We start from the raw sequence: 542676 nt of genomic DNA on the forward strand, positions 1-542676 counted from the left end.
GGAGGTTGCAGGCGACGCAAGTTAGGGAAATCGGTTTATAGTTAGTTGTGGAGTGCTTGTCGTCACCTTTGTGTATTGGGACAATCTTTCCCACTCGCCAGTCACTAGGGATATCGCCGTTTTCAAGAGAGTGGCGAAAAATCAGAGTGAGAAACTTCGTCGACTCCAGTTTAGTGTTTTTCATAACTTTTGAGTTGATGTTATCAATGCCGCAGTTGTCGATTAATTTAACGATACCCTCGTATGTGATGCAAAATGACGGCATTAGCGGGATATCAGGGGAAGAAATGATGGGAATATGCGACATATCTTCAGAGATGAAAACAGAAACAACAGTAACAAACAAATGATTAATCATTGTTGACTGAACAGAGCAATCAATTCAGTGCTTGATGATTTTTACGATAATGTTATATGCATAAATGCAGATATAAAAGAGGTCACAATCAAGCACAGCCCCGGCACTGACATAACGACACGGGGTCACGACACTGGCAGCTTCCACGCTCACACGTAAGGACACACTCTGTAACATGACGAACACAGCGCTAAAAAAACATACACAGGACGAGGATGTAAACAGGACAGCACCATGAGTACCCTCTGAATACAACTGCAACTCCTAATCACTTACTGGCAGCCGCAAAAGACATTCCCATCGTACTGGAGCCATCGGATGAACCGTCTGTAGACTTCTTCTTCCGTCTTCCGTCTGTAGACCTTCTCAATCAAAGAGCTTGACTCTGCAGTACAACACTCCGGAATGCACACCTTCCCGGGGGCAGATCAGGTCACATATAAAGCCATTCAAAACCTTCCAATGAGTGGACGACAAACACTCCTCAATATAATCAACCAATCTTGCTGCACGAAAACTGTTCCGAGTCCATGGAAAACCGCCAATTCCCATCTTAAAACCAGGAAAGTCGCCGCACAACCTCGACTCGTTTCGCCCAATAGCCCTTACCAGCTGCATAGGCAAAATCATGGAGCGCATGATCCACTCACGCTTAAACTGGTATTTTGAAACCAAGGCCTATTTCCCAGAAGTCATGACAGGATTTCGCCAAGGAAGATCGGCGATAGATAATGTCATAGACCTTGTCTCCAGCGTCTAGCAAGCTTGGACTGAAGGACAGCTAACAGCTGGTGTCTTCCTCGACGTGATTAAGGCGTACGACAGCGTGCTGCACAGCGTCATCGTCGCCGCACTCCAAGAGGCTGGGATAGGGGGCCGGCCGCTATCATGGATTCAAGATTTCCTCTCCGATCGGTTCATATTTGTGCGCACTTCAGAGGGAGATACGGCCACATATCCCGTTCACCGTGGCGTTCCACAAGGAAGCGTACGTACTCCGTTCACTGCTCTTCAACATCATTATGGCTATGATAGAAAACAACGAGATTGCACACCGGCTTGACGCAACAAATAACAATTTTAATGCATGACTTCTCCTGGCTTCTGGAATATTTTTGCATCATTATGGCTTCACTCCCCTTACAGTTACGTGAACACATCCACATAACAATATGTGCTGACGACGTATACATCTGGACCTCAGCTTTCCGCCGCGATACGATCCAACAACGTCTACAGACCGCTCTAGGCACTATTGTATCCTACCTCGCCGACCGCGGGCTCTCGATCTCACCAAACAAAACGGTAGCCATGGCTTTTACGCGCCGCTCTTTTAGCAAGTACACTTTACATGTTGGGGGTCTACCGCTGAACTTTGTCCCGCATTATAAATACTTGGGCATCATCATAGACAGAGGGTTGACATGGTCGAAACACCTCAAGTCAATTTTGACCAAAACCAACAACTATACCAACGTGCTACGACGCGTCGCTGGAGCATCCTGGGGGTTGACGTGTGCTGACCTGCGACAGCTACACTGCTCCCTCATAATGGGAACCCTAAGGTACAGCTTGCCGGCCCTACACGGACTCAGTAGAAACGGAGAGATGGAACTCCTGCGGATCCAAGCACGTAGTCTCCGAGTATGACTAGGAGTCCCTAGGACCACTGAGACATACTCCGTCTTAGCTGAGGCGAAGGAACCACCGGCACATGTCCTGCGAGACAGAGAGACACTACGTACCTACACGCGATTTCTCACCCGACTCCTATCACATTACCTCCAGTCTATCGAGTCGAACTGCCCCTCGTCTACGTTCGGAGCTGCAGTCTCCCGTCTAAAGAGCTGCGTACCATCGTCCACTGCACATTTCTCATATGCTCCACCTATGTGGACCCTTTGTATCCCTTAGTCCACACGGACATCCCTGGCCTAGCAAAGAAGAGTAACGTGCCCCCTATCACCGCGCGCCAACTTGCGCTGGGACATTTAGACACTGCGCACCACCAACGAAGGGAAGTGTACACTGACGGATCTGTGGTACATCAAGTACCAATCTGTGGTACCAAGTTGTAACATCCGGCAAGGACTTAAGCTTCCTGTAAAACCGACTTTTCCGCATAGTAATAATGTTCAGAACGGAAATAACAACACCTTTATTTCCTGCTTCGTGACCCTTGCAGAACAAGCGCTCGCGCTCCAAATCCATGCAACTTCGTCGTCGCCTTCCGGCTCGACACAACGAAACTCAATAGCAAATACACAACACTTCTTCCCACTTATGTAGAACGCACATTACGAGCTGTTCAGCAAGGTCGGAAAAAGTCTGGCGGCTGGCGCGTACGCTGTGACCTTCAAAGCTCTCTTGTAGGCGGATCCCTGGTTTCAGTAACGGCGGGAGCAGTCACCACATCCGAGCACTCCGTTAATCGTTGAGGACCTACTGCAGTTGCCCCTGACGGTCGCTCAGGGGAAATGTCCACGGTGCACAGAACGGAACTGCTGTTCTAGGGATCCTGATCATAACGTCGTCTAATGTGATCGACGTGACGTCGTGTCGTTCCGTGCTCTGTCTGGACCATCTACAACCGCCAACCCATCCGATCAAGTAGCTGACCCGGTATCCACTGACGACCTCCTGTGAAGTTTCTAATGTAGACTCTCATCGATGGCTTGAACAGCGCGTAACGTGACCCAGCTTCCTCCTCGTCCTCCCCCATTGAACTCCGATGGTCACTTGGTTTCAACGCCGACAGCGGCGACGGAAGCTCCCTGCTGAACATCATGGCTGCTGGTGACTTGCCTGTGGTGGCGTTGATTGTAGTATGCTGCTTGAACATAAACCGCGCCAGGCACTTGTCAACGTGTCCCGCACTATCCCGTTTCAGAACCCTCTTCAGTTCCGCCACCATGCGCTTTACTTGGCCGTTAGTGGCCGGGTGATACGGAGCACTTGTGCGATGCTCGACGCCATTTGCTTTGAAAAATCTCTTGGTTTCTGCCGATAGGAACACCGACCCATTATCCGACACGACTACCTGCGGAATTCCGAAGGTGGCGAACATATACCTAGCTGTTCAATCACAGCGGCGGCCGTAGTACTTGTCATTCGCATAACTTCCAGCAACTTCGTGTAGGCGTCAACAACAAGTAGATACGTTCGCCCGTCGACCGGTCCGGCGAAGTCGATGTGAATGGTCTTCCAGGGTTCCGTCGGTCTTGTCCACAGCGGTGGCGGAGCTCGGGGCGGAGAGCGACGATCGACCTGGCATTTGGAGCAGCCGCGTACGAGTTGCTCAATGTCACGATCGATTCCCGGCCACCACATGTAGCTTCGAGCACAAGCTTTCATTGTGACTATGCCCCTGTGTCCGCAATGCACCAGTTTCAAGGCCTGCTCTCGAGCAGCCGGGGGAACCACAACTCTCTTCACCTTCCAGCACAATCACCTTCCGTAGCCAGCTCCCGACGACGTATCTTGTATTGGTCAAAGCCTTGTCCCCGTAACTTGTGAAGGCTACCGTTTCGCAATGCTCTGTGAACTGCTGACAGCATCGGATCTTGCTGAGTCATCTTTTCTAGAGTGTTAGCCGTGAGAACAGGTCCTTCTAACGTGTCCAACAGGACCACGTCACCTGGTCTATACGGTTCATCGGTCATGGATGGCAACGGCAGTCTACTGAAGGCGTCGGCATTTTGGTTTGTGGTGCCCTTCCGATAGCAGAAGTCGTAATCATAGCACCCTAATTTCAGACACCATCTCGTCATCCTTGACGACAGCATTCCAGGCATTGGCTTGTGTTGCCCCATTATGCCAAGCAGCGGTCGATGATCGGTGTATATCTTGAAACTCCTACCTGCGACGTACTGGTGAAATTTTTCTACCGCAAACACCAATGCTAGTCCTTCCCGATCCAGTTGAGCGTAGTTCTGCTCTGCACGTCCCAACGTGCGCGAGGCAAACGCAACGGGCAGTTTGCGGACATCGTCGTCAACTTGTGCAAGCACGGCCCCTACACCGTATGGAGAGGCGTCGCACGCGATTACTAATGGGTTTGTCTCGTCGTAGTGGGCAAGTACAGTACATTCGTTTATCAGCTTCTTGAGGTTTTCGAACGCCGATTGGTGCCTTTTCAGCCACTGCGATTTGTTGCCGTGTTTAAGCAATTCATACAGATCCCTTGCTATGGCGGCGCGGTTTCTCAGGAACCGGTCGTAAAACGACAGCATGCCTAGAAACGCTTTCAATTCGGTCTTGGACTTTGGTGATGGGGCCTGAAGCAATGCCTTGACCTTGTCGTCTGTCGGATGCAGACCTTCTGCATCAATGCGATGTCCTAAGTAAGAAACCTCTGGCAGCGCGAATCACTTCTTCACTTGCACTTGTCTCTTCTTAGGCGAAGGTTCGCCCCTTCCAGCTTACTGAGCACCTGCTCCAGGCGTCTGTTATGTTCATCTATGTCCTTTCCGCAGACAATGACGTCGTCATCCAGGTAAGCGCTTGTGCCTGGAATATCCGCCAGCAAGGTGTCGATGAACCGCTGGAAAATTCCTGGAGCTGCCGATATTCCGAACGGAAGCCTCTTCACCCGGAACAAACCCTTAATCGTGTTAACAGTCAAAATTTCCGCAGCCGCAGTGGTCAATCGGAGCTGCTGATACGCTTGTTTCAAATCCAGCGTAGAAAATATTTTTCCTCCACGAAGTCTGGTGAAGACCTCGGTGGTAGTGGGAAGCGGGTAGGATGATGCCTTGGTCCTCAGGTTAACCGTGCTGCGGTAATCACCACACAGCCGTATGCTGCCATCCTTTTTTTTTCATGACGAACAGCGGTGTAGCCCAGTCCGAGTGCTGTGCCGGCTCCAGCACCCCTTGGGAGACTAACTGGTCGATTTCTTTCTCGACTGTACTTCTAAGAGCGAAGGGGACAGGTCGAGCCTTCAGGAAGCAAGGCGCGGCGTTCTCCTTCAGCTCCAGTGAGACCGGGCCACCCTTGTGACCGTCGATGTTTTCGACAAACACAGTTTCGTACTTCTTTAAAAGGGTGTGCAGCTGGCTTGAGTCCTGAACGTGATGAATACCGCTGACTCTGATGTTCAGCGGCCTGAACCAATCTCGTCCGAGAAGATTACATCCAGTTCCTCTCATGACAGTCAGAGTCAAAATGAAGTCCTTCGTCTTGAACCGCACACGTACTTGAGTCGTGCCTAATGCCCTTAGGCCTTCGCCTGACCATGTTCGTAGACAAGTGGTCTTTTTCTTTAGCTCCGGAGGATTGTGTAGCCACCTTTCCCGATAAGTCTGTTCGCTGATTATCGAGCAAGCTGCTCCCGAATCCACTTCAAAATTGAGGCGCTTTCCTTCTACCTTGAGCGTCACTGTGAATTTGGGAATGTCTGGATGACCTAGTTTATCCCCGACGTGGTTAAGTTGGTAGAGCTCACTGGAGGATGAACTCCGCTCATCATCCGACCCACTAGCAAGGTGATGACTGTCTCCTGCCACTGGCGCTCCATGTTGCTGCTTACAAGCTCTCGCAATGTGGCCCTTTTTGTTGCACCTGTTGCATATGGCATTCTTGAACCGACAGTCCTTTGCCTCGTGATCTCCCAAACAGCGGCCGCACCTTTGTGTTTTAGTCGTCTTCTTCCGATGTCCCGCGGACTTTCTCCGAACGATGTTAACCTGGTCTCGTTCTTGTGCCGACTGCAGCTGACCCTGCTGACTCACTGCTGACTCCGTTGCGAGAGCAATCTTGAAAGCCCGATCGAATGTTACGTCACGCTCCACTAAAAGGCGTTGCTGCAGGTTCTTATCTCGAATACCGCAAATGAAGCGGTCTCTCATCATGACGTCTAGAGGCAACGCTGTGGGCGGTGTCGGCTGCTCCGTCGTTGCCTGTTGCTGTGGTGGGCTATCCCCTGATGCCCTATCTGTCGCCGGCGTCGAAGCTGTACTGCTAATACTGAAATTGCAGTCTCTGCATGGCGATGGCCCTGAGTGCTGTAACATAGTCTGCTATCGTTTCCGTCGGCGCTTGATTACGCTGATGGAATTTGAATCGGCTGAGAAGTTCCGACGGTTTTGGATCGAAGTGTTCGGCGAGACACCTGACGATATCTGAGTACCTCACTTCAGATGGAAGTTGTGGCGCAAGGAGGGCTTTCAGAGTTTCGTATGTAGACTCCCCGCACATTGTAAGCAGCACCGCTCGCTTCTTCTCTGGTGCTGTGATGAGATTGCCCTCACAGTAGAACGTTAGACGTTCTATCCACGTGGACCAACTCATGTCCTCGTTGAACTCGGAGATCCGTCCCAGTGACATGCTTGCCTGTTGTTCGATGTCGTCGTGGGAATGTCCTCACTCGTCGCCAGTGTAAAACCGACTTTTCCGCATAGTAATAAGGTTCAGAACGGAAATAACAACACCTTTATTTCCTGCTTCGTGACCGTAAAAATGTCCCCTTGCAGAACAAGCGCTCGCGCTCCAAATCCATGCAACTTCGTCGTCGCCTTCCAGCTCGACACAACGAAACTCAATAGCAAATACACAACACTTCCTCATGAAACATCCTCCACAGAGGCAGAGCTCTACGCCGTCTATGCAGCATTGTCATACATATCGCGTTCATCAGCGGACAATTGGACCATGGACTGACAGCAGGTCAGCATTACAGATGATAGCCTCATACTGTGCTAATACGATTAACGACATCTGCACAAGGATCGCAAAGCGCTACAATGAGTTACTCGCCTCAGGCCACAGTGTCTGGTTCCAGTGGGTGCCAGGCCATACTGGCCTGCACGGGAACGCATATGCTGATGATGCTGCGCGCAGCGCTCATGAGGAAGGTGAGCTAATTGCATCAGTACCGATGTCGTCGTCCGCAAGCAGAATTCAGGTGAGGCGGCTCTGCGCCCGCTATACACTACACTTCATAGAAAATGCTGTGCCTGAAAACACGTTCCTACACTCCATCGACCCGAAGATGGAATTCACGACCACTCTGCGGCTCACCCGAAGGGAAGAAACTATCGTACACCGTTTACGGTTAAACGTAGCCCGAACACCGACGCTGCTATACAAGATGGGCCAAATGAACTCCTAAGCATGCGCAACGTGCAGTGTGGAAGCAAACACAGCGCATCTACTACTGCACTGCAGACGTTACGACACTGCACGCGACACCCTCAAAGGACGCCTGACTGCTCTGGGACACACACACATAGACCTTCCTGTATTACTTGGCCCTGTCCGACACTCCCGTCAGTGGTGCGTCACTCGAGCTTTCCTCGACTTTCTCCACAAGGCAGACCTCATGAACAAACTATGAATTGACCTTTCATGTCATCTACACATCACGCCACCCTCATCATCTTATATTTGTTTTTACTTCATCTTTATTTTGTTTGAGGAATAGCAAGCCGACCTTAGGTCAGGCTGACCTTTCCGAAATAAACGCCCCCCCACCTCTGAATACACCTGAGTCGCGCGCCCGGAAAAACGCAGCCAGCGAAGCGACATGTCAGATTCGTGACATGTCGATTTCTTAAAGCTATAACACCATAAAAGTGATGTGTGTGGCAGTGCGATGCAGGATAAGGCCACCCTTGCATCGATGTTCTTTGTTTACATAGCCTTCCGTGATAAAGTGCTTGCACACGCGTTGCGTACATGACATCAGGATCGACACGCTGCTGGAATGCACCAGCGCTCGAGAGGCTATATCTTGATCGTTGCAGTTCATCACACAGGCCGCCCAACAAACGATAAAGGAGCGATGATCGCTGCAGATTCAGCTATTATAAGCAACCACAGTCAACGACCGAACACCGATAAAAAACGCACAACGATCACCTCTGCCAGAATACGTACTGCTGCCGTTCAAATATCATGGCAAACACTCTGTATGTACACTGTTTTAGTGATAATATCAACCATATGTCGCTGAGCTTTTCGTTAACGAATACAGAGGTAGGCCTAACTACCTAACCGCCATCCCGTTCCGCAACAACCTGTAGCAGCGCCAGCGCCGCCTGAACTTTTCTTCCGTTAAAGGGGTTGAGAAACCACATGGATAGACCTTTGTCTCATGCAGAGTCTTTTCGCCTTACTCCACGCACTCCGTACTCAAAGTCCCACCTCCCACCTCTTATTATTTTTTATGCTACAGGGTTTTAAAAATCTCCCATTTTTGAGGCCCCCGCCGACCGTGGCGCCAAACGGTGCCGGGCAGCTCTATGAAGTCGGCGGGAAGTGACGCCTTGACCGGTTGCTCTATGGCTCTACGTCATAGCCCTTCCGCTCATTTCCCTTCGCCACGTCGCGTCCCAGCGCTCGCCGCGGCCCTGTTTACAGGCGTCGTCATGAGAACGGGAACTCCGCACTTCCGTGGCGCGCTCGGTACTACGTCATACCGAGATCGGGCGAGGAGGAGGCGAGCCAAGAGTGAAGGGATCTCCTCATATTCAAAGCGCCATAACTCCGTGGCGCGGAAGCGCAGCGTGAAAGGGTTTCGACGGAGATGTTTGGCACCAATAGATCTACATTTCAAACATCATTTTGTGTAATATTTTGATTTTGATTCACAACCCCTTTAACAGCCTCATAATCAGAATACAAACGGGAGCCTTCCTCTTAGCAGTCCTTCTGTCCTCTGCTACTTTCTCCCTCTCCTCAAGTATCACGTGACACTGTGAATAATGAACATGCGTTGCGGTCTTCTGCTGGACCGTTCTTCATAGCCGGAGAGATCACGTGATCGATTCGATCGATTTAAATCCGGCGTCACTAAACCAATGGTTTGTGTCGGCTGGTGAATACGGCCTAAATTTTCTGTGGATGAACATGTATTAAGTATATGTTTAGTGCGGGTATCAGGATGCCTAGCAATCTCTAGCCTATCGGTATCACGTGCTCTTATGTTCATTAGCGACATGAATACCGGGACGGGGAGGGGCGGTGATATTGCCGAGTTGTTCGTTCAACGAAAGCGGTAGCAGTGTTCGCTGTACCTAAAACACCTGTGGCCGACTCGTTGTAGACGCTTAACCAGGGTCGTAAGATAGTCCCCGAATTTGTTGGTAAGGTCCTTGTCTTTTAGTGTTGCGCCATCTACTTTTATTTCAAGTCGTGCAGGTACCCCGTCTTAAAGGCTTACTTATTTCACGCCATACGGCATCGCTCCGGGCTCCTGGCTAATAGAAAATCATATCCTACCTCATTGCTCACGTTTAAGATGACAGATTTCATTATCCATGGCGGCACCCAAGAACACAATATCACAGACAGAAGGGAACATGCCATAACAACTTCTACCCTGAACATTTCTTTAAGCAGCGAATATATTAAAGGAACGACCGTTCGGAGATACGGTAAAACGTAGTTAGCAGTCACAAGTCAGCAGCAGGAATCAGCTGCTAATGCGACATTAAGAGTTCTAAATAGTGAATAGCAGACAACTGGTTTTGTAATGTAAATTATTTTCCACGGAGGCAGTAGTCGTGTCATGACTGATTGTTCTTATCCAAGGGTTGCCCTTTCTTCAATTGCCTGGTGAGAGAATATTGGTGCTTGTAGAAGGTGGATAACGTTACTCGTGCGTGGTCTCAGTCTCATTTTTGGCATGCCTCTCGCTGGGGTGTTGCTCCTGGAGTTGCAGAAAGATCAGCCACACAATGAAAGTCACAAGGGCGGCGACCAGCAACACAGCGCCTATGTCCATTTGGTCCTCATCATGTCGACTAGGGAACTTGTCATAAGGTGCTGCAACGGACACTGGAATGGCTGATAACAAAGGTATGGCTTATTTTGAGATAGTTGATAAGTTTAGCAATAAAAAAGATGCAGCGTAGTTACGTAACTGCAGCTACTGGAAGGATAACGATATGTCCAGGATAGAACAACACTTCCAACTCACGTACCTGGTGCGGCATCGCATTTGGATGTATTGCGCTCAACGATTTCTCTATGGGCCGCAGCAGCTGGTTCTTGTATGTTTTGACATTGAACCTCGGGAGAAGTACCAACACTAAAAGGTGCAGTGGGGACTGCTGCACTTGTGGGCTCTACTTCGGGAGGAAGTGCTGCCCCATTGGAGATTGCGCTCGTTGGACCCTGGGGATGGGTAGTAGGGATGGACAGTTCCGGGCTTGCTGGCGAGGAGATGTCTTCGGCTGAGTCTACTCCCTTGTTTCCTTCGTGCTTGTGTTTCTTCTTCTTGTGCTTCTTGTGTTCCTTTTGTCCAGGTGGTGCCAGATCTGAATCAGCTGGAGGGCGATCAAAATTTGTAGCATTTGCATCAGCTTGATCCTTCTCATCATTCATAGCTATACTGGTTATATTTGAAGATATATGACGCAACAGCTCGTAGACAGAACCAGTACGGAAGCAATGCACGTGAAGCTACATATTCTTCTTCGTCGTTCATTTGTTTCCAGGTGGTAGGACAGCGTCGGCACTCAGCAGGTGATGACACATAAAGAGGAGCGGATAATTCTGGTTAGGAATTTCTGGTATAATCGTTCCTTTCTGCACAAAAATCAGCAATACATACAACTCATACATACAATACATACAAGTCATACCAAGCCAACTCACACCAAGACATCTTATACTGCAACAACTGACACCGGTACTGTTAACACCGACTGATACCAAGACAACATATACCGAAACAACCCATACCGGGACAAATCACACCAAGTGAACCCATGTCACACTAATCTCATTCCAATTAAAGTCGCGCCGGGAAAGACCATATGCGGAGAAAATACCACAACATGTAACTTATTGTGAAGGAAATGTAAGAATCCCACAAATAACATTTACTGACGCACACGAAGAGTCGTTGAAGCACGCTAAATGGGGTATAAGAGCTTTTGAAAAGAAATCAAATGGAAATTGTCCCACGCTTACTGTTGATCTGCATATATTGTCCCATCCGCTTAGCAGTGCGTCCCGTCGTCAGGATGTCGCTCCTAGCTTTTCAGGGTATGCCTGGCTGTTCATTCAAATTTGTAATGTTGACTATTGGTTGTTTTAATTATTTCTTGCTTTGATAAATTGGTTGGGTATCGTTTCGCTGTCGTCTCTGTGATTGCTGTTTTTTTTATGTCAGCATAGTTGACTAGTGATAATTGTTGCTATGGTTGTGTGTGTGTGTGTTTGTCTATCTACATGTTCCTCTGTTCTGCTCTTCAGTTCATGGATTCGAATAATGTGAGCAGAGAGAAATCATTTCCTTACACCTATTTGTGATAAGTGTGATAAGTGTTCTAATCAAGATAACAAAAAATAACGCTTTTTTTTAGTGATAACGCTCACAATTACGCTTCCTTGTGACAGCAAGGTCCTTCATTTATGATGTTACTTCATTCATTCGATGGCACTCAATATGGATTTCAGCCTTGGGGAAACCATTGGTTGGGGTGGAGAGAGAGACCTCGCTCGTTTCGAGGAAAGAGGGAAAAGGTATGTGTGAAAGGACGGGAAAGGAGGTGTGCTTGTCCCTATGTGGAGCTCGCCTCGGCTCATGCGCCATTCTACCCTTTCTATGTGTTACTTTGGATTTGTGTGCCTCCAATAGATTCACAAAAAGGAAGTTTTGTAGCATCTGTTAGTTGGGATGAAAATTGTTCTCATAATGCATTTCATGGTCCTCAGTGTTCGCCCAGCTTTGGTCATCAGGATGATATGTCTCTTCCTAAAACTAGTTTTCATTAATGTTATGGTGTGCTTTGTCGCTCTGTTCCTCTGAAGTGTTTCGGTGCTTCAGTTGATAGATTTCAAATAATATAATTATTCCCTTTCTTGTATATGCTCTTTGCATGTTGGTTGAATTATGATAACCTAGAGTGTCTAATGGAGAAAGCACCAGTCGTGGTCCCGCGCATTCGAGGAAACCGGTGTCTGAAAGATCATGATATGTTCGGAAGTGTCTCATTGTAATTTTGATTGTCATCATATTGAACAAAAATATCATCTTTAATTAAAGTTATGTACCGTCAAATAATTATTGCTAGTTTTGATTTTATACCTCAGATTTTAAAAATAGTTGTGATGTGGAATAACTAATTGCGGTAATGTCTATTCTTGGCATGCAAGGGTGCTTCGATCCATTGAATGTCATATCAATCTATTTAATTGTGTCCAAGGCTAAAATTGTATCGTTCACACGGAAGAAGACCCGAATAGCACAATTTAATTATGTTCTTGATAACTTGTCTATAGAGAGAGTTGAGGTTATCGGTGACCTTGGTGTCTTTTTCGATAGTTCATTGAAGTTCAATCACCATGTTTCGTATGTGTACTCTGCCAGTATGAGATCTCCGGGGTAGAATATGCATTCACTTCTTTGTCTGTATTATGGCCTTGTGAGACGCAAACTGGAGTTTTCTTCTGTAGTTTGGAACAGCTTATCATAATCACCGTCTGACCATTGGGACACTATACAAATGAGACTTGTCAGAATTGTTTACGACAGATTTGTGAGTCGGACGTTGTACTTCAGCTGTAACAATATTCTATCTAAGCTGAGCATGATGCCCCTACGTAATAGACCACAGATGCGTGATATGATAGTTTTTCATAAGCTTGTTCACGGAACAATGGATGCTCCCGCACTATTGTCTCAGGTTTGCTTCTACGCCCCTCCAAGGCTAACTAGGTTTCCTTCTACATTTTACCCTGGTTTCCCTTATTTAACATCTCCGATTGTTCGAATGCAGTGTGTTTACAATGACTTCCAAGACAATGATGTTGATATTTTTTCTCATTTTAAGGTTTTTAGAACTGCTGTCTATTCTTGTTTGTGTGTCTAATTTTGTGTTGTCTAATGTTGCTTAGAGTTCTTTTTTCTGTTTTATCTGTATTATTTACTGTATTGGTGTTTGGTATCAATTAGAGTGCACCTCCGTGTAGGCTTCAGCTGTTGGTGGGCACTGACAATAAATAAATAAATAATTGAGTTCCTCGCATAATCTGTAGTGTGTATGAGATGTAGCTATATTGATTCTTTCACCTGTCCGCGTTCATTGGCATTAATACAATATTTTCGCTTGTACATTTTGTGTATGTCTGTTCTTTGGCTGTGGAAATTGTTGGTGTGTGCTAGGCGCATCGAATCTATCTGTTTGTTGTCACGATAGCTTTGTTATTGCTCGCTATGATTCGAATAATAACATAACCAGCTTGCATGTAGCTACATGTATCTGTAACAGACTGGTTGAATTAAGATCATGTCTATTTATTGCTTGTGATGGCCGGGGGAAATTGGCAGTGCTGTCTGTGGCAATGGCGGTGGTCATGTACATGGAAGCTCAGACATGTTATACTAAGATTGTAATTTTGATTGTCATCGCGCTGATTAAGAATATCTTCTTTAAAGTTGCGTCCTTTGATATAGAACAATTATTGCTAGCTTTGATATAGAATAGCGAATTAGGATAAATTCTATGAGGGGCGTTCAAGTCAAACCGGGACTTCCTGTCTCCTGAGTGTACAAATGGCTCCCGCTACTTCTTTTTCATCATTTTCACACGCGACAGGCCTCCGCGTTCACCACGTACTGGTGCAAAGTTTGTGCAAAACAGAAGACACGTGCTAGACAAGATGGCCGACAACGAAGTGAGCGCGCATATCGAACAGCGAGTTGTCATGAAGTTTCTCGTGAATGAAAGCGTAAAGTCATCTAGTCATCTGAAATTCACAGAAGACTTCAAGATCAGTATGGCCACGATACACTTAGCCGCAAAAAAGCGATTGAGTGGTGCAAACGGTTCCGAGACGGCCGTACATCAGTGCAGGACGATCCTGGCCAGGGCTGCTCAGAGCCCAGTGTCAGAGTTCCTGAGAACATCCAACTTGTGGAGCGCCTGATCCTCAAAGACCGACGGATAACATGTCTCGAACTGGCTCGCAAGACGGACCTTTCTGTGGGAACGTTGAACACTATCATTCATGAACACATCCAGTTGCCTCATAGCCAAAGGAGTCCTCCTCCTACAGGACAATCCACGCCCGCATACCGCGCATCTCACGACACGCACCTTACAGGAACTTGGCTGGGAGTTGCTGCCACATCTCCCTTACAGTTCAGACCTCGCCCCCAGCGATTTCCATCTCTTCGGGCCACTGAAGGCGTTCCTTGGGGGCCGCCACTTGAGCTGTGACGACGAGGTCAAGAATGCGGTCCGATCATGGCTGCTGCGTCGGTAAAGATTTCTACGCTGCTGGCATCCAAGCCCTCGTGAAACGCTGGGACAAGTGCATTAGTGCAGCTGGAGATTACGTTGAAAAATAAAACTAATTTCTCGCCTCTAAGTTCATTTTACTTTTGCGAAAAATGAAAAGTCCCGTTTTGACTTGAACGCCCCTCGTATTTATTGCATGCATGGGTGTATCATGAAGCGTGACGACGTGGTCAGGTACCAGTGCCAACTGCGCACAGTGCTTCATTGTTGCCGATTTAATACACAGCAGAGGGAGCGGGGCGTGCGCGTGTGGAACACATAAGTAACGGAGCTATCTTAGTGATACGAACAAACAGAACGTATCTTTCCGATACAATGGGTACTCCGTGTCATTGAAACTAATATTCATCTATTTAATTGTGTTCCTAATAAAATTTATATACGTAATTATAATTAATAGATATATATATATATATATATATACGTGTGTGTGTGTCAGATGTGACCATTGATCTTGACATCTATCTGTGTTGATTGGCATTAATACAATACCTTTTGCTTGTACAACTGTGTATGTATCTGATTTTCATGCATTGGGGTTGATTAATTCATTCTTCAATAAAAGGTATATCTTTTCTATGGGGAAATGTGACGACTCGCGGCATGATCAGCGTGTTACGCGGCTTGCAAGCGCAGGTGCGCGCCCTTATCCGCAGGAGGGATGATCTATATCACGTGCAAGGGATCTAAATAGCGCAGCTGGCCGTTGCTAGGAGCTGTTGGTATGGAACAAAATGAACACCGGTCTCCCTCGACACTATCAATTACTACTACACTAGTATGGGAAAACACCCGCATTTATAAAAAGAAGTTTAACATAGAAGATTCATTCTACACTAGAAAATATGCGATTTTTGCATCAATAGACATATTGGCTTAAAAATCCATAGTATGATCTCGACATATGATACATGAGCTAACAATATTTGAGCATGAATCGTCATGGTCGTCTGATACCAAAGTATATTTGGGGGACATAAGATGAAGGCTATAGGGTTATACGTGGCGGAGGAAAACCCCCGAAGACAGAAGAAGACGCAAAACAGTTTACTTGTGTTGCGTAGTCCTCTGTCTCCGGGTTTGAGAGGATTTTTAAAACTCGGCCTACTCAAAGTGAAAAGTACTTGTGGATTTGCTTGAGTTAGTGAGTATTACTCTCATTCATGACCAGTGCTGACTATCTTGTCACATCCAGAGGTCGGCACTTGCGACCGTTGCTCACTCATCTCAAGCTCAGCTCTCGCTTTGCTCACTCACTCCCTGTTCAGCTCAGTGTTTCACTCGCCACTCAGCTCTCCGTTCGCTAACCATGCTCAACTCATTCGTCACATTGAGCATGAGTGAGCATGCTCATGAGTGTGAATTTTGTCATGTATATCACGTTCCTCCGCGTAGCAGCTGCAGGCACTTTGTCCATGAGACTGTCCTTAACCCATGGTGTTAATCGATCATTGTAACTGTTCAAGATATCGAGAAGGTCTCAATGAACTATTACAATGTTTAGATTGATAGTGAGGAGGGATTCACTTAGTGGTACTCATTCATCCCATGGTGGTACGCATAGTTTTACCCATCCTGATGCAGTATGGACTATGTTATGCTCATTCGTATTCGGGCGTATCACGGTTCATTGCATATACCTATATCGGACTTTTTTACGCATAGTGTCACTGTTGCGCTTCAAGAAAAAGGGCGTCTCATGTCAGCCACCCAGGTGAAAAACAAATGGCGGAATTTGCTAAGCAGGACAAAAAGAGTGGCAGCCACCGGTAAATATGATTGTCTGGATCACATTATTAAGCAAGAATCGCTATAATGATGGAGTTTGAGCTTGGCGCACATTGATGGCACACATGAGGTTTTATCTAGGGCTCGGGCTCTAACACGTTTTTCCTATTTGCGTTTAAAACGTTTCTGCTTAAACGCTTTACACGCCGTTTAGAGTAACGTATGGTCTGGAAAACCTTTGCTTATGAAACGTTTAAACGTTTTGTTAATGCGAAACGTTTAAACATGTCGTTAATGTGAAACGTTTAAGCGTTTTGTTAAAACGAAGCGGTTGAATGTTATGTCAAGGTGAAGCGTTTAAACGCCTTGTTAATACGAAACGCAACGCCTTTCGAAACGGATACCTATTTAAGCAACTTCTTATCTTTATTAATGGGAAACATGGACGCGCCAGGCATTACGGGGACAGAGACAGAAGTTGTCCTCGTTATATGCCTTGCGCGTCCATGGTTCCCATCAGTAACTACCAACTACGCCAGTTTCTCACTGTCTTATAAGAAACTTATTAGTCCACTTCATATTTGGCTTTCAAGCAACCCCTATTTGTGTTCATTTTCGTCGTGCATTTCATTATGAACCGACGTGTTTCACTTAGGGATCGGAACCGGAACTGAACCCGAACCGAAAACAAAAAAAAACGTTATTTTCAGACGAACCCGAACCGAACCGAACCCGAACAAGTTTTTTGCTTGTCCTTAACCGAACCGGAACTGAACCGAAAAAAAGCATACGGTTACCGGTTCGGGAATCGGTTCAGAGGTGAAATAATTGCACTACTGACTGACCTTTTTTTGACTCATCTGAAACGGTTATCTCACACCTTTCTCTTACAACCGTGTACGGTGAGCGCAAGCTCGCTTTCAGGTTGCAAAGTTACTGCCCATAACCCGGTTAAACCGGGACCGAAAAAAGTAAGGGTACATTTATGCTGCAGCATCGCTGCTCGCTGCAGCTTCAAGCACATCGCTGCTCGCATAACCGCTAGGGTGCGTTTACCCTGCAGATTGCTCAAGATGCTGCTCGCTTTCGCTATATCAGTCGCCTAGCAGCGTTCACTGTGGAAGGATGGAAACGAGGAAAAGTGGGAAGGAGGAAACCGACTTCATCACAACCAATCGCAGGTCGGATTTCAAGACGCCAGTCATCAATGATACCAGGAAGACAAACATGTTTACATTCCTAGGTGCAGCGAGCAGAGCGGCAAGCAGCGGCGAGGATAAGCGAGCAGCCAGGCTGCAGGGTAAATGCACCAACAGAAAGCTCTGTGTTTGACCTGTCATCGCCAGAAGTCAGGTAGTCCCCGGGCATGTTCAAACATGTTTGGCAGCATTGTTGTGGCGATGATCATGGCGTGCATCTTTGGCAAGCAGCGATGCTGCAGCATGAACGCGCCCACAGAGATACATGTGTTTGTTTCGTCATCGCCAAACAGCGATGTGCCATGTGCCAGCAGCGATGCTGCAGCATAAATGTACCCTAACGGTTCCAATCCCTGTAAATGTCCCGACCGCGCGCTGACCGATTTTTTGTCTGTGCGTGTGCGGAGGTGGGGGTGGGGTTCTCCCTGAGCCGAACCCGAACCGAACCGATAAACCTGAACCGGTTCAAACTGATAATTTCGGTTCAGCGGAACTAAACTCGAACCGAACCAATATGCCTGAACCCGAACCTGAACCGGACCGAAGAAAATACTGTTTCCGATCCCTGGTTTCACTACTGTTTGAAACATGTCGAGCTCGTAATGGCGGCGATGACGTTGGAATCTTTTGGGTAGTTTATACTAAAAATTCCGTATTTATCTTCTTTACGCAAGTAGTATTTTGGTGAAAAGACCAACGCAGATGATTGTGTCCTTGAGCGACTACTTTAGCCAGAAGCACGTAACCTCTTTCCTACTGGTTCCCACTATTGCACTCTAAGACCAGAACATTTGCCAATTACGCGTTAAGAACCAATCACTGTCCCGAATGATATCATTCTTGCGCCAGAGTGGGAAAAGAGCGATGAGCACGACTTCTGTGGCATGATCTACTGACGCGAATTCCCACAAAGTGCCGTACACCTCCCGGTATGAACAAATTGGGATGGAGAAAAGGATAACACCCAGAATTGTGATTCTGCCAGACGGTGTCGATGAGATAAAGCTCCGTTTTTGGAGTGTCAGCGATCCCAATGCCATGAGTGCACGCGGAGCGGAGTTCGGTGTACGCTGCGAACGGGGTCGAGGCAACGCTCTACTAACCACCAAGAAACGGAATAAAATGCGCTCTGCGCTGTGACTGTTCTTTATTAAACATAAGACGATCACAAATGAGCGGGACAAAGTAACATGCCACTTTAACGATACCCTGCACTGTCTTTCAAGGAAAGTAAGCTGTAGTGTTTAGAGGAGGAAAGAAACAAAAAAATAACGAAAATTTGCAGTTGACTTCTTCCTTATAATAATGTCACTCTCGTGGTCATCCTAACATATACAAATAACAGACAATAACGGACCGTGTTTAACGCACATGTGATCTATCGTTTATACTAACCAAAAATGAAAGAAAAAGGGGACGTTTCCTGAAAAAACGTTTACGTACGTATTGTGTTTACGTACGTACCGTGAGACGTTTTAGGCAAACGAAAACGTTTAAACGTATCCTGGGAAACCGTTTCAATACGTACACGTGTTGTTGAACGTATATCTAACAGAACACGTTTAAACGTGTTTTAAGAAAACGTTTAATCTGTGAAACGTGTTATTAAACGCGTTTCTTAAGAAAACGTTTGAACGTTTCGACGTCAAATGTGAAACGTTCAAACGTTTCGACGTTTAAACGTTTAATAGAGAGCTCTAGTTTTATCCAAAAAGCTCAAAGCTACGCTGCTGATTTAAAAAGCAAAAATATAGAGGCACGCAGCCGGATGTAATCTGCAATAATTTGCTAGCGTGTGCGAAAACTGTGAGCTACCTCACATCGACACGCAATCAACTTCGTGATCAGATTAAACGAAAATTTCTTTCTCGTTCACACTGCAACGTAGCATGGGAAGTGCTTCATCCCGATCGTCATCCCAGTGGAATATCTGGCTGCCCGGAGCAGAAAGTGTACGGAAAAAAATCGCTTTGTCATCCACACTGTAAAAAATATTCGCGAAAAATACCCGAGGATAGCAGGAGCGTGCCCGTTGTTTCAAACCACGCGCGTTTCCTGTCATTTCGCGGGTGAAGAGGAGTCTGGGTATATGCGCATGGGATCGGCATGGCCTCCGCAGCACACGACACCCGCCCAAGCAGCAAAATGTACTGAAAGTCGAGTGCAATAGGGGAGGATGGGTAGGTGGAAGGCCTTGAACAGACTCGTGAAACTAAAGAACAATGATAAGACACATACCGTCCACCCCTATTGCACTGGACTTTCAGTACATTGTGCTGCTTGGGCGTGTAAGGAACGCAAGTTTGCACTGACTGTCAAAGCGAAAGCTGTGCGCGCCCTCGCGGGTTTTCGCAAGATTTCGAAGGTATGTGAACTCTTATTATGGCCTTTTATGCTGTCAGCTTTTCAGAACAAAGCACAACATGCGCCGCCTTTCTGTGTCATCAACTACGTACTGAATGGCGCCTTCTTCATCGGAACGGTTTCACCTTCCTCTATGTTCTCACTTGTCACGCTGTGTTCATGTCGTACCCATACATGTTCTTCTAATTTCCCTGCCTTATTACTGAAACGAGCAACGTGTAACTTTCTGTAACTAGCGAAAGGGTGTGCGTTCACACGCTTGGGTATTTCAAATATGCCAGATTTCACCAACGCTTGTTAACTTTGAAGCGACATTGAGTGTCCTGCACACCATATTACCGATAACATTAATTCGAGTAATTCGAGACGTAATATTTATTTTAGGAAGGATTGACCGTGCTGGCGAAAGAGAGTTGAGTCGCAATTCCAATGGCCTCCAATGACCTCCTTCGGACATCCCATCACGGACGAGCAAGCAACAAACAAGTGTGTATCTTCTGCTGTGTATGCAAACTTCCTCAAATTAACTTTTACGACTATCAAAGGCACTTCCAAATACATTCACCTATACATAATGTATATCTGCCATGTACTCAAGGAGAATGGTATGGAAGCCGCAACTAACACAAACAGGTTACACTGAGACATCGTATCTGTGCACAACAAAATATGTGCTGTCCTTGCTCCATGAGTTATCGCACATTCACCTGTGGACAGCTACCCAAGCAGCACAATGTCGAGTGCAATAGGGGTGGACGGGTAGGTGGAAGGCCTTGAACAGATTCGTGAAACTGAAGAACATTGATAAGAGACATACCGTCCACCCCTATTGCACTCGAGTTTCAGTACATTGTGCTGCTTGGGTAGATTCGTAAATTTTATTCTGCCACTTCGGGTGGCAGAATAAAATTAGCAGCCTTAGCTAGCTCATGAACGGATGGCCGACCTACCATGAAGCAGGGAAGGCAGTCCTACACCTGACATAGTACAGGGTGAAAAATCAGGATTAGCGAAAAATACCCTCCTCTTTATTTCACAGCTATTTTGGACACATCAATCCTGAAGGAGGAACAAAGCACCCCCAAGAGGGGGTGACGTGGGGATGCCAGCCGCAAACAAAATTATGTGGCTTGCCTGTTTCAGTTTTGTCGCTCCTCTGCAAACTGGGGTAAATTTGAAAGGTAGGTTAATAGCCTTTAGCCCTTTCTTGTTCTGCAATTTCGTACTGATGAATTATATTTGGTCCACATTCCTCAATATTTTATACTCTTATCCATTTACCATTTGGTTTTGAGTCCCTGTTTTGTTAGTCTTGATATTGTTTTTTGTAACTTCTTTCACAAGTGTTAGTTAGGTTAAGCTGAATACTACAGGATAGATACAACAGATAGAATTTTCTCCTTTCACAAAAGTACACCGACTGAAACTGTGTGTTGAACACTTCAGTTTATACATAGGTGTGTCTGTCGTCTCTTGTTATGGCGTTCCCTCAATGTTCCCAAATTCATCTTTCAGGAACGTTGCAAGCTGCAGTTCGACAGGAAATCACTGCACTGCACTGAATATATGAAAACACGATTCCCCAAAATAATAGACAGTAATTTTTACATGCTTGTGGTGGTTCTGGTGAAAGGCCGGGGAGGCTCGCCGTTGTCGGCCTCACAGAGGTGGGCAACGTCACGACTGACGCCCTGGGGGAATGTGCGTCCTGGGCCGACTTCTAAGGAAACTGTGCCGACATATATCTGACAGCGTCTGAGGAAAACCCAGGAAAAACCCCAGGCAGCACAGCCTCATGCTCGTGCCTGTTTCTATAATACAGTACCTCGTCATAAAGACGGGGAATCATTAAACAATAACAGCTTGGTATCGTCTTTTAGGTGGGCTGAAAATGTAATGTCGGAATACAACGACATGTGATTTACACGAGTTTGTGTCGTATATACATACCTTGAAAACACTTTCCCGTCTTTTTTATGGCCTTCACAATTCATACAGCTGGCAAGACTTTTCCCTTTTTTCACTGAATATTGTTTACAGTGCACTTTGCAGTCATGTCGGCTGCAAACTGCAGGAACAATTCCAAACAAGAGAAGTCCTTTTCTTGTAATCGTTTATTTCCAACAACTCAGTATGCCAGCAAAATGTGATTATTTGATCCTTCTAGTCGTTCTCGTTTGACAGCCGTAATCACGCCTGTAAGCCGAGCATGTTGACCCACTGCATCGTTCCAAACCCCAGTGGATCACGTCGTACAACCTGGTCACGTGACTATAACCTACACAAGGGTTTCTTTAGGAACGTATCCTCTAGGTCACTTCGAAGCGCACCCCAGCGGGCCACATGAAGCTTCCTTTATTTCGGTTTCAGTTTGATTTTCTAGCTGCTTGTTTTTACTCAATACAGCGGGATGTGAACTTTATGCACGTAGAAAGCCTCAAAAGACCGTCTGTGTGAGTTGGTGTGTTGCTGATTTGGGTACAGGAAGGACAGTGCATACCAGAAAGCCCTAATCAGAATTCTCCGCACCTCTTTATGCGTCATCACATGCTGAGTGTTACATAGCCAGCGCCCTGTGCAGCGGTGCTGACTCTATCCTACCGGCTGAAAACAAATAAACGACAAAGAAGAGTATGTTGCTTCACGCGCATTGCTTCCGTTCTGGTTGAGTCTGCGAGTTGCTGCTTCATATATTTTCAAAAATGAGCAGTATAGCTACGGATAATGATAAGGATCAAGCTGATGCAAACGCTACAAATGCTCAGCCTCCACCACCTGCTCCAGGTCTCGCACCACCTGGACCGACGGAACCCAAGAAGTCCAAGAAGAAGAAACACAAGCCCGAAGGAGACAGAGTAATAGGTCCGGCCGAAGACATCCTGCCAGCAAGGCCGGAACAGTCCATGCAAGTTACCCATCCAGGGAGTGCAACGAGCGCAACCTCCAATGGGGCACCTCTTCCTCCAGATGTACAGCCTGCAAGTGGAGCCGTTCCCACTGCACCTTTTAGTGATAGCGCTGCTGCCGAGCCTCAAGGTCAAGACATACAAGAACCGACTGCTGTGGCCCATAGAGAAACCATTGAGGGCAAGCCACCCAAGTGTGATGCACCGCCAGGTACGTGAATTGTCCTGTCCTGGGCGTATCGTTTGCATCTTTCCAGTAGCTGCGGTTGATGCAGAGCTCCGTAGCTACGTTGTGTCTTTTCTATTGCTAAACTTGTCAACCATCTTAAATATCCATACCTTTTGTTATCAGCAATTCCAGTGTCCGTTGCAGCACCTTGCGACAAGTTCCCCAGTCGGCATGATCAGGACGAAATGGACATAGGCTTTGCGTTGCTGGTCGCCTCCCTTGTCACTTTCATTGTATGGCTGATCTTTCTGTCACTCCAGGAGAAACATCCCAGTGAGAGACATGCCACGAATGAGACGGAGTCTACGCATGAGACGGAGTCTACGCATGAATAACCAGTAACAAGCAACAATATTCTATTGCCAGTCAACTGAAGAAAAGAAGCCCTTGGATGAGAACAATTAGTCATGACGTGACCATTGCCTCTGTGGAAAACACGTTAGATTACAAAACCAGTTGTCTGCATTTCGCAAATTAGAACTTTTAATGTTTCATTAGCAGCTGATTATTTTGTAATTGAATTTATGTCCAGCACTTTGGCTGTCGTAGAGTTCTGATTGGGAATAAACCTTGCTAATACAGAACATTGAAGTTGGATGCAAGCGAGTTGGTGTAATCTAGAGATGACATTCCTCGAGATAAGAGAAGACAAGGACGAGCAAGTCCTATTGCCCTGTTGCTTCTTGTTCGTCGCTGTCTTCCCTCAATCTGTAATCTGCTACTTGCTAAATGGGTTATTGACCTCGTAACTGTCATTTTCCCCCACCTTGGTCCAGTACAATTCCACACAGTTCCTTTACTACATTCCAGGGGTGTCAAGTGGCGGCCCGCGTGGCCCCTAGGCAAAAAAAATAAATAAATAAAAGCTCCATGAACGGTCGATGAGTTTTTACTGGGCGTTGCCTGGGCTCTGCACTCGTGCAGTTTATCGTGCATTGGTTAGTGATAGAAAAGTGTTGCCACTCACCCGTAACAGCCGATGGCCGGTTGGTACATTACAACAGCGAAGACGACGAAGGTAACAACAAATAAGTGATGGTGCTGTATAGAGTTTATTCACTATTATTATACTATTATATATATTACTACTATCATATCACTACTATTATATATTCACTACTATATCATCTACGTCTTCATGCAATAACACATAAAATGATGTGCCATTGGACCTCTATAATCTGAAAGAGAACCTAATATTAATAAAACGTCCAACATTCATTAATACATACACTGCATGGGGTGGCCCGGGTAATCTGAAAACAAAGACAGCAACTATTAATATCATCTACATTTTCATAGAATAATACATAAAACGATGTTGCCACTGGGTCTCTCTAATCTGAAAGAGAACCTAATATTAATAAGACATCCAACGTCCATTAATACGTACACTGCATGTGGTGGCCTGGGTAATCTGAAAACAAAGAGAGCAACTGTTAATATCATCTACATCTTCACACAATAATACATAAAATGAGGTGCCATTGGATCTCTATAATCTGAGAGATAACGGAATATTAATAACAACATCCAAGATTCAATAATATATACTTTGAGAGGTAAATGCTGAGTCTGAAAAAATATAGTTGCAATTAATAACAAACTCGGTAACAGGACCATATAACTATACTCACTTTCCGGTGGTGGTGGTACCCACTGATTATCTAAAAGGTAGTTGCAATTAATATCACCCAATCAAAGTCATATGCTGGTACATACTTATGTTATCGCTCGCACCAACCGAGTCGTCTCAAATGAAATCAAATCTATGAAATATCATTAATACATACAACTCGGTGTAGGTGATTCAGGTACTGAAAAAGAGAGGAACTTCTCGCTTTTCATGTTCGCTATTTCCATACCGTCGTCAAAGAACAACGCCGGACTCATCGTAAACACTGAGGAAGACAACATTCTTAAGAAAACTAAGTTGAGGGGGAAAAGCACAAAAACTTACCACTATCATCACCATTGGCTTCATCTTCAATTGGAAGAGATGAACTCGAGAAAACTGAGAAAAAAAAGTTTCTTAAGAAAACTAACTTGAATGCAAAACCCACAATAACTTACCACTATCATTGGACATCTTGGTTTTAAGTCGAGTGATGCTCTGGGAACCAAATCTTCGTTTTTAAACGTGGCACATCCTCATTATCATATCACATCCTCTCCTCCCACATTGTATGAATGACTTTTAGCAACAAGGTAGGAACTCAGATGGGGGAAAACCTCTATGTAGCGAAGCCTGTTCTTTGTAGTAAACAACCAATTGCGTACTAAGCAAAACGCAACCAATAGGAGAAGTGCACACATCCTTTCCATCGGACTCCTTTTCAACATCCCCCTCACAGTCGACGATGGAAGCGCAGAAGTGCTACGCTATCTCTGAGGATGACTGCATGTATAGAAAGTTTTCCTCGTTTTTCCCTCTCTAAAAATGCGGTTATTTGTTCGGATTCCGATAGTCTTCTGACTGGAGACCTTGCTCTTGCCAAGACATTGAAGACACCCTCCAGAAGTATTTATTCAATATGAGCATCTGAGACGCTGTCGTTGTGGTGGATTATGGTCATCCAATCCGGCTCACAGGCTAGACAATAACATTCGACCATATCTCCGTTGCCATCCCAGCTCGGATGAACCATGAAGCCCATTGAACGATTTGCTTTGACGATAATCACAAGGAATGTCATACATCTGCAGAATATACCAGCTCACTTGCATCGAACTTGTATGTTCAGTATTGATCAGGATTTATTTCCAATCGGAAGTCTACGGCAGCGAAAGTGCTGGGTGTAAAATCAATTATAAGTAACCAGCTGCTAATGCGACATTAAAGGTTATAATTCCAGAAAACCGGACAACTGGTTTTGTAATGTAAAGTGTTTTCCACTGAGGCAATAGTCTTGTCATGTCTGATTATTCTCATCCAAAGGTGCATTTTCTTCAGTTGACTGGCTATAGAATATTGTTGCTTGTAGAAGATCGGTAATGTTACCCATGCGTGGGCTTTGTCCCATTCGTGGCGTGTTTCTCACTGGGTTGTTTCTCCTGTGACAGAAAGATCAGCCATACAATGAAAGTGATAAGGGCAGTGACCAGCAGCACAATTTCCATGCCTATGTCCAATTCGTCCTTATCATGCCGACTGGAGAACTTGTCACAAGGTGCTGCAATGGACACTGGAATTGCTGATAACAAAATTATGTATGGCTTGTTTAAGATAGTTGACCAGTTCAGTACTAAAAGGGACACAACGTAGTTACGTAACTCTACATCAATTGCAGCGACTGGAAAGTTGCAAACGATACGCCCAGCACAGAAACACACTTCCGATTCACGTACCTAGCGAGGCACCGCACTTCGATTGCTTGCGCTCAATGGTTTCTTCATGGGCCACAGCAGTCGGTTCTTGTATGTCTTGACCTTGAGCCTCGGCAGTAGCGCTATCACTAAAAGGTTCAGTGGGAACAGCTCCACTTGTAGGCTCTACTTCGGGAGGAAGAGCTGCCCCATTGGGGATTGTGCTCGTTGCACTCTCGGGATGGGTAACTTGCATGGACTGTTCCGGCCTTGCTGTCAAGAAGATGTCTTCGGCCGGACCTAGTTCTTTGTTTCCTTCGTGCTTGCGTTTCTTCTTCTTGTACTTCTTGTGTTCCTTCTGTCCAGGTGGTGCGACATCTGAATCCGACTGTGGATGCTCGGCATTTGTAGCATTTGCATCATCTTGATCCTTCTCATCATTCATAGCTGTACTGATGATGCAGCAACTCGTAGACACAACCAGTAAGTAATAAGGAAGTAATGCGCGTGAGGCTACACATACCTCTTCCTCGTCCATTTCTTTCAAGGCGGTATGGTAGCGTCAGCACCGCTGCACAAGGCGCTAGCTTTGTAACACTAAGATGTGTGACGCATAGACAGGTGAGAATATTTCTGGTTAGGGCTTTCTGGTGTGCTCTTTCCTTACTGCACCAAGATCAGCTATACATCTACGCATACAGACGATGTTTGCAAGCTTGCAACGTCCACGAAGTTCACATCCCGCCTTGATGCCTTGAATATCAGCACTGCGAAGTTTCGCAATGCCTGCGCTAAGAAGACTGCGGTAATGTTACGTTGTTATCTGACAGGAACGCCTCTAGTGCACGCACCTCTTGCTTCGTTATGGTCCTCCTCGGCTTTTCTCTGGCGGCAAACCTCAGCGGTGTCCGAGTCGCGTTCAAGACCGAGCCAAGCGACAGCTCTGACACTTTCCCAAACGTAGCACCGAGACGTGTAGTGTTCTCGTCAGATTTCAATGTCCTAGCACCAACGTTGCACCATTTAAAGATACAGCCCTTGCAGCTCATGAATTCAGAAACTTTGGTGCGGGTGCGTTACCCGGCCGATAACATTCAGAATGGTGAGAATTTCACCTCAAACAACGTCATACTTCGCACGCAATTGGAGCAAACGTGCGACCAGAGCAGACGACGGATATTGAGGATATCGCGTAAATCCCTCACCCAAAATCCTTTAAAACCTCACATATGAAGCGTGCTTTTTTGTTGTTTTTTTTTCTTTTCATTCAACTCTGGCAACTCGGAGTTACTCGAAGTGGGCGAAAAATAGCCAGAGTTGACTAGAGTAGCGGAAATGAGGTCATAACTTCCGGGCCAAAAATTGCTAGAGTTAACCCTGAACAGCAGGTATCTTCGATTTGGCTGCACTCGTTGAACTAGTTCAGGCGGTGCAGCACTTCTCTATTCGTTTTGTCAGCGCCGCTCGTGCCTTCTGCACTCTCGTATTCGTTTTGTTACGGTGCAGCACTAGTTCTGCACGAGTTCACGGCCAGGCTGCACTTGCTGGATAGAAAGTGCAGTACGAGTGCACGCGGAGCAGACGACACGTCTGTAACGCTGATGGTTCCTTGATATGTGTGCGATGCAATACCAGTTGCATTGTCGCGATAAACACGTGGGTAATGATAATGCGCTCATATCTGAGAACTACCGAACGGGTTATTCGATTTTTTAAAATAATAATTGGAGGTTTACGTCGCGAGACAACTGAGATCATGAGCGACGCCACAGCGGTCGGTCTGTGGATTGCTTTTGCACACCTGAGGGTTCTTTAACGTGCGATGAAAGCTCATCACACGGCACCCCGTATTTAACGTCCCTCGCGGAAGACCGCGTGTCTAAGCAACTTTTACCCTGCCCCCAAGTTGCTGGCGTCCTCGGCCGTGTTCGAACCCGCGATCAGAAGGCGAACACGCTACCGACTGAGCCACCGAGGCCTATGTTGTTCCCTCATAGTACATTTCAACAATGGACATACACGCCCTATCGGTTCATCTCACATGGGCCTAGATTGTTTCCAGGGACATTTATGCAGGATGTGAAAAACCATCTTATGTGTTTGGATGTACCCTGTGGCCTGATATGGGATTAAACATGTTTCACTTGAGATGTCTGAACTCTATCGAATTCTATATTGTCACGAAGCGAAATGGGTCGGCGAGTCGTCGAATAAACAGCGAACGGTTTATTAGACTACTTGGTAGCAAAACACAAGAGTGATAGCTCTCTGAACACAACTGAGTCCAAAGAATGAATGCTCCAGCTTGGAGCGCACAAGCATTTAAGCGTCGCACCGAAAAGTCTAGAAACAGCACGTGCGTTTGCCAGAGAGCAGGCGATGTGTCTGGAAGCTTCTCGCTGCTTCTTCAGCACGCGCCGGGATGAGATGTACCGTTTCGTGCCTTCCCTGGAAGTTTCTCGAAGATGATTCGTGGCAATATTGCTTCTGGCAGGTCTTACATCACATGATACAGGATGTGTGACACACTACGCATGGCACCATATTAGCCCTATAGATCAAGGCATGTAAGTTCAAAACATCATCCGTGTGGCCATGTACAGTTCTTTTTCAATATGGTCTACAACTACCCAGCTGTTATACATAAAAAATTAGACGCCTACTGTATGTTCAGAAATGATACCTCTATTGTACGTCAAAACTTAGATGTCGACTGCGAAACGTCTGAGCGATGTCTAGTAGACTGCTCTGTACAGGTCTAAATAATGTATAGACTGTTAGACGTCTATAATACATTTACATGTAGCCTTAGCCACCAAGTTTCGTCCTATGCATGTTTAGACATCTATTATCTCACCATGTGCTGCACTAGCAGCATCTTACGATGGCCACAAGGCCATGCCATATTAGTGCAGCTTCACTTCGAACGATGAGTCACCTCAAAGTGAGGGCCGAGGTCCCACGGTGTGGAAAAAAAAAGGTCAGAAGAGCTTTCAGGGGGCAGAGCGTTGGTGGGCTGGATTTGACATTGGACTGTGCCCAAGCAGCACGCCAATATTGGACGTTGAAGCGTGTGAAATGTCTACTCAGTACGTCGTTACATCCAACAACTTCCCGCAGAGGGGGTTCGAAACGGTAAACATCTGGCGATTCCACTGTAACATGCACTGTAATTCAGCTTGTGCACACAGTCGCCATCTTGCTTCACGATGCCAAGCGGTCGTAGCTGCGGAATAAAAGAACTCAGAGCGAGTGGTGGTTCCATAGAAATCGCGCGTCCTACGACTCGTAATGCGCATGCGCAATACTCGAATCGGTCGTGTCATTCGAGCGAATACGTCCGTGCTACAGTAAGCAGTTCAACTAAATTACAAATTACTAAGCAAAATACTTCCGATACTTTGCCTTCAACAGAGTTTTTTTTTTTCTTTCGGTAGATTATAACCCGTGGAGATGAAACTCCCCATTCATCATCTCAAATAAAGTTGTTGTTGTTGTTGTACATCAAATACACTGCCAACTTAATTTGTATCACTTTGCATTTCACTGCTTAATAGCTGTGTCTTGCTTTTTTTAGCAAATGGTATGACGCCATAAAGTCCTACTGGATAAATGCTAACTCATGAATATGAACTCAATCAGATGGCTTAATTTGCAGTTACATGTACAGAGGCAGTCAGTCAGCTATGCTATTATTGCACAGAATAGCATTATACCGGTTCTAATCTTCGGGTATAAAAGGCGAGGAAATTGCAGGGGGGGAGGGAAGGGCGCAAGCCGACAGAGATTATGAGATTATGCACTTCTGGGCATTAATTGCTGCTTTTTGAAATAAAGATGTCTAAAAAAAGTATATGAACAACAGTGTGAAGCACAATAGAAGCCTTCATTTTGATACGACAGCAATGTAATCCATGTAACCAATTAAAAAAACGTAAAATGTAAAAAAGAAAGCGTGTGTCTTTTAGAGTATTACTTTACTTCATCATGTAATCCAATCACACAGTGTGATACAGAATCATTTTTACTTGCCAACACGAATGAATCAATATAAATAGCACTACAGCCATGCATTGGAAGAACTGAAATGACAATTGACCGAGTCATCCGGTGCTACTGGTTGCACTGTCATAATGTGTGCGTGTCTTTGAGTGCTATTCGTCTAACATAAATCTGGAAGCATGATACTTTTTCTACATTCCGAGCCTCTCAACAACGATGCACTTTAAATGCACAAATATAGTTTTTTGGTAAAATGTCAAACTGGGACTCTTGGTACTGCATCCCACTAAAAGCGCTAAAATGATTGCAAGAAGACGAAAAGGCACAGATAAAGCTATCTGTGTGTTTTCGTTTGCTTGTTGTCATTTGAGCGCTTTTGTGATTTTTTGTCTGGAAGTTTGGGTACTTGAGTACTGGATGGCAAAGTACAGTACAGATCATATGATTTCAAATGTACCTAAAGTAAAGTACAACTGCGCAGAAATGTACTTCAAGTATACTACTTGAGTACTTCACTACTTGTATGTGAGTACTACTAGTGTATAGATGTATACTAGTGTATAGTTGTACTACTTGTGAGTGGCACTTAGTATTGCTCATCACAGACGTGCTAATACGACAATGTAAGCGGCAGGTCAAGTAAAAAAAAAAACGCAATGTTTGACAGGAAGGCATATCTGTTCTGTAACGTTAGGTGCCCTGAAGTTGTTGCACATGCTTGCGATTTGATGAGACGTATGTCCCTCAGTGTTAGAAAGTGTTTTGCTCCCTTGTACTCTAGGGGCGAGTAGGAAATTTTTGTGGCATGTAAGAAATATGCGCAGGTGCATGCTGCGATCCCAGTGAAGGCAATGTGATGTGGGCAGACATTACGCTTGTCCCGTACTACTGTTGGCAATGCACTTCTTTCCTCGTGGGGACGCACCCTCTAACGGATTGCGCAGAGTCTGAGTTGGAGAGTATCTGGCATGAAAACTCCGCGGTTCCGCTGTATGCCTTGTTCTGTTCGATACGCGATCGTAGTTTGATTGCAACTTCGCTATTTCCTGCGATTGGAAAGTAACTTACGACAGTTATGAGGTCAAACGTATCTAGCACGAGCTGATGACATTTCTTGAGATTGAGGGAAGACAACGACGAACAAGAACACGTCAACAAGATTTGTTCGTCGTTGTCTTCCTCTATCTCAAGGAATGTCATCCTCTGCAGAATACACCAGCTCGCTTGCGTCCTACTTGTATGCTCAGTATTTAGCAATTTTTATTTCCAATCGGAAGTCTACGGCAGCGAAAGTATTTGGGCGTAGAATCAATTATAAATAACCAGCTGCTAATGCGACATTAAAAGTTCTAAGTAGGGAGAAGCAGACAGCCGGTTTTGTAATGTAATGTATTTTCTACGGAAGCAATAGTCCCGTGATGAATGATTGTTCTCATCCAAGGGTGCATTTTCTTCAGTTGACTGGCGATAGAATATTGTTGCTTGTAGCAGATCGATAATGTTACTCATGCGTGGACTTCGTCCCATTCGTGGCGTGTTTCTCACTGGGTTGTTTCTCCTGTGACAGAAAGATCAGCCATACAATGAAAGTGATAAGGGCGGTGACCAGCAACACAATGTCCATGCCTATGTCCATTTCGTCCTGGTCATGCCGACTGGAGAACTTGTCACAAGGTGGTGCAACGGACACTGGAATTGCTGATAACAAATGGTATGGCTTGTTTAAGATAGTTGACCAGTTTAGAAGTAAAAAAGACACAACGTACTCCACATCAATTGCAGCTACCTGAAAGCTATGATACGCTACTCAGCCACGATACGCCCGGGATAGAACAACGCTTCCGAATCACCTACCTGGCGAGGCGTCGCACTTCGATGGCTTGCGCTCAATGGTTTCTTCATGGGCCACAGCAGTCGGTTCTTGTATGTCTTGACCTTGAGCCTCGTCAGCAGCGCTATCACTAAAAGGTTCAGTGGGAACAGGTCCACTTGTAGGCTCTACTTCGGGAGGAAGAGCCGCCCCATTGAGGATTGCGCTTGTTGCACTCCCGGGATGGGTAACTGGCATGGACTGTTCCGGCCTTGCTGTCAAGAAGATGTCTTCGACTGGACCTTGTTCTTTGTTTCCTTCGTGCTTGCGTTTCTTCTTCTTGTACTTCTTGTGTTCCTTCTGTCCAGTTGGAGCGAGGTCTGAGTCAGGTGGTAGATGCTCAGCATTTGGAGCATTTGCATCTTCTTGATCCTTCTCATAATTCGTAGCTATATTGGTCATTTTTGAAAATATATGATGCAGAAACTCGCATAGTCACCCAGTAAGCAGTAAGGAAGCAATGCGCGTGAAGCTACACATACCTCTTTGTCGTTCATTTGTTTCGGCGTTGCTCATTCTCGCTCGATCGAAGACGAAGTGTTCTGCTGGCAGCCACGCCAATTCCTTCGCTCTACAACTTTGCTTAGTCCTAATATAACACCTTCATTCCTATAGAACTGTACAGGTTATTTGTGCTCATTTCGCTTCGGGAAACCGGCAGCCTGAAGCGCCTTTTCAGACTGGCCCGCAAACCGCAGGAACAGTCTGAAATGGAACCGACGAAGGAGATCTGCCCTTCAAAGCACCAGGCCCTTAAAGGGACTATGAAATTTCCCGAACCCCCATACTTTTTTTCGATGGAAACTGTTCTTCCCGCAGAGAAACTAATATGCTACAATTTTTTCCGGACGAAATCGCTCCACTCTGCGTGGCGCGCGCGCTGGAAATGTCTCTTCCGCGTTCCTCCTCTCCCGCGCATATTTCCCTGCCGATGGTGTAACTGTACGGACCGCTCTTCGGTTCCTCGTTACGTCACCGGTGTTGCACAATGGCAAGTAATGCCGCGAGCTCGCGCTGTGGCTGCCGCCACTGCCGAAATCTGCCGATCGCGCGAAAGCTGCTGTCATGGAGATTTCCACTCCCGATGAACGCATACGCGGGATCCTACGGCGCTTGCTCCTGGCGGGATTCCTCGGCTCGGCAACACGTCACGATGACGTGTTGCTGAGCCGGCCGTGGTCGCGTCAAGTTACCCGTTGTGTCTCCGCTCGGCAGCTCGTCACGGCGTGGTGCCAGCTGTCCTCCCTTCGCCGCTCCGTTTAAATTCGCTCCCGAGAAATCCGCTCGCGCGACGAAAGTAAAATTTCGGTTCTAGACTCAGAAAAATGTCTTCTTTCGAACGAAACGAAGAAAAAAATCGTTTCATAGTCCCTTTAAGGCTCGGCTACTTCTCCCCGACCAGTCCAGTCGCTAACTAGCAGCTCCAACACGGTAGCACCCTTCGTTACTCCCTTGGAATCCAGTGTGCAAAGCCATGTTCCGGACAGCGGTAGCGACCTCGACTCTCGTCCTAGCGACGACGATATGGTCGACACATCAGCAACTGAAGTAGGCGACTTCGTCTTTCCTAGACGTCACCTGAAGCGCAAGCGCCAACTAGAGCGACGTTCTTGCAATTCTGGAAGCTCCAGCGACGAAACGGTGAAAAGTGCTCGTCGCCTTTCGCCCCAAGAAATAGCCCATCGCACCGTTCTCTTCCGTCCCTTTGGTGAGGGAGTTAGCGTCAATTCCTTGAGACTTGCGAAACTGGAAGAATACCTTGAGTCAGAAGCACCCGGTGAGGTCACCGAAATACGAATCAACGTGTCAAAGAACATCGTCGCCGTCGACGCAAGGTCATCTGGTGGTGTTAACAAGCTCCTAGTGCTGTCGCGCCTGTGCACAATTAACGTCAGTTCGTTCCTTCCGGCCTCAACCAGCACAGTAACGGGAATGATTCCCGTTAAAGACCTCTCCATGCTCGATACAGAGATCTCTCAGCGGCTGCGTTCACCGGTTCCCGTTATGGGAGTGCGACGCCTTGGCAAGCAAGGCGAGTGGGTTAAGATTCGCTTTCAATCTGGCCCCCTTCCTCAAGCTGGACATATCGGTACCGTCAAGTGCCTAGTGAGTGCGTACAAGCCACGACCACTACAGTGCAACAAGTGCTGCCGTTTTGGTCATGTCAAGGCCACGTGTCAGCGTAGCCAGTCATGTGTGCAGTGTGCAGGCGAGCACAGCATGAAAGACTGCCAGGAAGGCAGGACAACGAAATGCGTGAACTGCGGTCAAAGCCATTCAGCATTAGACAAGGCCTGCGCAGTTAGACAACTAGAAACGGCCGTGCACCGATACAGCCTCAAACATAAAGTCTCCTCGCGGGAAGCTCGCAAGATAATCCGAGAGAGTCAGCAACGCAGGCCAAATAAAGCAGAGCACACCAATGACCAGGATGTTCCCAGGGCTATTCTCACCCTAAAGTGTCCCACTGATCGTCGACAACCCGGTGCACAAGTCAAACCCTCCTGCAGTGAAGCTGTGGGCGGCACACGGGCTACGCAAGGACCTCCGCGTGCCGCAGAAGACGGAAAGGAACCCGTGATGGAAAGGGACCCCCCAGATAACAGAGCTCCCTCCGGAAACGGTCCTTCTCATTCAGCTACTACAATAGGAAACATACTGAACCTAGCCTTCACAATGCTGAGGGCACTCATTGCGAGCTCTTGGCTTCCAGCCGGCCTTCGCTCATTTTTCTTACTCCTTCTACCCTTTGAGGAGTCACTTGTCAGCTTCCTTAGGACGTAGCTCCTGGAAGCGAAGCATCCGACGTGCTGCAGTCACTGCGCTAGTCAAGCTCTTACATCCCTGATGGCCAGAACAACTACACATGCGTCTTCCGCTCATCGCTCGGCAACCGTGCTACAGTCGAACTGTAACGGTGCTCGTGGTAAACTAGATGAGCTTCAGCAACGGCTCCTGAAACACTCGGTACCCATTGTGGCTCTCAGTGAGTGCGGACTGCAGGCATCAGCAGCTATCACCGGCTACTCGAAGCTGACGTCGCCATCGATCCCGACATACCCCACTGGATGCGTCGCCCTCCTTATCAGAAAGGATATTGTGCACTTTCAAATAGACCTAAGTTCCGCCTGTAGTCCAGACGCAGAATTTGTCGGAGCAAGAGTGATGCTCCCTAATCTGTCTTTCGATGTTGTGTCAGCGTATGTCCATCCGGCAAAGAACGTCGACGTATCTTCCTGCCTTGACCTCATCCGGAGCAGGTGCCCTGGCCGTCTTCTGGTGTGCGGTGACTTCAATGGTCACAACACAACCTGGGGGAGCGCTAAAACAGATGCAAGAGGCCGATAAATCCAAGAAGCTGTGGACACACTGACACTCATAGTTGCAAACGACGGCTCCCCTACCTTCTACCGGCCCCCAGACAAACACAGTGTCCTAGACTTGAGCATTCACTCACCAGATGTCCCTATATCTTGTTTCGTCGAAGCAGGTACATGGGGGAGTGATCACTTTCCCATATTTATTACACTGAGAGGTCACACTACAACAAAACACAATAAAGACAAGGTGCTACGAAAAGTCGTAGTCTGGGACCAATACAGGCACCAGCTGGAGGTTGCAAAGGGTACTATTGCCGATGCTATTCCCGCCTGCGTACTCAGTGCAACCAAGTTCTACTGGTGCAGATGAAGTGACCCTTTTCCTGACCTCAAGTTTCTTAACCTGGTCGCCGCACACCGCAGGGCACAACGCCGGCTAAGAAAATCTGGCACTCGCACAGATCTCGCTCAGTACAGGCGTATATCAGCCGTCGGCAGGCGACACTGCATCGGTCTTCGCCGCCGACAGTGGGCTTCCTTCTGCAGCTCACTTGACCTACGCACTCCAAGGTCCCTTGTGTGGAATACCATAAACGCGATGACAGGAAAAGCCAAGGAAACCCTTCTATTTCCAACCCTAGCAGCGCGACTTGGATTGTCGTTGGATGACACAGCTGAAGCTCTGGCCGACTCCCTCATCAGTACAGCCGCGCCCCACCCGGGGCCAGACCTGGCGCATCCTTCTGCTGCATTCGCCAATGACCCACACATCCTAGACGAGTCCTTCACTACGGCAGAACTCACACGGGCACTGCAATCGTGCCGTCGACGAAGCGCACCCGGAATGGACGGGATCTCTTACCAGGCTCTGAAAATATAGGTGAAGACGCTAGGACCCGGCTTCTCAGCTACTTAAATGCAATCTGGGAATCCGGGGACGTTCCGACCTCGTGGAAGCACTCAGTTGTGGTTCCCATCCTAAAACGTGGGAAGCCTAAATTCCAGTTGTCCTCGTACCGTCCGGTGTCGCTCACTTCGTGTCTCGCAAAGCTTATGGAACGGCTCGTACAATCTCGGTTACAGTGGTTTCTGGAATCAAACCATGTGTTACCGAGCTGCATGACAGGATTTAGAAAGGGTCTGAGTGCAGCCGACTCTGTTCGCGAGTTTTCATCGGCAGCGGACAGCGCCAAGAAGCGTATGCTCGCAATGCTTGCGGTGTTTGTGGACGTTCGTCAAGCTTTCGACAACGTCACCGGCACAGTTGCTGCCAACTGTCTCCAGGTTACCGGCGTCACTGGAAGGGCCCTCCGCTTTGTGGTCAGCTTGCTCACTGGCAGAACTGCACAGGTGCGGATAGGTCAAGTCCTGAGCACTCCTCGTTCTGTGGGCGGGTTACCACAGGGTAGTGTGTTGAGTCCCACGCTGTTCAACGTCGTACTGGCTGCTCTGCCGAGGTGCCTCCCAAAGGCCCGCCCACGGATCTTTCTATCGATGTATGCTGACGATATAGCCCTCTGGTGCATTGGCTGTAAAATGGGACAAATGAAAACTCAAATGGAGGCTGCCTTAGATGCGACAGCGGATTACCTTGAAAACGCTGGCCTGTCTATCTCGACAGAGAAATCCAAAGCCATGATCATAAACAGGAAACGTCGCAGGAAAATCGAGATCAAACTTCGCGGCCACACTATCCCTCATGTCAAGACCCATCGCTTCTTGGGCGTCACCATTGACGAGAAGCTCAGTTGGAGTCCGCAGGTCGTGGCTATCAAGTCGACCATCGGAGCCTTCCAAAATGTACTGAAACGACACCGTGGTACCGACTGGGGAAGCTCTTCCAAGGTGTTGTGCACGCTACACAATTCGCTTGTCCTTTCCCGCATACTGTACGCTCTCCCATACGCCCTGCCGCCAGCAACACGGCTAGTTCAGCTCGAGGCAGCTCACCGCATGGGCCTAAGAAACGCCCTGGGTCTCCCGCAGCAATCATCCAGCGAACTTGTCTACGGTGAGGCGGGGTCAATGCCCGTTCGTCTGTTTGCTACTGAACGTTTGTTGCAACAGTATGACAGACTACACAGGTCACACGCTGGGAAGAAGATCATCCGCAGAATACGCCGCCACCGCGGATCTCGCTCTAAGAAACTGGGGAGGTAAATCTACAAGATGCTCGTTGGCCGTAGGCCGAGCTCCAGAGAGGAAGAGCCACCGTTTCTTCGACAGGGACCGCAATGCTCTTGCTCTCTTCGGGGTCTCAGAAAGAAGTCACATGTCCCAAGCATTGTGGCCAAGGCGCTTGTACAAGAAGCCGTCCTTGAAAAGAAAATCTACACCGACGGGTCCACCAATCCCGTTACCGGAAGTAGTACGGCAGCGTTCTGGTGTCCTGCACTCGAGCACTCGTGGGGCGGTCGCATCGACACTCAAGTGTTTTCAACCTTAACCGAGCTCGTAGCCATTAAGCAGGCCTTGGAATTTTTACTCACGGTCGCAGAGAAGAGTGCTATTGTGCTTACAGACTCCAAGTGCTCTCTTCAGCGAATATGTAACCCCCGCATCGACGACCCCATAGCACATACCATACTAGAGATATGCAAACAACTCAAGAACAACGGTACTGTCGTGGGTTTTCAGTGGGTTCCTTCCCATGCAGGAATATCTGGCAACGAAACAGCTGACCGGATCGCAAACAGCTACCACAAGCTTCCTTCTGAGGTCCCTGCACCTCTGGACCCACGACATAATAGGAAGCAGTTCTCTGCGTACGTCCGAGAAATCCGTCTCACTGCTTATCCGGAAGTGCGGCACTTCTCCCAAACATGCCCCGTGAAGGATCTCAACCGAAAGCTATCTACCCTTCTTCACAGACTCCGATGCAAGTGCGTCATGACACCCGCCTTTCGTTATAAACTGGGTTTCGCGTCATCGCCATGCTGTGAGGCTTGTTTCTGTTTTGGTGACCTGGCGCACATCATCATGGACTGTGCAGAGTCTGAAGCAGCCAGAGACACCTTGATCTCGAGTTTCAGTGCCTTATCACTTCCCTGTGGCTCTCTAGACGAGATTTTGTACCCGCAGGGTCCCACCCACATCCGTAGAAAAGCGCGAGACGCGCTCCTAGCTTTCGCTTCCTCTGTGGGACTGTCGTGACCGCTTTCCTTCTCTTTTCCTCCCTTTACTCTTACCCCCCTTCTTACTAATTTCTTTATTTATGTTTTTAATTACTCATTTCTTTTAATTTCTGATCCTCTATACTTTCTCTGTTACTTCCCCTTCTCCCCCTCCCCTTTCACAAAGGAGTGAAACTTGCCGCCTTGTCTGAGCAGGCAGACCTCACTCCTCTTCCTTATAACACCGCACCACCACCACCACCATTTGTTTCGAGGCGGTGGGGTAGCGTCAGCACAGCTGCACAAGGCGCTACCCAGTGGGCAATATAAATCCCTGTTACGCACGCAGGATATCCAGATTTGGATGTTAGGATATCCTGGCGACCAAGCTATGGGTACCATTTAGTTCCACAGGACATCCTGGAGACCAGGATTTCGGCACTAAATGCACGTCGCAGGAACGTCCCCGGGATATAAGTTTTTCAATATATGAAGAATGTGGGAGGTTTTCAGCCGCTTTTACATAGTCAACCATTAAATATATTACTGGACACCGCATACAGCTTCCACTGATCCAATTGTGCTACACGCAATCCTGGAAAGGCATTAAAGGGACTATGAAACGATTTTTTTTCTTCGTTTCGTTCGAAAGAAGACATTTTTCTGAGTCTAGAACCGAAATTTTACTTTCGTCGCGCGAGCGGATTTCTCGGGAGCGAATTTAAACGGAGCGGCGAAGGGAGGACAGCTAGCGCCGCGCCGTGGCGAGCTGCCGAGCGGAGACACAACGGGCAACTTGACGCGACCACGGCCGGCTCAGCAACACGTCATCGTGACGTGTCGCCGAACCGAGGAATCCCGCCAGGAGCATGCGCCGTAGGATCCCGCGTATGCGTTCATCGGGAGTGGAAATCTCCATGACAGCAGCTTTCGCGTGATCGGCAGATTTCGGCAGTGGCGGCAGCCACAGCGCGAGCTCGCGGCATTACTTGCCATTGTGCAACACCGGTGACGTAACGGGGAACCGAAGTGCGGTCCGTACAGTTACACCATCGGCAGGGAAATATGCGCGGGAGAGGAGGAACGCGGAAGAGACATTTCCAGCGCGCGCTCCTCGCAGAGTGGAGCGATTTCGTCCGGAAAAATTTGTGGCATATTAGTTTCTCTGCGGGAAGAACAGTTTCCATCGAAAAAAAGTATGGGGGTTCGGGAAATTTCATAGTCCCTTTAAGGACTCACAAAGTGCACACCGATACATTGGATTTCCAGACAAACAACAACAACTTTATTTTCGACCTTGGAGAGTGGGGAGTTTCATCGCCACAGGCGATACTCTACCCCGTTGCTGGATGGAATGGGGGGGAATAAAGTAACGAGCCCCTTCACAATAACGATCGAAGTCCGATGGCGTCCAGAAATGTCAGAAGAGCTTTGAGCGCAGAGCGTTGCTGGGCTGGATTGGGCCAGGGACCAAGCAATTTCGATAGGGAGAAGGGGCAAGAGTCCAGCTGATGAAGAGACTCGGAGAGTGCGGTTCGGGAAGGTTGGTAGTATGGGGGCAATGAAGAAGAATATGCTCCAGATCCTCAAGAGCACCACAGTGGCAGCAGGTGGGAGAGTCAACTTGTCTCAAGCGGTAACGCCACTGAGCTCTAAAGGCCACATCGAGTCGCATTCGGTGGATTAATGCAGCATTTTGACGCGAGGTGTTTCGTGGCATGCGGAAAGCGAGCGTTGGATCAACTCTGCTCAACATAGATGGGGGGGAGAATGTCGGTTGTCCATTGGCGGGAAGCCAGGGGTGTCACGAGGCGTCGCAGAATGGAACGGCGGTCTCCTCTCAGCAGAATAATACTGGTCCTTTTCCGATACCAGAGTGCTACTTCTGCGGCGCTGTCTGCTTGCTCGTTCCCCACGACACCACAATAGGCTGGAACCAACTGGAGATAACTAGCCTGTGGCCTGCTGCGTAGACCGTGTTGTAAGCCATTAACACATCTGTGACTAGGGGTGCGGATTGGCCTCGTATTCCGAAATTTTCAATAGCTTGAAGTCTAGACAAAAATAATACTGCCCCCGCCCTAAAAACGGCGAGCAGGTTCTCATATGACGACACCCCTCCCCAGTGTAAGATGAAAGCTGGTACGCATACCAGCTACTTTGCGCAGACCAGCTACTTTGGCATACTGGTTGGACCATATACTGGAATACAATTTCTTTGAGGGACGCTTTGTTCGTATGGTAAGGCGTGAAACATCTGCAACGGTGACGAGAATGCTTCTTTGCAACTAACCTAAGTCTGCCTAATTAATTCTTTAAAATTTCCGACATTTCCACCCATCATATACTGTGTTCTTAATTCAAGCTATCCTCTATAATTTTATTATCTGCTGGTTGCACCTGTAATGCCCATAGTTTTCATCGTTCGCTTGAAACGTTTTCGTAAATATTTTTTACAGAGGCGCGCGATTGATAGAAGTATATAAGATTTTTACTTATTCCTCATATTTCATGCTCTTACAAGTTGAATTTTTGGCTGGCTAATATTTCACACATAAACTTACGCCCATTATTCTATACCCAAAGATATTGTTGCACTAAACCATTTCATACATTACTTAGATACATTACTCCCATTGCATACGCCATTTACCTACACAGAAAACCATCCAAAAATCAATAGAATCAAAATTATTAAACTCATTTCCTTAAATTGAGTCATTCTTCTTATTGTGACATATCCTGTGTTCCATGTCCCGGGGTTGCCCCATTGATGTACATGCAACAAGTACCTTTAACGTCCCATTGTGTACATCCGTGCAACATCCGTGTGACGTACGGGACGTCTGTGACGTTTGCGACTTTTCTGGGACTTCTGAGGGATATGTGGTGTCCACTGGGTAGCTAAGTAACACTAAGCATGTGATGACGCATAGAGAGGTGCAGATAATGAAGAGGTGTGGATGTGGGGTCCGGTACCCCAACTGTCTTCACTGGTTTCGCAAGCCTGCGGCAACACCCCCAACCAGTGGTTTACCTAGAATTTCCTCCTTGGTGGTGGGGGGGGGGGGGGGCTCCGCAAGGGGTGTGTTTACATGCTTTTGAGGAAATACTGCGTAATCTCGCAAAATTTTAGGTGGTCTCCTCCAGATTTGGGGGTGTTATGGAGGTGTAGGGGACTCTGGATAAATCACTGCCCCCATTTACGCTCACGTGACCCGCAGGACATTCAGAATCAATGTCACTGCCGCGACAACATTTGATCTTTAACGTTACTAAAGGTTGCAGCCTCGAGGGGAGCATCGCAGCACACCGATCACACCTTCCTTGAACTGCGGTTGTCATTTTGCTTTCGTGTAACTATCGAATTTTTCTCCCGAAATGAGCAATGTGAAGAAGAAAATTACCGATGTAATTAGCAGGCAACCAAAAATAATGTCTGCTTACTGAACGACAGTGAAATAACATAGCGCGGAGACGTCGCTGTCAAAGCAACAGCTGACATGTCGCCCTCTGGGGAGCGGAGTCTTTACTGCGCTTCGCAACACTGTCATCTTGGCACCCTGTAGATGTATGTTCTGGTCGGGTCACTTAAGTGCGCAGTGCACTTTACACTTATGGTAACACACTGAATGACGAACATCCTGCTTGGTTTGTACTGTACGTCAGAGTACTGAGTACAGTACGTCAGAGTACATTGCGGTGTTACGATCTGACATCAAAGGCGCAAGGCTCTCTCCATTGGTAGTCTTAAGCACATGACCTCTCTCGCGCCCTGCCTCACTGGCGGGGACGGCTGCCGTGACGGCAGAGCCGGCTGAGTTTCGGTACTCCCTGTGACGGTTACCTTGGCGTCTCTTAGATGATTGAAACCATTACTGGATTTATTTATATCTAACACAAAATTCCCTCTCAGTCCTATTAGCAGCGACATCATTTACCATTAGGTGTAGCGGTTGGCTTCTGTTGTGTGGGAAAACTAGCGCATTCATTTTCAGGTCATGCCATTTACCCATGCATTATACTTCACAGCCTGAAGAAAAGTTGTTCAGCACAAGACATCTAATTACCTTTACAATAGTTACCTTTGTCCCGCATGTCCCGCTATGTATTGTCCGTCGTAATGCACCCGTGAGTCTGCTCACAACTATGAAACAAGCACTGTGCAACGGATGTGTGCGCACGACCGCGTGATGCGCTTAAGTCTGCATATTCCAGCGGTGCAGCTTCTCGTGCCGAACATTCGACGAAGAATCGAGTTCTATTTAAATAATATACGCATTCTGAATACCTTGCGTGAAGAGGAAAAAAAAAACTAATTTGTAGAGATGGGACGAATCCAAATTTTTTCGAACCTGAATCCGAATCCGAATCCAAGGAAGCTTCTACGAATTCGCGAATCTTACGAATCCGCGAATCTTACGAATCTCGAATCTTTCGAATCCTTTCTTTAAAAAAGTAAGCCAGAAAAACACACACACACACACACACACACACACTTCTAGTGAAAAATGGTTTGAAGCAGAATATACCACCTTTGTTTAATGCAAAACAAATTAAATAGTGCTTCAGCCTCAGGAGAAAGTATGCCCATATAGTAGTTCTCATTTGTTTAACATGTTTATTTATTTAACCATGTTCGTCGACTACAAGAAATATATATTTCCATATTTTCCATAATTAAAAACTACAAAAACAATTAAAAGCAAAACCAGGTTACTTTTAAACTTGTAATGTAACAGTTCCAGCCTGAACTCTTTCAGTCCAGAGCAGTGTAAACAAAGCAACCAGAAAACACCCGTCGGTCAATGAGGCTTTCGGCGGACTTCGGAGGCGCCAATTTGAAAAAGAAACAAACAAACGTGGTTGGTGCATTCGAAAGATTTCATTCGCCGTTTTGGGCGAATCCCTGCCTTGGATTCGTGGATTCGCGGATTCGGTTGGCACATCCCTACTAATTTGCCTCTTGGTTCACATAAAATGATTTCCCTTCAGCTTTCCCTTAGCTTTCAAAACTCTTATATTTGTAAACAATTATTAGGTTGTCTTCAAGGTTATTTCATCAAAGCACGGTGGTGAGGAAGCGAATCAGATATCGGGACTGAAGACGAGAGGAGCATCTGGATCGACAGTGATCTCAAGGACTGAGGTGTCGTTGCAAAGGACATCTTGTACTACAGCGGCGCTAGACTCTTCTCCGACGCCCTGTTCTTCTAACTCCTCAAAGTAGTCCTGGCCGGGAACATTTGGTTCCCAGTGATACTCCGGTTGAAAGGCACGCCCAGGATACTGCAAGAGACGAACAGCAAATTTTATATCCTCGTTCTGTTTTCTTTTTCGTGTAAGAACTTCACTTCATAAGAAAACTTCATAAAGAAAGTTGTCAAATCAAAGATCAGCAATGTGACGTCGGTCACTTCGAAGAACCAAGGAGATTGGCTGATCATGCTTCCGGATCCTTTACCGTGATCACTTTACCATCTTTAAAACTTATTACTAACCGGAAACCGGAATTCCGACACCAGTTCCATGAACCAGGAACGAACGAGTCGTTTTCAGTGTGAAGTTGCTCCATTTACTATGTGATAATTTTGAAGCGAGATGTCAGTTTTGTTAACCAAGACGCAATTTTAAAACAACTGATACTGTGACTTCATTTCGTTTTCGTGCTTGGCCGTCGCTGTTATCTCGAATTCGCTGACATCATATTCCTGGGCTTTGATTTCACGGAAGCTTTGTTGATCGCGTGTTAGCGAAGCAACTGTGGCGCCGTACAGATGTGGACAGACGGAGAGAGGACAGCAGGAAGTGGTGGACAGGGGGGATTAGTATGCGCCCTGGGCCGACTTCAGAAGGAACTGCACCGCCATTAATCTGGAAAGTCTTCGAAAAACCCAGGGAAAACCTCAGACAGCATAGCCGGTGGTAGGATGGATTCGAATCCACCACCTTCCAGTCTTCAGCACAACCTTGGTTACCACCAACGAGCGGGTTTTCACGGAAGCACTTGAGCGGGCCGTAACAGTGCGACATCGCGTTTTCAGTCAATAAGTTCAGTCAGTGAAGTTTTCCCGTGTTGCGAACTTGATGACTCATTGCTACACATCGTGAAACATGACCGTTATGACATGGTATGACCATGAGCGACGCACAGTGGTTTGTCTATGGATTAATTTTGCCCACCTGAGGGTTCTTCAACGTGCTCCGAAATCTCCGCACACGGCACACCATATTTGACGTCACTCGCGGAAGACTTCGTGACTAAGCAACTCGTACCGTTTCAGCAAGCTGCTCGCGTCCTCGGCCGAGATCGAATCAGCAACCTTGAGATCATGTGAACATGCTATCTGATCGACTTAACCAACTTAACAATTTCGAGTACCCCACGGCGGAGAGACTTATAGGCAATGCAGCATGAAAGCATCACAAAGCGCAAAACCGAACGTTACGCATGGAACACTGACTTTACCGTCATTGCTAGTAAAATAGTAGTTGTGACAGTTGTAGACAATAAAATGCCAATTCAGTTCGCTCTACTTCGTTGCACATGCAGGGAAAATGAATGAATGAAGGCACCTTCCCAGCGTTGGTGACTCGTACGCTCTAAGAAAAAATAAAGGAGTACTTTTACCCCTTTTGGGGACTAAATGCATTGCTACAAAAAAATAGTCCCTTTCGGGAGTAAATGAATGTCTCAGAGTGGAGACTGCATTTCGCGCGCTGTTGTAAGAGTCCCAAGTACATATAATTCTTGTGCATGCATGAAAATACTTTGAAGCAAACCGCCAACCGTGATATATCGAGCGATATAAAATCTTGCGCCATACATAGGGCACAATTTGCGAAGAAAGATGCGCTGACTCTTTCTTACTCTGTGTGGCTGGAAAATTGCTAGGTTGGCTGGGTTATACAGCCTTATGCCGTTCAAATTGACCAAGGGCACATATTTACGTAGACTGTTCAGACATTCAGGAGATCCATTCGCGAAGTTTAGTGACAACTTGCAGTCCTGGGGAGTAAATGTCGGGACTAGATGTCGGGCTAGGGGACAAAAATGGAGAGTAATTGCAGGGGAGTAGAAGCTGCAATTGCCACCCGTTTTACTGCTTTTTTTCCTTAGAGTGTAGTGTTCGCTAGTAAATCAAGCAATATGACGTCAGAAAGATCGGCTCGTCCAATCGTAGTTCGCGAAACGTAGGACATCCGAACCTTTCACATCCCAGTGTTCAATGCAGAGTTACCTCGGCCCTGCAGTTGGAGATTCCGATTGCAGAAAAAAGAAATTCGCTGTTCACGACGGTCGGATATTACGTAACTTTGTGCACTTTCCGGAATTAATTTTAGAGTAAAGACGCTGACCTACCCCGATGTTATCTAAGATGCATGCGGTGGCTCCAATTGGCACTTGCAGTAGCGCAGTGCTTCCGATTATCCAAGCCAACGCTTCGTATTCAGCTGGAAACAGGTAGCGCATATAGCGGGGTGATTGGAAGTGCGACAGACGGTAGAAATAGAATACCTGTGAACAAAGCAAAACATATTGTGCACCCATTGTCAAGCTTCTGCTGCTATGTACACTTTGACATTTTCTGACAATTACTTCTACTCGGACCTTGCAAGCGCGTGAAACCATGAAGTGCCAGTCATGCTCCGCGATCAAGTGTAATTATTATGTGATCAAGCTAGCCTTGGTCTGAACCTTTTGCAGCCCATTACAGCTACAACTTTGATACTGTTGCCAACAGCATGTCATATTGCGTTCCAAACAGTAAGTACTCGTGCTAGAAACTCGAGAACATACTGGAAACTTTTGAAGCCCTCATTTCACATCATGTACGTCCTCTCGAGGACGACTGTACGACGCAAAGGACAAAGGACAAATTGCAAGGACAAAGGACAAAGAACAAACTTTTTTTTTTGTATCAGGATGTACCAACTCGCCCACACCGTTGCTCTCCCTCAATACAATGGTCCCAGGGACTAAGGTGAATAACCTTGCCCACCGTGCGCCCAATGGACGAAGGTTGTTCACCTTAGTCCCAGTGGCCGGTGGGCCGATTTTTTTTTTTTTTCTGTCAAATGAAGGGTTTACTTCTATGCTGCCCTAAACCTTTTTCACCCATCTTTCTCCCGATATTTTAAATGCAACGTGAGGGATGTGGGCGGTGCTTAGTAAGAGAAAATGCGTTCTGCATATATATCGGCGGCTTCTGGTTCAATTTACTTTCACCAGATCCCTGGATTTCGCAATTTTCAACGTTCATTTCACATGACCGATTCAGTAAACGAAGCGGAAGATTAAAACGCGAGCGCTCAAAGCACTAGGAGCGTCCCTGGTAGCATAAGGACACTCACACAGAGTCACAACTTGGAAGAAAACGAGAAAAGTACGTACGGCCAAGAGTATTGGACAGAATACCGTCCAGCAGGTCTTGAAGTAAAGATTGGGCGGCCTCTTTAACATGAATTCGATGTCGAAAGACCATCTGCTAATTCCTGTAAACACGAGAAGTAGTCTGGGTTATACTCAAACATTAGTAAAGATGGCGAAGACACGGATGCTAAGATAGCGGTATCAGGAAAAGAATTCACCATGGAAAGGACGATATCAGCTAGGGACCTCGTTGAACGAGTTTTTATGCTTCTTGGATAATTGTTTTGGGGCTTCAAGGGGGCAAGAGAGGAGACATTTGCAAGTTTTTAAGCCCGGGTGTTTCGTTTAATACAGCCTCTACTGTTGGTAGTGAGCGCTGCGTGATGTCTTCTGAGCTCCAACATGTCTAGATTCTAGAGTGAGAGCGTGAGTCATCCCGAAACTCCTGGGGACTCACTGCTGAACTGAGCATACTGTTCGTTATCGTTATTAGTGATTTTAGTATATCGTAGCTGTCGTGTCTGCGTACGCAAAGGGATAGTGTTGACGGTTCCGCGCACGCGCAAGACCTAAGCAGAGCTTTGTGCATCACGCGGAACCACCAACGCGATCCCTTGGGTACGCAGACCGGACACGTACGATATACTAAAACTCAGTCAAGTTGATGCGCTCTAAACGTCACGCGACGGCACGTGAAAACCGTGACGAATTAGGCGGAGCCAGCATTTATCGCGCTGTACGCGTTGTATGGCCTACTCCAGCACGGTTGTGTTGGTGCTAATGCAAGAGCTCGCCGTTTTCGTCTTCAGAGGTGGGCAACGTCACGACTAACGCTCTGGGGGAATGTGCGTCTTGGGCAGGCTTCTAAGGGAACTGCGCCGACATATGTCTGACAGCGTCTGAGGAAAACCCAAGAAAATCTCCAGGCAGCACAGCAGGCGGATTCGAACCAGGGTACCTCCCAGTCTCGACGTGGCATGGCCAGCAGGCTAAATACTGAGCCACGCGAGCTGGTGCCACCGGTTGTAATCTTTTCGTAGTTTTTTTCTTTCTTTTGCTATTTTTTGTCTAACCAATCCTTTTGCAATTCCTAACGGCCTTGAGGGTAAATAATTCCTCCTGATATCTGAAGGGCGGCATTTCACGAGAAGTGATCGCGTGCTGATGATGTCTCTTGCTTGCGTTGGTGAGCCTTACATGTTGTATTGTCCTAATTAATTGTTGTATTGTTTAAGTTTTATCTTTTATTGCACGCATAAACATTGGCCCGGTCAGTTCTGTTTAATAAACCTTATTGTTGGTGGTCTGTAGGCGATGGACCTCCCCAACCATAATCATTCAAATAAACTTGTGGTTTTGGTTGTGGTAATTCAATTGGTAGCAGGAATAGTAATTGAATTACCTTTGATGAGTAATTGTAACCAAGCTACATTTTAGTTTTTCTCAAACTTATTGTAACTAGCTTACCTTTTAATTACCTTTTTAAGTAACTTAAGCAGCTCTGCCTACCAGCGTGTGATACGGTGAGATTCTCTTTTTCCAGTGTACAACACGACATTGCTGCGTCAGAACTCGTGTACTTACCGTAAAGCCACATAAAGATAGCTACTTCAAGCATGGGTATAAATTGGGACATTATTCCTCCCACTGCATTGTCCTCGAGGAGAGATATTATGTATGGTCCGGCCTAAAAGGGAAAGCAGTGTCCGTATGTAGGGGCCTATCTGTGTTCATGTATCCGTGTGCAAAAGAGACGTACAGGTTCTTACACTATAAATGTCCACCTGCGCCGGCATAACTCAGTGCAGGAGGCACAATGTGGTTTGCATATAGAGCTCATAAAGACATTCAATCATGGTGCATTTCGAAGTGATTGAGCACCGCCGCGCGAAGTCATAACGCACGACGTGCAATTCCCGTGGGCAAAACAATCAAGATGACGGAGTTGCGAAGAGCACTTCACATGCTGCTCCCCAGGTGGCTACGTGTCGCACATCCTGCCAGGCGGATAGAACTGCAGTTTTCATTTCACTATCCGTACGTATTTTCAGTTATATTTCACGTACGTATTTTCTCCCGAAGTGAGCAACGTGAGGAACGAAATTGCCCACGTAATTTGCAGACGACGACAACCCTTTTGGATGTTATATGTTTTTGTTTGATATGTTATACTGAGAGGCAGTGGCATAAAGTTACGCGGAGACGTCTCTGCCTGCTAAACCGACACGCCGCCGTCTATAGAGAGCTGCGTCACAACTGCGCTTCGCAACACCGCCATCTCGGCTGTTTTACTATGGGAATTGCACATTGTGCGCTATAACTGTGCGTTGCGGTGTTATATCACTTCGATATTTACAATGATTGAATGTCCTTATGAGATTTATATGCAGGTAACACAATGTGCCGCCTGCACTGAGTAATTGGCGAGCACGGCATGCCGGCGTGGGTAGACTTTTATAGGGTTAGACCCTGTAGACTCTAGGGTAATTGACTGTAGTTGCAGGGCTGTGTACATGCACATGAAGTTGTTACCTGGGTTGCTGTGGGAATTCCAGAGATGAACATAGCCATGCAGATGAAAAACGCAGTCCGGTTGAGGTGCAGGCGCAGGTTGGGAAAAAGATCCTCGGCACTCGTCATCACCATGGCCACGTTGCTCATCTGCAGTAAACGCCTACCGTATCAACGACGGCTTGCTCATCGGCAGAGAGCGGATATTTAGGCACCCTTAGGTAGCGCTCTTCGTCGCATAAATTGTTCTAGGCCAACCAACCATCAGAATCGTATCGTATTATTTTCCGATTGGAAGGAAAGTTGATACATAAAGAGGTGTGCGCCCCCTTTCTCATCTTATCGGGAGACAGAGCGATAACATCCACGATGATGATAGCCCTACACTCTTAGAAATGAACTTCACGGCATAGCACGCTCCTAGCCAACCATGATCTCGAATGATGTCGTTATCTGCCCTGATTTGTTAAAAACGGGAGGCGTACGCCTATTCTGTGACAATTACGAACAGCATAAGTGTCACAAAAAAGGCGTACACCTCCCGTTTTTAACAAATCAGGGCAGATAACGATATCATTCGAGATCATGGTTCGCTAGGAGCGTGCTATGTCGTGAAGTTCATTTCTAAGGGTGTAGGGCTATCATCATCGTGGATGTTATCGCTCTGTCTCCCGATAAGGTGAGAAAGGGGGCGCACACCGTTTTATGTATCAACTTTCCTTCCAATCGGAAGTTAAAACGATACGAGTGTAGCCATACTCCGTGCTATGAGGTCAAGAGCACCCCCTGTTAGTGTCTAAAAATCCGCTCTCTACTCATTACGCTCACAATTTCACTTGTCAAGAGGAAGAGAACGAAATCTGATACCATTTCATCGATGGAAATCATGTAGAATGTGAAATAAAAGAGCCCCGTCCATAAAGATGGCGATGACATGTTCCGTGTTAACTCAGGAAAGGTGACGAAGGGAAACACGTACGCTGAAACAGGGCAGAATGGGGTAAGAGAACGTCGTGCATGAAAGGCCACTTACAGGATACACCCAGGTCGCTGACGCACATTCCCATAGACTCTGCGAGACTCCCGCTACCGCTGAGCGTGATGATGCTACCGATAATACTGGCCACGGTTACGAAGAGCGGCAAAACGATAAACGCCCTGTAGAGATACATCGGAGATTTTAAAGGAGGCAAGAACTCCTATCTGCATGTATTTCGCTACGGATTTAATAGATGTAATATTTTTCTTCTAGGCTTCGTAATTCTATTTACAATTTATTGTTCGATTCTTCTCCTTCATAACTTGTGCAGCGGTAATACAAAAACGCACTCTTTCGTATTCGGGCGAGTAAACGCACCGCCGTCCAGATACCGCTACCCATCGTTACGTCATCCGAAGAATTGTAGCACCCAATCAGATGCCAACGCGGATGTACACATAACGTTCTGCTGTACCCTCTTCAAGATGACCTTCACTACATAGCACGCTCCTGGCCAACCATGATCCCGAAGGACAAAGTTCTCGTCTCTGATTTGTTGAAAACGGGAGGCGTAGCCCATTTTGTAGCCGTGCAACTCGTTATCAACAAATCATGGGCGAGAACGCTGTCATTTGAGAAGATGGTTGGCTAGGGGCGTGCTATGTGCTGAAGATAGGCGCCTGTCAAATTCACCTATACAAAAGGTGTCACAGACAACACGTTGCAACCCCGCCGTTTGGAGCCGACACAGTCGGCGGGCTCGCTTGGTACAGTTCATAGCTCCTTTAAAATAGCTTAACTGGACCGTGTACCACACCGTACACCATAAGTTATGTTTTTGTATTCCGGGATCCCGTCGTTGAGAGCTTTCAACAAAGGCTCGGCTCTGGATGCAAAACCACCAAAGTCCGTATTAACAACCGACAATACGCTACTGAACAACATGTACGAATTTATTCGTGGAATCTTTCGTGTCATTTTATATTTGGCACTGTTGTCGTCGCCTGCATTGAGCCACTTTCGTGCACCCTGTCTCGCCGCAGAGAAAGTGGTGCTGGTGAGGCATGTCACCCCATTTCGTTGAGTCACCCGGTGCGGACCGCATCCCTCGCACCCTCCTAGTGACGACACTGGATGCTCTCTTGCATTCTCGTGCTCATGGTCGAGAACGGCAGTCGAGCTCAGGTGGCGTGGGATAGGGTTGAAGGGACGAGCCAGTAAGGGGGAGAGAACGTCTTTACTGGTCAAAGGCCGAACGTAGAAGAAGGAACTGCAGTCAAGTCTCGCGCCTCTGTGTCGCAGGAAGTCTTCCTCTACACCACTCTCCCTCCCCCTTTGAGTCCGGAAGCGCACTCTCTTAGGAGAAGAGGGCGCAGCGGAGGGCGCAGGAAGGAGGCCAGGATCGGAGTCCGTAAATACAAAGGCGGGCTTGAGGCGGTCTAAGGTGACTGTGTCCAGGCGATCGCTGATTTTAAGTTTGAAGGTGGCCGGCCCACGCTCGATCACTTCATATGGTCCGTCGTAGGGCCGCTGCAGAGGCTTTCGGACAGCGTCATGGCGCAGGAAGACAAACTTGGTAGTCTGTAGTTCCTTGGGGATATATGTGGGTCGGCACGCGGAGGCCCTCGTAGCAGTGGGGCGGAGCTGTGCCATGCTTCGTCGCATGCGCTCGACGAATTCGACGGTGGGTTCAGCGTCGTGGGGTGAGGATGAAAAGAAATCTCCTGGTAAGCGCAGGGTGGTACCATAGAGCAGCTCCGCAGCGGTGCATCCTAGGTCATCGCGGATGACGGATCGGAGGCCAAGCAGGATAAATGGCAAATGCTCAGTCCAGTCGTTTGGTGACGGATAGGATCGGAGAGCGGCCTTAAGTTGGCGGTGGCATCGTTCCACGAGTCCGTTCGCTGAGGGGTGGTACGCAGTCGTCCTGATATGCTTGGAGCCCAGAAGTGTAACCAGGCTCCGGAATAGACGGGATTCAAATTGCCTACCGCGGTCCGTGGTGATCCTGAGCGGGGCGCCGTACCTTGAGACACAGGAAGACGCGAATGCGCGGGCCACTTGCTCAGCAGTGATGTCCGGCAGGGGCACGGCCTCGAACCAGCGGGAGAACCTGTCGATTATGGTCAGTATGTACTTGTTGCCTTGCGAAGATGGTAATGGGCCAACAAGATCCAGATGAACATGATCAAATCTGGCGTCTGGCATGGGGAATTTGACGAGAGGACGAGTGGTATGACGACGTACTTTAGAAGCTTGGCAAGGGATGCAGGATCGTACCCAGTTGCGCACGTCGGTTCGCATGTCGTGCCACACGTAACGAGAGGATATGAGGCGCTGCGAAGCACGGATGCCGGGGTGGGATAAGCTGTGGAGACGTTCGAAGATAGTGCGTCGTACGGATGCGGGGAGATAAACTCTGGGAGGGTTGGTGGAGACGTCGCACCAGAGTTGGACGTCTGAGTCAGGGAAGGGAACGCGTTCCAGCCGGAATGAGTAGTCAGGGTGTGGAAGGCCCGCGAGTTCCGGGTCGCGCTCTTGAGCGCGCGCAAGCTCATTCAAGTCGATCAGATCAGGCACCGTCAGGGCATGCGTCTCTACGGCCCGAGACAGAGCGTCGGCGACAGTGTTGTCTTGTCCCTTTGTGTGCCGGACGTCAGCGGTGAATTCAAGCACGAAAGCGACATGTCGTATTTCCCTCGGTGATAACCCTGATCCAGCGGCACGGAAGGCTCCGACGAGTGGCTTGTGGTCGGTAAAGAGGGAGAACTCGCGTCCTTCGACGAAGAAGCGAAAATACTTGACTGCCTCAAATGCCGCGAGTAGTTCCCGACCGAACGTGCTGTATTGCCGCTGCGTAGAGTTGAGGACTTTAGAAAAGAACGCCAGGGGGACCCAGGCACCGTTGACGTGCTGCTGAAGCACGGCGCCGATGGCGACATTGGAGGCGTCAACCATGATGGAGGTGTGTGCAGAAGGATGGGGATGTGCGAGCATGGTGGTATCCGCCAGAAGGCCCTTCACCGTGCGAAAGGTTTCTGCAGCGTCGGGTGTCCAAATTAAATCCTCATTGGGGTCTGTCAGGTGGGCCAGCATGTCGGCTAGCGGTTGAAGTAGCGTGGCGCACCAGGGCAAGAAACGGCGGTAAAAATTGATGAGCCCTAGGAACTCCCGGAGGCGGCGGAGGGTGGTAGGCTGCGGAAATTCCTGGATTGCCTGGACCTTGGCTGGTAGAGGTCGTACGCCCTCTTTATCGACATGATGGCCAAGAAATTCTAAATGGTCTACTCCAAACTGGGATTTCGCGGCGTTGACAACTATGCCGTATTCAGAAAGGCGAGTGAAGAGTTGGTGGAGGTGGCGTTCATGCTCTTCGGGGTTCGCGGATGCCACAAGTAGGTCGTCTATGTATGCGTAAGCAAATGGCAGACCGCGAAGGACGGAGTCGACGAAGCGCTGGAACGTTTGTGCCGCGTTCCGGAGGAGGAAGGGCATGCGGACGTACTCGTACAATCCAAACGGTGTAGTGATGGCTGTCTTGGGGATGCTGTCGGGGTCCATGGGAATTTGATGATATGCCTTAATAAGGTCAAGCTTGGAGAAAATCGTGGCGCCGTGTAGATTTGAGGTAAAATCCTGGATGTGAGGGACGGGATACCGGTCCGGTCTTGTAACACGGTTAAGCGCCCTGTAGTCTCCACAGGGCCGCCAGTCCTCGGTCTTCTTGGGGACCATGTGTAGTGGAGATGCCCATGTACTGGATGACGGTCTGACGATCCCCAGTTCAAGCATGCTTTCGAATTCTTTTTGAGCTACCGCGCGACGATCCGGCGGTAGGCGTCGAGGTCGGGCGAAAACAGGTGGACCGTCAGTCTCAATACAGTGTGTCACGGTGTGCTTGGGTTGGAGTCGTAGATTGCACAGCATCGTCAACGCAGGGTACTGGGCGAGGATGGCTTCGAACTTGTTCCTGGGAATGCGTGCAATCGCAGTATGGATGCCAGCAGAGGGGTCGGCCGCAGTTCCGGTGATAGAACCCATTGTCACCGCGGCGATTAGACGGCGCTTGCGAACGTCGACGATGAGGTGAAAGTAATTCGAGAAGTCGGCACCGAGAAGGGGGCGTACCACGTTCGCGACAACAAACGCCCATTTGAACTTGCTATGTAAACCGAAGTCTACCGTTACGGTGCGGTCGCCGAAGGATGGAATGGATGAACCATTTGCAGCTAGTAGGGGAGGCATGGGGAGCGCTTGGCACGGTCGCCAGGAAGTGGGGGCACGGCGCTGATTTGAGCTCCGGTATCAACAAGAAAGCGGAGCGCGGAAAGTCTGTCGGTGATGTAGAACAGACGACTTTGTGCCGCGCGGGTTCCGTTCGTCGTCGCTAACGGGCGGCTGACCAGTTTCCCGCCCACTGGCAGGGGGGGGGGCGACATTGGCGGGCAGCTGCACCGAATTTGAGGTGATACCAGCAAAGGAGCGATTCCGGCGGTGGAGGTGACGGAGAACGGTAGGCGGCCGTGCGGCCTTGCGGCCGACCGCCGCTGCGCCGTTGGGAGGGGGAACGACGGCGCGATCGGTCGGATCGTAGCTCCAGAGGAAGGCTCTCAAGCGACTTCTCAAACGCCTGTAGCCGAGAATCCAGGTCGGGCTGAGCGTGGTGGGTGTGAGACGAGTGAACAGCCGCCACGGATGGGGACCGTGAGTTGGTCAGCCAACGCTGCGAGCTGCGTGAGTGACGTGGTTTGGGACACCGTGAACAGGCTGCGCGCGGAGCGCGGCAGGCGTTGAAGGAACAATTCCCGCAAGCATTCTTCGTCGAACGAGCTTGCCTTGTCCACAAGGAGCGCTTTCAATCGACGCAGGAGCTGAGATGGTTTGTCGTCGCCTAGCTCTTCTGTTGAGAGCAGCCGCTGAAGGCGCTGTGTCGTGCTTGCTTGGAGTCGCTGTAGCAGCTCCTGCTTGAGGTATTGGTAAGGAGTATCGGTCGGTTGGTTGGCCACTATGTCGGCAACGTCGCTTATGTCTCGCTCCGAAAGGGCTCGTATGGTCATGTGGCACTTCGTCGATTCGGAGCGAATACCTTTGAGTGCAAACTCAGACTCGGCTTGCGCAAACCAAAGGCGGACATTATTGGACCAGAAGTCCGGTCTGCCGGGCGCGGAGATGGCGGCTATGGGAGAAGCGGAGGCGTCGCTGTGATCCCAGGCAGACTGCCGTTGGGCGATTACACGCGAAATGATCCAGCGGACCTGCTCGGCCCCCACAAAACTACCTCGGATTTTAACGAAATTTTTTTTAGCAGTCCCTAATAGTGCAACACGACACACCACGAAACATTTCTTCCCAAATCTCAATGTGGCGGGTGCTAGACTCGAGCAAAGTTCGCAGCGCTGGCGAAAACCGTGCCTGGCGTGAACGGCAAGTGCGGCTCATAGAAAGCACCAAGAACTGTGCGGTTTTCTTCTGCGTATAGAGGAAACTATGCTCTACACAGCGTCCAAATCCCGATTGTCGTGCTGTAATCGGTGCAGGTATACAAAGGCCGGAAGTTTCGCAATTTTCCTCCTACTTCGCGATTTTTTTGTGGAAAACCAAACCATTAAATTTTGATGAATATTTTTTCCTGTCAAGGCCCCAATGAATACTTCAACAGGAAAAATCGCCAGACACGTAACTTTCATAGTCATTGCAGGAAAAAAAGAGGAAGTATGCGATTTTTCCAAAATTCGCAACAATCGAGCGTAAAATACGCAATGAAGAGGTCGGAAGAGACACCTGAAACCAACGCAGTTTTATAGAGCGAGCCCTCCTCTACAACAGTGTTCCCCAAACTTTTGGCGGTGGCGGACCCCCGGAAGCGATGAGAACCAATTCACGGACCCCCCCCCCCCCCCCCACACACACACACACACCGTCACAGCCAGTGCATAACCAGCAACCTCGTCAGCTGTTGCGTGCTTTCGATACAGCTTCAGAAACGATTCCGGACTGGTTTCTTCTTCTTGTTTGTATGTGTATGACGCGGACAAACGTGCATTGCAGGACTTTTCTATCAGAAATTAGAAGCCAGCCGTTGAAGCATGGTTGTAGCAATTTTGGAAGTTCTGGGTGTTTGGAAATCGGGCAGCATGTACGAGCGCGTATTTGTGGGGACGACAATCCTCACTGAAATGTGAGAGACGGTCGCGGACCCCCACAGACACTCTCGCGGACCCCCAGGGGTCCGCGGACCACACTTTGGGAAACACTGCTCTACAACATATTAAAAAAATCTCGAGGGTGTTTTTTCGTATACAAGAGAAAATATTTTTTTTTGTAGTAGAGGGTATTACGGCCACACTGACCCTCGTTGCATGTATCCGGTGGGGTGCTATATTTGTTTCTTGGGCTCCCGTTTTAATTACTCGTATTTCTGATTTTTTTTTCGGTTGGTTTTCAATATGACAACCACCCGGACCAAAGGAACATGCCTCCAGTTGAGCGTTGTGGATTTCCAATTCACCAGTATGAATATTATAGGCGTGTAGATGCATGTTCACTTGATGAAAGTTCCCTTTAACTGTCACATTTAAATGCTGAACAATTCAGCGAAAATATTAACGACAAAAAGTCTTAACAAATTATAACGCTAGAGGAAAAGACGAACGTGCAAAAAAGTCATTTACATGGCAGTACTGGAAATGACGGAATCTTGTGGTGGTGGTTCATCGTCCATGCTGTCCTATGTTCCAGTGAGGCTCACAGCTATATAAAGCCTTGCACCATTCGCGTATGGAAGCGTATACCCGCGGATATCCGCAAGAAACTTCTGGGTTCGGATGAAATATGGACGCTTGTTGTGATCTGCGGATCGGACGCGGATGGCGCCGGCTCAGGAGCGGGTCAGACTCGGATAAACCGCGAGATTGCGCCATGAAATTGCTTCACACTAGGTACAGAACATACAGTACAAGGTGTACGAAAGCCGCTCGCGCATCTGAGAGAGATCTCTGGCGTCTCGAGTCGAGGTGCGCGTCCGGCGCCGATCTTGCGTTTCACTTGCAATAAATTATCTTGTAAAATTGTAAAACTTATCCCGTTTGGTGCAAAATGTGTTGCTGTGCTTGGTGCCTTATAATCTTTCCTGGAAGCTAAATCTGTACTTGCTGTCGTGTATCCTTTGGTAGCATCATGGACGCTCAGGACCTGTCCTCGCTAGAAAAGCTATGCCGCTCCGGAGTTTTCACTGTCAGAATGAAAGAGAGGAAGTTGCCCGTGTTGATAAAGTTTGCTGACAGCTTTTTCTGTTGGCTTTTTTTATTCTGTTTTGTGCTGACGGGAAATAACGTTTATTTTCTGGAAAATTGGCCTGATATATCGAGCATAGAAACTGAACTATTGCTGCGTGCCGTGGGAGACGCGGATTTTTCGGATAGGATGCGGATGTCAAAAAGCTCATCCGCGCAGAGCTTTAGCTCACACGACAAAAAGTGTTACTTAGCCTGCCCATCACCGCTAATCCCCAATCTCCGTTGCTGGCACCGCGCACACCGGAAACAATGCCATAAACTTAACCACCCAGGATTGCAATACGCGTGTTATGCTACAGAAGCAAAAATTATGGTAACCTTGCAGAAGTCTGTGCCACAGCATATTGCTTGCTCATTAAAACCCAACCAGACCAGAGAAAAATTAAAAATAAAACGAATTTATACAGGAGCCCAATAAAAAACATATAGCACCCCATTTGATACATGCAACGTGGGTCACTGTGGTCGTAATACCCTCTACTACAAAAAAAAAAATATTTTCTCCTGTATACGAAAAAAAACACCCTCGAGGTTTTTAGTATGTTGTAGAGGAAGGCTCGCTTTATAAAACTTCGTTGGTTTCAGGCGTCTCTTACGACCTCTTCATTGCGTGTTTTACGCTCGATTGTCGCGAATTTTGGAAAAATTGCAATACTTCCGCTTTTTTTCCTGGAATGGCTATGAAAGTTACGTGTCTGGCGATTTTTCCTGTTGAAGTATTCATTGGGGCCTTGACAGGAAAAAATATTCATCAAAATTTAATGGTTTGGTTTTCCACAAAAAAAATCGCGAAGTAGGAGGAAAATTGCGAAACTTCCGGCCTTTGTATACCTGCACCGATTACAGCACGACAATCGGGATTTGGACGCTGTGTAGAGCATAGTTTCCTCCATCCGCAGAAGAAAACCGCACAGTTCTAGGTGCTTTCTATGAGCCGCACCTGCCGTTCACGCCAGGCACGGTTTTAGCCAGCGCTGCGAACTTTGCTCGTGTCTAGCACCCGCCACATTGAGATTTGGGAAGAAATGTTTCGTGGTGTGTCGTTTTGCACTATTGGGGACTGTTAAAAAAATTTCGTTAAAATCCGGGATCATTTTGTGGCGGCCGAGCAGGTCCGCTGGATCATTTCGCGTGGAATCGCCCCGTTGTGACGTAGCACTCGGGTCCATGTGCGGTGCTGTATAGAGCTAGGAGTAGTGGTGTTCTGTCCGGGTCACCAACTTGAAGGGACGAGCCAGTAAGGGGGAGAGAACGGCTTTACTGGTCAAAGGCCGAACGTAGAAGAAGGAACTGCAGTCAAGTCTCGCGCCTCTGTGTCGCAGGACGTCTTCCTCTACACTCTTAAAAATGAACTTCCCCGCATAGCAGGCTCCTAGTTAACCATCATCTCGAATGATATCGTTATCTGCCCTGACTTGTTGAAAGCAGGAGGCGTACGCCTTTTTTGTGACACTTATGCTGTTCATAATTGTCACAAAAAAGGCGTACGCCTACCGTTTTCAACAAATCAGGGAAGGTAACGATATCATTCGAGATGATGGTTGGCTAGGAGCGTGCTATGCGGTGAAGTTCATTTTTAAGAGTGTACAGGGTTTTCCAGATTGAATGACTTCACTCTGTTCAAATTACATTACCGACGGAGAACTCACGCGGAAAATATAATGCTTTTTTGGACCCCAGGTGTCGCTAGAGCATCGATTGCTTTTAACTAGAGATGGGACGAATCTAGAATTTTACGAATCAGAACCCGGGTCCGAATCCAACGAAGGTTCTGCGAATTCACGAATCTTACTAATCTCGAAACTTTCGCATCCTTTATTTAAAACGAGTTTACAAAGCCAGAAAAAACTCCTAAAACTGAGAAGTGTTTTGAAGCAGAATGTGATACATTTGTTTAATGAAAAACAAATTAAATAATAGTGCAGTTTCAGGAGAAAATACGTATACCCGTACACTGTTAGAACAGAACCTCACCACATAGCACGCTCCTAACCAACCATCATACCGAATGATATCATTCTGTGTCATGATTTGTTCAAAACAGGGGGGAGGCGCCTATTTGGGACAGATTATCTTGTCCCAGATAGGCGCCTCCCCCCTGTTTTGAACAAGTCATGACAAAGAGTGATATCATTCGGTATGATGGTTGGTTAGGAGCGTGCTATGTGGTGAAGTTCTGTTTTAACAGTGTACACTCTAAACACAGAACTTCACCGCATAGCACGCTGTGCACCAACCACTGCCATGAATGATAGTGTTATCGCTTGTGATTCGAGGAGAGAAGGGGCGTACGCCGTTTGGTGGCAATTCGGATATATGATAATTACCACAAAAAGGCGTACGCCCTCCTCTCTCCTCGAATCAGAATCGATAACCCTATCATTCGTGGCAATGGTTGGCGCACAGCGTGCTATGCGGTGAAGTTCTGTTTTTAGAGTGTATAATTCTTCTCAAACGTAATTTATGTAACTCAACGACTACACTCTTAGAAATGAACTTCACCGCATAGCCACTCCTAGCCAACCATCCTCTCGAATGATATAGTTAGCTGTCCTGATTTGCTGAAAACGGGAGGGCGTACGCCATTTTTGTGACAATTATGAACAGCATAAGTGTCACAAGAAAGGCGTACGCCTAGAGTTTTGAACAAATCGGGTCACATAGCGATATCATTCGAGTTGATTGTTGGCTATAAGCGTTCTATGCGGTGAAGTTCATTTTTAAGTGTGTACAAGAAATACATAAGTTCTCCAGTCTGAATTATTTCCATAAAACTAAGCAAGTATGCGAAACAAAACCATGAGAGCAACGTAAACAAACAAACAAGAAAACACCCGTCGGTCAATGTGGCTTTCGGCGGGCTCCTGAGGCGCCAATTTGCAAAAGAAACAAACAAACGTGGTTTGGGGATTCGAAAGATTCGATTCGGATTCCCGAATCTCGAATCCCTGTCTAGGATTCGAGGATTCGCGGGTTCGATTGGCACATCCCTACGCGAGCAGCAGTGACGGCATGACAACGAAAGCATGTGACCGCGTCTTTCTAGCATTGGTTTGGTCACGGACTATGAACAGGTGAGGGGCGTGCCACCATTTCCAAACTTTTCAAATCGTTAAAATGTTGTTGTTTCTCAGCACAGTATCCTCGTACTCTTCCAAAAATTTTGAACGCCTAGCTAAGATGTGTACCCATTGTGTTAATCATGTGATCGACGCGTTGCTATGAATATGGAAATAGTTTGCAATCAAATGAAGGTTGCCGAGAGAACAAAGTGTTAGTGTTACATCTGATTACCTTTGGCGTACAACCTCATTAAAACAAACTCATGCACCGCCTTGCAGATTTGTGTGTGCCATTTTTAATGTATAACAACGTCGTGACTCCTCTGTATCCCACTCCTTCCTACTGTCTTCTCTCAATCTGACCTTGTCTGTACGTCGCTCATAGCCACAGTTGCTTCGAGACGCTAACATGTAATCGAAAAAAGAAAAACGCCGTGCATTTGTGCAAGTATTATGCTTCCTACTTTGCGTATGAGGTTGTATGTCACCTTTAGAATTCCACGATACGTAGGCTAGAATGGCGGTTGGGAACCAGGCTCAGGGTACACTCTTCAGAAGGTGGGTTACGCTTCACCAATTGTTATCAGATGGCACACTCAATGCAATCACGCGTTATGACATTTCACGAATGAACGCAAGGGAGACTAACCAGTAGAGCCCTGTGGATTCGAAGTTGTTGTAAGATGAAAATGCGTGTAGTTTGCCACTTCCGATTTCCAGCGCACTGGTGATGTAATAGGCGGCATCTGACCAGGCCTGACAGAAGGGAAAATATATTGCTGTTATAAAACGTGATAAAGATGATCATCAAAAATCACGATGTGGAAAAAGCCGTTATTACTTGTGCTCTGCAAACCCTGATACAACTGAATGTCATTTTGGGGGCGCGATATTGGAAGCTTAGACGAGTACTATGTGAGCAAGTAACAAACAAACGAGACGACACCTTTTATCGCGCTCGCTCCAATCAGCAAACTGACGCCCAATTCTCACTTGATGACCGGAGAGTTGGTGTCGCTTGCGGGCGGTGGAAGTCAGAGCCGTTTAATAGGAGAGCTTGGCCATTCGGAGGAGCCTGTCTCAAAGCGCGCCATTTGACGTCACACGACGGGCGGCGCCAAGGCCAGTGCCGCCATTTTGGAGCAAAGCTATTACTCTGTAATCTCCCATAGAGTAAAGAAGAAAAGGAGGCGCCTCAACGGCTCTTCGAAGGAAGGGAGGAGTGTGGGGCAAATGACGGAAGGATAGGGGATGAGCTTTCGATGCTAAGTGCGGTTATTTTAATTGTCACAAAAAAGACCTACGCCTCGCGGTTTTCACAAATCAAAAGTGATGAAGGTGAAGTCATCACTGTTGATTTGTGAAAACCGCGAGGCGTAGGTCATTTTTGTGACAATTAAAATAACCACATAAGTGTCACAAGAAGGTGTACGCCTCCCGCTTTCAACAAATCATTCTATACAGCGGTTGGCCTTCAGCGTCTCATGTCGTGAAGTTTTGTATTTGGTGCGTCACACATGAAGCGACCACTTCATGTGTGGTTCACATGAAGTGGTCACATGAAGTGAAGTGGTCACACATGACGAACGACAGAACGCATTTTATGGTCTGCTGTTTGAGAGCACAGAAGACATCGTGGTGGATGTGCCGCCGACACAGAAAATATCTTACACTGAGGCTAACGATGTGACTCCAGCCTGGAGCCATAGCAGCGAAGAAGGCGCTACGACCATTCGGCAGAAGCATCATCTTCACAGCGAGGGCGATGAGGGTGATGAAGGGAATTATGGCCATCAAAGGCGCCATCTGTGTACCACAATAACAACACACGTCATACACGGATCAGATTTTTCTTCTACATAAAGTCGGGTGCCTGAAGAGAGAATGCCGTGGGGAATACGAAGTTAGTTGCCTGTGGCAGAGCGGGAAAGGACCGAATTCGTTTGTCGATCAATTAAATCGTTATATGCTCTTGGTATCACACTCCCCCACCGGTTGTAACACGCTGCCCGAGCCTGAGGCACAGTTACAAGAGCTAGCTGTCTATACTTTCACGATTTTTTTTGGAGTCTCTCTCCAAAAATGGCGTTTATTTTGTATATGAACAGCGTAAATCAAGATTTGTTCAAGCCAGTGGAGTTAAAAATGTAGTTTTCTTTCAGTCACAAATATAAAAAAAAAACAGACTACTTTTTCGACCCGCTGTCCTCACGTTGCCCTACTCATGTGGGAGTTCATCCTCTCATGCAGGTATCTGCCTCTCAAGCAAAGCACTCTAATGCGCCAGAAAATCTTGCAACCCCACAAATCCCTACAAAAACGTAGAAAACAAGCCAGTCACACCCCCACAGGACGACAACACCCACCCGAGCTTCTAGAATTCAATCTAGACTTCTAGAATAATCAATGGTCTCACGCCAGGTGCGCTCCGAAAACGCGAAATTTACAGCGTATCACGGGAAATCTGAGAGGTGTTGATTGGAAATTGACCTTTCCGAATGTGGCGACTCCTTTGGACGTGCAGACGAAGACGAAGAACCAGGAGAAGATGTAACAGACCATGAGCTCCCAGCGGATGCCTCCGAAGTCATCGACACCATTGGACACTTTCAGAACTCCGTTTCTGCCCGAATTAAGCACGTCTAGTTAGGTATCATACCAAATTCATTACTTACAGGCAGCACGTCCGTCTCTACTACGAAAACACAGGTCTCCTAATGTTTCATGTCTCGGCGGCGATGCCAACGTCTTGCACTTTGTGTTGAGGTTTGGAAAAACCGATCTTGTGCGTCCTATATTGCTACCACGTGTGGTGATGGGAAAGCGTATGATGTGCTTTGGATCCATTCGTCGCCCTCCGAACACGAAGTACGCAGTACAAGAGTGATAACACGGAAAGAGTGAACAGAGTCTGGCAAGAGCGTACTTCGTCTTGCGTCACTCTTTTCCCTCAGCCTCAAAGAATTGTTGCATTATCCACAATGGAACTACGTATTTTCCTCGCGCTCCGCATGTTCTGGTGAACAATTCGCACAACTGTGAGCGTATTGTTTTTCTTTTCTTTTATTTATTTATTTTTTTGCATACGGTTAGGTGCAGGGGCGGATCTAGAGAGGAGAGGAGAGAGGGTGCTCTGACACCCCCTCAATTGCTATGGTTGCATAGGGTTTCAATCAGACTTGTGCGTAACGCGTTACTAGTAATTGCGTTACTTGTAATCAATTACTCTTTTGAGTAATTTTTTGAGTAATCAGTTACTTTACTGTCAAAGTAATTTTTCGAATAATCGATTCCTTTTCTGAGTAATCGATTACTCAGTAACTGATTACTTTTCCCGCAGAGATTAACCTATCTTTCAGATGCTCTGCCCCAAGTCAAGCCCCTCATGCGGTCAGCCTTTCTTGGGCCGTTCTAGAACAGCAAGCGGAGGTCATTGTGCTGACTTTCTCGAATTTCAGGGTCGCTCTCCGTAATCTCTTCCTACACCAGTATGGTGGTACCTGAAGGTGGTACCTAGTGGTACCTGAAGCTTTGGAGGTTTAGTGAGTCATGGGGAAGTTCCACGCAATGCTCTTCCACAATCGGGTCAACGTCTTCACGGGCGATAAATACAGTAGACCTACAGATCTACTTGTCCTACACGTTTTTGTTGTTCCTGTTATTTCGGCTGTTACGCTGTTGAACCTCTTTTTTGTTTCTTTCTTTCTTTCCTGAGGCATACAAAGACGGGTATAATTTGCGTGATTGCAAAGTAACGACCGGAGTAACGCGTTACTTTTCTGCTCGTTACTCAGTTACGTTTGGAGTCGACTAATTGGTAACGGTAATCACTTCTTCCGTAGAAGTAACGGTAACTGTAATCAATTACTTTTTTCGAGCAACGGGCACAAGACTGGTTTCAATTGACATTAGGTAGTGTAGTGTGGCATTCTGGATCCGTCTATGGTTAGATGTTGACCTCTGCCGTTCCTCCTAGACTTAGAGTGTGGATTCTGTCCCCCAGGTGCTCAAATCATTTAGGCTAAAGCAAATTAGGCACTCTCAAGGTTAGGCTAGGTTAGGTTAGTTCGGTGCATGTTAGACCCGGCTAACCGTCATCGAGTGATACCGTCCTGATAATGTTAAATTTTGTATCTAGAGTGTTCAATGCATGCATTTGGGTCAAACCTGGTTTGCTGAATATAAAAAGCCGCCTTCGCTGTTTTCGTCACTATGTGCTATAGCCGGTTTCAGTACCGTGAACTCACATGTAGAAGGACATCTCGCTGATGGGTCGCTGGTCCTGGCAGGCCTCCGATGTGCCATTCAGGTAAATGGCATACGGTATCCTAATCTTTTTGCCGCACACATCAACCGTTGTAGAATTCCTCGACCCGCCAAGCCCTTTGTCGACGTTTGCAATGTAGAGCCGTACATATTCGGAGTAGCAATGCTTCTGCATCGAAACATGGCTAAATGTAATTATATACATAGAGGGTGGCTCACCTAATGTGATAAAAAATTCTAACTGGTGACGTACTCGCCGGAAGATTGTGGGACTTCCAGCAATTACCCCCTAGGAACGTTTGCCACCATTGAGGAAGGCTTTGAGCGATTTTAAATTGCAGGAAACTTATTATTTTGAATTGAACTTCGAAAATTTCCAAGCGAACCTCACTTTTTTTTAACAGAAACATCTAGTGATCCACGGATAACCGCAGACCCAACAAAAACTATGCACAGTATCGCAACAGAAATAGTAAAAAAACAGGTAAAAATTCCGCTTTAGCCCCGGCTGCGTGATTGTCGCAAAGTAGGGCGCGCAAAATGTGCATCTAGAAGAGGAAGTGTTTCATTTGTTTTGCGTGCTTTGATAAGGCGGTTGTTTTGTTTTCTTTGTGATTGGACGATTGTCACCAGCATCGATGTCAAAGCGGGGGGAAAAGGTAAATCAAGAGGCGGGAACGCTTCCTCCTCCCCCCGCACCTTCCCTGCGCTCTTCTTTGCGAGACTCAAGCAGGTGGGACTGAAGCGGAATTTTTACTAATTTGTTTTACTATTTGTGTTGCGATACTCTGCATAGTTTTTGTCGGGTCTGTGGTTATCCTTAGAGAACTCCATGTTTCTGTAAAACAAAGTGAGGTTGGATTGGCAGTTTTTAAAGTCCAATTAAAGAATAAATGTCCCTCAATTAAAAATTGTTCAAAGCCCTCCTAAATGTCGGCAAAAGTTTCCAGAAGGTAATTGCCGAAAGTCCCACAATCCTCCGGCGAGTGCGTCGCTAGTTAGAATTTTTTATCACTTTAGGTGAAACACCGTGTATAATTCTGTAATCGTTATTCGTCACGCTGTACGACGAAGAAATTCTAACGAACTTGAGACTTAATTCTTATGCTGAACAGCGTTCGTGCTCGGTGGATCAGTGCGTGTATAGCGGTTTTTAACCTCGCTGAGAGTGCCAGCACTTTCGTTATGCGGTACAACGTCCTCCGCGAAGGGGCGTAAAGTGCGGTGCGATGAGATTTACACGCATGGCAACGAGCCCTCTGGTGGACACATATCCACGGATCCAAAATTAATTCACGAAGCGACCGTTGTAGCGTTGCTCGTGTTAATATTTGTCTCACGGCGTAAAGTCATTGGCGAATTTTATAATATGGTACCCAAGCACTTTGACGTTGAACGATACGGCGCATGCGCAGAACCGGTTTTGCTCTTTGGGTTTTCAGGGGCCGCGCTATACTTCGAAAATACAGTGGGTATCCAAAGTAGTCCCAAGGCGAATTTGTGGGCCGCGAGACGTTTCTACAGAGCCACGGAAAGAATAAAGAGAAAACACACGTGGTTTGAACAAGGTTAAAGTCTGGGCAGGTTGGTTATCGGTTTTAAAATCGATTAAAGCCTCGTGCTAGGTAAAAACAACGAGCAAAGGACGGTACAAGTAACGACAAACGACGACTGCAATGCAACGTTGTTTGCTGTTATACTCGTACCGTCCGCACGTGTTCTCAGAAGGCAGGGCCCGCATCACAACAATATGCGCCAATACAGACGTAAAATTCGGACGCAAAGCCTCAGTTTATTCATCAAGACGAAATCTTATGCGTCAGAATATAAGAGTAAATCATGTTCCCCGTGCCACTTAAGCTCCACCCTTTAGGCTTACAACTGGCTCGGTACTAGGAATACAACACAGCTTGACGGATACGGCGCCAGCCATTTTGTCGAAATTTACGCTTTGTTAGGGTAAGATTGGACGTAAAAGTAAATTTATCAGTTTCTTTCGCGGGTGCGTAGCGGGACGTGGAAGCCCTTTGCATTCCGATTTGCCATCGCGCAGGAGCTCGGGCCAAATCACAGGGAGTAACACATTTATCGCGCGGTAACGGAAAGTTGGGTGTCGAGCCCTCGGTATGCGCATTCTATCGCGGCGCGCATGCGCCATTTTTTACACCCGTTTCATGTGCGTCCTGTACGACGACAGAAGCAGTTGCTTTTAATATGCCATGAAAGCTTGGACAACGGGGTTTAGAGTGCAACAGAGCAAGAAAAAGAGTGCATCGGAAACGTACGCTCTTGGTCTTGTTCCTTAGGACGCAGTTGAGTACGTTCGCTCCCCACCAAGTGTAACAGCTAGCCCAAGGAAGTTCCGTCTGGAAGGCCTGCAGGAAGTAGTAGAAGGTGTAGCTGTCCTTCATAACCCTGTACGTCGATATCACGAAGTTCTTCAGCAACATCGCCATGCCAACTCCTGGACAACGGACGAACCATTTTTCGTTGCTTTCTTAGTGCTGTTGAATTCTAGGAAATCACGGATGAACAAAACACACCAACTGCGTGCAGAGTCAAGGTAGTCCCGTTGCTACACTGTAAGAATCGAACTTAAAGGGACAATCGCATCTGTCCCGGTCGATTCGGACTCTATAGTGCCTTCTTACTCCCCGATAATACTCATAATGCTACTGATACTGACACTGATAATAACGCCGAAAATGCGATGCGAATTGGTGGCGTTGTTCCTGTGCAGTTCGATGTAACACATGGCAAGAGCAGACGGTGCACATTGTGAGTGTTCCGGGATTCCCTCTCTGAAAACGTCACTCGGACAAGGCCTCTCAGTCAGTGCCCTTTGGCGCGGATGAGACCAATCAGGGAGCGACTGGAGGGACCTTGGTAACCATGGCGACCAACCGACCGATCGAGAGGCGGGTGGGTTAGCCGGAATACTACGTAGATGTCGGCGTCTGCTCTGTGATCGTCTTGCCGAATGTTGTTTCTGCTTAGCGTCGGACGTGTTCGTGCAGCCAGGGGCGTTACATCGTGTTCCACGCGACATGGTCACGCCAGAACTCACACTGGTTTAGCGAAGTTTGCCCCCGTATTTACCGAGGACTTTTCACTTATTGCGATGCGAGCGGCGAGCAGGCGGCGTCAGTGGCAACCACCTGTGCACTGCGTTCCCATTCGTGTGCCTGGGATACGTCATTAAGTTGTTGGCTGCAGAGGGAGTCCGAATATTTAAAACTCGTCTATTTATAGTGTAAACTGTTTTCGGAAGTGAAACATGGTCAAGCTGAAGAATGATGAAAGATGAAAGTCACTGAAAAGGTTAGCCAGCTGTAGGACTCGAACCCACATCTTCTGGATTACCGATTCAGGGCTCTACCAATTGAGCTAAGCTAACACGCCTTCTGGTCATGGACATGGTCAAGCTGACTGTGAAGCGTTGACGAACATTACTGTATCAGTCTCCTACTTGTGTTCCCGGATGCGATAGTAGTACCTTTAACACGGCACAAGAGCCAGCAGAAGAGAGGCAGCGCAGCCTATATAGCTGGTACATGTTGTTGGGAATCCTTGTCGACTCTTTGTTTGTTCTCTGTGCCACAGGTTTTCTTCCCAACAAACAGCACTTGAAATGATATAGTTCTGCCGTCTCACGGTTAAAAATGGGTGACGTCCGCCTTTTATGAAACGCTTCACAATTTCATAATCAGAAAACTCTCGTACGCTCCTCGCCCTAAACAAATCAGAGAGGCGGCCCGTGGCACATAATCATAAGCGTAAAACGCCGAAGGACGCTGAAAAAAAAAAAAAAAAAGAGAAAGAGAGAGAACGTCGCCGCATAACGCCGGCCGTGGCTAACCGCCGTTCAGAATGTTCTCGTTCCGTCACCGCTCATGCTAAAACTGGTGCACGCCCTCTTTGGACAATTATTGCGAAATGCGAAGCTTCCAAAAAAGCCTCCCATATTCAAGAAATCGGGGAGATAACGGCAGAATTCAGAGTGATGTCTTCTATTTGATCAGGCGATGTTGTATTACTGTATGACAGACGGCCCATCTGGATGCATCAGGTATAGTAAGAGTAACACAATGTAAACAACGATTTCCGTCAGCGAATGTCCATGGTTCCACGGAAGCAATGGAATGTGTGATGTTTGATGTGATGTTCCACGGCTTTTGATGCGAAATTCTTCGAAACTGAATTTGGTAACGACGACGTGATGTCAGCTACACACAGAGGAAATCTGTTGAGACACTGCAAGTGGAAAGTATGCTTTATTTTATTACGTCACTACCGCGCTCAATTTCAGAAAAGCCTGCAGTGGGGGCGTGTCCGTTTACTCGTTGCAAATTGTGGGTCCGAATCCGAGCGTGGACGCCACCACTTTGGTGGCAGTGTTCAAGTTCATTAGACACGTCGCCATCCTCGAGGGACGTTAAACACGGCGTGCCGGGTCATGAGATTTCTATGCAAAACAAGAGCCGGAAGTAGGGGATCACGAATCTACGGACTGCCGACTGCGGCGTAGGCGCACCGCAACGTGATTCTCGTAGACACCAACTCACAATGATTATGGGTGATGAGTACGGAAACAGAAACATACATGCAGTGCAAGTAGCCACATCGAGAGATATTCCAAGCGTTTGACGAACGCTCCATAACCCTCAAGAGAGGTCCGAACAAGAACTCCCGCACTTACGTAATTGCGAACACCAAATAGGTAATTTAAAATTGGGCGACGGAGCCCCCTCCTCCCATTTCCCCTTCCCCACGCCGGACGTCAAAATATTTTTCATATAGAACTCCGTCCTTGTGTATGGACCAATATGGCAGGCGAGGCCGCGTCACGAAATTGGAGGTAATTGAAAACGTTCACCATTTCAAACACGAAGACCAGCCAATGGGTGAGATGGCGTTGTACAGGTAATAGATAAAGTTTCGTGTAATAGTACACGCGTCACTGGCAAGTGGGGCGCGGGGGATGGGGATGTAGGTCAATGAGGCTTGTGTAGTGACGACGCATTTGGTCACGTGACATTGGAAAACGTATTGCCGCACGGAAGTCACACTAGGAGGACATGCCATGAGTTGTTGCGGTATGCGAGTAATTACGAGGAGATGTTGTAAAAAAAAACACACGCTGTCGCCTCGTTCCGCCCGCTCTGTGACGCCTGTGACGCATTCCCGTGTTTTCCCGAGTCACGTGGCTCAAAGGCGCTCAAAGGCAGCGCGTGACGGCATCTGCAAGAGCCTCACATTCAGGGCACCGATGTAGTCAGTCGCCCAATCATTGCGCGCAACACGCGTACGGTGCGCCGCAGTCACGTTTCAAGTTCGATCTTTGATAACTTCTACAATTGTCCTTTCACGAACGGTAATATCCCTGCCAGACGGTTGCACGTGCGTCCTAAAACATTAGGAAAAGTTTGTCTCTTAAAGGGGCAATAAACAGGTATACGAGGTGCACTTTTTTTAGTACATTGTGATACGTTGCCGATGGTGAACGTTTTCAAAAAAAAATGTTGTCGCAAAAAAGTAAATAATGGCTCCAAACCGACTGAATATTCACTGCACTCTTTCGCCCTCATGCCCCGCCCTGCGATGTCCTGGCGACAATAGAGACACGTCATTTTGACGTCGCGCATCATCAGCCATTTCGAATGCGGGACCCTTATACATTAATTTTGTTGTAATATCGAGAAGTGAGGTCAACTCTAAACATATTCCCACTTGTCCTATCCAAGGTAGCCAAGGTAGGTATTCTATTTCACGTGTGCACTATGTTATCTGTGCTGTATTGCTCCGCGAGGTCACCGCGATGTTCCCGCAACCGGTGCCCTCGCGAGCTGCAGCTTGTCTCAGTGGGGTCCGTCATTGGCTAGGAGAGCAAAATCGCCCCCACCTCCAGCGCCTAGAATTCGGTGTTGCTATACGTTGGAATATAGTGACGTGACCCGGTTCCAAGGATAAGGAGAGGCTCGCGCGGATTATGCTCTTTGAATAGCATTGTTTCGTGTTAAAGACGCTCGCTATAAGCAAAAGAATTTCATATTTGGATATGATGAGCTACGTTCTTTCATTGGGCATAATATTTGGAGAATGTTCGTCGACCTGTTTTGTGCCCCTTTAACGCAAAAGTGCCTGTATAGTTCCGCTGGCCATGGAATGTCGAGAACCATTGCCCTTCAGAATGATCAATTGTAGGATTGTATCTGGAGCTGAAACAAGACACGTTTTCACTCACCCTTGCCTACTGGTACGCAGGTCCACATCTCGAGAGCTCCTTTGCCGAGGAATTGTCCCAAAATGCACTCAAGGGCAGCCATGGGTACGCCGATTACAGCCAACAGTATTGTGTAAGGAACCAGGAAGCACACTGCAATATGCCGCATGTTTACTGTACAATGTTACGCAGAAATATTGAACAGAAAGACGCTTATATATGCAAAATAGAAAACATTCCATAACAGAAAACGCGCATCCGAAAGATCTTTGCACCACAAACTTGTGTTCTCAAGGGACACCACACTTCGTCGTATATGGTATGGCGGAACGAAATAACGAAAACCACCCATCTTCAAGGGATATGATTCCCCCAATGTTGTCATCTCAGCAAGTATCAATGAGAGTGGAACAGTCGTGCCTCTCCATCCCACATTACAGGGAACGTTTCGCTTCACCTCAACCGAAAAAAACGTATCGTGCGTAAAATTTTGTTACGCGTTCTGTGGAAGTCCCCGGCAGGCTCTTTTAATGGGCACCTGTTCATCAAATCAACCTCAAATATTGTGCGAAGGTCGAAAACTGATTCTGTAAAGGCAAACCTCCATGGAGCGAATTTTTTGCAACGAGGTTCGCGCGGCAGGCTGTCACGCGCGTTTTGCCGCCAGTTGTTCACCGGCACCAGCTCCATGGGACGAAAAACCAGCGGACAGCGTCGACAAGTCATGCTCTGATGTCACTGCTGCCAGAGTACAATGTGGAAGCTTAGTGGAATCACTTGCTAAAAAAGGCACTTGATGTCACAAATGTTCAAAACTAAATCCAACAACTAAAAACGTGTGCGCTGTGATGTACCGAATGCAGATTCGATATTGCGAAAGGAAAACATGTTTCTTAGCAGAGAAGGCCCGGCGTTCTAGCGGTGCAGTAGGCGAGACAGCGAGCAGACAAACGACAGCTCCCCATAGCAAGAAGATAACGACGACGAAGACGACTGACGAGAGCTACGAGAGCAGACTATTGCACTCTTAGGGCCGTATTCCCAAACCACCCGCACTTCGCCCTAAGGGCGCCCGTAGCCCAGGGACCCTTGAGGGCGAACATCCCCTCAGGGCAGCATGCGTTTCTCAAACGTAAACGTGCACGCGCTCAGCGAAGGGCTGGCCATCGGGAGGCTCGAAGGGGATTCGGCCCGATTCCTCGTAGAACGAAGCAGAAGCGCATGCGCACGACCGCGCTTAATTTCCGCTTCCGACGGCTGTCGTCTGCTACTTTGGTATCTGCAGGCGTTTGTCTCGCAAACCTCATGTCAGTATTGAGTTCAGATGTTGTATAACTGTTGGGTATTGCGAATATGAATTGTACCCATCTCATCATCGTCTCTTTATGTGTGTGTGTGTGTTGCGTTAAAATGGCAATATTGTAACAATCACTGGATGGGCGGACAAGGGAAGCCAGATTGTCCATGCCCCTCCTGATGTTGAGACGTTGGTATAATGCGCAGACGACTTCGATAAGCAGTATCTTTCTTTGAATTCATATTCGTCGTACCGCTCAAGATGGTTTTTCCCATTCCCGAATTCGTCGTACTGTCGGCATAAGACCGTTATCGAATCGCTCGACGCGCTCCATGAATGAAATCGCACATGTCCTCCATGTTTGTTTCGAGGCGACGGTCCCTTAGGGCCGTATTCCCAAACCACCCGCAACTTCGCCCTAAGGGCGCCCGTAGCCCAGGGACCCTTGAGGGCGAACATCCCCTCAGGGCAGCATGCGTTTCTCAAACGTAAACGTGCACGCGCTCAGCGAAATGCTGGCCATTGGGAGGCTCGAAGGGGATTCGGCCCGATTCCTGGTAGAACGAAGCAGAAGCGCGTGCGCAGGACCGCGCTTCATTTCCGCTTCCGACGGCTGTCGTCTGCTACTTTGGTATCTGCTCGCGTTTGTCTTGCAAACTTCATGTCAGCATTGTGTTCAGATGTTGTATAACTGTTGGGTATTGGGAACATGAATTGTACCCATCTCATCATCGTCTCTTTATGTGTGTATGTGTCTTGCGTTAAAATGGCAAGATTGTAACAATCACTGAATGGGCGGACAAGGGAAGCAACGGTTGTCCATGCCCCTCCTGATATTGAGACGTTGGTATAATGCGCAGACGACTTCGATAAGCAATATATTTCTTTGAATTCATATTCGTCGTACCGCTCAAGATGGTTTTTCCCATTCCCGAATTCGTCGCACTGTCCGCATAAAACCGTTATGGAATCGCTCGACGCGATCCATGAATGAAATCGCACATGTCTCCCATGTTTGTTTCGAGGCGAGCGTCCCTCAGGGAGCGTACAGGGAGCTCGCGAGCTTGCTTGGCTGGCGCGCGCCCTTAGGGCGCCACTTGCAGATACGGGCGCTTTGGGAAACGAAATTCTCCTCCCTCAGGGCCGGCGCTTACATAGGGAGCCCTCAGGGTTGTTTGGGAATACGGGGGTCAGCCTCAGGGAGCATACAGGGAGCTCGCGAGCTTGCTTGGCTGGCGCGCGCTCGTAGGGCCGTATTCCCAAACCACCCGCTACTTCGCCCTAAGGGCGCCCGTAGCCCAGGGACCCTTGAGGGCGAACATCCCCTCAGGGCAGCATGCGTTTCTCAAACGTAAACGTGCACGCGCTCAGCGAAGGGCTGGCCATCGGGAGGCTCGAAGGGGATTCGGCCCGATTCCTCGTAGAATGAAGCAGAAGCGCATGCGCACGACCGCGCTCCATTTCCGCTTCCGACGGCTGTCGTCTGCTACTTTGGTACCTGCTGGCGTTTGTCTTGCAAACTTCATGTCAGTATTGTGTTCAGATGTTGTATAACTGTTGGGTATTGCGAATATGAATTGTACCCATCTTATCATCGTCTCTTTATGTGTGTATGTGTCTTGCGCTAAAATGGCAAGATTGTAACAATCACTGGCTGGGCGGACAAGGGAACCCACGATTGTCTATGCCCCTCCTGATGTTGAGACGTTGGTATAATGCGCAGACGACTTCGATAAGCAGTATCTTTCTTTGAATTCATATTCGTCGTACCGCTCAAGATGTTTTTTCCCATTCCCGAATTCGTCGCACTGTCGGCGTAAAACCGTTATGGAATCGCTCGACGCGATCCATGAATGAAATCGCACATGTCCTCCATGTTTGTTTCCAGGTGAGCGTCCCTCAGGGAGCGTAGAGGGAGCTCGCGAGCTTGCTTGGCTGGCGCGCGCCCTTAGGGCGCCCCTTGCAGATACGGGCGCTTTGGGAAACGAAATTCTCCTCCCTCGGGGCCGGCGCTTACATAGGGAGCCCTCAGGGTTGTTTGGGAATACGGGGGTTAGGGCCGTATTCCCAAACCACCCGCAACTCTGCCCTCAGGGTGCCCGTAGCCCAGGGTCCCTTGAGGGCGAACATCCCCTCAGGGCAGCATGCGTTTCTCAAACGTAAACGTGCACGCCCTCAGCGAAGGGCTGGCCGTCGGGAGGCTCGAAGGGGATTCGGCCCGATTCCTCGTAGAACGAAGCAGAAGCGCATGCGCAGGACCGCGCTTGATTTTCGCTTCCGATGGCTGTCGTCTGCTACTTTGGTATCTCTCCTGTTCTGTTCGCGTTCGACTTGCAAACTTCATGTATGGTGAAGTTTCATGTCAGTAATCAGATATTGTACAACTCTTGGATATTGCGGATATGATATGTACACATCTCAAAATCGTCTCCTTATGTGTGTGTGTGTGTTGTATTAAACAGCCAGATTGTAACAATCACTGAATGGGCGGACAAGGGAAGCCAGGATTGTCCGTGCCCCTCCTGATGTTCAGTATAGTCTGTAGTGTTCATGCACACGCCCAACTTATCTTTCTTTCAATTCATATTCGTCGTACCGCACAAGATAGTTTTCCCAGTCACGAATTCGTCGAACCGTCACTACGGCAATACCACCGTGAGGGTATAACGCTCGAATCGCACGACGCGATCCACAAATGCACATGTCATCCATGTTTGTTTCGAGGCGAGCGTCCCTCAGGGAGCGTACAGTGAGCTCGCGAGCTCACTTGGCTGGCGCGTTAGAGTCACTGTACCCGGGGGAAGAGTATCGCATTCGCTTTCCCCGTGCCGCCGCCTTGCTCATTCGCCGAGGCGCGTCACGTGGTGCGTTTTCCTCCTCTTTGCTTCCAACCTCCCGCCGGGTCTACGGGGAACGCAATAGCTGGGACGCATGTGCGCGTATGTTCGTGTGCCGCTCTTGGTTTTTTGTACGTGAAATGGATCTCAGAGAGCTGAGGAACTACGAACAACCATGTCTGGATGTTGTGCTGCAACGGGACAGAGTCAGGCAAAGCATTTTTCTGCATTCCGACGGGCAAAAGTGACGAGACGCGTAGATCGGCACAGAACCTGCCGGAAGAACTTCGCGCCTACGAATAACATACGTTTGAGCGAGGTAAATTTCGTGGCGTGTTTATTTTTCATTGCAGAACCTTTGCACACAGTATTGAATAACAGTTCAACTGTGCGAAGAACAGCCGGGCGTATCAAAGTAGTGCTTGTTGGATCTTCCCATTGCGTTCCCTGTCCTGCTGTGCTAACAAAACGCCACTATCAGGACCACTTCACACGCGACGACTTCGAGGACAAGGACATTCGAAAGAAGTTGAAGTGGACGGCAGTCCCAAGCAGTTTTGCATACCGGACACCTACGAGGCTGAGGAAGGCTCCTATCCCCCGTTCTTCGCACGCAGAGTTCTCCGAGGAGTCACCAAAAGACTTGCACACTGAAGTTGATGACAACATGGTGTAAGATCAAGGGGCAGTGGAGGATGGTAATGCGTCGAAATATATGTAGATATGCACTATGAAAATTATTGAAACTTATGAAAACTATTCCTACATACTGATCAAGGGGCAGTGGAGGATAGTAATGCGTCGAAATATATGTAGTTATGCACTATGAGAACTGTAGCAGCAGCGTCATAATCATCACCAGCACCACCATCGGTTACGCGCAGCACTGCGCGTGACCCGAGCTTTCGTTTTCGGTTCATCGCCATTAACCGTCATTAAACCCATCAACCTCAGTAGAGCCTGGTCGCCTCATTTCTCGCTCTACAACTGGTGACCCGGACGTGATGTTTTAACGTTCCACCATCATGAACGGTGACCAGCATTCCACCAGCTCTTCGCCTCCCAGCCGGCCACCGCCACTTCCACCGCTCGAGCCTTCTGTGGCACCGCTCCGCCTGCCGCCTTTCTCCATCTCCGTCCCTCAGCTGTGGTTCGCGCAGGCGGAGGTTCTCTTCGACGGACGCCGCGTCACTTCTCAAGCCTCAAGGTTTGGCCACGCCATCGCAAACCTTCCTCCCGAAGCTGCGGCGGAAGTCCGCGACCTAATCATCCACCCCCACCCCGAGTTACCCTACGACACCTTAAGGGACGAGTTAATTCGCCGCACATCTGCTTCGGAGGAGCGGCGATTGCAGCAGCTTCTGAACAGGGAAGAGCTCGGCGATCGACGACCCTTCCTCCTACATCGACCGTCTCCGCCAGCTCTTCCGGGACCTCAAGCCCTCGCCTACCCGCTCCGCTCCCGCAACACGCGTGTTCGTGAGCCCCGACCTTAATCAAGCCACCCACGTCTTCGTCCGCCGGGACTCTGTGCGCTCCAGCTTGCAGCCTCCCTATGACGGCCCCTACAAGGTCATCTCGCGAGCCGCGAAGTTTTTTCGCCTCGATCTTCCGCGGGGACCTGACACTGTGGCCATCGACAGGCTCAAGCCCGCATTCCTGGAGTCGGCACCTCTGGTATCGCCCGACCCGCCCTCCCTACGTCCGTCCTCACCTCCTGTCTCCAGCATTCCTCCCCCTCCACGTCGAGTGCATTGGGCGCCGCAGCTCGCACACTACGAGCCGCCCGCCGCCTCGGGTCCGGCTCCTGCACTCCTTCGCCTCGGCGCCCGACCTTTCCGCCAACCTCGGCCCTCCTCGCCAGCCTTGTCATCCGCCACGGGGGGGAGCCCTGTAGCAGCAGCGTCATAATCATCACCAGCACCACCATCGGTTACGCGCAGCACTGCGCGTGACCCGAGCTTTCGTTTTCGGTTCATCGCCATTAACCGTCATTAAACCCATCAACCTCAGTAGAGCCTGGTCGCCTCATTTCTCGCTCTACAGAACTATTGAAACTTATGAAAACTATTCCTAAATATTGAGTTATGAAGACTATTTCTAAATATTGAGCTGTAATTGTGAGTGAATCAACTTTGCAGAGGAAGACAACACAAATTCTGGTCACAAATTTCTGTGACCAGAGCATTGAGGAATATGCGCAGGAAAAACCTGCAGACAAGTCATGTGATGGTCCCCTCGACGAGGTCGCAGTCTTAAAAGAAACGAGCAAAGGCTGAGACGGAATGTAGTGACTTGAAGCTCACGGTCTACTCCTCATGGAAGATCAACTGCTTGCGTTGGAGCGGGGGATTGGAAGAACAACCCACAGCAGTTTACATGCGCGTGAAAAAACGTTGGCATTCACATAGCCATTGAACGTGTGAAATAGAAATTTAATTGCGAAGAGATGAGAATGAAACTGGTGGAGGTTATTTATGTCAACCTGAAGCTAGACACACGAGCACTATAGTTTTATGTCCACAAAACAAGTGAACTAAAAGAAAAAAAAACCATCTATAGAGCGCAAACGAGACTCGACGATGCCTTTCAGAGGCGAACACGCGCCAACATGATCCGTCTGTTAGCTACAGGATACAACAAACTATACTGTAGTGACGCTCGTGCCCTGTTTCATTAAGTATTAGCCGAGTCCCACCACAGGAAGTCACAAAATTTTTGGTGCACAGCCACGAAATCAACGCGATGTAACACTGACTACAGCTATCCTAACACGCGATCCGCGGCGGCTTGGAAGCAATATGGCTGCCGGAGCAGACGACACGGAGCGGTTGCGGTACTCTTCCCCCGGTACAGTGACTCTATGGCGCGTGCCCTTGGGGCGCCCCTTGCAGATACGGGCGCTTTGGGAAACAAAATTCGTCTCTCTCAGGGCTAGAGGTTACATAGGGAGCCTTCAGGGTTGGTTGGGAATACGGGGGTTAGAAATGAACGTCACCGCATAGCACGCTCCTAGCCAACTATAATCTCGAATGATACCGTTATCTCCTCTGATTTGTTCAAATCGGGAGGCGTACGCTTTTTGTTGTGACAATTATGAACAGCATAAGTGTCATAAAAAGACGCACGCCTCCCATTTTAACAAATCAGGGGGCTTAATCGTTTCACACGTTCAACTTAATGGCACGAGTCAGCTGAACGGGTCGTTCAGGCTAACGAAACGAGCAACTTTATCGATGCTTTGCGTGGTCACAATCTGTGCTCCTCGTGAAGCTTCTTCTTTGTGGTTATTTTGCACGCTGCGAGTGCTCAAGTGTTGTGATGTCACCGCCCTGAGCGAAGAGCAGGCTGGCAGCGAGGCTGCATCTTCTCTGACCAATAGGACTGTTTCATTTGTTCCGATAGCTCGCATTCTCGTGCTCTCATACATGCTCATTGCGTTCCAATGTTCGTTCCCAGGCTCGTTCGTCATCTCTTTCTTCCCGTCTCAAGATATGGCTCGCTAGTCATGTGAAAATAATTAACGAACATGTACGTCACTGTAAGGATAATCGTCGAGCTATACGCAAAAAATTGTAAATCATATTCCTACCCTGACGATGGTGTCGGGTGAGATTGGTCTCTCTTAAGTATGATACGAGAATTTGTGTGTGCTGAGTTCTAGTTCACGTGGGAGTCCGAGACCAGAAAGGAAAGACGTAGTGGTATCAGAAGTATCAAAAGAAGAAATAGGAGGACGCTGCCCGTTCTTCTTAACTTTTTTCATTAACTTTCATTTCATTAACTTCATGTAACTTTTTCCTTCAAGCATGGAAGTACAATGCGCAGCAATGCGCAGCCTTACAGTCAGGCTTCATAAACAGTGCGAACAGCATTTCTTCCCGGACGGAACAACTTTACAATATCTATCTGGTCCAGTTGAAAGGCATCCTGACACCTAAAATAAAATAAATTCGCAGTGCAACAGTTTTCTAGTGACCTTGAACAGAACGTCAGTGAACTGTTTCAATTCCATGTTAGCAGCGCGAAGCAAGAGAATGTTATGGAACTATTCAAGACAATCGACCTCAGAAAATCCACAGAATCCTTTGCTCTTCCTTTCATTGCTACATCAACACTATGTCCGCAATGTACTATTAAAGAGAACAATTCGAACACTACAATATGCATCCATTTCGCCTTTGTTGTTCATCACAACACCCGTACCTATCAAGACGGAATGAAGTACACGGTCACAAGTTCTCACAAACGGTTCGGAGAGCGTTTCTTGGCGGACGGAAGAACTTTACAGAATCTGTCTCGTCCAGTTGAAAGGCATCCTGACGCCATCACGTCCATGGGACGCAGTTAGCTGGTTGTGTGATCGCCCAAGCGAAGAATCACTCCGCCATATTTCTTGGGCAGCTTCACCGTCAGCGTGTCGTTACGAATAACGAAACGAAGAAACTTATCGACGCCCTGCTGTGGCACAATCTCTGCTCCTCGTTTAGCTTCTTCGTTGAGGCTATCGTGCTTGTAACGAGCCGTTACGTGTTGTGATGTCACCGCCCTGAACGAACTACAGCTGCCAACGAGGCTGCAATCTTGTCGACCAATGAGGTTGTTTAATTTTGTTTGGATAGCTCGCATGGTTTGTCTATGGTTCGTCTATGGCTTGTCGTTGTCACTTGTTCGTCTTCTTTCTCGTCTTCATCTGCATCTTCTCGAGAATATCTCACAGCCCTCATGTAACCACTGGTGTAAATACGATGAAAGGGGGAGCATGTCATTTTGTACAGAGTCATGAAGCAATACATGTTCGTTTCTGCAGAAATTCCGTTTCTGCAAATCTCCAAATGAAGATGTTTCACATTCTAACGAGTGGGTAGACCCACTCGTTAGAAAAACGATCTAATTTGATCGTAACTGGACCGAGAGATTACGCCCCTGTCACTTTAACGAAAAGAGCGCGTCATACACCACGTGCTCGAGCTCCCGAGTGCCTAGCTCCTCGTTAGATCATGAGCCATGTAGGCGATCAAGCCTGTGAGCACGCGAACACATTCGTTAGGCAGACGACACTGTCGGTCGTTACGGGAGCAAGAGATTACGCCGCTGTCCCGTTAACGAAAAAAGCGCGTCACGTTTAACGTGTCACGTGTTCGTGTTAACGAGAGCTCCGCCCCTCGTTGGCTCGCGAACGATGGAAGTGATCAAGCCGATAAGTGATAACGATATTTGAGATGCGCCAACGGCAAACTGTGACTAACCGAGCCATAATACTGCAAGCACTCAACTAACCAACATGCCGCCCTGCTCAGCCAAATGGCTGCTAAAATGTGTCTTTCGTTCGCTAACACGACTTGGACACATATCGAAAACCCCTGAATTTGAGTGGTTAAATAGTAATGTTATGTTCTTAATCACTGCATATCATCTTACGAAGCAGCATTTCCCTGGTTTTCCTTGTTTCCAGAACATGAATCCATCCCACTCTAACGTTGGCAATACGAGAACATGAATTTCGACAACGTGGGGGGTTTCACGACCAGGAATATCGAGGTTCTCCCTTATTCATCTCTTGACAGGGAGAAAGCAAAGGGAAAAAGGAAAGAAAGAAAAGAAAACCGGTCAGCACTGACCCGGATAGAAGCGCGGTCGCCGCTTCAGACTTTTATGACATCACCAATGACGTTTTTTTTCCTTGTCCTCCTCTTTTAACCCTGAAGAGCGAGTCGAACGGGAACGCGCGCGGCGATGTTCAAGTGTATTTTTTTCTACGAAAAATATCGCTACAGAGAAAATTTTCGTGTTAATCATCAAGTTATGTTACCTGCTTCCACAGCGCGTTCGGAACGGAAAATTTTTTTGGTGGCTTTTTGAACTCCTATAATATGAACAAATACTCGGGTGTATCGCTGGTTCCAAGGACATCATGTGAAAAAGGCGTTTTATGCTGTAGAGGGATTGCAGCAGCAGTAGCCGCGAAACTCTGCGAAAGTAGCACCGGACCCGCTTTCATGCCGTCGTATAGGTGGTGCTAGTCATATAATGATAGCAAAAAAAAAAAAAAAAAATGTAAACTTCGCAGGGACTGCAGTTGCGGTGAATGGAAAATTCGTAGAAACTAATACCGAACCCCTTTGATGTGGATCAACGTCCTCGTATACCGCTGATGTCGAAGTCAATGACAACAAAAACATCACGGGGATTGTAGCAGTTGTGGCCACAAATTTGGAAAAAGTAACACAATGACTCATCGCACTGGCTTCAACTACAAAGCCCATACACCGGGTTCAACCTAAATCCCATCATGCTGACTTCAACCTCCAAACCCATCACATCACATCTTAGCCCCTTACTCAACTTCAACATCACATCACATCATAGTCGTACATTGAACTTCAACTTCACCTCACCTCATAGCCCTGCACTCAACTTCAGCTTCAACATCACCTCAGAGCCATTCATTCGACCTCACATCACTCTCTATGACGTGATGGTGAGCGAGGTCGATGAAGGCCATTGTGAATGACTTCGCGTACCAATGTTGGCGATAAAAATTGATTTTCTTGTGCTTCACCCAACATACGACGCTCATTCTTGTTTCATTTCATTCGTTACTTATTTTTCAAGTGAAAAGACAGTGGTCCTGATAACGAACTATATCAGTGAATTGTTCAGCCTGCGGATTTTCGTGAAACACCCGGTAGATAGTGCTGGGGGATAGGTTGTTAGTTAAGCACTAATTTTGGCCCTACGAAAACAAGAATCCCGAAAGAAGTATCCAACATTACCGTGCCCATTTCATTCTGTCCCGTTCCGCTCCTTTTGCCTTACGCTTGACCAGCTAGACTGGTCATTCGAAAAGTTATGCCTCTTTTCCGATAGAACATTTAACCATCACTTCGCTCTGCCTCCATTGGCAACTTTTCTTTCTTTTTTTCAATTTCGCGGAGGAACTAAGCATTCTCCTGAGACTATAAAGATTCACGCAGAGCCACGGTGGATCACGTCCAGTATGTAACGAGTAAATAGGGAGGAATGGAATGATCGCACAGTCCTTACCTCCACCGTGCTTGAGCAGCAGAAGAGGGAAGGCCACGAAGGTATTGTAGCTGACGGCGATGCAGATGCATATGAACAAGAAAGTGCGATCGACAACAAAGTACTCTTTCTCGGGCAGAGCCACGAACACCAACTCCTCGCTTTCGTCGCCGCCGTCCGACATGACACTGGTTCACTCCTATGGCTCTGCGTACTGTAGGCAAAGAAACAGGAAATATTGAAACAATGGCGTCTGGGTGGAATATTCTTCGTCTTCTTCTCCTGCTTCTGGGCGCGGCACACAATCAAAGGGCAATAGGCCACGGTAGTGCACGTGTTGGTCACGCGGCTCTTCTTTCCATGATGCTGGTGCTGAAAGACGAAAGACGAAAGCTGTAGATAGGCCGAGAATTCGTGCTGTAACCATTAATGTCTGCTACTTGACACGATGTCGACTTTACGTGCTTGAATCTTTAAGTTTAATGGCTGAAGAACAGGAACGTTGCCACAATTATCGCAGGAGTACATGTGCGGCAATGAAACATAGAAGAACGAACACGACACTTGAGCCTCATAAAACAGATTACCTCACTTTGCCTTTTCATCATTGCCATCCTTTAATCGAAGTCTGCAACACGGGCTCTGTCAGGCTTAAAGGTGCTCTGAGGAGCTGGAAGAACGTTTATTGTTTTACAGATGGACGTTTTATGGTGCATACAGGACGAGGGGATGACCCGTCTACCAAGTTCCGTCGCCTCTAGTGCAGCGAGACGGGTTGTTAACATGGAGTTCACGAGAACACGTTACACTCGTACCCTTTCCACATATTGAGGAAAGTTTGGATCGCTCTGTGCATACGATCTTCAGAGGGACACTCTGGAGCTATCGACTGATTTCGAGATTAGAGTTGTATTCCGCAGTAAGTTAAGTGCAGATGCCAAATGGAGAATTTCATCCAACAGAGAGCAGTATAGTTATTGCGATAAACGCACACACGTATCCGGTTTCGGTTTGAGGGTGACGTAAGTGCTTGTTCCCGTACCTTGGCGGACTTCACAAGGGTGTATACGAGCGACGTAAAGGTGAGTGACGACTGTTTTGAGGTATGGCAAGACTTAATCAGCAAATTTTCTCTCCAGTCGGTTGCTTCGTCGTAGCAACGTGTAGGCTTGGGGGGTGGTTGTCATCTTGATAAGGTTGGCATAGCGCAGCAAAGTAGACGAGGGACAAAGATAGAGGAAGACAAAATACGATTACTGCAAAAACAGAACTGAATAATATATTTAACATGCAAAGGAAAAAACATAAGAAACTAGAAACCACCACTAGAAAAGTGGGCCAGAAAACGCTAAGAGAATCCAGTATATATCTAAGAGGATCCAGCCAGAGTTATGGCGAACTCGCTCGGTCGTTTCGTGGCAACACGGCCTAGCGCTGGAAAATTGCTAGTTTTGCTCCCGAGCTGGATCACGTGACCGTTGCCACCCGAACATGAGTGCCAGGAATCTACGATCACGCTAGGGCATCGCGGTCCCTTGTGTTCCGGTTCCGTCGTCTGCTAACATGTTAAATTCGGCGTGCGAGTCAATCAGGATCAATGCGTGCCCTCGCGCTGTGGATATGACGATGGCGGATACAGTTGGACGCTGCACGGCAAGATCGGGAGCTCATTCTAAACTCTATAAATTTTATGTCAGATAATAAAGCTCTCTCTCTTTCTCTCTAATGCCAATTTACTCCTAATGGTGTCCATAAGCTATCGTGATCTTCAATTCAGAATGTCACACGGGACCACTACCGGGCCGTGCGAAAAGAAATCAATGCCTTGATGGAGATCGATCTTCCAGTGGTGATGGTCAAGAATTTTCTAGCACATCTTGTCATGCCGTGCTGACAACAGTAAATCTAGCTATTTGCTCTGTATTCATTAATGTGTGTGTCTTGTAGCGTGGTGCACTTTTCTCGAACAGTGTAATCCTAACCCGAAGCTATCTTTCTTCCGTCTCCGTGGGGTCTCCGCGGTAGTCTGTTGGGGGTCTTCCTATCGCACCCCTTCAATAGTCGTGCATGCTTTTCTGCGATATCCAAGATATCCAGAAGGCCGACGGGGTATACCCAGCTGGAATCAACCTTTCTACTTGGGAATAAAAACTATTTTTGCACAATGTTGACGTGATCACGGCATCTCCGAAGTCGCTGAGGCTATGTTCCTCTTGACGATTTTTGTGTGCGACAAATAGTACGGCAAAACACCGTTCTTTGATCTGGACCTGTAGAGCCAGCATACACTTTCCAGGCGCATGTCGCACAGTTCTTCTTGCTGTCCTCTCTCCATCTGCCCACGTCTATACGCTGCCCATAGCCACAGTTGCTTCGCGGTACTAACACGGAATAAAGAGCCAGCATACGTGCGTATGACTTACTCAGCCGACGCAATGCATTCAGACTTCGGAGGAATAAGATACCAAGTCGACCAGGAAGGATAAGCATCATATAACACAGAAGATAAATGTCCTCATGTAATCGTTAGCGTGGGCGATATCTTATTATTGTCACGGGAGGAAACCGGAATACGTTCACACCATGATTACTGCTCTTTACTACACATACGCACACGCACTCACTATCCTTATCATGGCAAGTAGACTTTGCCGTCATTTCGTTCCCCTCGTGCGTCGTTCCAGCTGAACGTCACCTTGACCAGTTTGTTTCGCTATCGGGCTTCAGCGACACAGTGCTATGCACAACCTGCTCCACCTACCATTCAGCACATCCTCGTGGCCTGCCAACGCTACATGAGGGAACGATACACACGTATGCGTTAACTGGAAGGAATCGACATCATCCTTAAGTGTATCCAAGATTTTTGGACCCTTCCGGAATCTCGCACATCAGCGTTTGGGCTTTTCGATCGCTTGTGGCTTTTCTAACCGCGACATGGCTGCTGGACGAACTATAAGCCGTTACCCTGATACCTTCGCGTGCGGGTCAGACTAACTTATCAAATCATGTTACCGCGTATGCATTGGATAGTGCTCGGTTGCAAAAGAGAGCAAACACCCCATGACATCAGTACTATAGAGCCGGGTCCTATGGGCCTGTTGCAACGACGTTTGGGGGCGCTCCGAACCGTATTCTGCAGCGCCAACTGTGGTAGTGCCGTTGGAGGCTTGTCCGTACACAGGCATGTACCTCCTACACCCCGGCTTTGAAAAATCGTGGCACAGTAATTTCTACAAAAGAGATTACGTTCCCGGTACAGCGCTAAGGCACGGACACGTCCGTGTTAGGGCGCTCTTCACATGAGGAGGGAGTTCGTGCTGCGGTCCCCGGGCGACACTTTTGTGCGACAGGCCCATAACTTTTCCGCTTTAGTCCTAGCCATAGCTCGGCGTTTCGGGCCTTCGAAACTCACGATCACAATCACCTGATAAGGCGTGAGTTCGGGCCCTGCTACGAACTCACGTGAAGGTCGACATGGGGTATTGGTGAGCTCGATCATGCCGGATGTTGGCACACTCACCAGATAACATCACACCTGCTTTGTTTGCAAGTGTGATGTTATCTGGTGAGTGCACTAATATGCAGCGTGATCGAGCTCACTGATACGCCATCGCGACCATCACATGAGTTCGTAGCAGGGCACGAACCCACGCCTTATCAGATGATTGTGATCGTGAGTTTCGAAGGCCCAAAACACCGAGCTATGGTCCAAACATATGCCAACTAAGCCGCTTCTAGATTTCAAGGCTGGTTGCTATACCACTACGAAATTTCCACTATGCCTATACCACCATGCCGCTATGCCTATATCTGATGTGCTCATTGGGTCACAAATGGGAAGGGTTTCTCATTCGCTCGCTCACTCATTGACTACTATGGCTATCATTGATCTGCAATTCTGGGATGGTCTCTCATTGATCCAGGGCACTACCAATGATTGGTTACTCTCCACAATCCTTGAATTTCTAAGTCCCCCTTCCGCTCATTGGCTGCTCGTAACTGCACCCTTCCCCCCCAGCTCATTGACTGTCATTGGTCCATAACTCCATGACTCATCGCCCAGGAGACTACTTCACATTACTGGGCCCAGCTTCCATGGTCATCATTGGTTCACATTTCCATGGTACTCATTGGCTACTTCTAGGCCTACCTCCTTCACGAATTGGCCTCATATAATTTATATACACAGCAACGTGTTACATACACCGGCATCACGACAATCATCATCTCCATCATCGTCGGTCAGAACTCATGAACTAGGACACCATCTTCTCCACAAGACAATATCCTGTCAATACATGCAATTAGCTAATTGGATACCCATTCCACCAGTAATGTAAGTTTCTTGTACCTCCTTCCACAATTTTACAGCATAAACGCAATTCAGGTCATGGCGTATGCAATTGTGGAGATTATCTACCCCACGGGAAGCCAAGACCACCGAAAGGCTGTCCGCGGAGCCTCGCCTTTCGAGGCAGTACTAGGCGGCATGCACACCTCTAATCTAGCTATGGTCTAACAGTCTTTCCCCTTGCAACGCGTAGCATGCCTCTCTCAGAGTGCCGCAGGACACTGTGCAAACTCATTACTTTGACAATTCGTCGCTTCTGTTCAAACTGCTCTGAACTTTGACTGCTTGGACCGGTGTCACTGCCCCAGAGCAGTAGCCATTTGCTACCGGGACCCGCTTGCCCTCCACAGACTATATCACCAAGTACGTGGGCTCGTTTTTTTGTCTCGGTTTTTCAGCGACATGCCACCGTTGTGCAGACGGACCACTCATTATCAATGTCACTCCATTCCACTTCACTACACTTCTGCAATTTCCGCGCGATACGACAGCGCGCCCCTTAGCACATCACGTGATCCTTGCACGTTTTTGCGCATGCGTACATGAATCTTCTCACAAGGTGCCACTATCGGGAACACAGGCATTGGAAAAACTCATCTTTACACCACTGTTGCAACTGCAGAAGAATAAAAATACACGAAAATGTATGAATGAATGAACTTGCTGATTGCAATGAAATCTGGATCACAGTGCCTCATCCTAAGCATCTTACATCAACTCTTCTACAAGCTTGGGCACGAATTTGAGTGAATTTAGGTGTATGACATCAACCAGACACCCGTGCTATCGTTTTGGTAGCACATAGTTCATTTGCTACGTCTAACAACCTTCGAATGCAGAGTTGCAGGACCTTTGTGTTCTGAACAACGTCTCTGCATAACCCTTTTCACATATTTTTGCACCCCACTGATGCCTCATGCTGCATTACAGATTTTCCCACCATACCCTACATGTCACCATTTACCTTTACACTATAACAAAATATTTAATCTTTGCACCGGTTCGACAATGGGATTATTTCCCTTTATTGTGTGTGTAACACTAGAACATTCGTGAAATTTGGGCAAGCCGGATCTTCCACATAGCCATGTGTCTCTAATATTGTTAAGTACGAAATGGTGATTTAGTGTGACAGCAAGAGAGATGCAGCGGAAGGTACGACATACTATATGGTGCAGGTTTATGGTTCAAGAGGCAAAGGATACTAAGAGCTCGATAGCTCGCGCCGCGAGAGCCAATGATGACGATTGTGATGAGGGTGCTGATTCTGTCTCTCAATATTATCACGCGACGCATTTTTGATGTTGATGATACACTGTGTAGCCTTCACATGGCTGATTGGATATCATATATCTGATAAACTCGTCGCGGTGACAGTCGCACACTTTCGTTGACTAAACTGCCATATTCGAATGCGTGAATGAACTCGAATGAACTCAAGTTGCTCTTTATTTCAGTAGCAGTGCTGTGTGTTCTATTTTTACTGCCATTCCATGTTTGAAACGTGAATTAATGCCTCAATAATGTTCAAATCTGGGTCAGTTTGAGGAAGCTTCAGTCGACAAGTGTGCGCTGTGTCTCCTCTTATTATTTTATCACCATTACAACGCCACACAGAACTACAACAAGATTGCCACAACTACAATTGCTACAGATTTCTGCAACCCTAAGAGTCGATTTTCCGAAGGGTAACCTGCAAAGTCAAAACTCGCCAAAAGTCAAACGCTAGAAGAAACAGCCGTTGTATTTTAAGTATTTTGATTGGTCTTATACTTACGGAGCGTCCAACATGACCCGCATAGCGATTACGCTATTGCGTAGAGCTCGAAAGTGAAAATTTTCGAGGAGACGAGTTCTTTCTTCGCAAGGAACAATGCAAGTCAAGCGACGAGTCCGAAACTTGGATGGATGATAGACAGAGGTGTGTACCACAACAAACATGTGAGTCAAAGTTGACCTGCATGACAATTATCCCATTGTGGAGAGCTCGAAAATCGAGTTCCGCCTTCACAGGAAATAAGGCGGGGTGAAGGCACAGGTCAGAAATTGGGGTGGATGATAGACGGGGGTCTCTGCTATAATAAACACGCAATGCTCTTTGAATAAGTTAATTGCTTTTCAAAATTATGACACGTCGAATGTGACCTGCATGGCGATCATGCTGATACGTCGCGTTGGAAAGCGAGCACTGGATAGGTTGTGCCTCGCAGGAAATAAAGTTAGGAAAATGTCACGCGTCTTAAGTGAGAACGGAAGAGAGCTCAGTGTACAATTTTTTTTGTGCGTCGGGCAGTACGAAATAGCGAACTCCATTGCTTGTTGTAGTGCAGAAAATATTATGCTGACTCATGCATGCATGTTATACTGGTCGCCTCAGTGCAACGTGCGTGTCGTTTCATTGGCCGTTCTATTCCTTTCAACATTGACCCCTACACCGGCACACTTCCCTGCAATGCACGAAAGCAACATGCGCCATTCGCCACCAGTGATAGTGTGTAAATCAGTATCCCGTCTGTGAGGTGAAATAATTAATTTAAAGTAGAACTTGTTGTGCTGGGTTTAAAAGCAACAAGGTATTAAACCGCGCCGCCAATATAATCTGTCTGCTTTCATGAAGCTTTTGCAGGCACGTTCTAGGTAAAATCTTTTTGCCATTCTAATGGGTCTGTATCGAGTTAAAATACGATTCATGTATCAAGCTCTGAATGGTGACAAATTATGGACGTGCTTAAATAATTATACAAATTGTCTACCGAGTACAATGCATCACAGTATCTCTCACGTCTAACCCTCAGCAGTGAAGTCACCCATAGGTTAACTAACACGTTGAATAGCGAGACGGCACCTGAAAGCCGCAGGGTACATGAAAAGCTCTGACGCATGAGTCATTTTAATGACCCCGAGAACAAAAAGTATTTTCTCCTCTAACAACAACAACAACAACAAATAAATCGTGACTATCACATGGGATGATTCACCGCTGTAGAGCACTACACTACCCCATTACACGCGAAACATTATGAGATAATGCTCAACTAACGGAATATTTATAGTAAGTGTAATATAAGCCGGTCTTAATGACAAAAACGATGCGGCAAGTCGTTTAAGTCACCAACTTTAGTTTTACGAGATCGTAAAATTAGGACAGATACAAATTTTGTGCTCAGGCCCATTGGCTATACACGCACCCATTTTTAATCGCGTCCGGAACAAAAGTCGTTCTAAATATCTGCACTATTCCTCTCTCAATCAACCTTTCCTATGAACTTCTAACCGAATCCGTCGCGGCACCTGCAAGAGGTGTAACTTAAAAAAAAAAAAACAATTTTCTATTGTATTTTGAATCAGTTTAACCCATGTCGTTCCACAGATGGCGAGTAGTACCGCTCCGCTCTGTGTCTTGTAATCTTGAGAATGTGTTTTGTCCTGGCGGAGGGACGTCGGTAGGCAAGCAACAAAAAATAAAGCGCAGAATAGAAGACACAGAAAACCGCAGAATATAAACGAAGCCACATGACCTCCAAATGATAGTCATGGCGTGTGGACAGGATAGCCCATGAGCCCCAATTGACTGCGTGATGGTGGTTATAAAAAGGTCGAGTGACTGTGGTTCATAACTGCGCACCCATGATGTAAGTAATGACAGGAAGTGCCCTGTTGCTGCGAATAATGAAGCCGAAATTTGAAGCAAACGATGTGCCGTCGCTGCTATATATAGTTCTGATGGTAGAAGCCGGTTTTACGCTTCTCTGTGTAGCCGTTCAAGGGTACTTCCGGAATTCCTATAGATATGTCTGCACCACGTCAAGATGGCTGACAACTGTCGTCTGCGAAGTATATTCCCATTTGCCTTCCGAAGTTCTGAGCTAACGTCACCCATACGAGGTTCCAAAAGACCTGATACCAGTCCCCTGTCCACACATCACTTGCCACATTCTCCTCTCTGATGCCCTATAGTGCTTCCACATTTTGTTTCCTAAATGTGCTCACCTTGACTCAGTTTCGTCGGGGTTGTTTTGAGGTTGGGTGGTTTGGTATCACTCCACACGGTGCGTCTCAGAGGCGGATCCAGGGGGGGGGGGGGGGGATCGACCCTAAACGTCAGTTTATACATTGAAATGCCTTCAATTTCCTTAATTGCAAAATGAAGGTCCGGACCCGCCCCTGGTACGTCTTCCATCATCACTCCACCCTGCCTCTGTCTATCCTTATACCGTGATCAAGGACGGTTAAGCTCATGGCAGTGTCCCGTTATACATCTACTGGTCGTCGAAACTGGTGGTTGAACTCACGGGTTTGCCGTTGCCATAGCGATTTTCATTTTAATGTGGTTTATATTACGTCTCATTCTACCAGACCGCCGAACATCGACAGCGGTTAAAGCGTAATCAGTCACGTGTAATCAATTCATGTTAATAATCACGGTGTCGCTCATCGATGTCAAAGACTGTAGGAGCTCGTTGCCCTTTTACAACAGGAAAAGACAGCTTTCATCACAGATGACTTCATTCAAGACACATTGATACAAGCATTGCTTAGCTGTACTCGGAGAAGAATGTTAATGCGCGCGCAGCAAATTCACATATCTATTTCAGTTCCTCCGTGGTTACCTCCTCAGCGACGGGGCTCGTCCTGTCGTGGAAGTCATTGTCGTTGCTCTGTCGTATAGTCCAAGTTTAACGCCCACTTCACTCGCATAGCTGGTTAGAGACGCTCTCCGCGCTGTTGGGAAGGGGTTGAAGGCATCGCTTTTCTTGGGTGACGCTGGGGGGCTGCCTGGTCCTTCAGATGTGTACGGAACTCGCTCTCGAGGAAGTGCCGAGTTTGCAGCATTGACCGACACAGTTGGTTGAAATCGGGCAGACACGAACGACTCCGGAGGTGTTCGTTCCGTTGTGGCTGCTGGCAGTGCGTTAGTTGCCTTTTGATGGGAGTTGGAACATGCCGACCTATCTTCTGCCAATACGGATGTTGTGTGTGGCGGATCGTTCACGAGAGAAGACCGCACCAGAGATCCAGAACTGCTCGGCGATGTTGTGTTTGCTGAAAATGTTCTTTCAGAGGATAGTAATTTCGTGGGTAATTTGGTGGGTAATTTCAAAGGCAAGTCGGTTGAGCTTACACTAGACGCGGATGAATGTGAAGACGTGCGCTTAGGACTTTCCAGTCGTTCCCTGTAGCTGTACATAGGTAAATTTAGAGGGGGTGTGCTTGGTATGGGGGTCGCGCGCACCCTTTCCAATGTCCACACAGTTGATGGTGGCGATTCCGTACGATTTTCTTTTCTCGTTGTGCTTGCAGGTTCCGCTACACATGGTTTTGGCTTTGACATCTCCATTTTGTCCCAAGTTTCGTCGTTGTCAGAAGCAGTGGTGTAACTGGTGGTTGTGCTGTGCCGATCCGAAAGGGTTGGTGCAATTGCACTTCGGCGGGCCTCTGGCGAAGAGTTAGCGTCGCTTGGGACCTCGTCATCGCATAACTCTGTCGAGGTGCTGCTGCTACTGCTGCTGCTATAGCTTGAGCTATCGTCGTTTTCTGTACCGTTTCCATTCTTTCTTCTCATCTTTTTTACCTGCAACAACAATATCAGCAATGATGAGTTCCAAACTTAAGCACAGCCATTTGGTTGCATCCAAGCAATCAGTCTATTATCCTGTGTGGGTAAAGTGTGAAACTATGGATAGTTGACAGTTCATATGTGTATTAATTATATCCTGACGCAAGCAGTATGGTTGTTTCTACAATTCGCTTTAGCCCCAGACCAGTACTCCCTTTCGAACCCGCTTCCTATAGCTCCTGAGACACTGCTTCAATGCGAAGACAACGCAAGGTCACTGAGGGAGCGCTGCGTGCTCATGTGGTACCAAAAAAGACGAAAATACTGCGTTAAGTGTTCTTCACACCCGAAGGTATAGTTTCAAGGCTTTTCTTCATGTACATTTTGTTTGTCTTTCTTTCTGAGTGAAGAGCTTTGAAACTAAATAATATATGATAAATTAAAGACAGATTTCAATCTTTTCAGTGATTGACGAACTCTTTCTCACAAAAGAAGCCTCGATCATTTTCCAGTGGGCTGTCATATTCCTTTATCGACTATTAAACACAAATGCGAGAGAAAATGTACAGGAGGTGGTGGAACTGCTTGCCGTAGTAGGCCACACTCAGGCGGGCAACGTCATGACTATCGCAGGGGGTTAGTGCGTCCTGGGCCGACTTCACGAGGAACTGTGCCGACATTTGTCTTAAAATGCAAAACGATGGCAATTCCCTGAGTTTCGTACCGTCATCGTCATCTTGTTCTCGTAGTCATCTCTCTCGTAGTTTCTCATCGTCATCGTTTTGGTGCCCCTATTCTGTCACCTGTTTCACGTTTCTACCACCACGGCTTTCCTGCTTCTACTTCGTTAGCCTATTTTGTCTTTCTAAAGGAGCAGTGAACTCCCCTTCCAGAGTTGTTCCGTTTCTGGCTGCAGCGGGGAGCTGGAGAAACAATAAACCTTCTTGCAAACGAAAAATAATAACCGGTGTCGCATCAGTACGCGATTCAGTGTGCAGACACGCCCTACAAAATCGGCGATGTGCGGATCCTGAATGCTGAAAACCTTGGATGCGCAGCTCGATATGCACAAATGACGAGGGCAGCCCAGCATGACGTAAGACCAGTGTAGCGAGTGGCCGAGAGTTCACGTTTGCCGCTGCACATTTTTCTGCTAGGGCCACGGGCAACGCGGCGCCGCCTGCACACAGAAAGCCTGCTGAATGCCTCCTCTCACTTGTTCGCAAGTACACATATAAAGTCAGCCAATCGCCGAAGACGATTTGAAAACACAGGCTACCTGTGGCTACCAGTGGATGTCCATGCGGCTCATGGCAGCACGTCTTCATAGCTACTGCTCGAGAAAGCGCGTTCGTGATTGGCGGATTCTCAACTGTTATGTCACGTCACTCAAGCGACCAGGCTACCATCAGACCCTGCTGCGTCACAGGGCGACGTGGACCTCACTGATTCCATTACGGGAATCCCGGAAGGAGTAGAACGGCGCCAGATGGTGTGCAGCAGGGTTGCGGAGTTTCCATTCCGGAGTTGGAATGACTCCGGAATTATTTCAGATTTATCAGAGCTCGGAATGGAATTGGAATGGAATGGCGGAAGCTGTCCTAGGAATGGAATTGGAATGGAATGGTCTGGGCGCCCCGGCGGCTGCTGGGCTATCCAGTACGGTTACCGGTCTCTTTTCTTTTATTGATGGAATTAACGAAATGCAATGGGGTTGCCAACCCATTCCACGAGTGGGAATTGGCCATACCTTTTCATTCCGAGGAATTGAAATGAATGGAATTATCACAAATATCAATTTCTCGGAATGGAATGGATGACCCCATTCTGCAACCCTTGTGTGCAGGACAAAGACCTGTGTCGTGCGTAACAGGTTAGTTACTATGCCTGAAGACCTGATGTCCCTTCTCTCCACAACTAAACAGGAGAATTTCTGAAAGGGTCTTTCACTGTTTTGCGCAAAGGCAGCTCCCAATGTTCGAAACACACGGTAACAACTTACCACTTCCATGCTCATATGAAGTTAACATTTGACAACAAGTCAACACTTAACTGTTTGTTGTTAGCTGTTTGTTGATGTTTTCGCAGGTATGCATGATCCAGTGTACAGTTCTCCTAGGTTACAAGCGATTTATAACAGTTGTTAAACCACAACTGCAAGATTATCTGTGCGCGTTTTCTGAAATGATGACTGTGATGATTTCAAGAGCACAGGCTTCTTGATGCTGCCAAACAAGCTTCAACCATAAATAATTGTACGCGTAAGAGCCTGTATGGTGACTCTGTGTGTCATAAGAAATTTCACGAAAACTGCTGGAAGGGGGTTGTGGCACTTTGATGTATGTGGCTGATGACAACAAGAACGCATTGTGCTGCAGTAGTACGCGCCTGGGTATTGAGGTATTTTTCCACACGTCCCTCTCTGACGTCAAAGGAGCAAGAGCCGTTCCTATTGGTTCTGGTAGCATGCGACCTATCCTTTGACCGCCTGAGTAGCGGATAATCCTGCCAGGAGGTCACGGTCGGTTAAGTTTCGGTGCGGTGGCGATTTTCTGCTCTCCTATCGCCCCCTTTGTCGGAAAGCTTCTAATGCAGTTTTCATATCGGGGTAAATATTCATTTTTTGCGTCTGCACTTTGGACGAAGTGTTGCAACCCCGTTCAGCCTACGCTGAGGTCGGGGCTGCCGCACGGGCTCCTTAGGTGCAAGCAGTTATTTCACCTGTTCCCACGATAGCGTCTCTCCGAGACCCTTGGATGAGCCTTCCGTTCGCACTGGACGCGTAGCACTGGCTGATGGGCATCTGTGCTTGGATGTTGGAGTAACATAAGTTGGTGGAGGAGGGCGGTTCTTCCGAAGCAAAGGCTTCTGGCCCAGGAGCAGGTGGTTCACAGGTTGAGAAGGATTGTTCCTGGGCACGGGAGCGCTCTGGAAGCTGCCTGTAGTTGGAAAAAGCATAACGTTATCATCCCATGTAGCACTTCACAGGACTTCAGAGGACCTTATTTTATTCATCTTTCCCCCGCTGTCGTAAGGTCACTGTGGCCCTCTTAACGTATTAAGAGAAATAAATAAATAAGGTGAAGGACCTGTCTTTCGTCGGCGACCTCGTGCTTTCGTCACCATTGCATCTTTTATATTGACTTCTTTAATAATTTTATTGAGTGGTTTTATTCATTGATACCGATGAGCGATTTTGAAGCCAGTGACATGACAAGAACTATAAAGACGTGTTGTAACGACGAGTGAGGAAAATTGCCCGTGACATGACAGCGCGTCACTGAGCATCTTCACTGCATTTTCACGAATATAATTTTCGCGCCAATATGGAAACTCGCGAATTAAGTTATCGATCTTACGAAATTTTACTGCCATTACTGACGAAATCCCTTTTCATTTTTTCGCGTTATCTGGTTAAAATTCTTGGTAATCTATTATCGAGCAATCGATTACTTTTCGACAAAATAGGGAGTTTCCGCGAACTGCGCGCTGCACACGGTCGATCGCTCGGTTGCAGGCGGGGCTAAAACGGAATTTTTACTATTTTTTTGTTCGACTATTTCTGTTGCGACACAGTGTATAATTCTTGTTGGGTCTGCGATTATCTGTGGAGAACTTCATATTTCTGTAAAAAAAGTGAGGTTCAAGTTCAATTGAAAGAAAATAAATTTCACGCAAGTAAAAATTGTCCAAAGCCTCCCAGACTGGTGGCAAAAGTTTGCAGAAGGTAATTGTAGAAAATCCCGCCATCCTCCGGGGAGTACGCCGCCAGTTAGAAGTTTTTATCACTTTAGGTGAAACACCCTGTATATGAATAAAGTTTTTCACCGAATTCGGCTTCTCTGTCTCTTTCTCTATAATTTTTGACGAAAGATGACGCTACATGTAGTGATTCCTTTGTCCGACTTCCGACTTTCTGACCTGACTCCGACCTGTTCTTTACCGCTTCACCACGCAGCGACCGACCCATCGACCGTACACTCTCAGAAAAAAAAGGGAGTAAAAAGTGAGTAAAAAGAGAGTCAGACGATGCTCGGACACCCTCGCGAACAAAGAGGGAGTTGCAGTGACACCCTTCGGTGACCGTATTTAATGCGGGGTGTCGCGTAGACTCCCTACATGTAGGGGTGTTAGCCTCACTCCCCAATGTCTATGACGAGACTATGCAGCAGTGCAGCCTCGTACATTTATTCATTTGTTACGATTATCTAGACACACCTACAAATAATGAAAAATAGATGAACAAGCCTGTGTCTGACATGGCCAAAGTAGTTGTATCCCAGCAGAGCACATTTACTTTTCGCATGCCCTGGCTGTACCAAGAAAAGCCGTTGGTGACTCATATGTAAGAGACCCAACATTATATACTGGGAAACAGGTACTGCAATTTTACAAGCAAGCTGGTGCCTACATCTTGTTTCCTTGTGCTCATAAAGATGCCGCTTCCACAATGCAGTCTTTTTTGTTATAATTGTAATTGACACCCGGATCGGTCGTTTCATTCCAGGGAAAATGTTAGTTGAAATGCTCTCAATTGACAAGGGAAGCGGTAGATCAAGTAAGGAACACAATGTCCGATAGAAAGGATGCAACGCTAAGTGCATTCAAGTTACTGCAGATGCACATGTCCGACATTGTTACAAAAATGTTTCGGTCTTTCGTGCTCTAGGAGCGGGTTGTAAAATTTTGATTCGTACAGTGTTGCAATCCCAGTGACGGCTTTTGAGGGATGTTCCCGCTTGGGTAGTTCTATGGGACTACCTAGGTTCTTGAGCAAGACAGAGAGGCGCTGCACCTGTTCGTGTTTTGGGGCGACGGCAGTATTGTTTTGGTAACGCTTTACAACACAGATCAGTATCTGCATAAAAAGAAAACGAAAGACAAATGGAGTAACATCACTTAATAACAGAGTGGGAAACGAAGTGCCTAATGTTCTCTGCAATCTGCTTGGGTAAGGCAGTCAAGAGAACACCTGCAGGAAGGGTGTCAGGGGAACACCTTTAGCAAGGGAGTCAAGAGAACACCCTTACAAGTGGAGTAGCCTAAACACCCCAAAGGGAGTTATATGTGTGACGAGCGTGAACACCCCAAAGGCAGTTTCATATACTCCCTTTTTTCTAAGTGTGTATGCAGCGCGCCGGTTCCCAGAAACTTCCTATTTTGTCGAACAGAAATCGATTGCTCGATAACAGATTACCCAGAATTTTACACAGATAACTTGAAAGATTACTTGCTCCCAAAACTAATCGATTACTCGCGAAATCACTCGCTTGTAACGCGTACATTTTCCTATGTGTCCTCCATTTCATACGTATATGATGTTGGTATATTCAGCTGGCAATTGTTGCGTTGAATCACCTCATTCCATAATCATTCATGTAGTTGTTGTTGTTCTTCAGCTGGAAATAAAGTGCATGCAACTTCAACTTCAACATACAAGTCTGAAATCAGCAACCACTCAGTCTCCATTGCAGGTCGAAGACGGAAACCGAAGAGTACACCGGTTCTGGTTACATTAGAAAGTGTTAGTAGACCGTCGATGACGTGTCTTCCGAAGTACCCGATCTGCGCCGCAGCCAATCGCACGCTGATTCAGTACGACACCTTTACTGTGGCGTTATCAACGGTCTATTAACGGTCTCTATTGTAACCATAAAGAAAATGGAGAAAGCCGGGACCAGAACAGAAGCCCTTGCAAAATTTGATAAGTGAACCGTAACCGAAACGATATTTCTTTCGGTTCCAGTTCCTGGTCATCAGTGCCGGAACCCAACAACGACAAACATACATTTAGTGGCACTCGACAACTTCTCGTTTCTCAAGTTTACAGAAACATGCGAGCAACCTGGTCAGCCTACCGGTAAGGATGATGTGAGCCTGCCTCTGGCGTTCCTTTAGCTTAGAGTATTGACGCTTGAGCGTAGATATATCCAATGTCATCCTGCTGGGATCGGGGGATGTTGCCTGGGGGTTGCCTTGTCCTGCACAAAATATGGACACCATTGTGTAATTATGAACGAGAATATGATAGTCAGGCTAACCAAGAAAAAAAAAAAAAAAACTCGCGCACGGAAAACACTATTGTCATTGTGTACCTCGGCTGAAATATTGCGCGTCTCGTTTTATCGCTATTCATCTGTTGCTGCTGCGGTCCCGTTTTTATGTCTTCTGTGAACTGGACGCATCAGTTGAGACTAGTTAGAATCTTGAAATGTTCTCGAATACGCTCCGAACTGTCCTACCTGTGGCACGCTCGCCACCCTTCCATACCTCCCTTTCACTGTGGTCGGCACGGACGGTAACTGTGCTGCTTGCATTTGTCCACATAGCAGGATTATAGTAAGTGCTTTGGGTTTGACTAAGAGTGATACTTGTGCTCGATAGCTGTTGGTCTGACGACAACGACAGCAGGAGTAACAACCTGCACCTTACTCGCGTGCTTGCGCACGCACACTATTCCTTATTAAGTAAAGTTCCTGTTCACTACAATGTGTAGTCGCTTCCGTGTTTACTGAACCTCAACAGGTTATGGGCCCAGAAGACCCCTGGGTGTCCGGCGCATAGGGCGGACGGTCTTGGGTCTATAGGACTGCGAGCTACCTTATTACTTCCGACAAGGAAATCTGCGGATCTTCGGTAGGTTGTTGTCGTGGGGGCGCCTTGGACTGACGACCACGACAGCAGGAGGAACAACCTGCACATGCACTCGCGTGCTTGCGCACGCACACTATTCCTTTTTTTAATAAAGTTCCTCTTCACTCCGACGTATAGTCGCTACCGTGTTTACTGCAGCTCAACAATAGCTCTTACACATTTTCTTACGGACACGGGTCTGTTTCCTGGTCTTTATCCGCGTCATATAATGTCAATAGTGGTGTACCAGCTTGCGTGGCCCAGTGGCTAGCGTGCAGGCCATGTCACGTCATCACTGGAAGGTACGCGGGTACCCTGTACTCGGCTGTGCTGTTTGGGGCTTTTCCTGGGTTTTCCTCAGACGCTTTCATTCATATGTAGGCACAATTCCCTTAGAAGTCGTCCTAGGACACACATTCCCCCAGGGCTTCAATCGTCACGTTGGCGAGAGTTGACAACGATGAGCCCTTTCACCAGCACCACCAATGCTGGTGCAGAGCATATGGGTATACCACACCAACCGGACATCCCTACTTCCAATTTGGTAGCACCCGGCTCGTTTGTAATTTTCTCCGAATTTTTTTCCCGAATTTCTAATTTTTTCCGACCAACTTTCTGCATAACCTTCTTCTTTTTTTTTTCCTTTTTTTTACGTATCCTCTTCCTTGGAATGAAGTTCGTGAAGTTCCTCTGGGAGCGCATCAACTTGTCTCTTCATTGGATGGGCTACCGGAGTACAGGTACACAAGGGGAGAATACCATTCTTAGAAACGTGTGGTGCACCAGAGGAGGAATTTCTGTGAATGTGTAGATGGTACTGGACAAGACAGTCCTTCTAACACGCAAATATGCATTTACGTAGCGGTAACTCAAATCCCTTAGGGCAGTTTTGATGCTTTGCCGGTTGAGGCCTGTTCCCTGATGCTGCTTCCTGTTTCCTCAGCACTAGTAGGTAAAATTTGTAAATTGTGCAGTGTCGTGCAAGCGCACGGAAGGTGATGTCTGGACGTATTGCTATGAGAAGCAAGCGAGATGGTAATCGGAACGCATGGCAATAAAACCCTGAAACTACGGGGGGGGGGAGGTGTATTTAATAGGAAGAGTGCAAATGAGGTAAGGTCAAACAGGCTGGTGCCAGCTTGCTATTCCAAAAACAAAACGGACTACGGACTTACAAAAAAAATGTGTGTCAGAGGGCGTTTGTTAACAATGTAAGTGTGCGTGTTCGTTCCGATGTCCGTCTCGGTGTTTTACGGTCATGCGTGATGTCACGGTTACGTGAGGGCACCTGCTAGTAAACATAAGAGCGGAGCACGGCAAGATTGAAACGCATAAAACGAAATTTCGCGGGTGAGCTTCCGAACGGCTTCCGTTACTCGCTGCCGCAACAGTAGCGCGTTTGACGTGCCCTCAAAGGAGGACTATGAAACCGGCGTGATCTTATGGACAAGCTTCCCTGTTGTTTCGGTTCGTTTGCGATGGACAGTGTAGACATCCAGCAGACCACATCGTAGAATCTTCGGGAAAAAGAAAACGTTCACGGGCGAACCATTCCATCCATTAATTTCCAGCACAGCCTTTCTTTGCGTGTAACAAAAACCCGAGACGAAGGACGACAAGGCACAGGAAGACGCTGTTAACTATAGCTGACAAGTTTATTTCAGAGCCGACAATTAATGCCAAATGGGAAAAAAACACGAGTAGGACAGGGCAAGACCTCCGTGACCTTCCGTGCAGCTTTGTGGTGTCTTCTCTTTCTGAGCCAGTTGCACTGCTTCCGTTTCACTTAAATTCTCGTCTGTGAAGACCTGTGAGGCCTCGTTCGTGCTTGCTTTTGATGTAATTCTTTCTTTGTTCTTATGGGTAGAGCGTGTAATAAGGCGGGGCTTCTTGAAGATTAGAAAAGGTTGAGGAAAGTTTCGACTTGTGTCGCCATATATCCTTTTAAACAGGCGTTTTGCGTTTCTGACGGTAACGTGCAGAGATGCCGTAAAGTGACGTCTACATTTCCCGAGCGTGCCTATGTTGTAGCACAACAGGCGCTGCGTTTCAGAAGTAAGGAAGATACTTTTTGTGTCAGCTATAAGTTTTGCAAATTGTAACTCCCAAATTCGTTCACTCCTGTTCCATTGTGAGCAAACTGTGACGTTATGGTTGCGATATAGTGTCACTGCGATGCGGAAATACCCCTCAGGTCTGCGCTACCTTATTGGTAACAAAAAAAAAAACACAGAAAAAAACAGAAGACAGTCAGACCAGAAGACAGTTACATCGATACAACTTGCGTGCTACTCGTGCAGCACTAGGTGCTGTTCACGTTTCTGGGTTGATAGACGCTCCGTGTCATCGTTTGAGATGCCCCGCAAGTACAAATGGGTTCGTCGATCCAGCTGCTGCCATGATGAGATCGTCCGGTTAGGGCGCAAAAGAAAGCATGTACTATATACCGTGAAGCTGCTGTGTGGACTTTCAAAAGGGACACGCTGTGAGGTGTGGTATCACGGAGTATGCGTTGAAAAATTGAGTACGTCTTCTTTCCGGTGCGGGAATTGTGTTTAATGTCATTAGAACACATTTAAACGTGTCGTCCGGTTGCCTCCACACCCTTCTTCGATGTCTTCAACTTACCCATGGTGTGGGATAAGTTGAGAAAAATATGTATAGTATTTATGTTTTTGGTTTGTAACGCAAGACATATATTATTCAGCGTCACAACGAACTGGAGTACATCTATCAATGATTTCGGAAACGTGTTAAGAAAATATAGGAATCTAATGGTATTCATAACAATTCTCGCTATTACTGAAATATCTGAACTGCCTTCATCATCGACCCCACAACTAATAGCATGGAGAATCGTTTTGCTTCCTTCTATTCACTTCTGAAGAGGACAGCCCTTTACAGCTATGTGCTATATGTACGGTAGAGAGGTAGGTTATTTGCTCAAATGTTGAAGAAGGCATGATTGCCTAATCCGTAGCTGTAAGCTAGGTATGGGGAAGCAAAGTTTTTTTGTTTTGTGTAACAGTGGATTAAATAATTCTCCAAATAGTCAAAGAGAGGCTACCTTTATGTTTCGTTGGGAGCAAGGCGTTAGAAAGGCACCAGGTCGCCACCACCATCTGGTGGTCGCTGTCTGCATCGTCGTCATCTTCTCCGAAGAAAAGCCTCAGCTGTCCCGCCTGGCGTGCACCTAAGGCAGACGGCAACGGCCGTATGTTGTATGTGTACCGGTCTCGAAGCTCGGCCAGTTGCGGGAATGGGAAGGGAGCCATGCTGCAGATGGTATGCACCAGCTCGTTGGCATCCATCAAGCCAAACTCCACCATCTCTCGGGTGAGCACGCCCATGATGCTGTAAAACTCGTCCGCGCTGTCCACGGTCATGATGCGACTGCGTATGTCCAATCAGTAAACATTATGTGGTGAGAACAACAAGACCTTTATTTGAATGATGATGGTGGTATTATTTGAACAGTATTTGATTTATGGTGACAGTGTTCTACACTCTAAGAAAAAAATGGTGTGAAAAGGTGGTAAATTTTATAGTTACCACCTAGATCAACATAGCGTCTGATGAAGGGTGTGAAAGGGTGGTAAAAGCAATTATCATATCTCCAAAGTGCTTCAAAAAGGCGTACGCCCCCCTTGCTCACCGAAATGAGAAGTGGTAACCCTTTCATTCGTGGCAGAGAGTGAGGTAGAACTTTGCAACCTTTTAGGCACAACATATGCGACAAATATTACCTCCTCAAAGGTATGTTGCGGGGATGTAGAGTGTTTAATAAATTTTCCTATAACACAAAACAGCGAGAAGAGTATGGAAAAACGTAATTATGTACATCTCCGATTACTTAGTTATGTTCCTTTGACCATGCCTCTTTACGACACAATACATTCCTACGGAGCAGTAAAATGACAGTTGGCTCCAAGCCTTGATCAATTAGTTCGCTAGAGTCTTCATGAGCTGAACTGCAAATGAATTGCCTAGAAGACTGGATTATAGTCGTTACTGTGACTTTATTTCGCGGCTCCCTCAGCGAACTATTGTGTAAGTAGAGTTTATTCATTAGTGAAGCAATCTACCGGGAGCGACCATGCATATTTTCCCCCTTGAGAGAACTCTCTTGAGGATTTCCTCTTGACAGGTTTTCCTTGCAGAAAACTCCTAGTTCGTTAATGTCTGTCGTTCCACAACAGCACTTACAGTAAGCGGCTTATTAGCCGTACATACCAAAGGTTTACCCGCATGATGTAAAGTATGCATGTGTAAGTAGAACAAACAAGCAACAGTAACGGAGTGATGGGGCTCCAACCTGGATGCTTCTTGTAAATAGTATCTGGAGTAGCGTACTAGAGATTGGACTAGATCACCGTTCGGCTGCTAGATACCTGCCAATATTGTGTGCGAAAGCTTATTCAACGACAAGTGAAATGATGAAACAAATGAAATTTAATTTAGTATTGCTACCTTGCTTACTTCATAAACCATTCTAAAGGGAGCGACCATGTAGAATATTCTCGTTGAACGTTGTCTTACTACCGCACAATTCAACCTGAAAAACACGAGAGGATAGAGAGGTAGCAAGTCGTCCCATCGAGGCCCGCTGCGTCACCCAGTGACATGAACATCACTCATTACTTTATGGGCTCCCGGAAGCAGTGAATTGTACATGAGAGGGAGTGTAGGTCCAATACTTCTCTCTCTCTCAAACCCAGTGGATAATCTATGATTCCGAAGATAGTCACCGTCTCTTATACCGACTTTAATTAACACCACCCGAAGGAACTCACAGCCCCTGTAATTAGTGACACCTTGGAATTATATTCGAAACGCTGTGGATGCTTGGCACGACATAGACTACAAGTGCATACACCGCCACTGCAGCATTCTGGGGCAAGACGGAGGCGGCAAGTTACCACTTGCTCACACGTAGTTACGATATTACGCTAACAAACCTGGGTCATTGTTTCTGTTGCTCGTCAAGCAACATGCTGCAGCCGAGAACGTAAAGCGATCAGCTGCTGAAAACCTGCTCCTTTGCAAACGTTCAACGAAGCTCGATGTAGGAAATGTCACAGGAAAGTAACGCGATCAATGTGCGTTATGCAAAGAAGTGACACGTTATTTTGCTATTGCTTAGAACTGATAAAGTCGGTGATTTTCACCACCTCCTGTTTACCACGTCAATTACACAGCTGGTGTACTGGTGCACCATTCTAATTTGCTCGTCAACAAGAATATCATGGTCGTTAAAGGGGGAAAGAACTCCTGTCTTCGTGTATTTATAGTTACGGGTTTACTAGATGTAATATTGTTCTTCTACGCTTCGTAATTATATTTACAATTTATGGTTCAATTCTTCTCCTTCATAACTTGTGCAGCGTTAATACAAAAACGCACTCTCTTTCGTATTCGGGCGAGCAGACACACCGCCGTCCAGATACCTCTATCCATTGTTACGTCACCTGAAGAATTGTAGGACCCAATCAGACGCCAACGCGGAGGTACACATAACGTTCTGCTTTACCCTCTTTTCATACGAACTTCACTGCATGGCACGCTCCTAGCCAACCATCATCCCGAATGACAACGTCCTTGTCTCTGATTTGTTGAAAACGGGAGGCGTAACCCATCCTGTAGCCGTGCATAATAGATACATAATAGGCTCCGCCTCTCGTTATCAACAAATCATGGGCGAGAACGCTGTCATTCGGGAAGATGGTTGGCTAGGGGCGTGCTATGTACTGAAGATACGCACCTATCAAATTCACCTATATAAAAGGTGTCACAGACAACACGTTGAAATCGCCGTTAAGAGCGGTGGGCTCGCTTGGTACAGTTCATAGCTCCTATAGCCTCCGGTCATGGCACGGTAAGCACCTTTCCGTGCTGTCTTCCTCTCTCTTTCCAGTGGAATGTACTTTCTAGCTACACGTCTGTGACATGCAAACAGACCTTCCTGGCATGTATTGCTTCCGTTCGGGTGACCAGAAGAGGAATCACCCGCATGCGAATGTCCGTGTCCGCACGGAGGGAAGAGCGGGAGGCGCCCTAAGGGAGATCGAGTGAACAGAAAAGGTGGGGCAAGGGAGATGTGGATTCTGGGACAACAATTAGCTCCTTTGGAGTCTTGTGAGTGTCACGTAACCTGAAAAAAAAAAGGCCAATAGTGGACCCGAACAGGACACACCACATGGCTGGATCCCAGATTCCAGGTGGAACTTTTCGGTGGAACAGGTAATCTCATCTTATCCCTTGCCCTTATATTAATGAAAAATAGTAACAACCAAGTCAAAAAAAGGAGATCGCTAAAGGGCACCGAGGAACGAAGCAATACTCTATGGGAGATGCTACGATGACTGCAATTTTGTCTCAACCAATCAGGAAAGCACGATGGATGAGCAACGCGTCCAAGCGCTTCCTCGAGCTCACAGCGAATGTTCGGCACATAGGGCCCGAAATTCCACACTCTTAGAAATGAACTTCACCGCATAGCACGCTCCTAGCCAACCATCATCTCGAATGATATCGTTATCTGTCCTGATTTGCTGAAAACGGGAGGCGTGCGCCATTTTTGTGATAATTATGAACAGCATAAGTGTCACAAAAGAGGCGTACGCCTACCGTTTTGAACAAATCAGGGCACATAGCGATATCATTCGAGTTTATTGCTGGCTACTAGCTTGCTATGCGGTGAAGTTCATTTTTAAGAGTGCATGGTAACGATGATGACTCTACTAAAAAAATGGAGCTGTAGGCTTTCTTAACATGGGGGACCGGACTGTCCAGAGCTGCTAGCCGCACGAATCTGATGTCGAATTCCAGTGGCGGATTGGGAGCACTTCCGGAGCAAGTCTGGCTGCTCTGCCTGGAGCAATTCTGTTCCATTGGCAGATTGTGAGGAGAGTCTGAGTTTTGCAACGGCAGTTCAGGCGCGGCATTCGGGTCAAGGTTGCTCCACGGCGCAACGCCGACAGCTCCTCCAAAATCGGCAGATTTCTCCGGAACTCCCGCGTCACGTGGTATGTGGCTTGTGCTTTCGGTTCCTGCCAAATTCGGTGTCACTAACCTGGTGGATGCTCCCGCTCGTTTTGGGAACACGGAATGTGAGAACCCATGGAAGGCTGAGAATTAAACTATCTCACCTCAAGAATGCAACGGCCTTAGAAAATTCGAAAATCATACGCAGTGATCGTAGATGGGTAGAAATCCAGCGAACCGGTAGAGATGTAGGAAGGGAGTTGCCTCAGGACAGAAGCCGCCGATATTTCGAACAGAGACTGTTCTTCCCTCCCCCCCCCCCCTTCTGGGAAGCTGGACTGTTCTTCTTCCCAGAAGAAGAACAGTCTCTGTTCGAAATATCGGCGGCTTCTGTCCTGAGGCAACTCCCTTCCTACATACGCAGCGATCGGTTCTTCCATTCAGGCTAGTTGAGCAGATGTTGATGTTGATGTTGATGAAGAAAAATACTAGGGAGAGGTTGAGTTCGTCACATGATAAATTCAGCCACTCCCATAAACAGCCCCCCCACACACACACACACACACCAAGGGTGAAAAAAAATCTAAGAGTACCCGCCAACCCCCATTTTCGCGATAACTTTCGGCCACCGGCCAAGGTCTCCGGTTAACGTAACGCACAGTGAATTACATGGTCGTAATAGACTGAGACCAACGCGCACCTCTAAATAAATGTCACAAGCACTGGCAAGGCAGCATCCCTCTTGTCAGGTGGCCAAGGGCCCATCACTTTTACGAGGTCGTACGTGCGGTTGTCCAGTCGGTCGAGAGCAGATTTCATGGTTGCCCTTTGAGGTGCGTATCTAGAACAGTGCACGAGAACGTGCTCAGAGTCCTCGGCGGTCGCACAAAGTGTACAGTTGGCTGAATTTGCTTTCCCAATTTTATGGAGGAATTGGCGCCCGTATGGCACGTTCAGACGAAACCTATGCAAGACCGTCTGGATAGGCTGAGGTAACGTGGTCGAAACTCTAAATTTCAAATCCGGGTCAACTTGATGGAGGAACGAGGAATTCGCGCCGCCTTGTAGCCATTGTTGTCTAGTCATAGTCTGTGTAAGAGACCTCAACAGTCACATCGTCCTCAGGTCTTGCACATCGACTTTGGAGTACGGCAGTTGATCAGAATGTGTCTGATCTGCATAGGTATGCGCAGTACGATCACACGGAAAAGCAGAGCAAGCTGCTGACAGTATAGCTGGCATGTAAAGTGCAAAGGGGTCAATCACAACCACAGTGCACTTCGCTTGTATTTTGCCCACACACCGTTGACATCGCGCCACGCACAGGAGTGACTGTGTCCCACTTCGCAGAGTGGAGCCCTCCGGAAATCCAAAAGTACCAAAGACGCGCAGAGAACAGGAAACAACCATTGTGGCGCCTGAAAGCCTCACTTCTAAAGAATGTCTCAAGTTTTCTAATTACGGCAGTACGCAAAAAGTACCTACATAATGGGTGTATGGTACTTGCAGTCCACGACATTCTGACTGTGCACAGGCAATCCAGGGACTCTGGGCCACGACATAATAGTTCAATTGATTCCTGGACACGCAGACATACGGAGGAATGAAGCGGCTCATGAGGTAGCGGACCTTGCACATCTGTCCTCAACAAAACATCTAGTGCCGTACACCAAAGCAGGAGTGCAAGACATAATGAGGTTCCTTACATAGTCTATGACTAGACAGCAACGGCTACAAGGCGACGGGAACTTCTTGTTGCTCCATCTAGTAGACCAGGAACTGAAATGTAAAGTTCCGTCTACGTCACCTCGGTCTATCCAGACGCTCCTGACGCTCCGTCTGAATGTCCCCGTATGGGCGCCAATTCCGCCGTAAAACTGGGAAGGCTGGTTCAGCGAACTGTACAGTTTGTCCAACCGTGGAGGACACTGAGCACAGTCTCGTGCACAATAGATACAAACCTCAAGGGGCTCTTGACCGATTGGACAACCGCAACATTGACCTCGTAAAAGTGCTGGGTCCTTCGCCACCTGACAAGAGGGATGTTGCCTTGTCAGCGCTTGTGACATTTATTCAGAGCGTTGGAGTCAGTCTATTAGGACAGTGTGATTCATTGTGTGCTACGTTAACCGATGATTTGGCCTTTCGCCGATATCTATCGCGAAAGCGACAGGTTTGTCTGTTCTTTTTTTTTTTCCCTGGGGGGTGGGGGGTAGGGGATCTGTTTATGGCAGTAGCCGAATTTGTCGTGTGACGAATTCAATATCTCCCTATTATCTTTTTTTTTCGCCAACATCGACACTAAATTGGGAATATTTTGTAACATGCCCGTTTGGACTCACTCTGCGAGTCCGTCCCATATGGCGAGCGCCGTTCTGAGCAGCACCTCGTTGCCTTCCAGGAGAATGAGATCCCAGACGCGCAGAACCGTGGTCTTGGGTAAGCATGTTGTAAACAGAGTCAAGAACCACTGCATTGTGAAGACGTTTGTCAGAGGAGGTTCGTAGCTTGTACCTGCCGAGAGACAATACAAATCACAAACATTACCTAAACCCTGGCATTGTGCTCACAACAGGCTGTTACCAAATCATGCACGTTCGTGCAGCTTATTTGTGTGCTGGACATTACGTTGGAGATTGCGTCACGGATCGATACAACAGGAAGGTATTCACAGACACGCTTTGAGAGTCATATTCCACATCTACATGCATTCCGGTTACGGCTTCTAGACAAGATGTTTTATGAAATAGTATGACTTACAGAATAGAATGACTGGTTTAGTTTACATATGAATAGACTTGCTTACTAACCCCTATGGCCACTAGAATAATGTCTGTGAATCGAAAAGTTGGGTGGACGACCGTGCCAGCGAAAACGATAAACAGAAACCTGGTGGTATATCGTTCGCCAACCACGATAAACCGTAAAACGGCAACCACGATATTCGGGAGTGCTGGCGACATCGTAGTCGAAGTCGTACTCGGAGACATTCAGATACTCAGAAATTCTGCGAATCGGTGCTCTGATCTTAAAGGCTGTCGCAGTTCCAATGATTGATGTTCACGACCAGATCTGGAATGATGCTGAATAATTTTAGCCTACCGTAAAAATGATGTTGCTCTCGAAAATACCACGGAGTTCGTGACTCTTCAGGAACTTCCTCAAACCTTCTAGCAGTATCAGTATTTTACTATTTATTTTGTTTTTGAAAACTGCAATATTGTCATATACAGACAAGAACTAATGCAGCTACGTGGCATGTGCAGACTACTTCGGGAGTTTTGTGCGAAAGTAGAAAACCGTCCCTCTCAGGAGGTGGCTCGCCTGTATGTTCCGTAGCCTGCTCACCAGTGGTGGTATCATGAGCATCCATCTGGAGTCGGTCAAGGTGCCTGGCTAGGCTGCCAAGTCGCAGACGGAGCAGGTCTCGAAAGACAGCCATGTCTACCGACAGGCCCCGCAAGTGGTTTGCGAAGTACCCTTCTGGAAGGACGCCCTCCACCAGGTAGATCATCATCTGCAACATAATATTTTTAAATGCCCTTCCCATGATTTATAGCTCGATGACGGCAATGAACTGGTGGATAGGTAACTGTGACCTCACACTCCAGGATTCAGCAAGGGGTGACGGGTAGGGACAGTGCTTTATCCGATCTCAGTTGTCTCGCGACGTAAACACCAAATTATAAACAGTCCTTTATCCCCCCAGTGCACTGACGAAAAAGACGACACAACACACAGGCACTGATCTGACAATCAAGTTTTAGTTTGGAACAAACGTTGGTTTTGACTTTCACTCATTCTCATCATCTTCCCGTGTCGCATACCTATCCTGTGACCCACTTTATTTTTCTTTCCACAAGCGAGCTTCAGTACATCGGAAGAACTCTACGGAAACGATACTCATCAAATCCAAGCTTTGCAGTGAGATGTCACCCGCTTCGATGAAACAGAGCGATTGGATTATCATTCCTTCGGAACCGTTATTGTGAACACCTTCCGATCTATGTTTACGATGGTATGTTTTGCGATATTATGACCGACGGTTTGCTGGTACACTTCCTTTTAATCTGCATGCGGTGCGGATTAAAATTTTTGTTTGTTTGAAAAAAGGTTCGCATCCAGAGGATTGGCTGGTATTACGGGAACCTTGGTAGACCATACATATGCGCCAGTGCTCTGGATAGAATCTGATTACGTCACGCCAGGAGGCCAGGGCGGGCCCCAAGCTCACGACGCACCGATCTCGGCTGGTTTTTGATGGTGTTTTTTTAAATTAAGTTGCGCAGTGGCAAGACACCGCTAAGTAAAAATGTTTGGCTGGTGGGTCCTATGGGGTGTTTGAAGAGTGAGCGAATATTTCGTGCAATGTTAAGTGTCATTTCATTGCTCCTTTAACGCTTCGGCGACACAACCTACTGACCTTGAGGGCGTTCTTGTCACACCAGTCTACAACTTCTAGTACAAAGGCAGCGAGGAGGTTGAAGCCCTGGCAATATCCTACAGACTTGTTCCAGCGAGCGTACGCCAGTAGAACCCTTTTCAGTAGCGCCTGGTTCTGCTCCGCCGCTTCTCCGCTGAAAAGGCTGCATCCCGTACGATGCAGATCCTGTCACAGGAAGGAACTAATCAGAACTGCTCCACAACATCGATTCAAAGCGAAAACAGCACAATTCTGCGAAGGAGCAGAAATGAAAACATAACAGGCAATCGATCAGTGATTTTAAAAGAGTCCGCAGCAAAAAAAGCTCGCTCCAAAATAGCTAATACCCGTGCCACGCAAAATTACCTTAAAGGGTTAATGCGTTAAGTTTAATGTAGTATTAATGTGGTACGGTGCCACATGGCTAGTTTTAAATATACAGTCAGCCCTCGATTTACGAACACCCTCGGTCCCCGGAAAAAATCGTTCATAAATCGAGGGATTCATAAATCGAAAGTTCCGTTAAGTCAGTACGGTCGAGCTGATGAAACAGTATTTGCGAGTTGGGATTGTGTTTATAATGCAATATAATTGTGTAATTTTTCTTTCGATCACTTCTGCTGTACACTTGGTCATCCCCAATGCGTCCTTGGAAAAACCCGTTTGTTGCTCGGATTTCGAGGGGTTAAAAATCCAGGGTGCAATACCTGGAAAAAGTTTCGTCCATTCCGGCATCATTCGTAAGACCGCAGAATAATCCCTTTGAAGGTTTCTGTTGACCTCGGAACGATCCGTTTATAAATTGAGGGCAAAAACGCTGGGCAACTCCTAGTTGGTTCCCAGAAAAATCATTCATTATTGGGATATCGAGGTTCATAAAACGAGAGAAAAATGCCCGTAAAAAGTTTGGTTCCTCGTGCTCTTGTTGAGGAAACGAGGGAATTCATAAATCGAAGGTTCATAAATCGAGGGTTGATTGTATTCGCCTGAATATCATTTTCCACTTTATGGGTTCGCCAAGACTCGTTCGTTCATGAAATCCATCGAAATACTAGAGTAACAATTTTTAGTTGAAAACATAAAAAAAGATTTTGAACAAAACATTTTCTACTGTACAGCACTAGGTAGTATATTCAATTTTAGTTTGACTCACTATAACTGATTTTTCTTTCGTTATTATTTGTCATATTACGTACGCGTTTAGTATCATTGAAGAAGAACGTGCGGCGTGAACGTCGTACATAACGGCATTCGACATCCGAATGTCATTGGTCTATAATATGAAGGGAAGTGCCACAGGACGAGAGCCGCCGATGTTTCGAACGGAGACTATTTTCCTTCTGGGTACCGTTCTCTACATTAGCATTGTATGTAAAGGGTTAAGGATGACGTGTTAAAAGTTCATGGGCTTTGTGAGCCAACAACCCTCTAAGGAGCTTACCAATGATGAGAACGCCCAGAAGAAGAACAGTTTGTGGTGAACTTTTTGGCCTTCTACGTTAATCAAAACCAGGGCTGCAGAACGGGGTCACCCATTCCATTCCAATTCCATTCCGGGGAATGGAGATTTGTGATAATGCCATTCCTTTCAATTCCTCGGAATGAAAAGATATGGCCAGTTACCACTCCTGGAATGGGCTTGACAACCCCATTACATTCCGTTAATTCCATCAATAAAAGAAAGAGTGACAGGTAACCGTACTGGCTAGCCCAGCAGCCGCCAGGGCGCCCAGACCATTCCATTCCAATTCAATTCCTGCGAAAAACTGCCTACTTCCATTCCCATTCCATTCCTAGGACAGTTCCCGCCATTCCATTCCAATTCCATTCCGGGCTCTGATAAATCTTGAATAATTCCGGAATCATTCCAACTCCGGAGTGGTAACTCCGCAACCCTGATCAATACTATACTTTTTGTGCCATACATGTTCTGTACAACCGTACATCGCACAGGACTTGGGGCGCTGTACACAGGAACTACAACGCACAAGCTAAGGATCCCCGACTCAAACTTTTGCAAACGAGGCAAAGTCCCAGAGCATACACACCACATAATCATGCACTGCCCAGAATATAGCCAAGCCAGACTTCAACTCCAACAGACTCTAGCGGCACTGGACAACAGGCCTTTCTCCTTTTGCAAGATTGCCGTAAGATGGCCCACAAAGCAACAACAATCCAAAGCACTGAAAGCCCTCTGCGCTGGATAGCGGTACAAAAGACCTTTTCGAAATTCCATCCCTCCCTATTGTCATATTTAACGCGTAAGAACTGGTGCCTACCTATATGTGCTCTAGGGTAAATATAAAGTTTCGATCCCGGTCCAGGACGGTAGCAATGTGGGGAAGGTTAACATTGCTTCCAGCGCCGTGTAGCGGCGATTTCCCACGCAGCTCGAAGAACTCAAGGTGGCGGAAATTATTCGCGGCTCTACCACGTGGAAAGTGCAGCATATGCCCACACACAAAAAAAGTCAAAAAAGTATCTTCACTGTTTTACCCGTGTAAAATTTTGACGTAGGATCTACGTCTTTGCGATCGTTTACGCTCGTGACGCTGAAGAAGCTTCGTATAACGCTTTTGCGCTACGTAGCGTATTGGGTCCGAGAGCATGTAGAGCCAGAAACTCTGCGAAGCCACCAGTGACATCTACGGCTCCTCGCCAATTTCGTCGCATCATCAAACGGCCCTCAACGTCGTCTGCAAGAGGCTCTTTCGGTTTTCCAGAACTGCATTAACTGAATTAAACTAAGCTAACTCAACTAAAAACTGAATGAACCACGCGGACCTCTCCAATGGGGAGAGCCCCCTTCCTGCCCAATTTCTTTCTTTTCTTGTTTTTTCTAACTCTCCACCGAAACCAGTCTTTCACTAAGCAACGTTTACCCCTCTTTCCAGAACCGTATGTAGTGAGTTTTACCTGATCTTACGCTATCGTCTGTGCATACGTAAAAGACACCGTTGGCGGACTGCGCACTGCGTGAAGTGCGCAGAACCACCACGATATCCCCTAAGTATGCAAAGGCGTAGCTTACGATACACAAACTCACTAATAACGCACTGTTATCAACATTACTCACTAAAATCAGGAGAACAACTTAACTCCCTAAGGTAGTAAAAATCACTGCGTGTGTTCGGGGAGGAGTAATTTACTTTACTGTGTCCCCTGGATGCCTCGTCCTTATTGTGTTCGGCCTGTTTCACTTATCAAGAGCGCCGCCTTTGTGAGTCAGGCCCTGGGCCTGGTGTCGTCGTGGGCGACCCACACTGAGACGCAGACCCGTCCCTAGGCGAGTTCATCTGCTCTGCCGGTGTCGGAACCGTTATTCTCTGGACTCCCGTTGTCCACTGTCGTTTGCCGCCCTCTCTGGCGGGACGCCCGGGGCGGCTGCCGCTCTCGACCCCCCTTTCCCATGTCGGAATGGCTCTGGTGAGACGCTTAGCGAGCTGAACTGGCATAAAGAGTGCGGCTCTGTGCAGTTCTACACAGCTATCCGCAGTCGCGGCCGGAAACAGAGTATCACTGCGCGCGCAGCTCGAGCGAGCCTCCCATAGGTCAGGCAGCAGTAATGTGCTTCGGTTGGTTTGCCGGTGGGCTGGTTGCCTGGGGTTTTTCCTGGGTTGTTCTCGACGCTTTCACGCATGTGTCGGCACAGTTCCCTTAGAAGTCGGCTCAGGACGCATATTCCTCCCAGGGCGTCAGTCGTGATGTTTCCTACCTCTGTGACGCCGAAGACGACGAACCCTTTCACCACCACCAACGTCTTTGCCACACACACACACACACACACACACACACACACACAAAGAAACAAACGATCAAAAAAGAAAGAGACGATGATGAGATGGGGCCGGGTTTGCCAGAATCTCGTGGCTAGAATTCAAAACGGCACGAATACGCTTGCGCACCTGCGTCCTGCGTCTGCGTTGAGGCTTAGCGGTTTCATTTCAACCGTGGGCAGCTGCGAATTGACGGCACAATGATGTTATCTTTTGTTGAAAGAGTTGTGCGCGGCTGCCTTGCTCGTGTGTTATGTATGATGTGCCGGTGCATCAGATTTCGGAATGTTGTCGACAGTTACAACCACGTTGAAACCGTCTGATCTAGAACACAGTGGTATCAAAGATACGCATGCAGCGTACGTACTTTGCTTCGGTGAGACTGCGAAATACTCTTTCTTTCGTTCGGTGAGACTGTTCGACGTATTGCACGCAACAAATGGACATGGCCAAGTAGAACTTGTTCGTTAATATCAACAGGTTTTATGAATATGGTGTGCGCTTTACAAATTTGAACTTGATCACAGTCGCTATCGGAGATCGACTGTGTGCACTCTTAGAAATGAACTTCACCGCATAGCACGCTCCTAGCCAACCATAATCTCGAATGATATCGTTATCTGCCCTGATTTGTCGAAAATGGGAGGCGTACGCCTTTTCTGTGACACTTATGCTGTTCATAATTGTCACAAAAAAGGCGTACGCCTCCCGTTTTCAGCAAATCACGGCAGATAACGGTATCATTACAGATTATGGTTGGTTAGGAGCGTGCTTTGCGGTGAAGTTCATTTTTAAGAGTGTGTGTGTGCCCGCGCGCGTGCGTGCGTGTGAGTTTGTGTGTATGTGTGTGTGCGCGTGTGCGTGCTTTATAAGCTTTAACTTGGTCACAGCTGGTGTGTCAGTAAACGCGACAGATGGGGCGCTATAGACGCTGGGCTTATCCATGTTTTAGGCCTCTGTGCCAGCGTGATGCGTCAGTAGACTTCAATAAACACTCCGAAGATGTTTTCCTGTTATTTTGGGATCACGCGATGGTTGACATGAAAGCCGGTAGAAATCGACTGGAGCCAGGAACGGCCGAGCGGCGAGCCGAATGGGAAGGCTCCTGGTTGGATGGTTGAGGAAGCTGCGAGATCCTGATTGGCTGCAGGCACAATGTTGAGTCAATTACACCTGACAAGTACCCGGTACCCGAGTTCGAATCCCGGTGCCAGCTGTGCAGTCTGGAGTTTTTGATAGGTTTTCCCCAAACACTGTCAGACATCGGCGTAGTTCCCTTAGAATTCGGCCCAGGACGCACATGCCCCCCAGAGCGTTAGTCGTGAAGTTGCCCACCTCTGTGAGGCCGACAACGGCGGGATCTTTCAGAATTACCACCACCACCACCACCAACCCCCGACAAGGGGCTCTAAGGGGAGCTGTTGGGTGCTGGTACAACGCGCATGATTGAGCACTCCCCAAGTTCCAGTTGGAATGCTCTCGCGTCCTCCGCTCAAAAGTCGCTATTTCGGATAAACACAGGCAGCCAAATGACACTAACCGATGTATTCAGCACGACAACTAAAACTCCCACCGCCGCAGCCAACGCTTCATAGTCCTGTCAGGGTCTGTGGCTGCCTTCCGCATTACCGCATGCTTTCTATGGCTTGTGCCTACAACGCATCAAGGAGGTCCACGTGGTTGAGACCCTCCATATTGGAATCAATCACATGATGCGTCGACAGCTGTGCTTTTTGCGGCGCAGATAAACGTGCATGTGATCAAAATGTTTCCTTCCGACCGGCGAACTTCCCGATCCGATGAGCCGCTTACGTGTCAGCCGGTCGACGAACCTGAATGTGTCAAGACTCGTCGAGGATTATCTCATACGGTGCTGTATAAATAGACAAGGTTGAGGGCGAGAGTAAACACAATGCCAGATTAATCAAGGGGCCCATTTCGAAAAGCTGTAATGTTCTCCACCGTTTGTATCGGCAGCTCTGATCGAGAGAGGGGCAAAACATATGGTCGGCATGCTAGCAGCCACCGCCACGACTGAATGATATAAGTTGAGTCGGTGCGTGTTAGGAACCAGGACTGCATGTCAGCAATCAGCCACATGTTCCTACTCTTCTGGAGCCGGTTTGCGTAAAATGTGAGTAGGTTATAAGTCGGGTTTATTCCCAATAGCGCTTGTTCAGCACTGATCATGCTCCCGTTGCGCGTGCCATTGCTACTGAGACTGCGCCCGGGACACCTACTGAAATTTTGTGCGAACCAGTTCATTCTTGAAGTGGCACATAACCATCGCTGCCATCTAGCGTCCTCGAAACGTCAAAAGGCGGCATGTGCAAACCGTTTTCGTATGTTGGGACGTCGTGATTGGCCTTCGCACATGAGCTAGTGATAAATCAGGGGGCAGTGACGCATGCATTGCGCACCATGGAACAACTAAAAACTGGTTTTACAGTAGAGCAAAGTAGGGCATGCCGTCATGACCTCAATTTCCGGATTTCTTTCTCTCTTCTTTTGTTCACGATTTTAAGAAAGATCGTAGAAAATTTGTGGAGCATGACAGCGAGAAAACCCTTTCGTCCACACTTGTACATAAACTAGCACAGCACGTCGTTGGCGTCTCGAAACATTCGCATCTCAGCCGTTCCTACCAGGAGGTTACACAGGCCGGCAGCTGTGCTACACAATATACAGGGTGTTCCACGAGAGGATGTCACGAAATCCCTAAAAACATGCTTACTTCAGAAAATTACGAGACTACTTATAATACACTCATACAGATTTTTGCCACGGATTGAGGTCGTTTGCATTCGTAGTACGTACTAATTAAGTTAATTTGCATAATTAAACTCGAAAAATTGACAAACAAATGTAGCATTTTTCTTCCCGCATTCGTAAGCCTATGACCGTATCACACTATTCCAATGTTTGTGTTTTTTTTTTTTTTCGCAAGGCTTCTATGAAATTTTGACACCCCAAAATCAATCGCTGGGCGAACCATGCTCGGTGAAATCTGCGTTTGCGGAACTATTAGCTGCGCCTCTCGAAGCGAAGTGGGAAGAAGCGATACATTTTTTCCGATCGAGGGCCTTGTCGCGCGGCCAGTCATTATTAGTACCTGGCGGCTGATGGCAGGCCTGTTGATAAAGGCGAAAGGTGTTATTATAGCATGGTTCCTATTATTCTTACACTGTAGGGAGGGTATTTGGACGGAGCCAACGGTTTCGCAAGCGTAAATATCAGCGAGCATACTTCGCCCAGTGACTGATTTTACGCTGTCAAATTTTTGTCGAAAACTTGCGAAAACCCCCGTGATTTTGATTGGAATAGTGTGTTATCGCCATAGGCTTCCGAATGAACTCCATGGAACCATTGAACAACACGGTACAGTACGGTTGAAATACGAGATCTACTTCAGTTGGCCGGCGAGGATATATTATGCACTGTCAATGAGCTTGCTACAAGTTTTCAGCTTCCCCGCCTTTCTATGTCTGACTACGATGCCATACACCTGTTACCATCAAAAGATGGCGACCGCGCACCCCCAATTATCATCAGGTTCAGGGATAGAAAAATGCGGGAGTGGTTATCACACAAAGCCAGGCTCAACTCTATGAGCAAACCGCCCCAGGGAAAACCTGTGTTTCTTTGCGAGAACCTGACCGCGTACAATAAGAAGCTCTTGTGGTAGACTGGTGTGGCGGCAAAGGAGCAGGGTTATCAATTCGTCTGGGTCCACAATGGCCGTGCATTATAGTGAGACGCTGCGACGGCGCACCAAAACTATCCACGTACGGCACGCTGATGACCTCACGGAACTGTAGGACATAGCCGTACAGTCTATGTTGTTTTTTTACTTGTTTGTTGTTAGTTTGTATTGTGTATTTCTTTTGTTTCGACTATGAGTGATTTTGCATCACTGGAAAGTTTGGCGAGTGCTGCATCTTCAGATTGTTTTGCACTGCATCTAAATGTGCGAAGCCTGTCAAAGCACTTTATGATCTAAGAAGTGTGATTTCAGTGTTTGTGTTCCCCGGTGTCATTTATTGTCTTATTCGAAACATGGACAAGTAAATTTCATGAGATCCTTCTTCGGCTTAACGATTATATTGCGGAATTCTGTCGCAGAATCGACTTCTATGGAGGCGTAGCACTATATATTCGCAATGATCTTCCTTATTCACGAAGAAACAACCTCCGTATGAACGCACCTCTGGTTGACTCATTATTTATTGAAGCTCCCACTTGCCCACCCTCATTCAGCAGCTTTCCGAGTCGTTCGCTTATTATCGGGTCCCTTTATAGGTCCCCCAGTAATGACAGCAACCTGTTCTTAACTGAGCTTAATGACCTACTGCACGTTCTCTCGACATCCAGACTGAGGTATGGTACCGCAGTTGTTGCGGCGAATCACCTCATCTGAAGCCAGCTGTACCTATACCCTATAGAGCTGGCTAACCTATTCAGTAACTTCCATCTTTCATCGTTAATTTCTTAGGCAATTTGAGGCTTTGTATGTATTTGTCCTTTCTATGTTGTTCCAGCCTCAGAACATGAGTTATCTCACCTCATCCCATCGTCACTTCTGTAGTACTTGTTGTTGTTTGGACATCCAGATACAACGTTACCCTTCTTGGTAACTTTAAGATTGACCTTCTCAAGAACGATTCATCATCAGTTGCTTACACGGAAATATTTACCTCGTACGGTTTTCAACAACTCATCTCCGGGATAACACGCTACGGCTCATTAGGATCAGGCACTCTGCTCAATCACATACTTACAAATTTGCGTGATAATCTTTCAATCTATGGAGCTGCTCCATGTGACATTTCCGATTATGAAATAATATACGTTGGAAGACGTTATGGGATCACCCCTTCTCACTATCAACCCCAGTGCTCCTATCTTGACTTTGACGCGGCCGAGTGCCTTTCGCGCAGACAAGTTGGAATTTCAGTCCTTTTATGGATGTCCAACAAAAGTTTAACTAGTTCATTTCTACACTACGTGATATAATTCATAAGGCACCTAAAACCTTCACTCCCAGCCGGCGCTCCACTATTAAACAACCTTGGATCACAAAGGCAATATTTAAAAGTATTAAGCACAAAAACAATTTTATCGTAAAGTCAGGCTGTCGCCACAGAACTTGGACCTACGCGCACGCTATACAGAGTACATTAATATTCTTACAAACACGTTGAGACTGGCAAAGCAGTTGTTTCGAACATGCTGTTTCTCAATCTGCAGGGAGCCCGGAGCTACTTTGGCGCACAATAAACACTGCGCTCTCGAGAGACACTACTTCTAACCCACCTGGCACCCGTCTTCTCATTCACAACGATGTCTCAGTTTCTGAGCCTTCGGCGATTGCAAAGCTGTTCAATGAATATTTCTGCGACGTCGCTAAGCGTATTCATGTGCCGATTTTCCTTTGCCTCTACCTTCCCCGAACTCAGATTCATTCTTTATGGTTCCCAGTACCAGCGATGAGGTTTGTTCTGCTATCCACTCGTGAAAGCCATTGAAATCTTGTCGTCATGATGGTATATCGTCCTTTCTTCTAAAGCGTTGCGCCAACTACCTGTCTGAACCGCTTTCGCTGTTATTCACCGAATTATTCACAACTGCGGTTTTTCCGGAGGAAGTGAAACTAGCGAAGGTCATACCTGTGCATAAGACAGGAGCCAAAACCGACGTTAATAGCTTTCGTCCTATCTCTCCTGTGTCCACTGTTAGGAAAGATTAATGTTCACTAGGTTGGAGGGCTTCTTTGAGTCAGAAGCGCTGTTTAACCACTCTCAATTCGGGTTGCGCAAAAACAAATCGACGACTCTTGCACTTGTTCGTGCAACAGAAAAAAATAAGCGTAAACATTGAGGCTAAACTTTTTACTCCGGGGAATATTCGTTGATTTCACCAAAGCGTTTGAGCTAATCAACAACAATACTCTATTGAAAAAATTAGAAAAAATTAGAGGTGGCCCGCTTGCTCAGCTCACAAACTATCTACACAACAGGAAGCAGTTTGTATATCTGTTGACAGAAACAGCTCTTGCTCCAGATCTTTGTATTGCGGTGTTCCTCATGGCTCCCTTCTGGGTTCTTTCCTGATCCTTGTTTACATAAATGACCTCATTGACTTTCTTTCTAGTTCATGTTTCCTTTCTGCTTATGACACCAATATTTTCGTTGAGGCAGCGAGTATCTCATCCCTTTTCCTGAAAGCGACCTCAGTCCTCGAAAAGCCCCACATGTGGCTACTCGCTAACAAATTAGTTATCGATACACAGAAGACTTCTTATGTTATCTTTCACCCGCCGCAGAAGAAACTTAACCTTGAGGACAGAATTCTGCGCTTCAATGGTAATATTCTTACTCATGCTTCGTCGGCTAAATTTTTGGGAGTCATTTTGCATGAAAACTTAAATTGGCAACATCATATTAATTATGTCAGGGGTACAGCGACTTCCGGCCTCTTTGTTCTCTCTAAGCTCAGGCATTTAGTCTCGGTAAACACTTTTATTGCTGTTTATTATGCCCCAGTCCACTCCCATCTCACATATGCTTCTGAGATGTATGGGCTAACATTACCCGGAAACCTTCATCTTCTGCTTGTAACCCAGAATCGAACTCTGCGGATAATTCTTCACTTGGGTCCTCGTGATCTCAGTTTCCTTTGCTTTTCCTCTTCTTCGTATTCTTAATGTCTATGATCTCCTAAAGTCTAATGTAGCACTGCTTATGCACAACCTTTTTCACACACCTTCTAATAGGCAGCTGATCCCAGTGCAGAGTCCTGTTACTCAGTATAACCTAGGGCATGAGCCTTTCACTCTTCATTTTCCTTCCTGCCGGACAAACTTTGGTCTATTTTCAATATATTCCCTTGGCTGTCAAACTTGGTACGACCTCCCTATACACGTCCGTTCAGTCACTCACCCACTAGCGTTTAAAAAGGCTATCAGAGAGCATTTCCTGAACTCTTAACACAATTTATCATCTCGGTGCTTACACTTCATCTATCAGTCTGATCTCCATTTTATTTTGATTGTATCTAATTTTGATTGTGATGTACATTTTGGATAGCAGCAGTTTGTGTATGTTTTCGCCTGATTTTGTTTGTTCTTTTTTCCCCCCTGTTTTTGACGTTTTTTGTACTAATCACAACATGCGTGACTGGTATGCAGTTTATCTCTGTTATTATCCTGGACTGTTCAACAGGGCTTACCCTTTCAGTCCTATTATACCTGTACTTTTATAAATGTGGTAAAATGCAATAAAAAGAAGGAAGGGAGGAAAGAATTCATGGAAAATGCGGCCTTTGCTCGGCAATTTTTCAAGCACAATTATGCAAATTTCTTTAATTACTGCGCGACATGAATGCAAACAACCTCAATATGTGGCAAAAGTCTATTAGTGTATTCCAAGTTGGTTTCTAATTTTTTGAAGTAAAACCTATTTTTAGGAATTTAGCGACATCCTCTCGTGAAACACTCTGTACGTGGGGACACGCACTGGTGCGCAAATGCCTCACCTGGAGCCAATCTCCGCCCACAGACTCGACTGCGCTAATTATATACGGCTACATTATTTGGAGCTATAGCTGAGCGCATAGCTGGACAGCAGTGATGGGAAGTAACTAACTGCATGTATAGTTAAACTACTAGTAAACTACTGCTTAGCAGTTAAAAAGTAGTTCGAAACTATCTCTGAGAATGCAATTATAACTTCTAGTTCAACTACATTTTTCTGTAGTTAACTACAGTAGTTATAGGTTGCTGCGAGCTATAACCACTTCGCATTTTATGAGTTTGTCTCCAATCCGCTTCGCAGCTCTCCCCGCGATCGTTTGAGATGGGTGAAATAAAATTTTCTGCTTTGTGTGTCACGTGCCGATATATATATATATATATAAAAGAAGAAAACTACAGCACAGTTACCGCTGGTGACGCGAATTTGAGCTGTAGCTGGATGTGCGTGAGCGTAATGTGAAAGTGTATGAATGGTGCGCGCTCAGCGCGTTTACTGCGTGTTACCTTTGTTTTTTAGCTGCAGAAAAGGTCTGCGTGAGCCGTACGCCGCTGGAAAGAGTTGCGATTTCTGTTTCTCGGTAAGCTCTACACTCCGTGTACTTTAAAGGCGGACACCCTGTATACAAAACGCCAAAGTAGTTAAAACTAGTTAGACTACGTCCCAGTAGTTACAGGGTAGTTTGAACTATTCAATTCATTTATTCCAATTCAAGTTCCGGTTTTAAATACATGTATTTGCATTGCGTTAGTTGTGAGGAGGGTGGGGAAAAGGCTGTGCAGAACAGCTTGACAATGCAGGGTGTCCCAGCTAAGTGTATACAGATTTTTTAAAAATATATATAACACTTTTTCCAAGATGAAATCTATTGCCATATAGCATATGCTGAAGAGCACTCCCTAGGAGGGCATTAGCAAAGTCCAAAGGCAATGTCTTCATTAATTTTCATTAATTAACTTGTTAATTATAAAAGCTACAAAGTTGTCCCAATGAGAACATCTGTTCCTTTCGATCACCTGATATCGTAGCCGTTTTCAGAACAAAAATCCGTTCGATAGATCGCCCGCAAAAAAATAGTGAAGGAACGCCATTTTTTTTCTTTTGTTCATTGCGCTTCTTAGAAGACGTGTCTTTCCTTCATCCCCAATGTGAGAGGGAGAAAGAGCACACTATCGCCTCTCGCGTCCTGGAAAAGGATTAAAAGGAAACAGAACATGCAACCCAAGATAAGGCCAGTTCCGATAGAGTCACCCGATACATTTGTTTTTGTTTTGTTTCCGCAAGTTAAAGCTCATCTTCGACGCATGAGACGGCACTGTGCTCCTTCCCCCTATCACGTTGGGGATGAAGGAAATACGCGTCTGCGAAGATGCGCAATGAACAAAAGAAAAAAATGGCTTTCCTTCACTATTTTTTTGCGGGCGATCTATGGAACGAATTTTTGTTCTGAAAACGGCTACGATATCAGGTGACCGAAAGGAACAGATGTTCTCACTGGGACAACTTTGTAACTTTTATAATTGAAAAGTTAATTAAGACATTGCCTTTGGATTTTGCTAATGCCCTCCTAGGGAGTGCCCTTCAGCATATGCTATGTTGCAATTGATTTCATCTTGAAAAAAGTGTGACATATATATTTTTTTAAAATCTGTATACACTTATCTGGGACACCCTGTATACATATTGATACTATGATGTACTTACAGTAGTAGTTAAACTACAATTTCAAGAGGTAATTAGTGGTTGTAGTTAAACTACAAAAAAAGTAGTTACTGCCCATCTCTTCTGGACAGTTCATCGATAGCTTCGTGAAAGCCTTTCCTCGTCGTTAGAATGTGGCACTATATACGCCTCGCAAACTATACAGATAATGAATGCCGCGGCTAAACGACAAATTGGTACCGTCGCAGGCGCTAATGGAATAGCGTCAGCTTGCACGTGGAAAGCGATGCATTCGTAATGGGACTTGTCTCAATCCCCCTACCAAGTTCTCTAATCAACTCGACGAAATGCAAATTAGTCTGCTTGTGCCGTGGGAGCTGTTCTTCCTGACTCAACTGTGTCCGTGCCGTGGTCCAAAGTGCGACGTTAACAACGTTGGAGTATTGAGTTAACTGTTTCGAGTTTGTAAAGTAGCATGCACATAATACACTGCTCAAACAGATCTTCGTCGCATGGCGCTGCCTGGAGCCTATATACATCAAGATACCGGACCGTCATGTCCTGACTTGTTGAAGACGGGACGTACACACTCTTAAAAAAGATGGGTGGGGGTGGAAGTGATGGACGAACCCGACCTGCCGACGTTGGCTTCACTCATGTGGGCAGCGTCACGACTGTAAACACACTCTAAACACAGAGGGGAGAGGGAGGGAGGGAGGGGGATGCCGAAATAGCTTGCCGTCGTTGACAGCGCTCTAGTGTATATCGTCACGACTATAGCCAAAAAGAAAAAAGCTTCACCGCACGGCAGGCTCCTAGCCAATCATCATCCCGAATGACAACGTTGATGACAACCTTGGTTTGATGAATACGGGGGGCGTACGCCATGTTTGTGGCAATTATGAATTGCATAATGCCAGAAAATGACTTACGCCCCCAGTTTTCAGCAAATCAGGAGTAGGAACGATGTCACTCAGTAAGATGTGGTTGGCTAGGAGCGTGCTATGTGGTGAGTGTGGAAAGCACGGGGCGTACGCCTTTTTGTGACAACGAACGTAGTTGCGTAAGTGTCACTACAAGCCTCCCTCTTTCAGCTATCAGGAGACAGAATGACGTCATTCGGAATGATGGTTGGCTAGGAGCGTCCTATGTTGTCAGGTTCTGTATCTTTACGACAAATGTCTGCACAGTTCTCTGTGAAGTCGGCCCAGGGCGCATGATTACCACCCCCCTTGCGAAAGTCGTGACGTTGCCCACATCAGTGAGGCCGACCACGGCAAGCATTTCCATCACTACCACCCAGACGTGTACATATCTTGTGTACGTAATCAAAATACAATACTTTCAACACTTGTTTCCTGTATTTTGGTACTCTACTCAATACTTTTTTTGCGACAAGTATTTAAATACTTTTTTTCAGTATTTGCTACTCAGTGCTCAAGAATACCTTCCTTCCTCGCTAAGCCGTACCCGGCACACTTCCTCGCCGTGTTCAGATTTTCAGCTCGCTCGATTCTCCGCCGTTTTTCTTTGTGTTCTTTTCCTGTCTTTTTTATTTTCCTTTCTTTATCTGTCGTTTATTCTCCTGTAGAATAGGCTGGTCCCACGCTGGGCCTTGCTTGTCAATAGCCCGACCCCTTCGTCAAAAAACGGTTCCTATTCATGTTGCCAGGTGAATCCCCAGGGCATTAGGTACAAAAGATCCCCGCAGTTCTTTCCTTGCTCGCCAAACCAATAAACATGCGCCAGAATTCGTAAGACCCGATCTCACATACAGGAGGGATTACGAAGTTTTGGGTCAGAACATGTCACCAAAGTTTACTTGAGTTGACTAAAGTTCACCAAACATTACTTGACACCCATACCTTGCAAATAAGAGACATGCTTAATTAAGCATGACGGATGTAGTTTTCATTTGCACGTGCACGCTCAGAATACCCGTTTCACTTACTGCTAATACTAAAGTACTTTAAAACGTATGTTAAATGCGTCTGTGAGTATTTAGCACTCTACTCAAATCACTTTCAGTTTGGAGTATTTTGTACTATACTTTTGCGCAGTATTTTGTACATGTCTGCCACCACCTCTGTATCAGCTCTGCTGCCTATTCGGATTATTAATACAAAATGAAACGTGTCCAACAACAACACTTAAAGGGGCACTAAATTTCAAAAACATGTTCACTTCAAATTATGCTGCGCGCTATGTTAATTTCGCACTTGCTCGTATAACTCAAAACTTTGATTTCGTTACGAAGCTACAGTCGGAATTATTCTGGGCTCTTCCTTGCTTCGGCGCTCAGCAACAAACGTGCTTCAGCTCGTGTATCGGGTATACATCGGGTGCCTTTAGCCCATGCTGCGCGTGACGATCCTATACACAGACGATCCTATAGGGGTGCCACCTTTTTGCACAAAGAAGCTATCACTTTCACTGATTATATATACCTATAGGATCGTCTGTTTCACCCTTACTATGCGACATTTACCTTTCGGCATGTGATACGAGAATTTATAACGCTCTCGTCGGCACTTGTACTTTCTACATTTTCAGATATGTAGACGATTTTCTTCTGTGCTATAGAAAAGATGAAGCCTCATTCTTAGTTCCCTGTGAACAGTTTTTTCTTCAATTGTTTCGCAAAAACGCACAAGGTCTCAGATTTACGTACGAACTTCCGCAGGAAGACATGTTGCAATTTCTCGACTTGAGACTTGAGCGGGGCACTTCCCATGTTTGTTGGTCCTATAACCCCAGGTCTGTAAAGGGCGTTTTGCCCTTTTGCTCTTCGCATTCAAAAATTGTAAAACGTGGGATTGCTTCCGCTATGCTGGGGGAGGCTTTAAGGAAGTCATGCGAACACAAGATGCATGAGAGTTTTTGTGCCCAGATAAAACAGTGGGTAGAAGGAGGTTACCCTGTGTGTTTGCTGTCCAGCATAGCCGAGAGCGCGCAACGGAAAGTAAAAGGGATCGAAAAACATAGCAGAGAGCGACCTAATGGAAGACCTGTGAATATACCGTACTTGCATACCATATCGCACAACCTTAAACATGTAGCAAGTAGGTATAGCGTTCCGGTCGTCCTTTCTGCACCTGTTAAGCTTAGGTCTTTGTGCAGAAAAATCAATAACCCCTCTAAAGCTGGTTGTAAAATCAAACATAGACAGAACTTGGTCCCATGTATGCAGCATGTTGTATACAAAATTCCCCTCACATGCGGGAGAGCGTACGTTGGCCAAAGTGGCCGTTGTATTAATACTCGGCTTCTAGAACGCAGATGCAAGGTTGATGCCTCCACCCCTTCTGGGCACCTTGCGGTGCACTGTCGCACTTGCAAATGTAAACCACTGTTCGAAGCTACAACCATTTGTGCTCGCTTCAAAGAAAAGAATGTTCGAGAGATTGTGGAGGCCTCCCCCTAATCTCGTCCCCCTAGTCAAACGTCTTTGTCCCTTTTACCAGTCGAGATTGACAATCTCGCAGGAGACTAACTTTTGTTGGAACATGTTTATCCTCACCTTTATCACTATCTGTGTCCTACTTTCTTGCGCCTTTTAACTGACGTATTGTCAATAAAATCTTTAGTTGAGAGTCTGCAGTTCCGCTGTTGTGTGTTTCTACCGTTGTGTCTCCGTCCTCTCTTTGGCTGCAAGATTTTACTCATGCCAGGCTCAGTAGCGCACGCCAGCAGAGGCGCATTGTTGTCGTCGTCGTCCACGGGACGCCACATCACTCCCCCCGCAGACACGGAACGGTGCATGCGGTTGAGGTCCGCGTCGATACCATGAATAGGAAAATGAGGACGACCCGTGGATGGTGGACGACTGGACACAAGGCTTGTGATTGTGGCTGTTGATGCAGCAGCAGCGGGATGGCGGGAACAAGAGCGCTGCGATCCTCGCGGGTTCCAGTGGTGAGATGTGAATGCTGAGTGCTTGACTGCTTGGATGCTTGAGCGGTTGCTGATTGTGTTAAGCGACTGCTGAGTGCGCTGAGTTACGTTGAGTGATCGTTGCTTGTTGAGTGTTGCTGGGTGAGTGCGTTGCTGAGCGGGCAACAGTGCCGCGACCGGTACATAAGCATGGATGCTGTTTGTCGCAAGCAGACTGCCGGGGAGGACCGTCGTGAAGCAGGTGGAGGCCAGAAACTGAACTTGCTGTGATCTCCCTGCGTGTCCCCGGTGGAACTGGGGTCCCGGTGCGACTTGTCCGCCAGAATGTGGTTCGCTGCTGGTTTGCCGAAGAATTTAGGGTGATGAATGGCCGAATTACGCCGAACATGGTGTTCGTTGTTCGGGTCACCAAATGTAGAGGACGTGGTGTTCCCCTACATGAGTCCTGACCGGCGATGATGGAATGTCCCAGCGGGTAGATGGACGTGGCCTCACACCAGGACGGTGCCGGTAGAACTGGCTGCCAGGCTCAGTAGCGCGCGGCAGCAGAGGCGCGTCGTCGTCGTCCACGGTCCGCCACAGTCCATTAAACCAGTGTGGGACAGGAACTCCGCAGCAATGCGGAGGCCCTGCGTCTGTTGTGCGGGGATTGTCCTTAGCCCGTGAATTTTCCCAATGTTGAACAGACGTTGATGATCAACTGCTCGCAGATCGTGATGGCGCGCTCCAGTTCGTACTGCAGACAGACCAGGAGGATGCGATGCTAGCGCACTCCACAGATAGAACAGAGGCAGGACGCAGCGAAGCCAAGTTGTTGTTTGAAAGACGGTATAGATGCCACATTATGACTCATGCGGTGGAAGATTGCGGTAAGCGAGCGCGGCATTCGGAGGGGAAAGGACGATGTGGCCTCTACGGCGTAAATCCACTGATCTCTATAGTATAGGCTGGATCGCGCATAGGGTGCTCCAAAGCGTGGTCACCGGCCGCCATATTGGTGGGCCCAACGCGTTCTGTCGTCTGCATTTAGTTCAAGCGGGGCTGCCCTTATTTTTCAAAATTTCCTTTAAACTAAGGGGCATGTCATGCAAGTTTAAACCGCAATAAATACTCCAAATCAAATCGCTTCCTATTGTTTCCTATGGGAGCAGCCGGCGCCAGTGGGCCCTCCAACATGGCTGCCCGAATGCACGCCTCTCCCCCACGAGCCCCTCTCTCATGCGCGATCCAGCCTTTATACATAGAGATCAGTGCGTAAATCAGAGAGTGAGTGGTGATGTCATTCGGACTGCATGCGACAGAACTCTTGCCACTCACAACCTAAAAGCATAACTTCTCCGCACAACACCCTGTGCGCCAAGCTTCGCACTGAATGATACCGCTACATCGCTTGTAATTTGAGGGCAGAGTGGGGGCAGCAGGTCGTCCTTCGACGCGGCAACGTCCAGCGCCGCAAGTCCGTACGAAAAGCCCTGGAGTACTTTCTCAAGGCCGTGGACCCTCAAGGACGTCTTGAGCGTCCAGAACGTAGCGCAGAAGTCTATAAAACTAGGCGTGTGAGCCTTTCCCACCCCCTACCCCCTTTGGTTTCTTACGCGAGCAAAGTGCTGCAAATCTAGGCAGGCAGACCGCACGTAACCTCAACGTGCCGTGCCGTGTGTCCGCACATACGGAGTTCATACACCGTTTTGCGTTAAACAGGAAGTGGCGTTCACATCTCGGAGCTGGAGACCAAGATTAAGACGTGTGAACAGATGAATACACCGCATTCCCTGTTGCTGGCCCCGCGAAAAAAGAAAAAAAAAATATTTCGCCGGTCATGATGGCGTGAGTGCTGGGCACCAACGATATCGTGGTTATTAAATGCGATAGCGTTTCTTTAACGCACTTCTGGGTCTCGGCAAAATGTAGCGTCAGTGGAGAGGGGCCCTTTCACTCTCGCGATGCGCTATCTCCCTCTCGTTTGTTTCTTCATTGCATGCCTTGGATGAGAAGAAACGTTTCGGTGAGCGGAGATGTAGCAGATGGAAGGTCTTTACGATAGCGGTTCCTCAAACACGATAAGCCAAGCACCTGATTCATTTGAAGTGGCTGACATCATGTTGTGTATCTTCGATTTGACGGCTTGCTTTATTGTTGGAAAGTAATTTTCCTAAAGCAGGAACTCATCAACAGACAAGCACAACACAAACCTCTTTCATATGTTCCTCTCTTGTATCGTTTTCGCAGTGTGCTTGCGACCTGAAATTCTCTAGTGTCTGCACAGCGCGCTTCATGTAATGTCGTCAATATCGCCCGACACGAAGGAGTTGCAGTGTAAAATGAAGTACTGTGGAGCATTCGCGCAAGTATGGAGCTCGCAGATGTGTCGCCATTGCTGCAGGAGATGCGGACGCGCTCGCTCCAGAAAATGAACGTAATCGACTTGCTGCCCAGAACGCCAGGAAACGACGTGCGGCAAAGCGCACTACCATTGCTGCCGAAGGAGGAACCGAAATACGCGTCACGCTGCGTAAATACTAAACCATACTAAACCTCGAAATACTTCCGCATAACTATTCGTGACCTGCCTACTCGAACTGACAGTACCGCCATACGTATATGTACTGGTCAAAATAGAACGCGCGCAGAAACCCAACGTGAGTGGCACAGGATTCAATTTGTATATCTAGAATAGTAGCTAGAAAAATATTTCAGGAGGGGTTCTAAGCTTTTTTGGGACTTACACACTTTTCACCTCTCCCAAATGCACTACTAAAGGTGCGATTTCGGGGCGGGGCAACCACGAACCCCCCCCCCCCTCCCCCCTCGCTTTGGCTACACCACCGTCGTGGGTGATTTGATTGTGCCGACCACACGCAACGGCACAAGGATAGGCTGTGTGTTCACGAGAAGTGTTAAAGGTGTTGTGACAGTTGGTTTCCAGCTTTCCCAGCTAAACATGAAAAACTATTCTATCACCCGGCATCATCCCATATTCAAATTTTCAGGTCCATGACATGAGCAGGTACGGAGAAAAATGGCCCCGAAGAAGCGACATCGATGACGTCACACAGGAGCAGCGAGGGAAGACGCGCGTCTCCCAAGCCAAATGGGGGAGAGGGGTCCGTGAGGTCACACAAGTGGGTCGTCGTTTTGTGGCTGCGCCTATTTTCCGAACCAATCGAGCGAGAGGAAAAATTCTTATTTCCACGGTGTTCTCATAATGAGTACGATGTATATCTATTATGCTTCAACACATCAGAGAAAGTGTCGCAACACCTTTAAGCATGGTTCATTCCACACGCTATGAGTTGGAGCTCAGACTTCTGAACAGCAGTACAGCAACGGTGAAGCTTCGCAAAAGTTTTCAGAGCTGATTCATCACGTTTTCACTCTGCGTTCGGCGTGTGAGCTCTTGCAGTTTCATCAGGATGTGTTTGTGTGCTGTAGACTGCCCAGCGCTCGGTATCTATCAATATCTCATGTACAAATCCCGTTTCTGGTCTGCTCGCGCCTCTTTCCATCTTCTTTCCTCCTCGCGTCGTGCTTATCTATTAAGTTGGCTTTCTTACATGTCGTTCCGCTATCGGTCAAAACCGGCATCACAGGAGGTTTCCCTGAATTCTGGCCATGTACTAAAATTGTGTGTGCGATGCTATTTTCAAATTGTATATGAACTCCCACAGATGGACTCGCATATTCGAATTTCGAATAGAAGCAATATGTCTGTTCCGAACCTAATAGTCCCAAAGCCGCTCTCCCGTAAGCCTGAACACGCCACAAACAAGGTACACAGCAAATACACACATTTGTAACACGTGTGTGTGCTGTATGTCCGTATGATTGCTGCATATGTTCACGTTCAGTTGCATAACTATTCCATTCGTATTCAATATGGTTACGTAACCACTCGCTTCATACCTGATCGGGTTGTGTAACTTTATATTCGTCTTGTATATGCTCCGGGTATATACATATATTTGTTTTGCATTCGCTTCGATTTTAAAATGACCATTTTCACGTGTCTGTGGTTATCTCGCCAAAATATAGGTACTCGAAAACCCGCATCCCAGAAGGCATCCTTAAGAAAACGGGTGTTTCCGTTTCCACTCGTTTTTATAGATAGAACTCCTTTGAGAGAAGTAGCGGTAGCGACATGATTTGATACTGACGTGCATGGTATAGTACGTTCTAATATATGCATCGCAGAATTATTTACGAAAAGCTACCGGCTCTAATTCCCGCATGTTTCCGAAAATATCAACAAAATAGAAGTGTTGGAAGCTCTAAATAACGACAACCTGTTCGGTTAGTGGCGAGAGCCCAACTGATGGTTTAATGATTGTGCTCGTGAGATGGTGCCTCGCACCAGTAGCGATGTGGATGACCAGACCAGCGATGTGGATGAAGGTGCTGCACTGCTACATGGCCCTCCCCTTAGCGAAGCGGTCGACAGTCATGGGCAAGCGGTGGCAAGGGGAAGGGCCCAGTGGACGTGGCGAGGTGAGCGGGTAGTAACTGAGGTGGCGGGCCTGGGAGACGGTGAGCAGGGAAGCTCGACGGGGGAAAGCACTTCTGAGGTGGTTGCAGAAACCGACGCGGAAGAGGAAGGGGAATCTCCGGGCTTCTCCAAGAATGCCGGCTTCAAACGGTCGATGGACACTGTGTCCTGACGGTTTCCGAGCTGAAGCGTGAAGTGCTTCTGAGAGCGCTTGATGACACGGAATGGTCCATCATAGGGATGTTGCAGAGGCTTGCGGGTGCCATCATGCCGGACAAATACATGGGTGGCGGACTCAAGAAGTGGGTGCTGGAAGGAGGGTCGTGTACAAGGTCGCGAGGGTTGAGGGCGAAGTTGGGCCATGGTGTTGCGCAAGCGGTCGACGTAGGAGGTCAGGTCAGTGAGGGGAGGATTGGCTGGAGTCGGGAAAAAGTCACCGGGAATACGGAGCGTGGCGCCGTAAACCATTTCCGCCGGCGTGCAGCCCAAATCTTCTTTAACGGTCGCACGAAGCGACAGGAGCACGAGAGGCAGCACTTCGGTCCAGCACGCACTGCCATTGGCCTTGAGGGCGGAGGTGACGTGATAAAATTTCGTCAGTTGTGATGTTACGCCAGCGAGATGAAATTGCGCCTCCGCTTGGATAAACCACACGGCCGGGTTGCGGTCAAAAAATTGTGGTAACTTGACAGCCACTGCCGATAAGGATGGGTTCGATGGAGGCGGCGGGTGGGCTTGATGGTCGACGGACATGGCGGTTAAGGACGATGTTCGATCCTTACGTTCGACGTCCGGGCCACCAATGTTGGGAGCTCTAAATAACGACAACCTGTTCGGTTAGTGGCGAGAGCCCAACTGATGGTTTAATGATTGTGCTCGTGAGATGGTGCCTCGCACCAGTAGCGATGTGGATGACCAGACCAGCGATGTGGATGAAGGTGCTGCACTGCTACAGAAGCATCCCGACATACAACGAATTCAACAGCAATGTTTATATGCGTGCCCTCAAAACTGCACCCAGATGCGTCGGAAGGTGGCGGCAGAGGGGGCCGTCGGCCAGAGCCATTTATAGGGAGAGTTTGGCCATTCTTTGATCTTTTGCCGCCTCATGGGAGGAGCTTATTTTGACATCAGAGTCGTCGTTGTGCCGCCCAAAAAGCCTGAATCCGAGCGGAATGCGCTTATCAGCCATTTAGTCCGTGCCATATTGCTGCTGTCCAAAAGCTGGTCGACAGGTTCGTGGTCCCGCTGAATGTAATCTACAGGAATAACCGGCTTATGACCCACTACCACCAGTGATAAGGGGGCTTTGTTGCCGAACTGAAAGAGTTCAAGGACGGAACCCAAGCAGCAAAATGTACTGAAAATCGAGTGCAATAGGGGCGGACGGGTAGGTGGAAGGCCTTGAACAGACTCGTGAAACTAAAGAACATTGATAAGACACATACCGTCCACCCCTATTGCACTCGACTTTCAGTACATTGTGCTGCTTGGGAAGGCTTTCGAAGCAAGAAGTACGCACGTGTCTTCTCTCCTTGCATGGTAAACAACGATCAGCATCAATATGGCGTCGGCGACCGGTTGACGACTGAATAACAATGGAGAGCGACGAGGGGGAGGTCGTTCAGCCGTGACGTCGCATGACGCGCTTTAAGTTAGGCTCCTCCTAATGGCCAAACTCTCCCTATAAATTGCTCTGCCGTCGCCCCCCCCCCCCCCCCTCCCGAACTTTCGCTCTGTGGGTCCCGCCACCCCATTTGCCATCTGTACGCGTCGTCCAAGACAGTCTCACTTTCAGCTCTTCTACCGCGCAGAGTGAAAACGAAGATCCGAATACTGTATGTAAGAACTGTATGTGCGGGACCTATTGCGCGAAGAGTAGCGACAGGCCATTCAGTAGCCTTGATTAGACGATACAGGAAAACGTAGATTTCGCTCCAGCAAAGGACGTCGACTTGTTTGTTTTATCAACGCAGGGAAACATTCGAGGCTTGATGGAGAACCTCTTATATTGCGCCGAGGACTCTTTAAGCAGTTCCCTGGTGTGCTTGATGACTCGTGCAGCACATCTGGTGTCTTTCCCTAACTCATCGCTAAGGCCCCGGTTTTTCCGCGATCCCACGAAATATCGCGGAATCCTTCGTTTGGCACGGAATTTCACGGAATCCCCAATTTTTAGGGATGTGCGGATACTCGGGTTATCGGATTCGAATCAAATGTCAGTCACTCGAAGTATTCCATTTGCGAATCGAATACCCAATCTTCGAATTTCCGAATATCCCACTCTCCGCAACATACGAACAACACCTCCCGAAAGTGGGGTTCCCCGCATGAGGTGAAGCCTGCTTTTCAAAAATGACCATTCTGCAGGACTAGAGATGCAAAATTTCCGGAAATTTTGTATCGTTCTAAAAAAACCGGTTTCTTTCGGGGGGGTTTCGGAAAAACTGAAAAAAATGGAAACAAACGCGGTTACTGCTGAGTCGAAGCACTGGCGGCCAAACCACAGCATACAGTGAGCTAGAAACTTTAGTAGTGCTCATCCTCTAGGCATAAATGCAGAGCAGAGCATCCCATGAGACTGCTGTCTACTCAGCGATAGGTAAGTGTTAGAGAAAAACCCGTCCTCTCCGACACATAGAGTTAATATAGGAAGACTCTAGAGAACGTACTTGGCGCGCCGTCAATGGGATTCACCTATCCCCGAGCGTGACCGCCCGGGCGCAGCCATCCGTTGGTCATGGACAGTGTTAGGGGACGAATTTAAGCCTCCTAACTACAGCGAAGCTGCTCCGTTTGTTGCCAACCCTGTGAAGTCACGTGGGACGACAGACTGGGGAACGGGCCGATGGAGGAAACGACGTCCACCGTTGGAAGCGAGGCCAGCCGTGTAATTGCGTTGAGAACGTACAATCTCCTGTATACGTGCAGAATTAAGTAGTGCTATCGGAATCACAGGGTAAACGTCATATTGAACGTGAATCGTATCTATGTGATTACCTGCGAAAGCGCCAACCCTTTGCTTTCCACCGACACAGATGAAGATGTTTACCGCCTATGGCATGAACTGGCGTTTGTATGCTTTGCGAGCGAAATCAATAAATCGTTACCCATCGTAACGAATGTAGGCATGTATTTCCGAAGGCAGCAGTATTACAAAGATGAATACACACAAACGCACCGCCATTTTCATGCTGCTCGCGAACGAACGGGAACCGGAAATGGCAAAAACGAAACCGCCCGACATTCTATGCTCTGGTTTGTCAAGTTTCGTGATAATAGAGTGACGAACGAACGACAGCACACGAGCAAGTGTTGCAGTGGGAAAATATTCGCTGCTTATTTGTTTAACGAATACGTATGAGACACACACATAGTACGCCGAATTTAGATAGCATGTGATGAATTTAGGAAAACGAGCACGTCAAGTTTAGCGGAATGAAGCAGCCAACGGAAGGCAATGCCTTCCATGACCAACGGATGGCAGCTCCCGTGTGGTCACGCTTTTTTGAGCGAGTCCGACCCCCCTGCTCCGACCAGAACTCCGACATTATGTGAATGCGATGGCGATCGCTTGGAGCAGCCAGACAGAGCTCTAAGTTGATGGTTGTTGGCGGATTACAGGCACCTAAGGCACTGTTGGCTGGTTGGAACGCACAAAGGCACGAAAATTTACATTTTTGAATTTTGTCGCCTGCAAAATTTTGGACTATTTTTCCGGAGACGAGGAGAAAAACGAAGAAGAAAAAACGCTTTTTTTTTTCCCCAAGCTTTTCGGCTTTTTTTTTTTTTTTGAGGGGGGGGGGGGCTACGCATCTCTATGCAGGATCAGCACAGACAGATTGTAGTTTAACTTGGGATAACGTTAGTCTCAGTTTCTTGTGCACACTTCGCATGAGGAGGAAACGGCTTCCCTCCCGTGTGCAGTTTAGCTGTGGCAAAGGGGGATTTTGGTTTGATGTCTGGGAATTTGCCTTTAAAAAACTCTTAAATAGTGCCTACGGCCGAGAAACAAAAAGGGTGTGCTGTAACTTCCACAGTACACGTATTGTAAGCTCCTTCCTCTAATCTTCCTAAAGTTCCTGTAAACTCTGTATATGCTGAAAGATCTTTCAGCACGTATAAAATGTTTGCAGGTGACCGACCTTTGTCTTTGTCAGAGGATACATCAAAATATCATGTATGTAATGCTGAGCCACAACAGTGCTTTCAATCTGTAATTTTATAAAATATTTTCGTCCCCACATTCTCCAAGAACATAGAGTTTTCCTCATTTCAAGCAGGTGTTAACTGCGTGGCGCGGAAAATCGTAGAATTTACAAGTCGGTGCCGCATAATTTTGAATTTGTCGCAGCAGAAAACTAGGGGTCTTAGATATGACCGAACACTCGGCAGAGCCTTTTAGTGCAACCACGATGACACCCTTTGCAGACGTCCATTGGGCTTTTGATGAGAGCAAAAATCAAAAATAACATTCTAATAAGTAGAGGTGAGTGAGGGTAAGCAAACTTGGACCCGCACCCGCATGGTACCCGCGCGTGTGTGACGTGCACCCGCAAGAATTTAATCTGGGCGACCTGCACCCGCAGTGCTGTCTGTATACCCGCATTGGTTCCCGCAGGGGGAAGTGTTCCTCGTCCACTTTACCGCTGTTTCTATTTTAATACAATGGAAATTCTGAGCGTTGGCTACGTGTCTCGGACGGCTTCAATCGTATGCCAATAAAACTGCAATTCAACAGAGAGCCATATATGTCTGCATTAATAATCGAACTCGCCCGCCAGCACTCGCCTGCTGCATTCTGGCACATGGATTTATACGGCCAACGACATAGGGCACTGCTGAGCTCGCGTGTGACAGACAGGCATCACTTAGTCGGCCATGGAGTGCGGGTAATGCGGGTATACCCGCATTACCCGCGTCGCATTGCGGGTCCACCCGCATTTTACCCGCTACCCGCAGCGGTCGCGAATTCCTACCCGCAAGTCGTGACATTGTCCGGGTAACTGCGGCTACCCGCGGGTATACCCGCACCCGCGCCCAGCTCTACTAAGAAGCACATCAATGGCACCTCTGGGTTGGGTTAGGTTAGGTTGGGCTAGGTTAGGCGTCCCTCCCCCACCCCCTGTCGTGAGGGACTTCCGACGCCCCTGACTGCATAAGACTATAATTTTCACCGTGTCCACTGCGCCACCATTTTGCAGCATCTGTGGCGCCATGATGCGGGTACTTCCTGTGGGGACTGCGGGCGCTCCGACTCGGTCCATTAGCAAAGGCGCGCGCTCGAGATAGGGCACTTGAGATAGAACATAAGTGTATGTTTTTCTATATGACTGTGTTCCGTAAGGCTTAGGAATGAATCAGAGCGAAAACCGAAATCAGCAAAGAGTGTGCTTTCAATAAACTTCCACGATACAGCAGGTACTATATGCACTTTATAGTTTGTTAACCATACATCCAACATAGTTATTATTTTTCTATCTATATATATATTGTATTCTTAACGCGCCGTATTCGCAGTGTGGTGCAAGGTACTATAACACTGCGGCTCGTACCGAATAGATAGTTTCTGTCATGATATGTTTTGGTCCGCACACATTCCTACACTTGCCAAGTAATGATAAGTACGCCGTGTTGAGCAAAGATCTCGCTCTCTAACAGTAATATCAATAGCATCATAAATTCTGATTATTGTTGTTAGTTCATGGTACAACAAGTTTTTAGCTCACAAGACCAATACTTTGGTCTTTTTATATTGCTCTTGCTGTTACACGAACCAGCTGGCATAACATGGCAAAATTAGACGAACCAAAGCGCTCAGCGGAACCAAGAAAAAATGGATTGTTGTCACTAATCTGTGATACAGACTAAAAGACTTCATGATTGTGCTACGTTACGTAAGCAAGGTTTTCATGATTTTATTTTCGGCGTTGTTTACTTAAACATGTTTACTTGTTCATGCTATACACAGTAGGGATTTCGTGGTTTACGAATAACACCGTGTATGTAGTTGTGGACCTTGAGTTAAAATTTGTTTGAAATTTGAACAACGACAAATGATTACGGAAAGCGTAATTGGTGATAGCATTGGCTGTTGCATACGCATTCTCTATTAACATTTTTAATGTAATAATCTTCTGTCTTAAAATAAATATGTGCTGGATGCCGGCAAGATTAACCGGTTAATAACTGTTGCACCGCAGTTTCATTTGGGTGAATACGTAAAATCCCCTTTCAAGCGCAGCGAGAATCCTGTGCGGCCGGTACGAGCCTTAATTCGGATTACAAATCTCGTTCAACCGGATATTTTGCTTGCATTAGTCCTTCGTAGAGTCACCCACAGTGCAGTACCCTCCAAATAAATATCTGTTGTTCATTGAGAGCGACAGCTGCATGAAAATGCCACAAACCAATACCGCGCACACAGGAAGCTTGCATTCCGCGAGCTTCACCCGCAGTCCCCACGCCGCTCGTGCCTGCAGGTGGCGCGCCGTGTCGACAGTAAGGAGGGAGCTGGTTCGTAGCTAAAATTCTTGTCTATAAATTTCAGCGCTCTGATGACAGAGTACAAGCCGACTGCTGCTTGGTTCATGTAAATGTGACGTCACAACCTCTCCGCAACCCTCGGGTGACGGGAGTTGATTTGTTTTAACGGCGGGGTTTATGTCATTTTCGTACACCTCGATTTTCCGCCCAGAGAAGGTTACTCCCGAGTTATACGTGTTCACCCAAAAATGCACCCAACAGGAAGCCCATGTTCCCGCTATAACCACCACCACCATCTGCTTTCAGGGTGCACCTCTCTTTCTTTTTCTGTTTTTTTTTTTTTTTCTCTTTGCAAGGATGTGCTGCTAGCGTTCGTCGAGTCAACACAAACGAACGCTGCTTCCAAACACAGATCCCAGTGACACCAACGGCATCGCCGTGCGGGTTAAAGCGTCCCGCTCATTGGTGGTAGCCAAGGTCGTACTGAAGACTGGGAGGTGGCGGGTTCGAATCTTACCACCGGCTGTGCTGTCTGAGGTTTTCCCTGGGTTTTCCGAAGACTTTCCAGACGAATGTCGGCACAGTTCCCCCTGAAGTCGGCCCAGGACGCATACTAACCCCCCTGTCTCCCACTCCTTCCTGCTGTCCTCTCTCCGCCTGTCCACATCTGTACGCCACTCATAGCGACAGTTGCTTGGCAGCGCTAACACGCAATAAAAAAAAAAAAAAGAAAGATTCCACTGACGTCTGTCACATTCCTGAGTTGAGGATATTACTCACGAAATATGGAATATTCGTGCTTCTAAGCAGGATACTAACTAATGAGCATATCCAGCAGCAAAAGCGTGATTTCGTTCGAAGGAAGGAATGAAGGCACTCATCTTGAGCGTTGTTCCACTTAGGAGTCCGGAGCTCCGATGGAGGTGAAACCCTCAGGATTACGAGGCTTCATGTACAGGTAGCTCGTTATGTTAGGAATTTCGACGATGATTTCGAAAAATGATTTACGTCAGACTGCTCATTATGCGAGCTTTTTGCGCGCGTCATTTATATGGCTCACACGGGAAACATGAGACTTCTGGGTTGTGTCCAGGAATCGGAACCGTTATTCTTCTCGGTTCGGTTCGGGTTCAGGTTCAGGCATGTTGGTTCGGTTCGGGATCAGCTCCACAGCAACGCAAACTATTGGTTCGAACCGGTTTGAACCGATTCAATAACGTTAATTTTGAGCAGATTGCCTTAAAATTAACGAGCAAAAAATAGTCTATAGCACTCGCAAGTTAATAAGATAATTATTTAAAGAGATTGAAAAAAAAAGAAATCGTAGTTCCGATCCATCACAACGCACATTATGTCTGAACCGCTTCGGGAACCGATAACCGCCTAAATTTATTTCGGTTCACTTCCAGTTCGGTTCAGCGCGAGAAAGAAAAAAATATTTTGGTTCGGTTCAGTTCCGGTTTAGCGAAAAATACGTGTTTTTAACTGTTTTCGGTTCCAGTTCAGTTTCGGTTCCGATCACTGGTTGTGTCTCAACGTATACCGAATAAACGTAGAACACTGTTATTTGCGTAGACGTGAACCCGCATTTGTGTGAACCTGCGGCGTGAAATTTGCATTCCAAGTTTTACAGCAATGCGTAGAACTACAAGCATTTATTTTAAATTCTTTAGTGGTACTGTCTGATTCGTGCGACTCAGTTGTAGACGACCGCTTGGTGACTTGCGTCGAGCGCGTTCGCCGAAAGAGCTTGTTCGTGGGAGCCCGCCGAAAGCATGTTTTTGCTCCGTCGGACGTTGACCGTGCAGCGTCTTGTTGTAGCGCACGCAAAAACAGTAGTATACGACCCACTGAAATTCTCTAGCGTCATGGGCCTACCGAAAACATTAACGCAAGGTCACTGTTACTAGTCGAACACCTGAGCTACTTGAACGGAGCCGTGCACACGTTCGCAAGATTAAAAAGTTCACGCCTTTTAGCACCCATGTGCGAACAAATGACAGCGATAGTTGTGTACACCCTTTCGCGACGCCAGGGTGCGCCAACGCGTGACAGCTGGATATTTGTCCCGTTGGTCTTCCGGTTACAGTCTGTTGTTTGCAAAGACCCTTTTGACAGCTCCACGCGGCCAGGTAGCGCCAGCTCACGTTAACCTGTTTTGTTCCCCGTAGGCCTTCCGGTTTGCACCGTTTGTTTGCAAACAGTGAAATAGGCTGCGTTCCAATACCCCGGTTAGTCGACTGCCTAGCGGTCTAACCGGAAGTGCCGCCATGTTAAGTCTCGTTCCAAATCTCGCCAAGTCCGCTATTCAGTCGGCTACCGCCTAGTGCGCGTCGATGCAGTCTAGTTATCCGCCTGACCATCTGACAGCCGGGATGGAGACGCGCGTTGACGGTACCAGCGTGCCCGCTGTTTCTGCTGGCTTTAAATGTAAAGTTACACATAGTGGTATGTTTTTTAAAACTGCGTAGAGAGTTGCAACACATGTTTAGTTGTGAAGGTGACAGTTTATGCACGATGTCCTATAAACTTAGCGCGTTAGAGTCCTGCTGCGCTTGCGCCGTACGCATTTCTTGCGTGAGCAACGAGATGGCGCCACAGGCGCCTCGGCTATGCAAGCCTGTTCCAATAGTGACAAGCAAAGGGGTCTACTCAGCTGCCTAGTCAGGCGGCTTCGCGGGCGCGAGGTATTGGAAATAAGCCATAGTCTATATCGTCCACGCGCAACAGTTACCGGTGTTTCGCGCGTGCAGGCGACACGTGAATGCTACTTATGGGTAACAGAGCCTGAGTCACCACCTCCTAGATAGCAGAAGGCCAGACCGCCCTACGTCACGCACGGAGGCCTGCACTTTGCGAGCCCCTTCGAGCGTTCTCTTGTTCGCTCTTTCATTGACGTCATAGCAGCATCAACAGTTGTAACAGCAGGCCTCCCTGTGCGATGTGCGCAGACATTCTAATATCTAGGAGGTGTTGCCTGAGCGCTTATTCGATAACATCACGCATCTGAACCGGTTTCCAAACATCAGTAAGTTTTAGCATATCGTACACTGCCGCCTTTGCGTACGTAAGGGATAGCGTGGTGGTTCTGCGCAATGCGCAAACCTCTGTTTGTGTCTTGCGCGTGCGCAGAACTAGCAACGCTATCCTTTACATACGCAAAGGCGGCAGTGTACGATGCACTAAACCTAACTATATTTTGAATTAGGGAGCTTTCGGTGACGTCACATCTTATCCCTAACAGCCACAGTAGGGCCACGTGCGTGACGTCAATTGAAAGAGTGGTCTTCCTTTATTTAGGTGACATTGGCGTCGTCGGTCCGAAACCACAGCGTATCGCAAACGTTAGAAACGTGCCTAAACTCGTGATTCAGAACCTTCTCCGCAATCTTTGCGTTGGCCAACGCAAACTCCGATGAACGCGCATTCATTTCAAGTACACACTTCAGTACGTTCAGTCGGGCCTTCTGATACAAATCGATTCTATAAAGCGCCAGGGGAAGGAAGTCGAAGGACACAACAACACAGGAGCAACTTTCAGCAACTTCCTGCCACCGCAACGAACCTGCGGTTTTAAACGCTCTCTCAATAAAGCTGACTCACTGTCACCCAACGCTATTCATGGTTGTTGAAACACGCTGTTGTTTTAGTGCGTGAACGAATTGTTAAAACACGTTGTTGAAAGTAGCGCTTGTGTTGTTGTGTCCGTCCCCTTCGTTCCCCTTCGTCCACTTTCAAGAATGGTCAAGTACACACGTCTTGAACCATTTGCATCTCATGGCCACGACTTCGTGCTCGCGTACTTGTTCGTTCTCACACCTTCATCTCTTGGCCTCGGCTTCGCATTCCCTAGCTTTCGGATCTACTCGTCTTCGTCTCATCGCAACCGCTTTATGCTCCTTCACTGTTGAATCATGTCGTGCCGCCAGTGCCTATTGGGCTGTTTGTCCCCCGATGTGCTACGCCGTTCGAGGGCTGCAGCGGCGCGTCGAGCCCTGATCCCCCTATCTGCGGACGGCGGACGCACTCTCCGTGGCCGCACCATAGCGTATATTGATAATGGTATACTGATTGCGGTCGCAACACCCATGACTGCCGCCTTTCTCTTTTCATCTGCTCCCCGGTTTTGCTGCTGCGCCAACCAATGGCACGCGGAATAAAATGTTACGGACCACGAAGCCGTAGCCTTCACAAAAAAAGCTCCCTCATACAGCTATCGCTGTAAAAACGAGAAACTGGAATCAACACAAGGAGGCTGCAGTTCCGGGTCATTTTTACAGCGGCAGCTGTTAAAGGGATCGCCGTGGCACAAAGCCAAGTATGACAAACGCACGCGCGCGCGCGCGCACGCACGCACACACACACACACACACACATTTCAGCTGCCGCTGAATATCGCACAATTTGTTTGTTTGTCGTGACCGTTTGCATTTTTTATTTTTGTAAATTTTGTATTTTTTTTTTATACAACGTTCAGTGATAATATTTTGCGTGGTCGCTCCTGCGAGGGCTCGCAATCGTAGGAACGTAGAACGTCGAATTGGGCCTGGTGGTAGGACCTCATGAAATTAAAAGCGCTAAAACGAGATCAAGAGACAAAGGCGCTATTTTTGTGTGTCTGCGTGTCTGCGTCTGGCTTTAGCGCTTTTAATTTGAGAATCTCGCGAGCAAGATCTCCTTCTTCTTGTTCATTTCCTTTTCTTTTCTTTCTTTTTTTAAGCAGGGTTTCGAGCAATGTCAAATCTCATTTCACTGCTCGTTGAATACCGTGTCGGCAAATTAAGACAAGAGCAATTCGTTTCAGTCAGTAAACGAGGTTGAGAAGCTGAATGCAAGTACAGTATCCTTATCACGGGGTGCTGCTGATCTTCGCTTTGTAATTCTGCAGCTAATGAACTAGAGTGATTGCATAAACCTCATTGTGAGAACGTTACCCGTTGTCTTCTTTTTTCTTTCTTTTTTTTTTCGTGTGGAAAGAGGGAGAAACAGGAAGTAATACCTTGACTATCTGCACTCCCAAGTTGTCATCATCTGGATTGGACCGATCGTTGAAGCAGAGTCGTTGCGTCAATTCCCAGTCCACCTTACGACTGAGCAGGTAGCGCTCCGCCAGTGACAGCCACAGCTGAAAAGGAATAGCATTGTTAGCCAACTGGGCTTGGAATCAAAGAAAGAGCGTCTTGGGTACTCCTATGCAGAGAGCAAGATATTTGGGCTATTACAGCGTATAGTAAGTTGGCACACGTTGTGAAGACGGAGGAAAGTTGCGTGCAATTTCGGTTTCCGTCGTCGTATTTTCTTTCTGCCAGGCGTTTTTCATTTCTGACGACAGGCTGCAGACAGACGATGTTTAGTCTAGGGGGCCTGAATACTAGCTCCCTCTGTGTAGGGTGGCGTCACCCTTTGTAGAAGCGAATGCCGCAAGGCCAACATGTTTACGCCCGCGCTTATCATGCATGCGTACCGATTTGACCATCTTTTTCAAACCTAACTCAACTCGAGAATGTCGTATGTAGCTAAGCATACAACTACACTTTTGTGAGCGTATCGCGAGCAGTGCGTGGACGTAAAGATGGCGGAAATTCGTAGTAGACGACACGGTTGTCTTCACCTTATGCAGAGTGAGCTAGTATTCAGACACCTTAGTTTAGGCCAGGGAGCTTCGATAATAGCTCCCTCGGTACACATCATGCATGGTAAGCGTTGGCGGCTTTGCGGCATTTGCTTCTACAAAGGGCGACTCCACCCTACACCGAGGGAGCCAGTATTCAAGCATCCTAGTTTAGGCCTAAAAGTGGAGTCTTAGTGTTATCGTTCTAGCGACTTCGTCGCCAGATTTAGCGACTTTCGAAGCAGGTCAGAGACCTAATCAACGTGTCTGGAGCCTAGCGAGAAATCTAGCGGCTTGAACGGACAACCGCCCAAAGCGGTCTTGACCAACTGATGCCCTCTGGAGCCTTCTAAAGGGCTTCGAAATCACGGGAAAACTTCCATTTGCCGCCACAAGTAGTTTCAAAAATATTTTAGGGAGATGTGGCTGTGCATTTCTCGGAGATATGGATTGGTTGGTGCGAACACCGAGTTTCTGCCTATAATTTCATTGCCTTTGGAGACGAAGGGTGGAGTATGACACGAAAAGGTTACCTCAAACAGTATACGTAGAAAGGGTTTGCTGAGCAATGTTTGTTCAGTTCCACATTTCCACAAAAGCAGTGAATGTTGTAGTAAACGCCACGACCTCATCATCCCATTTGTGTGTGCGTGTGTGCGCGTGCGTGTGCAGTAAACGCGCGTTTTTTAGAGTGGAAGTGAAAGCTGATACCGAACCCAACTGTTTTTATTGCTTTGAGTCTTCAGAACACACCACACATTATCGACACTAAAAGATATTGCAAGGCGACGTCCCGACGTTTGAAAAACGTGTTTTGCATGGAGGTTCTGGAATCACCATGACCTTAGAGCATATACATGAGGTCCCTTACTCACGCAACTCTAGCTAGTAACAAAAAGCACGCACAGTCGTGCTGAGACTATGACCGAAACCGAAACGTCAAACTGGAAGCGTCAAGTATCCCGCTTGGAAATAAAAACATTGAGCAGAAATGGTGACAGAATAATCCCCTACACGGGTTACACGAAAAAATATAGGTGTGAAAAATCTGTTCGTAACAATTTTAAACCTGGAGACTTCTCTTGCGACATCTAGCGACTTTTTGAGGTCTCCCTATAGCGAGATTGCAGCCGGATACTTCGGCAACACTGACACCTTCGCGAGTGCTGTCTTGGTAGTCTTGTTGCAGCACACCGCGCGCAGCGTTTTCACAAATGCTGGAGGCACGCAGATGCTATTCTTTTCGTGTCATAACTTTTCCTAATGTTAACTTCGAATGTATTTACTCCTGCTGCTGCGCGAAGAAAATGCGAAGTTACTGTTATACGATGTAGTGTCATTAGGCGCAGCTCAGAGGTTGTGTCTTTTGTTGATGTCTCAGGGTTGATCGAGGCTGCATGCGACCTTTTCGTGTGTCAAGTACAAATGGTGCGTCAATCTAGCTACCGCAATGATAAACTCGGTTTTCACTAGCGGGAATTCGCGTTTTTCGCCAAATCGACGCCGCACAGCGGTGAAACTCGGGACTAGCCACACCAGGTACACCCGGTCGACCCCGCGTATACACTTGAGGAGAAGTTGCTGCTTTTCGCATGAATCGCTGAGCTGCACCCGTATTTTGCCGTTGAAATAATGGATGAAGTAAACATTGCAGACAACGACCAGCGAACTAAACCAAACTAGTTTTGTTCTGTGTCACAGTGCGACTCTGCGCCCCGAGGGGATAGCCAGTTTGTCTTTCCGCGTTTTCTTCTTTCCACAAATAGAATACCGCCTACTTCGACGCATCGTCGGAAGAAATGGATTGAGCGACTCAAAATCAGCAAACCTATTACAACAGCAATGCTTGTGTGTCTGGCAGAGCTCTTGGAGCGGTACTGCCTACATATCTGATGAACGTTCTTTCTTCTTCTTCTTTTTTTCTGAAGCACACTTCTGTGCAACTCACGTCAGGAAGGGAAACAAAAACTTGTCTAGACAAAACAGAACAAATTTGTTTCAAACTTGAATACCAATTATGTGTAAGAAAGCGCAAGAGATAACATGAAAACGTATACCAAGTCAGTTTTGTAAGTCTGCATTTGAATGAGCTCGTCAAATCACTTGGGAAAGAATGCAGAAAGAATGCGACGTTTCGTTAACGTTTCCCAAAAACATGCGCACCAGTGACACACGGATGTCGTAACATTACCGTGTAACTTGTAAACTACATTCGTACACGCGCTACACAGTGAGAAGATGTTAGCTGTAAGAAAACTGGCAGCACAGATGTCGTGTACTTGCATGTCTCTCACATTCCTGGAGCGCAGGACACTCGCTGCTTGCTATTTCGGCCTCGCAACCGGTAAACGTGAAATTCACCTTCACGAAATGTGGTTGATCAAACACGCCGGAACTTCGCAAATAATACGCCACAACTATAGCCTTCTCTTTGGACAACCCGGTTACGCCTGCCAGAAGTATATGAGCAGCGTTTAATACTCGTTCGCCTTCAACGCATCGAGAATTAACATTACAGCTCAGAAATTTCAAAATCGAAACTAAGCGACAACCTGGATACGTCCGCCATGTTGGAGTTTAGATGCGCCACCTACAGGTCATGAAGAACGCGAATAAGAGATTGCATGTCTCACCCACGCATGTCCCACAGCCACTGGCGGTCGTTCACTGGTGAGGTTCTAGGTGTGCAACCCCCCCCCCCCCCTCCCACGGCACAGACACCCTAGCGGCGAGCGGAAGCGGGCCAGTTCACTAGCTCAGAGGGATGGAAAGGTGCGCTTGTGGCGACCCACCGTGGTAGTGGTGGTAACTTTGCTTTTGAAATGGTTTCGTTGTCGCTCTACTGTACCGGGCGCGAGTTGCTTTCGCGGGAAGGGAGTCTCTCCGCTATCGTAGAGACAACGGGGCGCTTACATGAATTGAGGCGACAACGGGCTGCAGTGGCCTAGTTTTTTTAATTATTTTTATTCGACAAAAACAGAAGAAAAGAGCGTGTACCCAAGCAGCACAATGCAGTGAGTCGAGTGCAATAGGTGTGGACGGGTAGGTGAAAGGCCTTGAACAGACTCGTGAAACTGAGCAACATTGATAAGACGTATACCGCCCGCCCCTATTGCACTCGACTTCCAGTACATTGTGCTACTTGGGTACCCTTGAGTACAAACAAAAAACAAAGGGGGATACGAAATTATTTCTTTGTTCGCCCCCTCTCGCAGCAATAACGGAAGCCATACGCACAGGCGGGGATGCTTATGGCCGACGGACAAGGTCCACGTCTTCGCGTAGTAAGGGCTACTCTGATTCTATAAATTCCCAGAGTGTATCTTTGCGCCTTGTAGGCGTCCGTCTCTTGCGCATTCTATTTTTCAGGATTCCCCAGACGCTTTCGATAATGTTTAAATCCGAGCTCTGTTCACGCCATGTCAGCTGCATTACGCCGACGTCGACAAGAAGACTTTGGACAGCTTTGCTTCGATGAACGCCGCTGCCATCACGCTGGAAACGGTAGCACCCATCCCTTAAACGGCCCGTCCAGAGCATAGGGGAGCAGCGCCCTCCGCGTAACGCAGCTGACATGGCCTGCGCAGAGCCCGAACTTGAACACTATCGAAAGAGTCTGGGACGACCCCGTTATTGCTGCGAAAGGGGGGGGGGGCGAAAAAAGTATTAAAAGAGTATCGTACCCCTTTTCTGTTTTTTTTTATTTATTTATTTTTCGTTTTGCTCAAGGTACACGTCCTTTTCTCCTGTTTTTATCGAATAAAGAAAGAGATGAAAAAATCTGGGCCACTGCAGCCCGTTGTCCCTCAATTCAACTTCAAGCCCCGTTATCTCCACGTTAGCGGAGAGACTCCCTTCCCGGGATAGCAACTCGCACTCGGTGCCCTACAGCGAAAACGAAACCCTTTCAAAAGCAACCTGAAGAGCAGAGTTTGTGTACTGCGGGAAAGTCCTTTCAGCGGGAGATCAAGTCGACGATTTTCCAGGATGTCCCGCACCGGGTGACGCGTATCCTATACAGCAGCCACGACCAGTTGAAGAACTGTTTATTCCATCTCAATGAGCACGCCAGCGAAAACCCAAATAACTTCTTGGTCGTCGATGCTACATAATGAGGGAACGAAAGTGATAAATCAGGAAGGGAGGGAGGAAGGAAGTACCTTGACCTACTTCCATAGTCTACAGCTGAGAATACCTAAGATGTACCGATACCCCGTTTACACTAATCTAAGATCCGCATCGCGCATAATTGTGATCAGGCTGATGATCACCCTCACGTGCGGACAAAGCCTCCGCGACCTAGATTAACACAACTGACATTTGTCCCCTGTTTGCGAACGGGATTATGCACGTCAAGGAAGATTGGCGCAGGCCTAGAGACTTCCTTTCTCCTTCGCCCTGCCGGATGGCTTCAGATGAAAACTTGGATCCTCAATATCAAGTGCGGACCAGGCCTCCACAGCTCCCATACGCACAATGGTAACGCGCTCCGTGGCAAGGAGGACTGTAAAAGGTGGAAAATAAATGTACCAGTTGGTTCGCCCGCTCCTCTCAACAGATGGCGCTGAAAAACATGCGGTATCACAGGCTAGGTGGCGCAAGATACCGCTCGCCCCAAGGTCGAGTATCTAACACAATATCCAATCCAATCCGTTTCCTCCCCTTTCCCTTCCCCTCTCACAGTTCCTGCCATTACGCGCGCCGCGATTTCATGATTTTGCCTTCCCTGCGCGCTGAAATGTAAGAAATGTGAGATGCATTTGTAGATTGACAAAGATTTTTTATTACCAAGGTACACTTCAAATACAACAACAAAAGCACAATCACAATTGTTTGCACGAAATGATTTGTTTATTTTCTCATGTACACGAACACATAGCAAAGAATATCACATATGTAAATTGCGAATCAAAAACAATCATCGTGGAAGAGTGTGCTAGGGAATAGAACAATGAAATTAATCGAAAATACATAAGTGGCAAGCAGCAACGATTTTCTGTATCACTGGGGAAAGACTGCAAAGAATAATGTGCGCAGAGCAACAAGTCGACACATTTGTAAGGGAAAGACAATGCGTATGTGCAAATACTGGTTGCTCCATAAGTGATGCGTAACACTTCCAAATTAATTTTGTGGTATCGTGATGTCACATATCAAAGATTGAGGATCTCGTATAATGTTTGAACCTTCACATTATTCTCTTACATTTGGTTACCATCTTCCCTATCATAAGATGGGAGCAGCACGTCATAATGTTGACTGTAGTAGAAAACAGAGAAACACAACAAGGGGGCTAAGCAGCACAACAAGTATTCAAGGGGCGCCTATTTGGTGTCAATGCGGCATGAGGCATATCTAAAGTTTCTGAGCCTTCCTTGCAGGAACTGTTCACTTGCAAGTGGACACCTTTACAAGTTCTCAGTTCTGAAGCTGTCGATGTTACTCTAAACGAAAACGACACAACTTCAGCACTGGTCTTTACATGTGTCACTGCAAAATGGAGTGCCGAAGCTGTGATCACACAAAAGTGCAGAAAGCAACTTGAGAACACCCTTTTCGTGTAGCACTTCCTTCACAGATTGCAGAAAGAGTACCTCTGGTCTTGAAACACACTTGAGACAGTTTGCTGAAGGTAATGTGACGACTGTAAATAGTTCCCCAGGTACATGATCAGCAACAACGAAGGCAAGAAACTGGTTGTGCGAAACAAGGCTGCGGTCTTCGGAAACCGGTGCTTCTGAACAGCTGTACATTATGCTTCCTTCAGGAAAAAGTGAACAAGACGGCTAGCTATGTAGTAGTGAGCATTGTCCTGTATGAGTCTGCCTTCATCTGTGAAATACTCTGTTGTGCCTGAATCCACATCACTCAGCATATCCCTACTCTGTTCTCCATCTTGAGTCCTCACAACCGACGACAGCGGATGATGCAGCAGCTTTTGACGCTCAGAAGGTTGTGCACGACCTACAAGAAAAAATGCGCTTCAATGCAGTACACAGCACACGAGGAACCTAAACGGCAACCATAACAATTACTGCTCCTTGTGCTGACTCACGTAAGCAATGTCATGCACAACATTTGTGTGGTAAAGACAGCTATATGCACATTGTGGCACGTCACAAATTATGTGGGACAGAGGTGAACAAAAAGCAACCCTGGACAGCCACCACAGAAGCAGGTGGCAGGCCAGTGGCACGGTTCGGGTGCGTAGGACTTGCTGCACAGTACACTGCTGGGAAATAGGAAGACATGTTTCGTGTTTGTTCTGGGTGTAATGTCTTCTCAAATCACCAGGAAACCATATTTGTAAGATGTGTTTTTGATTGCCATAGAGTAGCATTCCGCTCCTTGTACTACACCCAAGAACTGCAAAACACAGTAAATCTCACCAACAAAAAAACAGCTGGTCGCACCAGCGCGATCTACATTTCCACGTTTTTACCCCTACATGTATCTATCTATCTATCTATCTATCTATCTATCTATCTATCTATCTGAAGCTCACCGAACTGTTCGTGGCTTCCATCCAAAGTGGGTTTCCCACAATGGCCAATTGAGTATGTGAATTAGTAAAATAGGGGGCTATAGCACAAGCCATGAAATATTATGCAAAACATGCTACCCAGAGGCAAGACTTTGGTAACAATTCCTGATGTAGATGGGGCCGACATAGATGTCACGTGTTCGTCACTAAGCATGTCTATGAAATAATCTGGGCGCAATATGTAATGTGACATAACCCACAGCACTGTACCCACTACGCACAATGAATAAACAACTGGGGAGTGGACAATCTAGAACAAAAATGATAATAAAAACTTTGGCTCCGTATAAGATGTCAGGCATGTGGTTTTTCTCTCTCTCATAGCTTTGTTTGTCGGTGTTGTTATATTTTCGTTATGCTATAGCCGAGGAGACATCTAGCCTGTGTTTGGGCTTTTGGATGTCTTCGGCTTTCGGTTATGGTATGTTGCTTAAGTCCCTATATAGTTTCACTTCATTATACTGACACAGAGAAGGCTATCCGCGACGGAGGTCCTGTAAGGAATCGAGGAATCCTGCCGAAAGCAACATAAATCATTGCGTACATGGTCTGAAAATCAGCAACTGGCTATATTTGAGTTTAGGCACCAGCATACCTACCAAAGAACGCAGCCGACGGTCCGTCACTCGCCCAGATGGGCGAGCGTTTCCACGTAGATTTTCTTTTGTTCCGGCGAACTGGTCTTCGGTGAAGTGTACGCAGCACAGCCAACGGCCCTTCCCCCGGTGTTCGCCAGCATCGGACAAGTCGGGCGTACGTTTCCCCAGAAAACAGAATTGAATTCATGTCACAGCCAATTTGCACAAACAGCGCCAAACAAATGCGCTTTGACAGTGTGAGAAACATATACGTACTTCTCTTCTCGTAATCGTCGGTTGGGAAGTGGAAAAGCGAAATTCCGAGAGTTTTGTTGCACCACTTCGGGACGCGGTAACGGCCCACGGGCTTCCACGCCACATTCCGCAAAGACTTCTTATTAGCAGCAAACAACAAAAGGCACGAAAGACCACAAAAACTCCACCAACGAGGCACAAATGCACCGCACAAACAAGCCGGAGACCGGTAGCCCAGATGTTTTTTCCGGAACAGCCGGTTCCGAACGGTGTTAAAGTCCATACATCTGCATGTTTTTTGTTTTTTTTCTCGAGCAGCGACTGCAACGCAATTGATTCAATGCATTGTTGTTGCGGCGAAGTCACGGAACTATTTCATGTACCAAACTCGATTAGTTTCGAACTAGGTGTCGCTGCCGTCAAAAAACGACCTATTTGCCCCCTGGGGAGGTTCGCTTGAACGTCGAAGCTGAGGGGCCCTGTGCGGACGGCTTGGATGTGTCGAACCGGGCTGCCGTGATTATGATTGACTGCAGATCCAGATTGTGTGTGGCAGTGCGAACGGGGTATGAGATGTGATAGATGTACAGCGATAGCAAGGAACTGGTTGAAGCATAGTACTGGCTTGTGTTATTTGTGTACAGAACTAGACTTGCGAACCGGACAGTATAGTCTTATCCGGGTACAGATAACAGAGCTTACCGACAAACTTTGGTTCAAATTACGATTTTAGATCACAATCATTGCATAGTGGGCGAAGTACCTCCACATTTTGCTTCCAATGTCAAGTACTTGACATCATTGCAACTTTAAGTGCAGTACGAAGTGTCATGCTGCAAACATTCTTGAAATACGGAACGCTAGCCATCGTATTTTACAGTTCATGTTACGAACATGCTCAATGGTGTCGCTAAGGGGGTGCGTTGGGCGTGGTTCGCACCGGGTGACGCGACGGAAGGGGGGTGACGCGCTACACCAATTCGCGACTCCAGTGAACTATAGGTGGCGCCCTGAAATTCCAAGATGGCGGACGATTGCAGGTCTCCCGAGCAAAGCGAGCTTAGGGACTGCGGTGTCGACCCAATTAAGTTAGTCTGTTTGTTTTTCAGATGCATAAATTGACGTGCTTCATGACAAAGGAATTGATTTTGTCTTCTGGTCGTCTCATACTGTGCCAGTTCAACTCAGAGAAGTATGCAAAGCAGTTTCCGTCGTCGGAGTTTGTTTACAAACGTGATCGAGTCGAGCGAACAAAGGAGGTATTTTAGAATCTAAGAAGGCGAAGAGGGATTGCTTACTCAAGACGAGTGACTTAGCATGCGTTTTGAAATGGGGATTATTAGTCTGCAAGGTAATGCCATTTTTTAGTTTCTCCTCCGATAGTTCCGTAATATGTGAGTGCTGCAAATGAGAACAGCTCCGTTGGAAGTGTAGCGTCTCTATGAATTAGATATAGTTTTGTTCCAACTTTGAGGCACAAGTAATCATAAAAAATTGTAAAGAACAAGTTAACGTACACATGGGCATTTGCAAGAACTCAAGAGAACACGCCTTTGTTTGGTTTGGTGATGACAAAACGTGCTCATATGACGGCGTTTCCAGAACTCTGTGACTGCATGTCAAAGGCATACATCAGCGATACATATATTTTGAAAACCCGTGGCACACACGCGTATATCTGATACTGTCTTCACTTAACACCATACATGTGGAATTATTTATCAAGCCGTATACTGCGCGGCGAAAACGTGAGTGCTGCAAACGTGCTCTGGCATACAGTGAAGTAGTATTCTTTTTCTGCACTGCTCTTGGTATTCACGTGCAACTTGGATGATACTTTTATCGTTGGGAGTCATTCGTTGGTACGTGTGCGACACCATACAGAAGTTTTCTCTCGCAGAGAACATCCATAGTGGGTGCTTGTCTATGCTGCCTTAGTACAGTGATATTGTTTACTTTGCATGAAGTGTGAAAATGCATACGTGTCAGCAAGACAAAGAAATGCCGGTTCCTTGTTCTGTATTCCGAAGATTAATATTAAAGATACTGTAAAGCAGTACACAAGCATGATATGCCGGTGATGTGACTAGAGACTTAATTGGTTCTAAATACCATATGCGGAACCATACGACCCACAACGCGCTGTAAATATTTTTAATTTGCCATGAAAAATGCAGCGTAGTGGAGCGGTGCGACGCCTGGTGCCAAGCAACCCCCTGTACAGCGGGCAACACTGAAACTTCGTATTACACACTATTACATCGGAACTTCGTTATTTTAATAACCATACTATTAGTTTCCCTGTTTACCTATGAATTCTGAAACCCCTGTTAACCGTGTTTTTTGCGAAGTAACCCAGCGCTGGCCGCTGTTCGATGGAGGCTCTCCCTACTTCTCTACTACGCCTGCGCGCTCCTTCTGTTCGCGGCCTCTTTCGAGCGAACAAACGCTCTCTGTGAACCTCTGTGAACAAACAAGTCCCAACGCTGTCTGGCTTCTTGAACGTCTGACACATTTTTTTCAACGGCTCAGCATTTCATTTCAGTTCGCTTATCCGTTTATCCTCAGAGGTGGATCGTTGTGTGAATTGCAGGGACGGATTTTATGGTGGATTGTTATGTCGGGCCCAGTGTTATACGCATGCAAATGTGGTTGCCGCCGTATAGGAGTACGGAATCATTTCGAATACCTAGTACAGTGTTGCCCGTAATCTTTAATTGTAATTTTCTAATTAATTGCACCGTCGATTGGAATGAAACTTGCGGAGTTTTTGTCCCGGTGGCTTTGACTATCGAATAGCCACACTAAATGACATTTGATCGGCGCTGCTTTACAGTACCTTTAAGATGAAACCGCGGCGACACAGTCGATCATGAAAGTCGTGCGATGGGTAAACACATATGAGAATTTCATTCCGTTCTTCTTGATTAGGAAATGATGAAAAGAAAGCGTGGCCTATTTCTAACATGCTGCGAAGAAATTCGTACTGCAACATTCCTGTTTTAGATTCCGTACACGCGATCTCGAACCTACACTCCCAGCTTTTCCAAATCACCGCCAGGTGGCTACGGCTTCGCTGGAGTCGCGAATACTGTCGCTTCCTCTCTTTCTGCGCGGCGCGATGACGCGAAAAACAACGAGAGAACAGAGCCGTGTATTGGGAGAGTTTGGCCACTCCGTGATCTTTTGCCGCCCGTGGTGGGAGGCGCACCGTGACGTAAAACGCGTCATCGCTCCGCCCAATTACACAGAATGCAAGCTGAGTCACAGCATTCCGACCGGTTCCGAGGAAGCTCCCGCTTTCTGGTCGCTCCCGCTTTCTGATGTTCATGCGTGATCACATCTGATATATCATATATATATATATATATATAAGTTCAAAAAAAGACGCGGAAACAGATTTTAGGGAAGTTACAAACACTAGTTTATTACATAGGGAGACGTTAAAAAGTAAAATGGGCAAGGGGTCGACGTTTCGACAGTGGCACTGTCTTCGTCAGGACGAAAGATGCTTAGCTGGTTACACATTACTTAAATAGGTTTGGTACATGACGTCATAATCTGTACGGGCACGCCACAGGCGTTTGTCAGTGAGTCAGATTCGGGAATATTCCAGAAGGTAAAGTCCGGGTGGTGATGTCATTCGCCGTATGTCACTGTCCGCCAGTGATGGGCAAAGTATCTCAAAATTATACTTAAAGTACCAAGTACCTGGTGTCATTAGTGCTTCAAGTACAGTACAAAGTACCCAACTCCAAATGTACTTCAAGTAAAGTACAAAGTACTAGGCAAAGTACTTCAAGTACTCATCAAGCACATCGCCAATTTAATTTGTATCACTTTGCATTTCACTGTTTAGTATCTGTCTTGCCTTTTTGGCAAAACTTTAGCGAGCATTCTTGACAAATGCTCTGAAACCATAAAGTCCTAGGTTAAGTGCTAACCCGTGTATATGAGTTTAATCAGATGTTCTAATTTGCAGTTACATGTAGAGAGGTAATCAGTCAGCTGGGCCATGATTATGCAGAATAGTACGTATTATACCCTGTCTAGTCCAAGATCACCCGCCTAGTGTGGTGTTCCGGTACTAATCTTCGGGTATAAGAGGCTAGATAATTTCAGCGGGGAAAGTACAAGCCAACAGAGATTATACATTTCTGGGCATTCCTTGCTGCTTTTTGAAATACAAGATGTTTAAAAAAAGAATATAAAGAAAATTAAAAAGGACGAAACACGATGTAAGCCTTCATTTTTATACGACTGTGATATGCAGCAATGTAATCCATGTGGCCAATTACAAAAACATAAAATGTAAAAATGAAAGCATGTGTGTCTTTCAGAGTGTTCATCGTGTAATGCAATCACACATTGTGATATAAATTGATTATTAATTGCCAATGAAGGAAACAATATAAAAAAGCATAGAACCTTGCATTGGGAGAACTGAAATAACAATTGACCAAGTGATTGTGCTGCCGGTTGCAGTGTCATAATGTGTGCGTGTCTTTGTATTCCATTTGTTTTACATATTCATAGAAGCGTTGATACTTTTTCAACATTTCAAGCCTCTCAACAATAGATTTGCTTCAACAAATATGCTCTTTAAAACCACAAAAATTCCTTTTGGTAAAATGTCATACTGGGAATCTTGGTACTGCATCCCACTAGAAGCGCTAAAATGACGGCAAGAAGACGAAACCTCAGAGATAGCCCTATCTGTGTGTTTTCGTCTTCTTGTTGTCATTTTAGCGCTTTTAGTGGGGTGCATTTTTTGTACTCTTTTGTGAGTTTTTGTCTGGAGTCCAAGTTTGGGTACTTGAGTACTTGATGGAAAAGTACTTGGAAAAAGTACTTCAAGTACAGTACAAAGTACACGATTTAAAATGTACTTAAAGTAAAGTACAAGTACACAGAAATGTACTTAAAGTACTACTTGAGTACTTGCGCTTCAAGTACTGCCCATCACTGCTGTCCGCTTTGGGGAAAATTCCGAGCAGGGTGAGCGCTGCTTCAAACTTTGCTGAAAAAAAAGGAAGAAAAACAGAAAGGAAACGAAAAGGAAAAAAGTGTAGCTCATCTGCCCATTTTACTTTTTAACGTCTCCCTATGTAATAAACTAGTGTTTGTAACTTCCCTGAAATCTGTTTCCGCGTCTTTTTTTTTTTTTTTTGAACTTCTGTAAAACTTCGTGACCGTTTGATAATCCTTTTACCTCACCCTATATATATATATATATATATATATAGGGTGAGGTAAAAGGATTATCAAACGGCCACGAAGTTTTACAGAAGTTCAAAAAAAGACGCGGAAACAGATTTTAGGGAAGTTAAAAACACTAGTTTATTACATGGGGAGACGTTAAAAAGTAAAATGGGCAAGGGGTCGACGTTTCGACAGTGGCACTGTCTTCGTCAGGACAAAAAAAAAAAAAAAAAAGACGACGACAGACGACTGACGAAGACAGTGCCACTGTCGAAACGTCGACCCCTTGCCCATTTTACTTTTTAACGTCTCCCCATGTAATAAACTAGTGTTTTTAACTTCCCTAAAATCTGTTTCCGCGTCTTTTTTTGAACTTCTATATATATATATATATATATATATATATGATATATCACATCACATATGAGATCAGAGATATATATAACTTACCAAATGAGACTTCACAGACAAATAAGACTTTCTTTTTTGTTTACGTGCATGTGAACGTTATAAATGTTTCATGTTTTGCGTATGCATATGAGTAATTTCACATTTCTATCTGCACTTCGAGGAACGCCAACCCAAAGGTCGCCCCCGAGGGAAAGAAGTTCGCCATAAGTTGTGGGTGTCCGTGCAGACGATGGTGTCTTTATCTTCCCTAAACATTCCGACTTCAAGGACGACCGCACAACATCGCACTGCACCCAACTGATGTACGAAATGCTTTGTTAGTCTAACTTGTATTTGTGGACCCCGCCTGTTTCGCTGGTGCGCACTGTGTAGTATAGGCAGCATGCCGTGAATAGGCACGTCTACAGTCACTAAATCAGCTACGCTTCAGAGTATCGACACTGAGTTCCAAGAGCGAGTATGCGCCATCTTGTTTCCCACGCTACCCACGCGCAATGCGCACTTCAGCGCATGCTGCCATCTATCGTGCGCGGGTGAAATGTTTCTTTCGTTTGCAAGCAGCAGTTGATGGCCTTGAGCTCACCTTGATATACTCGGAACGCGGGTGTTGTTTCCAATGCAGCCCCCAATAGACGGATTATCTCCGATGAATAGAAGGATTAGCCATTGTGTAGGGTGCACCACTAGAGGGCGCTACGAGCGACGCTTCACCACTGGGGGCCGCTGCTGTCGCATTCCGCAGATGACGTCATGGCTCCTTCGGGGAGCATGGTGAGAGATAGCGGGAGGCATGGGATGGCGGTGCGAAATAGAGCGCCCTTGTGCCTTGTGTGTGGGGGCGCTGCGAGCGATAGGACCGCTACTCTCGGCGGCGGCTCTTCACAGCGTTGTTATGGCCTCGTGACCGCGATACGCGGCGTCGGCGGCAAAGGGTTTTGGGTCCAGCGTTATGTACCAGTCTTTGAGCGAGTTTATATTAATCTCACTCCGTTTATTGTTCAACTGATGGCTGTTGTTTGAGAGCTCAATTGCTATGCTGTGAGATTGGTGTGTACGGCAAGCATACGGCATACGACGATATAGATAAATTAATATAAACAAAATGACGTGTACGATAAATTACGCCACATTATTCTTCCCGTGTTGCTACACTTTACATTATAAACGCACTTTCGCGAACCAGTGCGTTCACAAACAGCCGTGTGCATCCCGTCGTGTATATAGACTTAGATACTTTACTTTTAATTGCCTAATAACGCTTTTGCGACTCGAGCGCGTATGTCAGAAGGCTCCAGACTTGCGCAATATTATTTTGGTGATAGTGCATATGTTCAGACGAGAGTGGAGGAAAGTTGTTCCCTATTTGCTTTGTATATTTATTCTCTTCATTATATCATTCTCACATACTAGTTTAAATTTAATTAGCGGTTAGTAATACTGCAGTATAAGCAATTTAGAACACTACAGTGCTGTAATGTATATAGTAAGCACCTTATGGCTGCAGAATCACTGGGTGGATATCAGTAAAATTTTAGTGCCTTCCTTTCTGTGGTGGTCACTGTCACTAATAGGGATTCAGTTAAGCGATGTGGCAATTCCAATGTTAACAGTCATCTGCTATATTGGAAAGTGAGTGATTATAGTCAAAAGAGTCTCAATAAACATGATACCTTCTACAATACCATCTGTGATTCCTAAATGTCAGTATGACAAGGTATGAAGAAATATTAACAAAGTGGATGTTATCCAAAGCAAGTTCTTCCACATCCCCCCATGTACACACACTCAGAAAAAACAAAACAAAAAAAAACGGGTTGTGGGTTTGCCTCTGGTAACATAATTTAATTACACAAATGCAGATATGTGCAATCAAACACATTTGAAAGGAAAGCATGACGATTATTGCAGTTGCAACAGTCATGTCAGTAGGTCATGCACACCTTGGTATTTTTGAAATTTCTTAAACATCTCCACATCTTTTATACTCAAAGTGCTGGACAACTAGTGTGCGGCACCAGATATCAAATCTAAATCTGAGCCACTATGGGGTCATGGACACACCGGTGTAACATGAGCACCAATAAGGCAAATGACATGTCGACAACTTGCAAACCGCTGTTCCATCTTGCACATTTGTCGTGCTCATCTAGGTATTTTTGAATACCAGCAACGCCGGTCCTGTCGCCAGCAGCGCCACCAGCCACCACAGCCTTGCACAAGGGGGCGCTCTATTTCGCATCGCCATCCAATGCCTCCCGCTATCTCCTCTCACCATGCTCCCCGAAAGAGCAATGACGTCATCCGCGGAATGCGACAGCAGCGGCCCCTAGTGGTGAGGCGTCGCTCGTAGCGCCCTCTAGTGATCTACACAATGGCAAATGGGGATGATACCAGTGTGGTGCGGAAACAAGATGGCGCTCCTGCTCTCCCTTGGACCTCAGTGTCGATACTCTGAAGCGAAGCTTATTTGGTGACTCTAGGCACGTCAGATATCAATAAAGGCTTGAGTGATTGCAGTGCTGGAATTGGATGTACAAAGAATGCCACTGTTTCAAGTTCCCGCTACGTTGCATTTACGCTCTTTAACGCATGGAATAAAATGCTGTGATACCTCGCGCATGAACTCTTATTTGTGGTTACTGTCAGACTGAAATTACGGCTTAATTTTTGTTTTTATAATGCGTTAGACTAATCGTGTGATGTGATGTTACACACATCACATCATGGTTTCTAATGACTAATGATTTCTAAAATCTTTCAGAATGCTGCTTTGCTTTCAACGAAGGAAAGTCAAATGTGTATCATACTATTACTCAGTAGTGCTCCGCAGAACTGTGAGGTTCGCGCGGGGCGCTTTCCCATAGCGATTAGCTTCGGTAATTACGTGTCCTCGTGCTGCCACCGGGAACCAAATCTACTATTTTTTTCACTAAATTTTCAGTTTCACAAATTTTCAGTTTGAAACACCCTGTATACAGGGTGTTTCAAAAAACGTGTCATTCGGACTTTATAAAAAAACGGGGCGACGGAAAAATACGGGGTAAACGGCAGTTGTGTGGCAACTGAATTTGCCATCTTGTAAAAATATTTTCATTTGATTTTAATTAAAACAAATTGAATTCCTTTAATTGAACTCCAAAATTTCCCAAGTCAACCTAACGTTTTTTTGTTTTTTTTTACAGAATTAGAGAGCCCGTAGCGAACTTAGTCAGGTCCACCAAGAAATCCGCTCGATATTGCAAATGGAACTGCCCAAAAAAGTCCCGAAATTGAGGCTTCAAAGTTTCGGGTATTCAACGGCGCACCAAATCAGTCGCAAAGATGCGTGGAGAGAAGGACATGCTCCTGCCTCCATGAAAGATAGAAGGCCGAAAAAAAAGAGGGCGGGAAAAAAAAGAGGCGGAATCATTTTTCTGTCGCTTATCAACGTATGGTGGAATGTCACCCGCCTTGTTATCGGCGCGTCTTGTGCTGCACGCCGGTCCGGCGATAAATTGTTCTAGCTTCATGGGGGCAGGAGCATGTCCTGCCCTCCGCGCATCTTCGCGACTGATTTGGTGCGCTGTTGAATACCCGAAACTCTGAAGCCTCAACTTCGGGACTTTTTTTTGGCAGTTCCCTTTGCAATATCCAGCGGATTTCTTTGTGGATCTGACTAAGTTCGCTACGGGCTCTCTAATTCTGTGAAAAAAACGTTAGATTGATTTGGGAAATTTTGGAGTTCAATTAAAGAAATTCAAATTATTTTAATTAAAATAAAATGAAAATATTTTGGCAAGATGGCAAATTCAGTTGCCACACAAATGCCGTTTACCCCGTATTTTTCCGTCGCCCGTTTTTTTATAAAGTCCGAATGACACGTTTTTTGAAACACCCGGTATATTGTGTAACGACTGGTATGAAAAGAATCCATTAATAGGAGGAGGAGGTATGGGTTGACGCAAAGAGCTCCCGCACCGGGTGACACCACCCAGCATGTTAAATTTAGTTTGAATTTTATACCCTTATGAAGGAATGTTATTTCCACCTCTCGGGTACAGAGATTTACCGCCAGGGGGCATATTTGGAAACCATATGATATAACTGCGGAAAACTGGAGAAAATCAAATACTCCATTTACTTGAGTGGTCACACTAGCATTTGCAGGCGAATGGATAGTAATATATAATACGCCGCGGGAGGATTATGGTTGGGGAAGGTGCGGTCAGGCCGCTTGGGGGCGGCGGTTCGGTGCACCAGGGGAGGGGAAGAGGAAAGGGTGAAAGAGGGAGGGGAAAGATGATGGTGGTACAGGAGAGGTGTGTAGTCCCTCTTGCCCTATGATTTCGGTAGTCGCGGAGAACTACGCACCACAAAAAAAAACATGTGAGCATCCCTCAGCAGCCTTCATTGGGATGCTCCCTGTACCAACGGTGACCATCAGGATCACTGCAGAAGTTACCCCACGAATACACCGCAGCTTCACCCATTGTGGAGCGGTCATTACCAGAGAGCAGACTTCACAAGTGCGGACTAGTAGATTCCGTTAGTTCAGGAACGTAAAATATGCCGCTATAAATCACTCCCTTTACTGATTAAAATACTACTGTGTTAAAGACTTTTTTTTTTTTTTTTGCAGAACTGAGGTGACATTGTCTCCACTACAAACTAATGTGATGCCGTACGTTGCATAGGCGAAGGTATACAAAAAGCTCTGAAAGTATAAACGTAAAACCCTAATGCACGCACTGCCACGGGAGGTATATCTGTTGGGTAGGATGCCAGGAGAAGAGAAGAGCAGCCAGTACTGTTCGATAGAGAACTAACGGGTTTTAATGAACGAGCCAACGCGGGTGTCTCAAGGCGTGCAGTGGCAGGCCAAACAACCAAGGAAGAAAGAAAACGAACCAACTGTCCAACAAACTTCTGTCGACACGTTGTCCGGATATACTTGACACCCCCCGTCAACGTGTCGTCATAGGGTCCGTGATGTCATGACGGCCTAGAGACCAGCGGTGCTCTCGGGTTTTCTTGCCGTCCAGCGCCTCCGTCAGTATGTCAGCGTGGTTGTCCGATGTCTTGACGTACTCAAGCCTTAGTTTGCCCTCTTCCACCTTTTCTCGCAGAAAAATGTGTTGGAGCTCGTTGTGTTTGCTGCGCTCCGATGTCACTTGGTTCGTCCCCAGTGAGATCGCGCCCTGGTTGTCGACGTGTGTAGTGTGATGTTCGTCGATGAACTCGCTCGCTCCCATGTTGCGTGGCACATGGCAAGATATTTTGCCTCCAAGGTCCACAAAGCGGTTGACCTCCGTTTCTTGCTACTCCAAGAGATAGCTGCGCAGCTAAGGTGAAAACGTAGCCACTGAACGACCGCCTGTCCACCTTATCCCTTGCCCAGTCAGCGTCGCAAAAGGTCTTCACTTTCCTCCCTAGCTTCTCGAACGTCAGCGCATTATGGCTAGTTTGCTTGACATAGCGTAAAATATGTTTGATGACGCTCCAGTGCTGCTCCGTAGGGTTCTGATTGAAGTGGCTCATATAAGCCGCTGCGAATGCCAAGTCTGGCCTTGTGCCGCTGACGAGATAAAGTAGGCCTCGGACTGCTTGGCGATAGTTGTGCGAGAGCACATTCGAGGCTTGATGTCCCTCGGAGGCTGGTAGGAACTTCGTTCCAGGATCAAGTGGCGAAGAGGCTCCTCTCGCATCGTTCATGCCGAACAGGTCCACAATTCCTTCGGCATACATCGTCTGGTCCAAGGTGAGCTTTCCGTCCTTCTGGCGTTGAATCCTTAACGATAAGACGTGGCCTGCCTCCCCAAGGTCCTTCACTTCAAAAACGTGTCCCAAGTTTTTCTTCAAATTCTCAGCCTTTTTTTCAGTCTGAGCCAGGATCAGAATGTAGTCTACGTACACTCCAACTATGGTACCTTCTGCAAAGTTGAAATAGACACAGGGATCCGTCTTAGACCTTGTAAGTCCCTCGCTTTTCAGAAATTCGTCCAGCCGTGTGTTCCATTGCCTTCCGGACTGACGAAGCCCGAACAGGCTTTTCTTCAAGAGACAGACGTCCTCCTCGCTCTTTTCGTGGAATGGAACCGGTTGTTCCATGTATATAGTCCCGTTCAGGGTTCCGTTCAGATAGGCTGCGGTTATGTCAGCTTGGTGGATAACCCATCCTCTCTAAACTGCGATCGCAAGTAGTATGCGAATGAATTTCTGCTTTATGACGGGAGAGTAGGTCTCATTGAAATCCACTCCTTTAACTTGAGAATAACCGCAAGCAACCAAATGGCTTTATACCATTCCAGTTGACCAACCTCGTTATACTTCTTCCGGAATACCCATTTGCATTTCACGACTTGACGGTCTTTGGACCTTGGGACAATTTCCCACGTGCCGTTTCTCCTCAGATTTCCCAACTCTTCCTCTATGGCGTTCCGCCAATCTTCTGCGTCAGGCATGAGGAGTGCTTCCTCTACAGTGGCGGGGTCCGGGATGGCACCACTTCCTTTGACCATACAGCAGTAATTCGGCCGGGGCTTGGCTGCAAGCCGCTCGGATCGTCTTGGCGTCCCTAGTGGTGGTGACGCTTCCAACATTTGCTAAGCTGCCGGCGGTGGTGACGCAGCCTGTACAGCTTCTGGCGGTGACGCCTCCAGACTTTGTCCCCCTTCTTCGATCACAGGCCTTGATACAACTTCTTCCAATGCTGGTAACTCCATGGATGTCTCACAGTCCTCGGCGTTACTGCTTACGATCACTACATCATTGTCACCACTGACGGGACTGGCTGGTCCCACCAGGTCGTGCTGCGTCTCCGCTTCCACTTTACACGGGAACGTGCTCTCATCAAAAACGACATCTCGTCCCAAAACGAATTCATCGTTTCTCGAATCCCAGAGTTTGTAGCCCTTAACTCCTTCGGGATAACCCACGAGCACGCACTCCACTGCCTTTGGGTCCAGCTTCGTTCTTCTACTGCGTGGTTTGCTTTGTACGGCCCAGGCTCTGCAGCCGTAGACTCTGAGGTGGTCGATGCTAGCTTTCCTTCCGAACCATAGAGTCTCTGGCACGAGAGAGCCGATTGCTTTTGATGGGCACTTGTTACGGACCTGAGTAGCTGTGACGACCGCATCCGCCCAGAGTGCTTTGGGGAGTCCCGACTCGATCAGAAAACATCGCGTCATGTTGAGTAGTGTTTGGTTCATTCGTTCCGGTACTCCGTTTTGTTGTGGCGTCCCAGGTACCGTTAGCTGTCGTCGAATCCCATACTTGACCAAATTCTGCGTGAACTCCTTTCCTGTGTACTCTCCTCCATTGTCACTTCTAAGGATCTGAATGGTTGCGTTGTGAAAATTTTCAACCATTCGCCTGTATTCATCAAACTTCTTAAGCACCTCCCCCTTTGTTTTCATCGGGTACACAACGGTGTACCTCGGGGTAGTTTGATCCTCCTGTCGATGTGGGTGTGACGCTCCCAACGTCTGAATGAATCAGCTCCAACGGTCTTGTGGCTCGCATCCATGCATCAGCAGCTGGAAAGCTCTTCCTCTTGAGCTTGCCTTGCATGCACGTTGAACACCTCTCTTCCTCAATGTCAATTCACTCCGGACATAGCTGATGCACAGTGCTCTGGTGGAGGTGTCCTAGACGCCGATGCCGTAGACCGCTTGTCGCATGCGTTTCTTTCGACAGTCTCGTTGAAGGGAGGAAGTCTTCGTCCACAGTATATAACCTCCCCGTACGCCTGGTCAACAGGACCAATTCGTTGTCTTTTCCTCTCACTTCCGTTTTTCCATTATCGAAAGTGACTTTAAATCCTAACTCTTCAATTCTTCCGACGGATAGAAGATTACCATCCAAATCTGGCACATATAGCACATCTTTGAGCTTGATTAAGGTTCCGCCGTGCTCTTCCGAAAGTTGGAAGTTGATATCTCCTTTTACGAGAACTTGCATGATCTCCTTTTTTGCCGCTTCTACGGCTGACGTGCATGGCGAGAACCTATCAAACTTCGCTCTCTCCGACGTCATGTGGTCCGTAGCACCGCTATCTAAGTACCAAACGGAACTTCTCTTTGCCCTCGTGCGTGTCGCAGAGAGTGCCACGTGAGTCCTCTTCGCGTAGCCTGTTCCGTCCTGCGGACGTGACCGGCTTCCATTTTCAGCTTCATCCGCGTCACAATCTTTGGCCATGTGTCCAAACTTCCTACATGCGTAGCACCTTACGCGTCGTCTCGGTGGGTCCCATTTCGCTCCCGGTTTTCCGCTACGTCTCTTGTTCCACGCCTTCTCCTCCGGAGTTTTGCCACGCTTGTTAAACTTTTCCTTAGTTACTAGGGCCTTTGCTTCGCCGTCGGTGTCTGTCATATTTTCTGCATCTCGCCTCTGCTTTCGCTTCTCCTCTTCCAAGAGCCTTGCTTTGACGTTTGTTGTGAGCGTTGCCTCGTCTTGCTCAAGCTTCAGGATAAGCGGCTCATACACTTCCGGCAACCCCATCAACATCACCAAGGCGACTTCTTTGTCGGTGAATTCGTAACCCCCGTTGGATAATTTCCGATGCAGATTCATTAATCTGCTCAGGTAGTCCTTCATAGGTTCTTCTCGGTCCTTCTTCACATTGACGAAGTCTCAGAGAAGCTGAAGGATATGTAGCAGACTGTACTTCGTATGGATCTCGCGTAGGATGCTCCACGCATCTCTTGCAGTGTTACAAGTACCGATGTCGTCAAGGTAATTGTTCTCGACCACCAGGAACAGAAACGTAAGGGCTTTATCGTTAGTCTTCTCTTCATTCGTCAAGGGTGCTCCTTGGTATCCGGGTTCAACTGCCTCTCAATAGGCAGTTCTTCTGCACCATTGCAGCTTTTGCTCGGATCAACCAGACATGATAGTTTTCTGACGTCAGCTTCGGAGTTCGGCATTCGTCTGACAAAGCCATGTCGCTGTAGCTTAGCTCGTCATCTGCGGTGTGCGCTTGCCCAGTGGTATACGTCGTCGTCTCACTTCGTCGCACTGCCAGATGTGTCCTAGACGTCAACTTCAATGTGCCGAGTCAATGCAAAGCTCCTATTGCCGTCCGACGTGTCCTGTGCACCCACGTAGAGGTACGCCTGGTCAGTGGAAGACTCCGTTGCCTCACTGTCCAGTGTGTATTGGGCCCATAACCTGTTGGGTAGGATGCCAGGAGAAGAGTAGCTAGTACTGCTCGATAGAGAACTAACGGGTTTTAATGAACGAGCCAACGCACGTGTCTCAAGACGCAAGGCGCGCGGTGGCAGGCTAAACAACCAAAGAAGAAAGAAAACGAAACCAACTGTCCAACAAACTTCTGTCGACACGTTGTCCGAATATACTTGACAATATCAGTGTTCAATACCACAATCAGTACCAACTACCCCAGTTCCTTGTTGTAATGCAGTGTTCAGTGTGTTCTACCTTACACATTGTTTAAATGCTGTATAGATGGTGATGATAAGATATAAATACGTTACTTTAGCCCTTGCATAATACCTTTTATATCGCTTATATATACCTTCTCTTCTAACAGTGTGCTATGCCAGCACAACTTAAAAGACTGCACGGTCGACGGCAACTGAAGTGCGCTAACTGCGGTGGCCCTCACGTTGTATCGTATTTTCATTGCCCGTATAAGCTGTGCTGCGATCCAGCGCTCCCAAGAGTCTATTCTTCGCCCAGTTCAGCCTATGAGAGACCATAATGTATCTGCTACATGTGTCACCCAGCGTCAGCGTCCCCATTTTCCTGTACTCTGTCCAGCGTCGACGTCGCTTCGGCCTTCTCGATGTGGTGATAGCGAGAAGTCTGCTAGACTGCTTGATAACCACAATACCTGCACTACTTCCACTGGTGGGAAGACGACGCCAGTTAACCCACCTGTTGTACGTGAAGCGGCCATCCAGCGGCTTATGCTGCCGTAGCCCGAAAGCCCTGGAAGGTTGCCGTTCCGAAGCTTGTGGCGTCCCGTCGGCTGAAGCGCACACAACTCTATCGAGCGACGGTACTCCATTCTCAGCCTTTCTCCCACTGGTTTTAGCTGAACTTAAAGCGATTGTAGCCACTTTCCCTGGTGCTCCATCTCTGCCTGAGGTTCAGCAGCATTTTGCTGTAGAAGGACGGCTGACCTCTCAGCATGGACAGATTGTACAGAAGTGCTACTGTGTTGCAATGGAATGCAAGAGACCTACGTACCAGGCTCCCTGACTTCAAGCCGTTTTTGCTTAAATACCCAATTGTGAAGCAGGTCGACTACTTGGACACAAAGTCCCACCGGTGGATATCTGTCATCCGTCACTTTGCCGGAGCTAAGTGGGGAATGGATGAGAAGTCCCTTCTGGCCCTCCACCACGCTTTAATTCGTGGCACACTTGTGTACAACCTCCCTGTCCTGCAGGGCGTCTCCCATACTCAAGAACAGCGACTTCGGTGTATACTTGCGCAGAGCCTAAGGATATGTCTTGGTGTTCCGAGAGCCGCGGAAACGCGGATGGTGATAGCCGAAGCCCGTGAGTTGCCGATAGAAATCTTCAAGGAGCAGTCTAGAGGCATACAACTTTGTTTCTGTTTTTGGTCGGTATGGAATGTTAGGCGGCCGAAAACAGTTTTCCCACAATTAAGCAGTACAAGCGTAGCGAAATTGGGACGCCTGCAGTAGCCCCCGAATCTCGCGTGCGCGAAACACCCCCATTCGCCTTCACGATAGACACGTGATGAGCGCCGCCACACGCGTCACTATGTGATAGAGACGCTCCTCATTGGACCTGGGATCACATGATCGAGGTGAGTAACACCGCGCATGCCGCAGCGGCTGCTACCGCTTCGGAGACGCCATGCGTGCTCCGGCGGCGTGATGTCCGAAACGGAGCATTTGAAGGCTGTCAACCACACAACCTCAATTTTTTGGGACCGCCGACACCACGGAATGAACGAGTGGTGTAGCCCAAATCTAACTGTGTGTTCTACAGCGAGACCCCAGTGCTTCCCGACAGTAGGTGCGCTCTTTTCGGCAAAAAAAGTGCTGCACCTAAATCCCCGGTTTTCTGGGTTGGGAAGACCGCGAAAACCAGTTTAGTGAAAGGTGCAAAGGGACTAAGCCCTTGAAAAGAATGCAATTGTGCGCCGGGGGGGGGGGGGGGCACTATCGTCTGCTACGAAGCATGGCTGTAGCTGCGTAGTTTTGAGTTTTCGTAGAGCGTGAAGCTTTGTTCGTACGCGCAGTCCCACATTCTTCTGGTTCTTTTGATGGTAATGGCGTGTAACCCGAGTCTGGCGGCCTTTATGGAGCTAGTTAATTCGGACTCAGATGACGAGTGTTATGAATCGCGCTTGGTTTGTGCTACAATCGAAGTTCTCGAGAGGCATCAACGCTGTCGAATTCCTCTGTATTATGAAACTGTCGTGCCGAGGTACATGGAATTTGAGTACAAACGCTTGTTCCGACTGTCTTCACGCCGTGTCCAGCAACTTGCCGACATGTACGAGGCCTCTGAGTTCTACCCGTCGAGCAGGGGCCAGATTTCGAAGACCGACGTCGCAGCCATTTCACGATGTCGTCTGTTTCCACACTTCTTCACCCACGTACGGGAACGTGCAGAGGTTTTTGAGTTCAACGTGAAACTGGGGCAGAGGGAACTACGAAAAGAACGCGGGCGGGACAAGAGTGCGCCGAGGAGGGGACGAAAAGAATGAAAAGGTGCTGCACCCTCCGAACCGGTTTGCTGGTGCAAAGAGGTGCAAGCGAAAAGAACGCACCTAATGTGCAGCTTGTCTGACCGTTTTCAGTGGTCAGTTGGTTCAGTGGTTAACAGGTGGCGCCACAATAGCGCCGTCATTTCTTGCTTTCTGCTACTGTGAGTCTTGAGATCGCACAGAAGCCACGGATATATTACTCTTGTGATTGCAACCTTATTTTGTCAGGGTGCATATATACTTTGTTTTTGTTTTTTATAAAACGTGATATAAATCATATAGAGAATAGAAGTCAACAAGAAACAGCTCGCAATGTTCGTAGCAGACGGTTTTCCCTGCCAACGAATGAGGGGGCTATCTACCACAAACATCACAGTATAGTAGGTGTGGTCTCCAGTTGTTGCGCTCCGACCCGTCACCGCGGCAGCGATTTTGCAAATTGATTGCGCCGGGTGAAACAATTTTGGGCAGAAATATTTTGTGGGAATGCTTTTCACATACTGCTTTACAAGATGACAGCAGTTTTTGTCCATGTTAGATACCACTTTAATGCTCCTTTAAAGCACGGAAACTATTCGCCATTACATGCGTCTCAGAACGCACCACCGTCGTCATCCCCTTCTTGCAAAAATCTATTGGCCAAACCAAAGTGCTGTCTGCAAGTGTCTCATGGATGTCAGGCCCAAGCTCCCTCCCTTCATAATCCATATTGATAATCCGTGGTCGCTTCCGCTGCCATCACTCTATCAATCTCTCCTTGGCCTCAAGGTTTAGTTCTTCAACAGTTGGCAGCGGACATGATGCACCGTAGATATCCTGACCACACTCCCGTCTTCACTGATGGATCTACCACACGGAAGCCTTCGTCGTGTGCTTTTGTCGTCCCATCTGATGCAGTCTCACGTGGATATCGTCTCTCACGTCGTACGTACGTCATCAACATCGGCGAGCTGTATGCCGTCCTACTCTTTCTGCAGCAAATATCCCAAGTTCCTCCGCCTGTCTGGGTGGTCTACACCGATTCACGGGCTGCTCTGCAATGTGCGACAGCTATGGGGTTTCGTGGGTCGTTAGCCCCCATCGTAGTAGACATTCTCCACCACGTTCAGCGTCAACACACTCTTAAACCCGTACCTTTTATTGTAACTTTTAGAAACATGTAACTTCTATATAGACGTAGATTTCGAGATTTCTTATAGGTTACACCACTGTAACGTATATTTAGAGGTTAAAAGCGACCAAGGTCATGTCTTTACAACACGAATAGAAGTTACATCTCGGAAAAAACAAAAACAGCTTGTTGTAACTTATAAATGTACCCTCTACTCCGACACTGTAACTTCTAAGCGAAATCTCCAACGATAATTTCTTTGTTAGTTTCTTATCGTTTGTTAAATGTATCGTTTCTTGTCTTATCGTTCGACTACTACATGTTATCAATGCTGTATGAACACAGATTATAAGTTCGCAGTCTGGAATACTGATAGTATGTTTCTTTCTAAAGGGTGGAAAACCATTGTCAATGCCGCAACCACCAAGATTTCCGATTTCGCTGCGTAGCCGAGCCTGGTCTAGGTCTATCCACACTGAGAGCGGTTTCCTTGAAACGCTTAACGCTCGTCGTCCGTCCGTTAACAAGTGTAATCTGTTTTAATCAGTGGTTTTCCTCGCGTTTATCATAGTATCGTCAAAAAGAACGGAAAAGCTAGATGTCGCTAGCAAACAAGGATATTTTCGGTGTTCTCGGGGGAAAGTGTAGTGAGTGCGAAGATTGCAAAGAATATATAACCGAAAACGGACGTCACCACCGCAGCCCTAATTCACACACTTCATACACTGGGTAAGTGTACATTTTGTGCTAGGTACGTGCTTAATTTGATAGTAAGAGCTGTTAGCGCATGTTTGTTGTGATTATGGCAAGCGTTTTGCGGTCCTGCATATGAACGCCACTAACGCTTGCTACTTTTCTGCTCTTACTTGCATTTTGCGAGCTGCGGATATATGCATCGAGGTATATAATTCGCAGCTTCCTACTTGTTGTGTTCTTACGATATTCTAAGACTCAATCGCGGAGTGAACGCCTTCCCGCATTTATGCTGCTTTATAGCTTGTGCTTTGTACGGATTTGAATGGTTCCGTAAATGTTACTCTCATTGCTCAAACTTTTGTTCCCAGGATCCCACATGCAGGTTCACATACCGTCACCAGCGCAATGCAGTACCTCACAAACTCGTCCCAGAGCGCCTCCAACGCTGATAACGCAGTAAGGTAGTGTCTCCTGCGTTACTGTACACTCATATTCCTCAAGGTTGTGTGCGTTTTATGTAATACTGTATTGCCATTTGCGCTCGCCTGTGCAACACGAATGTGGAATACATTTTTTTCTGCTGCAATTCTCCATTTCATTGGGTCTGTTCAGCTTGGCAAACATAGGTCAGTTGTTTTGACTCGCTGGCTTCCTCGCACTTTTATGCATTGCTTCTCACTTAGAATATAGTTCTTTTTTCCACATACATGGTAAAGCGACCATGGTTTCTCCGCACATCAGAATCGCACTTGTGCACAATGTGTCACCTCTTGACAGACTTCTGTTTTTGTAATATACATATGTTCAAGATCTCCTTTTCTGCTGGTTCATTTTGGTACCTTGGTGTGTTGTGTAAAGGTCTGTCCATATCCCACGCACAGGGTGTTTGTTTTTATTCGAATCACACCAGCGCTCATTTGACATTTGGGTTATGTTAATTTTCGCAAATTAACCCATCCGTAGTTACAAACATTTCCGACATTTCCTGACGCATGTGTTTGTAACTACGGATCGATTAATTAGCAAAAATTCACATAACCCACCTGCCAAATGAGCGCTACTCTGTTGCGAATAAAAATAAACATCCTGTATAAAAACCGCACGTTGGCGTAACCTTTACGGGCAGGTGCTGGATTGAAGGCCGTAACCTCTAATTAGTGGGTTTCCTTGTAACTTTTATAAAAGGGGTCGCTCAGAGGGTACCTGGTAGCTTCTGAAATAGAGGGTAAAATATTGCGATTTTTTACCCTTTACTAAAGGGTACCGAGTTAAGAGTGCATGGTGAAGGTCATCATATATCCCTGCAGTGGATTCCTGGGCACTGCGATATAACAGGCAATGACGAGGCTGGCAGAGAAGCAACGGCTAGCCATGAGTTCCCGACAGCCGCATTGTGCCCGCCGTGCACTGTCCCGACAGCCGTGCCCATTGTGCTGTCGAGGGGTGACAGGAGAACCATACTAACTGCGTGGTTTCAGCCCCTGGCTCTGCAGCAATGGCGCCGGGACATCACAGATCAATCTCTCATGTATTCGGTAGGCCCAAATTTGCCGTTTTCGTTCCCTGTCTGTTTATTACGCCATTTTACCTCCCTCCTGCGTAGACTCCGCCTCGATGTGGCTTTCATCCCACAATTCAAGTGCATGATCAGATGCTATGACACAAGCCTCTGCTCCACCTGCAACACCCAGCGCATTCTTATGGAATGTGCACTCCGTGGCCCGCAAAGGCGGATACTGTGTGATGAGCTTGCTCGTATCAGCAAGAGACCTTCTCAACTTAGCTGCACTCTGTGGCCCCTATGAAGATCGAGCGCTCCATCGTTGGGTTCTTCACCTGTTCATAGACTTCCAGTTGTCCAGTAGGTTATACTCCAGACGCTTTAATTTGCTCTCGTGTTTTCATCCTTCCTTCATCATCTTCATATAATGTTCCACGTGCTATGGGATAGGGTGCCGCACCGCCGCGGTGAAACACCCCAGCTCATCGTCAGCATCTATTGTTGTTGTTGTGGTGGTGGTATGATTACAAATTATTTGCATAGTGCACAGCATTGTGGAGCTTATCCCGGAGCGTATCTGTGAGCATGTTATCGAACAAAGAGGTTTCCGACGAAAAGAGGCAAACCGTTAGTGACTAGAGATTTCCGACCACTGCCAGCTGCCTTCTCATATACCAAACGTATTAAAAGAGCATTAGGAAACGCAATGCAAAATTGCCTTTATTCTGCCATAAGAAAACCCGTAAACGAAAACAGACTGGCCACAAAGGAACGCACCGTAGCACGACGCAATGCGTTTGTGCACCGTTGCACAAACGCACAAAGTTTGCGAAAAGCACCGTCGAATGTGGCTGAAGGGGAAAACGGCGATGGGGCAACAACGGTTTGAAACAAAGCTGCCATAAAAGCTCGCGAACGATGGATGGGCGCATTCGCGAAGGGGTTTGGTCTGGTCAAATATATTCTAAGCTAGAAACAGAAGAAAGAAGAAAAACATTAAATGTATCTTTCAGCATGTTTGCGTGCTGCTCCATTGCGCTTCAAGCTGCACGCTAACGTGCATATGTAAGAACAACAAAAGAATAGTAATACAATGATCATCGTCATCAAGATATTTGAGATAAAGACTTATCACTGATCAGTTGCACGTATCGTAAACAGCACGGACAATAATAAATAGGATAACCAACGGCATGGCTGAGTGGGTAAAAGCACCTGTTCGTTGGTGGTAGCCAAAGTCGTGCTGAAGACTTTGAGATCGTGGGTTCGAATATCACAACCGACTCTGCTCTCCGAGGTTTTCCCTGGGTTTCCTTGGTGGACCTTGGCAGAGTTCCCCTTAAAGGGTCTATCCCATCCAGAAAAGTGTGTATATGAGACACAGATACGATAATATTCGGCATGGTATCACAGTCGACTTGGCCAAGTTCCTCTTCCGACAACGGCGTACTTATTAGATAAACGAGTTTTAAAGATTCGCGCTCCCCCTGCAGCTAAGCCAGAATGACGGAAGTCAGGCACTCGAATGGGAGCGCAACGCAGGTGATTGACTCCGCTTCTGCTTGGCGTTCGCACCACGACATACTAAGTGAAAAGACCTCGATAAATACGCCGACTTTCGCTTAGCAGTGTGGGTGCTGGCAGGACCATATTCCGTGGACCACGGTGTTATTCTTCTTGCTGTAAAAACACGTAAGACGCTAACCAGAAACAGCATTCCACGAGACGCTCTCAGACCACGCCGTGACCTGCGGACGCCGTCCATCACTCCCGCACGGCGGTCGGACGCCAAGGTGTCCCTGCCTTTCCCCGACTGACCTTGTCCGCGACAATGGGCGTCTCACTGATTGACCTTGTCCAAGTGACGTTTGCAGAGTGGAGATTCCGGAATGCTGTGAACATCCGTCGTCTGTTCTTGCCATGCATTACATCAAATTGGACGGAAACAACTCCACTAATCCGCATCGGATATTCGCGGCGTCTATGTCGGTGATGAACGAGGAGTAAAATGGCGCTGCAGTTTCGAAATAGACAGCGACGGATGCGATAGTCCCTTTAAGTCGAACCGGGACGCATACTGTCAACGTCTGTACGCCGCACATAGCCACAGTTGCTTCGCGGCGCTAACACGGAATTAAAAATAGGACGATGATGATGATGATGATTGAATTTTAATGGCGCGAAAGCAACAAAGGCCATAAGCGCCAAGACCGTGGTAATGAATGAAACAGGGTTAAGATAAGTCGACGAGGTTAAACATAAATCATTTAAAAGGTGGCATAAAACATGACCATAGAAATTAAGAAACAGGCAATCATAGTGCATTTAAAAGTCCTATGTCCCAAAAAAAGCTAAAAGTTCTTGAAGGGGGAATAAGAGGTTCGTCACCCAGCAAAAGGGCCGGATGTAGTGGTGTGTGATCTCGATGAAATTCATGAAAATGACGACGACGATGATGTTCGTGTGATGGACAGGTGATCAGGATGTGCAGCGCAAACACTGGGGTGCATCCTCCTTGCGCAGCAGAAAACCACGTGTCAAGTGTGTGCGCCCTATCCTGATGCCGGCTCAAAATGACTTAAAAAAAAAACGATTTTCGAAACGAAAACTGGAACTGCCTATAGTACCCTTAATGAGATGTAATTTGTTCATTCGTAGATAATCCCAGTCTCGCTGCCATGCTTCATGAATTTTCCTCTTCAGGACCGATCCGAACGTAAGAAAGTCAACAGAAAACAATAAAGTCAAAGCGCTTAAGGAAGCAGAACGGAAACACGATATTAGTAAGACATGGTATCAGCGCACTCAGTGCGCATAGCTAAATATTGAATGTACAGCCATCTAGCGCCATGAGCGAAGACTGAAACGTGAGTGCGAGCGACAAAGTACCGCACACACGACATAAGAATACGTTGTCCGACCTCGGCGCAGGATATTCCCGCGAACACAAGTGCTTATGTGTAAATAGGGCACGCGGACGACAAAATGCGCGAGGAAACAAAAACCTTACGAATGTATAACCCTTTTCGCATATGCCCTCTTACGAATCTTTAATGCTCGAGAAAGTGGTGCTGATGTCTTCATTAACAGCTGCTTCCCTGGCTGATATAGCGACATCCTGCGCGGGAGTTCTCGTGCTTCCTGGGACGACTTCGTAAGAAAGTACCAATATTTGCCAATATTTGCCTCATACCATATATAAGTACCTCATACCTAAGTGTCTCATACCATAAGTACCAATATTTGCCTCATACCGTACGACGATGCTTACGACACTCGCAGCCAGTACTTCGTGCACCCGGAACGTTCACAATTGGAACGTAATTTCGCGCAAAGAACATAAAAATTCAAGAGTGCTCCAAAAACACAAAACCCTGTGTAAGCGAAATCTTTACTGTGATTTCCTTTTCTTTTCATTTTTTTTTCAGAAATACATTTATTGTACATGAGTACGAGCAAAAGAAAAAGAAGAGTAAAGAAACGCTATGTATAGTCACGTAACTGGAGTCACATCGTAAGTGGAGTAACATCAGATATCATCAAAGACGTGTTCGGAAAACGCACTCGGATCAGCGCAGATATACCAGAGTCCAGCGACAGAGCAAGCTACACAACTGCTCCAAGGCATGCGTCAGCTGCTGGGCTTTCGCCGACACACAGGGACTTAACTACGCAAGTTAAGCTACTTCAGGAAGGAATCATATTGGCGAATGCTCTGCTTCTACAGGGACAGGCATGGACCACTCCACACTTCCAGGTGTGGACACTGTAGAGCAAACCTTCAGTATTCTCCGATATCTTAACGAAACTATTTAGTGACGTCGCACCTACGGGAGTGATTTGCAGATAGGTAAAGGCAATTTTATAAGCAACTGTCCCTGAATTCCAAGAATGTGTGTATTTTTTTAAACTTAGGTATGACCTCTCCGTTCAGCAAAAACATACATGGTTGTTGAGTTCGGGTTCTCCATATTTAAGGCTATTAGATTTTATTGCTAGCCGTGTCGACAATGAACTTAAACTGCAACCAGAGTTCGGCTCAACAGAATGTTTTTTTTCTCCGTGTTAGCGCCGCGAAGCAACTGTGGCTATGAGCGGCGTACAGACGTGGACAGATGGAGAGAGGACAGCAGGAAGGAGTGGGGGACAGGGGGGTTAGTGTGCGTCCTGAGCCGACTTCAGGGGGGGGGACTGTGTCAACATTCGTCTGGAAAGTCTTCGGAAAACCCAGGGAAAACCTCGGACACAGCCAGTGATCAACAGAATGTATTCACCTCTACAGTGCCCCACCCGATAGTGGTGTGCTTCACCATTAAATGATGCACATATATACTCTTTCTTACTATGATTTTGTTAAACTCTACGCGCTTGTACGATACCCCTGATTTTTCGTTTATAAGTACGTCAGGTACAATAAATGAGATGAAAAAATATATATGGAATGTGCATTAAAAAAAAGTACCACACAACGGATCGAACCTGAGAAGACTCCAGGACTTGCCCACTATATACCACGAGGCAAACAACACAACGACAGCAACATGCGTGAGGAATTTGAAATTGAAAGAAATGTCCTTGCCTTTTGTTTTAACTTTCTTCCCCGCTTCCCCGCTTTGGCCTTGATGCTGGTGAAAACCGTCATGTCACAAAAAACAAAAAAAAAAATAAAGAAAGAACTGCCTTATCACAAAGAAGGCAAGACAATTGAAGGCACTTCCTCCTCTAGACGCACATTTCGTGCGCGCTTCTTTGCGAAAATCAGGCAGGATGGGCTAAAGCGTAATTTTTATTCTTTTTTTTTTCGACTCTTTCTGTCGCGATACTGTGCATAGTTTTTGTTGGGTCTGCAGTTATCCGTGGAGGACTTCACATTTCTGCAAAAAAAAGTGAGGTTCACTTTGCAATTTTCGAAGTTCAATTAACAAAATAAATTTACCGCAATTAAAAATTGTGCAAAGCCTTCCTTAATGGTGACAAATGTTTCCAGAAGGCAATTGCCGAAAGTTCCACAATCCTCCGACGAGTACGTCGCCAGTTAGAATTTTTTATCACTTTACCGGTGAAACACCCTGTATAACCTTATTATAGACCGGGGAAAAAATGCTACAGCCTGACGTGCACGACCGATTCGTGTGACAGTACACACTCCTTCCTTCTGAGGCAACGACACCACTTGATGTAGAAAAGTCTCTTATACGCGGATTTTCGTAACGCAGAACTACTTTCTGCTGGTACACGAGCACTAACTCCACTGGAATTGTGAAGATAAAACCGAAGCGAGCAGGAGTGGCCGAAATAAATACTACACGCTCATTGTCTAGACTGCATTGTCGAGACCGTTGTGAGCACCTTTTACGCTCCCTACGATGTTTTACGTTCCTTTAACGCGTTCTTGAGGTATGAGTTCTTGAGGTATCTTGACGCGTTGAGTATTGCTATTAGTACTGCTAACGGTATTGCTATTCGAAGAGTATTCGCAGGCTATTTTGAGCATTCGCACTTTCCGAATATTTTTCAAATATTGCTGAAACGAGGCGTTGGCGCAATTTCACGTCCGCGTTGTGGATAGGACCAACGTAGCCAGAAAACTCCGCGAAAAGCAAAACGTGTTGTGCAACAAGAGTGTGGACGCGTTTCATTTCATGCTGACTCAGAACGTACCCGCTCGATCGGCATCGGCATCGTCGCGTTTCGGCGCCTCGTCCACGCGGCGCCAATGTGAAGGGGATTGCAAATCGAAAGCGAGAGCGTAGCATACCGAATGCGCGACATTGAGAAAGTCATTTCCTTCGCTCGCGCTATTGCGGTGCTGGTGAAGGACGTGGTAATACCGAATGGACTACTTCCAAATGCAACGAAATCCGCTGGAAATAACCCCCGTCATGAAGAGCGAAGATTGATTCCCACGCAAAGCAACGCCGCTTGGGAGTCTACGGTTACAAAAATAGCTGCGGTCGAGGATGAGATGAGGCAAGATGAGACGTGAGGCAAAACTGTGGTGAGCTCACCATAGAGGTGTCTCTACGTGCCTGCTTCATATGACTCGGGAATTGTCGTGATTGGGACATGCGTTTGAAACGTGAGAAACACAATCGTCTCGTCATGCCTGGAGGTGAAGACTCACCAAAGAGGCCTTCATTCCCGACGTCCTTTTTCTTTTTTCGATTTTTTTTTCTTTTTGTTCGTGTGTGAGAGAGTGAGAGTGAGTGCAGCGGCGGTTTATATGTCTGCTATGTGCTCCAAAAAAAATAAATAAAACAAGTTCCTTGCCGCACAAAAAATTTTCTTCATTCTTTTGTTCCATCTGCAATATCAGATTGGAATGGTCTTCCACAGCGCATTGTATAGACATTGTTAATCCGAGTGCTTTCCGGGACGAACTATGTACATATTTTCAGTGAATATCTTTTTGGAAAGTTTCTCTTTTCAGTCTCTCTTCCCCCCCCCCTTGCTTTCCAACATGTTATATAACAGTATGTGTAACCTTAACATTGTATAATTTTTAAGTTTGTGCTATAATTGTAGCTCGCGAGTGTTGTTGTAGATTGATTTTGTACCAGTTACTGAACACGCCACTTTTTTGTCCACCCTCATGTAATGCCCCTGGGCCCTTGAAGTACAAGAATAAATAAATAAATAAATGTCAAAGTAAGTTCGCATTCTATTTATTTATCTAGCAAGATTTCTCCAAAATGTAGGCTCGCTGGGTTTAGGAAAAATTATTACGGTAAGGACGTGCACGGGGCACAGCGCGACAGTGTTGATTCCGGAAGGCATAAGCTAACCATCAAGTAGATTTATGGTTGTTTCTGAGGAATTTCTTTTGCAGTCATTGCCTGGGATCTTTCGAACATACGAGAACCAAACAAGCTTTGAAGTGCGAAATATGAGGATGAAGTCAAACCAAAGCGCCAACAAAAGCAAGCGACGTGCAGTTCCTTATTCCAAATGCGGGAGAGTGCACTCGCCAAGATCGCGCTGGGAAATCATGATTTTTTTTTTTTTTTTGCTTGCTTGCTTGCTTGCTTTCATTGCAACAACGAACGGATAAAGGTCATTTTTTCTAGGTTTTAACATTTAGCCCCGAGGATCGGGGCAATATGAAGCAATTGTGACTTTTAAATTTTATTGTATATTTTCGTATTAGACTTAGTGTACATACTGCTTTTATATTTTCAGGTCCGAAGCTAGAAACTCCTGAGAACGCTCGCGTGATATTTGTTTTGAAAATATAGAACTGGTAATAAAAAAAGAACGGCGTTTAATTGCAAATTTGTGTCTCATCTTGCCCCATCTTACCTACACACTTAAAAATGAACTTCACCTCATAGCACGCTCCTAGCCAACCATTATCGCGAATGATATCACTATGTGCCCTGGGGGCTTAATCGCTGCATCGTCGTTACGGTCGTTACAAGCTAACGAGTGGCGGGAAATTCAAAAAGGTGGGCACGTGACACATTGTGCGTGACGTATACCACGGCCTTCACGTACCGCGCGAAGAGCGCCTTGCACTTGTTTTATCACGTGCCCACCTTTTTAAATTTCCCGCCTGCCTTTTTGAATATCCCGCCACTCGTTAGCTCGTAACGACCATAACGACGACGAAGCGATTAAGCCCCCCGATTTGTTCAAAACGGGAGGCGTACGCCTTTTTTGTGACACTTATGTGGTTCATAATTGTCACAAAAATGGCGTACGCGATATCATTCAAGATGATGGTTGACTAGGAGCGTGCTATGCGGTGAAGTTCATTTCTAAGAGTGTACCTCGAGCCGTTCTCTGCCGTGAAAGGTCGCGGATATCGTGAACTGATGGTTGACGCTGTCCCGGATTTTATTATATCTTCAAGAACAACGCGGGTTACTATATACCTGCTACTAAAACAAGTTTTTCTTTTGTTTTTTTTTTGCGTGACACCTTGTAGCCGTGCTCACAATATGTCCCTAGCCTGGTCCACAGGAAGCATACTCCCACAACAAGTGATTTGACTATTTCCTGTGCATATACATTATGGGTCGTTATAGGTCCCACTGTATATTAAAGGTCCCATTATGGTCCCAGAAGAGTAACACAGTATCTGGAGTCTGTTAAAAGTACAGGAAGTACAAATGCAAACCTAACTAAAGGATACCCATCTCAGCGATGTAATGTGTATTCCGATACCGAAGTAGAGAGACTCGCTTTATTGTAACTGAAAAGCTGAAGGGGGGGGGGGGGATATGTTTATTGCGAAAAAAAAAAGAGGCAGGTAAAAAGGAAAGGTCAGCCAGGCAGGAGCCGACTTGCTATTCCTTGTAAAAAGAAAAGAAAGAAAAGGAAAAAAAACAGAAAGGGAGAAAGACGCAAGCGGCACATGAGCTGAAGGTTCACCCATTAGGAGCAGCAGTTCCCTTTATAGGCACCAACTTATGAAATTTTCCAAAGTGAGATATTCAAATTGGGCTTCTCGGGAATATTCGAATTCCATTCGAGAAACTTAAGGAAATATAATTGGAATTCGATTCTCGCGTGCGTGCGTATATGAGTGAGTGAGAGAGATGTGTTCGTAATCGATTCGATTTGGAAATTTTGCTATTCGGGCGACTCTAGAAATTACCTTAATCTCTAAGCGGTTGTATAGTGAAGAACAAACAATGTTCAAAATTCCACGGCACAACTCCACTTTCCTGCCCATGAACCTCCCCAAATGATAGCAAAGATTATAGTCATGAGAGAAGTGATGTTCTGAGGCTGGAACGACATAGAAGGGACAAATACATACAAAGCCTCAAATTGCCTAAGAAATCGAAGATGTGGGTTCGAGTCCTACAGCTGGCTAACCTTTTCAGTGACTTTCATCTTTCATCGTTATGATCATAGTCAAGATCGAGCTCTCATCTTACGCAAAGGCACAAGCAAACAGCGCTGGCAGGCGGCGATCACACATACGACACTGGAGAAAAAAAAAAGAAAAATATTCTACGATCTCACCCTGCCCACAGCGGGTGCATGCTGGGGATGTGCACATTTCTGCAGGGTGAAAATACAAGTTTAGAGCGGTGGGGCAAGGCACCCGAGGAGCGTCAGGTAATCTTCGGTCTGTCCTGAATCGCAGGGATCACCATAGAGTTGCTTTCTCCACACCTAAAACACCTTCTTTACCTTTCTGTCTTGGCATTGTGGCACCTCAGGAAGGAATACCCACAGCAATGCACTTACACGCTCAACGCATTATTTAATTCCCCTCATCACCACCAGCAATGGGGTACACTCTTAGAAACGAACTTCACCGCATAGCACGCTCCTAGCCAACCATCATCTCGAATGATATCGTTATCTGCCCTGATTTGTTGAAAACGGGAGGCGTCCGCCTTTTTTTTTTTACACTTATGCTGTTCATAATTGTCACAAAACTTGCGGACGCGTCCCGTTTTCAACAAATCAGGGCAGATAACAACAAATCAACAAATCAACAACAACAGGGCAGCTAACGATATCATTCGGATGATGGTTGGTTAGGAACGTGCTATACGGTGAAGTTCATTTTTAAAAGTGTAGAGTATCGCCCCTGGCAATGAAACTCCCCATTCATCATCGCGCAATAAAGTAGTAGGAGTTGTTGTTGTCTTACACGCTCGAGGAATGGAATGGCAGCGCACTCTTCATAGCGCCCTTCACAACTAAACGGCATGAAAAATGGTTCTCAGTCTGCACAATGACGTGGCGCGAGCATCCAAATCCCTCGAATTTCAAACAAGTGTAGCCGGGTGGTCTCTGTATATACAGGGTGTTCAAAATTAAGCTTTCACGAGCACTACGCAAACACAGCGATGACAGGAAACCGGATGATAACTTTACGCTACGTGTGTAAGAAACAGGTGCTGCTAATTATGTAGCGCCTGTTTCTTACTCGAGGAACATAAGAAATAGCGCCAGTTTTCTTTTGTTCGCCTATGTATAAAGTGCTAGTGAAAGCTTAATTTTGAACACCCTGTATACATGGGAATCCGGGCTCACGTATACACGTAACGAGACATGGCCAGATGTCCCTACAAGCTACAGAAAACAGGTCGAAAAGAACTGCATGCGTATCTGTTAACTGCTTTGCACGGCCCTGGACCACTACAAACATATTCATTAGATCGATGTCTTCACGGTGCCCACCAAGGGAGACAGCCGTCCAGATGTGTCCATAACGGTTGCCGAAGAAGAAAAACAGAGGATAAAAGAGACAAGGAAGAAATTATCTCTCGTTTATGGTTAATTATGTAATCTCGTTCAAATTCGTATTATTTTAATTACAGGGCGTTCCTTTTTAGCTGCAACAAATTTTCATAAATTGGGGACTTGCCTTAGGACGCTTTCACATTTGTCATTGCATTACTCGACGGGGCTGCTCCTAGGAAACCGTATTTTTTCTCAATTAGGGGACAAATTAACAGATATATTTTGATAGACTTTTGAATTATTAACTTTAGGGAGCACACTGCAATTGCGATATTAAAGCCTGATCTCCACATGACCCGCCCGAACCAGTGATGAAGCACAAAAGTAATCGCGAAGCACGCCACAGACCTAACTATTTCAGCTCTGCCGTCTGCTGCAAACCACAAGTGATCCGCAAAAGAGCGTCAGTGACATCGGTATCGCCGCCCTCACTCAATGTCACAGAAAACGTCGTACGCCATTAAGGCAAACCATTATCGTTTAAATAACGCGTTTATAGCGTACGAATCGTATGAATGTGTGCATGAGTAAGAAAAATGTAAGAGTAAAAGTGGGATGAGTGAGAGAGTGGTTGGTTTGTCCGTTCAGATGACGCACCCTTGGAAGTCGCTGGGGATGTGTGTTAGCTTAGCTCGATTGGTAAAAGCCCTGGACCGGTAATCCGGAAGATGTGGGTTCGAGTCCTACAGCTGGCTAACCTTTTCAGTGACTTCCTTCTTTCATGATTCTTTCAACATTTACAGCATCAATAAACGAGTGCGCAACCACGTATTTCAAGTCGTTTTGGGGGTGCTCATAGATGTAGCCTGTTTTATTTATTTTTTCTGTGTGTGTGTGTGTGCGATCGTGCTCATAAGCAAGGTCTCCACGCTATACATATGGGACAGGATGCTGTGAAGTAAGGGAATGTAAGGGAAGATCGCGTCGGTGTCGTCGGCATTCGTATGTCCGCACAAAACTCTTATCGCATGTACGTTCAGTGCCGGGGGTAAGGAAGAGAATCCCGCCAGTTTACAACCTCTATCGATGGAAAGTGAGATAAAACTCAAAGTACGTCAGTTTTTCAGCGTCAGCTGTATAGTGCTAACTGTCCCGATATTGCGCCTGCTGCGGCAGCGACATGTGGGGGGTATATGTCACAGAGTCCGGAGATCGGGTGCCTCTGCGACCAGGTTATTTTTGACACAGTCGAAGCGTTGGGTAATAACAGCTAGACGTGCAAGTGACACGAAACAGGAGCCATGTTTACTCAACAAAACATAATTTACTTTAGAGCAAAATCAGGATCACACAAAACTCAACTGATATCATTACAATGCCCAAATACCTATACGACTACAAACGGGAACTCAATTACTACATACAGGCTTGAACAACTATTAACGCACAACTGGCACTCATGCCTATCATAACCAGAATCAAAATTTCCAAAACTAATCGAGCGTCTTATATGTTGAGGCGGGAAGTCTTCCGAGTTGGGGCTGGTGTCCGGGGTTCCTTTTCTTCGTTGTCCTTGGTGGTTGGATTTGCGTCACTTCACCTCACTAACATCACAACACCTCGAACACACAAATAGAGCTGTCCCGGTGTCCCCTCGTCCGTACGACTTTCCCCGACGGCCGTGTGCCGTCAAACCCCCTACGTTGCACGAGTGTCCTCCTTCGTTCCGAGTCCGACCAACACTGCCGCACAAAACACGACGGTTCCCTTAAATCACCTCTTTACCTCAAACGAGGCCGACACTTGAAAAAACATCTTAATCAAAGGCACCTGGCTCTCCGTACTTTGGCATGTGTTTGATGTTCCGATCCCCCCTTGCTACATGGATCTTAATATGTCACACCTGTTGACTTCTGGCGCCGGCACCTCTCCCGAAAGCTTTTACCCTTTTACCCCTGGGACTCCCAACCGCCGCCTCACACACTGGGGAGCGGTGGCAGTGATTGCTAATCTTAAAAGTGGTCTCCGCGACTAGCCCAGGTCGAAAGCCAGGCGTCCTTGCCGCTTTGTTTAGTCCGGACTTCTCGTCTGCGCGCAAAAGCCCGCAGGTGATGCCTCTTCACAAAGAAAAGTCTCGGCATTGAACCCAGATATGAAACTCAACATGAATTCAAACATACGAAACACGAATAATGATCAAACATACTTGGCGCACTGTGACAGTATATAAGAAGGAAAACTGCGCCGGTTTACAACCGCTATTGGTGGTATCACTGGATTTTTAGTATATAGCCGAAAGCGTACGCGATAAGAACCCGAAAACGCGAGAACCCATTCACGCTCTTTAAAACCCTGCGGGCTCCTCCCACCACTAGGATAGGCCGGCCCAAGACTGTGAAAACATCCCAACAAGTGGCCGCCGAGCTGGCCAAGCGCATAGAGAGGGATACACTCTTAAACCCGTACCTTTTATTGTAACTTTTAAAAACATGTAACTTCTGTATAGACGTAGATTTCGAGATTTCTTATAGGTTAAACCACTAACACGTATATTTAGAGGTTAAAAGCGACCAAGGTCATGTCTTTGCAACTCGAATAGAAGTTACATCTCGGAAAAAACAAAAACAGCTTGTTGTAACTTATAAATGTACCCTCTACTCCGACACTGTAACTTCTAAGCGAAATCTTCAACGATAATCTCTTTGTTAGTTTCTTATCGTTTGTTTTCCTTTTGTTTTTCAGCATAATGCCGCGTTTCAGCTTCCCATTCGAGACGACAGTTGCGAATCTACGCTGTTATTTTGTATCTGTTTCAGCGTCACCTATACGTCAACTACATGTTATCAATGCTGTATGAACACAGATTATAAGTTCGCAGTCTGAAATACTGATAGTATGTTTCTTTCTAAAGGGTGGAAAACAATTGTCAATGCCGCAACCACCAAGATTTCCGATTTCGCTGCGTAGCCGAGCCTGGTCTAGGTCTATCCACACTGAGAGCGGTTCCCTCCGTCCGTTAACAAGTGTAATCTGTTTTAATCAGTGGTTTTCCTCGCGTTTATCATAGTGTCGTCAGGAACAACGGAAAAGCTAGATGTCGCTAGCAAACAAGTATATTTTCGGTATTCTCAGTGGAAAGTGTAGTGAGTGCGAAGATTGCAAAGAATATATAACCGAAAACGAACGTCACCACCGCAGCCCTAATTCACACACTTCATACACTGGGTAAGTGTACATTTTGTGCTACACTCTTAAAAATGAACTTCACCTCATAGCACGCTCCTAGCCAACCATTATCTCGAATGATATCGTTATCTGCCCTGATTTGTTGAAAACGGGGGGCGTACGCCATTTCTGTGACACTTATGCTGTTCATAATTGTCACAGAAAAGGCGTACGCCCCGTGTTTTCAACAAATCAGGGCAGATAACGATATCATTCGAGATAATGGTTGGCTAGGAGCGTGCTATGCGGTGAAGTTCATTTTTAAGAGTGTAGGTACGTGCGTTATTTTGATAGCAAGAGCTCTTAGCGCAGGTTTGTTGTGATTATGGCAAGCGTTTTGCGGTCCTGCATATGAACGCCACTTACGCTTGCTACTTTTCTGCTCTTACTTGGTCGCCAAGTCAATACACCGGCGTGCATTTTGCGAGCTGCGGATATATGCATCGAGATATATAATTCGCAGCTTCCTACTTGTTGTATTCTTACGATATTCTAAGACTCCATCGCGGAGTGAACGCCTTCCCGCATTTATGTTGCTTTGTACCTTGTGCTTTGTACGGATTTGAATGGTTCCGTAAATGTTACTCTCATTGCCCAAACTTTTGTTCCCAGGATCCCACATGCAGGTTCACATACCGTCACCAGCGCAATGCAGTACCTCACAAACTCGTCCCAGAGCGCCTCCAACGCTGATAACGCAGTAATGTAGTCTCTCCTGCGTTACTGTACACTCATATTCCTCAAGGTTGTGTGCGTTTTATGTAATACTGTATTGCCATTTGCGCTCGCCTCTGCAACACGAATGTGGAATAAATTTTTTTCTGCTGCAGTTCTCCATTTCGTTGGGTGTGTTCAGCTTAGCAAACATAGGTCAGTTGTTTTGACTCGCTAGCTTCCTCGCACTTTTATGCATTGCTTCTCACTTAGAAGATAGTTCTTTTTTCCACATACATGATAAAGCGACCATGGTTTCTCCTCACACCAGAATCGCACTTGTGCACAATGTGTCACCTCTCGACAGACTTCTGTTTTTGTAATATACATATGTTCAAGATCTCCTTTTCTGCTGGTTCATTTTGGTACATTGGTGTGCTCTGTAAATGTCTGTCCATATCCCACGCACAGGGTGTTTGTTTTTATTCGCATCACACCAGCGCTCATTTGACAGGTGGGTTATGTTAATTTTCGCAAATTAACCCATCCGTAGTTACAAACATTTCCGACATTTCCTGACGCATGTGTTTGTAACTACGGATCGACTAATTAGCAAAGATTCACATAACCCGCCTGCCAAATGAGCGCTACTCTGTTGCGAATAAAAATGAACATCCTGTATAAAAAGCCGCACGTTGGCGTAACCTTTACGGGCAGGTGCTGGATTGAAGGCTGTAACCTCTAATTAGTGGGTTTCCTTGTAACGTTTATAAAAGGGGTCACTCAGAGGGTACCTGGTAGCTTCTGAAATAGAGGGTAAAATATTGCGATTTTTTACCCTTTACTAAAGGGTACGGAGTTAAGAGTGTAGAGAGCGCAAACGCCTTGCACGGCAGAAGTCAGATGTTCACGCAAACCAGGCTGGTGCAACCATTCCCATCGACAAGATCCCGCCATGCAAGCCAGGAATAAGCGTCGGTTTGACGATGAAACGGTTCGTGCTGCCGAGGCAGCAGCGAAGCGCGAGCGGCGTCAAGATCCCGCAGTATATACGAACTGCCGAGGCTGAAGCGGAGCGACGTCAGCGGCAAGATCCCGCAGTACCTCCCACAACTAGACATGGCTCGTGCATAGACTTGGTGTTCCAGAACAGCCCTCTCGTTCAGGACACCACTCACCACGCCAACCATTTCAGCGAAATCAATACTCACCACGCTTAAATAACTTTGTCTACACACTTTCATCTGGCCCCATTTCACTACACGCACAGCTGCCCCAGAGGGGGGAGGGGGGTTACGTGTTGTTAAGAAAAACAGAAAGGAAAAGTTAGCCAGGCAAAGAGCCGGCTTGCTATTCGAAAAAGGAAGAAAAAGGAAAGAAAGGAAAGAGAGAAAGAAGAAAAAAGACTAGAACGACGTTACATGCAGTTCACGAGTCCTGAGATTCGAAGGAAACCGAGGAGAGCGGTAGTGACAGCCCACTGGTCGGGGTACAAGACGGGGCCAAGAAGAGCGGCCAACGAAAAGTCGTTACAGCCAATCTGGAGCAGACTGCAACGAAGAGTGTTCCTATGGTGAAGGTGCTGCTGACAATGTAGGAGCTGGTGTGGGACGTTAGCTTCGACGCCACAGACATTGCAGTTTGGTGGATTTAGGCGACCCCTTTTAAAGAGAAGTGAGGGTGTACGAGCAACATTGAGTCGTTGGCGGGGGAGAACGGATTCTTCTTTACGACTGCGGTGGCAAGTGATGACAAACTCCATCAAGGGGTCGATAGATCGTAGGAATGGGTTGTAACACTGAATATCGCGTTACGCGAGTAGTAACCGTTCTGTAATTCTTCTTCAGTTAGGTTAAGTAGGACACGGGGACACCTTATGGCCGCTCAGGTAGCATTCTTGGGCCCTCTCCTAATTAATCTTGACAAATCAAGTTTTCAATTTTGAGAAATAGAAGAACCCCGTTTGGAGCGCAGTCACCATTGCCGTTTTCAGAAAGCGTCAGGAATCGATATAACGGCAGGAAATAGCCCAGGAAATGAAGGCGGACCGGTGATCGCTTGTGCCGTTCTTCCAAAACAGCGTTTCCCCCTTGCCCATAAATGCGAGAGAGACCAGGCTGCAATCGCGCTCTCGGCAGCGAGGGAAACGTTTAACGTGCAGAAACAAAACAAAAAGAAATACTTCACGTCAGGCTCATGGAGCGCGTAAGCAATAGTAACACCAACCAATTACCTTCCTACCAGCCGTATGAGCTTGCACTTTCAGGTTACCTTGTTACCTGGCTCTGACAGAGCGATAAATTTTGCAAACAATCTTTGGAGGAGCAATACTACTAGCAATACCGCTGCGCAACCGTTAGATAAATGCACTTCGGGGAAGCGCAAATACGAATAAAGCTTGTTTACGTGTATTCCGCTGCCTGCACAGGTGACAGACAAACGAAGGTGAATACCCTTTTTCTTCCTGCAGCGAAGAGTAAATACAGAAAGGGGTGTACCTCTCCTATTTTCAGCGAAATTCAGGGGGCTTAATCGCTTCATTGTCGTTACGGTCGTTACAAGCTAACGAGTGGCGTGAAATTCAATAAGGTGGGCACGTGACAAATTGCGCGTGACGTGTACCACGTCCTTCACGTATCGCGCGAAGAGCGCCGTGCACGTGTCTTATCACGGGCCCGCCTTTTTGAATTTCCCGCCACTCGTTAGCTTGTAACGACCGTAACGACAACGAAGAGATTAAGCCCGATTTGATCGAATAGAGAGAACGATATGTTCCGTATTGACGGTTAGCTAATGGAATGACTAGTATACAGTGTGTCCCAGAAACCGCATCATTGAATTATAATAAAAACTACATTACCTACACTCTTAAAAATGAACTTCGCCACATAGCACTCTCCTAGCCAACCACCATCGCGAATGACAACGTTCTCGCCCCTGATTTGTTGAAAACGGGAGGAGGAGCCTATTTTGTGCCGTGCATAATGCGCACAAAATAGGCTCCTCCTCCCGTTTTCAACAAATCTAGGGCGAGAACGTTGTCATTCGGGGTGATGGTTGGCTAGGAGCGTGCTATGCGGTGAAGTTCATTTTTAAGAGTGTAGACTGTTAAAACAGAGCTTCTCCACATAGCACGCTCCTAGCCAACCATGATTCCGAATGATATCATTATGTGCATTGATTTGTTAAAAAGGAGAAGGAGGCGCCTATCTGGGACAGATTATATTGTCCCAGATAGGCGCCTCCCCCCTGTTTTGAACAAATCATGACACAGAATGATATCATTCGGTATGATGGTAGGCTAAGAGCGTGCTATGTGGTGAAGTTCTGTTTTAACATTGTAGAATCATGTTAGTCAACGGCATTTGTTCTTACTTGGTTCTTGCCACCTCCTCATGTGAAGGTCATATAACTTTTCCCTTATTATGACAATTTTTGCGAACTGAACTAGAAAACTGGCAACTGAAGGTCTCTTTTTACGCCACCAATGCGAAGCGCGTACCGAATTTACTCCAGTTCACGAAGATTGACAGATATTGAGGAGCTATCCCATCAGAAAAAAGAGCAAAACATTAGACTTCTCTGAACACCAAGAGCCTAGCGCTTGACGACTTTTTGTGCGTCTTCGTTGTCAATGCGACCAAAGAGGGTTGCTAAACTCAGCCCACACAGGAGTAGCAGAAAGAGATAAGAGAGGCGTGGCTTATCACTAGAGAGCGGATTTTTGGGCATTAACAGGTAGCACTCTTCTTTGCGTAGATCCTTCTAAGCCAACCATCCTTCAGCATCGTATCCGTTTATCTTCCGATTGGAAGGAAAGTTAATGAAGGAAATAGATTAAAAGGTGTGCGCCCCTTTTCTCAGCTTATCGGGAGACATCGCGATATCATCCGCGATTATTATTGGCATGCTGCGCGCAGTGCGCTCAAGAGCGCCCTCTGTTAGTGCACTCTAAAAACAGAACTTCACTGCAAAGCACGCTGTGCACCAACCATTGCCACGAATGATAAGGTTATCGCTCCTGATTCGAGGAAAGTGGTGGCGTACGCCTTTTTGTGGCAATTTGGATATATGATAATCGCCACATAAAGGCGTACTTTTTGCAACCTCCTTTCCTCGTACGGCAATGAGGGCGAGCAAGAGGTCGTCAAGCGTTAGGATCTGAGCGTGTCGAAAGATGTTCGGCTATTTTTTTCCGAAGGGATAGCTCCTCAATATCCAGGCAAATTATCATGAACTTGGGTAAATTTGGCACGCGCTTGACGTTGATGGGGTAAAAAAGCGACCTGTATACTTGGCAAATTTTCGAGGTTAGTTCGTAAAAGCTAAAACTTAATATACATAAACGTAACAAAATCTCAAGTTAGACGACAGTCGCATCAGGAGGTAGCAAAAACCTAGTAAGGACAAATGCTGTTGACAGCATGATTCTAAGTGACGTGGTTTATTATTATTATTATTATTATTATTATTATTATTATTATTATTATTATTATTATTATTATTATTATTATTATTATTATTATTATTATTATTATTATTATTATTATTATTATTATTATTATTATTATTATTATTATTATTATTATTATTATTATTATTATTATTATTATTATTATTATTATTATTATTATTATTATTATTATTATTATTATTATTATTATTATTATTATTATTATTATTATTATTATTATTATTATTATTGCCACGAATCATCTTCGAGAAACTTCCAGGGCAGGCACGAAACGGTACATCTCATCCCGGCGCATGCTGAAGAAGAAGAAAGAAGCTTCCAGATAAATCGCCTGCTGCACGTGCTGTTTCCAGACTTTTCGGCGCGACGCTTAAATGCTTGTGCGCTCTAGGCTGGAGCATTCTTTCTTTGTACTCAGTTGTGTTCAGAGAGCGATCACTCTTGTGCTTTTGCTACCAAGTAGTCTAATAAACCGTTTGCTGTTTATTCGACGACTCGCCGGCTCATTTCGCTTCGTGACATTATTATTCAATTACACGTTTCCTGTGACATATACGGACACATGTTTCATTTCATTAAAACCGTTATTTCCCGTCAAGGACTAAAAGTAGAATGCGAGACTAGTTCCAGAAATGTAATGATCGAGAAGCGCGAGCATCATAACAAACTGAATGTCTTTACGTCAAACGCCACTGCAGCCGAAACTACAGAAAAGCTGTGCATCGTGTCGATGGCGAACAACTCGAGACCATGTATAAATTTGCGACGTCGTCTGCTAAACTATCGCGCGCCGCATATTTTTGGGGCGCTGACACTGCTGCTCACTAGAACGGCTACACCTTAAAAAAAAGTGATTCTACTTATCTCGACGCTTGCTCTGTAAACAACGGGGAGGCACAGCGCAACGTCTGCAACGTCGATACTCTTGAAGTAACACGGAAGTGCGTAAATTCTCTCCGCCTGAAAGGAATGCGCGCTGCCGCGAAGAAATACACAGTTACGAAGGTTCACCCTCTGCCAAGCGCAAAAGCCCGTTTCGGACTCTACAGAGGGACGCCATTTCTGAGCAACGCTTTCGGCCCCCACAGTACGACTCACGTGGACAAACAACAACAAAGAAAAGCCATTGTCTGTATTATCGCACAGTAGGGGCAGTTTGTGTTCTGTAATAAAAGAGAGACTGCAGAAAGCGGGTGCACAACGACTGAACCGATTCCGTGCCACTACATCCAACGTGCCATTACATCCAACGTGCCATTACATCCAACGTGCCATTACATCCAACGCGCCGGTACATCCAAAAACGAGCCGTTACGTCCAACATGCTGTTACATCCATTGTGACGTTACATCCAACGAGACGTTACATCCATTTTTGGCCACTACATCCACGGGTCATTACATCCAACGAGCCAGTACATCCAATGAGTCATCACATCCATCGGGCCAGTACGTCCAACGAGCCATTACATCCACGGACACAGAATACTCGGTCAATGTTCTCGTTGCTGTTCTGTGCTTCTTACGCAGCGCCTTCTATCGACCATCTCAAACGCGGTTCATTCCAACGTCGCTGTTCTGTACTTTTTTGTCGCACCTACGTCAGTGGCCAGGAAGTCCTGAGGTCGTTAATTCCTTAGTTGGTTTTGAAACTGAGTGGCCCCCTTGCGAATGTCGCGGTTCTGCGCTTTATTGCCAATGATCTCCTTCACCTATGATATAGCGTCCTGGGTGTGAATCACGTGGTGTGAATACCAGATAGGGTTGGGAAGGTGCACACACCTTGTCATCTGAATCCGGGAAAAACCACGGGTTGACCCAGAAACGGGTTAATGCTGCTGCCTGGACTATTCCACGGAGAAGAGTTCCTCCGATACAGAGACTCCACCTCGGAGAGCGAAATGATCGTCTTGTGCGGAGATAGCGACTTGGAAGCGCTTTTGTCGGCCGAGTAAGTGTTTTGGGACGGAAACTTTAAGCATAACTCACCAGAATTCATGAATCCCATTGTACACCCTTCATGTGTCGATACGAGGGGAGTGTCACCCTGTGGTGTTTGGTCCCACCAGGCGACGTGACACAGCCGCCCATGAATAAACCCTTGGTGTAATTCGTGACACACTCCTACGCCGTTTCAGCCACTTGAGAACGCTACAAAGCTCAGGTTACTGGATGTTTCACTTCGAAGTTGCAGCTTTGAATGCAGCAGTGACAGTGTTCAGCGCTGTACGTGTGAATCAGCCCGATAACAATACTAAGTGCCTGCGTCTTTCATTATGCGACGGCGATAAATGAAAAGCGGGACTAGCTTTGCTTGAGAACCGTCTGCAGGACAATGAAGAAGTGCGAGAGTGGTTCAGGGTGGTAAGGCACCTACCCTTCCTCCCCGAACATTTCCGTCTCCCGTTCAGCGAGGCAACCATAACTTCTCGTCCGTGTGACCATTCTGGCAACTCCGGAGCACGCACCACGAATGTGGTTGAGGGTAGGCACAATGAAGTCCATGACCAACTCCCGAACCAGCACCCAAGTCTCGCGGAACTGCTTGCATTTTTCCAGAAGGTGCAGCATGCCGCAAAGTACCAGCGGCGGCTTCTGCTGTGCGACCCTGCAGCGCTGCCGAAGCCACAAACGCCATGAATCCGCGAGAGGAACGCCCGATATGCCGGAGAGATGGAACTATTTCGCCGCTATTTTTTGTGTGCCCCCGTTCAACATGAAGACGTCGCAACGTACCTGAAGCGCGTGATAGACGTTGGGATCTTGCCATGTACATAATGTTATAGTCCGTGAATGAAGAGCTGTTTGTAACTGATGTACCTACTAAAATGTATTGTGCCGCGTTGCTCGAGAAACCGTGATCTTTTGCTGTTAAGTCACTGCTATACCTTTGGTAATGGTACCGTTGCGCAATAATATAGCGACAGCAGCACACAGATAATATCATTAAAGACACTTTCATGCTTAATTCATTTAGTTATGTATTTTATTTTCAATGTCTGTCACATGTTACAGCCACACGTTGTGGACGTGAGGCTAGCGCTTGAGCAGAGCTCCCATCGTGACGGGCCATCTTATGCTTGCAAAAGCTTTATTATACGTTATTGTTCCTTTTCTTTTTCTTTTTTGACACTGTCTGCGGTTAGTTTGTACTGGTTTACGTTTCGTTCGTTCGAGGTTTGTGTAATTTCCCTTTCTTTCCCCTTTCTTTCTCTTTCTTAATAACGGGTCCTGGAGTAGCCAGTCCCGAGTGACTCGAGACTAACATCTAAATTTTTTTCTTTTAAAAATCAATCAATCGTTCGGGAAAGAGTGGGGTGGAAATGAAAGCCACAATTTCATAAACTTTTCGCATCGAATTGGTTCCGAATTTGGAAGATGTCCGCGCGTCCCATGCCAGCGAGACCAGGAGAAAAGAAACGATGGGTGGAACTAATACCATTGACCAGGTACCGAAACGCGGTATTGATGGATATTCATGCACTATGCATTGTGGATTAATGTACATCGCCACTGACCAGCAACCAGGGCAGGGGGGATATGTTTATTGAAAAAGAAGCGAGGAAAGGTTAGTGAGGCATAGGCCGACTTGCTATACCTTCCATAAAAAGAAGACGAAAACAAATAAAGAAAAGAAACACACACACACCAATCGCCTGCGGGTTGTAGTTGTCTTGAACACAGGCGGGTCACCGGTTCACTCCTCCTATTCCTAATCCGGGCCTCTCCTTCCGTCGACCTTCTTACCTCCCATCGCCCCAATGGCGACGCAGATTTTTTGGCCGTTACGTCCATCGTGTCGTTACATCCATTGTGTCATTACATCCATCATGCTGTTACGTCCAACGCGTCGTTACATCCATACCGTGCTATTACATCCAACGAGCTGTTACATCCATCATGCCATTACGTCCATCGATGGATGTAACGACACGATGGATGTAACAGCTCGTTGGATGTACTGGCCCCGTACCGACTGGATTGTGACAGACGATCCTCGCGCTAGTTTGGTACAAAGAGACTCGTTCAGTAATGTGGCTGCAAGGTAACTTCGAAGTAGCAGCTGACTTAGCGAGATAATTCATTAGCTTCATAGCAAATTACTCAGACGTTCGTTTCTCTGCTAAGTGTGCGGAGATCATGTAAAACTGCGCAGTAGTTAAAGGTACCCTAGGGCTGGGCGTTCGAACAGGGCCCACGACGCAAGCAACTTGGCTGTAAAGTACAAGTCGCTTAGACCTTCCGCGAGCGACGTTAAAGGAGCAATGGGGTGAGATTTAAGGGGCGACCAGCGTTCGACGTTTTCTGAACGCAAGAACGTCGAGCGCTCGGCTTTTTTACGTTCAGCTCCAGCCGTCGAGCGGGGACTCCGACATCTGAGGTGAACATATCTGAGCGGCAAGCGCAGGAAGCGACGTGTCCATCTTGACCAATCACGTGCCTGGCTGAAAACGAGCGTCTGCACAGCCGATCTGCTGTGTGGGGATGGACGGTGTGGTCGTGAAGTACGCGCAAGTGGAAGACAGAATAAAGTAAACCAGGTAGAATTGGCTGCTAATGAAAATAAGTGGGGACAGCGACAAAATGCATACCATCCCAATTGCTAACCATTGTTCGATTGTCGTTTCCCTCTGGCCTAGAAATCGCCGTACCCAGTAGAGTGTTCTGAGTTGTGTTACAGTGTTCCCGCATCAGCTGTCGCTTTTTGAGTAAAAGTAGCTTTTTTTTAGCAGCAGCAGCAACAATTTTCGCCTTTCGTCCTCACTGAGGAACGCGGGAGAATAGCGGACGGAAGAAGAAGTATAAGCAAGAGATTTCAACGTTGGTGGTCGGCGCACCGTGTTTGTTGCCTTTGGTTACCGGATATTGTATTTATACAAAGTTATACTGCGTGTTTTTCAAGTGATATCTGTCGCGTATGTTATGCCAGCCTATAATAGCTCGCACTCATGGCGAGAAATGCCGCCAGGGGCCCCGAGTACAAGCTTTGTGCCGGCGCTCCTAGACTGCGCCGAGAAAACGCCGTTTGCGGGTGGGCTCGACGTTTCCCCGTCGGGAGTGACGTCACGACCTCAAAACTCGGCGTATCTGCGTCGAGAAAACGTCGTACGCGGCTCCCGCTTTAACGTGGCTCGAAACCCCGCCTCATCTGTCAGGACGCCCAGCAGGAGTCACCATGCAAAAATATTCCCGGTCCGCGGTGCGTTATGCGCTCTTAGAAATGAACTTCACCACATAGCACGCTCCTAGCCACCATCATCCCGAATGACAACGTTCTCGCCCCTGATTTGTTGAAAACGAGAGGTGGAGCCTATTCTGTGCCGTGCATAATAGCACCAAAATAGGCTCCGCCTCCCGTTTTCAACAAATCAGGGGCGAGGAGAACGTTGTCATTCGCAATGATGGTTGGCTGGGAGTGTGCTATGTGGTGAAGTTCATTTTAAGCCGTGTACGTCCTGCACGGTCCTCGCGTGACGTGGAAAAAGCCCCTAGCCTTTTTTTTCTTCTTCTTTTTCTCAGCTAATGCGCCGCTTATACATGCTTCAGCTGTGCCACTCTACGTCACGTACCACGTGTCGTACATCGGCATTACGGCATCACGTGTCGGGGATCATGTTACGTCACGATGTCCTATCGTTCTGCGATGCGCTCTTTTCGCAAGGAGAGGATTATTGAGAGGTTCGCCGAACAGAGGCCTCGCTCTGTAAGTCACCTGCGCTCACCGTTCTTTCGCGGGAGCTCGTTTTATTCCTTGCAGAACATTCCGCAGCGAAAAATGAAAACAAAATTGGTGGTCACCTCAGTGGTCCGACGCTCAGTGGTCAGGTACGTCGTGTGCTAAGATTTCCTCAAGAGGGCCAAATTAATTGACGGATACTAACACCAGAATGTGAGCTTGTTGGTAGGCATTAAACAAGGAGCAAAGAACACGCAGCACAGAAACGGAAGAAACCACGAGCGAGCTGGCAAGAGAACACGAGCCGTGCAGGCGTTTGTGCGATTTTGCGTAGACTCCAAGTTGGTGGACACAGCGTGTGTGGACAGTGTGTGTGTGGACAGCGTGTGTGGACAGTGTGTGTGAGTGACTGACTGAGAGTCTTGGTAACTCATTGGTTTTATTGTAGATAGCCATTTGTGTGTTCCTAAGTGATCTGGAGTAGCCGGCTCTCGTGATGAGTGCCTATTTCTCCTTTTTTTCTTCTTTTCTTATCAGCTTGACTAAACACACGAGCAGACCGACAACTATGTGACCATAGCTACATCACGACGACGAACACATCAATTAAAAAGTTATTGAAGACTGCAATAACTTGTTGATCAAAAAGTTAGCTTATTCAACGTGACAAAGAAATAGAGGGGAGGCGCGAATAACCCTCCATCCTTCCGCAAGCTTCCTTCGAGAATCTAAACTCTTGGCCACTCTCTGATACGTCCTATATGAGTGTCTCCACAACGATTAGTGAAGGAGCTGTCTTCTTCTGTATTTTTTTTTTCAGAATTTTCTGTGTGTCTGCTGCTTTTATCTTCTTTTTGTTTGGTTGTTTGCTTTGGGGAATAGCAGGCCTCCATCATGGCTAACCTTTCCCTTCCGTTTCCTCTTTTTTTTTTCAGCATTAAACATATTCCCCTCCCTCTATCCTTGCGTCTCCACCCACGATCAATAGGGGGATTCTGTTGCGGCCCTGTTACGGGTTAATGTTATGTCACTATGTTGCACGCTCTACCTAGCTTAAATCTGAATTATTAGCGAGCCTTCTCGTTCTAACCACGTAGCGGATGAAAAGTCATCACGGAGGCAGATAATTCAAAGCGGACGAAATATTGTTATGGTTTCACGCGTATCGAATAATTCATGGCTGTGCTATATGTGGTTTTAAAATTGTAATGGGAATCCCGTAGAGGCTGAAGGGATTATACAGGATTATACACGGCGGCTAAAGAAAGGTTAGCAATTTGGCCCTCGATGAGAAGCCGAAAAGATTGCTCGTAACGCCATGTAAGCGCAGGTTCAGAGCCAAGGTAATGATCTTTCTGGTTGATTCGTCCCCAATATTGTTTCCCACAAAGAGAGGCAAGGATGTTGTCCAGTCGGTGGCCGGAGAATAACCAATGACCTTGCAGGATAATACGCTAGCGAGATGAGCTTATATTGAAGACAACTAAAGGCCAACCGGGCTACCTCGCAGAAGCCGACTAATGTGTCACAGCAAGAGATTATTCCATACTGACGAGACGACACGTGTTGCATTCGCTATGATGGTGCAATGTGATCAAGGAAAGTGGATCTTGGCCACGATAAGAAAAAATGAGAGAGTGAACACAGGCGACAGAAGATGTCACGAAGGGAGGGCAAACATGGTTTCAGCGCTCGTGACATGAATCTGTTCAGGGGCGACTGGATCAAAATTCAGTGTGTAAGATGTCGTAGCTTTTTTGCCGTTACAACAAGAAAATGCCGAGTACAGCTTGGGATAAAGTTTACTGAACACGATAATGGCGCATGTCTTCATCGGAGCGGCTCCCGGCCTGCTAGCTATCGGGAAGAGATCGAATAAGAAACTGGTCAATTGGTAGAGCCCCGGTAATCCAGAAGATGTGGGTTCGAGTCCTACAGCTGGCTAACCTTTTCAGTGACTTTCAACTTTCATCAGAAACTGGTGACCGACTACTCTCTCCATATATCGGTATCTACGGTGTTCTCATGTTTGCTGCAAGGGTGACGCTCAAATGGAGAAATGCGACACCCCGTTGTTCCGTAACCTTTTGTCCAAAGCTGTACCAAGGACCCTCCTGGTAAATTATAATGCATTCATACATAGTGAAGATCGTCTTATATCTGATTTATCGGGCGGTGATAATTCCACTGTCATATAGTTCGACGGGTATTTGACAGCGGAAGCCGGAGTACCCTCGTGCGACATCGAGTATCTCGTTCGCAGCTTCAAGTTGCAAGTCCTTACTGCTGAGCGAAGAGGAACTATCGCGAGGCCTTTCGCCACGGCTATGGGGAGGAAACCAGAGATGCGACGAAGCTCCAGATCCGAAGACAATATGCCGATCAAGTAATAACTATATGGAAGCAATCGAAATTCCAGGTCTATCTCTGTCATGATCTTCCATGAGCTTCAGCAGAGGATAGTCATCTCATTTCACTTGAGGAAACTGGAGAACATATTGCTGACGTCGTTTCCGGTTACACCGCAAATGAAAGGAATTTTGCTGCTTATTGGTTTTTAGCTTCTGATCGAACGTGGAAGTTCTTGAAGAAGAGGGAACAGAGAACAAGTTCTTTTGGTATATTGGAAAGTCTGGATCGCGTCGCTTCTCTCACTCGCATCGAATGTCACGCGTAAAGCTGGTTTTAACGAGATGCGGGTAGTAGTGGTGGTGACGGTCTCACTCGTGTGGACACCATCACGACTGTAATCAGGCTCAGATGAGATTATATGAGAACTTCACCGCTGAGAGCCGAATCGCATTCGGAACGGTATCGCTCTGGCTCCTGATTTGGTGAAAACGTAGCGCGTACGCATTTTTCGAACACTTTAGGCCGGCCCGCATGGTGCGTATTTCATGCGTGAAAGTTGCGTTTTTATGCACTGCGCAAAATTTGGTACGTCGCTGCTGATCGTAGCGCGTGATTCAGTGCGACAGAGCAGATTTGGTATTTCACGCAGCAGCATATAGCGCAGCAGTCAGTTCACGCGCGAAGAGCGTGCGTTGATAGACTCCCGCCCTTCGCGCGTGAACTGACTGCTGCGCTATGCTGCTGCGTGAAATACCAAACTCCAGTCTCAAAATACTCGTCTCAAAGTTTCTCCAGGCTCACAGCCACATTCCTACACCGCATACGTGCAAACTCAATGTATTCGAACGTCGTACTCCACCGCCTGATGACTACGCACGATCCAACATGCCCTTTCTGTCCGACATCCCTTGACACAATTGAACACATCCTTCTACAATGCCCTGCCTACAGTCAGGAAAGATCTAAGCATCTAGACCCCATCATCCGCAACGGCTCGCAAGTACATGACGTCATCTTTGGCGGCTCAACGCCGGCAGAAAGACGTTACCACGCGTCAAAACTGGCTTCCTTCCTGAGGGATACCAAGCTGATATATCGTCTCTAAGAACGCATCACGAGTGGCCCTTTCGCCGAGTACTCTTCAACACCTTAGTCAAGCATCCCCACAGTGATTTTTATTTTCATTTTCATTTTCTGGTGTTCTACCGCTCATCGCTCAACGCTGCTCATTGCTCAACCCCTGATTGGACTTCACTGCAAATCCGAATCTACAGTCCTGTCTTTCCCGGGTTTTTTTTTTTTTTTTTACGGACCTGCGTTAGTCGTGACGTTGCCCGCCTTGCGAGGCCGACTACGGCAAGCAGTTACACCACCACCACCATCAGTTCACGCGCGCCCATAGCAACCAATCAGAGTGCAGAAAGACATTTCTGCCTCCGGTCTATACCGTCCTAGAAGAAGAAGAGGAAGCGACATGCATCCTTTTTAGCAATGGGCGCGTTAGGTTCGTGCTCCGGGAACATTCCCTCTTTCAGGGGATCACTTAACACCTCCAAAGTCACTTCCGGTGCACGTTCCCGGGTGCACAATGCGCACCCCTTCTTCGGAGCTGGGGAGCCGGGGAAGAGCGGGGCCAGTTCCGGAGCGCGACGCATGTTCCGGTGTACTACCTTTCGAAATGGCGCAACCGTCTTGCAAGACGTTGCAACCGCCCATGCTCTTTGTCTTTCCGGAATCATTGGATGTCGGCGGTAAATAGTGATACGATTATAGAGGACTGCTATGGTCTACTGCTATGTTTACTTAGAAGCAGACGACAGAAGAAAGCTCTATAGGTGGCGCGCGCTCAGCGGCTCTGGCGCTCGGCTTCCAGATAGCCTCACAAACACCATTAAGTGGAGACACCAAGGGTACGCTCCCCTGAGAACCCGGGATATGGCGATCGGGAGCCTGCCTATAACGCGCCCAATGGCTGCTCTCATAAAGAGCTCGAGAAGACTAGAAGACGGAGGAAAACGAGAAAATAATTCCTGAGGCGGAGAAGAGACCCATTTTGTGGGATATGCATATTTATGACAGCAAAAATGTACATTTGAATGTCATGTTGTCGGAAGAGATAGCGGCAGAGGTGGATTGTTTTGGTTACCGTCTATTGACACGAGCGACATTCCCCGGAATACTCCTGCGGAAGATGCGAAAAACCTCATAGCTTTCTGCTGTCACGTGAGCGCTCAACGTCGTGTCTTTACGTACACTGCTAAACGGAAGGAATATCCTGTGACACACCCAGAAGATATTCCATATAGCAGATGACAGGAAAAGAAGCTGACGGTGTCGTCTGCTAATTGTGCAGCACGGCAGTATGCCATTCCCGATATTTCGCACCGTGTGAATGCTCAACATAACGTGGGAGGGACCTTCGACTCTGTGAGCAGTGTTTTCGCTTTTTCTTCCACTAGAATCCTCCGTGAGGGTGTCGCTTGGGTGAATACACGGTATGTGGTGGAAGCACATACGCCAAATCCGTTGTGTACGCAGCTGCGGGATCTGTGCCTCATGCGGTTTGACACGCGTATTTCGGCACGTCGCGGGGTCGGGCAGCATTTTGCGCAGCGCGTTCTTCGCTGAAATACACACCATGCGGGTCGACCTTTAGTGTGTGTTACTGAAAGGGGCACTAAACAGCTCAACGAACCAATCATTATGCTTCATGAAAGACCGTGGCTTACGATAGAGTCACGAAATAAGCATATCGCAGCAGAGTATCGACACTGAGGTCTAAGGGAGAGGAGTGCCATCTTGTTTCCGTACCACACTGGTACCATCCCCATTTGAGGATCAAAGACGGCTAACATAATCCTCCCTATGGGATAGAGAAGCATGTATGATTGTTGTGCGATAATCCATGTATTGTGAACGAGAGCGTCCCGAAGATGTCAAGGTGAGCTCAAGGCCGTCAACTGCTGCTTGTATACGAAAGGAACATTTCACCCGCGCACGATAGATGGCACTAAGGTGCGCAGTGCGCGTGCGCGTGGGTAGGGTTGCGCGGAAACAAGATGGCGCATGCTGGCTCTTGGAACTCAGTGTCGATACTCTGAAGCGTAGCTTATTTAGCTTATGTAGCGTAGCTCTAGCTTACGATGCCGAAGCATGAAATTCATTTACTTCTAGCTCGCGTTTTTATCACGAAACCATGCCATTAAAAGAACATAATCCGCGTGAGCCTCTCCTTCCTTGGAATGGGGTCACGTCACAAAGTTCCAACGTATAGCGACACCGCATTCCAGGCGATGGAGGTGGGGAAGATTTCGCTCTCCTAGCCAATGACGGACCCCACTGAGACGAGCTGCAGCTCGCGAAGGAACCGGTTGCGGGAACATCCCCGTGACCTCGCGGAGCAAGGCAGCACGGAAAACATAGTGCGCACATGAAATGGAACATTGCGGGCTTTTGGTGCCGTTTCATCTGACTAGCTTGGTACTGATAAGTGTAAAGATGTTTAGAATAGACCTCACTTGCAGATATTGCAACAAAATCAATGTATATATAGACGTCCTCCATTTTGAATGGTTGTTGGTGCGCGACGTCAAAATGACGTGTGGCTATTGACGCCATGGCATCGCCACGCGGGGCATGAGCGCGAAAGAGTGCAATGAATATTCTGTCGGTTTCGAACCATTATTTACTTTTTTGCGACAACAGTTTTTGGAAAACTTTCACCGTCGGCAATGTGTCACAATGCAGTTTTTTTTTAAATAAAAGTCCACGGGCCGCTAGCAGTGGATTAATACCCACGCCATGGCTCTTCAACGAGTACTGAAGTCCCAGAACAGAAAGAGAAAGCAATTCCGATGGCATAACACCGATCATCGAGGAAGATTAAACTGAAGGCACCGTTGAGCATTCGATACATCGCACACGACCACGGTGGCCACGATCAAGTAATCTTATTCAGGTTTACGCACTCAGGAATCAGAAATATAGCGGCGAGAGGTATGGGCAAGGTAGCCAGAAAATATCCAAGTCACGATTGCCCAAATTGCTGCACAAAAACAGTTCTGCTAAGCAATAAACTTGTGGGGCTATTCACTGCATCGACGAGACATGAAGTGGTGAATGCGCATTGGTTCGATAGGGAGTGTGCAATATGCATTACGTTGTTTGTTCTTAAATAGGGTAGTGGACGGGGAAAGAGCGCTCTGCCTGCTGTGTCGGCGGCAAGTTGTTAAAAAATTTCGCCGTACCGCTGTCAAGACAGTGAATGTCGCATCTTTTAAGGATCGCATGGTCATGGTACACAGGCACATCACCACGCTACCTTCACTGTAAACTGAAAAACGCCCTTATGGATGTAAGTGGCTTGTCCTATAACTCACACCTCTTTTTACACCGTATGGTCTGGGACACCCTTTTTACAGGGTGTATTCTGTGTAAAACACCCTTTGAAAGGGTGCTTTTCCATGAAAATGCCTTCTTTTGCACCCTTTCAACGCCCTCTTAGGAGGGTGTAAGATTGTTAAACATCCTCCTAAAAGGGTGTATAAGGCGTGCAAGAGAAGGCGTTTTCAAGGAAAAATGCCCTTTCAAAGGGTGTTTTACACAGAATACACCCTCTAAAAAGGGTGTTCCAGACAAAACGATGTAAAAATAGGTGTGAGTTATAGGACAAACCATTTACACCCATAAGGGTGTTTTTCAGTTTACAGTGTTGGCTGACATTATATCACTGCAGAACATTGAGCCTGCTGCAGAACGTCCGGCTCCAGGACACGTTATTTAGGGCACATCATATGTAAAAGAAATGAAGGGAAAGGAGGTGGGGGAAAGGAGAGAGAAGAAACTATACAAATCTATGCATTTAACACTCACACCACACTACACTAACACTGACATTAAGACCAGTACCGGCGTTTGCTTTTCGCGCGGGGGGACAAGTGGGAAATTTGCCCCTCTCCCCGTATTCTTTGTGCCCCTTTAGGCAGGCTCGGGGGGGGGGGGGGGCAGTTGCATAGAGTGTCAAAGACGTCAGGCGAGACAAGCAATTGCACAAGGCAGACATCAGCTGATTTCGAGTTCTAAGACACTCGCAGAGCTAACTACACGTTGCATCGGATGACAAGCGCGCAACCGGTAGATTTTTATCGTCACTCTGTGTAAATCAGGGCCTCTCCAGGGCCGAGGGTTCCTCTCTGCTTGTTATCCCCTCTTTCAGGACCTACACACGCGCTCACAAGCTATGTACGGACCGAAAACAGCGTACAGCTTGATGACGTGCTCTGATCGTGACGAATCAGAATCTCGGGGCAGGTGTAATGCTACCACTTACTGAGCGCGCCGAACGGAGTTCAAAACCCAATGACAGCAATTTTATGACCCTATCGCAGGATGAGGACCAACTCCGTCACTGAGAAGGTACACTCTTGAAAATGAACTTCACCGCATAGCACGCTCCTAGCCAACCATAATCTCGAATGATATCGTTGTTTGCCCTGATTTGTTGAAAACGGTAGGCGTACGCCTTTTTTGTGACAATTATGAACAGCATAAGTGTCACAAAAAAGGCGTACGCCTCCCGTTTTCAACAAATCAGGGCAGATAATGACATCATTCGAGATTATGGTTGGCTAGGAGCGTGCTATGCGGTGAAGTTCATTTTTAAGAGTGTAGGACATACCCTTTTCTGTTACACAGCACAAACATAAACACGCCACGGTAAAACGCATACCCGACGCTTCCGACGATTCCAACGAATAGCACCGCGGAACGTATCACCCTGAGAAGATTGTCTAGAATAGAGCATCGCCTGTGGTGATGAAACAGTTACATTATAAATGCGTATAATACTTTATCAAAACAAAGTTGGTGTTGATGTTGTCTTTCATGGGCCTCGGTATGCCTGACAGAAGCTCGAGGGCGTGCTACATCTGCTCATGTTTTGTTTTCAGAATATCTCTTCGATTGGGCTGCGCTTTGTGAACTAGAGCAAACCGTGCACGTCTTCCCATTCGATTCAGCCGAAGTGCATCCCACCGCACGCGGGTGGAAAAAATACTGCGCAAGTGCAGCACGAGTTCACAAGAAGGCTCGACCTGCTCCGGCACTCGTGCAACCTTTCTCACATTCTGGAGCACACGACGTAGATTGGATAGCTACGGATTATGGTGCTTGTCCGCGATGTTTTAACACCAACCTCGTGCATAAAGGCGATCAGTTTGATCGGGATTGGCCGGTCTTTGCTCTTTCAGACCACCCGCCGCGTCACGTCACACCAACGTGTCACGTGATTGGGAGAAAGTGGATCGCTGGCCAAACAAGCGCACGTTGGTGTTACCGTCGAGTGACTTGGTCGTTTTCGCATTTCGTGAGGTGAGGTCAGGGTAGTATCTGCCTCTCACATGAAGTTTTTCCTTCGTATCTCCTTCACGCAATGGCATTCATCATCTGAAACAACCAGGGCCGGATCCAGGATTTTTCTGGGGAGGGGGTCCAGCCATGGACAGCATGCTAGAGGCGATCCAGGGTCAATTAAACACTATGTGAAGACAGAAATTCAGGAGGGGGTCAGGACATCTGGACCTCCACTCTAGATCCGCCCCTGGAAACAACCATCAAAACAACACATGTGATCGGCGGCTGTGGTGGGCCCACCATACACACCACCATACTCACCATGCCCACACCTAGCCCACCATACCCGCACACTTGGCTTCAAAACAGGGACCCGTGCTCCCCGTGCATTAAATAGGCCGATCAGCACACCTGTCATTCTAGCCCCCTATGTGGCGGCTACCAACGCATGCGGCTTCGTTTTGCCAAAGACGGGTCGCGACACCTGGCGGGCATCTCGTCAAACACAAGCTGTGACGTAGGTTATTTGCAAACAGCTAGTCGTCAATTGATAAGACAACGGTCACTTAAAGCTTGCGGCAGAGAACAGACATCTGCGACAACATACAGGCTACACTTTCCCGACTGAGAATTATTCCCGTGACACAAGGGCGGGCTATAACTTCTTCAAAGCAGCTTTGAAGGAGCCCTTGGGGGAAGGAGTTTGCGCCGCAACACACGACAATGGCGATCTCGCTGTATTGTTTCTTTCGAACTCCCAGCGCACTCTGAAATTGCTCAGTGCCTCGGCGATGCGGGCGTAGACTTCACCAATGTGTTTCGGTCCACGCAGGTTATTTAAATTGTTTTCCCGTAACATTATTAGAGCCACAGGGGGGCTCAAGCCCCCCCCCCCCTACCAGCCACGGACAGACTCACGCAAATCGTGCAAATCCGAGGAGAAAATAATATATGGGGGGGGGGGACCAGTGTGACGATCGCGAAAGTTCTTGCAGTTCATGGCGTCTATCTAAGCAGCCCTCTTGAATGGTTTTCAAAGTAGGAGCTTTTTAAAATACTTCCAATCTCGTGACACTACCTCATTGGTCATGACAGCCTATACATGTAATCGCATTGTGAACGTTCAAATCAATTATTTTCGTTCTGTGTTGTCGTTGTTTTTCGTCCGCATTTTGCGGTGTGCACAAGTATGTGTGTGTTGTCGCACCCAGGATTAGCGGGGGAGGCGGCGAGTTTTCGTATGGAGACCCCCTACCTTGGAGGTCTGGCTACGCCAATGATTAGAGCCCACGTTCTTGCCATTGCGCACGCGGTATCCTGGGCGCGTTCGCAAGTTTGGGGGGGGGGGCATGTTTATTCAAATAAGAAAGCGAGCAAATGTTAGTCAGACGCACACACACACACCATAGGGGGCCTTATAGGGGCCGATCGAGAAGCCGGAGGCATGAAGAAAGCTCAAGAGGGCAGTCGTAACCGCCCTCTGGTTGTGCAGGACTGGGCCAAGCAGAGTAGCGAAAGAGACGTTGGGGTAACCAAGTTGTCACAAGTGGCGTTGGAGGACGAGTCGTTGTGAGAGATACCGGTTGCAGGATAATAGGTAGTGCTCAATGTCTGCTTCTATGCAAGAAGTTGTGCAATTGGGGGAGTTCGCCTGCGCATTTTATACAGGAGTGAGGGTGTGCGTGCAACATTCATTCGAAGACGATGGAGGAGTGACTATTCAGCTCTATTGCAACGGCAGGCAATAGTAAAGTACTGCACAGTCAATGAGAAGCCAGAAATGGTCATATCAGGTAGAGTCCGCTCGGAACTGCCGGGTACGGTCACAGCGCCAACGGCGAATGTGCAGGGAACAGGCAGAGGTCGTTTGGGGCAGAGAGGTAGCAGGGAGAGCTCTGGTAGAAATTGCGAGTCTAGCCATTGTGTCTGCGCGGGTGTTACCAAGAAGGCCTACGTGTCCCGGGATCCACTGAAGCGTCACAGAATGGCCAGTGGCCGCGAGTTGTGTGAGAGCTTGTATAGTATGAGCGCGTGGAGAGTGCATAGTGTGCTGGGGCGAAAAGAGAGCAGCAGCTCCAGTGAAGCCTTGCTGTCAGTCAGAAAAGCCCACTGTGCAACCGGCAGGCCGAGCAAGTGCTGTAGAGCCAACAGGATGCCGAGGAGTTCTGCTTCCATAGAGGACATTAGGTAAGGGAGGGCAAAGGCTTGCTGAAAGTCACTATCAGGGATATAAAGTGCAGCACCCGAGCTGTCTGCCGTGACTGAGCCGTCCGTGTAGACGTGCTGGTGGATACGTGGAGTGCAGAAAGTCGAGAGCGAGTTGGAGGGCTACAGGTGCGGGAGTGTCACGCTTGCGCTGAAGACCGGGGATGGAGGAGCAGGACGGGCAAAGGTCCACATAAGAGGGAGCGGATGAGGAGGAAGGAAGGTGATCCTTCAGGCGGGCGATGGCCTTGCCGAAAGCTGAGTCAGGACAATCGTCGTCAGTAATGCGGAGATAGTGGTGAGGGTGACGGGTGAGACAGCGAGTATATACTCGAAGGGTATCAGCGTCCCGCAGAAGGGGAACAGGCGTCTCGCGTGCTTCAGCAAGAGTACAGTAAGTCTATGATGTTCGTGGTGCTCCCAGACATATGCGGAGGCCCCGGGCCTGGTTGTTAAGTAGCTCGCGCTCCTGTGTTTGGCTGAGGGCATGCAAGACAGGGAGGCTGCAACGACCCCAACACGAGGGCCTAGTGGACGCGATGAAGATCAGAGCAAGACGGGCCCCAAGTATTAGACCTAGGTATCGGCACGACGTGGCAAAAGTTAAGGGAGAACCGTCAAGGTAGAGTGGATACCTGCGGAAGCATTTGCACGAGAACGCCATTGCAACAGTCTTCGCCGTGGAGACTGTTAGGCCACGTGAGGCACGGTAGATGGTAAGTATGTGTAGAGAGCATTGCAGTCGGCGCTGGATCTTATCTCAGCGGGTTGCAGACGTTCAGATACAGATATCGTCGGCGCAACTTTGGGTGCTTGATTATTGCCACCCATTACAGTCACGATTAGTCAGAAATGTAGTTATTCTTCAACTATATGCACGCAGGACCGAAGCAAACAAAACACAACTAACAACAACGATACTGACGTGCGTAGCGAATGAAGACGACTTTCGCTCAAGATTATTAAATTTATGATCACTCGTATTAGACACGGGAAGGCTCCTGTAAGTTTAGAAGACCATTTTAACGCCTGATAAAAGTTTGAGGATAGGCATCTTTGTGCTAATTAATCGGGATCTGCTAATCGTCGTCGGACGCTGCGTTCCAGGCCACGCCTTTCCGGTCGGAAACGAAATAGTCGATCTACATTTCCGAAAAGGGTGTACGTACCTCGAAATAAAGTGATTCAAATCCCCGTTGCAAAATAAACTACTGTAAACAAATGTTATCTGACTATAAAATGCGTCACAGTCGCGCGCGGGGAACAGCCAAAGACGAACTTAGACTATAACCTGGACATAGAAATGCAAACACCGAACTTGGACGAACCTAATAATAAACAAACATGCTGTTCCGTCGTGTCTGCCCTGCTAAGCCTAACGGCTGCTAAAATGTGGCTTTCGGCCGCTAAAACGGCTTGGACAGACATCGAAAACCCGTGAATTTGAGTGGTTAAATAGTGATGTCGTGTTTTTAAACACGGCATATTACGAAGCAATCGAGCATTCTTGATTTTCTTTGTTTCGGGAAGGTCGGGAATATCGAGTTCCTCCCTTCGAAAAAGTCCCGTATCTCAAACGAGAATCTCCGTTAACGTGCGCCAATGGACAAAAACGCCGATCCGGCAGATGTCCTTCTCCGGAAATGCCGAAGTTTGAGTGCTCGCGTGTCAGGAATACGTATGGTGTACTTTGCAAGAGAACGGCACATGTGACTCCGCTTGGTATTCACTGCTTCACGCTGCCCTTGCACTCTTTGACGAATCGGAACCAGGCTTGAGTTGGGGTAGTCAAAGACTTGCGCAATCCGCCATTTTCACGCGATCGCTGTGTCCCGCGTCGTCTGCTCTTCTGCACTCTTAAAAATGAACTTCACCACATAGCACGCTCCTAGCCAACCATCACCCCGAATGACAACGTTCTCGCCTTAGATTTGTTGAAAACGGGAGGAGGAGCCTATTTTGTGCCGTGCATAATGGCACAAAATAGGCTCCTCCTCCCGTTTTCAGCAAATCAGGGGCGAGAACGTTGTCATTCGGGATGATGGTTGGCTAGGAGCGTGCTATGTGGTGAAGTTCATTTCTAAGAGTGTGGTTGAAAACAATGGAACCATAGCTGAAACCATTGCTGAAAACAGCCGTAGCCATTACTATACGTTAACGCTGCTATACACCATTTTCCCGTTCCTGGATTGCTTCCGTCAACGAGTGGGGCTACGCTTCTCGGCACCAGAAATGTATGAAAGGACCGAGGAACGATAACGAAATAGTTTTAGTGCTAGATGACTGCACTGCACTCTTGGAAATGAACTTCACCGCGTAGCACGCTCCTAGCCAACCATAATCTCGAATGATATCGTTATCTGCCCTGATTTGCTGAAAACGGGAGGCGTATACGCCTTTTTTGAAACACTTATGCTGTTCATAATTGTCACAGAAAAGGCGTACGCCTCCCGTTTTCAACAAATCAGGGCAGATAACGATATCATTCTAGATTATGGTTGGCTAGGAGCGTGCTATGTGGTGAAGTTCATTTTTAAGAGTGTGCACTCAACAAGCGCAAGAATCTTCTTCTTCCTCTTCCTCAAAACAGTTGTGCACAGCTTAATGGTCTGGCATGGAATGACACGGACACGGTTTGCTCCAGGGTCATGTTGCATACATCAAACGGACACTTACACTTTGTCCAGGGAGAAGCAGCAGGAATAGGCCTCGAAGCCTAAGATGGATACTCAAAAAGTGAATGCACGAAGTATGCTGGAACGAAAGACGCAGAAACCGCAGCGCTCCCCACGTGCATTTATGTTCAGCTAGTAGCAGACGACATTCGAGAGGGCGCCACATCTCAGGAAAACGGTCCAACGGATCGATGTGATATATAGGACCTCTTGGCGCGGTAAACGTATAACGTTCCCTCGCAAAATTAATAAACAATCGACTGCCACGCGGAGGGAAAAGGTGGCTTACCCTTTTGCGGAACTCCGGAGGAATTCCTCCTGGGAGACGAGCGACCATCTTCATAGCATCTCGCCATTGCGTGAATCCGGTGTCCCCAGGGCTTGGTTCCAGACTGAAGCGCATTCGGGTGTCCACACCTAATCATGCAAGAGACAAGGGATTAGAGAAGATACATCACACAGCTGAACAGCTCTAAGCTGAACAGCTCTAACAGCGCTAAGTAAAGAAACAACTCGCTTCAAACAGGAAGTGTGCGAGGCGAGACGTCGTCTTACTCTGGTTCCCAGGTACGCATTACAAATGAATGCTGCCTATACGCGCACGACTGCAGGGGAAAGCGCACGCGCAAATGTTTTTGTCTCTTCTCTCTTTGAGTGTTTCGCCTAACCGACACGTGTATCTACACGCCAAGTACAGAACGTCAAATTATAACGCGAACTATGCCAACCATTGCGCCATATCATACAGCTATCGCTGCTGATCCGCGTTGAAGAGAAAGCGGAGCGTACGCCGTTTTGTAATTCCGCTTTCACACTACCGTGTTTTTCGTCCGTTTGCTTCAAAAGTAGAACCTAAAGCATAGTTCACACTAGTGCGTTCTGCTGCGTGCGGGCGCCTGCGTGCGTTGTAAGCAATCCGTTCCGCTGTTCACATACCTGCGTCCGAATGCATGCGTCACCAAACCGTAAGCCAATGAGCGCCGAGCGGGATTTCCGCTCCGGTGGCCGCCATGTTGAAAACAGTCTCGTAGAGACAGGTCCCCCAAGGTCGCCATTTTCCCTTGTATTTGTTCCTATCCCGATGCGTGCAATGCCGGAGGCCGCCCTTAGATACCCCATTGTTACCAGACGTTGGCTTGCGTGGATTGTAGCGCGCTAAAGATCCAGTTGAAGCACAATCCAAGCCAGGCGAAGTCACCGAAGGAGAAATGGACGACTGCAGCGCCTGCGGCGCCTGGTACGACAGGTACGCTATGTGATGCTTGCAGCCTGCACTAGATCCCTCCGATCGCTCAACACGTTTAAAAACGGGACCAAAAAGTGAAACACGACAGAGAAAGTTGTTATACGCGTTTTATTTGGACATATAAAGACTAGATTCATTCGCAGAAACAACAAAAACATTTTGCCGCTAAACTTAGCGCGCTGAAGTGATCCGGAACGGCAACAGTGGGGTATCTAGTGGCGGCCTTCTTCGTTGCACGCTTTTCTGAGGTGAGTTTGGGGGACCTGCGTAGAGAGAAACCTACTCCGCACGCTCGGAAGGCGGCCTCGCGATTCGTTCTCCGCTTGCGCGCTGCTGCGTGCGTCGGTAAAAGTTGAGCTCAGCGAACTCCTTGCGTTCTGCTGCGGGAGGTCACGCACGTATCTGTTGCCACGGTTGCCAGCGCCCGCACGCATCCGCACGCAGGAGAACGCACTAGTGTGAACCATGCTTTAGGGGAATCGAGTGCCGTATGGGTTCCAACCGGTCCGTTTTGCCTCCGTGATAAACACGGACGAAAGAGCACGTTAGTGTGAAACTGGCCTAAGAAGAAAAGAATAGTGTCGTGATCTTACACGTAAGGGTTGTCTGCCTATATGGCGCCATATTCCACGTGCCGCAGGGCAGGGCTGCGGATAATTTCGACCATCTGGGGTTCTTTTGACGCACGCCGGAAATATCCGACACACTGTGCTGGAAGCAATCTTCACCCACCGCCCTCGGCCGGGTTCGAACCCGCGAACTTGAGCTCAGCAAGCCAACACGTTACCGACTGACCTACCGAGGAGGGCACGAATTTTTGTAGCAATTCAGTTATTTATTTCGATTACCCCACCCCCACCCCAACAGATTGAAGGGACATTATATGTGGAGGACAGGGCGAGGGTAACACTGAACAAAGGCATCCGATATTAAGAACCGCTAGAGTACACATGATTGATCTACAAAGGGTGAGCTAAAACGAAGAAGACACAACACAGAATGATCAAAGACATGTCCAAGTACAATTTACATTACAATATTCTAATAAAATTAGGGTACAGTACAAAATGAGAATGGAGAAGAATAACAACAACAACAAATAAATCGTGACTATGACCTGGGGTGATTCACCACTGGAGAGAAGTACACTACCCCATTACAGGCGAAACATTAGATGTGAGATATGAGAATGAAGTTAAAGAACAAGAACTACAATGCTGATAGAACCATAACCGTTATGCTGTATGATGAAATTCACGCGGTTCTTTATACCGGTATATTATTGCTAGGAACGTCATTCGAGTCCAACACGGTGCGGGGAAAAAAAAGTGATAGAAAAGAAATGACATTCAAAGCGGTCGACTTTATTCTGGTAATCAAGACGGGGGAAGTCGACGGTGGAGCGGTGAATATGACACTGGCGGTGAGGGAATGTTCAGGAAAAACTTTGTGAAAGAAGAGTTAAGCGCGAGATAAGACGTCGCTGTTCCAGAGAAGCTAATTTAAGTTCGGATTTCAGCGCGGTGACTGATGTGTTGGGTTTAATTCAATGTTACTTATTAGATTACTTTTTGGGGGGATGGTGGATTCCATACTGATGACGCATATTCTAGTTTAGGACGGACTAGCGTGAGGTATACTATATAGTTCTGTTCAACTTGATAAGGAAAAGAAATCTAGTCAGTCAAGCACATAAGCCGTTGGAGATAAGGAGGCGCAATAGCGCGCCAGGAGAAATACTGCGACGCCACCATGCGCCTTCAGTAGGGTAGCGCACTTTCTGCTGCGTCATGGTGGTGGTGGTGCTGGTGAAAGGGGTCGCCGTTGTCGGCCTCACAAAGGTGGGCAACGTCACGACTGACGGGGAATGTGCGTCCTGGGCCGACTCCTAAGGGAACTGTGCCGACATATGCCTGAAAGCGTCTGAAGAAACAGCAGGAAAAATTCCAGACAGCACAGCCGGCACCGGGATTCGGACCCGGGTGCATCGTAGTGTCATGCGGCCAGTATTAACAGCCAATCCAGGAAACCGAGTGAGTATGATGGGAGTTGCCTCAGGACAGAAGCCGCCGATATTTCGAACAAAGGTGCCAATGATGAGGACGGTGCCCAGAAGAAGAACAGTCTCTGTTCGAAATATCGGCGGCTTCTGTCCGGAGGCAACTCCCTTCCTACATCTCTACCGGTTCGCTGGATTTCTACCCATCTACGAGTGAGTATGATGGATTACATTATCTGGCGCAGAGAGAGAGCGCGATCTCTCTGCGTCCAGCCATCCTGTCTGCGGCGCAGTAATATTTTGAGACCTGACGGACTAGATTTATTTGCCTTCTTAAGTTGAACACGACTATAGTGGTTTCAGGTTTTTCGGGCTACGCGGAATGAAGCCTGGTGATAGCATGCTGCGTGAGTTTTAATTGGAACATAGTTTATGTTTAACCAAAAGTGTCTCAGTGTCGAGGTCTGTAGCGTACAAGTAACCAAAATTCGTTAATTAGCATCTCAAAACAGGATTTCGGGGGGAAAGTGAGATAGCAGAATTCGAGTCCGTCATTATTCAATGTCATCCTCAAAAAAAAAAGTCCTGAAACGGGCACGTATCCATCGCAAAATGTTTGCTACGCAAATGAGCCGAAGTTGAAACCACGAACATCAGAAGCACAGGAGAAAAAAAAAAAGAACACGGTATTCGCCTCTGGCAACTTATCGGGGCGGGGGAGTAGGGCAGATCACGTGACGGGGATGTACCACGTGACCCTAGAGTAGTTAGCCGGTTCAGTAGGTTTGGGAACGCACGTTACACTCACATCGAGTAAGCATGGATGCCTAATGGCACGAGCGGCTTTCCGCCTACACCTACAGGATGGCTTCGTTGTGTCAAAAAATCGCATAATCGGATAAAGCCAACAACAATTCATTCCCAATTGAAAATATCGTATTAAGATAGAAATACGCGATCGCGATTCTTTTGCAGCAGCTTAGGAAGCTTGAAACAAAAAAAAAAAAAAGATCATACAATACATCATCACGCGAATTTTGCTTGGAAGACTACATGACTTGTGCGCACCCCATCTCATCGTCATCACCTATTGCAATTGTTGTGCGCATGGAATATACAAAAGAAAAATGGCCAATGCGCAAAATGCACGACTCAACTAGAAAAAAAAGAAGCACAACTTACTATGGCAACTGCGAAAGTGAGCCTCGCTTGTTTCGGTTTCGAAAACCAAGTCCCATAACGCGCGTTGAAACAACTGTGCTTCCTTTCTACCGGTGTTGGGCCATCCTGAATGGACATGATGCCCCTGAAGGAAGTGGTTACTCCCACGGTGCGTTGGCCCAGTATCGGTTCCAAGTTGCCCGAAAAAGAGGAGACGCGACCTGCGTGACTTGCTACTTGCCTTACATTGGGAAGGTTCACAAAGTTGACTCGCTTGCTTACTCAACCTGGTTTTGAAACGCAGGCACTGACGTCATCGAGTTACTCGACCCTGTTTTGAAACGCCGTGCTTCAAGTATAAAATGCTACTTTCGAGTTAGCTCGAGTACCCTACACGCTTAAAAATGAACTTCACCACATAGCACGCTCCTAGCCAACCACCATCCCGAATGACAACGTTCTCGCCCCTTATTTGTCGAAAACGGGAGGAGGAGCCTATTTTTTGCCGTGCATAATGGGCACAAAATAGGCTCCTCCTCCCGTTTTTAACAAATCTAGGGCGAGAACGTTGTCATTCGGGATGGTGGTTGGCTAGGAGCGTGCTATGTGGTGAAGTTCATTTTTAAGAGTGTAGACCCTAGTACCCTAAAAACAGTTGGTGGTGGTGACGAAAACCGGTTTGCCGTTGTTGGCCTCACTTATGTAGATAGCGTCACGACTGTAGCCAGGATGAGATTAGATGATGTGATAACAGATGAAGGAATGATGACGGCCGAAAGTTAAGATGTAGGCCGGTCACTGCCAGGATTGGTGACAAGTCTGAGAAAAGAACTTGGTCTCATAGTCTTTGGGCGAGTCCAGACTCCTGGAGAAAGCAGACGAGGCTGCGAGTTTTTGAGTGTCCTTCCGTGAAAGAGCCTCTGAGATGTAAGATATCGTCCCGCATACAATTCCTGCAGTGTCCAAGGTATTTTTCCCGCACCGCAGCATATGCACAACAATGAAGCAGGATGCGTTCGATAGTTTCGATTTGCCGACAGTGTCTGCAATTTGCGCTGTCCAGAGAGCCAATCTTGAATAATTGTGATTTACTGAAAGCGCTTCCTGTTCGCAACCTGAAGAGCAGGGTTTGTGTCCTGCGGGAAAGTCATTTCAACGGGAGATAAATTCGATGATTTTGCTGTCCCGGATCCCAGGGTGCTGTGTAAGTATGATCTCATTGAGAACAAATTTTCTGTCGCTGTCTGCCAGGATTGGCAAACTGGGGTTAGTGAAGTTGTGCGCAGCAAATGCTAGTTGGTCCGCTTTTTCGTTGTCACTGATGCCTTTTTTTTAAATACTTTGACCTTTTGATACATCGAACCTTTGTTCGTCATGTAATGGGCGCGATGACCTGCACCACCTACTTATGGACTGCCCTGACTACCAGCGGGAGCGCGAGATCTTGCAGCACGGAATGCATGCAATCAACCACCGTCCGTTTACCATAGGCAATGTGCTGGGCCCATGGTCCAGTAGCGTTCATATGCACCGAGGTCTCCGTCACCAACAGGCCTTTCCACCCAGCTTTGATCACCTGAATCCTCATCTCCATCGTCACCTCCCACTACCTACAAATGGCACTGGGGCAGCGCCCAGCCTGCTGGCCGGCATTAACCCCATCTCATCATCGTCTCTTTATGTGTGTGTGTGTGTGTGTGTTTGAACACTTATGCAGTTCAAAACAAAGGCGTACCCCCCGCGCCTTCCACAATAGGGGGCGATAAAGGTATCATTCTGTGTAATTGTTGGCCTTCACCGCGTGCTATGTGGTGATAAGTTCTGTCTTTAGAGTGTAGGTCTAGGAACGCAGATCAATACTGACTCCAATCAGCTCCAAGGCACGTTACCCTCCGACGTTCTCCCGCGTACGGGACGCGCTTGGTTTCGGCAAATATATTCCTATACACGTTTGTTTCCTTAGGTAGAAGCTTATTACTGGGATATATTGCAGCTGCGTACTACGGACGTAGAACAACTGATATGCGACCGAAGCTCATGTACCACCTTCACTTCCATGCCACTTTCTCCCATATGAACGTGTCTGTGCAATATCGCTTTATTTAATTGTTATTCAGCGGGTTTTGTTGTTATTGTTGTTGTTTGTAGACTCAAGCATAATGACTCAGTACAATTTCAACACAAGGTTTTTGATTTCCAACATTACCGTTTTTCTTCAAGCATGCCCTCAGCCGTATGAGCCCCGCGTCGCCCAACACACGAGGAAAGAGTTCTGTGCAATTCATACCTCCACGACATTATTCATGTTATCCTCCACCCCAACACAAAGAAATGTTCATGACAAGGAAGAACGACAGTACATTTACATAAATCTTGCGAACTAGGCGCTTCTGTGGGGGATATTCTTCAGTGCCTTCCATGAGGCGCTCCACGCAAAAACGCTTCGCAGTTTGTTTATTGGACAGGAATATAAATTACGAGCCCGCACTGGAACCACACGACGTGGGATATAAGGTGAAGAATTTATGCGCATAAACATCGTGTACAACCTGCAGGGCCTGTTCGTCTTTTCTTTTTTTTCCTTTTTTTTTCCATAACGAACTCGAACTCCTTAGAAAACGCAACATGAAGCCAACACGGGGGAAAGCTGATTAAAAAAAGAGGCGTAAACGTGTTTCGTAAAATTACGAGGCAAAAAGCGGAACAAGCACGCGTCTAAATGTTATACGTGATGCTTTTGCGTATATTACTACTCCTTCTTATACGACCGTGGTGTGAACAGTTGCAAGAGTGGCAAGAAGCCCTGTGCTCAAAGAACCGTCGTCTTTCTGTTTTGGCCCTGGGCCAACGGACTGCTTACGCTCCTGCTTCGTGAAACGGTTCTTCCTTTTTGTAGACTGTCTGATTCTTCTGCCGCGACTACCACGCCATTTACACTCCAGACTACCACAACGTCCTGCCCGTCTTCATTCTTGCACTTTTTTTGCCTCGAATTTGATGTCTTTGCTATTTGCCGATTTTCGATCGTCTATTCAGCCCGGTTGTTTCTTATCCCGAGGCGGCGGGTGGCGTCGTTCACGCTTCCCGTACACTGCACTTTTAAAAACAGCTACACATGCACCATTGAAGTAGGCTATACAACTCCGGTTCAATGATCGGAACATGAATAATTCTTACGCAAAATTACACATGCGCAAGATGGTTCTCAAATATAGCCATCTGGCCTTAGGCCACGCTGTGTCGTTTCAATAGCTTCCCAAAGTCATAGTGACCTGCGCGGAAATCCCCTCGCTGATGCCGCGGCGAGAGAATTGAGTTGAACTGAATTGAAATTGAGGTGGTTACAAACACGCCGCACACATCGACTTGTCAGCTGCAGATACGTTTCTGTATAGAGTTTATCCACTGAGTCACCCCTCCGGAGAGCACTTATCAGCTTCGAAAAGGCGAAATGTAGGTATCATGTAGGTTCCTCCAAGCTTGGTTCCAGTTTTCCTTGACTGCCATGTGCCTTTTAGAGGACTATTAACGTTGAAAATATGGATGGAAATTACTTGGATTAGGTTACAAATAATATTCACACAGTACAGCAACTTTGAAACGCCAAACGTACCGTGGGTGACACTAAACCTACGGACCTATATTAAATGCGGCAAATCTGCTAGCGACAGTGGCGCTCTCCTGCTGATGACGTCATGCGAATAAACCCTGTTGGTGGCACTCGTCTATTTATGAAAGAGGCTATTCCGCCCCACACATTTCTGCGATCCGTGGACGCGATAGTGGGCTATGTCGTCGCATGACACTCATCTCGAAGAAGAAGAAGAATGGGTGGGGTTGCTTGGTTGGTATCTGTGTTTCCGTTGGAGCAGGGTGGCCGAAAATCGAAAAAAATAAAGAATGGGTTCTCCACCGCCTACATCTGAACACTTTTATTCGGGATACACCAACGGAACACTCTGCGAACTCCCCTATATGCGATGTAGAAACAGATACGGCACATCTCCTTTTCGACTGTCGATGATAGGCTGTCATCGTTCCATTCTTATACGGTGCTTAGCTACTACGGGATGGTACAGCCTTTTCTTTAGCGGCATTACTCTGTCCTATACATAGCGCCCCCTCCCCCCCCCCTCCCACACACAGTTTCCTAGGTTCCCCCGAATAGGTGAACTACATTATGCTGTCAAGTTACGGTTTTAGAGGGGAGATATACATGTTTATTCCAAGGAAGAGAAGGAGGCTCAATCAAACACAACCTCGACTTGTCGTTCAACTGAAAGAGAGAGAGAGAGAAGAGAAAACAGAAGAAAGTAAAGAAGGGAAGACATAAAGATCCACTTGGTCGTCCGACCGTGATTTTGACTAATTCGTTACCAATGTAGTTCACTTGTTCAGCGGCGATTCATAGGTGTTGTGTTGTTCGGGGTATCGAGTACTGCTTTCCGCTCCGTTTTTAGAGAGCAAATTCTCTCTGATGATTCGCTGAAACTTGGAATTGTTTGGCCCTTTTCTGTGACTGCTGGCTTTCGTGTGTGTTATGTGAGAAAAAAAAAGGACTGATACCCCCTTTTCTCTTCTTATCATCAACATCGTCATCTAAGGTTGAAAAGCCTAAAGGTAAACAAAGTGGTAATGCCATAATTCCTCAAAGCAGTAATGCGTTCATTACTGAACATCTTACGATATTGCCGAACCTAACAGACACCGCACCAGCTTGGTACCTCGCATTTCCAATATCGAGACTACCGTGCGAGGTCTTCCTTTTAATCCTCTTCGGCGTGGCACAAATTACTGTCGGAAGTAATCTGCTGGACGACAAAGAAACGAAATGGGCCACTTTATTTAACCCGAAACGAATGGGAGCCGTTGTTCCTGGGCGACTGATGCCCTGCCAGTCTAGTGTATAGGTGTGGGATAAAGAAGAGGCTTCCGTCCATGGGCATTAATCTCTGCCGCTTGTTTAACTGACAGTCAACTCAGGGTTAGAGGAAAAGTAGAGGACCGTGTGTTACGCGGATAAAGCGATAGTTCTCTTCGCAAGTATCAATTCGTAGATATCCATTTCTTCTTTTGGCCGAGTTCTTGCCTGACTCTTGACGATTCCAGCCCAAATAATTTATTATCGGCATTATTATTCTTATTATTAAACCATTGGAATCAACATAGTTTGAAATTCGCGCGCAGAAAGACGTATTCGCCACGTCAGGGTAGGAAAAAATGTGAGCGCGGGCCTCGGCTCGTGACTTCCTTCTCTCCCGCTGTTGAATTATTTGCGTCATACGCTCTGCAAGTAACCGAGCGTTCTGCGCATGTCTCCTCTCCCTGTTACTCCACTCGGAAAGCCCCATTGGCTACCGAGGCACCCTCCCTCTTCCCTCTCAGTGCCTCCTCTCATGCGCAGAGACGCACATGCACAGCGTATAGAAATCACAAGGAGAGAGGCTAGAAGAAAAACTGGGAGAGAGAGAACTGGAGGGAAGGAAAGGATTTGTACGGAGGCCATGGCCTTCTCCCAACGTCTGAGCACGTCTACGCCCGTCAATAATAATAATAATGGTACCGTGATGTTACATGTGAGGGCGCAGTGTGGCGACACAACGTCACTACGCCTCGGCATCCCTGGTGTCCAATACTATCCAAGTCCTGTCTCTCTCTCTCTCTCTCTCTCTCTCTCTGCGCTCCGTGTGCAAAGTGCCTTTGTTTTGTCTGCTGGGTGATTCCACGAAAGATCAGCCAGGTTGGTCCGGACGTGGTCTCCGATTTTGCTTGAAGAATTATATGTTGTTGGCCGATATCTCAAGGTGACGAAGCCGTTTGTTTCAAGTCTTTACGTCCCTTCGTTGCCGAGAAGAAAAAAAAATTAAGCGTGAAGTCAGGTGGAATTCGCTTTTGTTGCACTTTTCGTTTCTCCGAACTTTGGCCGCTCCTGGCGGAGATGCGACGCCCGGAAGAAACCTTTATGTTTTTTTTTTTTTTGTTGTTGTTGTTGTCCCTATAGAGGACAGTGGACAGAGGACTACAATAATGCTCTACGAAATCCCATCTTTATGTAAAAAATAAAAATGGCAAACTTGGCCGGTCGTTCACTTTACTGTTGTATTCCGAGCCCTTCTGAGTATAGCGTCTATTGAGACGTTTCTGACGAGCAATATATCATTTTTTTTTGTGCGTCGTAAAATGCGCTTTCCGGTGATATAAGTTTGATATTTGTAGGTGCATCGTGTCACACACTGCAGCCGCGCAAAAATGAGAAAAAATCGGAAAGTATATCATACATTCGAGCCAATTTCTAAAAATATATTTTCGATATTTTTCGAAAGAAGATAATCGATATTTTTCCGTGACCGTCGAAAGGTTTGCGGTTACAGAATGTACAAAAACATGTTGCATTATTCGCGTGGCGTCGGCGTTACACGGCTCCAGAGTGAGCCTTCCGGCCACACTGTACATGTGGTGGTCATAACCCCTCTTACGTTTCACCACATAACAGAGGCTCACGCACGTTTGACAAGAACTGATGGTGATGTTTCCAGGTTCCATACCTTGGCAATAATGTCATTGCTGTAATGAAAGTACAGTAATGAATTATTTTTTCTGGTAATTTGTATTGTAATGCATTACTTTTGACACTGTGTAATTTGTAATGTAATTTAATTACATGAGGGCAGTAATTTTAATGATATTACTCATCGGTACCTTTTACTAAAGAATCGAGTGTGTGTTCTGTCTTGGCACTTGGCAGAAAGAGAGTTGGCGACTGGCGAGTTAAAAGAATTCCAACGCCCACTATGAACGGTGACGCGCTCAATGCAAGGTCAGTTCCTTTCGACAAGCCATTGCCTTAGTTAGGGCACCCACAAACAGACGTTGGGCGCAAACGAGCTTGGGCGCTGGAGGCTATAACCAACACGAAGTCACAGGAGTTCTCCTGTCTTGATGCCTTTCCCATAATCAAAGCTATCTTCATTGTCTACAACACCGCGTTGCCATCGTCTGCATTGGTCGAGAGAGTCTTCAGCATGGCTAAAGACACGTTCAGTCATATAAGAGGGGCAGCATAACCGATGGCTCCTTCGAAGGTCAGTTGCTTCTACGCTGCACCAAGAGCTTTTTGCAATAAGAGAGAGTGACAATCCTTGTAACGCACACAATAAAGTATATCTTGTTGTTACAACATAGTGTTGTCCGACAATGAATTTTTACATCATCAATATCGTCACGATTAAGCTCGTAGTAATGACTTTGTAATGTCATTACTTTTTCGTAGTAATTGTAACGTAATTTCATTATATTCCAGTTGCAGTAATGAGTAATGTAATTTAATTAAATTCTAGCAGGAGTAAGGAGTAATGTAAATTAATTACATTTTAGAAGTAATTTACCCAGGTATGCCAGGTTCCATGCAGGCTCCTCACCCAATATATTAGGCGGAAGTAGGCGAGGGCGTTACTGCTGATAGCAACCCAGAGCCCTTTATATGGAGAGTTTGGCCATTAGGAGGAGCCTAACTTGAAGCGCGTCATGCGACGTCACGGCTAAGCCACCTCCCTCGCCGTGCTCTATTGTTGTCCCGTTGTCAGCCGGTCGCCGACGCCACATTGATGCTGATCGTTGTTCACGATGCAAGGAGGGAAGACACGTGCGTACATTGTCCTTCCAAAGCCCTTCGTCCTTGAACTCTTTCAGTTTGGCAACAAAGCCCCCTTATCACAGGCGGCTGTGGGTCATAAGCCGGTTATTCCTGTAGATTGCATTTCATTGCGACAACAAAGCTGGCGGACAGCATCAATATGGTGCGCACCAGATGGCTGATAAGCAGATTCTGCTTGGATTCAGGCTTTTTGGGCGGCGCAACGACGACTCTGACGTCAAAATAGGCTCCACCCACGAGGCGGCAAAAGATCAGAGAATGGCCAAACTCTCCCTATAAATGGCTCTGTAGCAACCTTCATAAACGCAGTGGCGATGGAACCTCATTACCCCTTCCCACGTGCTGAGTGCTACTATGTTGAGATATCGGCATGGCGAGCTTCGGGACCTTAATAAATGGTCTACGGTTAGCAGGTTCCATGGTATCATTGCAAGCTAGGGTGTTATTTGTAGGCATTGTGTTCTCTTGGTGGTTGCGCCATGCGTATATACACCGGTAACGGATGTTTTCATCTTCTCTCGCACCGCGCAACTTTAACAGATATTACCGGACACTTATGCATGTCTTTACTGCTTACAGGTATTTTCATGAATTAAACGACTACTGTACATGCTTTTTCATTCATGCCTTCACAATGCCATCCTTAAATCCATTGACCCTTTAATGATACGTGCTGTGCCTAGCCGCATCTCGCGCATCGAGGAATCGTTGCCTCATAGGCTGCGGCTGAATGTGGCACGAACTCCACTACTCCTCTTTAAGATGAGTCAGCATCCATCGCCTCTTTGCCCCACGTGCCAAGTAAAAGCTGGCGTGCCACACATACTCCTTGACTGCCAGCGGTACGAAGATCACCGGTCGAGTCTCCGGCGCCGCCTTGCTCATCTAGGCTAATGAGAGCTTTCCCTCGCGGTGCTACCTGGACCTACTCAGCACGCTGAAGTCACGTCTGCGCTGACACGATTCCTTCGGGAATCTAAACTCCTGGGCATGCTCTGATACGTCCTATGCGCAACGATTAGTTAAGCAGCCGTTTATTCTGTATTTGCTTCATAATTTTCTGTCTCAGTTGCTTGTATCCGCTTTTGTTTGCTTGACAGCGTTTTGGGAATAGCAAGCCTACATCGTGGCTGACCTTTCCCTTCTCTTTTTTTCCCTTTTACTTCGCATTAAATATATCCGCCCCCCCCCCCCCCCTCATCAGGTGTCCTCCGTCCTTAGACGTAGAGGTTTACGTAGAGGACGTAGAGGAGTAGTAGAGGTTTCCTATTTTCAGGCCTTAACGTCAAGTCTTTGTCGACATCCTAGACCATTCCCTTAAATAATCCCTTTAACCCTTCCTCCTATAGTAGGCACACTCATGGTTTTAGCTATTTTCACTACCACGTATGATATGATATGGATACGTGATATGCATGGAACGGGCGAACGGTGCCCCCACTAGTGGTTATAGCCGCCACACGGAATCGGAACCGTTATTTTTTGGGGGGGGTTCGGTTCAGGTTCGGTTCTAGAGTGCAAAAAGTACTGGTTCGAACCAATTTTAACCGGTTCAAACAGGTTCACCGGAGCTAAATATTTTAATGTACTGATATTACAATTCATACATAGCTTAGGCCATGTTAAGTACACAGAACATTGCTTTCTCTCAGCGTGATTTCATAGCACTCCGCAAGAAGAAATCTGGCTGACAAGTGTAGTACAGCGTGAAAGCTATCAGTGTCTTATATATAGCATCACAATATAAGCATATAAGCTACAGGACCATACAGTGAAAGTGTGAGCCGTAATACCTCGCGGAATTGAGTATGTTGTGTTCTCCTTGGAAGAGAGCTCACAAGGGAATTTTGCGATTACACGAAGCACTACATTTACGACAACAAGTTAGCAATAATATCTGTTGACAAATAAATAAATACGGGAGAGAAAGAAGGTCGGACTAAAGACAAGGAATTTCACAGAGTGGTTCTCGCCTTTATGCCTGTTCGAATTTAGAATGAATCAAGCAAGTTGCTGTTTGTTTCTTTGTTAACTTTCTGGGGAGCTACACGATGCCATGAATGAGCTGGTCCCGCATGAGACAGTACTTTGTACAAGATTCATATTTTGGTTGATGAAGGACAAGAGCATCACACAAGGTGTTCACAAAACAACAACAACAACAACAAAAAAAAAAAACACGCTAGACTTTCTGCTCTAGCCTGCCTTCAAGCAGCATCAGGAAACCTGATGGTACATTGAAACCTGATGGTACACTGAAAGGAAATCATTACCATATTGAACCCTCCTTTACGCACGTTTGGCCTCGTGAATTCGTGGAATTAATGCGCTTCATTTTTCTCAATATAAGATTTTCAAAAAGTGATTGAACTATTGGAACTCTGCTACATGGTTTGTAAGACAAACACTGTTGGGCTGGCTTGCTGAAGCAAGCAGCCAACCTGAACCGTCTCGTAAACCGGTGCTTGAGATTTATTTCTGTTGAGTTCCGGTTTGGTTCAGCGGTGAAGTAAACACATTTGATTCAGTTCAGTTCCGGTTCAGTGAAAAATAACGGCTTCTAGCGGTTTTGCCTTTTTTTTTTTTTTACATAAAGCTGGGATTTCGTAGAGCATTCTTGTACACCTCTGCCCACTGTCCTGTATGTGGACAACAAGAAAAAAATCACAAAGTTGTCGTCCGGGTGTCGCGTCTCCGCCAGGGCGGCCAAAGTTCTGAAAAACGAAAAGCGCGACAAAAGCGAATTCTACCTTAATTCACGCTTATTCATTTTTTCTTCTCGGCAACGAATGGACATAGAGTCTTGAAACAAACGGCTTCGTCACCTAGAGATATCGGCCAACAACACATAATTCTTCAAGCAATATCTGAGACCACGTCCTGACCAACTTTCCCCATCTTACGTGGAATCACCCTGCTATCATCGTGTGTTCTTTGTACCGAGCCCTATGCCGAGAGGAGTGGGCATTCTACCGTTTAAACCTTCTACTGCGACATGAGAGAACGGCATACGGAGCTTGTAGGAGGTACCATTCGTAACACGTTAGGGCTCCGTACCTGTCATGGTGTTTAAGTTGGTGAGATGCGCGGCTACGTATATCACCTTGGTTGCTACAGTTATCATGAGAGCTCTATGCCCGCTGCAAAGAGTACGTGGGGAGGAGGTGTGGGAGGGGATGGTGACATGTCACGAAAAGGTCACGCGAGCCGATGAGTAAATTAGGAAATTCTTCGTTTGGTCCTCCCCATAAGTGGCTGGTCCGCTGTCGACTGTCACGACAAAACTTGGACGCTTCATATACGTAATAGTTCTGCTGTATATTGAGCTTTTTTCTTTCAGCAATCGAATTTCAAAGATTGCTACGCAAGGCAAACTAGCGGACTCCGGGAGCGCCCCAACCCTGAGCAGAGCCATTTATAGGGAGAGTTTGGCCATTCTGTGATCTTTTGCCGCCTCGTGGGTGGAGCCTATTTTGACGTCAGAGTCGTCGTTGCGCCGCCCAAAAAAGCCTGAATCCAAGCAGAATCCGCTTATCAGCCATCTGGTGCGCGCCATATTGATGCTGTTCGTCAGCTTTGTTGTCGCAATGAATGCAATCTACAGGAATAGCAGGCTTATGACCCACAGCCGCCTGTGATAAGGGGGGCTTTGTTGCCAAACTGAAAGAGTTCAAGGACGAAAGGCTTTCGAAGGACAATGTACGCACGTGTCTTCCCGCCTTGCATCGCAAACAGCGATCAGCATCAATATGGCGTCGGCGACCGGCTGACAACGGGACAACAATAGAGCACGGCGAGGGAGGTGGCTTAGCCGTGACGTCGTATGACGCGCTTCAAGTTAGGCTCCTCCTAATGGCCAAACTCTCCCTATAAACGGCTCTGACCCTGAGGCGAATCGCACGCCATCTATTGAGAACGCAAGCAACTAGACGATACATCAGACGAGATATTGCGTTTCTCGCGAATGCAGTAAGCATTTCATTTCAGCATTATCGGCATCGTCTATTCTTGTTGTTGTTCATTGCGAAGGTGCACGGTTTGTGTATTACAAACACAACAACTTTATTACGGGATGATGGCTGGGGAGTGTCATTGCCGGGGCCGTTACTTTTGTGTATTACAGTATACAAGAACGCGAGGCACACATTCGTTTCAGAATACATTCGTTTCAAAATGAGAGAGAGAGAGAGAGAGAGAGAGAGAGAAATACATGATGACGATGATATGGGGATGACGTCCGCTCATTGAGCAGAATGCTACCCCATTGCTATTGGGGAAAAATGAGAGGATGGTGATGAGGATGATGCTGACGACGCTGACAGGGTTTTAGAGAGAGTCGATCAGGCCGGTAGTTTGCAGGAATGTGATGAAGGGTCGCAAGACGGACATCTGCTTTCGTGTGTCCCAGGGTCCCAAAATGAGTCTGAGGTCAAGGGGTAGGCTGTCAATCCGCGCAAAGTCGTTTGCCAACAAGTGACGCTCCCTCCTATAAGTGGCACATGCGATGATCACGTCTCCGCGGTCGCTGGCACACCACACTCCGGGCACAAGGGACTACTGGCACACCCTATCTGGTAACGGTAGTACGGCGTAAAGGCAACATTCAGCCGTAAGTGATGTAGGAGGGACTTAATGACGCGCGGTAAAGATGTCGGTAAGCGACACGAGAATGTTGGGTCTATAATTGCCAGTATGGTACCGGCCGGGACATCCCGACGCCATTGTTCGACGGATGAGGAGGCAGCCCAGTCACGAAGAAGGGACCGTCTGTCCCCCCTTGGGAGAACACTCGGGACACATTTGCCCTGGTTTCAAAATGAATTAGTTCGATACGTACGAAGGACTGAGAGGTGATGACTAACGAATGTGGGTGATGGTACTACCAATGGGTGATGGTACTGCCAAGTTCTACATGATGGTACCTTGAAACATTGGAGTTCTATTTCGCTTTACAGTTCCGTTAACAACTCTGGAAATAAGTCGACTTCTCGCGAAAGGGCTCGCGGGGGAGTTGTTTGGAGTGAAATGTTTCTGCCAGACATACTTATTCCAACGACGTCAGGGAGCAAACTTTCCCTTTAAAATAGGACTCTCTCACACACACAAAAAAAAGCTTGCAGCAAAACTATGGCCCTTTTTGGGGAATTCAAACAACGGTAATTGTGTAATGGGTCAGGAGACTGGACGATAGCGTTGACGGTGTACTTGTGTTTTAAAGGGACGGTCGCATTCGTTCCAGTCCATTTCAAAACTGGACTGTCATTTTATTCTTCGTTGACCACAGACCACGGGATCGAAAATCCCACGCAACATAGTGGCGCAGTTTGACTGCTATTCTATGGAATTGGGTAAGGTTGTCTACGTTGAAGACAGTTGAACTATTTTGTTAATAGCAGTCAGAATCATCGCCTAAATTGTACCATAATTCGTTAACTCAATCCCCAAACCTTTGAGAAATGATCCACATTACTGTAGTGCTAAACTAGATATTTATTTCGTACGAGCCAAAAATGGCAGGCTACACATTTTCATCAACTTACCCCACCCTATGGGTAAGTTGAGGACATCAAAAGATTAATGCCGGGTTTAAATTTTGCATTTTGTTTGGGCTAGCCGAAACGGTCAGCCACGAATAGTGCACACGGAAACACAGCCCAATGACACAGCATCATAACGGTGAGGTCATATTTTATTAGCCGAGGAGCAGAAATGAGCCAATTCGAAGTCAATGCTCGCGGAAGTTACAGATGGGACAAAAAATGCCCCTCTTACCTCGACAACATCTGAAAAACATCGTCTCACGTGTTTCTAAAAAGCCACGTGTAGAACGTCAACACGTTACTTCAAGGCCCAGACAACGACTGTGCTCACTCTGGTGTGACAGACGAGAAAAAAATAATGCTAAGAAAATGCCTCGCGAAGAAACCCAAACTGTCCTCAACTTGCCCCCTTTCCTTCTGCAAGTAGCCCCACTTTACCCTACATGACAAGAGCAGACGTCGGACGTTGAGAGAATGTCGCAATTCCCTTCCTGGAAAAAGGGGAAGACGTTATTCCCTACATCATCAATCACAGCACGGCCTTGAGAAAAGGGGATGCGTCTGGACGGTACCTTCCTCCTCTCATTCCTCCTGTTAGGAAGTGACGTCACGCTGATGTACGCTCATCTTTAAAATTCCTTTACTTGATATCTAAGCACATTTCGGACGAAAATATTTGCCAAGTAAATTGTCAGCCGATGCCGAACGTGGTGGTTTCGTAGATGGGTTTTTGGACGCGACCCTCCCTTTAACACTGTGCTACACAAGCAAAACATGTTGTTGCTATAGCAATGTGACATAAACATGACGACGGTTTCACGTAATACCGCTTTTGTGTAATAACCGAATAATAATGCGATTGTAACGTTCAGGAAGCTTCGAGAAACCCGTTAAAACAGAACATCGCCGACCACAACAGAGTTTTACTTCTAACTTAATGTCAAGCGTATACACTGTTAAAACAGAACTTCACCACATAGCACGCTCTTAGCCAACCATCATTCCGAATGATTAAATTCTGTGTCATGATTTGTTCAAAAACAAGGGGGGAGGCGCCTATCTGGGACAAGATAATCTGTCCCAGATAAGCGCCTCCTTCTCCTTTTTAACAAATCAATGCACAGAATGATATCATTCGGAATGATGGTTGGCTAAGAGCGTGCTATGTGGTGATGTTCTGTTTTAACAGTGTAGGCGCCTCCGAATGAGCGCTTTCAAGTGCACACTCTTAAAAATGAACTTCACCACATAGCATGCTGCTAGCCAACCATAATCCCGAATGACAAAGTTCTCGCCCCCGATTTGTTGAAAACGAGAGGTGGAGCCTATTTTGTGCCGTACATAATGGCACAAAATAGGCTCCGCCTCTGGTTTTCAACAAATCGGGGGGCAGAACGTTGTCATTCGGGATGATGGTTGGCTAGGAGCGTGATATGTGGTGAAGTTCATTTTTGAGTGCACGGACGTTTTTCGGAGCTTCTCTGGAGGGCACGCGACTCTACCGCCGTCTTTACCCTAAATTGTCGTCGTGGTGAGGGCACTTTTCTGTTTATAGGTGCTCAAATTGACATTAATTTATTTTAAATTAAATTAAATTTTAAAAAAAATCGCGTGCGCGAAATGTCATTTATAAAAGGAAGCAAACAGACACATACACTCTTAAAAATGAACTTCACCGTATAGCACTCTGCTAGCCAACCATCATCTCGAATGATATCGTTATCTGCCCTGATTTGTTGAAAACGGGGGGCGTACGCCTTTTTTGTGACAATTATGAACAGTATAAGTGTCACAGAAAAGGCGTACGCCCCCCCGTTTTCAACAAATCAGGGCAGATAACGATATCATTCGAGATGATGGTTGGCTAGGAGCGTGCTATGTGGTGGAGTTCATTTCTAAGAGTGTACAGCCAAGAAAAATACGAATGAATAGTTTTATAACAGAATCGAATAGGAAGCGAATCGTTGTGCCCACCGATTATGCGGTTATACAGGGTAGTTCATCTAACGTGTCACAAAAAATATTTAGTAATCTACTTTCTCTAATGTCAACGGTGTTTGTCCTCGGCAAAGTTTTACCGTGACTTCCGAGCACTTTGATCAATGTTCAGTCGCGAGAAATAGCGTTTTCCGAATTGAATTCCGGAAATGTGCCAAGACAGCGCAACTCTTCGTCTTCACCCAATTTCAGTACAAAAAACATTCCCTATTACAATGGTAATAGCTGAGAAAACGGTCTTTTCGAGACGCGCAAATTGTCGGTCCCGCTAAGTACCCCGTCAAGTATTGCAAGAGGCGGCGGAAGCGCGTTTTTCTGGTCTTCTTATTCAGGTTAGACCTAAAGAAGTGCAGCCTTCTGCACGAAAGTCTCGTCTCATTAAACTTTAGATGCTCTCAACCGTCTTCTTTCTGTTGTGAATTTTTTACATAAGTCGTATTTATGTGATTTCATTAAGATTTTTTTCTTGACTCTCTTTTTTTTTTCGGCCACCGTTCCTAAACTTTGCAAAGTAGGCCATCACAAGATAGATGGAACACGGACAGCTATTGTGTAGTTGACAAAAAGCCGAACAGATACGTAAAAGACTGTTAGGGTCTCAAAGCGGATAAGATGATATGAAAAGGGACAAGATAATCTGTCCCAGATAGGCGCCTCCTTCTCCTTTTTAACAAATCAATGCACAGAATGATATCATTCGGAATTTCGGTTGGCTAGGAGCGTGCTATGTGGTGAAGTTCTGTTTTAACAGTGTTAAAAACATCATTCGAGAGCGGATTTTTAGACACTAACAGGGTGGTGGTGGTGGTGATGTTGAAAGGGCTTGCCGTTGCCGGCCTCACGTATGTGGGCAGCGTCACGACTGACGCCCTGGGGAAATGTGCGTCCTGGGCCGACTTCTAGGGGAACTGTGCCGACATATGTCTGAAAGCGTCTGAGGGAAACCCAGGAAAAACCCCAGACAGCACAGCCGGCACCGGGATTCGAACCCGGGTACCTCCCAGTCTCGACGTGACATGGCTAGCACGCTAACCACTGAGCCACGGGAGCTGGTCTAACTAACAGTCTAACACGGTCTAACACTAACAGGGGGCGCTCTTGACCGCATAGCACACGGTATGCCAATCATCATCGCGGATGATATCGCTCTGTCTTCCGATAAGCTAAAAAGGGGGCACACACCTTTTTATGTACCTACTTGTCATAGGAAAATTTAATGAGACAGGTATGAGACAGGTATGGTCACATGTTCAGGGGCTGCAGGATGACGCAACGATTATGTACAACGGTTATTTACAACATGGTGATCGATGAAATGATATGATATAGTTCACGGCGGCGTGCCCTTGATCGTAACGCAGCCACCTCGGGCTGAAAGCGACGGATGGAAGCGCCATCGACGAAGAAACCTGTCATCTCCAATAGCGAACAGTTCCCGCTGCAACTCAGTAGTGAGCAGTATGCGCGCTCTCCGCACCAAGCAAAAAATGGGCACATCTCGACGACGTTGCGCGACTGCCTTACAACGAGCCTCCCAAAGCACAACCGCGCCGCAAGCTGTGAGAAGTACACTAAGGCGGTGTGGGTGACGTTGGTTAAAGCGCACTGGGCATACTATGTTCGTGCTTCGTCGGACAAGGTTCCAAAAGACGCGAGCAATGCGGCAGGCAAATAACACGTGCATGTTTGTCTCACGTTCACTGCAGTAAGGGCACAAATCTGTCGCTGTTACGTGCCACGAGTACAGGCGGTCCCGTGTGGGTTGCACGCCCCACGCGAAAGACCACATGGTGTCCCGCAGAAATCCAGGGAGCCATGTAGACACCGTCCATGCTATGTTTGACGCCTGCTCAACACGCACTCGAAGGCTCTCGCTCGCTGACACGGAGTCCAGCAACAGCGCACCAGCCATCGAAGAGGGGGAAGCCGCAACGAGGCTGCCATCAGGAACAAGGGGCGAGAGCTGTTGGTAGTACGTATGAACCGCGGCGTGAAACCCCAATGGTGCTACCGCCCGTGAACCACTGACAGGGTTTGGCCCGAGGAGTTCCACCCAGTAGGTGAGCAGCACTTTCGCCGGCGAGTCTTCCTCAGCGTGCACAATTCGCAACGTGGTGCTGAGAGCGATGCCCCGATTCATAAGCCCGATATCTGGAAGGCTCATCCCGCCCTTAGAATTCGTAAATGCCAGCATGGTCCGTAGGACAGGGCCTCTCCGCTTTCTCCAGAACAATGACAAGAGGCAAGAGTGCACCCGAACGACGACTGCACGTGGGGCAATAGAAACGTGACTAAGATGCCACAAGCGTCCCGGTAAGACAGTACGTGCGAGGAACGATCGTTCACAGTACGACAGGTCAAATGCCTGTGTCGCATCACACTTCGTCTGGAGCTCCTCCAGCGCCCTGAACCAGTTATCGACCTTTGGGCCGCGGCAGTCGAACACAATGCCCAGTATTTTTAGTGACGCGCTGAACTGGAAAGGCAGTGATGAATACGGAGAAAAGCTCCCGAGTGGCATCAACTTGGTCTTGGCGAAGTTGAGCATCCCACCGGAAAGTGCAGCATAGGACTCGTAGACTCGAAGGACCTCAGACGCAGAGCTTGCATCCCGCAGAACAACCGTGATGTCATCAGCGTACGCACTGACCTTCCATTCCCCGGATCTGGGAAGCGGAAAACCGCGAATGCACGGGTTGGTCTCAATGTTCCATAACAGGGGATCAATTGCCAAGGTGAACAGAGCTGGAGAGAGTGGGCAGCCTTGCCGTACGCCCCTGGAGACTGGGAACTCCCTAGACAACTGCTGCATCATGTACAGGCTGCTGCGATGATTGCGGTACAGCTTGGCGATGGCACTGATGAGCCATCCAGGGAACCCGTACTCTCTGAGGACAGCAAACATGTAACTATGCACCACACGGTCGAATGCTTTCTTCTGGTCAAGTGAAAGTAAGCAACCATCCGGTACACGTGGAGTGGCGTAGCTCAGTGCGTCTCTCAGCCCTGACAGCGCGGTGTACATCGTGCGGCCTGGCACTGAACAAGTCTGAGAATGGTGGATTACTGCCGGGAGAGCATTTTGGATTCTATTGGTCAATACGGAAGTCACTATCTTGTAATCGCTGTTCAGCAGCGTTATTGGCCTCCAGTGTTCGGGACTACCAAGGTCGCCGCTTGTCTTCGGGAGCAAGACTATATGTCCATAACCAAACGACTCCGGGAAGTCGGCACCTTCGAAAGCCCTTCGAACAACGTCGAAGAGAAACTCCCGAATGCAAGGCCAAAACGTAGCATAGAATTCGGAAGAAAGCCCATCAGGTCCTGGACTCTTGCCCACTGCCGCACATCGGACCGCCATGTCCAGCTCTTCCAAACGCAGAGGATGTTCTAAAGCGTCGTGGTCGATCCGGGGAAGGACCGGAAGGCCCTCGAAGAATGAGCTTCGCGAACTGCTGACAGACTCGTCAGTGTACAAGTTCCGAAAAAAGTTTTCAAAGCCGGCGAGCACCTCCCCGGGGTCTTCAGTCACACTGCCGTCTGGTCTTCGGAAACGAGGAAGCTCACGCTGTTCGGTGCGGCGCACGGAATCCAGGTACCGGACCACGCCAGGGCCAGCAAGCGCCTGAGACCTGAAGTAATTTTGTCGCGCCCGTCCAGAAGAATCTTGAAGCAGTAGACGGTAGCGGTGCTGCAGCGTCGCGAGATACTCCTCCATCATGGGTGTCAACGGCGCTCCTCTGCTCACAATACGTATTTTGGCAGCTAAACGCGCAAGCATGGCTGTTCGCGCCCGCGCTTTCCGGCGTCCCCACGTCTGAAAGAGGTCGCGCACCCAGACTTTGAACTCATCCCACTCTGCTGGAGTTGGCGACCGACTTGCTAGGTACTCTGCGATTTTACCCTTGATCTCCGAAACAACATAGTCGTCATGGAGAAGCGAAGAGTCGAGACGCCAACGCACTGCATGCCCAGTGCTGCTGGGAAGCTGTGAAACATCTAGAATCAAGATCACAGCATGATGATCACTAACATGAGCGCCGAGCTGGGCAGTGCTGATTACGCTGCAGCCAGTAACGTACGGCTGAAGGTCCCCAGGTATGTAGAAACGGTCCAGACGGGACGCAGAGCCTGCACGTGACCACGTTGCCACGAATGTATCCCCATGCACCATCGTCCAGGCGTCGCGCAGACGGTGCTCTTGCAGCAACCGACGGAGCTCACGCGCGTTCCAAGTTGGGCGTCCGCGCCCGGGGCCACGAACGTCACAGTCAGAATCCACCACACAGTTAAAGTCACCACACAGGACGGCACCACTAGGTGGTATGAAACTCGTACGGAGGTGATAAAAGAAGGTGTTGGTGTCACTTGTGCGGGATGGAGCATACACGGTGATGAACGATAGCTTCTTCCCCTGGATAATGAAGTCGAAGCGCAGGGCGCGACCTTCCGCATCATGCCTCGCAAAGCAATGAGATTCTAGACTCGGGTTGAGAACCACAACGCCCACACCACTCCGATGTACAGTCCCGAAGCTGAAAAACGCGCGGACGTTGCACCTCGCAGTAAAGCCAAAGACGTCAGCATACCTTGTGAAGTGCGTTTCTTGCAAGAAAAGTAGATCGCAGCTCAGGCTGCGAGCGAACTGAATAACGGAGACCTGTTTGGCGGGCGACCGGAACCCTTGGACATTTAAGGACATGACGCGGAGAGCCATAACAGTGAGGATGAAAGAGCTGGATACACTAATCATGATTCGCCGTCAGACGCAGGCGGCATGTGGACGCTAGGCGGGGAGCCCGTACGTGACTTCGTCCGACCACACTTCTTACGCTTCGGCATGGGAGCAGCAGCCGCGTCCCCAGACGAAGACAAATGCTGATGTTTTGCGGCTCGAGGCTCAGAGGAGTTCTCATCGACGTCCGAACTCGCGATGGAGTAGAGGGACGTTGAAGAATCATCCATCCCGTCATCATCAAGCACTGGCCACGCCTCTGGGCCCAACAGATTGCAGTTTTCTTCCGTGCCTGCTTCAGAGCCACTGAGCTGGGGAAGACCGCCAGCCGCAATTACTGGCACTGTGATGTCGGGCAGCTTGTGAGTGCATGACGTGTCCAAGCCCACAGAATCAGGTACCGACTTAGGAGAAACAGCATTGTCCGTCACCCCAGCCGCCGATGCCAAAGCCGGGAAGTCGGAAACGCTATCCACAAAAGTAGGGGTAGCTGTAGCAGCAGTATCGTGGGCATGATCTCCGGTATCAGGCACTGCCGGTTCCGAAACTGGGAAGCCAGCAACACTGTCCACAAGAGCACGGGCACGACCTCTATTATCGGGAGACGGGGTCTTGGGCCTTGAGTGTTCCCCTTTCGCTGCTGAGGAATAGGACCGACGCAGAACGCAGTCGACTGTGGCATGGCTCTGACCACATCGAAGACAGGGGGCTCGGCAGGCCACAGTTGGATGACCAAAGACTCCGCATCTCTCACAGCGTGATACCTTACAGTCGCCTCGGAAGTGGCCTTCCGAGCCACACCTACCGCACACTTTCTTTAACCCTTTGTAGTCTACCATAGCACGGTCCAACCCAACCAGAAGGAAGTTTGGAACCGGCTTCCTCATATCGAACTTGACTACTCGGATTCCGTTGCGTATAGTTGGGCGGTCTTTGTAGACCGGGAACGAAAGATCCTTCACTATTCCATACGGTGCAAGGGCCCGCACAAGTGCGTCATCCGACACGTATTCTGGTAACCTTTTGACTGTCAAATACGTGATCCTTGAGCTTGAAACTGGGTCAAGAGAGACTTCCTTGTCTTCATACACCACCTTTGCGGCTTCGAGAAGAGTATCACGGGCTCGCCTATTTTTGGCAAGAACTTGGAAAGACAGACCACCCTGGTGTTGAATGGAGTGTACATTGTCGTGACCTACCAGGTCACAGACGGCATCCATGACGCCATCTACGGAAGCCTCGTCGGGCACGGTGAAGTTGAAAGCATGGTCCTTTGGGGGCCTTACGGTGCTTAGCGCGCAGGACAGTGCGGCGGACATCGTGAAGAACCCTGGGGTGGACTACGAGAAGTCAAACCCCAGGCAAGCGAAGTTAGGCTTAGTATAGCAGCAGGAGCAGAATGAGCGAACGTCTGTACAGATCAACGTCGTCGTCGATCTACTTTCCTTCCAACCGGAAGATGAAGCGATACGATTCTGAAGGTTGGTTGGCTAAGAAGGATTTATGCGAGGAACAACGCCACCTGTCCGCTCTCTAATCATCGTGCAAGAACATCTGTTTAACAAAACGTATGTTTGCAAGCAAATGGGCTTAGGTAGTTGAGCTTGTACCCACTAGTCGCACGTACACTCTTAAAAATGATGGTGGTTGTGGTGGTGAACTTCACCACATAGCACGCTCCTAGCCAACCACCATCCCGCATGACAACGTTCTCGCCCCTGATTTGTTGAAAACGGGAGGAGGAGCCTATTTTGTGACGTGCATAATGGCCACAAAATAGGCTCCTCCTCCCGTTCTCAACAAATCTAGGGCGAGAACGTTGTCATTCGGGGTGATGGTTGGCTAGGAGCGTGCTATGTGGTGAAGTTCATTTTTAAGAGTGTACCTACACTTGACTTTTCTAACATTCATTTATTACATTGTAGTTGTGGACAGTAATACCTTACTTTTGAGCCGCTGCCTAACCACATTTTGATGCTTTCGAAGCGAAAAGTTACCGTTCTGCATATACCGCGCAACAATAACTGCAGCAGATGGCCTTTTTATTTTATTTATTTATTTATTTTTTGTTCGAGTAACGTGTATTATAGTCAATGGTCTCGCCACCGTATCTTGAACTCCTTGAAAGTACGCACTCGTGTCCTGTCATCGATGATTTTTCTTTCCAACCCCATTAAGAGAACGTTTAAGTAACTTAATTAGCGTAAGTCATCTGTAAAGTAAAAGTAAGTTTAATGTAAGTGCACTTGGGAAGCGTGCCTGTCTTTGTCGCGGCTCACAAACCCATTACCTTTCTTCTTTCTGTGGCTGTTGTCGTCATCTTCGTCATCCCCCCCCTCCCTCGCGACGACTTTCACAATCCAATTGGACATCAAAACTGAAAGGGAACCTGTGAACCCTCCGCTGCCCTGTGCGTAAGTGTTTACCCACGAGGCCTTTACAAAACTGAAAACCTCTTTGTATTCCAGACACATAAAAGACTTGAGCGCGTGTGTGCGAGAAGCACACATCGTGTAATCCTTTTACAAATTGCCAGCTGAATCGCTTTACCCGCCCTACCGCGTAAATATGGCAATAAAAGCGAGTTACCACAGGAACGTCTCCAGGGGGATTTCCGAGGAGATTCTTTTAAAAGTATTAGACCAAAGGTCGTCCTTGCCGTGTACCGCACGTGCCGTGATTGCGGGTTATGTGCCTTGCTTTTCATGACCACATCTGGAACATTGTGAAACATGCGCTCGCCTCAAGGGGGGACGTGCTACCTTGGCAACAAGGTATGTAGAATAGGTACAAGACAAAGTTGTTTGCACCCATGTGAACCTGCACAGAATGACTTACGAGAGCCGATACGAATGGCAGAGATTCTTGCTCCTCTGACGTCACAGAGCATGACGCAGACGTGTCTTCGAGGCTTTGTATACTCGTCAGGTACCAGCACCTTTCTTCTTTCCTCAGTACGCGAGAGTGCAGTACAATATGTAATGTGTATGGCCTTAAAAGGCGGTGAGGAGGCTAACAGGGTAGCAATGCCTGCCCACAAGTCCCAGACAGCGGTCCCCATTACGTTGTCGAGGGGCCTCAGGAATGCCCTTTTACCTGGTCTCAGCCACTGGCTCTGCAGCAGTGGCGCCGAGTGATTACGGACACGTATTCGGTAGATCCACATTTGTCATTTTCCTTCTCTCCCCGTTTACCAAGCCATTCTACCTCCCTCCTGCGCAGACTCCTTCTCAATGTGGCTTTCACCTCCAATTCAAATGTATGATCAGATTCTGGGACACAAGTCTTTGCTCCGACTGCCCTGTTGTGGCGAACACTTTTCTTAATTCCGTGTGAGCGCCGCGAAGCAACTGTGGCTATGAGCGCTGTACAGACGAGCAAAGATGGAGAGAGGACAGCAGGAAGGAGTGGGGGACAGGTGGGTTAGTATGCGTCCTGGGCCCACTCCAGGAGGAACTGTCCCGACATTCGTCTGGAGAGTCTCCGGAAAACCCAGGGAAAACCTCAGACAACACAGCCGGTGACAGGATTCTAACCCGTGTCACTTCCCAGTCTCGGCGTGGAAAGCGATCATGCTAACCACTATGCCACGGGAGCTCGTGTGTGGTGAACATTGAACACGTTCTCGTGGAATATGAACTCTAAGACACTAAAGGCGAAGACCGCGTGATGAGCTGTCTCGTATCAGCACGAGATCGTTCAACTTAGCTGCACTCATCGGCCCCTATGAAGACCCTGTGCTCCATCGTCGGGTTCTTGACCTGTTCATGGACCTCTTGTCGTTCACCAAGTTGCTTCAGACTCTTTGGTGTGTGCGCGTGCTTTTTATGGTTATTTCTTCTCTCATCTTCTTCATGTACTGTTTCACATGCAATGGGGTAGGGTACCGCATCACTGAGGGCAATACCCCATGTCATCATCATTATCTAGTTGCCGTTGCTGCAACCCCTGTACAGTGAGTGTGACACTTAAGACAACCACAATTAAATTATGAATGATCGTGTCATGGGGTGTTTCCCCGATTAGGACCCTCTCCCACACTCTAAAAGCAGACCCCATAGCACTCTCTTAGCCAGTCACTATCCGCAATGACATCGTTTTGCCCCTGATTGGTTAAAAACGGGAGGCGTTTCGCCTTTTGGAGCGTCCAGTGGCGCGCAGACTCGCCTTAACCAGCGGAGCGCGAGTCACCGGGATCTGATAGACAGCTGGAAACGAGATTGGGATGATCCACTATCGGGGGCGGTGAGGTTACAACATGCAGGATACTCCCGTGTGCTTTTATGCTCTTCGACGAAATATTGCGTAATCTCACAACATTTTCAGGTTGTCACCAGATTTTTGGGGTGTTGGGGGTCTGGATAAATCACTGCCTGATAGCATTTGTCCGTGTGACGTTTGGTCCAATTTCCAGATAGGAAATCTCGGCATACTCTAAACGAAACTGTTTTCAAACTTTTTTAAATCGTGTTTTAAAACTTTTCATCAAATATCAACATGCCCACATTTTAACCCTATTCAGCTATACTCTTAACATCCGGCGTCTGCTCTTGCCGTGCATTACATTAAATTGCACGTAAACTACTCCACTAATTGGCGCCTGATTTTCTGCGTTATTGTCTCTGGTGAAAGGGGAGTAAAACGTCGCTATAGTTTCTGAATCGATCGGGACGGACGTGACAGCCCCATTAAGCCCTATTTCAAGCCCACCAGGCAAGCTCCAAAGCCACGAAGACAGCTCGTGCACTCGGGTGAGAGTGGCTTGTCTCTCAATAACACCAATTTTGCTCCGCAACAAAAAGCTCTTCCACCACTTTCTAGTTGGGAACAGGGAAACAATATGCATGATGTAACCACTTTGCTTTCTCGCGGTTAAAACGGAACGTCGCTCATTTTTAGGTGTCACGCATGCTGTTCAACAGGTTGTGTGCCGACCTCCGCTTACCGTGGGTACCGTATTTGACATACTGTATTTAAATATAAAATCTGTGATTAATTAATTAATCTTAATCTGTAATTTTGAATCTCAAACACGTCTAGTGTCACTTACTTGTTTCTTTTAATGGTTTTTTTCCCTGGCTCACACAATTCACTGGCTTGCACTGTGGCATTGAAGAGGGCTTAGTCACCCTCCCACACTCTTAAAAATGAACTTCACCGCATAGCACGCTCGTAGCCAAACATCATCTCGAATAATATCGTTATCTGCCCTGATTTGTTGAAAACGGGAGGCGTACGCCATTTCTGTGACACTTATGCTGTTCATAATTGTCACAGAAAAGGCGTACGCCTCCCGTTTTCAACAAATCAGGGCAGATAACGATATCATTCGAGATTATGGTTGGCCACGAGCGTGCTATGCGGTGAAGTTCATTTTTAAGAGTGCAGGTGTAGATCGCTCGCTGAGCGACCCCTGGTTTGCCAATTCCGAACGATGCGCAGCTACCTAGAGCTGAGAGCGAGCCGCAAACTCGGCGAAAGACGTGTCCTCTGGTGCTGTGGCATCGTTCCATGAGTATCTGTTTCTCCTATATAACCTCTATATATATATATCCTCTATATAAGCCACATTAATATGTAATTTTGAATTTCAAACACGTCTAGTGTCATTTACTTGTTTCTTTTAATGACATTTTCCCCTCATTATATATATATATATATATATATATCTTACTCGGTACTGCTCCCGGAAAATATATGTACTTCATACCAGAGAGCATGATAATTACTTCCTGTAGGTACTAGCGTCATGGCCGAACGGGTTCAGGTATCCCGCTCGGCCATTCCGGCTCGATGGCGGTAGCCAAGGTCGTGCTGAAGACTGGGAGGTAGTGGGTTCGAATCCTACCACCGGTTGTGCTATCTGAGGCATACCCTGGGTTTTCCGAAGACTTTTCAGATGAATGTCGCCACAGTTCCCCCGGAAGTCGACCCAGGATGCGTATACTGCCCCCCACTCCTTCCTGCTCTCATCTCCCCCATCTATCCACATCTCTACACTGCTCATGGCCACAGTTGCTTCGCGGTGCTCACACAGAATAAACTTCGTGTACGTTCGTTTGTTTTCATATCATGCTTACTTCCTCAGCTTCTTTCCGCATCTTTCTCTTCTTTCCGCTCCGCGTCTTGACCTTAACCTGGAGCTTTCCTTCCCCGGAGTTTTCATTAGAGGGATTTATCGAGGGCTGAGATGGGTGTTCTTAAAAGAACTGCTAGATTTGTTATGATCAGCATAATAAACCTGCGTGCTTGTTCGAAATCAAATATGTTTACTGTAAAGAAAAGACTTAAGCTAACAACTCGGAACTTTTCAGGAAGCTTTATTAGTTCCAGTTTTTGTTGGGCGGATTGTTCTTGAATGCAGCATGCGGCTCAGAGGTAATCAGATGGTGTGTTGCCGGATGGAATCGATTTGAGAGGAACGAGAGGTGTGTGCTGTTTCACTGAATGTTCGATGTCGAATTTTTCAGCCATCTAGGAGAACGGCACAGGTGTTCGGAAGAAATATCGAATAAACATGGGAAGTGAAAACAAACTTTACCTTTTTAGGTACTTTTCTCGGTGAAAACTGGGGAAAATGCAACAATTCATCAGTAGCTTATGGTAGCGTAGGGTAGGTTAGGTTAGGGGTTTAGTGGGTTAGGGCAATGCCGTTTATCCGCGCTACCCGCAGGTAGCATGCGGCCGCGACAGCGCCACTGAAGTCGCAACAACCCTGAATTCCTTCTCAGGAATCGCCAAACTGCGCGGGTATCTCGGATAACCGCGGGAATTCCCGCGTCCGCGCTCACGTAAAGGTATGGGATGTACAACCCCATCGTCTTACTTCGAAGGCATGTGCGCAGAAAAATACTGAAAAGCAAACTAATATTACTCGAGACAAAATGCAATAATAATGGTAACAATAATAATAATAATAATAATGATGGTGATGATGATGATGATGATGATGATGGCACTGTGATGGTACACGCAAGGTTTGTCTGCACGTGCCGCAGGGTAGGACTGCGGATAACTTGGACTACTTGGGGTTCTTTTGAAGTGCGCCAGAAATCTCCGACACACGGTTCTGGTCCCCCCCCCCCCACATTGCTACCGCCCTCGGCCGGGATCGAAAAGGATAACAAGGATAACAAGGCCACAAGGATAACCACACTCGACTCTCCCGAAACCCAATCTCATCACGGAAAGATAGAAGCTGGAAGAGAAACGACGGATTTCTTATTCCCATTCACCTTACGTGTAAATCTACGACGCCCAATTATTATCCTATTCCCACTTTTATTGCCCTTCCCCGAAGTCATAATGTTCGCTATACGAAGAAATTGGAGCTGTAAGGGCAAGGGACATAAAGAACACACGTACACGATGCCCCATGTCCTTTATGTCCATTGTCCTTACAGCTCCTCCAGTTTCTTCGTATAGCTATGTACCAACAGGCCCACTCAGCTATTCTAATCATAATGTTCACCACTTTCATGGTTCCTAATATTTTTATCCCTTCGATTACGAAGTGAAAAATACGATATATTTGAAGAATAAGGTCGACTCATCGATTAATTTACTAATCATTTAATCAATATATGTTTCCTTTTATGCGATGAACGGCGCGAGTGGTACGTTCGCCACTGCGCCTTATTTGCTTCGTAGGAGAGCATGAATAGCGGCAAGAAAGCTCTCAGCAGTTCGCACGTCTCAATTTCATAGAAGTCCCATTGACACGTAGATCGCAGTACTGTAACTCGCTCATTCCTTTGGTTGGGTTCACTCTGTGTATTTAGTGGTGCCAGTGGTGTGTTCACGCCTGAGGTGTTACCTATGCATTGTTTTTTCCGGGTACAGGCGCGCACATATTAAGTGTATGTAGGTTTTGTGCATAATTTTGCGCAATTTTTATTCGGCGCTGTCGATGGTGCTTATGTTTGTTTTCATTCACTGTACATAATCCATATGCTTATGTGCTTTGATGTATTTTACTGGATAAGAGTAGATACGTCGCTTTCACCCACCAAACCTGGCCACGGGGCGTGGCCACGTCAGGCTCAAGTGCCTCTTGCCATGCCTCGATTAATGCCTTATTTAAAAAAAAAAACTAAGAAATAACCATTCGTCAGAAATAATCATGTAAAAATATACGACTTTCGTTTTTGCACGTGGTGTTTGAAAGGCGGATTAGAAAAAAAATGTTCCATACAGGATATTGGCTTTCCAGTTGACGTAAAAAATAACGTGACTGATGTTGTCATATTTTAACTGAGTGACAGAGTTCATTGAAGGAGCAAAACGGAAATTAACATCGTAATTTCCGCTGAAAACATTAGTTTCAGGCTCAACTTTCCTGTTGTACCACATATTGCTGTCTCACCACTCTTCCATTCCTCTCGGCTAGTTTTGAGATACGAGTATTAGTCATATATTGTCTTAGCTGTGGCTCCGCGACATGCATGTGTTTTCGCAAGTAGTTTGTTCATCAACACGATTTGTGGGGGGAAAAAGTGAAGAAGGACGGAAACATTCCGAACAATAGAGTTTTAGGATGGGATACCCAAGCGCATTGGGCACCCCTTTATTTCATTGCGACCCCGAAATACTTGGGTACTCTCTTGGGTACGCGGATAAGACGACGTCACGTTGTTGCTCGCTTTAACGGCGATGTAGCGGTACGAAGTCGTTTCCTCTGCTGTGTTGACACCCTCCCAGAACCCCTTCTGCAAAGAGGCCAAAATTGAAAGCGCTGCATTTGGAGTGGCGACGGGTACTTTGACTGCCAAGTGGAGACACTTTATTTGCAACAGCGAGGTGAAAAATAAATAGTGCGCAGATTGTCCGCGAGGAATGTTTCTTTTTTTTGTTCCTTTTCCCTGTTCGTATTTCTCTCTCGAAGCTTTTTGTTTCTTTTTCTTACTGGCTCTTCTAACTGTCCCTCGAGGCCAGAATCACTCTCTGTGCTGCGAAGTTCTACGATAAACAGACAGCGCAACAGTTGCTGTAGAAAAAGGACACCCGCTGTTGCATAAGATGTGATGGGCTTATGCATTTTCTGTCGTCTTGGGTTGTAACTTCCTAAAAGGGCCCTCGAATATTTTTGAAAATATACTGCCGAATGCAGAAATGTAGCAGTACCCATGAGAACACAGACTAAAGGCGAGGAGGGAACTTTTAAGGTAGCGTCCCTGCAAAGAGTCAACCACCGATGAGGCGCGAATTTTGATAACAACCTCTACTAAAGAGAGACAGTCTTCTCTATACTCATTAGTGAACGGGAAACCTCTCCGCTTCCCCTGGATAAACATGCAGGGGAGACGCGGCTGTTGACAGCTCTGCCCTGCCCTACTGAAGGTATTATCGTACCATGACTGTCGTGCGGAGCAATTAACGAAAGAAGTACGCGTCTATCGTCAAAAGAACATCAACATCATGATCAATGCTGCCTAGATGATGGTGCTGGTGAAAGCATCGTTAAATAACCGCTGACACTTCCGAAGACGAGAAGCAAAACTTTATCGGCCTGCGATTTTCTTGACAATCACCTGAAGCCGATAACAGCTCAACGTTAGGCGTTAGGTTGGGGTCTGTTTATGGGCGTAGCCGAATTTGTCGTGTGACGAATTCAACCTCTCCCTATTATTTTTTCTTCATCAACATCAACATCACCAACGTTAGGCCGCGGTCCTCGTTATTTTCTGTGACGCGTCTGTGACGTATGCTTGATGAACGGCAGAGAGGGAAAGCGGCAGAATCCTTTCCGATGCAGGCGCAGAATGTTTATAAAGTTATACCTAGTTCTCACTGCAACGTCTCTCCTTTGCGGGTACAGTACAGATCGTGTGCGGATTGCGGTTGTCGTTCGACACGATGTTCACGTTCGTCCGTCTACATCATCATCTATAGAAAATCCGTATCCTAATCCGTATCGCATCGAGTTCTGTCGAGCCCAACTCTTCCGGTGCGTATGCTGTTTGGTTCCCCGTACTTAATTGCCACGACAGCCGTACCGCGCCGCATCCGTATCGCGTGAAAATGCAACCGTGTGAACGAAGCATTAAAGGAACCATGAAAGGGTATTTGACAAGCCTACGATCATTTTCAATTTGTTCCTCCGTACTAAATCATTCACCCTGCGAAATATGAAGTTGAAAATCGTTCAAATAGCGAAAACATTCTATGTCAACCACGGCCGTGAACGGCGGCTGCTACGGCCCGCCTGCGAGGCGAACTGGTCGTGAGATCATACACAGAGGATGTTGCCGATTCGCGGACGGGCATTTGCGATCAAAAATTTGCAAGCCTGCTTGCAAACTTCGCCATGAAATATGTCTTAATTTGACCTGGAGCTAAGATCGCATCTAATCGCTGACACAGAATCCTACCAGAAGTGCAATGTAGCCGTTGATTGTCAGCATGGCTACCGGAGAACTTTTTCCTCTCCGAGTTGCTTCTTCGTCAGAAAATGTCTCTGCCGGTGGCCTTTTGGGAGCTGCTGCGTACGGAACGATCCGTAGCCGCTGTGTGCTTCGCATAATCTCTTCCTCCATCGCTGACGATTTGCGTTTCGCCATATTTCTACTGATTTCGACGGCAGATATACGACGCCGTTGTTGTCCAAACCGGAACCATGCACCCACGTGGTCCCGCGGGGTGTGTGCTCCCGGTCCTCCACAATTCGCTGAGAGGACTGGACGTTGATGACGTAAGCCCGCTTCTAAACGATGTATCCGCCGGTCACGCCCCGCTATTTTTGCGTGGTAACTCCGCCCCCAGTGCACTGAATACGGTTAAAAGTCGATGTGTGTATGATAGTGACCGATCATAAGAACCGTTTCCAGCAGACTAACCTGAATTCGCGAAATCATTTCATGGTTCCGTTAAGGTGCATAGGGGTGCCTAGCAGGCATCTTGTCAGTAGAACACTTCAGTTCACCCCTCTGCACACGAAAGAGCAAGCCTTCGGGTACTTCTCCGCACCCTTTGCATTCGCACTTTCACAATATTGTACCGCTTGGGTTGTCACTTTCTACGAGTCCACCGTACTGTCGCTTTGCGAGCAGGTCAAACTTGGGACTCATAAAGCTATAGTGCAGGTGCTAGCGACGCAGGTATCCGTTCATTCAGCCGGGTGAAAAGCACTATAGGCAGCACTTAAAGTGGCTCTAAAGTGCACAAACGCCTCGGCACGAAAAGAAAGATGGGGCTACCTTGACACCAACATAAAAGGAACGAGGTTCCTCCGTTGCGTGCCTCCTGATGCTAGCGCAAATGGTGTGCGGTCATCCCAGTGTTTGAAGATTGCCTATCTCCTTGACATGCAACGTGACCGAGGCTTCATTGAGCCGACTTTTTCTCGGTCTTAACGGATGCTTCTTATTTACTCACGTCAAATACGGAAGCCGCTTCCGAATGTCTGCATTTCTCATCAGGAACGCTCGTTTATTCCGCTCTAGGCAGGCTATAGGCAGTACGCGCTTTCCCTCCATTTCACTTTCGCTTTCGCATACGCGCGAGTTTGTCGTTTTTTGTTGCCGTATAGTTCAAAACACCCACATTCATTTACGAGTACTAAAGCTCGAGCCAGTCCCGAATTTCGGAATGTTATGAGTAGAGCCCGGACTCCTATGTGCATATCAGAATGCGGAATCCGTGACGAGTTCCGCCTCTCCAACTATATCACCTTCGCCTCCAAGCCCAGAGGTGCTAAGAGTCGAGCAGCTATTTTTGTTAGGTCGGACATACCCTCTCTGAGCAGGAACATCGGGCCAACCGATGGAGGGGAATACGCCTGCTGCTCGGTTCGGATGGGCACTACCGACCTCACCGTTGTTTCTGTGTATCTGCCCCTAGCCGTCCCCTGTGATGTGAACGACTTGGGGAGTATTCTAGACCGCCTCCCGCCTCCATATGTACTGTGTGGGGACTTTAACGCGCACCATGTCACCTGGGGTAGCACACGCTCTACACTCTTAAAAATGAACTTCACCGCATAGCACGCTCCTAGCCAACCATCATCTTTACTGATATCGCTATTTGCCCTGATTTGTTGAAAACGGGGGCGTACGCCTTTTTTGTGACACTTATGCTGTTCATAATTGTCACAGAAAAGGCGTACGCCTCCCGTTTTCAACAAATGAGGGGCAGATAGCGATATCATTAAAGATGATGGTTGGCTATGACCGTGCTGTGCGGTGAAGTTCATTTTTAAGAGTGTAGGACACGCGAGGGGAACGCCTTGCAGCGCTGTTTGAAGAAAGAGACCCCCATCTCCTTTTAACGACGGTTCTCCAACGTTTGTACCATCGTCTCCTGTCTCGTCATGCCTGGACCTCACGGTTGTATCCGCCTCGATTGCCCTGTAGTTCACGTGGCAAATTGATGCTGACACACTTGGGAGTGACCACTTGCCGCTGTTGGTCAACATCCGTGGAGCGCCTGGGACCCAACTCAGGCGTACCGCAGGTCGACGAACTGGCACTGTTATAGGGCTGCTGTTGAATCCGCCCTCACGGACTCCGTGCTCCAGCGTGCCAACCACCAAGACTTCTGCCGTGCGGTGGTCGGCGCCAGGTGAGCTTGCACAAGCGTCGTTCGCCTCCCTACGAAGTTCTCGGCAGTTGATGCGGAGTACGCGCGCCTGCGTGCGATACGCCGGATAGCGGAAAGGCGCGCTCGTCGAACCCGCCTCCCTGACGACAGACGCGAAGCACAACGGGTGCAGAAGGCCGTCGATAGGCACCTTCGCAACTAGCCAGGAACCAATGGAGGCCTTCCTTAGGCCACTCGTTCTCTTTCATGGAGCTAGAGTTGGCCTTAAGACAGTCACCAGTGCACACCTCTCCTGGGGCGGACCAAATGACATACAAGACCCTTCGCAACCTACCCCTCCGCGAACGCCAGCTGCTCTTGTGGGTCCTTAATGAGTCGTGGCGCGCCTGTGTTGTTCCCGCGGAATGGAAGTCGGCAATGGTGGTCCCCATTTTAAAACCTGGAAAATCGCCCCACGACATCGATTCCTTTCGGCCGATTGCACTCACCAGCTGCGTGGCGAAGACAATGGAGCGCATGGTACACTCGCGGCTAACCTGGTACTTTGAAACTGTGAAGTACTTCCCCGAGGCCATGACAAGGTTCAGACAAGTAAGGTCGTCCATTGACAACGTGATCGACGTGGTATCCAGTGTCCAACAAGCACAGTCGGAAGGACATCTTACTGTTGCCGTCTTTTTGGATGTCATGAAGGCATATGATAGCGTTCTGCACAGTGCCATTGTTGCTACCCTGCACGAGTCGGGCGTGGGAGCTCGCATGGTTTCTTGGGTCCGTGACTTTCTGTCCGGCCGGACGCTGTTCGTGCACTGCATCAGGAGATACGCCAGCTTTGCCCTTCACCCGTGGAGTGCCACAAGGTAGTGTACTGAGTCCGCTGCTGTTCAGTCTGATTATGGCATCACTCCCGGCGTGCCTCTCTGAGCATGTCGGCATCACAATCTATGCCGACGACATCTGCATATGGACATCCGGAGTCCGACGGGATGCCATTCAACAACGCTTACAAGGCGCTCTCAACACCACCGCGTCTTACCTGGCTGACAGAGGACTCCGTGTGTCCCCTAGCAAGACAGCCGCCATGGCATTTACTCGGCGGCCCTTCACCAGCTACCCTCTCCATGTTGCCGGAGCCCCGCTTCAATTTGTGACGCACTGCAAGTACCTTGGCGCGATCATTGACAGACAGCTCTCGTGGCCTAAGTACATAAAGAACCTCTCCATCAAGACAAGCAGATCAGTGAACGTCCTACGGCGCATCTCCGGAGCGTCTTGGGGCTCCACCTATCGCGACCTTCGCCAAATTCACAGCTCCCTCGTGCTCGGCTTCCTGCGGTACACCATCCCAGTGCTGCATGGCCTGCGTACGACTCACGAGCGGGAACTCCTGAGCATCCAGTCTCGCAGCCGTCGCGCATGCCTGGGCTTACCCAAGACCACAGAAACTCATTCGGTACTTGCAGAGGCAAGGGAACCACTTGTTACCACCCTGCGAGATAGAGAGACCCTCCGCATTTACACGCGGTTAATGACTCGGCACCCATTCCACTACCTTAGGACCATCGACCACGACAGCCCCGCGTCTGCCTTTGGTAGTGCAGTGCGCCGTCTGAGGGGTGTTGTCCCATCTCCCACATCCCCCGTATCGTATGCTCCCCCAACGTGGGCTCTCGACCGACCTCTCCTATGCAAATTCATCCATGGCCTCGGGAAAAAAAGCGACACGCCAGCGGCTGTAGCACATCAACTTGCCCTGCAACACCTAGCCTCGCTGCACCATGGAAGGCAGACCATCTATACTGATGGGTCTGTGTTACCTGGTGGAGCAAATGCAACCTTTTATGTGCCACACGAAGATTTTGAGAAAGCGTCCAAGCTCACCAACGAGACGTCCTCAACGGAAGCAGAGCTATTCGCCATCAATATGGCCCTTCAGCAAATCTCGTCCTCCCCACCTGCAGAGTGGACGATCCTCACCGACAGCAAGGCAGCCCTGGAGATCCTGAATTCTCACGCCACCAAAATCGTCAGCGACCTCCAAACGGCTATCACCACCGCATGCGACTCTTTTTGCGCCTCTGGCCACGGTATGCGGCTACAGTGGGTTCCCAGCCACATAGGCCTCAGTGGGAACGCCCGAGCAGACGCCGCCGCGATGCGTGCCCATCAAGACGTCGGCCCGCTAGCTAGTATACCGCTCACATCGTCCGCCTGCCTTATAAAGATCCGTCAGTGGTGTTCCTCCGAAATGCGCCGCTCTGCCGAAGACGCTGTACGCGCCAATGCGTATATCCAGTCCATTGACCCGGCAATGCAATTCACCCCATCTCAGCAGCTCGTCCGCGCAGAAGAAGCGCTGCTCCATCGGCTCCGACTCAACGTCGCATATACACCGCAATACTTGTGCGGGGTCGGAAAGCGTCGCTCAGCTAGCTGCGCTACCTGTGGCGCAGTAGCAGACGTCGAGCACCTCCTATTAACCTGCTCGGAGTACTCTGCAGCCCGCACTGTCCTCGCCGATCGCCTCCAACGCCTGGGACACGGTTCGCTCTCACTGGCCGTGCTTCTCGGCCTCGTCGCACGCCAACAGCAGGGAGCCGTTACAAGGGCTCTCCTGCAATACCTACAGGACACCCAGCTGAGGGTTACGGTGTAACCTGAGAACCACGGCCTTGGGCGCTCTCCTCCACTGTGACGAAGCCGGACGTTTTTCTTTTCCTTCTTTGTTTCTTTGCTCCACCAGAGCGTAGCAAGCCGACATAGGTCTGGCTGACCTCTCCCTGCGTGTACGCCACCTCCTATTCATTAAACTTACATACCCCCCCCCCCGGATTCCTAGGCAAATGCCTATTGTTTTGATGTGATCCTAACAGTGCCTTTTCAATACAAGAGCACGAATTGGGTGCTGGGGAACCGCCTGTATGGTTTTGATAGTGCCTATAAATGCGTATTCCGACGTTGGTTTCCGATTTTGGTGTAAAACTCCGATTAAGCATCGAAAAATGCCTATAATGGCCCTTAAGAAGCGGCGACACTCCGTTCTGCAGGCGAAATTGACATCGGTTACCTCGCACGACATTTTGAAACCATCGATAAGCTTCAAAGAAGCGATTATCTCAAGGGTACTGGAATGTAATCTGGGAATTGAGAATCGGTTATTCAGTTCACTCGCTTACTCGTTCTTCCTCTCCCTTCCAGAATTGGGTTGTTGTTGCGTGGGTCGCTATTGTAAAATATAGGCACGTTTCGTAACGGTTTTGTCGAAATCTAGAACTCTCAGAGCTATTGGGTGCTTACATCTAAAAGAGCTTTTTAGTTTCCATCTGTTTCCTTTTTTTCTACAACGAACTTGACACGCGGTAAAATGCTGGTGAGGGGATGGGACGTGCGAAGGTAGGTACAATCTCTGCAGTTTTGCAATCTTTGGGGATGCTGCTCCCCTTTCCTGCAATCAGTGCCAGCAAGGCACACGAGCGAAAATGACGTCCAGTCCAGTGTGAGGAGACTTGCTCACCCATATTTCTAGCTGTTGCGAGCCTAGTCGTAATGCCGAAAACGAAATATAGAAGCCGGGGGTCTTAAAAAATTCAAATAAAGAAATTTACGACTAAACCTTTCGATGCTCGAAGCCCATATCGCCAGTACGCTGGCCGCGACAAGTCCTTCTGAAGTGTCGTGGAACGTGCAGCAATTTTTTTTAAAATCAGTCACAACTCCTATTTTTCCTATTGTTCTTGGGGATGGAATGATTTGTTCACTTTGTTTTTGCACTTTCAGTACTGCAGATGAAAAAAAAAGCGGCAATTTGTAGTGCCTATAATGCCCTTTTTAGTGCCTAAATCGGGATTTTTAGGGCCTTTTATAGGCGCCCAGAACAAGGTTTTTTCGTGCCTAAAAATACGGGCTCTAGTTATGAGGACATCAGTGGCACCATTACAACGTCATATTATAGAGTTGAGTTGCGGTACTATTGCGGCGTACCATAATGACGAATTCGGTAGGTCATTCCGGGGCAACTTTTTTAGTTTTATTTTATTTTATTTTTTTTTTTGCCAGATCCCGCGCAGTCATGTTCGCGTGGCGCTTTCGGAGCGCCAGAAATTTGCCAGCTAGCACCTTTTTCGCCCGGTCTCGAAACAATCGAGCAGAGGTTTTTCCAACTATATCCGGCATCAACACATCCGCACTGCAACGGTGGCGCGTGCTCTGATTGGACCGCATGTCAAAGTTCGCGTCGTTTAGCAGTTTAGCAGATGACGGAACCCAAAGATGGTCGACCGAGGTGCCCCTAGCGTGATTCCATTGACTAAAACCGCTAGAATCCTGGCACTCATGTTCGGGTGGCAACGGCCACGTGATGCAGCTCTGGCGCCGACCTAGCAATTACCGAGAGCTAGACCGTGTTGCCATGAAATGACCACCCGAATTCGCCATGAGAGTCTGAACAGTCAAGAATGCACGGTTCCTCCTTCACCCGCCAGATTACGCCACAATGGCTCGCGTAACTTGTTAGTAAAGTGTACCAAAATTTTGCTTCTATTGCAGTGGAAAGCGCCTCGTAGAGCACTAATGCATAACGTTATGCACGGACCGATATCGCTATACTAAACTCTCTCTTATTTTTTTTCTCAACGTCAGCATCAACGTCATATCTAATAACGGTGATAACTTGTGAATCTACTTCGCGAGACATCCGTGGTCATGAACCACGCCAGGGTAGTCGGTTCGTGAATCAATTTTGCGCTCAATGGGTCCAGTTTCACTCCTGCGCTCATTAGTGTGGTTCACTAACCACTGTTGCCACTTTGGGCGACTTGATCCTAAATTTAGCGACGCTTAACGACCTCTTCTCATATACAGGAATTGACGACTTATTTAGCGACTTTCCGCCGCATATTAGGTATTTTGGGAGGACAATTTCAATTACGAGCAGGAACGCTGGGTTACTGGGTTTATACAACCTCGAAGAATTCCTCGGTGGCAGCGTAAAAAGAGTGTACGCACGAGGAGACGAGTGGCATTTCATAAATGTATGATGAGAGAAAACGTTTTTTTACGACTGCAAGTTGCTTCTGGCTCGACCGTGTATCAGCTGCGGAATGAGCCGTAAAGTTCCGCTTTTGCCTTTAGCTACAACGTGAAATTCTCGAGTCAGCAATTGCAATGCAATCTGAGTCGTTTTCACCCGTTGCATAATTAACAAGATCTTCGTTGCGCGACTGAAAACAAAAATGCGTAACGGATGGCGCCATTGTGCGGAACACTATTGGGGCTTTGCAATGGCGACGATGATTCAATGTTCACCCCCCCCCCCCACCATTTCCATTAAACGCGCATGTGCGCACCTTATTGTTTCATCACGTGAACATCTGCATGAACAGTGCATCTCGCAATCACTATTTGAAACTCAATCTCCTACATTTTTACCTGTTAGACTTTGTTTATTTGGGATATGTCGTCTGTTAGAGACCTTTTCATACGACTTTGGGCACTTTTGCGCCAGAAAAATCGGGAACACTGCTGTTTTAGAAAAATTTAATACGATGTACGTGGAACGGTCAGTACATGGTCAGCACCTCGAGAACCATATTTACAATCTATGAACTATGAGGCTATGAGGGCCGATATATACTTTGCTACGCTTCATGATACAAGAGGTGAGTGGGGAGAGGTTGGATATGCACTATTTACACTCGATGGAGCATGAGACGAGTGATGGGAAATGAAAGAGAGGTACTGTTCATGGAGGGACACCTTGTACAGATACGGAGCCCCTTTGTACCAAGAGCGAAGGGTGGAACCGCCACCGTTGTAGAAACTCGCCGCCGAGTGCAAAGAGCTCTCGTTGTAAGCTATTAGATACAAGAATGCGGAGCTGGCGAACCAGCAGGAAAATGGGGGTGTTCCGCCGCCGTTGAGCGACAGCCTTGCAACGGGCCTTCACCGCCACACGCGGTGACTAGTACACTCAGCCTGTTTGGGTGCCTTTCGTCACACAGCACGGGACAGAGCACATTCGTGCAACGCCTAACCAAGGTCCAGAATATGCGGGAAATGTGGCACTCGAAGAGCACATGGTATAGTTCGTTTCTGCTCGGCCGCAGTACGGGCAGGCCTCAGATGATGCTCCCTGTTAACGCTCCCTATGTTACCTGTAAGGCGGCGCTAGAAGTTCTAGCAAATTATTATTCCAGAACAATCGACGGCCTAGACACCATGATAGTCGCAACGTACAACAGACTTCTATCTTCGCGTCATAGGCTGTGTTTCCAATGGGTACGTAGTCACGCCGGCCTTCACGGAAACACCCGCGCAGAAGCCTTAGCACGCCGGGCACATGGGGACGGCACCTCCAATAACTGTGTCCTACCACTTTCAGCCTCAGCATGTCAGTTACAGACACAGCGACTCCGCCATAGCGGCACTCGGCAGTTTCAAGAGGTCGCTGTCCGACTGAACGACCATCTCCGGTCTATCGACCCATCGATGGACTTCGTTGCCACACAACACTGCTCGCGTCAATAAGCGTCCATTATACACCGACTGCGACTTAATGCCGCCAGGACACCTCTGCTTCTCGTAAAATGGATCTTCTACAGTCGCCCAAATGCTCCACTTGTGCTGTTGAAGCTGATATTCACCAGCTCCGGTGGCGCAGCGGTAACGCGTGCGCTTGGAGACTGGGAGGTCCGCGGTTCGAATCCGCGGGCCGGCTGTGCCGTCTGGGGTTTTTCCTGGGTTTCCCTCAGATGTGTAATAGGCGTATGCCGGCACAGTTCCCCTGAAGTCGGCCCATGGACGCGGCTATCCTCCCCCCGAGCGGATTCCGCTCGGTCTCCTACTTCAACCTTTCCTCTCCTCCTCTCCACCACCTTTCCCTTCCCGAGAAACATGCCGCCTAATCAGGCAGGCAGACCTCTCGGGTTCCTCCCAACGACACTCCTCCTCCCCCTCCTCCAAGCTGATATTCAACATCTTCTTCTCGCCTGTCACAGATTCGACACCCCTCGAGCCACGCTCAGACGACGCCTACTTGAGCTGCGGTGCGCGGACTTTTCTCTGGCCACCCTGCTCGGTACAGTATGACATCACACACAGCGGTCTGTGACCAAAGCAGAATTTTGACTTTCTTGAGTGATTCAGGTCTTATGAACAGCCCGTGAACTCCAGTCGTGCGATCTTATTCTTCAGTGCCCCACTCTCATCCCCAACGCATTAACCTCATGCTGTGCTTTTAAAGTCGTCTTCTGTAATCCATCTCATCATTCTTTCACAGTTTGTTAGTCATCTTTTTTTTTTGTCAGCTTTGTCTATAATCTATCTCGGCCTTCTTTCACCGTTTGTTAGTTTACCCTTTATTTCCTAATTATTTTCTTTTCTTTTTCTCTTATTCTTCTTTCATATATTTTCTTTCTTTGCGGAATAGCAAGCCGACGTCCCGTTTGGCTGACCTTTTTCCCCGTTTTTTTTCCTTTCGTCTAATAAATATAGCCCCCCCCCCCCCTGTATGGGGTGACTGTACAATCACCCCGATATGCTGTAACGCACAGTATGGACATATACCCATTGTTAAGCGTTCACATACGTATTGCGATTTAAATTAGCACCAGAGGCACCTCCAACTAGTATTCTTTTCAACGCGCGATATGAACATACTATACCTTGGGGGACTGTCGCTCAAAATAATACTTTTGAGCAGCGCGCATTTCCTGAGGACATTAGTTTACAACATAGAACTCTCATAATAACGAGAAACCAAGCCAGCGAAGGGGGGCATCTCATCAAGGGAGCCGCCATGACAGCGTGCTACGAACGGTGTCTCCTACGAGTTCCGTGCGCCGTTCTCTCATGTCGCAGCACGAGGTTTAAGCCGTACGATACCCGTTCCTTACGGAATAAGACACAATCCAAGCGCACACGTGAGAGCAGACAAAACAAATACACTTCGCACACGGCATGGCACACGGAGCCCAGCCGAAGCAAGCGCGACTTGTATTGGATTGGATACCATGACGCCGAATGCGCCTGATCTTCACGCGCGGAAAGGCTGTGGCCGAATACACAATGTCGATCGTGGCGCCTCCCGGACTTGGACGCTGGGAGAAAGTCTGGTCTCCGTACAGCACATTTGCTCTCCCCCATTACTCTCGCCTCCCAGCTTTTCTTCTAGCCTCTCTCCGTATGATTTCTACGGTTTACAAGCGTGCGCGCACTGGCGGCGATCAGCTGTGACGTCATACCGGCGGAGCACTTTTATTGGTGCGGAGGAAAGCAAGGTGACCGCTGTGCCGCAAACGCGGGACGGGCGACGCCAAATACAACCGCGAGAAGAAAGAAAGGAGGAGGACGCGCGCCTCCCTATTGGGCGGTTGACATGAGGTCACAGACTGCTATGCAGTCGAGAGCAAGAGCTTTTCTGATCAGCCAGATTGAAAGCTCTCTGGCGCACCAGGATTGCGCGCTGCACTCGTACTTTTTGTGTCGATATGTGTCCCAGGTGTTGCAATGCTATTTTGTATTAATTTTATTTTTTATTCCTCCTCGCGTAATTTATTTTTCGAGCCCTTCCATGTTCTTTTAACGGAAAAGGAAGCGCTGGGAACATTGTGCTTCGAGTGGCATTACATTACCATCAACTGTGAATGAATGGGACATCTTTAGGGACCCATTTGCGAAAACTGTCGTTTCGAGACACGCAGGTTGTTTACCACGCTCAGTTTTCTGAATGGAAGCTCTGAATGAAATGGAATGGAAGCTCTGAACGAAAGAAAACGGTGGCCCGCCCCTTCAGTTTCCTTTACCATGCTTCAGCTGATAACAGCAGCAAGATTCAAACGACACAGTTATCTTGAACAACAGTGAGGTGGAAACAGGAAGAGGCGGGGACACCGATTTTTCCTACCGCTTGTTGCATTATAACGTGCAAGATTCTCTGCAAGGAAGATTCTCGAATCGTTCTTTTCGTTATTTATTTCTGCTGGAAATAAAGAAAGAAAAGAAGATGCGAGTATCTTCGTTTCAAGAGGCTTAAATTGTCGGCCTGGCTCAGTTCTCCCCAAAGTTTCCGTTGCAGCAGGGAATGTACGTTGTGATGGAATGGGGAGACCGACATGCGCTTCCCGTTTGTATAGCAAAAAAAAAAAACGTGACATTGCCTCGTTCAATTCAGAAAATTCAATTTCTCGCGACCCAAAATTGATCAAAGTGCTCGTACGTCGTATAGCGAAAGCTCGTCGAAGATAAACACCGTTCATCCCATAATTTTCGCATATGCAGATTTTTTAAAAATAGTTTTGTGGCACGTTAGGCGACTATAGTGTCCAGTTCACATTCCGTCTCGGTTATACGATGAGTTAAAGAAACGGACCTTGGCGGGCGCCTTTCCTCGAGCCGACGCTCACTTTCTTGGACGCGTTACAGAAAAATACGAAGTAAATATCCGGAACCCTCGCTGTACAAAATAAACACCATACTTGTTTGTCTAAGAGGCTGCTTGCCCTTTATTTTTTTGTTTGTTATTATTCTTTTTTCTCTCTCTCTTTGGCTTTCTCTTTGGTTTCCCACTATGATGCTCGCTTCCAAAACGTATTTGTTCTGTGGTCATATCACACGGCACGGACACGACACTGTCCTTGGTATCTCCGTGAAAACATCAGTGCGCACTTCGAAATGTCTGCCACCATCAACTCGTCATAGCTGGATCGAGGTCCCGGATAGGAGGTCAATACGTAGACAAGTAACACGACAGCTCTTTTGCGCATGAAGACATGGAAATGTCGAGGAACATTCTGAAGCGTTTTCTCTCTTTTCTTTTTGTCACGTTCTTTCCGTCACGATGTGTAGGTTTGCATGTATTGAAATGTAAGATACATAGTTTCTCTCAGTTGGATTCAACAGTCGTATATCTTCATAATGCCTACAGGGATGCCTTCGAATTTGAGTTTGAGATTGAGTTTGAAGGTTACCAAAAAAAAAAAAGGAGAACCCAAATTCGTCTCTCGACGAATTCTGCTACTCTCGTGATGGTTCCCCCAGTGAATAAACCCCACAAGGAAAGAGAACAAAAAAGACCATCGATGAAGAAGGCGCATGCATAAGGAATAATCTTTTGCACAAGCAACACTGGTCTTCTTCCCGTATGTGTGCCTTCCTCCTGTTTGCTGAAGTCGTCCTTCTAGGACACTCGCGTTCAGGGGTCCACAGGTGAGAACATCTACGGCATCGACTTGTTTGCACGTAAGATGCGAAGGTTACTGCTTTCGAAAGCCAGATTTGTACAGCTCATTTGATATGAACGGTCTCTAGTTTACGTGGTTCTTGTCCTGCAGAAGGAAGAACACGAGATAACACATTTTGATAATCACGTAATGTCAGCTGGTTGAAAGGGACAGTTTGAAGTCATCGATTGGTTTTGAAATTAGTTTTGAGTGTCGTTGCTTGTTACGCATAGGCACCATATACAGAATGTCATTCGACAGAACATCGGAATTTTTGAGACAGGAGAAAAACGAATCATCACACGTTCACAGCCTGTTTCGGTTTTGCGGTGCAGACGTCACAAGGACTTAGCACCTTTGCGGACTTCACCGATATGAATGTGATTTACGGCAATGTTGATATAAGGGGAGTTTCACCTATCGTGTTAAAAAATTGTATTTAAAAATTTTACGCGTCCGAAAATTATGGATTCAACGGTATTTACCTTTGACGAACATTTACCACGGCATACGACCAATTTGCTCCATATTCTATCGAAACAAATTGAATTTTCTGAAATCTACATGTGAACTTTGCCACAAACAGAGAGCGCATGTCGGATTCATCCCACTCCATTACGAAATATATTCCGTTCTACCAATAGTAATAGCTGGGGGGAAAAAAACGTCGAAAAACCTGCGAAAACTGTCGTTTCGATATGCGCAAACTGTGAGCCGCAGTCAATTCTTCGTCACGTTATAAAAAAGGCGACGAAGGAAGTACACGCATCTTCGTCTTCCTTTTCCCTTTCGCTGATAACGGCAACAAGGTCTGTAGGTCTGATCAGGTCTTCAGTTGTCTGAAACAACAGCGTGTGTTTCTTCTTTTCTTTTTCTTTTTTTCCTATTACCATTGTATCAGCGAATATGTTTTGTTTTGGAATGGGGTCAATCCGACCTATGCGCTTGCCGTGTCTGACAAAAAAAGAAAAACGTTACCTTCTGTACGTGTTGTGTAATGTAAGAAATGAGAGGATCACAGACACGGCTCCACCGGTGTAGACTGAACTGGCCGTTTGAGTTCGAAGTGACCAACCTGGTCACTTCTTGTTGTCACAGACAATCTGGTCACTGGTCACTATGACCAAGCAGTCCTGTGGAGGCTTACGGATCATGCACTAATTCGAGCTATCTCCCTTAGATACTGCACCAACGGCCCCTTCCAAAACGGAATTCACAGACAGCAACGTGTTTTCAAATTCAACGCAAGCGGATATATGACGTTCTCAACACTTCCGCAATGAACGCTTCATAAGGAAGATCACATCGACTCTGCATCGTACTCCTGTGGAGGCTTACGGAACATGCACTAATCCGAGCTATCTTCCTTAGGTGAGGCTCAGTTCATCACATTTGTTATCTTGCTCCTTTTTATTGTCTCCACTGGACTGCACACAATGTCTGATGAACAACGGTGTTTAGCTTGTATGTCAACTGTGTCAACAGGCGATATGTCGCTAAAATGCAACCAGTGTGAACATCTGTATAATATTGGGGAATGCTCAGGCGTTTCGAAAAGCCAGTCAAGAACTTCTAACAAGGAAGGATGGGTATGCAACACGTGCACCATTTATCAGCGTCAATCGAAACCGACGATACGATACCGATCCTTCACTGGGCCTCCTCTTATCGGAGATAAAAAAAGAATGGATCGAATATCTCCAATGTTCTTCAGAAAGTACGTAAATAACATCAAAGCAATATTCCATTCAAGAACTATCGAATAGGTGCGACGGAATGGCTGAGAGTATAAACGCCCTTTCCTGTGAGGTTGATAAATGTAAAGTGCGAGTTCAGAAGAATGAAGAGCTCTTAACAGAGAAAGATAAAAAAAAATCAAGCTCCTAGAAGTCCAACTTAACAACATTGAGCAATACAGTCGTTATAATAATTTAGAAGTCCACGAAGTGCCTTTCGTAAAGACTGAAAAAACAATTGACGTGCTTAATGTGTACGCCAGAACGGTTTAACATTGATTTACTTACCTCCCAAAATGTAGAGACTGTCCACAGGATTCCAGTCAAGCAAGGAAAAAAAAAACAGCCAATTTTGATAAGTTTTAAAGACCGTCTGGTCAGAGACGAATGGCTGAGCATACGGCGGAAGTTTAGGGAATGCGAGCATGATGGGACTTATCGCATTTTTATCTGTGAGAATTTAACGGCAGGAAACAAGAAGCTTCTCATGCAAACGCGTCTTCAAGCAAAAGAGAGTTATAATCATGTCTGGGTCTGGAAAGGCAAAATTTTCGTAAAGAAAACTGACGCCACTGATCGTATGCACATAGAAAGGCCGGATGACCTAGCTAGACTGTGAGTACAGAGTTGCCTCTTCATCATTCTACCCCATTTTCTCCTTTTCTGTGTGTGTTTTTCTTTTTCTTTTTTAACTTAAAGCTGTTACAAGGATTGTGTAATAAATTAGTCAATGGCTGTTGCGTCTTCCACGTCAATGTACGAAGTTTAAACAAACACTTTGACAAGCTGTTAGAATTCATGTCTCCTTATCATGTCTTAGAATTCATGTCTCCTTCATGGCGGCGCATCATAGCCGGCACTTCGTCGTCTACAGTGAAGGGATGGCGCAGCGAGCGAAATGGTTCGCGCAGTCACCGCTTCACAACATTTTGGCGCTTGCTTGGAAATGCAGTACCGCTGATGTAACGTCTTCTTTTTGTGTTATTTTTGTTTTCTCTTGGCGCGCGACGGGTCAAGCGAAATCTATGGGCGATTTTTGTTCGCACAAGACACGTGAGCGCTCTAAACTAGCCTCTTAACCCAAGCAGCACAATGTACTGAAAGTCGAGTGCAATAGGGGTGGACGGGTAGGTGGAAGGCCTTGAACAGACTCGTGAAGCTAAAGAGCGCTGATAAGACACATACCGACCACCCCTATTGCACTCGACTTTCAGTGCATTGTGCTGCTTGGGAAGATTGGTATTGGCGTGTTCTCTTAGCTTTTCTCTAGTCAATGACGTATTTTTTAGGGGACAAGGTTGAGCCGTTGATTTTTAATAAATTAAAGTTTGGTGCGTCTCGAACATGTGCTGCCATCTAGATAGAGTGTCGCACACTAAAATATTTGCGAATTCGGGCTCAATACAAATCAACGGATAGTCCTAGAATTCTGTAAAATGTGTCATTGACGAGGGTAAAGCAAGGAGAACACGCCAGTACCTCTGTTTTTAGGATATTTTAAGCCGTTTCTGAACGGTGTGCGAACAAACTTTCTCTCTTGTCTTGTGCAGAAGTGAGTCCCCATTAACATCAAAACTCCTATCATTGCCTTGTCAGAGACCTGGCTGGATGAGAAGAGAGAACTGTTTTTTTCTCAATATCAGGATTTAATAACGAGTACAAACATCGGGTCACTGACAACCACGGAGGTGTGGCTTTGTACATTGATCAAGACATATCTTATGTTGTGCGAAACGATTTAGAGCTGAACAGGTCACTTTGCGAAAGTCTTTTTGTTGAAACTTCGCATTGTACTTTTCCGGCTTCACTGGAACATAAAAGTTTTCATTTTATTATTGGGGTGATCTATCGATCACCGCGTGGCTCCATTTTAGCTTTTTTGGAGCAACTGGAAAGACTCTTCTCAATCCTCAATGAGTCAAAATACAACGTGCTTCTTGTTGGTGATATTAATATGGATCTGAATAGAATATTTATTTCACTTGTCCACGAAATGTTCAAAATATGACAAAACCTGACTGCTGAAAAATCTCGGACTAGTGTGCCACACGGCCGCCGTCCTTTAGAAACAAAACGATGTCATTTACCTTCTCCAGTCCCAGTATACAAGAAATACAAGGTTACGTACTATAAGTGCATTAACTTGTGGCTGCGTAACTAAGAGAAGTACACTATGTATATGGATTAGGCCCGCTAGTCGTACATGTCCGTTGTGAAGAGCAACGTGGCGGCAGGACCACTGTCGCAAGAACTCCTGCTCACCCAACAAAAACAAAACAAAAACAACAAACAACAAAAACAGTCTGTGCCCTAAGTAGTCTATTACTGCTATTGTTCTTACTAGTACAACGAGCAGTGCAGCTGAGTATATAAATGTTTTGTACAGCCATGGATTTAGTCAGGTGATCACTGATCCTACACGTAGGGGTTGTGACTGTAACCCTTCCTTACTTGACCACGTAATTACAAACCTGAACACCTCCCATGCACTGTTTGGCAGAATTATTTGTGACATTGCGACACGCCGGTTCGGTTCAGTTCCGGTTCGGCCAAAAATAACGGTTAATAACGGTGTTCGGTTCGGGTTCAAGGGTCCGGTTCTCTGTCTGCACATACAAGAATGTATTCAAGTCAACATTGCGACTTGCCAAGCAGAAATATTATGACCGAAGAATTAAAGAAAATGCGCACAACAGCGCTAAACTGTGGGAGGTAATCAACGAAATTATAAATAATGTTAATAGCAAGCATAGCATAAGTAGGATAAAAAAAACTCGCAAGGTGATGTGGTTCAGGGAGCGAAATGTGTAGCAGAAACTTTGAATGGTTATTTTAGTGACGTTACTGCTCACCTCAATATTCCCACCCAGTTCAAGCGGTACCTTGATCTTGCCGCCATCAAATCCGAATATATGTTTTTCTTCCCGCAGTAACCCCCGTCTGAGGTTTCAAATATCATAAAACAACTGAAAAACACCAAGTCGGCTGGTCATGATGGATTAACTGCGGACCTAATAAAACGATTCGTTCATGTTCTTTCGCTACCTCTGTCATATCTTATCAATCGAGTGTCCTCTGAAGGAGTGTTTCCCGACGCTTTGAAAATTGGTAAGATAATACCGATGCACAAAAAGGGCTGTAGACTACTAACTAACAACTGCAGGCCTATTACGCTTTTATCTGTGTTTAGCAAGGTCATTGAAAGGGTTATTCTTGTGCGACTAGAATAACGATACACAATATTATCACCCCGTCACAATATGGTCTTGTGAAAGGGAAGTCGTTTACTACAGCATTACTCGACACTACAGAATATCTAAAGTCTAACATAGAATCGAAGAAGCTCACTATGGGTTTATTTATAGACCTTACGAAGGCTTTCGATTTCGTGGTATATTATTTACGGCGCATTATTACAGAAGCTAGAAAGGTAGGGGGTACGAGACGTTGTGCTGAACTTAATAAAGAGCTTTCTGAGGAATTGTTCCCAGTACGTTGTAGTGGAATCAACACCATCCGAATCGATGCCGGTATCCCTTGGCGTGCCGCAAGGCTCCATTCTGGGGCCTTTTCTGTTCTTAGCGCTATGTAAATAACCTGCCTGATCACCTTAATGTAACTACGATCATGTACGCCGATGACACAAATATATCCATTGACGCTATAGCACTACAAGAATTAACTGCAAAGGCAAACACAACCCTTAGTTATCTTTCTTCTTGGTTACTTAATCACACACTTTGTTACGCTATTCTCAACAAAGGAGCGTTCAGATTGATGGTGGTGGTGGTGGTGGTGGTGATAGGGCTTCAGATTGATGCATATGCCGTACATCTTAGCGGTACACCAATAACAAAACCAGAAGGGGTTAAATTTCTTGGAGTGTACCTCCACGAGCATCTACAGTGGTCAGTGCACGTGCAAACAATCTAAAAAACGAGTTGCGAAAGGGATATTCGCACTGTATAAATTGCGAAAGGATTTACCTCTGAATATGTTGCTTCGAGTATGCCATGCTCTTATTCACTGCCACTTGGTGTTCGCTGTCGAAGTGTACGGCCTAACATATACGATATAAGACGACTCTGATGCCGCTCTATGCACTACAAAAACGTGCATTGCGGGCTATGTTACATGAGTCTTTGTGCGATTCCATCACCTTTGCTTTTGACCTTCTGGGGATGATTTCAAATCCAAATATATTTCCATATATATATATATATATTCCATGATTTCCATATTTGCTCTCGTAAAAATCCAATGGAATGGGATATATATATATAGATATATGTATATATATATATTCTCTACGTGCAGCCATAGAAGCCATCTTAACGTGTAAGTTTGAATTTCAAACACGTCTAGCGTCATTTGCTTATTTCTTTAATGGCTTTTCCCCCCTTATATATATATATATATATATATATATATATATATATATATATATATATATATATATATATTCCATATATAAAAGTAATATAATAAGACGTGGACGACAGATTACAGGGAAAGTTAACAAAAACTAATTTATTTAATGGGTAATTTAACACATAGATTATAAAAGAACGGTCGACGTTTCAACAGTGGCAGTGTCTTCGTCAGGACAAAACAGTCCTGACCGAGTCCAAAGAGTCCTGAAAAGTTTTGTCCTGACGAAGACAGTGCAACTGTCGAAACGTCGACCGTTCTTTTGGATTCTATGTGTTAAATTACCCATTAAATAAATTAGTTTTTGTTAATATTCCCTGTAATCTGTCGTCCACGTCTTATTATATTACTTTTATTCAACTTCGTAGCCGTCTGAAATATTAACCTCTTTGACCTATTCCATATATATATGTGATGAACACTGGAACATCCGTCCCGAGCAATATCAGTTTAATGAATAATCCTGCCCATACACGAGCGTGAGTTCGGTCTCTTCGTGGTTACGTCACATATACAGTCGACCCCCGTTTATCCGGACGGTGCCGTTCCCGGCGAAATCGTCCGGATACCGGGGCATCCGGATAAATGAAACGACCGAATAGAAACGAGCAAGGTTTAATTAAAACAGAGAAATCTCGTCAATATCAGCTGTTACATAGTAGTGTAGGCACTCGATTCCTGCAAACTTTAGCTAATTGCATAGAGTTGAGCCACGCTGTTGCGCTGCTCGAAGAATGTCAGTGCGGACGCAAAGGGTCAATGTCGGAGCCTTGTTTCTCACTGGCGTCATCTGCACCGTCTTGCTGCACATCATCGGAGGCAACAGCAGCAATCACACCGTCATCAGTCATAGCTGCACACGCGTCATCATCCTTATCAACGTCAACGTAGTCAGAAACCGCAGCATCATCTACGGCAGTCGCAGTGAGCCTCTGCATCAGGGATCGCAGGTCAGTTTGGGGAATGTCTTCATTGGCCAACGGGCCGTAAGCAGCAGGCCCTCGGGTTGGAGTTTTCCCCTCTAGAACCGGACAGTTGCTCGAGATACGTATTTCCAAATGACTCGACTGGTCAACGTGACCCAACGCACACAAATAGAGAAGGGGGTCATCGTGCACGGTTGTCTCCCCAACGGAGAAATGTAGGTCCCTGACGTGTGACGGGAATATCCCCAACACAGCGAAAAGGGTGACGAAGCGGGGTCAGCGTCTCCTCTTACTCACGGTAGTCCGGATAACTGAAGCTGGATTATAAGAATTTTCGACTTTCGTTCCCTGGAATTCTTGTCCGAGTCCGGAGGCTGCAGTCCGGATAAACGAGAACAAAATACATGGAGGAAAATCCGTTCCCGTGCCTTTTGTCCGGATACCGCGGGATCCGGATAAATGAAGTCCGGATAAACGGGGGTCGACTGTATATATATATATTTCCATGATTTCCATATTTTCTCTCGTAAAAATTCAAGTTACTGTCCTCACGCATAAAATGTAGTACTTTTATTTAACATTGAGATTTATCGAGCTCAAGTTGAATGACCGACACTATGCGACCCGCAGCGATGTGTATTGCTTAACTCTACCTCGGTGTGGAACGGATTACGGGCTTCACTCTTTCTGTTACGTCGGTTCTAAATTATGAAATCAACTCCCTGTCCAGGTAAATCGATTAAAAGCATCAACGCGTTTAAAAATAGATTACGGGAATGTTTTACCACTGAAAGCTAGGTCTTGGTCTAGGTCAAAGTCAAAGGGAGATAGCAGAATATCAGGATAACGAGGTTAAAACTGGTATAATAATGCAGATTCGCAACAACCGCCTTGTAATTGAATGACGCGACGGTCACTATTTTGATAGGTCAGTTAGGGTCGTTGTTGATGACACCTTTTGTGTGTATACGTGTTTTCTTTTATGAATATTTTTTATCTCTTGCACAGGACTGTTGTATGTGTTCCATGAAAAAATGTTTTTTTTTTTGTTTTTTTTACTGCATTTCGGGCTTGCCTAGCAGTCCCTATCTAACAGTTTATGTACATATTGAAGTAAGAAAACACCACCAATACAAATTACGCGAAAATTTTTACGCTGCAAAAGCAAGCATTGCGTTTCATAGTGAATTCCCCATCAGTCTCGCAATATCATTTCAATGAACTCAAACTTCTGCCCATTGAACAACTAGACTCACTGCGACTGGGCATATTCGCATATAACACTTTTCACTCGGGCACTATGTCGTTGACGTTCCCAAATACTAAATATAATCTTCGTAATCCAAATTTCGTAGTTCCTCCGCTTAGTCGTACCAGCTACGGAATGCACTCCACCGAGCACTTAATACCACATTTCCTCAACACGTGGAGCTACTTGTTGCATGCTTGCCCAACACTGTTTAAGCAAACATTAACAGAACTACACATAACCTTGCATAATAAAGTGACACCTTGCAAATGATTTCCTTACAAATGGTTTCCTTTTTTGTCTTGTTCGAATATTTGTGACACAATTATGTAATCAAGTGCACTGCCATCATGCCTCCTTGTAGGGCCAGTCGCCTAGTCAGGGACCTTTCCCTTTTGCGGCTGGTCCACATTTCTACTCAAAATGGAAATAAATGAAATGAAATGAAATGAAAATGAAAAAAATAATAGAAACTTCCAAACCTGAAGAGCCGCAAGATCTGGTATCTTCGGCGTCGAGAAGAAAAGGACAGGGGCAAACGAGAGGCAGATGAGAGACGAGAGGAGTTGTCAAGTAGACTTGGGCGGCATGATGTGCCCGTCATGCTTCTGATGTAAACGCCTTAAAAGTCGTTATTCAACGACTCTGTCGTCAGACGTCCGTTTCGCATTCCACTCCGCGCTGCAGAACGTCACCCGAACCATCGAACGGGAGAAGACACGTTACTGGCGCAGCCCGACAAGATGTTCACCTTCGGAGAGCTAAAACCACCTGGACGGACGAACGAAGGTTGCGAGCAGAATCAACAGAAATCCTCAGGCATGCCAACGTTCCGCATTGGCATCGGCAGACCCGCGGACTGTTCCAGCGAACTGAGGGAACGGATCCTGGCACATCAACAGCAAAGCAGTACCAGTCAACGAGGACCCACTACGCATTTATAAGCGAAGTGTCAACGTCACAGAAGCAAGTGTAGCTTCGACGAGGGCGACAAGAGTCAGAGACAAAGGCAGTAAAGTTACGAAACCGAGCACGGAAACGTCATCCACGGTAGATATGCCTCTGATTCACGGAGGAGCTCCAGAGTAGTGTTGGTTACTCCGGAGGTCCAAGTGTAGACAGGTTTTGCTGCGTAGGGTAGCTATAGTATACCTCGGTGTTCTGCAGTATCCGCTCAGTGTTCGTATAGGTTATATGGTGCTCGTGTATAAGAGGAGCTGGTTAATCGAGCAAGGGCTCCAGGGTGTTGCGCATTGCTTGATGGTTACCCGCAGTCAAGTAAGGTAACAAAAGGCAAAATCCACTACAAAAATGGCAGAAGTGGCACGATAGGAAGAAACGGTAGCACTACAAACGCGTTTTGGCACTAATGAGAACGTAGAAATTCTTCGACTTCAGATTGAGCTGGAGAGGTAACGTTCTCGTAGGCTTGAGCTGGAACGAGCACGACGTGACCGCTCGAGTTACCGTGAAACGCCGTCCACGAGAACGCGCGAAGAGCACTTGGTCTGTTTTGCTAAAAGGTTAAGAAGCGTGTTGCTTCCGACCGCGGAGTAGCCATGTATGTGGTTTGAAGGGGGGAAGGCGTATTTAAAGCGTACAAGGTGCCGGACGACGTGCCGCTTCACCTTATTTTACCTCCCATATCAAAGAGGGTAGGTCATCTTTAATCAAAGCTCAGTACGGATAACCTCGACGTCTACAAAATGGTGGAAGAGGCAGCGCTCGAAGCGTTCCGATTATCCCCGAGAGAATATAAGAAGCGTTTCACGAACGTATAGTCAAAACTAAGGACGAGACGTCGTCGAATTGCTGGGCGAGACTTCAGAGCTATGTGGCAGCATATGCGAAGGCACGCGATTTGAAAAGCAAACATGAGCATTGCTCATCGCCGACAAGTTCTCACCCTACAGCTCAGTGAAGTTAAGCCCTCAGAAGATGACCTAATAAGAGCTGTAGAAAAGTTCAGGGATGGAAAAGGCAAGGGGAGCGCTATTCCAGGACGGAAGGGCAAAGCAACTTCCAACCAACGTAAGGAAGGCAATAAAGAGAAAGTCGAAAGAAAGAAAAGTCCGAAGCAAAAGAGTCTGTCCAAACGAAAAAAAACAAAAAACAAAGAAGAACGTCAAGAAGGGAAGAACGAGTGTTCTTGCTATGTTTGTGGTGGCAAACACTACGCTAGAATTGCCCTAAAAAGAAGTCAGCGGAGGCCGATCAAACGGCACCTATATAGTCAGACAACAAGGATGTTAGTCAGAGGCGTGTAAACAGAGTAGGCATAGCTACGAGCGAGGGTATCGAGAGCTTCTCGGTCGGTAGCTAGATGGCAGATACCGCTATGGTTGTGCGAGTCAGTCCTTCGGCCACAGGAGGGAAGCAAAACTTGACACTGGAGGAGAGAGGAGACCCAGTGGAGAGGTTGAACTGCAGTGCGGAACGCAGAAATTCCGTGCATTCGTCGACAGCGGCGCCGATGTAACAGTTGTTCGAGTCAATCTCTTGCTATAGTAGACATTGGTAAGACCAGTAGGCACTGAAAGTGATCACGTAGAGGTTAGCCGGACGGTCACGTTAAAGTGCGCATTCACGGAAAAACTAGCTGGGTATGTGAATTGTCTTCTCTCGGGGGATGCGTGGACAACGTTTCGGAACGCGGTCAAACGCAATCAAATAAACGCCGGGGCGGAAGCAACACAAACACATAAAGAAATGATGATGATGAGATAGGAAGCGGAAGCGAAACTGCAACAGAGCATGGGAATATTGGACAATGCTCCCCATCTTAAAATAAAGTTGTTGTTGTTTGGACATGCGGCTAGGGGAACTATTTGAAACGGGTAACACGGTTGGCCGGGATTGCCCAAGCGTGTCGCTAGTGAACGCTGTTTCAAGTGTCCTATAAAGGCCCGGGAGCCGCGTTGTCACACAAGGAGCGAATTCCAGGCAGCTCAGCTTGAGGATGCGGGCCTTGTGGAGGCTTGGGCTACAGCGAAGCCAGGCACCCACGGAATGTCTGTTGACGATGGGATCCTGTACCATGACAATACGGTAGCAGGACAAAAGGTTGGAGAACTCGTCTTATCGGAGAGCAAAAGACGGCAAGCACTCCAACTCCAACTCCAAGACACTCATTCCCATCAGGGTCAGTTTCTACTGGCCAGAAATCGAAAAGGAGGTAAGCGCATACTGCGGAACGTGTCGTGGATGACAGATCAAAGCCGATAAAAGCGCGGCCGAAAAGGGTGCCGATCGCGTCGCTAACGAGACCGGATTACCCCTCTTCAAGTGGTAAATATTGACGTTAGAGGCCCATTTGAGATCGCGTCAGCACGTGGGCGCAAGTACGCCCTCTGCATCACAGATCTGCGCACTAGGTGACCCGATGTCGTTCCTTTGGCCACTAGGAAAACATGTGACGCCCTGCTCGAAATATTGTCGCGAATGGATATCCCCGACACATCACGCACTCTTAAAGATGAACTTCACCGCATAGCACGCTCCAAGCCAACCATCATCTCTAATGATATCGTTATCTGCACTGATTTGTTGAAAACGGGAGACGTACGCCTTTTTTGTGACAATTATGAACAGCATAAGTGTCACAAAAAAGGCGTACGCCTCCCGTTTTCAACAAATCAGTGCAGATAACGATATCATTCGAGATGATGGTTGGCTAGGAGCGTGCTATGCGGTGAAGATCATTTGTAAGAGTGCGGTGTTTGCTATTTGTAGGGTTCCGTGTTTCCGGCATTTATTCCTAAGTAGATTCGGCGGGTGTTTTTCGGCATTTATATATTTTGTCAAATACGGATATTTTCGGCAATTTAAAACGTTTGCGCCAAAAACAGATACCGACAAATCGGCATCTATAATCACTACGGAGAAGGATCATGGAGGGAGAGCAGCTTCGTAGGATGACATTGAGAACGCAAGGTATTTCCTTTGGTTTGTTGGGGGTTTCCACGTGTACTTGAACGCTCTTGACCCACTGGTCAAAGTGTTACAGGGGAAGGTTTTTCCCTTAAGCAGCTCCCTAGCAGCTTTTCCCTAGCAGCTCCGCAGGACGGTATTCTCCGCATTCACTTGGGAAACGAGGGCAAGGAAAAAAGAAAACGTGACGACACGGAGGAAGAAAATTGCAATCGGGTGCCGGCATTTTCGCCACGTAGCACCGTGTGCTAGAGTATAATTCGGAGTTTTTTTGTTTTTTTTTTGAACATGCCGAATTTCCCAAAGATATTCGGCGGGTCTCTTTCGGCATTTTTCGGCAAATGCCGAAAACGCGGAACCCTAGCCTATTTGGTAGTAGACGATTGACACCGAAACATGGATGGAGACTGGAAAGCCACGCTTCATGCAACATATATCGATAGTGGCTGTCATAGCGTCTCTTTCCATAACATGTGGACCTTCTTTTCATGACCTGTTGTATGAAGCTGAACATTATATTTTGTTGTGTAAGGGTTCTGTAGTGAGCACTCTTTTTTGACAGTTTACGTTGTTCCTTGGGAATGCAAGAAATCAAAGGGTTACCGACACGTCTCCGCCTGTGTAGACTGAACTGGCAGCGTGAGCTCGAATTGAGAAACCCAAAGACGAAAGACAAAAGCGCCGAAGTCGCAAGATCAGGTATATCCGGCGTCGAGGAGAAAAGGACAGAGCTCACTTTAAGAACGAGAGGCAAATGAGACGAGAGAGTTTTCGAGTTGACTTGGGCGGCTTGCTGTACCCGCCATGTTTCTGATGTAAACGCATAAAAAGTCGTTATGCAGCGACTTTGTCGTCAGACGTCCTCCTGGCAGCCCATTCCGCACTTCTGAACATCACCCGAACCGTCGAATGGGAGAAGAAACGTTACTCCTTCGCTTGGCGAATTTCGGAATTCATGTGTGACAATTCAATTTCTTCCGCCAAAAGTCGATGGAAGTGGTCGGAGATCGTGGCAAACGTTCGCTGAAGATAAATTCCGTTGACCTCGTCATTCTCAGAGAAGTAGGTTTTTTTCATTGAATAAACACCCTGTATGACAAACGTAATCACCAAGCTTTGTCTCGAATCAGTGGGTTGGATACTTCGCAGAACAAATATTGGAAGCTACTGACAATGAAATCATGACAGCGGAACCGTTGGTTATAAATTTCGATTATGAATAAATAGTGGCGAATTTAATCGAAATATTTTTTACGCTGCCTCAGACTAATACAAGGAAGCGTGGCGTAGCATTTTCTGAATTTTTTCCACAAAACGATACTTCCGATCCTGAAAGGACGTTTTCCTTTCTGCTGTTAAGATTAAGTGGAAATAGCTAATTACAGCAACGTAGTCCACTACCTAGGTTAGAAGCCAATTAACGGTCGAGACACCAATCACATGTGGACATCCTCTTCATTACGTGGACGAGGAACAGAAAAGGGGTGATTAAAAGTTGGTCCCTTTGGGAGGTACTCAGTTAATTAAAGTAACGTCATTATGAAAGCGGAGATAAACGGAAAGTTACGCGAAATTGTCTTCAACACCTCATTAGCTACAAGTCGTGCCCATCGCCGCTTTCTTTTTGGCTCCACCATTAAAAGCAAGAATATGACCCCTACTGGTCATGATGGCCGCCTTGCAGAGTTTTCACATTAAGCTCTCGGATAAACGCCATTTTAGGGCACATAAAGCGTTTGTCGCCTGGATAACGCGCTCTCATTGTTCACCGTTACTGGATCTGCGTAGATACCATGTTACTGGAAGTGTAAAAACAGAATAGCTGACGTTTTCGTTTAACGTCCGAGTTAAAATTTCCTCCACGACTTATTTTATAATCATTCACGCATATTTTATATATTTCAATGTACATATTCATAAATTTTCATACATTCACGAGCGCTATTCAGGCGTATAATGCACGAAAATATGGCCCTCACTCTTCAAGAACATGAGATGCAGGCAGCGCGCCCTGTAAAGGGTGCTCTGCCACTGAATGGCTCAACGAGGGGGAAAGCCCCCTTTAGAGCGTTTCTAAGAGAGAAAACCTTATGTTTCAGCAATTTCTAATTTCTGTGTTTCACTTGCTATTTCAATTATAGAGCATTCTGACCACATTATATTAATTTATAATTTTTAATATATTTCAGTTACTATGATTCCAACTAAGTCGTAGCGAAGGTACTCGTGAAGTTTTCGTGAATGCACACTCTTAGAAATGAACTTCACCGCATAGCACGCTCCTAGCCGACCATAATCTCGAATGATATCGTTATCTGCCACGATTTGCTGCCCTCTTGCGACAAATCAAGGCAGATAACGATATCATTCGAGATGATAGTTGGCTAGGAGCGAGCTATGCGGTGTAGTTCATCTTTGAGAGTGTATATATGCTCTCTTTGGAAGCGCTCCATAAATAACTCGTTTCTTGGTTGGAGCGAAGTGTACAAAGAAGTAGAAAGAACTACTTATAAATTTGTTTCTTACGCGTATGACGGAAGGGAGGGGAGGTAGCATAGAGTAGAGATTGACACGGACCGAGTTCGGGTCACCCATACCTGTTCTGCTCCGGGCCTGGGTCGGGCCGGACCTGGATTGTTTTATGAATTGTGAATATTCTTTATTCCGGAAAACAAGAATCACAACGGCAGCACAGCAAATAACGCAGTTTAGAAACAGATAAAAATATATATGACGCTCGGATATTCGGGGCCTATATGGGATCCATCATTAGGAATGAAAGAGCCGTAAAAAAAGTGCGTAGCAGTCCGGAGCGTAACGATGTTTTTTATTTGCTGTGGCTCCGGTGTGCCTCTTGCTATTCGAATATTGAATTTTCAGCGCTGTGAACATTGAAAAGCAGAACTGGTTTTCTCGGCAGCTCCTAGCAGGCGGGCCTGCGGGTCACGGGAGGGACTGGTCGCTCTCTGATGGATTTGGACCGGACTGGGCCTCATTTCGGAATGTCCGAGCCGGGCCCAAAAATAGCTACCCTTGTCAATCCCTAGCACAGAGCCCGAGCCAAGCTGGGACGTTCTTCAGGCTAGGTACTACAGGCATAAGGACAATTCACCGGGAAATCGGCCGATATGTCTGAAAACGCTTGAGCAAAACGGCTGGAGGCCCGAAACCACGGCTAATTCCACCACTTCCAGGGTTAGCTTAACCTTAGACCAGATGTCATATTATTCGGACGCGCCGATGGCCATCGCTGTTTCGTGTAGCGGTAACTGCATACGACGAATTCTCGATGGAAAACCGACCACCGCCACCGTTTTTCCGGTGAGCCGATGCGAGCAACGGGAACGTCACCGATTTCTCGACGATAGCGATGGGCAGAAAAACCGCGAAGCCTGCGAAGCGGCCGCTCGACGTCAGCCAATAGGACCGCTACACGCACGGCCGTTCCACGAGCGGACGTGGCGGGCATTTCGGATGCCCGTATGACCAACCTATAGCGTCCTCGATAAACTGCACCGGTGCGCCCCGGGGCGACCTGGTGCGGCTTGCCATCCTCGATAAACTGCACTGGTGCGCACTGAACGTCCTCCATTAAAGGAGTGCACCCGTTCAGTGCAGCACTGAGTTGCCCCGAACCCACACCGAGAAAATCGGCCGAGCGCCAGAGTGCAATACCAAGAAGCATCGCGATTGCCGGAAGCACGGAGGAGGGCGGAAGCGGCAAGTAGCCAGGTGCAGCCGGGCAAGTAGCAGCAGACAGTCATCGTCAGCATGGCATTCGATCGGTGCCGCTCGCCAGGTGCCTCTCGCTACGGGTCGCGCAGCCTACGAGCAACAACGAGCACAGATCTCTAGCTAGCGCATGCTAGTATCCATCAGATCCACCAGTGCAGTGCAGTTTCATGTTCGATAATACCTCCGCCCAGGGCACTGCCAGTGTAGAGCACCACGCACCACTGTGGGTTCGGGGCAATTTCGGAGCAAGTTTATCGAGGACGCTACTAGAAACTGGGAAGCATGCTCTCTTGAGGGGCTTTTCTAACGCTTGCTTTGCGAATTTGCTTTGACCGCAAGAACTTCTTCTGTGTGCCACCATAACTTTTCTACGTGTAGCAAAATATTCATCAGTTAATTTGGAATCAATATTTCACACGGGCCAACGAAACGCCCGCCAGGGCGCCACCGAACGCCGCAATGGAAATTCGTGCATGCGGTTCGTCCCGCCGTTTCTCCGTCGAGTTGTCGTGCCGGTGAGGAAGTTGGCCGTTCTTCCGTCGAGAAATCATCGTATGCGGTTACCGCCGAAGCATGGTTGAAGCCGCAATGATGCGATTTCCTTCCTTTCCTTTCCTTTTTCTTTTCTTTCTTTCTTTTTTTTCTTAATAAACGTATACCCCCCCCCCCAAAAAAAAAAAAAGATTGTCGACTGACCGCGTGCTCCAAACACCACCTCAATGTCGTCGTCACTGTAACGACAAACATGTGCATCGATCTGTAGTAGGAAACAATAGTCACGGCATGCAAGCTAGCTGTTCTTCCTCGTTTCTTCGTCCAACATACAACAACAACTTTATTTCGAGATGATGACTGGGGAGTTTCATCGCCAGGGGCGATACTCTACCCCATTGGTGGTGGTGATGCGCGGAATGCAATAATGAGCGCCTTCACAATATGGATCGAAGTCCTATGATATCCAGAAAGGTAGAAGGAGAGATTTGAAAGAGAGAGAGGAGAGCAGAGCTTTGGTAGGCTGGATGCAGCCAGTGACCATTTTTTGAGAGAGGGGGGCGAGAGTCCAGCTCGTTAAGGAATCCGGAGAGTACGGTTCGGGAAGGTTGATAGTGTGGGCAATGGAGAAGAATGTGCTCTAAATCTTCTACAACACCGCAGTGAGAACATTGGGGAGAATCAACTTGCCTCAAGCGGTAACGGCACTGCGCTGTAAAAGCCACATCGAGGCGCATTCGATGAACTAATGCGGCATCTTGACGAGAGGTATGTCGAGGCATGCCGAAAGCGAGCGCTGCATCAACTCAAAGAGATGCTATCGTCGTCTCATATAACTAACGTATTCAAACAACTCAGAGAAAAGGGGTGCTGACGGCAGGAATCGGACCTGGGTCTTCTAATCTCCGGTCAGATATCCTAATCGGTTTAGCATATCTGACAGGAGATCAGAATACCCAGGTTCGATACCTGCTGTCAGCACCTCTTTTCCCTGAGTTGTTTGAATTCGTTAATTTCTGGGCGTTTGAGGCTTACGTGTCTGTGTCGTCCCTAATTGGGATCTGCCTCGACCAATTCTCGTTGTTTACGTCGCATCACTAACGTGTTTGAGCGGAAACTATCTCGTGGTTATATGCAGTTGTGAAACCTGCATGAAATATACCTCTGATTAGGAAAATCGCACGTTTCAGTGCGCACTAGCGCTAGCGCTATATTTGTCACTGGCTCTGCGCAACCCTCTTTTACATTTAAGGTCTTCTGGTCATCTAGGAGAACGTTTCTCTGCTGGTCGGTGATCCTCAACCCGGCTGTATCTTCTACCCTACCAGTGTCTCTTGCTAAGGGATTTTGGCCTTTCAGTCTCTTTGTTTTCACGCATGTGGTAATCACTCGAAGGAAGAAAAAAAACTTTGTGATCTCGGGTCGCAGGATGCCATGAGGTACCCTTGCAAAAAAAAAGCAAAGTAACTCGAGAAGTGATTCTTCTGCTCCGAGACCTCAAGCATGTGTGACAAGGCATAAACAGCCTCCTTTCGAGGTGATCATCAGCTGTACTTGAAGGACAAAATACTCAAAGTCGAATATTCTCGCAGCCTACGGAATACCTGCAGGAACGAACTATAATATACACCTCACTGCCTCCCAACTCATCAAGTCGTATGACGCTGCGCCACTGCAGCTTACGTCCCACGTGTTCCGGAATGAACCACTGAACGCCACAAATAGGTGTTCCCCATGCAAATAGAAGAACCATTAACGGGACGCGTCGAGCTTATGTTCGCTCGACAAAGGTCAAAGCGTGAGATCGACGTGGTCTGCACGGAAAGTTACTCGGTGACCGCATACGACGTTTTCTCGACGGGAAAACGGTGCGTTCTGCGATTCTGACGTCAGCTTGGCAGGAAAATCGCCTAACTCATCAGTAAACAACGGTTTCTTGACGGCATTTCTCGGTTCTGCCTTAAGCTTGTCGTCCGGAGCCCCAAGCGGCGTCTTTTTTAACTAGATTTTATTATACTAGGGGAGCATACGTGACGTGTAGCTGAGGTTTCACGTTCAGGGTTTAGAACGTATTACTACATGAACGTAATTTGTGTACAGCACCAAGTAAACATGATACATCAAGATGCAACAGTTGCTCACGCGAATTGCTCGTGGATACTTCCGTTTCTGCTCTCTGTCGTCGTGCGGTTGCGCCGGTACCACCTAGAGCAAACAAAGCCTGATCGCGTGAACGACATGACGCAGTCATTAAGAGTTCGACAATGACAAGTGCCCTTTTTGGCGGCCGAAGCTATGGAGACTGATCACCATCAGCCACATGGGTGAGGGTGACCACAGAAAGCCTGTATTTGAAACCGTCTGTGACGACTGCCTGAAGCTGATGGCATTGCTCTTTATGTGTTACACGGCGAAGCAGCCTTTCTTTCCAGGTGGCGTTGGCTGTTCCCGCGAATAATACCGGCCAGGCACCCGATTAGTCAAGAGGGACGCCTAACTTCCATCGGCGATACCGGTCGGGAGATTCTTGAATCGAACGGGAGATAGCTGGGTTCTCGCCGTTAGTCCGTCGAGAAAACGGGGCATGAGGTTACCACGCGTTCCTCCTTCGCAGGGCCGGCCTCGATGCGTACCCGCCTACTGATCCCTGCGAGTTGGCAGCGTACCCGCCTACTGATCCCAAGAGGACGGGCTCCATCCCGACCCAGGATACCAGCAGCTTCTTGGCAGGATACAAATTTGCTTGGACACCCCTTCCGCGAGAGACGGTAGATACGGTGTGCTGTATGCTCAGATTTCCATGCGCGCGAAAGAATCCTCTGGTAGTTGAAATTAGTCCACAGACCGTCGCGGCGTTCGTCTTCGGACCGTGTAAGTTGACTCTGGTGCTACAGATCTTCTTCTCCCATAGCTCCCTTCTTTACCATCTCCTGAACTTGAACAAACTCTAAAGAACTGATGGAAACTAACCGTTTTTAACCTTTCAGTAAATAACTGTTCTGCCAATGCTGAGACAGATAGCTCATAAACTGGCTGACTTCACGGGCAATTGTTCTCACCCCTTGGAAAAACATATGTAGGTTCGGTGGTAGTGGTGATGGTGGTGGTGGTGGTGAAAGGGCACTACCATCTAGCACACCAGTTGTCTGTTGTGTGCATACGGCATCGGTCTGACTCGAGGACATCGATTTTCGCAGCGATGCGAATGCCCAGCACGTACAGGATATTTTGTAAACGATAACGCAACACGGAATAACACATATTGCATGAACTGCTTGATGACTTTTTGTTACAGCGTCCTATTTAAGAGCGACGCAAGCAACTCTCCGTCTTCATTTGCGACAGGGGTGTGCAGGTAGGACACTCAATCATCGATCCGCTTCGGCTCTCTAGCGGATTGCCAAGTCGCGAAAAATTCTTTTCTTCCCGTCCTTCTTTTCCTTTCGTGCGCAAATGTCGCCGCGTTTATCACCAATTTAGCCCGAGAATGTCACGCGGCGCCATCTAGCGCTTCTTCAAATGCCATCTCCTCCATCAAACGGAAAGGTCATCTCCTACGAAAGGTCGTGTATGTTTTCGAGATCGTATGTACGCCATAAAATAACATCAGCTTCTTCACCCATCATCAGTTTGCCCGGTAAAATATATCCCCGTACCTTGTTTATTTTTTATTCGTATCCGTTATACTTCATCTTGCCGTTCCTCAATGTATTGACATCTCGAGCTCGGATCAGAGCAAACCGCATCCGGTGATCTAATTCCCAGTCATATATACGGACTTGCCGGGCCCCTTCGTACTGCCCTACACTTCTCAGGCGCACACACACACAAAAAAAAAGAAAGAAAGGTTATCGTAGAATTCTATTTAGCCGTCATCCGTGCTCTCAGATGCTAGATGCACGTCCTCGACTTACAGAAGGCAGATACAGCAGTTAATTAAACAAATAAAACAAAATTAAAACAAAAAATTAAAACAAAGAATAAACCGCTTTTCAGTGCGAACAGGTTCAACCTGTTTCCGCTTACGAGGGGCACGTAAGTCTATCGACTGAGGGTCTTGAAGCATAAGGTAACTCGCTGATCAACCTGTCGGAGACAGTATCATCCATATAGTACACTGAAAGGAAGAATCTCCCAGTAGTGCCCTTACTTGTTTCCCGTGTTTTTCTTCTGTTCCTTTTCGTATCTCTGCGGTTCTTGCTAGACAGTGTGTCCAATGTTGCGGAAACTACAAACAAGGTCTGTATTACGCATGATAGTGACATATTTCACCTATCCCTGTCAGAAGCTACATGTCACTTGTTTTACTAATGCTCCTTTTATTGCGTTGTATTACTACTATTCGTTTTCGGGTTAAACCGGATTTTTCACGATAGTTCCCCCCCGAACAAGTTTTCAAGAATTCGGGTAAAACCCGATATCTACCCGAAATCTTTGCGGTCCTTCAGCTTGTCGTCCTAGATAAACCGTCGGAAAAGTGAATCGTAATATCAGAAAGGAGAGCTATTTGTGACAACCTATTTGTCCTCCTTTTATAATCCCGTCCTGCAGGAGTCAAAGACGAGCTTTTGTGGAGGTCGGGCAAGTGTTTGAACACCGCGGTCATTCACTGCCACAGTTTTTGAGCTGAAATATAAAGACTCTTATTTGTCGTCCCAGTGTCTAGGGTTGCCACCTTTCGTAGTGAAAAATACCGGCTGAGGGAGAGGGGGTGAAATATACGGAAAGGAGAAAGTGTTCGCGGGAAAGGGAAAGTGGGTGAGTATTCAGAGAGAGAAAGAAGGAACCAGCGTACTCGCTCAAGACAACAATGATAATAATAATGAATAACTAAGAAAACGACAGGTGACTACGGAGTTGGGTCTGTGCTCCAAATTTATTCAAGCTGTAGTGGAATGTTGAAAGTAAAACCCTGTAAAAGCCCCTATGAAAGGTGCTGAGCCACAAATACCGGTAAAAGGCTGCCGGTATCACCTTCCTACCGGCAACCGGCAGAGCGAGCAAATAACCGGCCGTGCCGGTATAATACCGGCCTGGTGGCAACCCTACCAGTGTCACACCAGTGGCTTGTTTCGTATGGCTTTCGTTTCACCCGAAAATTTCCTGATGACGTATCAAACAGCGATCGTAGCGCCCGATTTCTCCCCGAATTATCGTGTGTAAATAGCCACCCGACTTTTCCCGCCCGAATCTGAAAAATCATAAAACCCGAAAACGAAGAACCCTACACAGTATTAGGTGCGTTATTCATGGAAAGCTGAAAGGTAAATATCCCAAGTTCTTCAAAGTATCGAGTCGGCTAATTTATATAGCCACTTGTGATAGCCACTAATAGAAACCGTCGCATCTGGCAGTGCGGGTTCCAAAATATTCCGGCGAAGCAGAAACATTGCGAGTTACATAAACGAAAACCTAATATTCTGCGCATGTATCTCGACGTTTAATAATAAGCATTGCATACGTAAGGGGGGCGATACCCCTGTCCATAGATATCGGCCGTTAATAACTTAGAGTTTCGTTGCTCTTTGATGATCTTTGTAGAAGCGGAAGCCGCCCTGGAGCAGTGGGTACGGACCGGGCACGGCATTGAAGCGGCACTGTTCAGCAAAGTCGTCGAACTCCGGGTGCATATTACCGACGCAGAAGCAGCCCAGACTTTGATACAGGTTTGCCACAAGGTTGCCAACTGTATCAGGAGTGAGATAGGCCAGGCCACGCATGCCTTTGCAAGCCTGTGATTTGTCGATGTCGGAAACGAAAAAAAAAAGCGACATGTCACAATTAAAAGCAACCGAAAATATTTAACGACAGCACAGAACGGGAAAGAGGTACTACATTGGCGATATTGAGGAGAGGTGAACGTGAGCTTCATACAATTCAGTTGCTTTTTTTTTTCGATTCATCTGTTTACTGTTCTCACGTTGATGCTTTCACCCCCCATCCCAAACCCCCCCGTTATATGGAGAAGAAACTGGCACGATTCCTCTCGCCAGACCGCCAGACCAGGCGAGGGAAGGGAGGTGATACTTATAAATTATTTCAGTGAATGGCGTACGTAATTACCTGAACATGATCGACTGCATCTATGATTTTCCAAGATGGTTCAACTTCAGCACACACTTCTGACAGAGATAAGGTGCCCGATTCAGCGGAATATTTTCTCTGCACACCTGGGCCCTTGATAAACGGCATGGTGCTGCTTGTCGAATTGCTGCAATCCACCTCGTAGGACAAGCTCAGTCCGGGATATAGGAAGCACATCTTCAAAGCCCAGCTCGAAGGAATGATGGAACTGCCGCGTTCTGTTATATTCATCGCTTCCGTGATATTAGCGTCAGGAGAAAAATACCAACGCAACGGAGAAGGTGGTTGCGGAAGCCTCAGGTCGGCGAAGTAAAACACCAGAGAATGTCTCCGGTGCAGTACTCTAACGAGGCGATCAACGTTGAAGCCCTCGCGTAGGTTCAGCTCGTATGGTACTAGCAGACCAATAGTCAAGTCCCTGTTATCTAGATGCTTCGACATTCTATGCATCATCTCCACCAGTGCATCCGACTGTCCAGGTTGTGGAAATTCCCACCAAATGTGAACACCGTCGTATTCGTTCTTAATTGCCCACCGCTGTATGTTGTCGGTTAAATTGGACTGCTCGTTGCGAACATTACCCAGGATGCGAGTGAAGACCTCGCTTGGAGCTCGTAAGGCCATGTAGACGGATAGAAAACGGTTTCGTCTCTTGAAACGAGCCATCTGCCGTACGCTGTCAATGGGTGTACGTCGGGGGGCTGAGGGGACAAGTTCCATGGCATCGTTCAGAGAGTAGCAGCAGTATAGCACCACGTGGCAGAGCATGTACGGGAACGCGCAGATACCGTACTTGCTCTGGAACATGGCAAATCCTTCTCTGGACGCGTTGAAGAAACAAAGATAATGGTGGCGGTTGTCGTAGCGCGGGTCGCTGTAGTCAACATCAATTCCCAATTCGCACTCTGGTAGTGGAGCCAGCGCAGCAATATTTGTGCTCAAATGGTTGACTGGGGACATACGTCCTGGAGGAGTCTCTGGAGTGGGGGTGTCTGTGCCCTCTGTGCTAATGGACGTCGTCGTTCCCAGGAAAATGGAGGTGGGTGGCACGGTGCTGACGGGTTGATTCGCCTCCACCAGCAACTCCTCTGTGGCCATGTCCTCGTGTTCCGGCGGGAAAAGGCTGAAGAGAGTAAACGTAACTGCGACGAGTAATAGAACGCAGCATACCGTTCCAATAAGCCTGTTCGTGGAACTGGTGACGTGCCCCTGTTGCTTCTTTGGTTCGGGTACATTAGTGGTGGTGTGCTCATCAACCTTGGCTTCCTCCGCGTGAAGGCCTTGTTCAGCAACTGCCTGCGCGTCGGTCGAGTCGCTATGCTCGTCCAGTTCGTTGTGCTCAAATTCGAACGGATCGTACGGGTTGTAAAATCCTTTCCGTTGCCGCATAGCAGTTTGGTATGGTTCGCTGCGGCTGCCTCAAAGGCCTCTGGGCTGCTGCTGCTTCTTCTTCCACAGATTCGTTCCGTGTGGCTCGAGAACGTCTTCTTTTTCTTCCATCTTCAGGCCGCGTGTTGTTGTTGTTGGGCAGTTTCATTTTAAATGGAACAAGGCGCAGAAGTTGGGTCTTTTGATTGGGACGAAAAAAATATATGTTGAATGGGACCGCTGGCGATGCTAAACGCGCCCTATACTAAGCTCGTGCAGGCACTAATTTCCGATATGGAGAGGAGGAAAGATCGGAGGCTCTTACGCGCGCTTCTGTCGACTCCGAATTTGAGCGCTTCCTGAGGCGTTGATTTTCCTCGTACAGGGTAATTTTATTTTTGTGTCAGAGACAGGGTACTAGTGTCTGCGTCACGTTGTTGTCGCCGCACTGTGACGAGTAGTTAATTTCCAGAAAAACCGTAAACTCGGCATGTGCGTCAAAAAAATCCCACAATTTGCGGTCACGTACCACCGGAAGTATTTGTGTCACTGAAGTGAAATTAGTATCATTCGACAGATCCTGAAACGCCCTTTAGTGTGTATTTTTTTATGTATATCGGACTGAGGCTTATGTAATTTAGGTGCGTTCAAATGCGCATGGTATGCGATATTACGCAAATTTTGGCTGCAGATATTTGAAAAATGCCATCTTGGATTTTAATAATTTTCGGCACATGAGTAGCTTCACCCATCTTCTTTCTAGTGGCGGAAATGTATTTTTACTTGTTTGCGTCTGGGAAGAGGAGCGATTTTTTTCCTGAGGCAATGTTTACGACACGCACGGCTCGCACGCGCTTAATGCGCCACACGTGCGCATCAAAGCACATCATGAAATAGTGTGCCACGCGGAGCCTAGACACTATAAACAGCTAAATCCACTCTATAGTATCCATTTGGTCTGTCTGGTTGCCAAAAGAGCTACGTAGGCGCCGAAAAGGGTCTCAAGTACAGGGTGGGTGCTCTAAAAGGTCAGTCACATTTTCGTGCATGACGTGTTGCTTCCTTGACCGATACCTCGTTGACACACAGACTTCCGCTGCCTCAGAATAAAGAGTTTATGCCAGAGAAACCTACGAAAAAAATTGTGGCTACCAAGCACTGTGGAACAAAACAAATACGACCCCGTCACAATCCATCGGTATAGCGCATAGGAAATACATGAAGACAAAAGTTTGTACAGTCGTATTTATATTTTTACGCAGTGCGTGGCAACCATGATTTTTTTTACGTTTCTCTAGCGCAAATTGTTTACTATGTGGCAGCCGAAGCCTGTCTCTCAAGTAGCGTCACGCGCGAAAATATGACTGACCTTTTATATAGCACCCACCCTGTACATGAGAAAACTGATCTCTCTCAGACCAGGCTGAAATCAATGCAGCCAAAGCCGTCTGTGTGAAACAGGAACCGGCGAAGTTCACACACTCTTGACGCCTGTCCTTTGGATTTGGGACATGCAATAAAACATGCTTTGCTCGGCCGGTCCTGGCTACCACTGACTTCTAGGTCTACTAGCTTTCATGCCCACCGTACAGTTATTCCGTGATTCAAAAACTAGTATAAAATATGTTTCAACAAATAAATTTATTTTAGGCTTCATATACAAACACAATCGCCTGGCAGACTGGCTCACATGCATGCACTGAGCGTACAGCGTCCGTTGCGTAGCGCTTCCCAGCAACAAAGTTCAACCGTTCACCCTTGCAAAACACAGCCTTTTCCCAACAATGAACAACTTTCACGTTCACATACTTGCCTATATCACATGATGAGCACGTTCTTTTATTTGCCTGCTATACGCCAAATATAACATGACTCTGCTTCATGAATCCTATTTTCTTGTCACTGCAATGCAAATCTAACGGCGCTCGAACGTGTTACTCGAGTTAGAATTCAGGACAACATTGCAGCATTGCAACAAATACATGTTCCCAAAGGGCACAGCAGCATAAGTTGGTAAAAAGGGAGCAGTGGAAGCGTGCAAAATGAATCCCCAACCTCCGCCAGAAGTTAGTGTGGACAAAAAGCAGGAAGTTTCTGCAGCTTCTGTTTAAATGCGGTTACGGAAGGCTCTGCTAAACATATTTACTGTGTCAATAAAATGTACTTTTGAACGTGTATTTACCTCGTTTCAGTCCGAAGGGACTACCACATTGCGATTGTGCAGCACCGCGTATCGCAAGTATCCACTTTGTTCCTAGACACACCAAATGAATATTATAGAGTGGATTTAGCTGTGTATAGTGTCTAGGCTCAGCGTGACACACTATTTCATGATGTGCTTTGATGCGCACGTGTGGCGCATTAAAGTGCGTAGCGGCGCGTGCGAACCGTCCGTGTCGTAAACATTGCCTCAGGAAAAAAATCGCTCCTCTTCTCAGACGCAAAACAGTAAAAATATCTTTCCGCCACTAGAAAGAAGAGGGGTGAAGCTACGTATATGCCGAAAATTATTAAAATCCAAGATGGCATTTTTCAAATATCTGCGGCCAAAATTTGCGTGATATCGCATACCTTGCGCATTTGAACGCACCTAACTTACATAAGCCTCAGTCCGATATACATAAAAAAATTACACACTAAAGGGCGTTTCAGGATCTATCGAATGATACTAATTTCGCTTCAGTGACACAAATACTTCCGGTGGTACGTGACCGCATATTGTGGGATTTTTTGACGCACATGCCGAGTTTACGGTTTTTCTGGAAATTAACTACTCGTCACAGTGCGGCGACAACAACGTGGCGCAGACACTAGTACCCTGTCTCTGACACAAAAAAAAAGAATTTACCCTGCACGAGGAAAATCAACGCCTCAGGAAGCGCTCAAATTCGGAGTCGACAGAAGCGCGCGTAAGAGCCTCCGATCTTTCCTCCTCTCCATATCGGAAATTAGTGCCTGCACGAGCTTAGTATAGGGCGCTTTTAGCATAGCCCGAGGTCCCATTCAACATATATTTTTTTCGTACCAATCAAAAGACCCAACTTCTGCGCCTTGTTCGATTTAAAATGAAACTGCCCTGAAATGTTGTTTTTGCTCCTCAAGCAGGATGGCGCTTATCCGCAAGGGAGATTGGCCAGGGCTAATGAGGTGCGGTGTGCGACTGTTTATGTGTCTCCTCCGTTCCTTTCTTTTTTCTTTTTTTTTTTTTTTGAACCTTCATCATGGTGTTGCACGTGTTGTTCAGTGTAGGATACAACCACATACGACACAGTCGAAGAACACCAGTTTGTGCTGCTCATTGCAGATATCGCCAACTAAGTTCTGGAAGACAGCAGCCTTCAATGGAGCTCCACCATGTCTTCAATCTTACTCGTTAAAGACATACTCTACGTGTGATGCCTTCCCATAGAACGTCGTGACAAAACGCATCTGTGCAAATGAGCCGAAACCAAAGAGGCGCCCCTCAGGTGTGCATCACCTTACCGACGGAGGCTTCTCTGGGCCGGAAAGGGTTTCATCTGGCCAGTAGATGAGCACGTACTTCAATCACCTTCATAGCTCCAAAACACGTGACTCTCTGACGTAGAAATGGGCGCTTGCCTCCCTGCGGTCCCGATCGGCGTGGTTTCGGTTTCGGCTCATTTGTATAGCAAAATTCGACTATGGATATTTCAGCGCGTATTTCAGGACCTTTCAAAAATGGAATGGCTTTCAACGAGGATTATCTCATTGAGGAGTCGAGCTATCTCCGAAATTCCCTAATTATAGAGTTAATTAATTAATTTTAGGTAGTTACTCGTGTTGTAGTTCTATATTCTGTTCGAAACGATGCCCGCCTGGCCATATAACTCAACTGCAAAAACGACACCTATATGGTGCTCTCACGGCTTTCTTTATAAACGATCTGTAGCGAATAAAAATGAACACGCGGTATGTCGTCTGGTAATCCTACTGTCTACTCGTGCTGCTGACACTTTGTTGTTGTTGTTTTTTTCGAGTCCTTCCAATCTTCTTTAACTAAGAAGTTCATATTCGTAGCGACCACTTAAACGCGCTTCTTTATGCGTTGGCACACTATATTGCTTGTGGTATTGCTCAGTTGATGCAGATCCATACCGAGTCTGTCCACAAGGCGCCCTACTGCGATAGCGGAACACAGTGCGCGATCGGATTTTTTTTTTTCTTTCCCAGCGTCCCTGCTTCAATAAACATGTCCTCCGGAAACGCCATCACCCCGGTTAGCCGAGGTAGGAACGTTCTATAATGGCGTTGAATTGATTTTTCCGTTTACTGGGAGCACGAACGTTGCAACACGAAACTGAATACTCAATGGTAACATTATATGGACTCGCTGTAATGCGAGTGTTTTACCTACCTGCATCAATAAATATTTGTGTCGCATTACCTTCATAGCTCTCTCTCTAGATATGCCGTTTGGCGACGTATAAAAGAGTACCCGTGCCGCCACGCCGCAATTACTCAATGCAGGTGGAGCGCTGAGTTGTCAACATGTAAGGATGCAAATTCTATGCAGTCCGGATACATTTCAAAGTGATTAAGCATCGCGGTGCATATTTATACTGCAAATGTATGAACCCAAGTCAAAACAATCAAAATGGCGTTGTTGGCTGTATGCGTCAGGGTTTGTTTCAAACTAAAAGGAATGTATGGGTTCACCTGAGCGAAAGTGTCTTCCATCGTCATCCCTCGCACAGAGAATTACATTACCTTCCTTTTACTATATTTGGAGCGAGTTGAAAATCTCTTGGGGACCCCTGGTGCTCCTCCCACGTAATATACGTACCTATCCCCTCTGTAATTATTTCCTTCTCCGGCAACGACGCCATTATCATCGCAGAAATAGCTTTTGCCATGCCATCCCGTGCCTTGTAACGGCCCCACCATATTAGAGGCGGCACCGCGAAAACCGCGCAGATTAAGGTCCCACATTCCATAAAAGCTAGACTTCCATATAGACTCGATTATGTCGCTCAGTCCGGGACTCAAACTCTCAACTATGTGACCCGAACGGTATTGGCTAATGCTCCACGTGTTCTTCCGCAGGGCAGAGCCATTGTACGCGTGATTGCGTGTTTCGGCATGATTTAGCCTGCAAGTACGTATATTTTGCCTTCTCTATCTGGACCACACAATAGGTAATTTCTGGCTTCGCTCGAGACTAAGGCAGACATATACCAACATATACACTGTTAAAATACGGGTTGTGGTGGCGGCGGAACTTCACCACGTAACACGGTGACGCCAACTATCATTCAGAATTTTTGTCAGAATGATTCGTTCAAAATATGTAGCGTACGCTTTTTCCCTTTTTTTTTTTTTGACACTTTGCATTCTGCACTATTTGCCTAAAAAGGGGCCGCACACATCATGTTTTCAATAAGGGGGCGTTCACACGGGCCGATTTTCAGCACCAACTCAGACCAACTCGAAGCAACGTCTTTGGACCAACTTCAAGACGGTACCGTCTCCACGTTCACACGTACCAACTCGTTAGCTCCGCCCACCACCAACCTCACGGCAATCGGGGTGTATGGGTTCAAGTCCAACCGCTGGTGACATTTTTTTAACTGTCATTAATCAAAACGAAGTCATTTTATTTCGCCAGAAGGTCACCAGTATCTCAAAAAATGGCTATTGATATGTTTATATGGCGCTTGCAACCAAAAAAAATTAAAAAAATTATCATGTACCCCTGTAGGATTTGAACCCATGCCAGGCAGTACGACAGGAACGAAATCGCTTGACGCCCTCGAGGGTCGCGTGGCAATGCTCCTCGCGTTGATTGGTTAGACCACCACCAACTCTCCGAAGTTATCGCTCGGCGACCGATTCCCACCAACTCGAGTTGGTCATGGTCGGTGATGTCGGCCGACTGCCACCAACTCCAAAGTTGGTCCGAGTTGGTGCAGAAAGTTGGCCCGTGTGAACGCCCGCTAAGTGGCTATTCAGAACGGGGCCATTCTGAATGACAGTTTGTTCTGGGCTGTGTCATGTGCCGAAGTTCTGTCTTGGTAGTGTAAGCGAATATAAACACAAATTTTGTGTGGTTCAAAACCAGACGAGATTCTACGATACAGCGCTGGGGACCTTAGTCGCGTTTGCTGGCCAACGTAAAAAAATCGATTGTTGGTTGTTTGACCAGAATGACACCGTTCCCATCATATTCTGAGTGCTGCGTTAGCAAATGTTGAGCCTGTGGTCATGGGCTGTGACAACAACATTGCTCAATCACCGTTGAAGCACCTGTGCCACCAACGCGTCACACGGCGCACCCCTGGCATACTTAGATATAACCCGACCTAACTCGGGCTTTGGCACAGCGGTCAGAAACCTCCAGCAACACATTCCAACTGGATACTAGAAAGACAGGCAGCCAAACCACCTCCTTGGAGAGAGCCAGCACCACCTCCAGCATGCACCACTATCCCTTGCATTACCAAAAAGAGCAACATGCCTCCTGAAGTTGTTAGGCAGATTGCACTGGAGGCGGTCACAAAGCTAGGGGAGCGCAATACCCCCCCCCCCTGTATACAGACGGTTCCGTGTCTATATGGATGGGGCTTCCTCGGCCGTCTATGGTCCCCGTAATTCCGAGACCTTACAGAGCAAGCTAAGCCACAAGACTTCGTCCACGGCTGCGGAACTTCACGGGGTATTCTCGGCGCTGAAGTACATGGCAACTCACCGGCCGCAGACGTTGGTTCTCTTTACTGACTCCCGATCTGCCACCCAAACACTAGACTCAAAGAAGGAGACCACCAATGACGCCGTGCGAAGCAAAATTACCAAGACATACGGTAAACTTAGACGAGACGCACATCAGGTATCCATCCATTGGATCCCCAGTCACTACAAGATCCCTGGAAACGAGAAGGCGGACGAGGGTGCAAAGGAAGCCCACTTCTTGGCATGCAGAGTAAACATACCACTGACCAAAGGCGACATCAAAAGGGCAGCAAAGCGAACAGCAGATGTGGAGACGAAGAAGGTCCTGGACAATCTACACTGGAGACACCCTATGCTTACCACCCTGGATGGTCCATATCGGTACACAGGCTGTAGATACATGAGCCGAACTCACGCAGCACTCATTCATGGACTCCGACTTGCTTTCACAAGAGCTTAGGTATGAGCTAAACGTGACCGACAACCCTAGGTGTAGACAATGCCGCACAAGGAAAGACGACATACATCTACTACTGCACTGCACGAAATATGAGGACGAGAGAAAGAACTAGCGCTGAACTGATAAGAACTGAAAAGGCGAAGAACTAGATAGTAGAATTTTTAAGTTGTTTTGCTTGTTCTTATCTACCTGTTTTTTTTTCCTTTTTAGCTCTTTCCTGTGTCTTTCCTGTAGCTGCGCACCCTTCAGTGCAGTAAAGTTTAGTTGGAGTAGCGCCCGTGTGTGTCTTGTGTTTTCCTCCCGTGGTTGTTGTATTCGCGCTGTGTGTCTAGCAATGAATTACCAACTAGCCCAACAAAGCATTTTGTTGGACGAGAGAAAGATCTCCGAAAAGCGTCTCTTCACACTGGACAGCCGGCCACTTACCATTGTAAAGATTCTGGGTGCATGGTCTACAGACGACAAATGCCGTAAGGCGGCAGGCTACCTGCTACAATTCCTCAAGGCCGCAAACCTGCGAGACCTGTGACACGTGTGCTTTCGTGCATCTTCATATCCCTGTGTCTGTGATTGTGTGTGAATTTCTGTGTGTTCTCAACACTTCTCAACCTGTGTGTTCTCAACCCCTCTCAACACTTAAAGAGAAGAAGAAGGTCCCAGGCCAATTATCGTGCGTCACAGTCACCATTGTTTTTATTGCTGCACTTCGCTACGGAGCGCCGATTTCCTTTACACTTGTGTAAATGGCCGCATATTGGGACTTCTATGCCTCGTGCACTGACATTATCTTGTCGTGAGGAGTTCATGCGATGAGTGTTGGGTTGGGGTTGTGAGACGGCAACGTATGCGTACGTCACTGCGAACGGCGTGCATTGAATATGTCTTATTATGTCATACCAAGGACTTCTATCATTATCCACCCATCACCTCATCATTTCTTATCGGGCACTGACCAGTGTGCCTTGGGGTAGTAAGCGACAAATGAAATGGTACTCCTCATTCACCGTCACTTCCGTGACCTAGTTGTTGCTGTTGATGCTCTGAGTCGCGGAGAGATGTGACAGCATAAAAGTTTGGTCCACATAAAGCCCCGGAGTAGTTGAAGACCGTCCAGCTACGGGCTGACTGTCAACACAATTTCTCGGTGTGTGCGCGTGGAAGCCATCTAATCCACCGTCGCTCATAAATACGAAGCGTTAAAAGGGCGTCCAGATTAGCTCCCGGCCTCTTCTTGTCCATAAAGGTCGCTTCTTTCCTAGAGCTGCTCTAGATAAACGCTTCTCAAGAGGAGGGTAGTTCTCTTTACACGGAGAAAAGAAATATAAAAACAAAAGTTGTGTCCATAAAGTTTATTGACCTGTCAGTATTATGTGTTCTCTTTCGCAACTTCTACAGCATTAGGGGTTCATATCGTTCTGTTTCTAAGAGGAAGCTCTCGTAGAATATTAAATTCACTGCGCTCCAACGAGGTTGCAATATTGCACCGTACTGCTCTACAGTGCAGTGGAACATTAAAAAAAACACTATAATGCAGAGAAAAGTATGTGTAGAACATATAGCAGTGTCCGTTCTAAAATTGAATCACTATTGGAAACGTCCGTTATATTTCTGACATAATTAACCGACTGTTCCCCAGCAATGTTACAACGCAGTGGAAACACACGAAACGCTGTGTACTGGCATTCCGCGCCGAAAATTGAATCCGCCGCAAAGCGTTGTGTATCCCAAGCTGTGCCCCCCCCCCCAATTGGATCCTTCGTCAGACTGATGTTATCGCGGATATACCTGCATGGTATAACGAATAAGGGATCTACTCCAACGCCAGTCCTTAAGCAAGCAGTCCTTAAGCAAGCCAGTCCTTAAGCATGTCACAAGGCATGCAGAAAGGACGATGATTTCCACGGATGCATCCACCAACACCACAGGGTCTTCTTGCGCGTTCGTCATCCTGGGCTCCAGTGTCCGTCATGCAGTGCGCTTATCGGCCCAGACGTCTTCTACGGCTGCAGAGCTGTACGCTGTTCTCAATGCCATCCAGTTCATTGCTGACTAAGCAACACCTGGTGGCTGGTCAATCCTTTCTGATTCTAAGAGCGGCCTTGAAGCACTACACGCACCTGTGGCCTCCAGAGGCACTGTGGTCATATTGTACGTCATCATATTATCGTACAATGCCGCTGTCGCAAAAGGGGCACATAATCGAGCTCCAGTGGATCCCCGGTCACATCGGCAATGCTGGGAATGATGCTGCTGACAGAGAGGCACCAACGAGGTCCCACGCAAAAGATATATTTCACCTTTGAGGATGCGAAACGTATGTTGTGCGTCATCCAGCCTGGTTTAGTTCAGAGACAGTGGTCCAATTCCGCAGAACCGACGTCGCTGCTGCGCAGAACTGACCCAGACCTCTCTTACCGAATCCCTCCGCGGATGTCCCGCCCACTCGAAGCCTTGCTGCACAGACTCCGACTCAATGTCCCATTGGCCAAGGCATTTCTGTTCAAGATATGCGCTCATCCTTCGTCGTTGTGGTCAACGTGTGGTGTACGTGAAGATTCGGAACACATTCTTCTCGAATGTGCACGGTTTCGCGATGCACGTTGGCAACTACAGAGACATCTGGAGCTGGACTGTCTGGATAGCCGACCCCTTGACGTCATGAAAGTGCTGGGCGAATGGCCCGCGATTCATCGTCAGGGTGCACAGCGCTGCGCTCATCAACTTCGTTAAGAGCATCTCGTATTTTTAGACGTTTTTTCTGTCCTTTTTTTCTCTCTCTCTCTCTCTACTAGACCTGGAGTTGCTTGTCCCGCAGTGAACGGACTCACATCTCCTTTTTTGTCTATCATCATCATCCTCATCATCAGCTGCTGCTGCGTACTTGCATGCAAGTGGAAACGGGAGAAAATTGGGGGGGGGGATATATTTATTAGACGAAAAGGAAAAAAATGGGGGAAAGGTCAGCTAAACAAGACGTCGGCTTGCTATTCCAGAAATAAATAAATCAATAAAATTAAGAAATAATAAATAAATAAAAAGGAAATAAAAGAATTAAAGAGAGAAGGAAATAGGAAGGAATAAAAAATAAAGAAAGAAAGAAATAGGAAGGAATAAGAAATAAAGAAAGAAAGAAAATTAAGAAATAGGAAATAAATAAAAGGAAAAAGAATTAGGAAATAAAGGATAAACTAACAAATTGGTAAACTATCATTATGAAAATGAACTATAGCTACGAGACATCTTCGAAGTCAATCTTCGTTCGTGTCTCATAGCTCCCGTACATTTTCATAATGCAAGTGGAAGTCGAGTTAAACGTCGCCTCACAAAAGTTACTATATGTTAAAGATCCGAGGATGAACTAATTTATTTACGTGGGATCGAATAGTTGATTATAGCTACAGCATGGCTATCAGTGCACGATTAGATTTACCGAGCCTAATAAATACAGTTTTCTTCAGTTGAAGACTGGAGGACGGAACATTTCGTCTTTTCTTGTATTGTTGATTGATTAGACGGATGAGACACGGGCTTCTTTAATGTGACTTTTTTTTTTCTATTGGAGGTTACTTTGTTTTCTTTTTCGTTTCTTTCTTTTTTTCATGGGAGGAAATTTATTAATAGTACCTACCTGAAGTTCTTAGGTAATTGTAATCACAACTCAGCGCTATGGTAGACACGAAGAGGTGAGAAATATCAGTCGAGTAATCACGTTTTCCACAATGCTCGAACACCTAGGTAAAAAACAGTCGCCTATTTACACAAACGTAGCATGCCTCAGCTGCCGAAACGACTTTGTTCCTCTTTCTCTTTTTCTTTTTTTTTTCTTTTTCTTATTCTTTGTACACTTTGCTTTCGCGAGCAAGAAATGAAGCTCTGTTCTTGTTAGGAAGTTGTGAGAAGTTTCACGCAAGAGACCGTCGACTATGTTGGCGCATGTTCCATGCAGATGCGCGTACAATTTCACCTATCATGACTCCTGAGTACCTGTGTTAAGAGATACTGACTCAGCTCGCTCCCAACACGGCTTGCAATGAGAACTAATACTGTACGTGTCTTAGCATCGACCCATCCCCCTCTTTGCCTGGCTAACCTTTCCCTTCTTTTTTTCTTAATAAACATACCCCCCCCCCCTTCCAAACATCATGGTCTGCTATTGCGTCGAAAGGAACACGATGCTTGCCTTTTTGTTGTACTGTACGATCTTGTTTGGTATCCAGCAGGGAGCTGCAAGCGGGTGGGGGAAGTTGTGTACTTAATAGAAAGAAACGAAAAGAGGAAAGGTCAGCGGCATTTTCGCTATAGTATTGACCGTACCATGTGGGCCACAGGGCATTCCCGAGCAGTCTCTTCTTCCCCGCATTGTACACAGGTGGATATACGAGAAACTCCCCAAAGGCTGAGCCGGTCTCGCGCGGAGAATGCCTCCTATATAGGCAGTGCGCCATCGCAGATCTAGAACGAAGCTTGGTTCCCATAGCGCTCCAACGGCGCTCCAGCGGTATCCAAGACGGGGCTCTTCTTGAACGCGGGTCATTACAAGTGCCTCCGATATTTTTGTTATACGTGTTTCCTTATCGGCGTCTTCTAGGCGTTCAATTATGGAGAAGTGAGCTAAGAGAGCAGCGTAATCAGCTTCAGACATCTCCATATTTTGCTTTTTTACACCAACCAACCAACCAACCAATGAGCTTCAGCTTTAGCAGTGATGTTCAGGGAAGATCGACGTAGGACAGCTCTATACCAGAGTTCGAGGTAACTCGTTACTGTAACTAAGTTCCTTTTTCTGGTAACTTGTAACTTAACGCGGTACTTTTGCGCCGCGGTAACTTTCAGAGGAACTCGTTCCTTTTTCGGGTAACTTTGCCAAAGTAACTTAAGCTCAGTTTACCTCAGTTTAAGCTCAGTTTCTGGGTTTCAAGTTACTTTTAATTCGCTTTTCACTCATGTCCACATATTTTCTTGCTTTCTCTCCAGTTCTTTTATGGCATTTTATGCCATAAAACGTGATATTCTATCAATAACAGTATTCCATTCAGGGAGTAAGAACGCTGCCATTGAAATAAAGCTGAACCATTACTCCCACAGGGAGTAAGATGCAAAGCGTTCGAATTGTGACACATAAACGAAAAAGATCTAAGCATGTTGCACTCCTCCGCAGGTCTAACTCAAGGTCTAACTCCACTGCTCACGCGCGCCGCACCTGTGTATTGCTATTTTGTATCCGAAGTAACTTGGAAGTAACACGTTCTTTTTTGTGAGTAACTCCGTAAATGCGAGTTACATTTCAGGCTGAAGAACTTCGTTACTAACTTCGTTACATTTTTCTCACGGTAACTTAACTTGTAACGAGTTCATTTTGACGGGTAACTTGTCGATCTATGCTCTATATACCGAGGGGGCCCATCCAATATAACTTTAATTTGACGATCGGATGATCAGCTGCATTTGCCATACGACATACATGTCGCAGTGCTGGAGTTTCGGCCACTCTATCTATACGTCTGGTGTGCTTCAGTCACTCGGCAAAGTGGAATAATGGACGTATTGGTGTGCAACGTACTTCGTGTCCGCGCTCCCCAGGAGAACTTGACGAGGACTGATTTCAGTCACCGGACGACACAGTTCGGAGGAACGCTCACATGTGAGAGGTGCCGCAGTAACGCCGTGCCGACTTCCGGTATCAAGCACACCTTTTCCCTGAGGGAGAGTGTGAAAGGGTTCGCTTTGACGAACAATGTCCTTTCGTGTTTCCGAAGTTGTTTGTGTCCAACTTGATCGTCATCCCCAGCAGCATAATGTACTGAAAGTCGAGTGCAATAGGGGTGGGCGGGTAGGTGGAAGGCCTTGAACAGATCCGTGGAACTAGAGAACATTGATAAGACACATGCCGTCCACCCCTATTGCAGTCGACTTTCAGTACATTGTGTTGCTTGGGATAGTCGCTTGGCTGTGAAAAAACACAGGTAAAGATGCGGAGTATCGGGCAGACGGCAAATTTTGTTGACTGATGCTAAAGCTTCCCAACAAGAACAATAACTTACTCTTCTCTTTGTTGAAGCTCGCGCCCGAATACAAAGCGTACTGGTCAGACAGTTAACTAACATGCAAAAAATAGGAGAGGCCTATAGCACTCGCAAGTGAATAAAACAAGTATTTAAAGAGATTGAAACCTGTTTTTCAGTAAAATAAATGTTTCAATCTCTTTAAATACTTTTTTTGGTCGGACAGGTCCAAGAGGTGCATGAGCGAATTTGTGTCGTGTAAGAAACATGCGATGTCGTCAGCAGAAGCGGTCACCTTCCAAGTCCCAAAGCCAGGAAGCTGTAACCCATTACGCCACAGGGGACAATACTGCGTAGAAACAGGTCCAAGAGCGAATAACAGTGGTGACGGAGGAGAGCATTTTCTATGGCCTATCTCACTCAAAAGCCGCCATTTTCTCCTGCGTGCGCTTCAATTTCATTTCGCCACACACAGTTGGCGTCAACATACAGAAGAAGAGGATTGGTGCATAACGTCAGAATGGACATGTCACATCGTTCTAGGCAGCGCCGCCTGTGTGAGATGATGTGAATGTGAAGCAGACATAAGAAAAAATGGCGGTGTTTGCGTGAGATAGGCCATTGAAAATGCAGGGGGCCAGATTTTGCTTGATTTTCTTTCTACATGACCATAGTGCTCACAAAAAAAATTCCAATAAAACTTCAGACAAATGGGTATCAGTCTCCAAAGTTTGGGGAAGGCTAAACCCAGACTTCTATTTTTACGATGCGATTGAAATGTGTAACGTTTGCTGGACTAACCCTGTATAAGGAGTTAGCTCCCGAGCTAACCCTAATTACTGGAGCTGTTTGAGAACACGTCTGCCCGTATAGCACGAGCCAGACAGTAACTTCTGCATAATTAGAGTACGCGTCATATTAAGACCAGATATACGATTCCCTACCGTAGACACACATGTCTGCTCCTACTTCTCCCATCCAAATACTATATCTGGCCTCTTCCTCAATTTGTTCTTACTTTGTATCACTGTCAGTTAATACTCGAGAGGGCGTACGCAACAGGACACCAGAGCGTGCCGTATACGGTTGACGCAATGCTGCGCCCAATGCATATTACGAGGCATTTGTAGACGGTTTGGTGACTCTTTCGAGGTCGTGTAATGCTTTTACGGCTAATGATTAAATGAGTCACGAAAAAAGTGAGCCCATTTTTTTTTAGGCGGACTCACTTATGAAAGTCTATGGGGGATTTTTGTTCGCAGGGTTCTCGTAAACCTTGGTGAAATTCTACACGAAGCAGGTATAGGCGTGTTCCCCTCGAGTTTATCTAGGGAATGACATATATTCAATGACCTCACGCGATCCACTAATTTTTGACGAATTAAAGTTTGTCACATTTTCAATACATGGGAGTCTATGGGAGATGCAACAAAATCGCTCCTCTCGGCGCGCCCGCCCGTGATATTTGGGCCAAACTGATGTCATTCCCTAAAGTAACAATCTGGGAATTGATTACAATCAACAAATTCGACAAGCTTACTGCAGTTTTCAAGAACCCTGTGAAGGAAAAAAATGCCTTTGTCGTTTCCTGGCACGTTCTGCACGCTGGCGCCGTTCACATTACTTCCGTAAAGCGCGTGAGGAAAGCAAAGCGAAGAAAACAATTTTGCTACGGTGCAGCCAACTGTCTTCGGAAGCGGACGCTTAACTAAATCGCACAAGTCCGCCTTAAAGGGATGGTCGCATGCTGAAATATCCATCTATGAAACAGATACCACTAATGTTTGGCATCAGCAGACAATTTACCTTGCTTCTTCTTCTTCTTCTTCTTTTTTTTTTTTTTTTGTGCGAAAAGTGCCAAGATATTAATTTAACTAATTTTAAACATCAGAGCTGCTTGCGTAGCTACGGAGGCTCCGGTGGCAATGACATCAGCGTGATGTCACCCCTTAATTAACGGGAGGAGTGAAAGGGCGACGCTCAGACAATGGCTCAGAGGAGAAAGGCGCCGTCGAGACGACCGCGGCATCCCGTTTCTCAAGGCCGTGCCCTGATTGACGGTGCAGTGATTGACGTTTTCGCCTTTTACCAGAGAGGGAATAGACGACATCCGAAAATCCCAGAGTGCTTAGCGCCGCTTTGAGCTGCGGGAACATGTGTTATCGGAAAGAAGGCGAACGTCTCCAAACTGTAAACAACGAGAAATTTGCCGAGGCTGGCTACAAACGTGGACGACACAAACACGTAAGCCTCTCACGCCCACACTCTTAAAAAAAGGGTGTACTTTAACTCTCTTTTTTTGCCACATATATAACACCCTTTTGAGCGTAATTGTACTCTCCAAAAGAGTGGCAAGGAAAGGAGTACACTCTAAGAAAAAAAGGAGTAAAAAGGGGAGTAATTGCAGCTTCTACTCCCCTAGTCTGCCAATTACTCCCCATTTTGGTCCCCTAACCCAACATTTAGTCCCGACATTTACTCCCCAGGACTGCAAATTGTCACTAAACTTCGCGAATGGTCCCCTGAATGCGACAGTCTACGTAAATATGTGCCCTTGGTCAATTTGAACGACATAAGGCTGTATAACTCAGACAACGTAGCAATTTTCCAGCCACACAGAGTAAGAAACAGTTAGCGCATATTTCTTCGCAAATTGTGCCCTATAGTATGGTGCAAGATTTTATATCACTCGATATATCACGGTTGACGGTTTGCTTCAAAGTATTTTCATGCATGCGCACCAATTATGTACCTGGGACTCTTACAACAGCGCGTGAAATGCGGTCTTAACTCTGTGGCATTCATTTACTCCCGTGCATTTACTCCTGAAAGGGACTATTTTTTGTGGCAATGCAATTACTCCCCTAAAGGAGTAAAAGTACTCCTTTTTTTCTTAGAGTGTGTGGGTGGTGTAGTGCTAGCATATCTGACCGGGAATTAGGAGACCCAGGGTGGAGTACTGGCGGCAGCACCTTTTTCCTGACTTACTCGACTTCGTCTGCGAACCGTTTCGATTCTCAAGCCAAGGTCAGCGAAAATGAAACGTGAAGGACCGTTGTCCCTTCATGCCCAAGGTTCGCAGGTATGTCACCCTAAAGCGAGCTTAGCCTAATAGTACGTGTTGTGTAAGTAAGACAACTTTACGTTTGAACACGTGTATAGGTGAGAGGAGGCATGAAACCCGAATATCTAATCTAATATTTAATATTGTTATACCTACTTGACGTCAAGCAGGCATCCGCGTCATGCGCGAAAATGTGACTGACCTTTCAGAGCACGCACCCTGTATTTGTATCGCCAACTGTCGGATGGGACTGTCAGATGCATTGGCATAAAAGCCTGTTCTTCTTTCATTTTTCCTCTTCTTTCTTTCTTTTTGTTTATTTTCATTTTCTTTCTTTTTTGTTTATTATTTAGTTACTTTTTCGGAATAGCAAAGCTGGCAATAGCCTGGCTGACATTTCCTTTTTTCTTTCACTCTATGAAACATATCCACCCGCCCCCCACCCCCGCCGTTGGCATAAACTGGAAGACCGCGTGTCTTTGTGTGTTGTCGGTATTGTCATCGAACAGGAAAGCTACCTATGGAGGGAGTCACCTTGACATTGTTACACGTCATTACGTTCCCTGTGGGCACCAGGACAAACAAGCAGCGGAGACGCTTATAACTTATAGGTGACCCTCCATTACAGAGTGGATTTTAGAAAAAAAATATTCCTGGAAAGAGCACCGCGAGGGATGCAGTGTCACTGCCCGTGGCAAATTTGTAATTCTTCTCAAACGTCCCCGTATGATTTCAGCAGGTTTTGACACGTTGAACTGCATGGTAGCTTTCACTAGTCAGCTCCCTGATGATTATATTCAACCTGGTCATGCGTCCTGGTGGTTGCGCGTTATTAATAGATTGTGCGTCTTCCACTTTGTAATGTCTGGCATTTTCTCTGGAAGCCACCCAAGGAAACCACCCAGAGTCCGTGCTCCTCATTAGTCTCGTTGCAGTGCACGCAGTCACAGTAGCGAGTAACGTAGCACTTTCTTCGAACTAATTACTGTCAGGAACGTGAGCCACATCCAGAACAGTATGGTTACACCACTGCGCTTGGCGTCTATCTGTCATAATTATTGTGCGGGACTTTCTAAATGATCGAATTATTCCTCCTCTCCCTCCTTCGCTACATGCCCAGGCAGCACCCTAATGTGGGTCTCAGGCTGGGCAAATATAGGCTATCTCCACTTCCCAATGCTGGCCAAATTTTGCAATTGCAACCCTGCCCAAGCATGGACTAATATTGGCAGCCGATATTCAGCTCCGGTATTGCCAAAGTACACCCCATGTTTTACACATGCAGTAGCTCAATCTTGGCTTCACATTGGCCCCATACTGGATAAATGGGAAATCAATCAGGCCCAAGCAAGGCACTGCTCGCGATACGGTTGTCTCGAATCGCCTGTCGGCAGTTCCGCAATCCATATTACTTGCCGCGTGCCTGAAAGTCTTGTGCCAATATTGCATTTGAAAGCGGACCATATCCCGGGCAGCTCACCAGTATTGGCCCAAGGTGGGCTGCCAGGTTCGCCAATATCGACCCCACGCGAGCTGTCAATATTGCTCAAACACGAAAAGTGCAACCAGGCACCCCTTTGGACCAATACGGGGCTGCCTATATTGGCAAGCCCATTTTGCCAACTCTTCCGTGTAATAATAATGCATTATCTGGTACAATATCCACCCTCAAGAATGTATTACATCATTCGCTTTTCTTTTTAACTGATCCACGTTACGTTGAGTTACAAAATGAATACTACATCGCCCTAAAAACGAAAAAAAAAGCAGGTGCAGTGCCCGTCCTGCTCTATGATCCAGGCAGTCCCAGAGAACAACTTATACGAAACATCTAAGAACAGGGGTCGGATTCACAAAGAGCTCGTGCGACGGAATCTGTCGTATCTCCGTCGTACGGGAAAGTTACGACGAAGTGTAGATTCACGAAGGGCGCGCGTCGCAAAATCTTCGCAGCTTACGGCAGAATCCTGCGAGAGCTCCCGAGCAGTCTTACGAAGAAAGATGGCGGCGTTATTTGGCAGCGGTGGATGCCGAGACGGCAAACAAAGACTCCGTAATACGGGCCCACGCATTGTACTTTGCCATAGAACATTCGAGACCATCCCCGAAGTGACATTGAGGCACTTTTTTTGCTTGGTAACCTTCAACAAATGCTTCAACTTTGTGCTCCGTAAAATAAAAGGGATTTTTCAAGCATCCCCTACACCCCGCTAAGACAACCCCAACACCCCACCAAATTGTCTGCAAGAAAGGCAAAAGAAGCCATAAAAGCTGCAAAACTGGGTGCCACACACCGCTTACAAAACACCCTCACCCACCCCCTCCCCGAGACGAACATGCTGGGAATATATTTGCTCTGTCATCGAACGCGTTTCGCCTGTGATTGCATGGCATCCATTATGGCTACCGAAAGACCGAGAGCACGTGCAGTAACAAAACATTTGGGGACGAACAACTCCGGTACGACACTTATTGGTGCGATTCCAAATTTTCGTCATCGTTACCATAGCGAAAATATAGTCTCGCACCCTTTGGCTGTTTCTCTCGGAGGTGCACGGGACAGGAAGCGAGAAACTTCCTCTTCCTCATCAAAGGAGGCAGGGGCGTCGGAACAAGGGGAGCAGGGGGAGCGACGGCTTCCACTTCGGCTTCCACGGTGCCCACTTCGAGCTGGCGTGTGAGACCTGTAGTACGACAGTAAGTGTGACTAACTGAAACGAAACGTCGCACCGGTGTTGTGTTCACGTGTCGGATTCCAGCGGCAACGTCGAGGGAGCGCCATCAAGTTGTCGCCTGCAGCAGCGTTACATGATTATCAAGACATCGGAGAAGCCCACTGATCTCGATTGTAAAAGGCTGGATCGCGGATTGGGAGCGCGAGCGTGAAGAAACCGGCCGCCATCTTACTGTACCCACAACAGTCGCAGCAGCGATCATGGCAACTTCTTGCAATTACGGTCGTACCAACCGTACTGGCAAGGTTACAGGGCCTAAATTTATACAGGTGAGTCACTCTTCATCAAGGAATAAATAGGCGTCCATTCTGTATATTTAGCTGACCATTATGAAGTGTTTTTTTGCCCAAAACGAGCACTGGATGCAGGTTGCTTGATCGCTCTTCCGACGTTCAATCGAGCACACTTGCATTTTACCCGGCGGCAAATACAGTTTGAGTGCATAATATGCTTGAAAGAACATGTTACACTACACAGGTAGTGTTGTCATCAATATATGTGCAAGCACTCGAGCGCTTTTTTGCATGCATTGCTAGTGTGATGAAGAGACTGTACTGAAAAAAGACGAGGAAGAGCAGCGAAGGGGAGAGAAGAAGAAAAGAGGAGGGAGTGGAACACGAGAAGGCTTGCGAAAACCTAGACGTGGTCCCGAAGACTAGAAGGAGGTGAAGAACGACGAGACACACGGATACGACAGTGAAGAAGAGAACAGAAGAGGACCAACAGCGGAATCGACTCGACGTGTGACGTGAAATTGTGATCCTGAGGACATGACATTGGTGAGATCCATTCTCGAATCCCGTGTTTCTCGGCCGAAACTTTATTGCACTTATTTCTTTGATTAAACGGGTTGTAATTGTTGAGCGTGTTTGGCTCTTCCCCTTCGCTCCGCATAAACCCACTTAGTGTTAACAGTGACCTCAGCAGAGGGTCGTCTCAATTGGTGGCAGCGGTGGGATTTTGCGGAGTTATTGGGTAAGACATCATGCCCTTACCCGAAGGAGGAGCGTCTAACGGCGCCGGGGACTTGCAGGCAGTTCATGCGAGCGTCGTAGGGGCCAGTGTTCTGGCTTTAGGAAATATGGTTCCTATGTTCACGGGAGATGACAAAGGTATCAGAGCAAAAGATTTCTTGCGCACATTAGAGCAAGTAGGGGCCATGGGCGGATGGAATGATGTACAGCTCATAGGTATCGCAAGATGCAAGATGGTGGGTGAGGCCTATGACTTTGCCTGGCGAGACAGGGAGTTGGCCAATGCAAAGACGTACGCAGAGTTTAAAACGTTAGTGCTGGCCCAATATGATACCGACACTCGAAGCTCTAAAATGGAACGGTTCATGAAGGCGAAACAGTTAGATGGAGAAGGAGTGAGGTCATTTGCTAGCCGCCTCCGTGCACTTGGCTACGATACATTGGATAATTTTAGTGGAGAAGGCTCTGAACAGAAGAATTCTGTGGCTCGAGAGTTGTTGGACGGTCAGTTACTCACGAGGTACTTAACAGGCTTGCAGGACCCTATCAGACGATTTGTGCTATCACGCGACCCGTCTTCATTTCGGGAAGCAATAGAGGTTGCGGCAAAGGAAGAGAGAAATGAGAAGATGACAGTAGAGCAACTGCCCGTACGGCCCGTTGTGACTAATTCAGAACAGACGGAGGACATGAAACACCGGCTAGAGCGGTTGGAGCGGATGCTCGCAGAGTTGACCACCGAGATGAGGCAGGACAGACAAACGGGGCCACGACAACAGACCAGTCGAGAACGACGGTGCTTCAATTGTGGAAACTTCGGCCACTTCGCTCGGGAGTGTCAGGACAGGCCTAGGAACTGGATCAGCCGCAGACAGCAAAGTGGTGACGGCCCAGATCGAACGCGACAACCGTCTCCCCAAACGAGGCACGTATCAGGTACTAGTCCGGGAAACTAGTGCCAGCCTCTACGCAAGACCACTACGAAGAGGCGGTTCATATCAAGGTGGTCAGGTTATGTACAGAGACAAGTCCAATCATTGAGTGTGAAGTTGGAGGTCAAAAGGTTACTTGTCTACTAGACACGGGATCCCGGGTTACGTTGGTCAAAGCGTCGACACTTTACGGGATCGACCCCGGCTGGGAAACGTCTTTCGAGCATTCGCGAGACGAACGTACGAAGTTGGTCGGCATCACTGGTGAGGCATTAGACACAAGAGGTGTGTTTAAGTTGCCCTTCCGTATAGGGAACGTCACATTCGAGCACTATTGCCACGTGTGCACGGATGAAGCGGTATTCCCAACTGCAGGCATTATTGGACACGACCTATTACGTTCGAGAGACATAGATCTGATTACCAGTAAAGGAGTTGTACGTATAGAGGGATGCGAAGTCCCGATGATAAATGGGGGTCAAGAAGGCCACGTTGAAGGTAGGCAGGAAGTTCACAGATTCGACTGTGTCCCTATCAGACTGGTCCGTGAGGTGGTGTTACCACCTAGAACAGAGAACATATGCTTCGGTCTTGTTCAAGGGGTGGAGTTACACACGACAGCTGTGGCCCACTTAGACCGGATAAAGACACAAGGTTTAGTAGGTGCTGCCACGTTGGTACGGGTGGGCAAAGAAAACATGGTTCCACTACGAATCGCCAACACAACTGAGAAGGAACTTTCGTTGCCCCGAAGAAAAGTCGTGGGAACACTTTTTCCGGCTATCGTAGAAGAGTCGCCAACCGAAGAAGGGGAGTTGTGTGCCACTATATCAGAATCCAATCAAGAGGAGATCAGCAGCAAGTTCAAGTTGGATCATATTAGCGACAGAGAACGTTCACAGCTGCTAGAGTTACTCAGAAAATATCGTCGTGTATTTGCGATGTCGGAGCATGACCTGGGTCGGTGTGAAGTAATAAAGCACCGCGTACCGACCACTTCTTCGGTGCCTGTCTACCGCCGTGCATATCGGGTGCCTTACGCCCAAAGGGAGGAAATGGATAGACAGATAAGCGCGTTACTGGATAAAGGCATAGTTGAGCACTCCACGTCGCCGTGGGGCGCTCCGGCCCTGCTAGTCGAGAAAGCCGACGGATCTTTCCACTTGGTAGTGGATTACCGTGAACTGAATAAGGTGATACGAATCGACCCTTACCCGCTGCCAAACGTTCACGAAACCCTTTCCTTGCTCGGATCAGCACAGTATTTCACCGTTGTTGACATGGCGTCAGGGTACTGGCAGATCGAACTCGACCCCGCCGACAAGGTGAAAACAGCTTTCAACACACACTCTGGACATTACCAGTGGTCAAGAATGCCCATGGGGCTAGCCAACAGTGCGGCAGTCTGGCAGAGAAAGGCGGACGTGATCCTTTCAGGACTGCTGGGGAAGGTCTGTCATGTGTATCTCGACGATGTTATCATATATAGTAGCACGTTCGAGCAGCACTTGAAAGATGTAGAAGACGTCTTCAACCGACTCCACGATGCGGGACTCAAACTAAAGCCGAGCAAGTGCCAGTTCCTCAAGCCAGAAGTCAGTTACCTAGGACACGTCGTCTCGCGTCATGGCGTCAGGCCCGACCCGAAGAAAGTAGAGTGTGTAAAGAAATACCCAGTGCCCGAGACGGTAAGAGAAGTCAGACAATTTTTGGGATTAGCTGGCTATTATCGTCGACATATTAACAATTTCGCGAGCATCGCTCAACCGCTGACCAAGCTAACGTCTAAAAAGCGCACCCCATTCCAATGGGATGCTGAAGCACAGGAAGCTTTCCAGTCGTTGAAGGACGCTCTCACGACAGCCCCGGTCTTGCGGTTTCCAGACTTTTCAAGTTCCTTCACGTTAATCACTGACGCGTCGAAGTACGCTGTCGCGGCGGTGCTGTCGCAAACGATAGATGGCACAGAACATCCCGTGGCGTATGCGAGCAGACAGCTAAACGATGCCGAAACAAGATACGGAGCGACAGAACAGGAGTGTCTCGCAGTTGTCTGGGCCGTACGCCACTTTAGGTGCTACTTATACGGGAGGAAGTTTAGAGTTGTCACAGACTGTAGCGCTCTGAGATGGCTCATGAATACTAGGGACCCGAACTCAAGACTCGCTCGTTGGAACTTACGGTTGCAAGAGTATAAAATGGACATCGAGCACAAGCCAGGCAAACTGAATCGCAATGCGGACGCTCTGAGCAGGGCAGTGGTACGGAAAGTCACAGAATTTGTCCCGGCTGTGAATGAGAGCGAAATCAAAGAAGCACAACAGGGAGATAGGCACAACGTGGAGGCTGAAGGGGATCATTGACAACGTCAAACTAAGCAAAGACCAGCGTTATGGACATTACATCATTGATGAAAGAGGCATTCTCTGCCACATAGAAGAAAGAAGGAACGGTAAGAACGACTGTGAGTTGCAACGTCCCGTTGTACCCACCAGCATAGTACCCATGATACTTCGGCAGTATCACGACGCGCCGTACGCGGGACACCTCGGAGTACGGAAGACAAGGCTTAGGATAGTAAAATGTTTCTTTTGGAAAGGGATGAACAAGGACATTAAAGAATACTGTGCGCAGTGTCAATCTTGCGTGGAACGAAAACAACCGAAAAATCTGGCGCGGCCACCACTTCAACTTTTCGGAGAAGTCAGTAAACCATTTGAGAGAACAGCCATGGATATCATGGGACCACTTCCCATAACAGCCATGGGCAACCGTTACTTACTCGTGTTCGTCGACCATTTGACCCGGTATGCTGAAGCGGTGTCTATGAAAGATCAGAAGGCGGAGACCGTGGCAAAAGCGTTTGTCGGAGGAGTTATCCTTAGACACGGTGTACCTGGACAACTTCTCACGGACAGGGGAGCAAACTTTACGTCGAAGCTGATGACAGATGTGTATGAACTTCTCGGCATATCAAAGTTACAGACTACGGCCTATCATCCAGAATGCAATGGTGCTGTCGAACGATTGAATCAGACAATAACAAACTTGTTATCGCACTACGTCGCCCACGATCAGAAAGACTGGGACATGTGGGTGCCGTATGCGCTATTTGCTTATAATACCGCTGTTCACGAGGGAACGAAGGAGTCACCGTTTTTTCTCCGATACGGCCATGACCCTACATTTCCCAACGCCCTAAGGAAGACTCCGACCCCACACTACGGTACCCTCCAGAATTATAGGGCAGAACTGTCGCAAAGACTGACAATCGCTCATGACATAGCCAGGAAGGCCTTGACTAATGCGGCTGAAGTAAGGAAAGCACGACTTGACAAGGATAGCAGACAAACGAATTATGAAGTCGGCGATCGGGTGTACGTACGTATCATGGCAAGGAGACAAGGGGTGACAAGGAAGCTAGCTCCGAAGTGGGAAGGACCATACCGTGTGGTCGAGAAGCTCTCTCACGTCACGTACAGGATACGAGGTATTACAAACAGAAGGCAACAAATTATACATGCAGCAAGGCTGAAGCCAGCCCCATACGTTGGACCATACGAGAACGGCCCAGATGAGGCTAATCTTAGGAAAACGAGAGACGATTCCGTTAACGAACATTTCACTTCACCTGGCAGCGGAACTGACACTAGGCAGGGGTGTACACAGGAACAGGAACCTGAGGTTCTTTGAGACAGGATAACAGTACACCACCCTGCCGGATCTTCATCTTCACATACAGGCGAATCCGGCGCGCTGCAACCAGACGTAATGATGCACACCCTGCTGGAGGGAATAGTTGACGAACTGTACCGACAACAGAACATGCTTCATCAAGCACAGTTATCTCACCCTCAACCTCGGTATTTCTTGCGCAGTCGAGGGCCCGTACCCTCAGCATACCAGGTGTAGCTCCGTTCGAGCGCCCCGTCAGCATGATAGAACTGCCTGCAAGGGGGTTTAATCTCAATGAGACAGCACGGCGAGCTGGGAAAAGAGTTTAGTTAGAGTTGAGTTTGATTGAGGAATGAGTGTGGCTGCAGTGAAATTTGTTCGACTGGACACGACAAACCATCAGAAGTGGTTGGGTTAAAGGAATTCGCCCTCGAGTCGAATTTTTTCTTTGTTGTGGCGAGTGTGATGAAGAGACTGTACTGAAAAAAGACGAGGAAGAGCAGCGAAGGGGAGAGAAGAAGAAAAGAGGAGGGAGTGGAACACGAGAAGGCTTGCGAAAACCTAGACGTGGTCCCGAAGACTAGAAGGAGGTGAAGAACGACGAGACACACGGATACGACAGTGAAGAAGAGAACAGAAGAGGACCAACAGCGGAATCGACTCGACGTGTGACGTGAAATTGTGATCCTGAGGACATGACATTGGTGAGATCCATTCTCGAATCCCGTGTTTCTCGGCCGAAACTTTATTGCACTTATTTCTTTGATTAAACGGGTTGTAATTGTTGAGCGTGTTTGGCTCTTCCCCTTCGCTCCGCATAAACCCACTTAGTGTTAACAGTGACCTCAGCAGAGGGTCGTCTCACTAGCATGGTACACGGTGTTCTCTGCGGAAGCAAGTGCCACATTCATTTCCTTGAATTACCTTCGCGCACAAGTTCGGTATTACGTCATAATGAGACCAAGATTGTCACCTTTTTTCATGTATTGGTATTGTTTTGTGCCTTGGTTTGATATGTGACAAAGAATCCTACGTAACGGTGGTGTGGCGCGACTTGAATAACGCCTTTGTGTCTGAGCTGTATCGTCAGCTTGTTACGATAGTAATAATCTGTAGCGTGTCGTGCTATTTGTAGCAGTTTTTAAGGCAAAAGTGGTCTCTCAATACAGGTTTCGTCATGAGGGCTACCCAGTGAATAATCTGTGCAGTGTGATACGGCTGGGTGTACAGGTAAGTATCACGTTCCTCATCCATTGGTTTCTACTTTACAGGAAGGAACAACCTCAGTGCACGCACTGTGGTTAGCCTCTCTGTTTTGCATATTTTCTTACATGTTCACATCAGAAACACACCTTACACTTTAGGCTCCTTCACCCAGCAATATAATAATTAGAGATTATAATTCTTTTTAGAAGAGTTCCCCATATTCTTTTTAGAATAGTTTTTAATCTTTTTAATTTTTAGAAGATACTGGGATTGTAAACCATGTTTTAAACTGATGTTTTAACATTTGTCCAATGCATTTATTAAACAACATATTCATTTTTAACTGGTTGCACCCAAACCAATGTTCTGATGTATTATTTCCTTTGTTGTTGATGCACCATAAAAATTGGAATAATCATCATCAATGCAGGTTACTTCACAGCTGCCTCGACATAGTCAAGAAATGGGTGCAGAACCTGCGTAATGCCCGACTACCACAGCACCTCCAGAAAGTAAGGGCATATGTGTCACATGGGATACAATACCTTGTATGAACTGTTGTAGATCTAAGCAACCTCTACAGTACACTCTCAGAAATTAAAACTTGTCAGGGAACTGTGATAATTGTTTCAGTTAATAGGCATGCACATATACGCTATAAGAAGAAAATTATTTATTGTGAATGCACTTCTATGGCTACTCATGTTGTTTACATCTACCGTTGATCACATTCATTTATCACATATTATATTCTTATATATTATTATTATACAGTCGACCCCCGTTTATCCGGATGGTGCCGTTCCCGGCGAAATCGTCCGGATACCAGGGCATCCGGATAAATGAAACGACCGAATAGAAACGTCCTACAGAGCAAGGTTTAAGTAAAACACAGAAATCTCATAAATATCAGTTGTTACATAGTAGTGTAGGCACTCGATTCCTGCAAACTTTAGCTAATTGCATAGAGTTGAGCCACGCTGTTGCGCTGCTCGAAGAATGTCAGTGCGGACGCAAAGTGTCAATGTCGGAGCCTTGTTTCTCACAGGCGTCATCGGCACCGTCTTGCTGCACATCATCGGAGGCAACAGCAGCAATCACACCGTCATCAGCCATAGCTGCACACGCGTCATCATCCTCATCAACGTCAACGTAGTCAGAAACCGCAGCATCATCTACGGCAGTCGCAGTGAGCCTCTGCATCCGGGATCGCAGGTCAGCTAGGGGAATGTCTTCATCGGCCAACGGGCCGTAAGCAGCATGCCCTCGGGTTGGTGTTTTCCCCTCTAGAACCGGACAATTGCTCCAGATATTTCCAAATGACTCGACTGGTCAACGTGACCCAACGCACACAAATAGACAAGGGGGTCATCGTGCACGGTTGTCTCCCCTACGGAGGAATGTATGTCCCTGACGTGTGACGGGAATAATAATAATAATAATAATTTTAATAATAATAATAATAATTTTTATTAGTGCCCAAGAACGGCCGCTAAGGCCATGGTGTTGGCGCACACAATACATATAACTCACAGCGGATACAATACAGACATAAACGCACAAATAATTATGTACAGACATATATATAATACATATACAGTGGGATACTAGCAGAGGTACATTACAAACATAACAGGCATACGTACTTACATATTTACAGACAAATATACCACGCAGTACAGGCGATGAAACATCAGCAACAAAACTACATGACACGCATACGTACTTACATATTTACATACAAGTATACCACGCAGTACATGCAATGAAATATCAGCAACAAAACTACAATACATAGATTACGCGCAGCACATAAGTAATAAGATGGAATGAGGCGATATACTGTACAAAACAAAGGAAAGAATATCACGATTGAAAATTCACTGATGAAGGAAAGAAATAACGTCGCGTTTAAGGGATGCGCTTGAGGTGTGGAAAATATCACATGTGGGCGGAAGCGAGTTCAGAAGTATTTGGCATCGGGTAATCGGATCGCTGGGGCAGAAGCGTTTAACGTAGAAGACTGGTGGATTACGAAAAGCCGCACGAGGAATACAAAAGTTTAGGAGGCTCAGCAGGAGTGGCGAATCAACACGGGCATGGACACATTTGTACAGAAATAGGGCGTCGGAACAACACAGCGAAAAGGGTGACGAAGCGGGATCAGCGTCTCCTCTTACGCACGGTAGTCCGGATAACTGAAGCTGGATTACAAGAATTTTCGACTTTCTTTCCCTGGAATTCTTGTCCGAGTCCGGAAGCTGAAGTCCGGATAAACGAGAACAAAATACATGGAGGAAAATCCGTTCCCGTGCCTTTTGTCCGGATACCGCGGGATCCGGATAAATGAAGTCCGGATAAACGGGGGTCGACTGTATTATCACATATTCGATCACATTAAATTTAAAATTTAGCATATATGAGAAAATATCAGGAGGGAAGTTGCTATTCATTGCTCATTCCAACCTAAAATTGAGTGCTACAAATTTAGAGAGCGTTCCTGACCATTGTCATTCCTAAAATATATATTGCCATTGTAGCAAGGTCACAAAACAATAAATGTAGTCTTTTGCGACCTGCCTGCACGTTCATTGTATCCTGAAACGCATAAGTGCAAGAAATAAATCTTGAACTTGAATAAACTTGATGTTGTATAAACTTGACATAAAATGTTGAATAATATAGTGAATGATATAAAATATTGAATAAGCTTGAACTCGTATATTCTCTTTACTCATCATCAGTGATCTTCATTACAAAAGCATATCGTGTTAGACTTTTTTGTTTGCGTTTCACAGACTGGGTACACGAGGGCCAAAATGACAAAACCACAACTGTTTCAAGCTCCAAATAGTCCTGTTGCAACTTGAAGACCATATGCGGAGCTGCATTTTTTGGAACATGCTCCACATAACAAGCATGACAAAGTCAGCACTGGATAGCAGGACCCCGTCCCCAAGCAGCTTTTCTCACGCTGCAGTTGTATTCAACAAAAGCATGTGAGTGCTAAAGAAGGACATTCAGTTTGGCACAACCGCGCCTGCAAATAATCAGAACAAATAAAGGAAGAAGCAAACAAACATAGAACGGCTGTACTTAGTTCAAAAAGAGATAAGTCCTGTGTCTCAAGGAGGTGTTACCACTTTCTAAGTAACTTAATTGATTAAGCTTACATCACAACCTGATTAACTGTCCTAACGAGTGTGATCTAATTGCGTGAAGTAATTATTTGCGCTGCTTCGGTGTGTCCATATTTGCGAGGCAAAGCACCGCTGTCGTTTACTAAAAGGCTCTTTCTAAGGCGATGCTTGATATAAATCATACTAAACGCATACACGGCTAAAACAACGGCTGTGATTCTACAGAACGATCTCTTTCTGCCATGCGAGTATATCTTTTCCCGGACCGTTCTTTCTGGAACAATTTTTGTTCAGAACGCAGTACGGGATATTATATACATGGTTGTTGTTAACCTCAAGTCGTTTCTTATTGAAATATTGGCTGGGAAACGTGCTGTAGTACAATCCCCAGCGCTGCACTGCGGTGACGGTCTAGTTTCGGAATGCAAAACATAACGTAATTAAGAATCGAACGGCGGGACACCTGTGAAACACTGTTAGGATACATCAGTATACTAGCACCTTACAAAATTGTGTGATGACAAACAACGATCAATGCTAGCAGCGAAATTAATACTCACAATCTCCGTTGCCTCCCATTGTTTTCTATGGGCACACACAGCACTTTAGGGCCCACCAACATGGCGGCCCGAAGGCACGCCTCTCCCCCACTAGCCCCTCTCCCATGCGCGATCCAGCCTTTATACATAGAGATCAGTGGAGAAGCCCACACACCTCTGGTAAGAGATATGTATCGCAGCTTGTTTGTTGTCTTCATATTATGTATATGTTCACTTCTCATAGTAAAATATTCTAGCTGTTAACCGGATTGCTGGTTCCTCACTTTCCATCGTACTGATGTCTAAAACTACCCGCTGTTGTCATTTACCCGGCTTTTCCTATTGAGTCGCCCTGGACTGATAACGACAGCGTGACACCCAGTCAGAGCTGGGTGTCAAAGGGACACATTCTTGCTGAGCTCCAGACCGCCCCAGGAAATTGTGGTTTCTTCGCAGAAGGCTTGCGGATCGGACGATATTCGCTTCCAGTCGCGGCACGCGTACATGCCTCGACGACGGTTCCTCTGGACAAGTCCCCGAAGTTCCTTACACATTACTTGTCATAGAGGTCTAGACACTGCGCAGAAGTAAAAAAAGCCGGACGCACTGAACTCATACCAACTAGCCCACCACCAAGCGCTATTTAATTACAATACTTCTGCAATGCTATTTTAGATCTACTGTACAAATATGCAGATGTCGTTTGCCTGGAGCACGTTTACAGTTTGTGTAGCAACCCTGTATAACGCCAGCATGAGCCCTCAAGGAAAATAAGTGATGGTGATGATGATGTTTATGGCAGCACGTTTTTTCGCTCCCCCACTGGAAAAATAGTTCCGACGCCACTGAAAGGGGGTACCCTCTCCACTACGATAGCTTTGTGAATCGCGCTTACGACGCCGTCGTACGCGCGTCGCAGGCTACGACGTCTTAGCGCAGCTCAGCGTAACTTACGATCGCGTTTGTGGATCCGACCCCAGATCTTCCCGGAACAGCACCGCGAGCGATACTGCCCCGACGACCGTTTTATGGGGCGCGCATTCAAAGACACGGCCCACCCAAGGGCGGACCGCATTATCAAGGGGCCCCTCTCCAGTATATGAGGGACCCGCTCCCATTTGCCTCCCTCCACCGATTAGCGGATTTGAAGGGAGACCTGACCATATATACGAAGCACCTAAGAAAAGAACTTCCCGGAACAGCACCGCAAGCGGTACCGCTCCGACGACCGTTTATGGGCCGCGCATTCCAAGACACGGCCCACCCGAGAGGTGGACCGCGTTATCAACGGACTCCTCTCCTGTATATGAGGGACCGGCTCCCATTTGCCCCCCTCCACCGCTTACGCGGATTTGAAGGGAGAATAGAATAGAAACAGAAAGAAAAAAAATGGAAACGTAGGTCGCACTGGTGCGACCAGCTGTTTCAGGACGCTTGACGTGTGGAAGCACTGAATGAATTAAAAGATTATATCAGCACGTATGTCCTTGAGGCAGGTCGTCAGTGCACACAGCGCCGGCTGCTGGTGCTGCCTTGGCCAGCTCCCCAGTACCTTCTCAGCACTAGGTGGTTGGTTGGTTGTCAAGTTTCGCGAGGGCGTTCTTCGGTGTTCGCCGACTAGAGTCGAAGCGTCGGCAGGTGACCAGCACGTGCTCCGTATTCTTCACAGTTCCGCAAGTTGAACAGTTCGGCGATCCAACGACACATATCTCATGAAGGAATGCTGCTGCGAACTGGGACGCTGAGTCGAAGGCGATGGATGACGGACTCTAACGGCCTTGGCATCTTCGATGGGAGACAGTAGGTGCAGTTGGGGTCGATTCGCGCGAGGAACGAGTGATTCATGACGTCACCTGTCCACATGGTTTTAGAGAGGCGATTACGTAAGGAGGCGAGCAAGTACTTCGCATCGGATTGCGTGAAGTAGATTTTAGGAGATAAACTGGAGATAAACTGATGTTCTGAGGCTGGAACAACATAGAAGGGACAGATACAAACAAACAATCTTTCATCGTAGATTTTAGGAGTAGTTCTTTTATGGTGAGCAATTCGAGCAGCCTGGTCCGCCTTCTGCCGCAGTGCCCTGGGATCCACGGGTTGATGATGTTGTGACCCTTTGTTTCGGCCGAGTTGTATGCTGCGATAACACTGTAGACGACCGGCGCAAGTGAGGATGTCGTCGAACCTTGCATTGCTTTGAGGCCCGATTTTGAGTCAGAGAAAATAACCCATGAAGTCGGGGTTTCTTTTGACGCTATCTGTAGGAGAGATTCCTCGATGGCGTAGAGATGGGATTTGAAGGGAGATCAGAGCATCCTCACATCCGACTAAGTACTGTACGAAACATCCCTCAAAAGCCTTCGTTGGGATCTCAGTACGATATCACCCAAAACCTTACAACCCACTCCTAGAGTACAAAGGAGCCAAACACTTTCGTGTCGGTGGCAGACGTACGCTTCCTCAACTCGCAGTGCATCTGCAGTCACTCCAACGCACCTCGTTACAGAACGGATATCTCTTTCCATCGGACGTTGCGTTTTTTACTTGACCTGCAGTTTCCATTGTCATTAGAGGCGATAACCACCGACATTTTCGCTCGAATGAAACGTCCGATCCGAGTTTCGCGCATGCGCATTACGAGTTGTAGGTCGTGCTAGTTCGCTGAAACGACCAAACGCTCTTGAGTCGTTTCGCTCTGAACGCTCTGAAGGCATCTTCTTTTGAAGCCTTCTGCGCCGAGACCCGGCGACACCTGTACCGTCTAGGCTTTTCCCCTGCGTCTTTTTTTTTTTTTTACTATGTAAGGTGAATGTCGTCACAGTTCCCTAGGAAGTTGGCCCAGGACAACACCCTTCCCTTTCGGCAGGTAAACTGCTGGTCAAGGAAATGCCACCGACCAACCTACCGGCCAAATGCTCCGGCCAAGCGTACAAACCGTGTCAACGTAATTGAGGCCACGTTAAAAGCGCGCAGGTGAGCTAGCACATGGGAAAGGGATGACTGAGAGTGTCGTTGTTTGTTCCTTCTGTTCCTTGTCTCGGGTTACTCTTCCTGACGCCACGGATTCGAGAAACAAGCGCTGTGCGTGCATGAAAGTGCACCATTCGTTCCTTTTTTTATTCCGTCTTAGCGCCGGGAAGCAACTGTGGCTATGAGCCATAGCGCTCGGACGTGGACAGATGGAGAGAGGACAGCAGGAAGGAAAGTGGGACAGGTGGGTTAGCATAAGTCCTGGGCCGACTTCGGGGGAAACTATGCAGACATTCGTCTGGAAAGTCTTCGGAAAACCCAGGGAAAACCTCAGACAGCACAGCCGGTGACAGGATTCGAACCCGTGTCAGCTCCCAGTCTCGGCGTGGAAAGCGATCACCCTAACCACTATGCCACGGGAGCTGATACCGTGCTTTTCTTACTTATTTAATGCGTTCTTTCAAGCCACCATTTTGTATTGTCAACTGTATAGGATGGGACACGACGCAGTGCTTGCCCGTATCGCGTTTCAAATATTTTAGACGGTGTTCCCACAGCAACGTGAGAGCCACGGAAAAAAAAAACTATAGCATTTATAGTATAGAGTTTATCAAGTTTTCTCCAATCCCGTCCAAGGCATCCTAACATTTGTCCATGGAAACAGTAGATGTGACCATGTCGAGCCTGTTCGTGCTCCTTGTAGAAGAATAGCAAATCCACAAATGTTTTGGAGTGGTGGGACGGCGCCGAGACACTGTCTTCTCTATACATTGATCCCGAGGCAATGGAGCACAATGGGACGTCGTCTGGTCTCTCATTGCTTTGGCTGGCGGCGGCCTCTAATTGATTATCACTCGATTGTACTCCTATACACACCGCGTATAGCAAGTGAAAGGCAACGCCGGCAGTTTTAGGAAAGCGTCTGCTCTATAGAGTATATTCATGGCAGTGATTGGTGAGTACTTGAAGTAATCGGTATTTAAGTAGTACTTAAATTACTCTTTGGAGTATTTTTACTTTACTTCAAGTAGCTCTGCTGCGTAATACTTCCTACTTTACTTGAAGAAAGAAAATTTTGCTGCACTCTCCCTTGAACTAGTATCTTTCTGTGAGCTTTGCTGGCTCACTGCACGACAGCTGGCACTGCATCCCGCGCGCCGCCGCCTGTACATTGTGGTGTTCACAAACATTCACAACGCTGCGCCTTGCCCTATTATAGCCAGTTTGCAGTCCGGTCGGAGCCGATAAATTCGCACGCCTCAACATGTTGCTCATGCATCTATCGCTCGTGCGTGGTTTGTCTGAGAGGTTTGCATTTGAATGTATGTGTGTGCATACCGTATTACACGAGAGCTGAAAGGCGTGGCATAAAATCACCATGTTCTACTTGAGGGTACTTAACAAGGGCTCCAAGTACATTTCTCACTATACTCTGTGCTTTATTTGAAGTCTTTAGCACCTGTAGGACTTTTTATTGTATTTAAACTACACATTACTTAGTATTACACATTATACTTACTACAATGTTGGCAAAAATTTCCAGAAGGTAATTGCCGAAACTCCCACAATCCTCCGGCGAGTACGTCACCAGTTAGAATTTTTTAATCACGTTAGGAGAAACACCCTGTATATACTAAGGTCACACAGCAGGCACTCTCCTTCGTCTTCCGCAATGATGTTGCATTTCGTACGGGTTTGGTAGTGCGCCAAAGAGTGCAGTGACATTTTTTTAATTATTTTTTTCGTTCGCTATCTGCATACAGGGTTACTGTTTGAAGTAGTTTTGTTCCGCTGGTAACACTGGGGGACATCCGATGGCCATTCCCTGGCCCTAGCCGTTCTTCCTCAGGTTCATTAAGAGTTAATTTTTCGGACCTCAATGGTGCATCGTATCAGCTTATCACACCTCCTCGCACCAATCCTCTCCAGCGAATTGGTTGACAATAAGACTCGCCGTGATTAGTGGTTAGGATGCACTTCTGTGATATTCGTGTCGTCAGTTAGAGAGACTAGATAAATAAACAAATACGTAAACATTGGAACGTTCAGCACGGCGACAATGGCGCCGACTTTCTTCCCTGGTGATGGGTGGAGGAAACGTTTTTCAGCATGTAGTATTCTACGAGTGTAGATGACGATGTTGGAGATTTAACACGTCATCGCTTGAATTCTGTCTTGTGTTCGACCTACATCAGTGAATGTGCCTTATGAAAGAAACTGCGAGATAACTGAAGTAAAAGCAATGTTGGGAATAACTTGTCCTTGCTACCACAGGTGGCACTGATGGAAGTGAGCGAGTGCGCCCCGTGGGCAGCCGAACGAGCCCATGCCACGAAATAAAGGAACGATCTGGAAGAAGAAACGCAAACAAAACAAAAGCATGAAGCGCTTGTCTGTGACGCGAACATACATCCCCTGCTGGTGATTGAGGAGGTGACGTACTTCTTACGCGCTGCTTTGTTTATCATGGCCCGCCGTTATCCTATCGTGTGCTCAGCGCACAGAGCAGCGGGGATACGTCCGTAGGAGCTCCCCAGCTATTACATTGAATTATTTATAGTTCGTACGCGTCGTAAAATCGCCCGCACATCAAAGCCAGCGCTACGCTTCTCCACCGTGTTGGCTAGAAAATGATGCGTTGCAATGTGTAACGACAAACTCCAGGGAAACGGCAAATGCGCGCGTTTGCACAACAGTCGATACCTACTACGCTTCCCAATCTAAGAAAAAAGAAAGAAGTAATGTGTTAGTTGCAACCTTTCGGGGATAAAAATGTAATGTGACAATTTCTCAACTCTTCTATGGCGGAAAGCAAGGGGAGCAGCACTTCAACCCCTCCATCAGTCGGCACAGTTCCCTTAGAAGTCGGCCCAGGACGCACATTCCCCCAGGGCGTCAGTGGTGACGTTGCCCACCTCTGTGAGGCCGACAACGGCGAGCCCTTTCACAACCACCACCACCACCCACCAATCGCTCCATCAGGGATATTCCCGGGATTATCATATCGGGAGAATGGTATCGTGTTGGTGTCTCGTAGGTGGTGGGTGACGCCCACATCTGCTGTTTTTGTGGCGTAGCCTTTCTTAGGCTAATAGGCTAAAGGCTTTCTTAGTTAGGTATTATGGGGGGAGGGGGATGCAAGATTTTAGGTGGTGCGGGGCTGTGGAGAAAATCCCTGCCCTTCATTCACATCACCAGGGGGACGTGGAGGACCTATACCTCCATTTATGCCACGTTTGGAGCACGTATCTGAGTAGGTGAGATGAGAGCCTATAAAAACGACGGTTCCGTGTTATAACATTTTATTACCGCTACTTTTGTGCCATGTTCATGATCCATGGAATGTAAACAACTCGTCGGAAACGCCGCACGTTGCCGCGTTGTCACGTATTTATATACACAGGGAAGATCAGTCCCAATTATGCCTATAGCTGCATGATAATTTGCGCGGGGTCTCCGGTGTGTGCAACTCCTGCGGGAGCGCGGTGCATTCTCTACACGCTTTTGTCATAATATAAAGACCACACTTTCATCAGATAGCGTGTACAGGAACAGAAACTCACAAAAATGCAAGGCGTAAGAAAAAAAGAACGTAAAAGACACAAGAAGGTGAAACAGGAAGTTCCATTATAGTGTGCACCCTGCAATGGAGGTCGTGTGATAATGGCTGCCTTTCTTCCTCCCATATTTTCTAAGCTGTCTTTCGTCTTTGGATGGACTACGAAACGACATGTTCAAAATTCTGTCCTTGAAAGTATAAAACAAAAAGTCGGTTGGGTGCATCACGGGCACGATGAATAAACGCCAGTTAATAGAGAGCGAGCGGAAGTGCCGGTGCATGGTGTGACCTCTCCGATTACCGGTCAGGTATGACGTCGATTAAACCGGACACAGAAAGGTGCGCTAGTTAGATACTCCCGTAGCCTGGCGGAAAAGAAACAACACATCGAAACATCAAGAGAAAAGAGAAAGAGGAGAAAGACACCAGTAATAAGGAAATAGGGGAAATAACGAGAAGTCCGGATGAGAAGACGGCCAAAGTTGTCACTGGCTGCACTTTCCGGTACGTTTCGTTTAGGTTTGGCCTCAACGACACGACAACACGACACGACATTCCAACTAGGTCATCTTTGGGAAGTGTAGACCCAACGCTGTCATACCGGCTGCCTGCAAAGCTTCCTCGTCCTCTGAAGTCGCTCATCCACAGGCTACGTCTGAATGTGGCCTTCACTCCGTTCTATCGCTACCAGCCAGGCTGTGAGGCTAGCCTTATGTGCAACGAGTGTGGTGTACTTGCCAACGTGGAACACATACTCCTCCGCTGCCGGACCTATATCAACGAGAGGCGTACACTGCAGTCACAGCTTGCCACCCCTGGCTGTCCCCCTTCAACTTGTCGACCATCCTCGGCCCTTGGGACACCGCGGCCCACTCCAGGGCGGCCTTACGTCATGTAGTTGGCTTTTTTGGAGCGACAGGTTTAAACGACTCATTATGACCCTAGCAGCGCTCTCGGACATTCCCACCATCACGATCGCGTTCAGCATCGCCATCGCCGCTCCTATCATTCCCGTCATCTCTCATCGTCATCACTCATCATTGTCACCACTCATAATAGACCCCCTAGCTATGGGGTAGCGTTCCACTCCTAGAGTGGAAAACCTCCCCACTTCATCATCAGAATGTATCTGTTGTTGTTGTTTGCCTCAACGCCGGGAATGGCGTCGCGTCTTCCACGGGACACTTGAGCTGCCTTGTGAGAGAACGTTTGTGAGAACGTTTGCCCTCTCGTTCGTCTCGGAAGGGATGACAGACGCTCCGGCCTCAGCGATGTTAGCGATGTCGCTGACGGATTGTGGCCAACGTGACCTCGATCATGTGATCACAGATCAAGAGTGTGTGCATAATTGAAAATGCTTTGAATTAAGCTGATATGTCAAGTTGTAAAATCTTGTGATACGCACAAGGTACAATTTGTCAAAAAAGAGCTGCCAATTACGTATTTCTTGGAAGATGGAAGTCACTGAAAGGTTCGTCAGCTGTAGGGCTCGAACCCACATCTTCTGGATTACCTCTGATGTGGGTTCGAGTCCTACAGCCTGGCTAACCTTTTCAGTGACTTCCATCTTTCATTGTTAATTTCTTGGGCATATGAGGCTTTGTATGTACTTGTCCTTTCTATGTTGTTACAGCCTCAGAACATCTGTTCTCTCACGTATTTCTTGCTCTGCGGGCAGAAAAGCGGTTAGGTAATTATATACTGCGCTGTTCCACCAAATTCCCGCATAGCAGATGTCTGCGTAGATTGTTGCATTCGGGGGCCCATTTGCGAAGTTTACGGACTGTATACAGTGTTGATGAGTAAATGTCAGGGTAAGAGGACTAAAATCGGAAGTAATTGCAGTACGGAGCCCTAGAAGCTGTAATTACTCCGTAATTTGCTCCTCTCTGTTCCTTAAAAAGGGGTTGCAACAGGTCATCCGAGGTTATCGGAGATGAACGTAAAAAACGGTGCTTTAGACCGATGTGAGCCAGCATTGGAAGTTTCACAGCGAAGAGGGTAATGGAAACGGAGAAAAAGGGCATCGCAGATACCGGAAGTCATGCGGCTCTGACATCACAGGCCTCACCGCCGCCAGTGAGGCAGCGCACAAGGAGTCACGTGCTTACGGCTGCCAATGGGAATGGACGCAACTCTGAGCTCTGTGACGTCTCCGCTTTGCTCGGGAGTGCGTTTGAGGGCTTGTATCTCGCGAAGTACGACACGTCGAAGAATAATTCATCTTTTCCTGTGTGTTCTACTGGCGTACAATACAAGGCGGTCATGATGTAATGAGCCACACCCATGAAAGTGTCTCAACCCCTTTAGGGCGTGTCCTCACTATGCCGATTGCTAAGGCCGATCGGCTCTCCACGCATTGCTTTGTCTGTGGCTCACTATGCAGACCGACCTTGCCGATCATCATAGTGATGATGCACGTTTACAGTGCGATGATCCGGTCTGTTGAACGGTTCAGGGGATCTCCACGAACCGACCGTGAAGAAATGGCGCCACCCATATATGGACCACCACACTTTGTGTGCGTGCGTGTGTTTGGGAGGGGGGGGGTTAAAGACTTGCAGGGTCCACTACGCTGTGCTCCTGTTCGCCAGGAGGAAATTAAACACTGTGTTCCGTGTGTTGTGATTTCAGGTTCACGTGGGACAAAAGTAATCCTCAGGCCGGTCACTGTGGCGTCGCCCATGATCATAGCTGCCTCGAGACGTAAGGCCGCGAAATCGTCAGTAATTAAATAATTAGTTAATTAATTATTTCGAATTACTAGAGTGGAGGTGCCACTAATCACCGCCAGGAAATCTATTCATAACCGCGAGTCAGCATAATATTTCGCCGAGTTCTCTCTCTCTCTCTCTTACAGTACAAACCACAGAACGTGGTGATAGATAAAGTGTAGGAAGAATGGGACGTAATAGAAAGCTGCCACCCCGCCTCTGCTTTGCTTCAACGACTGTCCTTGCAGTATGTACCGTTCCCTGACAAGATCCACGCTAATGCTGTTGCGTCTATTTCCGGCGATGGCAGCCGTTCCTGCAAATGACATTCCCCGTGTTTCTCACCCTTGGCGTCTGGCAGCCACGTGGGACCCTTTGTGCAGCGACCAAACACGGAACATGTTTGCGCTATTGTTGTCTGGGATGTGTTCGAGGATAACCCGGTTAGCAACGCCTGCATGTTGCAGCTGGTCTGCGTTGCTAGTGGAGATTTTCGCAGCCACTTTCTGCCGAAGGAAAATAATGATATCGTATGTACTTTCTGCCATTAAGGAAAGTGCTCCGGTTTGTTGTCTCTTGCTCTATTAGGTATCGATGATTGATCAATATTCGATGTACCGTCTTGGTACGCGTGAGCAGATGGAGAATAATGGTAGAGCGTTTTAAATCTATCACTTCGTCATTGTGACAGAGATGCCATTGTCGTGCTACGCGACGTTGCAGAGCCTGCGACGACTGAGAGCGACGTGCAAAACCTTGCAGAAGTCTGGGATGTGGTGGATTCGAACCGTATCATTGGTTGTGCTCTCTTAGGTTTTTGTTACAGGCATACGCCGTCTTCAGGCACCCTCACAACCAGCGGTTTTGCAGCCAACACAAGCCAGAGAGGAGGAAAGCGCACGCATACCAGGGAAGGAATGCGTGTGACGTCATTCCGCTCGATTCCCGAAGTTTGGGTGAGGGGAAACAACTGAGACAAACAATCCTTCTTTCCCATCTCGCCGCAGCTTGCAGAGGAGCTCAATCGTCGCCTAATTGAAGCGTAATTGTTTCTCCTAAAAGTTCACAGCGTGAAGCGACACTGCTATGAAATTTATCGCGTAACTTGTCCGTCGCTATAGTACCTTGTATCTATGCCGGTCTACGCCATCTACGCTTGCAGCTGAATTGTTTGTTCCAGTTTTAGCGACGTCCCACCACAGACTGGTCGGCTCCGGTCACCTGATCTATATGACGTGCTCATGACGTGAACTATATGTCGTCACTTCCACTACACTTTCGTGGTGCGGATACAAACGGCGGTGCTCTATCCTTGGTTCTCCTTCTTCCTTGCCCGAGAGGTAGCACACGGCACGTGCGTTTTCCTTCTTTCTGATTTGTGCGGTCAACTGTTTTTAATGCGCTTTCTCGGCGAGATGGCACTGCGATTTGAATATGGCGGCAGCCACGACAAAACAGTGTATAGTCAAGTGCGCGGTTTGGTAGACTTAACAGAAACAGACATAGTTGCTGCGTCCTCTCCACAACGAAGTGCGGTGAAATCTCGAGTCCCTTCTGTTTTTATTCAAACAAAAGAAACGTGCTCTACGGCGTACATACGGCGTACTCTAGGCGCCGCTAGGCCATGCCGCGGCGCTATTAGATGGCCACTATTCGTGATACACAGATCATGACACCACTTTCTCCCAAACTTTACAAAAGGATCGAACGTCAAAATGTTTCAAATAGCAAAAAGTTCAATACACTTAACTCCAGTAATACTGTATGGTCTCACAGCCGAAAATTTCAAAGGTCGGGGTTCAAAAGCCAACAATTTCAAGCACATAACTATGGCGAGTAACATTGCACAGGCTTTATTTTCCTTTTGCTTATTCGTAAGCAAAGTCAGTTGCTGGCTGGGGTTGGGGTGACAGTTGTACTGCTGTCGCTATAGTACAATTGCCTTCACCCGAGTTACACTCAGAAGTTACTTGAGGTAACTCAACAGCGAGCGAAATGTTGGCATCACTCCGGTGACTCGTTGGCTGCTTTGCGCTCAGCGACTGTGGTCCCTGCAGCTCTGTAGTTCTAGCCGGTTGAAGTGGCTCTTTCACTACAGATGTTGATGCAGCATCATTTGCGTCCCTGGCAGCGGCAGGTCGCCGTGTCGATGCTACAGCGTGCCATCTTCAACGCGTACTTGAGCCGATGATCGACTTGCGGCGCCAACCAGAGATCCAGGCGCCCATGGTGAGCACTAGCGAAGTGTCTTTGCGAATACCTGCCCTGCTGAGTCCAATAGTCCACTTTGACGGCATCCTGTATATCAGCATACAGTTTTCGCTTTTGGTTGTTTGAACAACACTGACGACTGGCGGGTCAGGGGACATCCAATAGTGGCTTTAACATTATCCCCATCAATAGTTCACATGACGTTCTACCAGTGACTTCAAGTGGTGTTGACTTGTGGTGACATAAAAATCTAGAAAATGGACTCTGGAAACACCCAGGTCCACTTTACTTGAGTATGTTCGTGATCGCTTGCACAGCACGCTCTGCTGCACCATTCGAGGCCGGATGGTAAAGTGGTACAAACTTGTGACGTATCCCATTCAGGGGCGGCGGAAGGGGGGTTACAGAGACACCCTGAATTTGTGAAGGAGGCGCCAAATTTCCATGGAAGTGAGGCACCAGATTGTTATCTCAGGTGCTGCATGCGAATAAAATGCCATAATCCCTTTTCCTGAACCGATCAAATTGAAAGCATATCAAGGTTTGTCGATTCATGCGGTAGAACTCACGACGACTTGACCTGAAAGTGTTCACGGTTTCCAGGATGCTTTATACAACTCTCAGTCTCATGTGTGCAATGAGCTGTAGAATCGAAAGCTGCACCCCACAGCGCGGCGCATACAATTCCAGGCTTTCTAGTTCTCGTCCGCGGTGACCGCCTTAGCAAAAGCTGACGCAGAAAAGATAGCCAAGAAGGAGTCAGCTCAGTGATTTATCCAGACACCCCTACATCCCCTAACACCCACCAAATGTTCAGTGACACCCCCCTAACTTTTTCACCTGTGTATCCCCCACAGGAGGTGCCCTTGCATTTTGAGCTTTAGACATAAGTCGGTAATGATATGTTAACCTGTAGTGGCGTAACTATAATATTGACCCCCCCCCCCCCATTTTTTCCAACACCCCTCCATGCTTGGGTTTCTGGATAAACAAGTGTGTCGGCTGTTGTAAGCTCAGCTGCACCGTGGATAATCTTCGCCAGCACGGGCGGTCAAACGGTGAAGGGCAGCGATACATTTCTTCCCCGTGAATTCCTAACGAAAGCGCAAAATTCTTCCAATGAAAGCCCCCATCATCATCCCTTCATCCTCTCCCAACGCGAAATAGGGCAGTGTACCGCCTCAGCGGCGGTGAATCGCCCACCCCATCACCATCCAATGTGTGTGTGTGTGTGTGTGTGTGTGTGTGTGTGTGCGTGTGTGTGTGTGTGTGTGTGTGTGGAAAACGACCTTGCGCGGATTGACAGCCGACCCCTTGAGCTCAGACTCATTTTGGGACCATGGGACACACGAAAGCAGATGTCCGTCTTGCGACCCTTCATCAAATTCCTACAAACTACCGGCCTGACTCTCTCTAAAACCCCGTCAGCGTCGTCAGCATCATCCTCATCACCATCCTCTCATTTTTCCCCAATAGCAATGGGGTTGCATTCTGCTCAATGAGCGGAAGTCAGCCCCATATCATCGTCATCATGTATTTCTCTCTCTCTCTCTCCCCACCCCTAGTGACGAATGTGTTAATGGCCTATCAAGTTGTGTACGAAGCTGGGCACACGGTGGTTTTCCAGCGGATTACAGTCTATTGTGGTTTCGTGGGGTATGAGCAGACCGACAGTGCCGCAGAAGCCGCTTTCTCGTCTCGGAGACGGACGAGTATTGCGCTGTTGAGAGGATACTCTCTCTCTCTTCCAAGGAAGGACGCCAGCTGTGATCATTCGATGGCCTCATTTTCCATAGGCGAATGTGCTGCCGGAAGTCGGCCTGCTAATTGTGCCGTGCTCGGCGAGGTCTTTCAGCGCTGCCGCCACCGTTCATCATGCTAGAACTCGAAAAGAGATAGTAAGCCGCAATGCATTTACGATGCGTGGCATTGACCTATTGTCCTCCTGCAAACACGTCGCAAGCAAAGGGAGAGACAGCTGACTGCGCAAGCGTGGTACCAAGGAGAGTGGGACGCGGACGCAGAGCCTTCGGGAAGACAGCAGTTGGCACCTCTGTTCTCGCGTATAACCTGTGCGGTTGTGGCGGTTGCGTACTTTGAGATTGAATTGGTGGTGGCGGTGGGGCGTGGAAGGGGGTGCCGGTTGGCATCTGGGGTCCTCCTGAATTCAGGGCGTTGCGCCGCCCCTGATTTCAATGCGTATCAAATAACTTCAAAAGCAGACCCATTATCTGGTACAATCAGATCTAGCAGTTCATCTCGTGGAAAATATACTTGTAAAGCTGCAATCGTGGCTTCTGCGGAAGTGGATGACACAAATTCAGCACACTTTGAATAGGCATCCACGATGACCAAAAAGGCATGCCCCACAAACGAGCTTCCGAAAATCAACGTGAAGTCTGGACAATTGCTTCTGTGGGAATGGCCCAGGAGTTTGTTGAATAGGAGGAGGCATTCGATGAGCCTAACAAACTGACAATACTTGACCATCAGACATGGCTCGGGGCAACCATTTTGCTCTTTTGAATACCCCCAGCGTGCAGAAGGTCCAAGGTTTGAGGCTGCAACGACTTCGGCATCCCCAAAGCAAACAACCCCCGTGAAACCTCAGTTCCGCACTTCTTGCACGAAATGCATTCCCCTCTGGTCCCAATGCCCAGTACTTTCCTTTGCGTGCAGCAACAACGATGTGACTCAAAGTGGATCATTCCTCCTGGTCTGAGCCACAACAGCTGGTGGGAGCAACTTAGTGTAGGCTTAGTTCAAGCATAAACACTTTTGCAAGATCCTATATGCTGTAGCACCCTTCCCGTGTAACAGCAGTCTACCGATTGCATCAGCGTGACCCGGGTAGCCTCCCGGGAACGTACTTGTACGAGGAAAACTGTATCGCCCACCCGTCAACTCCAAGTCAGGCTCGAGCTCGAATTGGCTTGTCAACTCTCAACAGACCAAGTGGTGGCTTGTGGTCGGTGTCGGCTTGTCTGAATTCCCCATAGGTACTGATGGAAATGATCTACACCGAATACCAAGGTAATGCTCCTTGCTCAAGCTGTCTGTAGTTTTGTTCCGCTCGGGACAGGCCTCTCGATGCAAATGCGATGGGTCGTTCCTGACCGTCAGTTTTCCAACGTGCCATCACTGCACCAATCCCGTACGGAGACGCATCAGAGGTGAGGCACACTTGCTCCTCCGGGTTGAAATGTACGAGCACCGGAACCGACTTCACCAAACCCTTGCGTTCCAGGGAAGACCTCGTCTTGGTATTTTCCCGATTCACACCTCATGTGGCATGTGCAGCGGACGAAGTAGTGTAGATTGGCAAGGCAGAAATCGTCTGTAGAGGGTAAACTAGCCCAAAACACTTTGCATCTTCTTTGAAATCATAATGGTCAGGTGCCGGAAGAATGGTCCGTACTTTGAGTACCTTGTCCGTACAACCTTCTTTGCTAATGTGTCCAATGTATTCAATCTGCGACACAAAGAACCGGCACCTGCGGAACCTCAATTTGAGCCTGATATCACGAAGGCGGGTAAGAACATAATTAACGGAGGAATGAACAGAATAATTAGTTGAGTCGTTCATGCCAGTAATAAGAATGTCGTCAAAATACATTGCAACATTTGACAGCCCTCGAAACAAGTTATATATCTCCCGTTGAAACACAGCTGGAGCAGATGACAACTCAGAAGGAAGGCGGGCGTAGTAAAGCAATCCGCTGCAATCCGTGTATTAAATCAATGTGTTGAAATAATTACATACTTCCTGGAGTCCTCCCCGAAAACTATTTGCTGATATGCTTCCCTTACATCCAGCTTCGTGAACTTCTCATCTCGGGACTGGAATTCGGTATTTTTCCACGATGGCTACCGTGTTCACCGTGACTTTAAAATCGCCAATCCTCACGCGCCCATTACCTTGGCCACAGGGACAAAAGACATAGCAAAGACTTATGTCTTGACTTGTACAAGAATAAGTTATCTTTGTAGGAGCTGAATCTCCTGTGTTACTTCATCCTTCAGGGCAAAACATAGTGGACGTGACTTGAAAAGCTTGGTGCGGCACCTTGTTGGGCGTATATCGTCGCTTTAGGACTCTTGAAAGTATACCAAGGCCTCCCTGAAAATTCAAGCCCTCCTCAAGAAGTTTTAACGTCAGATATATAGAATGGACAATTCTCTCCTTATCAGAAAGGTATATGGCGAGCTCCTAAATCCAATTGAATGATGGCCTTCTACGTGTAATTGCCTCATTCACTACAACGCACACTAATAACTCTGATAACTGATATTGAAAACTGATAACTCATTCACGCAACATTGAGCTCAGCAAGCTTGTACGCTGCCGACTGAGCTCCCGAGTACAGTTCTTGTAGATGTACTCCAAATTGTGAAAAGCGTGGTCTGGGCACAGCTCGAGGGTCAGGACGAACACTCGATTCGTCATGTTTTTTCGCTAAGGCTTCTTCCAATAAAGGAGTTTGTCCACCAGCTCGCCTGCATCTATGCCATACTTTCAGTTACCTTGCAGATACTATATATACTATCAGCAGATATTCTACAACTTGTTGCAGCGGCATTGTCACAGTGCTACTACGGCACAAGCACGGGCACTGCCCACGAGAACAAAGCTGTCATTCGGAGACAAGCTTAGAACCAGAACAGTACTTGACTCATTCTTACACTCTATCCAACATAATATTCCAGCACTCGTTCATAGTCCAGTGCTAGTCAACGCATTTTATGCAATTACCCTACCATCTTTCCCGTATAGTGGTTGCGTAAGCATTTCCTCGAATTTCCTTCGTGCAGAAAATTCGAGACGGGATACATGACGGTCAATAAAGTCAGTAAACAACAAGCAAAATACTTCTCGTTCGAATCACGATTTACAAAATGTAAAACGCGAAACGCTATCGTAGTGCAGCATTTTCATTTTGCTTCCTCTCAAACATCCAGCTTCCCTGTTCTCTCCGAGAAGTACTTCCGGAAAACGAATACATATAGTAGCCCACGCACGCATTCCGCGATACTGCGAGATTCAATCAGGGCCGTTTTGTAGCAACCAGGCGCGCATAATTTACTTCGCCAACGTCCACAATCTACCCTGTATTTCTTGCTTTTCGTTTTTTTTTTTTTTTTACCAAGTGTGATGCCGGAGTGTATCTCCGCTAAGCCAAACACTGCCGAAGGTAATTCAATTTCGTACTGCTTCCTACAGCATGTGTTTGAACCTACAGAGTGCCGTCCTTCCGGTAATATGGGCAAGGAGGATCCCGCTCTCCTCATGGCCAATTAGACTCCGCTTCTTTCGCAACATGTGTTCGAAGCCCTCCGTCTTTTTGCTTTGGGCTCGTGATTGGCGGCATATGTGAATCAAAGTACCGACTTTCTAGTATAAAAGAGGCAGAAAAAGCATGGGAGAAAGCACTATCTTTTCCAGTTGATTCGTTTTGGCTCCAGTATAGATTTAAATGAAGAGGAATCGCCATTCGAAGCCATCAAACGCTAGTTTGATTTCCTTGCGAAAATTGTTAAAGCAAAGAAACATGCTTTGGTGCATTCTACGGCACTCCGTACGCAATTCGGTCGCGCACGACAAAACTAACGTAAGCGGAATGAATGCGGCTTACCTTTTTCACGCCCGTGGTTACGTTTCGCTGCGCGCTTCGGATGGCGAGATACGGCGTCATCCAAGACAAAGAACCGTAGTTTTCTTTCGCTCCGTAAAAATGATACCGCAGGAACGGCGGAAACTAAAACTTTCGTCAACGACGTATGGTGTGCTTAAAAATTGTGTCACAAACTTTCAGCTTTCAAATTTCGTTGGATAAATTACGAAAAATTAACAACGGCTCTTTCCTATACACTGTCGACAGCAGTGTTGTTAAGTAACTTGGTAACAAGTATAGCCATTTACTATAAGTGCCACGACAGAAGTGCAACTTGTCTCAAAATTGTAAAGACGTAGCAAAATAAATATCGTAACAACGTTTATACTTCTACGAAACTCCGTAAACCCAGCAACACACGGACCCCATAGCAGGCAGTACAAGCCAGCGAAATGTGAAGGGGGCAGCGCAATTTATCGACAAAGAACTGCACCAAATGAGAATTCTTGGGGCATATTACGTTATTAGTTTAGATCCCCACCCACACCTTTTTGTCTGCCGAGGACGCGCCCACCCCCACCCCCACTCCCACACTCTTAAAAATGAACTTCACCGCACAGCACGCTCCTAGCCAACCATCACCTCGAATGATATCTTTATCTGCACTGATTTGCTGAAAACGGGAGGCGTACGCATTTTTTGTGACAATTATGAACAGCATAAGTGTCACAAAAAAGGCGTACGCCTCCCGTTTTCAACAAATCTGGGTAGATAACGATATCATTCGAGATTATGGTTGGCTAGGTGCTTGCTATGTGGTGAAGTTCATTTCTAAGAGTGCACCTTTGTCATCGAAACACCCTATATGACGAAGTCTACTTCAAAATGGCTGCAAGGACTTCCCTTGGGCCACTCTGCTTTGCCCCGTCCTGCACCCAAACCAGTGGGCCATCACCACCGCTCTCCTCCGAGCCTCGGCACTCATGAACAGCCTGGGACATTGTCACCCATTGTTCTCCTCACTTTTCTTTTCTTTATTTCCTTTTCTTCATTTTTTTATTCTAAGGAATAGCAAACCGGCTCTTTGCAAGGCTAACCTTTCCTTTTTCTTCTTTCTTTTTTAATAAACATATTTTCCCCCATGTCCCCCATTCCTTCCTGCTGTCCTCTCTCCATCTGTCCATGTCTGTACGCCGCTCATAGCCACAGTTGCTTCGCGGCGCTAACACGAAATTAAAAAATAGAAACCACACATATTTATTCATCTTATCGTTATTACAAATCCCATACTTCATCTTCAGTAACATCATAAATGAAACCCATCCTACACTCTTAAGAATGAACTTCACCGCATAGCACGCAAGTAACCAACCATAATCTCGAATGATATCGTTATCTTCCCTGATTTGTTGAAAACGGGAGGCGTACCCCTTTTTTGTGACAATTATGAACAGCATAAGTGTCACAAAAAGGCGTACGCCTTCCGTTTTCAACAAATCAGGGTAGATAACGAAATCATTCGAGATGATGGTTGGCTAGGAGCGTGCTGTGCGGTGAAGTTCGTTTTTAAGAGTGTACTCGCTTTGTCAGATAATGCTGTCCCTCCAGGCTTCTACCATACTAATATTAAAGCGGAACACGAGACTTTATGCCTAGTTTAACCGTCGACAGGTAAGTAAGTACCGAAGGAGGCGAAGAAACGAATGTAACGTTAATCTTCTACACACTGTACGACCACACGCAATGAAAAGTAGCTTCGCCCTTGTCTTCAACCATTAGACAATCAATAGCGAAGCGAGAAATGATTTCATTTTACGATACTGAACCATTTGTTTGTGGCTGAATGAAGAGACAGCGGAGTAAAGAGGGGACAGTCTTTTTAATGTGCTGCTGCCAAGCCACCAACTGACAGAACGGTTTTCCACGCACCAAAGTGGTCATATGTTTGAATACGATGGAAATTGATGAGTGACTTTCTTCTTTCATTATTCTTGGTCATACGTATTGCCAACTGCAGGATGGGACAAGACGCAACGCCGCCAAATCAAATTTGTGTCAGTAGCCAACACTAATGCGCTGGGTACTTTCTATTGCTGCCGAATGTGATGGGACAAGACGCAACGCAGATGAGAAAAAAAATATTTCAAAGAGCAATACTGCCCAATATGTTCAGAATATTACTGACATAATTACCTAATTACATAAGTCAGTAATTGACCTACTTGCACGTTGCTTTTCACTAACAGCGTAACAACGTAAATTTTCTACATACAAACTGTCGTTACAAGTATGTACAAACTACTAACGGTATGCACAGTCTACCGTTCGTATGTACACATATAAGGCGACTGAAAACTAGATTCCGATTATTTACAGTATTTACACATTGCCCAATCTAGCCTTGCGAAATGCGCCGCCTAGGTGGCGCTAACTTCGTTCTCACTCGGCTGCTGCTACAGCTAGTAAGCGTTCACCATGAGGCACTTTTTTCCCCGTTGAGCTGAACGTCAAATTTTCCTTCGACATCTCTCGTCATTGCTGTCGCCGATGGGATCATAGAAAAGCCGCTATAAGCCTCTCTTGCGCGTTCTCGTAAGCGTTAATCGTTCAGCCCTAGCGGGCGTCGTGCGAAGCCAGTCCCTAACTATTCGTAATGGAGTGCCTAAACAGAAAAAAAAAACTATTAAGCGACCGTCGCTTTTTTTCCTTTCGTCGTAAAATGTAAATGAAGCTGGCACAAACGGGATTACACGCATGGCCCTCTTTGGAACAGGAAGTGCCCTCCCGCGTTCAGCTTCCTTTCTCTTTCTATTTGTTTCCTTTAATCCTTGTTTGTACTGGACAATTCATTTTGCCCGTCCTGTCACTCGTTATTAAAAGCAAAAGTTCAGGAAGGAAACCCATTCCTCGCAGTTCTAACGTGGCTCGCCTGGCCTTCGCAGAAATCGACAAAGTGCGACGGTGAACGGGTTGTAATTACGGGCGCGAGGACACATTTCGCGGAGGACCCAGACGGGTTTGGGGGTGACAGGAGAAACTGTCACGTTTCTCCCTGTTTTTTCTTTTTCATTTTTTTTATGCTGATGACTTTTCCTGATGTCATGATGATGTTACGGACTTAACATAAGGCAGCTTCCTTTAGCACAGCATTGCCACATTGCCAGTGCTGTGGGTACGTGTTGCAACTCTAGATTTCGTTATCTTCCAGATCGTGCGAGATGCACTGCCAAAGCCATGGCTAAAGCCATGGCTAAAGCCACTGCCAAAGCATAAGGACTTTCCTTATGCTAGGATACCAGCAAACTCCTTGTACGAGCGGGCTCGGTCTACTTTTTGTCGGTACCAGCGCACTTCCATGCCGAGTCAGGGAAGTGAACCAAGGATTGAATTTCGGCGACTGCTTCATCGCGTGGATGTTTCCCGTGGGATTTCCTCAGACGGTGTATAAGCGAAAAATGTCCGCACAGTTCCCCGTGAAGTCGACCCAGGACGCTCTAAATGCCGTCTCCAGCAACATCACCCGCCGTATCAGCACGCAGACCGCTCTGAAATAAGACGCCTCTGACTGACTAGCCATCGAAGGACGGTACACTGCGAACACATTTCGTGTCGTTGCACTTCCTACCCGTAACTCGTCCCACACTGTTAAAACAGAGGGGGGGGGGGGGGTCGAGGTAGCTTGCCGTTGTTGGCCGCACTCGAGTAGGCATCGTCACGACTATAGCAAAAAAAAAAAAAAGGAAAGGAAGGTGGGAGAAAGGGGAGTTGAGGACTTCGAAGTGATGTAGAAGCAGGGTGACCGGTACTGATGGGACGGAAGCACACTGTAGGTGAGAGGTGCACTAGAGTGGTCTCTCCGCTAGGCCCGTTGCTTCAAGAAAGCGCACGAGGCCGCGAGTTTGTTAAAACAGAACTTCACCACATAGCACGCTCATAGCCAACCATCATTCCGAATGATATCACTCTGTGTATTGATTTGTTGAAAATGGGAGGAGACACCTATCTGGGACAGATTATCTTGTCCCAGATAGGTGCCTCCCTCCTGGTTTGAACAAATCAGGACACATAATGATATTTTTCGGAATGATGGTTGGCTGGGAGCGTGCTATGTGGTGAAGTTCACTTTTAACAGTGTACGCTCTTAGAAATGAGTTTCACCGCAATGCATGCCCCTAGCCAACCATCATTTCGAATGATATCGTTATAAGCCCTGATTTGTTGAAAACGGGAGGCGTCCGCCTTTTTTGTGACACTTATGCTGTTCATCATTATCACAAAAATGACGTGCGCCTCCCATTTTCAACAAATCAGGGCAGACAACGATATCATTCGAGATGATGGTGGGCTAGGAGTATGCTATGCGGTGAAGTTCATTTTTAAGAGTGTACACTGTTAAAAAACAGAACTTCACCACATACGTGAGGCCAACAACGGCAAGCCGATCTCGTCACCCCCCTCATTTTTAAGAGTCGAATGGTCACGTCGAGACTGGGAGGTACTCGGGTTCAAATCCTGGTGCCGGCTGTGCTGTCCGGGGTTTCTCGTGGGTTTTCCTCAGACGCTTTCAAACATATGTCGGCACAGTTCCCTTGGAAGTCGGCCCAGAACGCACATTCCCCCGGGGCGTCAGTCATGACGTTCCCCACCTCTGTGAGGCCGACAACGACGAGCCCTTTCCCTTTCATTTTCTTGTTTTCCTTTCCTTTTCTTCTTTTCCTTTTCTTTCCCTTTCTTTTCTTCTTTTCCTTTTCCATTTCTTTTCTTCTGTTCCTTTTTTTCCCTTTTCTTTACTCGACTTTTTTCCTTTTCCTTCCCTTTTCTTTTTATTTTTCTTGTCTTCCCCTTTTCTCCTTTTTTCCCTTTCCTTTTCTTTTCGTCCCCCTTTCTTTCCTTCTTCCCTTTTCTTTTTTTTTGTTTGGAATAGCAAGCCGACCTCCGTCTAGCTGACCTTTCATTTCTTTTTCTTAATAAACATATTCCCCCCCTCTTTCACCACCATCATCATTTTTAAGAGTGTAATTCATTGTCTCTTCTGTCCCTTCTTACATGTACAGTATACAAAACAGCCGCTGAGCCTACCGGTCCCCAGTAAGCCGAGTGCCATCGTTCTTTCTGAAACAGTGCTGGGAGACGGGAGACGATTAATTGTTAATGAGTGAGAGTGCGAAAGCGTGCACGAGAGCGCAATCTAAAGAGAGTGTTTTCTCCCACAGGTGGCCGTTCCTTTTTCCCCATTCCACCTACCATCGGATACGAGAGAGTGAGTGAAACGGCTGAGAGGGTGTTCCAAACCAGGCAAACGGGCATCGATTTGAGGTAACGGGATTTCGGAAGGTTCCATCGTACGAGTGATCTACGGAACTACGTGTGCGAAAACCCATAATTTCCACGCCCTGTATGTCCCGTGTTTTGCTCAATTTTCACCGTTCGTGCGACACTCTAAAATCGAACCTCACCGCGTAACATGATAGAGTTCGGTTTTGTGATCATTAAAATGGTATAAAGCGACCCAAAAAAAGGCGTACACTTGATTTGTCGTCTTCTTTTTTTTTTCTTCAATAGATCGGAAAAGGGAAGAATTTATTGAAAATGATGGTTAGCTGCGAGCAGGTCGCGTAGATTCCTTCTATTTTTAGTACGTTCTCTAAAGATGTACGAACACGACAACACTCGCATAAAACATCTATTTCACGAGCAGGCCTGTAAAGCGTGCTTCCCATTACTAAGCATCACGTGAAGGAGAAGCCAACCTTACAAAAACGTCTGAGTGGACTTTTTTCGTATAACGTGGAGTAATGTGTCTCTTACCTTCGCGTGTTCTCCTCACACTCAAAGAAATCTTTCCTACAATTTCCGTGTAAGGTGGTCACAGCTCAGCTACAAGGCCCTACTTGCCTATTGTGCATTCGTTTCAGCGAAATAATAACAGACTTGTGCGTAACGCGTTACTAGTAATTGCGTTACTTGTAATCAATTACTTTTTTGAGTAATTTTTCGAGTAATCAATTACTTTTAGGAGTAATCGATTACTCAGTAATTGATTACTTTTCCGGCAGAGATTAACTTATTTTTCAGATGTTCTGCCCCAAGTGAAGCCCCTCGTTCCGTCAGCTTTTGTTTGATCGTTCTACTATAGCAAGTACAGGTCATTGTACTAACGTTCTAGAATTTCAGGGTCTCTCTCCCTAATCTCTTCCTACACCAGTATGGTGGTACCTGAAGGTTTAGAGGTTTAGTGAGTCATGGGGAGGTTCCAGGCAATGTTCTTCCACAGTCGGGTAAACGTCTTCCCATGCGATAAATACAGTAGACGTACAGGTCTACCTGCCTTAAGCGTTTTTGTTTTTCTTGTTATTTCAGCTGTTCCGCTACCTTTCTTCCCTTTCTTTGCTTTTCTCTTTTTTTCTGGCGAACACAAAGACAGGTATAATTTGTGTGAATGCAGAGTAACGACCGGAGTAACGCGTTACTGTTTTACTCGTTACTCAATTACATTTGGAGTCGAGTAATTGGTAACGGTAATCAATTACTTTTTGCGTAGAAGTAACGGTAACGGTAATCAATTACTTTTTTCGAGTAACGGGCACAAGTCTGAATAAAAACAATACTTAACATACCGCGTATAGAAGTTGTCTTTTGCACACCGTCTGCAATACATATGACTGCAGCCTGATATTATGAATTTTAGGGTGTACGTTAGCGCCTACTGTTTTGTCAAGTTTCTGCATCTGCCTTTTCGTACGGCTTCATTGTCTGCGAGCCCTCAATTTTTCGCGAGTTTCGCAAATTTCAAAGGCAGGCGCGCGAAAATTGGTAGCACGATTTGGATCTCCGGACATTATGCTGGAATCGCAAACTTAATATTCGCAGTTGGTTGTACAGATTGCTGGTAAGCATTTCAACTTCTCAACAGCACAAGCATGTGCAATGTCGCTTTTATTAAATGGGCAGTCTCGAGCTTATCACGAACTGAGCCAATCAAGTCTCGAACTTAGGGTCCAGAACTCGCGAAATTTAGCGGCCACGAATATGTGCCCATTTCGCCCGATTCGCCAAAAATTGAGACCGCGACATGGAAGCAGTTGGTTAAGCAGTGCTTAAAGTAAAGCACCAAGAGCCTAGCATCAATAGTACTTCCAGTACATTACAAAGTACCGAATTCAAGCTGTACTTCAAGTAAAGAACAAAGTATCCAATTCCAAATGTCGTTCAAGTAAGGTACAAAGCACCCAATTCCAAATGTATTTCAAGTAAGGTACAAAGTACCCAATTCCAAATGTACTTCGAGTAAAGTACAAAGTACTACGCAGAGTACTTCAAGTACGCATCATGTACAATTCAACGCCAATTCAATTTGTATCGCCTTGCATTTCACTGTTTAGTTGCTATGTCTTGCTTTTTTAGCAAAACATTAGCCAACATAGTCTTCGAAGATGCTATGAAGCCATAAAGTCCTACGGGATAAGTGCTAACCCGTGAATATGAAATGACTGGGATCGCATAATGTGCAGTTACATGTACACGGACAATCAGTCAGCAGTACTGTGATCATGCAAAATAGTATTATACCCTGACTGATCCAAGATCACCCGCCTAGTGTGATGTTCCAGTACTAATCTTCGGGTATAACAGGCTAGGAAATTTCATGGGGAAAAAGAGCAAAAACCAACATAGATTATACATTTCTGGCATTCCTTGCTACTTTTTGAAATATAACATGTTTAAAAAAACAATGAAGAAAATATAAAAAAGGATAAAGAACAGTGTAACCCGTCATTTTGATACGACTGTGATCTGCAGCAATGTAATTCTTGTGACGAATTGAAAAAAATGTAAAATGTAAAAATGAAGATGAAAGCATCATCTTTAGTTCATCATGTAATCCAATCACAGATTGTGATATAGAATGGTTATTAATTGCCAACGAAGGAAACAATATAAAAAAGCACTAGAGCCATGCATTGGGAGAACTGAAATGACAATCGACAAAGTCATCGTGCTGCCGGTTGCAGTGTCATAATTTGTGCGTGTCTTTACAACATTTCAACATTCAATATTTCAAGCCTCTCAACAATGAATTTTGTTCAACAAATATGCTCTTTAAAAGCACAAAAATTGTTTTTGGTAAAATGTCAGACTGGGGCTGTTGGTACTGCATCCAACTAAAAGCGCTAAAGTTGCGGCAAGAAGACGGAAACACGCAGATAGCGCTATCTGTGTGTTTTCGTTTTCTTGTTGTCATTTTACGGCTCTCACTGGAGTGCATTTTTAATACTTTTCGTGGTTTTTGCTAGGAGCACAAGTTTGGGTACTTGAGTACTTGATGGGAAAGTACTGGGGAAAAAGTACAAAGTACACGATTTGAAATGTACTTAAAGAAAAGTACCAGTTGGGGCCATCACCCTTCGGTTCGCGCTGTCGGCGGTCTCGTCACCATCGCCGGCGTCCCGTCATAAGCGAATTCATATTTTGTACATTTTTTCACCATCCATATTTTTCCCATCCATGATCATTTATCATTCATTGCCTCTCATTTGTTAATATCCGCAATTTGCATCACCCTGTATTGTTGATCTCGTGTTGTGTATGTTATGTGTGTGTTGTGCTTGTTGTATAGTACCATGTGAAATCTGTCTAGTAAATCTCTCCCACACAAAAGCAGAAATGCACTTAAAGTACTACGTACTTAAGTACTTTCCATCACTACATGAAAGGGTGTTACAGTACTTGCATTTTGTCATTATAAGTGGTCTCTAAATCGATTACTCATGAATGTGATTTAATGTTTATGATGGTATCGTATTCTTCCTTCTCACCTTCATCTCCTCTCATCATCTAACCCTCATGTAACATCATCCCCTCTAACCTCATCTAACCCTCTAATCAGCTACCCTCATGACGCTGCTCACAATCGTGACGTCAAAAGCGTATCGTATTCATTCAATGAAAGCAGCCCACCGTGATTGCTTGTGTAAGCCAGATTAAAATCTAATTTATATATACGTATGTATATCTCCGTTTCATCCAGTTTAGACTTTGTATCAAACTCTAACCTAGATCGCTGGGCTCCCACCGACACATGAAAGTGCATGGAACAGTATATGCGCAGTATTTTACACAACAGTCCACGCGGGCAAACGAAAGGAAATTATAGAAGTATTGCGGGACCATTAGTCCCATACATAAATAAAGCCACCCATCCACTAATCTCGAATCCATTATGAGCTTTGCGCTACTGCAATGCCGCATGAGATAATGGGTATTACCAGCTTTAGCTCCTCCAAAAGAAACGTAAAAGCACCTGTTCTGTTGCGGCGATTATAATGTTGCGCCATATTTTGCATTTTTCTTCGCTCCTCTGCTTTTTCTTGTTTACCTTTTGCATTTGTATTACATGTTTTACTTCTCTTTTGTTGTTTTTTTATAAGACAATGTTGTTTTATATTATAGGTACTGTATAACAGGTCGAACACTAACAGTAGCGGTCTGGAATTAACGACTGTGTGTATAATAAAGATTATTAGATCCCGTAATAGCAACATAATTGGAAGTAATTGATCCTGCATCTTACCCTCTGATGTTGCTATATAGGCTTAATTCTTTTTCAGTACCAGAATTCCACTAGTATGGGGGCAGAGTTCCACCTATCGCGATGAAACATCCGGTTCATTATCACCAAAGTAAAGCTTATAGTTATCTTATTCTTCTCGTCTTTCTTTTTCTTTCTTTTTTTTATGTCGTATCATTTCGCTTCGCAAAACAGAGTCTCGCTCACTTGTTGATGCTACTGATTGCGAGGCTATTTATAAAGAGCAGAAAATAGATTCACCGGTGAGCTCCATTGAAGGAATCGATCGAGTGGAGCTACACCGAACAGGCGGAACTGGCGGATGTCAGGAATTGGATAAATCTCATCTCTGCTCAACACAATGACGATTCGCTTAGACAGCGGGATAACCTTTGCATGCGTAACTTGATCTCTTCAATGCAAAGCACTCGTAAGGTAGGAGACGATCAGTGGTTCTTTCATATACGATATGCTGCTGGCATTTATTTCTTTATGGACGATACAATAGAAGATACACAACAGGAAACAAAACCAATTGAATTTGAAATGACATTTTGACATTTCTGTACCCGTCAGATGCCGCGAAAAGCAGAAAGGGTCGGCGCATTTTTCTCGCGTCCCCCGCAGAAACATAACACTCTCGCTTGAATCACGAACGCAGAGTTTCCTCTTTCACCGGCAGGAATTAGTTAGAATTCGAATACGTCGGAGAATTTGAGCAGCATTTTCATGTGAAGGGACACTCTGAAGCGGTCCACTGATTTTTCAGATTACTTTTCACTGTTTCAGCTCCTAACATTGGGACATTCTTCCGTAAAATTGCATGCCCCTTTCTAAGAAATGCGTGTAAAAACGTTTAAAGGCTCACAACAGTAGGAAAGACTCTAAAAACAGAACTTCACCGCATAGCACACTGTGCGCCAATCATTGCCACAAATGATAGGGTTATCGCTTGTGATTGGAAGACAGAGGGAGGCGTACGCCTTTTTGTGGCAATTTTCATATATCCAAATTGCCACAAAAAAAGGCGTACGCCCCACTCTCTCTTCGAATCACAAGCGATAACCCTATCATTCGTGGCAACAGTTGGTGTACAGTGTGCAATGCGGTGAAGTTCTGTTTTTAGAGTGTAGGATTTATGAGCGAAAGAGCCTACAATCTTTGCTCTCCCTCTCCTTCTCAAGGAGCCCGGCAATGCGAAGAGGCCTCGGATTGGTCACCTCAAACGATTTCCCGCGATGATTGGACAAATCGTTTGCCGCGTGTTGTCGGTCTGCCTGAGAAGGAGAGAGAGAGAGGGAAAAGCGTACATTACACTCTTAGAAATGAACTTCACCGCATAGCACGTTCCTAGCCAACCATCGTCTCGAATGATATCGTTATCTGCCCTGATTTGTTGAAAACGGGGGCCGTACGCCTTTTCTGTGACAATTATGAACAGCATAAGTGTCACAAAAAAGGCGTACGCCTACCGTTTTGGACAAATCAGGGCACATAGCGATATCATTCGAGTTTATTGTTCGCTAGGAGCGTGCTATGCGGTGAAGTTCATTTTTAAGAGTGTAGGAGCCTCCTATGCGGTGAAGTTCATTTTTAAGAGTGTACTGTTTCTTTCGCTCACAAATGACGAACGACGCATCAGACGAATGTCGTTCCTTTCGCGTTCGTATCAAAGTAATGGTCTGTCTCATACCGCGAGGAGAAATGTTGGCACTTTAGTGCCACCACTCAAGTGCAACTTGCGTTTCGTTGTGAGTTACGGGTATCTGTCATATGAAAAGTTTCATCCAACCGATCCTTCGTAGTTTTCGAGATAAATAAGAAAACCCAAACGGCGTGTTCATGAACAGTTTCGGTTTTTCGTTGATGTAAGCATGAGGTAATGCGCCTTGGCCGAGAGAGAGAGAAAGAAATACTTGATGACGATGATATGGGGATGACTTCCGAGTCGCGACGGCGTGCGACAGAAATAAGGGCAATTAAGGACATTTTTACCACTCAATAAAAACGCAGTCAGCGAATTAAACGTGACTTAAATGCTTAGCATACGGAGAATGCTAAAGAAAGCAGTATCCTAACAGAATGCTTAGCTTGCTATAGGGACCCCTCAGTGTTTCTTTTCTTTTCTTTTTATGTATGTTCATGTCACGAAAATAAACAATAAACAATAAACAGAAACCGAAAGTTATTGACGCCACTGCCTCTGATACTACATCATAAATAGCCGGCTCCGAATTCGGTGGAAATATTTTGCACGGTGACGTTGAGCATGACAAGGGGACGTGTGAGGGCTTGAAGATTTTCTACGTAAAACCGGGCTTATGGACATTTTATGACTTCCTGAGTGTGTCATGTGCGTGCCACCAGCGATTACTACATTTTACACTCACCTGGTTGAAACTTTTGAACTACATGTTGAACTCCATCTCTTTAACTCGTCCATCTGTTTGTATTTTCTCCGTGTATGCGTCCTGGGGTAGCCAGTTCGACTTCGTCTCGACTCAATTTCAATTCAATTTCAATTTATTGATTTACCACATCACATGGGCAAAGCTAGAAGTTACCGTGAGTAACTTGCCTCATAGACCTCACTTGACTTATATGCCCTTTTTTTTTCTTTATCACATTACCGACACCATCACAATGTGATAGCGTTGTTTTTTTTTTTTTTTTGTTTCGTTGTTGTTGTTGCTTAACTTGTTTGGGCCGGGCTATTGCGTCCAGCTCTACAATGTTGGTGTGGCTCTCTGGCCTATTACGGCCTCAGGGGTTATCTCCGTGTTGCTCTAGTGATCTGTAGCTCCATATCCGTGTGGACAGATGTGTGAACGATTTGATTTTTGTTTCACGCATTTGTGAAACAAATGTGAATCAAAACGGTGATGATGCGGAGAATGAAATAATGAGCCCCTTCACAATAAGGATCGGAGTCTTATTGGGTCCAAAAAGTTCATAAGAGTATAGAATTCCGGTGCGCAATTCGAGGGTCGGCACTTGAACCAGGGTTCACTTAGGAGTTCCTCGTAGGTGGGAAACTGACTTTTCTAGATGTAACTACGTCCCTTGATAGGGGCTTATGCCGCGGGGGGAGGGGGGGATATATTTACTAGAACACAGAGAAAAAAGAGAGGAAAGGTCAGCCAAACGGTATGTCGACTTGCTATTCCGCAAAAGAAATGAAAAGGAAAGAATTAGGAAATAAAGGATAAACTAACAAAAGGTCAGACAAGGACAACGACCTCTTAGCGAATTCTTCGTACATAAAGATGCCGTCGCTCCCATTTAATGAACGGCTACTTTAAGAATACAGTTCCGCAATGAACGTGTCGAGGACACCTTGTTCGCACTGATTGATTGATGTTTAAAAGAAAAAAATAGAGATGTTAGTCTCGAGTCACTCGGGACTGGCTACTCCAGGACGCGTTCACACTAATTCCTATTCATCCGTAGGAAACGTAGAAAACAATACCGTTGCTTAAAGGAAGATCTGTTTTCTTGAGGACATCCGAAGGTGACACAAACCCGCACAACTTAACAGCTGGTGGGCCTCAGGGAAGCGCCCTTAGTCCACTCCTTTTTAATGTCGTTTTGGCTGCGCTGCCCGCCCTGTTTCCTCGCAGCGTGTATACATCAGTCTTTATGCGGACGAGATCTGCATATGGTCGTCCGGTAAGCAGTGGCCAGCCCTGCAGCGTCGCCTTCGGAGTGCCCTGGACTGTGTTGGAACCTTCCTCCTGCAGAGGAGCATGGACGTCTCATAAGAGAAGACTGTAATGCTTCCCTTCACGCGCCGGCATCTAAAGAAATTTCAACTGCATATTGGCAGCTTCCAGATACGCCGAGTGTCGCATCACAGATTTCTGGGGGTTACTCTCGATCGGTGTTTGTCGTGGGCGGCAGAAGTGTATTGTCTGAAGACAAGAGCGGAAAGCAGACTAAACGTACTGAGGTATCTATGCGGCTGCCGATGGGGTAGCTCGACGAAGGCAATGCTTGGTGTTCACTGCTCCCTCATACGCCAGTTATTAGCGTACCACAAACCGGTGCTTCACAATTCCTCCCTTTCACGACAGAGCAAGCTCTACAAACCATTCTTGCAAAGAGTAGTAAGCTATGTCTTGGCGTTCCTCCAGCAACTTCCAACACGGCAGCCATGGCAGAGGAACGAGAACCACCTGTACCAGTCCTCAGGATACAACAGTCGTTTCGCCACTTCTCTTGACTGGCAACACGTCATCATCGCCATCCTCAGGCTTCGAGCCTTGTTGCGGCGCTCCAGCTCTGCCTTCACTCAGGCTATCCAGGCACCACGGTTGATTCTCCCTAAGCACAAGCAGCACATGTACCCAGCTGTTCCAACGTGTTGCTCTGCAACTACCTGAAGTGAGGGTCAATATCCCGGGTTTACCACGCCGGAAAGATGTATCGACTCAAGTCCTCCGGCAACTTAGTCTAGATCTAATGGAGAGGTCGGCGGGTAGGGTTCAACTTTTCACCGATGCATCTACAACGACATCTGGCTCGTCATGTGCGTTTGTCATTCCTGAAATGGGTGTCGAAAGATCAGCACGGCTGTCACACACCACCTCGGCTTCAGCACCTGAGATCCACGGGATCCATCTGGCACTAAGCTTCATCATTTCTCAACCCACGTGCTCTCAGTGGTCTGTGTACAGTGACTCAAGATGTGGCCTAGAATCATTGGCCTCTATGCTTATCACAGGGTCTCTGGCCAAAATTGTTCATGATGTGCTGCACCTATATATGATGCCGCAGTATCACAGGGACATGATATCATATTCCAGTGGATTCCTGGTCACTGCGGCATAGCAGGTGACGAGACTGCGGATGCTGCTGCGCGCCGAGCACTTCAACACGGTCACGTACAAACAGTGGCCATTTATTTCACCATAGGGGACGCAAAGAGAATGATACGTGAACTGAGACAACAAATATGCAACTGCTCTTGGTTGACAGGATCTGCTCGATCTTCGCTGTTGTACAGGGTCGACCCCGAGCTACGCTTCCAGGTACCGCCGTCGTTTCCTCGGCAAGCAGCGTGTCTCCTCCACAGGCTCCGGCTGAATGTCGCGTATAGCGGTCGGTTGCTCTACAAACTGGCTAAGTCCCCCCAAACTGCAGCGAGTGCGATGCTGTCGAGGGCACAGAGCACATCCTCCTCAGGTGCTCCAAGTATGCCGACAGTCACAGGACACTACAAATAAGTCTGGCTCGCCTGGACGGCCGGCCATTTGACCTTGCAAAGCTCCTGCGTCCTCAGCCATTCAATCACCAAGCAGCTGCATTGAGAGCGCTCCTACTTTTCCTCGACGAAACTCATCTGATTGACATTTTCTGAGACTTTCTGGTCTCTCGTTTGTGTCAAGTGTTCCCACTAGTTCGGGATGTTTGTCTCCTGGCCCCCAATTACTGGGTTTTCTCCTTCTTTTTATTTATGTATCTATTTCTTTTTATTCATTTCGACTAACTGCGGCTAAGTGGTCTGGGGTAGCCAGTCTGACTTTGTCGCGACTTAAATCCCCATTTTTTTTCTTTTTCTATCACAGCACATAACAATACCATTGCTCGTTTTACCGCAAGGCTGTACATAATTTGGAAGCATTTTCTCGTGCGTGTTATGTGCGGCTTTTGTTCAGAATGATTTCCCCTCAAACCTGCTTACCTTACATACTTTGTTTCTACAAACTGCGTTGTTTGTTCAATTCATTTACGCTATGATTCTGTGGCTGCGATGACCAAATAAGATTACGTCCGCGTCCCCCGCCCACGTCGCCAACGGAAGGGCAGCTTCAGATTCACTCGTCGACTGAAGATCTTTGCCAAACGAGGGCCTCCGCCAATCCTTTTCGAAGATGGCAAAGTCGGGCACTCGCCCAAGTTTTCACGAGTGCCGGCGCCAATGTTTCCTCCCCCAAACGGGGTTCCAGCAACATCTCATTCAACCTCTTGGATCCCGTGGCTTCCGTTAGCGGGTAGCTCATATGCTCCTGTTACCCCAATTGAGTCTCTCCCTGTACCACATCCTTCGGGGCCATATGGCACGTGGTGTATCGACGCGCACTGTATATCTTACCCAAAGCGAACGCGAATAGCGTAATCTGTACGCTCACGAGACGCCTGTGCAGTGAACACTGGCGAAGAAGTGCTACGTCATTCCTTCGCAAGGTGGACCCATATATCCGTTCTTATATGCCGTCAGCGCTTCCTCGACCCATCACATCGCTCATCTACAGGCTACGCCTCAATGGGCCATACAGCGGCCGACTATTGTTTAAGCTCGGCAGGGTTTCTTCCCCAAGCTGCGTTCTGTGTGGTGTAGTTGAAGACGTTGATCACGTACTCCAAGACTGCCCGAGGTACAGTGCACACCGTCGTACCCTTGCCCGAGGTACAGTGCACACCGTCGTACCCTTGCCCGAGGTACACCGTTGTGTGTCATTTCTGGCCCGCCTGGTTAATCGCCAATACCCCACCGAAAAGGTTCTCTGGTGCTTCAGCTCATAATCTGCCATGCGCGCCCTTGTGCGATTCCTCGTCTCGACGGACCTCTTTGACACTCTTTGTGTGTCTGTTTTTCGTGCATTGAGTTCTTCGCACTTTCGCACTTGATTCAGTTTTTTCCCATTCGCGTCCTGGCATGTGTGCCTCACAAAGTGCACATTGGTTCGTGTAGCTTTCTCTTCCTTCTTTTTTTCCCCACCCTCCTTTCCCTTCATTTGTTTTGCATATCATGAGCCCTAAATAACGCGTCCTGGAGTAGCCAATCCCGAGTAGTTTGGGATTAACATCTCCATTTTGTTTCTTTTACCAATCAATCAATCATTCCTTCGGCGGCGCCACTGCCTTCCACTTCGACGTAGTACAGGACGACAGGCGCTTTCAGTTCGTTATCCGCAAATGTAACTTGCCAGGGATTGAACATCCCTTTGTAGGTGTGTGAATTTTCAGTTTGGGAATATTTATCGCGCAATTGTATTTTTTTAGGGGAGGCGAAATGTGTTGTCCGAGTAAGAAGGAAGATTATGTCCTTGGTCTCGGGGGCAATGTACATCGGCGATGCATGGAATAAAGTTAACTAAAGGACAACGACTGGGCTTGTTGTTCTATGAACTGCGGAGCAAGACACCACAGTGGCCAAGCTTCATAATGTTTAAATGAACGACGTAACCACAAACAACCCACCCATAGTCCAACTGAAAGACTGGAAAAACAGCCAACATTGTAGGTCATAAGTCTAAGTTTTCGGAATTATCAGGTGAAATCCGAAAAATATACGCCGGTTAAATTTAAAGCATTAAAGCAGATTTATTCGAAAAACTTGGCGTTTCGGGATTTCAGTAACGCAGGAACACAGCACAAAAAAGCCTTGCCCTAATGACTGGTCGACAGGGTTCGTTTTCTTCTGACGACATCGGCTTACATCGCTGGTCACCAGCCATCGCGACAGGGACGGCGCTCTCTTGACCCAAGTCCATTGTGCAGGTGTCCTCAGCGTAACAATTCGTCAAGCACATATGTAATGCCATGTAAGGTCTATTCTCGCCGGCATTGGAGTCACTGGATGCTGTATCCTATTTAGCGACTTTACTCGGCATAAGGGCATCTTGAGGTCATTTTTGCAGCTTCCCAGACCCATGCACGGTAAGCATCCAGTGCATGGTATCGATCCCTTATCTGTGAATCTTGCTTCCCCTCTGCCTCAAAGTGAACAAGGTAACAAAGGGGACATATAAATTGTCTTCTTGAAGGATCAGTGTAGTTGCAACGCAGGATGTAAAAAATTTCGAGATGTTCACGACGCGAGGATGTCAATGTGCCATGCAGGTGTCCTTGTCTACGAGTTCTACCGCGAGGCAGCTGCTATTTTTTATTTATTTATTATTAATTATTTTTTTTCTATTTTTTTTTATTTATTTATTTTAGCTAGGGCATGTAGTTTCACAGTTGTCGCTTTTGCTCCAAATTGGGAATATTAACTCAGTGGTAAAAAAAAATAAATCGACGACGAAAAACTCCCAAATTCCCAGGAAATAATAAACTCCGGAAGACGCTCTCTAAATGGGCCAAAAAATAAGCTCCGGAAACACGGAACCGCAACCATAAGCCTGTAACTACTCGTAGGTAAATAGAGAATGGCTTCTGCCTCGCGAAGCACTTGTATTAGTCTGTATCGGTATCTACTGATCCGTTCTTTAGACGACGTCTTTGAATGCTCTCCTTTCATCCTGTTTCTCCCATATCGCCTTCATCCCACAAGCTCTCCTTTCTTCCTTTCTTTCCCACATCCTGTTGCACGCGTTCTTATTTGCTGGTCTCCCACGCCTGCTGCGTTTTCTGTGCTCCCACGCTAGCACTTTTGTTAGGGCAATTTCTTCTTCGGCGTTATTTGTCGTACGTCAGTCGAGCACACAACGTAACCCTACGTGGCTTCCAAACAACCGGAGTAGAAGTAGTAGTAGTCAGTGGCGTAGCCACGGGGGGGCTAGGGGGGGGGGGGGGGGGGGGGGGGGGGCTCGAGCCCCCCTACCAGCCGCGGACCGACCCACGGAAATCGTGCAAATCTGAGGAGAAAATAATATATGGGCTGGGGGGGGGGGGGGGTGACAGTGTCACGATCGCGAAAGTTCTTTACAGTTCATGGCGTCTAAGCAGCAGTCTTGAATGGTTTTCAAAGTATGACCTTTTCAAAATCCTTCCAATCTCGTGACACCACCTCACTGGGCATGACAGCCTATACATGTAATCGTATTGTGCACGTCCAAATCAATTATTTTCGTTATGTTTTTTTTTAACCGCATTTTGCAGCGTGCACGAGTATGTGTGTGTTGTCGCACCCAGAATCAGCGGGGGAGGGGGGGAGTTTTCGTATCGAGCCCCCCCCCCCCTTACCTTTGAGGTCTGGCTACGCCACTGGTAGTAGTTATTAGCGGGTCGAGCTGGCTGTCTTCCTATATGCTAATACGTACATGACATTACCGAATTTCACTTGGCTAAGGCTCTTCGTCTCCCAGCCTGATATCTCTGATGTCTTCTTCGATTCCCTGCTGGTCTTTAAAAAAGCTCTTGCCTCTGGTCTACTTCGCTAACCTGTATCTTTTTTCATTCGTTCATCATTCATTGTTATAAAATTTAATTAGTAGTATTGTGTACATGCTGTGTATACAGTACACAAACATACCCTGCGTACTATTTATCAGCTTTCTGTACGAACTCAAATAATATGTATTGTTATGTTGCTGTAACTATATTTTAATTTGTGAGTCTTATTCTTATTGGCCTTATATTTTATCAATGATAGTATTGTTTAGATTTTTTAGTGTACTTTGATATGAATTTCGTCTCTCGTCTTTCCGTCTGCGCTGTTACCACTGTAAGCACTGCATTTTTGAGTGCCCCAACTCAAATGCCTGGCACCGTTCTTGGTCACTAGGTAAAAATGTATTATTATTATTATTACTTTTATTATTATGATTACTTTTATTATTATTATTATTATTTGAGCAGATCATCTATGATTGCACGTTTTCTTTTCTCAAGTCACACATATGTGAGCAACAACATGGTTTCATGCCATGTAGATCCACTATCAACATTCTTGTATCGTTTATGACCGTTGTAGCACCTTGCGTCTCAGCGCGAGGACAAATAGATTCCATTTATTTCGATTATTTTTCTAAAGCATTTGACATGATGGACCATAATATTTTACCTCGTAAACTTCAAGTGACTGGTCCCGGGAACGCCCTCATTGATTTCTTCCTTTCGTTTCTGAGTAACAGATGCTGTGTCGTAAAGGCGCACGGTGCCTTTCCTTCTCCATACTTTCCACCTTCCGGTGCTCCCTAAGGCTCAGTTTTTGGGCCGCTCCTTTTCAATGTCTTTATTAACGACGTAGCCGGGCATATTCGTCACTCTCACGTCCTTCAGTACGCTGATGACGTGAAGATATTTAAAGTCATCCACGACCCAAACGACGCTCATAAGCTACAAACTGATGTTTCTTCTGTGCCTGAATGGTGCTTCAAAAATGGGATGGCTATTAATCCAACGAAGACGAAACATGTGACCTACTCAAGAAAAACTAACATAATACGCGATACATACCTCTGTTCCAATGCCATCAAGCATGTCGACGTCCTGAAGGATTTGGGGGGTCGCTTTCGACTCAGAGCTGCGTTTTCATAACTTCATCTCCTTCGTACTCGCTTCAGCTCTCCAAATTCTTGGCTTGCTCACGTATGCATGCAAAATATTTTTCACACGCTCTGTATTCTCTTCACCTCTATCGTTCCTTTATTTTACCGCGGCTCGAATACGCGCCTGCAGTGTGGGACTCTCTTTCCTATATACTTACTCGTCACGGATCGAAGCTGTCCAGAAAAAAATTCTACACATTGTGCATAGCGTGTTTTTGAGAAAGAGCTTGACTTTAGAATGTACGTCTACAGGGAGATAATGTCATTTCTCAACCACAAACTACCGTCAATGCGACGCCGTTTTCATGACATTATGCTTTGTTACAACAACTTACACAGTTTTCTCGATACACCATTTTTATTACATCAGCTTCATATCGTCGTAACTGTCAATCTTACCAGACACACGAATGTCTTGTACCTATCCCACTATATACCTGCAAACCAGATCGCACGTATTCAACAAATGACAAACGCAATTCACACTCCCGTACTCCCCATACAAACGTCTTCAAAACGCTCCTCTGGCGTTCACTCAGTAACACATGAACAGTAACAGTTTTTTTTTCTTCTTCATTGTCACGTATTGTATGTCTCAATATGAACATGTTCCTATTATGTTCCTGTTCCTGTACAGTCTACGTGGCTTTGGCTGTTCTTGGGCACGGTAATAAAGATATTATTATTATTATTATTATTATTATTATTATTATTATTATTATTATTATTATTATTATTATTAGGGAACTTCCCTAGAAGACATGGTCGTACGAGGCAGATTATTTTAAGTGAACTGGTATTGAGTAGAGTTGTACTCCGCTGTGAGTTGTTAGGGGTATAGGTGTCAAAATTTCGTTCAACAGAACACCGTACCGGACAATGTATGTGATTGTCCCTTCTATGTTGTTCCAGCCCCAGAACATCAGTTCTCTCATGTTCAACATTTGTTCCAGCCTCAGAACATCAGTTCTCTCATGTTCAACATTTGCCGCTTGCGTCGATCCCTGTCGTATGAATGTGTGTATGAGTGTGCAAAAATGTAAGAGTGAAAGGAGGATGAGTGAGAGAGCGTGTCTGGTTTGTCCCTTCAGATGACGCACCCTGGAAGTCGCTGAGAAGGCGTGTTAGCTTAGCTCAATTGGTAGAGCCCTGGACCGGTAATCCAGAAGATGTGGGTAAGAAGGGGAAGACAAAGAAGAGAAGAAAAGAAAAGACAAAGAAGAAAAGAAAAAGGGAAGAAAAGAAAAGGAAAAGACAAAGAATGCGCAGAGCAACGACTGTGGCGTCTCTCATTATCGCAAAGTTGTCTCACGGCGTAAAACCGCGAATTATCAGACCATCTGGTAGCTTCGGAGAAAAACGAGGCACATGTTCACTTCCTGTTCCGTTTCTTTTTCTTTTTACTTTTTTTTTTTTTAAGCTACCGCACGGCTATGGACGCTACAAAGCTGCGCTACCGAGACAGAGATGCGTGAGGGCTACTCTAGACATGAGAACCCGTAATCGGCGAGTTTCTTCTGGAATCGGTGGCTTCCGCGCTAGTTTTATAGGTCCTACTAACGTCGACAGCTGCGTAGGTCCGTCCATAACAGCTGAGTAGAGGGAAGACAACGACAATAATAAATGAAGGAGAAGTGATGATGACATCGGATGTTTCCCCGACACACCACAGCCACAGGAAAACAAGAAGGAATAAGAAGTTCGAAGAAGCATTTGTTGCGGTGCACAAAAATGATCAAGATCTTACGCAGCACTGCATCTCAACATGTTTTTCAATTTTTTATGAATCGTAGTCATCGTAGCGCTAAATATGCCGAATGGCGCTGCTATGTTCTGAAGAGTCTTGGGTTTCTTGAGCAGGTACGACAGCAGAGCTATACTGCTTTCACTTTCGTATCACGTATAGTCTTTGGCAACATGTACCGGGACCGCAAATTGTGTTCCGTCCCATTCACTCCCCGTGGCTCGCCGCACGAATACGTATTTTCTTTCACTGCCACGAACAGATATTAAAAAAAGACGCGGTGAATCGAATTCAGCAATAAAGATTCCTATTATTCGAACCGCCTCCAGTTATCTTATGAACTTATTCGCTTATGTTGAAACTGCTGCTGTTATACGTTTATTTATTTATTATTATTTCTTATTTCTGGAATAGCAAGCCGGCGTCTCGTTTGGCTGACTTTTCCCCAGTTTTTTTTTCCTTTTCGTCTAATAAATATATCCCCCCCCCCCCCCAGAGCCCGGAGTCACGAAATTCTTCGGACATATAGGTGGACCCGCATAGGCGATGTTATTGAATTCGAAAATCGTGTAATAATACAATGAAATTATTTCAGTTTTCACATATTCCGGTAACACAACTTAGACATCAAGTATGCGTTGATGTAAAAATTTTCTCTCGTTTCCACGTAAAATAGTGTGTTCGTCTCGGCGGGTTTCTACATTCTAAGAAAAAAAATAAGAGATTTTTGTTCTTTTCGGGACTAAATGCATTGCCACAAAAATTAGACCCTTACGGGAGTAAATACAGGGGATTCAATGAATGTCACAGGGCGGGGACTGCATTTCGCGCTCTGGTTTAACAGTCCCGTGGGTACATAATTCGTGTGCGTGAATGAAAATACTTTTAAATAAAGCGTCAACCGTGATATAAAATCTCGAGTGATATAAAATCTTGAGACATGCATGGGGCACAATTTGACAAGAAAGAACAGCTAACTATTTCGTGCTCTGAGTGGGTGGAAAATTGCTGACTCAGCTAAGCTATAGATGTATCCTTATTCCATCAAGCTCACGAAGAGCACATATTCTGTACACTCTCGCATTCTGAAGACCATTCGCGAAGTTCAGTGGCTGTTTGCAGTCCTGTGCAGTAAATTTCGGGATCGGGGGACTAAGGTTGGGTGTAGTTGCAATCCAGGGGACTAAAAGCCGCAATTACTCTCCGTATTACTTCTTTTCTTCTTAGAGTGTATTGGCTTCATTGCCTTTGAAGCACACTCAAAAGACCGCTCAGCGAACTACCCTTTATTTGACCACCCGCGAGAAAAGTCTGTTTGACAACCACTTAACCCTCACAGGAACGAACAAACATCAACAGTTGGTACACACCTTTCGTTACCCTTCGAAGTAACGTCGTCAAACAAACAAACAAAAAACGGAAGCAGCACTTACCCCTTCCCGGCGGACCACGTATTCCGAGGTTCTTCAAGGCGGAATTAAGAAAACCACTCATGATGACAGCGTTCAAACCAAGGCACACCTCGCGGTATAAGGAAGGACCAGACGGCACATACGGGAGCAGCCGAGGACTCCGAATCACCCCATGGAGGCCGGTTATCGACGGTAAATGTTAGGGAAGCGTGTAAGAGAAGCACATATTCGCACGAGCCTAGCCTACGGGATACTACTGGACCACGCGTAGCTAGCACATGGCAGCCGAAGATGACGAGTGAAGCGGAGACGCCGTCTGCTTCACCTCCATGCTGAGGGCCATTGGGTGACGCTACGGCGGCGTTCCCTAGTGTGGCGCCCGAATCTCCCCGCTTCCCTAGACCGATAAAAGGAGCGCTCCCTATACATGTTTTTTTTTTCTTCTTGCTCTTTGCTGCGTCTTGTGGTGGGACATTTAAGGGGGTTCGACGAGCCTTTATGAGATTCCAAGTAAGATTTTTATAATCTTATAACGCCGCGAGAGATTCTACAATTTGCGTGAAATGTGTCGTGATTTTTTTCCGTTTAATAAGACTAGATTATCGGGTATTCGGAAACTGTGCTATGACGCTCGGAAGAGACAAAAAAAATCCCTTTTTCTGTTCCATTCCGTTCTTATTGTTGTCTGTTCAATCACAAAATCGTGAGACCTCAAACGAGAATTCTCATTTCATTAAGCGCTAGAAGAAAAACAACATATAAAAATCCAATCCGTCCTAAGATATGTCATGTATATACGTTGATTTACCATACGTTGATTTACGCATGATGATACCATATTCATACGTTGATTTACGCATACACGATTTTTTGTCGCTAATGATAACCGACGCTGAATGGTTATAATTTCGGCTTCATTCAGGACCGCATGATAGGGTTTTTTTTTTTTTATTCCTTACAGATTTTGAATAAAAAAAGCTATGAGATCAGCATGGAAACCGTCCTTGTAGTTAGGTTGTACGGCCAAGCGGTTGTTCTCTCGGGAAGAATAACTATACTAGATAACTAATTACTCAGTGCTGCGTCGTCGTCTTTTTCGTGTACGTCCTTGTCCCGGCAATAAGGGTTCTATCGATTTTAATTATAATTACCCGGAAATTCATTAAATCACTCCTTGAGTAGAGGCTATCGAGCAAAAGTGAGACAGTTGTCGTTCAAAGCCATTCTAAGTTTACGCTTAAATCTGCCGGCCAGATCAACCGGCTTCGCAGCCCTGATGAGCTGCATGGCGACGATGAATGTAATGTAACGAATAATAATAAAAAAGTACCCTGTTCTTGTATTCACACGAGCGACATCCTCACGGAATATTCTAGTAGAAGAAAAAGCGAAAACACTGCTCACAGAGCCGAAGTTCCGACCCGTGTTATGTTGAGCATTCACACGGTGCGAAATATCGGGAGTGGCAAACTGCGCATTTAGCAGACGACACCGTCAGCGTGTTTTCCTGTCGTCTGCTACGGAATATCTTGTGGCTGTGTAGCAGGATATTCCCCACAGTTAGCAGTGTACGTGAAGACACGACGTTGAGCGCTCGCGCTCACGTGACAGCAGAACGCTATGACGCTTTTCGCATCTTCCGCTTCTGGGGGAATGTCGCTCGTGTGAATACACGGTGTATAACACATAATGCAGTCGTAGCATAACCTGGAAGTTTATTTCGTGGTGGTGCTGCTGCTGCTGGTGAAAGGGGCTCCAGACGTTGTCGGCCCCACAGAGGTGGACAACGTCACGACTGACGCCCTGGGGAAATGTGCGTCATCGGCCGACTTCTAAAGGAACTCTGCCGACATATGACATATGTTTATTTCGTTCTTTGGCCTTATGCCTCGCACTGTGCCAGCAATAACGTCTCCTCTTCGCTGGAAACATGGAAATGTTGTCTTTCGCGGTTGTAACGCGCCCTCAGTTGAAATTGTTTTCAGAGTAACGCGATCAATGGGCTTCTTATTTGTTTTTCAGAACCACTTAATTCGAAAGCATAGAGACGGTGGGCATGACTTTAGACGCGGTCTGAGCTGACCACTGTCACTCTCCCATAGTCCCGGGAAAAATAAACATGAACAGCAAATATCGAAGCCTCGTTAAAATCTGTGAATATAAAATAACCCATAGTTGGAGTTGGACGGACTAAATAAGCCATAGTGTTCGTACGTTGCGAGTTCGATTGACTACAAAGCCAATAGTGGCTTTTAGCAAGCAGCGTTTGTCACGAAGGGATCTCTATTGAAAAACTACGTGATGTCCGAATCGATTTATTACGATGGCTATATACGCACCACACGCGACAAAGAAGATGTCAGAGCATCTGTCATACATCTGTTTTCTTCAACCATCATTTATCGTACTGTTCAATGCGTAGTTATTGTCTTGCATTTCGTTTTTGCCGTGTTGTATTTAACATTGTGTTGTACGAATTGTGTTTGAAAAGTTAATCTTTACCCCTCCGTCATGTAACGCCCGAAGGGCCCTTTGCGTAAAATAAATATAGGGCGCGGATAAATATGCACTAAAAACTGCCGAAATATGCATGCAACTATGCACACAAAATCTTCGAAATATGCAGTAAAAATTCTCAATATATGCAATGTTTCTCGCTGTTCTTGGTACGTAAGGAATTCACCAAAAGCTCATTAAAAAAAAGTGAGTATATTGGTAGGGCTAACGCGGTAGACGCCGTCGTTCGGAACGAAGAATAATTGCGCCATATATAAATCATGGGACTGAAGGCTTTGCGTTCGTGATTGATAAATAGCGTGAACGCAGGCCAGCTGGTGCATCGACATCGGTTTGTGTTCGCCACTGCGTCATGCCGACTAAAATGCGAATGCCGCCCGTATTCGTAGCGGTAATGTAGCGAAGGTAAAGTACGGCCCATCGGGCCATGCACGCAGTGGAAGTTGGCGTAGCCAGGGCACGGGCACCGCACCTCACTCCATGGAAACATGGAAAACATACCTGGGTAAATTACTTCTAAAATGTAATTAAATTACACTACTCATTTTTGCAACTGAAATGTAATGAAATTACATTACAATTACTACGAAAAAGTAATAACATTACAAAGTCATTACTGCGAGTTTAATCGTAACGATATTGAGGATGTTGAAATTCATTGTCAGACAACACTACGTTGTAAAAACGAGACATATTTTATTCTGTGCCGATTGCGTGTGTCACCGTTCGTAGTGGGCGTTGGAATTCTTTTAACTCGCCAGTCGGTGCAACTCTCTTTCTGCGAAGTGCCAACACAGAACACACACTCGATTCTTTTGTAAAAAGTAACGAGTAATGCCATTAAAATTACTGCCCAAATGTAATTAAATTGCATTACAAATTACACAATGTCTCAAGTAATGCATTACATTACAAATTACCAGAAAAGGTAATGACATTATTACCCATGTATGATGGAAAATATTCGATTTAGACCAGTATTTTCGCGAACGAAGACCTAACACCGTCCCGAAGCCAGCAAAATCATCTATGAAAAAAAAAAAGTATAACACGATACCGCACCTGAAAATATGGCAAACTATGAAGTTTGCATGCACTTTCCGTGCGAAATATACTACAACGTGCAAAACGTGTATTTATACAGTGAACCCTGGTTATTATGACCCCCGTTAATCTGACATTCAGGCTTTATGACCGAATTCCTGGGGAACGGTTTTTTCGCCATGTAAAATCTCCCCGTTAATATGACATTCCGCTTATCGGACTATGACCGAGATTTTTGGACACAGCTGGGGTCAAACACATGTATTATCCTCCGGTTATTATGACAGCGTCAGGCGCCCCTTAGAGTGACTGCTTAAGTTGGGCATGAACAAAGTGACACAGTTAAAGTGGGGCGCAAAGGATTAGGGTGACTCCAGGCGTTGTTGACCTCGAGATTACTCATACCTCTTCTCGGATTGCTAAAGTAAGAAAAACCATAAAAGACAGTGACCGCCCGTCACTACGAATGAGGCCAGTGAAGCACTGAAGGATGCTTTATTGTTTTTTGAGCAACACAATGACGTTCATAATGTTCGCGTGATTGATAGTACTCTTGTCCAGTTATAAAAGCTTATCACTGCAAGCTACACCAAGCAGTCATTGTTGACAGACTTTTTTGTTAAATAAATTGTTCAGCACCATGCGTGCGTTTTTGTTCGGCCGTGCATACTCTCTGGTCCCGACCGGACCGCTTTCTCGTTATTATGACAATTCGCTTTATGACCAGAATCTGCGGGAACAGAGGTGGTCATATTAACGAGGGTTCACTGTATGCGCCACAGAACTCTTCTGATCGGTCCTAAACGAAGACCAAAAGTGGTTTTTCATCGCCCAGATACGAAACCATATGGAGAAAGAAACATGCATTTGCATGATATTCCCCGCTTGAAATTGTACTTCCCCTCCCCCGTCCCCCTCTCCTTTCTGCTGTCCTCTCTCCATTTGTTCACATCTGTACGCCGCTCACAGTCACAGTCGCTTCGCGGCTCTAACATGGAACAAAAAAAATATTGGTTTGGTTTGGTTTTAAGAAAAAAGAAAATGGAGATTTTGGCTTGACTAGTGTGAGGCCCGCAAAATCACATCACTTGCACCAGTTACCAGTTTTAAAAAAATGTGCTGGAGACAGCAACATAAGTATTTATGTATCTTACTGTCCTCTTTATACAGTGTCACGTATAAAAGAGTGTTCGAACAAACTCGGGAGGAGAAAGTGTTTTTGCTGCTATCCAGAGGACAAGAAGAGTTTGCTAAGACAGCATTCAAAAAACGTGCACCTGAGAACTGGTGTAAAGTATAATACCCTACCGGCAACCTTATTGCCGTAAACGGCAATAACTTCACCGCATAGCACGCTTCTAACCAACCATCATCTCGAATGACATCGTTCTCTCACCTGATTTGTTGAAAACTTGTGGTGTACGCCTCCTTTGTGACAATTATGCAGTACATAATCATATCAAAAAAGGCGTACGCCTCCCGTTTTCAACAATAACTTGAAAGAAACGCACCACTACAAAAATTCTCCCGCGTTCTCCGCCGTCAAACTGTAGGGAAGTCCACCCCCGCATAGGGAGAAAGCGCTGGGGGAAAATAGGTACTGCTGTTCCCCAGAGGCAGACATTGATTTTAGCGGCTCAGTAGCGAAATTTGCCTGTGGCTGTTGCCCCATATGAGGCAGTACGTGCACGGAATGTCGACGGCGTTACGCCTCCTGTGTGTGTGTGTCTGTGTGGACGATCGAGTGTTTGGGAGAGGATGTGGCGTTTCCGCTTCCTGTGCGATGTGCCTCTCACGCGTGGAGTTGTATTGGGTGTCACTTGTCAAACCTCGAAGCAGGTTACGTGTACTGTGAAAATGATATTTCGCCGCGTTTAGCACGCTCTATCTGGGCCAACCTTCCTTCCTTCCTTCCTAATCTTCACATAATGTTCCCGTGCAATGGGGTAGGGTACCGCACCACCGCGATGAAACACCCCATCTCATCGTCATCATTTATTGTTGTTGTTGCTGCTGCGCCAACCACTTCCACGAAACAGTGCAGTAGCAAGAGGGGGGTTTCGGGGATTCAATCCCCAAAAATATTTTTCTGTTTATGCCACTGCTACGAATTATACGATAGTCGCTTCTCATTGGAAGAGAGAGGGGCGTACGCTCTTCTTTCGTTCTTTTTTTTTCTTTCTTTCTTTGTCTTTTTTTTTTCCTTGGTTTTCCTCAGGCGCGTTCAGACAAATGTCGGCACATTGCCCAGTGAAGTCGGCCCAGGACTACGGCATGCAGTTCCATCACAACCGCCCAGGGAATTGGGACATACAGAGTGTTTCACCTAAAGCGATATAAAAGTCTAACTGGCGACGTACCCGCCGGAGGATTGTGGCACTTTTGGCAATTACCTTCTGGGAATTTTCGCCGCCATTTAGGAAGGCTTCGGATAAGGTTTAATTTAGGGAAATTCATTTTCTTCAATTGAACTTTGAAAAATGCCAAGCGAACCTCACTTTTTTCTTCTTTTTTCTTTTTTTGCAGAAACGTGAAGTCGTCGACAGATAGCCGCAGACCCAACAAAAACTATGCGCAGTATCCCGACAGTCCAATAAATAGTCCAAAAAAAAATTGTAAGAATTACGCTTTAGCCCCGCCTGCTTGATTTTCCTCGTTTTTTAAGAAGCGCCAGTCGTGACGTTGCCCACCCTCTGTGAGGCCGAAAACGGCGGGCCCTTTCAACACCTCATTTTTAAGAGTGTAGTAGGGGACGCGATTTTAGCTTACCCAATGGACGGGATGTACGGCTGACGCAAGAGAATGCGGTTTCCCCACCGCAACTCAAAACGGAAACGTCTTGCGTTTGCAGCACCATCGAGCGTTCATTTTGCGTTGTATTAAATGGGCAATTTACTAGACGGGGACATATATGTCCTTTTGTGTCAATTGCCGTACATCGAAACAGACAAACTCGGGAGCAGAAAGTGGTTTTGCTGTCATCCAGAAGACAAGAAGAGTTTGCTAAGGCTGCCTTCAAAGAACGTGAAGAAGAACAGTCTGCCCAGAAGAAGAACAGTCTCTGTTCGAAATATCGGCGGCTTCTGTCCTGAGGCAACTCCCTTCCTTCAAAGAACGTGAATTGATATAAAGTATAATCCACTAGTCTGTCGGCAACCTTGGCAACATACAAAATGGCGTACACCTCCATCTCTCTTCGGGTCAGTCATGGCGCAGAACGTGCTATGCGGTGAAGTTCTGTTTTTGGAGCGTGCAATGAATGAGAATGATCGCGCATATGCGTGATGTGATGTGATGTGAGAGAGAGGAGGCGGTAGTCTAGCTCGCTGAGGGATCCGGAGAGTACGGTTCCGGAAGGTTGGTAGTGTGTGCAATGGAGAAGAATGTGCTCTAGATCTTCAACAGCACCGCAGTGGCTGCAGTGGGGAGAGGCAACTTGTCTCAAGCGCTAACACCACTGTGCTGTGAAGGCCACATCGAGGTGCATTCGATGAATAAATGCGGTTATCTTGACGAGAGATATGTGCAGGAGTGCTGAAAGCGAGCGCTGGACCAACTCTGGTCAGCATGGGGGATGGGGGGGGGGGAGGATGTAAGCGGTCCTTTGGCGGGTAGCCAGAGGAGTCACAAGGCGTCGAGGGGTCGAGTAGTCGCGTGGTCCCTGGCCACATCCAGCGCACGAACGCTCTGCCCTCAAGGCTCTCTTCACCTTTCTGGATACCACACTCTAAGCAAAAAAAAGGAGTACTTTTACTCCTTTTGGGGACTAAATGCCTTGCCACAAAAAATAGTCCCTTTCGGGAGTAAATGCACGGGAGTAAATGAATGTCACAGAGTGTAAACTGTATTACCCGCGCAGTTGTAAGAGTCCCAAGTACATAATTCGTGTGCATGCATGAAAATACTTTGAAGCAAACCGTCAACCGTGATATATCGCGTGATATAAAATCTTGCGCCATACATAGTGCACAGTTTGCGAAGAAAGATGCGCTAACTGTTTCTTACTCTGTGTGGCTGGAAAATTGCTACGTTGGCTGAGTTATAGAGCCTTAGGGCCCGGTTTCACCAACGCCTGTTAAAATTTAAACCACGATTACCGGTCCCTTAACTTGAACTTAACGCGTAACTCTACTTCAATAACGGGAATTACCGTCACTGAAACATTCATCACGTCACCAACTAACGTTTGTAAGAAATAATTGAGTGTTAACTTCAAGTTTTAGCAACCCTTAATCTCGGTTCAAAGTTAATCAGCTTTGGTGAAACCGAGCCTATGTCGTTCAAATTGACCAAGGGCGCATATTTACGTAGACTGTTGCATTCAGGAGACCATTCGCGAAGTTCAGTGACAATTTGCACTCCTGGGGAGTAAATGTCGGGACCAAATGTCGAGTTCGGGGACTAAAATGGGGAGTAATTGCAGACAGGGGAGTAGAAGCTGCAATTACTCCCCGTTTTACTCCTTTTTTTTCTTAGAGTGCACAGGACTTGGATCCTTATTGTGAAGGGGCTCATTATTTCATTCCCCGCATCACCACCACTAGCAATGGGGTAGAGTATCGCCCCCGGCGATGAACCTCCCCATTCATCATCCCGTAATAAAGTTATTGTTGTTTGTGATGTGATGTGATGACCCTGTATATGTGGTCACCATCGGTTATGACAAATTCCACCTTTTTTATTGTGCAGCATATAAAATAAGTGGAAGCCCGAGCGTAACAATTACTCGACGAGTCTCAAATAATATCCGGGATATCCTGAATCCTGAAATCCCGGTATTTGATCTTTTGCATTCGGTATCTGCGGCACTGAAATGATCCCTGAATTTTCTGGAAAAAGAAATCCGGTGTTTCGAGACTCGAACGGAACACTGCAAGGCTATACTGATGGCGCAATCGGGACACAGAACTGGGGAATGGTTGCTTGGTTTCTATAGCACATGTTTGAATGATCTGCAGTTGTTTGTCCGTATACCTCCGAAGTACCCTAATAGTATACGCAGGTTTCCTTCTTAGGGCGGTGCGGTGATAGGGCTTCGATACTTGATACTACAGTCACTATATACAGGGCGTTTCAAAAAACGTGTCATTCGGACTTCATAAAAAAACGGGTCGACGGAAATATACGGGGTAAAGGGCACTTGTGTGGCAACTGAATTTGCCATCTTGCAAAATTATTTTCATTTTATTTTAATTAAAATAAATTGAATTTCTTTAATTGAACTTCAAAATTTCCCAAGTCAACCTAACGTTTTTTTTACAGAATTTGAGAGCCCGTAGCGAACTTAGTCAGATCCACCAAGAAATCCGCTCGATATTGCAAATGGAACTGCCCAAAAAAGTCCCGAAGTTGAGGCTTCAGAGCTTCGGGTATTCAACAGCGCACCAAATCAGTCGGAAACATGCGCGGAGGGCAGGACATGCTCCTGCCCCCATGAAGCTAGAACAGTTTATCGCCGGACTGGCGTGCAGCACAAGACGCGCAGATAACAAGGCAGGTGACATTCCACCATACGTTGATAAGCAGCAAACAAAAATGATTCCGCCTCTTTTTCCCGCCCTGTGTTTTTTCGACCTTCTGTCTTTCATGGGGGCAGGAGCATGTCCTCCTCTCCACGAATCTTTGCGTCTGATTTGGTGCGCCGTTGAATACCCGAAACTTTGAAGCCTCAATTTCGGGACTTTTTTTGGGCAGTTCCATTTGCAATATCGAGCGGATTTCTTAGTGGATCTGACTAAGTTCGGTACGGGCTCTCTAATTCTGTAAAAAAAAACGTTAGGTTGACTTGGGAAATTTTGAAGTTCAATTAAAGAAATTCAATTTATTTTAATTAAAATCAAATGAAAATATTTTTTCAAGGTGGCAAATTCAGTTGCCACACAAATGCCGTTTACCCCGTATTTTTCCGTCGCCCCGTTTTTTTATAAAGTCCGAATGGTACGTTTTTTGAAACACCCTGTATAGTGACTGTACTTGATACCTGTGACCCTGCACTCTTAGAAATGAACTTCACCGCATAGCACGCTCCTAGCCAACCATCATCCCGAATGACAACGTTCTCGCCCCTGATTTGTTGAAACCGGGAGGCGGAGCCTATTCTTGCCGTGCATATTGAAAACAAAATAGGCTCCGCCTCCCGTTTTCAACAAATCTAGGGCGAGAACGTTGTCATTCGGGACGATGATTGGCTAGGAGCGCGCTATGTGGTGAAGCTCATTTTTAAGAGTGCAGTGTACAGAAAAGCTTATATAACGAAGATATCATGCACTGTATGTCATGCATGCGTACACAGTTTTATAAAAACAAAACGGTACTATGGAACAGAGAAGTAGGGTACAAGCGAGCTGGTGTATATATGATGTAGGTATTATTTCCTGTATAGCCTCAGGGGAACGTGTACACCGGGGTTGTGGAGTTGCCCCTCCGGAGTTGGAATGATTCCGGAATCATTCCAGATTTAGCAGAGCCCGGAATGGAATTAGAATGGAATGGCGGAAACTGTCCTAGGAATGGGAATGGAATGGGAATGGAATGGAATGGTCTGGGTGCCCCGCTGGCAGTTTTGGTTTCAACGTGTTGGTTTCTGCCCTCGCACCCTTTGCACCGCACCTGCCCACGGTCAAGAGTGAAATAACCTTGTCTTTGTGTTTGTTTTTTTTCGTGCTTGGTAATGTCAATCTCCTCTTTAGGACTGCTGGACTTGCCAGTATGGTTACCGGTCCTTTTCTTTTATTGAGGGAATTAACGGAATGAAATTGGGTTGCCAAGCCATTCCAGGAGTGGGGAACGAGCCATACCTTTTCATTCCGAGGAATTGAAAGGAATGGAATTGGAACGGAATGGGAGACTGCATTCCGCAATCCTGCACTCTTAAAAATGAACTTCACCGCATAGCACGCTCCTAGCCAACCATCGTCTCGAATGATATCGTTATCTGCCCTGATTTGTTGAAAACGGGAGGCGTACGCCTTTTCTGTGACAATTATGCTGTTCATAATTGTCGCAGAAAAGGCGTACGCCTCCCGTTTTCCACAAATCAGAGCAGATAACGATATCATTCGAGACGATGGTTGGCTAGGAGCGTGCTATGCGGTGAAGTTCATTTTTAAGAGTGTGGTATACACACTCATACACAAAAACAGACTGGAAGCCACGATACAACGCATCGTATAGAGTCAGCTTATTATGTGTCAGTGTGTATGAGCATGAGTTCCTTCAGGGTCAGGGAAGTGATATACCTACACAGGGTCGGCTTAGAGCAGCGTTAGTTCTCGCAAATGGTGCTATGAGCATGACGCTCACACTCTGATGATGTTATTACCTTTCATTTCACAACATTAATTATGACTTAGGAACCAAGCAGCATGTGCAGTTTTAGAAGACTGACAGAAAAACTGTTACTCTAAGCATATTTTTATGGTGTAATTTCTCGTTGTATAACAGATAATACACAACATGGAGAATGGAGACCGCAGCTCTCCAGACGATATAATCTCACAGACATTGCGGGGTTTCCACCCCTTACAACAACGAATTACACCAATGAATTCATCCTTTTCCACTTCGCCGCTACCAGCCGCGACAAGAATATGTAAACCGAAACCAATTAATTACTGCAACAAATCACCCGCTTCGATGGCAGATTTTTCTCTAAAAGTTGTCCACTGAAGGTCCCAGCCAGTGTAGTACCCATTTTAAATGCGAGGGATTCCTGCTTTAGAAGTTGCTTTCTTTTTCTTTCTTTTTTTCACGAAACTCATTGGAATTTTTATTTAAATAATGAGCGGCTCCAACTCATACACACGGTGCGAAGGTTGTAGGTGGTATCGGACAGATACTTGTAAAAAAAAGAAAGTTCTTCGACTGGTGCACCGGTTCCCGGATTGTCTAGCCCGGCGTTTTAACTGAGACATCCGGTATACACGCACAAAAATGTGCATACAGGAAACGTCAGACTTACTGCACAAATGTTCTTTATGCGCGCCGTCTCGGGTTTATCTCAATCCCGAAATCCTGTCCCGAGATCCCGGGATTAGTCCGCGGAACGATCGCGAATTCCCGGGATTGAAAAAAAAATTGCGCGGGCGGGTTCCCAGCTCTAGTTCTATCTACTAAAATTCCGTGCTCCTATAGCTACTCCTATTCGTGAGTTACAACGGAAAATGAAGATGAGAAGAGCAGTATCGCGTAGGTCCTTACCTCGCCGATAAAAATCAATATCCCACCCCCTGCTTCATTTAAGCTAATAACGTGTTATACAATGATCGATATTATCGGGGCCTCGTTCAGCATATTAATCCAGACGATGGTCCATAGTCGAGAGCCCCGTATGAGATAGCCCATATGAGCGCCAACGACAAGAGCTAGAACGCATGTCGATAATGTATATAGGAACGCGAATGGAGAGTTGCGATCAATCACTCGTAACATCACAGATGCCACTTCGAACAATGAGACGGATCTGACATCTCCGCCTTATCTATTATTGACGCAAGACCCAGCATTTTTGTTAGGAAGCACTAAAATACAATAGCGGGTTTTGGTACATATATGTAGGTGTTCACGGTAGCTGAGAACACGACACGCCAATCGCCCTGCTTCTTTCTTTGCGGGGGACATCAAATTGCTCAGCTTGGATTTGATACAACTTCCTTTACTGTATCGTTTTCGTAGAATTCTTCCGCTTTACAAAAACTCGCTATTTAAGCCACGTTATAACGAAGTTAACTGGACCAGAAAAATTCTCAGCTGCCATTCGCTAAAAGTAAGTTCGATAAGTTCGGTAAAAGGGTAGCCGCGGAAGCGCCGTGCTAGATTTAAAGAAACCGTGACAACACACTGTTAAAACAGAACTTCACCACATAGCACTCTCCTAGCCAACCATCATTCCGAATGATATCATTCTGTGCAATGATTTGTTGAAAATGGGAGGACGCGCCTATCTGGGACAGATTATCTTGTCCCAGATAGGCGCCTCCCCCCTGTTTTGAACAAATCATGGCACAGAATGATATCATTCGGTATGATGGTTGGCTAGGAGCGTGCTATGTGGTGAAGTTCTGTTTTAACAGTGCACCATGCACCTACACTCTTAAAAATGAACCTCCCCACATAGCACGCTCCTAGCCAACCATCATCCCGAGTGACAACGTTCTCGCCCTGATTTGTTGAAAACGGGAGGCGGAGCCTATTCTGTGCCCTGCATAATTGGCACAAAATAAACTCCGCCTCCCGTTTTCAACAAATCTCATTCATTCCTAAGGCCACTTCTGCGTGGCCATCAACGGCCACCCTATCCTGCCATTATCCCCTCCCACCTCGTTTCAAGAGTGTAGGTACTGAGGTGCTGCTTAATACCTCCTCTCACTCCTTCACGCGTACACACGTAAAGTCAGCCAATCGCAGCAGTCACCACGATAACAGCCCATCGCCGCAGACGATTTTAAAACATAGACTTTCCGTGGCTACCAATGGCTGATGGCCGATCGTTTCCATAGCTACTGCCGCAGAAAGCACGGTTTGGATTGGCTGTCGCTGATGCAATCAGGCTTTGTATCCAGGTGGTGTCCCTAGCGAGCACCTTGGCTGCCTTTTATTTCAAGTACTCAAAACAAAAACAACAAAAAACACCGCAGTACACTCTTAGAAACGAACTTCACCGCATAGCACGCTCCTACACTGTTAAAAAACAGAACTTCACCACATAGCACGCTCCTAGCCTACCATCATTCCGAATAATATCATTATATGTCCTGATTTGTTCAAAACAGGGGGGAGGCGCCAATCTGGGACAAGATAATCTGTCCCAGATAGGCGCCTCCTCCCATTTTCAACAAATCAATACGCAGAATAATATCATTCGGAATGTTGGTTGGCTGGAAGCGTGCTATGTGGTGAAGTTCTGACGTCCTCTTCCCCGAAGGTTCTTGTGCGGAACGACTTTCAAAAACTCGCGGCCTCGTGCGCTTTCTCCAAGCAACGGGCCTAGCGGAGAGACCACTCTAGTGCACCTCTCACCTACAGTGTGCATCCGTCCCATCAGTACCGGTCATCCTGCTTCTACATCACTTTGAAGTTCCCAACTCCCCTTTCTCCCACCTTCTTTTCCTTTTTTTTGGCTATAGTCATGACGATGCCCACTTGAGTGCGGCCAACAACGGCAAGCTACCTCGACACCCCCCCCCCCCCCCCTCTGTTTTAACAGTGTAGCTAAACATCATCTCGAATGACATCGTTATCTGCCTTGATTTGCTGAAAACGGGAGGCGTACGCCTTTTTGTGGCAATTATGAACAGCATAAGTGTCACAAAAAGGCGTACGCCTCCCGTTTTCAACAAATCAGGGCAGCTAATGATATCATTCGAAATGATGGTTGGCTAGGAGCGTGCTACGCGGTGAAGTTCATTTTTAAGAGAGTACATGTTGTACAGGCTTTCGTCGGCTCGCATTAAACGGAGACGGCTGCCAGTTGATGCATTCCTTCCCCCGAAACGACGACACGGAGAGGTCCAGCGACTGGATTTTAATGAAAGTCGTAAGCTCTGGTAGACATGACGAGGGCCCAGATCAGCCAAGAGAGGGTAAAGAGAGATCATCAGCTCCCGTACTCCCCGGTTTTGTTCGCTGTCGTGCACGAGCCGCGGTCACGTTTGCCCGCGCCAGGCGATGACTGTGCTGATTGGGAGTCGTTCGGGGCCGACGGTAGCGACAGTCGTGACACAGTGTACTTCGAATAATCCGATTCGAAACGCACATAATTCGAAAGGGGTATAATTCTGAGAAAGCGATAACTCGAAAAATAGCGATTTACTTTACCGAAGCTGTGCATTTATATGCTGTGATACTCTTTTAACTAGCTCTTCGCTCTATACTCTGGGTTTGCCTTCAGACCTTCTATAGACAGACACCGGTACAGTTTCCCATGAAATCGCCCCCAGACGCGTACTAACCTCTTATCTCCCCTCCTGCTGTCTCTCTTGGCCAGTCCACGTGTACCCCGCTCATACTCATAGCGGCAGTTGCTTCGCAGTGTCCACATCGAAAAAAGAACGATGAAAACTTTATAAGGTATAGTTCGATATCAGGGTGTACCCGTGTGCTATTACGATGAAAACGGATATCGTTATAGACACTGGATTACAGACTAAGCGAATTCGCGACTGAATAAAAGAAACCTGGGCAGAGAGATCCACTTTAGCGCATCTTTTAGTTATCGGTAGCGTCCTCCCGTAGTAATGAGGTGAATTTGTTAAAATCCCTTCCTCGTTCCACGTTAACGGAAGTCAGTAATGCGGACGGTGAAGAAGGGATTTTAATCTTTCATGTGTAAGCGATGTTGGTTTCCCCGACGTCAATCCTCCTGCCTGGAGTAGCAGAGCCTTTCTTTTACTCCGCCCGACGACTCGCTCCATGGCCGTGTTTTCTTCCTTCCTGTTTCTTTTTCTTTCTTTTCTCTCTCTCTCTCTCTTTCCACAAATAACAAGCATTTCTCGTGTCTGACCACTTATATTTAGGGAGTGACTTTCTTCCTTTCTTTCTTTATTGAGAATGTGGAACAGCATACATAGCTTTTCGGGTTAAATGCCTTTCTCAGATTCGGAGGGTACAAATCGGGCGCCATTTTTAAATCTGTAATTCGGGGCAAAAACGGGCGATAATTGTGCCTTCAGGTGTTATCGGGTGTTTTTGTTTCTCCTCCTATGTCCTTTCCTAATCTCTCTTTTTCGTCCTTTTGTTTGTTGTTTTTTTTTGTTTTGTTTTTTCGGGATCGTGATATTCCAGGGGTAATCCCCGAAGGCATCGACAGTGTTGACACACATGGCTGTATTGCTGGCCTACGTAAGTGACCCATTCTTACACGTGTTACACGTGGCGACCTTTGTTCGTCTTCAGTGGAAACGTCACTTGAGGATTTCATAGTGACTGTACTTCGGGGAGAAATCGGGTTTAACTCGAATTGATCGGAGGTCAGTTCGGGCGGAATCGGGTTTAACCCGAAAAAGTCACTCCCTATTGGTGTCCTGCTTAGTGTATGTCGTAACTGTTCTGCGCTCAGCGAGCCACGTGATACCTCGTGCGTGACCTCGTACGACGTGACCAATGCTGTAGTGCAGTGTAACGGGAGGTGTTCTGTAATGGCAACGCTACCTAACACGTCGCTGTTTTTGTTTTGGACTTTATCGCTGTTTTTGCTTGGACTTTTGGACTTTATCGTATCACGATGGAATATAGTATTACTTTTCAGGCACCTTGGAAGTATTTCGCGAGCATTTTAAATAATTTGCAACGTGGAAGAAAATTTCCTCACCAAATATCAGCGGGCTTTGCCTCAGTGAGAGAACTGATGTTCTGAGGGTGGAACACATAGAAATGACAAATACATATATGGCCGTTGCAGGAATTGTACGATGGATGATGTCCTATATCCCAGAGGCGCTTTCACGGAAGGATACCCCAAAATTCGCAGCCTCGTCTGCTTTCTCCAGGCATCGGGCCTCGCTCAAAGGCTATGAGTACTAATCGGACTTCTCATGAACTCTGGCAGTGACTGCCTTATAGATCGTAACTTTCGGCCGTCATCATTCCTTCCTCTGTTATCACATCATCTCATCGCAGCCCGCATTCGTGAGGCCAAGAACGGTAAGGCGGTTTACGCCACCACCACTACCACCTCATTTTTAAGAGTGTACAAAGCCTCAAATGCCTAAGAAATTAACGATGAAATATGGAAGTCACTGAAGGCTTTGCCTCATTTGTTTGTTTTGTTTGTTTGTGTGTTTTTCTTCTTCTTTTTTATTCCACGATGGAAGTATTTTGCACTCTATCCATATAACTCTTGAATCTGAACATTCAAAATTCGGCTCTGACAATCTTCTCAGGTCTAGTTAAGATACACCGATGCTTCCTCTCTTTGTTCTTTTTTTTTTTTTTTCCTGAGCCACTCCGTATCATACGTGGAGTAAAGCTATACTAAAGCTAAAAATCCATGTGGAAGCTAATTCAATCCCCCATGGTTTCCAACGATTGTCCGCGAGTACATGCGTCAAGACGTGTAAGACAACCTGTCCTGCATCGAAATGATTTTCCCTTCCAACGCGAAGGACGGACGCTCTTGACTGTCAACACCATACGCCTCAAGACGAAGCTGCCCGCTGGAAATCTCCATTACATAACCCGCAGCAATGTTATCGTTCGTCGTATTTCGCTGTCGTATACAAAGTGTGAGTTAAGCAACCAGTCATTCGGCGACCATGCGCGCTCTCTCCACAATGGCAGCTTTCACGAACGTCAATTTTGTCTGTCCCGTGGTCCTGTCGCACGCTACAGGTGGCCGATAGTGTTTCTGGATTTTTCCACGCGTCACCATCGTGGCTTCATGAACTCCACGATGGTTTGCTGTTTCCCAGATGGTGATGGTGATGGTGATGGTGATATGATAAAGAAAAAACTGGTAATGCGAGTCACGACGAAGTCCAACTGGCTACTAGAGCGCTGCACGGGCTCGAGCTTACCCGAAAACCCGAGCCCGGCCCGGCCCCTGGGCCGGGCAGCGCCGGGTAAAACTTTATTTTGTGTGCCTGGGCTAGCTTGGGTTTGACCATTATGGGCCCGGCCCGGCCTCGGGCCGGTACATTGCCGAACCTAGGTCGGACTCGAGGCTGTGTTGCCCCTCTCTTAGTTAGCCACGGTCAAATTTTACAGCCTGATACAGTGGGCTGGGCTGGGCCGGGCCGGGTAGCCTATATATTTCTCGGGCCGGGCTTGGGCCAAGAAACTTAGAATCCTTCGACCTTGCGCCGGGCCCGGGCTAGGTATGCAGCCATAAGGCTGTGCACGGGCGGGTAAATCAAAGGAAGGCTGGGCTCGGACCGCGCCTGGGCCTAAGAATAGGTTCCGTGCAGCGCTCTACTGGCTACGCTTCCCACATGTTTGTCTCGATTCTACACTGTTTTTTGGATGCATGATGGGCGCGGGGTATACGCATCAAGAGGAATCGAGTAGGGCCGGACATTCTTTCTGGATTTATAATGTAGATAATTACTCGCGCGTGGTTCGCTCGCTGTGGGTTTTTTAACACGTATGCGTGTTATATTTTTTAAGAACTGTTCCGTGCAGTAAAAAAACACTGAGCTTCCATGGATATCTGAGGTGTTCGCCTTCCATGCCGAGGCTGAGAGGAGACACGGGTTCGAATTTCGGCACCTGCTGTGCTGTGTAGATGGTTTTCCTGATTTTCCTCAGACAGAGTCAAGCAAGCGCCGATATAATTAATGCCTCGCTAGGTGGTGTTGTTCGAACACTCCGATTTCCAGTCACGCGAAATCCGAGATCATGAAAAGGAATATTGTTCTACGGATGCTAATCTGGCGGTCTACGAGATGCTGAACAAACTGTATTAGTCTAAGGTTACAAAATGTAAGAGACGTCTGGAATGAGTCTAGAGCGAATGTGTACTTTTTCTTTCTTTTGGTCGTCGCTCTTGTCCTTGACGAAGCAGCCAACCCAGAAGAAAAAAGCAATAGTTGGTACGGCACGGCTCTGCATCTGTCTTGCGGACCATGGTCGAGCTACGGTCCGCAAGACAGATGTGGACCATAGTCGAAACACATGTGCAGCCCTTCTTGGCTGACAGGATCTGCTCGATCTTCGCTGTTGTACAGGGTCGACCCCGAGCTACGCTTCTAGGTACCTACGTCGTTTCCTCGACAAGTAGAGTGTCTCCCGCATAAGCTCCGGCTGAATGTCCCGTACGGCGGTCGGTTGCACTACAAACTGGCAAAGTCACCGCCTCCAGACTGCAGTGAGTGCGATGTTGTAGAGGACACAGAGCACGTCCTCCTCAGGTATGCTCCAAGTATGCCGACAGTCGCAGGACTAGGCTAGTCTGGCTCGCGTGGACGGACGGCCATTTGACCTTGCAAAACTCCTGGGTCTTCAGCCATTCAAGCATCAAGCGGCTGCATTGAAAGCGCTTCTACGTTTCCGTGAAAAAACTCATCTGATTGACATTTTGTGACACTTTCTGGTCCCTCGGTTGCGACAAGCGTTCCCTCTAGTTCGGGATGTTTGTCTCCCCCCCCCTCCCAAGGTACTGTGGTTGCTCTTATTTTCACCTAACTGCGCCCAAGTGGTCTGGGACTAGAGCCGTGCGCGGATGAGATTTTTGGCATCCGCATCCAACCCGCATCCGTGCACAGGTTACCGCATCCGATCCGCATCCGCAGCAAACACAACCGTTTATATCCGCATCCGATCTGCTGAGCAAAACGCAACATCCGCATCCGATCCGCAAAATCCGCACGCTTCGAAGGACGCGTAAAGACCGCCGGAAGCATGTTGGTATAGTTTCGGATGCCTCCATCCTGTCACGGAAGGACTCACGACGACAAGCAGAGGTAAACCTTTCAACAAACGCGATATGGAGAGACTTCTGGAACGCGTGGAACGCTACGTCGCCGGTGCTCGCGTGGTTCCCAGACGTCATAATGCCTCCTCTCCCGTCTTGGTCGTCCATGGTCAAAGGTGAACCCGAGCATGCGCTCGCTGTCGGCGCGCAATATATAAATATATTGCTGGTGGAAAAATTACAGTACGCGGTATATCCGCATCCGATCCGCTGCCCTCGCATCCGCATCCGATCTGCATCCGATCCGCACACCACAGAAAGTGCTAAATTTTCATCCGAATCCGCAAGTATCTTGCGGATATCCGCGGATGGTGCAGGGCTCTAAGTCTGGGATACCCTGTCTGACTTTGTCGTGGTTTAAATCCCCCTTTTTCTTCGTCTTCTTCTACCACATCACATCACCATGGTCGAAAAGCGAGAATGCACCGAGAAGTCACACTCTTCTACCACTAATATAAACTTTTCGGGTTCAATGACGATGCGATAAACTCACTCCTTTTTGGAGACACCGCCTGTAGAACTGCGGTTACCAGGTCGAAGTTGTGCTGTCTCCGAGTGCGATGCCTGTCGCGATGCCGAAGCAGGGATACCAGGTGACTGTTCAACCGATGGACGCCGTCCAGAAGAAGCACACGAAGCTGCCGTAGTTCTCGCTTCTCTGCAAAAAGAATAGTCTTATTACAAAACACATTTCAGACAAAATTTGTTATAACTCGAAGACTGCATCCAAGCAGGCTTTACGAACGTATAATAAGTTGAAACTCGAAGTTGCAGACAAGCATGCCGGTGTGCGGACGAAGCATACCTAACCGTGACCTTTCGGACAAACAACGACAACAGGAAGTCGACAGACGGGGCTGAGAAAACCTACTGCTTGTTGTCGTTGTCGGTCCACAAAGTCAGCGTTACGTTGCCCACTTCGTAGTACGACATATCACATTGCAATGTGATATGTCGCACCGTCTTTAGAATGCCTATTGATAACTGTCAATAAACAGTAAGTGTCAATAGGAAGGCAATAGACGACATAGGAAGTACATAGGATGATAAAAGAAAGTCAACCGCGTTTTTTGTAAAGGTGCTAAGCTTGGATTTGATAACTTCCTTTATCATATCGTTTTCACCCTCTGCCCTGAAAGCACGTTTAAACTTGTTAGACACCGTAGTACCCCCCCCCCCCTCACTGTTAGGGGCCATTATTCCATTTCACCACAATACCGCCAGCAGTGGGGTAGAGTATCGCCCCTGGCGATGAAACACCATTCATACAGCATTAATGCATTCATTCATTCATTCGTGCACTCTTAAAAATGAACTTCACCGCATAGCACGCTCCCAGCCAACCATAATCTCGAATGATATCGTTATCTGCCCTGATTTGTTGAAAACGGGAGACGCACGCCTTTTTTCTGACACTTATGTTGTTCACAATTGTCACAAAAAGGCATACGCCTCCCATTTTCAGCAGATCAGGGCAGATAACGATATCATTCGAGATTATGGTTGGCTAGGAGCGTGCTATGCGGCGAAGTTCATTTTTAAGAGTGTGGGGTATATCTGTTACATATTCGCTACAGAAGAAACGTAACCAGAGACAAGGGACGACAGACTTCACGCAATAACTGCTTACTAACACCTGACATAATTTAATGCGAGAGAAAACGAGAAAAACAAGGGCAATGGCAGGAATAAAGTGGCTTGTTGGTCATTATCTTCCATCCGGTGGTCTTGCAGCGTGAGCCAACGTTCAATTGACTTATTGCCACAAGAGATTAGCTGCCCGTACGACACGTGCTGCAAGACCACCGGACAGGAATATAACGACTAGCAAACCAGTTTTCCCTGGTTTTCTGTCGCATTAAAGGGGCGATGAAATGGTTTTCGCGAATTCCGAGTACTCTGCCCGAAACGGTTCTCATGATCCCTCGCTACCATACACAGATCGACTTTTAACCGTACTCAGTGCACTAGGGGCGCAGTTACCGCCGGATTCATCCTTTCGAAGCGGGCTTACGTAATCAACGTCCAGTCCTCTCAGCCAATACACCTCTACCCGAGAAACGTCATCGTGACGTTGGTAGACAGACTGAAACCGAAACGAATCAGAACGCGAGGGCGACACAGTGGGCTTTGTATACATATAGACGCAGTGGTTTATACAGTATCCTAAGCGCTGGGGGTGCAAAAATTGGGGAGAAATAGAAATAGAAATGCAAATAGAAAGAACAAAATGGAAACATTGGTCGCACTGGTGCGACCAGCTGTTCCAGGACGCCTGACGTGTGAAAACACAGAATGATTTTTAAAAAATTATTTCAGCATGTATGTCCTTGAGGTAGTTCCTCAGTGCAAAATTTGGGGAAATAGCAAGGTTCCCCTTGTAGGGAGCGCACGGGTAAAAAAAAGTTAGTGGGGTTAGTGGGGCAGCTCGAAAGGAATCCAAAAAGCTCCAATGTCCAGCACCGAGCTAGCGAGATACTGGAGCGAGATACTGGCGAGAGAGTTACTAGAGCCAAGGATGCAACCCGAGGCAGGGAATTAAACGACAGACAACAATTTCCTCAGACACAGCAACATTACTGCAACATCCCAAACGGAACAAAACTTCCCGTGGTGTTCCTGACGATATCCTTTCCCGGAAATTCGGATCTCCCTGGGAGACAAACATTTCTCCGACGGACGTCCCCCACATCTCCGAGTGGCCACGGTTTGGACTTCCCACAAACATCCGTCGTTTGTCTGCACAGGAAGTTACACGGAGATGCCGGGACGTTGCACGGGCTTACTTGCGTACGTGCTCAGGGCCCTGTATTTTCTCATTATTGATACTGTTTATTGAGCTGCTGCGCAAGCGGACAGATTCCTACTAGGCGTTTTCTTCTGGCATTTTGTTTCAGCTTCGGCCACTGCATCTTTCTTTCTTAGTTGCTCCTCTTTGTTTCTTTCTAGTATTTCTGTTACGGACAATGGGGGTGAATTTTTAAAAAGCAAAAAGCTCTTAGAACCATGGACTTAGAAAGGCAGTGGCATACTTTTCCAAAGCGAAAACAGATACTATATACATTGCTTGTCTCGCGAGCTTCCACCAAATCTAGAGTCCTGTTTGCCTGCGAGTCAAACTAAAGGGTGAGGTGTTTAATTTCAGTGCGATTGCGTATACCGATAATACTGGACTCAACTGCTTGGCGTATTAACTCACTATAACGATAACGTCTGTGTTTCTTACTGCTTTTGATTTGAGGCATTGAGCTGGTTCAGCGAAAGTCGAACTGACGACGCGACCACCTTGCCATGTTTCTCTCTCTCCTCTGATAATGCTCCCTGCAACATCCCATCAGGGACCCTATTCGGACAATTCTTCAAACGGCCGTTACGGTACATCCTGCGGATGTACAGTTACGGACGTCCATTCATGTAGCTCCCAGAGATGTCCATCTGATATCCATTTCAGGACATGGATGTTGGGATCTATTTCGAACTTCCACAGGAGATAGTGTTCTGTCTGGGAAAGTTGAAAGCACGCACACTCTGAAAACAGAACTTCACTGCATAGCACGCTATGCGCCAACCATTGCCACGAATGATAGTGGTATCGCTTCTGATACGAAGAGAGAGGGGCGCATACGCCTTTTTGTTTCAATTATCCTATATGCAGATTGACACGAAAAGGCGCACGCCCCCCTCTCTCTCTCTCTATGAATCGGAAGCGATAGCCCTGTCATTCGTGGCAATGGTTGGCGCACAGCGTGCTATGCAGTGAAGTTCTGTTTTTAGAGTGCAGTTTCCACAGCTCAGACCACCAAATACCGACATGTTTGGCAGGCTTCACTCTTTTTTGCAACGTCGCAAATGTTGTTACTCCATATTCCACGTGATACCGAAACTGGAAGGCTCACACGACCACTTTTAATTTTCACTTCTAACTTCTCGCAGGTTCGCGCACCAAACGAGGCTTTCTTCCATAGCCAATAAGGCTGCGTAGGGGAAATTTGATGATGGCTTCCCTCTTTGCGCTAAGCCTAACAATTATGAGTAACGCTAGCGGGCCGTTTTCTGTACAGCACCGGAAACGGTTTGCAGCTATGTTTGCGTCAGTGCTGCTGAGTGAAAGGTAGAGGCACTTGGACCTCAACAGCCGCACGATGAATTATTGGAACAGGTGTGGCGGGCGTCCGCCCATATTCGAGTTTTATATGACTGAGTTCCCGTTGCCCGAAGAAGGGAACTTCAGAGCAACATGCAAAGTTTGTAACACTTCGATTAGCGCCTCAAGACGAGCGACTTCCAATTTAATATCACATATGAAGGTAAGCGGGATGATTGCTGTGTAATTCCTTTGTCTTCCCCTTGTATTCGTCCTGTCACCGGTTAGTTGACGTCCCTTGTTCGTGCATGACTAATGCAACCGGACTCTATTTCGGTATTGCTTTGGAAGCTGAAGCTGTGACCTTTCAATCTTATAGGAATACGATTAAATGCACAGCATTTGTGTCGCTTTGTCGTCTCCATTTATCGTGGAACCTGTCTCTCTGGCGATCAAGAACTATCACCTCTCTGTGGCAGTCGCAGTTAGCTCTTTGTTTATGCTGTAACATCAGCAAAGAAGTGAACGAGGCCTTTCGTTTACGCATTTTGCGGTACACACATATTTATGCCACCTCTGTTACAGCAGTACACCGAGCAAACTGACGCATCTGCTTTACGAAACTGTGAAATATGTTGCGCTAGTTTGTAAACTCATCGCAATGAAAATAACACTTTCATCCATTTTATCTGACTTGCTTCTTTTTTTTCGTTGCGCAGAAATACAAGGGCGTAATGTCAAATTATTTGCTACCTCGAGTACCGCGTGTTTGTTCCATTTATTGGAACGGTTTCTGTCTGTAAAAATTCATGTTTGGGAGGGGACCACTAATTAGCTTCCCCAATTATAGTAGGCGACTTAAAGCGTAAATTAAAAACTGGCTGGGGATAGTGTTACTTCTAGAAAATGTAATTGTCACGCATTAGTTCGAAATTATTCTTAAAATGAATTGATGGGGTTAGCTGTGTGTTGTACTTTTTGCTCGTATTGTTCTAACGTATCCTGTTTAGAGCAATGAAATACTGTTAGCGAGCTGTACGAAAGTACGTTTGAGTTTAGGTTCAAGAAGCCTGCATGCTCGCACGTTTCAGTAGTTGCAAGCTTCGTTATGAGCGCACAGTGCTTGTGTGCCGTGTGTTTACATCTACATAGCCAATAATGAAAGAACATAAAAGAAGAAAATCCTACTACTCGAGTTCTCACGATCACAGTGAAAGCTCCCTGATATAAACAACGAGAATGACATGGCTGATATGACGTGTTACACCCCCCCTCTCATTTTTTGCAACCCTTCCCCCTTGAAATTTCTCAGATTGCCCAATACAGCTGGGCTCGCAATACATAAGTCAACCCTCAATTTGCGAACAGTGACCGTTTCATCGAAAATCGTTCACACAACGAGGGATTCATAAATCGAGGTATGAAAGTGTGTGTGAGCACTAGTGAAAGAAGAGAGGCTCGTGACGATGTGAGATGGCAGTTTTAGCCCATTTTTATTTGTTTACTTCGATTAACTCCGAACATAGTTCGAAATAATACTCTGGCACATTGACTCTGCAGTGTTGATTTTTCGTAGGGTAGAAGACAACAACCTGATTCTAGAGACCATTAGAAATTATTATTATTAGACTATTAGAGACATCTTGAAACCTAGAGATCATTCTTGTCGTCGAAATCTCGCACGGCCTTCCATTTCGGAGTCTGTCTCTGAGGTGGCAGCGTGCACGGGACGAAAAGCCAGACACTTCTGGAATTGCCCGCTGTTATGCTCCTGTCACCCCTGAATGTCATTCCTAGTGAATGTCTCGACCCCAGATAATGTTGGGACTGATAATGCTGGACCTCCTGTGACCTCCATTGAACCTTCTGTGCTATTGACGCGGGCGACCAGAGTTTTCTTGTTCAAAAAATCGAGAAAATGGCAAGTTCCCCAGGTTCGGTGCCAGCAAAATAGTAAAAAACTGTCCAAGAGCCAGGGCTGGCCACGTTTATTCGCACAAAAATACACACTGGTATCTACGACGGGTTAAAAACAAACATCCTGGTCTGCTTCCTGACAGTTACGCCATCTTGTTCAATATATGATACGTCCGGATTCTTGGACGGGTCTTTTCGCTCTGAAGATGGAACACGTATGGATGCCAAAACATCTGTTTTAGATTGTTTTTAACCCGTCGTAGCTGCCAGTGTGCATTTTTGTGCGAATAAACGTGCCGACAAGATGCGTTCACTGTTCACATATCGAGGGTTCATAAACCGAGGGAGAAATACATTGGAAGTGTTTTGTTCCGCGATGAACTGTTTGTAAAGCGAGGGAATTCACATATCGAGGGGGTTGACATAAACATGTATCCATATACATACATATACCCCCCCTCGAAGCTCGGTGCTCATCAGAGATCGATTACTGGGGAAATTACTGGTTGTGCTGACAAAAATATGGTGGCCTGGAACACTACCGTAATTTCATGCGTATAAGCTGCACCGCAGATAAGCCGCAGGACCCGTTTTTAGGAACGTTTTTAAAATTTTCGGGCAGATAAGCTGCAGGCAATACGACACGACCCTGTGGTCCATACTCTGGGGTTGGCATGGTGTACAACAAAGGAGATCAATTCTACTGTTTTACCAAGATCAGATTGTGCCTTTGTTATGTGTTTTTCATGGATCGACGGGTCAGAGGCCTTACAGAAGACATGAATCACTGTCACCACTTTCGTTAAAGCTGCTTGGGGGAAGGCACCAAGAAGGTCAATCTACTCGAATGTGGACGTGCCCCTGTTACGCATTGTTAGTGCATTGACAGGGCGGAGCTGTTCCAGAGACACTGTCGGCCCTTTCATTAAAATCGGGGTACAGGGAAAACATCAGGGCAAAATAGTCATCAGATAAGCCGCACCGGTGGATAAGCCGCAGAGCGCCCGCGAGAAAAAAAATCCAGCGTAAGCCGCGGCTAATACGCGTGAAATTACTGTACATACTAAAATGTACTAGTTGCATGCCCCATGTGAAATGCGTGCTACCCATAACAAATAAACTCCAATCTAGGTCACTGCCATATGTATAGAGTGCAGGATAGGGTTGACACCAGGCCGGTATTATACCGGCACGCATATTTGCTCGCTCTGCCGGTTGCCGGTAGGAAGGTGATACCGGCAGCCTTTTGCCGGTATTTGTGGCTCAACACCTTTCATAGGGGCTTTTACAGGGTTTTCCTTTCAACATTCCACTACAGCTTGAATAAATCTGGAGCACAGACCCAACTCCGTAGTCACCAGTCGTTTTCTTAGTTATCCATTATTATTATCATTGTTGTCTTAAGCGAGTACGCTCGTTCTTTCTTTCTTTCTTTCTTTCTCTCTCTCTCTGTATACTCTCCACCCCTCACCCACTTTCCTTTTCCCACAAACATTTCCCCCTTTCCCTCTATTCCACCTCCTCTCCCTCAGCCGGTCTTTTCACTACGAAAGGTGGCAACCCTAGTGCAGGATGATGCCATTTTTACGTATTTCCAGCGCAAGCACCCGGGTGTCTACCACGACAACAGTTCTCCGAGGCCACCCGAACCCCTCTCCGCTTCTACAAACTCGCACCAGCAAGTGGTGCCTCAACAGCAGCAACAGGTCGTGCCGGCAGCAGTGCAACCTTACGTCGATCAACGCCAGCAGCAAGTCACGGAAGCTCTCGTAGACCTCCTGGCGGGAGGCCTTCTGGACCCTTCGCTGGCCGACACCCGAGAGTTCCGTCGCTTTGCAACACTGCTCGATCCCAGCTACGACCCACCATCCGCTTCTCAGCTCGTCTACTGCCTTCTTCCCGCTCGCAGGTGGGGCCTTCAACAACGTGCCATGTTGATGCTGGAAGCGGCGGAGTGTGTCGCGCTCACGCAGGACGTGTGGGTCGGGCCCACCAGTTGCATCTGTATCTGTGGCCACTTCATTCTCAACTGGAAACTGCGGTCCGTGTTCCTGGCGTGTCGCTACTTTGTCGATGCGGACCTCAGTGAATGTTTGACGCAGTTGTTTGCGGAGACGGTTGCACAGTACAACCTCGGGGACAAGGCCTCCCGTGCGGCCGTGTACGACGCCGTCGGTGTGGTGCGCAGCTTTCAGACTTCGTTGCCGGGGTTCTCGGTCTGCGAAGAAGACACGACGGGCGCTGCGGATCGTTTGCCGTCATCCGGGAGTTCCCAAGATGGAGGTAGCTTTGGTGGCATAGGGATTGGAGCGGTCGATTCGAAGGAGTGGGGATCCCTCTTTCCTGAGGGGCTGGGATGTTTTGGAGAAGCACTGCAGCTGTGTGTGAGTGATGGCTTAAAGGAGAATGAACTATTGGAGTTGATTGTGAATAAGGTGAGTGAATTAGTGCTGCAGTATTCGAAATTATACTTAAAGACATAGTTCGCTGTTCAAGCACATGTGTTTACCTAGAAGTCAGACAGGCTTTACTTGTTTTATTGCTACAGGGTACTCTCAGATGATCTGCTTTAGTATTTCTGTAAATATTGTTTGCACAATTCTTGTTGCTGAGGGCTAATATAGGTACTGCGTCTACTCAAATGTAGCACACGCCCAAATCCATTGTGTGTCCTGCTGTGAGCAAGAAGAAAATAGAATAGAATCCTAGCTGTACTATACTGTACTCTACTGTATTACCACTGGCTGTGCTGTCTGAGCTCTTCCCGAGTTTTCCGGGAGGCTTTCCAGATGAATGTTGGCACAGATCCCCCTGAAGTCTGCCCAGGATGCACAGTAATCCCCCTGTCCCCCCACTGCATCCTGCAAGCTGTAGAGTGAGATTATGTGACATAGCTGCAATAATCATTATTGGTGACGGTAGTATGGAGACAGTCATGCATAGTCATTGCCCGTTCAGAAGCACGTAGACAGGCAGGGTAGCAAAGGCTTCGATATTTCGTCGGAACTGGCTGTCATCATTTGAACAGGGCTTTTGGGGCAGTTGCAGGCTGAGGAAGATACGTTCCTGCAACACGCTGCGACATGTGATGCGATTTGGTCAATAACCATATTTTTAAGTTCTATGTTTTGTAAATGAGATCGCCCAAAGTAGGAGAAGGCCCTTACATTTGAGTACAGATAGTGTAGATCGACACAACTGACTCTGAGTGTGAGTTCCTTGTGAAGTCATCCATCTCCCATAATATAGTTTGGAGCGATCAAAAGCACTGCATATGGAAGACTTCTCGAACGATACCTCGAGTACTTCTGGCTCTACGCCCTTCTGCATGCCACGGACCCACTGCTTGATGTCCCCTGGCGACACCTTTCATATCGTTCAGGCTGGTGTCCGATCTCAACCGTTGTGCCTGATTCATTCTTCAGTGCGGATATTTGCCTTAAAAAGCTGGTTTATGTAAATGTGGAAAGTCTACTACACTGCCGTTCTGTCCTAAAAGGATAGCCATCGAGCCACTGTTATGCTTTTTGCAGTTCTCTCACTTCATCAGTAAGGTGGCCATGGGACGAGCCCAGCACCAGCATTGACAACCTAACAGCATTGACAACCTAATAAGCGAACAATAGACGACAGACTGATGAGCCGGTTTCTGCCAAGGATAGATATTTAGTCTGAGGAGAGGAAGTGACGCCACCCGACGGAACCGTGTGCGCCAATGAAGACACGCTTCACAGGAAATGCAACAAGCACGTGACTAAGTCACCTGTGACCATGCCTGTGACCGCTTTTTTTTTTTTTTTCCGGGTTTTGCCCTGTTCGCCCTACCTCCTAGAAGGACACGCAGATGGCCCGTCACGTGGACTTCAACGTGGATATATTAATATCGGAGGTTTCAAGGAGGCCACCCCTTCGGAACGTCAAACTTGTTCAGTATAAGGACATCAACTTAAAATATATCCTTTGGCAGGAGGTGGCAAGGTGTGTGCAAGGCGAAGGTGACTAAATGGAACATCAAAATATTATTTGTGGCACATGGCAAATCGGAAATGTGTGAGGAGATAACGGTAACAAAAATGCAGTGTGATATTTCTTTAGTGAGCTTGTAAACACCTGATTTTCTAAATCTTTCGTACTTTTTCAAGAACCGCTAAAATGTCATTTATGTTACTAAACAATGCGTACAGCAGTTTACTACAATAAGCACTGCCACAAGTGCGTGCAACAAGCCGTGGGAAACGCTAGGCCGACGCTTCACCATGACAACCTCAACGTGCACATTCTGCTCCATGCGGTTGCATAGCTTCTATAGAGTTCCGTTCACGCTGAGTTGGCGCTCCATTGGCCTGATTCAGTTGGCAAAAGTTGCTCCATGCCGTTGCTGCCTAATGGATGCGATTTCATGACTTCACATGATGGCCTGACAATATACCCGCAAGACAGCATTGTGAAGTTAATGTGCAGCTTTCTCGTTATACAGTGCATATTGTCCGTAGTTCACAAGATCAAATACATAGCTAATGCTTCGAAAAATACTTATTGATGTATTGAACACTATTAAAATGTTTTCAGGTGAGCAGCGTGGCAGACGTAATCCGCAACCTTCCGGCAGGACCCCTGGACGCTATCCGACACGCCGTAGAAGTGGGCTGTGCCTCGTGGAGCTCCCAGCTTCAGGCTCTGCGCGCATGTGCAGCTGCTCCACTGGATGCCCTCCAGGCGGCAGCACCATCGCTATCCTTTGCTCCTGAAGACCTTGAACTACTGAGGGAGCTGTCGGAACTGATGGAGCCCTTTGAAGAGGCCTTCCACTTGAGCCGTGCTGAGGGGCGCATCACAGCAAGCTACGTCGTACCCTGTATTCGAGGACTGCGGGCACATCTAGAAGCACTGCGACCATCCTGCAGGTATCGCTTTCTGTTCGCAGGGGCCTCAAAACACGATTGATCACCCGCCCTAGAACTACAGCCAACCCTCGATTTATGAACACCCTCGGTTCCCCGAAAAATCGTTCATAAATCGAAGAATTCATAAATCGAAAATTCAATTAACTGAGTACTATCGAGCAAATGCAGCAGTATTTCCGAGTTGGGATTGTGTTTATAATGCCATATATTCTGTAATTTTGCTTTTGACCATGCTTTCTGCTGTATCAATCTCACAAAGAACAGACGTTAGCGCATTCACACTCTGTTTACTATGCAATACTAAATTGTTTAATTTTGCTTTGGACCATGCCTTCCGCTGTGTCAACCTTGGAAATAAGAGATGTCACCACATTCGCACTGGACTGGTCTCGGATTTCCTCCGGAATTTTTAACCTCCGTTTATTAATCTTCTGGTGACAGCGACCACCTTATTCATCAACTGAGGTCAGGAACACTTGGTCGCACCTTGTGTGACCCCAGAAAACCCGTTGTTGTTCGGATTTCGAGGGGTTAAGAACCGAGGGTGCAATACCTGGAAAACGTTTTGTCCGTTCAGGCGTCAATCATAAGACCACGGAATTATCCCTTTGAAGGTTTCTGTTGACCTCGGAACGATCCGTTCATAAATTGAGGGCAAAAACGCTGGGCAACTCTTAGTTGGTTCCCAGAAATTCCGTTCATTATTCGAATATCGAGGTTCATAAAACGAGGGAAAAATGAACGGAAAAAGTTTGGTTCCCCGTGCTCGTGTTCATAAAACGAGGGAATTCATAAATCAAAGGCTCATAAAGCGAGGGTTGACTGTATACTGATTCCTCAAGGCTCGTACCAGTGGATCACTGAAACCTCGATCTTGCTGTAATTGCATGTTTTGAGATTTCCAACCTGCACTGCATCTTCATGGCTGAAGGACCATATCCCATGGCCCTATGTTGCTTTTATGACATTGGGAGGCAGCTCGTTTAATTTGGTTTGGTATGGCAGGAATTTGTTGCGTGAACGGTCAATGCAGTCTCGGAAGTTGAGCTTAAATTGTCACGGAAACTCACGCCTAACACGCTCATCTCCTGCTGTTCCCTGGTCGTCGTGAACCTTCACCTAACCTTATCGTATCAAGTGTGAGGGACCTTGCATCAACCTCACTGCTCCAGAGTAAATACCTCGCTTTGTACCAATGAGAGCAAGCAGAGCTTAACTAGGCTTGCGCTTGGGTAGAAGCTTTTTGCTCATTGAAATATTTTTCTGCTTCCTTTGTCTGTAGTAAAGGGCACTAGCTTGTGTACACTTGCGTGTGCACAAGTTCTGTATCATTGTAACTAACATTGATCGAATGCTATACCATTAAATACCATTTATTCATAGAGCCGGACATTTTCGGGTTAAACCCGATTTGACCCGAATTTACCCCCCGAACGACCCGGCAGGCAGTCGGGTTTAACCCGATTTCTACCGGTCATTACGAGGGTTCGTCGCAGCTCCCGTCCCGTATTGTCCTGGGTATCCTACCGTAAATACCTGCGATTAATTGTAGATTTTTTATCTGTGGCGTTGGATATTTTGCATAGCAATAGCAATATTTTCTCTTACGATGGGAAAATTTCTAAGCCACAGGTAAAAAAATCTAAAACCATTATTCTTTAGAAATTGGTACACACTTTCATTCAAAACAAACTTCATGCAAATCAAACAATTCTTCGAGGCGCAAAACAATTTGAAAAATGTATGGGGATGGCCTTAAAGGGACTATCGCATCCATCTCAGTCGATTCCGAAACTGTAGCGCCGTTTTACTCCGCGTTCATCACTGATAATAACGCCGAAAACCCGACGCGAATTGGCAGCGTTGTTCCTGTGTAGTTTGATATAAAACTTCGCAAGAGCAGACGACGCATTCCGGGGTTCCCTCTCCGGAAACGTCACACGGACGAGGCCAATCACTGCGCGCCCTATGACATGGAGAATACCAATCACGGAGCGGCCGGAGGGACCTTGGTAGCCTTGGCAATCGACAGACAGGCGGCCGGGCGAGCGAGGCGGAATGCTAGGGAACGGCTCGCGGAACGTTGTTTCTGGTTAGTGTCGAACGTGTTCGTACAGTCAGGAGCGTAACGCCTCGTTTCACGTAACATGGTTACGTCTGCACTCACACTGGTAAGCGAAAGCCAGCGTATTTACCGAGGACTTTTCACTTAGTATAGTGCGATGCGAACGCCAAGCAGACGATCTCGGAGACAATCGCCTGCGCTGCGCTCCTATTCGTGTGCCTGGCTTACGTCATCATCGTGTTGGCTGCAGATGGAATGCGGACCTTTAAAACTCGATTACTTAATATTTAAGCTGTTTTCGGAAGAGAAATTTGGCAAAGTTGACTCTGAAACGGTGACGAACACTATCCTATCGGTATCATACATACGTTCCCGGATGCGATAGTCCCTTTAAAGGTCTAGTCATGTAAATTTTGCTGAGTTCCTGTGTCATTCTGAGCAAGAACGACGAGCTGTATTTCACCCGAAAAATACACAAAGAAATTTCACCCAATTCCACCATGTTTTCCTGCTCACCAGGTAACACCCGATTTTTACCCCCCGAATCCTGAAAACAATAAAACCCGAAAACATCCAGCTCTATTTATTCATCACCACTTTCTCTGCCACTATCTGCCCGCAGCTCATTGCTCTCCGCTCCGTTCAAAGCGTTAGACAAACCATACTTTTTAGAAGCATGCACAACAACGTCGTCAGGTACATCGCACCAAGCGTCCAAGCAATCCACTGTGCTGGCGCAATTCTTAATCTCTCCCTAATCTCTCCCTGTTGCTTCAGCCATCTTCTAACATTTGCTTCTGATAGTTGAAACCGCCTTGCCACCACTAAATTAGCGATAAATTTGTGTTCGAGCGCAGGAGTGACGACGCCATGACAGTCCATCCCCATTTGCATTGCTTCATTTGTTACGTGCTGACTGGCACTGACAGCACGCTGTATCGGTTGCGCTGTGCCATTGGCCCAATCCCGTTGCCCGGTCCCTCCTCTCCCCTGACCTCATTGTGGCGCGGATATTCGAATCTAAGACGACCACAGACTTTGGAACATGGGGTTTTGGGAGAAAAAAAAGGTTGTCTTATATTCGAGAAAATACGGTATGTTCCCAACACGGTTTGGTTCTAGTGAGGACGGCGGCGACCCCTCGGACAAAGAAGGAAGTTTCCTAGGCGTATAAACAATCTGGAGTGCTTTCATAGGAAGCTCTTGTGCCCTCAAATTTGCACATGCATTCTCAAGAGATGGCGTGGGAGTCGTCTGCTTATGGTTGTTGCACCTCGGATTCAGCAAGCTTTGCTTGGCACAGCAATCTTTAAAACTTCATTGCTAAAAAAAAGTACTCAATGCGTAGCAGAGCCTTTGCATACCTGAAGCATCCAAGTAGCAAGCTTTCAGAAAAACATGCAGTTTCTATAGGTTTACAATTCACTTTACAGTCCCTTTAACAGTGTACACTTCTACTTTTTGTTTTATGTTTCTAAATTATAAGTGAAAATTTTCAGGCTAGCTCCAACAGTGGGGCGCCTGGGAAAAGCGCTGCGCGAGAGGCTGGGCAGATTTGAGCAGTGTGGGACGTATGCACTGTGTTCCATGCTTGACCCACGTTTCAAACTGCGCTGGTGTTCGGAGGAAGAGGAACAGCGGAGGCTCACGACTTTACTCGCTGGGAAGGTCCAGGATGAAGATGGGCTCAATGGTGCGGTGGAGCTCTACCAGCCCCAAGAGAGGAGAAAAAGCAAGCTGTTCCGGTAAGCTGGACTTTTCAATCTCTCTGTAACCTCAACCAACCAGTCAAATCTTAGTTTATCAAAATTTTATTTCGTGGGAAGCTCTGGCAGAAAAGCCAGACGCGCTCCAAGCTGCCTTTTGTAGTTAACAAGATAAAATATACGTACAAACTAACTAATTCGTGATAATATATAAGTGGCCAATTTGACAACCTTAGAGAGGCATTAAAATGCAACCACAACAATGCAAAATGCACAAAATGCAAAAACAAACACAAGTTCACTTCAAATTACTTTACACGCTGTGATGTAGTACTTGTTATCATAATTCAAAAACTTTGACTCTGTTACGGAGCTACAATCGAAATTACACCGGGTTCTTTCTTGCTTTGGCACTAAGCAACTGATTAGCACTTAGCACCTAGTGATTAGTACTTAAGCAGCGAACGCCGTCTCAGCTCATGCATCAGTGTTTTGAGCCCATACTGTGCGTGCCACACCATGCAGTAGCCCCAGCGAAAAACACAGCGCGCGTCGTCGTCCCAAGGATGTGAAGGTAAATGTGTTAGTGGAACAGTCACAAAAACTGTTGTGGGTTACAATTCAGGGAATTGCTATTGAAAGATACAGCAGTGCGTATCATGCCACGCACATACGGGACACTACGCTCGGATCCGTTCCAAATCCAGATGCCCACGTATGCGCATGCTTCTCCTTCTGTCTGATTGGATGCCGCCAATCTTAGCCTCCTGCGGATCCCATTCGTTGCCGCCAAAGACTGCTCTGTTTTCATTGCGTTTTTCTTCTGAACTGTAGCATTGTGTCAACTAATTTTGTTTGAATTGTACTAATTGAAACATGGGCCTTCATTTGAGAGCAAGTTGTTTCTGCATTTTAGTGCCCCTTCAATAGCCTGCAAATTCAGATGGAGGCACGTTTGGGGAATGTTTCGGGAGACTTCCATTTGGTTAAAAAAAATTACAGCTGTGAAATTTGCAAAGAGCACCACTTTTACAGTGACGCAACTTTTTTCTCGAAATTAAGTTTCCGCAAAATATAGGTAGGGGGATGAAAAGGTATGGGCGCTGCAATTTGTGACAATATGAGCTCCATAAAGACAAGGCGACTTACTGTGCAATCTTTATTCTCACAAATTTGTTCTTGTCAAACGTTTCTATAATTGAAATGCCATTTCAACATCAGTACTTGTTTATTCGCATACTATATTATTACTATACTATACATCACTTACTATTACTATACTATATATTACTTGGCATTGCAGATGCATGCTTTCACAAAACCAGCACGTATGTCGGTGTAACAGGATTGGAGTTTACGGTGAACCTCTGTAAGCCAGCGAGCCAGCATGTAGAGGCTTCATGACCATGCCGGCAGTGTCATGCCTCGTGAACCCGTGATCCCACGAGTTCTCGAAATTAAGGTCCCCCTAAATATTTCCGAAACATGCTTCCACATGAATTTGCGTATTATTAAGACTGCAAAATTAACCACTTTTACACTATCTTAAAAGCAGCCAGTGTGTGTCACACTTACGCAAAATGTTATATACTTTCAAATGTTTTTAGCGGTATCACTGTAACAAATATTAGCCATTCGCCACTCCAGCTGGCTGCTCACCACCTAGCGGACCCTAGTATACATGTATCAGGGATGGGCATAAATACATTTTATGAGTATTTAAATATAAATAAAAAATACTTTGTTGAAAAGCGTATTTAAATACTCTTCATAAATACTTTTTTCAACATGAGTATTTAAATGCAAAATATAGATACAGTAGAACCTCTGTGTAGTGAACCTGCATGTAGTGAAGATATGGATATAGTGCAGTCACGACCATCTCTATAATACACGACCATAACACTCGCCCGTTCGACTATGGGACTTCCGTCCGTGCCTTGAGGAGCGGAAGTGCCGTATTTACGCGCGGAGCGCCCGCCAGGGGCGCCACTTGCGGGACCCAGAAGAGTTCCTGTTGTAGCTCAGCTGTGTGCAATATGAGTGGTCCTTGTGGTTAATTCTTCGTGCGTACATGTTTGTGTATTGTCGCAGGTTCTCTGTTCATGTAGAGCTAAGAGTTCTGAAACTAAATACTCAGAAATAGGCTGTGCTCTGAAGCGTAGGTGGCATGTGAAACTGTGAGACTCGCGCACTATGTGCCGTACATCGTACACATAAACTTGGCAGCAGCACCTTGTGTGTTGGGCCAGTTATCATGCGTTTATGACTGTCAGACGCAAGCGCGTTCAGACTTTACGTTTCACGTGAGAGGCGTTCCGTGTTAACATACAGGGCAGTTACAGAGAATGGGTGAATGTGACCATAAGAAGAAACTGTTCCTGGCAAAGAGATGACTGGCACCTGTTACAACGTCCAACAGAATTTGTTGTATAAGCAAGCACTTCAGTTTTAAATCAGCAGTTGCTTGTTTTGTTTTCCTACTTATTGGTCCCTTTTTACTTTACTTTTACACTTTTTTTTTCTTCTTTAGCGGTTTGCCATTACAATGCTCTGCTAACCTTTATTATGCTGTTCGGATAGAAGCCACTCTGAGAATTTTTCTTGATGGTGGCTTTTCTGTGACGCTACCTTTTGGTGCCTTGTTTGTGTTCGTTTTGCACTCCTGGGAGATGCAAGGCTGCGTAAACTTCGTGATCACTAAACGTAGGTACCGTAGCCACGGTGCCACGTCTGAGAATTTTGCACTTTGCGCCGATGCTAAAGTCTTCGGCCTTGAAATGTCGAGAACACGCAGAGTTTGAGCTAGCATGCACGCGAACTGTTGTTGCAGACAATGGTCGCGGCTGATTACTTTGTTGTACGAAGCATCTTCATCAAATTTAATGCAAGCCTTTGCTCATCGGCACCAGTGAAGATGCTGTTCTCCTTTGCGAATCTGATTGTACGGCCGAACACAAGAATCCTAAGTGATGCAGTCAAAAACTTCTAATATTAAAATTACCGTGATAATCTAACAAATAAATGCAATTTTTCCTTGCTGACATGTTATGTTCATCGTTATTTCTGTAATTCCAGATGACATCTTCACCACAGTATTTATGGTACTAAGTAGTTACGGCATTTAAATACTGTATATTTAAATACTCCTATCGAAAAGTATTTATGAAGAGTATTTAAACACCCCTTTCGACAAAGTATTTTGTATTTATATTTAAATACTCAAAAAATGCAGTTATGTCCACCCTTGGTCGGAGGCCACGGTTCATTATTCGTTTTTTTCAGAGAGAGATGCGTAAAAGGTACTCAGCTGTACTAGATAAAACTATTTATGGTAGACACTGCCATCCAAAAAGTGCACCCTATATGAAATGAAACAATCGCAATTCGCAATGAAGTTACTTGTGTCAAGATGCCGCGATATATTTCGAGCCACTTCTCCCGTAAGACAGCATTTGAGCGGAACTCGTGGAATGAAATACTTGTGTTCGACACTGCTTTCTTCGGCTTGCAAAGCGGGACGGTGCAGTACACCATCACGTCTGCACCATGCACAAACCATGCGCTGGAGACAAACATTGTCCACCGCATGAAAAATAGCAAAAACTAAACGCGAATGACGGCAGCAACAGTATCCACATAGCATGCATAGTCTGCCGAGGGTCCTGTATTCAGCGCCACAAACGCGCAGCGGCTGCTTGGCGAAACTACATCAGTGGCGCTGGGGCTAGGTGCGAGTGTGATGGTCGTGTATTATAGAGATGGTCGTGAGTGCAGTAAACCTGTGGTCCCAATATGTTGAAACTCCAGTTTTTAACTACTGATGTAGTGAAGATATTGATATAGCGAATTTTTTTTAGCGGTCGGACCAACTTCACTATGAAGAGGTTCTACTGTACAGTACTTAAATATCGTAACTACTACCATAAATGCTGTGAGGAAGATGTCATCTGAAATTACAGAAATAACGATGATCATAACAAATCAACAAGGAACAATAGCATTTATTTGTTAAATTATCGTGGCGATTTTAATATTAGAAGTTTCTCGAAGACTGCATCTTTTAGGCATCTTCAGTTCGGCCGTACAATCAGGTTCGCAAAGGAACAGCATCTCCACATGTGCCCATGAACAAATGCTTGAATTAAATTTGACGAAGTTGCTTCGTACAAAAACGTAATCGGGTAGTCGCGACCGGAACAACAGTGAAAAACTCGCCATCTAAAATGGTTTGTCGCATGCGCATGCTAGCGCAAACATGGTATAACTGCGCCCCAAACTCGCCCTTCTTCCCGAAAGATCAAATGCAGGGCAACTTTAAGATATGAGTCAGTATATTCTGTATTTAGGAGTACTTATAAAGTATTTACAAGAATAAATACCCCAAAGTTGGTATTTAAATATAATTATAAATACATTTTTCATGTCTGTATTTAACCACAAAATATAAATACATGTATTTATATTTTGAATAGTATTTTAATTACAGTGTATATTTAAAGCCTGAAGTTTTCGGGAAATATTTTTTTCTAAATTCGGGGAGTAAAAATTTGATAAATAAGCACCTGCTCTAGATTCATGCAAATTCGGGAGGAAAAACTTCCGGTACGCGAAATTTGGAGATAAATCGGGCTCAATTACTCGAACTGACTGAACTGGTTCGGTACAAGTGGTGACGTAACTGTGTTTGCTGCCAAACAAGTTAGTGTGCATTCCTACAAAGGTCTCATTGAGGGCAATTTGCCATGTAAAAATCGGGTTTCACCCTAAAGAGGCAACCTTCAATTCGGGATGCAAATTCGGGGAAGAATCGGGTTAGACCCTAAAACTTGAGGCTCTATGTATATTTAAATACTTCCCACCCCTCACATGTATACCCCAGTATACCCCAACTCCATGAATGATGGTAACAGCAGCCAGCTTATGTGTTTCGCGGTGACCCAAAACGATGCCAAAACTTCCCTTTGTATGCGATGGAGTTTTCTGGCTTACAGAACTCAAACAGCAACAAACACTGCCCAGTTCTGCAGTGCTAAAATACCGTGAAGAAGAAGATTCAGTGCCGAGAAGGCAACAACAAAAAGTATACTGTCCCATACAATGAAGAAAGCGGGAAACAACGCGCTAGTTACGTTAATTGTATAATTCTTGAAACGTGCCTCGAGGAAAAAGGTGTGAAGAAGCAGGTTCATTCTTCGGCAATCCTCCTTTCCCTGCCATCTTGAGGACAACGCAAGCTCCTCTACAGGTAGTTGAAGAGGCGAATTGTTCATACACTACTTGTTGTAACATTTATATCAGCAGAAAGCGTCCAAACATAGTTGCATCAGCTACAACTTGATGACATAATCAACAAGGACATGGTCAGTCTGAATGTGTATGCAGCTACCAAAACTGTCAAAAAACTTGCGAGTGATGGAATATTGCTATAATTTGCGCAGTTATTGAAGATAAATTCGGGAACTTTTTCAGAAAGCAGTATCGAAGACCATGTTTTAACCTGCAATTGGTTCATAGTGGTAGTCATGTTGGGGAAAACATTGAATGTGCTTTCTTGCTGCATTGTCTAAATGCTGCACTGCTGTAGATATGCCAAAGCGTTTGACACTCTTAGAATATCACCCTCTCCCATCAACCACTACGATTGTTGCTGTCGTGATGGCATCTATCACACGCGTCTAAATTAAGTGGCACTCGTAAATATTTCCCGTGGGTATTTTCTCATGTTTGTTTGCGGCAGAGCAGGCATACATCAACAGCTCTCGTAACCTCCTTGGCTATTTCAAATGAAATTGTTTCAGCCTCTTGGAACTCTGAAATATCCAATGTTGCTGGTACGTTACTTTTAGCGATAAAACACTGTTCCACAGTATGTTACGTTCTCATATATGACTGCCACCTGTGTTTTCTTTTGTGAGCGTAGTCCTTGGAGCCTTGAGTCCTCGATCAACGCAACTAGAGTCCTTGATCAGCGCTGTTACTTGTACAGAATTAGCTGGCCTTCTTTGCAACTCCTACACATAAAAATCTTACGGAGAGAGGCTAGAAGGAAAGCTGGGGAGGAGGATCGGAGGAGAGCAAAGCACTTGAACGGGGCTCTTCCCTCTCGCAATGTATGCGCTCGGAGGCAGCCATATTGAATCAGCCGAGGAAACGTCATGTATTTCCAGCCGTGAAAGCAGCCACAGTTCCAAAAACCGTTGCAACACTTGCTGGGTTGCTCCTTTGCTTCCGTCGGCTACATATTTTGTCAGTGTCCGCCCCTATGCAGGCTTGTAGTCAAGGCTGGTTGAGGCAGCGGCGGAGACGGCGTCCCCATGTGGCGTCCGTGTCGTGTCTTTCTTCGTGTGTGTGTGTTTTCATATATCTTACGGTTTCATGGGTTCTGGCGGTGTGTTACTGTTCCAAAAACATTTCTAGCGTTATGTTTGCAGTGTGCTTACTGGATTCCTTTGTTTGCATGCGCCGCGGCAACGGTAGCTGATTCAACATGGCGCTCCCCTCGCCCGTACGTCCCAGTTTCGGAGGTTTCCTTCTAGCATACTCCTTAAGGTTTCTATGCTCCCACAGCAAGAGCAAGTTTTACCCTGTTTTACTCTTGCAATGTTCCCTCGCAGCTACATGAGCCCCGAAGGGAGTAACTCCGCGGCAGGCGCCGCTCCCGCGCCCATGACCCAGTGCTGGGAAGTGAGCAGCTACCTGGCTGCGCCCTGCGTGCCCGAGGGGGGTTGCCCCCTGGAATTCTGGCGCCAGCACCAGGCTCAGTACCCCAAGCTCGCCCGTCTGGCCTGCCGCCTTCTAGCCCTGCCAGCGACAGCCGCCCACCTCCTGCGTCTCAGTCGGGTGGGCGGACGGGTGGCCAACCCCGCGGACTCTCGCCTCAACGGGGTCACCTTTGAAAACCTCATGTTCATCAAGTGCAACCAGGAAGTGAGGTAGGGCCCAAGTCAAAAGGCAACATAACTGGATGTGCAGTCTAAAAAGTGTTGTGATTGTAACGTTCTGTCCTCCAAGGACATGCATATGTTTGTGTGTGGGATCTGGTCACGTAGGGGTTCTAGGACATCCACGAAAGGTAGCAGTATTTGCGGCTTGAGATGAATTCGGGTGACGCTGCTGGCAAGGGGAGCTTGCACTTCCAAATGAGCACACGGCCTTCTCTAATGCTGTCATTGCAGTCGTACGGAGAATTAATAAATAAGACCAGCAGAGTCGGACCAAAAAACGACGTACCGTATTTGCACGATTCTAACGCGCCCCCGATTCTAACGCGCAGGTGAATTTATCTGCGAAAAATCAAAAACTTGCCAAAAATGCTACACAACTCTTCAAAACACAACATCGCAGTGATCCTGCTCTTTTCGTTTCCGGACGAAAGGAGCCGCACTTGCTTTGCACCTTTTGTATGTGCATGTGGGCGTTTGCCCTGCGAGGTCGGATAACAAACTGCTGGAAGGCAGTGAACTTCTTCTCATATTCCTCGGGAAGCCTTTGGCAGATGCTCGTCCTTCGCCTCAGCGAAAACCCTTTTCGTTTCATGAACTTCGAGATCCAACTCCGGCTGGCTCGAAAGCAAGATGGCGGAATCTCGTATGAGCGTGCCAGTTGGAGCGCTTTCACTTTTATGATCTCCTTCGAGACGGGACGTTGACCTAGCCGTAATTCCTTGATGTAATCCGCAAGAGCGTTTTCCAGTTGGGGAAACCGACCTTGTCTTGTGTAACAGATATCCGATATCAGCAAACGCGTGATCATGTGACCAGGTGGTTGTGCCGATGACGATGGGCCAGCCGCCCTTCACCGAGTACGCGTTAGCATTTGACTTAGCCGCCAGTTCTTGGCACCCGATTGTAACGCGCACCTGGTTTTGAGCACCAATTTTGCCGAAAAAAAGTGCGCGTTAGAATCGTGCAAATACGGTAACGCACTCCACAAACAGCCAGTATTGAAATTTCCTAAAATATAAAGCTTTTGTAGCGATGGCTCCCCCTTCTAATTCTAAGAAACTATGAAAAACCACCAAAATGTAGCAGCAGGCTCCATGTTCCCTTTTGTTTTGGTCAAGAAATTTGCTTCATATAGTGGGTGAAAACCTGTAAAAGTCAGGGTATTTACAGTTTTGTAGACAAACGAATGCACAATAACCAAGAAAAGAAATTAGGTATAGAAGTTGCGTAGAAGTAGGCAAGTGTGCTCTTCATATTAAATTATGTGCATAGGACTGGTAATTTATTCTGTTGTGTAAATGTTCTCCACTTCGAAGCTCTAACAGAAAAATTATAACCGACAAAAGTAAGACTGTGAGAAGTAAATTTGGACAAATTACTGTTGTAAGTTCTCAGTGAAAATTATCTCGCATTATTACCCAATGTTATGAGCTTCTAGGGAAGGCGCCTGAGGCAGCTGCTCCTCTTGCCCACCCCCGTCGGAGCAGCTGTGCCTTTGGAGCCAGAGAAGGGCATTATTGTCACCCTCGTATGAACTGCAGTAGAGTGAAACGGTGCAGAACCTCTTGTGGAGAAAGTAGCGTAAACATGGCTGTTAAAGCACAGAAAGAACATGGCACAGAAACAGCTCTTTCGTTGTGTTACTCATTAACGATCACTACGGCATGACATTTTCTGGCATGCCACAGCATGGCAATAGGGGTGTCGGAAGCTAAGAAATACAGTTGAACCTCCACACAACGAACATCGATTTGACAAAATTCTCTAGTTAACGTATTATTTCCCCATAAACGCCAATGCATTTCTGCACTCTATTTAACGAAGCCCGTGGGTGGCAAACACCTGAAACCCCCTCTTTTCATTGCCACACGTGCGTCTCCCCATATGCGGGAAGAGGCGAGAAAGAGTCCCACCCATAGGGGAGGGAAGAAGTAACGTCGGTGTGACAGTCTGCTCTTATTGGTTATTGGCGTTGTCACCTGAAATGACATAATTACTAATCAGCGAATTGGGCATTCATCGCTTTTGCGACGTGCTTTTGCTGTGGGGGTTGTGCAATCGCTCCCCCGTGCCATTTGTTTGTTTGTTTGTTTTTTAATTTGTTTTCCCGTGTTGCTTTGTGATTAGTGCAGGCAAAAAAGCGAAACTTTTGTCATTCGATGAGGAACTTGCGATAATCAACATCGTGCCCATGGCCGAAAAGAAAAATTACGTTCCTATCCATGACCTAAATAAAAACCGCATCACCGCTCTGTTGTTATTCATGACCTACTATTATCCTGTGCTCACCACATCAGAAATTGCAGTTCACGCAGAACTCAGTTTTTTTGTACGCTCCTGAATGGCAAGTACAGCGACGACGTTTATACTCATTGAAAATTGCGCGACATTCAATAGTAAGCGTGTGTTCCGTGTTTTTATGCCAGTCTCATGACTGCGTATTATATTGCTTATTCTATGTAATGAATTAAAGTGTGATCACTTTCAATTTCGTTATATAGAAGTTCCACTATGCGCATGCGAAACATCAGATTTTTCTTGCTACTTAAGGAAACGTTGCTTGCAGCTACACAACCTAATAAGGCACGGCCAATCTGCTTTGTTCCCACGTTCCGATGCCCCCTTGTGTCAGAAACAGCAACGATTAGAGGGCTCCCTCGCAATGAGCTCAGTACACAGCACATGAGGAGGGTGTGGTAGAGCAACGCACGTGGTGAAAAGAACGTGTTCAACGATGTTCGACGCACACGTTGCATTTGTCCTCCGGGGAATAAATGAGTGCGCGCAAATCTGCTGCCTTTACTGGATCTTCTACATCTGTGGGGCATCCGCTCGACGGACAGGCGTTAGAACGGTGTGACGTTGTGAAGGGACTGTGTTTTGCAAATTACAAGTGGAAGGTACAACCTTCTCGACAGCAATGTAACAGACGCTGTGTATATGCTGGTATCAGTGAGATTGCAGATGTTTCTTTTGTAATCTGAAAGCGATGTTGTACCAAGTCCCCATCCCCCTATTGCCACCCACCTTTGTCCCTTTTGGTCGTCTGCAAGAGCAACACTGACAATGATCCAGTTTCAGTATGCAACAAATGTGACGTGTCATTCGACGTCCTCCCGATTGACTGGACTAAAACTGATGTGTGATTGAAACCAAGTGCCATGTTTTAAAATTGACAGCAAGTGTCGTCTGCGTCACTTCCGGGCATCAGCACTTTTTCCTCATCTGGCCGGTCTTTTCGAGGGTAACAAATGTCGGCAGGTTAGACTAGTTCAGGTAAGGCACGTAGCCATGTTGGAGTCGCAACATTCGCTTTGCTTTGAGTTACCCGTAAGTGCTACAGAATATGGACAATTTTAATACCAAAGGCTAAAATATGACGCGGTGAGGTTATTCAGGGCACGAGTTCAGCAAGGATCACAAGAAGGTTATTTCGCAGTTGTGGGGAGCTTTTAACTTCTGATGATCGTTTGATTGTTATAGACTGAGTTACGGACTAATGACTCAGCTCTAGACATGGAGGACTTTGATATTTGGACTTCAAAAAATAGTGCAGGATTTCATATATGTACATGCAGGATATATTTTGTATCCCGTGGAAAGTGCATCAGACTATACCAGAAATTTTAGCTGACGGACCAAAATATGATGCACTTGCTTAGAGAAGTACACAGAATGTGTGTATAGAAAGAATGAAATGAGGGGTCACAATTTTTTCTCCCGCTCATTAATCTATTATTTCATCAACCTGATGAAGGTGGTAAAGTTTTGCAAAAGCTGCTGAGGTAGGATTCTCACTGTCTTAATGTAATTTAAGTGTAAGGAAGTCGCAACTGTTCCACTACAAAAAAATGGGTGTGCGTGTACAAACCTTGGTGATGCTCATGCAGTCCAATTTAGATGGGCATGCTGTTTGTTATGCAAGGTGTGGCAAGCACAACTACTTGTGACCATGAGTGGGCACTAAATTAGTTAAGAGCATTGAAGTTTGTGTCAATGTTAGTGCTAAAGGCTTATCAAAGAACTTGCTGTCACGATTAAGTGAGGTCAGGTATCACTGAAACACTAAAGTCAGTCACACAAATGTCATTTGCAGATCCCTCTCACCCACTGGCACAGTTCAGCCTGTCCTGTGCCACTCATGCCTTAGTTCCGAATGCCACAACTGTAGAGCAGAAAAGTGTTTAATAATGGGGAAATTCCGGATATTTTCATTAGCGGTGAGGACCAAAATGCAATCTATGAGAAGGATTCTGTGAACCAAACACTGTTCTTTTGGTTTCTCTCTCTCTCTCACACACACACACACACACACTGTGTCTCTTTCTCCTTAGCTGCTGAGGCAGTTTGTAAATACATAAAGTTTCATACATACACAACGCAGAAAAGTTTATGGCGGATGTGAGAAAGCCTGTGTACATAATATATCACGAGCATCATGTCATACCTGACATCAGCCTTTCTGTTTTGGCATGCTAAAAAGGACACCCGTATCTGTTTTTGTGAGCCGTTCCCATGATGTGCATTCACTGTCTCTGTTGCGCACATTATGCAGTAAACTGGTAAATGTGTTAGATAGGTCAGTTTTGCTTCTTCTGTATTTTTTTTTTTTTTTTCTGTAAAACTCATTTGAAAATGAGTGAAGGGTTCTACAGAATCCACGTTGCCTCTTATTTCATTTCATGAGCATTTGTAAGGTAGCACCCATAAATTTGTTCTCATGCAGAGCAATTGTATATTGTGATTTTCTGTCGTTATTTTACGCTATAGTTCCTCGTAAGTCTTTTCCCTGAGTTTTCGACGTAGGTGATATGCTGACCAAAGCTTTACGAATTTGTTTTACACGTGTGTACTCTCTGCCGAGTGCTTATTTACTGCGTTTCAGGTCTCTGTGATACAAATTTGCAATCTGTCATGTTCTGCAGATCTGAAAAGAATGTTTTTCTCTTTAATTATTTTGTTATTTGAATTGCTTTAGTGCGATTTTGCAGCCAGTTTCTCATACTCCCCGCGTTCAGCAAGGAAAGACAGTATTGCATTTGCTACCTATGTCGTCCTCCTTACATTTTATGTATGCTTTATACAATACTTTACATTTTTGAGTGTGTGCAAGCATGAATGTGAGAGGTGTCACATGCATTTTTTTTAAGCTTTAACTTACGAATATGTAGTGTTCTTAAAATGTGTGGCAGCTTTATTGTGACAAGGTATTGGCACAAATATTGCATTCTGGTTAATTTTGGTGAGAGCAAGGTACTGTGCGTTGTGGCTGAAGGCTGATGGTACATATTGAGACGCATCTTCACCAGTGTAACCACGACACCCAATACGACAGTTTTCGTTGGACATTTTTATCGGTGTCTCCGAAACTAATTCCCTAGTCAGACAGCAAACCTAAGTCCGTTAGCGGAACGGCCGTTACTTCACCTGTAGTCCAATCATGATTTCGAATGACATCATTCTCCGCCCTGATTTGTTGAAAACAGGAGGCGTACGCCTTTTTTGTGGCAATTATGCAATTGTAATAAAAAAGGTGTACGCCTCCCATTTTCAACAAATCAGGGCAGAGAACGATGTCATTCCAAATGATGATTGGACTACAGGTGAAGTAACGGCCTTTCTGCTAAAGGACTTAGGTTTGCTGTCTGACTAGGGTATTAGCCAAGGTATCTACAACGGGCGAGGGCATGGAGGAAGTATTTGTTGCGCGGTCTGGCGGAAAATACGAGCAGTTCTCAGCCACGACGCAAACTTGTGCCACTGCCTCTGACATAATTAACCCTGTATTCACAGGGGCCCAACATTTTTTTTCCTTTTTCGCCGTCGTGACACTGGCCCGTAAAGATTCACAGCTGCACGTGGAGGCCACACGAGCATTTGTTTTACCAGTGGTGCAGGTGGTGTTTTTACACATTTTATACACGCCTTACAGTAAGGTGTCCATCTGCAGCATGAGAGAGTATGAATAAAGTACTACGAAAGTAACGTGTGTTAGTCCAGTTTGTGTAATCTTGCGTAATCTTTTTTTTTCTCAAGGTGGCGCTCTGATTGGTGTAAAATAACCTTGCTGTAGAGAATGTTCTTGTCTCGTTTTTCCAGAGAGGGAGTTCTGTCGTACTTTTAACGTCCGGCGTCTGCCTTCGTCTTCTATTCCGTCAAATCGCAATCAAACTATGCCACACTTTCGTGCTGAAATTATGTTACAATGGTCTACGAGGAGTAAAATGACACCATAGTTTTGAAATCGACTGGAAAGGATGTGACCGTCCCTTTGAAAGAGTAACGATAATTTGTGGCTTTACATCGCGATACTACTATGATCATGAGCAATGCCTCAGTAGTCAGTCTGTGGACTAATTTTTGCCATCTGAGAGTATTTTAAAGTGCCACTCCGGACTCTGGGAAAACAGCGTTTATTTTATTTAGTCCATGAAAAGAAAGTGCCTCAAGGATTGCATACGCAAAATTTCAATCCTGTTTACGAACGCTGTGCATTTCTGTCAATTTTTTAAGATCTGCTGTGCCTCCACAGGTTTCAATGACGCGAGGAACGGGTGACATAATCGTAAGCCCACAAATCGCAATGATGTCATGTTCTGGAGAGGGCACTTGTCTCCTAGCAACGGCGTCGGGGAAGGGTCACGTGACGCTGATCGAAAGAGGGGTAAATGGGAGAGATACTACTTCTCCCTCCTTTGTATTTTCTCGAAGGTCGGAGCAGGCGGTTGGGTATGTGTCACGCCGGGCTCCGCTAACGCAGTTCAAAAAGTGAGCCCCCCGGAAACCGCGAAATGCAACAAACGTTGCTGTACGAGAGCTGTGCGTTCCGTCGGAGCCTAACATGACATCACGCTTCTCAAAAATAAAAATTAATTTTCTCTAGCTTTCACGTCACGTAGAGCCAGGAATGATCTGCAAGAATGCAAAGCGAGGCAAGAAGATGTCAGTCACACAACTTTGTTATGATTCTGTAGACACGAGATTTAGTCTGTAGCGGCTAGGGTTGCTACCTTTCGTAGTGAAAAATACCGGCTGAGGGAGAGGAGGTGGAATAGAGGGAAAGGAGGCTCGCGGGAAAGGGAAGTGGGCAAGGGGTGGAAGAGCACGCACAGAAAATGAGAGAGAGAGCTCAGTACGAGGAAACGTGTTCGTGTGTGTAATAGTAATAATAATAATAATGAGTAACTAAGGAAACAACGGCTGGTGACTGCGCGGAGTTGGGTCTGTGCTCCAGATTTATTCAAGCTCTATTGGAATGTTGAAGGGAAAATCCCCGAAAAACCCGTATGAAAGGTCTTAAGCCACAAATACCGGCAAAAGGCTGCCTGTAATACCTCCCTACCGGCAACCAACTCAGCGAGCAAATAACCGGCCGTGCCGGTATAATACCGGCCTGGTGGCAACCCTAGCAGCGGCTGACATCACTGCAGAACGTACACGGCTCATGGAGGGCTACGTATCTAGGCAACTTGTACCCTGCCACCAAGTTGCTTGCATCCTCGGCCGGGTTCAAACCCGCAGTCTCTGGTTCAGTACGCGAACACACTGCCAACTGGTCCACCGAGGCATGAAAAAGCAAAGAAGCGAAACTTAGATTCGTGATCTACAAGTGCAAACGAGGACAAAAAGGACACAAACAACAGATGCGGACACTAAAGTGCCAACGAGCCGAGTCTCTCTCAAAAGTGACACTTCGCATTGCTGGTAGCGCTGCCTCATTTACCAAGCAGTCTATGAGAACACGCAACATTTTTGTGTAACATAACGGCACCACCATTACCACTACAACATTTTCACTGTAGGGTGTCTTATCACTGCGTAATTAAGAGGGTTATTGCACTTTGATAGATGTAGCTCACTACATCATGCACGCATTGTACCATGTGCCAATAACAGACGCCGGCCTACTAAAGGCTCTTGAGCCTTCCCGGAACTTTCCCAGGTGGAGTCTGGCCCACTCCAAGATGTCTACCTAGCTGATACTCAAGATGAACGTTTCGAGAGATATCCTAAGCAGTGTTGGGGTAACTCATTACTGTAACTAAGCTACTTTTTCCAGTAACTTTTAACTTAACTCGTTGCTTTTGGGCTCCAGTAACTTCTTGAGGAACTCGTTCCTATTTTAGATAACTTTGTCGCAGTAACATGGACTAAGGTTCAAGTTCCTTTTGTTCGATTCTGGTCTTTAAACATCGCAAGCTGAGTCCTGCCTCTCTAATGAGAGGACATGTTTGTGCCAATCGTACGTGCACGCTGGGAATTGCGCTCGCCCAGCACGCTTTCATCTATGGAGCAGTGAAACCCACATATAACAATATCGGGGGTTATCGCTAATTTGATCGTTATGCGAGGGATATCGCTACAGCAGGGCTGACCTAGGTCAGCGCCTTCCTACGGAAGTTGAGCGATGCTAACGATAGACGCCACGAAAGAATCTCTACGGAATCTCGATGATACGATCACAGATGATACTAATTTCGGGATTATACAAATTCTTTTCCGGTCCCTGCCGGAAGGTTTATCTTCCCAGGTATTAGAGTACGGATGATACGAACGCCTTATCTTGTTACAGCGTTATCTTGGCTTATGGCTCAGGATGCGACAGAGGTTGTTCCCCGGGGTTCCCGGAAGGGTGCAACGCCGGACAGCGCGCTGCCACAGTTGGTCCGCGAGCGTGAGGCTCAAATACGGTTCGTTGATTTCAAAATATGTCTACACAATACAACTAACAACAATTAACTTTATTTTTCTGATGATGAATGGGGAGTTTCATCGCTAGGGGCGATACTCTACCCCATTGCTGATGGTGATGTGGGGTATGAAATAATCCGCCCCTTCACAATAAGGTTCGAAGTCCTGGGCATCACGTATAGCTATACGAGTACTCAGAACGGCGAACATTATCGTTATGCGCGGGCCCATTCTCCATATAGACATTGTATATTTTGACGGTAAATGTAAATACGATCGCTCTACGGGGTATATCGTTACGCGAGGGATCGTTGTGCGCGGGTTACTGTACATTGGAGGGCACCCCTGTGTACGGGAACGCCTGCAGTGATATCGGAGCTGAATGAGTTTCGGTATTCGCTGTGCCGGTTTGCTACGCGTCCATTTGCTCCCTTTGCTGTAAAACTTGGGTTCCACAGGTTCACAGATTCCCACAGCTTCACATAGACGACAACACTCGTATTTTAAGTAAAGCTGAGATAACTTGGAACAAAGTGTCACGGCTTCGTAAGTCGTTGGACAGCCGATTGTGGCGTAGTGGTTAGTGCACTCGAGCGACAAGCGAGAGGTGCATGGCTAGACCGGCTAGACCGACGATGTTTGACTTTTCCGACGACAGCCATATTTCAATTTCTCTGTCGCAGCTCCTTTGAACACTCGCGAAACAGCATCTCCCCAATCACGCTGAGGACAAGAGAGAGGGTCGGTTTTTGCTTCAAGGCGGATGTTCTCAAAAACCAGTCATGAGCGGTATGGGTGGCCTTGGAAGCCAGGCCCCGATCTCCTGGTGTGACGTAGCATATCACCGTAGCGAACGGCCTTGGGTGTTATATCTCTCCAAAAATTCGTCTGCTATACGGCAAAACGGACTCTCCACGTCACAGAGTGACGTCATCATTCGTGCTCTGTAGGATGGGAGGGGTTTTCAGAAGATGTGCAGATTAAAACTCCCACACGAGTGTCATATGTCTACCGCGATTTTCCTCCTTGCGCAAGAGCGCATATATATTACGGACTTGCAAGTTTGTTACTTACGCGCCCTTCCTGTTGGCGTAGTCTTTGTCCGTGTTTTTCAGTATGTATCAAATGTACCAACTAGCCCAACTTCTCATCTTGGTACATGTTACTTCTATGTGTATCTCACGGCATGCTCACACATGTTACTTACATGTGCTCATTCCAGCGCAGCCAAAAACAGAAGAAATATGGACGGCCTCTGCTGAACTGGAAACGGGAACAATGTGACTCAGGATGGCGGCACCAAGGGGGTCCGCATCGAGTAGATATTTATTAATACGCTATCGTTCTTCCAAAATAAGCCGCGAGAGTTTCAGGCTACAAAGCCCTATCCTGTATAGGACTGGATTGATGCCAAGAACGCCCATCGACGCCATAGGCGCTGACTGCATAGAGGACTGAGTCCCCTCCGGTACTTTATCAGGGAGGCGCCAGGCCCCATCCGATAACTCTACTTAGCTGACACCAGGGCCGGCGATAGGGGGGGGGGGGGAGGCGACCGCCTTAGGCCCCACGCTTGCATAGGCCCCGCGCACGAAGCCCTCAACCAGGGATTACTTTTTTTTTAAATATCAAGTATGCACTTAATCGCACGCGCGATCTTAGACCAAAGCAGAAATGAGACAAGAATGTGTTATGTGCCATTCCGTCATGTGATGAGAAAAGTTTCTACTTTTAAGAAAAATCCGCCAACCCTGCAAGCTATACCGAGGATTTCGCGCCCTTCTCTCCTGCTGCCATTTCCCATACTACTAAAATCTCCCACTGCGAAAATCTTATCATTTCTTATCTTTTCATTACTGCTGGTGTGAAACAGGCCACGCGATGTGCCTTTGCCTCAGGCCCCGCACACCCCTAGCACCGGCCCTGGCTGACACACACGATGAATTCGTAGGAAAGACAACGAGCGCTCTGCGCGCTTCAGAATCAGTTGTGTTCTGGCATTCACTGAGCTCGAACCCTTTTCTCTAGCCAAGCTGGTCCACTACAAACGTTTCGAAGGATATTCGTAGAGTCGCATGCTTCATGCGAACATGAAAATCTTGTATAAAGATCTGCTTCACGAGTCGTGACACGGAATCTCAGACACCATGCACCACGACTTCTGTGCATGAAGAGCACCCCGTAGCCTGAAGCGTTGTGCGCCAGTCTCTATACGGCACATTGAAAATAATCCGCCCATCGACGAGGTAACTGTATAGCTCGGACCAGACATCCGTTCAAAAAGAAAAAAAACGCCTGCTGTGTGGATACACGTACAACAGGTGTTTGCGCAATTAATCTTTCGTTTCCATGCGGCGCAACACTCGTGTGCATGTCTGCATGCGTGTCTGTGTATCTGGTTCTCGTAATTGAATGTAACAATAAACCCTCGGTGCACGCGTTTAACGTTTAAGCGAAATGGCGCTGACGAGCTGATGGTGCACGACTATGAAGTAAGACCCGAGACAAGGAGTCTGAACGCCTTGTCTCGGGTCTTACTTCACAGTTATCTTTTACAAATGCATTGCAACTCGCACCCTACTCAGATGTTTAGGACTCTTTACAGTCTTTTCTGAACTAGTTCGTTCTGCAAGTACACAAGACAAGAACCTTCGCTAAGAACTTTCCTCGGCGGAGCCATCCTGGGAAATGGCTGGCGTCTTGTGCTTTCCACTCTCGCCACCTGCATCACCACACCTTATGTGATGCCCAACGTCGCATCACGCCACCTTCGCAGCGCGCTTCTTCCGTGACTCACCGCGCCGCGATATCTGGGACACACGCCACGCGCACGCTATCCGATGCTTAGCTCCGCATATACAGCTGTAGCTATAAGGAAAGAAAACACCATGTTTCTGTAGAACGTCCTTACACTGTATAATAACTGTTGAAAGCTGTTTGCCAGAATTAGGTCAAGTTAAAGTATCAGCATTCTTGAGGGATGGTAAGAGACTGATACAGACTTTGATATGAAACATGAAGCTACTGAAAAGGTTAGTCAGCTGTAGGACTCGAACCCACATCTTATGGATTACCGGTCCGGGGCTCTAGCGTCGTTTCTATGTTGTTCCAGCCTCAGAACATCAGTTCACTCATAGACTTTGAGATATTAAGTCTTTACGGGGAGCTGTCGGGAGCGGGATTAAACCTGCACAAGTCGAACGGGCTAACTGTACCCGGCTTTAGCGAGTCACTTTCTGGAGGTATCAGATGCACACCGGAAGTAAATGTAATTGGCGTACACTTCACGTCAACTTGAGTGTCCCCGCGTAACCGGACAGTCATCATGGAGAAATCCTTCACGGATCCGTCTTTCCAACAGCGTACTTGTGTTCTTAGTTAATAATGCAATGTTTTTCAAGCAAGTTGTGGCCATCACTCATCATTGTCACCACTCATATGAAACCCCCTAGCTATGGGGTAGCGTTGCACTCCTATAGTGGAAAACCTCCCCACTTCATCGTCAGAATATATCTGTTGTTGTTGTTATTGTGGTACACGACTCATATCATGTGCCCCCCCCCCACACACACACACACCCTCAAGACGAGTGATTTTAAAAATTTGATTTGGCGCTTTTTTGGCCTTATAAAGGCTTCTCGTCTACCACAGCAGGCACTGTTTGCCAGAACTCCAGAAAAGTCGAAAAACAATAGTTGATAGTTGTAAGTTTAGAGGCGAAGCGGCAACTAAGGTCAAAAAGCGCCAAATCAGATTCCTAAAATGGATGCGCCATCTGTGTATGCAGCTGTGATAGCTGCATACACAGATGGCGCATCCAGAAATGGAAAGTTTGCCTCGGCATTCGTCATACCATCCGAAGGCGTAGTGCAAGGACGACGCCTTTCGCATTCAACCTCATCCACAGCTGCGGAACTCTATGCCATACTTTTCTTTCTGCAGCATATCGTTGATTACAGTCCGCGAGAAGGGGCAGTGTTCACTGACTCAAAATCTGCACTGCAAGCTATTGCAAATTGTGGCATACCCCCACCCCACCCCACCCCATGTGATCATCGCATGTGCCACTTACAGGAGGGAGCGTCACTTGTTGGCAAACGACTTTGCGCGGATTGACAGCCGGCCCCTTGACCTCAGACTCATTTTGGGACCATGGGACAAACGACAGCAGATGTCCTCTCGCGACCCTTTATCAAATTCCTTGAAACTATACCGGCCTGATCGACTCCCTCTAAGACCCCGCCAGCGTCGTCAGCATCATCCTCATCACCATCCTCTCATTTTCCCCCAATAGCATTGGGGTAGCATTCTGCTCAATGAGCGGAAGACATCCCCATATCATCGCCATCATGTATCTCTCTCTCTCTCCCCACCCCTAGTGACGAATGTATTAATGGCCTATCAAGTTGTGTACGAAGCTGGGCACACGCTGGTTCTCCAGTGGATTACAGTCTATTGTGGTTTCGTGGGGTATGAGCAGACCGACAGTGCCGCAGAAGCCGCTTTCTCGTCTCGGAGACGGACGAGTATTGCGCTGTTGAGAGGAGACCGCCGTTCCATTCTTCGACGTCTTGTGACACCCCTGGCTTCCCGCCAATGAACAACTGAGATTCTCCCCCATCTATGCTGAGATCAGTTGATCCAACGCTAGCTTTCCGCATTCCACGAAACAGCTCTCGTTCAGATGCTGCACTAATCCATCGAATGCGACTCGACATGCCATTTACAGCGTAGTGGCGTTACCGCTTAGGGCAAGTTGACTCTCCCAGATGCTCTCACTGCGGTGCCGTCGAAGATCTAGAGCACATTATTCGTTGCCCACACTATACCAACTTTCCCGAACTGCACTCTCCGGGTCTCTTAGTCAGCTGGACCCTCGTCCCCTCTCTCTATCAAAAGTGCTTGGCCCATGGCCAAATCCAGTCCACCAACGCTCTGCCCTCAAAACCCTTTTGACTTTTTTGGACACCGTAGGTTTTCGATCCTTGTGGTGAAAGGGCACATTATTTCACCCCTCACACCACCACCAGCAATGGGAAAAGGTGTCGCCCCTGGCGATGAAATTCCCCATTCATCATCTTGAAATAAAGTTGTTGTTGTTTGGCTGCCACGAGACGCCTTGCGGTGGCCTACGTTCGAAGGCCGATGGAGCTTCCCCCTGTATCGAAACGTACTCCTCCCTTTTTGCCGCGAGAGCAGTAGTGAGCATCCTAGATCGAGTTGACTCCATCTTTTTCTCGGACAAATCGATTTTTTGGGAATTCATAACACGTTATAAGCTTTGTCACATCCTCCAGTCTTCAATAAAAGGTAAACATAAAATGCGCTTTCCTGGTGGTTAGATAGGGGCGGTGTTGTTCTCCAGTATGTATACTAGATTGGGATACGTGCAAACGGCCCTATACGTCCATAGGTAGGTTCGCTGCTTGATGCCACACCATGGAATCCTAGAGAGGATTTTCGCTTTTCAGAACATTTCAAGCATTGAGCAAGCACTGTCCCACACTCCAGTCTTCAATAGGAAAATTTTCCCGGTAATGTCAAGGAATATTGGCTCACGTTTGTTGTGACTCGTCTAATCAGACCACAGTAGAAAAAAGAAATCGAAAGGAAAGTTAGGTAGCAAGCGAGCTGGTGGTGACGATCCATGACTTGAAAACCGGAGACGAGGTAGAGGACGATATAACAGACAAACACAAACACGGTCTCAAACTCAGCTCAGAAACAAGAAAACATTATCCAGTTACTTGGATTTGTCATCCCACCTTCTCATGCCTGTGCAGTCCCTCAAGCTTCATTTCTCGGCATTATGTGACGGCGTTTACTGGGCACATACGTAGTACGTGCCAGTCAGAAGATTTTGTCTCATTTGATCAGAACAATGCCCCTGAGAGCGTGCACCCCAGGTGCATGTACGAAGTTCTGCAGGCTACTGGTTTCGATCTCATGGTGGCGGACCGGATTCGGACTTTACACGTGAGCTTCGACTTGCAATTAAGTGAATGGACGGGTTCCTGACAGATTCTCAATACAAATCTCGACAGAAATAGGGGGCTAACCTTTTCAGTGACTTCCTTCTTTCATTGCTCTTAGGCACTTGAGGCTTGTGTGTTATCCTTTCTTCTCTGTTCTAGCCTCAGGACATCAACTTCCATCGATTTCAGGAAGTGTGTTCGTTGCACAAATACTCCGAAAATTGGGCTTTCCCGGAAACGAAGAACTCTATTTCTTGACTTTACCAGTCTGCATACCCAGGCTTGTCGTCTTTGTGCTGGCTAGCACCATATAATTTATGTGGAGCTAGCGAGCACAAAAACGATATGTTTGAAGGCGTTCTTTGGCTGATCCGTCGACTGCGAAAATTCACGCTGTGATCTCAATGGGTTGTATTGGGAATAGCAACGAATTCGCTGGGCAATGCTGATTATTCACCCAGCTGTGTGCACATTTTGGTGACCCGCTTCTCGGAGTGGTGCGTCCAGCGATGGCATTTTCTTTAGATAGTCTGAGAATAACCTACGGAATAGACCCAGGTAGTTCATAATCACGACACGAAGGTTGTGCACGATACATCACACGCACTATATACGTAAGCTGAAATTTACTGTCTGGAGAATTTGTTGTGCTTCCTGGAAGCCTATGGACGCCTTTACGGCACTATGTACTCATTCTGTGACACATGCTTATGCTCCATGTGTGGCGCACGTTGAACATATGTCCTCAAAGAATGTGAGCTCTACCGCATAGGCGGCAATATACGCCGTGCTCAGTTGAGTATTCAACCTGGCTGCAATTATAGGCCCATGTCAGAACCTTGTACATCACAGTTGAGGCCTTCAATTATGCGCGTGGTTGAAAACATGACGCAGAAATGTGATGTTTAATGTTGTTGTTTGTGCGGCTCGCCTATGGAGTCCCTGCATGGCGACTACTGGTTTGCTCCAGACACCTTAATGTCATACATTTGTCTTTGTCTTCATTTCATCATCCTTGTGTTCGGGATAGCACAGCCAGTCGACGACATCTCAATTTTTCCGTGAACGACTCGTACTTCCCTCATTTCTCTTACTTTGAATTGGATCATTTATTTCGCATTTTACTTACTTCATGAATGAAGCACTTTGCGCGAGCACTGAGTCTACGCGTCCGTGTATGTAGATGATGTGGCTGATGTTGTTCTGATACTCGGGAAAAATATCTTCAACATTTAACGTAAGTGTTACGGGCAATAGCTAGTGCCGGTCCAACCATAAGGGTGGCGAAGTGCAAGATTACGCAAGGCAGTGTAAAGTATCTCGACCATGTATAGTTGAATCAGGATGCGTTATTCGCATGACCCAGAAAGAATTGAGGCAATGAGGTACCTCAGGCCGCATATGAACAAGAGAGATATATGAAGCGCGTTAAGCGTTTCTAACTACTATAGAGAGTACATACTGGCTTCGACCGACAGACAAGACATTGCAAAGGAATTCACGTTGACAACCGATGCATCGGAAAAGGTAGTAGGAGCCAACCTTGTCGCAGTGCTGTGAAAGAGAAGACTCACCGGTAGTTTTTCCGAGCAAAAATCTGTCCTCCTGAGAGACAAAATGGTCCGCCATCAAATGGGAGGTATTTGTCATCGTGTGGGCATTCAGGCGCTTAGATACTTGACTGCTTGGATCTAAAATCAATGTGGTGACTGATCACAATCCGTTGGTATACCTAGCTCGCACAGCTAGAGTGACACGTTGGTCGCTTGCACTGCGAAAGTACGACCTTGAAATATCGCATTTCGCCTCGCCAGGGATCACTAATTATGTGCGTGCGTGCGCGTGTGTGTAACTTTACTCTCTCTCTTTAGGGACTATATGATGGAGCCTGGAATGTACAGCGCTTGGTGTCCGTGGTGAGGTGGTGGTGGTGGTGGTGGTGAGGTTACGTTGCGCGTTACGTTGCGTTACGTTACGTTATTGGTTGAAGTCCCAGAGCAGACTTGTGAGCGCGGAATATTCTTGGTGGGGAGGTGTGAAGTTCCTGCTGCCGATGGGGGCCTGCAATCACCAGACACCTACTCCGTAACCGGCGCCAGAGTTGGGTTACGTTTCAGTGACAGCATTCTGAAGAGCGTGCCCTTGAAGTACGTACCCTTGACGTGCGGAAAGTATTATAACTTCCGAAGCGACATAGGGACATGTTATTGAGTTGCCCGTCGGAGCCCTGGCAAGATACAAACAGGCACAGTAAATAACATTGTACAACCCGGTTTATTCCATAGGGGAAACAGTTAGGGTTGCCACCTTTCTTTGAAAAATACCGGCTGAGGGAGAGGAGGTGGTATGGAGGGAAAGGAGAAATGCTCGCGGGAAAGGGAAAGTGGGTGAGGGGTGGATGAGGACACACAGAGACAGAGAGATAATACGAGGAAACATACGTTCCTGTGTGTGGCTGGATCATTGATGTTAGAAATTGCTATAAACAGGCATGAACGGTACACTGGATCGTATGGGAGCAACCGGATTGTTATTTACTCTGAAAAACGCACCGATGCACACAAACCCTTCTTTGCAGGAGGAGATCTCATGATGGCTGTATACGGCCTAAGTTCTATCTGGCTCGACAGAACCACCAATAGCTTTGCACAACCACTGATCTTGTCCCCTCCGAACACAAGACTTGATGAATAACAATGATAATAATAATAATAACAATAATGATTAAATAAATAAGAAAACGACTGGTGACTGCGGAGTTGGGATTTTGCTCCAGATTTATTCAAGCTGTGGTGGAATGTTGAAGCGAAAACCTCGCAAAAGCCCTTGTGAAAAGGTATTGAGCAACAAATACCGGCAAAACGCTGCCGGTATCACCTTCCTACCGGCATCCGGCAGAGCGAGCAAATAACCGGCCTTGCCGGTATAATACCGGCCTGGTGGCAACCCTATAGAAACAGTCCTTCCCTGACTCAGTCCAGAGTGCCTGTTCACTTTGATTTTCCTTCCAACAGACCTCGGTTCAAGTTCCAGGAACTTAACGTCTCTCTCACGCTCTTCGGAATCTCGTGACACGGAAACGTAACCCTACACTGCGTTTGGATTTTAATGCGATGCTCGCTGGTTACGAAGCAGACTGTCTGTCTGTGGTGATTCGCAGACATCGAGTCAGGGATGGGTATAATTAGGTTTTTGAGTATTTAAATAAAAATACAAAATACTTTGTTGGAAGGGGTATTTAAATACTCTTCATAAATAGTTTTCAACATGAGTACATATTTAAATACAAAATATAAATACAGTATTTAAATACAGTAACTACTACCATAAATACTGTGAGGAAGATATGTCATTTGGAATTACAGAAATAACGATGATCATAAGAACAAATCAGCAAGGAAGAGTAGCATTTATCTGTTAGATTATCATGGCGATTTTGATATTAGAAATTTCCTGAAGGCTGCATCTTCCAGGTATCTTCTTTTCGGCCGTACAATCAGATTCGCAAAGGAGAACAGCTTCTCCACAGGTGCTGATGAACAAATGCTTGTATTAACGACGAAGATGCTTCGTAGAACAATGTATTCGGGTAGTCGCGACCGTTGTCCACAACAACAGTGAAAAACTCGCCATCTAAAATGGTTTGTCGCATGCGCATGCTAGCGCAAAACTCGCCCTTCTTCCCAAAAGGTCAAATGCGGGTCAACTTTAAGATGTGAGTCAGCATACTCTGTATTTGAGAGTATTTACAAGAATAAATACCCGAAAAGTGGTATTTAAATGTAATTATAAATACATTTTTCGAGACTGTATTTAAATACAAAATATAAATACATGTATTTATATTTTAAATAGTATTTTAACTACAATGTATTTAAATACTGCCTACCCCTGCATCGGGTGACACTCATATCTCTCACTGAATGTTATTCATCCCACTTTACTTCACCCTGGTCTCTCTCACCTGATGTTGCACATGCAATGGGGTAAGGTGCTGCTCACCAGCTGTGCAGCTCACCGTGTCGTGGTCATCATTTATCTGTTGTTGTTGTTGTTGCGAAAACGTACACACAGTGTTGCCGAATGCGAAATACGTACTGCAAGCGGAATATGCGTTACACGAAAACGCACGCAACAATATTTTTATTTTGTCTTCATGAAATGTCAATTGCGCTAGCTCCTGTGACGTCAGAACTCGACGTCGTTGAAGTTTGTTCAAGCTTTTGCATCTCGCAAACTGCGATATGTAGAAACATAATTACCTTTTCCTCTGTGCTCTAACGTGTGCAATAGGTAATGAACCACGTGAATGAACCCTTGTGTCGAAACCTATCTGAGACAAAATCAGCTTAGATCTCCCCACTTGGATCAACCTTGGATAATACATGAGTTGGTATGAACGCGTCATCTCAATCAATCAATGAATTCGCTACTAATGACGACAAGAACACCCGACGTTACTCTTCCAGACCTACGAGAGGACCGCCAGGTGTAGGACAAATACCATACAATTCTGACATTAATAATTTAATCGGGACGGTAGAAAAAACACGTAAGTTGCATCAGCCAGTATTTGTGTCGCAATGTATTGCCACAAGATAGGACTGCGGGTAATTTCCACCACCTGGGTTTTTTTAACGTGGGCGGGAAATCTCCGAAACACGACGACACAGCCGCGTGATCGTGCGTGCCCCCTCCTGCCGTGACCTCCACCGAGTATACATACGGCTCTTCTCTTGGGCACGCTAAGGTATAGCCTCCCTATCCTCCATGGAATCAGCACCACCCAAGACCGAGAGCTCCTCAACCTTCAAGCCCGCAGCCTCCGTGTCTGCCTAGGGGTCCCTCGGACAACGGAGACCTACTCCGTCCTCGTAGAAGTTAGAGAACACCCTTACTCCTACTCTACGGGACTCAACCATCCCTGCGCGTATACGCCCGCTGTCTGACCTACCTTTCCCATCCCCGTTGTCAGATTTCAGAAAGCTGCTTCTGCCTTCGGTACTGCCATTGCCCGCCTAAGTCTCCCGCCCACGACATCTACTCTCTCCTTTGCTCCACCTATGTGGACCCTTGAACGTCCCGTCATTCAACCTGCAATCCCGGACCTTCCTCGAAAACACGAAGCTCCTCCAGTAGTAGCCCATCAGCTCTTCTTGGCATATATCAACTCTACCTACCCTTGCTGTCGTCAAATCTTCACGGATGCATCTGTGATGCGTGACACATCAGGGGCAGCCTTTTACGTCACAGATACGGATCACGAAAAAGCCTACGGCCATGAGACAATTGATGTTCTGAGGCTGTAACATATAGAAAGGACAAATACATATACAAAGCCTCAAGTGCCTAAGAAATTAATGATGGGATGTTGTAATACAGCTCACACGGGATGTCGTAGCTCAGTATTCAGCAGATATTTGCAGATGCGTCTACATCGCAAGAGTCGTCGACATGCGCGTTCGTCATTCCGTCATCGGGAGAGCACCGTGCGATCCGTCTGTCCCACAGGACGTCCTCAACTGCGGCAGCGCTCTACGCCATCGAGGAAGCTCTCCTACACATAGCGTCAAAAGAAACCCGGACTTCACGGGTTATTTTCTTTAACTCAAAATCTGGCCTCAAAGCAATGCAAGGTTCGACGACATCCTCACTTGCGCCGGTCGTCTACAGTGTTATCACAGCATACAACTCGGCCGAAACAAATGGTCACAACATCATCATCCAGTGGATCCCAGCGCACTGCGGTATCAGTGGAAATGAGAAGGCGGACCAGGCGGCTCGAATTGCTCACCATAAAATAACTACTCATAAAATCTGCTTCACGCAATCCGATGCGAAGTACTTGCTGGCCTCCTTACGTAATCGCCTCTCTAAAACCACGTGGACAGGCGATGTCATGAATCACTCGTTCCTCGCGCGAATCGACCCCAACTGCACCTACTACCTCCCATCGAAGATGCCAAGGCCGTTAAGTCCGGCATCCATCGCCTGCGACTCAGCGTCCCGTTCGCAGCAGCATTCCTTCATAAGATAGGCGTCGTTAGATCGCCGAACTGTTCAACTTGCGGAACTGTGAACAACACGGAGCACGTGCTGGTCATCTGCCGACGCTTCGACTCTAGTCGGCGAACACCGAAGAACGCCCTCGCGAAACTTGACAACCGACCATTTAGTGTTGAGAAGGTACTGGGGAGCTGGCCAAGGCAGCACCAGCAACCGGCGCCGTGTGCACTCACGACCTACCTCAACGACATACGTGCTGATATAATCTTTTAATTCATTCAGTGCTTCCACACGTCAAGCGTCCTGGCACAGCTGGTCGCACCAGTGCGACCTACGTTTCCATTTTTTTTCTATTTCTATTCTATAATGATGGAAGATGGACTGCATGGATGACATCTTTCATCATTAAAGCCTACGGCGTTAAGTGGGCGTTACGTATGCGTTAAGTGGGCGGCGTTAAGTGGGCGTTACGTACGTAGTGATTGACGTCTGCATCAAATTAATGTGCTCATCAGCAGTTGACAGCCCTAGAGCCCTTCGTAGTCCTAAACAAGGACCCTTCACATTTCAAAATCAATGTGTGCGCGATATCACTCCTGGGCAAAACTCATTCGTGAGCATGCTTATTCATGCTCACTGTGGCGAATGGGTTCAGCATCAGTGAGCACACGTATACGCTGAGCGGGGAGTGAGCAAAACAGAGCGCTCAGCAGGGGGTGAGTAGGCACGAGTGAGCAAACCGAGGTATGACAGGGAGATGATTGAGCAAAAGGTGAGCTGAGCAGGAACCATTAGTGCTCACCTGTGATCACGAACAATTAAGCGAGTCGATTATTATCGAATAAAAACTTTTCGGTCGCCGATGGGTGGATGTTGAAGATAAAAGGAGTGATTCGAACCCCCATACAGACTGGATAAGACCTGCTATACTACTAGGTAAAATCGCTAGCACACAGACACACGTTTTTCGTGCAACTCAGACAATTGTTTCTATGCTTTGTGGTACTCAAATGGCGTCGTTTTCAAAATATATGGGAGGCTTCGTGCAGCGTTTTTCTTTCTTTAATTCACTTTTTCCTTTTCTTCTTTTTCTTTTTTTCATCAGCTTCCCAAGTTCCGAAGAGGTGATTCGTTCTCATTACTAGGGCCAGCGAGAGAAATTACGAACCCCGGGGATGACTCCGGACGAGTCCTACACGCGTCCGGCCACACCACCTCACGTCTCCTGGTTCTGGCAACCGTCGCGCTTTGGGTCGGGCGGAGCCCTGAAGAGGCCCGGGCCTTGGAGCTCCATCTCCGGCTGCCCCCCCCCCCCCCTCTCGCCGGCCCTGCTCATTTCTTGTCGCTTTTCAGCATGCACACTGACCGCGGCGCGGTAATTTATGCGTAGGCACTATTCTAAAGCAACCAGAACGTTCTTCAACTATTTTCTGTGTAAGGAGTACTCCTATGGGCAATATCGTTCGAAAACCGTCGACGGGGGCATACATTGCCACGAGCTCTCAGGGCAGCAAATTCCTCGCTTTCGGCTTCTGCGGCTTTTCATAAACAGTATTGTACCAGACAACTTTCACGTTGAGCAAATGAAGCCAAACCGACTGGCCTCGTTTATTGCAAGGTTAGTCGAAGTTCGCTGTCAGCAGTTTCCCGCCCGCGACTGTGCATTTTATAGTCAAATAACGTCTGCTTCCAGTAGTTTATTTTGCAGCTGGGATTTCGATCACTTTATTTCGAGGTACACCCGCGCGTACAGCGTTGCCTTACTCCCGATGCATTGATTCCCTTTCTTCTATAGTAATATAACTCCAAGGGATTATTATTCACACGACAGAACGAGCTTTTGTATGATTCCTGTTATTGTTGACTGTGTGCCAATTTATCGCATCCTTTCCTCACGTGACATATGGATCTGAAGGCGAAACGGGACGTTGCCATGGTTGAAAACCTCAAGCCTTTTCCTCAACTGCCATCATTCCATCGAAATGGGACCCCGTGCAGTTCGAGGTCAGCCTACATGCACGGGGAGATAATCAGCTAAACGGGATTAGGCAAAACACCAAGATAATTTTGGTGGCAGTCATAAAGTGCAAGGTCAAAGTATTTGTCCTTCTGCCCCTGGTTTAATAATTAATTTGGGATTGTTTTAAACCGTGCCTTCAGAAAGCTTGGATGCAACTATTTTGCAATCGAGTACATCCTGATACGAAAACGGCTCTTTGTTTTAAATCGTTGTGTTAAGCCGGTGTTTGCAGTAAATGATTTCACATTATGAGGTCGTCGCCCCCGCTTTTGGGATATATTTTCATCTTGATACAGGTACAGACCCGGGATTTCGGTATTTCTACATGGGGATCCCGGGGACGGGATCGGGATATCTGTGCAAATGGCCCCACGAGGCCGAAAAAGTCTGTCCACATGCGCGTCCGCCCTATTCAAATATAGTAATACCATGCAATATAGTTTTTCGTTTTCGTTTTCAAACCACTCTACTGATGAAGGTCAAAATTACAAAAAAATAAAAATAAACGGATAGGGAACGACCTGCAATACTTTGCGTAACCTCTCACACTCGAAGAATCCTTTCGCGTTATTTCGTCTATCGTAGTTCGTTCGGTTTCGAATTGAAAACACGATGTAAAGACTGGGGCATGACCTTAAATATGAGGTTCTTAAATAACGTACTTCTTAAAACGGCGAACGATTATAAATAATTAGGTGTTACTATATTAGTAAAAGTCTCAAATGGAATAAGCATATTAATAACGTCATCAACAAAGCGAGTAGAACACTATATGATTCTTGATGAGGAACTTCAAAGGCGCTTTCGTCAAAGGGCAAATACTCCTTTGGTCACATTAATATATGCGTATACATCGTTGCATTCCTAGCGGTAGCAACAATGGCCAGAGAATCACAATTTTGTGTCACTTGCGATGGTTCGTTGTGGCAACGCGATATGATTGCCGCTTTCACACGAAGTTTCCCTATTTCTGAGTAAAATATCGAATGAAACATTTTTTTCTTTCGCATTACCTTCTCCGCCTCAATTAATGTAAGGATGACATCAAATGCAGTTTCGTAGGCTTCTTCTCTTTTCTTTATCTACCGCAGCGTAACGCATGCAGTCGTAACTAAATTTTCCTCTTTCGGTCATCGTGAACTCGTACACGTTCTGAAATCGGTGTTTTCGACGCTGGAAATTTTGAAATGTCTCGAATTCTTTGGTGAGGTGATTCATTTTTGATAGAGGGGAGCGTTTCCCTTTCGCTTTTTTCCCCTCTCTCTCTCTCCCCCTCTCTGAGGCTCTGTGTTTCTCTTATGCCTCTTTAACTGTCCTCTGGATTGCTATATGGTACAACATTGAGCAACGGATGAATAAAAACTGCGTGTATGTATGGATCACGGAGAAATGTGAAGGCAAAAGCAGTACGACATCCGACTATATAGGGATGGGCATAAATACATTTGTTGAGTATTAAAAGTGTTAAAAGTATTAAAAGTGTATTAAAGTGTTGAGTATTTGTATTAAAATATAAATACAAAATACTCTGTTGAAAGAGGTATTTAAATACTCTCCATAAAAGCTTTTCAATATAAGTATAGGCCACTTGCAAAAGTTGCAGGACCAGCTCCCGTGGCATACTGGTTAAGATGATCACCTTCCCACGCCGCGAGACTGGGAGATGACACGGGTTCGAATCCTGTCACCGGCTGTGCTGTCTGAGGTTTTCCCTGGGTTTTCCAAAGACTTTCCAGACGAATTTCGCCACCGTTCCCCCTGAAGTCGGCCCAGGACGCATGCTAACCCCCCTGTCCCCCACTCATTCCTGCTGTCCTCTCTCCATCTGTCCACGTGTGTACGCCGCTCATAGCCACAGTTGCTTCGCGGCGGTAACATGGAATAATAATAATAATAAATAACAAAAGTTGCAGGGAGTAGCGCGCTGTCGTTGTGCACAGCAATTCCGGGCATGCTCCCCCAGAGCGCGTGCCGCTCCCTGCAACTTTTTCAAACGACCTATTGAAGTAGAACAAAATAAATACAGTATTTAAATACCGTAACTACTACAAGAAATATTGTGAGGAGCATGTCATATGGAATTACGGAAATAATTCGACGATCATAACAACAAATCAGCAGGGACCAATATCATTCGTTTGTTAGATTATCATGGCGATTATTTTAGTATTAGAGGTTTCTCGAAAACTGCGTCTTGTATAGGCATCTTCTATTCGGCGATAGAATCGGATTCGCAAAGAAGTAGGGCCTTTCCGCGGGTGCCGATGATCAAAGGCTTCTGATGAAAGAAGTCAATGAAAAAGTTAGCCAGCTGTAGGACTCGAACTGACATCTTCTGGATTACCGATGTCTCATTGTTCAAAGGCTTGTATTAAGTTTGAGGAAGATGCTTCGTACAACAAGGTAGTCGCGACCGTTGCCCGCAACAACAGTGAAACACCCGCATCTAAAACGGTTTGTCGCATGCGCATTCTAACGAAAACAGCCACGGCTGATGCTTTGCCGTTCTTCCTGAAATGTCAAATGCACGTTAACTTTGAGGTACGAATCAGTATGGTGTGTGTATTTAGGAGTATTTATAAAGTATTTACTAAAATAAATAACCACAAATTTGTATTTAATTATAATTATAAATATGTTTTTCGAGTCTACATTCAAATACGAAATCTAAATACCTGTATTGATATTATAAATGCATATGATTTCGAAATACACAGGCACACATTATTTCTTAACACGTGCCAGCATATTTAGAGCGTATAGTCACCTCTTAAATCCTCTACAGCCTACACCATGGCTTCCGCAAAGGATATCCGACAGCTCCGGCTCTTTCACATGTTATTCACGACCTGTCTTCCGTAGTTGATGAAAACTTACAAACTGATATATTGTTCTTGGATCTCTCCGAGGCATCGAATGGCCCACGAGAAATTGCTCCTCAAACTGAATGCTTACATTTCAAGCTCTAAATTAGATTATTGGCAATGGGGCAGTATACCGCCATAACGCAGAGGAATGACCAGACTTGTACACGTTACTAAAAAAAAGTAATTGATTACCGTTACCTTGTACGAAAAAGTAATTTTTTACCGTTACAAATTACTTGCCGGAAAAAGTAATGAAGTAACGCCTTGAAAAGTAACGCGTTACTTTGCCAATTACTTTCGATATCTGAGAAAACGATATAAAAAAGATAGAAAATAGATATCCACACACACACACACACACAAAAGGAAACTGAGCAAAAACGAAGCGAAACGAAGCAAAAACGAAGTCAGCATTGAAGCAGAATTTCAGGGGCTCATGGTCACAAGAGTGGCATTAGGTTATCGGCGTCCAGAGTTCTGTGAAAAATGTGTGGAGAGGTTGAGAGTTTTGAGAGTTCTGTGAAAAGAGTCCCAACTGGAACTCCCACAAATGACTCATCAGGTTCACGGTACTGCATACCGGCCGGGTTACGGATAGATAGTACACATGAATGGGGAGAGGACAGTGGACTCAAAAATACACTACACGTGTGGAACACTGTGGCAATTGACCTCGGGATAAGACTACTAGACTATAAGACTAGTCCTAGAGATAAGACAGCTGCCTTGCACCGAACTTGCAGAGGGCAGTTGGTTTTGTTTTCTCGCGGCGGTGAATCATCCCATATATGTGTGTGTGTGTCGTCCCGAACAATGTGGATTCTTTAGTTTCCAAGTAATCGATTACTTGGTAATTGATTGCTGAAAATTCTAATTGAATTACTCAAAAAATTACTGGGCCCCAAAAGTAATCGATTACGTTACAAATTACTCAAAAGAGTAATTGATTACTAGTAACGCAATTACCCGTTACCCGTTACGTACAAGTCTGGGAATGACACACCACATCATCACTCCATTTATGTGTGTGTGTATGTGTGTTGATTTCGCGACTATCTTACCGGACATAGTCAGGTTGTGGAACTTGATCGATACGCATCATCACTCGAAAATGTAACATCAGGTTGTAACCAAGGGTCAACGTTGGGACCGTTACTATTCCTTGTATGTAACGATAAACGATACTTTATCGAAACTTCCACAGAAAAAGCACAATCAGGGGGAAGCCAAAAAAGCAGCACGAGGCTGCTTGACAAGGGCATTACCCCTTTAACATGATCGTCGCGACGGCATGCAGCAAATGAACTATTTAGTGCGAAATATGGAACGCCATTTGACATAAGAATAGACCTTTAAAACTAACACAACCATGACAGAATACTACAATGGCATATTGTGTACAAAATAACAAGAAATTGAGCTGCTGTCCCGAATATCAAATTAAATAAACAACGATCTTAAGGAAGAAAAGGAGAGGTCATTGATATACACCTTCTGGGTATGAAAACTGTTCAAACCGTACGGAAGGGTGTAAGACAGGGACTGATGGCCGTAGTTAGTCCTAAACCTGGGTATCGTCCATTTGTCACAGTGACGAGTACGTTGTGACAAGTGTCGTAAATAAAAACAAGGATAACATAACATTATTATTTTTGAGAAAATGGCTATAGGAAGCAAGCGAGCTGGTGAAGATGATGCATAATGTAAAACCCCGAGACTATAGGGAACACGAAAGGACAGACTTCGTGTTGTGTCTGTCCTTTCGTGTTCCCTAGTATCGGGGTTTTACATTATGCATTATTATTTTGTCGTGTAGCAACTAGAAAGGACTTGAACATATGATAGTTGTACGTACTGGTTATCTTCATTATCTTGAAAGTGGTAAATAAAGACTGTGTGTATGCATCCTAAGGTACAATTATATTAGATAATAAGGTACGTAAGGTACGTGGGGTACTATTATACGAACCGCCCGTTTCTGTAGAGTCAGTGTCTCTCAACGTTCCAGTACCCCAGACTAAAAGGCAATAGTGCAAGACAGAAGAAAGTAGTGAATTGTACACAAGTAATTTCACCCTCAAAGGCAAGACATGACGCAGACGGTTCACAAATGTATTAATGATCTATTGAAAATGTCAAGAGTAAAGCGAGTCAATTTGAGGATGATTGCATAATTTATCGGGTTATTAATTCAGAGACAGACAGTATGATTTAGATAGAATCAAACAATGGTGCGATACAGTGGCAGATTACTTCAAATACCGAAAAAAATAATAAAGAAAACTATGCGTATGTCTGTTACGCGTAAAAAAAACCTACTGTTACGGCATATTTCGTTGATAATAACTTCGTTTCCAAAGTAAATGAATACAAATACCTGGGTGTAATCGTTACAGCGGACTTAAGATGGAACGCACGTATTCGATACGCGACTACAAAGGCTAGGAGAAAGCTGTTTTACCTTAGAAGGTTATTACGGTATTACACATCTGATCTACGATTGTTGGCTTATAAATCCCATGTATTGGCAGTGATGACGTATGCCAAAGTTGTCTGGGACCCCTATACGTTAACACAGGAAAACTAATAAGAAAAAATCCTAAGGAAAAATCCTTAGGTTAATTTTTAATTATTTCGGCAGAAACGAATCCCCAACAAGACTGCAACATCAGGCGAATTTAGAGACCATCGAAGTGTCCTTTAAAGAAAGACTATTTTTTTTAAATCTGATATTACATGGACGTTATAAGAGTAACTCAAACAATTACATTCAGTTTAAAGATCCGTTGACTTTCAGGTGTCGTCATAAGTTATTTTTAGAGGAAATTCCTAGTCGGACAGATGCCGTTAAATATACTAATTTCTGCCAAGAAAAATTGAAGAATAGAACAATCTACAACATGAAATTTGTATAGCTCCCAGTCATATGCAGCTTTTGCAGAAAAGCAGGTTTCCCATTTAAAGTGCATGTAGTCCGTCGTAGGATCCCAGACAGCTTTGATACAGGTTGCCTATCAGTTATTGCCTTTCTTTTCATTTTCGTTGTTGTCACGTGTGAGTGTACTTCCTGCGTTATTGTATTTACCCACTCCTGCAATAGCTCCAGAAGAGCCACCAGTATCTTGAAATAAATAAATAATACTTTAATTACAATGTATTTAAATACTGCCCATCTCCGTATTCGACCAAGTTGTTGCTACATATTACCTTATCTCACATTCTCCCGCTGTGTCAACCCACTGTGTATATGCTGTATATAGAAAGGTGTCTCGGCGGCACGTTATCTTTTAACGATACAGTGAACAAGGCGTTGATCTGCAAAAAGATAAAGGGCTTCCGTATCGGTAACAGAATGGTGTATACTGTGCTTGCTCCGGTGCGCACAAGTTCAAGCGAAATTAGCACCGCGCATGTTGAAATATCAGATACATTGTCACGGTCCCTGTTACGAACGTGCCACGGAGTTTTTCCTTTGGCACGACCGAATAATCCAGAGACGCATTGACACGCGATGCACGCTCGCAGGTGTTCTAACCGGAGCTATAGCAGACGCAACACAGTCCAAGCAGACACTTAGCAAAGGTCGTTCCGCGAAAATTTGCGGGGACGTAAGAAAGGCGTCGAAAGTAACGCACGAACTCACCCTTTTGAGCCAACTGAAACCAGCTGCACCTATGCAGTTCAGTATTTCCCAGTAACACATTGTCGTCTGCGCTGAGCAGCGAGCTTTCGGTGCCCGCGTCACTGTCTACACTCGTTCGTCGCCTCTCTGTCGAACGTAAAGTGTCGTAGATTTCGTCCAAGAGTTCGTCCACGATGGAATGCGTACGTGACACTCTGTGAGCTGTTGCCCGAGACATTTCCCGCATGGTTTCGGCCGGGCCGTACGTCTCCGCCCCGTGGCGCACGACATAACGCGATGCCGACGAGAAACTACACATCGTCAGTGCGCATGCGCGTTTCAGAGTTTAGCAGGTGTTGCATTATCACAACGGAAGCAGACAGAGTTCGTCATACGTCGCCAGTTTATAGTGGTCGGCGGGCGATGCTTCCGTCCGATGTCGGAAGCAAAATGCAACGAGGCGATTTTAAGCTGCGAGGAGCAAACGCCGGACCGAAATGTGGAAAATTGGAAGTGGCTGATTTGGCCATTAAAATTACGAGCAGCGGATTTCCCCCTAGTTCTCCATTTCTGCTACGCAAGTTTAGTGCAGACGACGCGCAACGATGAACGTTGCAGAAAAGCCGGTCGCCGCGCGTGCAGTGCTCGCAACAGGACTCACGGGGACAATGTATAAGCCACGGAAGCATCGTCAAACGTAAGCAGTGTTAGCGAGTTTTAGCGCATCGTAAGCAATCGCCTCTGCGTTGCGCAAGGGACAGTGTTGGTGGTTCAGTGCGCGCGCACACATAGTAGTGAGCTTTAGTGCATGTCTAACGTGCGCAAAGGCGATAGCGTACCGATGCACCAAAACCCACCACGATACACCTTACGTACGTAAAGGAGATGAGTACGATGCAGTAAAACTCACTAATGAGAGCTTCGCGCAGTGCGCATAACCAGCACGATATATCCCTTACGTATATGCAAAGGCGATATCGTATACGATGCACTGATAACAACAACAATAAGTTTATTTTGAGATGACGAATGGGGTGCACTAATAAAACTCACTACTAGGTTGGCTAACCGCGTTAACATTTGGGGGGGGGGACAAAACGAGGGCGAAATCATTTCCCCCTATCTAAAGTTTCCGTAGAACCCCTCCCGAAATATGTTTCTGGCTACGCTACTGACTTTGAGGGCTCATGAAGCAGGATCATCCCAATCACACCGGGAGTTTAAAGTCGGCTTTGCTTGCCCAGCAGGAGAACAGGAAACGCATACGTTTATGTGCGTGGGAGGCACAGTTTCTCTACAGGTGTTGCATATTGCTTTACGAAAGTTAGCAGTGAAGATAGTACCACCATCTTTTTCTAGTTTTTTTTTCTTGTATTTTTCTTGTTCTCCAGAGTGATCATGGTTTAAGGAGAGGTAATGATAAGTCGTCGGCTTTCATTGGATGCTATATCAGAAGCATTGACACAGCACAGTTCCCTGTGAACTCGGGCTATATGACGCGCTTTTATTCCTTCGGCAACGCCACGTGAAAGCGCAGGCAAACAGTGTTGAGCATAAAAGGATCATGCGAGCGAGCTGCTGCAAACGAGACGTGGACAAGCTGTCCTGTGTTGTACGTTTGTTTGTTTGTTTGTTTGTCCCCTTGTCTTCACCCCAAACTCAGGGGCAAACATTCGGTAAGATCCAGGAGCGTCGGAAGGTGAGGGGAAAGGGGCGAGCGCCCCCATTGAGCTCCGGCTGTGGGCCGGGGTCTCGCCCCACCCTCTTTCGTGCATATTTATCGGGCTTAGAGGATTTGCATTATCATCAGCATAAATTTTGACACCCACCACCAGTAAAAAAGAAGATGCCACAACTAAAGCCCATAGCCATAGGGTACGGTGGGGGGAGGGGGGTATATTTATTGAAAAAAAGAACGGGGGAAAGGTTAATCAGGCGTAGGCCCGACTTGGTATTCCCTCAAGAAAAAGGGTCAACAAAAGGCAAAATGAGACGCTGGGCAAAACGATACTTTTTGTTTTCCTGACGCCATCTGTCTCAGAAACGCCCTGCTTGATCTACTTTGCCACTTACCGACAGGTGTCTCTAACATGCCCGCTTTATTTGACTTGGGAATTGTCGTGATTGGTGCATGCGTTGGCGTTGCTCGGAAGAAAAGTCATCGACGTCGCCACACCAATAGGAGCTCGCCCCAAAAGGCACAAAATTTCAATAGTTATTTTTCTTTTCGTGCGGTGTAGTGGCGTCATGCATGCCTACTATGTCAACATAACTTCCCATTCGATTCGTTTGTTTATTCAGGTAGCTTGCACCCTGCCTTGCATGCTTGCCTGCAAAACATTAAGCACCTTGGGTTTGCCGATTTTGAGAAGAAGAGAAATTTATTTCGGTAAAGACATGCACGGGGCATGACGCGACAATGTGTCATTTAGAGAGGTCAAAGTTTGTTCCTAAGGTATTTCTTTTTTTCCTGTCGGGGATGTTTCGAACGTACGAGATGCACACAGATTTTGCAAAGCAAAATATGAGGATGAAGCAAAACCAAAGCGCACAGAAAAAGCTGCAGTCACGTGCGTCACAACGATTTGGTAGGGCTAGTTCAGCAAACTGCCCAATGTGTGCATCTGTGGAAAACACGGAACACATCGTCATGCACTGCGCAAGATATGCATCCCAAAGAGGATGCATATGAGGACGGACTGTAGTCTGCTTAGACCGCTTGGACAATAGAACCTTTGATATATTAGGGTTCTGCGTTTCCGGTTTCAATCGAAAAACACCGAAAAACATACACCCGGTAAATTTTCGCTCATTCGGTTTTGATCGAAAACCGCCGAATAGTACAGAGGGACGTTCCAGGACACGACGGAGATAAATTGCTGCACGTGCCCAGCCAGTTGTTGATGTAGATCAGAAAACCATACAGAAATACGGTGGTTGTGAAAAATGTAAATTTGTAAATCTACTCCCAACTAGATTTTTTTTAAATGTGCGTTTACTTTTTCGTTAGCCGTAAAACGCCACCGCAGCCAACAACGCCATGTTGAATGAGCGTCATGCGGAAATATTACATTGTTTATTTATTTATTTATTTATTCTTGTACCTCAAGGGCCCAGGGGCATTACATGAGGGGTGGAAAAAAAAGTGGCGAGTTCAGTAAGTGGTACAAAATCAATCTACAACAACACATTGTGATTTCTATTCGCCGAGAGCTGTCGGGTAAAACATGTACACGTCAGGAAAAGCATCGAAAAACGCCGATTTCGTGAAAATCAATAAACAGCGAAAAACACACGCCGAATCCGCCCAAAAATAAAAACCGGAAACGCGGAACCCTGGATATAGTGAAGGTGCTGCGTGTATGTGAACCCAAGAAGAGAGACGCGGCGTTTTGAGCACTTGACAACTTCATAGTGAGCAGTGATATGGAATCTGTATTTTAGGACCGCATAGGCATACGCCGTCGAGTTCCCAGTTCTTGTTAATTTCTCGCAGTGCATTTCACTTCTACGCAGCTACGCGCATGTGCACGTACAGTTCGGTGACAGGGAGGGGTGATGTTTTTCTATTTTTATCTTTTGAACTTTTCATTTTTCTTTTCTGTGGGGTTCATTTATAGGGGATCTTTGTGTGAGTAGCAGAATTTGTCACCCAAGCAACAAAGAAGGGTTGGGCCAAGCTTGACAATAGTTAGGCTGACGTACATGGCCTTGGTTGGTACATCATCGGCCAAAAGCTTGTTTCATGATACGGATCTGGACCCTGGCCAATAACATGCCAAGCACTAGCCAGTCTACGTTGTGCCAAGCTTGTGCCAAGATGTACGGACCAAAGCATTCCTGCGGGGTCCCTCATATTCATACTCAATTGTCTCAATGCGTAAGGTAACGATTTCTGGTTCTCGTTTGTTGCTCTATTTCCCACAACGGAAATTGAGCACGGCGTTTCAAAGTGCAAAAAAAAAAAAAAAGAATAAAAATAGAAATAGAGAGGGAGAATCATAAAAACTCGCAAGGTGCCCGAGACCACTAGGAACAAACAGCTCACAAAGAAAAGCAATTACATTTCTTTCCTGAAGACCACAGCAACAACCACATGAATGAGATGGGATGAGGTGATTCACCGCAACAATTGCGGTACCATACCGCAGTGCGTGCGCGTTAATATATGAGTGGCATGACGATGAAAAAAATGAGGCATACACATTCACGCACACACACATGGCAGACGCAAATGATATGTCACACACGTAGGTGCATCGTAACTGATGAACAGATACTATGGATAGGTTGCCTCGCGAGCTTCCACAAATTCGAGAGTCTTGTTCGCCTCTTAGTCAAAATGAATGGTGAGGTGTCCAAGTTTAGTTCGATGTGTGCAAAAACAACACTGAAATGATGAATTGCTTGTCGTCAGCACGAAGATAACGTCTCTGTTTCTCACTGCTTTTGGTTTCAGACATTCACTTAGTACATCGAAAATCGAACTTATGCTCCGTTACACCATTCCGCGTTACCCTCTCCCCAAGCCCGCATACCGAGATTGGACCAAGCTTGGCAAGTGCTTGGCCCACGAGCTCGTTTCTTGGTACGGACCTGTCCCGTGGCCGACGGCTTGCTTAAACCTGGCTCCCCCTATATCACTATGCAGCATTGCGCCAACGTTGGCTGGCCGAATGAGTCGTTGGCCAGCTGTCATCCTACTTTTCGCCAACCATCGGCCATCGGCCATTGCTTGCTTGGGCAGGTGACGAACGCAATATCTTCCCTTTTTTATGTATATGTATCTTGAAACTCAAACTTAACGAACTGGCAGTGCCTTGTATGAAACCAGCGCACCGCATGCGGATGAATGGGGTCATCAAGATTGCATTGGGGATGACGATGTTCACTTTACTTGCTTTCATCGTGACGACGATATCAGTTTCCGTTCATTTTGCCCCGACCCTCGGCATTTGGTCCGATTCTGACACTTGAATTTCGCAATAGAGTTTTACGGAAGTAGAGGGTGGATTTATAGCAAACGTTACACATTTTGATCGCGTCGTAAAAGTAGAAAATGACGTTTCTGGCGCTTGAAACTTTGCAGACTAATAGTCATTCGCCTCAAGTTTTATTCATATTTTTTTCGGCGCACTTCCCTTAGAAGTCGGCCCCGGACGCTCATTCCCCTGGGCGTCAGTCGTGACGTTGCCCCACATATGTGAGGCCGACAACGGCGAGCCACAAATGCCACAGCCATCAAATGCTATCACTTTGTTCACGTTCACATCACCACGTATAGGTGGCGCTGCCTTTTGCATGGTCTCCAGGCAGCGCCACCTATACGTGGTGATGTGAACGTGAGGCAGACAGAGGAAAGCATGGCGGCTTGCTGGCAGTCATACGAAGTGCATGGGGTGCGAATTTGCTTTGCTTCTAACTTTTTTCCGCAAAGCGATAGCATTTGAAAAAAAAAAATATGGATAAAACTTCAAGCGAATGACCACCAGTGCACACCAGTGCACACCACAATGCAAAGTTTGAAGCACCAGAAACGGAATCTTCTATTTTAACGACGCGATCAAAATGTGTAACCTTTGCTAAATAGACCTCTACCGGAGAAACGTCATCATGACGTTAGTAGACAGACTGAAACCGAAACAAATCGGAAGGGGAGGGCTGGGTTCCACGAATGGGCACATGATCGCTGCCTCCTATTGAAAGAAACGTAGGACCGAAGGTCGCGTCCCTTTCAGGCGCTATCGTAATCCCCTCAAGACCGTGGCCTTCGGGCGCGACTTTGTTCGCCCCTATAGTTACGAGCGTAGTTCAAGCCTACCAAATTGGTGGCGCTGTCGAACACTATGACGCCATTTGTTTACAAACAGGGAGAGGTCTATTCACCCTTAGAACAACGTACGGAACAGTACGGAAATAAAACAACGCGTAAAAATATGACGTTTAATTGCAAAATGTATGTCTCTGTGAGTGGCGTATCAAGGGTATGGCAAGTGGGGGCATTCGCCCTGGGCGCCACATCAAGGGTGGAGAGGGACATTTAGCCGCTTCCAAGAGAGAGCGATGGCAGTGGTACATGCGGTCGGAACTTGCGCACCACAACTCATTGCTGAGGCCCACTTTGTACTGCATAGTCGAGCACTGCGCTGACATTTCAAGACTATTTGCAAGGCACATGTGCATTTCATACGCTTTACTGGAACTGGACAGTAAAGTTGATTTCTGTGTGTTGGTGCTGTCGTCAGTGCATGGTACGGCACGTATGACCTTCTGTAACGCTATTATTTCATATAATGGCGTGTCCTGTGGTAGTGATCGCTGTACGACTGAACTGGCCAATTTTATGATCTACCATCACCATTGTTGTGCTTACCGCCGTATTCCTGCTCTGCCCTGAGGGATCCCTCGAGTTTCTCAGGGCCCTCTCAGTAGCCTTGGCAATGCATTGGGCACGCGCGCATGAAGCGCTCCCAAGGCTGCTGAAGCTTCTCCTCTACAACAATTTTATATAAATACTAATGGGTAGAGTTTTACACGTAAGGTGCGTCCGCCCACCATTTTGTTGCTACAGGTGCTGCAGGGTCGGACAGCGGATACTTTCGTCCAGCTGGGGTTCTTCAGCGTGCGCCGGGAATCTCCGACACGCGGTACCAGAAGAAATGTTTATCTCCCCCACGTTGCTACGTTTCTCCCCCACGTCCTCGGCCTGGTTGAACCCGTGATCTCGACATCGGCAAGCTACCGACTGAGTATCCACTATACATCTTCTCTTTTCCTTTTACACCGCCTCGTCTTCGTGCTATATGGCTACGCCACGACAATTTGGCTCTGCGCATTAGAGGGCCCAAACTTTGAAGAAACCACCCGACGAAGTGCCTGTCCAACTCGAAGGGCAGCACGAAGATGGTATTTAGAGACCGGTATGGTACGCTGCTCCACGGGCTGAAACACCCTGAAACACGGCAAGTACTGGCTGAAGCTGGTCAGCTCCCGATTGAGGTTCTCCGTGAACGTGAAACGGCTCGGCGCTTCCTTCGTTTGCGTGCTCACCTTCCCCTCCACCCGCTCCTCAGGAAAATTCGATACCGCCCTGAAAGCGACTTCTATCGAGTAGCGCAGAATACACGCCAGACTCTCACTGGCTTCATAACTAAGGACACTATACCGCCGGAATACCCCTGGTCTCTACCGGTACCGCCCACTTTTGTACGCTTTCGTAACCTTCTGGAAAGAAGAGATCAGGTCCCCCCTCAAGTCCTCCGAGCCCATTTTCATGTTCTCGTAGACGAGAAGTTTTCTACATTTATGGCAGCATATACCGATGGCGCATCCCGAAACAACAAGTCCGCCTCAGCATTCCTCATACCATCCGAAGGCGTAGTGCACGGAAGACGCCTTTCACATCCAACCTCCTCCACAGCTGCGGAACTCTATGCCGGACTTCGATCGTTATTGTGAAGGGGCTCGTTATTTTATTCCCCACATCCCCACCAGCAAAGGGGTAGAGTATCGCCTCTGGCGATGAACCTCCCCACTCTCCAAAGCCAAATAAAGGTGTTGTTGTTGTTGCTCCACGGGCAATAGGGGGAGAAGGAAGCTGAGGAGCTGCGCAAACAGCTGACTTACGTGCATAGCGTATTCACTCTCCGCTTACTCTCTAAACATACAGATCAAAGGGGCACCGCACACAATAGCGCTCGAAAGAGAGAGAGAGAGAGAAAGTTATCGCGCTAAAGTCCTTGGTCCGTTCGTCATGTGATGTGATGTGATAAGGGAGGGACCGTCCGTTCGTCCTTGGTTCGTTCGTTACAGATGGACCTCGCTTTCGATCGGACGATTACTCGTGTACAATATAACCGTCTGTAAGTAGAAAGACCAATTAGCTACACCCGTTTTAGACACAAGGGTCAGCCGCGCTAGTTCGTTGACTTGGCTCTATACGAGAAAATGGAACTCAGTGTCTTCTGTGCCGCGGAATAGTATGGGGGTTGCCTGTTCCTGAGCAGCACAAACAGCACCGGCGGCATCACGTTTCTATATGCACGTGGTGTGCTTCTCTCGTGCTCTGTTGAATGCGTGAGTGTTATGTGAAGAGAAGTCAGAGGGAGTGTTCTTTCCACACTGGAACGTTTTAAAACGAGACCTCACTCCTCAGTACCCACGTGAACGTAGACAGCGTCGCTAGGGCAACACCATCTATAGACGAAGTTGGGCGCGATCGCTACAGGGTCACATCACAGCCGTGGTGTTAGCCACAGGTCCTGGGTTGTCATCGCATCTGCAGCGACAGACCGGTAAAGCCTGCAAGGTTCAGAACAGGACGCAAGTCCCCGTCTGAACTGCAACGGTAACACGCAGTCCAGTAAACTCGACCTTGTTGAAGAAAACGAAGCGGCGACGAGGAGGACGATTGCCGCCATTAGTTGCACGTGCAGACACTGATGGCCACAAGCGTTCTACGTTTGAAATCAGCTGCGTGTGGCTAGAGCGGACGACATTTCGAAGTATGTAGGAACAGGTATCATGCGGTCAGGCCTTCTGCCTAAGGTAGGGAAAGCCAACTACCTTTTCTATTCTGGCGAACACGCAAACAGCCTCAAAACCAGTTGCCGCCTCCCCCAAACCCTCCATCTTGAGATAAAGATACTCAGAGTATTGATGATTCCACGTCAAGAGATCCAACGGGTCAAGAGATCCATCGAGTCAAGAGATCCACCGATGGATCTCTTGACTCGGAGGATCTCTTGACCCGGTTGGATCTCTTGACCCGTCTGAGGGTTCGCCAGGCTTTGATCTTTTGACCCCTTTGTGTTACGTCGTAAACTCTAACATCGCTAAGCAGAAATTACTCGTATCGAAATACGAGGGATTCGTTTTACGTGGGGTATAAATAGAATACAAATGCAGGTGGCAAATCAACATCTCATTTTTATTGACTTAGTTACTTTGTGACACATAGCGCAGTCCAAGAAAAGCCGACACTTCTCATGCAATTTGTTTTAAAAACAGGTGGTTGCATTGTAAGATCAACCTGTTTGTAATACAGGGTTTATAGAAGTGCTGTCTTTTTCTTTTTTTTTGACAGCGCTTCGTGTTAGAGATTATTTCTACAGTTAGCGTGGGCTACTTACACACACGTTGAGTGGGCTGGCGGCTGCTTCAAACACGTTGATTATTCAAACACTTCTCGTACCACGAAAGGGGACAAGGCAAAAGGAGGACTCGCCGCCGTAACCTACAGCGCAACCCTAGGATTTTCTCGCTTATTTTTTTGTGCGTGTGCGTGTGTGGTAAGAATTGAGGAAACACCGAAAAGTCTTCACTGTTATCGGGCATACTATTTCCTAACTTAATACTACGTACAGCGCAATGGTTCTGCAATGAACATGGTAACGGATATACTTTCTTTTTTGTCGGGAATCCTGACCAGTATGACGCTTTGACTAGCTGGATCTCTTGACTCGCCTGTCACGTGACCGGTTGGATCTCCTGACTCGATGGATCTCTTGACTCGTTGGATCTCTTGACCGGGTTGGAACTCTTGACGCTTTGGATTTTTTAACTCGCCTGTCACGTGACCGGTTGGATCTCCTGACTCTATGGATCTCTGGACTCGATGGATCTCTTGACCGGAAGCGATATTATATGCCTGCACGGGCAGACTTTTCTGGGTCCGACCCGGCACGGGCACATCGAAAAATGGTCCATCCCAGCCCGGGCCCGAGCCTTCATGTTTTTATGCGGCCCGGCTGGGCCCTGTCACTGCCCCTCTCACCAAGCTACGCCAACGTGATTGTGGGATATGTGAGGAATAAGGAGCAATGTGAAGTCGCCCCGTGAAGGCTCTAGAGAGTGGAATCATACACATAATGCAGAGTGTCCTTCACTCGTTTTTGAAAATATGTGCACAAGAAAGACGCCAGCGCGTGATGATAAGAAGAAGTCCCTCAGTGTGCGGAATTAGCTGCGCGACCCGGTCGAGCCTCACTCTCGGAAACATCTTTGTCGGCCCTGGCTCTGCCCGACCCGCCGTGCTGGCGTCTTTTGTCGGCCCGGGCCAAGCGCACAGCCAATAACAAGCCCAGCCCACGGGCCGTGTCGGGTCGGGACCTCGGGATCGTGCAGGGCTCTAACCCACATACTCTGCGTGCAGACATACCCGCATGAGTAGGACTCTCCACTGCATGAAATCAACGGACTTCTTTGAGGGCCAAAGGGGGGTACTCGTTGTAGTGTTGGATGAAAAGAAGCAATCGAGATGGGGGGGCAGTCAGGAAGCTGCTTTGGCTATACAGCCCCACAGCAGACGGGACTGAAATTGACCGAGCTGACCACAGGTCAACTTCAGGGTGAACAATGTAAATGAACAACGACTTTATCACGAGAGGATGACTGGGGAGTTTCATCGCCAGGGGCGATACTCTACCCCATTGCTGGTGGCGACATGGGAAATGAAATAATGATCCCCTTCACAGTAAGGATCGAAGTCTTATGGTATCCAGAAAGGTGAAGAGAGCTTTGAGGGCAGAGCGTCGGTGGGCTGGATGTGGCCAGGGACCAAGCAATTTTGTGACAGAGAGTGGACGAGGGTTCAGGTTGTGAAGATTGGTAGTGTGGGCGATGGAGAAGAATGTGCTCTAGATCTCCAACAGCAACGCGGTCGCTGCAGTGGGGAGAGTCAAGTTGTCTCAAGTGGCAATGCTTGTGCAAGCGCTGAACGATGTATTTTTCCGTGCAGGAGTAACAAGCCTGTGTCTTCAGTAACTTCCATCCGACGACTTAGGTTGGACCAGGACAAAGGTAATTGAGAGATGAGCGACGCTGAAGCGTAGCTGAGGTGACAAGACGGTGAAAATGGACACACAAAAAAAACACGGGTTCCCATCGGATCTGCAGCGACAGACCGGTACAACCCGGAAGGTAGCCCAGCACGCAGGTCCCCATCAGAACTGCAAAAGGAGCAGCAGTCCGGTACGACCTGGTGGGCGAGAGAGAAAGAAAGCGCCCAGAAGGTTCCATCGTCCGGAGGTTGAGAACGGCACTACCTTTGGGCGCAGCAAGTAGAAAGCCACATCGCGGGTTCTCATCGAACCACAAGAAGAGTGTGGTTCGGCACAACCCGTTTGGGCGAAAGTTCACCGCCGAACCCTCCGCCGCACAAAACACGAAGCAGCACTACACGACCAACGACCCGTCGCAGTCGTTGGTCACAGCCAGCCCAGAAGCGGAGGACAAGGCCCACACGGCCCTGTCGAACCGGTGCTGGTGGAGCTCGCCGTCGAGAGGGCCGTGTAATTTAATGGCATCGAGAAGATGCGCACGACGGTCAGAGTCAATGGAGTCCACGTAGGGCACAACCAGGCACGACAGCAACTCCCACACAGGCTGGCGAATTTCCGAGTCCGGAGACTGCACCAATCGCGTCGCCATCGGGACAACAGCGGCCAACAAGGATGGCGACATGGGAAATTTCAGGAGATCGCCTTCGGCGATGAAAAACCACCAGCGCCGGCGGATCAATAGACGCTCGTAAGGTTCGACGAGGTGAGCAATTTTGGAGATCGTGGAGGCTGCTGCGGCGGACGCCACCGTAAAACTTGCCATGGCGAAGAACGGTGAGGGTTCGAGACGGCGGGCGACGGCGAGAGAAAAGGGTGTGGGAGAGCGCAAAAAGGGACGACCTATGTGCCTATCAGAAGGGTGTCACTTATCGTCGTTTATGGCGAAAACGTAGTTGCGAACATTCACCATCGGACGTCGCTTCCGTCGTAGACTAGTTCAGAAGGGGATTTTCGACAAATGTGGCACGGTGGTGACGAGATCGGCTTGCTATTGATAGCCTCATTCATGTAGGCCAGAGCCAACAGAACTTTACGTCAACAGAAATCCGCGTGGCAAAATACGCGAGAAAAAAAAAATTGTGAGTTTTAAGAAGTCGTAAGCGCCCTCAGATTCCGTAAAGCTGTCAGTGGATCCCAGTGGACTAAGCGTAAATGAAGAGGCTGACAGAGTAACTGCTTCTGCCAGACGGTGATACCGAATATGTTGACCCATGTTGACAGAGGACATTCTTGTTGGCGATGATCCGGCCAATGGCGTCCCAACAATATCGCCGGGACATCGCAGACAGGTCCTTGTGCACGCCGTCGATCCAACTTGGTCGTTTTCCCTCCCAGGCCGTTTGCCCCGCTGTCTCACCTCCCTCCTGCATCGACTTCGCCTCAATGTGGCCTTCACCCCGCAGTTTAGACACAGAGTATAGGGTATGCTTCAACTAGCTCGTGTTCCAACTGCGGCGTAGTGGCAAGCATTCAACACGTCCTCATCAACTGCCCTCTATACAGTTCGGATAGAGCAATGCTTCAGTCCCAACTGACCCGTATAAACAAGAAGCCGCTCAGCCTTGCCGCAATCTTGGGTCCTTCTTCTAACCTTGTCCAGCACCGTCAATGCCTGCACACATCCTATCAGTTCTTGACGTCTACCAGCCTGCTTGAACTCCTCTGACCTAAGAGCTCAAAAAGGAACTACCTTTGTACCTATCGGAAGGGTGTCACTTATCTTCGTTGATGGCGAAAATGTAGTTGCGAACATTCGCCGTCGGACGTCGCATCCCTCGTAGTTCCCTCTAGTTCAGAAGGGGATTTTCGACAAATGTGGCACGCTGGTGACGAAATCGGCTTGCTGTTGTTGGCCTCATTCATGTGGGCCAGAGCCAACAGAACTGTACGTCAACAGAAATCAGCGTGGCAAAATACGCGGGAATCATAGATAACAGGGAGTTTCAGGAAGTCGTAACCGCCCACAGATTCCGTATCGCTGTCAGTGGATCCCAATGGACTAAGCGGAAATGAAGAGGCTGGCAGAGTATGTAGCTCCTTCTGCCAGACAAATGCCAGGCGGTGATACCGAATATGTTGACCCATGTTGACAGAGGGCATTCTCGTCGGCGATGATCCGACCAATGGCGTCCCAGCGGAGATGTGATCTTCACAGCGCTACAGCTCCGGTGGCTGACCGGATGAACCACTATCCCCATCAGTTAGACGCACCCGCATGTGTGCGCGTGAGTGTGTATGCCTCATCTTTTTCATCGTCATCCCACTCATGTGTTAACCCACATGCACTGAGGTATATCGTACCGCACTTGTTGCGGTGAATCACCTCATCCCATCGTCATTCATGTAGTTGTTGTATCGCTGTCAGCCAATCAGATATCAGCAACGTGATGCCACCCGCTCCAAAAGAATCCGGCAATTGGCTTGTCATGTTTTTGGAAACGTTATCGTGAAATATGTACGTTTTTCTAAAACTCGCTAAATGTGTGCCATGAGTGTTACTATGAGGAAGAAATTACAGAACGTGCCGTCTGAAAATGTGACGGTGTTCAACCCAACATCTGAGAAAAAACCAGGGAAAACACCCAGACAGCATAGCCGCGGCGCCAGAAGTCGAAACCCGGGTCACCTCCCGGTCTCGGCGTGGAATGTCGTCACCGTAACCACGAGGCCACGGGAGCTGGTTAACCGAAAGGAACATCATCTAGCGCAGCTTTGCAACGGCTTAACGTACTGCAGTCCTAAACGTCGTTATCTTCCAGCTCCTAGCATGATTTTTGAGAAGCTGTAGAGTGCCCTGGTCTATCTTCAAACCTGCGTACGCGGCGGCAAAGGGGGTCCTCCATATCTTGAACCGGAGAGAAATCAAGAAAATATGTGGACGTCAGTGAAAAGCGAGTTAAAAATAACTTGTTACTTTGGCAAAGTTACCTGAAAAACGAACGAGTTCCTCTGAAACTTACCACGGCGCAAAAATGCCGCGTTAAGTTAAAAGTTACAATAAAAAAAAAACCAACTTAGTTACAGTAGTTACCTCGAGATCTGAACTAAACACTACATTTCAAAACATTAAAGGAGCACTAAAGTGCAAAAGATCACTACAAAAGGTCACTACAACTCCACCACGTGTACAGCCTGAGACAAAAGTTCACGGCGCTGGTGCCCTGGTGGTGATGGCCGACAATACGAAGCGTCTTCTCATTGGTCTCCTCCAACGATTCGTCCAATCACTGCGGGACTTTGTTTGAGGAGACCAATCCGAGGTCTCTCCGAAATGTCACGATTCTTTAGGAGAGGGACCAGCGTAGAATGTGATTTCTTTCACTAAAACATCTATTTGGACCTGTTGGTACAATCCCTTGACGACAAAAGCGCTAAAAAGACGAACAGGGACGACACAACATAGAGCACTCACTCATGATGGCACAAGGACATCAAATAGCTGTTTGTGGACACAACAGGAAATTATCGGGGTTGCCTGCGATTGTAAGTATCAAAAAGACGCCAGAATGTTCGGTTAAGCATCAAGATCCGGATGTAAAACTGCGTCGGGTGGAATCCATGTGGTTCCATTGAGCTGTGGAAACGCTATATTGGGCAGACACCTAAACACACGTCTAAGGGAGCACCGCAACATCAAAGAGTAGACAAGGGAATCTTTTTGCATACCACAGTGTGCGGGACTGTGGGTGCGATAGAATGTATAGCAGAACGACAGTAAAAGGCCGTTACAAAAAGCAAAGGGCTAGGAGAAAGCCGATGTTGGGTGGCTTTTATTTGCATACGTAACACGAGCACCCCAGTAGGCTCGTCGGGCAATAGTTTGCAGCAACAGACTTTGCCCTCTCCAAGAAACTATCTGGGTATCAAGCTGTGACAAGGCTTTGACACTTTCTCAAAAGAACGTGAGGTCACAAAACTATGTCTCTGTTCTCTTTGCGAGGTAAAAAACGTCGAAACAGCTAGTGCAAAGGCACTTTTGTCGCCCGAAAACATGGAGGAAATGCACGGAAGCTAGAAGTGCTAGAACTAGACCCATGACCAGAACACCTGAACTCCGTAACACAGAGGCTCCGGGAAGCGGCAGCGATGCCGACGGCAATTGGGCTGGTATTGGATTGACGTTTTCATCTGTGTGTCCAGAGAAAAAGCAGGTGTTTGAGATATAGAGAAGGAAACTGCATTTTCCGGGAGATTTGCTTCTCGGCCGTACAATCGTACAGACTGGTCTGAATCCGGGAGTCTCCCGGATGAATCGGGAGAGTTGGCAGGTATGTATCTGGGTTTATTCCTGGGTTTTCCTCAGACGCGTGTCGACACAGTTCCCTTAGAAGTCTGCTCAGGACGCACCTTCCCCCAAGGCGTTAGTCGTGACGTTGCCCTTTCACCACCACCACCACACAGAGAGTAACTATATTGAAGAGGGAAAGGGAGTTCCTGCTGCAGTGATAAAGACAGAGTTAGAGGTAACTCGTTACTGTAACTAAGTTCCTTTTTTGGTACCTTGTAGCTTAACTCGGTAACTTGTAGGATAACAATCACACTTTCATTGCAGTTCCATTTCTATAACTCCCATATTTGCACTTTGAATGCCAACCTTACAATTTCAATAATGAAACTACTCAGCTGCTGGTTCTCCCTTTCTCAGCTGTTTACACCCCTTCCTGATAAGGCGTGGCATGGACTGCATAAGGGGTACACAATCTGGCATCCGTGAACTCTTGCAGTTCCAGAATTTAACGCGTGTTCATCCTGTATAATGCCCTACTGAAATTCTAGGTCTAGCAAGTCCATGCCTGTGCAACCAGACTTCCTTCCAAGCTCGCACGCAGAGATGGGAAGATGGAAGCCAGTTTTACGAAAAGGCCTCATTTAGTACATGCACCAGCGATGCAGACTGGGATGATCGAGCAACTGATGCACGTTGGAGATCCCATGTTGCATTTCCGTGCAGTATTCAGTGAAGGTACCCAGGGAAAAAGGACTGGCGTCGCCGCTTCACAGTAATGGGGCTTACCCGAATTCACCAGCAGCCAAAAGCAGATGCCATAATAGCATAATTGGTTAGCACACTCCACTGGCAATAGAGGCAGGGGCGCCGCTAGGCAATTTTTCAGGGAGGGGCAAGATCTCGGACCCAAGCGAGCGTCCACTCCACAGTACCCCCGGGGGAGGGTGCCGTTCTACAGCTCTCTTGCGCAATAACTCCGAGTACCATCAGTGCCATCAGCGTAGATTATATTCTCATCAATTTATTAACGGTAACGCAACGCGTACCTTATTATGAGGCCAGAGCTTTCATTGCTTCGACACTGCAGCATATTATTTAGGACAGGTCATGTGCTGTTTGCGGGCGACGGAACGAAAAAAGAAAAGTATGAGAAATACGGCGGGAACTTTCAGAGATGTGCAGCCCTGATCACGTAGGCAAGGCTCTGGCAAAGTCACAAAAAAAGTCTGAGCAAGGGAGGGGCAAGTGCCCCCCCTTGCCCCCCTTAACGGCGCCCATGTGTCCAGTTTAGTTCGATGCGTGCAAAAACAACACTGAAATGATGAATTGCTTGTCGTATTAACTCAGCATGAGATAACTTGTCTGTTTCTCGCTGGTTTTGGTTTCAGACATTCACTTAGTACATCGAAAATCGAACTTATGCACCGTTACACCGTTCCGCGTTACCCTCTCCCCAAGCCCGCATACCGAGATTGGACCAAGCTTGGCAAGTGCTTGGCCCACGAGATCGTTTCTTGGTACGGAACTGTCCCGTGGCCGACGGCTTGCTTAAACCTCGGTCTGCCTATATCACTATGCAGCATTGCGCCAACGTTGGCTGGCCAAAGGAGTCGTTGGCCAGCTGTCATCCTACTTTACGCCAACCGTCGGCCATCGGCCACTGCTTGCTTGGGCAGGTGACGAACGCAATATCTTCCCTTTTTTATGTATATGTATATTCAAACTCAAACTTAACGAACTGGCAGTGCCTTGTATGCAACCAGCGCACCGCATGCGGAGAATCAGCTCATCAAGATTGCATTGGGGATGACGATGTTCACTTTACTTGCTTTCATCGTGACGACTACATCTGTTTCCGTTCATTTTGTCCCGACCCTCGGCATTTGGTCCGATTCTGACACTTGACTTTCGCAATACAGTTTTACGGAAATACAGGGTGGATTTATAGCAAACGTTACACATTTTGATCGCGTCGTAAAAGTAGAAAATGACGTTTCTGGCACTTGAAACCTTGCAGACTGATAGTATGGCGGGCATACTGATAGTCATTCGCCTCAAGTTTTATCCATATTTTTTTCGACGCAGTTCCCTGAGAAGTCGGCCCAGGACGCACATTCCCCAGGGCGTCAGTCGTGACGTTGCCCACATATGTGAGGCCGACAACGGCGAGCCACAAATGCCACCACCATCAAATGCTATCACTTTGTAGAAAAAAAGTTCCAAGTAAAGCAAATTCTCAACCCGTGCACTTCCTATGGCCTATACCGCCCGCAAACCGCCATTTCTTCCTGTGTCTGCTTCACGTTCACATCACCACATGTAGGTGGCGCTGCCTTTTGCATGGTCTCCAGGCAGCGCCACCTATACGTGGTGATGTGAACGTGAAGCAGACAGAGGAAAAAATGGCGGCTTGCTGGCAGTCATAGGAAGTACATGGGGTGCGAATTTGCTTTGCTTCTAACTTTTTTCCACAAAGTGATAGCATTTAAAAAAAAAAACAATGGATAAAACTTGAAGCGAATGACTATCAGTCTGCAAAGTTTGAAGCACCAGAAACGGAATCTTCTATTTTAACGACGCGATCAAAATGTGTAACCTTCGCTAAATTCACCTTTAGAACAACGTACGGAACAGTACGGAAATAAAACAACGCATAAAAATACGACGTTTAATTGCAAAATATATGTCTCTGTGAGTGGCGTATCACGGGTATGTCAAGTGGGGGCATTCGCCCTGGGCGCCACATCAAGGTTAGAGGGGGGCATTTAGGCGCTTCCAAGAGAGAGCGATGGCAGTGGTACATGCGGTCGGAACTTGGGCATCACAACTCATTGCTGAGGCCCACTTTGTACTGCATAGTCGAGCACTGCGCTGACATTTCAAGACTATTTGCAAGGCACATATGCCTTGCATACGCGTTACTGGAACTGGACAGTAAAGTTGATTTCTGTCTGTTGGTGCTGTCGTCAGTGCATGGTACGGCACATATGACCTTCTGTAACGCCACCATTTCATATAATGGCGTGTGTGGTAGTGATCGCTGTACAACTGAACTGGCCAATTTTATGATCTACCATCATCGTTGTTGTGCTTACCGCCGTATTCTGGCTCTGCCCTGAGGGATCTCTCGAGTTTCTCAGGGCCCTCTCAGTAGCCTTGGCAATGCATTGGGCACGCGCGCATGGAGCGCTCCCAGGGCTGTTGAAGCTTCTCCTCTACAACAATTTTATATAAATAATAATGGGTATAGAGTTTACACGTAAGGTGCGTCCGCCCACCATTTTGTTGCTACAGGTGCTGCAGGGTCGGACAGCGGATATACTTTCCTCCAGCTGGGGTTCTTTAGCGTGCGCCGGGAATCTCCGACACACGGTACCAGAAGAAATGTTTATCTCCCCCACGTTGCTACGTTTCTCCCCCACGTCCTCGGCCGGGTTGAACCCGTGATCTAGACATCGGCAAGCTACCGACTGAGTATCCACTACACATCTTCTCTTCCCCTTTTACACCGCCTCATCTTTGTGCTATGGCTATACGCCACGACAGTTTGGCTCTGCGCATTGAGGGCCCAAACTTTGGAGAAACCACCCGACGAAGTGCCAGTCCAACCCGAAGGGCAGCAAGAAGATGGTATTCAGAGACCGGTATGGTACCCTGCTCCACGGGCAATAAGGGGAGAGGGAAGCTGAGGAGCTGCGCAAACAGCTGACCTAAGTGCATAGCGTGTTCACTCTCCGCTTAGTCTCTAAACATACGGATCAAAGGGGCACCTGACACAATGGCGCTCGAGAGAGAGAGAGAGAAAGTTATCGCGCTAAAGTCCTTGGTCCGTTCGTCATGTGATGTGATGTGATAAGGGAGGGACCGTCCGTTCGTCCTTGGTTCGTTCGTTACAGATGGACCTCTCTTTCGATCGGACGATTTTTCGTGGCCAATATAACCGCTTATAAGTAGAAGGACCAATTAGTTGGACCCGTTTTAGACACAAGGGTCAGCCGCTAATTTGTTGACTTGGCTCTATACGAGAAAATGGAACTCAGTATCTTCTGTGCCGCGGAATAGTGTGGGGGTTGCCTGTTCCTGAGCAGCACAAACAGCACCGGCAGCATCACGTTTCTATATGCATGTGGTGTGCACGTCGGAAAGGATAAGGCTTCTCTCGTGCTCTGTTGATAGCGTGAGAATTATGTGAAGAGAAGTCAGGGGCAGTGTTCTTTCCACACTGGAACGTTTTAAAACGAGACCTAACTCCTGAGTACCCACGTGAACGTAGACAGCGTCACTAGGGCAAAACCGTCTATAGACAAAGTTGGGCGCGATCGCTACAGGGTCACATCACAGCCGTGGTGTTAGCCATAGGTCCTGGGTTGTCATCGCATCTGCAGCGACAGACCGGTAAAGCTCGGAAAGTTGTGAAGACGCGGGTCCCCATCTGAACTGCAACGGTAACACGCAGTCCGGTACATTCGACCTTGTTGAAGAAAACGAGGCGGCGGCGAGGAGGAAGCGAGCTGCGATTAGTTGCACATGCAGACACTGATGGCCACAGTCGTTCTGAGTTCTGAGTCACAGTCTTTCAGACATATGTCGGCACAGTTCCCTTAGAAGTCGGCCCAGGACGCACATTCCCCCAGGGCGTGAGTCGTGACGTTGCCCACATACGTGAGGCCGACAACGGCAAGCCCTATCACCACCACCACCACCACCACCACCACCACCACATTCTGAGTTTGAAATCAGCTGCATGTGGCTAGAGCGGACGACATTTCTAAGTATGTAGGAGCAGGTATCATGCGGTCAGGTCTTCTGCCTAAGCTAGGGACAACCAGCTACCTTTTCTATTCTGGCGAACACGCGAACAGCCTCAAAAACAGTTGCCCCCTGCCCCAAACCCTCCATCCTGAGATAAAAATACTCAGGGGATTGGTACCCATACTATAGGCCTGCATAGGCCGACTTTTCCGGGTTTAACCCGGCCCGGGCGCATCGAAAAATGGCCCATCCCGGCCCCAGCCGGGGCGCATTCCATGTTTTTTATGCGGCCCGGCTTGGCCCGGTCACTGCCCCTCTCACCAAGCTATGCCAACGTGATTGTGGGATATGTGAGGAATAAGGAGCAATGTGAAGTCGCTTCGTGAAGGTTCTAGAGAATGAATTCATACGCATAATGCAGTGTCCTTTACTGGTTTCTGCAACGATATATGCACAGGAAGGACGCAAGTGCGTGATGATATGAACTAATAGTCCCACAGTGTGCGGAGTTAGCTGCGTGACCAGGTCGAGCCTCACTCTCGGAAACATGTTTGTCGGCCCTGGCCCTGCCCGACCCGCCGTGCTGGCGTCTTTTGTCGGGCCAGGCCGGGCCGAGCGCACAGCCAATAACAAGCCCAGCCCACGCGCCGTGTCTGGTCGGGGGCTCGAGATCGTGCAGGGCTCTAACCCACATACTCTGCGTGCAGATATACCCGCTTGGGTAGAACTCTCCCCTGCATGAAGTCCACGGACATCTTTCAGGACCAAGGGGGTACTCGTTGTGATGTTGGGTGGAAAGAAGCAATCGACGTAGGCGGCAGTCAAGAAGCTGTTTTGACTAGACAGCCACACAGTAGACGAAACTGGAATTGACCGAACTGATCACAGGTCAACTTCAGGATGAATCATGTAAAACAACAACAGTTAGAGATAATGACTGGGGAGTTTCATCGGCAGGGGAGGTATTCTACCCTATTGCTGGTGGTGATGTTGGGAATGAAATAATGAGCCCCTTCACAATAAGGGTCGAAGTCCTATGGTGCCCAGAAAGGTGAAGACAGCATTGAGGACAGAGCTGGTGTGAGGACTGACCTGGTGTGGTGGATGTGGCCAGGGACCAAGCTATTTTGTGAGAGATAGGGGGCGGGAGTCTAGCTCGTTAAGGGATCCGGAGAGTACGGTTTGGGAAGGTTGGTAATGTGGGCGATGGAGAAGATGTGTGCACTAGACCTTCAACAGCAACGCAGGGGAGAGTCAACCTGTCTCAAGTGGTAATGCTTGTGCATGCGGTGAACAATGTATTTTTCCGTGCAGGAGTAACAAGCCTGTGTCTTCAGTAACTTCCATCCGACGGCTTAGGTTGCACCAGGACAAAGGTAATTGAGAGATGAGCGACGCGGAAGCGGCGCTGAGGTGACACGGACACTAAAAAAAACACGGGTTCCCATCGGATCTGCAGCGACAGACCGGTACAACCCGGAAGGTAGCCCAGCACGCAGGTCCCCATCAGAACTGCAAAAGGAACAGCAGTCCGGTACGACCTGGTGGGCGAGAGAGAGAAAGCGCCCAGAAGGTTCCATCGTCCGGAGGTTGAGGACGGCACTACCTTTGGGTGCAGCAAGTAGAAAGCCACATCGCGGGTTCTCATCGAACCACAAGAAGCGTGTGGTTCGGCACAACCCGTTTGGGCGAAAGTTCACCGCCGAACCCTCCGCCGCACAAAACACGAAGCAGCACTACACGACCAACGACCCGTCGCAGTCGTTGGTCACAGCCAGCCCAGAAGCGGAGGACAAGGCCCACACGGCCCTGTCGAACCGGCGCTGGTGGAGCTCCCCGTCGAGAGGGCCGTGTAATTTAATTGCATCGAGAAGATGCGCACGACGGTCAGAGCCAATGGAGTCCACGTAGGGCACAACCAGGCACGACAGCAACTCCCACACAGGCTGGCGAATTTCCGAGTCCGGAGACTGCACCAATCGCATCGCCATCGGGACAATAGCGGCCAACAACGATGGCGACATGGGGAATTTCAGGAGCTTGCCTTCGGCGATGAAAAACCACCAGCTCCGGCGGATCAATAGACGCTCGTAACGTCCGACGAGACGAGCAATTTTGGAGGTCGTGGAGGCTGCTGCGGCGGACGCCACCGTAAAACTTGCCATGGCGAAGAAGGGTGAGGGTTCGAGACGGCGGGCGACGGCGAGAGAAAAGGGTGTGGGAGAGCGCAAAAAGGAACTACCTTTGTGCCTATCAGAGGGGTGTCACTTATCTTCGTTTATGGCGAAAATGTAGTTGCGAACATTCAACGTCGGACGTCGCTTCCGTCGTCGACTAGTTCAGAAGGTTCCAGAAGGGGATTTTCGACAAATGTGGCACGGTGGTGACGAGATCGGCTTGCTATTGTTGGCCTCATTCATGTGGACCAGAGCCAACAGAACTGCACGATAAGCCAACAGAAATCCGCGTGGCAAAAAAATACATAATTGGGAGTTTTAAGAAGTCGTAAGCGCCCTCAGATTCCGTAAAGCTGTCAGTGGATCCCAGTGGACTAAGCGTAAATGAAGAGGCTGACAGAGTAACTGCTTCTGCCAGACGGTGATACCGAATATGTTGACCCATGTTGACAGGGGACATTCTTGTTGGCGATGATCCGACCAATGGCGTCCCAACAATATCGCCGGGACATCACAGACAGGTCCTTGTGCACGCCGTCGATCCAACTTTGTCGTTTTCCCTCCCAGGCCGTTTGCCCCGCTGTCTCACCTCCCTTCTGCATCGTCTTCGCCTCAATGTGCCTTCACCCCGCAGTTTAGACACAGACTATAGGGTATGACCCAACTAGCTCGTGTTCCAACTGCGGCATAGTGGCAAGCATTCAACACGTCCTCATCGACTGCGCTCTATACAGTTCGGAGAGAGCAATGCTTCAGTCCCAACTCACCCGTATAAACAAGAAGCCGCTCAGCCTTGCCGCAATCTTGGGTCCTTCTTCTAACCTTGTGCAGCACCGTCAATGCCTGCACACATCCTATTTGTTCTTGACGTCTACCAGCCTGCTTGAACTCCTCTGACCTCAGAGCTTTTGCCGTGAATGCGGAGATGTGATCTTCACAGCGCTACAGCTCCGGTGACTGACCGGATGAACCACTATCCCCATCAGTTAGACGCACCCGCATGTGTGCGCGCGAGTGTGCATGCCTCATCTTTTTCATCGTCATCCCACTCATGTGTTAACCCACATGCACTGAGGTATATCGTACCGCACTTGTTGCGGTGAATCACCTCATCCCATCGTCATTCATGTAGTTGTTGTATCGCTGTCAGCCAATCAGATATCAGCAACGTGATGCCACCCGCTCCAAAAGAATCCGGCAATTGGCTTGTCATGTTTTTGGAAACGTTATCGTGAAATATGTACGTTTTTCTAAAACTCGCTAAATGTGTGCCATGAGTGTTACCTATGCGGAAGAAATTACAGAACGTGCCGGTCTGAAAATGCCACGGTGTTCAACCCACTGTCTGAGAAAAAAACAGGGAAAACAGCCAGACAGCATAACCGGCGCCTGAATTCGAAACCCGGGTCACTTCCCGGTCTCGGCATGGAATGTCGTCCCCGTAACCACGAGGCCACGGGAGCTGGTTAACCGAAAGGAACATCTAGCGCAGCTTTGCAACAGCTTAACGTACTGCAGTCCTAAACGTCGTTATCTTCCAGCTCCTAGCATGATTTTTGAGAAGCTGTCGAGTGTTCTGGTCTATCTTCAAACCTGCGTACGCGGCGGCAAAGGGGGTCCTCCTTATCTTGAAGCGGAGAGAAAGCAAGAAAATATGTGGACGTGAGTGAAAAGTGAGTTAAAAATAACTTGGAACTTGTTACTTTGGCAAAGTTACCTGAAAAAGGAACGCGTTCCTCTTGAACTTACCACGGCGCAGAAGTGCAGAGTTAAGTTAGAAGTTACAATAGAAAATAAAAAAGGAACTTAGCGAAGAAGTTACAGTAGCGAGTTACTTGTAACGAGTTATGTCGAAATCTGAACTGAACACGACATTTCAAAACATTAAAGGAGCATTAAAGTGTAAAAGATGGCCGACAATACGAAGCGTCTTCTGATTGGTCTTCTCAAACGATTTGTCCAATCACCGCGGGACTTTGTTTGAGGAGACCAATCCGAGGCCTCTCCGAATTGTCACGATTCTTTAGAAGAGAGAGAGCGTAGATTGTGATTTCGTTCACTAAAACATCTATTTGGACCTGTTGGTACAATTCCTCGACGACAAAAGCGCTAAAAAGACGAACAGGGACGACACAACATAGAGCACTCACTCATGATGGTACAAGGACATCAAATAGCTGTTTTTGGACACAACAGGAAATTATCAGGGTTGCCTGCGATTGTAAATATCAAAAAGAAGCCAGAATGTTCGGTTAAGCATCAAGATCCAGATGTGAAACTGCGTCGGGTGGAATCTATGTGGTTCCATTGAGCTGTGGAAACGCTAGATTGGGCGGACGCCTAAACACACGTCTAAGGGAGCACCGCAACAACGAAGAAGTCGGCCCAGGACGCACCTTCCCCTAAGGCGTAAGTCGTGACGTTGCCAACTCTGAGGCCGACAACTGCGAGCCCTTTCGCCAGCACCACCACACAGAGAGCAACTATATTGGAGAGGGAAAGGGAGCTCCTGCTGCAGTGATAAAGACAGAGTTAGAGGTAACTCGTTACTGTAACTAAGTTCCTTTTTTGGTACCTTGTAACTTAACTCGGTACCTTTGCGCTCTGGTAACTTTCTGAGGAACTCGTTTCTTTTACAGTTAACTTTGCCAAAGTAACCTAAGCTAAGCTCCAACTTACTTTCAATTCGCTTTTCACTCACATCCATATACTTTCTTGCTTTCCCTACGGTTCTTTCATGGCATTTTTTTTTCATAAGGCTTGAGATTCAATCAATGACAGTATTCTGTTGAGGAAGTAAGAACCGCTGCCATTGAAGTAGAGCTGTAGAGCATTGTGCCCCCACAGGGAGTAAGATGCGAAGCGTTCGGATAGACCTCTACCAGAGAAACGTGCGTGTTGCACCCCTCCGCAGACAACTCAATTTGTAACTCAACTGCTCACGCGCGCTGCACCTCTGTAGTGCTATTTTGTGTCCGATGTAGCTTGGAAGTAACTCATTCTTTTTTTTAAAGTAACTCTGTAACCGCGAGTTACATTTCAGTTTGAAGAACTCAGTTACATTTTACACACGTTAACTTGTAACGAGTTCTTTTTGACGGGTAGCTCCTCGATCTATGATGATGATGATTAGTATTTTAGTATTAGTATTTTAATGGCACCGAAGCAACGGAAGCTATAATGCGCCAAAACATTGTTAAAAATGTCACTAGTTAAGAATGGAATGGTAAGGTTAAAACCAGTGTTGCGGAAATATTTCTTTTCGTAGTTTTTGAAGGAACCGCGAGAAAGAGGAACAGAACGAAAAAGAGGATGACGTTTTGTGACGAAGGAACATGGGTTTTTGGGTTATAGTTGGATAGACTTTATCATCCTTGCTTCTGCATATACCAAATACATCGGTGCTCGAGAGTCCACCCACGAGCAGCGCAGTTCCGTAAGTCCCACTTCGAGTGACTTTCTATCGATTCACAACATTATTGGTGCCGAAACCCGGGAATAACGGACTGCACTACAGTCAAGATGGACCGTCTCAAGCACAAACGTGCCGCCCGCCGAACGCAGATCACAAATGTGGTAAACGAGGTGGCAGAGCTACGAAGCGACGTGAACGTCTCCAAGGCTACACTCACCGGGCTACTAAATAGACTCGTGGCTAACGACAACGAACAAGGCAAATTAACAAGGACATATAGCCGTTGATACCAAACGACGACCTGGAGGAAGAATACGAAACGATGTTCAGCTACGAAGACCAAGCCCACAACGCCATAGCCGAACTGCAAACGAGGATGGCCGAAATTCAGATTTCGGGTGTAGTTCCGTATCGGGACCACTCGTTTTTAAAAATTACTGAAACGGTTAGGAAAGTAAATATTGCATAGAAGTGGAAGAAGATCATATACTGAATCAAAAAACTACATCTCAGATTTCAGAGCAGGCCGCAATGCAAGTGGCCCCGTCGTTTCCGTGACCGACGTCAGACGCGGAGCGACCACGCACTGGTGTGAAATTACCAAAGCTTCAACTACAGCCATTCGCGGGTGAGTTAACTCAGTGGCAGCCCTTTTGGGAGCAGTACAAGACCACCGTGCATGATAACCCGAACCTCTCCAAGACTGAGAAGTTTCAGTACCTGAGATCGTTAGTGCGTGGGTCGATCGGCTGCTTCCGCTATCATGGGTCTGCAGGCGTCAGAGTCCTGCTACGATGACGCGCTCGAAATCCTGAAGCAACGCTTTGGTGACAAGTGTCGCATCGAGAGAGAACATTTAAAGGTACTCTAAAGCAGCAGAGGCCGAATTTCATTTAGCGTGGCTATTCGACAGTCCAAGCCATCAATACAAAAACGGCGCAAATTTCATTCCAATTGGCGGTGCAGTTAATTAGAAAATTAAAATTAAAGATTACGGGCAACACTGTATTAGTATTCGGAAGAGATCCGTACTCTCAGCCGCGTACGGCGGCAACCATGTTGCATGCGCATAACATTGGGCCCGACAGCCAAACAGCGCTGCGTTTCTTTTTGATTTTATTTCGCAAAAAACACTAAATAGGGGTCTCTGCACTCCTATAGAAATATGATACGAAATAATATAGCCACCAAAAGAACAAAACGCGACAAAATAGTGCTGCATACATAATACATATTTGACAGTGTTGCTCGCTGCACAGGGGGTTGTTTGACACCAGGCGTCGCGCCGCTGCACTACGCCGGATTTTTCGTGATAATTTAAAAATATTTAGACAGCGTTGTCGGCCGTACGGTTCCGCATGTGGGATTTACAAGCAACAAAGTCTCAAGCCACGTCGCCAGCATATCCTGTTTGTCTATTGCTTTACAGTACCTTTAACAAAGCTACGGAACTTGCCTGGCGTCAAATCGGCGAACGATGCGCGTGGACTGCGAACGATGTACGACGACGTCCAGAATAACGTACGCGGGCTACGCTCCCTCGGTGTTTCCAGTGCGAGCTATGCCTCGATGATGGTGGACATACCGTTATCAGCGTTGCCGTCGGAATTGGTCGTCGAATACCACCGGCTGGCTCGATATGGAACTGTTTTAGAGGAGCCTACAGCGAACACTCAGAGCGCACAGGTCGACGAACATCCGTCGAGTAGTGTGGATCCGACAACAAGCAGCGAGTTGACCAAAGTCTTGAACTTTCTTCGCATCGAAATAGAGAGTCGTGAACGCTCTGGTGTAAAAGATCGTACAAGCACACCTCAGCTTTTCCCAACGCCACAACGTACGACTACAACTTCTCACAGAACGCCCAGAGCTAAAGGTAGCAACCTTACCTCTACGGGAGCAGTACTACAGAGCAGCGCACAGGTAGCACCCAAGTGCTTCTTCTGCAACGCAGTTGACCACGACGCGCCACACTGCCAGTGCTCCATGTCCCTAGCAGAGAAACGAAGCAAGCTGGCAAAGGATATGCGCTGCTACCGCTGTACCAAGAGAGGTCATAGATCCAAGGACTGTCGATCGAGGATAAGTTGCAGCCACTGTGGGAGGCGACACGCGCCGTCGTTGTGCGACCCGTCACAGTCATCTCAGAGCGCCTCAACAGAACCCAGTTCGATGGGTACGACCAACATGATGGCAACCCACCACCACAGTGTGCCGGCTCAACAGGACACCAGCGTATTGCTGCAGACATTCCGTGCTTGGGCAACCTCCGACCAAAACGCAGCTTATATTCGAGGCATCATCGACGGAGGGAGCCAGCGCACCTTCATTCGAGAGGACGTGGCCACGAAACTTAAGTTGACGACTGTGGGGGAAACCACTCTCCAGATAAACGCCTTTGCAAACAACACACACAGAACACCAACTATAGTGAAGATTGTGAAGCTCGGGTTACGCAGTCAGTACGGCCCACAAGAGTACAGCATTGAAGCTCTGACGGTACCCTTTATTTGCAAAGACCTTACGGCTACGCCTGAAGACCACGAATTTGTACAGTCAATTTGTTGCGACCACGTGTTCATCGCCGACGAGCTGGTGCACCGGAACGTCCCATCAGAGGTCGGGATAAGTCTCCTGATTGGCTGCGATCAGATGTGGAAGCTCCTAACCGGTGAACTGAAGCGATGTGACAGAAATGAGAAGTTTGTGGCTATTTCCACGGTCTTTGGATGGACTTTCCAAGGCCCAGCGACTCTGGACTGTCGCCTCTCTAAGGAGACCACGACAGCCGTGTGCGTACTCCGCGTTGGAGGGACACAACATCAAGAATCAGACGTACTTAAACGATTCTGGGAATTGGACAGCATCGGCATAACAGATGCAGATACTTCAAACGTAGAACACAACGCGTCGATCCTGGAAGAATTTCAGCGACAGTTAACTATGAAAGATGGCCGATACGAGGTAACACTTCCTTGGAAAGCTGGTACCATTCAAATGGCAGACAACTTAGAGTTGGCAAAATCCCGATTGCGAGGTCTGGTAAGACGGCTGCAACGTAATGGCCAGGTGGTTGAGTATGATGAGGCCATACAAAGTTATATAGAGAACGGGCACGCAGAGAGAGTGGTTGGCGATTCACCAGAATCTCGATACACGTACTACATGCCTCACCGAGCCGTAATCCGCAGCGGATCCACCTCGACCAGAGTCCGGGTTGTCTTCGACGCCTCTTCGCATGGTCCAGGTGCTATGTCTTTGAACGACCACCTCGAAAAAGGACCGAAATTGAACTCTGACCTGGTTCCGATTTTGCTGCGATTCCGTATGCACACGATCGCTGTTACTGCAGACATACAGAAAGCCTTTCTGCAAGTTGGCATCAATCCAGCCGACAGAGATGCCTTACGTTTTATGTGGTTTACCACCGCACCTCTACAAGGATCCACGCTTCCACCGCTTGAAGTCTGGAGGATGACTAGGGTGCCGTTTGGTACTACCGCGAGCCCTTTCCAACTCAGCGCCACCCTTCAACATCACCTGAGGTGCACTACAGGATCCGAAGAAGATATTGCCCATGCGCTAATAAACTCCTTCTATGTGGACGACTTACTTACGGGTGCCAACAAGTTGGAAGAGGCACAGCGGATAGTCAGCAGTGCACGACGCATACTGCAAAAGGCAGGTATGCAACTGACTAAATTCGCGTCAAACTCCTCTGAACTTCAAACGACCTTTGAGCAGTTTAGCAAAGAAGACCATAACGCTGAGAGGCGGTTGTGTGAACCGGAAGACAGCAGGGTTCTTGGCATCGTATGGAATAAGTCGACTGACCACCTCAAGTTCTCCGGAGAACACCTCCTAGATACCATTATAGCGGCCAAGTCGACTAAGCGCAGTGTCTTGCAGACATCTGCAAAAATCTTTGACCCGCTTGGCTTTCTTTCTCCATACACGATAAGAGTAAAGATTTTATTTCATCGGCTATGGGAAAGAGGCCTCGACTGGGACGCTCCGTTGCCAGCGGATATATCTAAAGAATGGGACTCCTGGTGTGCTGATCTACCGAAGCTTCACAGTATTTCCCTGGAGCGGTGCTTGCTACCTGGTGAAGAAACCGACTATTCCACAGAACTTCACATTTTTACCGATGCAAGTCCGCAAGCCTATGGAGCCTGTGCTTTCTTGAGAGTGGTTGACGCAAAAGGAAACATTAAAGTGGGACTAGTGTTTGCGAAAAGTCGTGTAGCGCCCCTCAAGAAACTTACGCTTCCACGGCTGGAACTGATGGGAGCTATGATAGGAGTGCGTATCGCCAAACTGGTGTGCGACTCCTTACCAACGATAACGAATGTGGCCACATACTGGACAGACTCCAGCATTGTACTTGGTTGGATAAAGGGAAATGCCAGCAAATGGAAGCCCTTCGTCAAGAACCGAGTGATGGAAATACAAGAAAAAAGCGATCCATCACATTGGCGACACTGCCCGGGCGTATTCAACCCAGCTGACGCCTTGACAAGAGGTCTTACCGTTTCTGCCATGGCTGAGTCCCGGCTGTGGTTTCTAGGACCAAGTTGGCTAGCTGAAGTACAGTCATTATGGCCGCCAGCGGGTACCTGAACGGCACCAACGGACCTACAAGTACTCGAAGAAGAGAAGGCGGCAAAAGCCGTCGTAGTAGTCCACACGGCCACGACGACACCCCCATTGTTCCAGCTGAACAAGTATAGCAACTACACACGAACTTTACGAGTCACCGCCTGGATCCTGCGTTTTGCTGCAAACTGTCAACGAACGAATCGGGGGCTTAATCGCTTTCATCGCTCGTGAGCTAACGAGGGGCGGGGCTCGCGTTAACATGGACACGTGACACGTTTCACGTGACGCGTGACGCGCTTTTTTCGTTAACGGGACAAAGGGCGTAATCTCTGGCTCGCGTAACGACCAACGGTGTCGTCTGCCTGCCGAATATGTTCACGTGCTGTCGAGCTTCATCTTCTACGTGGCTCATGATCTAACGAAGCGCGAGGGACTCGTGAACTTGGGCACGTGGTATATGACGCGCTCTTTTCGTTAACGTTACAGGGGCGTAATCTCTCGGTCCAATAACGATCGAACGTGATCGTTTGCTTTACGAGTGGGTCTACCCACTCGCTAGAATGTCAAACATCTTCGTTTGGAGATTCGCGGAAACGGAATTTCTGCGGAAACGAGCACGTATTGCTCCACGGCTGTGTAGAAAGTGATATCCTTTTTGTTTCTTCGTATTTACACCAGTGGTTTATGAGGGGTGTGAGATATTCTCAAGAAGCTGCAGATCAAGACGAGAAAAAAGACGAAGAAGTGACAACGACAAGCCATAGACAAGCCATGCGAGCTATCCGAGCAAAATTAAACAAACCCATTGGTCGAAAACGTTGTAGCCTCGTTGGCAGCTGTAGTTCGTCCACGGCGGTGACATCACAACACGTAAGGGCTTGTAACGAGCACGATAGCCTCAACGACAAAGCTAAACGAGGAGCAGAGATTGTGACCACAGCAGAGCGTCGATAAAGTTCCTCGTTTCGTTATTCCTAACGACTCGCTGACGTTGAAGCAGCCAAGGGAAGATGGCGGAAGGATTCTTCAGTTGGGCAATTACTCAAGCGGCGGACCGTGCCCCACGCACCCGAAGGCGTCAGGATGCCTTTCAATTGGACGAGACAGATTTCGTGAAGTTGTTCCGTCTGTCAAAAAACGCTGCACGCACCGTTTGTGAGGACCTCCGACCATATCTCACACCGTCCACATGGAGACTGGATGCATTGCCCGTGGAAACAAAGGTACGTGAGCCGTAGTTTGGAATGGTGCAATTAACACATCAGAATGCAACGTAGCCCTGTTGCTAAGACTAACGGTGCGGAGGGTGTCTAGCCCGTGATAGGTTAGAAAACTTCTGTCAGTGCTATTTTGTGTTGATGGTCTTTCGCTACAAAAGACCCAGTGATCCGGGTACCGACCTGCATCCCGTATTTTAATATAATTCAGGAATTACTCGACGATTACAGGTTACCATCCTTTTCCTGCAGGTGCTTTGCGCATTGCATTTCTACGGTTCCGGTAGTTATCAAACACCCGTTGGAAACCAGTTAGAAATTGGGCTTCCTCAAAGCACGTCCAGTCGCTGTATTCGGCAAGTGACCAACGCGATGCAGCAACCGGCGCTGGTTCAACGTTGGATTAAATTCCCCGTGGATGCTGCGACCATTTGGGGCATAAAAGACGACTTCTACGAAACGTACAGGTTTCCAGGTATCATTGGTGCAATTGATTGCACTCATGTACCTATCGTGGCCCCAGCTACAGATGAGTTCCTGTATGTAAACCGAAAAGGTTACCACTCGATGAATGTCCAACTGGTACGTATGATGAGGCCATCCCCATATGCCCATGCACTTCTGTCGAGGGCTCGTTAGGCACCATGTTCTTCTAACTATACCCATTGTCATTATAGTAGTGCTGTAAAGCCGAGATATAAACAAATCACAGATACTGCATTAGAAGCTTTAATAGTTATTTTTCTTTCAAACACCAAACCAGAAACAAATCCAAACTTCCTTTACTTGCACTGCTACCGCTGCAAGGATACCTGAAAGAGTAGTTGTAATACAAAATAACTACAACATATCTGATTATGAATTCTCATTCTACAGATTTGCACGTCCGAGCTTGAAATTTTGAACGTCAACGCCAAATATCCTGGGAGCACGCACGACTCCTTCATATGGAGGAATTCAGCTGTACGGGAGGCTCTTGCAAGCAATCGAATCCCGAGTTCGAATTCCTGGCTGATTGGTAATAGTGACGTCTTTACGCTGGGGCAAACGTGATACACTGTTTTCTTTATAGGAGACAGTGGGTACCCTCTCGAGCCATGGCTGTTGGTACCATACTCCGAATCCGAGACAGCACATGAGTCGTACAAGGAAAATTTCAACATACGGCACAAGAAAGCACGGGCTATAATTGAGCAGTGTAACGGCCTTCTCAAAAGCCGGTTTCGGTGCCTTCACAGGCACAGAGTGCTGCATTACGCACCGAGTGTCGTGGGACAAATTGTTAACGCATGTGCAATACTCCACAACATTTGTCTGAGTGAGGGATTAAGGTTAGAAGACGAAATTGAGGGGGACAGCGGAATGTTCGACACATTGACCAATCATAATGAAAGGGAGGAGATTTCCCGTTCCGCAGGTGCAAGAGTTCGTGATCATGTCGCTAGACAGCTCGCTCGAGAATAGATGGAGTAAAGGTATCCGGCACGCAGACCTTGCAACTGCATTAGTCATCATTGCTACGGTGTTGTGATGAACACAGCCAAATTAAATGCCCCGAAATAAATGTGTATAGCATTTTTCGACATTTCTATCATATAGGGAATGAAATGTTGATTGGTGAAGGTCAACAGCAAACCATTCTATACATTTTATGAGATACATTCAACATTCAAGCATTCTGTATATATTTCGTTACATTCTCCAGAAATGTTCCATAACATTCTGGTCAGGCTCATTACGGCAAAGTTTTATTGTATTGGAAATTTATAGCCCGCTAGTTAGCAAGCCTGATAGTACGTGCATGTTGTACCTCCATACTTGAGGGGAAAGTTTTCATAAAGGCAATAAAATAAATGGTTACGGTGAGGAGGTCCTTGATTTCTCGGAGCTCTTCGGCTGCATCAGCCAACCTGTTGACAGCACCCACGAGTGCTGTCAGGGAGCCGCATATTTGTCGTAACTGTGCTTGCTGTTCCCTTTGCAGGCCGATAAAGCTTTGGCCGACCTCGTTTTGATACTGCTGCCTGAGAGCCCCTGTATGTGTGATTTGCTGCATCAACACAGAGCAAATGCAAGCGCTACAAAACTTAAGACATCACAAACAATTGCATGTAAACTAATCTTACTGATCCTGCTTCTCCTCCGGTGCCTCGGCTCGCGTACCTCACTTTGCCCCTCCTGTGGCATATGCGGGGATGAAGGAGGGTTGTCCTGTTGACCACTGTCTGCTGCTGTCACTGAGGGGGACAAAATCTCTGTCTCCTGTGATGTAGGGGGGGAAACATTCCCTGCTCCTGTATCACAATACAATATTATTAAACAGGACATGAAAACATCTTCATTCGTAAAACAGATTCAATCGCATCAGAACAATGAAATACTAAAGTGTCTGCACGATACGTACCACCTGCTGTAGCCCCATCGTGTATTACTACGCGGCGTAGCTCAGCAGCTGAACCGGTAGCTTGGGTTTGTTCTTCAAGGCTTACGCCCAGTTCAGCTGTCGTGTCCACCCCAACGATGGAGACTTCTCCCAGGAGACCAACTAACACTTCCTCTGCAGGGGTAAACTGCTCTTTGGGGGGAGGCCCACCCCCTGTCCTACTCCTGGATGATCGTATCCTGGCTGCTTTGGCCTTGACATTTGACTTCCAATCCTGCCATGCCTATGTCCAGAAACGAGTATGCACTGTATTTCCAGTTGTGCAACCATTCATCTAACTTCTGTCTCATTACGAACTTATTATTTTGTCCGTCGCATAAGTCGGCATCCAGGCACAAAGAAAACGCGCTGTAGTTGTTGCCTACCAGAGAGGAAAGTACCAGTACTCACCTTTCGCCACCTCTCCACCGTCTTCACAGCACCCCCCGCAGAGTTCAGGCGCTCCACTAGTTGCCCCCAATCCCTCTCACGCTGTTGTGCAGTATACGCGGGAGAAAATGTGCCTCGCAGGAGGTTTTCGTGCTCCTGCATATACTGCACCATTATTTCGTATTGCTCGGCTGTTGTCCGAGCAGAGCGACGGGACGATGACATGATGCTTGCACGTTATTTCCACGTTGTTCGAGGAATGGCGGCCTCCTACTTCTTCTTCTTCTTCGTCATCTCAAAATGCCGCCGTGAGCCACTAGCCCATACTGTAGGCACGGTTTCACCAATGCTGGTTAACTCTGAACCAAGTTCAGGGGTTGCTAAAAGTTGAAGTTAACACTCAGCTCTGTTTTACAAACGATACTTGGTGACACGTTGAATGTTTTACTAAATCCCTTTAGCGAAACGTCTAGCGAGCCAAGTAATGGGGCAGTAGGAAGAAGAAGAGGAATACATAAGACGGAAGTTCCATCAGGCTATAGGCCTATGGCTATAGGAACAAATAATACAATCCTATTGGTCGGAAAATGCAGTCTCGCTCGCAGCCTGCTGTTCGCTCAGGGCGGTGACATCACAGCACGTGACCGCTCGCTACGTGCACAATAGCCACAAAGAAGAAGTTTAACGAGGAGCAGAGATTGTGACCACAGCAAATCGTCGATAAAGTTGCTCGTTTCGTTAGCCTGAACGACTCGTTCAGCCCACTCGTGTCGTTAGGTTGAACGTGCAAAGCGATTAAGCCCCCAGGTCAAGGGTCCGCTTATAACAGAGGAGATTGAGAAGGCCGAGCTGGTTTGGGTTAAGCAGGCCCAACACGAGTCCGACCCTGGAAGAAGTCCACACACTCGCTCAAGGTTTGGATCTCCCAAAGACATCAAAATTGCATCAGCTCAAGCCGTTTCTGGATGAAACGGGTCTTTTACGACCTACTGGAAGGCTCCAGTACACCGACGACCCTGAAAACATTAAGCACCCTGTTCTTCTGCATAAAGAACACACCCTAACTAGACTCATCGCCGAATCAGCTCACCGCCGAATTCTGCATGGAGGAGTACAAGCAACTCTAACAGAACTCCGACAAAGGTGGTGGATTACGCGAGCTAGACAACTGGTGAAACACATTATGCTAAACTGCAAATCATGCGCACGTCTCCATGTAAAGAGTGCAACGGCACCGACTGCACCGCTTTCAGCAGACCGCGTACTTCGCAGTCACCCATTTTCTGTAACTGGTATAGACTTCGCAGGCCCAGTTTACGTAAAGATTGGTGATACGTCCGTAAAGTCATACATAGCATTCTTTACCTGCGCCACGACGAGAGCCATTCACCTAGAGTTGGTTTCTGATCTCACGTCCACCTCCTTCGTCATGGCATTCTGACGGTTCATTTCACGTCGAGGACTGCCATCGACGGTCTATACCGATAACGCCCTCACATTTAAGAGGGCAGACCGTGACATGCGCAAGTTATGGGATGTCATCAGATGTCAAACAACCCAAGACTTCGCCTCCACCAATCGCGTGCATTGGAAATACATTACAGAGCGTGCGGCTTGGTGGGGAGGTTGGTAGGAAAGGATGATCAGAACGGTTAAACAGTCTTCGAAGAGTCATCGGACGTCAGCGGCTCACCTTCGAAGAACTGACAACTCTTCTACACGAGACCGAGGCCGTTTGTAATTCTCACCCCCTCACTTTCCTACCTTCGACCCCAGACGAACCGACTGCGTTGACTCCCGCGCATCTTCTGATTGGACGCACGCTTACAGCTCTACCCGCGTTGCCTCCTATACAAAGACCTCTGTCGAATTGCGTCATACTGCGAGACCGATGGACACATCTCCAGAGAATGGCCGACCAATTTTGGCAACGATGGAAACGGGAATACTTATTGGAATTGAGGTCCGCGCATACTTTCTCACCTGAAGGGAGACACCAGCAGGACTGCATACACAACGGGGACATATCTGTGGAAGTTGGTCAGAGTAGCCGAGTTGCATAAAGGCAGGGACGGGCGAGTTCGCTCCTGTACTATAAGGCTACCCTCCGGACACGTAACCCGCCGACCAGTGCAGTTACTGTTCCCTTTAGAATGTGCGGAGAGATGAGTTGTTTAATTCACTCATCTCGGGGGGAGGATGTTGCGGAAATATTTCTTTTCGTAGTTTTTGAAGGAACCGCGATGACGATGACGTTTTGTGACGATGACGAGACGATGACGTTTTGTGACGAAGGAACATGGGTTTTTGGGTTACAGTTGGATAGACGACATGTTGAATTAAAGGAGTGTGCTTGGACTTCTATCATCCTTGCTTCTGCATATACCAAATACATCGGTGCTCGAGAGTCCACCCACGAGCAGCGCACTTCCGTAAGTCCCACTTCGAGTGACTTTCTATCGATTCACAACACCAGTGCATGATACAAGTTAGCTCAAGTACTGTGTTTTCAGAAAATATCGTTAAAATTACAAGGCATTTAACAAGCCAGTGTTTCTAATAAAATTATAGACTCTACTAAACGGTAGAAGAGTCATCACCCAGCATTTAGGGCTGGGTGGAGCGGTAGGTGATTTCTATAGAACTCCTGGAAGTGACGATGGCGAAGAGGTTCATACAACGCACAAGACTTAAGGATGTGTAGAACAGAAAGGGGTTCCCCACAGTGCGTGCACTCGGGTGGCTCCTCTCTGTGAAGAAGGAAACTATGGGTGAGGTGAGTGTGGCCAAGTCTTAGCCGTGTACGGGTTACTTCATGTGCTCTCTTTTCCAAGCTCTGTATAGGGTGTCCTATGTTATTTTTAACCAGGTGAAGTTTATTGTGTATCTGTGTGTCCCAATATTCCTGCCATCTTTCGTTTATCGTCCTCTTGAGATGGGGCTTTAAGTCCTGAAAAGGTACATCAAACGGCGTCACATCAGCAGAGAGCGCAGCAGCGGCAGCTTTGTCGGCAAGCTCGTTGCCTGCTATCCCTCTGTGGCTGGGCACCCAACAGATAAGAAAAAGACCTCTGCTTACTACTCTGCTGGCTATGTACTGAGCTCGCTGCACAAGGTCGTTCTTCTGGGGTCGGATATTACATATGGATTCTAAAGAACTAAGAGAGTCTGTATATATGACAGATGATTCGATGTTATTTTCTAAAATGAAGTTCAGTGCTAAAATGATGGCATAAACCTCACCGGTGAAGATGGACGTGATGCTCTTTAAACGGTGCATCCTAGTAGATGAACCGGATACCATGGCACAGGAGACACCTGTGCTTGTTTTGGACCCATCTGTATAAATTTCAATGTGGTTCCGAAAACTACTCTTCAGGTGCTCAAATTCCTGTTGTAGCACTAAAGAGGATCACATATTTTTTGTACTTTGTAAGGCAGCAGTTATATTTTAGCGGTGGTTGCCATGGAGGTACCCTCGGACTGTATTCTGCGATCATATAACTGTAAGCAGTAAAGCCATAGAGTTGAATCTCCTCTGATATACGCATGCTAAAGGGAGGGATAACTGCTGGTTTGTTTAGGAAGAGTTGCCTAAAACGTGTGTTCTTAATGCAGGATAAAGAATGATGTTGAGAGTAACCTCTTGTCCTTAGTGCATACAGAGTCCCAAGAAAGAAACGACGTTTTGCTCAGGACCACTCGTTTGCTTCCAGATAGAGACTTTCAACAGGTGATGTACGGAAAGCCCCCAGCACGAGTCGCAGTCCCTGGTGATGAACCGGATTCAGAGCCCTCAGCACAGATTGGCGTGCAGACCCGTACACAAGGCATCCATAATCTAGTAGTGATCGGACTATACATGGGTATGCGCGGTATAGTGTTTCGCGATCTGCACCCCAAGATCTGTGTGAGAGGATTTTAAGGATATTTAAAGATTTCAAGCATTTCACTTTTAGGTTCTTTATGTGGGCTGCAAAGGTGAGCTTTGTTTCGAAAATGACGCCAAGGAATTAGTGTTCTCATTAGACTGCGAGTTCGCATCCGCATCCGTCTTTGCAGCTGAAAACTTAAACCCATTTTGTGACGACCATTTGGCAAGCTTATTGTGAGCTGGATTTGCCTCTCACAGGTGCCCAAGTTCGTAGACGAATATGCTATCTGGAGATCATCTACATACATAGAGTACATAATTGAGGGTGGAATCGCATTGGCAGTAGAGTTTATTTTGATAATAAAAAGTGTAACACTGATCCCTGTGGGACACCATTTTCCTGTATGAAGAGACGAGAGAGTGATGTGCCCAGCTGTACCCTGAAAGTCCTTCCCTGAGGGAAATTAGAAATGCAGTGAAACAGACGCCCACGTGCAAAATCGTGCAGGTCCCGGAGGATACCATACCGCCATGCCGTATCGTAATCCTTTTCTAGATCAAAAAAGATCGACAAACAGTGCTGTTTTCTTACAAATGCTTCCCGGATGATAGTTTCTAGACAGACGAGATGGTCAACTGTAGAACATCCGACTCGAAAACCACACTGATACTTACTAAGACACTGCCTTTCTTCTAGATAATAGACAAGGCGGTTATTTACCATCCGCTCAAACGTTTTGCCGAGGCAACTCATGAGAGCTATAGGCCTGTAACTGCTTGGGTTAGAGGCGTCTTTTCCTGGTTTTAAAAAAAGAAGAGTTGTAGCTAGTTTCCAGCGAGAAGGGAGGTGCCCTTCTTTCCAAACTAGGTTAAAGAAATGGAGAAGTCATTCTCGTGTTTCAGCTGACAGGTGTCTTAGCATCGAGTATGTGATGCGATCCGGTCCTGGGGCCGTGTCTTTCGATGGCAAGGCCCTGAGAAGCTCAGTCATATTAAAAGGCGCATTATACGCGAAATGTTCACCATGACCGGCAGATATACTCTTCTTTTCAACAGATGTTTTAACCTTCAAGAATTCCCAACTGTAATGTTCAGAACTGGAAACCCAGATGTTTGTGGAATGGACTCAATAGCTGCAATATGACAATAGCAATATGGCCAATAACTGCCTCTATGATTGTGGTTGTAATAAAGTCATTAGCCTGGTTTACATCCATATCAAATAAAGACCCCGATGGAAGTGTGGCTTTCTCTTGAAAGAGGTTCCAATCAGCTAAGGTTAGTTTCCACCGTGGTGATCGTGTAGTCACAGTGTCTGGTGTATGGTTTAACCTAAGGACTAAAGGGAAGTGATCACTTCCTCGAGGGTTGTCTTCTACTGTCCAGTCTATGTCCAGGAACAGAGATGGGCTGCAGAAAGAGAGGTCAATTGCTGAAAAGGACTGTGTGGAACTATTTACGTAGGTTGCAGCTCCTGTGTTGAGCATGCAAATCGACCTTGTAAGCAAAATCCTTTCTACCATCTTCCCCCGTCTGTCGATCTTTCGACTGCCCCATAAAAGTTATGGGCATTGAAATATCAGAGTATAAGATATGGTGACGGCAGTTTATCCAGTAAATCTTCCAGTTGTTTTTGCTCTACCAGCACCGATGGAGGTAGATATAAAGAGCAAACTGTTAAGACCTTATGCAGAAAAATTTGAATAGCAACTGCTTCAAGACCTGTTTTCAGTGGAAGGTGCTTCGCAGGAACAGAATTTCGTGTGAGGATTGCAACACCGCCAGATGTGCGTGTTGCATCTAGACGATCTTTTCGGAACAGGTTCCACCGCCTGAGTGTGTATGTCTGTTGGGGGTGCAGGTAAGTTTCTTGTAGTGCGACACTGAATGCATCATACCTCTCCGAAAGATCGTTGACGTCATCAAGATTTGTGAAAAGCCCTCGACAATTCCACTCTACGATAGCCATAATGAAGAAACTAAGAGGAATATATACAGATCGCGTCTGCATTATGGAGAAGAGTGTACTATCTTTTTTACTATGTTTTTTTTTTCCTTTCTTTGGTGGAATATGGGCTGTCTCGGTGTTTTCTTCCGAGCAGCAGCCAGTTCCTTAGGTGATATATCTGGGAGTGAGCCACTCCCCGATAGACCACCTTTTGGCTGTCGTTTTGACTGGGAGCTCGCGCTCGTGAATGAGCTTTGCGAGCTTGTGTCGTCATCGCACTCCATAGAAGTCGTTTCTGTGGGTGGCGATAACAGGAGTGGCGTCGATGACGGTTTCGCCACGGAAGTTTGGTTGGTTGGAGGTGGGTGGTTACCTCCTTGGTCTTCACTTGTGTTTAAGTCTGTAAATATACTATTGCTTCTGTCTGTGTGCACTGTGTGATCAATTTTGCTCTTTGCTTGTCTGCTGCTGTAAATGACTTCTCAAAAAAGGTGGGCGATACTTTTTTTCTGGCTTCTGGCTAGCTTAAGTTTTGGGTAACCTTAACGTGCAAAACTTCTTTTTCATACTTCCACTTCGAACAGGATCTGGAGTATGATGGATGGTCCCTGGAGCTGTTGACGCAGCATTCTGGCCCTTTACATTCTTTAGTCTCGTGGCCAGACGGACCACATCGTGCACAACAAGCGAAGCCACGGCACGAGTCCGCAGCATGGCCAAACCTGTTACAGCGGAAACACCGGAGAGGATTTGGAATATAGGGACGCACATCGGCTGAGAGATATCCGACTTTCAATTTCTCGGGGAGTGTTGGCTGGTCAAATGTAAGCACGATGTTCCTGGTTGTTATGTACTCATTATTTTGTAATAACCACCATAATACCATAATAACCACGTCTTACGAAACCACCCGACGAAGTGCCTGCCCAACTCGAAGGGCAGCAAGAAGATGGTATTCAGAGACCGGTATCGCGCAAAAGTCCTCGGTCCGTTCGTCATGTGATGTGATGTGATAAGGGAAGGACCGTCCGTTCGTCCTTCGTCCGTTCGTTACTTTTTTAACCGTGTGTGGAGAGAAGGAACTCTTCTGTTGTCCTGGAAGCTGTCCGTTAGCCGAAGTGGTTCCGGTTCTTAAGCCAGGGAAAGACACGTCTGCTGCTATTAGTTATCGCCCCATCGCATTAACCAGCTGCCTTGGGAAGACCTTTGAGCGCATGGTAAATGCAAGGCTCGTATATGTTTGGCTATATGTTCCTTCGCGTGCAGGCGGCGAGTTCCCGTCTGGGATTCAGTCCCTTTGGCGTTCCCCTGCAGCAGGCAGTCCAGTCCTCGATGCTGCCCCTTGGCAGAGACATCTCATACAATCCAATTTAAAAATGACATAGTTTGACAAACAATCCACTGCACACACTGTCATTCACTAGGAATTCCTGGAGATTCACCATAACTTCTGGAACCACCATGCAATCTACACTGATGGGACCAAAGTAAGCAATGGTGTAGCGGCCTTTGCCCTTGAATGTGATTCCATTATGACGGCACGCCTGAACACAAACGCCACAGTTTTCACCGCAGAGCTTTACGCGATTCTCCTGGCTCTGCGGCACATTCAACAAAACGACCTTCAAAATTCAGTAATTTATTCCGATTCGCTAAGCTCTGTGCGTGCGCTGCTTTCATGCTATGAAAGCACCTCGTCAAGCGAGTACGAGCGCTTGCGACTGAACTTTGTTCCCGAGGCTTTTCAATCTGTCTCTGCTGGGTCCCCAGCCACACTGGGATCCCGGGGAATGAACGAGCCGACCGTGAGGCTCGGCGAGCGTTGACACAAGAGGAGTCAGCTCTAGGACTACCCTACCAAGACATCCTGCCAGTGTTAAAGGAAGCTGTCTACACACAGTGGCAGCACGAGTGGGACATGGAAGAAAATAACAAGCTACACCTCACACAGCCACATGTTTCGCCCCCGCATCGGACTGAACACATCAACAGACCCTCCGAAGTTCTTTACGCGAGACTGAGGATTGGGCACACATGGCTCACGCATCACTACCTACTCAGAGGTCAGGATCCGCCAGCTTGTCCGCACTGTGGTGACAGCCTGACTGTCTTGCACGTACTGGCAGCCTGCCCTCACTTCGAACACCAACGCCAACAGCATTTCGCAGTATTCTACAGATACCATGTCCCACTCCACCCAGCTCTTCTAGTGGGTGGCACTCCACTTGTGACGTTTAATAATGTCATCCAATTTTTGACCATGTGTGGGTTAGTTAGTCAGATGTAGATGTTAGGTATTGCTCCGCTTTTATCCAATATCACCGAACTCCTCATGTAAATATCTCATCCTGGATCACCTGATCGCTCACACTTGTAGATAGCTTTTAAAAAATGACTGCCATACCCACTTGTTATCGTCATCCTCCTCTCTCTCTTATCCTGGTCCATCTCACCGCTCATACCTGTAGATAGCTTTTAACTACCATACAATCTCTCTCTCACATCATCATCATCTCTCACACACTCACCGTAGTTTTGGCGCTCTATCGCATTTGTTGCCTTTGTGCCAGTAAACCCATAATCTCTCTCTTTCTCGTTACAGATGGACCTCTCTTTCGATCGGACGATTACTCGTGTCCAATATAACCGTCTGTAAGTAGAAAGACCAATTAGCTACACCGGTTTTAGACACAAGGATCAGCCGCTAGTTCGTTGACTTGGCTCTATACGAGAAAATGAAACTCAGTATCTTCTGTGCCGCGGAATAGTGTGGGGGTTGCCTTTTCCTGAGTAGCACAAACAGCACCGGCGGCATCCAACTACCGGCGGCAACCAACTACCTTTTCTATTCTGGCGAACACGCAAACAGCTTCAAAAACAGTTGATCCCTCCCCCAAACCCTCCATCTTGAGATAAAAATACTCACAGGATTGGTAACCATATTATAGGCCTGCACGGGCCGACTTTTCCGCGTCCCACCCGGCCCGGGCACATCGAAAAATGGCCCATCCCAGCCCTGGCCCGAGCCTTCATGTTTTTATGCGGCCCTGCTGGGCCCGGTCACTACCCATTTCACCAAGCTATGCTATGGAATAAGGAGCAATGTGAAGTCTCTTCGTGAAGGCTCTAGAGAGTGGAATCATACGCATAATGCAGATTGTCCTTCACTTGTTTTTGGAAATATGTGCACAGGAAAGACGCCAGTGCGTGATGATATGAACAGCCAATAACAAGCCCAGCCCACGGGCCGTGTCGGGTCGGGGCCTCGGGATCGTGTAGGGCTCTAACCCACATACTCTGCGTGCAGATATACCCGCATGGGTAGGACTCTCCACTGCATTAAATCAACGGACTTCTTTGACGGCCAAAGGGGGTACTCGTTGTAGTGTTGGATGAAAAGAAGCGATCGAGATGGGGGACAGTCAGGAAGCTGCTTTGACTATACAGTCACACAGCAGACGGGACTGAAATTGACCGAGCTGACCACAGGTCAACTTCAGGATGAACAGTGCAAATGAACAACGACTTTATCACGAGATGATGACTGGGGAGTTTCATCGCCAGGGGCGATACTCTACCCCATTGCTAGTGGCGACATGGGAAATGAAATAATGATCCCCTTCACAGTAAGGATCGAAGTCTTATGGTATCCAGAAAGGTGAAGAGAGCTTTGAGGGCAGAGCGTCGGTGGGCTGGATGTGGCCAGGGACCAAGCAATTTTGTGACAGAGAGTGGACGAGGGTTCATGTTGTGAAGATTGGTAGTGTGGGCGATGGAGAAGAATGTGCTCTAGATCTTCAACAGCAACGCAGTCGCTGCAGTGGGGAGAGTCAAGTTGCCTCAAGTGGTAATGCTTGTGCAAGCGGTGAACAATGTATTTTTCCGTGCAGGGGTAACAAGCCTGTGTCTTCAGTAACTTCCATCCGACGACTTAGGTTGGACTAGGACAAAGGTAATTGAGAGGTGAGCGACGCTGAAGCGGCGCTGAGGTGACAAGACGGTGAAAACGGATACACAGAAAAAACACGGGTTCCAATCGGATCTGCAGCGACAGACCGGTACAACCCGGAAGGTAGCCCAGCACGCAGGTCCCCATCAGAACTGCAAAAGGAGCAGCAGTCCGGTACGACCTGGTGGGCGAGAGAGAAAGCGCCCAGAAGGTTCCATCGTCCGGAGGTTGAGGACGGCACTACCTTTGGGCGCAGCAAGTAGCAAGCCACATCGCGGGTTCTCATCGAACCACAAGAAGAGTGTGGTTCGGCACAACCCGTTTGGGCGAAAGTTCACCGCCGAACCCTCCGCCGCACAAAACACGAAGCAGCACTACACGACCAACGACCCGTCGCAGTCGTTGGTCACAGCCAGCCCAGAAGCGGAGGACAAGGCCCACACGGCCCTATCGAACCGGCGCTGGTGGTGCTCGCCGTCGAGAGGGCCGTGTAATTTAATTGCATCGAGAAGATGTGCACGACGGTCAGAGTCAATGGAGTCCACGTAGGGCACAACCAGGCACGACAGCAACTCCCACACAGGCTGGCGAATTTCCGAGTCCGGAGACTGCACCAATCGCGTCGCCATCGGGACAATAGCGGCCAACAACGATGGCGACATGGGGAATTTGAGGAGCTCGCCTTCGGCGATGAAAAACCACCAGCTCCGGCGGATCAATAGACGCTCGTAACGTTCGACGAGACGAGCAATTTTGGAGGTCATGGAGGCTGCTGCGGCGGACGCCACCTTAAAACTTGCCATGGCGTAGAAGGGGAGGGTTCGAGACGGCGGGCGACGGCGAGACAAAAGGGTGTGGGAGAGCGCAAAAAGGAACTACTTTTGTGCTTATCAGAAGGTTGTCACTTATCTTCGTTTATGGCGAAAATGTAGTTGCAAACATTCACCGTCGGACGTCGCTTCCCTCGTAGACTAGTTCAGAAGGTTCCAGAAGGGGATTTTCGACAAATGTGGCACGGTGGTGACGAGACTGGCTTGCTATTGCTGGCCTCATTCATGTGGACCAGAGCCAAAAGAACTGTACGATAAGCAAACAGAAATCCGCGTGGCAAAATACGCGGGAAAAATATATAATTGGGAGTTTTAAGAAGTCGTAAGCGCCCTCAGATTCCGTAAAGCTGTCAGTGGATCCCAGTGGACTAAGCGTAAATGAAGAGGCTGACAGAGTAACTGCTTCGGCCAGACGGTGATACCGGATATGTTGACCCATGTTGAGAGGGCATTCTTGTTGGCGATGATTCGACCAATGGCGTCCCAACAATATCGCCGGGACATCACAGACAGGCCCTTGTGCACGCCGTCGATCCAACTTTGTCGTTTTCCCTCCCAGGCCGTTTGCCCCGCTGTCTCACCTCCCTCCTGCATCGACTTCGCCTCAATGTGGCCTTCACCCCGCAGTTTACACACAGACTATAGGGTATGCTTCAAGTAGCTCGTGTTCCAACTGCGGCATAGTGGCAAGCATTCAACACGTCCTCATCGACTGCCCTCTATACAGTTCGGAGAGAGCAATGCTTCAGTCCCAACTGACCCGTATAAACAAGAAGCCGCTCAGCCTTTCCGCAATCTTGGGTCCTTCTTCTAACCTTGTGCAGCACCGTCAATGCCTGCACACATCCTACCTGATGTTCTTGACGTCTACCAGGCTGCTTGAACTCCTCTGACCTCAGAGCTTTTGCCGTGAATGCGGAGATGTGATCTTCACAGCGCTACAGTTCCGGTGGCTGACCGGATGAACCACTATCCCCATCAGTTACGACGCACCCGCATGTGTGCGCGCGAGTGGGTATGCCTCATCTTTTTCATCGTCATCCCACTCATGAGTTAACCCACATGCACTGAGGTATATGGTACCGCGATTGTTGCGGTGAATCACCTCATCCCATCGTCATTCGTGTAGTAGTTGTTGTATCGCTGTCAGCCAATCAGATATCAGCAACGTGATGCCACCCGCTCCAAAAGAATCCTGCAATTGGCTTATCATGTTTTTGGAAACGTTATCGTGAAACATGTACGTTTTTCTAAAACTCGCTAAATGTGTGCCATGAGTGTTACCTATGAGGAAGGAATTACAGAACGTGCCGTCTGAAAATGTGACGGTGTTCAACCCAACGCCTGAGAGAAAACCAGGGAAAACAGCCAGACAGCATAACCGGCGCCTGAATTCGAAACCCGGGTCTCCTCCCGGTCTCGGCGTGGAATGTCGTCACCGTAACCACGAGGCCACGGGAGCTGGTTAACCGAAAGGAACATCTTCTAGCGCAGCTTTGCAACAGCTTAAAGCACGTACTGCAGTCCTAAATGTCGTTATCTTCCAGCTCCTATCATGATTTTTGAGAGTGCTCTGGTCTATCTTCAAACTTGCGTACGCGGCGGCAAAGGGGGTCCTCCATATCTTGAACCGGCGAGAAAGCAAGAAAATATGTGGACGTGAGTGAAAAGTGAGTTAAAAATAACTTGGAACTTGTTACTTTGGCAAAGTTACCTGAAAAAGGAACGAGTTCTGAAACCTACTACGGCGCAAAAGTGCAGAGTTAAGTTAGAAGTTACAATAAAGAACTTGGTTACAGAAGCGAGTTACTTGTAACGAGTTACCTCGAACTCTGAACTGAACACTACATTTCAAAACATTAAAGGAGCACTAAAGTGCAAAAGATGGCCGAGAATACGAAGCGTCTTCTCATTGGTCTCCTCAAACGATTTGTTCAATCACCGCGCCCTTATGAAAAAAGTTTTCTAGATTGTATAGAGTTTGTAAACAAGAACATAGAATGAGAGCATTAATCTTGAATAGAGAGTGTATACAGCATTTATTTGGCTTCATTGTGGTTCCTTTCAATAATTGGTGATAGAAACAGATACAAACTGGATAGCAAATTTGAATAGAAGCTGGAAACAATATTAGGTAGGAATTGGAGAGCATATTACAAGTCGTATACAATATGAATAGAATCTCGTTTCATTTTCGATAGAGCTTCGACAACTGGTTGACTATGCATTGTTTGCCGATGGCAGTAGCTCGTGCCCTCCCACTCCAAACCGCAAAAAAAAAACAAAAAACGATGAAACACGTAAAAGAAACAGAAGCAAGAGGGAAACACTTGCACACGCACAAGCCTGTGACGTGTTTGCAGAGGAACAGATACTGGTAGATTACACAACGAAATGGCTAGGCCACATGTGGAGCTGTCCTAGCTCGAGATGCAACCACATGGGTGACGAGAGCACGCATAGATTGTTATTTCGGTAGCGAATAACAGTCACTAAAATATTTCTTCCAACTGGTTAATATATTACTGCATTGATGACTGTGTTTATTACTGAAATTACTCGAACTAACCCAGTACAATCTCCACACCAAATTAATGTGGTGCTGCACGTTGCGCATGCATGGAGCCAGCCCCGTACGATACGATTAGCTACCGCTCTCAGTGAGCGGTACACTTGGTTTAAACGATGGTATAGACAGTTGAAATAGGTACAAAAATGGTACTTCTGCCCTGGTTTACCTTTTTTATACATACGCTTTTTATACCTTTTCCTCTGTCAGTGTCGAAGCAGCAGTTCGTCAAGTGCAACATTAAAAAGTACTAAACGGTAAATGTTCACGTTGCCTGATGTGATAAGTCACAATATTGCTGTGAGCATTTGTATCCATGTTCATACATGCACATATCACGTGTATTAGTTGTTCTTCAAATGTACAGCAAAAAAACAAGTAACACATGTCCGTAAATAAGATCTTTCGGGGCAGCTAATATTGGCTCTATAGAGACTGTATAGAAAATTTATACATTCTAGAGTCTGAATCCTGTATAGAAACTGTGTAGAGTTTACCAGTTAAAAATCCTATACAGCTTCTATCTATTTCCTATGCACAAGATTGACACTAGACACAACAGATAGATTCTCTATAGGTCCTGTATAGAAACTAGAAAATCATTTTCATATGGGCGGGACTTTGTTTGAGGAGACCAATTCGAGGCCTCTCCGAATTGTCACGATTCTTTATGAGACGGAGAGCGTAGATTGTGATTTCTTTCTCTAAAACATCTATTTGGACCTGTTGGTACAATTCCTTGACGACAAAAGCGCTAAAATGACGAACAGGGGCGACACAACATAGAGCACTCACACCTGATGGCACAAGGGCATCAAATAGCTGTTTGTGGACACAACAGGAAATTATCAGGGTTGCCTGCGATTGTAAATATCAAAAAGAAGTCAGAATGTTCGGTTAAGCATCAAGATCCGGATGTGAAACTGCGTTGGGTGGAATCTATGTGGTTCCATTGAGCTGTGGAAACGCTATATTGGGCAGACGCCTAAACACACGTCTAAGGGAGCACCGCAACAACAAAGAGTAGACAAGGGAATCTTTTTGCATTCCACAGTGTGTGCGACTGTGGCTGCGATAGAACGTATTGCAGAACGACAGTAAAGGGGCGTTACAAAAAGCAAATGGGGAGAGAGATTTGGGGAGCCCTGCTGATTGGTAAAGATGGTGACACATGCGTTAGTACAGAGAGGTTAGTGTGCTAGCCATGTCACCTCGAGACTGGGAGATACCCGAATTCGAATCCCGGTGCCGGCTGTGCTATCTGGGGTTTTTCCTGGGTTTTCCTCAGACGCTTTCAGACACATGTCGGCACAGTTCCTAGTTACCTTGTAACTTAACTCTGTACTTTTGCGCTCTGGTAACTTTCTGACGAACTCGTTCCTTTTTCAGTTAACCTTGCCAAAGTAACTTAAGCTAAGCTCCAACGTACTTTCAATTCGCTTTTCACTCACGTCCACATACTTTCTTGCTTTCACTCCGGTTATTTCATGGCATTTTTTTTTTGCCATAAAACGTGAGATTCAATCAATGACAGTATTCTATTGCGGAAGTAAGAACCGCTGCCATTGAAATGAAACTGAACCATTGTGCGCCCACAGGGAGTAAGATGCGAAGCGTTCGGATAGACCTCTACCAGACAAACGTGCGTGTTGCGCTCCTCCGCAGGCAACTCAATGTGTAACTCAACTGCTCACGCGCGCTGCACCTGTGTAGTGCTGTTTTGTGTCCGAAGTGGCTTTGAAGTAACTCATTCTTTTTTAAAAAGTAACTCCATAACTGCGAGTTACATTTCTTTCTGAAGAACTTAGTTAAATTTTTCACGCGTTAACTTGTAACGAGTTTTTTGACTGGTAGCTTCTCGATCTATGGATAGAGATGTATTTGACATCCATTAAATTATTGAAAGTGAGTGCTCTGTGTTGTGTCGTCTGTGTTCGTTTTTTACCGTCACAGAAAGTGATTTCTTTCAGCCACAAGTCATGAACGGTGCAACGGATGAATTTCGTCCCACTTGTCTTCATGTCAATGTAACACAACCTTTCCTTCCACAATAAAAACTACATTTGCATCACATATTTTACTTTAGTGAGTTGCACACATTATCTTCTTGGCAGTAATAATTTTTTTTGTCCCCACAGTTGAGGTTGAAGACCAAGGAAGAATAACAATCACACTTTCATTGCAGTTCCATTTCCATAACTCCCATATTTGCACTTTCAATGCTAGCGTTACAATTTCATTAATGAAACTACTCAGCTGCTGGTTTTCCCTTTCTCAGCTGTTAACACCCCTTTCTGACAAGGCGTGGCATGGACTACATAAGGGGTACACAATCTGGCATCCGTAAACTCTTGCAGTTCCAGAATTCATTCATCCTGTATAATGCCCTACTGAAATTCTAGGTCAAGCAAATCCATGCTGGTGCAACCAGACTTCCTGTGAGTGGCGTATCAAGGGTATGGCAAGTGGGGGCATTCGCTCTGGGCGCTGTAAGAAGCTTGTAATCTTAAGATAGTAGCAGTCTGTAGTATCACGTATCACAAGCTAGCTCGTTATCAACGGGTTACCCTCGCCACTTGTTTACCGGCTCCGCACAGGGGCCTTCTTAAGCGCATGTCAGATTGGGCGACATTCATTCTTGTCAGTCGTTGTACTTGACTCCGGAATAAAGGCTGTTCTGGATTCACCTCGACTTGTTACATGGTGGCAGCGGTGCAAACTTCGACGAAACAGCAAAAGACCACAGAGAACGGAACCAAAGACTCCACTCCTGTGAAGGATATCAAGTAAGATGATGCCAAATGACGTCCACGGATAAGCAAGAATCAGGGGCACTGACTGCGCTCGAACAAGAGTCACAAGAACCGATGGCACGGCACAGCATGTCAAGCCTGCTACCGCCACCAAAAGCACTAGACACAACACAAGACCTCTGGAACTCGTGGAAGTTATGGCGAAGGGAGTTTGAACTTTTTTCTGTGGCTACGGGGTTGAAAGCTCAACCAAAGGAGGTATAGGCAGCAACTTTCCTGGTCATCATCGGTGAAGATGGAAGGAAGATATATATGTACTACGCTGCACTTTGATAGTGAAGAGGAACGTACAGATGTCGCAAAGCTGATAGAAAAATTCGAAGCACATTGCAAGCCCACAGTAAACCTCACCTATCAAGAATTCCTTTTCGGTTCGAGAGACCAGACGGAAGGGGAGCGCTTCGACGAGTGGATAACAAAGCTTCGGGTGTTAGCAGCAACCTGTGAATTTGGCAGCCTTGAAACTCGCATTATTTTGGGCACACAAGACAAAGCCCTTCAGCAAAAACTTATCAATGAAAACCCACCTTACGAGAAGGTCGTCGAAATCTGCAGGCAGCGGGAACGCAGTCATCAACAACTACAAGAAATTCAAAGCGACAAGAAAGGAAAAGAAGAAAAGTCCGAAGTGAACGCCGTCCAGGACAATAGGAGTGGAAGGATACCGTGCTCCAAGTGTGGCTACAGTATGCACAGAGGAGGCCAATGTCCAGCGGTAGGGAAAATCTGCAAGAAGTGCGGAAAGAAAAATCATTTTTCGTCAGTCTGCAGAACGAAGAATCCTGGGCGACCGCCGAGACAAAGAAGGCAACATCAGGAAGAATTAAGACATCTGGAATATGAAGATAAAGCTGACTATTTCCTTCAGTCGCTATCATCGAAAAGAATTGATGAGACCGAGATATGGTCCGCCAAGGGCACCATCGAGGGAACAAACGTGTCCTGCAGGTTGGATACCGGAGCGAACTGTTCTGTGATATCGTCAGCCCTGCTCAAGAAAATAACAGACAAGAAGGCATCCAAATGCAGCGTGCCGCTGAGCACGTTCTTCGGACAAAGTGAAAAAGCTGAAGGCTGAATACAACTGCATATCTCATTTCAAGGAAAAGACCTTAGCACGGAGTTCTTCGTTGTGGATCGCCAGGTTCCTACAACATTGAGTGGAACGGTATCTGAACATCTGGGACTGGTGAGTAGAATGGTGCACTCCACCCACGTTCATGAGGACAACCAGTTTGGATTGTACGAAGCTGCACGGCCTTATGAGGACGTTTTTAAGGGCCTAGGCAAGCTCAAAGGAATAGTCTACCACATGAGACTGAAACCAAACGTCAAAGGCGTGTGAAGCCCGCGCGAAGAATACCCGTTGCATTAAAAGACAAAGTAAAAGACACGCTTGACCGTATGGAAGCAGACGGCGTGATATGCAAGGTCACTGGGCCTACAGAATGGACCAGTAACATGGTCGTCGTAGCAAAGAAGGAAAAGGTTCGAATTTGCCTGGATCCTGCGTACCTCAACCCAGCTCTGCTCAGGAGCACTTTCCAATGGCAACGTTGGAAGACGTTGTCCCACGTTTGAGTGGGGCAAAGTATTTTTCGACGGTTGATGCCTCCTCTGGATTCTGGCAAATCCCTCTAGACAAGGACAGCTCATTTTTGTGCACCATGAGCACTCCGTTCGGAAGATACAGATTTCTGCGGATGCCATTCGGAATTTGTACAGCGCCAGAGATCTTCCAGCGAGCCATGAGCAAGATACTCCAGGATCTAGAGGGCGTCGAGGTCGTCATGGACGATGTTCTGGTTTGGGGCAGAACAAAAGCTGAACACGACGAACGCTTGCGGAAACTTTTAGAACGTTGTCGAGATGTGAATCTGAAATTAAATTCGAAGAAGTGCCACTTCTGTCAGCAACAAGTCAAATACCTGGCACAAATTCTGACACCGGACGGACTATCATTGGATCCCCGGCGCGTGGAAGACATCCGGGCTGTGCCGGAAAGAATTGCGAACCTTTCTTGGGATGATTAATTTCGTATCCAGGTTTATTCCAAACGCAGCGCACAGGACCGCACCATTACGTGAGCTACTGAAGGCTGACGTAGCATGGGAATGGACCAACAGACAGGATCACTGCGAGACGCACTGACAAAGGTCCCGGTATTCGCTTATTTTAAATCCGGCGAGCCACTGACCCTTTCGGTTGATGCCAGCCAGTACGGTGTTGGAGCGGTACTCCTCCAGAAGCAACGTCCTATCGCGTACTCGTCTCGTTCCCTAACCGAAGCGCAACAAAAGTACGCACACATCGAAAAGGAGATGTTGGCGATCGTGCATGGTTGTTCAAGATTCCACGATTACCTCTTCGGCCAAGTGACCGTAACAGTCGAATCTGACCACAAACCACTAGAAGCCATATTTAGAAAGTCGCTGCATGAGTGTCCACTTCGTCTCCAGAGAATCAGATTGACGCTACAAAAATATCCATTTGAAGTCATCTACAAGCCTGGAGCACAGCTTTTTATAGCGGACGCGCTTTCCCGTTTCCCAGCACAAGAGGAGCTACAAGAGGAAGCACAAGATTTCCACGTCAATGTTTTGGAAAACATGTCCATATCGGAAGAGAAATTAACAAATATTCTTCGTGCTACAGAGCAAGATTCCCAACTGCAACAGCTACGGCGTTACGCAGAATCGTCCTGGCCAGAGGAAAGAAAAGAAGTCGCCGAGGAACTACGAGAATACTGGCAGTAAAAAGAAGAAATTCATGGTCAAGACGGCTTCCTGTTCAAGTCGAACAGGATAATCATTCCTCGATCCATGCGCCGCGAAGTTCTTCGCTTGCTACACGCAGCACATTGCGGAGAAGATAAGATGAAAGAACGCGCTCGTGACGTCATGTTTTGGCCGGGCATGTCAGCAGCTATCAGACAACAAGCCCAGAACTGTGGCAGCTGCAAAGAGCATAAGCCGCGCAACGCAAGACTTCCCATGATGAGTCACGAGATTCCTACCCTGCCTTGGGAAACTCTGGGAGCTGATCTTTTCTACCACGCTGGAAGTGAGTACATTGTCGTCGTTGATTATTACTCGTTCTACTTCGAGATACAGCAACTAAAGACAACGACGGCGAAAGAAATTATCTCGTTTTTGACAGAAACCTTCAGCACGCACGGCATTCCTAGCAAGCTTATCACCGATAATGGGCCACCTTTCAGCAGCAACACGTTCAGGGAGGGGATGAAGACGCTTCAAGTGACTCATGTAACGTCGAACCCGCATTATCCCCGTGCCAACGGAATGGCTGAACGTGCCGTTGGGGAAGCAAAGAAGCTACTTAGAAACTACGCTTATAACAGTGTTGAGTTCAGATGCGCACTCCTAGAATGGAGAAACACGCACAGGGACAGAATCCTTAAGTCTCCAGTGCAGAGACTGATGGGACGCCGGACAAGAAGCCTGCTGCCAGTTCACTCGGAACATCTAAAGCCCAACATTGTGCCACCACAAGAGGTTGTCAGTCGCTGCGCGACATCCGGCGTCGCCAACGATGTTTCTACAACCATGGCACCAGGCAGCTACCAGACCTTCATCCGGGAGTACCGGGAGTACCGTCGTACTCGAGAACATCTTCGTGCAGTTCATGAGCAACCGCAGACAAGCAGAAGCGAACAAAGGCAAGAGCCGCAGCCCGTTCTAGCAGCACCCAGGAGAAGCTCCCGGAAGCGCCGTAGCCCGCAACGATACCCAAGACCTGAGAACCGAATTTAAGATTGTTTTATTGTTCATGGCTTGATTGACAAAGAAATTGTTTTCTGTAGTAGAAGGGGAGATGTAAGAAGCTTGTAATCTTAAGATAGTAGCAGTCTGTAGGATCACGTATCACAAGCTAGCTCGTTATCAGCGGGTTACCCTCTCCACTTGTTTACCGGCTCCGCACAGGGGCCTTCTTAAGCACATGTCAGATTGGGCGGCATTCATTCTTGTCAGTCGTTGTACCTGACTCCGGAATAAAGGCTGTTCTGGATTCACCTCGACTTGTTACAGGCGCCACATCAAGGGTGGAGTGGGGCATTTAGGCGCTTCCAAGAGAGAGCGATGGCAGTGGTACATGCGGTCGGAACTCTCGCACCACAACTCATTGCTGAGGCCCACTTTGTACTGCATAGTCGAGCACTGTGCTGACATCTCAAGACTATTTGCAAGGCACATATGCCTTTCATACGCGTTACTGGAACTGGACAGTAAAGTTAATTTCTGTCGGTTGATGCTGTCGTCAATGCATGGTACGGCACATATGACCTTCTGTAACGCCATCATTTCATATAATGGCGTGTGTGGTAGTGATCGCTGTACGACTGAACTGGCCAATTTTATGATCTACCATCATCGTTGTTGTGCTTAGCGCCGTATTCTGGCTCTGCCCTGAGGGATCTCTCGAGTTTCTCAGGGCCCTCTCGGTAGCCTTGGCAATGCATTGGGCACGCGCGCATGGAGCGCTCCCAGGGCTGTTGAAGCTTCTCCTCTACAACAATTTTATATAAATAATAATGGGTATAGAGTTTACACGTAAGGTGCGTCCGCCCACCATTTTGTTGCTACAGGTGCTGCAGGGTCGGACAGCGGATATACTTTCCTCTAGCTGGGGTTCTTTAGCGTGCGCCGGGAATCTCCGACACACGGTACCAGAAGAAATATGTTTATCTCCCCCACTGCCTCGGCCGGGTTGAACCCGTGATCTCGACATCGGCAAGCTACCGACTGAGTATCCACTACACATCTTCTCTTCCGCTTTTACACCGCCTCATCTTTGTGCTATGGCTATACGCCACGACAGTTTGGCTCTGCGCATTAGAGGGCCCAAACTTTGGAGAAACCACCCGACGAAGTGCCAGTCCAACCCGAAGGGCAGCAAGAAGATGGTATTCAGAGACCGGTATGGTACCCTGCTCCACGGGCAATAAGGGGAGAGGGAAGCTGAGGAGCTGCGCAAACAGCTGACCTAAGTGCATAGCGTGTTCACTCTCCGCTTAGTCTATAAACATACGGATCAAAGGGGCACCGGACACAATGGCGCTCGAGAGAGAGAGAGAGAGAGAAATTTATCGCGCTAAAGTCCTTTGGTCCGTTCGTCATGTGATGTGATGTGATAGGGGAGGGACCGTCCGTTCGTCCTTGGTCCGTTCGTTACAGATGGACCTCTCTTTCGATCGGACGATTTTTCGTGGCCAATATAACCGCTTATAAGTAGAAGGACCAATTAGTTGTACCCGTTTTAGACACAAGGGTCAGCCGCTAATTTGTTGACTTGGCTCTATACGAGAAAATGGAACTCAGTATCTTCTGTGCCGCGGAATAGTGTGGGGGTTGCCTGTTCCTGAGCAGCACAAACAGCACCGGCAGCATCACGTTTCTATATGCATGTGCTGTGCACGTCGGAAAGGATAAGGCTTCTCTCGTGCTCTGTTGATAGCGTGAGAATTATGTGAAGAGAAGTCAGGGGGCACTGTTCTTTCTGGCATTGTTCACACTGGAACGTTTTAAAACGAGACGTAACTCCTGAGTACCCACGTGAACGTAGACAGCGTCGCTAGGGCAACACCATCTATCGACGAAGTTGGGCGCGATCGCTACTGGGTCACATCACAGCCGTGGTGTTAGCCACAGGTCCTGGGTTGTCATCGCATCTGCAGCGACAGACCGGTAAAGCCCGGAAGGTTCAGAACAGGACGCAGGTCCCCGTCTGAACTGCAACGGTAACACGCAGTTCGGTACATTCGACCTTGTTGAAGAAAACGAGGCGCCGGCGGTGGTGGTGATGATGAAAGGGCTCGCCGTTGTCGGCCTCACAGAGGTGGGCAACGTCACGACTGACGCCCTGGGGAATGTGCGTCCTGGGCCGACTTCTAAGGGAACAGTGCCGACATATGTCTGAAAGCGTCTGAGGAAAACCCAGGAAAAACCCCAGACAGCACAGCCGGCACCGGGATTCGAACCCGGATACCACCCAGTCTCCACGTGACATGGCCAGCACGCTAACCACTGAGCCACGGGACCTGGTCGGGAGCACGCTAACCAGTGAGCCACGGGACCAGGCGGCGGCGAGGAGGAAGCGAGATGCAATTAGCACTGATCTCGATTGTAAAAGGCTGGACCGCGGATAGGGAGCGCGATCGTGAAGAAACCGGCCGCCACCTTACTGTACCCACAACAGTCGCCGCAGCGATCATGGCATCTTCTTGCAATTACGGTCGTACCAACCATACTGGCAAGGATACAGGGCCTAAATTTATACAGGTAAGTCACTCTTTATCGAGAAATAAATAGGCGTCCATTCTGTATATTTAGTTGACCATTATGAAGTGTTTTTTGCCCAAAACGAGCACTGGATGCAGGTTGCTTGATCGCTCTTCCGACGTTCAATCGAGCACACTTGCATTTTACCCGGCAGCAAATACAGTTTGAGTGCATAATATGCTTGAAAGAACACGATACACTACACAGGTAGTGTTGTCATCAATATATGTGCGAGCACTCGAGCGCTTTTTTGCATGCATTGCTAGTATGGTACACCGTGTTCTCTGCGGAAGCAAGTGCCACATTCATTTCTTTGAATTACCTTTACGCACAAGTTCGGTATTACGTCATAATGAGACCACGATTGTCACCTTTTTTCATGTATTGGTATTGTTTTGTGCCTTGTTTTGATTTGTGACAAAGAATCTTACGTAACGGTGGTGTGGCGCGACTTGAATAACGCCTTTGTGTCTGAGCTGTATCGTCAGCTTGTTACGATAGTAATAATTTGTAGCGTGTCGTGCTATTTGTAGCAGTTTTTAAGGCAAAACTGGTCTCTCAATACAGGTTTCGTCATGAGGGCTGTGAACCCAGTGAACCCAGTGAATAATCTGTGCAGTGTGATACGGCTGGGTGTACAGGTAAGTATCACGTTCCTCATCCACTGGTTTCTACTTTACAGGAAGGAACAACCTCAGTGCACGCACTGTGGTTAGCCTCTCTCAGTTTTGCATATTTTCTTACATGTTCACATCAGAAACACACCTTACATTTTAGGCTCCTTCACCCAGCAATATAATAGAGATTATAATTCTTTTTAGAAGAGTTCCCCATATTCTTTTTAGAATAGTTTTTAACCTTTTTAAGTACAGGGATTGTAAACCATGTTTTAAACTGATGTTTTAACATTTGTCCAATGCATTTATTAAACAACATATTCATTTTTAACTGGTTGCACCCAAACCAATGTTCTGATGTATTATTTCCTTTGTTGTTGATGCACCATAAAAATTTGAATAATCATCATCAATGCAGGTTACTTCACAGCTGCCTCGACATACTCAAGAAATGGGTGCAGAACCTGCGTAGTGCCCACAAACTTTGACTACCACAGCACCTCGAGAAAGTAAAGGCATATGTGTCACATGGGATTTTTAAAGGCATTCACAGTATATAATACCTTGTATGAACTGTTGTAGATCTAAGCAGCCTCTACAGTACACTCTCAGAAATTAAAACTTGTCAGGGAACTGTGATAATTGTTTCAGTTAATAGGCATGCACATATACGCTATAAGAAGAAAATTATTTATTGAGAATGCACTTCTCTGGCTACTCATGTTGTTGACATCTACTGTTGACCACATTCATTTATCACATATTATATTCTTATATATTATTATTATATTATCACATATTCGATCACATTAAATTTAAAATTTAGCATATATGAGAAAATATCAGGAGGGAAGTTGCTATTCATTGCTCATTAGGCATCCTAAAATTGAGTGCTACAAATTTAGAGAGCGTACCTGACCATTGTCATTCCTAAAATATATATTGCCATTGTAGCAAGGTCACAAAACAATAAATGTAGTCTTTTGCGACCTCCCTGCACGTTCATTGTATCCTGAAACGCATAAGTGCAAGAAGTAAATCTTGAACTTGAATAAACTTGATGTTGTATAAACTTGACATAAAATGTTGAATAATATAATGAATGATATAAAATATTGAATAAACTTGAACTCGTATATTCTCATTACTCATCATCAGTGATCTTCATTACAAAAGCATATCGTGTTAGACTTTTTTGTTTGCGTTTCACAGACTGGGTACACGAGGGCCAAAATGACAAAATCACAACTGTTTCAAGCTTCAAATAGTCCTGTTGCAATTTGAAGACCATACGTGGAGCTGCATTTTTTGGAACATGCTCCACATAACAAGCATGACAAAGTCAGCACTGGATAGCAGGACCCCGTCCCCAAGCAGCTTTTCTCACGCTGCAGTTGTATTCAACAAGAGCATGTGAGTGACTGGAGAAGGACATTCAGCTTGGCACAACCGCGCCTGCAAATAATCAGAACAAATAAAGGAAGAAGCAAACAAACATAGAAGGGCTGTACATCAAAAAGAGATAAGTCCTGTGTCTCAAGGAGGTATTACCACTTTCTAAGTAACTTAATTGATTAAGCTTACATCACTACCTGATTAACTGTCCTAACGAGTGTGATCTAATTGCGTGAAGTAATTATTTGGGCTGCTTCGGTGTGTCCATATTTGCGAGGCAAAGCACCGCTGTTGTTTACTAAAAGACTCTTTCTAAGGCGATGCTTGATATAAATCATACTAAACGCATACACGGCTAAAACAACGGCTGTGATTCTACAGAACGATCTCTTTCTGCCGTGCGAGTATATCTTTTCCCGGACCGTTCTTTATGGAACAATTTTTGTCCAGAACGCAGTACGGGATATTATATACATGGTTGTTGTTAACCTCAAGTCGTTTCTTATTGGAATATTGGCTGGGAAACGTGCTGTAGTACAATCCTCAGCGCTGCACTGCAGTGACGGTCTAGTTTCGGAATGCAAAACATAACGTAATTAAGAATCGAACGGCAGGACACCCGTGAAACACTCTTAGGATACATCAGTATACTGGCACCTTACAAAATTGTGTGATGACAAACAACGATCAATGCTAGCAGCGCAATAAATACTCACAATCTCTGTTGCCTCCCATTGTTTTCTATGGGCACACACAGCACTTTAGGGCCCACCAACATGGCGGCCCGAAGGCACGCCTCTCCCCCACGAGCCCCTCTCCCATGCGCGATCCAGCCTTTATACATAGAGATCAGTGGCAATTAGCGCAGATCGCGGCCATCTTCCTGGGGAGAAGAAGAAGAAGAAGTTGCACGTGCAGACTCTGATGGCCGTAAGCGTTCTGTGTTTGAAATCAGCTGCGTGTGGCTGGAGGGGACGACATTTCGAAGTATGTAGGAGCAGGTATCATGCGGTCAGGTCTTCTGCCTAAGGTAGGGACAACCAACTACCTTTTCTATTCTGGCGAACACGCAAACGGCCTCACAAACAGTTGACTTCTCCCCCAAACCCTCCATCTTGAGATAAAAATACTCAGAGGATTGGTACCCATGTTATATGCCTGCACGGGCCGACTTTTCCGGGTCCCACCCGGCCCGGGCACATCGAAAAATGGCCCATCCCAGCCCGGGCCCGGGCCTTCATGTTTTTATGCGGCCCGGCTGGGCCCGGTCGACAAACTCCATCTCCCGGTCCCTGCCCCTCTCACCAAGCTATGCCAACGTGATTGTGGGATATGTGATGAATAAGGAGCAATGTGAAGTCGCTTCGTGAAGGTTCTAGAGAGTTGAATCATACACATAATGCAGAGTGTCCTTTACTCGTTTTTGAAAATATATGCACAGGAACGACGCAAGCGCGTGATGGTTAACTAATAGTCCTTCAGTGTGTGGAGTTACCTGCGTGACCCGGTCGAGCCTCACTTTCGGAAATATGTTTGCCGGCCCTGGCCCGGCCCGACCCGACCACCCGTGCCGGCGTCTTTCCTTCACCCCCGTGCTGGCGCAACCCCTTCATCACCATGCTGGCGCACAGCCAGTAACAAGCCCAGCCCGGCCTACGGTCCGGGCCCGACCATGTCGGGGGCTCGGGCAGGGCTCTAACCCACATTCTCTGCGTGCAGATATACCCGCTTGAGTAGAGGTCTCCCCTGCATGAAGTCCATGGACTTCTTTGAGGACCACAGGGGGTACTCGTTGTGATGTTGGGTGGAAAGAGGCAATAGACGTAGGCGGCAGTCAAGAAGCTGTTTTCAGCTGATCACAGGTCAACTTCATGATGAACAATTTAGAAAAACAACAACTTTACTACGAGGTGATGACTGGGGAGCTTCATCGACAGGGGCGATACTCTACCCCATTGCTGGTGGCGAGGCGGGGAATTAAATAATGAAGAGAGCCTTCAGGAGAGAGCCTTGAGAAGTGAGAGTCTTGTGTGCTGGATGTGGCCAGGGACAAAGCAATTTTGTGAGAGAGCGGGGGCGGGTGTCTAGTTCGTTAAGGGATCCGGAGAGTACGGTTTGGGAAGGTTGGTAGTGTGGGCGATGGAGAATATTGTGCTCTAGATCTTCAACAGCAACGCAGTCGCTGCAGTGGGGAGAGTAGAGTTGTCTCAAGTGGCAATGCTTGTGCAAGCGCTGAACGATGTATTTTTCCGTGCAGGAGTAACAAGCCTGTGTCTTCAGTAACTTCCATCCGACGACTTAGGTTGGACCAGGACAAAGGTAACTGAGAGATGAGCGACGCTGAAGCGGCAAAGACGGTGAAAATGGACACACACACACAAAAAAAACACGGGTTCCCATCGGATCTGCAGCGAAAGACCGGTACAACCCGGAAGGTAGCCCAGCACGCAGGTCCCCATCAGAACTGCAAAAGGAGCAGCAGCCCGGTACGACCTGGTGGGCGAGAGAGAAAGAAAGCGCCCAGAAGGTTCCATCGTCCGGAGGTTCAGGACGGCACTACCTTTGGGCGCAGCAAGTAGAAAGCCTCATCGCGGGTTCTCATCGAACCACAAGAAGAGTGTGGTTCGGCACAACCCGTTTGGGCGAAAGTTCACCGCCTAACCCTCCGCCGCACAAAACACGAAGCAGCACTACACGACCAACGACCCGTCGCAGTCGTTGGTCACAGCCAGCCCAGAAGCGGAGGACAAGGCCCACACGGCCCTGTCGAACTGGCGCTGGTGGAACTCGCCGTCGAGAGGGCCGTGTAATTTAATGGCATCGAGGAGATGCGCACGACGGTCAGAGCCAATGGAGTCCACGTAGGGCACAACCAGGCACGACAGCAACTCCCACACAGGCTGGCGAATTTCCGAGTCCGGAGACTGCACCAATCGCGTCGCCATCGGGACAACAGCGGCCAACAAGGATGGCGACATGGGAAATTTCAGGAGCTCGCCCTCGGCGATGAAAAACCACCAGCTCCGGCGGATCAATAGACGCTCGTAACGTTCGACGAGACGAGCAATTTTAGAGGTCATGGAGGCTGCTGCGGCGGACGCCACCGTAAAACTTGCCATGGCGAAGAAGGGTGAGGGTTCGAGACGGCGGGCGACGGCGAGAGAAAGGGGTGTGGGAGAGCGCAACAAGGAACTACCATTGTGCCCATCAGAAGGGTGTCACTTATCTTCGTTTATATTGAAAATGTAGTTGCGAACATTCACTGTCGGACGTCGCTTCCGTCATAGACTAGTTCCGAAGGTTCCAGAAGGGGATTTTCGACAAATGTGGCACGGTGGTGACGAGATCGGCTCGCTAATGTTGGCCTCATTTATGTGGACCAGAGCCAACAGAACTGTACGATAAGCCAACAGAAATCCGCGTGGCAAAATACGCGGGAAAAAACTATAATTGGGAGTTTTAAGTTGGGAGTTTTAAGTCGAAAGCGCCCTCAGATTCCGTAAAGCTGTCAGTGGATCCCAGTGGACTAAGCGTAAATGAAGAGGCTGACACAGTAACTGCATGCTTCTGCCAGACGGTGATACCGAATATGTTGGCCCATGTTGACAGAGGGCATTGTTGTTGGCGATGATCCGACCAATGGCGTCCTAACAGTATCGCAGGGACATCACAGACAGGTCCTTGTGCACGCCGTCTATCGCTCTTTGTCGTTTTCCCTCTCAGGCCGTTTGCCCCCGCTGTCTCACCTCCCTCCTGCATCGACTTCGCCTCAATGTGGCCTTCACCCCACAGTTTAAACACAGATTATAGGGTATGCTTCAACTAGCTCGTGTTCCAACTGCGGCATAGTGGCAAGCATTCAACACGTGCTCATCGACTGCCTCTATACAGTTCGGAGACAGCAGTGCTTCAGTCCCAACACACCCGTATAGACAAGAAGCCGCTCAGCCTTGCCGCAATCTTGGGTCCTTCTAATCTTGTGCAGCTCCGTCAATGCCTGCATACATCCTATCTGTTCTTGACCCAACCCAACCTAACCTAACCTAACCTAACCGTACTTGCCGAAATCCCGAAGGGATTTGCTCACCACCACCAAGCCAACACAGCAACTGCGTTTTCTATTTAAACGCGTGTGGTTTCGCGCCAGAGAGCTGCCTTATGGGAAGGTTTATGTTGCATCACCTCTGCAGCTAGAACTCCGGAGGGGCAGAGTATATGAGTGTCTTTCTTCCGGGAAGGGGTGTAGTTTATCCGCCCCTATTTAGATGACGATAACCTAACCTAACCTAACCTAACCTAACCTAACCCAACCCAACCCAACTCAACCCAACCTATGTTACTGTGGAGTCTTGATGATGGTGGAGATTTTTCAAAGCGAAAAATGGGCAAGTACTGCTTACCAACACCAAGCCACCACAGCAACTGCATTTTCTATTTAAACGCGTGTGGTTTCGCGCCAGAGAGCTGCCTTATGGGAAGGTTTAGGTTGCATCACCTCTGCAGCTAGAAGTCCGGAGTGGCAGAGTATATAAGTGTCTTCCTTCCGGGAAGGGGTGTAGTTTATCCGCCCCTATTTAGATGACGATAACCTAACCTAACCTAACCTAACCCAACCCAACCCAACCCAACCTAACCTATGTTACTGTGGAGTCTTGATGATGGTGGAGATTTTTCAAAGCGAAAAATAGGCAAGTACTGCTCACCACCACCAAGCCACCATAGCAACTGCGTTTTCTATTCAAACGCGTGTGGTTTCGCGCCAGAGAGCTGCCTTATGGGAAGGTTTAGGTTGCATCACCTCTGCAGCTAGAAGTCCGGAGTGGCAGAGTATATAAGTGTCTTCCTTCCGGGAAGGGGTGTAGTTTATCCGCCCATATTTAGATGACGACTAACCTAACCTAACCTAGCCCAACCCAACCTAACCTAATCTAACCTACTTGTTGCTGTGGAGTCTTGATGATGGTGGAGATTTTTTGGGAAGGGGTGTAGTTTTTCCGCCCCTATTTAGATGACGATAACCTAACCTAACCTAACCCAACCCAACCCAACCCAACCTATGTTACTGTGGTGTCTTGATGGTGGTGGAGATTTTTCAAAGCGAAAAATGGGCAAGTACTGCTCACCAACACCAAGCCACCATAGCAACTGCATATTCTATTTAAACGCGTGTGGTTTCGCGCCAGAGAGCTGCCTTATGGGAAGGTTTAGGTTGCATCACCTCTGCAGCTAGAAGTCCGGAGTGGCAGAGTATATAAGTGTCTTCCTTCCGGGAAGGGATGTAGTTTATCCGCCCCTATTTAGATGACGACAACCTAACCCAACCCAACCCAACCCAACCTAACCTAACCTAACCTACTTGTTGCTGTGGAGTCTTGATGATGGTGGAGATTTTTCGAAGCGAAAAATGGGCAAGTACTGCTCACCACCACCAAGCCACCATAGCAACTGCGTTTTCTATTCAAACGCGTGTGGTTTCGTGCCAGAGAGCTGCCTTATGGGAAGGTTTAGGTTGCATCACCTCTGCAGCTAGAAGTCCGGAGTGGCAGAGTATACAAGTGTCTTCCTTCCGGGAAGGGGTGTAGTTTATCCGCCCCTATTTAGATGACGATAACCTAACCTAACCTAACCTAACCCAACCCAACCCAACCCAACCCAACCTATGTTACTGTGGAGTCTTGATGATGGTGGAGATTTTTCGAAGCGAAAAATGGGCAAGTACTGCTCACCAACACCAAGCCACCACAGCAACTGCGTTTTCTATTTAAACGCGTGTGGTATCGCGCCAGAGAGCTGCCTTATGGGAAGCTTTAGGTTGCATCACCTCTGCAGCTAGAAGTCCGGAGTGGCAGAGTATATAAGTGTCTTCCTTCCGGGAAGGGATGTAGTTTATCCGCCCCTATTTAGATGGCGACAACCTAACCTAACCTAACCCAACGCAACCCAACCTATGTTACTGTGGAGTCTTGATGATGGTGGAGATTTTTCAAAGCAAAAAATGGGCAAGTACTGCTCACCAACATCAGGCCAACACAGCAACTGCATTTTCTATTTAAACGCGTGTGGTTTCGCGCCAGAGAGCTGCCTTATGGGAAGGTTTAGGTTGCATCACCTCTGCAGCTAGAAGTCCGGAGTGGCAGAGTATATAAGTGTCTTCCTTCCGGGAAGGGGTGTAGTTTATCCGCCCCTATTTAGATGACGATAACCTAACCTAACCTAACCCAACCCAACCCAACCTATGTTACTGTGGAGTCTTGATGATGGTGGAGATTTTTCAAAGCAAAAAATGGGCAAGTACTGCTCACCAACACCAGGCCACCACAGCAACTGCATTTTCTATTTAAACGCGTGTGGTTTCGCGCCAGAGAGCTGCCTTATGGGAAGGTTTAGGTTGCATCACCTCTGCAGCTAGAAGTCCGGAGTGGCAGAGTATATAAGTGTCTTCCTTCCGGGAAGGGGTGTAGTTTATCCGCCCCTATTTAGATGACGACAACCTAACCTAACCCAACCCAACCCAACCTAACCTAAACTAACCTACTTGTTGCTGTGGAGTCTTGATGATGGTGGAGATTTCTCGAAACGAAAAATGGGCAAGTACTGCTCACCACCACCAAGCCACCATAGCAACTGCGTTTTCTATTCAAACGCGTGTGGTTTCGCGCCAGAGAGCTGCCTTATGGGAAGGTTTAGGTTGCATCACCTCTGCAGCTAGAAGTCCGGAGTGGCAGAGTATATAAGTGTCTTCCTTCCGGGAAGGGGTGTAGTTTATCCGCCCCTATTTAGATGACAATAACCAAACCTAACCCAACCCAACCCAACCTAACCTAACCTAACCTACTTGTTGCTGTGGAGTCTTGATGATGGTGGAGATTTTTGGAAACGAAAAATGGGCAAGTACTGCTCACTACCACTAAGCCACCATAGCAACTGCGTTTTCTATTCAAACGCGTGTGGTTTCGCGCCAGAGAGCTGCCTTATGGGAAGGTTTAGGTTGCATCACCCCTGCAGCTAGAAGTCCGGAGTGGCAGAGTATATAAGTGTCTTCCTTCCGGGAAGGGGTGTAGTTTATCCGCCCCTATTTAGATGACGATAACCTAACCTAACCCAACCCAACCCAATCCAACCTATGTTACTGCGGAGTCTTGATGATGGTGGAGATTTTTCAAAGCGAAAAATGGGCAAGTACTGCTCACCAACATCAGGCCACCACAGCAACTGCATTTTCTATTTAAACGCGTGTGGTTTCGCGCCAGAGAGCTGCCTTATGGGAAGGTTTAGGTTGCATCACCTCTGCAGTTAGAAGTCCGGAGTGGCAGAGTATATAAGTGTCTTCCTTCTTGGAAGGGGTGTAGTTTATCCGCCCCTATTTAGATGACGATAACCTAACCTAACCTAACCTAACCCAACCCAACCCAACCTATGTTACTGTGGAGTCTTGATGATGGTGGAGATTTTTCAAAGCGAAAAATTGGCAAGTACTGCTCACCAACACCAAGCCACCACAGCAACTGCATTTTCTACTTAAACGCGTGTGGTTTCGCGCCAGAGAGCTGCCTTATGGGAAGGTTTAGGTTGCATCACCTCTGCAGCTAGAAGTCCGGAGTGGCAGAGTATATAAGTGTCTTCCTTCCGGGAAGGGGTGTAGTTTATCCGCCCCTATTTAGATGACGATAACCTAACCTAACCTAACCTAACCCAACCCAACCCAACCTAACCTATGTTACTGTGTAGTCTTGATGATGGTGGAGATTTTTCGAAACGAAAAATGGGCAAGTACTGCTCAAAACCACCAAGCCACCATAGCAACTGCGTTTTCGATTCAAACGCGTGTGGTTTCGCGCCAGAGAGCTGCCTTATGGGAAGGTTTAGGTTGCATCACCTCTGCAGCTAGAAGTCCGGAGTGGCAGAGTATATAAGTGTCTTCCTTCCGGGAAGGGGTGTAGTTTATCCGCCCCTATTTAGATGACGATAACCTAACCTAACCTAACCTAACCCAACCCAACCCAACCCAACCTATGTTACTGTGTAGTCTTGATGATGGTGGAGATTTTTCAAAGCGAAAAATGGGCAAGTACTGCTCACCAACATCAGGCCAACACAGCAACTGCATTTTCTATTTAAACGCGTGTGGTTTCGCGCCAGAGAGCTGCCTTATGGGAAGGTTTAGGTTGCATCACCTCTGCTGCTAGAAGTCCGGAGTGGCAGAGTATATAAGTGTCTTCCTTCCGGGAAGGGGTGTAGTTTATCCGCCCCTATTTAGATGACGATAACCTAACCTAACCTAACCCAACCCAACCCAACCCAACCTATGTTACTGTGTAGTCTTGATGATGGTGGAGATTTTTCAAAGCGAAAAATGGGCAAGTACTGCTCACCAACATCAGGCCACCACAGCAACTGCATTTTCTATTTAAACGCGTGTGGTTTCGCGCCAGAGAGCTGCCTTATGGGAAGGTTTAGGTTGCATCACCTCTGCTGCTAGAAGTCCGGAGTGGCAGAGTATATAAGTGTCTTCCTTCCGGGAAGGGGTGTAGTTTATCCGCCCCTATTTAGATGACGATAACCTAACCTAACCTAACCCAACCCAAGCCAACCCAACCTATGTTACTGTGGAGTCTTGATGGTGGTGGAGATTTTTCAAAGCGAAAAATGGGCAAGTACTGCTCACCAACACCAAGCCACTACAGCAACTGCATTTTCTACTTAAACGCGTGTGGTTTCGCGCCAGAGAGCTGCCTTATGGGAAGGTTTAGGTTGCATCACCTCTGCTGCTAGAAGTCCGGAGTGGCAGAGTATATAAGTGTCTTCCTTCCGGGAAGGGGTGTAGTTTATCCGCCCCTATTTAGATGACGATAACCTAACCTAACCTAACCTAACCCAACCCAACCCAACCCAACCTGTGTTACTGTGGAGTCTTGATGATGGTGGAGATTTTTCAAAGCGAAATATGGGCAAGTACTGCTCACCAACACCAATCCACCACAGCAACTGCATTTTCTATTTAAACGCGTGTGGTTTCGCGCCAGAGAGCTGCCTTATGGGAAGGTTTAGCTTGCATCACCTCTGCAGCTAGAAGTCCGGAGTGGCAGAGTATATAAGTGTCTTCCTTCCGGGAAGGGGTGTAGTTTATCCGCCCCTATTTAGATGACGATAACCAAACCTAACCTAACCCAACCCAACCCAACCTATGTTACTGTGGAGTCTTGATGATGGTGGAGATTTTTCAAAGCGAAAAATGGGCAAGTACTGCTCACCAACACCAAGCCACCACAGCAACTGCGTTTTCTATTTAAACGCGTGTGGTTTCGCGCCAAAGAGCTGCCTTATGGGAAGGTTTAGGTTGCATCACCTCTGCAGCTAGAAGTCCGGAGTGGCAGAGTATATAAGTGTCTTCCTTCCGGGAAGGGATGTAGTTTATCCGCCCCTATTTAGATGACGACAACCTAACCTAACCTAACCCAACCCAACCCAACCTAACCTAAACTAACCTACTTGTTGCTGTGGAGTCTTGATGATGGTGGAGATTTCTCGAAACGAAAAATAGGCAAGTACTGCTCACCACCACCAAGCCACCATAGCAACTGCGTTTTCTATTCAAACGCGTGTGGTTTCGCGCCAGAGAGCTGCCTTATGGGAAGGTTTAGGTTGCATCACCTCTGCAGCTAGAAGTCCGGAGTGGCAGAGTATATAAGTGTCTTCCTTCCGGGAAGGGGTGTAGTTTATCCGCCCCTATTTAGATGACAATAACCTAACCTAACCCAACCCAACCCAACCCACCCCAACCTATGTTACTGTGGAGTCTTGATGATGGTGGAGATTTTTCAAAGCGAAAAATGGGCAAGTACTGCTCACCAACATCAGGCCACCACAGCAACTGCATTTTCTATTTAAACGCGTGTGGTTTCGCGCCAGAGAGCTGCCTTATGGGAAGGTTTAGGTTGCATCACCTCTGCAGCTAGAAGTCCGGAGTGGCAGAGTATACAAGTGTCTTCCTTCCGGGAAGGGGTGTAGTTTATCCGCCCCTATTTAGATGACGATAACCTAACCTAACCTAACCCGACCCAACCCAACCCAACCTAACCTATGTTACTGTGGAGTCTTGATGATGGTGGAGATTTTTCAAAGCGAAAAATGGGCAAGTACTGCTCACCAACATCAGGCCACCACAGCAACTGCATTTTCTATTTAAACGCGTGTGGTTTCGCGCCAGAGAGCTGCCTTATGGGAAGGTTTAGGTTGCATCACCTCTGCAGTTAGAAGTCCGGAGTGGCAGAGTATATAAGTGTCTTCCTTCTTGGAAGGGGTGTAGTTTATCCGCCCCTATTTAGATGACGATAACCTAACCTAACCTAACCTAACCCAACCCAACCCAACCTATGTTACTGTGGAGTCTTGATGATGGTGGAGATTTTTCAAAGCGAAAAATTGGCAAGTACTGCTCACCAACACCAAGCCACCACAGCAACTGCATTTTCTACTTAAACGCGTGTGGTTTCGCGCCAGAGAGCTGCCTTATGGGAAGGTTTAGGTTGCATCACCTCTGCAGCTAGAAGTCCGGAGTGGCAGAGTATATAAGTGTCTTCCTTCCGGGAAGGGGTGTAGTTTATCCGCCCCTATTTAGATGACGATAACCTAACCTAACCTAACCTAACCCAACCCAACCCAACCTAACCTATGTTACTGTGGAGTCTTGATGATGGTGGAGATTTTTCGAAACGAAAAATGGGCAAGTACTGCTCAAAACCACCAAGCCACCATAGCAACTGCGTTTTCTATTCAAACGCGTGTGGTTTCGCGCCAGAGAGCTGCCTTATGGGAAGGTTTAGGTTGCATCACCTCTGCAGCTAGAAGTCCGGAGTGGCAGAGTATATAAGTGTCTTCCTTCCGGGAAGGGGTGTAGTTTATCCGCCCCTATTTAGATGACGATAACCTAACCTAACCTAACCTAACCCAACCCAACCCAACCCAACCTATGTTACTGTGTAGTCTTGATGATGGTGGAGATTTTTCAAAGCGAAAAATGGGCAAGTACTGCTCACCAACATCAGGCCACCACAGCAACTGCATTTTCTATTTAAACGCGTGTGGTTTCGCGCCAGAGAGCTGCCTTATGGGAAGGTTTAGGTTGCATCACCTCTGCTGCTAGAAGTCCGGAGTGGCAGAGTATATAAGTGTCTTCCTTCCGGGAAGGGGTGTAGTTTATCCGCCCCTATTTAGATGACGATAACCTAACCTAACCTAACCTACCCCAACCCAAGCCAACCCAACCTATGTTACTGTGGAGTCTTGATGATGGTGGAGATTTTTCAAAGCGAAAAATGGGCAAGTACTGCTCACCAACACCAAGCCACTACAGCAACTGCATTTTCTACTTAAACGCGTGTGGTTTCGCGCCAGAGAGCTGCCTTATGGGAAGGTTTAGGTTGCATCACCTCTGCTGCTAGAAGTCCGGAGTGGCAGAGTATATAAGTGTCTTCCTTCCGGGAAGGGGTGTAGTTTATCCGCCCCTATTTAGATGACGATAACCTAACCTAACCTAACCTAACCCAACCCAACCCAACCCAACCCAACCTGTGTTACTGTGGAGTCTTGATGATGGTGGAGATTTTTCAAAGCGAAATATGGGCAAGTACTGCTCACCAACACCAATCCACCACAGCAACTGCATTTTCTATTTAAACGCGTGTGGTTTCGCGCCAGAGAGCTGCCTTATGGGAAGGTTTAGCTTGCATCACCTCTGCAGCTAGAAGTCCGGAGTGGCAGAGTATATAAGTGTCTTCCTTCCGGGAAGGGGTGTAGTTTATCCGCCCCTATTTAGATGACGATAACCAAACCTAACCTAACCCAACCCAACCCAACCTATGTTACTGTGGAGTCTTGATGATGGTGGAGATTTTTCAAAGCGAAAAATGGGCAAGTACTGCTCACCAACACCAAGCCACCACAGCAACTGCGTTTTCTATTTAAACGCGTGTGGTTTCGCGCCAAAGAGCTGCCTTATGGGAAGGTTTAGGTTGCATCACCTCTGCAGCTAGAAGTCCGGAGTGGCAGAGTATATAAGTGTCTTCCTTCCGGGAAGGGATGTAGTTTATCCACCCCTATTTAGATGACGACAACCTAACCTAACCTAACCCAACCCAACCCAACCTAACCTAAACTAACCTACTTGTTGCTGTGGAGTCTTGATGATGGTGGAGATTTCTCGAAACGAAAAATAGGCAAGTACTGCTCACCACCACCAAGCCACCATAGCAACTGCGTTTTCTATTCAAACGCGTGTGGTTTCGCGCCAGAGAGCTGCCTTATGGGAAGGTTTAGGTTGCATCACCTCTGCAGCTAGAAGTCCGGAGTGGCAGAGTATATAAGTGTCTTCCTTCCGGGAAGGGGTGTAGTTTATCCGCCCCTATTTAGATGACAATAACCTAACCTAACCTAACCCAACCCAACCCACCCCAACCTATGTTACTGTGGAGTCTTGATGATGGTGGAGATTTTTCAAAGCGAAAAATGGGCAAGTACTGCTCACCAACATCAGGCCACCACAGCAACTGCATTTTCTATTTAAACGCGTGTGGTTTCGCGCCAGAGAGCTGCCTTATGGGAAGGTTTAGGTTGCATCACCTCTGCAGCTAGAAGTCCGGAGTGGCAGAGTATACAAGTGTCTTCCTTCCGGGAAGGGGTGTAGTTTATCCGCCCCTATTTAGATGACGATAACCTAACCTAACCTAACCCAACCCAACCCAACCTAACCTATGTTACTGTGGAGTCTTGATGATGGTGGAGATTTTTCAAAGCGAAAAATGGGCAAGTACTGCTCACCACCACCAAGCCACCATAGCAACTGCGTTTTCTATTCAAACGCGTGTGGTTTCGCGCCAGAGAGCTGCCTTATGGGAAGGTTTATGTTGCATCACCTCTGCAGCTAGAAGTCCGGAGTGGCAGAGTGTATAAGAGTCTTTCTTCCGGGAAGGGGTGTAGTTTATCCGCCCCTATTTAGATGACGATAACCTAACCTAACCTAACCTAACCCAACCCAACCCAACATGCGTAGCACCCGTAGAGTGGCGCTTACGTCAGTCCACCTCTGGCTCTCGTTGGGAGAAGACGTGCGGTCGTTCGCTCCGTCGTCACTTGATCCCTGGCTGTCGACGAGAGCAGTCGCATCGGTCTGCGCTCCTACTGTGGTGAGGTGATTTGTTGTGTAACTAATGCTTTCGCCAACTTTGTTCCCGCTTTGTTTGCGATTTTCGTGCCCGTGCACGTCGGGTGCTGGTTGCTGTTGTCCGGGCATTCCCGCCATTTTCTATCATCTTCTGCCTTGGGACCGGGAGTAGTGCTGGCGTGATTCTTAATAATTTTGTTGTGAGATTAGTTGAGAAAGTAACCGCTAGGGGGTGCAGCTGCGGGGTTTATACAGGACAAAAACCATTAGGAGTCAGTTTCTGCCTGCCTCTCGGATGGAGCAGTCGCATGGTTCTGCGCTCCTGTTCTGGTGGGCTCATTTGTTGTGTAACTAATTTTTTTTGTTGTTAGCTATTGATGGTTTGCATACTCTTGCTTTCCCAGCCTCTGTATTACGAGTGTTTTTCTCCTTGCATGTCCAGAGCTGTCCTAACTTGCCCAGACATGCCGTGATGACGTCACAGCTGACGTCACAGGATGTCCGGAACTGGTGCTGCGATGCTTTGCAACTTGCCTCCGTGCTCCGTCGCCCAGCGACGGTCAGCGGCCGTTCCGGACCGCTTTCTACAAGATGCCGTCGTTGATCTTCAGCTAAACTCCTTCTCTCCACTCTATTTCCATCTTTTTATTTTATTTTCTACCTATTTTTTTTATTTTTTATCAGCTCAACTAGCCCACAACTCACACAGTGGTCTGGACACGTCCTAGATGCGCCCCAATTAGTGTAATGACTCCCTGGTGGGTCCTAATTACTGTGGGGGGTCCCAATTAGCTCTAATTGCTCATTAATGGCGTCCAGGCCACTGTGTGAGTTGTGGGCCAGTTGAGCTGATACATTACTACTGTCTCGATGTTTTCTTCCGAGCAGCCGCCAGTTCCTTAGGTGATATATCTGGAAATGAGCCACTCCCCGATAGATCACCTTTTGGCTGTCGTTTTGACTGGGAGCTCGCGCTCGTGAATGAGCTTTGCGAGCTTGTGTCGTCATCGCACTCCATAGAAGTCGTTTCTATGGGTGGCGATAACAGGAGTGGTGTCGATGACGGTGACGTCACGGAAGTTTGGTTGGTTGGAGGCGCGTGGTTACCTCCTTGGTCTTCACTTGTGCTTAAGTGTGTAATTATACTATTGCCTCTATCTGTGTGCACTGTGTGATCAATTTTGTTTTTGTTTGACTGCTGCTGTAAATGACTTCTCAAAAAAGATGGGCGGTACTTTTTTCTGGCTTCTGGGTAGCTTAAAGGGACCGAAAAGTGAATATAAACCTATCGAAACTTTATGTTCAGCGCAAAGCTTGAACCTTCAAAAGTTCAAATATCAAAGAACTCCGCCGAAATCGCTCTAGTTTTTCTGTAATCGGATTTTCCATAATTGCATGTCCAGGGACCTAGTAGGAAACCGAGCAGTCTGTCAACAATTGCATGACCCCGCGCCATCTGTCGAGGACGCATGTAATACGCGCACTTCCGGGCGCTAATCCGGCGAAAACGAAAATGGCAGTGGGTATTTGTGACCACTTTCTACGTCGAGAATGTCGAGCCTCTTGAACATGAGTGCGCTGGAATTCCGCATTCGAGAACTGTCGCTCACACAGAACTGTTGTTCGTGCGTTAGCGTGCTGGAAAGTGTGTTCTTCGCAGCAGAAGATTCCTCGTCCAGAGATTAATCGGAGTCACATTCGTCCTCAGCAGTACCTCACCGTGCCGTGAACATGGACTGCTTTGTGAAATTTCCATGTATCAGGGAGAAGCACTTGTGTAAGCCGAAACAAGCGCTGTTTTTTCGTCGTGCATGTGTGAAATGCAAACCGATGGCTACTACAGATGGATACTACGGTTTTTGCTGCCGAGAGGTAGAGAATGCGTGTGAAAAGCAGACAGACGATTGCATCAGAACTAACGAATATTTCGAAATACTGTGCCTTGACACCGAAGTACTGCAAGTGTCTTTTACATACATCCGAGAAACCGAAGAGCATGGCAACGTACACGGCAGCGCCGTGTGGTCTTTACGCGCTACTTGAACGGCGAACTGCAGGAAATGCAGATTCTGCAGGAAATTCCGTTATACCACCTGTCGGCCATTCACAAGGAAATGGAGTGCTCCGAGAAAATACAATAGAAAATACTCCACTGGATCTCGATCTGCGTCATGCATGCTATTAGGGATGCTTTCCCATCAGTGCGCTGACCTGTAGAAATGTTGTCAGCATATTTTCATTTCTTGTTTGCTGGAATTTTTCTTATTGCTTTTTCTTTGCTGTCACAGCATATTATAATTACTAGTTTGTTCCTGGAGGGTTAAGTAACCTGTGGGCATAGATGTATTTGTAGGTTATACTCATGTCTCACTTGTATATGTGAGGGGTGAGTAAGACAATTTTCATCAGTGTCATTCAGCTGAACTGTGTTCTTAACCTTTTAGTATACTTCTTAGTGACCACGTTTCCAAATGTCAACTAATAATTGAACCAAGATTGGGATTTAACACTTAATTAACTCTGTTTTGCTAAACGGAGTATTTGTAACTGATTCATTATCACGTCGCCAACTAACATATGTAAAGAAGGACTTGAGGGCTGACTTCAACTATTATTAACCCTTGATCTGGGTTCAAAGTTAACCATTCACCATTGGTGTGCATAGTACTCCAAAATGGCTAAATAATTTATTGCATAAGTTCTCTGTTACTGTAATTGAGATGTACTTTTGTAAATTACTTTTGACAGTCCTGCAAATTGAAACTGGCTTCAGTGTACACTACAAATGCATCGTAACATTTAATTGAAATATAATATAAGAGCAGAAGCAACATTTTGTCACAATTCAAACTATATCTTTCTTTTTTATTGTCCAGGGATTTAGGAAATAGAGTAGGACTTCCTGCCCTCTAATGTTTTGACGTACTTGATAGAGTTGTAAAACCTGCAACAAAATAAACAAGAGAAGTATAAACAGTTTCGTCTTTCCCTTTTGAATTTAACAAGCTAGTTATATTTTACCATTTGTTCACTTTTGTATTCTCTGTTGGTGAAAAGATTACAGGAAAAATGATGCTGCAGATCAAACAATGACCTGTCATCTTGATGAAGATCAGAACATTTCTTCAGGCATGCTAAGTGAGACAAAAGAAATGTACAATGAAGGTTGTACAAAAACAGCAAATCTCCGTTGACTAAAACTTTATATATGTGGATATTACCACATCGTGTAGTTTCCATCCAAAAGTAGGACTAGGCAAGGTTGTTTGGTAGGTCGTTGGGACGTTGATGTGCTATACCGTAGAGAACATCAATATAGATGAGGGGCAAACACAGTAGACAGCGTAATGGCTGCAAACTCAAGTGAAGATTTATTCAACAGAACAAGAAACCGAAAGCATGAGTAGAGAAAGGCAGTGCCCATGCAGTGTATGGTGAACCATATTAATCTCTGAGAAGGTAGCATCGGAAGAGCAATAAAGAGAAATGACAGTTGCGTCCGAGATAGGGGAACTCTGCAAATTTAGGACCAATATGATGTGGTAACCTTGCATGGCTCACTGCAGCTCTGACACACATTGAACAATTCCAGTAGTTGTGGCTTCAAAGACAATGAACGTTTGCTGTTGCACTGGGTATTCAAGTGTAGAGGATGCATCTCTAGAAAATTAATTAGCGTTCCTTCGTCATAAAGTCATAACTCCATCTCAACAGGAAGTATTCTCGTACCCTTCAAACAAGCTAGTAGTTCTCATCGGTTTCTTCTCCTCTTGTTGACGTCATACTAATGTTCTGCACCTGTCCAAAGACTCAAAAAAATGTCACAAAGCCTGCAACACGTAACAAATCTAGTGCTTCCATCTGTGGACTTTGCATACCTGCTTTCAGCTATTTCTGTCATGTCAACTTGAGTGCCTGGATCACACATACGAAGCAGTCTTGCGCCACTTGAACACTGGAAGGCCCCTAAAATTTTATTTTTTTGAGGTTGACAATGATGAGTACGGGACAAGTAGGATAACATAAGTAAATGGAATACGTCGTCGCTATATTATAATTTATACATGTGTGACGCCTGTACATACCTAAGACGTTGTGTTGAACTCGTCACCTCGGTGAAGCAAAATCAAAATGGGTACTGAGCATCAGTGTGCTTCGGACGTCTTCGCAATTCGCCTTCTACGACATCTTCGTAGTCATCGGCAGCAAAATGAGCTCAGCACATACCACACGACTTCTACATCTAATAACCGAGTGTTTTTAACCACATTCGTTTTCGCGCACTCTCCTGTTGAATCTTGTGGTAGAAACGCCTGCCGCCGATGGTGAACGAACATGATTTTTGCATCCCCGAACACCAAAACTACACCAGGCATATATAGGTCTCTCGAATAATTGACACAACAACCACGAACATGTCATTCACTTCTCTTCGCGCGACCAACACGACCACCCACGACGTAAACAATAAACGCGATAACACAGACGGCCTTGCAGATGGCGCGACGGATCGTAGCTCGTAGCGGCGAAGTAGCTGAATGCTTTATTAACGTAAAAGCTATGGAAGTGAGAGTCATTTTTAAAATAGTGTTTAGCTGTAAGATTATGTGCGTCAGCTTTGTTCTCCACAAAATTAACTCTCACGTGGTAAGGGTTGACCAATCCCTGGGAGCCCTAGACCTGAAACCCAAGTTGCTCTTTTTCGCCGTTCGCTGGCAGCACCGTCCATGTTCCGGCAATCTTCAAAATATTTATACGTAAAAAATATGCCGAATTGAGAAGTAATGCTTTCTGTGTCTTATCAAACAGCGATGTTGTGCACGACAGTGGGCAAAAATATGGGGGTTATTTTTCACTTTTCGGGGTAGCCTTAACGTGCAAAACTTTTTCATACTTCCACTTCGGACAGGATCTGGAGTATGATGGATGGTCCTCTCCTTGGAGCAGTTGACGCAGCATTCTGGCCCTTTACATTCTTTAGTCTCGTGGCCAGAGTGACCACATCGTGCACAACAAGCGGAGTCACGGCACGAGTCCGCAGCATGGCCAAACCTGTTACAGCGGAAACACCGGAGAGGATTTGGAATATAGGGACGCACATCGGCTGAGAGATATCCGACTTTCAATTTCTCGGGGAGTGTTGGCTAGTCAAATGTAAGCACGATGTTCCTGGTTGTTATGTACTCATTATTTTGTAATAACCACCATAATACCATAATAACCACGTCTTACGAAACCACCCGACGAAGTGCCTGCCCAACTCGAAGGGCAGCAAGAAGATGGTATTCAGAGACCGGTATCGCGCTAAAGCCCTCGGTCCGTTCGTCATGTGATATGATGTGATAAGGGGGGACCGTCCGTTTGTCCTTGGTTCGTTCGTTACAGATGGACCTCTCTTTCGATCGGACGATTACTCGTGTCCAATATAACCGTCTGTTAGTAGAAAGACCAATTAGCTATACCCGTTTTAGACACAAGGATCAGCCGCTAGTTCGTTGACTAGGCTCTATGCGAGAAAATGAAACTCAGTATCTTCTGTGCCGCGGAATAGTGTGGGGGCTGCCTTTTCCTGAGCAGCACAAACAGCACCGGTGGCAAACAACTACCTTCTCTATTCTGGCGAACACGCAAACAGCCTCAAAAACAGTTGATCCCTCCCCCAAACCGTCCATCTTGAGATAAAAATACTCAGAGGATTGGTACCCATATTTTAGGCCTGCACGGGCCGACTTTACCGGGTCCCACCCGGCCCGGGCACATCGAAAAATCGCCCATTCCAGCCCTGGCCCGAGCCTTCATGTTTTTATGCGGCCCTGCTGGGCCCGGTCACTGCCCATCTCACCAAGCTATGCTATGGAATAAGGAGCAATGTGAAGTCTCTTCGTGAAGGCTCTAGAGAGTGGAATCATACGCATAATGCGGATTGTCCTTCACTTGTTTTTGGAAATATGTGCACAGGAAAGACGCCAGTGCGTGATGATATGAACAGCCAATAACAAGCCCAGCCCACGGGCCGTGTCGGGTCGGGGCCTCGGGATCGTGTAGGGCTCTAACCCACATACTCTGCGTGCAGATATACCCGCATGGGTAGGACTCTCCACTGCATGAAATCACCGGACTTCTTTGACGGCCAAAGGGGGTACTCGTTGTAGTGTTGGATGAAAAGAAGCGATCGAGATGGGGGGCAGTCAGGAAGCTGCTTTGACTATACAGCCCCACAGCAGACTGGACTGAAATTGACCGAGCTGACCACAGGTCAACTTCAGAGTGAACAATGTAAATCAACAACGACTTTATTGCGAGATGATGACTGGGGAGTTTCATCGCCAGGGGCGATACTCTACCCCATTGCTGGTGGCGACATGGGAAATGAAGTAATGACCCCCTTCACAGTAAGGATCGAAGTCTTATGGTATCCAGAAAGGTGAAGAGAGCTTTGAGGGCAGAGCGTCGGTGGGCTGGATGTGGCCAGGGACGAAGCAATTTTGTGACAGAGAGTGGACGAGGGTTCAGGTTGTGAAGGTTGTGAAGGTTGGTAGTGTGGGCGATGGAGAAGAATGTGCTCTAGATCTTCAACAGCAACGCGGTCGCTGCAGTGGGGAGAGTCAAGTTGTCTCAAGTGGTAATGCTTGTGCAAGCGGTGAACAATTTATTTTTCCGTGCAGGAGTAACAAGGCTGTGTCTTCAGTAACTTCCATCCGACGACTTAGGTTGGACCAGGACAAAGGTAATTGAGAGGTGAGCGACGCTGAAGCGGCGCTGAGGTGACGAGACGGTGAAAATGGACACACAGAAAAAACACGGGTTCCCATCGGATTTGCAGCGACAGACCGGTACAACCCGGAAGGTAGCCCAGCACGCAGGTCCCCATCAGAACTGCAAAAGGAGCAGCAGTCCGGTACGACCTGGTGGGCGAGAGAGAAAGCGCCCAGAAGGTTCCATCGTCCGGAGGTTGAGGACGGCACTACCTTTGGGCGCAGCAAGTAGCAAGCCACATCGCGGGTTCTCATCGAACCACAAGAAGAGTGTGGTTCGGCACAACCCGTTTGGGCGAAAGTTCACCGCCGAACCCTCCGCCGCACAAAACACGAAGCTGCACTACACGACCAACGACCCGTCGCAGTCGTTGGTCACAGCCAGCCCAGAAGCGGAGGACAAGGCCCACACGGCCCTGTCGAACGGGCGCTGGTGGAGCTCGCCGTCGAGAGGACCGTGTAATTTAATTGCATCGAGAAGATGCGCACGACGGTCAGAGTCAATGGAGTCCACGTAGGGCACAACCAGGCACGACAGCAACTCCCACACAGGCTGGCGAATTTCCGAGTCCGGAGACTGCACCAATCGCGTCGCCATCGGGCCAACAGCGGCCAACAACGATGACGACATCGGGAATTTCAGGAGCTCGCCTTCGGCGATGAAAAACCACCAGCTCCGGCGGATCAATAGACGCTCGTAACGTTCGACGAGACGAGCAATTTTGGAGGTCATGGAGGCTGCTGCGGCGGACGCCACCTTAAAACTTGCCATGGCGTAGAAGGGTGAGGGCTCGAGACGGCAGGCGACGGCGAGACAAAAGGGTGTGGGAGAGCGCAAAAAGGAACTACCTTTGTGCCTATCAGAGGGGTGTCACTTATCTTCGTTTATGGCTAAAATGTAGTTGCGAACATTCACCGTCGGACGTCGCTTCTGTCGTACACTAGTTCAGAAAGTTCCAGAAGGGGATTTTCGATAAATGTGGCACGGTGGTGACGAGATCGGCTCGCTAATGTTGGCCTCATTCATGTGGACCAGAGCCAACAGAACTGTACGATAAGCGATCAGAAATCCGCCTGGCAAAATACGCGGGAAAAATATATAACTGGGAGTTTTAAGAAGTCGTAAGCGCCCTCAGATTCCGTAAAGCCACCAGTGGATCCCAGTGGACTAAGCGTAAATGAAGAGGCTGACAGGGTAACTGCTTCTGCCAGAATGCGATACCGGATATGTTGACCCACGTTGACAGAGGGCATTCTTGTTTGCGATGATCCGACCAATGGCGTCCCAACAATATCGCCGGGACATCACAGACAGGTCCTTGTGCACGCCGTCGATCCAACTTTGTCGTTTTCCCTCCCAGGTCGTTTGCCCCGCTGTCTCACCTCCCTTCTGCATCGTCTTCGTCTCAATGTGGCCTTAACCCCGCAGTTTAGACACAGACTATAGGGTATGATTCAACTAGGTCGTGTTCCAACTGCGGCATAGTGGCAAGCATTCAACACGTCCTCATCGACTGCCCTCTATACAGTTCGGAGAGAGCAATGCTTTAGTCTCAACTGACCCGTATAAACAAGAAGCCGCTCAGCCTTGCCGCAATCTTGGGTCCTTCTTCTAACCTTGTGCAGCACCGTCAATGCCTGCACACATCCTATCTGTTCTTGACGTCTACCAGCCTGCTTGAACTCCTCTGACCTCAGAGCTTTTGCCGTGAATGCGGACATGTGATCTTCACAGCGCTACAGCTCCGGTGGCTGACCGGATGAACCACTATCCCCATCAGTTACGACGCACCCGCATGTGTGCGCGCGAGTGTGTATGCCTCATCTTTTTCACTGTCATCCCACTCACGTGTTAACCCACATGCACTGAGGTATACGGTACCGCAATTGTTGCGGTGAATCACCTCATGCCATCGTCATTCATGTAGTTGTTGGAAGGAACATCATCTAGCGCAGCTTTGCAACAGCACGTACTGCAGTCCTAAACGTCGTTATCTTCCAGCTCCTAGCATGATTTTTGAGAAGCTGTAGAGTGCTCTGGTCTATCTTCAAACCTGCGTACGCGGCGGCAAAGGGGGTCCTCCATATGTTGAACCGGAGAGAAAGCAAGAAAATATGTGGACGTGAGTGAAAAGTGAGTTAAAAATAACTTGTTACTTTGGCAAAGTTACCTGAAAAAGGAACGAGTTCCTCTGAAACTTACCACGGCGCAAAAGTGCAGAGTTAAGTTAGAAGTTACAATAAAAAAAGGAACTTAGTTACAGTAGCGAGTTACTTGTTACGAGTTACCTCGAACTCTGACCTGAACACTACATTTCAAAACACTGAAGGAGCACTGAAGTGCAAAAGATGGCCGACAATACGAAGCGTCTTCTCATTGGTCTCCAACGATTTGTCCAATCACCGCGGGACTTTGTTTGAGGAGACCAATCTGAGGCCTCTCTGAATTGTCACGATCCTTTAGGAGAGGGAAAGCGTAGAATGTGATTTCTTTCACTAAAACATCTATTTGGACCTGTTGGTACAATTCCTTGACAACAAAAGCGCTAAAAAGACGAACAGGGACGACACAACATAGAGCACTCACTCGTGATGGCACAAGGCCATCAAATAGCTGTTTGTGGACACAACAGGAAATTATCAGGGTTGTCTGCGATTGTAAATATCAAAAAGAAGCCAGAATGCTCGGTTAAGCATCAAGATCCGGATGAAAAACTGCGTCGGGTGGAATCTATGTGGTTCCATCGAGCTGTGGAAACGCTATATTGGGCAGACGCCTAAACACACGTCTAAGGGAGCACCGCAACAACAAAGAGTAGACAAGGGAATCTTTTTGCATTCCACAGTGGTGTGGGACTGTGGGTGCGATAGAATGTATTGCAGAACGACAGTAAAGGGGCGTTACAAAAAGCAAAGGGGGAGAGAGATTTGGGGAGCCCTGCTGATTGGTAAAGGTGGTGACACATGTGTTAGTACAGAGAGGTTAGTGTGCTAGCCATGTCACGTCGAGACTGGGAGATACCCGCGTTCGAATCCCGGTGCCGGCTGTGCTATCTGGGGTTTTTCCTGGGTTTTCCTCAGACGCTTTCAGAGACATGTCGGCACAGTTTCCTTAGAAGTCGGCCCAGGACGCACCTTCCCCCAAGGCGTAAGTCGTGACGTTGCAAACTCTGTGAGGCCGACAACGGCGAGCCCTTTCACCAGCACCACCACACAGAGAGTAACTATATTGGAGAGGGAAAGGGAGTTCCTGCTGCAGTGATAAAGAAAGAGTTAGAGGTAACTCGTTACTGTAACTAAGTTCCTTTTTTGGTACCTTGTAACTTAACTCGGTACTTTTGCGCTCTGGTAACTTTCTGACGAAATCGTTCCTTTTTCAGGTAACTTTGCCAAAGTAACTTAAGCTAAGCTCCAACTTACTTTCAATTCGCTCTTCACTCACGTCCACATACTTTCTTGCTTTCCCTCCGGTTCTTTCATGGCATTTTTTTGCCATAAAACGTGAGATTCAATCAATGACAGTATTCTATTGAGGAAGTAAGAACCGCTGCCATTGAAATGAAGCTGAACCATTGTGCGCCCACAGGGAGTAAGATGCGAAGCGTGCGGATAGACCTCTATACCAGAGAAACATGCGTGTTGCACTCCTCCGCAGGCAACTCAATGTGTCACTCAACTGCTCACGCACGCTGCACCTGTGTAGTGCTCTTTTGTGTCCGAAGTAGCTTGGAAGTAACTCACTTTTTTTTTAAAGTAACTCTGTAACTGCGAGTTACATTTCAGGCTGAAGAACTTAGTTATATTTTTCACACGTTAACTTGTAACCAGTTTTTTTTTTACGGGTAACTTGTCGATCTATGGATAAAGATGTATTTGACATCCATTAAATTGTTGAAAGTGAGTGCTCTGTGTTGTGTCGTCTCTGTTCGTCTTTTACCGTCACAGAAAGTCATTTCTTTCAGCCACAAGTTATGAACGGTGCAACGGATGAATTTCGTCCCACTTGTCTTCATGTCAACGTAACAGAACCTTTCCTTCCACAACAAAAACTACATTTCCATCACATATTTTACTTTAGTGAGTTGCCACATTATCTTCTTGACAGTAGTAATTTTTTTGTCCCGACAGTTGAGGTTGAAGACCAAGCAAGAATAACAATCACACTTTCATTGCAGTTCCATTTCCATAACTCCCATATTTGCACTTTCAATGCCAGCCTTACAATTTCATTAACTAAACTACTCAGCTGCTGGTTCTCCCTTTCTCAGCTGTTAACACCCCTTTCTGATAAGGCGTGGCATGGACTACATAAGGGGTACACAATCTGGCATCCGTAAACTCTTGCAGTTCCAGAATTTAACGCGTGTTCATCCTGTATAATACCCTACTGAAATTCTAGGTCTAGTAAGTCGTCCATACCGGTACAACCAGACTTCCTTCCAAGCTCGCACGCAGAGACGGAAGATGGAAGCCAGTTTTACGAAAAGGCCTCATTTAGTACATGCACCGGCGATGCAGACTGGGATGAGCGAGCAACTGATGCACGTTGGAGATCCCATGTTGCATTTCCGTGCAGTATTCAGTGAAGGTACCCAGGGAAAAAGGACTGGCGTCGCCGCTTCACAGTAATGGGGCTTACACGAATTCACTAGCAGCCAAAAGCAGATGCCATAATAGCATAATTGGTTAGCACACTCCACTGGCAATAGAGGCAGGGGCGCCGCTAGGCAATTTTTCAGGGAGGGGCAAGATCTCGGACCCGAGCGCGCCCGCCACTGCACAGTACCCCCGGGGGAGGGTGACGTTCTACAGCTCTCTTGCGCAATAACTCCGAGTACCATCAGTGCCATCAGCGTGGATTATATTCTCATCAATTTATTAACGGTAACGCAACGCGTACCTTATTATGTGGCCAGAGCTTTCATTGCTTGGACACTGCAGCACATTAGTTAGGACAGGTCGTGTGCTGTTTGCGGGCGACGGAACGAAAAAAGAAAAGTATGAGAAATACGGCGGGAACTTTCAGAGATGTTCAGCCTTGACCACGTAGGCAAGGCTCTGGCAAAGTCACAAAAAAAAGTCTGAGCCAGGGAGGGGCAAGTGCCCCCCCTTGCCCCCCTTAACGGCGCCCATGTGTCCAGTTTAGTTCGATGCGTGCAAAAACAACACTGAAATGATGAATTGCTTGCCGTATTAACTCAGCATGAAGATAACGTGTCTGTTTCTCGCTGGTTTTGGTTGCAGACATTCACTTAGTACATCGAAAATCGAACTTATGCACCGTTACACCACTCCGCGTTACCCTCTCCCCAAGCCCGCATAGCGAGATTGGACCAAGCTTGGCAAGTGCTTGGCCCACGAGCTCGTTTCTTGGTACGGAACTGTCCCGTGGCCGACGGCTTGCTTAAACCTCCCTCTGCCTATATCACTATGCAGCATTGCGCCAACGTTGGCTGGCCGAAGGAGTCGTTGGCCAGCTGTCATCCTACGTTTCGCCGCACGTCGGCCATCGGCCATTGCTTGCTTGGGCAGGTGACGAACGCCATATCTTCCCTTTTTTATGTATATGTATCTTGAAACTCAAACTCAACGAACTGGCAGTGGCTTGTATGCAACCAGCGCACCGCATGCGGAGAATGGGCTCATCAAGATTGCATTGGGGATCACGATGTTCACTTTACCTGCTTTCATCGTGACGACCATATCTGTTTCCGTTCATTTTGTCCCGACCCTCGGCATTTGGTCCGATTCTGACACTTGAATTTCGCAATACAGTTTTACGGAAATACAGGGTGGATTTATAGCAAACGTTACACATTTTGATCGCGTCGTAAAAGTAGAAAATTACGTTTGTGGCGCTCGAAACTTTGCAGACTTATAGTCATTCGCCTCAAGTTTTATACATATTTTTTTCGGCGCAGTTCCCTTAGAAGTCGGCCCAGGACGCACATTCCCCAGAGCGTCAGTCGTGACATTGCCCACATATGTGAGGCCGACAATGGCGAGCCACAAAGCCACCACCATCAAATGCTATCACTTCGTAGAAAAAATGTTCCAAGTAAAGCAAATTCTCAACCGAGTGTACTTCCTATGGCCTATACCGCCCGCAAACCGCCATTTCTTCCTATGTCTGCTTCACGTTCACATCACCACGTATAGGTGGCGCGCAGCAACCCATGGAGGCTCCCTACATGGTCTCCAGGCAGCGCCACCTATACGTGGTGATGTGAACGTGAAGCAGACAGAGGAAAAAAAATGGCGGCTTGCTGGCAGTCATAGGAAGTGCATGGGGTGCGAATTTGCTTTGCTTCTAACTTTTTTCCACAAAGTGATAGCATTTTAAAAAAAGTGGATAAAACGTCAAGCGAATGACTATCAGTCTGCAAAGTTTGAAGCACCAGAAACGGAATCTTCTATTTTAACGACGCGATCAAAATGTGTAACCTTTGCTAAATTCACCCTAAGAACAACGTACGGAACAGTACGGAAATAAAACAACGCATAAAAATATGACGTTTAATTGCAAAATGTCTCTGAGTGGCGTATCAAGGGTATGGCAAGTGGGGGCATTCGCCCTGGGCGCCATATCAAGGGTGGAGGGGGAAATTTAGGCGCTTCCAAGAGAGAGCGATGGCAGTGGTACATGCGGTCGGAACTTGCGCATCACAGCTCATTGCTGAGGCCTACTTTGTACTGCATAGTCGAGCACTGCGCTGACATTTCGAGACTATTTGCAAGGCACATGTGCCTTTCATACGCGTTACTGGAACTGGACAGTAAAGTTGATTTCTGGCTGTTGGTGCTGTCGTCAGTGCATGGTACGGCACATATGACCTTCTGTAACGCCATCATTTCATATAATGGCGTGTGTGGTAGTCATCGCTGTACGACTGAACTGGCCAATTTTATTATCTGCCATCATCATTGTTATGCTTACCGCTGTATTCTGGCTCTGCCCTGAGGGATCCCTCGGGTTTCGCAGGGCCTTACTCAGTAGCCTTGGCAATGCATTGGGCACGCACGCTCGCTGCGCCGCGCATGGAGCGCTCCCAAGGCTGTTGAAGCTTCTCCTCTACAACAATTTTATACAAATAATAATGGGTAGAGCTTTACACGTAAGGTGCGTCCGCCCACCATTTTGTTGCTAGAGGTGCTGCAGGGTCGGACAGCGGGTAATTTCCTCCAGCTGGGGTTCTTCAGCGGGCGCCGGGAATCTCCGACACATGGTACCAGAATAAATATGTTTATCTCCCCCACGTTGCTACGTTTCTCCCCCACGTCCTCGGCCGGGTTGAACCCGTGATCTCGACATCGGCAAGCTACCGACTGAGTATCCACTACACATCTTCTCTTCCCCTTGTACACCGCCTAGTCTTTGTGCTATGGCTATACGCCGCGACAGTTTGGCTCTGCACATTAGAGGGCCCAAACTTTGGAGAAACCACCCGACGAAGTGCCTGCCCAACTCGAAGGGCAGCAAGAAGACGGTATTCAGAGACCGGTATGGTACGCTGCTCCTCGGGTAATAGGGGGAGAGGGAAGCTGAGGAGCTGCGCAAACAGATGACCTAAGTGCATAGCGTGTTCACTCTCCGCTTCGTCTCCAAACATACGGATCAAATGGGCACCGGACACAATAGCGCTCGAGAGGGAGAGAGAGAAAAAGTTATCGCGCTAAAGTACTTGGTCAGTTCGCCATGTGATGTGATGTGATAAGGGAGGGACCGTCCGTTCGTTACAGATGGACCTCTCTTTCGATCGGACGATTATTCGTGTCCAATATAACCGTCTGTAAGTAGAAGGACCAATTAGCTACACCCGTTTTAGACACAAGGGTCAGCCGCTAGTTCGTTGACTTGGCTCTATACGAGAAAATGGAACTGAGTATCTTCTGTGCCGCGGAATACTGTGGGGGTTGCCTGTTCCTCAGCAGCACAAACAGCACCGGCGGCATCACGTTTCTACATGCACGTGGTGTGCACATCGGAAAGGATAAGGCTTCTCTCGGGCTCTGTTGATAGCGTGAGAATTACGTGAAGAGAAGTCAGGGGCACTGTTCTTTCCACACTGGAACGTTTTAAAACGAGACCTAACTCCTCAGTACCCACGTGAACGTAGACAGCGTCGCTAGGGCAACACCATCTATAGACGAAGTTGGGCGCGATCGCTACAGGGTCACATCACAGCCGTGGTGTTAGCCACAGGTCCTGGGTTGTCATCGCATCTGCAGCGACAGACCGGTAAAGCCCGGAAGGTTCAGAACAGGACGCAGGTCCCCGTCTGAACTGCAACGGTAACACGCAGTCCGGTACATTCGACCTTATTGAAGAAAACGAGGCGGCGGCGAGGAGGAAGCGAGCTGCCATTAGTTGCACGTGCAGACACTGATGGCCACAAGCGTTCTGCGTTTGAAATCAGCTGCGTGTGGCTAGAGCGGACGACATTTCTAGGTATGTAGGAGCAGGTATCATGCGGTCAGGACTTCTGCCTAAGGTAGGGACAGCCAACTACCTTTTCTATTCTGGCGAACACGCAAACAGCCTCAAAAACAGTTGACCCTTCCCCCAAACCCTCCATCTTGAAATAAAAATACTCAGAGGGTTGGTACCCATATTATAGGCCTGCACGGGCCGACTTTTCCGGGTCCGACCCGTCCCGGGCACATCGAAAAATGGCTCATCCCAGCCCGCGGGCCCGAGCCTTCATGTTTTTATGCGGCCCAGCTGGGCTCGGTCACTGCCCCTCTCACCAAGCTATGCCAACGTGGGATATGTGAGGAATAAGGAGCAATGTGAAGTCGCTTCGTGAAGGTTCTAGGGAGTGGAATCATACGCATAATGCGTGTCATTTACTTGTTTTTGAAAATATATGCACAGGAATGACTCAAGTGCGTGATGATATGAATAGTCCTCCAGTGTGCGGAGTTAGCTGCGTGACCCGGTCGAGCCTCACTCTCGGAAACATGTTTGTCGGCCCTGGCCCGGCCCGACCCGCCGTGCTGGCGTCTTTTGTCGGGCCGGGCCGAGCGCACAGCCCATAACAAGCCCAGCCCGGCCCGGCCCACGGGCCGTGTCGGGGGCTCGGGATCGTGCAGGGCTCTAACCCACATAGTCTGCGTGCAGATATACCCGCTTGGGTAGAACTCTCCCCTGCATGAAGTCCACAGACATCTTTGAGGACCAAGGGGGTACTCGTTGTGATGTTGGGTGGAAAGAAGCAATCGACGTAGGCGGCAGTCAAGAAGCTGTTTTGACTAGACAGCCACACAGCAGACGGAACTGGAATTGACCGAACTGATCACAGGTCAACTTCAGGATGAACAACAACAATTACGAGATGATGACTGGGGAGTTTCATCGGCAGGGGAGGAAGAGTAGCAAGCCATACCGTCTGGCTGACCACTCTAAACCCATAATAAGGAAGGAAGGGAGGTACTCTACCCCATTGCTGGTGGTGGTGTTGGGAATGAAATAATGAGCCCCTTCACAATAAGGATCGAAGTCCTATGGTGCCCAGAAAGGTGAAGACAGCCTTGAGGACAGAGCGTTGGTGTGCTGGATGTGGCCAGGGACCCAGCTATTTTGTGAGAGATAGGGGGCGGGAGTCTAGCTCGTTAAGGGATCCGGAGAGTACGGTTCGGGAAGGTTGGTAGTGTGGGCGATGGAGAAGAATGTGCTCTAGATCTTCAACAGCAACGCGGTCGCTGCAGTGGGGAGAGTCAAGTTGTCTCAAGTGGCAATGCTTGTGCAAGCGCTGAACGATGTATTTTTCCGTGCAGGAGTAACAAGCCTGTGTCTTCAGTAACTTCCATCCGACGACTTAGGTTGGACCAGGACAAAGGTAATTGAGAGATGAGCGACGCTGAAGCAGCGCTGAGATGACAAGACGGTGAAAATGGACACACACAAAAAACACGGGTTCCCATCGGATCTGCAGCGGCAGACCGGTACAACCCGGAAGGTAGCTAGCCCAGCACGCAGGTCCCCATCAGAACTGCAAAAGGAGCAGCAGTCCGGTACGACCTGGTGGGCGAGAGAGAAAGAAAGCGCCCAGAAGGTTCCATCGTCCGGAGGTTGAGGACGGCACTACCTTTGGGCGCAGCAAGTAGCAAGCCACATCGCGGGTTCTCATCGAACCACAAGAAGAGTGTGGTTCGGCACAACCCGTTTGGGCGAAAGTTCACCGCCGAACCCTCCGCCGCACAAAACACGAAGCAGCACTACACGACCAACGACCCGTCGCAGTCGTTGGTCACAGCCAGCCCAGAAGCAGAGGACAAGGCCCACACGGCCCTGTCGAACCGGCGCTGGTGGAGCTCGCCGTCGAGAGGGCCGTGTAATTTAATGGCATCGAGAAGATGCGCACGACGGTCAGAGTCAATGGAGTCCACGTAGGGCACAACCAGGCACGACAGCAACTCCCACACAGGCTGGCGAATTTCCGAGTCCGGAGACTGCACCAATCGCGTCGCCATCGGGACAACAGCGGCCAACAAGGATGGCGACATGGGAAATTTCAGGAGCTCGGCTTCGGCAAAGAAAAACCACCAGCGCCGGCGGATCAATAGACGCTCGTAACGTTCAACGAGGTGAGCAATTTTGGAGGTCGTGGAGGCTGCTGCGGCGGACGCCACCCTAAAACTTGCCATGGCGAAGAAGGCTGAGGGTTCGAGACGGCGGGCGACGGCGAGAGAAAAGGGTGTGGGAGAGTGCAAAAAGGAACTACCTTTGTGCCTATCAGAAGGGTGTCACTTATCTTCGTTTATGGCGAAAATGTAGTTGCGAACATTCACCGTCGGACGTCGCTTCCGTCGTAGACTAGTTCAGAAGGCTCCAGAAGGGGATTTTCGAGAAATGTGGCACGGTGGTGACGAGACTGGCTTGCTATTGTTGGCCTCATTCATGTGGACCAGAGCCAACAGAACTGTACGATAAGCGAGCAGAAATCGGCGTGGCAAAATACGCGGGAAAAATATATAATTGGCAGTTTTAAGAAGTCGTAAGCGCCCTCAGATTCCGTAAAGCCACCAGTGGATCCCAGTGGACTAAGCGTAAATGAAGAGGCTGACAGAGTAACTGCTTCTGCCAGACGGTGATACCGAATATGTTGACCCATGTTGACAGAGGGCATTCTTGTTGGCGATGATCCGACCAATGGCGTCCCAACAATATCGCCGGGACATCACAGACAGGTCCTTGTGCACGCCGTCGATCCAACTTTGTCGTTTTTCCTCCCAGGCCGTTTGCCCCGCTGTCTCACCTCCCTCCTGCATCGACTTCGCCTCAATGTGGCCTTCACCCCGCAGTTTAGACACATACTAGGGTATGCTTCAACTAGCTCGTGTTCCAACTGCGGCATAGTGGCAAGCATTCAACACGTCCTCATCGACTGCCCTCTATACAGTTCGGAGAGAGCAATGCTTGAGTCCCAACTGACCCGTATAAACAAAGAAGCCGCTCAGCCTTTCCGCAATCTTGGGTCCTTCTTCTAACCTTGTGCAGCACCGTCAATGCCTGCACACATCCTATCTGTTCTTGACGTCTACCAGCCTGCTTGAACTCCTCTGACCTCAGAGCTTTCGCCGTGAATGCGGAGATGTGATCTTCACAGCGCTACAGCTCCGGTGGCTGACCGGATGAACCACTATCCCCATCAGTTAGACGCACCCGCATGTGTGCGCGCGAGTGTGTATGCATCATCTTTTTCATTGTCATCCCGCTCATGTGTTAACCCACATGCACTGAGGTATATGGTACCGCAATTGTTGCGGTGAATCACCTCATGCCATCGTCATTCATGTAGTTGTTGTGTCGCTGTCAGCCAATCAGATATCAGCAACGTGATGCCACCCGCTCTAAAGGATTCGGGCAATTCGCTTATCATGGTTTTGGAAACGTTATCGTGAAACATGTACGTTTTTCTAAAACTCGCTAATTGTGTGCCATGAGTGTTACTATGAGGAAGAAATTACAGAACGTGCCGTCTGAAAATGTGACGGTGTTCAACCCAACGTCTGAGAAAAACCAGGGAAAACACCCAGACATGCAGCATAACCGGCACCTGAATTCGAAACCCGGGTCACCTCCTGGTCTTGGCGTAGAATGTCGTCACCGTAACCACGAGGCCACGGGAGCTGGTTAACCGAAAGAAACATCATCTAGCGCAGCTCTGCGACAGCTTAAAGCACGTACTGCAGTCCTAAACGTCGTTATCTTCCAGCTCCTAGCATGATTTTTGAGAAGCTGTAGAGTGCTCTGGTCTATCTTCAAACCTGCGTACGCGGCGGCAAAGGGGGTCCTCCATATCTTGAACCGGAGAGAAAGCAAGAAAATGTGTGGACGTGAGTGAAAAGTCGGTTAAAAATAACTTGGAACTTGTTACTTTTGCAAAGTTACCTGAAAAAGGGACGAGTTCCTCTGAAACTTACCACGGCGCAAGTGTGTCGGGTTAAGTTAAAAGTTACAACAATAATAAAAAAAGGAACTTAGTTACAGTAACGAGTTACCTCGAACTCTGAATTGAACACTACATTTCAACACACTAATTTCAAAGCACTAAAGTGCAAAAGATGGCCGACACTACGAAGCGTCTTCTCATTGGTCTCCTCAAACGATTTGTTCAATCACCGCGGGACTTTGTTTGAGGAGACCAATCCGAGGCCTCTCCGAATTGTCACGATTCTTTAGGAGAGGGAGAGCGTAGAATGTGATTTCTTTCACTAAAACATTGTCCGTATATGGACCTGTTGGTACAATTCATTGACGACAAAAGCGCTAAAAAGACGAACAGAGACGACACAACATAGAGCACTCACTCATGCTGGCACAAGGACACCAAATAGCTGTTTCTGGACACAACAGGAAATTATCAGGGTTGCCTGCGATTGTAAATATCAAAAAGAAGCCAGAATGTGATCCGGATGTAAAACTGCGTTGGGTGGAATCTATGTGGTTCCATCGAGGTGTGGAAACGCTAGATTCGGCAGACGCCGAAACACACGTCTAAGGGAGCACCGCAACAACAAAGAGTAGACAAGGGAATCTTTTTGCATTCCACAGTGTATCGGACTGTGGGTGCGATAGAATGTATTGCAGAACGACAGTAAAGGGGCGTTACAAAAAGGATAGGGGGAGAGAGATTTGGAGAGCCCTGCTGATTGGTAAAGGTGGTGACACATGTGTTAGTACAGAGAGGTTAGTGTGCTAGCCATGTCACGTCGAGACTGGGAGATACCAGAGTTCGAATCCCGGTGCCGGCTGTGCTATCTGGAGTTTTTCCTGGGTTTTCCTCAGACGCTTTCAGACACAGTTCCCTTAGAAGTCGGCCCAGGACGCACCTTCCCCCAAGGCGTAAGTGGTGACGTTGCCAACTCTGTGAGGCCGACAACAGCGAGCCCTTTCACCAGCACTAGCACCACCACACAGAGAGCAACTATATTGAGAGGGAAAGGGAGTTCCTGCTGCAGTTATAAAGACAGAGAGTAACTATATTGGAGAGGGAAATGGGGTTCCTGCTGCAGTTATAAAGACAGAGAGTGACTGTATTGGAGAGGGAAAGGGAGTTCCTGCTGCAGTTATAAAGACAGAGAGTAAATATATTGGAGAGGGAAAGGGAGTTCCTGCTGCAGTTATAAAGACAGTAACTATATTGGAGAGGGAAAGGGAGTTCCTGCTTCAGTTATAAAGACAGTAACTATATTGGAGAGGGAAAGGGAGTTCCTGCTTCAGTTATAAAGACAGAGAGTAACTATATTGGAGAGGGAAAGGGAGTTCCTGCTGCAGTTATAAAGACAGTAACTATATTGGAGAGGGAAAGGGAGTTCCTGCTTCAGTTATAAAGACAGTAACTATATTGGAGAGGGAAAGGGAGTTCCTGCTTCAGTTATAAAGACAGAGAGTAACTATATTGGAGAGGGAAAGGGAGTTCCTGCTGCAGTTATAAAGACAGTAACTATATTGGAGAGGGAAAGGGAGTTCCTGCTTCAGTTATAAAGACAGAGAGTAACTATATTGGAGAGGGAAAGGGAGTTCCTGCTGCAGTTATAAAGACAGTAACTATATTGGAGAGGGAAAGGGAGTTCCTGCTTCAGTTATAAAGACAGAGAGTAACTATATTGGAGAGGGAAAGGGAGTTCCTGCTTCAGTTATAAAGACAGAGAGTAACTATATTGGAGAGGGAAAGGGAGTTCCTGCTTCAGTTATAAAGACAGTAACTATATTGGAGAGGGAAAGGGAGTTCCTGCTTCAGTTATAAAGACAGAGAGTAACTATATTGGAGAGGGAAAGGGAGTTCCTGCTGCAGTTATAAAGACAGTAACTATATTGGAGAGGGAAAGGGAGTTCCTGCTTCAGTTATAAAGACAGAGAGTAACTATATTGGAGAGGGAAAGGGAGTTCCTGCTGCAGTTATAAAGACAGTAACTATATTGGAGAGGGAAAGGGAGTTCCTGCTTCAGTTATAAAGACAGTAACTATATTGGAGAGGGAAAGGGAGTTCCTGCTTCAGTTATAAAGACAGAGAGTAACTATATTGGAGAGGGAAAGGGAGTTCCTGCTGCAGTTATAAAGACAGAGAGTAACTATATTGGAGAGGGAAATGGGGTTCCTGCTGCAGTTATAAAGACAGAGAGTGACTGTATTGGAGAGGGAAAGGGAGTTCCTGCTGCAGTTATAAAGACAGAGAGTAAATATATTGGAGAGGGAAAGGGAGTTCCTGCTGCAGTTATAAAGACAGTAACTATATTGGAGAGGGAAAGGGAGTTCCTGCTTCAGTTATAAAGACAGTAACTATATTGGAGAGGGAAAGGGAGTTCCTGCTTCAGTTATAAAGACAGAGAGTAACTATATTGGAGAGGGAAAGGGAGTTCCTGCTGCAGTTATAAAGACAGTAACTATATTGGAGAGGGAAAGGGAGTTCCTGCTTCAGTTATAAAGACAGTAACTATATTGGAGAGGGAAAGGGAGTTCCTGCTTCAGTTATAAAGACAGAGAGTAACTATATTGGAGAGGGAAAGGGAGTTCCTGCTGCAGTTATAAAGACAGTAACTATATTGGAGAGGGAAAGGGAGTTCCTGCTTCAGTTATAAAGACAGAGAGTAACTATATTGGAGAGGGAAAGGGAGTTCCTGCTGCAGTTATAAAGACAGTAACTATATTGGAGAGGGAAAGGGAGTTCCTGCTTCAGTTATAAAGACAGTAACTATATTGGAGAGGGAAAGGGAGTTCCTGCTTCAGTTATAAAGACAGAGAGTAACTATATTGGAGAGGGAAAGGGAGTTCCTGCTTCAGTTATAAAGACAGTAACTATATTGGAGAGGGAAAGGAAGTTCCTGCTTCAGTTATAAAGACAGAGAGTAACTATATTGGAGAGGGAAAGGGAGTTCCTGCTGCAGTTATAAAGACAGTAACTATATTGGAGAGGGAAAGGGAGTTCCTGCTTCAGTTATAAAGACAGTAACTATATTGGAGAGGGAAAGGGAGTTCCTGCTTCAGTTATAAAGACAGAGAGTAACTATATTGGAGAGGGAAAGGGAGTTCCTGCTGCAGTTATAAAGACAGTAACTATATTGGAGAGGGAAAGGGAGTTCCTGCTTCAGTTATAAAGACAGTAACTATATTGGAGAGGGAAAGGGAGTTCCTGCTGCAGTTATAAAGACAGAGAGTAAATATATTGGAGAGGGAAAGGGAGTTCCTGCTGCAGTTATAAAGACAGTAACTATATTGGAGAGGGAAAGGGAGTTCCTGCTTCAGTTATAAAGACAGTAACTATATTGGAGAGGGAAAGGGAGTTCCTGCTGCAGCTATAAAGACAGCATAAATACATTGGAGAGGGAAAGGGAGTCCCTGCTGCAGTTATAAAAACAGAGAGTAACTATATTGGAGAGGGAAAGGGAGTTCCTGCTGCAGTTATAAAGACAGAGAGTGACTGTATTGGAGAGGGAAATGGGGTTCCTGCTGCAGTTATAAAGATAGAGAGTAACTATATTGGAGAGGGAAAGGGAGTTCCTGCTGCAGTTATAAAGACATAGAGTAACTATATTGGAGAGGGAAAGGGAGTTCCTGCTGCAGCTATAAAGACAGCGTAAATACATTGGAGAGGGAAAGGGAGTCCCTGCTGCAGTTATAAAAACAGAGAGTAACTATATTGGAGAGGGAAAGGGAGTTCCTGCTGCAGTTAGAAAGACAGAGTAACTATATTGGAGAGGGAAAGGGAGTTCCTGCTGCAGTTATAAAGACAGTAACTATATTGTAGAGGGAAAGGGAGTTCCTGCTGCAGTTATAAAAACAGAGAGTAACTATATTGGAGAGGGAAAGGGAGTTCCTGCTGCAGTTATAAAGACAGAGTAACTATATTGGAGAGGGAAAGGGAGTTCCTGCTGCAGTTATAAAGACAGTAACTATATTGGAGAGGGAAAGGGAGTTCCTGCTGCAGTTATACAGACAGTAACTATATTGGAGAGGGAAAGGGAGTTCCTGTTGCAGTTATAAAGACATAGAGTAACTATATTGGAGAGGGAAAGGGAGTTCCTGTTGCAGTTATAAAGACAGAGAGTAACTATATTGGAGAGAGAAAGGGGGTTCCTGCTGCAGTTATACAGACAGTAACTATATTGGAGAGGGAAAGGGAGTTCCTGTTGCAGTTATAAAGACAGAGAGTAACTATATTGGAGAGGGAAAGGGAGTTCCTGCTGCAGTTATAAAGACAGAGAGTAAATATATTGGAGAGGGAAAGGGAGTTCCTGCTGCAGTTATAAAGACAAAGAGTAACTATATTGGAGAGGGAAAGGGAGTTCCTGCTCCAGTTATAAAGACAAAGAGTAACTATATTGGAGAGGGAAAGGGAGTTCCTGCTGCAGTGATAAAGACAGAGTTAGAGGTAGCTCGTTACTGTAACTGAGTTCCATTTTTGGTACCTTGTAACTTAACTTGGTACCCTTGCGCTCTGGTAACTTTCTGAGGAACTCGTTTCTTTTTCAGTTAACTTTGCCAAAGTAACTTAAGCTAAGCTTCAACTTGCTTTCACTTCGCTTTTCACTCACGTCCACATACTTTCTTGCTTTCCCTCCGGTTCTTTCATGGCATTTTTTTGCCATAAAACGTGAGATTCAATCAATGAGAGTATTCTATTGAGGAAGTAAGAACCGCTGCCATTAAAATGAAGCTGAACAATTGTGCGCCCACAGGGAGTAAGATGCGAAGCGTTCGGACAGACCTCTACCAGAGAAACGTGCGTGTTTCACTCCTCCGCAGGAAACTCAATGTGTAACTCAACTGCTCACGCGCGCTGCACCTGTGTAGTGCTGTTTTGTGTCCGAAGTAGCTTGGAAGTAACTCATTCTTGTTTAAAAGGTAACTCCGTAACGGCGAGTTACATTTCAGGCTGAAGAACTTAGTTACATTTTTCACACGTTAACTTGTAACGAGTTCTTTTTGACGGGTAGCTCCTCGATGAATGATGATGATGATTAGTATTTTAATGGCACCGAAGCAACGGAGGCTATAATGCGCCAAAACAATGCTAAAAATGTCACTAAAAATTTTCTCATCGGATTTGCACGATTTGCCTCGGTCGGTCAGTTGCAGGTAAGGGGGCTCGGGCCCCCCTAGCCCCTCCGTGGCTACGCCACTGATAAGGAGCAATGTGAAGTCGCTTCGTCAAGGTTCTAGAGAGGGAAATCATACGCATAATGCAGTGTCATTTACTTGTTTTCGAAAATATACGCACAGGAGTGACGCAAGTGCGTGATGATATGAATAGTCCTCCAGTGTGCGGAGTTAGCTGCGTGACCCGGTCGAGCCTCACTCTCGGAAACATGTTTGTCGGCCCTGGCCCGGCCCGACCCGCCGTGGTGGCGTCTTTTGTCGGGCCGGGCCGAGCCGAGCGCACAGCCAATAACAAGCCCACACAGTAAATTATTTTACACCTTTATTTGCTCAAACAAGGTGTATTCTTATAAAAACACCCTTTTCTATTCCACAAAGAGTGCAAAAAGTGCATTACTAAAGGTGTAATATCGACATACACCACGTCTTATCCAATATGGATCATTAAGGGTGTAAAGTGGGGTGCTGAAACAGGTGTTTTCCGTCGAATGCACCTTTTTTACACCCATTTGAATTGGAAGTATGGTGTTAAAAATTGTGTTGTTTTTTTTTCGTGAGAGAAAAATTATGCTGGTTTCACAGCTCCGCTCAGCAAGTAATCACATTATAGACGATAACCTGAGTTAAAAACACAGTATTTGACAGGGAGGGATGTTAGAAATTTAGCTTATACCTTTGACTCGTTGCAAGCGTGGGTGTTGCTTGCAAAAACACATTCCCGCCACCGTTACAAACGTTTCCCGCCCCACCACATGTAACGAACGTGCCCCAACAAATTTTATTTCAGTATATGATACATCCGACACGCCAATATAGGCTACTGAGGGTGCCCCAGGTCTCTTTGTGCCTCTGCACTCACGTTGGTCCCACAGTGTTAACAAGCTAACGAGGCGTGCCTGCGACGCATTGCACTTCGGTTTAGGTTCTACGATGGAACCACGACTGGAAGTCTACCGCGTTCGCGGTGCTGCTTGCCATAGAAGCAAGATCGTCGAACTGTATGTCTCGGCCAGTGGTGTCGGTATGCTGCCGCGGAAGCTCCTATTACACTATTTGCGAGGGAATATTCGCTAGCAAATAATTCCATCATAAAAGGTGTTTTCAATAGAATACTCCCATTTTAAGGGTGTTTTTGTTTTTAAACACCCATTATAACAGTGTTTTATTAGGAATACACTTAACTAAAGGGTGCATTAGAAAACACCCATCATTTGAGTGTAAAGGCAACACCAAAAAGGTGTGCGCCATGGGACAAGCCATTTACACCAAAAAAGTGTAAAAAAGTTTACTGTGGAGCCCGGCCGGGTCGGGGGCTCGGGATCGTACAGGGCTCTAACCCACATACTCTGCGTGCAGATATACCCGCTTGGGTAGAACTCTCCCCTGCATGAAGTCCACGGACTTCTTTGAGGATCAAGGGGGTACTCGTTGTGATGTTGGGTGGAAAGAAGCAATCGACGTAGGCGGCAGTCAAGAAGCTGTTTTGACTAGACAGCCACACAGCAGACGGAACTGGAATTGACCGGACTGATCACAGGTCAACTTCAGGATGAACATGTAAAACAACAACAATTACGAGATGATGACTGGGGAGTTTCATCGGCAGGGGAGGTACTCTACCCCATTGCTGGTGGTGATGTTGGGAATGAAATAGTGAGCCCCTTCACAATAAGGATCGAAGTCCTATGGTGCCCAGAAAGGTGAAGACAGCCTTGAGGACAGAGCGTTGGTGTGCTGGATGTGGCCAGGGACGAAGCTATTTTGTGACAGATAGGGGGCGGGAGTCTAGCTCGTTAAGGGATCCGGAGAGTACGGTTCGGGAAGGTTGGTAGCGTGGGATGGAGAACAATGTGCTCTAGATCTTCAACAGCAACGCGGTGGCTGCAGTGCGGAGAGTCAACTTGTCTCAAGTGGTAATGCTTATGCAAGCGGTGAACAATGTATTTTTCCGTGCAGGAGTAACAAGCCTGAATCTTCAGTAACTTCCACCTGGCGGCTTAGTTTGGGCCCGGACAAAGGTAATTGAGAGATGAGCGACGCTGAGGTGACAAAGACAGTGAAAATGGACACTTAAAAAACACGGGTTCCCATCGGATCTGCAGCGACAGACCGGTACAACCCGAAAGGTAGCCCAGCACGCAGGTCCCCATCAGAACTGCAAAAGGAACAGCAGTCCGGTACGACCTGGTGGGGGAGAGAGAGAAAGCGCCCAGAAGGTTCCATCGTCCGGAGGTTGAGGACGGCACTACCTTTGGGCGCAGCAAGTAGAAAGCCACATCGCGGGTTCTCATCAAACCACAAGAAGCGTGTGGTACGGCACAACCCGTTTGGGCGAAAGTTCACCGCCGAACCCTCCGCCGCACAAAACACGAAGCAGAACTACACGACCAACGACCCGTCGCAGTCGTTGGTCACAGCCAGCCCAGAAGCAGAGGACAAGGCCCACACGGCCCTGTCGAACCGGCGCTGGTGGAGCTCGCCGTCGAGAGGGCCGTGTAATTTAATGGCATCGAGAAGATGCGCACGACGGTCAGAGTCGACGGAGTCCACGTAGGGCACAACCAGGCATGACAGCAACTCCCACACAGGATGGCGAATTTCCGAGTCCGGAGACTGCACCAATCGCGTCGCCATCGGGACAATAGCGGCCAACAACGATTGCGACATGGGGAATTTCAGGAGCTCGCCTTCGGCGATGAAAAACCACCAGCTCCGGCGGATCAATAGACGCTCGTAACGTTCGACGAGACGAGCAGTTTTGGAGGTCATGGAGGCTGCTGCGGCGGACGCCACCGTAAAACTTGCCATGGCGAAGAAGGGTGAGGGTTCGAGACGGCGGGCGACGGCGAGAGAAAAGGGTGTGGGAGAGCGCAAAAAGGAACTACCTTTGTGCCTACCAGAGGGGTGTCACTTATTTTCGTTTATGGCTAAAATGTAGTTGCGAACATTCACCGTCGGACGTCGCTTCTGTCGCACACTAGTTCAGAAAGTTCCAGAAGGGGATTTTCGATAAATGTGGCACGGTGGTGACGAGATCGGCTTGCTATTGTTGGCCTCATTCATGTGGACCAGAGCCAACAGAACTGTACGATAAGCGAGCAGAAATCCGCCTGGCAAAATACGCGGGAAAAATATATAACTGGGAGTTTTAAGAAGTCGTAAGCGCCCTCAGATTCCGTAAAGCCACCAGTGGATCCCAGTGGACTAAGCGTAAATGAAGAGGCTGACAGGGTAACTGCTTCTGCCAGACGGCGATACCGGATATGTTGACCCACGTTGACAGAGGGCATTCTTGTTTGCGATGATCCGACCAATGGCGTCCCAACAATATCGCCGGGACATCACAGACAGGTCCTTGTGCACGCCGTCGATCCAACTTTGTCGTTTTCCCTCCCAGGCCGTTTGCCCCGCTGTCTCACCTCCCTCCTGCATCGGCTTCGCCTCAATGTGGCCTTCACCCCGCAGTTTAGACACAGACTATAGGGTATGATTCAACTAGCTCGAGTTCCAACTGCGGCATAGTGGCAAGCATTCAACACGTCCTCATCGACTGCCCTCTATACAGTTCGGAGAGAGCAATGCTTTAGTCTCAACTGACCCGTATAAACAAGAAGCCGCTCAGCGTTGCCGCAATCTTGGGTCCTTCTTCTAACCTTGTGCAGCACCGTCAATGCCTGCACACATCCTATCTGTTCTTGACGTCTACCAGCCTGCTTGAACTCCTCTGACCTCAGAGCTTTTGCCGTGAATGCGGAGATGTGATCTTCACAGCGCTACAGCTCCGGTGGCTGACCGGATGAACCACTATCCCCATCAGTTACGACGCACCCGCATGTGTGCGCGCGAGTGTGTATGCCTCATCTTTTTCATCATCATCCCACTCATGTGTTAACCCACATGCACTGAGGTATACGGTACCGCAATTGTTGCGGTGAATCACCTCATGCCATCGTCATTCATGTAGTTGTTGGAAGGAACATCATCTAGCGCAGCTTTGCAACAGCACGTACTGCAGTCCTAAACGTCGTTATCTTCCAGCTCCTAGCATGATTTTTGAGAAGCTGTAGAGTGCTCTGGCCTATCTTCAAACCTGCGTACGCGGCGGCAAAGGGGGTCCTCCATATGTTGAACCGGAGAGAAAGCAAGAAAATATGTGGACGTGAGTGAAAAGTGAGTTAAAAGTAACTTGTTACTTTGGCAAAGTTACCTGAAAAAGGAACGAGTTCCTCTGAAACTTACCACGGCGCAAAAGTGCAGAGTTAAGTTAGAAGTTACAATAAAAAAAAGGAACTTAGTTACAGTAGCGAGTTACTTGTTACGAGTTACCTCGAACTCTGACCTGAACACTACATTTCAAAACACTGAAGGAGCACTGAAGTGCAAAAGATGGCCGACAATACGAAGCGTCTTCTCATTGGTTTCCAACGATTTGTCCAATCACCGCGGGACTTTGTTTGAGGAGACCAATCTGAGGCCTCTCTGAATTGTCACGATCCTTTAGGAGAGGGAAAGCGTAGAATGTGATTTCTTTCACTAAAACATCTATTTGGACCTGTTGGTACGATTCCTTGACGACAAAAGCGCTAAAAAGACGAACAGGGACGACACAACATAGAGCACTCACTCGTGATGGCACAAGGCCATCAAATAGCTGTTTGTGGACACAACAGGAAATTATCAGGGTTGTCTGCGTTTGTAAATATCAAAAAGAAGCCAGAATGTTCGGTTAAGCATCAAGATCCGGATGTAAAACTGCGTCGGGTGGAATCTATGTGGTTCCATCGAGCTGTGGAAACGCTATATTGGGCAGACGCCTAAACACACGTCTAAGGGAGCACCGCAACAACAAAGAGTAGACAAGGGAATCTTTTTGCATTCCACAGTGTGTGGGACTGTGGGTGCGATAGAATGTATTGCAGAACGACAGTAAAGGGGCGTTACAAAAAGCAAAGGGGGAGAGAGATTTGGGGAGCCCTGCTTATTGGTAAAGGTGGTGACACATGTGTTAGAACAGAGAGGGTAGTGTGCTAGCCATGTCACGTCGAGACTGGGAGATACCCGCGTTCGAATCCCGGTGCCGGCTGTGCTATCTGGGGTTTTTCCTGGGTTTTCCTCAGACGCCTTCAGACACATGTCGGCACAGTTTCCTTAGAAGTCGGCCCAGGACGCACCTTCCTTCAAGGCGTAAGTCGTGACGTTGCAAACTCTGTGAGGCCGACAACGGCGAGCCCTTCCACCAGCACCAGCACACAGAGAGTAACTATATTGGAGAGGGAAAGGGAGTTCCTGCTGCAGTGATAAAGAAAGAGTTAGAGGCAACTCGTTACTGTAACTAAGTTCCTTTTTTGGTACCTTGTAACTTAACTCGGTACTTTTGCGCTCTGGTAACTTTCTGACGAAATCGTTTCTTTTTCAGTTAACTTTGCCAAAGTAACTTAAGCTAAGCTCCAACTTACTTTCAATTCGCTTTTCACTCACGTCCACATACTTTCTTGCTTTCCCTCCGGTTCTTTCGTGGCATTTTTTGCCATAAAACGTGAGATTCAATCAATGACAGTATTCTATCGAGGAAGTGTGAACCGCTGCCATTGAAATGAAGCTGAACCATTGTGCGCCCACAGGGAGTAAGATGCGAAGCGTGCGGATAGACCTCTACCAGAGAAACGTGCGTGTTGCACTCCTCCGCAGGCAACTCAATGTGTCACTCAACTGCTCATGCACGCTGCACCTGTGTAGTGCTATTTTGTGTCCGAAGTAGCTAGGAAGTAACTCACTTTTTTTTAAAGTAACTCCGTAACTGCGAGTTACATTTCAGGCTGAAGAACTTAGTTACATTTTTCACACGTTAACTTGTAACGAGTTCTTTTTGACGGGTAACTTGTCGATCTATGGATAAAGATGTATTTGACATCCATTAAATTGTTGAAAGTGAGTGCTCTGTGTTGTGTCGTCTCTGTTCGTCTTTTACCGTCACAGAAAGTGATTTCTTTCAGCCACAAGTTATGATCGGTGCAACGGATGAATTTCGTCCCACTTGTCTTCATGTCAACGTAACAGAAGATTCCTTCCACAATAAAAACTACATTTGCATCACATATTTTACTTTAGTGAGTTGCCACATTATCTTCTTGGCAGTAGTAATTTTTTTGTCCCCACAGTTTAGGTTGAAGACCAAGGAAGAATAACAATCACACTTTCATTGCAGTTCCATTTCCATAACTCCCATATTTGCACTTTCAATGGCAGCCTTACAATTTCATTAATGAAACTACTCAGCTGCTGGTTTTCCCTTTCTCAGCTGTTAACACCCCTTTCTGATAAGGCGTGGCATGGACTACATAAGGGGTACACAATCTGGCATCCGTAAACTCTTGCAGTTCCAGAATTTAACGCGTGTTCATCCTGTATAATACCCTACTGAAATTCTAGGTCTAGCAAGTCGTCCATACCGGTGCAACCAGACTTCCTTCCAAGCTCGCACGCAGAGACGGAAGATGGAAGCCAGTTTTACGAAAAGGCCTCATTTAGTACATGCACCAGCGATGCAGACTGGGATGAGCGAGCAACTGATGCACGTTGGAGATCCCATGTTGCATTTCCGTGCAGTATTCAGTGAAGGTACCCAGGGAAAAAGGACTGGCGTCGCCGCTTCACAGTAATGGGGCTTACACGAATTCACTAGCAGCCAAAAGCAGATGCCATAATAGCATAATTGGTTAGCACACTCCACTGGCAATAGAGGCAGGGGCGCCGCTAGGCAATTTTTCAGGGAGGGGCAAGATCTCGGACCCGAGCGCGCCCGCCACTGCACAGTACCCCCGGGGGAGGGTGACGTTCTACAGCCCTCTTGCGCAATAACTCCGAGTACCATCAGTGCCATCAGCGTGGATTATATTCTCATCAATTTATTAACGGTAACGCAACGCGTACCTTATTATGTGGCCAGAGCTTTCATTGCTTGGACACTGCAGCACATTAGTTAGGACAGGTCGTGTGCTGTTTGCGGGCGACGGAATGAAAAAAGAAAAGTATGAGAAATACGGCGGGAACTTTCAGAGATGTGCAGCCTTGACCACGTAGGCAAGGCTCTGGCAAAGTCACAAAAAAAAAGTCTGAGCCAGGGATGGGCAAGTGCCCCCCCCCCTTGCCCCCCTTAACGGCGCCCATGTGTCCAGTTTAGTTCGATGCGTGCAAAAACAACACTGAAATGATGAATTGCTTGCCGTATTAACTCAGCATGAAGATAACGTGTCTGTTTCTCGCTGGTTTTGGTTGCAGACATTCACTTAGTACATAGAAAATCGAACTTATGCACCGTTACACCACTCCGCGTTACCCTCTCCCCAAGCCCGCATACCGAGATTGGACCAAGCTTGGCAAGTGCTTGGCCCACGAGCTCGTTTCTTGGTACGGAACTGTCCCGTGGCCGACGGCTTGCTTAAACCTCCCTCTGCCTATATCACTATGCAGCATTGCGCCAACGTTGGCTGGCCGAAGGAGTCGTTCGCCGGCTGTCATCCTACGTTTCGCCACCCGTCGGCCATCGGCCATTGCTTGCTTGGGCAGGTGACGAACGCCATATCTTCCCTTTTTTATGTATATGTATCTTGAAACTCAAACTCAACGAACTGGCAGTGCCTTGTATGCAACCAGCGCACCGCATGCGGAGAATGGGCTTATCAAGATTGCATTGGGGATCACGATGTTCACTTTACTTGCTTTCATCGTGACGACCATATCTGTTTCCGTTCATTTTGTCCCGACCCTCGGCATTTGGTCCGATTCTGACACTTGAATTCCGCGATACAGTTTTACGGAAATACAGGGTGGATTTATAGCAAAGTTTACACATTTTGATCGCGTCGTAAAAGTAGAGAATGACGTTTGTGGCGCTCGAAACTTTGCAGACTTATAGTCATTCGCCTCAAGTTTTATACATATTTTTTTCGGCGCAGTTCCCTTAGAAGTCGGCCCAGGACGCACATTCCCCAGAGCGTCAGTCGTGACATTGCCCACATATGTGAGGCCGACAATGGCGAGCCACAAAGCCACCACCATCAAATGCTATCACTTTGTAGAAAAAATGTTCGAAGTAAAGCAAATTCTCAACCCGTGTACTTCCTATGGCCTATACCGCCCGCAAACCGCCATTTCTTCCTATGTCTGCTTCACGTTCACATCACCACGTATAGGTGGCGCGCAGCAACCCATGGAGGCTCCCTACATGGTCAGAGCCATTTATAGGGAGAGTTTGGCCATTCTCTGATCTTTTGCCGCCTCGTGGGTGGAGCCTATTTTGACGTCAGCGTCGTCGTTGCACCGCCGAAAAAGCCTGTATCCAAGCAGAATCCACTTATCAGCCATCTGGTGCGCGCCATATTGATGCTGTCCGCCACCTTTGTTGTCGCAATGAATGCAATCTACAGGAGTAACCGGCTTATGACCCACAGCCACCTGTGATAAGGGGGGCTTTGTTGCCAAACTGAAGGAGTTCAAGGACGAAGGACTTTCGAAGGACAATGTACGCACGTGTCTTCCAGCCTTCCATCGTAAACAACGATCAGCATCAATATGGCGTCGGCGACCTGCTGACAACGGGACAACAATAGAGTACGGCGAGGGAGGTGGCTTGGCCGTGACGTCGCATGACGCGCTTCAAGTTAGGCTCCTCCTAATGGCCAAACTCTCCCTATAAACGGCTCTGTACATGGTCTCCAGGCAGCGCCACCTATACGTGGTGATGTGAACGTGAAGCAGACAGAGGAAAAAAAATGGCGGCTTGCTGGCAGTCATAGGAAGTGCATGGGGTGCGAATTTGCTTTGCTTCTAACTTTTTTCCACAAAGTGATAGCATTTAAAAAAAATATAGATAAAACTCCAAGCGAATGACTATCAGTCTGCAAAGTTTGAAGCACCAGAAACGGAATCTTCTATTTTAACGACGCGATCAAAATGTGTAACCTTTGCTAAATTCACCCTAAGAACAACGTACGGAACAGTACGGAAATAAAACAACGCATAAAAATATGACGTTTAATTGCAAAACTATCAAGGGTATGGCAAGTGGGGGCATTCGCCCTGGGCGCCATATCAAGGGTGGAGGGGGAAATTTAGGCGCTTCCAAGAGAGAGCGATGGCAGTGGTACATGCGGTCGGAACTTGCGCATCACAGCTCATTGCTGAGGCCTACTTTGTACTGCATAGTCGAGCACTGCGCTGACATTTCAAGACTATTTGCAAGGCACATGTGCCTTTCATACGCTTTACTGGAACTGGACAGTAAAGTTGATTTCTGTCTGTTGGTGCTGTCGTCAGTGCATGGTACGGCACATACGACCTTCTGTAACGCCATCATTTCATATAATGGCGTGTGTGGTAGTCATCGCTGTACGACTGAACTGGCCAATTTTATTATCTACCATCATCATTGTTATGCTTACCGCTGTATTCTGGCTCTGCCCTGAGGGATCCCTCGGGTTTCGCAGGGCCTTACTCAGTAGCCTTGGCAATGCATTGGGCACGCACGCTCGCTGCGCCGCGCATGGAGCGCTCCCAAGGCTGTTGAAGCTTCTCCTCTACAACAATTTTATACAAATAATAATGGGTAGAGCTTTACACGTAAGGTGCGTCCGCCCACCATTTTGTTGCTAGAGGTGCTGCAGGGTCGGACAGCGGGTAATTTCCTCCAGCAGGGGTTCTTCAGCGGGCGCCGGGAATCTCCGACACATGGTACCAGAATAAATATGTTTATCTCCCCCACGTTGCTACGTTTCTCCCCCACGTCCTCAGCCGGGTTGAACCCGTGATCTCGACATCGGCAAGCTACCGACTGAGTATCCACTACACATCTTCTCTTCCCCTTGTACACCGCCTAGTCTTTGTGCTATGGCTATACGCCGCGGCAGTTTGGCTCTGCGCATTAGAGGGCCCAAACTTTGGAGAAACCACCCGACGAAGTGCCTGCCCAACTCGAAGGGCAGCAAGAAGACGGTATTCAGAGACCGGTATGGTACGCTGCTCCACGGGTAATAGGGGGAGAGGGAAGCTGAGGAGCTGCGCAAACAAGTGCAACCTAAGTGCATAGCGTGTTCACTCTCCGCTTCGTCTCCAAACATACGGATCAAATGGGCACCGGACACAATTGCGCTCGAGAGGGAGAGAGAGAAAAAGTTATCGCGCTAAAGTACTTGGTCAGTTCGTCTTGTGATGTGATGTGATAAGGGAGGGACCGTCCGTTCGTTACAGATGGACCTCTCTTTCGATCGGACGATTATTCGTGTCCAATATAACCGTCTGTAAGTAGAAGGACCAATTAGCTACACCCGTTTTCGACACAAGGGTCAGCCGCTAGTTTGTTGACTTGGCTCTATACGAGAAAATGGAACTGAGTATCTTCTGTGCCGCGGAATACTGTGGGGGTTGCCTGTTCCTCAGCAGCACAAACAGCACCGGCGGCATCACGTTTCTACATGCACGTGGTGTGCACATCGGAAAGGATAAGGCTTCTCTCGGGCTCTGTTGATAGCGTGAGAATTATGTGAAGAGAAGTCAGGGGCAGTGTTCTTTCCACACTGGAACGTTTTAAAACGAGACGTAACTCCTGAGTACCCACGTGAACGTAGACAGCGTCGCTAGGGCAAAACCGTCTATAGACGAAGTTGGGCGCGATCGCTACAGGGTCACATCACAGCCGTGGTGTTAGCCACAGGTCCTGGGTTGTCATCGCATCTGCAGCGACAGACCGGTAAAGCCCGGAAGGTTCAGAACAGGACGCAGGTCCCCGTCTGAACTGCAACGGTAACACGCAGTCCGGTACATTCGACCTTGTTGAAGAAAACGAGGCGGCGGCGAGGAGGAAGCGAGCTGCCATTAGTTGCACGTGCAGACACTGATGGCCACAAGCGCTCTGCGTTTGAAATCAGCTGCGTGTGGCTAGAGCGGACGACATTTCGAAGTATGTAGGAGCAGGTATCATGCGGTCAGGTCTTCTACCTAAGGTAGGGACAACCAACTACCTTTTCTATTCTGGCGAACACGCAAACAGCCTCAAAAACAGTTGACCCTTCCCCCAAACCCTCCATCTTGAAATAAAAATACTCAGAGGGTTGGTACCCATATTATAGGCCTGCACGGGCCGACTTTTCCGGGTCCGACCCGTCCCGGGCACATCGAAAAATTGCCCATCCCAGCCCGCGGGCCCGAGCCTTCATGTTTTTTATGCGGCCCAGCTGGGCTCGGTCACTGCCCCTCTCACCAAGCTATGCCAACGTGATTGTGGGATATGTGAGGAATAAGGAGCAATGTGAAGTCGCTTCGTGAAGGTTCTAGAGAGTGAAATCATGCGCATAATGCAGTGTCCTTTACTTGTTTTTGAAAATATACGCACAGGAATGACGCAAGTGCGTGATGATATGAAGAGTCCTCCTGTGTGCGGAGTTAGCTGCGTGACCCGGTCGAGCCTCACTCTCGGAAACATGTTTGTCGGCCCTGGTCCGGCCCGACCCGCCGTGCTGGCGTCTTTTCTCGGGCCGCGCTGAGCGCACAGCCAATAAGAAAGCCCGGACCGGCCCGTGGGCCAGGTCGGGGGCTCGGGATCGTGCAGGGCCCTAACCCACATAGTCTGCGTGCAGATATACCCGCTTGGGTAGAACTCTCCCCTGCATGAAGTCCACGGACATCTTTGAGGACCAAGGGGGTACTCGTTGTGATGTTGGGTGGAAAGAAGCAATCGACGTAGGCGGCAGTCAAGAAGCTGTTTTGACTAGACAGCCACACAGCAGACGGAACTGGAATTGACCGAACTGATCACAGGTCAACTTCAGGATGAACAACAACAATTACGAGATGATGACTGGGGAGTTTCATCGGCAGGGGAGGAAGAGTAGCAAGCCATACCGTCTGGCTGACCACTCTAAACCCATAATAAGGAAGGAAGGGAGGTACTCTACCCCATTGCTGGTGTTGGTGTTGGGAATGAAATAATGAGCCCCTTCACAATAAGGATCGAAGTCCTATGGTGCCAACAAAGGTGAAGACAGCCTTGAGGACAGAGCGTTGGTGTGCTGGATGTGGCCAGGGACGAAGCTATTTTGTGAGAGATAGGGGGCGGGAGTCTAGCTCATTAAGGGATCCGGAGAGTACGGTTCGGGAAGGTTGGTAGTGTGGGCGATGGAGAAGAATGTGCTCTAGATCTTCAACAGCAACGCGGTCGCTGCAGTGGGGAGAGTCAAGTTGTCTCAAGTGGCAATGCTTGTGCAAGCGCTGAACGATGTATTTTCCGTGCAGGAGTAACAAGCCTGTGTCTTCAGTAACTTCCATCCGACGACTTAGGTTGGACCAGGACAACGGTAATTGAGAGATGAGCGACACTGAAGCAGCGCTGAGATGACAAGACGGTGAAAATGGACACACACAAAAAACACGGGTTCCCATCGGATCTGCAGCGACAGACCGGTACAACCCGGAAGGTAGCCCAGCACGCAGGTCCCCATCAGAACTGCAAAAGGAGCAGCAGTCCGGTACGACCTGGTGGGCGAGAGAGAAAGAAAGCGCCCAGAAGGTTCCATCGTCCGGAGGTTGAGGACGGCACTACCTTTGGGCGCAGCAAGTAGCAAGCCACATCGCGGGTTCTCATCGAACCACAAGAAGAGTGTGGTTCGGCACAACCCGTTTGGGCGAAAGTTCACCGCCGAACCCTCCGCCGCACAAAACACGAAGCAGCACTACACGACCAACGACCCGTCGCAGTCGTTGGTCACAGCCAGCCCAGAAGCAGAGGACAAGGCCCACACGGCCCTGTCGAACCGGCGCTGGTGGAGCTCGCCGTCGAGAGGGCCGTGTAATTTAATGGCATCGAGAAGATGCGCACGACGTTCAGAGTCAATGGAGTCCACGTAGGGCACAACCAGGCACGACAGCAACTCCCACACAGGCTGGCGAATTTCCGAGTCCGGAGACTGCACCAATCGCGTCGCCATCGGGACAACAGCGGCCAACAAGGATGGCGACATGGGAAATTTCAGGAGCTCGGCTTCGGCGAAGAAAAACCACCAGCGCCGGCGGATCAATAGACGCTCGTAACGTTCGACGAGGTGAGCAATTTTGGAGGTCGTGGAGGCTGCTGCGGCGGACGCCACCCTAAAACTTGCCATGGCGAAGAAGGCTGAGGGTTCGAGACGGCGGGCGACGGCGAGAGAAAAGGGTGTGGGAGAGTGCAAAAAGGAACTACCTTTGTGCCTATCAGAAGGGTGTCACTTATCTTCGTTTGTGGCGAAAATGTAGTTGCGAACATTCACCGTCGGACGTCGTTTCCGTCGTAGACTAGTTCAGAAGGCTCCAGAAGGGGATTTTCGACAAATGTGGCACGGTGGCGACGAGACTGGCTTGCTATTGTTGGCCTCATTCATGTGGACCAGAGCCAAAAGAACTGTACGATAAGGAAACAGAAATCCGCGTGGCAAAATACGCGGGAAAAATATATAATTGGGAGTTTTAAGAAGTCGTAAGCGCCATCACGTTCCGTAAAGCCGTCAGTGGATCCCAGTGGACTAAGCGTAAATGAAGAGGCTGACAGAGTAACTGCTTCTGCCAAACGGTGATCCCGGATATGTTGACCCATGTTGACAGAGGGCATTCTTGTTGGCGATGATCCGACCAATGGCGTCCCAACAATATCGCCGGGACATCACAGACAGGTCCTTGTGCACGCCGTCGATCCAACTTTGTCGTTTTCCCTCCCAGGCCGTTTGCCCCGCTGTCTCACCTCCCTCCTGCATCGACTTCGCCTCAATGTGACCTTCACCCCGCAGTTTAGACACAGACTATAGGATATGATTCAACTAGCTCGTGTTCCAACTGCGGCATAGTGGCAAGCATTCAACACGTCCTCATCGACTGCCCTCTATACAGTTCGGAGAGAGCAATGCTTCAGTCCCAACTGACCCGTATAAACAAGAAGCCGCTCAGCCTTTCCGCAATCTTGGGTCCTTCTTCTAACCTTGTGCAGCACCGTCAATGCCTGCACACATCCTATCTGTTCTTGACGTCTACCAGCCTGCTTGAACTCCTCTGACCTGAGAGCTTTTGCCGTGAATGCGGAGATGTGATCTTCACAGCGCTACAGCTCCGGTGGCTGACCGGATGAACCACTATCGCCATGAGTTACGACGCACCCGCATGTGTGCGCACGAGTGTGTATGCCTCATCTTTTTCATCGTCATCCCACTCACGTGTTAACCCACATGCACTGAGGTATACGGTACCGCAATTGTTGCGGTGAATCACCTCATGCCATCGTCATTCATGTAGTTGTTGTATCGCTGTCAGACAATCAGATATCAGCAACGTGATGCCACCCGCTCTAAAGGATTCGGGCAATTGGCTTATCATGTTTTTGGAAACGTTATCGTGAAACATGTACGTTTTTCTAAAACTCGCTAAATGTGTGCCATGAGTGTTACTATGAGGACGAATGTACAGAACGTGCCGTCTGAAAATGTGCCGGTGTTCAACCCAACGTGTGAGAAAAAAACAGGGAAAACACCCGGACAGCATAACCGACGCCTGAATTCGAAACCCGGGTCACCTCCCGGTCTCGGCGTGGAGTGTCGTCACCGTAACCACAAGCCCACGGGAGCTGGTTAACCGAAAGGAACATCTAGCGCAGCTTTGCAACAGCACGTACTGCAGTCCTAAACGTCGTTATCTTACAGCTCCTAGCATGATTTTTGAGAAGCTGTAGAGTGCCCTGGTCTATCCTCAAACCTGCGTACGCGGCGGCAAAGGGGGTCCCCCATACCTTGAACCGGCGAGAAAGCAAGAAAATATGTGGACGGTGAGTGAAACATAACTTTGAATTTGTTACTTTGGCAAGGTTGCCTGAAAAACGAACGAGTTCCTCTGAAACTTACCACGGCGCAAAAGTGCAAAGTTAGAAGTTACAATAACAAAAAAAACGAACTTAGTTACAGTAGCGAGTTACTTGAAACGAGTTACCTCGAACTCTGAACTGAACACTACATTTCAAGGAGCACTAAAGTGCAAAAGATGGCCGACAATACGAAGCGTCTTCTCATTGGTTTCCTCAAACGATTTGTCCAATCACCGCGGGGCTTTGTTTGAGGAGACCAATCCGAGGCCTCTCCGAATTGTCACGATTCTTTACGAGAGGGAGAGCGTAGATTGCGATTTCTATCACTAAAACATCTATTTGGACCTGTTGGTACGATTCCTTGACGACAAAAGCGCTAAAAAGACGAACAGGGACGACACAAGATAGAGCACTCACTCGTGATGGCACAAGGCCTTCAAATAGCTGTTTCTGGACACAACAGGAAATTATCAGGGTTGTCTGCGATTGTAAATATCAAAAAGAAGCCAGAATGTGATCCGGATGTAAAACTGCGTTGGGTGGAATCTTATGTGGTTCCATTGAGCTGTGGAAACGCTATATTGGGCAGACGCTTATACACACGTCTAAGGCAGCACCGCAACAACAAAGAGTAGACAAGGGAATATTTTTGCATTCCACAGTGTGCGGGACTGTTGGTGCGATAGAATGTAGTGCAGAACGACAGTAAAGGGGCGTTACAGAAAGCAAAGGGGGAGAGAGATTTGGGGAGCCCTGCTGATTGGTAAAGGTGGTGACACATGCGTTAGTACAGAGAGGTTAGTGTGCTGGCCATGTCACGTCGAGACTGGGAGATACCCGAGTTCGAATCCCGGTGCCGGCTGTGCTATCTGGGGTTTTCCTCAGACGCTTTCAGACACAGTTCCCTTAGAAGTCGGCCCAGGACGCACCTTCCCCCAGGGCGTAAGTCGTGACGTTGCCAACTCTGTGAGGCCGACAACGGCGAACCACCACCACCACACAAAGAGCAACTATATTGGAGAGGGAAAGGGAGTTCCTGCTGCAGTGATAAAGACAGAGTTAGAGGCAACTCGTTACTGCACCTAAGTTCCTTTTTAGGTACCTCTAACTTAACTCGGTACTTTTGCGCTCTGGTAACTTTCTGAGGAACTCATTTCTTTTTCAGTTAACTTTGCCAAAGTAACTTAAGCTAAGCTCCAACTTACTTTCGATTCGCTTTTCACTCACGTCCACATACTTTCTTGCTTTCCATCCGTGTCTTTCATGGCATTTTTTTGCCATAAAACGTGAGATTCAATCAATGGGAGTATTCTATTGAGGAAGTAAGAACCGCTGCCATTGAAATGAAGCTGAACTATTGTGCGCCCACAGGGAGTAAGGTGCGAAGCGTTCGGATAGAGCTCTACCAGAGAAACGTGCGTGTTGCACTCCTCCGCAGGCAACTCAATGTGTCACTCAACTGCTCACGCACGCTGCACTTGTGTAGTGCTATTTTGTGTCCGAAGTAGCTTGGAAGTAACTCACTCTTTTTTAAAGTAACTCCGTAACTGCGAGTTACATTTCAGGCTGAAGAACTTAGTTATATTTTTCACACGTTAACTTGTAACGAGTTCTTTTTGACGGGTAACTTCTCGATCTATGGATAAAGATGTATTTGACATCAATTAAATTGTTGAAAGTGAGTGCTCTGTGTTGTGTCGTCTCTGTTCGTCTTTTTAGCACTTTTACCGTCACAGAAAGTGATTTCTTTCAGCCACAAGTCATGAACGGTGCAACGGATGAATTTCGTCCCACTTGTCTTCATGTCAACGTAACAGAACCTTTCCTTTCACAATAAAAACTACATTTGCATCACATATTTTACCTTAGTGAGATGCCACATTATCTTCTTGGCAGTAGTAATTTTTTTGTCCCCACAGTTGAGGTTGAAGACCAAGGATAACAATTACACTTTCATTGCAGTTCCATTTCCATAACTCCCATATTTGAACTTTCAATGCCAGCCTTACAATTTTATTAATGAAACTACTCAGCTGCTGGTTCTCCCTTTCTCAGCTGTTAACACCCCTTTCTGATAAGGGGTGGCATAGACTACATAAGCGGTACACAATGTGGCATCCGTGAACTCTTGCAGTTCCACAATTTAACGCGTGTTCATCCTGTATAATGCCCTACTGAAATTCTAGGCCTAGCAAGTCCATGCCGGTGCAACCAGACTTCCTTCCAAGCTCACACGCAGAGATGGGAAGATGGAAACCAGTTTTACGAAAAGGCCTCATTTAGTACATGCACCAGCGATGCAGACTGGGATGAGCGAGCAACTGATGCACTTTGGAGATCCCATGTTGCATTTCCGTGCAGTATTCAGTGAAGGTACCCAGGGAAAAAGGACTGGCGTCGCCGCTTCACAGTAATGGGGCTTACCCGAATTCACTAGCAGCTAAAAGCAGATGCCATAATAGCATAATTGGTTAGCACACTCCACTGGCAATAGAGGCAGGGGCGCCGCTAGGCAATTTTTCAGGGAGGGGCAAGATCTCGGACCCGAGCGCGCCCGCCACTGCACAGTACCCCCGGGGGAGGGTGCCGTTGTACAGCTCTCTTGCGCAATAACTCCGAGTACCATCAGTGCCATCAGCGTGGATTATATTCTCATCAATTTATTAACGATAACCAAACTCGTACCTTATTATGTGGCCAGAGCTTTCATTGCTTGGACACTGCAGTACATTATTTAGGACAGGTCGGGTGCTGTTTGCGGGCGACGGAACGAAAAAAGAAAAGTATGAGAAACACAGCGGGAACTTTCAGAGATGTGCAGCCTTGGCAGGGCTCTGGCAAAGTCACAAAAAAAAAAAGTCTGAGCCAGGGAGGGGCAAGTGCCCCCCTTGACCCCCCTTAACGGCGCCCATGTGTCCAGTTTAAATGAAGAAACATAGCATACGCTCTTTGGCTGCACGTTGAACATATGTTTATAAGTCCCAAACGTCGCCACACCAGCATTGGACAGCTGTTTCGGCCTTATTGAGTGACTCACCCTGACGGGAGGACATCACGTTCCACGTGACCTTCCGACGCCACTCGCTCAAACGTCGCCCACCTATGCAATGCTGATGAAGGCCCAATAAGGCCGAAACAGCTGTCCAATGCTGGTGTGGCGACGTTTGGGACTTATAAACATATGTGTCCAGTTTAGTTCGATGCGTGCAAAAACAACACTGAAATGATGAATTGCTTGTCGCATTAACTCAGCATGAAGATAACTTTTCTGTTTCTCGCTGTTTTTGGTTTGAGACATTCACTTAGTACATCGAAAATTGGTCCATCGGCATTTGGTCCGATTCTGACACTTGAATTTCGCAATACAGTTTTACGGAAAGACAGAGTGGATTTAGCAAACGTTACACATTTTGATCGCGTCGTAAAAGTAGAAAATGACGTTTCTGGCTCTTGAAACTTTACAGACTGATAGTCATTCGCCTCAAGTTTTATACATATTCTTTTCGGCGCAGTTCCCTTAGAAGTCGGCCCAGGACGCACATTCCCCAGGGCGTCAGTCGTGACGTTGCCGACATATGTGAGGCCGACAACGGCGAGCCGCAAATGCCACCACCATCAAATGCTATCACTTTGTAGAAAAAAAGTTCCAAGTAAAGCAAATTCTCAACCCGTGCACTTCCTATGGCCTCAGTGGAACTCAGTATCTTCTGGAACTCAGTATCTGGAATGGAACTCAGTATCTTCTGTGCCGCGGAATAGTGTGGGGGTTGCCTGTATTTGAGCAGCACAAACAGCACCGGCAGCATCACGTTTCTATATGCATGTGGTGTGCACGTCGGAAAGGATAAGGCTTCTCTCGTGCTCTGTTGATAGCGTGAGAATTATGTGAAGAGAAGTCAGGGGCAGTGTTCTTTCCACACTGGAACGTTTTAAAACGAGACCTAACTCCTCAGCAGGGTGTCGGAGCGAACCGAAAACCGGAACCGAAAACCCAAAAAAACCTCTATTTTGGTGCCAACCGGAACGGAATCGAAACCGTATACGTATTTTTTTATTTTTTTTTTTTCGCTCAGGAGGGAAACCGAAAATATATTTAACGGGTTTCGGTCCTAGAAAAAACTTCGCCGGTTCGGACTACGGATAGGCGAGTGAAACAGACGTCTTGTGCTCTGAAGTCATGTCATGGATACTATACGAGGGTTACGGTTACGGTGGAAAATATGTCGGTATACTATGACCCTTTGGCTCCCTTTGTAATGGTTTATCGTTCGCGCGCGCACACAGACTTAGAGGTACATGTGACTCTCTAGCAATGTGCCGTAGTGTTCATTTTAATTTGATCCCCGCAAACTCTCCTCAACTAAACAGCGACCCAAGGGGGCTGCAGAACTGCTTCTTTATCGGTAATGTCGCGCAACGCGTCCCTTGTTGGAGAGCAGCTAAGTTAAATACATTTACGTATACGCGAGGGCAAGTCCGTGCGAAGTGGCAACTCTTTTGTGGACAGTACACGAAGAAAATAAAACGGAGCCGTCGAGCGCGTTTGTGAGTGAAGGTGTCCCTCGATTTGCGTCCTACTCGTGCGGTGGTGCTTGCTGGCTAGACAGTAGCAACAGACATTCGGATGGGACGCGATCGCTCCAATCCAGCAAGAAAGTACTTTACGTATGACATCACGACAAACAAGTCCGTTTGTCAAGAAAGGAGAAAAAATGCTTCAAGAAAGGAGAAAGCCCATTTGAACAGACAGTAACCTGGAACCAGGAGCTACCAATTTCACAGCTGTCTATTAATATTAAATACCATGTATGCGGAATAAACGGGTTTACATTTTGTAACGTTGATTTTCTTTTTTTTTGTGGAGATGAATATTCCTAGCAGAAGCGGAACCGGTTAAAAACCGGTATGAACCGTTATTTTTTTGCTCCGGAGCAGAACCGGTACCGGATCGTTTATGATGTAACCGGAACGAAAACCGGAACGAAAAACGTTTCGGTTCGACACCCTGCTCCTCAGTACCCACGTGAAGGTATAGACAGCGTCGCTAGGGCAACACCATCTATAGACAAAGTTGGGCGCGATCACTACAGGGTCACATCACAGCCGTGGTGTTAGCCACAGGTCCTGGGTTGTCACCGCATCTGCAGCGACAGACCGGTAAAGCTCGGAAAGTTGAGAAGACGCAGGTCCCCACCTGAACTGCAACGGTAACACGCAGTCCGGTACATTCGACCTTGTTGAAGAAAACGAGGCGGCGGCGAGGAGGAAGCGAGCTGCCATTAGTTGCACGTGCAGACACTGATGGCCACAGTCGTTCTGCGTTTGAAATCAGCTGCGTGTGGCTAGAGCGGACGACATTTCTAAGTATGTAGGAGCAGGTATCATGCGGTCAGGTCTTCTGCCTAAGGTAGGGACAACCAGCTACCTTTTCTATTCTGGCGAACATGCAAACAGCCTCAAAAACAGTTGACCCCTCCCCCAAACCCTCCATCTTCAGATAAAAATACTCAGAGTATTGGTACCCATATTATAGGCCTGCACGGGCCTACTTTTCCGGGTCCGACCCGGCCCGGGCACATAAAAAAATGGCCCATCCCAGCCCGCGGGCCCGAGCCTTCATGTTTTTATGCGGCCCACCTGGGCCCGGTCACTGCCCCTCTCACCAAGCTATGCCGACGTGATTGTGGGATATGTGAGGAATAAGGAGCAATGTGAAGTCGCTTCGTGAAGGTTCTAGAGAGTGAAATCATGCGCATAATGCAGTGTCCTTTACTTGTTTTTGAAAATATACGCACAGGAATGACGCAAGTGCGTGATGATATGAAGAGTCCTCCTGTGTGCGGAGTTAGCTGCGTGACCCGGTCGAGCCTCACTCTCGGAAACATGTTTGTCGGCCCTGGCCCGGCCCGACCCGCCGTGCTGGCGTCTTTTGTCGGGCCGCGCTGAGCGCACAGCCAATAACAAAGCCCGGACCGGCCCGTGGGCCAGGTCTGGGGCTCGGGATCGTACAGGGCTCTAACCCACATACTCTGCGTGCAGATATACCCGCTTGGGTAGAACTCTCCCCTGCATGTAGTCCACGGACTGCTTTGAGGACCAAGGGGGTTCTCGTTGTGATGTTGGGTGGAAAGAAGCAATCGACGTAGGCGGCAGTCAAGAAGCTGTTTTGACTAGACAGCCACACAGCAGACGGAACTGGAATTGACCGAACTGATCACAGGTCAACTTCGGGATGAACAATGTAAAACAATTACGAGACGATGACTGGGGAGTTTCATCGGCAGGGGCGGTACTCTACCCCATTGCTGGTGGTGGTGATGGGAATGAAATGGTGAGCCCCTTCACAATAAGGATCGAAGTCCTATGGTGCCCAGAAAGGTGAAGACAGCCTTAAGGACAGAGCGTTGGTGTGCTGGATGTGGCCAGGGACGAAGCTATTTTGTGAGAGATAGGGGGCGGGAGTCTAGCTCGTTAAGGGATCCGGAGAGTACGGTTTGGGAAGGTTGGTAGTGTGGGCGATGGAGAAGAATGTGCACTAGATCTCCAACAGCAACGCAGTAGCTGCAGTGGGGAGAGTCAACTTGTCTCAAGTGGTAATGCTTATGCAAGCGGTGAACAATGTATTTTTCCGTGCAGGAGTAACAAGCCTGTGTCTTCAATAACTTCCATCCGACGGCTTAGGTTGCACCAGGACAAAGGTAACTGAGAGATGAGCGACGCGGAAGCGGCGCTGAGGTGACACGGACACTAAAAAAGCACGGGTTCCCATCGGATCTGCAGCGACAGACCGGTACAACCCGGAAGGTAGCCCAGCACGCAGGCCCCCTTCAGAACTGCAAAAGGAACAGCAGTCCGGTACGACCTGGTGGGCGAGAGAGAGAAAGCGCCCAGAAGGTTCCATCGTCCGGAGGTTGAGGACGGCACTACCTTTGGGCGCAGCAAGTAGAAAGCCACATCGCGGGTTCTCATCGAACCACAAGAAGCGTGTGGTTCGGCACAACCCGTTTGGGCGAAAGTTCACCGCCGAACCCTCCGCCGCACAAAACACGAAGCAGCACTACACGACCAACGACCCGTCGCAGTCGTTGGTCACAGCCAGCCCAGAAGCAGAGGACAAGGCCCACACGGCCCTGTCGAACCGGCGCTGGTGGAGCTCGCCGTCGACAGGGCCGTGTAATTTAATGGCATCGAGGAGATGCGCACGACGGTCAGAGTCGATGGAGTCCACGTAGGGCACAACCAGGCACGACAGCAACTCCCACACAGGCTGGCGAATTCCCGAGTCCGGAGACTGCACCAATCGCGTCGCCATCGGGACAATAGCGGCCAACAACGATGGTGACATGGGAAATTTCAGGAGTTCGCCTTCGGCGATGAAAAACCACCAGCTCCGGCGGATCAATAAACGCTCGTAACGTTCGACGAGACGAGCAATTTTGGAGGTCATGGAGGCTGCTGTGGCGGGCGCCACCGTAAAACTTGCCATGGCGAAGAAGGGTGAGGGTTCGAGACGGCGGGCGACGGCGAGAGAAAAGGGTGTGGGAGAGCGCAAAAAGGAACAACCTTTGTGCCTACTAGAGGGGTGTCACTGATCTTTGTTTATGGCGAAAATGTAGTTGCGAACATTCAACGTCGGACGTCGCTTCCGTCGTCGACTAGTTCAGAAGGTTCCTGAAGGGGATTTTCGACAAATGTGGCACGGTGGTGACGAGATCGGCTTGCTATAGTTGGCCTCATTCATGTGGACCAGAGCCAACAGAACTGCCCGATAAGCCAACAGAAAGCCGCGTGGCAAAGTCCGCGTGGCAAAATACGCGGGAAAAATACATAATTGGGAGTTTTAAGAAGTCGTAAGCGCCTCAGATTCCGTAAAACTGTCAGTGGATCCCAGTGGAGTGGATCCAAGTTTGTCGTTTTCCCTCCCAGGCCGTTTGCCCCGCTGTCTCACCTCCCTTCTGCATCGTCTTCGCCTCAATGTGCCGTCACCCCGCAGTTTAGACACAGACTATAGGGTATGATCCAACTAGCTCGTGTTCCAAATGCGGCATAGTGGCAAGCATTCAACACGTCCTCATCGACTGCCCTCTATACAGTTCGGAGAGAACAATGCTTTAGTCTCAACTGACCCGTATAAACAAGAAGCCGCTCAGCCTTGCCGCAATCTTGGGTCCTTCTAACCTTGTGCAGCACCGTCAATGCCTGCACACATCCTATCTGTTTTTGACGTCTACCAGGCTGCTTGAACTCCTCTGACCTCAGAGCTTTTGCCGTGAATGCGGAGATATGATCTTCACAGCGCTACAGCTCCGGTGGCTGACCGGATGAACCACTATCCCCATCAGTTACGACGCACCCGCATGTGTGCGCACGAGTGTGTATGCCTCATCTTTTTCATCGTCATCCCACTCATGTGTTAACCCACATGCACTGAGGTATATGGTACCGCAATTGTTGCGGTGAATCGCCTCATCCCATCGTCATTCATGTAGTAGTTGTATCGCTATCAGCCAATCAGATATCAGCAACGTGATGCCACCCGCTCTAAAGGATTCCGGCAATTGGCGTATCATGTTTTTGAAAACGTTATCGTGAAATATGTACGTTTTTCTAAAACTCGCTAAATCCCGAGCAGTACAATGTACTGAAGGTTGAGTGCAACAGGGGTGGACGGTATGTCTTATCAATGTTCTTTAGTTCCTGGAGTCTGTTCCAAGGCCTTCCACCTACCCGTCCACCCCTACTGCACTCGACTTTCAGTACACTGTGCTGCTCGGGATGTGTGCCATGAGTGTTACTATGAGGAAGAAATTACAGAACGTGCCGTCTGAAAATGTGACGGTGTTCAACCCAACGTCTGAGAAAAACCAGGGAAAACACCCAGACATGCAGCATAACCGGCACCTGAATTCGAAACCCGGGTCACCTCGGCGTAGAATGTCGTCACCGTAACCACGAGGCCACGGGAGCTGGTTAACCGAAAGAAACATCATCTAGCGCAGCTCTGCGACAGCTTAAAGCACGTACTGCAGTCCTAAACGTCGTTATCTTCCAGCTCCTAGCATGATTTTTGAGAAGCTGTAGAGTGCTCTGGTCTATCTTCAAACCTGCGTACGCGGCGGCAAAGGGGGTCCTCCATATCTTGAACCGGAGAGAAAGCAAGAAAATGTGTGGACGTGAGTGAAAAGTCGGTTAAAAATAACTTGGAACTTGTTACTTTTGCAAAGTTACCTGAAAAAGGGACGAGTTCCTCTAAAACATACCACGGCGCAAAAGTGTCGGGTTAAGTTAAAAGTTACAACAACAATAAAAAAAGGAACTTAGTTACAGTAACGAGTTACCTCGAACTCTGAATTGAACACTACATTTCAAAACACTAATTTCAAAGTACTAAAGTGCGAAAGATGGCCGACACTACGAAGCGTCTTCTCATTGGTCTCCTCAAACGATTTGTTCAATCACCGCGGGACTTTGTTTGAGGAGACCAATCCGAGGCCTCTCCAAATTGTCACGATTCTTTAGGAGAGGCAGAGCGTAGAATGTGATTTCTTTCACTAAAACATTGTCCGTATTTGGACCTGTTGGTACAATTCCTTGACGACCTAAAGCGCTAAAAAGACGAACAGAGACGACACAACATAGAGCACTAACTCATGCAGGCACAAGGACACCGAATAGCTATTTCTGGACACAACAGGAAATTATCAGGGTTGCCTGCGATTGTAAATGTCAAAAAGAATCCAGAATGTTCGGTTAAGCATCAAGATCCGGATGTAAAACTGCGTCGGGTGGAATCTATGTGGTTCCATTGAGGTGTGGAAACGCTAGATTCGGCAGACGCCGAAACACACGTCTAAGGGAGCACCGCAACAACAAAGAGTAGACAAGGGAATCTTTTTGCATTCCACAGTGTGTGGGACTGTGGGTGCGATAGAATGTATTGCAGAACGACAGTAAAGGGGCGTTACAAAAAGGATAGGGGGAGAGAGATTTGGAGAGCCCTGCTGATTGGTAAAGGTGGTGACACATGTGTTAGTACAGAGAGGTTAGTGTGCTAGCCATGTCACGTCGAGACTGGGAGATACCAGAGTTCGAATCCCGGTGCCGGCTGTGCTATCTGGAGTTTTTCCTGGGTTTTCCTCAGACGCTTTCAGACACATGTCGGCACAGTTTCCTTAGAAGTCGGCCCAGGACGCACCTTCCCCCAAGGCGTAAGTCGTGACGTTGCAAACTCTGTGAGGCCGACAACGGCGAGCCCTTTCACCAACACCACCACACAGAGAGTAACTATATTGGAGAGGGAAAGGGAGTTCCTGCTGCAGTGATAAAGAAAGAGTTAGAGGTAACTCGTTACTGTAACTAAGTTCCTTTTTTGGTACCTTGTAACTTAACTCGGTACTTTTGCGCTCTGGTAACTTTCTGACGAAATCGTTTCTTTTTCAGTTAACTTTGCCAAAGTAACTTAAGCTAAGCTCCAACTTACTTTCAATTCGCTCTTCACTCACGTCCACATGCTATCTTGCTTTTCCTCCGGTTCTTTCATGGCATTTTTTTGCCATAAAACGTGAGATTCAATCAATGACAGTATTCTATTGAGGAAGTATGAACCGCTGCCATTGAAATGAAGCTGAACCATTGTGCGCTCACAGGGAGTAAGATGCGAAGCGTGGGGATAGACCTCTACCAGAGAAACATGCGTGTTGCATTCCTCCGCAGGCAACTCAATGTGTCACTCAACTGCTCACGCACGCTGCACCTGTGTAGTGCTATTTTGTGTCCGAAGTAGCTTGGAAGTAACTCACTTTTTTTTTAAAGTAACTCCGTAACTGCGAGTTACATTTCAGGCTGAAGAACTTAGTTACATTTTTCACACGTTAACTTGTAACGAGTTCTTTTTGACGGGTAACTTGTCGATCTATGGATAAAGATGTATTTGAGATCCATTAAATTGTTGAAAGTGAGTGCTCTGTGTTGTGTCGTCTGTGTTCGTCTTTTACCGTCACAGAAAGTGATTTCTTTCAGACAAAAGTCATGAACGGTGCAACGGATGAATTTCGTCCCACTTGTCTTCATGTCAACGTAACAGAAGATTCCTTCCACAATAAAAACTACATTTGCATCACATATTTTACTTTAGTGAGTTGCCACATTATCTTCTTGGCAGTAGTAATTTTTTTGTCCCCACAGTTGAGGTTGAAGACCAAGGAAGAATAACAATCACACTTTCATTGCAATTCCATTTCCATAACTCCCATATATGCACTTTCAATGTCAGCCTTACAATTTCATTAATGAAACTACTCAGCTGCTGGTTTTCCCTTTCTCAGCTGTTAACACCCCTTTCTGATAAGGCGTGGCATGGACTACATAAGGGGAACACAATCTGGCATCCGTGAACTCTTGCAGTTCCACAATTTAACGCGTGTTCATCCTGTATAATGCCCTACTGAAATTCTAGGCCTAGCAAGTCCATGCCGGTGCAACCAGACTTCGTTCCAAGCTCACACGCAGAGATGGGAAGATGGAAACCAGTTTTACGAAAAGGCCTCATTTAGTACATGCACCACCGATGCAGACTGGGATGAGCGAGCAACTGATGCACGTTGGAGATCCCATGTTGCATTTCCGTGCAGTATTCAGTGAAGGTATCCAGGGAAAAAGGACTGGCGTCGCCGCTTCACAGTAATGGGGCTTACCCAAATTCACTAGCAGCTAAAAGCAGATGCCATAATAGCATAATTGGTTAGCACACTTCACTGGCAATAGAGGCAGGGGCGCCACTCTGCAATTTTTCAGGGAGGGGCAAGATCTCGGACCCGAGCGCGCCCGCCACTGCACAGTACCCCCGGGGGAGGGTGCCGTTGTACAGCTCTCTTGCGCAATAACTCCGAGTACCATCAGTGCCATCAGCGTGGATTATATTCTCATCAATTTATTAACGGTAACGCAACGCGTACCTTATTATGTGGCCAGAGCTTTCATTGCTTGGACACTGCAGCACATTAGTTAGGACAGGTCGTGTGCTGTTTGCGGGCGACGGAACGAAAAAAGAAAAGTATGAGAA

At 47.2% G+C, this 542676-nt stretch overlaps 11 protein-coding genes across 12 annotated transcripts; 4 read left to right on the forward strand and 7 right to left on the reverse strand.

Moving 5' to 3' along the window:
- Positions 1–2942: 2942 nt before the first annotated feature.
- LOC135400466 (uncharacterized protein K02A2.6-like) lies at positions 2943–6685 on the reverse strand. The gene is made up of 6 exons (XM_064632298.1): positions 6489–6685; positions 5189–6325; positions 4784–5133; positions 3794–4697; positions 3430–3725; positions 2943–3358 (listed from the first exon to the last, which is right to left on the reverse strand). Exons 1-6 carry the CDS (start codon positions 6683–6685, stop codon positions 2943–2945), a joined length of 3300 nt encoding a protein of 1099 aa, XP_064488368.1.
- Positions 6686–9522: 2837 nt separating this feature from the next.
- On the reverse strand, positions 9523–10772 carry LOC135399548 (uncharacterized). The gene is made up of 2 exons (XM_064631288.1): positions 10285–10772; positions 9523–10147 (listed from the first exon to the last, which is right to left on the reverse strand). Exons 1-2 carry the CDS (start codon positions 10685–10687, stop codon positions 9954–9956), a joined length of 597 nt encoding a protein of 198 aa, XP_064487358.1. The 5' UTR covers positions 10688–10772; the 3' UTR covers positions 9523–9953.
- Positions 10773–22480: 11708 nt separating this feature from the next.
- Positions 22481–23625, forward strand: LOC135399549 (basic proline-rich protein-like). Of its 2 annotated transcripts, none has more exons than XM_064631289.1 (2): positions 22481–23021; positions 23163–23625. In XM_064631289.1, the coding sequence occupies exons 1-2, from the start codon at positions 22607–22609 to the stop codon at positions 23372–23374; spliced, it is 627 nt and encodes a 208-aa protein (XP_064487359.1). In that variant the 5' UTR covers positions 22481–22606; the 3' UTR covers positions 23375–23625. The 2 variants fall into 2 exon arrangements, with proteins under 2 accessions (XP_064487359.1, XP_064487360.1); XM_064631290.1 differs by having other exon boundaries at positions 23300–23625.
- Positions 23626–31728: 8103 nt separating this feature from the next.
- On the reverse strand, positions 31729–32698 carry LOC135399551 (uncharacterized). Its single transcript, XM_064631291.1, has 2 exons — positions 32202–32698; positions 31729–32045 (listed from the first exon to the last, which is right to left on the reverse strand). The coding sequence occupies exons 1-2, from the start codon at positions 32617–32619 to the stop codon at positions 31849–31851; spliced, it is 615 nt and encodes a 204-aa protein (XP_064487361.1). The 5' UTR covers positions 32620–32698; the 3' UTR covers positions 31729–31848.
- A 10599-nt stretch (positions 32699–43297) lies between these two features.
- Positions 43298–82930, reverse strand: LOC135399552 (sodium-dependent dopamine transporter-like). The gene is made up of 14 exons (XM_064631292.1): positions 82542–82930; positions 71382–71513; positions 67423–67601; positions 65119–65306; positions 63362–63494; positions 62543–62677; positions 61521–61627; positions 50569–50693; positions 50403–50515; positions 49557–49685; positions 48609–48711; positions 47046–47146; positions 46014–46169; positions 43298–43939 (listed from the first exon to the last, which is right to left on the reverse strand). Exons 1-14 carry the CDS (start codon positions 82702–82704, stop codon positions 43739–43741), a joined length of 1965 nt encoding a protein of 654 aa, XP_064487362.1. The 5' UTR covers positions 82705–82930; the 3' UTR covers positions 43298–43738.
- An 8550-nt stretch (positions 82931–91480) lies between these two features.
- On the reverse strand, positions 91481–420213 carry LOC135400467 (TBC1 domain family member 30-like). Its single transcript, XM_064632299.1, has 11 exons — positions 419914–420213; positions 369582–369746; positions 209952–210079; positions 143304–143429; positions 110472–110657; positions 109397–109565; positions 108391–108562; positions 102132–102457; positions 98290–98412; positions 95153–95370; positions 91481–92446 (listed from the first exon to the last, which is right to left on the reverse strand). Exons 1-11 carry the CDS (start codon positions 420209–420211, stop codon positions 91481–91483), a joined length of 2877 nt encoding a protein of 958 aa, XP_064488369.1. The 5' UTR covers positions 420212–420213.
- LOC135399553 (uncharacterized) lies at positions 278522–280855 on the reverse strand. Its single transcript, XM_064631293.1, has 2 exons — positions 279312–280855; positions 278522–278980 (listed from the first exon to the last, which is right to left on the reverse strand). The coding sequence occupies exons 1-2, from the start codon at positions 280719–280721 to the stop codon at positions 278756–278758; spliced, it is 1635 nt and encodes a 544-aa protein (XP_064487363.1). The 5' UTR covers positions 280722–280855; the 3' UTR covers positions 278522–278755.
- On the forward strand, positions 373046–390993 carry LOC135400209 (uncharacterized). Its single transcript, XM_064631967.1, has 5 exons — positions 373046–373395; positions 376688–377524; positions 379659–379993; positions 383558–383803; positions 390382–390993. The coding sequence occupies exons 1-5, from the start codon at positions 373231–373233 to the stop codon at positions 390701–390703; spliced, it is 1905 nt and encodes a 634-aa protein (XP_064488037.1). The 5' UTR covers positions 373046–373230; the 3' UTR covers positions 390704–390993.
- A 26589-nt stretch (positions 420214–446802) lies between the features above and the next one.
- Positions 446803–449928, forward strand: LOC135400468 (uncharacterized). The gene has a single exon (XM_064632300.1). It carries the CDS (start codon positions 446803–446805, stop codon positions 449926–449928), a length of 3126 nt encoding a protein of 1041 aa, XP_064488370.1.
- A 1923-nt stretch (positions 449929–451851) lies between these two features.
- On the reverse strand, positions 451852–454195 carry LOC135399554 (myb-related transcription factor, partner of profilin-like). Its single transcript, XM_064631295.1, has 4 exons — positions 453958–454195; positions 453529–453790; positions 453251–453418; positions 451852–453158 (listed from the first exon to the last, which is right to left on the reverse strand). The coding sequence occupies exons 1-4, from the start codon at positions 454159–454161 to the stop codon at positions 452899–452901; spliced, it is 894 nt and encodes a 297-aa protein (XP_064487365.1). The 5' UTR covers positions 454162–454195; the 3' UTR covers positions 451852–452898.
- An 18639-nt stretch (positions 454196–472834) lies between these two features.
- LOC135400469 (uncharacterized protein K02A2.6-like) lies at positions 472835–473692 on the forward strand. The gene has a single exon (XM_064632301.1). It carries the CDS (start codon positions 472835–472837, stop codon positions 473690–473692), a length of 858 nt encoding a protein of 285 aa, XP_064488371.1.
- The last annotated feature ends 68984 nt before the right edge of the window (positions 473693–542676 follow it).

The sequence above is a fragment of the Ornithodoros turicata genome, chromosome 7 (assembly GCF_037126465.1).
Source record: "Ornithodoros turicata isolate Travis chromosome 7, ASM3712646v1, whole genome shotgun sequence".
NCBI lineage: Eukaryota > Metazoa > Arthropoda > Arachnida > Ixodida > Argasidae > Ornithodoros > Ornithodoros turicata.

Excerpts from the sequence above, each read along its gene's own strand:
- LOC135399553 (XM_064631293.1), bottom strand. The coding sequence starts at position 280,721 with ATGCGGCAACGGAAAGGATTTTACAACCCGTACGATCCGTTCGAATTT. Across the intron at positions 278,981-279,311 it reads ATGCAGTCGATCATGTTCAG|GCTTGCAAAGGCATGCGTGG; the intron begins GTAATTACGTAC and ends GACAAATCACAG.
- LOC135400467 (XM_064632299.1), bottom strand. The coding sequence starts at position 420,211 with ATGTGTAGTTTCTCGTCGGCATCGCGTTATGTCGTGCGCCACGGGGCG. Across the intron at positions 109,566-110,471 it reads GTGACAAGAACGCCCTCAAG|ATGATGATCTACCTGGTGGA; the intron begins GTCAGTAGGTTG and ends ATTATGTTGCAG. Across the intron at positions 108,563-109,396 it reads TGCTCATGATACCACCACTG|GTACAAGCTACGAACCTCCT; the intron begins GTGAGCAGGCTA and ends GTCTCTCGGCAG.
- LOC135400469 (XM_064632301.1), top strand. The coding sequence starts at position 472,835 with ATGTCAGCAGCTATCAGACAACAAGCCCAGAACTGTGGCAGCTGCAAA.
- LOC135399551 (XM_064631291.1), bottom strand. The coding sequence starts at position 32,619 with ATGACCAATATAGCTACGAATTATGAGAAGGATCAAGAAGATGCAAAT. Across the intron at positions 32,046-32,201 it reads GAAGTGCGACGCCTCGCCAG|CAATTCCAGTGTCCGTTGCA; the intron begins GTAGGTGATTCG and ends ATTTGTTATCAG.
- LOC135399554 (XM_064631295.1), bottom strand. The coding sequence starts at position 454,161 with ATGTCATCGTCCCGTCGCTCTGCTCGGACAACAGCCGAGCAATACGAA. Across the intron at positions 453,791-453,957 it reads CGGTGGAGAGGTGGCGAAAG|GCATGGCAGGATTGGAAGTC; the intron begins GTGAGTACTGGT and ends TTCTGGACATAG. Across the intron at positions 453,419-453,528 it reads CGATGGGGCTACAGCAGGTG|GAGCAGGGAATGTTTCCCCC; the intron begins GTACGTATCGTG and ends ATTGTGATACAG.
- LOC135400466 (XM_064632298.1), bottom strand. The coding sequence starts at position 6,685 with ATGTCACTGGGACGGATCTCCGAGTTCAACGAGGACATGAGTTGGTCC. Across the intron at positions 3,726-3,793 it reads GAAGGTGATTGTGCTGGAAG|GGGCATAGTCACAATGAAAG; the intron begins GTGAAGAGAGTT and ends TTGCGGACACAG. Across the intron at positions 3,359-3,429 it reads CGCTGTGATTGAACAGCTAG|AAACCAAGAGATTTTTCAAA; the intron begins GTATATGTTCGC and ends TCCTATCGGCAG.
- LOC135399552 (XM_064631292.1), bottom strand. The coding sequence starts at position 82,704 with ATGTCGGACGGCGGCGACGAAAGCGAGGAGTTGGTGTTCGTGGCTCTG. Across the intron at positions 50,694-61,520 it reads GAATCCACAGGGCTCTACTG|GGCGTTTATCGTTTTGCCGC; the intron begins GTTAGTCTCCCT and ends GTATCTCTACAG. Across the intron at positions 43,940-46,013 it reads GCATCTTAGATAACATCGGG|TATCCTGGGCGTGCCTTTCA; the intron begins GTAGGTCAGCGT and ends CGTCTCTTGCAG.
- LOC135399548 (XM_064631288.1), bottom strand. The coding sequence starts at position 10,687 with ATGAATGATGAGAAGGATCAAGCTGATGCAAATGCTACAAATTTTGAT. Across the intron at positions 10,148-10,284 it reads CAAATGCGATGCCGCACCAG|CCATTCCAGTGTCCGTTGCA; the intron begins GTACGTGAGTTG and ends CTTTGTTATCAG.
- LOC135400209 (XM_064631967.1), top strand. The coding sequence starts at position 373,231 with ATGAATTATTGGAACAGGTGTGGCGGGCGTCCGCCCATATTCGAGTTT. Across the intron at positions 373,396-376,687 it reads ATTTAATATCACATATGAAG|CGCAAGCACCCGGGTGTCTA; the intron begins GTAAGCGGGATG and ends ACGTATTTCCAG. Across the intron at positions 377,525-379,658 it reads TGGAGTTGATTGTGAATAAG|GTGAGCAGCGTGGCAGACGT; the intron begins GTGAGTGAATTA and ends AAATGTTTTCAG.
- LOC135399549 (XM_064631289.1), top strand. The coding sequence starts at position 22,607 with ATGAGCAGTATAGCTACGGATAATGATAAGGATCAAGCTGATGCAAAC. Across the intron at positions 23,022-23,162 it reads CAAGTGTGATGCACCGCCAG|CAATTCCAGTGTCCGTTGCA; the intron begins GTACGTGAATTG and ends TTTTGTTATCAG.
- LOC135400468 (XM_064632300.1), top strand. The coding sequence starts at position 446,803 with ATGTACGACGACGTCCAGAATAACGTACGCGGGCTACGCTCCCTCGGT.